General features: G+C 44.6%; 3 protein-coding genes across 12 annotated transcripts; 1 reads left to right on the top strand and 2 right to left on the bottom strand.

Annotated features, from left to right (window-relative positions):
- Positions 1-29067: 29067 nt before the first annotated feature.
- LOC122556366 (odorant receptor 131-2) lies at positions 29068-45200 on the bottom strand. Its single transcript, XM_043702999.2, has 2 exons — positions 45078-45200; positions 29068-30163 (listed from the first exon to the last, which is right to left on the bottom strand). The coding sequence occupies exon 2, from the start codon at positions 30027-30029 to the stop codon at positions 29070-29072; it is 960 nt and encodes a 319-aa protein (XP_043558934.2). The 5' UTR covers positions 30030-30163; positions 45078-45200; the 3' UTR covers positions 29068-29069.
- Positions 45201-104472: 59272 nt separating this feature from the next.
- LOC122556228 (F-box only protein 36-like) lies at positions 104473-191184 on the bottom strand. 2 transcript variants are annotated; one of them, XM_043702814.2, is made up of 4 exons: positions 190939-191183; positions 139467-139575; positions 129486-129658; positions 104473-106893 (listed from the first exon to the last, which is right to left on the bottom strand). In XM_043702814.2, the coding sequence occupies exons 1-4, from the start codon at positions 191032-191034 to the stop codon at positions 106696-106698; spliced, it is 576 nt and encodes a 191-aa protein (XP_043558749.2). In that variant the 5' UTR covers positions 191035-191183; the 3' UTR covers positions 104473-106695. The 2 variants fall into 2 exon arrangements, with proteins under 2 accessions (XP_043558749.2, XP_087849424.1); XM_087993298.1 differs by lacking the exon at positions 139467-139575 and having other exon boundaries at positions 190939-191184.
- Positions 191185-191705: 521 nt separating this feature from the next.
- Positions 191706-408050, top strand: trip12 (thyroid hormone receptor interactor 12). 9 transcript variants are annotated; one of them, XM_043702806.2, is made up of 44 exons: positions 192623-192801; positions 194803-194879; positions 242073-242150; positions 276929-277075; positions 277526-277639; positions 279425-280245; positions 281555-281660; positions 284787-284920; positions 290617-290700; positions 294508-294603; positions 295671-295822; positions 297738-297773; positions 297863-297958; positions 302443-302535; positions 304792-304953; positions 307182-307250; positions 312195-312360; positions 313317-313434; positions 319457-319613; positions 320516-320669; positions 323144-323372; positions 325062-325180; positions 325350-325548; positions 336992-337092; positions 338676-338850; positions 340809-340950; positions 349297-349488; positions 355089-355240; positions 355920-356107; positions 360027-360100; positions 366612-366811; positions 367803-367930; positions 370138-370289; positions 375094-375236; positions 376419-376575; positions 378985-379083; positions 379209-379323; positions 380778-380932; positions 384658-384822; positions 386001-386165; positions 398691-398804; positions 400708-400802; positions 403330-403433; positions 405496-408050. In XM_043702806.2, the coding sequence occupies exons 4-44, from the start codon at positions 276978-276980 to the stop codon at positions 405690-405692; spliced, it is 6216 nt and encodes a 2071-aa protein (XP_043558741.2). In that variant the 5' UTR covers positions 192623-192801; positions 194803-194879; positions 242073-242150; positions 276929-276977; the 3' UTR covers positions 405693-408050. The 9 variants fall into 9 exon arrangements, with proteins under 9 accessions (XP_043558738.2, XP_043558739.2, XP_043558741.2 ...); XM_043702803.2 differs by lacking the exons at positions 192623-192801; positions 242073-242150 and adding an exon at positions 191706-191760; XM_043702804.2 differs by lacking the exons at positions 192623-192801; positions 242073-242150 and adding an exon at positions 192268-192286.
- Positions 408051-510361: the final 102311 nt, after the last annotated feature.

The following is a 510361-nucleotide window of genomic DNA, read 5'->3' on the forward strand; positions in this document are numbered from 1 at the left end:
AAAACTCAATCAAGTTTGTGAGACATGATTTCCCATGCACAAAGCCATGTTGACTATCCCTAATCAGTCTCTGCCTTTCCAAATACATGTACATCCTGTCCCTCAGGATTCCCTCCACAACTTGCCCACCACCAAGGTCAGGCTCACCGGTCTATAGTTCCCTGGCTTGTCTTTACCGCCCTTCTTAAACAGTGGCACCACGTTTGCCAACCTCCAGTCTTCCGGCACCTCACCTGTGATTATCGATGATACAAATATCTCAGTAAAAGGCCCAGCAATCACTTCTCTAGCTTCCCACAGAGTTCTCGGGTGCACCTGGTCAGGTCCTGGGGATTTATCCACCTTTACCCCTTTCAAAACATCCAGCACTTCCGCCTCTGTAATCTGAACATTTTGCAAGATGTCACAATCTATTTCCCTACAGTCTATATCTTCCATATCCTTTTCCACAGTAAATACTGATGCAAAATATTCAATTAGTATCTCCCCCATCTCCTGCGGCTCCACACAAAGGCCGCCTTGCTGATCTTTGAGGGGCCCTATTCTCTCCCTAGTGACCCTTTTGTCCTTAATATATTTGTAAAATCCTGAGGAAGAAGAGGCATTATTGTGCCTTCTTGGCCATCGCATCCATGTGAGGTCCAGGACAGATTGATTATTGTCACTCCTAGGAACATGAGTCTTTTGACCCTCTCCACCTCCGCTCCATCTATGTTGATGGGGGGCGTGTCCCTTTCCTTTTTTCCTGAAGTCAATGATCAGATCTTTTGTTCTGCCGACATTGAGATGGAGAGTGTGTTGTCATTGCACCAGGTCACCAACCCCTCCATCTCCTTCCGGTATTCTGTCTCATCGTTGTTTGATATCTGGCCTATCGTCAGGGAATTTATAGATGGCTTTTGTTTGAGATTTGGCCACAAATCCTGAGTGTACAGGGAGGACAGTAGGCGGCTAGGGAAGCATCCTTGCAGGACGCTGATGTTAAGGATTATCGTGGAGGAGGTTCTGTTGTCTATTTCCACTGATTGCAGTCTGTGGGTCAGGAAGCTGCGGATCCAGCTGCAGTGGGTAGAGCCGAAACGTAGGTCTCAGAGTTTTGAGATTAGTTTGTTTGGGATTATAGTGTTGAAGGTGGAGTTGTATTCACTAAATAGGAGCCTGACAGTAGGTATCCTTTATTGTCCACATGTTCCACGGATGAGTGTAGTGCTAGGAAGATGATGTCTGCTGTGGACCTGTTCCTCCCGGCTTACAAGCAGAAGTTGAAAGAAGACCCATCACAGAGAGTAGTACAATGCTGGTCTGAGGCAGTGGAAGGGCTTCTCCAGAACTGCCTGAATTGGTGGCCTGGACCATATTCAAGAACTCAGCGGACAGCCTAGATGGGTCCACCACACCATCAGCGACTTCATTAGCTAGTGCATAAAAGGAAGAAGTCAGCACTGTGATCTGATTTTCCAAAGTGCAGACAGGGTATGGAGTGGCAGGCATCTTTGGTTGTGTAGCTATGGTCAAGGATGTTCAGTCCTCTGTTGGGGCAGAAAATGTGTTGTTAGTATTTTGGTCGCAATTTCTTGAGGTGATACACTACAAGTGTGAGGTGATATACTTTGGACGGAGTAATCGGAATGCAAAGTACTGGGCGAATGGTAAGATTCTTGGGAGTGCAGATGAGCAGAGAGATCTCGGTGCCCATGTACACAGATCCCTGAAAGTTGCCACCCAGGTTGACAGGGTTGTTAAGAAGGCATACAGTGTTTTGGCCTTTATTAATAGAGGGATTGAGTTCCGGAACCAGGAGGTTATGCTGCGGCTGTACAGGGCTCTGGTATGGCCACACTTGGAGTATTGTGTACAGTTCTGGTCACCACATTATAAGAAGGATGTGGAAGTTTTGGAAAGGGTGCAGAGGAGATTTACTAGGATGTTGCCTGGTATGGAAGGAATGTCTTATGAGGAAAGGCTGAGGGCCTCGATGCTGTTCTCATTAGAGAGAAGAAGGTTGAGAGATGACTTAATAGAGACATACAAGATAATCAGAGGGTTAGATAGGGTGGACAGGGAGAGTCTTTTTCCAAATAGGGGAACGGCAAACACGAGGGGACACAACTTTAAAGTGAGGGGAGATAGGTATAAGACAGATGTCAGAGGTAGTTTCTTTACTCAGCGAGTAGTAAGGGTATGGAATGCACTGCCTGCAACAGTAGTAGATTCGCCAAGTTTAAGTGCATTTCAGTCGTCATTGGACAGGCATATGGACGTACATGGAATAGTGTAGGTGGGATGGGCTTCAGATTAGTATCATAGGGCGGCACAACATCAAGGGCCGAAGGGCCTGTGCTGCGCTGTAATGTTCTATGTTCTATGTTCTATGTTGGCCTGATTGGAGTCACTGGCCACAATGAACAAAGCCTCAGGGAATTTCATCTCCAGAGCATTTCGTAAATTTCATCCAGTGTATTTTTCACCTCTGCCTGATGAGGACAGTGCAATGAATGTTATCAACATGGATTTTAGTAAGGCAGTTGACAAGGTCCCATCTGGCAATCTGTTCAAAAAAGGACTTAGTTACAGGAAACAAAGGATGCAGAGGAGATTTGCCATGACGCTGCTGGGACTGGAAGGCATGTCTTATGAAGAAAGCTTAAGGGAGCAAGGATTTTTCTCATTGGAGTAAAGAAGTTGAGAGATGACTTTATAGGGGTGTACATGATGTTGCGAGGCATGGATAGAGTGCATATCCAGAGACTTTTTCCCAGGGTGGAAATGGCTATCATGAGGGGGCATAATTTTAGGTAATTAGCGGAGTGTTTAGGGGAGATGTCAGAGGTAGGTTCTTTACACAGAGAATGGTGGGTGCGTGGAATGCACAGCCAGCAGTGGTAGTAGAGTCAGATACATTAGGGACATTAAGCAACTCTTGGATAGGCAGATGGATGATAGTAAAATGAAAGGTATGTAGGTTAGTCTGATCTTAGAGTAGGATAAAAGGCCAACATAACATTGAGGGCTGAAGGGCCTGTACTGTGCTGTACTGTTTTGTGTTCTATGTTCTATGTAAGTGGTGTTCCAGAGGCCTCAGTGTTGGGATCCTTGCTGTTTGCCTTACACACGAAAGATTGGACTTGAATGTGGGCGGCACAATTGAGAAATATGCGGATACACAAAAATTGGCCATTTTGTGGATAGTGTAGAGATAGCTGTGAGCTGCAAAATGACATAGATGAGTTGGTGGAATTGTCAGGAAAGTGGCAGATGGAGTTCAACTCTGTGAGGTAATGCATTCACGGAGGTCAAATAGTAAAAGGGAATACACAATAAATGGGAATATACTGAGAGGGGTAGGTAAAGTGCGAGATCTTGGTGTGCAAGTATACAGGTCCCTAAATGTAGCAGTACAGGTAGGTAAGGGTATAATTAAGGCATATGGAATGCTGTCTTTCATTATATAGAGTTATAGAATAGAAATGTAGGGATATAATAATGAAACTGTATTAGACACTGGTGAGATCACAACAGGAATATTGTGTGCAGATCTTTTTAGGTTATTTCTAAATTACAGGAAAGATGTAACTGCTCTGTTGAGAGTGCTTTGAATTACTAGAATGTTGTCAGGGCTGGAGAGTTGTAGCTACGAGGAGAGATTGGAGAGGGACAGAGGAGGCTAAGGGCTAACATGATTGAGGTATACAAAATTTTGAGGGGTAGAGATAGCGTAGACAGGAAGTACTTTTTTCCCTTGACAGAGAGTTCAAAAACCAGAAGTTTAGATCCAAGCAAAGTGGCAGAAGGATTAGTGGGGAGCGTAAGGAAAAGCGTTTTTTATGCGGAGGGAGGCGGATGTCTGGAATTCACTGCCTCAGCTGGGAATGGAGGCAGATAGCTGAAACTCTTTTAAAAGGTACCTGGGGGATGTGCACCTTAAATGCTGTAAGCTGTGAGGCTATAGGCCATCTGAGAGAATATGGAATGAGAAAAGTATTTGTGTGTTTTAGGGTCGGCTTGGACAATGTGGGCAGAATGGACCCCTCCTATGCTGTACTGTTTCTATTGGTCTATGATTACACATATAATACCAATACTCTGCATTTCACTGTCTCAGTTTGTGTCCTTAGCATCTCTTGGTAGGACAAGGCAACCAACTTGGGAATTTTAGAGCTTTCTAATTCCATCAGCAGACATCCATTGGATAGTATAGTGGCTCAGTGGTTAGCACTGCTGCCTCACCGCGCCAGGGACCCAGGTTTGATTCCAGCCTTGGGCGACTATGTGATGTTTGCACAATCTCCCTGTGTCTGTGTGGGTTTCCTCTGGGTGCTCTAGTTTCCTCCTGCAGTCCAAAGTTGTGCAGGTTAGGTGGATTGGTCGTGGTAAATGCAGGGTTACAGGGATAGGGTAGAGGGGTGGATTGCTCTTTGGGAGGTCAGTGTGACTCAATGGGCTGAATGGCCTGCTTCCATACTGTAGAGATTCTATGATCCTAAGTCTTTCTGAGCTTCCCAGTCCTTCAACACTACCTTTCCCTCCACTTTTCTTTGTGTCATCTGCAAACTTAGCAATAATACACTCAGTTCCTTTGTCCAGATTGTTAATGTATAACGTGAATATTGTGGTCACAACACTGACCCCTGCCAAATTCCACTACTTACCAGCAGTCATCCTGACGAAGAATCCTTATCCCCATTGATAGCCTTCTGTCAGTCAGCTGATCCTCTATCCATGCCAGCACCTTGCCCCAACACTCTTCCTGTGTTTAACAGCCTCCAATGGCATCTTGTCAAAGGTCTTTACAAATCCAAATAGATCATGTCCTCCTTTGTCGAACTTGCTCATTACCTCCTCAAAGAACTCTAATAGACTTGTCAAGCATGACCTTGCCTTGATGAATCTGTGCTAACTCATCCCTATTTTACCATGCATTTTCAAATGTGTCTAAAGACACTCTTGCAATCTTTTGTATTACTAGCTAGCTTACTCTTATATTTTATCTTCTTCTCCCTTATTGCTTGTTTTAGTTATCCTTCCCTGATTTGTAAAGGCTTTCCAATCCGTTGACTTCACACTAGTCTTTCACCACATTGTATGCCTTTTCTTTTCCTTTATCCTGTCCCTTAATTCCCGTGTCAGCCATAGTTGCCTCATCTTCCCTTTATTATGTTTCTTCTTCCGCGGGATGAACCTCTGCTGTGCGTCCCAAATTACTCCCAAAACCTCCTGCCATTGCTGCTTAACCATCTTCCCTGCTATGCTCCCCTTCTAATCAACTGCTTAATAAGTGACAGTAGATGCAAAGTTCATCAGGCTGTTGTTTATCTGCAATTTCAGTTATATTGCATTGCTATTGGTTTCAGACTACATAAAGAATACTTAATACCTGACTTAATACCTGACTTAATTAGATTGAGTTCCTCTGGCCCTATCTGGGATGATGGACAGTAAGATTACTTCTGAGGAAGGGTCACCTGACCTGAAATGTTAACTCTGATTTCTCTTCATGGGGGTGCTGTCAGACCTGCTGAGCTTTACCAGCAACTTCAGTTTTTGTTCAAGACTACTACTGGCTTGAGTCCATTACAATCACTTACCCCCTTGCCTGAGGTGATGTGCCACTCTTGAACATCATCCTTAAAACTTCTTCATTAGGACATGTTCAGCCAGCATTATCGTTTTCCCATTCAGTGTTGCTCATTCTACAGCCTCTCTGGCAGGCCTTAGGTCCAGGCAATGATATAAGTATCTTTCCTATCTTAATTGTCTCTCTGCCATATGTCCTGTAGCAAGAATTAATACCTGGGGTGGGATTGAACAGTCCTTCTTTGGTGGTTTTCCAATGTGGAGAAGGTCTGGGGCTTGTTAAGTGCAGTTTGTGGTCTACCCATTCCCCATCCCGCTGTCCCGAACCTGTCTTCAACGTTACAGTGAGCCACCCATCCTCAGACGTATTCAATCCGCTTCAGTCTATTATAAAGGATGAAATTATGACACATCTGGATAGCAGTAACAGGATAGGTCAGAGTCAGCATGGATTTATGACAGGGAAATCATGCTTGACTAATCTTCTGGAATTTTTTGAGGATGTAACTCTGAAGATGGACGAGGGAGATCCAGTAGATATAATGTACCTGGACTTTCAGAAAGCTTTTGATAAAGTCCCACATAGGAGGTTAGTCAGCAAAATTAGGGCGCATAGTATTGGGGGCAAAGTACTAACTTGGATTGAAAATTGGTTGGCTGATAGGAAACAAAGAGTAGTGATAAACGGCTCCATTTCAGAATGGCAGGTAGTGACCAGTGGGGTACCGCAGGGATCAGTACTGGGACTGCAGCTTTTTACAATATATGTTAATGATATAGAAGATGGTATTAGTAATAACATTAGCAAATTTGCTGATGATACTAAGCTGGGTGGCAGGGTGAAATGTGATGAGGATGTTAGGAGATTACAGGGTGACCTGGACAGGTTAGGTGAGTGGGCAGAGGCATGGCAGATGCAGTTTAATGTGGATAAATGTATGGTTATCCACTTTGGTGGCAAAAACAGGAAGGCAGATTGCTACCTAAATGGAATCAATTTATGTAAAGGGGCAGTACAGAGAGATCTGAGTGTTCTTGTACACCAGTCAATGAAGGTAAGCATGAGTACTCAGTGTTGGTCTTTAGTTTTCCTTTGTGTTTGATCTGACTCTATAAGCTTCTTCATACTCACAGGTCTTTGGTTTTGATCATCCTGTCATTTTTCTAAACATCTTTATTCTGAAGTCATCGAATCTCCATTTTCAATATCTCCCATTGCTTTGACACTGATTTAATTTCAAGTGTCTGTTCCTTGAAAACAGTGGCAGGATCAGACTCAGTCAGCATGGATATACAAAAGGGAAGTCATATTTGAAAAATCTACTGCAATTCTTTGAGGATATAACTAGTAGAGTTGATCAGGGAGAGCCAGTGGATGTAATTTACTTGGACTTTCAGAACGCTTTGGTCAAAGTCCCAACTAAGAGATTAACATGTAAAATTACTGCACATGGGATTAGGGGAAGTGTATTGAGATGAATAGAAAATTGGTTTATAGGTGGGGAACAAAACGTGGGAATAATAGTTTTCTTTCTGAATGGCAGGCAGTAAATAGTGAGGTACCACAGGGATCAGTATCAGGACCCCAGCTATTCACAATATGTGAGGAAACTAAATGCAATCTCTTCAAATTTGCAGGGAACACTAATCAACATGGGAGGGTGAGCTGTGAGGAGGATATGGTAATGGTACAATGTGATTTAGCCAAGGTGAGTGAGTGGACAAATGAATGGCAGATATGGTATAATGTGGATACATGTGGGTTTATCCAATTTGGTAGCAAAAATAGGAAGTCAGACTCTTAGCTGAATGGCTGCAAATTGAGAGAGGGGAATGTTCAATGAGATTGGGGAATCTCTTGCACCAGTCACTCAAACTGTTCAGGTGCAACAGGCAGAAAAGAAGACAAATGGGATGTTAGCCTTCAAAACGCGAGGATTCGAGTACAGGAGCAGCATGTCATGCTGCAATTACACAGGGCTTTGGGGAGACCACAGCTGAAATATTGTGTGCAGTTTTTTTGGTTTCCTTATTTGAGGAAGGATGTTTATGTTAAAGAGGGAGGACAGCGAAGGTTTACTAAATTCCTGTGATGGTAGGACTGATGTATGAGGAGAGATTGAGTCAGTTAGGTTTGTGTTCACATGGATTTCGAAGAATGAGATGGGATCTCAAAGAAACCTAACAAAATTTAGCAGGACTAGACACAGGAAGGATGTTCCTGATGGTGATGAGCTCCAGAACCAGGGGTCATAGTTTAAGGATAAGGGGCAACATTTTGGATTAAGATGAGGAGAAATGTCTTCACCCAGAGAGTGGGGGGGCCTGTGGAATTCACTACCACAGAGAGTGGCTGAGGCCAAAACATTGAATGTTTTCAAGAAGGAGGTAGATATAGTTCTTGTGGCTGAGGGGATCAGGGGATATGGGCCATTAGGATATTGAGCTTGCTGATCAGCCATGATCATATTGAATGGTGGAGCAGGTTCACAGGTGCTAAAGGAAGGATATTATTAAATTGCAGAGAGTTCAGAAAATATTTATCAGAATGTTGTCGGAAATGGATGGTTTGAGTTATAAGGAGAGGCTGGATAGGCTGGGACTTTTTTCACTGGAGCCTAGGAGCCTGAGGGATGACCTTTTAGAATCATGAGGGGCATGGATAGGGTGAATAGTAAAGGTCTTTTCCCTTAGGTGGGGGAGTTCAAATCAAAGGGGCATATTTTTAAGGTGGGAGGAGAAAGATTTAAAAAGGACCTGAGGGCTAACCTTTTCAAGCAGAGGGTGGTTTGTATGTGGAATGAAGTGCCAGAGGAATTTGATAGATGCAGGTACTGTTACAACATTTAAAAGACAGCTGGATAGGTGCATGGATGGGAAAAGTTTAGAGGGATATGGGCCAACGCAAGAAAATGGGAATTGTTTAGTTTGGGAGACCTGGTCGGCACAGAGGGGTTGGGCCGAAGGGTCTGTTTCAGTGCTGTGTGACTCTACAGCTCTATAATCAATTATAATCTAATCAGAGTTGACATGGGAAGACTGACCTGGCCCTCCTCCTTTCTCCTAGGTTTCTATGTTTCCAGTGAATTCTTGCTAAATCATTCCTCAGCTTAGTAAAATTGGCTTTGCCCCTATCTAAGAACTCTAACTCCTGTTCAATCTTCATTGTTTTCCATAATTATGTTAAAACTAACTGAATTACAATCATTGACACCAAAATGCTCTGCCACTGTTTCTTCCACCCACCCAGCTGAATTTCTTAAAGCTATAACCCATAAGATGTAGGATCAGCAGTTGGCCATTTAGTGATCAGGTCTGCTCTGCCATTCAATGAGATTACAGTTGATCATCCTCAACTCTGCAGTCTTGCTTTTTCCCAAAACCCTTAATCACTTATTGATTAAAAATCTATGCCAGCCTTGAATATACTCAACAGCCCAGGCTCCACAGCTGGTTAAGAACTTCACAGATTCACAATACTCTGAGAAGATATTCCTCCTCACTTTTGTCTTAAATGTGTGACATGATGCCCTCTCGTCGTAGACTCTCCCACAAGGGGCAACAACTTTTTCATACCTTCCCTGTCCATCACTAAGAATAAGGTCACCTCTTATGTTTCCATATTCCAAAGCGTACGGACCCAGCCCACTAAAGCTCTCCTCATAAAACAGTCCTTCCATACCTGGTATCAGCCGAATGAACCTTCTCTGGACTGCCTCCAATACCAGTATATCCTTCCTTCGATAAGGGGCCCAAAGCTGTTCAGAGTATTCCAGCTGTGGTCTAACTAGTGCCCTGTATAGTTTTAGGAAAACTTCCCTACCTATATATTCCATTCTCATTGAAATAAAGATCAATATTCCATTTGCCTTCCCTATTACCCACTGAACTTGGATGCGAGCTTTTTGTGATCCATTCATTTAAAACTAAGTCCTGCGCTATGCCATCTTGAGGAACATAGGAACAAGAGTAAGCCATTCAACCCTTTGACCCCTTATAGAATTATACAGTCATAAAGCACAGACACAGAGCCTTCGGCCCAACTTATCCATGGTGAACATGTTCCCAAACTAAACTAGTCCTAGCTGCCTGCCTCTGGCCCATCCATATCCCTCTAACCCTTTCCTATTCATATACTTATCTAAATGTCTTTTAAATGTTGTAACTGTGCCCACATCTACCACTTCCTCAGGAAGTTCATTCCACACACAAACTACCCACTCTGTATAGAATTTGCCCCTCGTGTCTTTTTCAAGTCTCTTTCATCTCACCTTAAAAATATGCCCCCGGTCTTGAAATCCCCCACCCTAGTGAAAAGACACCTCCCATTAACCCTATATGTACCCCTCATGATTTTATAATCCTCAATAAGGTCACTTCTCAATCTCCTACACTCCAGTGAAAAATGTCCCAACCTATCCAGCTATCAAGCCTCTCATTATAATTCAAACCATCCAGTGTCTGTAACATTCTTGTAAATCTTTTTTCTATCATTGCCTGTTCAATAACATGCTTCCTATAGCTAGATGACCAGAATTATGCACAGTACTCCAAATGCGGCCTTATCAATGTCGTGCACAGTCATAACATGCATCCCAACTCCTGGACTCAGTGCTGTGACCGATAAAGGCAAGCATGCCAAATGCCTTCTTCACCACCCTGTCTACCTGTGATGCCACTTTCAAGGAACTATGTACCTGCACCCCAAGGTCCTCTGTTCAACAACACTCCCCAGGACTCTATGAGTGACTGTGTAAGTCCTGCCCTGGTTTGTCTTACCAAAATGCAACATCTTGCATTTATCTGAATTAAACTCCCTCTACCATTCCTTGGTCCACTGACCCAATTGATCAAGATCCTGCTATATTCTTAAATAGCCCTCTTCATATTCCACTATACCATCAACTTTGGTGTAATCCACAAACTTACTAACCCTGCCTCCTGTATTCTCAACCAAATCGTTTATTTGGATGACAAACAACAGTGAACACAGCACTGATCCTTGCAGCACACGGCTGTGAACGATAGCGAGAGAGAGACTATTTCTCTGGTGTGGAATTGAGGAAAAGGGGGTTAACCTTAAATTTAGAGCTAAGCTCTTTGATGGTGATGTCAAGAAAGCTATCTCCAGTAATTAGTTTGGAGAATCCTAGAACTCATTCTCCATAGTGAGATTGAGGATGTATCAAATGAAAGTTAAAAAATTGAGGTTGATAGATCTTCATTGGGCAAGTTTGTGAATGGTCACAGAGTCAACACAGATTTATAGAGTCAAGATATAGATCAGCCATTATTTCACTGAAAGATGGAAGAGATCCAGGGAGCTAAGGGCTTGTTTTAGTTCTGATGTTTTATTGTTCCTTTCAGATGTGAATGGTTAAGTTGTCTGTCAGCATGCTCCACTAAATTGTTGCTGAGGCTTGTATTTGGAGTTCTGCTGAGTTGTGCTGAGGGAGGATATTTCCGGAAATACGTCCAGGAAAGTTATTTGGGTGGAACTGAGAAATAAAAAAGGGATGATCACCTGATTGGGATTGTATTATAGACCCCCCAATAGTCAGAGGGAAATTGAGAAACAAACTTGTAAGGAGATCTCAGCTATCTGTAAGAATAATAGGGTGGTTATGGTAGGGGATTTTAACTTTCCAAACATCGACTGGGACTGCCATAGTGTTAAAGGTTTAGATGGAGAGGAATTTATTAAGTGTGTACAAGACAATTTTCTGATTCAGTATGTGAATGTACCTACTAGAGAAGGTGCAAAACTTGACCGACTCTTGGGAAATAAGGCAGGGCAGGTGACTGAGGTGTCAGTGGGGGAGCACTTTGGGGCCAGTGACCATAATTCTATTAGATTTAAAAAACTGATGGAAAAGGATAGACCAGATCTAAAAGTTGAAGTTCTAAATTGGAGAAAGGCCAATTTTGACGGTATTAGGCAAGAACTTTCGTAAGCTGATTGGAGGCAGATGTTCGCAGGTAAAGGGACGGCTGGAAAATGGGAAGCCTTCAGAAATGAGATAACGAGAATCCAGAGAAAGTATATTCCTGTCAGGGTGAAAGGGGAGGCTGGTATGTATAGGGAATGCTGGATGACTAAAGAAATTGAGGGTTTGGTTAAGAAAACGAAGGAAGCATATGTCAGGTATAGACTGGATAGATCGAGTGAATCCTTAGAAGGGTATAAAGGAAGTAGGAGTATACTTAAGAGGGCAATCAGGAGGGCAAAACGGGGACATGAGATAGCTTTGACAAATAGAATTAAAGAGAATCCAAAGGGTTTTTACAAATATATTAAGGACAGAAGGGAGAGAATAGGGCCCCTCAAAGATCAGCAAGGCGGCCTTTGTGTGGAGCCACAAAAAATGAAGGAGATACTAAATGAATATTTTGCATCAGTATTTACTGTGGAAAAGAATATGAAAGATATAGACTGTAGGGAAATAGATGGCGACATCTTGCAAAATGTCCAGATTACAGAGGAGGAAGTGCTGGATGTATTGAAATGCATAAAAGGGGATAAATCCCCAGGACCTGATCAGGTGTACCCGAGAACTCTGTGGGAAGCCAGAGAAGTGATTGCTGGGCCTCTTGCTGAGATATTTGTACCATCGATAGTCACTGGTGAGGTGCTGGAAGACTGGAGGTTGGCAAACGTGGTACCACTGTTTAAGAAGGGCGGTAAAGACAAGCCAGGGAACTATAGACCGGTGAGCCTGACCTCGGTGATGGGCAAGGTGTTTGAGGGAATCCTGAGGGACATGATGTACATGTATTTGGAAAGGCAATGACTGATTAGGGATAGTCAACATGGCTTTGTGCGTGGGAAATCATGCCTCACAAATTTGATTGAGTTTTTTGAAGAAGTAACAAAGAAGATTAATGAGGGCAGAGCAGTAGATGTGATCTATATGGACTTCAGTAAGACGTTCGACATGGTTCCCCATGGGAGACTGATTAGCAAGGTTAGATCTCATGGAATACAGGGAGAATTAGCCATTTGGATACAGAACTGGCTCAAAGGTAGAAGACAGAGGGTGGTGTTGGAGGGATGTTTTTCAGACTGGAGGCCTGTGACCAGTGGAGTGCCACAAGGATCGGTGCTGGGCCCTCTACTTTTTGTCATTTACATAAATGATTTGGATTCAAGCATAAGAGGTACAGTTAGTAAGTTTGCAGATGACACCAAAATTGGAGGTGTAGTGGACAGCGAAGAGGGTTACCTCAGATTACAACAGGATCTTGACCAGATGGACCAATGGGCTGAGAAGTGGCAGATGGAGTTTAATTCAGATAAATGCGAGGTGCTGCATTTTGGGAAAGCAAATCTTAGCAGGACTTTTACACTTAATGGTAAGGTCCTAGGGAGCAAAGAGACTTTGGAGTGCAGGTTCATAGCTCTTTGAAAGTGAAGCCGCAAGTAGATAGGATAGTGAAGAAGGCGTTTGGTATGCTTTCCTTTATTGGTCAGAGTATTGAGTACAGGATTTGGGAGGTCATGTTGCGACTGTACAGGACATTGGTTAGGCCACTGTTGGAATATTGCATGCAATTCTGGTCTCCTTTCTATCGGAAATATGTTGTGAAACTTGAAAGGGTTCAGAAAAGATTTACAAGGATTCAAAGTTTGGGAGAAGATTTGTAGCTCGGGTGCTCGTTGTTGTGGTTCTGTTTGCCGAGCTGGGAATTTGTGTTGCAGACGTTTCGTCCCCTGTCTAGGTGACATCCTCAGTGCTTGGGAGCCTCCTGTGAAGCGCTTCTGTGATCTTTTCTCCGGCATTTGTAGTGGTTTGAATCTGCCGCTTCTGGTTGTCAGTTCCAGCTGTCCGCTGCAGTGGCCGGTATATTGGGTCCAGGTCGATGTGCTTATTGATTGAGTGGATGAGTGCCATGCCTCTAGGAATTCCCTGGCTGTTCTCTGTTTGGCTTGTCCTATAATAGTAGTGTTGTCCCAGTCGAACTCATGTTGCTTGTCATCTGAGTGTGTGGCTACTAAGGATAGCTAGTCATGTCATTTCGTGGCTAGTTGGTGTTCATGGATGCGGATCGTTAGCTGTCTTCCTGTTTGTCCTATGTAGTGTTTTGTGCAGTCCTTGCATGGGATTTTGTACACTACATTGGTCCTTCGTTCTGGTGAGTTGTTGTCTGAGTGTGGCTGTTGGTTTGTGTGCTGTTATGTGTTCTAGTGGTCGCAGTAGTCTGGCTGTCAGTTCAGAAATGTTTTTGATGTATGGTAGTGTGGCTAGTCCTTTGGGTTGCGGCATGTCCTCATTCCGTTGTCTTTCCCTTAGGCATCTGTTGATGAAATTGCGGGGGTATCCGCTTTTGGCGAATACATTGTATAGGTGTTCTTCTTCCTCTTTTTGCAGTTCTGGTGTACTGCAGTGTGTTGTGGCCCTTTTAAACAGTGTCTTGATGCAAATTCTCTTGTGTGTGTTGGGGTGGTTGCTTTCGTAGTTTAGGACTTGGTCTGTGTGTGTGGCTTTCCTGTAAACCTTTGTGGTGAATTCTCCGTTTGGTGTTCTCTGTACCATCACGTCTGGGAATGGGAGTTGGTTGTCCTTTTCTTCCTCTCTAGTGAATCGGATTCCTGTGAGTGTGGCGTTGATGATCTGGTGTGTGTTCTCTATTTCTGTGTTTTTAATGATTACAAAGGTGTCATCCACATATCTGACCCAGAGTTTGGGTTGAATTTGCGGTAAGATTGTTTGTTCTAACCTTTACATTACCGCTTCTGCTATGAGTCCCGAGATGGGTGAGCCCATGGGTATGCCGTTAATTTGTTCATATATTTGGTTGTTGAATGTGAAGTGTGTTGTGAGGCACAGGTCCAGTAGTTTGAGTATGCAGTCTTTGTTGATAGGTTCAACGTCCTGTTGTCTGTTCTGTATGTCCAGCAGGTTGGCTATTGTTTCTCTGGCTAGGGTTTTGTCAATAGAGGTGAACAGTGCCGTTACATAGTTTCTTCCTTGTCTATGTGTATATTTCTGATGATGTCCAAGAATTCCTGTGTTGATTGTATAGAGTGTCTGGATCCGCTGATCAGGTGTTTCAGTTTCTGCTGTAGCTCTTTAGCCAGTTTGTGTGATGGTGTCCCTGGGAGTGATACTATGGGTCTGAGTGGGATGTCTGGTTTGTGCACTTTAGGTAGTCCATAGAATCTGGGGGTGGTGTTGCATTCAGGTTTCATTCTCTGTAGGTCAAACCTGGTTATCTGTCCGTTTTTTGTAGGTTCCTCAGTGTGTTGTTTATCCTATTGGTGAGCTGTGGGGTGGGGTCAAACTCCCTCTTTTGGTAGGTGTTGGTATCTGCAAGTAATTGTTGCGCTTTTTGGATGTACTCTGCTTTGTCCAGGATGACCATCATTCTGCCTTTGTCTGCTGGTAGTATGATTGTGTTCTTATTATTTCTTAGTGCTTTTAGTGCTTCCCTCTCCTTGGGGTTGAGGTTATGTGTTTGTCTTTTCCTTGTTATCAGGAGTACGATACTTTGTCTCACTGTTTGGGTTGGGATATCTGGTCGGCATGGACGGGTTGGACCAAAGGGTCTGTTTCCATGCTGTACATCTCTATGACTCTTTGACACTCTAATTGAAGCTCCCATTTCAATTGGAAATTCCACCTTTATATAAAAAAAGGATTTGGAATTATTTTGTCTTATACCTAGTCAAATACAATATAGAATTTGAGGTCTTGCATTCATTTTGAACAAGAAAAATAAGCCACAAGGTAACTTTCTCCTTCAAAAATTCCTCACAGATAAAACAAAATTTTTTTTTATTTCAAAAATATACATTATTCATAAAATAATTTGATGGTCTGTACAGTTGGTCATGCCATACATATGTAAACATATACATACAGAGATCAGAATTTATCATTTTTATACAGGTCTGTACATTTTTCAATCATATGCACATATAATTAGCTGAGGCGTCAGCAGAGCCCAAATGACTGCATTGGCCCCCTGTTCTTCATTAGGCAGGCAGACTTTACACAGTGGTCTTTCCCCACCGCGCCTTGGCGGCAGCTGCCCCAAGCTTCAGCGTGTCCCTCAACACGTAGTCCTGGACCTTGGAATGTGCCAGTCTGCAGCACTCAGTCGGGGTCAACTCCTTCAGCTGGAAGATCAGCAGGTTTCGGACCACCCAGAGAGCGTCCTTCACCGAGTTGATGATCCTCCAGGCACAGTTGATGTTCGTCTCAGTGTGTGTCCCGGGGAACAGACCGTAGAGCACGGAGTCCCGCGTCACGGCACTGCTCGGGACGAACCTCGACAAACACCACTGCATTCCTCTCCAGACTTCCTCTGCGTAGGCACATTCCAGAAGGAGGTGTGTGACAGTCTCGTCCCCCCCGCAGCCGCTTCGAGGGCAGCGTGCGGTGCAGCTGAGAGTCCGGGCGTGCATAAAGGATCTCACAGGCAGAGCCCTTCTCACCACCAGCCAAGCCATGTCTTGGTGCTTGTTGGAAAGTTCTGGCAATGAGGCATTCTGCCAAATGGCTTTGACAGTCTGCTCAGGGAACCGCTCGATAGGATCCGCCCTCTCCTTTTCCCGAAGGGTCTCAAGGACACTACGTGCTGACCACTTCCTGATGGACTTGTGGTCAAAGGTGTTTTTCTTCATAAACTTCTCCACGGAGGACAGGTGATACGGAAGCTACTCGGAGCGTTCCACGGCAGCGAGGCCAGGCCCATCCTTCGCAACACAGGGGACAGGTAGAACCTCAGTACGTAGTGACACTTGGTGTTTGCGTACCGGGGATCCATGCACAGCTTGATGCAGCCACACACAAAGGTGGCCATCAGGGTGAGGGTGGCATTGGGTGTATTATTTCCCCCGTTGCCCAGATCTTTGTACGGCGAGTCCCTTCGGACCCGGTCCATCTTTGACCTCCATATAAACTGGAAGATGGCCCGGGTGACTGCAGCGGCACAGGTTCTGGGAATAGGCCAGACCTGTGCCACGTATAATAGCAATGACAGTGCCTCACACCTGATGACCAAGTTTTTTCCCGCGATGGAGAGCGACCGTAGCTTCCATCTGCCCAGTTTCTGCCTCACTTTGCTGCTACGCTCCTCCCAAGACTTGGTGCACGCCCCAGCCCCCCCCGAACCAAATACCCAGCACCTTCAGGTGGTCAGTCCTGACGGTGAAGGGGTTCGAGGATTGGTCGGCCCAGTTCCCGAAGAGCATGGCCTCGCTCTTGCCTCGGTTTACCTTGGCCCCTGAAGCCCGTTCGAACTGGTCACATATGCACATGAGTCTGTGCACGGACAGCGGATCCGAGCAGAAAATGGCGACGTCATCCATGTACAGAGAGGCCTTAACCTGCAGGCCCCCGCTGCCAGGAATAGTCACCCCTCTCAGGCTCGCATCCTTCCTGATGGACTCGGCAAATGGCTCTATGCAACACACAAACAAGGCAGGAGAGAGGGGGCAGCCCTGCCTGACTCCAGATCTGACTGGGAAGCTATCTGATTCCCACCCATTGATTGAGACTGCACTGACAATGTTGGTGTAGAGCAGTCTGATCCAATTGCAGATTCCCTCCCCAAAGCCCATTTTGGAGAGAACATCTCTCATATACCTGTGTGATATCCTGTCAAAGGCTTTCTCCTGGTCCAGGCTGATCAGGCAGGTGTCCAACCCTCTGTCCTGCACGTAGGCGATCGTATTCCTGAGGAGTGCGAGACTCTCAGCAATCTTCCTGCCCGGTACAGCACAGGTTTGGTCAGGGTGAATCACCGACCCCAGAGCAGACCTGACCCGGTCGGCGATTACCTTTGACAGAATTTTGTAATCTGCATTCAACAGTGAGATTGGTCTCCAATTTTTGAGTTCCTCCCTCTCCCCCTTCCGCTTGTAGATGAGGGTGATGATGCCTTTCCTCATGGATTCACTCATGGTACCTGCCCGAAGCATACTGACATACACCTCCAGCAGGTTCTGGCCAATCAAGTCCCACAGAGCGGAATAGAGCTCGACCAGTAAGCCGTCGCTTCCTGGAGTTTTATTCTTTTCGAAGGACTCGAGGGCCTTGGTCAGCTCGTCCAGAGATAGCGGCTGGTCCAGCCTCTCCCGTGTTCTGTCGTCTAAGACCTCCGTGATAGAGGATAGGAACGACTGGGAGGCCGTGCTGTCGGTCGGCTTCGCGTCATACGGACTGGCATAGAAGGATTTACTGATCCTCATGACGTCAGCCTGAGATGACGTTATCGAGCCATCTTCTTCCTTCAGGCTGCTGAGCACGGAGCTCTCTTTGTGCACCTTCTGGAAGAAGAAACGTGAGCACGTCCCGTCCTGCTCCACGGAGCAGACCCTGGACTGGAAGGTTATCTTGGAGACCTCCGAAGCAAAGAGCGAGGCTTGCTGGCCCTTCACCTCATTGAGGTCCTCCGTGACATCCACCCCCATCGTCTGCAGCAGGAGCAGGTTCTGCATACTTTCCTGGAGCTGGGACAGTTTTCCCCGCCTCTCTCTCGCCTCCTGAACACCTTTGAGGATGAAGAACCTCTTGATGTTCCCTTTTACTGTTTCCCACCAGTCCGCTGGGGACTCAAAGAGGGGCTTCACGGTTCTCCAACCTGCGTAGTCCCTCTTGAGCTCCTCAATGTTTCCCGGGGTCAACAGCTTTGTGTTCAGCTTCCATGTTCCCTTACCAGCCTGCTGCTCGTCCTGTAGGTGACAGTCGGCCAGCAGGAGGCAGTGGTCAGAGAAGAACACCGGCTTGACGTCGGTGGATCTGACCGAGAGCGTTCGGGACACAAACAGGTAATCTATCCTTGAGCGGATAGACCCGTCTGCCCGTGACCAGGTGTATCTACGCTGCGCTCCGTCTGCAGGGGCGCTGAAGACATCGTGCAGCTTGGCATCTTTTACCGTGTCCATCAGGGCTCTGGACGTGGCGTCCAGTTTACTGTCCCCCCCCGCCGGATCGTCCATCTGCATCAATGAATACAATTGAAGTCTCCGGCCAGAATGATAGGCCTGGACGTAGCCAGCAACAGTGGAAGCTGCTGCAGGACGGCCAACCGTCCACTCTTACCCACTGGGGCGTACACATTAATCAGTCTCAGGGGAGCATTCCTGTGCATGACGTCGGCGACGAGGAGGCGCCCGCCCACCACCTCCTTAACCTCGGAGATGGTGAAGTTGCCTCCTCGCAACAGGATACCCAGGCCGGAGGCGGGGCTATCGTTGCCCCCCGACTAAACTGATGGCCCATGGGCCCACAAGCTCGACCATCTCCTGTAGCTGCTGAGGTGCGGTATCCCACACTCCTGCAGAAACAGGACGTCGGCTTTAACATTGGCCAGGAAGGCCATCGTAGAAACACATAGCGTAGCCGATTTGATGCTACGCACATTGATGCTGGCAACTCTTATCCCCATTTTAACGGTTTACAAGGTTAACAGTGTCCATTTGCTGCTGGTCTTGCCCCTCTGGGGTAGCTGTGTGCATTCCCGTGGTGACGGCAAACTGCTGGACCCTCCCAGGGCTGAGGTAGCTGTCCGGCTCCACGCTGGTAAAACAAAATAATTGAATCAAATAAAGCTGTGTTGAGTGAAGTGACAGTACCTGATCGAAGAAACAAAAGCTGACCTGTGATGATCATTGAGGCTCTTTTCTGTCCAATCTACTGAATGGAGTTTATACAATTCACCTTCAATTTTCATCTTTGAAACTTTTAATTAAATTCTTAACTTATATACTTATTGACGGGTAATAATTGTATGCTTGATCCTTGGGAATTGCCAAACACTGAACTCTAACAATGCAGAAAAAAAAATTTTTTGGACAAATTGCAACTTAATAAGCACAACTATGCAGTAGAGTACTCTAAATCTTTTCAGCTGATGAGAATCAGAATAATAGATCCACTAACCTTTATTTCAGTTTCTTTAAGAAATCACTGACACGGTGGCACAGTGGTTAGCACTGCTGCCTCAAGGCGCCAGAGACCCGGGTTCAATTCCCGCCTCAGGCGACTGACTGTGTGGAGTTTGCACGTTCTCCCCGTGTCTGCGTGGGTTTCCTCCAGGTGCTCCGGTTTCCTCCCACAGTCCAAAGATGTGCAGGGCCAGGTAAATTGGCCATACTAAATTGCCTGTAGTGTTAGGTAAGGGGTAAATGTAGGGGTATGGGTGGGTTTCGCTTCGGCGGGTCGGTGTGGACTTGTTGGGCCGAAGGGCCTGTTTCCACGCTGTAATGTAATCTAATGTAATCTAATCAAATAAAAATTACACAGCAATTTATAAAGTGCCATGTATGATGCTAATTCTAAGGCGAAAGTGAGGACTGCAGATGCTGGAGATCAGAGTCAAGATTAGAGTGATGCTGGAAAAGCACAGCAGGTCAGGCAGCATCCGAGGAGCAGGAAAATCAACGTTTCGGGCAAAAGCCCTTCATCAGGAATGACCTGCTGTGCTTTTCCAGCACCACTCTAATCTTGATGTTAATTCTAACTCTAATGCTGTAAAGCAGCAGCAATGTGTGCTCCATAAACATTTTTGAAATATATCAATATTTTCTCCTGTTTGTTGCATGTGTCATATCCTACCTCTAAGGGCAGACAGCTGGTTTAATGTTCATCTGTAAAATCTGTTTGTGTACAAGAATATACCGAGTGATACCCCTTTATCCATTCACTCCTTCAGATAGTGCCTTCCTTACATTCAGCCGTAAGACCACAAAAAATAGGAATAGGAGTAGGCCATTCGGCCCCTTGAGCCTGCTCCGCCATTCAGTGGGATTATGGCTGATTATCCATCTCAATCTCTTGTTCCCACTTTCTCCCTTTCATCCCTGTAACCTAAAAACTACATCGAACTCCACCCCACCCATTGGAAACGTCTTTCCTACAATCACTCTGTCTGGTCTGTTAGACTTTTATCGGATTCTGTGAGATCCTCTTTTGTCTTCTAAACTCTCGTAAATACAATCCTGACCGACCCAATCTCTCTTCATATTCCAGTCCTGTCATCACAGATATCACTCTGCTATACCTTTGTTGAACTCCCTCCATTGCCAGCACATCCTTCCTCAGATGAAGAGACCAAAACTGCACACAATACTGCAGCTGTGGTCTCAGGGTGCTGTACAATTGCAGCATGAAATCCTTGCTCCTGTACTTGAACCCTTTCTCTATAAAGGCCAATGTACCATTTGCCCTCTTCATCATCAGCTGCACCTGTGTACAACTACATCTTATTCACACGTGTCCTTTCATCCTTAACTTATATTGACTGTCTTTGCAGTAATGTTACAAAGTTAAAATTCTCAATCTTATTTACAAAACCCTCATGGCCTCATTCGTCCCTATTTCTTCTACATCTTTCAACTCTACAAATCTCGAGAATCCACACGTTCCTCCAATTCTGGCCATTTTTGCATTACAAACCCAAAAATAAAAGCAAAATAGTGCAGATGCTGGAAACCTGAAGTAAAAACAAAATTGCTGGAGAAACTCAGCAGATAAGTCAGCATCGTGGGAGAGAGAAGTCCAATGTAACTCTTCTTCAGATATGAAAAGGGGTTGGAAACTGTTTACATTCCTGCATCTTCCCCTCCCCCTACCTACCTAGCCATGTCTTGTTGGCTTTGGTCTCAACAGAGTGGACCCATTTTCCTTTTTCATATGTTTATTTACACATATTTTACATCTCTATCTCTCCTTTACTACCGTTAACACTGCCTTTATCTCTTGCTCTGAAAACCCTCACCATCTGTTCCACTTGCTCCTCCTCTTCCTCTGTCAACAACAAAATAAACCATTTTCTACCATCTTACAGTTCTGAAGAGGAGTTATAGCAGATTTAAAACATTAATACCATTTCTCTCTCCTTGGACACTGTTAGGCCTGCAGAATTTCAGCAGCATTTCCTGTTTCTAATAACGTCAACCCATCATCTCAACTTTGGGTAAAAAGAAATTGCAGATGCTGGAGATCTGAAATAACAACAGAATTTGCTTGTGGAACTCAGCAGGTCTGGCAGCATTTGTGGAGAGAGAAACCAAGTTAATGTTTTGAGTCGAGTGAAGAATTGTCCCTGACCCTCATCCCTGTGACCTGTTTCTCACATCAAAGAAGGGCTTATGCCCGAAACGTCGATTCTCCTGTTCCCTGGATGCTGCCTGACCTGCTGCGCTGTTCCAGCAACACATTTTCAGCCCTGATCTCCAGCATCTGCAGACCTCACTTTCTCCTCTCACATCAAAGCCAGGCTGGAACCTTTGTTGTACATTGCTGTGGTTCTAGTTGGGAAGGTGCTCAAAGATTAGATGACAATAGGAAAAAAAATTACTAATATATATTTTCAACTTGCAGCACTTACCTAAAACTGCAAATTGACTGCCTATGATAGACACTTACATAGATGTAAAACTAGAGCTGTTTTTTTCTATAATGGGGATCAATCACAAGTTAGTTTTGTGAATGGATATATTCCAACCAGACACTGGGTGAGGTTCTCCAATGCATAAGTTTCTATACTGATTGGAACAGGGTCAGCCAGGTTGAATATGAGTTCCCTGATTGGGGCTCTTAACCTGCTCCAATCAGGGAACCCTGGCTGACAGGTATAAACAGGAGTGTCGGGGTTCTAAGAGCTGGCTCTGAGCTAGCTGGGTCAAATGAAGGGTGACTTGGTGATGCGATACCAGCCTTGGTGGAGTTATTGTGCGTTCCAGGTGGGATCCTGGGTGAGAAAGGATGAACTGACTCACCTTCCTCATTCACTCCTCACCAGGGCTGGTTGTGATGGGGGCAGTTTAAAAAGGATCCCTTGCCTTATAAAAACCTTCCGCCCAGACCCAAATTAAGTTATATTTTAACTTAACTAGACTTTCTTGAATTGGAAAGAGTGAGTTTATTCATTACTAAATGTAGAAGAATTAATAACTCAATGAAGATGTGAGCTCAAAAAGATTTTAAAGATCACATATATGGTCAATCTCTGAATTGTTCATGAAGAGAGAATGGCTGGCCATCAGTTGAGGTTACTGGTAGCATTGCTGTTCATTGCTGAGCAATCATTTTTGAGTTACTTGGTTTTGCAGGCTGATTGAATTTCCAAAACATTTCAATCACGATTGAATTCCAGCATTCAGGACGCAAGTAAGGGGTTCTCTTAACCTGCAATACAGGGGTAATGAGTGGATAGTTCTTTGACTGTGATTTTCACAACATGCCAATGCTCAAACCCAGAATGGTACACACAAAGGGTTCAGTTTGACTCCTCACCTTCCAATAGAGTAGAAACTGGCTTTTTATCCCCGGTGCTTGTGTATTTTTCAATGTATAAAAACACACAAATTGTGTTCGCAGTTCAGGGCATAATCCTCAGAGGGCGGCTTGCTGTTGAGCAAGGCTCTGTCAGCTGCTCAATATTCTTGTAGTCACAAGAGATCACAGTCCAGTCTGTTTGAAGTTTCTTTGATACTTTTAGGTGTTACATCCAATTGATCCTGCAGAGTTTGTTTTTAAACTAGCTGTTATGGCATCTGTAATACTCCTGTTTTTAAAAACACTTTTGGGAATGAAGAGCTAAAAACATGTCCACAGGGATTTGGGGTTCTGAGCCATCATTGTGACAGGTAGCAAGTTAAAGAATTTCTCCATTGAACCTGACAAAGTACATTTCAATACCTAATCTCTAACTGATGTGCTAATAAAATGCTGATATGGTCAGATGAACTGGAGGAAGTGCTTAGACATCAGCATAGATAATTGGCGGAGACTAATTAGAATAAATGGTTTGTTTCTGTGCTGTAAAATTTCTCTATTGAAGGCACTAGACTCAAGAAGTAATTCTAGCATCATTAATACTGACAATTTGATATATCATGATATCTGAATGTTGAACAGTTTATACGTGTTTGCGGTATTTTTCACATTGGTACAATTTTTGCCATTCCAGTATATCCCCACTGCCACCTGACACTGGCATGTCCTGTAATGCCCTGGGAGAAGGGTTGGTAATTGATACAGGTAGACAACCCTTTATCCAAAATCCTGAAATCCGAAATCCCGAAACCCGAAGGTTTTCTCGTGAAGTTTTATCACAGTAACCAGGTTGTTTGGCATGCAAACAGTTCACTCAACTCCACACCCACTCAGATACGATGTGTGGGGGCGTGGCCCAGCACTGGCAGGCCTCAATTCTGTTTCAGGGCCTGTTTTACTCACAGTGCCTCTGCTGTTTGGTAAGATTTTTAAAAATTTCACCATCAAACTGTCACTTATTCTGAAATTTGAAAAATTCTGAATTCTGAGCATTTCGGATAAAGGATTGTGCACCTGTACTTTGAAGAAAACAATATCTGATTTAACTTCACTGTTATATTAAAGTCTGTGCCATGCTGAAACTTGGGTATACTTTAACTTCTCCAAATTGTGTGACAACACTAATACTCAATTAGGGAAGATAAGAGTTACTTTTGTTGTATAAAATTTGCAGCATTATTTTGTCATTCCCTAATAACTGTGGGGAAATTAGCCACCTTGTTATCACATCCAGACTGCGGCTTGTACTAAGCAGTTTGCTTTGGTTGTTGTGATAGGACAGTGGCAACCACCTGAGAGGACTCAGTGCCCAAGAAAAATTATTTCCTTTCAGGTGAGAAGAGCATTAGTCGGAAGGGAATGTGTCTGGGTGGGTTACTCTTCGGAAGGTCGGTGTGGACTTGTTGGGCCAAAAGGCCTGTTTCCACATTGTAGGGAATCTAAAAACAAGTGAATGGGGAGAAAAAAAATTACATCCATAATGGATTTTACGAGATTGCAACCAAGTTATTTTGTGACCCAAGTAGAATCAAATTATGTGAGTGATTTTACACTGTGGGTCTTTATTCATTAGAATTGGATTCTGGGAGGTCCCAATTATTGTAGCTGTCAGAGATAAACTGAACTGGATTTAAATTCCATTAATTAGGGCTCTTGTGGCACAGTGGTAATGTCCTTACCTCTGAGTCAGGAGGTCTGTTTTCAAGTCCCATTTGCTCCAGATGTGTGAAACAGCAACTGTGCACAGGTTAGTTAGAAATATATCTTGAATCCCATTTGTACAGGTGAAATGAATTACATAACTCTGTAACTTTAATGTTACAATCCTCGGTAAATGGGCAGACTTTCTGATAGGGGAAAGTGAGGACTGCAGATGCTGGAGATCAGAGTCGACTATGTGGTGCTGAAAAAGCACAGCAGGTCAGGCAGCATCCAAGGAGCAGGAGAATTGACGTTTTTTGGCATAAGCCCTTCATCAGGAAGGGTTCCTGCTCCTTGGATGCTGCCTGGCCTGCTGTGCTTTTCCAGCACCACACTCTCGAGACTTTAGATGGTGTTAATAAATGTCTGGAATGATTCCTGTCAGATCTCATTCACCAATGGTTTTTATAACAAAGGTTTGGTGTCACCTTGTCACTACTTCAGGATTTGCTGTATCTTCCATCCTACTCTTTTCAGTTTGGAAATCTTACATTGGACACTTTAACTTTTCAGACAATTTCTTCAACTTTAAAAATATACTGAAATAATCAGTGTCCTGATGTAAACATATTCAAGATGCTTTTGTCAATCCTGGCTAGAGTATTCTTTTTAACTCAGTTTTTGAGTGAAATCCAATCTAAATTTGTCCAATTGAACTGCAAGTGGTGTGCAGTTTGTACAAGGGCAAAAGGCTCATTTGTTAACAGCTTTCTATTTTTCACATTTTTAACTGGTCAGAGAGCCAAGTTTTGGATTCCCATGAGCACAACTTTTGCTTTTCCAAACCAAATATGCTACAAAGCTTGTGATTCGTGAAACTCAGTTCTGTCAGTTCCCTTAAATAAAACAAACAACTACAGATGCTAAAAATCACACAACACCAGGTTATAGTCCAACAGGTTTATTTGGAAGCACTAGTTTTCGGAGCGACGCTCCTTCATCAGGTGGTTGTGGAGTATAAGACTGTAAGACACAGAATTTATAGCAAAAGTTTACAGTATGATGTAACTGAAATTGTATATTGAAAAAGACCTGGATTGTTTGTTAAGTCTCTCATCTTTTAGAATGACCAAGTTAGTTTCAATTCTTTCATATGTAAATCGCAGAACATTTAAAAGTTACATTCTCAACAATTTAACTTTAACAGTTTCTGTAATGTCAGCCCAGATAAGGTATTGAAGGTGTGAGCATCCCTGTGTGAGACTGTCTGCGCTACAATGGGCAGACTGATTCTAATCTAAAAAACAGACTTACAGAATCTTACATGGATTCATGTAGTTTTTGGGTAAAGTACAATGTAATTCTGCACGTACAGATGCAGGAGATCTGAAACAAACAAAATTCAAAAGTGCTGGAGAAACTCAGCATGTCTGGCAGCATCTGTGGAGACAGAAACAGAGTTAAGTAATGATTTGGCGATGCCGGTGTTGGACTGGGGTGTACAAAGTTAAAAATCACACAACACCAGGTTATAGTCCAACAGGTTTAATTGGAAGCACACTAGCTTTCGGAGTGACACTCCTTCATCAGGTGATAGTTAAGTAACCCTTCTTCAGAACAGAGCAGCTAGTATTCAGAAGAAGGGTCACTGTACCCGGAACATTAAATCTGCTTTCTCCTCCTCTACAGATGCTGCTAGACCTGCTGAATTTCTGTTAGCTCCTTGATGCTTAAAGCTGGTAATGGAATTGGTCTGATTATCTTTGTATAACAGCAGTTGAAATTTAACCAAGTATAGAATGATGACAGAGAATCTGATTGAAACTTACAGAATACTGTGAAGCCTGGAAGAGTGGATGTGGAGAAGATGTTTCCATTAGTAAGAGAGGCACAGCCTTAGTGAAGGGGTGACCCTTTAGAACTAAGATGAGGAGGAATTTCTTCAGTCAGAGGGGAGTGAATCTATGAAACTCATTGCCACAGGGAGCTGTGGAGACCAACTTATTTGAGTGTATTTAAGACAGAGATAGATAGGGTCTTGATTAGTAAAGAGGATCAAGGGTTACAGGGAGAAAGCAGGAGAATGGGCTTGAAAAAGATGTCAGCCAATGGGCTGAATGGCCTAATTCTGCTCCTATATGTTATGGTCTGAGTTAGGTTTAATTTTCAAATTACAAATAACAATAGCATATTTTTGGCAGTTTGGAACAGTTTTTATTTCTGAATAATATTTGATCAATACTGGGGAAATGTTGCAGTTCAATAGAGAAAGAACAGGGGTGTAAAGTCAGTAACAAAGAACAAAGAGAAGTCCAGCACAGGAACAGGCCCTCCGGCCCTCCAAGCCTGTGCCGATCATCTTGCCTTATCTAAATGATAAAACAAATCTTCTGCTCTTATTTCGTCCATGTCCATTTATTCCCTCCCTAATCATGTAACCATCCAGATGCCTCTTAAATGTCCCCACCGTGCCTGAGTCCACCACCTCTTCTGGCAGTGTGTTCCAGGCTCCTACCACTCTCTGTGTGAAAAAACATCCTTCGCACATCTCCCTTAAACTTCCCCCTCTCACCTTGAACCTGTGCCCCTTAAAATTGAAACTTTAACCCTGGGAAAAAGTCTCTGACTATCCACCCTATCTACGCCTCTCATAATTATGTTGACCTCTATCGGTCTCCTCTCAGTCGCTGTCTTTCCAGTGAAAACAATCCTATCTTTTTAACCTTTCCCCATAGGCCAATGCCCTTGAGACCAGGCAATATCCTGGTGAACCTTCTCTGTGCTCTCTCCTAAGCTTCCACGTCCTTCTGGCAGTGTGGTGACCAAAACTGCACACCGTACTCCAAATGCAGCCTAACAAGGTTTATTGTCGCTGCAACATGGTTTGCCAACTCTTGTACTCCATGCCCCGACAGATGAAGGCCAGCATGCCAGCTGCCTTGTTAATTGCCTTGGCCGCCTGTGCTGTCACATTTAGGGAACTGTGGACCTGCACTCCCAGATCCGCCTGTATGTTAATGTCCCGAAGGGTTCTGCCATTTACTGTATAATTTACGTCTAAATTTGATCCTCCAAAATGTATCACCTCACCTTGGTGTGGATTAAACTCCACCTACCATTTCTGTGCCCAACTTGCCAATCTATCTATATCCTGTTGTATCCTTTCACTATCATTGCCACTATCAGCAACTCCACCAATCTTCATGTCATCTGCAAACTTACTAATCAGACCATTCACATTTTCCTGCAAATCATTTATATGTACTACAACAACACAGGACCTAAGACTGATCCCTCTGGAACACCACTAGCTACCAGCCTCCGTTCAGAAAAGCACCCTTCCACCATTACCCTTTGTCTTCTATGACCAAGCCAGTTTTGTATCCATTTGCCAGTTCACTCTGAATCCCATGTGATTTTAGTTTAACACTTTGAGTCAGTTGGTATGTTCCTGAATTCACTCATTAGAAAGGATTGATAATAACCTCTAAGCAGGAAGTGGTCAAATAAACATCACATATAGATTTAGCACACTTGCCTTAATTGCTCAGGCCTTTGAATATAGGAATTGGGATGTAATGCTGAGGTTATACAGGACATTGGTGAGGCCTTTTGCTCGATTTTCCTGCTCCTTGGATGCTGCCTGACCTGCTGTGCTTTTCCAGCACCACTCTAATCTTGATTCTAATCTCCAACATCTGCAGTACCCACTTTCGCCTTCTGGAATACTGTGTCCAGTTCTGATTGCCCTGCAATGGGAAAGTTATTATTAAGCTGGAGAGGATTCAGAAGAGATTTACCACGATGTTGCCAGGAATGAAGGGTTTGAGTTATAAGGAGAGGCTGGATAGGCTGGGACTTTTTGATCGGAACATAGGAGATTGAGGGGTGACCTAATAGAGGCTGATAAAATCATGAGGGGCATGGATAATGTGAATGGCAAGTGGTTTTTCTAGGGCGCATATTTTTAAGGTGAGAGAAGAAAGATTTACAAAGGGCGTTACAGGCATTTTTTTTTAACACGAAGAGTGGCTCATGTGAGAAATGATCATCCAGAGGAAGTGGTGAGTGTGGCTACCAGTTACAATGTTAAAACACATTTAGATAAGTACATGAATAGAGAATGTTTGGAGGGATATGCACCCAGCGCAGGCAGGTGGGACTAGTTTAGCTTGGGAGCATGGTCGGCACGGAGTAGTTGGGCCGAAGGGTCTGTTTCCATGCTGTATGACCCTTTGACTCTATAACTAAAGAGAAAACTTTATAAAGATACTGAGTAAAAAAGCCTAGCAGTGGAACTAATCGAATAGCTTTTGGAAAGAGCCAACATCATCAGAAAATCTAAGTAATCTCTGTCCATGAGGTGATGTCTATGATTCTATCAGTTGCTATCATACAAGGCTTAAAAAAAAGTGAGGAGAAAGTGAGGTCTGCAGATGCTGGAGATCAAAGTCCTGAGGAAGGGCCTGTGCCCGAAACGTCGAATCTCCTGTTCCCTGGATGCTGCCTGACCTGCTGTGCTGTTCCAGCAATAAAGTTTCAACTTAAAAAAAAGTGATCCAATTGTCAGGGATTGCAAACCTGGCTACTGTAGGCATCAGTCACAGGAGCAGCAGCAAGGTTAACATCTTGCTGAAAAGCATGGTCATTTCTCCTCCCATGTTTAAAAGTGCAGCAGCAGAATTTGGTCTTTCTTAACCTATTTCGAAGCTCTTTACATCTGAGGCCATAGACCACAGGACTCAGACACTGAGCCACGGAGAAAATGACAGTATTGATGAGAGATAACGTTGTCAGTGTGTGCTTTTTACCAAGTCCTATTGTGATCAGAACAGGAATAATGAAAAAGCTTAATTGCACACCATGAATAAGAATTGTCTTCCTGGCTTGAACATTTGAGGTGACAAAATGTCCAGCCCTTTTTCCTTCTCTGTATATTAAACAGTAACACAACACAATCAAAATGAAACATAGGAGGACAAATGCAATTCCAATATACCTTGAAGCAACACCATTCATTGGACTGGGACAGCTGTTGTCCTTTTCAATTATATTTGCTAAAGAGACGTTAAGACTTTGATATATTATTGACCACAATGGATTCTGCACTGCTAAGATCCACATTATTGCAGTTATTTTGTTTTTAACTGAATCAACAAGTGGTTTATATCGCAAAGGCCAGCAGATAGCCAGACAAGCGTTCAAGGACATTAGTGTTAAAGTTAGCATGATGCACTGTGCGAACGTTACTTGCACTGTGAACAGGATCCAGCAGAGAATTTTCGGTGAGTTGATGCTGAAAAGTCGAAAACCATTTGTCAGAGTGCCCAAAGCAAAATATATAGATGCATAGATGAGATGCTGGCCCAGGAGGATGTATCTAGGCTCACGTTTTAATTCCAATTCTTGCTGCACCGTACTTACTATCGCATGACAGCATGCTGCAGTGACAGTAAAATCAGTCAGGTAAACTGAAGTCTTCACCATGTTAACAAAGGAATAAGAAGTCTCGTTGGAGCTGTTCATGACTCAATCTAATGTTCTTCTTTTGAAAGGCAGTGAACAAAATGTGCCAAGCTATTCCTCCATCATCTGTAAAGGGCATCTTGTCATTTTAGTTAATGCGCTTTCCTGTGCATTGATGTTATCTGTCTGCAACCCTATAAAGGTCAAAAAGATGTTTAAAAATCAACTCAACTCTAAAGAATAAAATTTATCAACACAAACAAGCAACTGGTGACAACCACATGAATGTGTCACGCAGAAACCAACAGGCCACACACAAAGAAATGTTTCCTTTAAGGTACATGTCTGCAGCTCTGAGTCAGTTTTAAAGACATTGTATAGTGTGAGAAATAGTTTACTCACAGCAAAGGCACTTAGATGGAAGATTAATAGCAACATGTTTTAAGGTCACTTAAAGATTTGAATTCATTATATTGAAGAGGCTACATGAATAAGTATCATATCATTACAAAGGAGGCTGCGACAGAATGCGTTTTTCTCATCACTACATTTAACTTGAGAAGTTCAGGAAGGCGTCACTGATATCTGGTCTGTCTTGAGTCAGTGTCCTTGCTACTGATTTTATTGAACAGAAGTGACATTCCATCACTCTTCGTTCCTTTATTTAAGAAGACGACAGGGATAATTCAGGAAATTGTAGGCTTTACATCAGAGGCAGGTAAATTAATTGGAGAAGATTCTTAGGTACAGGATTTGCTCACATTTGGAAAAATATGGAGTTACGAGGGACAGTCAGTGTGGACTTTACAGAAGCATTTGACAAAGTGCCTCCATAGTAGGCTGGTCCAGAAGATTTTGTCACATGGGATTCACAGGGTTTAGCAAATTGGATACAAAATTGACCAGGTCATAGAAGACAGAGGGTAGTGATAGTCAGAGTCAGAGAGTCATACAGCATGAGAACAGCCCCTTCACTCCAATCAGCCCATGCCATCTAATCCCAAACTAAACTGGTCCCACCTGCCTGCGCTCGGCCCATATCCCTCTAAACCTTTCCTTTTCATGTACTTACCAAAATATATTTTAAACATTGTAATTGTACCCATATTCACCACTTCCTCAGAAAGTTCATTCACACATGAACCACCCTCTGTGTCAAAAAAATTGCCTCTCATATCTTTTTTTAAATCATTCACCTCTCACCTTAAAAAAAATGCCTTCTAATCTTGAAATCCCTGCCCTGGGAAAAATACACCGACCATTCACCTTATTTATACCCCTCATGATTTTATAAACCTCTATAAGATCACTCTAATTCCTATGCTCCAGTGAAAAAAGTCCAAGCCTATCTTTATAACTCAAATCCTCCATTCTTGGCAACGTCCTGGTAAATCTCTTCTGAAGCTTCTCCAGCTTTCATAGAATCCCTACGGTGTGGAAACAGGCTATTCGGCCCATTGGATCCACACCAACCCTCCAAAAAGGGTTCCACCTGACCCGATCTCTGTATTTCCCATTGCTAATTCACCCAGCCTGCACACTATGAGCAATTTCCCATCGCCAATCCACCTAATCTGCACATCTTTGGACCGTTGGCAGAAACTGACGTAGACATGGGGAAAATGTGCAAACTCCACACAGACAGTCACCCAAGGCTGGTATTGAACTCAGATCCATGCTGTGAGGCAACAGTGCTAACCACTGAGCCACCATGCTGCCCTGGTATTTATTATTAGTAGCTTAATAATATCTTTCCTATAACAGGGCGACCAGAACTGGACACAATATTCCAGAAGAGGCCTCACCAATGTCCTTTACAATTGCAATGTAAGATCCCAATTCCCATACGCAAAGGTCTGAGCAATGAAGACAAGCATGCCAAACATCTTCCTAAGTGCGCGGCATGGTGGCTCAGTGGTTAACACTGCTGCCCCACAGCACCCGGGGCCCCAGTTCAATTCCTGCCTCGGGCAACTGTCTGTGTGGAGTTTGCACATTCTCCCCGTGTCTGCGTGGGTTTCCCCCAGGTGCTCCGGTTTCCTCCCACAGTCCAAAGATGTGCAGGGTCAGGTGAATTGGCCATGCTAAATTGCCTGTAGTGTTAGGTGCATTAGTCAGGGGTGAATGTAGTGGAATGGGTCTGGGTGGGTTGCTCTTCGGAGGGTCAGTGCGGACTTGTTGGGCCAAAGGGCCTGTTTCCACACTGTAGGCAATCTAATCTAACCACTCTATCTAGATGTGATGCAAACTTAGAAGAATTATAGACATGAACTCCTAGGTCTCTCTGTTCTACAACTTTACCCAATGTCCTATTTTGAATTGTATAAGTCCTGACCTCGTTTCTTTTACCAAAATGCAATCCATCACATTTATTCAAATTAAACTCCATCTGCCACTCTTCAGCTCATTGACCCAATTGATCAAAATCCTGTTGTAATCTGAGAAAACCTTCCTCACTGTCCACTATATGACTAATTTATTTCAATGCAAGAGGCCTAACAGGGAAGGCAGATGAACTCAGGGCATGGTTAGGAACATGGGACTGGGATATCAGCAATTACAGAAACATGGCTCAGGGATGGGCAGGACTGGCAGCTTAATGTTCCAGGATACAAATGCTACAGGAAGGATAGAAAGGGAGGCAAAAAGGAGGGGGAGTGGCATTTTTGATATGGGATAGCATTACAGCTGTGCTGAGGGAGGATATTCCCGGAAATACATCCAGGGAAGTTATTTGGGTTGAACTGTGAAATAAGAAAGGGATGATCACCTTATTGGGATTGTATTATATATCCCCTAATAGTCAGAGGGAAATTGAGAAACAAACTTGTAAGGAGATCTCAGCTATCTGTAAGGATAATAGGGTGGTTATGGTCGGGGATTTTAACTTTCCAGATATAGACTGTGACTGCCATAGTCTTAAAGGTTTAGATGGAGAGGAATTTCTTAAGTGCGTACAAGACAATTTTCTGATTCAGTATGTGGATGTACCTACTAGAGAAGGTGCTAAACTTGACCTACTCTTGGGAAATAAGGCAGGGCACCTGGCTGAGGTGTCAGTGGGGGAGCGCTTTGGGGCTAGCGACCATAATTCTATTAGTTTCAAAATAGTGATGGAAAAGGATAGACCAGATCTAAAAGTTGAAGTTCTAAATTGGAGAAAGGCCAATTTTGACGGTATTAGGCAAGAACCTTCGAAAGCTGATTGGAGGCAGATGTTCGCAGGTAAAGGGACGGCTGGAAAATGGGAAGCCTTCAGAAATGAGATAATAAGAATCCAGAGAAAGTATATTCCTGTTACAGTGAAAGGGAAGGCTGGTAGGTATAGGGAATGCTGGATGACTAAAGAAATTGAGGGTTTGATTAAGAACAAGAAGGAAGCATATGTCAGGTATAGACAGGAGAGATCGAGTGAATCCTCAGAAGAGTCTAAAGGAAGTAGGAGTATACTTAAGAGGGAAATCAGGAGGGCAAAACGGGGACATGAGATAGCTTTGGCAAATAGAATTAAGGAGAATCCAAAGGGTTTTTACGAATATATTAAGGACAAAAAGGTAACGAGGAAGAGAATAGGGCCCCTCAAAGATCAGCAAAGCGGCCTTAGTGTGGAGCCACAGAAAATGGGGGAGATACTAAATGAATATTTTGCATTAGTATTTACTGTGGAAAAGGATATGAAAGATATAGCCTTTAGGGAAATAGATGGTGACATCTTGCAAAATGTCCAGATTACGAGGAGGAAGTGCTGGATGTCTTGAAATGGTTAAAAGTGGATAAATCCCTAGGACCTGATCAGGTGTACCCGAGAACTCTGTGGGAAGCTAGAGAAGTGATTGCTGGGCCTCTTACTGAGATATTTGTTTCATCGATAGTCACAGGTGAGGTGCCGGAAGACTGGAAGTTGGCAAACATGGTGCCACTGTTTAAGAAGGGTGGTAAAGACAAGCGAGGGAACTATAGACTGGTGAGCCTGACCTCGGTGGTGGGCAAGTTGTTGGAGGGAATCCTGAGGGACACGATGTACATGTATTTGGAAAGGCAAGGACTGATTAGGGATAGTCAACATGGCTTTGTGCGTGGGAAATCATGTCTCACAAACTTGATTGAGTTTTTGAAGAAGTAACAAAGAAGATTGATGAGGGCAGAGCAGTAGATGTGATCTATATGGACTTCAGTAAGGCATTGAACAAGGTTCCCCTTGGGAGACTGATTAGCAAGGTTAGATGTCATGGAATAAAGGGAGAACTAGCCATTTGAATATAGCACTGGCTCAAAGGTAGAAGACAGAGGGTGGTGGTGGAGGGTTGTTTTTCAGACTGGAGGCCTGTGACCAGTGGAGTGCCACAAAGATTGGTGCTGGGCCCTCTATTTTTTGTCATTTACATAAATGATTTGGATGCGAGCATAAGAGGTACAGTTAGTAAGTTTGCAGATGACACCAAAATTGGAGGTGTAGTGGACAGCAAAGAGGGTTACCTCAGATTACAACAGGATCTTGACCAGGCTGAGAAGTGGCAGATGGAGTTTAATTCAGATAAATGCAAGGTGCTGCATTTTGGGAAAGCAAATCTTTGCAGGACTTATACACTTAATGGTAAGGTCCTAGGGAGTGTTGCTGAAGAAAGAGACCTTGGAGTGCAGGTTCATAGCTCCTTGAAAGTGGAGTCACAGGTTGATAGGATAGTGAAGAAGGCGTTTGGTATGCTTTCCTTTATTGGTCAGAGTATTGAGTACAGGAGTTGGAAGGTCATGTTACGGCTGTACAGGACATTGGTTCGGCCACTGTTGGAATATTGCATGCAATTCTGGTCTCCTTTCTATCGGAAAGATGTTGCGAAACTTGAAAGCGTCCAGAAAAGATTTACAAACGTGTTGCCAGGGTTGGAGGATCAAGCTACAGGGAGAGGCTGAACAGGCTGGGGCTGTTTTCCCTGGAGCGTCGGAGGCTGAGCGGTGACCTTATAGAGGTTTACAAAATTATGAGGGGCATGGATAAGATAAATAGACAAAGTCTTTTCCCTGGGGTTGGGGAGTCCAGAACTAGAGGGCATAAGTTTAGGGTGAGAGGGGAAAGACATAAAAGAGACCTAAGGGGCAACCTTTTCATGCAGAGGGTGGTACGTGTATGGAATGAGCTGCCAGAGGAAGTGGTGGAGGCTGGTACAATTACAACATTTAAGTGGCATTTGGATGGGTATATGAATAGGAAGGGTTTGGAGGGATATGGGCTGGGTGCTGGCAGGTAGGACTAGATTGGGTTGGGATATCTGGTCGGCATGGATGAGTTGGACCGAAGGGTCTGTTTCCACGCTGTACATCTCTATGACTCTATGACTCTATAATCTTGGTGTCATCCACAAACTTACTAACAATGCCATCCATATTCTCATCTAAATCATTTATATAAATGACAAACAAAATTGGAACCAGCTTTAACCTGTGGAACACCACTGGTCACAGGCCTCCAGTCTGAAAAACAACCCTCCACCACCCTCTGTCTCCTGCTGATAGGCCAATTTTATATCCAAATGACAAGCTCACCCTGAATCCCACGTGAGCTAACTTTGCTAATTTGTCCACTAGGTGGAACCTTGTCAAAGGCTTTACTAAAGTCCAAGTAAACTATGTCCACTTCTCTGCCCTCATCAGACTTCTTGTGGTTACTTCCTCAAAAAACTCAATCAAGTATGTGAGACAACAAACCCATGCTGACTCTCCCCCAGCATTCCTTGCCTCTCCAAATTCATACAAATCCTATCTTTCAGAATCACCTCCAACAACTTACCCACCATCAAAGTCAGACCCACAGGTCTACAGTTGTAGAGGAATGTTTTCTGACTGAAGGTCTACGACTCAAGTGGATAAGTTGGCTGGAAATGTAGGAGGTCTGATTAGTAAGATTGCAGACAGTGCAAAAATTGGGGGAGTTGTGGACTGCCTAAAAAATTGTCAAAGGATACGGAATAGTTGGGCACAGAAATGGCAGATTTGATTCCTTATTGTGTAGAAACAGGCCCTTCGGCTAAAACCAGTCAACACCGACTCTCCGAAGAGTAACCCACCAAGACCTCTATTTTCCCTATCACTAACACGCCTAACACTATGGGCAATTTAGCATGATCGATTTACATGGCCTGCAGGAGGAAACCCACACAGACATGAGGAGAATGTGCAAACTCCACACTGACAGTTGCACAAGGCTGGAATTGAACCTGGGACCCTGGTGCTATGAGACAGCAGTGCTAACCACTAAGCCACCTTGCCAACCCCTCAGCTGCCTGAGTTTAATCTGGACAAGTGTGAGGTGATGCATTTTCACAGGTCAAATATAAGAGGAAAGTATACAGTAAATGATAGGACACTGAGGAGCATTGAAATGCAGGGGGATCATGGGGACCAAGTCCATAGTTCCCTGAAAGTGGCAACACAAGAGGTTAAAGTGGTAAAGAAGGTGTACCGCATAGGGTTCATTGGGTCGGGACATTGAGTATAAAAGTAAAAAAGTCATGTTGTTGCTGCATAAAACTTTGGTTAGGCCATATTTGGGGCATTGTGTATAGTTCTGGTCGCTGCTGTGTAGGAAAGATGAGGAAGCTTTGGAGAGGGTGCAGAAAAGGTTTACCAGGATGCTGCCTGGATTGTGGAGTATTATCTATAAGGAGAAGTTGCACAAACCTGGATTGTTTTCACTAGTGGCTGAGGGGTGACCTGATAGAAGTATATAAAATTATGAGAGGGATGGTTATGGTGAATAGTCTTTTTATCAGGTTGGAAATGTCAAATACTAAAGGGCATAGGTGACTGGGGGAAAGTTTAACAGAGATGTGCAAGGCAAGAATTTTTATGCAGAGACGTGGTAGAAGTAGCAATATTTAAGAGGCATTTGGACAAACACATGAACAAGCAAGATATAGAATGGGATGGACCATGTGCAGGCAGGTTTATATAGTGTGGCTGTACAGGAAATTAGTTAGGCCACTTTTAGAATACTGCATGCAATTCTGGTCTCCCTGCTGCTGGAAGGATGTTGTGAAACTTAGAACATACATAGAACATAGAACAGTACAGGCTCTTCGGCCCTCAATGTTATGCTGGCCTTTTATCCAACTCTAAGATCAAACTAAGCTACATACCCTTCATTGTACTATCATCCATCTGCCTATCCCAGAGTTGCTTAAATGTCCCTAACGTATCTGAGTCTACTACCATTGCTGGCAATGCACTCCACACACACCCACCACTCTCTGTGTAAAGAACCTGCCTCTGACATCTCCCCGAAACCTTCTTCCAATCACCTTAAAATAATACCCCCTTGTCATAGACATTTCTGCCCTGGGAAAAAGTCTCTGGCTATCCATTCTATCTATGCCTCTCATCATCTTGTACACCTCAATCAAGTCACCTCTCATCCTCCTTTGCTCCAATGAGAAAAACCCTAGCTCGCTCAACCTTTCTTCATAAGACATGCCCTCCCGTCCAGTCAGAATCCTGGTAAATCTTCTCTGCACCCTCTCTAAAGCTTCCCATAATGAGGCGACCAGAACTGAACACAATATTCTAAGTGCAGTCTAACCAGGGCTTTATGGTGCTGCAGCATAACTTTGTGGCTCTTAAACTCAATCCCCTTGCTAATGAAAGCCCACACATGGACCCCAGGATCCCTCTATTCCTCCACACTGCTAAGAATCCTGCCTTTAACCCTGTATTCTGCATTCAAAATTGACTTTCCAAGTCCCATTGCAACCTACAACTGCCCTCCACACTATCCACAACTCCACCAACCATTGTGGCATCAGCAAACTTACTAACCCACCCTTCCACTTCCTCATTCAAGTCATTTATAAAAATCACAAAAAGCAGAGGACTCAGAACTGATCCCTGTGAAACACCACGGGTCACTGAGCTCCAGGCTGAATACTTTCCATCTACCACTACCCTCTGTCTTCTATGGGCCAGCCAATTCTTTATTCAGACAGCCAGGTTTCCCTGTATCCCATGTCGCCTTACTTTCTGAATGAGTCTACCATGGGGAACCTTATTAAATGCCTTGCTAAAATCCACATACACCACATCCACTGCTCTACCTTTACCAATGTATTTTATCACATCCTCAAAGAATTCAAGAAGGTTTGTGAGACATGACCTGCCCCTCACAAAGCCATGCTGATTATCTCTAGCTATGCTTTTCCAAATAATCATAAATCTTGTCTCTCAAATCCTCTCCAATAATTTCCTTACCATCGACATAAGACTAACTGGTCTGTAATTCCCAGGATTATCCCCATTCCCTTCCTTGAACAAGAGAATAATATTTGCCACCCTCCAATCATCTGGCACTACTCCAGTGGACAGTGATGATGCAAAGATCATCACCAAAGGTGCAGCAATCCCTTCCCTCGCTTCCTATAGTAACCTTGGGTATATCCCATCTGGCTCAGAGGATTTATCTATCCTTGCACTTTTCAAAATTTCCAGCACATCCTCCTTTTTAAATCAACTTGTTTGAGCATATCAGCCTGTGTCACGCTGTCTTCACAAATGATAAGGTCCGTCTCACTAGTGAATACTGAAGCAAAGTATTCATTAAGTACCTCCTCTACCCCATCCGACTCCAGGCACAAGTTCCCACCATTATACCTTCACTCTGGGCATCCTCTTGTTCCTCACATAAGTGTAGAACACCTTGGCGTTTTCCTTATTCCTTTCCACCAAAAACTTTATCATGCCCCCTTCAAGCACTGCTAAGTCCATTCTTCAGTTCATTCCTGACTACCTTGTAACCCTCTAGAGCCCTGTCTGATCCTTGCCGCTTCAACCTTAAGTAAGCTTCCTTCTTCTTCTTGACTCTTATCATCCAAGGTTCCTTCACCCTATCATCCCTTCCTTGCCTCAGTGGGACAAACCTGTCCAACACTCACAGCAAGTGCTCCCTAAACAACCTTCCCATTTCTGTTGTGCATTTCCCTGAGAATATCTGTTCCACTTTATGCTCCACAGTTCCTGCCTAATTGCATTGTAATTCCCCCACTCCCAATGAAATACTTGCCCATACCGTCTGCTCCTACTCCACTCCATGGTCATGGAGTTGTGATCACTATCACTGAAATGCTCTTCCACCGAGAGATCTGATACTTGTCCAGGTTTGTTGCCAAGCACCAAATCCAATATGGCTTCCCCTCTAGTCAGCCTATCTACATATTGCATCAGGAACCCTTCCTGGACAGATCTGACAAAATCTGCTCCATCTAAACTATTTGCACGAAGGAGGTTCCAGTCAATATTAGGGAAGTTGAAGTCACCCACGACAACAACCTTGTTACTTCTGCACCTTTCCAAAATCTGCCTCCCAATCTGCTCCTCTCTGTCTCTGTTGCTATTGGAGGGTCTATAGAAAACTCCCAATAAAGTGACTGCTCCTTTGCTGTTTTTGCCTTCTACCCCATACTGCACGAGTAGACAGTCCCTCCTCGATGCCCTCCCTTTCTGCAACTGTGATACTATCCCTGATTAGCAATGCCACTCCCCCCACCTCTTTTACCTCATCCCCCCATTCCTTTTGAAACATCAAAACCCCAGAACATCCAACAACCATTGTAGTGCCTGTGATATCCAAGTCTCCATAATAGCCACAGCATCATAGTTCCAATTACTGATCAATGCTCTAAGTTCATCACCCTTATTCCTGTCACTTCTTGCATTAAAATAGACACACTTCAACCCATCACACTGACTGCAACTTTGCCCTATCAGCTGTCTGTCCTTCCTCACAGACTCTCTGCATGCTGTATCTGCCTGTTCACCAGCTACCCCATCTTCAGATTTGTAGCTCCAGCTTCCATGCCCCTGCCAATCTAGTTTAAACCCTCCCAAAGAACTCCAGCAAACCTTCTACCCAGGATATTGGTACCCTTCCAGTCCAGGTACAACTCATCCTCCTTGTACCAGTCCCACCTTCCCCAGAAGGTCTCCCAAGGATCCACAAATCTGAAGCTCTCTCCTCCACCAGCCTTGCAACCACGTGTTCAGCTGCACTTGAAAGGGTTCAGAAAAGATTTACATGGATGTTGCCAGGGTTGGAGAGTTTGAGTTATAGGGAGAGTGCTGTTCTGGTTAGCAATCAGTAATTAATGGTGTGCCTCAGGGGTCAGTGCTGGGACCACAATTATTCACAATTTACATAGGTGATTTGGAGTTGGGGACCAGGTGTAGTATGTCAATGTTTGCAGATGACACTAAGACAGAGCAAAGTGTGCAGAGGACTTGAAACTTTGCAGAAGAACATAGATACATTGAGTGAGTGGGCAAATGGCAGATGGAATACAATCTAATAAATGTAAAGTCATTTTGGTCGGAGTAACAGTAAGAAAGACTATAACTTAAATGGTAAATAGTTGCAGCATGCTGCTATGCAGAGGGACCTGGGTATCCTTGTACACGAATCACAGAAGATCGGTCTGCAGGTACAACAGGTAATTAGGAAGGAAAATGCTTCATTGCTAAAGGGATTGAGTTTAAAAGCAGGGAGGTTATGTTGCAGCTGTACAGGGTCCCGGTGAGGATGCACCCGGAGTACTGCGTGCAATTTTGGTCTCCTTACTTGAGAAAGGATGTACTGGCACTAGATGGGGTGCAGAGGAGGTTCACTAGACTGATTCCGGAGTTGAGGGGGTTGTCTTATGAGGAGAGACTGAGTATACTGGGATTTTATTCATTGGAATTCAGAAGAATGAGGGAGGATCTTATAGAAACATAAAATTATGAAGGGTGCAGACAAGATAGATGTAGAGAGGATGTTTCCACTGGCAGGTGAAGCTAGGACATGAGGGCATAGCCTCAAAATTAAGGGGAGCAGATTTAGGACTGAATTGAAAAGGAACTTCTCCACCCAGAGGGTTGTGAATCTGTGGAATTCCTTGCCCAATGAAGCAGTTGATGCTACTTCAGTAAATGTTTTTCAAGCGAAGGTAGATTTTTTTTTGAACAGTAAAGGAATTACAGGTTATAGTGAGGGGGCGGGTAAGGGGAGGTGAGTCCACAAAAAGATCAGTGGAGTAGACTTGAAGGGCCAGATGGAGGAGCTCCTTATTCTTACGTTCTTATGTTCTGATGAGAGGCTGAATAGGCTGGGACTAATAGACTCGGGCTATATTCCCTGGGGTGTTGGAGGCTGAGAGGTGACATTCCAGAGGTTTGTAACATCATGAAGGACCTTGGAGTGCAGGTGCATAGTTCCTTGAATGTGGAGTCTCAGCTGGTTAGGATATTGAAGAAGGCATTTGGTATGCTTTCCTTTATTGGACAGAGCATTGAGTACAGGAGTTGGGAGGTCATGTTTACTCAGTATGTAGACAGACCGACGAGGGTTGAGGCCATTTTGGATTTGGTGCTCGGCAACGAGCCAGGACAGGTGTCGGATCTTGCGGTGGGAGAGCACTTTGTTGACAGTGATCACAACTGCCTCACATTTACCATAGCCTTGGAGAGGGAAAGGAGCAGTTACCGAGGGAAGATATTTAATTGGGGAAAAGGAAATTATGATGCTTTCAGACAGGAGTTGCAAAGTACAGACTGGGAGCAATTGTTCCACAGAAAGGGCACAGCAGACATGTGGAGACTGTGTAAGGGGCAGTTGTTGCGAGTGATGCACAAATTTGTTCCTCTGAGACAGGTAAGAAGGGGTAAGATTAAGAAACCTTGGATGATGAGAACTTCTCGTCAAAAGGAAGAAGGCAGCTTACGTAAGGTGGAGGAAGCAAGGATCTAGCACAGCTTTAGAGGATTACAGGCTTGCTAGAAAGGAGCTCAGAAATGGAATGAGGAAAGCCAGGAGAGGGCACGATAAAGGCTAGGCAAGAAGGATTAGGGAAAACCCAGAGGCATTTTACTCATACGTGAGGAATAAGAGAATGATCAGGGAGAAGGTAGGGCCGATCAGGGATAGCGGAGGGAACTTGTGCGTGGAGTCTGAGCAGATAGGGGAAGCCCTCAATGAGTTTTTTGCTTCAGTTTTCACCAAGGAAAGGGGACTTGTTGTGAATGAGAACTTCGAGAAGCTGGGATACAGTCTTGACCAGATCAAGATTGATGAAGTTGATGTGCTGGAAATTTTGGAAAATATTAAGATCGATAAGTCCCCAGGGCCAGACCAGATTTATCCCAGGCTGCTCCGGAAAGTGAGAAAGGAGGTTGCTAAGCTGCTGGCGAGGATATTTGTCTCCTCACTCTCCACGGGAGTCATACCGGAGGATTGGAAGGAGGCGAATGTTGTTCCTCTTTTCAAGAAGGGGAATGGGGAAATCCCTGGCAATTACAGACCAGTCAGTCTTACGTCTGTGGTCAGCAAAGCTTTGGAAAGAATTTTGAGGGATAGGATTCATGCCTATTTGGCAAAGCATAGTGTGATTAAAGGCAGTCAGCATGGCTGTGTGAGGGGCAGGTCATGCCTCAAAAATCTTATTGAGTTCTTTGTGGAGGTGACAAGACAGGTCGAAGACGGTCGAGCAGTGGATGTGGTGTATATGGACTTCAGCAAGGCATTTGATAAGGGGTTCCCCATGGTAGGCTCATTCATAAAGTCAGGAAGTATGGGATACAGGGAGATTTGGCTATCTGGATTCAGAATTGGCTGCCTGACAGAAGGCAGAGAGTGGTTGTAGATGGAAAGTATTCTGCCTGCAGGTCAGTGTTGAGTGGGGTCCCACAGGGCTCTGTTCTTGGGCCTCTGCTCTTTGTAGTTTTTATAAATGACTTGGATGAGGAGGTTGAGGGATGGGTTAGTAAATTTGCAGATGACACAAAGGTTGGAGGTGTCGTCGATAGTATAGAGGGCTACTGCAGGCTGCAGCGTGACATAGACAGGATGCAGAGCTGGGCTGAGAAATGGCAGATGGCGTTCAACCTGGATAAATGTAAAGTGATGCATTTTGTAAGGTCGAACTTGAATGCTGAATATAGGATTAAAGGCAGGATTCTTGGCAGTGTGGAGGAACAGAGGGATCTTGGTGTGCAAATGCATAGATCCCTCAAAGTTGCCACCCAAGTGTATAGGGTTGTTAAGAAAGCTTATGGTGTTTTGGCTTTCATTAACAGGGGGATCTAGTTTCAGAGCCGCGAGGTTTTGCTACAACTCTACAAGTCTCTGGTGAGACCACACTTGGAATATTGTGTCCAGTTCTGGTCGCCCTACTATAGGAAGGATACAGAGGCTTTGGAGAGGGTGCAAAGAAGGTTTACCAGGATGCTGCCTGGACTGGAGGGCTTGCCTTATGAAGAAAGGTTGAATAAGCTTGGACTTTTCTCTCTGGAGAGAAGGAGGAAGAGAGGAGACCTGATCAAGATATACAAGATAATGAGTGGAATAGATAGAGTTGCCTGGCCTGCTGATTATTTCAAGCATTTATTTTTATTTCAGTTTTCCAGCATCCACAGTAGCTTGCTTTTGAAATTAAATTACATCCCCATTTTTGATAAGTTTAGATACTTGGCTAATAAACAGTATTTCGGGATCACTGAAAGCATACCCTGTGACATCTAGAAACCCTCAGACTCCTGCTGTGTCCTACGCAGCCTCTTGTGCAGAACACAGATCCACCCCCCACAGCTGGACAAGCTGAAGCCTGGCACTTGTATCTGGAGCAGTAAGTGGCATCTCTGGTGCATCACAATGTGAAAGCTTCCTTGGGAGTATGCTGTAGGAGGTGATCACTGCACTGATTACAGTACGCTGGCAGAGAGGGAATGGGGAAACGAGGAGGATTAGAGAGCGAGTGTCGAATTCCCGGAGATATCTCGTTCTGTCACTGGAAAGTTGTTCTGAATGTAAGTGAGGTAATGGGTCTCTTGCAGAGTGCAACCAAAGCCAGGTTTATGGCACCATTTGTCCCTCAGCTGTGCAGGTTAGGGTCAGGAACAAGGTGTCAGAAACATAGTAATGGGGAATTCAATAGTTAAGGGAACACACAAATATTTCTGTGGATGCAGGATTGATTCCAGGATAAAATTTTGCCTCCCTTGTGCCAGGGTCAAGAAGGTCACTGAGTGTCAGACATCCATATCGATGTCCTTCGACAGACAAATTTTAGAGAGCTAGGAAATAAACTTTTAAAATGTTGTACTAGGTGAAATTTAATTCCTTGATCTAGCCCAAGTTATAGATGCCTAACATCATAATGGTGTAAAAATTAGATGCCAGGACAAAGTTAATGCAATAACAGAGACAGCTTAAGATTTATCTTTGTGACATGAGTCAGTATAAAGTTAAGACAATTAGGTATAACTTTAGGATGGTATTGGATGTAGTTCTAAACAATAGTAAGGACAAAGTTAGTTCTAATGTTAGAGGATGACAAAGGTCTAGGAGGGAAACAAGAACTGTGAATGCTCGAGATCTGGAACAAATAAAAACAGAAATTGTTAGCGGACCTGGGTCACTGGACTCAAAACATTAACACTCTTCTCTCTTCACAGAGCTGCCAGACCTGCTGAATGTTTCAAGCAATTTCTGTTGTTAAATCCAAACCTATTATCATTGTAACATGTAAAAAGAACTGATCAGACATACAGTGCAGAATGACTGCTGGTTGATGGCCTGAGAGTACCTTATCAATTTATTCAGAAACTTTCACTATACACCAAGTAATTACAACTTCCTGGTTGCTAGTCAGGTAAGATGTAGCGTAACACCTAACGTCTTACTGTTTGTAGCATCTGTAATTGATTCCCTGTAAACAATTGTTTCAATTCCTAATGATTAAAAGTTGCAGCTTTTATTGATTATTTATATAATATTCTCCCAGTTAGCCACAATAAATCACCACACTAACGAGAAGCACCATTGTTCATATTTGCAGTCATTGTTAAGACTCAAAAGTAATTGGGAAACAATAATAACTTTACAGGTTACTAATAATCTGGGTGAACAGGCCATTTAAAAGTAATGTTAGCATTTTTTTTCAGTGTCATTTCTGCACAAGCACTTTCCAAGCAATGAGTCAGATGTTTCCTGATCTTAGTTCCTATTATTAGCCGTTTTAATCATTGTAAATGAACACTCCTATTAATCATTTCACTAATTCAATTTACTCTTTTTAGTCTAAGGATATGATTTACCTGAGATTTCCTGTATCATCCGTGTGATTTTCGACAAGTATTGATTATTCTAATGTTCTTCCTTGAAGCATGCTTTTCTGACAATTATTTTTCTAAAAAAATTAATTCTCTGGACTGTAAAATGCCTGTAACCCAAAGACAGTGTGTGACTATTGAAGTACTAGAGGCTACTCCCTGGGATTTCAAGTTGATTTCACTGGTAAGTAACAAGGATCCAATCAGAAGGTCTTAGGGGTTGTACTGATTCTGAAAGTTATATCCGCCCACACCACTTCCCTATTAGATACTGACCTCAAAAGCAAGACATTTAAAGTCGTGTATACAATTGTAACTAAATGGTGAACATATTTTCTGAAAGATTTGGGGAACAAAGCATTTACAATGTCAATCTAAAAATATATCGCTGTCCAATGAATTTTTGGAAGTTTATATCACAAGTACCTTCCCAACTGCTCCAACAGATAGTTGCTGCTATCGCTTTTCTGCACACTCATTCCTCACACTGTGTGCTAGCACAACCTTCGGCTGCCTGAGGAAAAGGATCTGGATGTAGGTTTCAGACGTTTTGTCACCATACGAAAACGAACCTTCCAGCTCAGCGAGCAAACCTACATCCAGAACCTCAACCTGAGCTACAAATCTTCTCAAAACTCGCTGAGGAAAAGGATGTTTGAGAACAAAAACATCAGATCCAACACCAAGCACATGGTATATAGAGCTGTGTTGGCTCCCACCCTCCTGTATGGCTCTGAGACGTGGGCTGTCTACAGCAGGGACCTCAAGGTGCTGGAGCAGTCCCACCAACACTGCCTGTGCAAGATCCTGGGAATCCATTGGGAAGGCAGACACACCAACACCAGCGTCCTCGACCAGGACAACGTCCCCAGCATTGAGGCACTGACCATCCCCACTTCCCCCCCGCCCCTCCCCCCAACCTTGATTGGCTGCGATGGGCTGGGTACATCGTCCCCATGATTGACACGAGACTCCCCAAGCGAGTGTCTACTCCCAGCTCCGAAACAGCAGGTGAGCCCCAGGTGGACAGAGCAAGTGCTTCAAGGATACCCTCAAGGCCTCACTGGTGCAGCGCAGCATTCCCACCGACACCTGGGAATCACTGGCCCAAGACCATCCAAAGTGGAGGAGGGGCACCTGGGAAGGCACTGAGCGCCTCAAGACCTGCCATTGGAAAAAAGTAGAAGCCAGGAGAAAACAGTGAAAGGAGTGCACTGCCACAATAACACCCCACCCACCCTGTTCCCATGCCCACCCCCGACTCCAAGTGTAACAGAGTTGGCAGTAACTGCATCAGTCTGTACAGCCACCTGCGGATTCACCCTGAGAGTGGACGCGAGTCATTCTCATCTGCGGGGGATCACCAATGATGATAACACCTCATGGACAGAGAAAGGAAATTTCAGAGTCTTCTCCAATGCACTCACTTCCTTTGCAAACAAAGTTAAAAATCACACAACACCAGGTTATGGTCCAACAGCCTCCTGATGAAGGAGAAGCATTCTGAAAGCTAGTACTTCCAAATAAAGCTGTTGCACTATAAGCTGGCATTGTGTGATTTTTAACTTGTCCAACACCGGCACCTCCATCTCATTGCGAGTGTGGGATATAGGTAAAGTAGTGTTACTTCTGCAATTATAATTACTTATGCAAGGTAAATGCACTCACACCAGTGTATAGTTGTTTTAACCAAGAGCTGAGTCAACAAGAATGAAACTATGTGGAGGAAATATATAATTGTTTTTGTATTAGCTAAAATGTGAATGCAAGAGTGAGACATGGCTGCAAACAATGGTAGACAAATAGATAAGGTGCTGTGAGGATGTAGGTTAAGCCAGATATGCTTGTACAAGCAATAGTTATAAGCAACTGTTTCCCACTTTTGCAAAAACACAAAAACAAACCCCAATTAAAAGGTCATAAGGATCAATATGGTTGGGGAAAGGGAGGAAATGTCACATGTGGGGGAAATATATAGTAGTGAAGGAGGATATACCTAACAATGGGCCACAGCAGGATGTGGTGAAATGGCCGAGTAAAACTTGTACTTTGTTATGCACAAGGCCGGATAAGGCAGGAGATAAACAATAGTAGTGGGCACCGGGTTTGGAGGAGTGAATCTTATATAAGATATGTACTTGCTAAACTCTGGGTGCCCTATTCCAGGCACCACGCTTGCAAGCGTCTAATAAACAAACTGATTGCTTCAGATCTTGTCTCGGACTGAAATTATTGAAGTGAGTGAGCTTTGTTTCTCACAGTTGGGGGCCGAGCGGGATGTTCTTCCATCACCGGGGGGAGTGGCTGGCTCTGGACACTGGGAAGACGCGTCCCGTTCCCAATTGAGGAGCGGTCTCGTGTCCTGGTTTGGTCCGCTCCCTTGGGTGACTGGTACGAATCCCACAAGAGAGACATCTGAATCAGACAGTGAAAGGAGGTCGATAGAAAATACGGCAACAAGGGGCCAGGTAACTCTGTGCACAGACCAAGGTAAGAAAACTGACTTTTATGTATTGCCTTGGTGGCCGGGAAAAGGGGTATTTAATTGCTGAGGGACTGGCGAGGGCCCCGAGAAATTGGGAGTAGGCAGAGTAACTGTCAAGGAGTAAAGGAAGAAAAAGTCCCTGGTAACATTCCTCCTGAAAGTCCGTTGGGGAGGATGTTGCGGGAATGGACAAGTAACACTTGTACAAGGGCAAAAGATAAAAAGAAAATGATTAAATATTGTTGTTTAATATGGACCAAAGAACCAGTCCTTCGCCCGGCTGTCTTCTGGCCAAAGTATGGTTCGGACGAGGATTGGGTCTGTCAGTATTTAGATTTGTATGTGAATAAAAAACAACCTTTTAGTTAAGAAGAGGTGGACTATGCGTACTGTTGGAAGGGCAGTTTGGGAATGGTGGTAGTAAAGACAAAGGATTCCCCCTCTGCCCCACCCAGTCCCTGGGATCCTCTTGGCTGCTTGCCCCCCCTCTCCCCCCGTACCATAAAATCAGATTAGGTGAAAATGGGGGGGGAGGAGAGACAGACAGACAGGGACAGGGTACGGATGACCCACAAGAGGAGGACAAAGGGGCGGTGGACGGGGATGTTGTTGTTCCCGACCCTCAATCCTCAACAAAAGAAAGGGAAGATAAAGTAGATGTAGAGGAGGCCTCTGGAGTATCTAAACCAAAGCCTTAGGGGGAAAAACAAAAGCAAAAAAAGGGGAAGAACGTAAAGACTTATCCCCTTCAGGAGGTACCAATAGGGGACAAAGAGTTTGGGTTTGTAAGTGCCCCCCTCACCAGTGGGGAGGTCAGAACATTTAAAAAGGAGATGTAGGTCCTGGTTGAGGATCCGGTGGGGTTGTCTGAACAAATTGATCAATATTTGGGGCCTAGTCTGTATATATGGACTGAGTTAATGTCTATATTGAATATACTATTTACTGGGGAAGAAAGGGGTCTTATACCAGGAGCAGCCATTAAAATATGGGAGAGGGAACATCCCATTGGGGATGGGGATGCTGGACAGGGAGAGATGAAGTTTCCCCTCAAAGACCCCCAGTGGGAAAATCAAAACCCGGAGCATAGAAAAGAAATGAGGGAATTGAAAGACCTGATTCTAAAAGGAATAAGAGAGGCAGTTCCGAAATCACAGAATTTGCCTAGAGCCTTTGAAGTTAGACAGGAGAACGATGAGACTCCCTCAGCTTTCTTGCAAAGATTAAGAGACTCAATGCGGAAATATTCTGGAATGAACCCTGAGGACCCAGTGGCACAGGGTCTTTTGAAAGTACATTTTGTGACAAAGGCATGGCCAGACATACAGAGAAAGATACAGAAGATAGAAGGGTGGATCGAAAAACCATTAGATGAATTGTTAAGAGAGGCACAGAAAGTGTTTGTAAAGAGGGAGGATGAGAGACAAAAACAGAAGGTGAAAATGATGGTAGCTACGGTTGATGAAGTAGTTAAGAAAAGAATGGAACCAATAGTGAGCAACTGGAGTGGCGGGTGGCAGCGTGTAGGACAGAGAGGGAGAGGGAGAGGGAGAGGACAAGGGGGAGCATTTGATAGAGGTTTCGGGCGACAGGGGCAGAGATGGAGATCTCCACAGGCAGGATGCTATTATTGCGGAAAGATAGGGCATTTTAAGTAGGAGATCTACAAAGCAATTCCGCTTATGAATTTTGATGAAGAATAGGGGTGTCAGGGGTTCCTGCCCCCGGGGACCCACCAGGAACCCTTGATAAACCTGAAGGTGGGACCCTATAGGGAAGAGGTAGTCTTCCTCGTAGATACGGGGGCAGCACGGTCATCACTGAATTTTAAACCAAAGAAAGTAGGAATGTCAACACGGTCAATTACTGTTTCGGGGGTAAAAGGGGAAGGATTTACTGTTCCAGTATTTGAACCTATGATGATAGAAGGTCCTAAGGATACAGTCACAGGGGAACTGCTGTATATCCCTGACATAGGAAGTAACTTACTGGGGAGAGATTTAATTATCCTCTTAGGACTGGAGATTGGAATTCAGGAAAAATAATTAGTTGTACAAATGGCAATGTTGACAGAGGATGTGGAGAGAGAGATAGACCCTATTGTATGGGCTAGAGAAGGGAATCGTGGAAAAATACAGATCCCTCCACTAGAAATAAGTTTAAAAAGGAAAGGGGACGTTGTCTGTGAGCGACAATATCCCATTTCCATAGAAGGTAAACGAGGACTGCAGCCAGTAATTGAGGGACTGATTAGAGATGGACTGTTGGAGCCATGTATGTCTCCTTATAATACCCCAATTCTACCAGTGCGGAAATCCGATGGAACTTATCGATTGGTGCAGGATTTGAGAACATTGAATCAAATAGTACAGATCAGGCACCCAGTGGTGCCAAACCCCTATACGTTACTAAGTAAGATCCCTCATGACCACAAATGGTTTAGTGTGATAGATTTAAAAGATGCCCTTTGGGCTTCTCCCTTGGCAGAGGAAAGTAGGAATTTGTTTGCCTTTGAATGGGAAGATCTCAAGACAGGACGGAAACAGTAATACCGTGCTCCCCCAGGGGTTTACGGAATCCCCGAATTTATTTGGACAGATGCTAGAACAAATATTGGAGAAATTTAGCAGCCCCAAGGGGACTACCCTGTTGCAGTATGTAGACAATCTCTTAGTAACAGGAAAAAGAAGAGAAAGAGTAGTAGAAGCCACTAACAAATTATTGAATTTCCTGGGTCAGCAGGGACTGCGAGTATCTAAAAACAAACTACAATATGTGGAGCGAGAAGTGAAATACTTGGGACATTTAGTTAGTGAGGGAAAGCGAAAGATAAGCCTGGAATGGATAGAGGGAATAGGGGGGATGCCGCTGCCCAGGACTAAATGGGAGTTACATAAACTTTTGGGTCTAATGGGATATTGCAGATTGTGGATTGATTCTTATGCTCAAAAGACTAAGAAATTATATCTCAAACTATTAGAGGAGGAACCAAAGTGTCTAAGTTGGGATGATGAGGAAAAAAAACTAGTTGAGGAACTCAAAAGAGATCTGATCCGTGCCCCTGTGTTAGCCTTACCTTCTCTAGATAAACCTTTCCAGCTCTTTGCTACCGTAGATAAGGGAGCAGCTTTGGGAGTACTAACCCAGAGGTGGGGAGGAATGAAACAGTCAGTAGCATATCTTTCGAAGCTATTGGATCCAGTATCCCGGGGGTGGCCTGAGTGTGTGCAGGCCGTGGCTGCCACTGCACTGTTGGTGGAGGAAAGCAGAAAGCTTACATTTGGGGGAGCCCAAGTGAGAACGATCCTAAATCAAAAAGCTGGGCGATGGTTAATAGATGGTTAATGGGCGAATATTAATAGAAAAGGATGATCTGGTGTTGATCCCGGACAACTGTTTAAATCCAACTGCTTTTCTTTGGAAAGGGGAAGGAGAATCTCCTCAGAATCCAGGGCACGACTGCCTTGACATTATTGAATACCAAACTAAGGTCCGCATGGACCTGAGAGATGTTCCACCTCATGCAGGGGCTAGACTTTTTATAGATGGATCATCCTGGGTGACTGAAGGGAAAAGACATAATGGGTATGCAGTCGTAGATGGGACGAAAGGTAGTGTGGTGGAGGCAGGAAGGTTGCCAAATGGGTGGTCAGCTCAGGCCTGCGAACTCTATGCATTGGAAAGAGCCCTTAGGGCATTAGAAAATAAAGAGGGAACAGTATACACTGACTCTAAATATGTATTTGGTGTTGTGCACACTTTCGGAAAGATATGGCAGGAAAGAGGACTGATCAATAGCCAAGGGAAGGAATTAGTTCATGAAGAATTGATTAAACGGATCTTGGATCCCTATTACTCCCCCGAGAAATAGCAGTAGTGCACGTAAATGGTCATCAGAAAGGAAATGAACTAGAAGTTAGGGGAAATAGATTAGCCGATGAAGTGGCTAAGGAAGCCGCCCCGAAACCACAAGGAGTGATGATTCATTCCCTAATACCTACTGTCCCAGATCCCCGGGAAGCTCGGACATTTACTGAAAGAGAGGAAAAAGAATTGCAAGATTTAGGGGTTGCAAAAACAGCAGACGGGCATTGGATGTTACCTGATGGAAGGGAAATGTTAAACAAAATGATGATGCGAGAGATTATGGCTGTCTACACCAAGGCAGCCATTGGGGAGTACAAGCAATGTGTGATTTAGTTCTTAGGGAATATGGATGGAAAGGGATATATACAATTGCTAAACAAATATGTGAGGGATGTATAATATGCAGAAAGGTAAATAAGAAAGTCTTGAGAAAACAGACCCCGGGAGGAAGAGACCCGGGATTGAGACCCTTCCAGAGTATACAAGTAGATTATACTGAACTACCCAGAGGAGGAAGACTAAAATATATGCTGGTCATAGTAGATCATCTATCTGGTTGGGTTGAGGCATATCCCCTAGCTACTGCCACTGCCTAACTATAGGCCGGTGAGTCTCACTTCTGTTGTGGGCAAAGTCTTAGAGAGAATTGTAAGGGATAGGATTTATGCACATCTGATAGGAATAATGTGATCAAGGATAGTCAGCATGGTTTTGTGAAGGGCAAGTCGTGCCTCACAAACCTTATTGAATTCTTTGAAAAGGTGACGAAGGAGGTTGATGAGGGGAAAGCGGTAGATGTGGTATATATGGATTTTAGTAAGGCGTTTGATAAGGTTCCACATGGTAGGCTACTGCAGAAAATACGGAGATATGGCATTGAGGGTGAGTTGGAGGTTTGGATTAGGAATTGGCTGGATGGAAGAAGACAGAGGGTAGTAGTTGATGGCAAAGTTTCTTCATGGAGTGCCGTCACTAGCGGTGTTCCGCAAGGATCTGTTTTGGGACCATTGCTGTTTGTCATTTTTATAAATGACCTGGAAGAGGGGTTAGAAGGTTGGGTGAGCAAGTTTGCGGATGATACGAAAGTCGGAGGAGTTGTTGACAGTGAGGAAGCATGTGGCAGGTTACAGCAGGATATAGAGAAGCTGCAGAGCTGGGCAGAAAGGTGGCAGATGGAATTCAATGTAGCTAAGTGCGAGGTGATTCACTTTGGGAAGAATAACAAAAAGATGGGGTACTGGGCTAATGGTCGGATACTTGGTAGTGTGGATGAGCAGAGGGATCTTGGTGTCCATGTACACAGATCTCTGAAAGTTGCCACCCAGGTAAATAGTGCGGTGAGGAAGGCATATGGCGTACTGGCTTTTATTGGTAGAGGAATTGAGTTCCGGAGTCCTGAGGTCATGATGCAGTTGTATAAGACTCTGGTACGGCCGCATCTGGAATATTGTGTGCAGTTTTGGTCGCCATACTATAGGAAGGATGTGGAGGCATTGGAACGGGTGCAGAGGAGGTTTACCAGGATGTTGCCTGGTATGGAAGGAAAATCGTATGAGGAAAGACTGAGGCACTTGGGGCTGTTTTCACTAGAGAAAAGAAGGTTTAGGGGTGACTTGATTGAGGTGTACAAGATGATTAGGGGGTTAGATAGGGTCGACAGTATGAACCTTTTCCCGCGTATTGAGTCGGGTATTACAAGGGGGCATAGCTTTAAATTAAGGGGGGGTAGATATAGGACTGATGTTAGGGGTAGGTTCTTCACTCAGCGAGTCGTTAGTTCATGGAATGCCCTGCCAGTAACAGTGGTGGACTCTCCCTCTTTATGGGCATTTAAGAGGGCATTGGATAGGTATATGGAGGATAGTGGGTTAGTGTAGTTTAGGTGGGCTTGGATCGGCGCAACATCGAGGGCCCAAGGGCCTGTACTGCGCTGTATTCTTCTATGTTCTATGTTCTATGTTCTATGCAAGTGGGGTGTCTCAAACAATATTAGAGCACATAATTCCCCGATATGGGTTAGTGAACCGTATAGATTCCGACCAAGGAACTCATTTTACCTCTAAAGTGTTACAGGGGGTAATGAAAGGGTTGGGAATTTCCTGGGAGTTCCATACTCCATGGCACCCGCCATCATGAGGAAGGGTTGAGAGAATGAACCAAACACTCAAACGCCAGCTCTCTAAATTGATAATAGAAACCAGACTCCCTTGGATCAAATGTTTACCTACAGCTCTCTTGCGAGTACGAACAGCCCGAAGGAAAGATTTGGGACTATCCCCCATGAATTCCTATTTGGATTACCTTATCTGGGAACGAATGGAGAATTGCCAATTCCCGAAACTAAAGACTTGTTCTTAAAGAAGTATATACTGGGCTTGTCCTCCTCTTTGTGTTTCCTCAGGAAACAGGGTTTATTGGCACAGACTCCGCCCCTTGAATTTACCGTTCATCCCATCTGGCCGGGAGATTGGATCTTAGTAAAATGGATAGAGACTAAATTGCGGCCGGACTGGGAAGGGCCGTACCAGGCTCTTTTGACTACCGAAACGGCAATAAGGACGGCGGAGAAAGGCTGGACTCACTACACTTGGATCAAAGGGCCAGTGGACCCTCCAGTTGAGGAAGAAGTCTGGACAGCCGAATCAACTACAAGACCCGCTGAAACCCAGACTAAAGAGACTTTGAGTAACTGATTATACAGTGGCGGCGCGAGCGCGGGATTATTTCTGTAGGATTGTATATTAAGTCTTTTTGTGTTTCAGCACGTTTTTTTAGAATGCTGGGGATGTTTAGAGTTATGATGCTAGCCCTCTTAGTATCGGGATTTTGTCAAATATCATTTTCATATGTATTATTAACAGTTCCTGAGTCTGATAATCCACAAGTAATAGACGCTGATGCATGCAGCTTAGTAAATTGTGGGGATGTAGATAATCAGAGACAGTACCGCAGCTCTGAGCTACATCTTAAGTCCTATGGGATGGCCTTGGGGATTGTACTTGGTATAATGGTCTCGTCACAGTACACCGGGCCCCCTTCCGACCAGCTCGCGATTGTCCCGATAAAAAGTGTAACCCAATATACTTAACGATAAGGAAAACCACATGGCACGGAGCAATTCTGGGGGGGGGGGGGGGGGGGCACCTATAAGATACAATTAAATGAAACATTTGGAATAGAAATGAAAGCAAACGGGAACGATTTCTCAGGCTGTTGTTTTCGAATTAGTGTAGGACAAGGAAAACGGGTAGAACTACTGGATAATAAGGTACAACCTTTCACCCCTCCCGATGACCCTAAAGTAGTAAAAAATTATAGAGGTAAAGGACATGAAACAGACCATCGAGATAGAAACTGGGTACGGGGATGCAAATGCCTGGGTTGAATGGGTAAAGTATACTGTAAAAATTCTGAACAAAAGCAAATGCTATTCATGTGCCTCCGGTAGGCCAGGGGCCCAGGTGGTTCCCTTTCCGCTCGGGCATGAGATTTATGATAGCCCTGTATCAGGATGAGACTGCATGGAATGATAGGAACTGTACCTCCCTATCTCTGATGTTCCCTTCCTTGGAGAAGAAAGATCCAAAAGCCCCTCCTACGTTTTCAGCCGCAGTCGGAAATCACACACTGTGCGTGCGTAGACGAGGTACAAATCGGTCTAGAGATTTGGGGGAGCTGAAATTATGTACAGAGATTAAGAATGTCACCGAAACGGACAAGGGAGGGAACTATTCAGCACTAAAGGTTCCCCGAACGGATCTGTGGTGGTACTGTGGAGGCAAAATACTGAGACCCACTCTCCCTCCGGATTGGAGAGGGATATGTGCAATTGTACAATTGGCAATTCCATTCACCCTGGCTTTTGAGAAGGAAAAGATAGTAGGGAAAAAGGGAAGGGGTAAGAGATCACTGTTAGACACTTCTTTCGATGACAGGATTTATCTCAATTCGGTAGGAGTCCCTAGGGGAGTGCCTGATGAATTCAAGGCTCGTAACCAGATTGCAGCAGGCTTTGAGTCAGCTCTCTTTTCATGGGTAACAATTAATAAAAATGTAGATTGGATAAATTACATTTTCTATAATCAACAGCAATTTATAAATTATACAAGAGATGCAGTTAAAGGAATATCAGAACAGCTTGATGCGACAAGTAGGATGGCATGGGAAAACAGAATAGCCCTTGATATGATTTTAGCGGAAAAAGGGTGTGTGTGTGTGATGTTAGGAGAAAGCTGTTGTACCTTTATTCCTAATAACACTGCGCCTGATGGTTCAATTACTCGTGCCTTAGGGGGATTGACTACCTTAGCAGAGGAACTGGCTGAGAATTCAGGAGTAGACACATCTTTCACAGGATGGCTTGAATCCTGGTTTGGAAAATGGAAGGGGGTGGTGGTTTCCATCCTTACTTCCCTGATAGTAGTAGTTGGGGTATTGGTAGCCATTGGCTGTTGTATCATTCCCTGTATACGAAGGCTCACCCAAAGACTGATTGAGACAGCCTTAATGAAACAGATGCCCCTAAAAGGGAATCAGGCAGAGGAACTTTATCAATTAAATAATGAGGGGATGAGTGAGACCAAGATGGATGAAATCTCTGGAATGATGCTTGCGAATTTTGGGGGCGATGCTTAAAAGAAAAATGCAGAAGATAACAAATGGTAATTAAAGAAAAAGGGGGAAATTGTGGAATATAGGTAAAGTAGTGTTACTTCTGCAATTATAATTACTTATGCAAGGTAAATGCACTCACACCAGTGTATAGTTGTTTCAACCAAGAGCTGAGTCAACAAGAATGAAAACTATGTGGAGGAAATATACAATTGTTTTTGTATTAGCTAAAATGTGAATGCAAGAATGAGACATGGCTGCAAACAATTGTAGACAAATAGATAAGGTGCTGTGAGGATGTAGGTTAAGCCAGATATGCTTGTACAAGCAGTAGTTATAAGCAACTGTTTCCCCTTTTGCAAAAACACAAAAACAAACCCCAATTAAAAGGTCATAAGGATCAATATGGTTGGGGAAAGGGAGGAAATGTCACAGGTGGAGGAAGTAGATAATCATGAAGAAGGATATACCTAACAATGGGCCACAGCAGGATGTGGTGGAATGGTCAAGTAAAACTTGTACTTTGTTATGCACAAGGCCGGATAAGGCAGGAGATAAACCATAGTAATGGGCATCGGGTTGGGAGTAGTGAATCCTATATAAGATATGTACTTGCTAAACTCTGGGTGCCCTATTCCAGGCACCACGCTTGCAAGCGTATAATAAACATACTGATTGCTTCAGATCTTGTCTCGGTTTGAAATTATTGAAGTGAGTGAGCTTTGTTTCTCACATGAGTAAAGACAGTGCAGCCATCGAGGGTGGAACTCAGCATGATTTGAATTTTCTGGAGCAGTGTGTGTTCAGACAAAACTAGTTGGAGTGGGCGCCTTTAGAGTCTTCCTAAACTTACTCCTTGCCAAACATTATCTTATCTGAAGGTGCTGTGTTGTTTCGACCTCAGACTAAAATGTGAAACTGATCACTGTGCAGTCCTCATCCCAGTCTGACCTGACTATTGGGATAGTTGCAGCCTGTTGTTTAAAATTGTAGCAAAACACAGTGAGGCAGACACAGATTGGGTGAATCATCCCTGTTCCACTTTAATCTTGTTATTAACTGGTACACAGGGGGTTAAAATCAGGGCCACTGTTTTACAAAACGAGTTGATCAGTACCATGATACTACAAGCAAACTTGTTGAGCAAGATTAAAAATGTTGAGATTTGAATCATTGCTGCTGTATCTCAATCTAATTGCATCATTTTTGACGCTATCTTCATGACAGCTGTTGCTAAAACATTTCTTCATGTAGCACTAATCTAGAATAAGTAAATAAAAGATGAATGAAGAAATTTTGGATTTTCCACACATTGTTTCTATAAAAGGGGAAAGAATATGTTTCCAAAACGTTTTAACCACAAAACAAAATCAACATGAAATCATTATTCCTTTCTAAAGGGTAAAATGTGCTGACTCATTTGAGCAGAATCACATCTTCAGCCACTACTTCGATACCAGGCAGTGCAGCAAATTGGACAGAATATAAACCAAATGGTAAAAACATTGGACTGTGTAAATTGAACTGTCCAAAAATTGAACTGTGCATAAATCAGACTGCTGTAAATAAGACTGCAAAATCAGACAGTGTGCATAAAGCAGACAGTGTGCATAAAGCAGACAGTGTGCAAATAAGACTGCACAAATCATAAAACCATAAGGCCATAAGACATAGGAGCGGAAGTAAGGCCATTCGGCCCATCGAGTCCACTCCGCCATTCAATCATGGCTGATGGGCATTTCAACTCCACTTACCTGCATTCTCCCCATAGCCCTAAATTCCTTGTGACATCAAGAATTTATCAATTTCTGCCTTGAAGACATTTAGTGTCCCAGCCTCCACTGCACTCTGTGGCAATGAATTCCTCAGGCCCACCATTCTCTGGCTGAAGAAATGTCTCCACATTTCTGTTCTGAATTTACCCCCTCTAATTCTAAGGCTGTGTCCACGGGTCCTAGTCTCCTCGCCTAACGGAAACAATTTCCTAGTGTCTACCCTTTCCAAGCCATGTATTATCTTGTAAGTTTCTCTTAGATCTCCCCTTAATCTTCTAAACTCCAATGAATACAATCCCAGGATCCTCAGCCGTTCCTCATATGTTAGACCTACCATTCCAGGGATCATCCATGTGAATCTCTGCTGGACACGCTCCAGTGCCAGTATGTCCTTCCTGAGGTGTGGGGAACAAAACTGGATACAGTACTCCAAATGGGGCCTAACCAGAGCTTTATAAAGTCTCAGTAGCACAACGGTGCTTTTATATTCCAACCCTCTTGAGATAATTGACAACATTGCTTTCTTAATCACAGACTCAACCTGCATGTTTACCTTTAGAGAATCCTCAACTAGCACTCCCAGATCCCTCTGTACTTTGGCTTTACGAATTTTCTCACCGTTTAGAAAGTAGTCAATGCTTGTATTCTTTTTTCCAAAGTGCAAGACCTTGCATTTGCTCACATTGAATTCCATCAGCCATTTCCTGGACCACTCTTCCAAACTGACTAGATCCTTCTGCAGCCTCCCCACTTCCTCAGTACTACCTGCCTGTCCACCTAACTTCGTATCATCAGCGAACTTCGCTAGAATGTCCCCAGTCTCTTCATCCAGATCATTAGTATATAACGTGAACAGCTGCGGCCCCAACACTGAACCCTGCGGGACACCGCTTGTTACTGACTGCCATTCCGAAAAAGAACCTTTTATCCCAACTCTCTGCCTTCTGTCAGACAGCCAATCCTTGATCCATACCAATAGCTCACCTCGAACAGCATGGGCCCTCACCTTGCTCAGCAGCCTCCCGTGTGGCACCTTATCAAAGGCCTTTTGGAAGTCTAGGTAGACCACATCCACTGGGTTTCCCTGGTCTAACCTACTTGTCACTTCTTCAAAGAACTCCAACAGGTTTGTCAGGCACGACCTCCCCTTACTAAATCCATGTTGACTTGTTCTAATCCGACCCTTCTCTTCCAAGAATTTAGAAACCTCATCCTTAATGATGGATTCTAGAATTTTACCAACAACCGAGGTTAGGCTAATTGGCCTATAATTTTCCATCTTTTATCTTCATCCTTTCTTGAACAAGGGGGTTACAACAGCGATCTTCCAATCATCCGGGACTTTCCCTGACTCCAGTGACTTTTGAAAGATCTCAACCAACGCCTCGGCTATTTCCTCAGCCACCTCCCTCAGAACTCTAGGATGTAGCCCATCGGGGCCAGGAGATTTATCATTTTTCAGACCTTTTAGCTTTTCTAGCACTTTCTCTTTTGTAATGGCAACCATACTCAACTCAGCTTCCTGACTCTCTTTAATTGTTGGGATATTACTCATGTCTTCCACTGTGAAGACTGACGCAAAGTACTTATTAAGTTCTCCTGCTATTTCCTTATCTCCCATCACTCGGCTTCCAGCATCAGTTTGAAGTGGCCCAATGTCTACTTTTGCCTGTCGTTTGTTTCTTATGTATTGAAAGAAACTTTTACTATCATTTCTCATATTACTGGCTAGCCTACCTTCATATTTGATCCTCTCCTTCCTTATTTCTCTCTTTGTTATCCTCTGTTTGTTTTTGTAGCCTTCCCAATCTTCTGATTTCCCAGTGCTCTTGGCCACTTTATAGGCTCTCTCTTTATCTTTAGTACATTTCCTGACTTCCTTTGTCAGCCATGGCTGTCTAATCCCTCCCCAGATAATCTTTCTCTTCTTGGGGATGAACCTCTGTACAGTGTCCTCAATTATACCCACAAACTCCTGCCATTTTTGCTCTACTGTCTTCCCCGCTAGGCTCTGCTTCCAGTCTATTTTTGTCAGTTCCTCTCTCATGCCCTCATATTTACCTTTATTTAACTGCAACACCATTACATCCGATTTTGCCTTCTCTCTTTCAAACTGCAGACTGAACTCTACCATATTATGATCGCTGCTTCCTAAGTGTTCTCTTACTTTAAGATTTTTTATAAAGTCTGGTTCATTACATAGCACTAGGTCCAGAATAGCCTGCTCCCTTGTGGGCTCCATGAGAAGCTGTTCCAAAAAGCCATCCTGTAAGCATTCCATGAATTTCCTTTCTTTGGATCCACTGGCAACATTATTTACCCAGTCCACCTGCATATTGATGTCTCCCATGATCACCGTGACCTTGCCTTTCTGACACGCCTTCTCTATTTCCCGGTACATGTTGCGCCCCTGGTCCTGACCACTGTTAGGAGGTCTGTACATAACTCCCATTATGGTTTTTTTTCCTTTGTGGTTCCTCAATTCCACCCACACAGACTCCACATCATCCGACGCTATGTCATTCAGTGCCATAGATTTAATTTTGTTTTTAACTAACAAGGCAACCCCGCCCCCTCTGCCCACCTCCCTGTCTTTTCGATAAGTTGAAAACCCTTGTATGTTTAGCTGCCAGTCCTGACCCCCCTGTAACCACGTCTCTGTGATGCCTACCACATCATAGTCATTCACGATGATCTGTGCCATTAGTTCAGACAGTGTGCATAAAGCAGACTGGAATTCTTTATTCTTTCAGAGAATGTGGCCATTGCAGACATGATCAGATTTGTTGCTCATTACTAATTTCCCTTTCGAATGTGGTGGACCCTCTTGTGCAGGTCCACCCACAGTATCATTAGGAAGGGCGTTCCAGGAATTTGAACTAATGACAGTGAAGAAACAGTAATGTAACTTCAAGTCAGGATGGTTTGTGTCTTAGAGGGGGAACCTGCACATGGTGACGGATTGATGTCTCTGCTGTCTTTGTCATTCTGGATGCTAGAAGTCACAAGTTTGAAAAGTGCTTTCCATGGAGTCGAGGTGAATTGCTGCAGTGCTTCTATGTATGACTGTTGGATGATTTGAATGTTTAAACTGATGGATGGAGAACCAAATAATCAGGGTACTTTATGCAGAATCAGATTTCTTGAGAGTTCTTGGAGCTTCACTCACCCAGTTGAGTGGAGAGTATTCTGATACAATCCTGACTTGTGCCTTGTTCATGATGTGTAGACCTTGATGAGATGAGTTACTCGCTGTAGATTTCTCAGCCACTGAACAATGCTGATAGCCCCAGTAGTTACACGGCTGGTTTAGTTCAGTTTCTGCTCGATGGTAACCCTCATGATGTTGATAGTGGGGGATTGAGTGATGACAATCCTGTTGAATGTCAAAAGGGGTGATAATTTGGATCTCTTGTGGGAAATAGCCATTACCAGGTGTTTGTGAAGTGTGAATATTACTTGTCACTTGTTAGCCCAAGCCAGGATCATGAACATGGACTGCTTCAGTATTTGTGGGATCGCAAATGATGCTGAACGTTGTGCAATTATCATCGAATGTCCTGAGTTCTGACCTTATGATGGAGTGAAGCTCATTGATAAACTGAGTTATAGGAAGGATTTTATTAAGCTGGAGCTGGCTCAGAAAAGATTTACCAGGATGTTGCCATGAAGGGAGGGTTTGAGTTATAAGGAGAGGTTAGGTAGGCTGGGGCTTCTTTTCACTGGAGCATAGAAGGTTGAGGGTTGACCTTATCGAGGGTTATAAAATATGAGGCGGCATAGATGAGGTGAATGGCAGGTGTCTCTTTTCCATGGGAGGGGTGGGATTTCAAGCCTCGGGGGCACATTTGTAAGGTGAGAGGAGAAAGATTTAAAAAGGACCGGGGCAACATTTTTACACAGAGAGTGGTTCGTGTGTGGAATGAACTACCAGGACATGGAGGTCCTGGGCCTCCTTCACCGCCGCTCCCTCACCACCCGACGCCTGGAGGAAGAACGCCTCATCTTCCGCCTCGGAACACTTCAACCCCAGGGCATCAATGTGGATTTCAACAGTTTCCTCATTTCCCCTTCCCCCACCTCACCCCAGTTCCAAACTTCCAGCTCAGCACTGTCCCCATGACTTGTCCTACCTGCCTATCTTCTTTTCCACCTATCCACTCCACCCTCCCCCCTGACCTATCACCTTCATCCCCTCCCCCACTCACCTATTGTACTCTATGCTACTTTCTCCCCACCCCCACCCTCCTCTCATTTATCTCTCCACCCTTCAGGCTCTCTGCCTGTATTCCTGATGAAGGGCTTTTGCCCGAAACGTCGATTTTCCTGCTCCTCAGATGCTGCCTGAACTGCTGTGCTCTTCCAGCACCACTGATCCAGAATATGGTTTCCACATCTGCAGTCATTGTTTTTACCTTCTGGAAGTCTATGTATACCTCATCCATCGGATCCCCATTATCCATCTTGCTGGTTACATTCTCAAAGAGCTACAACAGTGTCCTTCTTGCTGACACTGGGGAATTGAGCTTTGTCTTTCGAAGGATTCAGTTATCTCATTCTTTATGATTGACTCCAGCAACCTTTCCACTACAGAGGTCAAACCAATTGGTCTGTAGTTTCTTGTTTAAGGTATATAATGTCCAGATTGTGCAAAGTGTAAATCCATGAACTTCTCAAAAATACTTGACTTGTTGTGTTCCTTATCAAGTTTAATATTCATGGACATCCTACTTTTCAGTAAGGTTATTTCGCTTGGCACGGTGCCCATGCTGGTAAATTGGATTTACCTCAGATATTTTGCAGGCAGGCAGATTGTTAATTGGTAAGGCCATCAAGGGTTTTTGTTTGAAGAGGTAACAGAAAGGCAAGATGATGCTGACAGTGTTGATATGGTGTACACAGACTTTCAGAATGTGTTTAATACAGTAGCACACAACAGACTTGTGAGGAAAGTTATAGGCCATGGAATAAGAGAGACAAAGCCACCTGGATACAAATTTGGCTGAGTGACAGGAAACAGAGAGGTATCGTTTGACCCGAAGGAAGGTTTGTCATGGAGATCTCCAGGGGTCAGTATTGGGACCCGTGCTTTTCCTGATAGATAGTAATGATCTTGATCTTGGTGAGCAGGGACCAATTTCAAAATTTGTAGATGACACAAAATCTGGAAGATATGCAAACTGAGGAGGTGTGTGTCAAAATCCAGAAGGACATTGGCTAGTTGGTGGAGTGGGTGGATGGCAAATGACGTTCAATGCTGGGAAACATGAGGTGATGCAGTCTGATTGGAAGAAGACAATATAAAATAGGGAGTACAGATCCAAAGGAGGTGTTGGGGCAGAAGTACCTGGGTGTTTATCATTGAAGGTCACTGGACAATTGAAAGAGCAGTTAATAAAGCACACAGGGTTGTCTGTTTTATTAACAGGGGCATAGAGTACAAGAGCAAGGAGGTGCTGTTGAACTTGTGTAAGGCACTTGTTATACCTTGGCTGAAGGATTGTGTAGAGTTATGGGTGCAACATTATAGGAACGATTATAGGAAGGATTGCTCCAAGGATGAGGGGTTATAGCTATGAGGAGAGATTGAAGAAACTGGACTGTTTTTCTTGAGGACATCTGATCAAGGTTTTCAAAATCATGGAGAGTGTGGATAGGCAGAATTTGTTTGTTCCCACTCATAAAAGGAACAAGAGGACATAGGTTTAAAATGATCTGCAAAAAAAAAATCAAGGGGGAAGTGAAAGAAACATTTTCATATGGTGAGTAGTTAGAGTCTGGAATTCACTGCCTGAAATATAGTGGAGGCAGTTTTAATGAGGCATTCAAGAGAACTTTGGAAATTATTTGGATAGAACTGGTCTGCAAGGGGAAGGGGTAAAAGCAGGAGATTGGCACTTGGTAATGATGCTTGTTTGAAGAGTCAGTATAGGCATGATGGGCTGAATTATCTACTTTTCCACCATAACAATCCTGTGATCCTGTGAATGTTTATGGGGAAAACTCTGGAAAGTAGATTTGAGGATTATCAGATTGACCATAATCTCATTGAATGGTGGAGCAGATATGATGGACTGGATGGCCTACTGCTGCTCTTATACGTTATGGTCTTACATAGGCATTGGTCCAAACATGGATTAAAAAAAACTGTTCGCCAGAGTTAGGTCCAGGTAACTGTCTCCACATCAACATGCCCGAGTGAAACGGGAGTAATTGTGAATTGGGGCAAACTCTCCAAACAACAATGGTTGGAGTCATACCAGGCACACAGGAAGATGGTTGTGGTTGTTGGAGGTCAGTCATCTCATCTTCAGGATATCTCTGTAGGAGTTCCTCAGGGTCGTATTTTAGGCCCAACCATCTTCAGCTGTTTCGCTCCATCATAAGGTCAGAAGTGGGGATGTTCACCTGTGAATGAACAATGTTCAGCACCATTCGCAACACCACAGAAACTGAACCAGTTCATGCCCAGATGCAACAAAATCTGGACAATATCCAGGTTTGGGCTGACTAGTGGCAAGTAGCATTCATACCACACAAATTAGCAAGTTTTGAGAAGATTTGTAGTTCAGGTTGAGGTTCTGGATGTAGGTTTGCTCACTGAGCTGGAAGGTTCATTTTCAGATGTTTTGTCACCATACTAGATAACATCTTCAGTGAGCCTCCGGGTGAAGCTCTGCTGTTATTTCCTGCTTTCTATTTATATGTTTAGGTGTTCTTGGTTTGGTGATGTCATTTCCTGTTGTGACATCATTTCCTATGGTGATGTCATTTCCTGTTCCTTTTCTCAGGGGGTGGTAGATGGGATCCAAGTCAATGTGTTTGTTGATAGAGTTCCAGTTGGAATGCCATGCTTTTGGGAATTCTCGTGATGAAACATTCCTCACTTACCTGGATGGGTGCAGCTCCAACAATGCTCATTTTTATTTTATCCTGTGAAGTGCCTTCAGAAATGTTACTGGTTTGAATGTGCTGCATAATTCTTTTATTGTTGCTGGGAACATTTTGCATTGACTTGCCATCTGTCACCTGATGAGTACAAAGTTAATTCTGACTAAATTTTAAAAAATCCTCTATTATTAAAGGCTCAATTGACAAGCTGCTGCCAGTATTTATTACACCTCATTTATTTTACATCATGAATGTTATTTCACCTGTTAATATTGGAGAAGTCCATTGTAGTGATGATGTGTTTGTTTGCTGTCAGCTAACCCTCAGTGACTGATGATATCCCCAAAAAGACATTTAAAGGTGACTAAACAAATGTTCATTGGTTTCTTTGAACTTGAATATTAAAGATTAAAATCCTTTATGTAGAAGCTGCTGTAACTCTGGGCTGAATCCAAGCTGGAACGTGAAGTTCCTGAACAGGATGTGGGTGACACTTCTGCTCTTTGGCCTTTTGTTGGTTTTCACATGATTATATTGAACACGTAAAGTGTTTGTGGTGTGTACATGAGCCACGTACAATGATACAGCAGGGGCAAGTGTTTCAGTGATGAAACCTGCCATCATCTGATAATACCAGCTGGTAATCAGAGGCAGCCCCATCAAACAGGGAAGCTCTTTAACACAGGGATGGTTCTCCTCACCAACTGCAGTGGTATTAAAAGAAGATTGTTGGGCACAGATGGGTTTTTCAACTTTAAATTGCCCTCGTAATTATTTCACATTATATTGGCATCTTTTTATATGCACATATTATTTATGTGCATATAAACATTACTTGTTGGAAAGAGCTTTATAAGAGAGCTCAGTGTGGCATGAGGGTATCGCTGTCAAAATGTGTGGTGCTGGAAAAGCAGGCAGCATCCGAGGAGCAGGAGAATTGACGTTTCAGGCATAAATCCATCATCAGGAATGTTGGGGGCTGGGGGGGTGGGATGGTGGCAGGGTGGAGGGTGCTGACAGATAAATGGAAAAGATTTACAAAATATTATCAGGGTTGGAGGCTTTGAGATATAGGGAGAGGCTTAATAAGCTAGGGCTATTTTCCCTGGAGCATGAAAGGCTGAGGGGTGACCATATAGATATTTATAAAATCATGAGGGACATAGAGAGGGTGAATAGCCAAAGATTTTATCCTAGGGTAAGGGAGTCCAAAACTAGAGGGAATAGCTTTAAGGTGTTTCAACACAGAGGCAGACTTTTACTGTTAATTAAACCAAAGCCCCAGAAAAGCTCACTTCACCTCGTAATCTGTTAAAATATAGAGATAGAGTTAAAGATAGAAATGTTCAGAGATCTCCCAAATTCCATTATGTAAAGAAAACAACATCAATTTATCTTATTACTCGAAAGTGAACATTAAACAAAAAAAGTATTCACAACTCTAAGCCCCCCCTTTCTCTTAACTGCTTACTCTCTGCCTCCAACTCTATAACAATATGCTGTTCCAATAAGACACTTATTAAAATTACAACTTAATTTCAAAACCACACAGTCACTGTTTTCCTCTGTGTCTTCCGTCTTAGAACATAGAACAGTATAGTGCAAAACAAGCCCTTCAGCCCTTGGTGTTGCACTGACCTGTGAACTAATTGAAGCCCATCCTCCTACACAATCCCATCATCATCCATATGCTAATCCAAGGACTGTTTAAATCTCCCTAATGTGGCTGAGTTAACTATATTGGCCGGCACGGGATTCCACGCCCTTACCACTCTCTGAGTAAAGAACCGGCCTCTGACATCTGTCTTAAATCTATCACCCCTCAATTTGCAGCTATGCCCTCTTGTACAAGCCGATGTCATCATCCGAGGAAAAAGACTGTCATTGTCCACCTTATCTAATCCTCTGATCATCTCATATATCTCTATTAAATCCCCTTTTAGCCTTCTTCTTTCCAATGAGAACAGACCCAAGTCTCTCAGCCTTTCCTCATAAGACCTTCCCTCCAGACCAGGCAACATCCTGGTAAATCTCCTCTGCACCTTTTCCACGCTTCCACATCCTTCCTGTAATGGGGTGACCAGAACTGTACACAATATTCCAAGTGCGGCCGCACCAGCGTTTTGTATAGTCGCAGCGTGACATTACAGCTCTGGAACTCAATCCCTCTATGAATTAAACCTAACACACCGTATACCTTGCTAACAGCACTATCAACCTGGGTGACAACTTTCAGGGATCTATGTACATGGACTCCAAGATCCCTCTGCACATCCACACTACCAAGAATCTTTCCATTGACCAAGTATTCTGCCTTCCCAAAGTGCATCACCTCACATTTAGCTGCACCGAACTCCATTTGCCACCTCTCAGCCCAATTCTGCAATTTATCCAAGTCCCCCTGCAACCTACAACATTGCTCCACACTGTACAGCACTCGACCGACTTTAGTGTCATCTGCAAACTTACTAAACCATCCATCTATGCCTGCATCCAAATCATTTATAAAACTAACAAACAGCAGTGGTCCTAAAACATGTCCTTGTGGCATACCACTAGTAACCGGACTCCAGGCTGAATATTTTCCATCAACCACCACTCACTGCCTTGTTACAGAATGCCAGTTTCTAATCCAAACTGCTGAATCACCCTCAATCCCATGCCTCTGCATTTTCTCCAACAGCCTACAATGTGGAACCTTATCAAAGGCTTTATTGAAGTCCATGTAGATCACATCAACCGCCCTATCTTCTTCCACATGCTTGGTCACCATCTCAAAAAACTCAATGAGGTTTGTGAGACACGACCTGCCCTTGACAAAACCATGTTGACTATCTGACTTCCTACAACAGATGTAAGGCTCACTGGTCCATAATTACCTGGGTCATCACTACTGCCTTTCTTGAACAAGGGCACAACATTTGCAATCCTCCAATTTTCTGGTACTAAACCTGTAGACAATGACAACTCGAAGATCAAGGCCAAAGGCTCCACCATCTCCTCCCTAGCTTCCCAGAGAATCCTCGGATAAATCCCATCCGGCCCAGGGGACTTATCTACTTTCACTTCTTCTAGAATTAATAACACCTCCTCTATACTAACCTCAATCTTTTCTAGTCTAATACCTCATATCTCAGTCATCTCCTCTACGATATTCTCCTTTTCCTGAATGAAAACAGATGAGAAATATTCATTTAGCACCTCTCTGACCTCCACAGAGACCACATTTTGACTGGCCCAATTCCTACCCTAGTTATCCTTTTATTCCTCACATACCTACAGAAAGCTTTAGGGTTCTCCTTTATTCTAACTGCTAAAGACTGCTCATATCCCCTCCTTAATCTTTTTAATTCTCTCTTTAAATCCCTCCTTGCTACTCTGAGGGAGCTGTGGTTTACTAAAGAAATTAAATCTCTTGGCATGAGGAAGAAGTAGACTTATGTTAGGATGAGACATGAAGGCTCAGTTAGGGAGCTTGAGAGTTACAAGTTCGCCAGGAAAGATCTAAAGAGAGAGCTAAGAAGAGCCAGGAGGGGTCATGAGAAGTCTTTGGCAGGGAGGATCAAGGAAAACCCTAAAACTTTCTATGGGTTTATCAGGAATAAAAGAATGACCAGAGTAAGATTAGGGATGGAAATGTGTTGCTGGAAAAGCGCAGCAGGTCAGGCAGCATCTAGGGAACAGGAGAATCGACGTTTCGGGCATTAGCCCTTCTTCAGGAATGACGTAAGATTAGGGCCTGTCAAGGAAAGTAGGAGGCAGTTGTGTTTGGAGTCCAAAGATATAGGAGAGGCACTAAATGGATATTTTTCATCAGTATTCACACTGGAAAAAGACAATGTTGTCGAGGAGAATACTGAGGTACAGGCTACTAGACTGGATGGGATTGTGGTTCACAAGGAGGAGGTGTTAACAATTCTGGAAAGTGTGAAAATAGATAAGTCCCTGGGCCAGATGGCTTTATCCTAGGATTTTCTGGGAAGCTAGTGAGGAGATTGCAGAGCCTTTGGTTTTGATCTTTATGTCGTCATTGTCTACAGGAGTAGTGCCAGAAGACTGGAGGATAGCAAGTGTTGTTTCCTTGTTCAAGAAGGGGAGTAGAGACAACCCTGGTAATTATAGACCAGTGAGCCTTACTTTAATTGTGGGTAAAATGTTGGAAAACGTTTTAAGAGATAGGATTTATAATCATCTAGGAATGAATTATTTGAATTGGGATAGTCAACACAGTTTTGTGAAGGGTAGTTTTTGAGAAGGTGACCAAATCAGGTGGATGAGGGTAAAGTGGTTGATGTGGTGTATATAGATTTCAGTAAGGGGTTTGATAAAATTCCCCATTGTAGGCTATTGCAGAAAATACAGAGGCACAGGATTGAGGGTGAGTTAGTAGTTTGGATCAGAAATTGACTTGATGTAAGTAGGCAGAGGGCAGGGGTTGATGGGAAATGTTCATCCTGGAATTCAGTTACTAGTGGTGTACTGCAAGGATCTGTTTTTGGACCACTGCTGTTTGTCATTTTTATAAATGATCTGGATGAGGGCGTAGAAGGATGGGTTAGTAAATTTGCAGATGACACGAAAGTTGGTGGAGTTGTGAACAGTGTGGAAGGATGTTGCAGGTTACAGAGGGACATAGATAAACTGCAGAGCTGGGCTGAGAGGTGACAAATAGAGTTTAATGCAGAAAAGTATGGGGTGATTCACTTTGGAAGGAGTAACAGTAAGGCAGATTCTTGGTAGTGTAGATGAGCAGAGATCTCGAAGTATATAGATCCCTGAAAGTTGCCACCCAGGTTGATAGGGTTGTTAAGAAGGCATACGGTGTGTTAGCTTTTATTGGTAGAGGGATTGAGTTTCGAAGACATGAGGTCATACTACAGCTGTACAAAACTCTGGTGCGGCCACACTTGGAGTATTGTGTGCTGTTCTGGTCACCATATTATATAGGAAGGATGTGGAAGCTTTGGAAAGGGTTCATGGGAGATTTATTAGGATGTTGCCTGGAATGGAGGGAAGGTCTTATGAGGCAAGGCTGAGAGATTTGAGGCTGTTTTCGTTAGAGAGAAGAAGGTTGAGAGGTGACTTAATAGAGACATATAAGATAATCAGAGGGTTCGATAGGGTGGACAGTGAGAGCCTTTTTCTTTGGATGGTGATGGCTAGCATGAAGGGACAAAGCTTTAAATTGAGGGGTGATAGATATAAGACAGATGTCAGAGGTAGTTTCTTTACTCAGAGAGTAATAAGGGCATAGAATACCCTACCTGCAACAGTAATGGACTTGCCAACTTTAAGGGTATTAAATGGTCATTGGATGGGTGTATGGATGATAATAGAATGGTGTAGGTTATATGGGGTTCAGATTGGTTTCACAGGTCAACGGAACATAGAGGGCTGAAGGGCCTCTACTACGCTGCAACGTTCTGTGTTCTATGTTCTATGTCATAGAGGCATAGTTGGTAAGTTTGGGGAGGACACCAAAATTGGTGGTATTGTGGACAGTGAAGAAGGATATCCAAAATTATAAAGGGATCTTGATCAAATGGGTCATTGGGCTGAAAAATGACAGATGGGGTTAAATCTGGATAAATGTTGGGTATTGCATTTTGGTACATTAAACAGGGGTCGGACCTTGGGTAGTGTTGTAGAACAGAGTGGCTAGGGTTTCAGGTATATAATTCTTTGATATTTGCATCACGTATAGACATGGTGTTTAAAAAAGCGTTTAGCAACCATGTTTTCATTGCTCAGACCTTTGAGTATAGGAGTTGGGAAATGTTATGGACCAAGCCAGACCCTCTCAAAACATTTCAAGAAGGAAGCGCAGACCCTAGCCTTGCTAGTTGTTTTAAGCAGGAGTGGAGTGGATATTCTGGGAGTGATGCGGCTGTCCCAACCGCTCAGTTTTAAACAAAACAGTATTTATTTATACATGGAGAAAAGAAAATCGAGTCTGGAATAACATGACTATTTGAAAACCCAATCGACTCTATTACACCTTATGTCGTTCCAAATACTTGCAACATCCCCATTAACACCCCCTTGGCATAAAAGGTAAAAACAGATACATGTTTTCACAGGAGAGAGGTGGCAGAGAGATTTAGCATGGAACCTCTTTCCACTGCAGCTGCTTCTTTGGATTCCCCAGCAGTTCTGAACAGCCAGACTGCTCAAACCAAACCAAACCAGAGAAAAGCTGAACTGGGAGAACTGGCCACTCCCTTTTCAACATACAAGTTTTTTTTAACCTAAATGCTTCTTCAAGTAGATAAACCCAGACATCTTGGAACCCATGACTTTATGGTCCCGTTGAAAAAAAAAAGCCAAGGACAACATAAAATTGGTAAAGGAGCAGCATCATCACAGAAATCATGTTGAGATTGTACAGGAGGATTCTGGGTAATCCAAGATGGAGGAGGGGAAACATTTCTGGCTGTAAGGGCTGCTCCTTTTTTTGAGGTATTTTAGGAGCTGGAGGTGATTTCCTCGAATTCTAAGAGCAGCAATTACTGTTTCATAAGCTGTTGCATTGTTTTGGAACTTTGGAAAAAAAAAGTCAAAACAACACCAGTTTTAAAAGGGAGAAGAACAGACAAAGGAAGCATATGGTGAGGTCAGTGCAGGAGAGAGAGAGAGAGAGAGAGAGAGAGAGAAAAAGAAAGAAAGAGAAAAAGAAAGAAAGAACACACCTGCACAGTTACAGCCTTTGCTGTCTGAATTTGTGTATCGCTGGACATCAGAGTGCATCTGGGAAAATTGACAAACAGTGAAATTCACAACTAATCTTGGAGGAACTGTTGGGTGAAGTTCACAGCACAGAATCAGATAAAAGTTAATGGTTGTTTTAAGTCTGTCCAAGAGAAAGGCTGCAGTAGTGAGTAGAGTGGGTTATTTCTTGATCATATTTTTTGGAGATAAGTCTCTTGATTAAACTTAAAATATAAGCCATAGCTATTAATTTAATCTGGGGCAGTGTTTGTAGAGGAATAAACAGTGTTATTTTCTGTAGATTGTGAAGGAGCAAAAATGGCCTTTGCAGTGATATGTACTTCTTGTCAGATGTGGGAGTTTAAAGAGAGTTAAAGGGTTACTACAGTTTATATCTGCCATAAATGCTGTTGGATGCGAATCTTATCAGATCGAGTGGATCAGTTGAAGAGACAGATATAAGCGATGAGGAATTTGCAACAGCAACAGTATGTGATGGATGGCAGTGATAGGAAGGGGGAAAAGTCTCAGATACAGTCACATAGATGGGTTAGCTCCAGGAAAGGTAAGACACGTAGGCAGCTAGTGGTTATACCCATTTCAAACAGGTATGTTGTTTTGGAAAATGTAGGGGGTGATGGATTCTCTGGGGAACGTAGCACGAACAGCCAAGTTTCTGGTATTGAGACTGGCTCTAATGCAACGAGGAGTACGTCGGCTTCCAACAGATCAATTGTGTTAGGGGATTCTGTAGTCAGAGGTACAGACAGACGTTTCTCTGGCCAGCAGAGAAAAATCAGAATGGTGTGTTGCTTCCCTAGTGCCAGGATCAAGGATGTCTCAGAGAGGGCGCAGAATGTTCTCACGGGGGAGAGGGGCCAGCAGGAGGTCATTGTTCACATTGAAACCAATGACATTGGAAGGGAAAAGGTTGAGACTCTGAAGGGAGATTACAGAGAGTTAGGCAGAAATTTAAAAAGGAGGTCCTCAAGGGTAGTAATATCTGGATTACTCCCAGTGCTACGAGTTAGTGAGGGCAGGAATAGGAGGATAGAGCAGATGAATGCATGGCTGAGGAGCTGGTGTATGGGAGAAGAATTCATATTTTTGGATCATTGGAATCTCTTTTGGGGTAGAAGTGACCTGTACAAGAAGGACAGATTGCACCTAAATTGGAAGGGGACTAATATACTGGCAGGGAGATTTGCTAGAACTGCTCGGGAGGATTTAAACTAGTAAGGTGGGGGCGTGGGACCCAGGGAGATAGTGAGGAAAGACATCGATCTGAGATGGGTACAGCTGAGAACAGACGTGAGTCAAACAGTCAGGACAGGCAGGGACAAGGTAGGACTAATAAATTAAACTGCATTTATTTCAATGCAAGAGGCTTAACAGGGAAGGCAGATGAACTCAGGGCATGGTTAGGAACATGGGACAGGGATATCGTAGCAATTACAGAAACATGGCTCAGGGATGGGCAGGACAGGCAGCTTAATGTTCCAGGATACAAATGCTACAGGAAAGATAGAAAGGGAGGCAAAAGAGGAGGGGGAGTGGCATTTTTGATCAGGGATAGCATTGCAGCCGTGCTGAGGGAGGATATTCCTGGAAATACATCCAGGGAAGTTATTTGGGTGGAACTGAGAAATAAGAAAGAGATGATCACCTTATTGGTGACCCCCCAATAGTCAGAGGGAAATTGAGAAACAAACTTGTAAGGAGATCTCAGCTATCTGTAAGAATAATAGGGTAGTTATGGTAGGGGATTTTAACTTTCCAAACATTGACTGGGACTGCCATAGTGTTAAAGGTTTAGATGGAGAGGAATTTCTTAAGTGTGTACAAGACAATTTTCTGATTCAGTATGTAGCTCTACCTACTAGAGAAGGTGCAAAACTTGACCTACTCTTGGGAAATAAGGCAGGGCAGGTGACTGAGGTGTCAGTGGGGGAGCACTTTGGGGCTAGTGACCATAATTTTATTAGATTTAAAATAGTGATGGAAAAGGATAGACCAGATCTAAAAGTTGAAGTTCTAAGTTGGAGAAAGGCCAATTTTGACGGTACTAGGCAAGAACTTTCGAAAGCTGATTGGAGGCAGGTGTTCGCAGGTAAAGGGACGGATGGAAAATGGGAAGCCTTCAGAAATGAGATAACAAGAATCCAGAGAAAATATATTCCTGTCAGGGTGAAAGGGAAGGCTAGTAGGTATAGGGAATGCTGGATGACTAAAGAAATTGAGGGTTTGGTTAAGAAAAAGAAGGAAGCATATGTCAGGTATAGACAAGATAGATCGAGTGAATCCTTAGAAGAGTCTAAAGGAAGTAGGAGTATACTTAAGAGGGAAATCAGGAGGGCATAACGGGGACATGAGACAGCTTTGACAAATAGAATTAAGGAGAATCCAAAGGGTTTTTACAAATATATTAAGGACAAAAGGGTATCTAGGGAGAGAATTGGGCCTAAAGGAGAAAGTGAGGACTGCAGATGCTGGAGATCAGAGCTGAAAATGTGTTGCTGGAAAAGCGCAGCAGGTCAGGCAGCATCCAAAGAGCAGGAGAATCGACGTTTCGGGCATGAGCCCTTCTTCAGGAATGAGGAAAGTGTGCCAAGCAGGCTAAGATAAAGGTAGGGAGGAGGGACTTGAGGGAGGGGCGTTGGAAATGTGATAGGTGGTAGGAGGTTAAGGTGAGGGTGATAGGCCGGAGTGGGGGTGGGGGCGGAGAGGTCAGGAAGAAGATTGCAGGTTAGGAAGGTGGTGCTGAGTTCAAGGGTTGGGATTGAGACAAGGTGGCGGGAGGGGAAATGAGGAAACCGGAGAAATCTGAGTTCATCCCTTGTGGTTGGAGGGTTCCTAGGCAGAAGATGAGGCGCTCTTCCTCCAACCGTCGTGTTGCTATGGTCTGGTGATGGAGGAGTCCAAGGACCTGCATGTCCTTGGTGGAGTGGGAGGGGGAGTTGAAGTGTTGAGCCATGGGGTTGTTGGGTTGGTTGGTGCGGGTGTCCCAGAGGTGTTCTCTGAAACGTTCCGCAGGTAGGCGGCCTGTCTCCCCAATATAGAGGAGGCCACATCGGGTGCAGCGGATGCATTAAATGATGTGTGTGGAGGTGCAGGTGAATTTGTGGCGGATATGGAAGGATCCCTTGGGGCCTTGGAGGGAAGTTAGGGGGGAGGTGTGGGCGCAAGTTTTGCATTTCTTGCGGTTGCAGGGGAAGGTGCCGGGATTGGATTTTGGGTTGGTGGGGGGTGTGGACCTGACAAGGGAGTCATGGAGGGAGTGGTCTTTTAGGACCACTGATAGGGGAGGGGAGGGAAATATATCCCTCCCCTCCCCTATTGGGAAATATATTCCCAATTCCTTCGTCTCCGCCGCATCTGCTCCCAGGAGGACCAGTTCCAAAACCGTACAACCCAGATGGCCTCCTTCTTCAAAGACCACAATTTCCCGCCAGACGTAGTCGACGATGCCCTCCACCGCATCTCTTCCACTTCCCGCTCCTCCGCCCTTGAGCCCCGCCCCTCCAACCGCCACCAGGACAGAACCCCATTGGTCCTCACCTACCACCCCACCAACCTCCATATACATCATATCATCCGTCGTCATTTCCGCCACCTCCAAACGGACCCCACCACCAGGGATATATTTCCCTCCCCTCCCCTATCAGCGTTCCAAAAAGACCACTCCCTCTGTGACTCCCTTGTCAGGTCCACACCCCCCACCAACCCAACCTCCACTCCTGGCACCTTCCCCTGCAACCACAAGAAATGCAAAACTTGCGCCCACAACTCCCCCTTACTTCCCTCCAAGGCCCCAAGGGATCCTTCCATATCCACCACAAATTCACCTGCACCTCCACACACACCATTTACTGCATCCACTGCACCCGATGTGGCCTCCTCTATATTGGGGAAACAGGCCGCCTACTTGTGGAAAGTTTCAGAGAACACCTCTGGGACACCCGGACCAATCAACCCAACCACCCCGTGGCTCAACACTTCAACTCCCCCTCCCACTCCACCAAGGACATGCAGGTCCTTGAACTCCTTCATCGCCAGACCATAGCAACACGACGGCTGGATGAAGGGCACCTCATCTTCCACCTAGGAGCCCTCCAACCACAAGGGATGAACTCAGATTTCTCCAGTTTCCTCATTTCCCCTCCCCCCACCTTGTCTCAGTCCCAACCCTCGAACTCAGCACCGCCTTCCTAACCTGCAATCTTCTTCCTCTCCGCCCCCACCCCAACCCCCACTCCGGCCTATCACCCTCACCTTAACCTCCTTCCACTTATCGCATTTCCAATGCCCCTCCCCCAAGTCCCTCCTCCCTACCTTTTATCTTAGCCTGCTTAGCCTGCCTCATTCCTGAAGAAGGGCTCATGCCCGAAACGTTGATTCTCTTCCTCCTTGGATGCTGCCTGACCTGCTGCGCTTTTTCAGAGAATATGACCTATCAGCAAGGCAGCCTTTGTGTGGAGCCACAGTAAGTGGGGGAGATACTAAATTAATATTTTGCATCAGTATTTACTGTGGAAAACGATATGGAAGATCTAGACTGTAGGAAAATAGATGGTGACATCTTGCAAAATGTCCAGATTACAGAGGAGGAAGTGCTGGATGCCTTGAAATGGGTAAAGGTTGATAAATCCCCAAGACCTGATCAGGTGTACCCGAGAACTCTGGGAAGCTAGAGAAGTGATTGCTGGGCCTCTTGCAGAGATATTTATATCATCGATAGTCACAAGTGAGGTGACAGAAGACTGGAGGTTGGCAAACGTGGTGCCACTGTTTAAGAAGGGCGGTAAAGACAAGCCAGGGATTTGGATGCGAGCATAAGAGGTACAGTTAGTAAGTTTGCAGATGACACCAAAATTGGAGGTGTAGTGGACAGCAAAGAGGGTTACCTCAGATTATGAGGAGAAAGTGAGGACTGCAGATGCTGGAGATCAGAGCTGAAAATGTGTTGCTGGAAAAGCGCAGCAGGTCAGGCAGCATCTAAGGAGCAGGAGAATCGACGTTTCGGGCATGAGCTGAAGAACAGCTCATGCCGGAAACGTCGATTCTCCTGCTCCTTGGTTGCTGCCTGACCTGCTGCGCTTTTCCAGCAACACATTTTCAGCGCTTACCTCAGATTACAACAGGATCTGGACCAGATGGGCCAATGGGCTGAGAAGTGGCAGATGGAGTTTAATTCAGATAAATGAGAGGTGCTGCATTTTGGGAAAACAAATCTTAGCAGGACTTATACGCTTAATGGTAAGCTCCTAGGGAGTGTTGCTGAACAAAGAGACTTTGGAGTGCAGGTTCATAGCTCCTTGAAAGTGGAGTCGCAGGTAAATAGGATAATGAAGAAGGCGTTTGGTATGCTTTCCCTTATTGGTCAGAGTATTGAGTACAGGAGTTGGGAGGTCATGTTTCAGCTGTACAGGGCATTGGATGGGCCACTGTTGGAATATTGCGTGCAATTCTGGTCTCCTTCCTATCGGAAAGATGTTGTGAAACTTGAAAAGGTTCAGAAAAGATTTACAACGTATGTTGCCAGGGTTGGAGAATTTGAGCTATCGAGAGAGGCTGAAGAGGCTGGGGCTGTTTTCCCTGGAGCCTCGGAGACTGAGGGGTGACCTTATAGAGGTTTACAAAATTATGAGGGGCATGGATAGGATAAATTGACAAAGTATTTTCCCTGGGATCGGGGAGTCCAAAACTGGAGGGCATAGGTTTAGGGTGAGAGGGGAAAGATATAAAAGAGACCTAAGGGGCAACTTTTTCACGCAGAGAGTGGTACGTATATGGAATGAACTGCCAGAGGATGTGGTGGAGGCTGGTACAATTGCAACATTTAAGAGGCATTTGGATGGGTATATGAATAGGAAGGGTTTGGAGGGATATGGGCCGGGTGCTGGCAGGTGGGACTAGATTGGGTTGGGATATCTGGTTGGCATGGATGGGTTGGACCGAAGGGTCTGTTTCCGTGCTGTACATCTCTATGACTCTATGACTGTAGGACATTGGTGAGGCTCCTTCTGGAGTCCTGTGCTCAGTTTTGGTCATCCAGTTACAGGGACAATATAGTCAAGTTGGAGAGGGTTCAGAAGAGATGTCGCCAGGTACGGAAGGCTTGAGTTATAAAGGAAGGCTGGATTGGCTGAAACATTTTTCACTGGGGCGTAGGAAGTCATGAGGTGACATTATAGAAATTTATAAAATCATGAGGGGTATAGATAGGGTTAATGGGAGGTGACGTTTCCTTAGGATGGGGGATTTCAAGATGAAGAGGCACATTTTTAATGTAAGAGTAGACAGAGTAAAAAAGACATGAGGACCAAATTTTTTGCACAAAAGGTGGTTTGGGTGTGGAATGAGCTTCCTGAGGAAGTGGTGGATGTGGGTACAATTACAACGTTTAAAAGACATTTAGATAAGTTCATGCACAGAAAAAGTTTGAAGGGATATGGGCCAAACGCAAGCAGGCGGGACTAGTTTAGTTTCAGATTATGTTTGGCATGAACTGGTTCTACTGAAGAGTCTGTTTCTGTGCTGTATGACTTTGAGACTCTATGATATTACAGACAAATAAGTAATCATCATTCATAGCATAGTTGTAGACAACCATTAGAATAAAATACTAAAATTATTGCACAGTCATGAAATGTTTTGAATATAAATAGCTCCAAGGTATTAGTTGATTGTTTCGGAGTAAATGTGGTACTCGCTGCAGTCATGTGACTGTTTCCAGCTTGTTCACATGTTCTTTGGTAAGTCAAAACAGGTGCTCCATCTTCAACAAGTATTTTGTGTAGTTGGGAAATGAATCATTTGAGAAAGTGCAGCATGTGAAATTTTCATTTGTTTGCTTAAGCATTTCATGCACATGGTATTTCCATCTGGAAATACTTTAAATATAGATTCCGTAATGCGAGAAGACACTCTTGATGAAGTAGATCATTCAGCCCATTGGGTTTGTTCTGCCATTCAATGAGATGGATAGTAATTCCTAATAGTTGAATCCAAGTTTGTTACACAATCTCAGCATTATCCAAGCTGATGAGAGGGGGATAAGGAGAGTTGTACCAGAAGTACAATTCCAATGCCTCACATCTTTGGGAGTGTACACTTATTTATTGAATAAATGTGTGTCCCTTGTTTGTGAGATCTGTTGCCTTGATTATAACACTTGAAGGGGGTAATGTCATTTTGAACTGGTTTAATGATAGCTATGCCGTTTTGTTGCTGTTGACACATAATATGGCCTCATTTTGCTATTCCTGGGACTCCAGGAGATAATGTGAAGCAAAAGTACTCAGTTTGTATCAAACACATGGTTGCCAATTGTTCAAACATTGTTGAGATCCAGTGTATGTTTGACAGACTCACTGCCATCTGCAGGTAGTCATTAATTGTGATATTATGATTGACACAACTAAATGCTTTGCTAAAGCAACTTCTCACTACTATTGATGTTTTCTGTTCGTCAACGTTAAAATACAGCTGATTAATACAACATTTTCTCCTTTGAAGTAATAGCCACTGTATTTCAAAATGACTTCTGGGTGTGAAACATTGCAATATTTTGATTTGTGGGTTGTCGTGGGTTATTCATTAATTTGCCCTTGAGAAGGTGGTGATGAGCTGCCTTGAATCGCTGCAGACCACTTGCTGTGGGTTGACCCACAATGCCGGTCGGGAGGGATTTCCAGGATTTTGACCCAGTGACAGTGAAGTAACAGTGATATATTTCCAAGCCAGGATGGTGAGTGGCTTGGAGGGGAACTTGCAGCGCTGGTGTTCCCAAGTACCTGCTGCCCTTGTCCTTCTAGATGGAAGTGGTTGTGGGTTTGGAAAGTGTGGTCGAAGATCTTTGGTGAATTTCTGCAGTGCATCTTGTTGATAGTACACACTGGTGCTACTAATTGCCAGAGGGATTGAATGTTTGTGGATGTGGTACCAATCAAGCGGGTTGCTTTGTCCTGGATGGTGTCAAGCTTCTTGAGTGATTTAGGAGCTGTGCCCATCCAGGCAAGTGGGGAGTATTCCATCACACTCCTGACTTGTGCCTTGTAGATGGTGGACAGACTTTGGAGAGTCAGGAAGTGAGTTACTTGCCGCAGTATCCCTAGTCTCTGACTTGCACTTGTAGCCACTGTGTTTATGTGGTGAGTCCAGTTGAGTTTCTGGTCAATGGTAACCCCAAGGATGTTGACAGTGTGGGATTCGGTGATGGTAATACCATTGAATGTCAAGGGGCAGTGGTTAGAGTGTTTCTTATTGGTGATGGTCATTGTCTGGCATTGTGTGGTGTGAATGTTACTTGTCAGCCCAAGCCTGGATATTGTCCAGATCATTGCATTTGAGCATGGACTGCTTTAGTATCTGAGGAGTTGCGAATGGTGCTGAACACTGTGCAATCATTGACGAACATCCCCCATCTGACCTTATAATGGAGGGAAGGTCATTGATGAAGCAGCTGAAGATTGTTGGGCCTAGGACACTACCCTGAGGGACTCTTGCAGAGATGTCCTGGAGCTGAGATGACTGACTCTCCACAACCGTAACCATCTTCCTTTGTTCCGGGTATGACTCTAACCAGCGGACTGTTTGCCCCTGATACCCATTGATTCCAATTTTGCCAGAGCTCCTTGATGTCACACTCAGTCAAATGCAGCCTTAATGTCAAGGAGAGCTGTCACTCTCATGTAAAGACACAGGGCAAACTCTCCTGCTTAATTTAAATCCAGCAACAGAGAAAAGATTTCTCCCGTGCAGTAATCTGTAAAAATTCAAGTGGCCAAGAGCTATTTAAAGGAAAAATTAACAACTTTATTTCTTAAAGTATAACAGAGAATAATTAACTAACAACTATTTACAACTCCTTCCTCTAACCTATCTGTTAGCTTCCCATCTCTTATACTAGTCCGATAAAACTCCCAATTAAGATTTATAAAACAATACTTCTTATCTCAAAACCAGACAGCTTTTGGTTCTTCTATTTGGAATTTCTGCATCACAGGTTGCTGATTGAAAAGGTACATTTTAGAGAGCTTTTTTCAGGCAGTCTGTTTACATGCTGGGGCTTGGCAGTTCTCCTTTCAACTGTTCAATTTTTCCCGCTCTTATACCCCAGAGCATCAGGTTGTGTCATTGGCTTTTCAGATTGCCAATATACTCAATTCAAACTTGATTGGAAATTGGTATAATTTAAACTGATTGGCTTAATTTGATTTTTTTTTGTCGTTTCCACATATTACATTGTGTCTTATTGAGAACACTTGGTGCTATCACTGCTAGCTTTTTAACTCTCTTAAAGGTACAGTACACCCACATCTTCATAACACTTCCCTTCCTCTGAAATTCAGCTCTTTTGTCCAAGTTTGAACCAACGCTGTAATGAGGTCAGGAGCTGAGTGACTCTGGCGAAACCCAAACTGGGCGTCACTGAGCGGGTTATTGCTGAGCAGGTGCTGCTTGATAGCACTGTTGACGACATCTTTCATCACTTTACTGATGATCGTAAGTAGACTGATTGGGCCGTAGTTGGCCGGCTTGGATTTGTCCTGCTTTTTGTGTACAGGACATAGCTGGGCAATTTTCCACATTGTCGGGTAGATGTCTGTATTGTAACTGTTCTGGAAGAGCTTGGCTGGGGGAGCGGCAAGTTCTGGAGCACAAGTCTTCAGTACTATTGCTGGAATGTTATCAGGGCCCATTGCCTTTTCAGTATCCAGTGTCTCTAGCCATTTCTTGATATCATGTGGAGTGAATGGAATTGGCTGGAGACTGGTATCTGTAATGCTGGGGAGCACTGGAGGAGTTGTTCACTCAAATAAACTTAATCCAGAAAGTGAAACCAGTGAGAGACATTTTTGATCAGAATGCAGACACTAAAGAGGGCAGTCTGGGTTTGGAAAAAATAAATCGGAGAAAGAGTATAGAACACTTTATCCTGGACTGAAGAACAAAATACTGAAATATTATTGTTTAGATTGATTATGATAGGCCATTGATTGGGCCATGTAACTTATTTTTCAGTTTTCATCATTATGCAAATCTAATTGAAGTAAGAGACATATTTTACTCAGTGTATCTATTTTTTTCTTGTAAGTATTAAATATATTTGCTTCCAATGACATTGAGCTTCACTTCGTTATCTATAGAAACATGCCCTGGCTTCGGAGACAGTTCAGAGAAAGTTGATGAGGCTGATTTTGAGTATCGAGGCTCTGCCTAATGAGGAAAGGTTGAGTAGATTGGGCCTGGTTTGTTGGAATGCAGAAAAAAAGGATGTGACTTTACTGAAATATACAAGATTCTTCAGCAGCTTGACATGGTAGATGCAGAAGGGTTGTTCCCTTTGTCAGAGAATCCAAGACCAGAGAGTATAATGTCCGAATGAAGGGGTACACATTTAAGACAGAGATGCAGAGGTACCACCTCTCTTAGAGGGTTGTGAGTCTATGGAATTCTTTTCTGTAGAGGGCTGTTGAGACTAGTCATTAAGAATATTCAAAACTGAAATAGATTATTTTAATCATTAAGGGAAACCGAGAGTTATAGGAAAAAAGCAGGAGAGTAGAATTGAGGATGATTTGGGGACCCAGGTTTAATTCCAGCCTCGGGCGACTGTGTGGAGTTTGCACATTCTCCCCGTGTGTGAATGGGTTTCCTCCCACAGCCGAAAGATGTGCAGGTTAGGGTGAATTGTCCATGCTAAATTGCCCATAGTGTTCAGGGATGTGTAGGTTAGGTGCATTAGTCAGGAGTAAATGTACTTATGGGGTAGGGGAATGGGTCTAGATGGGTTACTCTTTGGAGGGTCGATATGGACTTGTTGGGCTGAAGGGCCTGTTCCCACATTGCAGGGATTCTGTTCAATCAGCCATGATCTCTTTGAATAGTGGTATCGACTCGATGGGCTAATGGCCTACTTCTGTTCCTATGTCATATGGTCTTTATCTCATATTAGTCAGTCCTCCTTTAAAGATGTCAAAGAGATGTAAAAGCAACATTTATGTTGATCCAGTAGCTACTTAAGGCATTCTGTTTTACATTCCCAAGTAATGCAATTGAATAGATATAAGGAGATGGACATTTTCTTGGATAGTGATGGCTAGCACGAGGGGACATAGCTTTAAATTGACAGGCGAAGGATATAGGTCAGACGTCAGAGGGAGTTTCTTTACTCAGAGAGTGATAGGGATGTGGAATGTACTGCCTGCAACAGTCACTCTGAAAGCTAGTGTGCTTCCAACTAAACCTGTTGGACTATAATCTGGTGTTGTGTGATTTTTAACTTTGTACCACTTTTTAGGGCATTTAAATGGTTATTGGATAAACATATGGATGAAAATGGAATAGTGTGGGTTGGATAGGTTTCAGATTGGCAGTGCAACATCAAGGGCCGAAGGGCCTGTACTGCGCTGTAATGTTCTATGTCCTAACTTCCAATAAAGTCAGATATTCAAATACATGAGGGATTGATTCAAAAAGTGTGGTGCTGGAAAAGCTCAGCTGGTCAGACACCATCTGAGAAGCAGGAGAGTCGATGTTTCGAGCATAAGATCTTCATCAGGTTATGCCTGAAACGTCAATTCTCCTACTCCTCGGATGCTGCCTGATCTGCTGTGTTTTTCCAGCACCACACCCTCGAATCTGATCGCCAGCAACCGCAGTGCTCACTTTCTCCCTGTGAGGGGTTGATTGTCACTAATGACCCTGAAAGAAGGTGCTTGAGCTAAATTTGAATCCAAATAGCAGCTTATGAATCCTCTTTATTCTTCAGCTTTTCACTCTCTGCCCACACTCAGTCTTCATGAGCTGGATGACAATCCGAATTGGGTAATTGGAAATGCTATTCGTCTACAGTATGATGTCAAAAGAGACTGTCAGCATCTGAAGAAACAAAGAGAGGCTAATGTTTCTTACTGTATCACAATGCAAATTGTTGTATTTATTATTGTTCTGAAACCAGGGGCGAGATCAAAGCGACATTCGAGTGACCTTGTGCGATGCAAAGTCAACTTTATGAGTGTCATTAAAATGCTTCAACTTTAATATACGTCCTCAACCTGAACATTCTGTCTCCTCTAATTGATAGCAGTTAGTTTGAAAGCAAATATTGACCTTCCTGGCTCATTGTTTTCCCAATATTGTTTAGTCCATCATTTTAGAATTCAACTTGCAAACAGCAATTTCTCCATCTTCATTAAGGAGGAAATAGTGGTGTCTCAGTTTGGTGAAAAAGGCCAGAGAAGGTAAAAGTTCTTATGATCCCTTCTGTTACAAATGGCCTAAACTGGGATGTACATACAGTTAGTGGTCAGTATAACAGATGTCACTCTTTTGCAATGTCTTATGCCAGATTAGGCAATGAAATTCGAATTCCCAAAGTTGAATGTTTTGAACTGCAACTATTTAAGATTGAACCAAACTTAACCATAAACAGCTGGAAACTATTGAACAAAGCAACAAAGTCAGTGTAAAGGTTGAACTGGATTGGCAAAGTTTCATTTTCCCCTTCACTAAATCACCCAAATACTCACCCACTTGTAAAAGAAACAAGAATGAGAGGACATAGACTTAAAGAGATGGACAAATGAAGCAAGGGTGGAAAACATTTATTATAGTGAGTAGTCAGGGTATGGAATGGACTGCCTGGAAGTGTGCTGGAGGCTGTTTCAATTGAGACATTCAAGAGGGCACTGGATGATCATTCAGTGGCTTACAAGGATATGGGGAAAGAGCAGGAAATTGGCTCTGGGGAAGGTACAGCTGCAGGTACTGTGGGCCGAATGGCCTCCTTCCACACCAGCGCAAAGTCTGTGATTTAAAGAATATGGCTCTCAATGTGTTCAGAGACGTTCTGACATACTGCTGGAGCAGGTGGGACTTGACCCTGGGCCTCCTGGCACAGAAGTAAGGATACTACCGCCATGCCACAAGTGCCCCAACTAAACACAATGGTTTTGAAATGTTGAATTAATGTTGGCAGATGATTAGTGATCTGAATGCTTTACTGATGCTAGATCCTGGTATGTTGTCGACAGGTCCTAGGACGTGCCTCAGTACAGAGTGGTGATACCATCTTCAATAATGAGTTCTCAAACTCATGGTGCTGCCAGCTACCAGGTGATGGTCAGCAGAGAGAGAAAACACTTTCTCACCAGAAGGAAACTTCTGATGGGTCGTTGTCTAATTAATGAAGAAGCAGAAAGCTGGGATTTGATACTGTGCGACCAGTTTGCTGAGAAATGAAGTGAGTTCTCAGTAGAAAAGTAAACTGATATTGAAAAATACTTGGAGTGGGGAAAATAAGCTGGACAGAAATTATTTGAGTATTACATTTTTTTTAACAAAACTCAAGTTATTTACCACCAAAGTACCACAAAATAGCAAGCTAAATTCTATCCCTTGTGTAATAGGTTAAATGAAGCAATGGACTGCAGATGAAGAAACTCTGAACCTCAGCAGGTCTGACCGTATCTGTGAGAGAAAGCAGAGTTAACGTTTTGGATCCAGTGAAGAAAAGTCTCTGGATTTGAAACATTAACTCTGCTTTCTCTCTCCACAGATACTGCCAGACCTGCTGAATATTTCCAGAAATTTCTGTTTTGAATTAACAATAGTTTCCCAGTTACTGTTTAATTCAAGATGTATTCATTTAATTTGAATTTCACTATCTGCTGTTTTGCCCCTAGAGCATTAGGCCAGGCCTCTGGTCTTTTTCCCTGGAGAGTCAGAGGCTGAGGGGTGATCTTATAGAGGTTTAGAAAATCACGAGGGCCATGGATAGGATAAATAGACAAAGTCTTTTCCCTGGGGTGGGGGAGTCCAGAACTAGAGGGAGTAGGTTAAGGGTGAGAGGGGTAAGATCTAAAAAAGACCTAAAAAAAAATCTAAAAAAGAGGGGAAAAAAGACCTAAAGGGCAACATTTTCACACAGAGGGTGGTGCGTGTATGGAATGAGCTGCCAGAGGATGTGGTGGAGGCTGGTACAATTGCAAAATTTAAGAGGCATTTGGATGGTTATATGAATAGGAAGGGTTTGGAGGGATATGGGCCGGATGCTGGCAGGTGGGACTAGATTGTGTTGGGATATCTGGTCGGCATGGATGGGTTGGACCAAAGGGTCTGTTTCCATGCTGTACATCTCTATGACTCTATAATTACTGTTTGGTCCAGTAACATTACTACTATCCTACTGTTTATGCAAAGTGCTGATGGAGTTACCAGACTACATGCTAATCACAAGAGTCAACAAAAGACAGAAAAGCAAAATCAATGCCATTTTGTGAAGTAATTTGAAGTTGCGGTTGCATTCATTGTTAGTCACAAAGATTGCAGTAAAGTTCGCTTCTACCCTTCTCCCGTGTTGCCATTCTTTCTCCTGGTGAACCTCCCTACCATTACTCAAGAGACTGACAGCAACTTTTGCAGTATTTGGTTTGCTTCCATAAAGCGCCGTTTATACTCTGATCCTTTGCCCAGTTGATGATGAATCATGGGTGGGCCTTTTCAGTGAATATTAGTGTATGGCCGTGGGAGAGGCTGGCCGTGGGAGATTACAATTGAGCTCAACTTGTACCATGCCCAAAGTGAGCCATGATTTCTGAGTAACATTCAGGAGCAGAATCTCTGGCCAATTTCACTTCCATAATTTAAAGTAAATGACAGCAGCCTCATTTACTCAGTATGGGCACAATTGAGACCTGCACTTTCAGGTCTCTGACTCACTTTTGGCTCATCTTCATGTTTGACTCATCAAACCCATGGGATCACAAACTGACCATCTAGTCTTTACTTCAGTCCAGTTGATATTATTTAATAAGGTTTTTGTAGCCAGCATGGAGTGAAGAGTTGTGATTCCTTTGCTACTCTTGGTAAATTTTCTTAGCAATTTCAGCAGAGGTCCATTGGAAAATGGTTCCAAACTGCACTGGATGTCTGATATATGTAGTCTGAATCAGAAGTCTTTCAGGATCATCTTGTGGAGTACTAGCTCTCCAGTAATATCACATCCACATCATCCTTCAGTGAGTATACTTCCATCCTTCTGTACCATGTCTCAGTGACTTCCCCAATGTAAAATGGTGAACTGCAACACATTGTTGATGTTGATTGCACTTGCCTGGACTGGTTGTGAAGATCACTGCTACTGGGGGAGGGGGCCTCCTCATCCAGGCTCCAGATTATCATGAGGGAGGTAACACAACTCTATCATTATCTCCTGAATGAAGCAAGGCCTTTTGATGCATTACGCCATTGCAATGTTGGTGTGGTGTTCCCAGAAAACTCTTTCTGGTTGGGACCTTCCTGAAGACCTTCCCTTTGACTCCCTTCTTGCAGAGTTACACTCTCTGCCTCCTCTTCTCATCCTTCAGAATAAATGGTATTTCAGCTACTACACCAATGTCATTGTTCTCCACCTTTCTCTGGTATGCCTCCAATATGCTCTGGCAAGTCACCACCATCACTTCCAACAACTTTGGCCAAGCACAAGAAATTCAGAAGTGGTGAAGGGCCGAAGGGCCCTTTAAAAAAAACCCCATCACAGTCTATCACTTGTTTCAGGTGTGAATAAGGCAGCCTTTACCAAGAATCACTGGCTGACCAGTTTTAGCATCCTGGTGTTGCATCCACAAACTTAGCAACTTCAGGCAACGCTGTGCATGTTCCGGTTACAGTCTGTGGTCCCCGAGGAAGCAGAACTACATAGCTACATACATGTCTTTGACACACACTTCCTGTTCTAATCTGTTTATTCACATAGCCATGAATGCATCCTTTTCACTCAGAAATGGTACATCTTTACCTTCTTCTTTTCACTTCTATATCTCCCATTGCTGACCCATTGTTTCAGTTCTGTCTTTGTTTTTCAATGTGGGCTGGTTTTTATTTCATCTTAATGGGAATTGCTCATTTCTCGTTTAACATCTTTGATTTTTTCCCTTATTTATTTTCAACATAACCTGATTAATGGCCACTATATCCCTTAATTTGTCTGTCTTCAGATCACCATGATCTTATTGCTGTAGCAAGAACGGATCGATCCCAGTATTTTCCATTGTTGGGCATGTGCCCAATTGAAGGAAGTACCTGTGAATGTGACCTCAGAATAAATCCTCATTTGATGCAGATTTTTGTATCTGATTTGTCTTTGGAGTTTATTGCTTTATTATTGTTGAAAACCTCCCTACATTATGTCCAAATCTAATCTTTCATTTTTTCCCATGAATCAATGATCAAAATGTTTTCACAAGATTGTGAAGGTTTTACTTTAAGAAACAATTATGATAATGAGCCAAGGACTAGAATGTTGTCACACGATCAGTAACCCTGAAGTTTCCAAGTAGCTGCCTGTCAGACTGATGGTGAGTGTGTTTGGTGCTATGAAACTGTCAGTCATCAGTTTATCTGCAAATAAACCTGTTTCACATAGTCGAACCAATGATACTTTCCACATATTACAGTGTGAGAGTGGTAATGCTGTGTTAAAGAGAGCAACACAAAAATAAGATAGAGCTAACACACATTATTCCTTAACACAGCCCACGCAAACTATTGTCGAGTACCGGAATGAATAAACTTTCCTTTTTGTGAAGCAAGTACTTTTTAAATAATCTCATTTGTTTCCTTGTATCTTTTGTGAATTTATTTTGAAGGGAGTATTTCATTCTTGATATTTTAGCGTAGCTGAAACCAAACTTTTATCATGTCTCCAATTCTATTTAGTTTCACATGTTTGATGACTTCCTTTCTAATGAACCCAAATCAATTAAACTTTCTCCACCCCTCCACACCTTTTTCAATATCTCATTCCCTGTCCCTTTCATTAATTTCTCCTATTGAGATAACTCCACAGAGACCAGTATTCTGTTACCAAGTCTCCTTTTATTTATACATGACTAATCCTTGACTCTCGTACTGCCTGTTCAGAGTTAGCCCTCAGACTCTCTGACACCCCTGTTTATCTTTTTTCTTCGCTGCCCTGCTGGCTAACATTTCTGTTATTTTTCTTTTTGTGTTTTTTTTCTTTTTTTTTCTTTTTTTATTAACCCCCACACTACCACCTAAGTGCGGTAGTGCTTATTTTATCCCCAGCACCCATGGTGTGTGTGTGCAGGTGTGAGACACACACCCCTGTTTATTTATTTTTTCTCTTTTTTCTTTTTTTTTTAGGAAAACACCCGGGTGGCCAGTGACAAACACTGCCCTTCACATCAAAGGGCAGTGCTGTGTGATCAAAAACAGTGAAGGGGAGGGATCTCCTGTTTTTTTTTAAAATTTAACCCCCACACTACCACCTAAGTGCGGTAGTGCTTATTTTATCCCCAGCACCCATGGTGTGTGTGTGCAGGTGTGAGACACACACCCCTGTTTATATCTGTCAGCCAGGGGTCCCTGATTGGTCAGATTAACAGCCAATTTTAACAGCCAAATTTAAAGGCATTTAAATGGTCGTTGGAAAGGTATATGGACAAGAATGGAATAGTGTAAGTTAGATGGGGTTGAGACTGGTTTCACAGGTCCGTACAACATCAGAGGCCAAAGAACCTGTACTGCACTGTAATGTTCTATGTTCTAACAGCAGGATTTGCAGCAAGTAACATGGTCACTGGGGGCCTTGGAAATGACGTAATCAACTGCAGCTGGAGGGGCCACATGGTTAATGGTGTCCGGAAGATTCCGAGGGCAAACTCATGGAATGGTTCACGGAACACCTCTGGTCTGTACACACCAACCAACCCCATCTTCCTGTAGCCATCCACTTCAACTCCCCCTCCCACTCCCCTGATGACATGTCCATTCTGGACCTCCTCCACCACCTAAACAAGACCACCCCACGGTGGAGGAGGAACACCTCGTGCACATGGATAGCACTGAGTTGAGGGGTGCATAGGTTGTTACTATATTTTACATTAGGATTAAATCTTGGCACAGCATCGTAGGGCCTGTTCTGTGCTGTACTTTTCTATGTTCTCATCTTCCACCCTGGGAGTCTACAACCAAACGCCCTTAACACTGAATTCACCAGTTTCCAAATCTCCCCTCCCTCCACCCCATCCCAGATCCAAACCTCTGACCTGGCACTGCCCTCTTGAGCTGACCTACCTGTGCATCTTCCTTCCCATCTATCTGCTCCACACTTCCCACCATCATATCACAATCACCTCCTACCATCACCCACTTATCACTATCCCAGCTTCCTTACCTTCAGCCCTAAGCCCCTTCCACCATTTATTTTTCAGCCCCCTTCCCCCTCTCCAGTCCTGATGAAGGTTTATGCCCAATACATCGACCCTCTTGCTCCTCAGACGCTGCCTGACCTGCTGCTCCTTTTCCAGTGCCACACTTTATTGACCCAGATTAACAGCCCCAATCTTGGAACTCATATTCTATGATGTCTAGCTGGCTGACCTCATTACAATTACTACACTACCTGCTAGAAGTTTATTTCTTTATACAACCCAGTCTCCACCAAACTAACTGTGTTAAGTTTTAATTCATTCTTGGGATGTGGGCATCATTGGCTAGGCCACAGCTCAGGTAGGACTCTGTGGGGCTTTCTTTTATTCATTCACAGGATGAGGACATTGCTGGCCAGGTCAGCATTTATTGCCCATCCCTAATTGCCCAGAGGGCACTTCAGAGTCAACCACATTGCTGTGGGTATGGAGTCGCATATCCAGACCAGGTAAAGATGGCATTTCCTTCCCTGACGGACATTAGTGACCCAGATGGGTTTTTCCAACCATCGATAATGGATTTATGATCATCATTAGACTCTGAGTTCCAGAATTTTATTGAGTTCAAATTCCACCAGATGTCGTGGTGGGATTCGAACCCAGGTCCCCAGAACATTACCTGGCTTTCAGAATTAACAGTCTGGTGATAATAGCATGAGGCCATCGCTTCCCAACAGTGGTCTGGAATCACATGTTGGCCAGACCAGGTAAGGACAGTAACTTGGTACAATAACTAGAACCAGACAAGAATTGTAGAAAACATTGGCTAGAATATTGTGTGCAGTTCTGGAATCCACATTGTAGGAGGGATATGATTGCACTGGAGAGGGTGCAGAAGAGATTTCCCAGGATGTTGTCTGTGTTACAACACAGGTCAAACCCCTCTGCGAATTAAAACTAACACTCCAGAAAAGCTCACCTTGCCTTGTAATCTGTTAAAAGTTTGTGTGAATTCCCCTGATATCCACTCTTTAAAGAAAAACGAACAATTTATTTTCCTAACTCTAACGATGAACACTAAACAAAAACTATTAACAAATCCGAGTCCCCTTTCTCTTAACTAATTATTATCTGACCCCAATTCTATTAAAATGCTGCTCTAATGACACAATTATTAAACACTAAATCAACTTAATCTCTCAAAATCCATACAGTCTCTTATGCTGCTTCCTCTGTGTTTCTGATTCTGCTGCCATCTCCCTTGGTTTTCTTTGTTCTGCAAGTGAGTTTGTTAATAATTTCTTGGTACCTTGAATAGATGATGCCTTTTGAGGGATTTCTTTTGAGAGCAAGATGTTTATTTCTTCAGAGAGCAGTTGGCTCTGACTAATTTTCAAAATGCTCTTCCTTTTTAAACCCCCAACATCGTACCCAGTCATTGTTCCTATGTTGTCAATACAATAAAATTCAAATTCAATTGGTTTTTTGGTATCCTGGGAATAACTTAAATTAATTGGTCAAATTCATTTGCCAACCAATTCGGTTGCCTTAACATCAAAACACAACCCCAAGGTGATTGTTACATATTATCAGTTCTCAGCGCTCTCTGCATCTATCAGCTAGTGACAGACACATGCCCTGTCACAATCTCTTAGCTCCGAAAAGTCACCTCTCTCTTAAAGTGACCATACACTCTTTCCACTTTGTAACACCTGGGCTGGAGAGTTGCAGTGCTGAAGAGAGATTGGACAGGCTGAGAGCAGAGGAGGTTGACAGGGACATGAGTGAGAAGGATAAAATTGAGGGGCAGAGATAGGGAAGACAGAAAGAAACCTTTCCCCTTGATGGAGGAATCAATGACTTGGGGCCATAGCTTTTGAGGATTCTGGATTAGTGGTGCTGGAAAAGCACAGCAGTTCAGGTAAAAACAATGACTGCAGATGCTGGAAACCAAATTATGGATTAGCTTTTAAGGTCAAGACTAGGAGGTTTGGAGAGGATGTGAGGAGAAACCTTCTCACCCAGAGGGTGTTGGGAATCTGGAACTCACTGTCTTTTGGGGGTGGGAGAGACTGAACCCCTCAGAATGCTTAAGAAGTGTTTAGGGTGTACACTTGTGATTTCAAGGCATATATAGCTATGAATCAAGAGTTGGGAAATTGGCATAGAATAGTGTAAAAACAGAGGGCATTTCCATGTGCTGTAGTCTCTATGACAGCAGCTATCTGTCTGAAGAACGTATGGGAATTTAATGATGATCAACGGGTTGCTGTTTGTGCTGCGAGTTTTTTATTGGAGTCGAAATTCACCATCTGCCATGATGGATTTGAATCCATATCTCTAGTGGGAGTTCTGGTCCTGTGGCATTACCACTACACCACCATCGCAGTGTCTCTGTTAATGAGTGAGGCTGCTGACCCTGTTTCATATTTAGACCGATTCCCAGCCCCTCACTTTGAGTCAAGGTCCTTGGAGACACACACCTGCTGCAAACTGTGAATTGCCGCAAAGTCCAATTTTGCCTCCCCCGATCTCTCCCCTTTCCCCCAGTCAGGAACCAGAGGACAGTTTTGACCCTATGATGGAGCTGTTAGAGTTCCTGTGCTGAGATATCCTGTGCTGGGATTTCCTGTGTTGGGATATTCTGTGCTGGGATATTCTGTGCTGGGATTTCCTGTGCTGGGATTTCCTGTGCTGGGATTTCCTGTGGTGGGATTTTCTGTGGTGGGATTTTCTGTGGTGGGATTTCCTGTGGTGGGATATCCTGTGGTGGGATATCCTGTGGTGGGATTTCCTGTGGTGGGATTTCCTGTGGTGGGATTTCCTGTGGTGGGATATCCTGTGGTGGGATATCCTGGGGTGAGAGCTCGAATCTGCCTTCCCTGAAATGAGCCTGACTGAAGTATCAACATCCTGAACTATCTGATGGAGAATTTAAAACCCTTCTGACAGCGATCAGGCAGGTTCAGCTGTATCTTGCTGCATTGCTTTTTATTTTTATTCTTGGAGGAAAGTTATTGTTATCTAAGAGCATCTTATCTGGTGAGTCGTAACAGGTGCCATTCACATACATCTCACACAACAGGAAATGATGAAACGTTGTCTTGCCCACATACTGGGAAGTAATCTCATTCTGAGATGGGAATACTTCAGCTTTCCATCTGCCTACATTCCTTTACAAAGCTGAGAGAGTCGAGGAAACATCAACATTTATTAAAAGCCAGCAACAATGAACAAGTCTACAGCTTTGAATGGATGTCTGTTACACTGATTAATACTGAACCCTGTGGCAATCTTCTTTCATTCTTTAGTCTTTGTGAGAAATTGAGACCATTGCCTGTAGAGACCTTTCTTCATTCCTATGCTGATTTAGCTTGGAGCAGTAATCCTGCCACAATGATCAATATCCATGAGTGAGCTTCGCAGTGGGTATAGCAAGCTTTTCACCCAGAAAGGACATCAAAGTCAAACTCAGTCCTTTCGTTAAGGAGCAGACTAGACCAGACCCCCCCACCTCAAAATATATTCAGAAGGTAGCCTAGACTCTCATCTTTTCTTAATTTAAAGGTAACTGTGACGTACTGTGTTCCAGACGAAATTCAGTTGTAAAGCACAATTAATTCAGACACTATAATTAAACTGCGACATACGATAGAGGAAATTGGAATAACTTAGCTCGATTAGAAAACTTAACAGAATAATAGATTATTTTACTCCTAAACAGTAGTTGTTCTAATATAGTAACATCCTATAAACACCCCTTTGGCAAAAGGCAGATTCAGAAAACAGATTGTCTCACATGCAGTTCTCCAATCCAGGAGGAAGAAAACATCAAAAGATAATTCTGAGAGAGACAGAACTGCAGCTGTCTGCTGTAGCAAAGAGAGATGTGGCAGCTTTTCACAACTTTAGTAACCCCTGCTATTGAAAACCTTAAAGCTAAACATCCTGGTTCAGTGGGTGGGAGCTTAACAACATCCACTCAGGCTGCTTCTATTGTTCCAACTTTAAAAAAAAACCCAAGGGGAGACCTGATTGAGGTCTACAAAATCATGAGAGATATCGACAGGGTGGATAGCAAGAAAGTTTTTCCCAGATCGGGGGAACTCAATTACTAGGGGTCATGAGTTCAAGGTGAGAGGGGAAAGGTTTAGGGGAGATATGGGTGGAAAATTCTTTACGCAGAGGATGGGGGGTGCCTGGAAGGCATTGCCAGTGGAGAGGGTAGAGGCGAGAATGGTAGTGTCATTGAAGATGTATCTAGACAGACATGAATGGGCAGGGAGCAGAGGATACAGATCCTTAGAAAATAGGCAGCAGGTTTAGATAGCGGATCCGGACTGGCGCAGGCTTGGAGGGCCGAAGGGCCTGTTCCTGTGCTGTAAGGTTCTTTGTTCTTTGTTCCTTAACAGAGTCCTTTGTAGCAGAACCCACACATGAATTCTCCCTCTGGTAACTGTTTGATTTTATTCCGTCCGATAGTTAGCCGTCTCTCTGTGGATTACCACTGTGATACGATGGAGAGACTTGGCAGGCTCCAGTAATCCTTTCATCAATGTGTTGGAATCTCCTTTCCCTTGGCAGGTCAAGGTGGGAAGATTTAGCTGATCAAAGTATGGTGCAAAAACTCCTCAGTGGCAGAAGAAAGTCTGTGACTCTCACTGACTGCAAAGGTGAACGAAGTGGTCCTGGTCAACTGATACACTTAATGGTAAGGTCCTGGGGAGTGTTGTTGGACAAAGAGGCCTTGGAGTGCAGGTTCATTGCTCCTTGAAAGTAGAGTCGCAGGTCGATAGGATAGTGAAGAAGGCATTTGGTATGCTATCCTGTATTGGTCAGAGTATTGAGTACAGGAGTTGGGGGGTCATGGTACGGCTGTACAGGACATTGGTTAGGCCACTTTTGGAATATTGTGTGCAATTCTGGTCTCCTTCCCATAGGAAGGATGTTGTTAAACTTGAAAGGGATCAGTCAAGACTTATGAAAATCTTACCAGGGTTGGAGGGTTTGAGCTACAGGGAGAGGCTGAATAGGCCAAGGCTGTTTTCCCTGGAGCGCCAGAGGCTGAGGGGTGACCTTATAGAGGTTCATAAAATCATGAGGGGCATGGATAGGATAAATAGACAAAGTCTTTTCGCTGGCATGGGGGAGTCCAGAACTAGAGGGCATAGGTTTAGGGTGAGAGGGGAATGATTTAAAAGGGACCTAAGGGACAGCATTTTCACTCAGAGGGTGGTGTATGTGTGTGTGTGTGGAATGAGCTGCCAGAGGAAGTGGTGGAGGCTGGTACAATTACAGCATTTAAATGGCATTTGGATGGGTATATGAATAGGAAGGGTTTGGAGGGATATGGGCCGGGTGCTGGGAAAATGGGACGAGATTAATTCAGGATATTTAGTTGGCATGGAGGGGTTGGACCAAAGGGTCTGTTTCCATGCTATATATCACTATGACTCTATGACACAGTTTGATCCTTTGCTGAAATCTGAGTCGAGGGTCTGGTGCTAGAAAAGCACAGCAGGCCAGGCAGCATCCAAGGAGCAGGAGAATCAACGTTTTGGGCATAAGTCCTTTATCAGGAACCTGATTCCTGATGAAAAGCTTATACCCGAAACATCGATTTTCCTGCTCCGCGGATGCTGCCTGACCTGCTGTGTTTTTCTAGCACCAGACCCTCGACTCTGATCTCCAGCATCTGCAGTCCTCACTTTCTCCTTTGCTGAAATCTGATCACCGACATTGTCTGGGCAGTAATGACGCCCCAAGGTCCCACGTTAAACAAGGTCGCGTACTAGCTTCGAAATAGGGTCCTTGCTGTAAACCCAGTCGTGAATGAGATGTGGTGACGAGGTCACGGCTTTGAACCTGAATCCGTGATCAAGAACCTGAACACACAACAGCTGCATGGCGGTGGTTGTGAAGTTGTGTTGGGACAGAGGTGACTTCGAAGCATGGAAACATAGCAAATAGGAGGGGAATATGCGGTTTGGCCCCTCAAACCTGCTCCCCCATTCAATATGATCATGACTGATCATCCAACTCAGTCCCCTGTTCCCATTTTCTCCCCATTCCCTTTGATCCCTTTAATCCTAAGAACTATATCTAATTCTTTCTTGAAAACATTCAATATTTTGGCCACAGTCACTTTCTGTGACCGAGAATTCTACAGACTCCCCATTCTCTGGGTGAAGACATCTTGGTCCCACATGGCCCATATCCTCAAACTCAGAACTGGGGATGTTCACCGATGATTGCATAATGTTCAACACCACTCGCCGCTCCTCAGATTCTGAAGCAGTCCATGTTCAAATGCAACAAGATCTGGACAATATCCAGGCTTGGGGCTGACAAATGACAAGTAACATTCGCGCCACACAAATGCCAGGTTATTTCCAATAAGCAACAATCTAACCAGGGCCCCTTGACATTACCATTGACTGGAAACTCAATTGAACTCACCACATAAATGCAGTGGTTACAGAAGCAGATCAAAGGCTAGGAATACTGCAGCCACTAATTTACCTCATGACTCGCCAAAGTTGTCCGTTTTCCTGATGAAGGGCTTATGCCCGAAACGTTGATTCTTCTGCTCCTTGGATGCTGCCTGACCTGCTGTGCTTTTCCAGCAACACACTCTCTACTCTGATCTCCAGCATCTGCAGTCCTCACTTTCTCCCTGTCCATCATCGACAAAGAACAAGTCAGGAGTGTGATGGAATACTCCCCACTTCCCTGAATGGCGGCAGCCCCAACAACACTCAAGAAGCTTCCAGGACAAAGCAGCCGCTTGATTGGCACCACAGCCATAAGCATCCACTCCCTCCACCACCGATGTTCAGTAGCAGCAGTGTGTACCATCCACAAGATGCAGTGCAGAAATTCTCAAAAGATCATTAAACAGCACCTTCCAACCCTATGACCACTTCCATCTAGAAGGACAAGGGCAGTAGGTACATGGGATCACCACCCCCTGCAAGTTCCCCTCCAAGCCACTCACCACCCTGACTTGGAAATACATTGCCATTCCTTTCGTGTCACTGGGTCAATATCCTGGAATTCCCTCCCTGAGGGCATTGTGGGTTAACCCATGGCAGGTGGACTGCAGCGGTTAAGAAGGCAGCTCACCCCCACCTTCTCAAGGGGCAACTAGGGACGGGTAATAAATACCGGCCCAGGCAGTGTGTCATGAATGCATGATAAAAAGGCCAGTTAAAGGCCCATATGCCCCCAACACTGGACTCAGATGAAGATATTAAGTTAATGATCATCTATTCTCACTCTAATGAAATCCTCATTGCTACCTAAATGATCATCTGTCTTCCAGGGTTGGCCGTCGCTCTACCGTTTGAAGAGGGAAAAGCAAGTGCAGATGGTGACATGGTTTCTGCAGCACAGTCTCATTCTAACCAACACCATCTTCCACCAGAAAGAGTAATATAAACACACAAAGATATTGCAGGTGAAAGCATAACCCTAACACCTCCTGGATGCAGGTTAGAGGACCTCCTTGTGAGTCTGCTCCTGGGCCTGGCCAAACTGACCATAAACGAGTCCAGCACCGGGCAGTGGAGGGAGTCGTTAGGGCTGACTGTCTGCCCCTCTTCCGCAGTGGTGTCAGAGCAGGGGTGCCTCTGGAGAAGGAGCACGTGGTGTCCACTAACACTAAAATCCCCGAGATTTTCAGGGAAAGGTGGGCACAGCAGGGAGTAGAGTGTATTATTTCGCCCTCCAACTCTATTTTGATTTAATCCCTGCCCTCCCCTTCACTGCTTGTTCACACAGCATTGCCCTTTGAGAAGGACACTGCTTGTCACTGACCACTCGGGTGTTTCCTTTCTTCCTGGTGGTGGAATATCAATGAAGATTTACACACTTGTTGTTTTTCACTGTGTCCGACACCTGCACACATGTGACATGGGTGCTGGGGAGAAATAAGCACTACCACTTTCAGGCGGTAGTGTGAGAATAAAAGAAAGAAGAAAAAGAAAAAACAAAGATAAAAGTGTCAAAAAAGGATAAACAGGAGTGTTAGGTGTTCTGTTCACTCTGCGAGCTGGCTCTGAGCGATCTGGTCCAGTGTCATGTACTATGCCTGTGTATATAAAGGGGGACATGGTGACTTGTGGACTTATTTCACAATTGACTCGTTTATTTATTTGGTGAGCCAATTTATTTGCCGATTTTGGTGTCTCCCAAAAGCGATGAGCTCGGGTGGGGACAAGGGACCACAGGATGGTAATGGGCTAGCCATATTGGAAAAAAAAACACCTCCTGGATTTATGCCATTGTGTGACTCCAAGATTGAAGTGATATCTCCGACTGTAAATCTGCACGCACCGTTAGTGCCTGCTGGACAGAGTATTAACTTGTCCAATAGTGAATGAACATCCAGCCAGCAAATTCAAGATCCAAAAGGACAGGGTCAGTGCCTCAACCCGAAACCAACTTGGCCAAAAGGAGGAATTCTGAAAGCAGCTTATAACCAACCCTGAATATCCCCACACACCCAACTCCACTTTAGGACAGGGAGACCAAATTAAGTCAGTAATACTTGATACCCTGGCCCAGACCATTGGGTTCAAGTATCATCATCCTCAGGGCTAGTCGGATGAAAATGGGACATCCTGGAACAAAATCAAGTGGCCTTTTGGCAGCATTCCAACACCTCAAGGCCAAGACAAATCTGAAACATAAAATTTAAGAGGTGGGAAGAGAAAGCCCAAGAAATCCAACACCTTGATGACCCTGTCTTTTTTGAAGCCACTAGGGCCATGAACGGTACAAAACCGAAGGGGAAAAGGACCCTCCACTTTCAGGATGGGTTCCATCTTCCTAAGGATGACAGTGCCATCCATCAGTGCTGGGAAAAACATTAATCCACAGTAAGAACGGATCCTCTCCAGCTCCCTGTGGTAAAATCATTTATCAATGGGAACTCTGCAACAATCTAACAGATGATGAAGAACAAAGCCTTTAGCCCTGATGGCTTTTTGGCTGAGGTCTAAAGAGCTGGTGGACCTTTCCTCACACTGGGAGTACAGGCAGTCATCCTGTGTATTTGGAAGGATAAAGGCTCCCCCTTCACTTCAGAAATGCAGCAGTTGTAATTATCTTCAACATGGGAGATGAACCATGCTTTGGAAACAATTGCACCATTTCCCTGCCATACATGGAGACAGGATCCTGCCACCCGTCCTCCTGAATCACCCAGTTCCTGTGGCTGAGGGAGTCCTGCCAGAGAGAGAGTGTGGTTTGGAACTTTCCAGAAGAATGTCTGACTTGGTCTTTGTTACCAAAAAAAAAAGTCAAGCCACACCAGGAGCTTTCATTGCTTACCTGACCTAGGCAACTGGATCAGTAAATTATGAGACACTGTGGATTGTTGTCCAAAGATTAGGATGTCCATGAAATCTCATTACCATTCAGTAAATCTTCTGCGATATTATGATCATGACTGACTTGAGTAGGAGATCTGAAATGGATGCCTTCAGAATCCAAACTGGTTTCAAGCAAGGCTGTGTGATAGTCTCATATTGCTTCCAAACATCTTGACATTGACTAATCACCTCACCAACCTTTAGTGTGCATATTAGATAGGAAGCTAAACTGACGACCACCAACATTCATAGCCTACAGTATTTCATCGAATCCCTACAGTGTGGAAAGAGACCGTTTGGCCCATTGAGTCTACACTGACCCTCCAAAAAGCATTCCACCCTGAGGCATCCCTACACCCTATCCCCCGAATCACACATTTATCATGGCTAATCCACCTAACATGCACATATGTGGACTATGGGAGGAAACTGGAGGACCCGGAGGAAACCCACGCAGGCACAGGGAGAATGTGCAAACACCATCCAGTTCATAGCTCCTTGAAAGTGGAGTCGCAGGTAGATAGGATAGTGAAGAAGGCGATTGGAATGCTTTCCTTTATTGGTCAGAGTATTGAGTACAGGAGTTGGGAGGTCATGCTGCGATTGTACAGGACATTGGTTAGGCCACTGTTGGAATATTGCATGCAATTCTGGTCTTCTTCCTATTGGAAATATGTTGTGAAACTTGAAAGGGTTCAGAAAGATTTACAAGGATGTTGCCAGGGTTGGAGGATTTGAGCTATAGGAAGAGGCTGAATAGCTGTTTTCCCTGGAGCGTTGGAGGCTGAGGGGTGACCTAACAGAGGTTTACAAAATTATGAGGAGCATGGGTAGGATAGATAGACAAAGTCTTTTCCTTGGGGTCGAGGAGTCCAGAACTAGAGGACATAGGTTTAGGGTGAGAGGGGAAGTATATAAAAGAGACCTAAGGGGCAACTTTTTCACGCAGAGGGTGGTACGTGTATGGAATGAGCTGCCAGAGGAAGTGGTGGAGGCTGGTACAATTGCAACATTTAAAAGGCATTTGGATGGGTATATGAATAGGAAGGGTTTGGAGGGATATGGGCCGGGTGCTGAAAGGTGGGACTAGACTGGGTTCGGATATCTGGTCGGTATGGACGGGTTGGACTGAAGGATCTGTTTCTATGCTGTCTATCTCTATGACTGTATGACTCTATGACCTGGCTCCCTGGTGCTGTGAGGCAGCAGTGCTAACCACTGAGCCATCGTGGCACTCCTGCCATATTTGGATGAGTGCAGTGTCAGTGCCCACTCTACACCAAACATTTAAGCTATTCCTGATCTTCACCTGGTCAGTCAACTATCGAAAAGCATGGTGCTGGAAAAGCACAGCAGGTGAGGCAGCATCTGAGGAGCAGAAAAGTAGAGATTTTGGGCATAAGCCCTTCATCAGGAATGTGGGGGTGGGGGGAAGGGGGCTAAGAGATAAATAGGAGGGTGGGGCTGGAGGGAAGGTAGTTGAGAAGGCAATTGGCAGATGCAGGTGGGGGCTGATAGTGATAAGTCAGAGTGGAGGGATGTGAAAGAAGATCAAGAGGGTGGTGCCGAGTTGGAGGTTTGTATTTGAAACGAGATGGGGGGGGGAGCTGAGGAAACTGGTGAAATCAATGTTGATGTTGTGTGGTTGAAGGGTCCCAAGGCCGAAGATGAGGTGTTCTTCCTCCAGGCGTCAGGTGGTTAGGGAATGGCAATAGAGGAGGCCCAGGACTTGCATTTCCTTGGTGAAGTGGTGGTGGTGGTGGTGGTGGGAGGGGGGCAGGGATTTGAAGTGGTCAGCCACAGGGTGGTGGGGTTGGTTGCTGTGGGTGTCCCCAACATGTTCTGTGAAACATTTCACGAATTGGTGTTCTGTCTCCCCAATGTAGAGGAGACCACGTCGAGAGCAACAGCACAAGTAGATGACATTGGTGGAGGTGCAGGAAAATCTCTACCAGTTGCGGAAGGATCCACTGGGGCTTTGGATGGAGGTGAGTGGGGAGGTGTGGACACAGATTTTATGCCTCTTATGGTGGCAGGGAAGGTGCTGGGAATGGAGGGTGGGTTATCAACTCTCGACCTCTTTATCTCCAACTGTTGCCATGACATTGACAGCCTCAATCTGTTGCCATGCCTCTCACCCACTCCAACTTCCCACCCTTGCAACATGCAGTCCTCCCCTCCCTCCGCTCTAACCCCAACCTCACCATCAAACCTGCGGACAAGGGAGTGCAGTGGTAGTTTGCCGCACTGACTGTACACAGCTGAAGCGAGGCGCCAACTCACAGATACCTCCTCCTACTACCCCTCTGACAATGACCTCACCTCCCATCACCAAACCATCATATCCTAGACCATCCACAACCTCATCACCTCAGGGGATCTTCCACCCACAGCTTCCAACCTCATAGTTCGGGAACCCTGCACCGCCGAATTCTACCTCCTATCCAAAATTCACAACCTACCTGCTCCAGTTGACCCATCGTCTCTTCTTGCTCCTGCCCCACCGAACTTATCTCCTCATACCTTGACACTGTTCTGTCCCCCTTGGTCCAGGATCTCCCCATATACATTCGCGATACCATCCATGTCCTCCACCTTCTCCATGACTTTTGTTTGCCTGACCCCCAATGCCTCATGTACACCATGGACATCTGGACCCTGTACACATCCATCTGCCATGGCAAAGGCCTCCAAGCCCTCTGTTTCTTCCTCTTCTGCTGACCCAACCAATACTCTTCCACTGACATTCTCATTTTATTGACTGAACGGGTCCTCAACCTCAATAACTTCTTCAAATCCTCCCACATCCTTCAGACCAAAGGGGTAGCCATGGGTATCCACATGGGCCCCAGCTATGCCTGCCTATATGTCAGATCAGTCCATCTTCCGTAATTACACTGGCATCATTCCCCGCCTTTTCCTCCACTACATTGATGATTGTATCAGCACCACCTCATCCTCCCATGAGGTAGAATAGTTCATCAACTTCCTGACCTCAAGTTCTCCTGGACCATCTCAGATACCCCCCTCCCCTTCCTGGACCTTTCTGTCTCCATTTCCGGTGACTGACTCAGCACGACCATCTCCTTCAAACCCACCCACTCCCACAGCTACCTGGATTACACCTTCTCCCACACCCTCTCCTGTAAAAACATTATCCCTTACTCCCAATTCCTCCACCTCCACCGCATCTGCTCCCAGGAGGATCAATTCCACTCCAGAACATCCCAGATGGCCCCCTATTTCAAGGACTGCAATTTCCCCTCCCATGTGGTCAACAACGCCTTCTAGTGCATCTCCTCTACTACCTGCACCTCTCCAACCGCAACAAGGATAGAAATCCCCTGGTCCTCACGTTTCACCCCAACAATCTCCATGCACAGTGCTTCATCCTCTGCGATTTCCGCCACCTACAGTCAGACCCCACCACCACAGATATATTTCTTTCCCCATCCCTATCAGCAGTCCGAAGAGACTATTTCCTCTGTGACTCCCTTGTTAGGTCCATGACCCCCACCACTGAAAGAGGTGTAAAACATGCTCCCACACCTTCCCCCTCACCTCCATCCAAAGCCCCAAAGGATCTTTCCACATCTGGCAGAGACTTTGCTGCACAACCAAACACCTATGTCCATTGCTCTCAATGTGGTCTCCTCTACATTGGGGAGACAGGATGCCAACACATGGAGCGTTTCAGAGAACATCTCCGGCACACATGCATTAAACAACCCCACCGCCCTATGGCCAACCACTTTCAACTCCCCCTCCCATTCCACCAAGAACATGCAAGTCCTGGGCCTCCTTTAGCACCAAATCTTAGCCTGGAGGGAGAACGCTTCATCTTCCGCCTTGGGACCCTCCAAGTACACGGCATCAATGTCAAGTTCACTAGTTTCCTCATCTCTCCTCCCCTCCACCACATCCCAGATCCGACCCTCCAACTCGCCACTGCTCTCTTGAACTGCCCATCTTCCTTCCCACCTATCCACTCCACTCTCTGCTCCCATTTGTCACCATCACCACCCACTTGCATTTACCTATCGCCTTCACAGCTACCTTCCCTCAGCCCCACCCCTCCCTTCCTATGTATCTCTCAGCCTCCTGTTCCCCCCACCCCAACATTCGTGATGAAGAGTTTATGCCCGATACGTCAATTCTCCTACTCCTCGGATGCTGCCTGACTGGCTGTGCTTTTCCAGCGTCACATTTTTCGATTCCAAACTCCAGCCTCACTTTCTCCTCGTCAGTTACCCATCCCCAAAATGTTGATGGAGAGACACCTGGAATATGTTGCACGCTTCCGATATCTTCTTAGCCACCCTCTCAAAAAGCTCCCATTGACAGGGATATCCAACACTGGATCAAATGCACCTTTCTACAAACTACACCAGTCAGTATTAGACATCAGAATCGTACAATTCCCCACGATGTTCCTGTATAAAGCAGCTGTCATCAGGACCCTCCTGTGTTGAGGTGAGCCCTGGACTGTGTATCAGTGACATATCAGAACAGTAAAGAAATGCCACGAATTATGGCAGCACTGCATTTTCCAGACTCAATCACTGGGTGGTTGAACAAACGTTTGTATACTTTGGGAAGCAAGCTCTACACTCAGGTGAAACTCCCACAAAACCGGCAATGAAAGTTTGCACAGCTGAACAGAATCTCCTCCATCATGTCTATTTACCGATTTTTCAAATGACAAACATCAAGGAAATTCTGCTGCAAAGCTCTCCCTGAAATGTGGCAGAATTGAGGTGAATGATTGAAAGGAGCTTTCTCTAAATTGCACAAAATGGCAACTCTGATCCATCAAGCTGGATCACACTTTGTATCCTTAATGATGAGGCAGTGAGAAGGAAAGAAAAAGAAATGAATTTAACACTCTGGGCTCCACATCTCAAGGGATGACCCATCACACCTGCCCAAAGACTCAGAGAAGAAACTCGTACGCTGAATGGATCCTATCTACAAATCAGGGGACAGCCTATGATTAGTCATACCTGATAACTCAGTGTGTGTAGATCCCAATGTCATGCTGCCTTTTGAACGATTTTCAGTTTCAGTATTTAAGCTGGTGGCTGCAAGTGTCAGTTTTGAGCGTTGGTGCTTTTCCTTCATTGATCTTTTCCTTCTCCAGGACCTTAGCTTGTTCCCCATCACATTGCTGGTTTTGTTTTCTTCAGATATTTGTTCAGTTTAATTTCGAAAGGCACTGTTGTATTAACCTGTACCAGACCCTCAAATGTTACATTAAACATAGAATAGTGCAGCATAGGTACAGGCCCTTCGGCCCACCATGTCTGTGCTGACCGTGATACCATTCTAAAGTAATCCTATTTGTCTGCACATGGTCTGTATCCCTCTATTCCTTACAGAGCCTGTAAATAGTGCTATAATCTTGTTTGAAAATGTCTTTGCAAAACATTACAATGTTGAAACTTAGGAAAAATTGCTTCATTGACAAACACGAACCAGATGAAGATCTAAAGGTGGCTAAGAAATTTATTTTCAAAGCACAGCTTATGAGTTCTCAGCCTGGTTAATTGGAATTGATTGCTTTAGCGAGGCTAAATTATACATTTCTAAGTGACAGTTATAAAGAATACTAAGCAAGGATAAAATATTTCAGCTCAGATGGCTACAAACAATCTGAAAATGTGCAGCAGCTGTTGGTCTACAGTGCACCCACCTGAGAGGTATTTGTAGAAAAATCTTTTTTTGCATTTACAGAGAACAGTTTTACAATTTGTTACAAATGATGCATGATATTTTTACAGTTGCAATAAGCAGCAGTTTGGGAAGTGGGGAGGGGGAACTAAAGTGCAGAACATAGAGATACAGAATATGATTAAGTAAAAAGATGCTTAGCATTGAAGTCTCACAAAGTAATATTGTGCCAAAATATTTTGAATTGTTTATTGATTGAAGTAAGTACCTAAATAACCTCAAACATATAACACACGTGAGGTCATTTAATCACAAATCATTAGAGGGGTTTTGGGGTGTGCAATTAGGATTTCAAATCCCTAAGTTTCTAAGGCTCCACTGTGTATTGTAATAACATGATTGCCACTCTGAATGTGTGCACAATGGAAAGGAAACAGAATCTGTTTTGGAGTAAATTCCCCAAAATTCTTGCTAACCATACACATCAAAGGGATTTATAATTGTGGCATGTAATTCTGATGGCTCTTAAACCAACAGAAATAAATCTTGGTGGTGCACAGTCAAAATCAAAATTTGACTTTCTTACTTCAATTGCCAAACTATTTTGTGACATTAACAACAATTTATTGCCAGAAATTATTGCCAAAAGTAGATGCTTCTCCTGCACAAGGGCATGTTCTCTGTACCCCAATAGATTATGTCTCAGGAAGACAGCATTTTGAGTGACAGATTTGATTAGAATGAAGGTGGTATGACAGCAGATACCCAACAGAAGGGAGGAATGTGGACCAGCTGCTGATAATGTTGTAGATGGCCACAGGAGCATTGCAGGGGCAGGCCTCTGGGGGGAAACTGCAGATGGAATTTAATGGTTTGCCTTACAGCAATCTGGGAATACAAAATGAGGCAGGCAGGCTTGGCTTGAAGAGCCCAACACCTGCCTCACCCCTGCAATTCAGTACGACCACACAGAGGCCAATACAGGCTGTCAAACAGGCTAATTCTTGCAGTCTGGTGGGGGTGAGGCAAACTCCTTCTTTGACACGTTCTGTCCAGTGAAGGGATACATAACAGCAATGCAGAGACCGATGGGGAACACACATCACTAGCTGTTTGCATTCATCGACATTAGGGGCTTCCCTGATAGGCCATGGCAATCTCATCCCAGTGACTGGAGCTCTGGATCGATCCTCATCCATGGGCCCACTGTTGCACCACAGCATGCTAGTACTGGACAGCTGCTAGCCTCCGACTGGCAACGAGCTCTCAGAGCTGATAGAACCACTCTGCAGGAGAAATGCCGGTGATAGATTGAATCTGCAGGTGCTGGGAACCCTAACAACCAGTAGACTGCCTGAACAGGATTTAATACTGAAAGGGCTCTTAGAAATAGCTGTGTGTTTGCCAAGAGCTCTCCAGTAGTGGATGGGCCCATCACCTAGACGATTACATGTTACCCAGAGTTTTGGCAGCCTTGGGATGAGTAGGATAGGAGCAGCTGGCAGCAAACCATAGACTCAGCAGGGTGCATTCATGGGAGTTGCACATTGCATGGTGCAGGATTGGGTAGTGCAGAAAGAGATCAGGGACCCTGAACATTGCTTTCAGTGAGGGGGAAGTAGTGGTAATCAGTCATTTAATCTTGGATCTGCAGTTAAGTTACAGCAGTTTTATTGAGAGGGCTTCTTAGATCTTGTTTTGCTAGCTGCTGCGGAGCAGCACGATTGTCCAGCACGAATGAAGTCTCCTCTGTCTGTACATAAACCGCTCCACTTCCTTGACCAACATTGATTTGGGATTATTTAGTACCTGAAAAATGAGTTCTATGCTGCCCAATTTCTACATCAGCGATTCTGAACAAAAGAGCATCAGTATGTAATACATTTATAATCACTTAGTAAAAAAGTTGCATCTATCATGGATCGATGCATTTAACAACTAGGCACTGTTCAGGAAAGTTAAACAAAAATATAAATCACATTCCAGCAAACAACAACCTTGTGTAAACAAATTATTTGTTTGCAGCCTTAAGTCTATAACTCATGGTCTTAAAGTCAAATTCTCTTCAGTATCCCCAAACTTTTGGCGTCTTCGTCTGATCTTTTTCTGTAGCTGGAGTTTGTTGGTGAAGAAGATTTCTTTCCAACCAACCTCTAAAGCCAACGCTTGCATTTCTGGGGTTATGGTATCACAGTATCTCGAAACGAGATGCTCCCAGAGTTCATCAGAGTTACATACCTGCAGAGAAAGCAAAGCAAATGCAGCCCTCATTATGCACAACAGAATGTTTGACATGAAATACAAATGAACATTATAAATATTTAACCTGCGATGGAAAATTTAGTGAGGCACCTTATGTACAGTATAGAAAAAACTCATCAGTATTGCACTTCATGTAAAGACAAATTTGAACTGTAATTTAAGATGCATATACAAATTATGAATAAAGTATATTTGAGGAAGAAACATGGTTATCAATAATAGTCTGATTGTAAACATTTCATATAATATACTTAATCTAGATGCAAATTGTACTCTTTTTGTTTGCTAATAAAAGGCATGAAAGCAGTGATTTGTGAGGTATTTATGCAATTTGGCTGGATTCTAGAATCGGAATAATCTTTGTTTCAACATTTTGAGACATTACCACAGCACCCTCTAATGGTTACAACAAAACTACACAATTTTTTTAAAACCTGAATTGCACCCAATACAGGCTTAACATTTGAACTAAATCCAAACATATTTTTCACTCATTTCTTTGTACCCATGAAATGAAGATGTTCTTCTGGGGAAAGAAATCATATGTAGGCAGCTGAGACTGAAATTTCTCCCATGGTATGCCTGATTTTGTGGTTACAACTAATTGGGTTCCATTGTATCAAATTGATTCCACATGTATATTTGGAAAAATTTTAATGGTCATTTTGAGTGACTGGTTGAAGAGAACACCTTGATGTGTGCAAAGAAGTGATGCCACATGAGCCGCTGATGAACCCCGACAGAATTGTTTTGAAGAGGTGATTAAAACTGCGGCTAGGGGAATGTTTTTGAATGTTACTTGTATGAACATCCAGAAGGCATGTGATAATGTCTCTCATGAGAGACTGCTCATTCAAGTTGAAGTGCATGGAATTGAAGGCAAATTATTGACCTGCTTAGGAAATTCTCTCAGTCTGTCTAGCCCTAGTGTAGGATAATGGACAGGTACTCCAATTGACAGGATGTGACAGTGTTATCTCACAAAAACAGAACTTGGGGCCTCAAGCATTTACCATATTTATTAACTACTTAGATGTTGAGATAGGAAGCCACAAAACAAATTTGCTTATGTCAAAAAGATTGGTAGCCTTGTAAACAGTGTAAATAGAAGCATGTATTACTGTATACAGAAATAAAGCGATTAAATGAATGTGCAAAACTTTGGCAAATAGATTTCAATGTCGACAAATATGGGATCACCCACTCTAGATCTAAAAAGGACAACAGGATATTTTCTGACTGTTAAAAATCTAGAAACAGTGGAGAACCAAGTACAGAAATTAAAATGTAATGAACAGGTACAGAAAATAATTGCAAAGTTAATGTAATAATAACCTCTATATGTAGAGTACTAAAGTTAAAAGAAGAGATTACAAATGCAGAGAAGTTATAATTAACTATACAAAGCCTTGGTTACATTACACTTGGGGCACTATGTGTAGCTCTGGTCTGCACAACTGTGAGAAAGCTATCTGTTAGCTATATGCAAATTGGCCTTAAAACTCATCCAAGCTAGACCTCTCTGGCTTGGATGAAACCAGCATAGATTTACAAAACTAAAGGTCTAAGATATAAGGTGAGATTAATCAAACAAGGGTTATATTAGGGGGAATTCAGATGTTAAAGGAATGATTTGGTAAAAGTTTCCAAACCATTAAGGAAATAGATAGAGAAGACTGACAGCAACTATATCTGCTGATTTGGGAATCTAGGGCAAGTGGACAGAGTCTAAAAGTTAGACATTTCAGCATTGTAATTAGGAAACATTTTACATAGAAAGTCCGGAAATCTTTTTCATAGATAGCATTTCGTACAAGATCAATGGTAAATTTTAAACTTAAGACTGATAGACTTTTGTGATCCAAAAGGAATTATAGAGCAAAGGCAGAGATATAATCTGTATCACAGATCAGCCATGATCTCACTGAAATATGTGATGATGCTGCTCCTTTAACAAGGTTATGTTGTCCTTAGTTTTGTTTTCAGTGGGGTCATAAATGCAAAGCTGCCGAGAGGTCTGGCTTGGATGAGTTTTAGGGCCAATTTGCATATAGCTAACAGATACTGCCTCAGGTAAAGACTTTCAAGTTTAAAATAAAACACTTGTACAAAGAAAGGGGAGTGGCCAGTTCTCCCAGCTCAGTTTTTCTCTGATTTGGTTTAGTTAGTTGTGAAGCTGTTGGACCCAAAGAAGCAGATCCATGCTGATCCTCCCTTTCTCTGACATCTCTCATGTAAGAGCCTGTGTTGGATTTTTCCTTTTTTTACAAAGGGTGTTTATGGGGATTGTTGCAAGTATTTGGAACAGCATCATTATGTTGGGAAAATCTGTTGGGTTTTTGGATAGTTAAGTTATTCTATATTCGCTTCTCTTTTGTTTTTGTGTTTTGTTCAGTAATCTTGTAAATAAATTCTGTTTTGTTTAAAACCAAGTGGTTGAGCCAGCTGCATCGCTCTTGGAATATCCACTATACACCTGCTTAAAGCAACTAGCAAAGTTAGGGTCTGGGCTACTTTCTTGAAATGTTTTGAGGGTATCTGACCTGATCCATAACAGACTGGGGGCTCTTTGCAGAATTTGTTTTATAGTTCTGATTGGGATTAGGGTTGCAGGACTTGAAGGCAGCGAGTGTCTTTTGTTCTGGGTGTTGAGTTTGGTTGGTTTAAACAGTGCTTGGGATAGCAATGGTTCTTTCAGTCACCAAGGGTTTTCTGGGGGTGGAAAAGTGACTTTGAGGGTTCACAAGAGGTGAATAAGGCCAAGCTGCTGGAATTAGCAAGCGGTCTGGAGCTGGAGCTGCCCCCTTCCGTGAGAAAAGGAGAGATAATTATTGCAATAGCTCACCAGTTAAATTTGTTTGCAATGCCTTCAGAATCTTTAGAGATGGCTAAAATTCAATTGGAAATGAAGTTACAGGCAAAAGACAAGGAAAGGGCAACAGAAATGAAACGGCTTTTTTAAAGATTTCTTTCCCTACAGTGTGGAAACAGGCCAATTGGCCCAACAAGTCCACACCGACCTTCTGAAGAGTAACCCACCCAGACTCATTCCCCTACATTTACCCCTGACTAATGCACCTAACACAATGGGCAATTTAGCATGGCCAATTCACCTGATCTGCACATCTTTGGATTGTGGGAGGAAACTAGAACACCCAGGGGAAACCCACGCAGACATGGGGAGAATGTGCAAACTCTACACAGACAGTCACCTGAGGCTGGAATCAAACCCGGGTCCCTGGTGCTGTGAGGCAGCAGTGCTAACCACTGAGCTACTGTGCTGCCCATGAATTATAATTCGAATTACAATTAAAAGCAGAGGAAAGAGAAAAGGAATGAATCACTTTAGCAGAACAAAAAGAAAAAGAAGAGAGAAAGAGGTGGAGAGAAACAAGACAGAAAAAGGAGAGAGAGAAAAGGAAAGAGAGAGGAAATTTGAACTTCAGAAATTGGCACATAGACAGGAAAGAGCTGAAAATGTGTTGCTGGAAAAGCGCAGGTCAGGCAGCATCCAAGGAACAGGAGAATCAACGTTTCGGGCATAAGCCCTTCTTCAGGAATCTGAAGATGGGCTTATGCCCGAAACGTCAATTCTCCTGTTCCTTGGATGCTGCCTGACCTGCTGCGCTTTTCCAGCAACACATTTTCAGCTCTGATCTCCAGCATCTGCAGTCCTCACTTTCTCCACATAGACAGGAAAGTCAGCCTAAAACGATGGAGTTGAAGGCTGAAGGTAAGCTCAGGTGAGGAAGAGAGTGAGGATGAGCAAGCCCCTGGTAGCCAAAGGCCTGATCAGAAACTATTTCAATATATTCACACATTGACTATCTTTGATGAGAAGGATGTAGAAGCCATTTTCATCTCATTTGAAAAGGTGGCTAAGAAAATGCAGTGGCCAGTGACCCCGTGGGTTTTGTTGATCTAAACAAAACTTGTAGGTAGAGCTAGAAAGGTATTTGCATCACTGTCATCTCCAGACAGACCCCACCACCAGGGATATATTTCCCTCCCCACCCCTATCAGCGTTCTGGAGAGACCACTCCCTCCGCGACTCCCTCGTCAGGTCCACACCCCCCACCAACCCAATCTCCACTCCTGGCACCTTCCCCTGCAACCGCAAGAAGTGCAAAACTTGCACCCCCACGTCCCCCCAAGGCCCCAATGGATCCTTCCATATCCGTCGCAAATTCACCTGCACATCCACACACATCATTTACTGTATCCGCCGCACCTGATGTGGTCTCCTCTACATTGGGGAGACAGGCCGCCTACTTGCGGAACGTTTCAGGGAACACCTCTGGGACACCCGCACCAACCAACACAACTGCCCCGTGGCTGAAGGCTTTAACTCCCCCTCCCACTCTGCCAAGGACAATATCTGTTCCATTTACATGGACATTGCTGGGACTGGAGGGTTTGAACTATTGGGACAGGCTGACTAGACTGGGGCTATTTTCCCTGGAGCATCGGAGGCTAAGGGGTGACCATATAGAGGTCTATAAAATCATGAGGGGCATGGATAGGAGGAATAACCCTTGGGTGGGGGAGTTCAGAACTAGAGGGAATACGTTTAAGGTAAGATGGGAAAGATTTAAAAGGATCTGACGGGTAAAGTTTTCACACAGAGGGTGGTGTGTGTATGGAATGAGCTGCCAGAGGGAGTTCTTCTTAACAAGAGATGCAATTTCTGGAGTAAACCATGGTTCCCTTACCTTTTCACTTCCTCCCTTCCTGACAGAGACATATCTATCAAGGACATGCAATATCTGTTCCTTAAACCAGCTCCACATTTCCATTGTCTGCATCACCTGCATTTTGTTATCCCATTCCATGCATCCTAATTCTTGCCTAATCACATTATAATTGCCCTTGCCCCATCGATAACTCTTGACCTGTGGCATGTACCTATCCCTTTCCATCACTAAACTAAACGTAACTGAATTATGGTCACTCTCTCCAAAGTGCTCACCTACCACTAAATCAAACACCTGGCCTGGTTCATTACCAAGCACCAGATCCAGTGTGGCCTCCCCTCTTGTCGGCCCTTCGACATACTGTGTCAGGAAGCCCTCCTGTACACATTGGACAAAAACTGATCCATCCGACGTACTAGAGTTATAGCATTTCCAGTCAATGTTGGGGAAGTTAAAGTCCCCCATAATGACCACCCTGTTCCTTTCACTCCTACCCAGAATAATTTTGCTAATCTTCTCTTCCACCTCCCTGGAACTCTGCAGAGGCCTATAAAAAACTCTCAGCAGTGTGACCTCTCCTCTCCTGTTTCTAACCTCAGCCCACACTCCCTCAGTAGATGAGTCCTCATCAAAAGTCTCTCAGCCACCGTTATACTATCCTTGACTAACAAGGCCACGCCTCCCCCTCTTTTACCACCTTCCCTGTTCTTCATGAAAGACCTAAACCCTGGAACCTGCAACATCCATTCCTGACCCTGCTCTATCCATGTCTCCGAAATGGCCACAACATCGAAGTCCCAGGTACCTATCCATGCTGCAAGCTCACCTACCTTATTTCGGATACTTCTGGTATTGAAGTAAACACACTTCAAACCACTTCGCTGTCTGCCAGCACATTCCTGTGACCCTGAAATCCTGTCCCCGTCCTTCCTATTCTCATCTAACTATGCACTGCAACTACACCTCCGGTTCCAATCCCCCTGCTGAGCTAGTTGAAACCCAGCACCAGCAAATTTCCCAACCAGGATATTAGTACCCCTCTGGTTCAAGTGAAGACCGTCCTGTTTGTAGACGTCCCACCTTCCCCAGAATGAGCCCCAATTATTCAAGTACCTGAAACCCTCCCTCCTGTACCATCCTTGCAGCCACGTGTTCAGCTGATATTTCTCCCTGTTCCTCACCTCACTCATCATACCAGAGATAACAACTCTGTTTGTTCTAGCTCTCAGCTTCCACCCCAGCTCCCTGAAATCCTGCCTTACATCCCTATCCCTCTTTCTCCCTATGTCATTGGTACCTACATGGACAACGACTTGAGGCTGGTCACCCTCTCCCTTCAGGACCCCAAAGATACGATCAGAGACAGCATCTGGCACCCTGGAGGCAACACACCAACTGCGAGTCTCATTCACTCCCAACAAACCTATCTGGGCCTCGAACTATTCAGTCCCCAATGACTAACACTCTCCTCCCTTCCCTCCTTCCCTTCTGTGCAACAGGGACAGGCTCTGTGCCAGAGACCTGGGCCCCACTGCATACCCCTGGTAGGTCGTCCCCCTCAACAGTATCCAAAACGGTATACATATTTTTCAGGGGAACGGCCACAGGGGATCCCTCCACTGACTGTTCTTTCCCCCTTCAAACAGTCACCCAGCTTCCTTCGTGCCTAGGAGTAATCACTTCCCTGTAATTCTTATCTATCACAGCCTCTGTCTCCCGAATGATTCGAAGTTGATCCAGCTCCCGTCCAGTTCTCTAACACAGTCTTGGAGGAGCGAGAGTTGGGTGCACTAACATATCCTGGGATTTCTCCGGACTGTGAGATAATAAGGTCACAAAGTCACCAGTAGAAACAGGAGAGACCACAGAGTACAGATAAGAAAGGTGAAGTGGAATTAGCAGTGTCCCTGTTTGATCAGATGGTTGACACAAATCAGGAGCAGATAGACAACAATGCAGACATCTTTAGCTCAGATAAATTAAGCGAGTTACAGCAGAAAGGTGAAAATTTAAAGCGATTTTGTCAAAACACATAAATGGAAAAAAGAATCTGAATGTATCCCTGAAAACTACTATTTTAGAAATGATGTCTTAATGAGGAAGTGGAGATCATCACATATTCAGGCAGATGAGGAATGGGCAGAAGAACAAAGAAAATTTACAGCCCAGGAACAGGCCCTTCGGCCCTCCAAGCCTGAGCTGATCCAAATGTACTGTCTAAACATGTCGGTCAATTCCTAAGCATTTGTATCCCTCTGTTCCCCACCTACTCATGCATCTGTCCAGACGCATCTTAAATGAATCTACCACCGCTGCTAGCAATGCGTTCCAGATGCCACCACCCTCTGTGTGAAGTACTTGCCGTGTGTATCCCTCTTAAACTTTCCACCTCTCACCTTGAAAGCATAACCTCTTGTTATTGAATCCCTCACCCTGGGAAAAAGCTTGTCTCTAGCCACCCTGTCCATACCCTTCATGATTTTGTAAACCTCAATCAGGTCACCCCTCAATCTCCTTTTTTCTCGTGAAAATAAACCTAACCTACTCAACTTCTCTTCATAGCGAGCACTTTCCATACCAGGCAACATCCTTGTAAACCTTCTCTGCACCTTCTCCAAAGCGTCCACATCCTTTTGGTAATGTGGCAACCAGAACTGTACACAGTATTCTAAATGCGGCTGAACCAATGTCTTGTACAATTTTAACATGACTTGCCAGCTCTTATACTCAATACCCCGTCCAATGAAGTCAAGCATACTATATGCCTTTTTGACCACTCTATCCACGTGTGCAGCAACCTTCAGGGTAAATTGGACCTGCACTCCCAGAGCTCTCTGCTCATCAACTTTCCCCAAGGCTCTTCCATTCATTGTATAATTCGCTCTAGAATTAGTCTTGCCTAAATGCATCACCTCACATTTGTATGGATTGAAAGCCACCTGCCACTTTCCCCCCCTACTCTCCAGTCTATCTATATCCTCCTGTATTCTCTGACAACCCTTATGCTTTCTGCTACTCCACTAAACTTTGTGTCATCTGCAAACTTGCTGATCATACCAACAGTGCCCTCTTCCAGATCATTTATGTATATTACAAACAACAATGGCGCCAATACTGATCCCGTGGAACACCACTGGTCACCTTTGTCCATTTCGAGAAACTCCCTTCAACTACTACTCTCTGTCTCCTGTTGCTCAACCAGTTCTTTATCCACCTCGCTAGAACACCCTGCACACCATGTGACTTCACTTTCTCCATTAGTCTACCATGGGGAACCTTATCAAACACCTTACTAAAGTCATGTATATGACATCAACAGTCCTTCCTTCATCTAACAGCTTGGACATTTCCTCGAAGAACTCTATTAAGATCTCCCCTGCACAAAACCATGTTGCCTATCACTGATAGGATCTATTTATATTTAGAAAAGAATGAGCTTATCTCTCAGTACCATATCCAGCAACTTCCCCACCACTGACGCCAGGCTCACTGGTCTGTAGTTACCCGGAATATCCCTACTACCCTTCTTGTACAGTTGTATTGCCAGTGGGTTATAGAACAGAGGTGCTGCAGATAGTGCATGAACTACCACTAGACAACATGAGCAACCTTCCAGTCCTCTGGCACCTCACCTGCATTTAAGGATGCCACAAAGATACCTATTAGGGCCCTAGCTATTTCCTCTCTCGCCTCCCTCAGCAACCTGGGATAGATCCCATCCGGTTCTGGGGATTTGCCCACCTTAATAACCTCTAGCCTACCCAACACATCTTCCCTACTTATGCCAATGTGATCCAGACTTATCAAACTTCTGTCTCTAATCTCAACATTCATCATGTTCCTCTCCTCAGTGAACACTGATGCAAAGTGATCATTCAGAATCTCACCCATTCTCTCAGGTTCGATATACAGCCTTCCTTCGTCATCTTTTAGTGGACCAATCCTTTCTCTAGTTACCCGCTTGCTTCTTATATAAGAATAAAATACTTTGGGATACTCCTTAATTCTGCTCACTAAAGCTATTTCATGACTCCTTTTAGCCCGCTTGATTCCTTGTTTAAAACTTGTCCTACTCTTCCGATATTCCTCCAGGGCCCGTTCTGTTTTTAGCTGCCTAGACCTTATGTACACTTCCCTTTTCCTCTTGGCTAGTCGTACAATTTCTCCTGTCATCCACGGTTCACAAATCTTGCCCTTCCTATCCTTTGTCTTCAATGGGACATGCCTATCCTGCACTATCTTTGAAAGCCTCCAACATATCAAATGTGGACTTCCCTTCAAATAGCTGTTTCCAATCCACACTTCCCAGTTCCTGCCTAATTTTGATATAATTGGCCTTGGCCCAATTTAGTACTCATCTCTTAAGACTACTTTCTTCTTTATCTACGAGTATTCTAAAACTTACAGAATTGTGGTCGCTGTTCCCAAAGAAATCCCCCACCACAAGTTCTACCACTTGTCCTGGCTCATTTCCCAGTACCAGGTTCAATATGGTCCAACAAAAAGTTCATCAAGTTGTATTGCCAGTGGGTTATAGAACAGAGGTGCTGCAGATGGTGCATGAACTACCACTAGGGGATCATTTAGGAGTAAGAAAAACCCAAGCCAAAATACAAAAACATTTTTATGGCCTGTACAGCACAAGAATGTAATTGAATTTTGCCAGACATCGGAAAGATGTTGTGAAACTTGAAAGGGTTCAGAAAAGATTTACAAGGATGTTGCCAGGGTTGGAGGATTTGAGCTACAGGGAGAGGCTGAACAGGCTGGGGCTGTTTTCCCTGGAGCGTTGGAGGCTGAGGGGTGACCTTATAGAGGTTTACAAAATTATGAGGGGCATGGATAGGATAAATAGACAAAGTCTTTTCCCTGGGGTTGAGGAGTCCAGAACTAGAGGGCATAGGTTTAGGGTGAGAGGGGAAAGATATAAAAGAGACCTAAGGGGCAACTTTTTCATGCAGCGGGTGGTACGTGTATGGAATGAGCTGCCAGATGATGTGGTGGAGGCTGGTACAATTGCAACATTTAAAAGGCATTTGGATAGGTATATGAATAGAAAGGGTTTGGAGGGATATGGGCCAGGTGCTGGCAGGTGGGACTAGATTGGGTTGGGATATCTGGTCGGCATGGATGGGTTTGACCGAAGGGTCTGTTTCCGTGCTGTACATCTCTATGACTCTATGTCATACATGTCAGGTAATACCTATTCCTGTATTTGAGGAACATTTTACAAAAGTATTAATTGATTGCATAGGACCCGTACCGAAAGTAAAAAGTGGGAATCAGTATTAACAATAATGGATGCATCCACTAGATTTCCAGATGCCATTCCATTACACAATATCATTACTAAAAGGATTAGAACAAAGAACCGTACAGCATGGTATAGGCTCTTTGGCTCTCTATGTTGTGCCAATCTTTTATCCTACTCAAACTTTCACATATGCACCCCCTCACAAACTTAGACACTCTACACTCACATACACACACACATATACACTGTCTCTCACACTCACAACACCACCCCTCCCCAACTCCAGACAGGCAGAGACACACACAAAAATCCACATGCACACATATATACATATACATTTGTGGGGTGAATTTGTACTTGCAGAGTTACAGTGTACTTTGCTCAAAAGCTGCATGAATTCATGTAAGACTCTGTTAACTCACTTTTTAGATTAAAATCAGTCTAAACATTATGGCACAGACAGAGAACACAGGAGGCTAACACCTTCAACTTATTATCTGGCTGACACCAATTGTTACAGTTAACCTGAGAATGCAACTTTTTAAAAAAAGTTTTATGATTTACATATGAAAAAGAAGTGAAACTATCACAGTATTCGAACAGATGAAAGACTGAACTAACAATCAAGGTATTTTTCAATGTATAATTTCAGTTACATCACACTGCAAACGTTTGCTATAAATTCTGTCTTACAATTGTGTCCTCCACATCCACCTGGTGAAGGAGCGGCGCTCCGAAAGCTAGTGCACCTCCAATTAAACCTGTTGGACTATAACCTGATGTTGTGTGATTTTTAACTAAGATCAAACTAACCTACATATCCTTCATTTTACTATCATCCATGTGCCTATCCAAGAGTCATTTGAATGTCCTTAATGTATCTGACTCTACTACCACTGATGACAGTGTATTCCACACACCCACCACTCACTGTGTAGAGTAATGACAAATCTTTCACTAAACACTGACTACTCACAGAGATACAATCAGCTCAAGGATCAAACTTCACATCGAAATTATTCAAGGAAGTTATGCATAGCTTAGGAATAAAACAATTCAAATCTATCGCATACCATCCAGAGTCGCAGGGAGCACTAGAAAGGTGGCATCACACATTAAAGACCATGTCAACAACTTATAGTCAGAACTATCCAGATGATTGCGATAAGAGAATTGTACTTTATATGATCAGAGATGCACCAAATGAATTGATCAGTCGATTTGAATTAGTTTTTGGGCATGAAGTGAGAGGACCACTAAAATTGATTAAGGAGAAATTGGTAAGTCAGAATTCAGAGACCACATATTTGGACTGTGTGTCAAATTTTAGGGAACAATTAAATAGAGCGGGGAAGTTGCTTAGACAGCATTTAAAAATATCACAGTGAAACGGGAAGCAGACAAGAAATCAAAAACTCACAATTTTGCTATTGGAGATAAGATGTTAGTGTTACTGCCAGTGATAGGTGAACGTTTTAAAGCAAAGTTTAGTGGACCGTAGTTGACCTTATCAAGTTGAAAAGAAATTGAATGAGGTGAACTATTTGATGAGAACTCCAGACAGAAAGAAACCTCACAGAGTGTGTGTGTGTGTATTATGTGAATATGCTCAAAAGGTATTTTGACAGGGAGGGAAAGCCAAAGGAGGCTGTGTTATTGGTTACAACAGAGTGTAGGACAAAGTACAGAGAGGATTCTGAATTGGACATTACTCAAATTAAATTGGGTAATGAGGAAAATCGAAATGATTGGAAAGAGTTATTACTATCGCATGGGGAGATATGCGGAAATAAGATGGGATGTACTAACTTAATGATGCATGATGTTGATATAGGAGGTGCTATTCCAATTAATCAATATCCTTATAGGAGATTGAACGCATTCTCCAAAACGACATAATAAGAGTGAGTTACAGTGACCGGAGCTCACCCACAGTAACGGTGCCAAAACCTGATGGTACCCAACGGTGATGTGTGGACTATTGAAACATTAATGCAGTTACAAAGACTGCTGCATACCTGATTTCATGTTGGGAAGACTGTGTTGAAAAGTGAGACAAGCAACTAACATTTCTAAGATGGGCTTGGTCAGAGGATACTGGCAGGTACCTTTATCCAAGAGAGCGAAGACAATGTTGGCTTTCGTAATGCCGAATGGACGTTGATCAGTTTAAAGTCATGCCATTTGGTACGAAAAATGTGCAGGCCTCATTTCAGAGACTAACCAATGAAGTCATTTCTGGATTACCCAATTGTGTAGTTTGTATTATGACCTGGTAATTTCTAGTCACACATGGAAGGAACATTTGCAACATTTATCAGACGCGTTCAATCGTCTTGGGAAGGCAGGCTTGGTGATAAACCTGGTTAAGAGTAAATTTCCTAAAACCCAACTCATCTTCTTGGGCCATGAAATTGGATATGGACAAATGGCCCCATAGAATGCAAAAACAAAGATAATTGGAGAAGTTTCACATACCATCAACAAAAAGGGCAGTACTACGATTCCTGGGATGGAGTGAATTTTATTTAAAATTTTTACCAAATTATAGCAGTGTAGCTGCCTCACTCACTGAATTGCTAAAGAAAGTTAGAAGTTTCAGTGGACTGTGAGAAGACATTTTACAGTCTGAAAGCTGTGTTAACCACTGCCCCAGTGTTAGCCTCGCCTCATTGCGCAATGTCATTCAAAATGGCTATCGATGAGAGTGATGTGGGTGTCGGTGCTGTGGCTCTTACAAGAGCCAGAAAACTGAACATTCATTCGCAGAAATAGTCAACAGTTGAGAAAGAGAGTTTGAGCTTGGTGTTGGCATTACAACATTTCAATGTTTATGCTACCAGTAATGTATTTGAGACAATCATATATACTGATCATAACTCATTGAAGTGTGTGGAGAAATTTAAGGACAAAAATTCCAGACTGTTTATACTGAACTTGTTGTTACAGCTATTTAATTTGAGAATTGTGCATTTGGCAGGATGAGAAAACATGATTGCCGATGCATTGTCAAGACTTGAATGAGAAATGGAGATGTTCAGTGGCAGAGGTAGGACAGACTGGAATAAATGTAGTCGTGCTGAAAAATGTGTTGGTGGAAAAGCGCAGCAGGTCAGGCAGCATCTTCAGGAATGATTCTCCTGCTCCTTGAATGCTGCCTGACCTGCTGCGCTTTTCCAGCAACACATTTTTCAGCACTGATCTCCAGCATCTGCAGTCCTCACTTTCTCCTCATAAATGTAGTAGTGCATGCGTCCATGATTATTGTCAACGTAATGTGTATGGATGTTGTAGTAGACTAAGGGGTTTTAAAATGAAGTATCTTTGGGTATTGATGGGTTTTTTTTTAAGGGGTGGAGGTGTGATGCTGCTGCTCCTTTAACAAGGTTATTTAATGGGGGGGTGGGGGAGGGGGTCATAAACGCAGAGTTGCCGAGAGGTGTGGCTTGGATGAGCTTTAGGGTCAATTTGATTATAGCTAACAGATACTGCCTCAAGCAAAAGGCTTTCAAGTTTAAAAGAAAACACTTGTACAATGAACGGGGAGTGGCCAGTTCGCCCAGCTCAGTTTTTCTCTGGATTGGTTTGGTTTTAGCAAGCAATCAGTTGTGAAGCTGTTGGATCAAAAGAAGCAGATCCATGATGATCCTCCCTCTCTCTGCACTGACCAATAAAGGTAAGTGTACTAAATGCCTTCTTCACTATCCTATCTACAGTTCAAGTCTAGATGATTCTTTATCAGAGCCTGTCAGTTTGTTCTCTCTCCATGGATGTTGCCTGACTCACTGTGATTTCCAGCATTATATTCAGGACAATCAATGGTAACATGTCAGAATAAGCCAGTTAACTGATTGGCATAATTTCCCCAAACTCCAAAGACTCAGATTTCATCTACCCACCTATATATAGTTCATTTATCAATGTCATTATGTATATCTCAATATTCTACCTATGTGCAATCAGCCTTATTTCATAATAACATTAAATACTCATTGTCAGTAATGCCTGTACATGTAATGTTTTTACACGATGGTTAGGTTGTTGGGCAACCCCACATTATGGAAAAGTCATGCTTTAGAAACAACATTAGAAGCGTTGGTGCCGTAATTGTATTATAGCCAGCACATGTTTTAAAAGTCTGTGCTTTAGAAACAGTGCTCCCAGCAAATTTTGAGAAGGGTTGTAGCACCAAGCCAAGGAAACCCAAACAATCGAGTTTAATTCAGATAAATGCGAGGTGCTGCATTTTGGGAAAGCAAATCTTAGCAGGACTTATACACTTAATGGTAAGGTCCTAGGGAGTGTTGCTGACCAAAGAGACCTTGGAGTGCAGGTTCATAGCTCCTTGAAATTGGAGTCGCAGGTAGATAGGATAGTGAAGGAGGCATTTGGTATGCTTTCCTTTATTGGTCAGAGTATTGAGTACAGGAGTTGGGAGGTCATGTTGCGGCTGTACAGGCCATTGGTTAGGCCACTGTTGGAATATTGCGTGAAATTCTGGTCTCCTTCCTATCGGAAATATGTTGTGAAACTTGAAAAGGTTCAGAAAAGATTTACAAGCATGTTGCTAGGGTTGGAGGATTTGAGCTATAGGGAGAGGCTGAATAGGCTGGGGCATTTGGATGGGTATATGAATAGGAAGGGTTTGGAGGGATATGGACTGGGTGCTGGCAGGTGGGACTAGATTGGGTTGGGATATCTGGTCATCATGGATGGGTTGGACCGAAGGGTCTGTTTCCATGCTGTACATCTCTATGACTCTATATAAATAGAAAGCAGGAATCACCAGCACTGCTTCGTCCCGAGGCTCACTGAAGAGGTTACCTAGTATGGTGACAAAACATCTGAAAATGAACCTTCCAGCACAGCCAACAAACAGTGTCCCCAATTTGTCAATTGTGTTATAACGAATTTGCATTAACGAAACATGTTATAACAGAACGATCTGTATTTTAAGGATGATGTAGTGGTGCTGCTATGGACAAAGTCAGAAAGCACATGATACCAAGTTATAGTCCAACAGGTTTATTCAAAATCACAAGCTTTCATAGTGTAGCCTGACGAAGGGGCTCTGCTCCGAAAGCTTGTGATTTGAAATAAACCTGTTGGACTATAACCAGGTGTCATTGTGATTTCTGACTTTGTATTTTGAGGAATTCAAGAATATGAGAGGCTTTTACCAAATACAATGGCAGAATGCATCTCTAAGCAGTGTGCAGTAACAAGGTATGCTTTCCATCAAAGTTACCATCGAACATGGTCTATATTTCAGAAAGCCTTTGACAAGGTGCCTCACTGTGAGGCTGTTAAATAAGATAAGAGCCCATTGTGTTAAGGGCAAGGTACTGGCATGGCTGACTGGCAGGAGGCAGAGAGGAGATAAAGGGATCTTTTTTAGGATGGCAGCCAGTGGGTACTGGAATTTTGCAGGGGTCGGTGATGGGACCATACCTATTAATATTTCATTAAAGATCTGGATGGAGGAACAGTGGGCACTGTTGCTAAATTTGCAAATGACACAATGATAGGTGAGAGACAGTTAACGTGGAGGATGTGGAAGGCTGCAGAAGGAAAGGACAGGCTAGCAGAGCAGACAAAGAAGTGAGAAACTGTGCGATTTTGCACTTTGATTGGAAGAATAAAGGCATAGACTATTTTTTAAAGGGAAAAGTCTTCAGAAATTGAAACGCAAAAGGACTGGTGAGACCTACTTCAGGATTAACATGCAGGTTAAGATTAACATGCAGGTTCAGTTGGCAGTTAGAAAGGCAAAGCTGAAAAATGTGTTGCTGGAAAAGCTCAACAGGTCAGACAGCATTCAAGGAGCAGGAGAATCAACGTTTCGGGCATAAGCCCTTCTTCAGGCTGAAGGGCTTATGCCCGAAACGTCGATTCTCTTGCTCCTTGGATGCTGCCTGACCTGCTGCGCTTTTCCAGCAATACATTTTTCAGCTCTGATCTCCAGCATCTGCAGTCCTCACTTTCTCCTAGTTAGAAAGGCAAATGCAATGTTAGCATTCATTTCAAGAGGACTAGAATACAAGAGCAGAGATGTACTGCTGAGGCTGTATAAGGCTTTGGTCAGATCTCATTTGGAATATTGTGAACAGTTTTGGGCCCCATATCCAAGGTACGATGTGCTGGCAATGGAGGGGTTTCAGAGGAGGTTTACAAGAATGATTCTGGGATGAAGGACTTGTCATATGAGAAGGAGTTGAAGATCTGGGTCTGTACTCGATAGAGTTTAGAGCGATCTGATTGGATCTTACAGAATATTGTGAAGCTTGCAGTGAGTGGACTTGGAGAAGATGTTTCCACTAGCAGGAGAGACTACGGTACAGCTTCAGACTGAAGAGACAACCCTTTAGAATGGAGATGAGGAGGAATTCCTTCAGCCAGAGGGTGGTGAATCTATGAAACTTATTGCTGCAGAAGGGTAAGTCATTGAGTGTATTTAAGACAGAGATCAATAGGTTATTGATGAGCAAGATGATCAAGGGTTATGGGAGAAGGCAGGAGAATGAGGTTCAGAAACATATCAGCCATGATTGAATGGCAGAGCTGACCTAATGAGCAGTATGGCCTAATTCTGCTTCTATGTCTTATGGTCTTTAGGGGATACATTTCAAAAGTTTGCAAAAATCTGGTAGCATTCTGAAGCATCTCAGTAATTCGTGATGGCATGTTGCAGTTTGTCCCAAAGACCAACAAGGTCTCAGCATTAACAGCAGCATTTCTCTCTCTCTCTTTGTATAGTGTCCTTGTTGTCCAAAAGTTCCTAATCACATCTCTATACTATGACATCACAAAGTGCAATAAGAGGAGTCAGGCTCATGAACAGAACAAATTGGAGGTTGAGCCCATGTTGTTCCACATCATGCTTTACCCAGTAACTGAGCCAACATTTCATCTTTTGACAGCTTAAACAGTTGAAAACAAACAGTGATGTACAATTAGCTTCTGCTGCAAAGCATATACTGGTTATGGGAGCCCATCTCCTACATAGAATGAACTATACATATTTAAACTATACTACTGAACTAGACTGTGTGTATGCTCCTTAAAAGCCTTAACCTTTGTTATTCAATTTAAATCTGTAAACATATCTCTCAATTCCTTCCAAGAAGGTTATCTAAGATTACAAAAGATCTTGATCAATTGGGCCAATGGGCTGAGGAGTAGCAGATTGAGTTTAAATTTGGATAAATGTGAGGTACTGAAGTTAGTAAAGTGACCTAGGACATGACTTACACAGTTTATGGTAGGGCCCCTGGGTAGTGTTGTCGAACAGCGATCTAGGGGGTTCAGATTCAGAATTCTTTGAAATTTGTGTCACAGGCAAACATGAAAGTTAAGGCAGCATTTAACATGCTTGCCTTCATTGCTCAGACCACTGGGTGTAGGAGTTGGGACATCATGCTGAAGTTGGACAGGCGAATTTTGGAGTACTGTGTCCAGTTTTGGTCGCCTTGCTATAGGAAGGATATTATTAAATTGGAGAGGGTTCAGAAAAGATTTATCAGGACGTCACCGGGACTAAGGGAATTCAGTCAGAAGGAGAGGCTGGAAAGGTTGGGACCTTTTCTTTCACTGGATTGTAGGAAATTGAGGGGTAACCTTAGAGGTTTATAAAATCATGAGGGGATAGATAAGGTGATTGGCAAGGTTCTTTTCCCTAGGGTGGGGGAGCTCAAAATTAGAGGGCATATTTTTAAGGTGAGAGGAGAAAGATTTTAAAGGGACCAGAGGAACAATGTTTTCCACACAGAGGGTGATTTGTATGTGGAATGAACTGCCAGAGGAAGTGGTAGATGCAATTACAGTTACAACACTTAAAAGACATTTGGACAGGTACATGAATAGGAAGGGTTGAGAGGGTTATGGGCCAAATGCAGGCAAATGGGACTAGTTTAGTTTGGGAAATTTGGTTGGCACGGATGAGTTGGACTAAAGGGTCTGATCCTGTGTTGTATGACTATGTATTTCACTAGTTTCTCTTTATATGGACTTATGTTGTGTGCCGCAACCACTCCTCATTATAGAAAGGTCCACATTCTAACCAATCCCAGTAATGAATGCTCGCCTGCATTCCTTAATAAATGTAATGGTACCTATCTTTTATTTATTGCCCCTAATTTTGGGTTCAGTGCAAATGGAAAAATCCTTTCAACCTCTACCTTATGAAACCTCTTAATAAATTTTAAAAGACCTTTATTAGGTCACTATTCATTCTTCTCTATTCTGAAGAAAAGAGCTCTGTCCTAAGCAATCTTTGGAGATATGGATTACCTGTCAGCTCTGCTGTCATTCTAGCAAGTAATTTGCACCCTCTCCATTGACTCTTTTTCCTTTATGTGATTTGGAGACCAGAATGGATCACGGGACTCCAAGCATCTGTAAAAAAAGGGAAACATCTTGATGTTTCAGGCGCAAAAAAAAAATCAACATTTTCCCCTTCTTTACAGATGCTGTTTGACTTGCATCATCAGAAGCAAATCACTAAGTGATCAGTGTGATTCACCGTTTTCAACGGCATACTGAGTATCAGTGCTTATAACATGGGATTTTACCACTGAAGTTTACCACTGTGCCAGTTTTGGGGAGTTCCCTGGAGGTTTTCTTGCACAAGCTTCAGTGAATTTTCTCATGTTACTTTCCACAGCTCACCTCATTAGCTATGCATCATGCACCACAGTACTTAGTTTGTGCTACCATGCACTCAGTAACCACAATAATACTTACCACTGCTGAGATCTAGGATTCCTGGAGTTGGGGCTGGTTCTAAAGCCCAGCTTTGCAACAAATCAAACGGGCCAGCCAGGAACTGCCCTTTTACAGTGCACATAGTTGGAGGAGAATGAAAATGAAACACTTCTGAGGACAAATAGGTAGTATAATTGATACTATTGCTATTTATATATCACCTGTCTGATCAATAATCACTGTAATTGCAGCCATATGAACCAAGCTACACAGGTTACCCAATCTTAATGCCTAGCATCATAGATCTTCTCATTGTTCAATGTGTGAACACAGAACATAGAACATTACAGCGCAGTACAGGCTCTTCGGCCCTCGATGTTGTGCCGACCTGTCATACCAATCTGAAGCCCATCTACCCTACACAATTCCATGTACGTCCATATGCTTGTCCAATGACTATTTAAATGTACTTAAAGTTGGCAAATCTACTAACGTTGCAGGCAAAGCATTCCATACCCTTTCTACTCTCTGAGTAAAGAAACTACCTCTGACATCTGTCCTATACCTATCACCCCTCAATTTAAAGCTATGCCCCCTCGTGCTCGACATCACCATACTTGGAAAAAAGCTCTCCCTGTCCACCCTATCTAACCCTCTGATTATCTTAAATGTCTCTATTAAGTCATCTCTCAACCTTCTTCTCTCTAATGAAAACAGCCTCAAGTCCCTCAGCCTTTCCTCGTAAGACCTTCCCTCCATACCAGGCAACATCCTAGTAAATCTCCTCTGCACCCTTTACAAAGCTTCCACATCCTTCTTGTAATGTGGTGACCAGAACTGTACACAATACTCCAAGTGCGGCCGCACCAGAGTTTTGTACAGCTGTAGCATAATCTCATGGTTCCGGAATTCGATCCCTCTATTAATAAAAGCTAAAACACTGTATGCCTTCTTAACAACCCTGTCAATCTGTGTGGCAACTTTCAAGGATCTGTGTACCTGGATACCGAGATCTCTCTGCACATCTACACGACCAAGAATCTTACCATTAGCCCAGTACTTTGCATTCTGGTTACTCTGACCAAAGTGAATCACCTCACACTTGTCCGCATTAAACTCCATTTGCCACCTTTCAGCCCAGCTCTGCAGCTTATCTATGTCTCTCCGTAACCTACTACATCCTTCGTCACTATCCACAACTCCACCAAGCTTAGTGTCATCTGCAAATTTACTAACCCACCCTTCTACGCCCTCATCCAGGTCATTTATAAAAATGACAAACAGCAGTGGACCCAACACTGACCCTTGCGGTACGCCGCTAATAACTGGGAATGTCAGATTCTGGAAATCTTTCAAATGGTTGAGAACAGTCACTTTCATTCATCAACAAAAGCAAAGAAAACAAACAAACAAACAAACAAGAAAAACTGCATTTGCTTCTGGGAAAAAAAACAGAGACCACTTGACTTTGATGAACAGGAAATTTACAGCCACTATTCCGAGGTGAAGTCTATTGCGACTGTGAATCATTTAGATCCTGTCTGACTTGTTATGCCTGATGCTATTCTATCATGTAGTGGGTGATATTTCTCATACTCAATGCCATCACCTTACTCCTCAGAAGACTGAATAAAAGCAAATTACTGTGGATGCTGGAATCTGAAACCAAAAGAGAAAATGCTGGAAAATCTCAGCGGGTCTGGCAGTATCTGTAAGGAGAGAAAAGAGCTGATGTTTCGAGTCTAACTGACCCTTTGTCATAGCTTTGATAAAGGGTCAGTTAGACTCGAAACATCAGCCCTTTTCTCTCCTTACAGATGCTGTCAAACCTGCTGAGATTTTCCAGCATTTTCTCGTTTGGTCCTCAGAAGACTGTGCTACTTTCCCAGTTCCTCAGCATCCATCACGTCTGTGTTGGACAGAATTGAGGGAGGCAGTATTGGATGGGGTTGGGGGTGGGGGGGCTGGTGTTGGATGGGATTGGGGGCAGGGGGTGGGGTTGGGGGTGGTATTGGACGGGGTTGGGGCAGGGGGTGGCGTTAGACGGGGTTGGGGTGGTGTTGGACAGGGTTGGGGTACGATGTTGGATGGGGTTGGGGTGGCAGGGTTGGTGTTGGACAGGGTTGGGGTGGCGGGGTTGGTGATGGACGGGGTTGGGGCGAGGGCAGTGTTGGACGGGGTTGTGGGTGGGGGGTAGTGTTGGACTGGGTTGGGGGTGGCGGGGGTGGTGTTGGACGGGGTTGGGGGTGGTGTTGGACAGGACTCGCACTCTGTGCTACTGCTAGTCTCCTGAACAGGGAACAGACTTTACAGAAAATACCAAGCCCCAGAGGAAAGGCATTGAATCGATTAACTGAATAATCAATTACCCGAAAGAAATAGTGCCCGCTCATCTCGATCAGATAATTGTAGGGTCCCCTATATTGGAATGTTCAAAATTTGCCTTCATTGGTATGGACATTGAATATAAAAGTTGGCAAGTTACATTGCAAATGTATAAAACATAGTTAGGCCACATTTGGAGTATTGTGTGCAGTTCTGGTCATCCCATGGATGTGGAGGCTTTAGAGAAGATATAGAAGAGGTTTACTAGGATGTTGCCTGGACTGGAGTGTGATTCCTGAAGTAGGGCTTATGCCCGAAATGACGTTTCTCCTGCTCCTTGGATGCTGCCTGGCCTGCTGTGTTTTTCCAGCAACACATTTTTCAACTCTGGTCTCCAGCATCTGCAGTCCTCACTTTCTCCCTGGAGTGTATTAGCTATCAAAGAGAGATTGGATAAAATTGGGTTGTTTTCGCTAAACTGTTGGAAGTTGAGGGGCGCCTAATTGAAATATTTAAAATTATGAGAGGCCTGGAGAGGTTGGATGGTCTTTTTCCCAGGGTGGAAATGCCAAATAATATGGGTTTAGGTTTAAGATGAGAAGGGGAATATATTAAAGGAGACTGGCAGGGAAACTTTCATTTTTAAAGAGGTGGTAGGTGCCTGAAATGCGCTACCACGTGAGGTGGTAGAAGCAGAGACAAAAGCAATGTTTGAGAGGTATTTAGACAGACACAGGAACAGGCAGAGAATTGAGGGATACAGATCATGTGCAGGCAGATGGGATTTGTTTAGAATAGGATCCTGGTTGGCATAAATATGGGGCGGGGGAAGCGCTAAAAGGCCTATTCCTGTGTTGCACAGTTCTACATTGTTGCATCTGTCTGGAATTTCCTTGCAAACTGTTACTTCATATCTTTCCCTGAAAACTGATAGAATGAGGCCAGAAGTGTAATGGCACCTTAAATGTTTCTTAACTGTAACCAAACAAATTGTGTTCTGAAGAAGGGTCACTGGACCCAAAACGTTAACTTTACTTTCTCTCCACAGATGCTGCCAGACCTGAGTTTTTCCAACAATGTGTTTTTATTTCTGATTTCCAGCATCATTAGTTATTTAGAGTTATTTTTTGAGATTGTGACCTTAAGGCCCTTCAGAACATCCTCTCTTTCCAGCACATGGCATCATGTTCAGGTGTCGATATTTGCACCAATCTGCTTTGCTGAGCTTCATTATTTACATACCTGCATTGTAAACTTCATGTCAAGCTTCATACATTCCCTCTTAGTGCAAACCCATCTAACACCTATTTATACTCTTGTGCTATCTGTCTTTCTCAATCCTTCATGCATCTAGTCTTTGTCCTATCTAACGCTACACTTTGTTGTGAAGCACCCTCTTCCAAGCAAATCTCTGCTTTCAGAAAATAGTAATAATTATACTGAGGTCTGTGGTGAGAGACACAACCAAAACTGAATGAATATTTTCACTGGTCTCCATTCCATTGATTATTAGAAACAAAGAATAAAAATCAGTTTTTTTCAATGCTTTAAGTTTGTGAAATATTATTAAAATTAGTAATAAAACATGATACCTTTTCAAATTTTCTGGATGTTTGGGAAAGTCTGGCAATGTCCTCAAGATCCAAAAATAAAATTATGTACAAGAGCAGGCCATTAGGAATGCGATCGAGATAATCAAAGTGATGTTGACAAAGATTGCAAATATATTTGAGCACTTCATTGCCAAAAATTACACCAATATGAACTAAAAGAAAGAAAGAAACAGATGTTTAGAAAATGTCATTGCTAGAATTATCTTTAACTTTCATTCTCTTTAGAAAAATTATTTTGTTAAAGGTTTCAATATTCACAACCAGGATTGTCCTAAAGAGCACTCTGAGATAGATTTTCTTTGTTAAGCAAAGATATTATGGGATATGGGCCAAAGGCAGGTATATAGAATTAGGCCATAGAGCAGCCATGATCTCACTGAATGGTGGAACAAGGATTGAATGGTCTTTTTCTGTTCCTGTAGAATCAAAATCCCTACAGTGTGGAAGCAGGCCATTCAGCTCATCAAGTCCATACCCTCCAAAGAGCATCCCACCCGTATCTATCCCCTTGCCCTATCCCTGTAATGCTGCATTTCCCATGGCTAATCCACTTCGCATGCACATCTTTGCACTGTGGGAGGAAACTGGAGCACCCGGTGGAAACCCACACAGACACCAGAAGAATATGCAAACTCCAGACAGACAGACAGTAAATCAATGCTGGCATCGAACACAGGTCCCTGCTGCTATGAGGCAGCAGTGATAATCACTGAGCCACCATGCTGCCCACCTTTCCTATGTTTCAATGTAAGTAAAATCTATTAGGTCTTGGGAGGCTCTCTCTCTCAAAATGGTATTAAAATAAACCATGGCTACTGAAATACTCAAGTTTATCATTAAATCCTGGAGACAGGCAGAAAACCCCAAATACCAACTGATTCAAACTAAAAATCCAAACTCAAAAATAAAATGATGTAAACTTTATATAAATCACACACTTTACATCATAATAGAAGTAACTTTCCTTTATTTTCCACAGGGAATATTGTTCACAAAAATAGATTCATTTTCATTATGTCAATAACGTCCAATAGGGACTTTTTCCTATAGTAATTTTCTTGGTGCCATTTTGACCTCATTTTTGTACTATGAAGAAAGAACTTGATCTAAAGAGCAGATTTGACGTGCACACTTTTTTTGGAACTTTACAAACACAAATTTCAGCTGGCTCTACAGAAACTAAAACATACAGAATCTTGTGCCAGCTGGCTTTCACTTTCTCTGTTATCCATTTGCTATTACACAACCTCAGCATGCAAATCTGATCCAGATTCACAGAATGTAAGTGTGAATTCATGGCATTAGAGATGTCCAGCACAGAAACAGTCCCTTTGGTTCAAGTAATCTGTGCTGACTAGATATCCTAAATTAGTCTAGTCCCATTTGCCAGCACTTAGCCCATATCTCTGTCCAAACCCTTCCTATTCATTTACCAGTCCAGATGCTTTTTAAATGCTATCATTTTACCAAATTCCACTACTTCCTCCGGCAGCTCTTTCCATACACACACCACCCTCTGCGTGAAAAGGTTGCTCCTTGGGTGCCTTTTATATCTTTCCCAACTCACCCTAAACCTATGCCTCTAGTTCTGGATTCCCCCAACCCAGGGAAAAGACCTTGTCTATTTATCCTATCCATGCCCCTCATGATTTTATAAACCTCTATAAGATCACCCCTCAGCCTCTGAGACTCCAGGGAAATACCCCAGCCTAGTCAGCCTCCCCATTAGTGGATTGAAAAGATTAGATTAGATTAGATTAGATTACTTACAGTGTGGAAACAGACCCTTCAGCCCAACAAGTCCACACAGACCCGCCTAAGCGCAACCCATCCATACCCCTACATTTACCCCTTACCTAACACTACGGGCAATTTAGCATGGCCAATTCACCTGACTTGCACATCTTTGGACTGTGGGAGGAAACCAGAGCATCTGGAGGAAACCCACGCAGACACGGGGAGAACGTGCAAACTCCACACAATCAGTCGCCTGAGGCGGGAATTGAACCCGGGTCTCTGGCGCTGTGAGGCAGCAGTGCTAACCACTGTGCCACCGTGCCGCCCACTTTTTTTTTGAGAATGCATGCAAAATGACTATTAATAATAGTTAATGTTTAACTGCAATCTTTTCTAAGTTTGTAATATTGTTTGCTTTCATTCTGATGACTGCTTGCTAAATCCAAACTCTACTGAGCACAAGGTATTTGCTTCATAGTTGAATGAAACCACATTGCTTGAAAACTGAATTTGTATAAAAGTTTCATCAACGACCTTCACCATTTGCAGCTAATGACTAATTATAGACCAGAAAAATGATAGGGGTAAAAATCAATTTGACAGCAATTGTTTTTTCAGCAATGTTTTGAGACGGCCCAAGATGGCAGCAAATTGATGGTGCTGTATCCGAGCTTCTGGCCTGGGGCTCATCTGCTTCCAATCGCTTTCTTTGTTTCTTTTTCTTTTTACTTTTGCTCTTTGCTTTAGCTCTTTTCTTTCACACTTTTTTTCTTGGTTTTCCTCTTTGGAGGCCTCTTCGCTGTCTTTGACAGGGTGAGAGCAGACCCAGCCTCCCGAGCATTCGCAGCAGCGGGGGCAGGAGTTGGCTCCTCTGGGGCAGCAAGCCCAGTACAGAGGAAAGCGAGCCCTTGGAGATCTCGCAATGGCACCAGAGTGTGGTGACTCTGACACTGGGCCTAGTGCAGGACCCGAGGTGGTGGCAGCAGGAGTGGTTTTGAGGGCAGCCTCTGCAGTCAGTGGAAAAGGCAGCATCAATTGTGGGGAAGCAGAAGGCCAAATTTAGTATTCTCGCCTGATCAACTGGAATGGGCCGGTGTGATGCACCTGACAGTGGAGTAGTGGCAGCAGCAATGGCCCTGATGTGGGACTCCTGGAATGGACTGTGATGCAGGGGCATTGGGAGGGCATACAGCCTGTTGTGGAGGACCCATCCCATGTCAAGCAGAGCACAAGGAGGGAGGAACAACTCTGTTTTTAATTATATCTTAATATCTTCTGTAACTTAACACAGCACTGGAGCATGGTGACATATTACGCTTTTCACTGAATCATTTGTTAAATACAATTGACAATAAATGAATTATTCAATTCAGATCTTCAAATATTTCTAAAAGGCAGCATAGCAAGTTCTGATCCATAGCACTGTATCTACTGAGGTTGATTTGTTTGAGATTCAAAGAAAGTATGCAACCAGTCTTCTGTGAACGAGACAGGTCAATCACTGAATAACATGAGATCAATATTAATACATGTAAGCCAGATTGGGTAAGGATGGCAGATTTCCTTCCCTAATGGCCCAGATGGTTTTTTTTCTACAATCGACTATGGTTTCATGGTCATCGTTAGATTCTTAATCCTAGATTTTTTTTATATTGAATTCAAATTCCACTATTGGCCTTGGTGGGAATTGAACCAGGACATTAACTGGGTCACTGGATTCATAGTATGGTCTAGCACTTATCACTGTCACCTCCCGTTTTGACCTAATTTTTGTGTACAGCAGATAGCAGATATGTGGGCAATTTTCCACATTGCCAATTAGATGCCAGCGTTGTAGTTGCATTGGAACAGCTTCACTACAGGTGTGGCATGTTTTGAGCACAAGTCATAGAGTCATACAGCAAGGAAACAGACCCTTTGGTCCACCGAGTCCACACTGGCCATGTTCTCAAACTAAACTTGTCCCTCTTGCCTGTGTTTGGCCCATATCCCTCCAAATCCTTCCTATTTATATACTTATTCAAACGTCTTTTAAACATTGTAATTGTTTCCACATCCACTATTTCCCTTGGCAGTTCAGTCCACATATGAACCACTGGGTAAAACAAATTGCCCCTCATGTCCTTTTTATAACTTTCTCCTCACACCTTAAAAGTATGCCCTTATTTTTGAAATCTCCCACCCTAGGGAAAAGACCCTTGTTATATTCACCTTAGCTATGCCTCTCATGATTTATAAACCTCAAATAAGATCACCCCTCAACTTCCTATTCTCCAGTGGAAAAAGTCCCAGCCTATCTTTATAACTCAAACGTCCTATTCCTGGCAACATCCTGGTAAATCTTTTCTGAACTCTCTCCAATTTAATAATACTCTTCCTATAGCAGGACAACTAGAACTGTACACAACTAGAACTCCAGACAAGCCTCACCACTGTCCTGTACAACCTTAACGTGACATCTTAATTCCTAAATGTGAAAGCGAGGACTGCAGTCGCTTGAAATTAGAGTAGAGACGTTTTTGCCAGAAACGTTGATTTTCTTACTCCTCGGATGCTGCCTGACCTGCTGTGCTTTTCCAGCACCACACACTCTATTTTAACTCCTATATTCAAAGGTCTAAGCAATAAAGGCAAGTATGCTAAACACCTTTTTAATCATCCTATTATATATGATGCAAATTTCAAAGAAGCATATACCTAAAATCCCAGGTCTCTCTGTTTTACAACATTACCAGGGCCCTACCATTACTTAGTTTTTTTTTAACCAAAATGCAATACCACGTAATTATCCAAATTAAACTCCATCTGCCAATCCTCAGGCCATTGACCCAATTGGCCAGGACTTCTTTGTAATCTTAGATGATCTTCTTCCCCTGTCCACTACACCCCAATTTTGGTGTCATCAGCAACTTTACTAACCATGTCTCCTAAATTCTCATCTAAATCATTTGACAAACAGCTACGGACCCAGCACTGACCGCTGCTGAACACCACTGGTCACAGGCCTCCAGTCTGAAAAACAACCCTCGACCACCACCATCTGTCTCCTACCTTCAAGCCAATATTGTGTCCAATTGGCTAACTCGCCCTGAATCCCATGTGATCTAAATTTAATTATTAGTCAGCCATGCAGAACCTTATCAAAGACTTTATGAAAGTCCATGTTAACAACGTCTACCACTCTGTCTTCAATCTTTTTGGTTACTTCCTCAAAAAACTCATTGAGAGTCTTCAGTGCCAGTATATTATCAAGGCCCCAAAGACTTTGCTTTATCTGGCTCCTCCAAACGTTTCTTGATATCACATGGAGTGAACTAAATTGACTGAAGATTGGGACAGCAGTCTTTTGAGGGGGTCAAGATGGATCATCCACTTAGCACGTCTGGCTAAATATGTTTGCGAATTCTTCAGCCTTGTCTTTTGCACTCATGTTCTGGGGGCTCCCACATTATTGAGGATGGCATAGTTGTACAGGTTCTTCCTTATTTAATTGTTCACACTATTTACAACTGGATGTGACAGGGCTGCAGAGCTTAAATAGGATTCATTGGCTGTGGGAGCACTCAGCTCTGTCTATCACTTGCTGCTTCTGCGGTTTGGCACGCAAATAGTTATTTAAAAAATTTAGTCATTGGATAAGGGTGGACAGGCCAGCATTTATTACCCATCCTAACTGCCTAGAGGCAATGGCAGATATAGAACAAAGAACAAAGAAAATTACAGCACAGGAACAGGCCCTTCAGCCCTCCAAGCCTGTGCCGTTCCAGATCCTCGATCTAAACCTGCCTCCTGTTTTTTAAGGATCTGAATCCTTCTGCTTTCTACCCATTCATGTATCTATCATGTATCTTAAATGATGCTATCGTGCCCACGTCTATCACCTCTACTGGCAACACATTCCAGGCACCCACCATCCTTTGTGTAAAGAATTTTCCATGCATATTTCCCTTAAACCTCCCCCCTCTCACCTTGAACTCGTGACCCCTAGTAACTGAGTCTCCCACTCTGGAAAAAAGCTTCTTGCTATCCACTTTGTCTATACCACTCATGATTTTGTAGACCTCAATCTCCATCTTTCTAATGGAAATAATCCTAATCTACTCAATCTCTCTTCATAGGATGGTGGCTCAGTGGTTAGCACTGCTGCCTCACTGCACCAGGGTCCCAGGTTCAATTCCAGCCTCGGGCGACTGTCTGTGTGGAGTTTGCACATTCTACCAGTATCTGCGTGGGTTTCCTTCAGGTGCTCCGGTTTCCTCCCACAGTCCAAAGATGTGCAGGTCAGGTGAATTGGCCATGCTAAATTGCCCACAGGTTAGGTGCATTAGTCAGAGGGAAATGGGTCTGGGTGGGTTACTCTTCGGAGGGTCGGTGCGGACTCGTTGGGCCGAAGGGCCTGTTTCCACACTGCAGAGAATCTAATCCAATCATAGCTAGCGCCCTCCATACCAGGCAACATCCTGGTGTCTATACCCTCTCCAAAGCATCCACATCCTTCAGGTAATGTAGCGACCACAAACTGTACGTAGTATTCCAAATGCGGTTGAGCCAAAGTCCTATACAACTGTAAAGTGACCTGCCAACTCTTGTACTCAATACCCCGCCTGATGAAGGAAAGCATGCCGCATGCCTTCTTGACCACTCTATCGACCTATGGTGCCACCTTCAGGCAACAATGGACCTGAACACCCAAATCTCTCTGTACATCAATTTTCCTTTAGGGCTTTTCCATTTACCGTATAGTTCGCTCTAGAATTGGATCTTCCAAAATGCATCACCTCACATTTGCTCAGATTGAACACCGTCTGCCATTTCTCCACCCAACTCTCCAATCTATCTATCTATATTCTGCTGCATTTTCTGATAGTCCCTTTCACTATCTGCTACTCCACCAATCTTAGTGTCATCTGCAAACTTGTTAATCAGACCACCGATACCTTTTTCCAGATTATTTATGTATATCACAAACAACAGTGGTCCCAGCACGGATCCCTGTAAAACACCACTGGTGACAGTTCTCCATTTTAAGAAACTCCCTTCCACTATTACAGTTGCCCAGCCAGTTCTCTATCTATCTATCTAGAACACCCTGGACCCCATGCGACTTCACATCCTCCATCAGCCTACCATGGGGAACCTTATCAAACGCCTTACTGAAGTCCATGTACATGACATCCACAGCCCTTCCCTCATCAATCAGCTTTGTCACTTCCTCAAATAATTCTATTAAGTTGGTAAGACATGACCTTCCTTGAACAAAACCATGCTGCCTATTACTGATAAGCCCATTTTCTTCCAAATGTAAATAGATCCTATCTCTCAGTATCTTCTCCAGCAACCTTCCTACCACTGGTGTAAGGCTCACTGGTCAATAATTACCTGAATTATTCTTGCTACCCTTCTTAAACAAGGGAACAACAATAGCAATTTTCCAGTTCTCTGGGACCTCACCTGTGTTCAAGGATGCTGCAAAGATATCTGTTAAGGCCCCAACTATTTCCTCTCCTCTCTGGACCTGGGGACTTGTACACCTTAAAGCCTTTTAGAATACTCAACACTTCTTCCCTCCTTATGCCAACTTGAGTAATCAAACATCCATCCCTAACCTCAACATTCGCCATGTCCCTCTCTTCGGTGAAAACCGATGCTAAGTACTCATTAAGAATCTCAGCCATTTTGTCTGAATCCAAAGCACAACTTTCCTCCTTTGTCCTTGAGTGGGCCAACCCTTTGCAGAGTTACCCTCTTGCTCCTTATATACTAATAAATGGCTTTGGGACTTTCCTTAACCCTGCTTGTTAAAGATATTTTGTGACCCCTTTTAGCCCGCCTTATTCCTTTTTTTCAGATTGGTCCTACTTTTCAAATATTTTTCCAAAGTTTTGTCTGTTTTCAGTTGCTGAGACCTTACATATACTTATTTTTCCTCTTAACTGGTCTCACAATTTCGATATATGAAGGGATCTTAAGTGGATAAGGTAGAAAAGAAGGCGTATAGCATGCTTGCTTTCATCAGTCAGTTTACTGAGTTTAAAAAGTTGGCAAGTTGTGTTGCAGCTGTAGAAATAAAAAACTGCAGTTAGGTCACATTCGGACTATTTTGTGCAGTTCTGATTACCAAATGCTTTAAAGAGGGTATAAAAGAGATTTTGATTGGTTTGAAATGTATTAGCTATTAGCGGAGGTTGGACACACTTGGGTTCTTTTTGCTAAAGCGTTGGGGGCTGAGGAGCAAATTGACAGCAAGTATATAAAATTATGAGAGGCATGGCTAGGATGGATAGTCAGAGCCTCTTTCTCAGGGTGTAAATGTGAAATATTAAGGAGCAGAGTTGTAAGGGGAGAGGTGGAAAGTTTAAAGGAGATTTGCGAGGAAATTTTTAAAAAACTCATGGAGGGTCAGAGGTGCCTTGAACGCACTGTCAGAGGAGGTGGTAGAAGCAGATAGTGTAGTGATTGTAATGGAGGTCAGCCAGCTGGATGCTATAGAATGTGAGTTTCCTGATTGGATCAGATTAACAGCCCCAGTCAGGGAGTCCCTGCTGATAGTTTTTTAAAATATCTGACACTCTGATAACTGACTGTGAATGAGGCAGTACTAAAGTCAAAGACTGTTCATGTGTGAATAACAGGAGACTTGGTAATGGGATATCAGTCTCTGGAGTTTATTCCTGATAGGATAGCAACATTTAAGAGACATTTATATAGACACATAAACACTTAAGGCTACAGATTGTAGTATGATTCGATTGCTGTTGATGGCCCACAGTGCATCATGGATGCCCAATCTTGAATTGCTAGATCTACTCAAAGTCTGTCTCATTTAGCAGTGACAGAGTCGGATGACAGGATAGTGGGTAGGTTGACGTTTGTCTCCACAATAACAATTTAGTGGTCACTCTTACTGATACTGTCCTGTGCAGATGCATCTGCAGCTAGCAGATTGGTAAGGATGAGGTGAAGTTTGTTTTCCCTCTTGTTGATTTCCTCACCACTTGCCACAGACAGACAGTCTAGTATCTATGTCCTCTAGACCTAATCAGCTTGATCAGTAGTGCTGCTGCTGAGCAATTCTTAATGGTGGGCATGGAAATTCCCCACCCAGAGTACATTCTGTGCCCTTGCCATACTCAGTGTTTCCTGCAAGTATTGTTCAACATGGAGGGGTATTGATTCATCAGCTGAGGGAAGACAACCATGCTTGACATGGTGCCATGAAGCTTTATGGGGTCTGGAGTCAATGTTGATGACTCCCAGGGCAACTCCTTCCCAACTGTATACACCACCGTGCTGGCACCTTTGCTGGATCTGTCCTTAGGCTGGGATAGAACATATCCAGGGGTGTTGATGGTGGTGTCAAATTCCCTTGAACTGTCCTACCTATCCATCTTCCTTCCCACCTGTCTGTTCCACCCTCCCCTCCGGCCTATCACTATTACCACCCACCTACACCTACCTATCGCCTTCCCAGCTATCTTTTCCCCACCCCCACATTTATCTCTCAGCCCCCTTCCCCTCCCCACATTCCTGATGAAGAGCTTATACTCAAAAGGTCGACTATTCTGCTCCTCGGATGATGCCTGACCCGCTGTGCTTTTCCAGCGCCACACTTTTCAACTCTAATCTCCAGCATTTGCAGTTCTCACTTTCTCCTAGTCTGTGAGACAGCTCTCCCAATTTTAGCACAAGCCACAGTTTTAGTAAAGAGGACTTTGCAGGGATAACAGAGCTGTTGACAGTTGTCGTTTCCGATGCCAAGGCTGATGCCAAGGGTCAGTTTGCTTTCATTCCATTTTTCCTTTCTAGCAGTTGTTAAAACTTAATGGCTTGCTCAGCCATTTTAGAGGCCAGTTAAAGAGTCAATCATAATGCAGTCATATGTAGACTAGACCAAGTAAGGTCAACAGTTTCCATCTGTCAAGGATATTAGTGAACTAGATGGGTTTTCTTCTCAATCGACAATGGCTGCACAGTGACCATCTCTTAATTCCAGATTTTTATTGAATTTATATTCCACCATCTGCCACGGCAGGATTGGAACCTAGGTCCCCAGAACATTCTCTGGATTATCTAAGAACATTATTTTTGGATTTATAGTTTAGTGATAATACTCACTGGGCCAAAGCATTTCCTGCGTGTGCATACAAAGTAATTTTAAGCATATTCTCTCAATTTAATACATGCAACAAATGTAACTCAGCTGATACCATAAGCTCTCTTTACCTTGTAGAGTATAATTGTCCAAGAAATCCTGGTGAGAGCTTACTTGTTCACCAGGATGCACATTTCGAAATTCACTTCGAAAAGAAATTTTCCACCATCTCCAGATTACCTGTAGTTTGATGGAAATACAAATGGTCACAACATAGCCTCCATATGCAAGGATCATGTGATCTTTACATGTGACTTTTGATAGCAAATGTTTTTTACTTAGTCCTTCTATTCCCTTCCAAATTTATGCATAATTTTGATGAGGCTTCAATTTAAAATTCAATCAATACTAAATAGTAATACATTTATAATAAGTGTTACAACACTGAATTGAACTCCCCCCTTTGTTAATTAAATAAAACACCCAGAAAACATGACCTCGCCTCATAATGAGTGAGAGAGAACTCCCAGATTCTACTATTTAAAGTAAATAACATCAAGTTACTTTTTAACTCTAAAAGTGAACATTAAACAACTATTCACAAATCACATTCCTTTCTCTTAACTGTTTAACATCTGCCTTCAACTCTATAACAATATACTGCTCCAATAAGACACTCATTAACTTAATTACAAAACCACACAGTCACTGCGTTTTCCCTCTTCTGGCTGCTGATTTTCCTGGGTTGTCATCTTTCTTTTTACTGAAAATATGTTTCACATGAAAAGATATGTTTGATAGAGTGTTTTCTCATTTCTTGGAGAGCAAGATGTTAGATGGGCAATTAGCTCTCTCTCTCTCTCTATGGCAGTTGCACTCTGACCAATTTTCAAAATGTCTGCATTTTATACTCCCTCAACATCGGATCGTCTCATTGGTTTGATGTTGGCAAAACAATAAGTTCAAACTCGATTGGGTTTTAGTATCCTGGGGCATAATTAAAAAAGATTGGTTAAATTTGAATTATTGTCAAAACAGCAGCAAAAACTCAGGTATCCATTTCACAGCCAAAATGTTACATATTTTCTATTTTCCAGCGCACTCTGGGACTGCCATCCAGCCAGTTCAAAAGTCCTGGGGGGCCTTCAGCTGCCCAATTCACTAAAATATTCTTCCTTGCACAAAAGGAGAGAATGGAAAATAATCTCCTCTCGTGCACATCCAGGGAGGGAAAATCTGAAGAGCCCAAAAGTAGGGACACTGGATCCAATCTAATCTCCGTACCCAAGATCTCTGTCAGGGCATTCGCTACTCCATCCCAATACCTGCGGATCATATGGCATGTCCATAGACAATGCATGAGAGTGCCAACTTCTGTTTTACACTTAGGACACATTGGGGACGCTCCTGCCTTGAATTTTGAGAGTCGTTCAGGTACCACATGAGCCCTGTAGGGTATCTTTAATTGAATTGCCTGAGTTCTATTACAGATAGAGATCTTTTTGGCATTTTCCCAGATGCCCTCCTACATTTCTGAAGAGACTTCTAACCCTAATTTTTGATTCCAGGTTTTAAATAATTGTTTCCTGAAGAAGGGCTTATGCCCGAAACGTCGATTCTCCTGTTCCCTGGATGCTGCCTGACCTGCTGCGCTTTTCCAGCAACACATTTTCAGCTTTAAATAATTGTTCCATGTTCTTCGATACCTTATTATATAATGAGTGATAAAGAGTACTGACTGAGGGGGGCCCCCAATCAGCCACAGCACTCTCCTTTCTCTATCCGATTTGTAGGGATTAACTATCTGTGTGGTCTTCTTTAGTATATAGTCTCGTATTTGGCAATACCAAAAAAGGTCCCTGTTAGACAGTCCAAACTTCTGCAGCAACTGCTCAAAGGACATCATAACCTCCCCATCGAACAGGTCTCCTAAGCAGGAGATACCTCTGGACTTCCAAGTTTTAAATGTAGCATCTGTCAACGCTGGCTGAAATCCTGATGCTCCCACTATAGGAGTATAAGGGGAGGATTTTTGCAGGTTACCCTCATCTTGTTGCATTATCCTCCAGGCTTTAATTGCATTTAATGTAATAGGGTTTTTACAATAATCCACAATAGCTCTCATCTTGTCCATAAATAATTAAATAAATTAAAAGGGACATTTTGCTTGGGAAGTTCTCAATATCTAATCAGATTGATTGTGGGTCACAAGTGACCCAATCAGCTACATAGGATAATAAGGAGCTCAACTGATACCTCCTAAAGTCTGGAAAGTCCAGTCCTCCCCTTGCTTGTGGAAGCTGCAGCTTTTCTAATTTGATAAGGGGCCGTCTTTGATTCCAAATAAAGGAGCCGAGCCAGGCGTAGAGCTTACTCAACGTCTGTCTCAGCAGCATCAGGGGGAGCATTCACACAGGATAGAGAAGACTAGGTAGAATATTCATCTTAACTAGGGCTACTCTGCCTAACCAGGATATTGGGAGATCTCCTCAGTGTTGAAGGTCCTGCCTTATTTTCTCTCATCAGTGCACAAAATTGGCTTTATATAGCTGACCAAATACCGGGGCAATAAAAATACCTAAGTATAGAACACCTTCTCGTGACCACCGAAAGGGAAAGCAAGATCCGTCTGGTAAATTGGATACACTGGCAAGTCCTCCCAACGGCATGGCCTCCGATTTCATAAAATTGATTTTATAGCCTGAGAACATACCAAATAGACTGACCACTTGAATTAGACGGGACACGGATATCAAAGGGTCACTTAAGAAGAGGACATCATTCACATAGAGCGTGATTTTGTGTTTGCCCGATCCAACCCTCAGAGCTGTCATGTTAGAGTCAGTTTGTATAGCTTCCACTAGTAGTTCAATCATCAGCATGAATAATAATGGTGAGAGAGGACATCCCTGACAATATCCCCTGCCACACTGAAGCTAACCGAACCTAAACCATTGGTGATGACAGCTGCTTTGGGATCATTATATAATACTGAAACCCATTTAGTAAATACCTCTCCGACACCGAACCTTGCCAGCGAATAAAAAAGATATGGCCATTCTACCCGATCAAATGCCTTCTCTGCGTCCAAGGAGACAATTAAACCCGGTATTGTTCCCTGTTGACAAGCTTGTATCATATTTAAGACCCTCCTAATATTATTAGACCGCGGCCCTTTATTAACCCCATCTGGTCTTCTTTTATGATGTATGGTAAGACCCTCCCCAGCCTTAATGATAACATTTTAGAAAGAATTTTGAAATCCACATTTAGCAAGGATATGGGTCTATATGATGAGCAACTATCTGGGGCCTTTCTCTTTTTAAGAATGAGAGAGATGTATCAAACTTTAATCTTTGACTTGACTCTTCTGGATGCCAGATTCCAAATCCAAACTTGCACAATCCAGCCAAGTATTGACATTTCCTGTCAAGGACTGTTCCCAATGATCTCCAGTTTTGAGCATGTATCACTTTTTTTTCCTGAGTAGCAGACTAACTGCTCGGCAGTTCATGAGGTTTGACAGATTGTTAACTTTAGTTGGACCTTGATACTTGTGAGTTGAGGGTTTCTCCCCAGCAATTCTAAGTTCTCCCCACCTCACCATAAATATTGGAGCCAGCACATATGTTGGCTCTGCAATTGGAGTTCAATCTGGATAAATGCAGGGTATTGCATTTTGGTACAACAAACAAGGATAGGGCTTATACAATTAATGGTAGGGCCTTGCGTAGTGCTGTAGATCAGAGGGATGCAGGCACATAATTCTTTGAAGTTTGGATCACATATAAGACAGGTTGATTAAAAAGGCATTTGACATGCTTGCCTGCTTTTCTCAATCCTTTGGGTGTAGGATTAGGGAAGTGATGTTGTACAGGATATTGGTGAGGCATCTTCTGGTCACCCAGTTTTAGGAAGGATATTATTAAGCTGGAGAGGGTTCAGATGAAATTTACCAGGATGCTGCTGGGTTTGGAAGGCTTGAGTTATGAAGAAAGGCTGGATAGGCTGGGACTTCTTTCACTGGAGCATAGGAGGTTGAGAGGTGACCATATGGAAGTTTATAAAATAATGAGAGGTATAGATAGAGTTAATGGAGGCTGTCTTTTCCCTAGGGTGGGGGATTTCAAAACTAAGGGCACACTTTTAAGGTGAGAGGAGAAAGATTTTAAAAAGACATGAGGGGCAAGTTTGTTTACACGGAGGGTGGTTCGTGTGTGGAATGAAGTTCCTGAGGAAGTGGTGGATGTGGGTACAATTTAAAAGACATTTGGATAGGTATATGAATAGGAAAGGTTTGGAGGGATATGGACCAGGAGCAGCCAGGTGGGATTAGTTTAGTTTGGTAATATGTTCGGCATGGACTGGTTGGACACACAGTCTGTTTCTGTGCTGTATGACTCTGTTTCTTATTTGTACAGTTCAATATATTCTTTGGTCTTCTTGCATACAGAAATTCCTTCTTGAAGAAATTCATAAAAGTTCCTTAGACAGCATCTTTTAAATTCATGGACACTTTCAACTAGAAGATCAAGTTCACCCTGCACCAATCACCAGCCTGACTTGGAAATGCATTGTTATTCTTTCACTGTTGCTGGTCAAAATCATAGAATTCCTTCCCTAACAGCAATGTGTTCTACCTACAGCATAAGGCAGGCATTGTGGTAATGTCACTGGACTAGTAAACCAGAACTCCAAGCTAAACCAAAGCAGATCTGAATTATAAAATCACGAACCACTGCTGAACGTTCTAGAATCCCATCTAGTTCACTAACATCTTTCAGGTAAGGAAATCTGTCAACCTTAACTGGTCTGGCCTATACATGGTTCCATACCAACAGCAACAGAGTAGACTCTATGGGGAGTTGATGGTGAGTGGTATTATTGCTGGACTTTTAACCCAGAGACCCCAGTAATGTTCTGGAGGCCTGGATTTGAATCCTGCCATGGCAGATGGTGGAATTTTAATTGAATAAAAATCTGGAATTAAAGAGTCACAGGATGACCATGTCAATTGCCATTGTCAATTGCCAGAAAAACTCATCAGGTTCACTAATGTCCTTTAGGGAAGGAAATTGCCATCCTCACCTGGCCTGGTCGAAACGTGACTCCAGACCCTTTAGGATTGGCAATAACTGCTGGCCAAGGCAGTGATGCCAATGCCCCATGAGTGATTTTTAAAACCTATCCAAAACCTCGTGTGAACTGGCCACTGGGTCATGATCTTTTGGGTGTCCTTATTGCTGCTACAAGGACAGCTGCAGTTAAAATATGATGACCCATCAAACATCGATAATTACAACTGGGAGATTATCAATGTCAACTAAGACTTTTGGAAGAAGTCAGCATAAGCAAAACACCTCAGCTGGCTGTGCAGAGTAAACAGAGATCTGTGAATCATGAACTTTCACTTCAATCTGCAGCAAAAGTACAATGTTAAGAATAGAGCCCCTGACCCACATAAGGTAATGCTAAACACAGATTTGACCACAAAGACACAAACCAGAGATGGAAAGGCTCCATTTACCACTTCTTGATTCACTCAAAATAAAAAAAAAAGCTTGATTGCCTGAGTACCACTTTTTATTTGTATTTAAATGGTCTTCCAATGATATCATTAAAGGAATACTAAGTCTAAGTTTGTTCATATCACATGGGCACATTGAAATAACCCAAACAGGAATTGATAGACAAAGTCTTTTCCCTGGGATTGGGGAGTCCAGAATGAGAGTGCATTGGTTTAGGGTGAGAGGAGAAAGATATAAAAGAGACCTACGGGGCAACATTTTCACGCAGAGGGTGGTACATGTATGGAATGAGCTGCCAGAGGATGTTGTGGAGGCTGGTACAATTGCAACATTTAAGAGGCATTTGGATGGGTATATGAATAGGAAGGGTTTGGAGGGATATGGGCCGGGTGCTGGCAGGTGGGACTAGATTGGGTTGGGGTATCTGGTCGGCGTGGACAGGTTGGACCGAAGGGTCTGTTGTTTCCATGCTGTACATCTCTATGACTCTATAAACACTGAAGCAGGCACTTACTTTCAATGTACAGTGTCAGTCTGAAGACTGTATTCACTTCTACAAGATTTCAATTTAGAATGTTGGAGCTAGGAATTACAACAGGAGACCCAGTCAAGCTGCCAGATTCTTGGAAGACTTCCTGAAGGTCCTGTAGGAAATGATCAGAGTAGTAAGAGAAGTTTTCTTTGTAGTCAATGGATGGATGGTTCCTATAGATCAAGCCCACCAGCTCTGGAGACATTGAAAACACTAACTGCTCCAGGAGCATAGTCAGCAAGCGGATTCAGTGTAGGAAGCACTCCCATGGCTTCTATATGGTGGTAAGGATGAGTACAGCTCTTCATTCCTCTGTCTCATGGCAACAATTCTTCCCCCATTCCCTCCAATGCATAATTCAAAGCAACACTATTGCCATCCTTATCCCTTTACAGTTGCCAGTAAGCACCATTGTGTGCTGATTTATTAGCCTTTGCAAAATTATTAAATTTTCTAAAAACTTCTTCCTGGCTTCACAGTCTTGTTTTTCTAATCAACAGTTTCCATCCTAATTAACTTTCAATTCTTCTCTCTCTCAACTCTTGTTCAAGAATTGCATCACTGCATTCTGCTTTGCTCAAGACACTCACCAAATTTCACCGTCTTCCTGGTATGGCAAGAAGCAAGACCCAGGAAGGTCCACTGAACACCACAAAATCCTCCAAGCAAGTGCTCCATGTATGAGAAAACAGTGGCCCTCAGGATAAAGTAGAAGAGGAAATTTGGATGCTTGGCACTCATAATTGAATTCATTGACTATTCAATTAAAAGTAAAGGCTTGGGAAGGGTTTGCCAGTCAAAAATACCTAGGTGTGCAAATGCATTGTTCCTTGAACAATGGTCAGCATTCACTACACAAGTAGTATACTGGATGACTTAAGAAGCAGTTTACCAGTTACCTGTTACATGTACTGCAGAACGAGAGTTGAGGAACATGTCCCTCCTTGGCAGCCTGCAGCAAATAATTCCAAGGCTGATTTTGACAGCTGCTGGAAAATCATAACCCCCTGGTCTTCCTGAAACAGCTACCTGTACAGCTGTCTTGAATGGCTCCTTAGAAAAGATTTGTTTGCTTATAGATCCCATTGGTTGGATAAGACAACAGGTCAGGCAGCCTCCAAGGAGCAGAAGAATCAATGTTTCGGGCACAAGCCCTTCATCAGGAATGAGCCCTTCTGATCTCCAGTCCTCACTTTCTCCCATTGTTTGGATAAGGCTATCTACATGCAGAAACCCATCCTCTGCTGTCCTCTAACAGGGCTGCTCGCCGCTTGTTCAGGTTCGTTAGCCTGTTACTGTTGCTTCTCATCCTCCAACAATTTGTTCATCCAAAAGAATGAAAGAAAAAAGAACATTCAAGCTAATCAGTGCATTGATGATAAGGGTAGATGATGTGAGATTGAGAGAAATTCTGAAAGAAACAAAGTAGGACTTCAGAACTGCATTGGAAATGCACTACTCACCAAGAAAACAGATCTGAATGACCCATGCCTTGCAGATAATTGTCCCCTTTTTAAGCTTACAGTCAGCCCATTTGGTTTGGAAGTTAATATTATTGGCCTGCTAAAATCATATTTGGATGTAATGATTTGGATCATTAGACCCCAATTTGAATTTATGAATGAGGTATCTGCTTGTTTCTGGTGAGTATATTTCTGATTAAAGTAAATTCAACAGTGAAAGTGGTGCTTGGCAGGTTAGGCAGGGATGGGATCTCTCTGGCATTTCAATCAATCACTTCAACTGTTTCTTAGGCTTGGTGTGACTAAATGGAGAACCAAATCTGAATCCACTACTTTTTCTTTAATGAAAGACAGGATCATGTGCCATTTTCTGATTGCACATGACAGAAGTATGGAATTCTTTCTGTTTCTGAAGTTTCCAATCATCTCAATGTAGCAGCCCATTCCAACCAAGTGAAAAATCAGACATAAGTTCAATTTTTATTTCAGAAGATTATACCCACAAAATTCTTCTACCTGGTGACTAAGCTGCTCAAATCTGTCTGAAGTTCCTCTATTTCAATTGTCCATTTGATATTTTCCCTCAGTGTTATGGAGGATAGTTTTGGTTTCTAAGGAAAAATCATGATAAAAATTGCCTTTTCTTTCAAATGAATGAGGCCTAAAGGATCAAGTTCATTAATTTTCACCTATTTTAGGCATGTAGGAACAGGAGAAGGCCATTCTGTCTGTTGAGCATAGGACCATTCGATAAGATCATGGCTGATCTGTAGCCTAATTTCACAGCCCTTCTTTGGACCTATATCCCTTTAAAACCTCAAAAAATTGTCTATCTCAGATTTAAATTTAAGAATTGAATTGCTATTTCACAAGAGAGTTCCAAGCCTCCACGACTCTGTGTGGGGATGTGCATTCTAACATCTCTCCTGAATGATCAGGCCAAAATCTGAGACTATGCCCCCTGGTTCTAGAATTCTTAACCAATGGAAATATTGTACACGGTCTTTCCCTGTTAATACAGAATAGAAGCCCTACAGCTCAGAAAGAGGCTATTTGTCCCATTGAGTCTGCCATGACGCTCTGAAGAACATCCCACCCAAACTTTGTCAAGCTTCCTTTGTGATTTGAATGTCTGGCTGCACTTTAGGTGTCATCTTCAGAAACATAATGCTCCTGACAAACTGACAGTCTCACTAACATTCAGCCCTTCTAAGGCAGCATAAATTATGCCCTTGATTTCCTATCTATCACGTAATTAGTACAGGATTTCCTCGGAAAGGCCCGGGTTCAATTCCCGCCTCAGGCGACTGACTGTGTGGAGTTTGCACGTTCTCCCTGTGTCTGCGTGGGTTTCCTCCGGGTGCTCCGGTTTCCTCCCACAGTCCAAAGATATGCAGGTCAGGTGAATTGGCCATGCTAAATTGCCTGTAGGGGTAAATGTAGGGGTAATGGGTGGGTTGCGCTTCGGCGGGTCGGTATGGACTTGTTGGGCCGAAGGGCCTGTTTCCACGCTGTTATGTAATCTAATCTAATATCTGAGTGACAGTGTATTACACTAGCCTATCTGGAAACAGAGAGTATGTGGTGGATGCTAAAGTAGCCAGCAGAATTGGATGCTGGGGTGTCTGCACAACTAATATTTAACAAGCACCTAGATGGTGACACGAATGAGAAGGGTTTAAAAGGGAAATGGGCCAAATGCTGGCAAGTGTGACTAGATTAACTTCGGATCTGGTCAGCATGGACGAGTTGGACCGAAGGGTCTGTTTCCATGCTGTACAACTCTATGATCCTAAGCTGCCGCAACAGAAGCTTCTGGCCACCATCTGGTTATCCTGTTATTTGCTGACCACCTCACTCCCACCAACCCCTATGCTGCAGTTGGCTGCTATCTCCTCCTCTCACTACTGGCTGTAAGCCACTTCACTGTTAGCTGCGTCTCTCACTACATGGCTCTCTCTGAGCATAGTCACTGTGCCACCTAGTGGTGGTGTTGGCAACAAATGCAGACATTGGGAAGATTAAACAAATGGATTCAGATAATTCTGAGGGGGAGCAATCACAGTCAAGTTTCTATTCATCTTTATTAGTTTACTGTTAGAACTGAACATGTTACTTTTGGCCAATAACTTTGACCCTGTGCCCTTCAGACATGTGGAATGTACCTGAAATCCAACAGTTCCCTTGTACTGCACAATATTGGTGGAAGTCAAACTATCCTCCTGCCTTTTAACAGCAGTAATTGCTATACAGAGGAACCTCAATTATGTGGCATGTGATTATCCAAATTTCAGATTATCTGGCAAGATCGCAAGGTCCAGATGCTTAGCTAAACTATTATCTGGTATTCAATTATCCGAACATTTGATTATCCAACAGAATACTCCCTGCCAAGTCCCACAGCTACCTGGATTACACCTCTTCCCACCCTACTTCCTGCAAAAATGCCATCCCGTATTCCCAATTCCTCCGCCGTATCTGTTCCCAGGAGGACCAGTTCCACCACAAAACACACCAGATGGCCTCCTTCTTTAGAGACCGCAATTTCCCTTCCCACGTGGTTAAAGATGCCTTCCAACGCATCTCATCCACATCCTGCACCTCCACCCTCAAACCCCACCCCTCCAACCGTAACAAGGACAGAACTCCTCCCTCCCCACCACCCTGTGCTCACTTTCCACATCACCAACCTTTGCATTAACCACATTATCTGCCGACATTTCCGCCAACTCCAAACGGACTCCACCTCCCTCCCCACACCGTTCTGCTTTCCACAAAGACCATTCCCTCCATGACTACCTGGTCAGGTCCAAGCCCCCCGACAACTCACCCTCCCTTGCCACCGCAGGAATTGCAAAACCTGCACCCATAACTCCTTCCAAGGCCCCAAAGGAGCCTTCCACATCCATCAAAGTTTCACCAGCACATCCACCAATATCATTTATTGTACCTGTTGCTCCCGATGCAGTCTCCTCTACATTGGGGAGACTGGACGCCTCCTAGCAGAGTGCTTTAGGGAATATCTCCAGGACACGCACACCAATCAACCCCACCGCCCCATGGCCCAACATTTCAACTCCCCCTCCCACTCTGCCGAGGACATGCAGGTCCTCGGCCTCCTCCAATGCTCCTCCCTCACCACCCGACGCCTGGAGGAAGAACGCCTCATCTTCTGCCTCGAAACACTTCAACCCCATGGCATCAATGTGGACCTCACCTGTTTCCTCATTTCCCCTCCCCCCACCTTACCCCAGTTCCACCTTCCAGCTCAGCAACGTGCTCATGACTTGTCCTACCTGCCAAATCTCCCTTCACACCCTCCCCTCTGACGGTGGCTCAGTGGTTAGCACTGCTGCCTCACAGCACCAGGGTCCCAGGTCAGATTCTGGCCTCGGGTGACTGTCTGTGTGGAGTTTGCACATTCTCCCCATCTCTGCATGGGTTTCCTCCGGGTGCTCCGATTTCCTCCCACAGTCCAAAGATGTGCAGGTCAGGTGAATTGGCCATGCTAAATTGCCCATAGTGTTAGGTGCATTGGTTAGAGTTAAATGGGTGTGGGTGGGCTACTCTTCAGAGGGTCGGTGTGGACTGGTTGGGCCAAAGGCCTGTTTTCACACTGTAGGGAATCTAATCTAATCTAATCTATCACTTCCATCCCCACCCCCATTCACCTATGTACTCTTTGCTACCTTCCTCCACCCTCCTCTCTGACCTATCATCTCCATCCCCACCCCCATTTACCTAGTGTACTCTTTGCTACCTTGTCCCCAGCCCACCCCCCCCCGCCCACTTATATCTTCACCCTGGAGGCTCCCTGCCTCCATTCCTGATGAAGGGCTTTTGCCCGAAACGTCTATTTTCCTAGTTTGTGCGAAGATTTGTAGCTCGGGTGCTCGTTGTTGTGGTTCTGTTCGCCGAGCTGGAAGTTTTTGTTGCAAACGTTTCATCCCCTGGCTAGGCGACATCATCAGTGCTTGGGAGCCTTCAGCGAAGCGCTTCTTTGATGTTTCCTCCGGTGTTTATAGTGGTCTGTCCCTGCCGCTTCTGGTTGTCAGTTTCAGCTGTCCGCTGTAGTGGTTGGTATATTGGGTCTCTTAGGCATCTACCATAAATTCAACCCAAACTCTGGGTCAGATATGTCGATGACACGTTTGTAATCATTAAAAATACGGAAATAGAAAAAACACACCGGATCATCAACGCCATACTCACAGGAATCCGATTCACGAGAGAAGAAGAAAAGGATAGCCAACTCCCATTCCTAGACGTGATGGTACAGAGAACACCAGACGGAGAATTCACTACAAGAGTATACAGGAAAGCCACACACACAGTCCAAGTCCTAAACTATGAAAGTAACCACCCCAACACACACAAACGAAGCTGCATCAGGACACTATTCAAAAGGGCCACAACACACTGCAGTACACCAGAACTGCAAAAAGAAGAAGAGGAACACCTATACAAGGTATTCGCCAAAAACGAATACCCGCGCAAATTCATCAACAGATGCCTAAGAGAAAGACCACGGAACGAGGACATACCACAACCAAAAGGACTAGCCACACTACCATACATCAGGAGCATCTCAGAACTGACTGCCAGACTACTGCGATCCCTAGAACTCATAACGGCACACAAACCAACAGCCACGCTCACAATAACTCACCAGAACGAAGGACCCGATACCCAACATGAGCAAGACGAATGTAGTGTACAAAATACCATGCAAGGACTGCACTAAACACTATATAGGACAAACAGGAAGACAGCTAACAATCCGCATACATGAACATCAACTAGCCACGAAACGACACGACCAGCTATCCTTAGTAGCCACACACGCAGACAACAAGCAACATGAATTCGACTGGGACAACACTACTATCATAGGGCAAGCCAGACAGAGAACAGCCAGGGAATTCCTAGAGGCATGGCATTCATCCACAAACTCCATCAACAAACACATCGACCTGGACCCAATATACCAACCACTACAGCGGACAGCTGAAACTGACAACCGGAAGCGGCAGGGACAGACCACTAGAAACACCGGAGGAAACATCAAAGAAGCGCTTCGCTGAAGGCTCCCAAGCACTGATGATGTCGCCTAGCCAGGGGACGAAACGTTTGCAACAAAAACTTCCAGCTCGGCGAACAGTCTATTTTCCTGCTGCCTGACCTGCTGGGTTTTTCCAGCACCACTCTAATCTAAACTCTGGTTTCCAGCACCTGCAGTCCTCACTTTTGCCAAACAAAAGATAACAACCAGCCATGTTAATAAGGGAGATGACCAGTCAGATCCAAGTTGACCAGAAAATGTCACACCAAGATCAGATTCATCACATTCATACCAATCCAAGCTGATCAGCGAGATCAATAGGTTGTTTTAAAGAAATATCTTATTGGAATTCAATTTTGATTTTCCAATGTCACTGCTCCCATTGCTTCACTCTAAACGCCATTTGCACATTGATCTCCAGCCCCTCACCCATCCCAACTTAACCATTCCTGCTGGTTCTTGTTGCTCCTGCCCTACATTTTCAAACCTTCCTGTACTGTCTCAGTAGCATGCCTGGCCAATCCTGATCCCAGGCCATACCATGTCACAGCATAGCATACCAAGTATCCAGTGTTTCCTGAGCTGTTGATCCAACCTTGTTGGCCCAGCTCTCCACAACAAATACCTCTGTGCATTTTCTCACCATTAGCCCCAACACCCATGCTTGTCAATAAACTTATTTAATTACCTACCCATGCTCCTACAAGTGTCATTATACAATACCACCTGGCCCTTATGTTCCCACACCTTGGGATGAGTTTTCTCCTCCAATCAAACCCTGACTTTCAGGGCTCCTAATCGCCAAACCCCCAGTGCTCCTAAAGTTGCATATACAGTATTCTGTCTTACTTCTTACAGGTGCTGCAACAACCCTCACAATTTATACCACTTCTGCAAGACTCCAGATCCTCTTCCTTCAATATTACAATCCATATATACTACTATATGTGGTTCCTACAACCTGTGTCCTACCTACCTGCAACTTGGAACATCTCCCCCCCCCCATCTTCCTCTGTATCCTGTGCTTCATAGAAAGGTAAGAGATAACATTAACTATACTGTTAAACTGTCAAGAATACAGATTTACAGTTACAATGCAATCGCACACAAATTGAATTATATTACCAGCCCGTTGATTAAATGTGTTAAATAACATGAGCTGACATATTTTCTTGACTCTCAGGTGAGCAAAATTACAAATAACATATATTCGTAAGTTTTATACATGTTGTCAGTTGGATTTCATTGTCGGAAGTCATGAACAAGGGATTGCAACTGTAGTAGTATGGGGATGAAAAATTCAAAACTAACACCAATGGCTAAAAAGCCCAAACAAAATGTGTGGCAGCATTCATTCACAGACAGGATTGTGTAACAGAGCCTGAGCTACACTGAAATTTACATATTGAGCAGAATTGACTTATCACCAACACATTTGACATAAAGGAATGGGATAATAAACTTTGAACTCTCATTAGCAAGCCCCAAAGATTATAACAAGATATCATGATTTATGGACAATACAAATGGAACAAGCAGCAGAGTCAAGTAAGAACAACTAAATTGCCCTGAATTTCTTTTGAAAATCTTTCAGTCACCTTTCGGTGTTCATTATATAAAAGGACTTACTAATGAAAATCTGATTTGTAACATAGTGAAAGCATATCTGGATTAAACAGCATAAGCCCCAAAAGCAGGCATGGACTTTCACTCATTTATTGTGCTGCAGACAGGATGTTAAATTCATGTTGTTTGCTGATTTTGTGCACCTATATGTAGTCAGTGCTACCTATACTGTCGATACACTTTACATATTAGCAAGAGACCAAAATATTGCGAATGGCAATAATTGTAGCCTGTATCTCTTAAAAGGTGAGGTATGCCAAGTCTATTGGAAATGGCGTGGGGAAATTCATTGGGTTGAACTGGTGGTAATTGTTTCTGGGTCCTCCTCTCTCCTGTTCTTTCAGCTGATGGTGACCGTCTCTGGGTCTTCTCTCACTCGTAAACTTGGCTGCCTGCAGAAATTCATCTCCATTCACCATGTACTTCATGGTGACATGCAAGCTATGATCCTCACCACAGACCCAATACAAGTGCAAAGTGGGGTCAAGCAGGAATGCGTCATAGCACCAGGAATGTGTCACCATACTGGCACTACTCGCCATATTCCTCGTTGCAACACTCCACCCCACTGCCAAGAACCTCCCTGGAATTAACCTACAGGACAGGCAGGAAACTGTTCCACCTTTGATGTCTTAGGCCAGAACTAAGGTTACCCTGTCTCCTGTCAGTAAGGTCCAGTACATGGACAATACCTGTGTGATTGCATACTCAGAGGCTGAGCTACAAACCATCATTGACACATTCACTAAGATATAGAAGAGAAGGGACCTCAGACTAAACATCTGGAAAATAAAAAGGTTCTCTACCAGGCCTCTCCTGCCATACAACACTGCACCCCAATCATCAAAATCCATGGTGAGCCCCTGGACAACGTGGATCATTTTCCATACCTCAGCAACATCCTTTTAAGTGCAAACAAAAACTGATGAAGAAATCCAACAATCGACTCCAATGCATCAATGCAGCTCATAACTACCCGAGGAACAGAGTGTTCAAAGACAGAGACCTCGAACTCAACACCAACAGATCAACCATGGTGCCACCCTCCATGGATCAGAAACATGGATCATGTACAACAGATACTTCAAATCCATGGAGAGTTATCATCAATGCTGCCATCGTAAAAACCTGCAAATCCATTGGTAGGCTAGATGTTCAATGTAAGCGTCTTCCCGCAGGCTAATATCCCTGGTATTGAGGCACTGGTCATGCATGAGTAGCTCCAATTGGTGGGTCACATTGTTCATGTACCAATATAAGATTCCCTAAACAAATGCTATACCCTGAGCACTGGAGTGATCCCTAGAATCATATAACTCCTACAGTGTGGAAGCAGGCTATTCTGCTCATCAAGTCCACTCTGCCTTTCCGAAGAGCATCCTACCCAGACCCATCCCCCAACCCTGCATTTTCCACGGCTAACCTACCTAACCTGCACATCTTTGGACTGTGGGAAGAAACCACAGCACCTGAGCAAACCCACACAGACACAGGGAGAATGAGCAAACTCCACACAGACAGTTGTCTGAGGCTGGAATTGAATCAGGTCCCTGGCGCCGTGAGGCAGCAGTGCTAACTACTGAGCCACCGTGGTGCACTTGGCAGAAGAAACACCACAAGGATACCTTGGAAGTCTCTCTAAACAAATGCACCATCCCTAATGATATGTGGAAATTGCTTGCCCTTGAACATACAAACTTAAAAGCATTGTCTAGATACCAACCACTTCAAGCATCACTGAGTGGAGCACATCAAGGCCAGGCACAAGCAGCTGAAAGAACTTGCAAAGTCGAGAGCATCCCACCCAACCGTGTCACCAAATACCACCTACCTCAACTGTGGAAAGTTTGTGGCTCTAGGAAACTGAGCTACAAGTGCAGGACAGGGGCTAGGCAAGTAAATAGCCTCCCATCTTCCAATTGTCAGCCAACCATCTATAAAGCATAAGTCAGGAGCGTGATGGAAGAATTGTTTGGAAGAGTGCAGCCCCAACAACACTCAAGTAGTTTAATGGAATCCTGAATAAAGCAGCCTGCTTGTTAGCAACCCATCTAACCACCTTAACAAACATTCCTTCATTACTGATACATTGGCAGCAGTGTGTACCATTTGCAAAATGCACTCCCGTGTCTCACCAAGTCTTGCTTTGCATACCGACAATCTAAACCATCTCAAAGTAGATGCAAAGGAACATCACTTCATGTAAATACTATTCAAAGCCAGTCTATTCTCACTTGGAATTAGATCGCCATCCATTTATGGATCAAAATCTTAAAACTCCCTTTCAGACAGCAGTATAAATGTCCCCACATCCCGAGGATTGCAGCAGCTAAAGAAGGTAGCTCACCATTACCTCTTCCAGGGCAACTAGGACAAATAACGTCACCTACTACTCTCATCCAACATACCACTCCGTCATCACCTCCCCTGTGGACTTTTGTTGTTGTTTTTCACAAATAAGTGGCTTTCCTCCAATCATCAAATCACCATAACTTTTTTTTGTTTTTAAGTATTAACCATCATCCAGGGCTGCTTTTTTAAAAAAATACCAGGCCTGCTTTATTTTTTTTTAATAACCAGATGTGTTATTGGCCACAACTGAACAGCTTTCACACTACCAAATGACAGTGACTTTGTTTTTTAAACCACTAACAGTCACCAGTAAATTACCCGTGTAGCCAATTAGAAATTTACAAGCAAAGCCCATTTCAGGCAATGCGAACCATCAAACTGAGGGAGGAGTCAGGGGAGCGGGATGATCTGGCTGAGCTGGCAGTCTAGGTGTTCAAACGTAGCATGAGAAAGCGGTCGTTAAAACAAAGCTTGCATGTTCCTCTTCACATATAGGATAATGCTGGATATGACAACATGAGTAGACAACTTGACAACAGTGGAACTACTGATGGGCTGACACCTTTCGACTAGGCTTAGCCTGACATTCCCAAAAATTTCTGAATAGATTAATTGTAATGTAAAGCAGAACTGGGGGCTGGGAGACCCTGTGAATGTATATAGGGTATAAGCAGGTTGGTAAAGAGTTAGGTTCTGAGTTTTGTGAAACAAGAGGTTCAGTTGAGCATGACTCAGATCAGATAAGACCTTGTAGTTAACAATGGGGTACTGGAGGTAAGGGTAATGGGTAACAAGGTGGAAAAGCATTCATTATGTAGAGCCATTTAACAAGATGAGGTAGCATTCAGTATGAGGTCAGTGTAACAAGGTGAAAAGTATTCATTATGTGAAGCTAGTTCTTCATCATGTAGCAGCAGATGGCTTAATCTTTACTATTGACACTTGCTGATCGTAACGGTCACCCAATTAATATGTATGTTGCCATATCTGGATGCTCCTCCCTGTAAAATGACTATATACTGTAGTTCATTGAGAAACTGCTGTTCCAGAGAAGATCTTGAACTCATGTCTCTTGTGCACATGGGCGATCATTCTCTCTCCCTCTGAGGCCTGGAATAAAGATGATGGAGGTAAAACTACACCGTCTCTGGTAAAACTACACTATGTCTGAGCGTCTTGCTTCAACTGAGGGGGCAATGGGACAACAACCCGGGTTCAAGTCCCACCTGCTCCAGAGGAGTTTATTGAGATTTCTGAACAGGTTGATTAGAAAATAATAAAGCTCAGGAGGGTTCTTTTGGTGCATCGGTAATGTCTCTATCTCTGGGCTAGGAGGACTGGGTCCAAGTCCAACCGGTTCCAGAGGTGTGTCATTATACCTCTGTACAGGATAATTAAAGAACAAAATAAAATGAAATAGACCTGGGGTGGGAGGAAGACCATTCGGTTGTGTGCGATAACACTTCTGGATGTAAAACAAAAGTAGACCAAGTGGTTAATAGTTAAAAACAAAAACAAAAGTCATGATGATTTGGTGTGGGAAAGCTGTTTAAGTTGTGTGGAACAGCACTTCTGGCTATGAAAAAAAACAGCAGATCCCATTCCCCCTCCAACTCCTTTTTGACTTTGTCCCTTCCCATTCCCGTGACTCTTCCCGGAGTTTGATGGTTTGCATTGCCTGTAACAGGCTTTGCTTTTAAATTTCTAACTGGTTACACGGGTGATACGACCCTTCGAAGAATAACCCACCAAGACCCATTTCCCTCTGACTAATGTCCCTAACATGATGGGCAATTTAGAATGGCCAATTCACCTGGCCTGCATATCTTTGGACTGTGGGAGGAAACCGGAGCACCCGGAGGAAACCTATGCAGACACGGGGAGAATGTGTAAACTCCACACAGACAGTTGCCAGAGGCTGGAATCGAACCTGGGACCCTGGTGCGTGAGGCAGCAGTGCTAACCACTGAGCCACCATGCTGCCCCACCAGATGAGCTTTTCCAACAACTGACAATAGATTCCAGGTTATTATAGACTGTTGACGAGGAGGACGAGGACGAGGACGAGGACGAGGAGGAGGACGAGGAGGAGGAGGAGGACGAGGAGGAGGACGAGGAGGACGACGAGGAGGACGACGAGGAGGACGACGAGGAGGACGACGAGGAGGACGACGAGGAGGACGACGAGGAGGAGGACGAGGAGGAGGACGAGAGGAGGATCGACATTTCGGGCATAAGCCTGCTCCTCAGATGCTGCCTGACCTGCTGTGCTTTTCCACAGTGTCCACTCTGGGGTGTAGTCTATCTGGTCCAGGTGATTTATCCACCTTCAGGCCATTCAGTTTTTCTAGCAACTTCTCCTTGGTGATCATTACCATATTCAGCTCTGCCCCCTCACTCTCTTAAATGTTTGGAATACTACACATATCATCCACCATGAGGACTGATTCAAAGTACTTATTTCACTTCCTCAGTCATTTCCTTGTTCCTCACTATTATCTTTCCTAGGTCATTTTCCAGCAGTCCAATTCCCACTTTTGCCTCTCTTTTGTCTGTTATTTATCTAAAGAAATTCTTACAGTCTTCCTTTATATTGTTGCTACCTCACGCTCATGTTTAATCTTCACACTCCTTATTTCTTTTTACTTGCCCTGTAACTTTCTATTCCTCCCGTTTCCCACTGCCCTTCACCACATTATACACTTTCTCTTTTATGCTATCCCTGATTTCCATCATCAGCCTGCTATCTCCTTCTGAACCTGCACCAATTTTAGAGGGTATGCCGAAAAGGATGTTGCTTAATTGGAACAGCATCTCCTATTTCTACATCATGCACTTCCCAGTTTATTTCCACATATCTCCTCATGTGATGGTAATAACTCTTTCAGGTCATTTCGATTTTCTTATGGAAATTAACTCAATAATTTATCCCAATTTTTGATAATTTCCTCATTGTCCAATTTGATTTGAGGAGTGTATAATTCAAAATCCTTTGAACTTGGTTCTTTCTTCTGTGCTGTAATCATTAACACCTTCTAATCTTGCTTTCCTTCCCTATCAAAATACCTTTTGAGCATAATCACATGCCACACAGAGATTTCTTCCTGTCTGGAGTCCTTATCAAGTAGTTCGCCTCACTCAATTTGATAAGGTCCCCTAAACCTTGCATTTCTAGGCTCACCTGTTACTGGAAGTAACACCAATACCTTATCCCCAATTGCAAAATTACGAATTTGAGATTTCTTATCCACTTCCTGTTTAATTGTATGCAGTGATACTTTTAAATGCTGTCTAGCAAACTCTCCAGCTCTATTTAATCGTTCTCTAAGATTTGACCCATAGTCCAAATGAGTGGCCTCTGAATACGGACTTGTTCCTTTTGCTTAATCAATTTTTGTAGTCCTCTTACTTCATGTCCAAAAATTAATTCACATGGACTGAATTTGGTTAATTCATTTGGTGCATTTCTGATTGCAAAACGTACAAATGGAACTTCCTTATCCCAATCATCTGGAAATCCTGACCATAGCCCTCAACATGGTCTTCAGTGTTTAATACTATTTCTCTAGTGCTCCCTGCGATTCCGGATGGTACACAGTAGATTTGAATTAAGTTATCCCCAAATTATCCATAACCTCCTTGAATAGTTGGGATTGCCTCTAGAAATCTAATCGACACATCCATTACTGTTAATAGATACTTATTCCCACTTATTGTTTGAGGTGGGGACCTCCGCAGTGAATCAAGACTCTTGTGAAAGGTTCCTCAAATGCTGGAATAGGTATTAAAGGTGCAGGTTTTATTACTGCCTGTGGTATGTATATTATATGACACATCTGGCAAAATTCAACTTCATCTTTGTGATTGTGGATGAAGGGCTTCAGCCCGAAACATCGATTTTCCTGCTCCTCGGATGTTGCCTGTCCTGCTGTGCTTTTCCAGCAATGCACTCTCAACACTACATCTTTGAGCAGTCCAGGCCAGTAAAAATATCTTTGTATTTGGCCTGAGTTTTCCTCACCGCCAAATGACCTCCAAGTGGTAGCTTATGCACCACCTCCATTCTATACTCTACTGGCAAAACAATTTGATGAATCTCTGCCCATTTCTCATCTGCTTGACTGTATCATGGTCTCAATTTCCTCATTAAGATATCATTTGTGAAGTAATAACACATAGGAAAGCATTCTCTGAAAATGCCTTTTGATATAACGGTTTAAACTCCTCATCTTTCTCCTGTAATTCAATCAGCTTAGCAAAGCTAAAGATACTGGCACGTTTACCTATTTGCTCCTTCTCTGTTCCACTTATCTGATCAAAATAAGTTTCGGATAACACTATGTCAGTTTCCTTATCTGTGTCTTTTGATCTTTCCTGCTTCAGCTTGTGCCTGTGATCTTGTGATACATAATCACAGAAAATTCCTGGATAAACCTTCTCCATGTCTTCAGTGCCTATGTCACCACTGGTGTTTCAACTAGAGTAGGCAGCACGCCTACTGGTGAATCAGCTATATCGTTAGCAAGGACAAACTGTATTCCTGGAGCTGACAGTTTGTTCAGTACTCCTACCACAAATTCTCCACTCTTCTCTGGACTCTCTAGCCTCACCTTACATAATTGAGCACTTTTTGTCTCACCATGAATTCCTGTTAAAAGTTCCTTTTCTGGCAACAGTCCTTCGGGAGAGCATATCTCCTCATCCTTCAGCATTATAGACTGAAAGGATCCTGGACTATGTGAATAAACTTTACCCTTGCATGTATATTTTAAAGCAGATCTGGCACTTCCTTCTTAACCAACTTCTGATCATCTTGTAACACTCTCAGGCAGTTGTCTAGCTTCCCTTGTGCTTTTTGTTACTAGTCCAACAAAACTTCCAGGTTTGTCTGGATTTTCTAAATCTGGCTTTCTCCTAGCCTACCAAAACTTATTTCGTGTGGCCCACTTTATTACAATGAAAACACTGGAGGTTTTTAACTTCTTTGTACCCCTTAAGGGTTTCTGTTTTACCCTGTGGTAAATTATCATTATGGTCTTCACTGAGATCCACCTTTCCACGTGAGGATTTATCTTTGCCCCAATTTCTATCCCTCATGGACTAAAATTGATTCTGGAAGCCAAACCATGTTTTATGGACCAGCTCATAATCATCAGCCACTTCAGCTGCCAACCTTGCTATTTTAACTCTCTGCTCTTCCACAGGAGTTTGCACTACTTCCTCACTAAGCCTACCTTCAGTCTTTATCTCCAGCCTTTTAAGCTGACTTTCCTTTTTAAGTATCAGTTTTTAAAGTTTCTTTCTCTGCTCTCTCTTTTTCCCTCTCTTCTGCTTTTAATCATAACTCAAACTGTTTCATTTCTGCTGCCCATTCCTTATCTCTCGCCTCTAACCCAGGCTGCTTCATTTGCAACTGAAGTCTTGCCATCTTTATAGATTCTGATGGTATCTCCAACAAGTTTAAATGCTGTGCTACTGCTGTAATTATCTCTCCTTTCCTCACAGAAGCAGACAGTCCCAATTCCTCCAGCTTTTCTACTCACTCTTATAACTTGGTCTTATTCACTTGTTGAAAAACTTCCAAAGTCATCACATCCACATCCAGAAAACTCTTGGTGACTGAAAGGGCCATTACTATCCCAATCTTTGTCTATCCAACCAAACCAACACCTGAAATAAAGACACTAGCACCAACCACTCACTGTTTAAAATCCCACAAAGAGCCCTGAATCTGTTATGGACTAGGCTAGACCACTCAAAACATTCTTAAGCAGGCATCCCCAGACCATAACTTTACAATTTGTTTTGGTACGTGTACAGTGAAAATTACCCAGAGTTAGATAGCTAGGTTGACTACTTGATTTTAAAACAGACAAAAATTTATTCACAAAATTATGCAATGAAATACAAAAAACAGAATACAGAACCCCTACAGAACTCAGCCTATCAAACTAGGCTTAATTATGCTGTTCCAAATATACACAAACTGTCCCAATAAGCAAACTCCCTTTAAAAGCCAGTATAAATGGAACACATGCTTACACGTTGAAGTTGAGAGGCAGAAAGTGAGAGAGAGTTTCCACACAGCTCCCTGTTGAACTTCCCAGTTGAAGACTGAACTAAAACTGCTCAGCTTGAGAGCTGACTGCTCCCCTTTCTTTATACAGGTCACTTCTAAAACATGACCACTTTGGTCTGAAATCTCATCTATTTACATATAAACAAAGGGCCTATCAAAATCCTTCTCAACTCCATACCAAACCAGACTGATCAGAGCCCGGCCCGGTTTATTGTCCCTTTGAAAAAAATCAAGGACAGAGTCTCTTTGAACCAAGCAACAGCTTTGTGACACTCCTGAATTACTCAGAGTCAGAGAGGGACAGCACAGAAACAGACCCTTCGGTCCAACCCGAGCATGCCAACCAGATATCCCAACCCAATCTAGTCCCACCTGCCAGCACCCGGCCCATACCCTGCCATTGCTGTTCTACTGTCTTTCCTGTGAGGCTCCTCTCTGCCCAGCTCTTCCTTCGTGCCTCTGTAGTTGCCTTTTCTCAGCTGTAATACTGTTACCTCTGATTCTATCTTCTCCCCCTCAAATTTCAGAATAAATTCCCCATTGCTCAGAAGGGAAGGGTGGAGAAGAGCAGAGCAATAGTTATTGGGGACTCGATAGTTCAGTGTTTATCGAGTTCAGTGTTTAATATTATTTCTCTAGTGCTCCCTGCGATTCCGGATTTTAGTAAGGCGTTTGATAAGGTTCTCCATGGTAGGCGACTGCAAAAAATACGGAGGTATGGCATTGAGAGTGAGTTGGAGGTTTGGATTAGGAATTGGATGGCTGGAAGAAGACAGAGGGTAGTAGTTGATGGTAAAGGTTCATCTTGGAGTGCAGTTACTAGCGGTGTTCCACAAGGATCTGTTTTGGGACCATTGCTGTTTGTCATTTTTATCAATGACCTGGAGGAGGGGCTAGAAGGTTGGGTGAGCAAGTTTGCGGATGATACGAAAGTCGGTGGAGTTGTTGACAGTGAGGAAGGATGTGTCAGGTTACAGCGGGATATAGATTAGTTGCTGTGGTTCTGTTCGCCGAGCTGGAAGTTTTTGTTGCAAACGTTTCGACCCCTGTCTAGGTGACATCCTCAGTGCTTGGGAGCCTCCTGTGAAGCGCTTCTGTGGTGTTTCCTCCGGCATTTATAGTGGCCTGTCCCTGCCGCTTCCGGTTGTCAGTTTCAGCTATCCGCTGTAGTGGCCTGGTATATTGGGTCCAGGTCGATGTGTTTGTTGATGGAGTTTGTGGATGAGTGCCAAGCTTCTAGGAATTCCCTGGCTGTTCTTTGTTTGGCTTGCCCTATAATGGTAGTGTTGTCCCAGTCGAATTCATGTTGCTTGTCGTCTGCGTGTGTGGCGTGTGGGATAGCTGGTTGTGTCGTTTCGTTGATGCGGATCGTTAGCTGTCTTCCTGTTTGTCCCATATAGTGTTTTGTGCAGTCCTTGCATGGGATTCTGTACACTACATTAGTTTTGCTCATGCTGGGTATCGGGTCCTTCGTTCTGGTGAGTTGTTGTCCGAGTGTGGCTGTTGGTTTGTGTGCTGTTATAAGTCCTAGTGGTCGCAGTAGTCTGGCTGTCAGTTCAGAGATGTTCTTGATGTATGATAGTGTGGCTAGTCCTTTGGGTTGCGGCATGTCCTCGTTCCGTTGTCTTTCCCTTAGGCATCTGTTGATGAAATTGCGAGGATATCAGTTTTTGGCGAATACCTTGTATAGGTGTTCCTCTTCCTCTTTTTGCAGTTCTGGTGTGCTGCAGTGTGTTGTGGCCCTTTTGAATAATGTCTTGATGCAACTTCGTTTGTGTGTATTGGGGTGGTTGCTTTCATAGTTTAGGACTTGGTCTGTGTGTGTGGCTTTCCTGTGTACCTTTGTGGTGAATTCTCCGTTCGATGTTCTCTGTACCATCACGTCTAGGAACGGGAGTTGGTTGCCGCAACCCAAAGGACTAGCCACACTACCATACATCAAGAACATCTCTGAACTGACAGCCAGACTACTGCGACCACTAGGACTTATAACAGCACACAAACCAACAGCCACACTCAGACAACAACTCACCAGAACGAAGGACCCGATACCCAGCATGAGCAAAACTAATGTAGTGTACAGAATCCCATGCAAGGACTGCACAAAACACTATATGGGACAAACAGGAAGACAGCTAACGATCCGCATCCACGAACATCAACTAGCCACGAAACGACACGACCAGCTATCCCTAGTAGCCACACACCCAGACGACAAGCAACATGAATTCGACTGGGACAACACTACAATTATAGGGCAAGCCAAACAAAGAACAGCCAGGGAATTCCTAAAAGCATGGCACTCATCCACAAACTCCATCAACAAACACATCGACCTGGACCCAATATACCGGCCACTACAGCGGACAGCTGAAACTGACAACCAGAAGCGGCAGGGACAGGCCACTATAAATGCCGGAGGAAACACCACAGAAGCGTTTCACAGGAGGCTCCTAAGCACTGAGGATGTCACCTAGACAGGGGACGAAACGTTTGCAACAAAAACTTCCAGCTCGGCGAACAGAACCACAGCAACGAGCACCCGAGCTACAAATCTTTTCACAAACTTTGAATATAGAGAAGTTGCAGAGCTGGGCAGAAATGTGGCAAATGGAGTTCAATGTAGGTAAGTGTGAGGTGATTCACTTTGGTAACAATAACAAGAAGATGGGGTACTGGGCTAATGGTCGGATACTTGGTAGTGTGGATGAGCAGAGGGACCTTGGTGTCCATGTACACAGATCTCTGAAAGTTGCCACCCAGGTAAATAGTGCGGTGAAGAGGCATATGGCGTACTGGCTTTTATTGGTAGAGGAATTGGGTTCCAGAGTCCTGAGGTCATGTTGCAGTTGTATAAGACTCTGGTGCGGCCGCATCTGGAATATTGTGTGCAGTTTTGGTCGCCATACTATAGGAAGGATGTGGAGGCACTGGAACGGGTGCAGAGGAGATTTACCAGGATGTTGACTGGTATGGTAGGAAGATCGCATGAGGAAAGGCTGAGGCACTTGGGGCTGTTTTCATTGGAGAAAAGAAGGTTTAGGGGTGACTTGATAGAGGTGTACAAGATAATTAGGGATTTAGATAGGGTTGACCATAAGAACCTTTTTCCACGTATGGAGTCAGCTAGTACGAGGGGGCATAGTTTAAATTAAGGGGTGGTAGGTATAGGACAGATGTTAGGAGTAGATTCTTTACTCAGCGAGTCGTGAGTTCATGGAATGCCCTGCCAGTAGCAGTGGTGGACTCTCCCTCTTTATGGGCATTTAAACGGCCATTGGATAGGCATATGGAGGATAGTGGGCTAGTGTAGGTTAGGATCGGTGCAACATCGAGGGCCAAAGGGCCTGTACTGCGCTATACTTTTCTATGTTCTATGTTCATACTATGATCACTGTCTCCTAAGGGTTCCTTCACCTTAAGCTCCCTTATCAAGTCTGCCCTATTGAACGACACTAAATCCAGTATTGCCTGTTCCCTCATGGGCCCCACCACAAGCTATCCCAAAACACCATCTCATTGACATTCCACAAATTCCTTTTCTTGCAATCCACTGATTTTCCCAGTCCACCTGCATATTGCAATGCCCATGATCACTGTAACTTTGCCTTTCTTACACACCTTTTCTAACTCATGCTGTATCTTGCGCTCCAACTCCTAACTACTATTTGGAGGCCTGTACATAACTCCAACTATGACTTAACCATCGTAGTTCCTCAATTCTACTCACACAGCTTCTACACCATCTGGCCCGACTTCATTTCTTACTATTGATCTAATTCCAATTCTTACTAATAAGGCAATCGCACCCCCTGCACTCATCTGCCTGTCTTTTTGATAGGATGTACATCCTTGGATATTCAGCTCCTAATCCTGATCCCCTTACAGCCAGGTCTCCGTGATGCCCACCACATCAATCTTGCCAATTTCGATCTGCGCCACAAGCTCATTTGCCTTATTCCTTATTCTGCGTGCATTCAGATATATTCTAAGTTAAGGTGTGCGATTTGGCAAGTGAAGTATAATGTATGAAAATATGAAAATGACTATTTTGGCAGGAACAAATGTCAAAAAAAACATATTACCTAAATCAAAATTGAGAAATAACCAGAGAAACTCAGCAGGTCTGGCAGCATTATTTGGAGAAAAAGCATGAGGGGGAAGAGAGAGAGAGAGAGAGAGAGCGCGAGAGAGAGAGAGAGCGCGAGAGAGAGAGAGAGAGCGCAGAGAGAGAGAGAGAGAGCGCGAGAGCGCGAGAGAGAGAGAGAGAGCGCGCGAGAGAGAGCGCGCGAGGGAGAGAGAGCGCGAGGGAGAGAGAGCGCGAGGGAGAGAGAGCGCGAGAGAGAGAGAGAGAGCGCGAGAGCGCGAGAGAGAGAGAGAGAGAGCGCGCGCGAGAGAGAGCGCGCGAGGGAGAGAGAGCGCGCGAGGGAGAGAGAGCGCGCGAGGGAGAGAGAGCGCGCGAGGGAGAGAGAGCGCGCGAGGGAGAGAGCGCGCGAGGGAGAGAGAGCGCGAGGGAGAGAGAGCGCGAGGGAGAGAGAGCGCGAGGGAGAGAGAGCGCGAGGGAGAGAGAGCGCGAGGGAGAGAGAGCGCGAGGGAGAGAGAGCGCGAGGGAGAGAGAGCGCGAGGGAGAGAGAGCGCGAGGGAGAGAGAGCGCGAGAGAGAGCGAGAGCGCGAGAGAGAGCGAGAGCGCGAGAGAGCGCGAGAGAGCGCGAGAGCGCGCGAGAGCGCGAGAGCGCGAGAGCGCGAGAGCGCGAGAGCGCGAGAGCGCGAGAGAGAGAGAGCGCGAGAGAGAGAGAGCGCGAGAGAGAGAGAGCGCGAGAGAGAGAGAGCGCGAGAGAGAGAGAGCGCGAGAGAGAGAGAGCGCGAGAGAGAGAGAGCGCGAGAGAGAGAGAGCGCGAGAGAGAGAGAGCGCGAGAGAGAGAGAGAGAGAGCGCGAGAGAGAGAGCGCGCGAGAGAGAGAGCGCGCGAGAGAGAGAGCGCGAGAGAGAGAGAGCGCGAGAGAGAGAGCGCGAGAGAGAGAGCGCGAGAGAGAGCGTGAGAGAGAGAGCGCGAGAGAGAGAGAGAGCGCGAGAGAGAGAGAGAGCGCGAGAGAGAGAGCGCGAGAGAGCGCGAGAGAGAGAGAGAGAGAGAGAGAGAGAGAGAGAGCGCGAGAGCGCGAGAGAGAGAGAGAGAGAGAGCGCGAGAGAGAGAGAGAGAGAGAGAGAGCGCGAGAGAGAGAGAGAGAGAGAGAGCGCGAGAGAGAGAGAGAGCGCGAGAGAGAGAGAGAGAGAGAGCGCGCGAGAGAGAGAGAGAGAGAGAGCGCGAGAGAGAGAGAGAGAGGCGCGAGAGAGAGTGAGAGAGAGAGAGAGCGCGAGAGACAGTGAGAGAGAGAGAGAGAGAGAGCGCGAGAGAGAGAGAGAGAGAGAGAGAGAGAGAGAGCGCGAGAGAGTGCGAGAGAGAGAGAGAGAGCGCGAGAGAGAGAGAGAGCGCGAGAGAGAGAGAGAGCGAGAGCGCGAGAGAGAGAGAGAGAGAGCGCGAGAGAGAGTGAGAGAGAGAGAGAGCGCGAGAGAGAGTGAGAGAGAGAGAGAGCGCGAGAGAGAGAGAGAGAGCGCGAGAGAGAGAGAGAGAGAGAGAGAGAGAGAGAGAGAGAGAGAGCGCGAGAGAGACCTTAAATGGATGACTCCCTTTATTTTAAACACCTAGTTCTAGAGTCTTCCAAAACAGGAAGCTTCTTTTTCATAAAGGGAGTCATCCATTTAAGACAGAGATGAGAAGATTTTTTTCTCACCTAGGTTTGAGAGTTTATGGAACTCTCTTCCTTAAAATGTGATGAAAGCAGAATCTTGGAATTTTTTTAAGGCAAAAGTAGATAGATTTTTAAGAAGCAAGGAGGTAGAAGGCAAGTATGTGAAGTAAGCATTCACACTCTTACTGAATGGTGGATTAGGCTCAAGGGGCAGAGTGGCCTACTCATGCTCGTAATTTGTCTACTCAGCAGATCAGGCAGCATCTGTGGCCGGAAGCTGAGTTAAAGGTTCAGGTTGATAATCTGTCAAATACTGTTTCTCTCCACATTACTATCTGATCTGATGAGGTTTTTCAGCATTTTTTTTGTTCTTATTTCAGGTTTAGTCATCTGCAGAACTGTTCTTTTGTTTGCATGTATCTGCTTTTGCCACAGGAGTAGTTTCAATGAAAGAGACCACAACCAGTTGCTGACTCATGTTGCAAAGAGAGCTGCTGACCTACACCATCAATTTTGCTTTAAGGTCACAATGCACTTACCTTTTGTACGACAGGATTATTTCAAGGCTACCACTGGGAACATCAGTGGAACTCAACTGTTTAAATTACAAAACGTTGAAGCTGTTCTGATTGACATAGGTTGCATGCTATGTAAAACTGTATAAATACAAAATATGACTGACTGGGCTTTTAACAATCCCGCCATTTTATAAATTAATGTGATTGAGATAAATCTAATCTGTCTATCACCCTCAAATGTTTCTTCCATCTCATCTTCCAAAATAAAAGATTAAGGTAGATTAAAATAGAAAAGCCATTGCACTAGGTTTTGGAATTGGGGACCACGTGTAGTGTGTCAAAGTTTGCAGATGACACTAAGTGTGCAGAGGACTCTGAAACTTTGTGGAGGAACATAGATACTTTAAGTGAGTGGGCAAAGATCTGCCAGATGGAGTATAATGTTACCAAACATGAAGTCATCCATTTTGGTCGGAGTAACAGTAAAAAAGGACTATAACTTAAATGGTAAAAAGTTGCAGCATGCTGCTATGCAGAGGGACCTGGGGTGTCTTTGTACACGAATCACAGAAGGTTAGTCTGCAGGTACAACAGGTAATAAGGAAGACAAATGGCACTTTGTCCTTCATTGCTAAAGGGATTGAGTTTAAAAGCAGGGAGGTTATGTTGCAGCTGTATAGGGTGCTGGTGAGGCCACACCTGGAGTACTGTGTGCAGTTTTGGTCTCCTTACTTGAGAAAGGACGTACTGGCACTCGGCGGGGCGAAGAGGAGGTTCGCTAGGTTGATTCTGGAGTTAAGGGGGTTGGCTTATGAGGAGAGACTAAGTTAACTGGGATTATATTCATTGGAATTCAGAAGAATGAGGGGAAAGATCTTATAGAAACATAAGATTATGAAGGGAATAGATAAGAAATAAGCTCAAAAGGCCAGATGGCCTTCCCCTGCTCCTATTTCTTATGTTCTTATGTTTTAAGTGATGGTGGTGGAAGTGGTGAGAAATTGCAACATAGCAAATACAACAAAAGCTGGTGCTCAAACTAATCTGTAACAGCAAGAACACAGTCCCAAAAAGTGGGATCTGAACATTGGTGGCAAGGTCACGGTTCGCTTTCTCAAGGGCAGTTAGAGATGGCCAACAATGTTGCACTGCCTACTTAAAACACAGCTGTCCATCTAGTTCATGTACAGCTATAGTTCTATTAAAGAAATTCTGGGATTTTTACATAGTTACAGTGAAGTTATGTGATATAGTTCCAAGGAGAAAGTGAGGACTGCAGAAGTGAGGACTTCAGGAAGGGCTTATGCCCGAAACGTCGATTCTCCTGTTCCTTGGATGCTGCCTGACCTGCTGCGCTTCTCCAGCAACACATTTTCAGCTCTGATATAGTTCCAAGTCAGGGCGGCATGCCACTTGAAAGGAAAATGGCAAACGGTAGTTATTCCATGCAGCTTCTTCCCTCGTCTTTCAAGTTTGCACAGATTGTGAAGCTGGAAGGTGGTGAAGAAGATTTGGTGAGTTTCTGCACTGCATTTTGTAGGTAGTGCACACTACCACCACTGCACATCAGTGATGAAGGAAATAAAACTTTGTTACTTGACCATCACCTTTCAATGAAACTGAAAGGTTTGCTCTGATTAGTATCGAACTTAAGGTATAAGAGCAGGATTACACCATTCGGCCAATTGAATCTGCTCTGATTTGATCGCAGTTGATATTTTTCTTAACCTCATTCTCTTCCTTCTCCCTGTAACATTTGATCCCCTAACTAATCAAGAATCTTTCTCTCTTAGTCTTAAAAACTCAACGATTAGCTTCTTCAGCCTCTGTGACAATGAGTCCCATAGCTTCACCACCCTCTGACTGAAAATATTCCTCCTCATCTCATTACTGAAGCATCAGTCCTTCACTTGGAGCAAGTGGCATCAGGTTCTAGTCTCTCCTACGACTGGAAACATCTTCACCACGTTCTCTATTCGAGCCTCTCAGTATTCTGTAAATTTGAATCAGATCTCCAATCATCCTTATAAACTTCATCAAGTATTGACTCAAAGTCCTGGACGATTCCTCAAATGACAAGCCTTTCATCCCAGGATAATTCTGATAAACATCCTCTGGATGCTTTCAAAGGCCAACACATCCTTCTTTAGATACAGGGCCCAAAATTGCTCACAAATATTCCAAATGAATTCTGAACAGAGCCTTATCCAGCCTTAAGCAGTACATCCCTGCTCTTGTATTCAAGCCCTCTTGAAATGAATGCAGACACTGCATTTGCCTTCCTAACTGCCAAGTGAACCTGTATGTTAACCTGAAGAGAATCCTGAACTAGTACTCCTAAGCCCTTTTGTGTTTCAGATTTCTAAAGCCATTCCTAAACAAATCTGCCCTACTGTCAACTTCCAACTAATTACTTTAAAAAAAATGGGCGGCACGGTGGTTAGCACTGCTGCCTCACAGCGCCAGAGACCTGGGTTCAATTCTCGCCTCAGGGTGACTGTGTGGAGTTTGCACATTCTCCCCGTGTCTGTGTGGGTTTCCTCTGGGTGCTCCGGTTTCCTCCCACAGTCCAAAAACATGCAGGTTAGGTGAATTGGCCATGCTAAATTGCCCGTAGTGTTAGGTGAAGGGGTCAACCAATCCTCTATCCATGCCAGTACCTTGTCCCTAACACCTTGTGCTCTTATCCTATTTAGCAGCCTCCTGACTAGCACCTTGTCAAAGGCCTTCTGGAAATCCAAATTGGTCACATCCACTGACTTTCCTCTGCCTAACTTGCCCGTTTCCTCTTCAAAAGATTCTAAACAGATTTGTCAAGCACGACCTCCCCTTGAAGAAGTTGTGCTATCTCAGCCCTATTTTACCACGCACTTCCAAATACTCTGCAGTCTCTTCCTTAATGACTCTAAAATCTTACCAATGACCAAGGTCCAGCTAACCTGCCTATAACGTTCCATTTTCTGTCTTCCTCTCTCGTTATACAAGGGTGTTTCATTAGCTATTTTCCAGTCCTCCGAGATCCTTGGTGACTCGTCATTCCTGAAAGACCATCCACGATCTCCTCTGTAGCAGTCCATCTAGTTAGCTAATTTATTCAACTTCAGACCTTTCAGCTTTCCCAGCACCTTATTTGTATGATGGCCACTACAACTACAACTGAAGCTTGATTGTTGTTGCAGCCACATTCATCCAGGCAAGTAGAAAGAATTTTTTGTCGTTGGTGAATGTGCTTTGGGAGTCAGGGGGTAAGTCAGGGGGTTAGATTCCCAGCCTCAAAGTTGTTCTCCCAGAAGGTAATGAATACCTGGAGTTCTCTACTTCTGGACGGCACGGACAGGTTGGACCGAAGGGTCTGTTTCCATTCTGTACATCTCTATGACTCTACTCCAGAGTGGAGGCTAGATCACTGAAAATATTTAAAAAGAGGAGGCAAATAGAATCTTGAAATATCAGGGAGTTGACAGACAGGCTTAGCAGGCACAAAACAAGAGTTGAGGCCTGAAACAAAATCAGTCATGATCTTGTTGAATTGTGGGGCAGGATTATGTTATAGGAGAAAGTGAGGTCCGCAGATGCTGGAGATCAGAGCTGAAAATGTGTTGCTGGAAAAGCGCAGCAGGTCAGGCAGCATCCAGGGAACAGGAGAATCGACGTTTCGGGCATAGGCCCTTCTTCAGGAAACCCTTCCTGAAGAAGGGCTTATGCCTGAAACGTCGATTCTCCTGTTCCCTGGATGCTGCCTGACCTGCTGCGCTTTTCCAGCAACACATTTTCAACCCAGGATTATGTTATACTCTTCTTATGTTCTTACCTAGACATAGGGCCCTGGTATACAGATGCCCAGAAAATGAAAAAAAAAAATTCAAAGGCTAATCATATATACTGGCCTTAATGCCTAAAGGATGAGAATATATGGGAGTGGAAGCCATGCTCTCGCTGTACAAAGCTCTGGTCAAAATGCAGATTTATCAGAATGACACCCCAATATAATTTTAAAATTGTGAATAAATGAAGATAGTGGTGAGAATTTAGAAGGTTAAGGGTGGATTTGATCAAAGCTTTCAAGATATTAAAAAGAGAATAGATATGAAAAATGAGAAGAAACTGCAGGTGTGAAGTTTAAGACATGGCAAATGAGTGAAATTAGAAAACACTCCCACACACAGAGTGTAAGGAATTTGAAACAAACATTCTTCCACCAACCACAGAAATTGACCTTCAACAATTGTTAATATTAAAACTGAAATTGATACAATTTTATTAGCCAAAGGTATTAAGGTCTATGTGAAAAAGGCAGGCACATGAAATTAGGCCACATATCAGCCATGATTATACTGAGTGCAGGAACAGATTTGACAAGCTAAAGTTTTGTCATATGCTGTGACATATCACTGCACAATAGACAAGAATTTGCAAAAAGGAAAATTTTGAAAGACAATCAACATTTGTAGAGAAAATATCCATAGCAGTAACACAGAAAGATTCAAGATACAGAAGAAGTCTCTTATGCCCATCAATATCTGTGTCAGCCAAAAAGAAACTGCCTGGTTTAAATCCACATTCCAGCTTAGCCTGTAGTATGGCATTATAGTAAATTCAATCAGATTGTAGTGGTTCAAGATGACCCTTCACCACCACTACCTTCTCAGGGGCAAATAGGGACTGGCAATAAAATGCTGGCCAGCTAGTGATGTCCACATCCCACAAGTGAGAAAACAAAAAGTATTTGGCCCTGATACCCACGCAGTGAGGTACATACTTGAGTGATGAATGAATGATTTTATTGTCACATGTACATTACAGTGAGAAATCAGTAAAATACAGTGAAAAATGTTTCCACTGTCACCATAATCTGGCACTATCTTGAATAGTTTTAAGAATAAGAAAAAAATAGAAAGATATAGCCTAAAGAGAGTCCGTCAATCCTGAGCCAGTTCAATGACACCTTCGTTGCCATCCCTACTCCATTGCCTCGTCGCAGTCTACACCAGACCCAACCAACAGTCAAACTGCCACTCTTCAGCTGCCACCTTTTGCCACTGGACAGAGTCTCCTTTCCACCATGTGGTCCATACAGGACTTACTCGAGTCTGCCATTGTTGAAACAGTCGGAGCTCAGGACAAGAGATAATTGAAAGTAAAATAAAAGGATGGAAAGGAAAAAGATAACAAAATCTGTCGGAGCAGATGAGCCCCAGTTCAGGTGCTCTATTTTGCTACCATTTTTGATACTTCCACCAACCTTGGGGTGCAAAAGTTTCTTCTCAGCTCCAATTCTTTCACCAATTACTTTAATGATAGGAAAATAGGAAGGAAAGGAAGTAGTGATGAGGGCACAAGGAGACTACAGAGTATTATGAATAGGTTAAGTGGAAAATTTGGGGAGATGGTATGTTTGGTGGTAAACCTAGTGGTACTATTGCTAGATTATAAATCCACAGACCTTTATGTTTTGGGTATATAAAGCAAATGGTGTTATTTGAATTCAATGTTTTTAAAAAATGTCAAATTAAGAGTTTAATGATGACCACTGCTGATTATCTGGAAAAACCCATTTGGTCCACGAATGCCCTTTTGGGGACGTAACTGCAGTCCGTACCTCATTCCGTCTACATGTGACTCCAGACCCAAAGAAATGCAGTTGGAATTAGAGGTAGCCAATAAACGCTGGCCTAGTCAGTGATGCCAACTTCTCATGCACAACCATATTAAAAATTCTCTTAAGTGGGTAAATGCGAAATTGTCTGTTTTGGTAGGAAGAATACAAAAGCATTTATTACTAAATGGAGAGAGTCATAGAGCTCTGCAGTATGCAGACCCTTTGGTCCAACTCGTCTATGCTGACCAGATATTCAAAATAAATCTAGTCGCATTTGCCACTGTTTGACCCAAATTCCTCTACACCCTTCCTATTCATATACCTATCCAGATGCCTTTTAAAATGTTGGAATTGCACCAACCTCCGCCACTTCCTTTGGCAGCTCATTCCATACACGCACCACCCTCTGCGTAAAACGGTTGACCCTTAGGTCCCTTTTAAATCATTTCCTCTCAACTTAAACTTTTGCCTCTAATTTTGGACTCCCCTATCCTGGGGAAAATACATTGGCTATTTATCCTACCCAAGCCCTCATGATTTTATAAACCTCTATAAGTTCACCCCTCAGCCTCTAAAACTCCAGGGAAAACAGCCCCAGCCTATTCAGTCTCTCTTGATAGCTCAAACCCTGAGAGATCGCAAAGTTCTGAATAGAAGAGGAATCTGTGTCCCAGTGCATGAATTGCAAAAGCTTAGTATGCAGATACAGGAAGTAATTAGGAAAGCAAATAGGATATAAATCATTCATTGCAAGGAAAATTGAAGACAAAAAAATAGGGAGGTCATTCTCTGGTGTATTGTGTGCAGTATAGTAGTCTCGATACGGCACGGTGGCACAGTGGTTAGCACTGCTGCCTCACAGCGCCGCAGACCAGGGTTCAATTCCCGCCTCAGGCGACTGACTGTGTGGAGTTTGCACATTCTCCCTGTGTCTGTGTGGGTTTCCTCTGGGTGCTCCGGTTTCCTCCCACAGTCCAAAGATGTACAGGTCAGGTGAATTGGCCATGCTAAATTGCCCGCAGTGTTAGGTAAGGGGTAAATGTAGGGGTATGGGTGGGTTGCGCTTCGGCGGGTCGGTGTGGACTTGTTGGGCCGAAGGACCTGTTTACACACTGCAATGTAATCTAATCTAAAAGGATACAAATGTATTGGAGGCAGTTCAGAGGTTTACTAGAATCACAACAGGAATGTGTAGGTTGTCATATGAAGAAATGTTAGACAGGCTAGGTTTATATCTGCTAGAGCTGGAAGAGTAAAAAGGCAGCTTGATTGAAACAAGTAAAATTCTTGACAGGGTAGATGTGGAGAAAGTGTTTCCTATTGTCAGACAATTTAGAACCAGAAGTCACCATTAAAAAATAAGGTGCTGCCATTTAATCGAGCTGAGAAATATTTTCTCATAGACAGCCAAGGGTCTTTAGAACTCTGCCTCAAAAGACAGTAGATATAGAGACATAGAATCTCTGTCACGAAAATATTCATTCAGGGGTGAAAGGTTATCTGGGACTGTTAGGAATGTGAAGTCATCAGACTGGCCATAATTATTTGAATGGTGGAGCAGATTCAAAGGGCCAAACGGCCTACTGTTCCTCCCAAATCTTTCAGTTATTGACCTCTCTACTGATAGAACTAGATCCTTTCCCTGCACTCTATGCTCCCCTATTATTTTATGCACATCAGTTAAAACTTCCCCTCAGCCTCATCTGTTCCAAAGAAAACATTAGCAGCCTATCCAGTCTTCCATCATCGTTAAATTTCTCCTTTGATAGGAACATCCTTGAGAATCTCTTTTGTATCCTCCACTGAGATCATATCCTTCCTTCAATGTCATGACCACAACAATATGTATTATAATACATTTAAACTAACAAGTGTTTTATGCAGTCCCAGATATCCTGACCAGCTTTCCTTCTAATTTTCTTTCCAACTGTATGGGCCTTCAAGGCCAACATGCGGCAGTGACTTCCTGTACTGTAAGTCAATGCAGCAACTTGGAGTGTGCAGACTCCAAGTGGCATGCACGAATCTTGGAGTGGACCCATGCAGCTTAGAGGGAATGTTGGCCTCCTGCCATCTCCAGAATTCTGTAGATATACATTTCAAGGTTCATTCAGCTCTACAACAACTTTTTGAATCCTTCCATTAACATTGTATTCACTTGCCTGTTTGTCCTCCCGAAAGATAAAGGAGTAGTCATTGGTTAAGTGAAAGTCAGCAGCAATTTTTTTTTTGTTTTGGCTGGTGAGATGCACAAAATGAAATTAGATTAGATTAGATTCCCTACAAGTCCACACTGAACCTTCAAAGTGCAACCCACCCAGATCCATTCCCCTACATTCACCCCTGACTAATGCACCTAACACTATGGGAAATTTAGAATGGCCAATTCACCTAATCTGCACATCTTTGGACTGTGGGAGGAAACCCACACAGACACCGGGGGAAAGTGCAAACTCCAAACAGACAGTTGCCCAAGGCTGGAATTGAACCTGGGTCCCTGGCGCAGTGAGGCAGCAGTGCTAACCACTAAGCCACCGTGCTGATGGAGGCCTTTTGTGTTGGACTTTTCATTTTTCACTGTGCATTTTTCACTGCAACAACCTGGTTATAGGATGAGCTATTTGACCAAATGATTTTACAAAGCCTCACATTGATTGGCCTTTAATCTTCTGGTTTGAGGACCATTTGCCACCATTCTGCGAACTTAACCAGTCCATTCATGTCTTACCGCAGTTCACACCTTAATCAGACATTATATTTCCCGAACAAATCCTTGTTTGCTATCCTCAATTAATTTGTGTTCCTCTGAACGATGAATTAAACTGTCTGTCAGAACGCTTTTCCAACATGTCCACCACAAAGGTTGGACATTTTAAAAAGATTTTCATGGGATCATCACTGACTCGGTAGTATTTATTGCCTATTCGTAATTGTGTTGGAGAAGATGATGGTGAGCTGCTTTCTTGACTTGAAACAATCCTTGAAGTGTAGGGACGCGTGAAGGGCATTCCAGGATTTTGACCCAGCGGCAATGAAGTATCAGAGATTCAGATTCCAGTCAGAATGACATTTGGCTTGGAGAAGAATTTGCAGATGAAGTTGTTACTCAAATCGCTGTCATTGTCCTTTCGATGATAGAGATTCAGGTTTAGAAGATACTGGGGAAAGAGCCTTGGTAATTTCCGGCAGTGCATCTTATAAATAATATACACTGCTGCCATTGTGGTGACTCTTGATTCAGGCCTTGAAGCCGCTGGACAGCATCTATGGAGGAAGGAAACTAACTAGCTTGTAATTACATGAGCTCTCTCTTCCCCCTATTTCAATGCGACAATTTTAAGAATCCTTCTGACACCTTGGGGTGACTTCCTCAAATTCCAGGAGCAGCAATTACGGTTTCATAAGCTGTTGCATTGTTTTGGAACTTTGGAAAAAAAAAGTCAAAACAACAGCAGTTTTAAAAAGGGAGAAGAACAGACAAAGGAAGCACATGGTGAGGTCATTGCAGGAAAGAGAGAGAGAGAGAGAGAGTCACTGACTCGGTAGTATTTATTGCCTATTCGTAATTGTGTTGGAGAAGATGATGGTGAGCTGCTTTCTTGACTTGATACAATCCTTGAAGTGATCCCATGAAAATCCCTGAGCCATGTTTCTGTAATTGCTACGATATCCCAGTCCCATGTTCCTAACCATGCCCTGAGTTCATCTGCCGTCTTTGTTAGGCTCCTTACATTGAAATAAATGTAGTTTAATTTATTAGTCCTAACTTGTCCCTGCCTGTTTGACTTGCTTCTGTTCTCAACTGTACCAGTCTCAGATTGATCTCTTTCCTCATTATCTCACTGGGTTTTCCGCGCCCCCCCCCCACCGCCCCCCGCCACCTTACTTGTTTAAATCCTCCCGAGCAGCTCCAGCAAAGCTCCCTGCCAGTATATTAGTCCCATTCCAATTCAGGTGCAACCCATCCTTCTTGTAAAGGTCACTTCTACCCATAAGACCATAAGACATAGGAGTGGAAGTAAGGCCATTCGGCCCATCGAGTCCACTCCGCCATTCAATCAAGGCTGATGCGCATTTCAGCTCCACTTACCAGCGTTCTCCCCGTAGCCCTTAATTCCTCTAGACAACAAGAATCTATCAATCTCGGCCTTGAAGACATTTAGCGTCCCGGCTTCCACTGCACTCCGTGGCAATGAATTCCACAGGCCCACCACTCTCTGGCTGAAGAAATGTCTCCGCATTTCTGTTCTGAAATGACCCCCTCTAATTCTAAGGCTGTGTCCACGGGTCCTAGTCTCCTCGTTTAACTGAAACAATTTCCTAGCATCCACCTTTTCCAAGCCATGTATTATTTTGTACGTCTCTATTAAGTCTCCCCTTAATCTTCTAAACTCCAATGAATACAATCCCAGTATCCTCAGCCGTTCCTCATATGTTAGACCTGTCATTCCAGGGATCATCCGTGTGAATCTCCGCTGGACACGTTCCAGTGCCAGTATGTCCTTCCTGAGGTGTGGGGACCAAAACTGGACACAGTACTCCAAATGGGGCCTAACCAGAGCTTTATAAAGTCTTAGTAGTACATCTCTGCTTTTATATTCCAACCCTCTTGAGATAAGAGACAACATTGCATTCGATTTCTTAATCACGGACTCAACCTGCATGTTTACCTTCAGAGAATCCTCAACTAGCACTCCCAGATCCCTTTGTGCTTTGGCTTTATTAATTTTCTCACCATTTAGAAAGTAGTCTATGCTTTTATTCTTTTTGCCAAAGTGCAAGACCTCGCACTTGCTCACGTTAAATTCCATCAGCCATTTCCTGGACCACTCTCCCAACCTGTCTAGATCCTTCTGTATCCTCCCCACTTCCTCAGTACTACCTGCCTGTCCACCTAACTTCGTATCATCGGCAAACTTCGCTAGAATGCCCCCGGTTCCCTCATCCAAATCATTAATATATAATGCGAACAGCTGTGGCCCCAGCACCGAACCCTGCGGGACACCGCTCGTCACCGGCTGCCATTCTGAAAAAGAACCTTTGATCCCAACTCTCTGCCTTCTGTGAGAAGGCAGCCAATCCTCAATCCATCCCAGCAGCTCACCTCGAACACCATGGGCCCTCACCTTGCTCAGCAGCCTCCCGTGTGGCACCTTATCAAAGGCCTTTTGAAAGTCTAGATAGACCACATCCACTGGGTTTCCCTGGTCTAACCTACTTGTTACCTCTTCAAAAAATTCCAACAGGTTTGTCAGGCATGACCTCCCTTTACTAAATCCATGTTGACTTGTTCTAATCAGACTCTGCTCTTCCAAGAATTTAGAAACCTCATCCTTAATGATGGATTCGAGAATTTTACCAACAACCGAGGTTAAGCTGATTGGCCTATAATTTTCCATCTTTTGCCTTGATCCTTTCTTGAACAAGGGGGTTACAACAGCCATCTTCCAATCATCCGGGACCTTTCCTGACTCCAGTGACTCTTGAAAGATCTCAACCAATGCCTCTGCTATTTCCTCAGCCACCTCTCTCAGAACTCTAGGGTGTATCCCATCGGGGCCAGGAGATTTATCAATTTTAAGACTTTTTAACTTTTCTAGCACTATCTCTTTCGTAATGGCAACCATACTCAACTCAGCCCCGTGACACCTTTTAATTTTTGGGATATTACTCATGTCTTCCACTGTGAAGACTGACGCAAAGTACTTGTTAAGTTCTCCTGCTATTTCCTTATCTCCCATCATTAGGCTTCCTGCATCAGTTTGAAGTGGCCCAATGTCTACTTTTGCCTGTTGTTTGTTTCTTATGTACTGAAAGAAACTTTTACTATTATTTCTAATATTACTGGCTAGCCTACCTTCATATTTGATCCTCTCCTTTCGTATTACACTCTTTGTTATCCTCTGTTTGCTTTTGTATCCTTCCCAATCTTCTGATTTCCCACTGTTCTTAGCCACTTTATAGTCTCTCTCTTTTTCTTTAATACATTTCCTGACTTCCTTTGTCAGCCAAGGTTGTCTAATCCCTCCCCGGTTAATCTTTCTTTTCTTGGGAATGAACCTCTGTACAGTGTCCTCAATTATACCTACAAATTCCTGCCATTTTTGCTCTACTGTCTTCCCGGTTAGCCTCTGCTTCCAGTCTATTTTAGTCAGTTCCTCTCTCATGCCCTCATAATTACCTTTATTCAACTGTAACACCATTACATCCGATTTTGCCTTCTCCCTTTCAAACTCCAGACTGAACTCTATCATATTATGGTCGCTACTTCCTAAGGGTTCCCTTACTTTAAGATCTTTTAAAGAGTCTGGTTCATTGCAAAGCACTAGGTCCAGAATAGCCTGCTCTCTTGTGGGCTCCATGACAAGCTGTTCCAAAAAGCCATCCTGTAAGCATTCCATGAATTCCCTTTCTTTAGATCCACTAACAACATTATTTACCCAGTCCACCTGCATATTGAAGTCTCCCATGATCAATGTAACCTTGCCTTTCTGACATGCCTTCTCTATTTCCCGGTACATGTTGCGTCCCTGGTCCTGACCACTGTTAGGAGGTCTATACACAACTCCAATTATGTTTTTTTTGCCTTTGTGGTTCCTCAATTCCACCCACACAGACTCCACATCATCCGATGCTATGTCATTAAATACCATAGATTTAATTTTGTTCTTAACTAACAAGGCAACCCCACCCCCTCTGCCCACCTCTCTGTCTTTTCGATAAGTTGAAAAACCATGGAGGTTTAACTGCCAGTCCTGACCCCCCTGTAACCAAGTCTCTGTGATGCCTACTACATCATAATCATTCACTATTATCTGTGCCATTAGTTCATCGGCTTTGTTATGTATGCTACGAGCATTCAGGTAAAGTGCCTTAATGCTAACTTCCTTATCATTAGAGATGTTGGAAGTCATATGTCCTAAGTTATCCTTGCTTTTTACTGCATTCTCAGTCTGCCTCAATTTTAAATCCGCCTGGAAACATGCTATCCTGCTGCTTATCTTGCCATTTACCTCCATACTCCCTGTCGCTTTCACTTTCCCTTCCCCCCAACTCAGAAGTTTAAAGTCCTACTGACCACCCTATTTATCCTCTTCGCTAGAACATTGGTACCTGATCGGTTCAGGTGGAGACCGTCCCAACGGTACAGATCCCCCCTGTTCCAAAACTGATGCCAATGCCCCATGAAGTGGAATCCCTCTTTCCCACACCAATCCCTTAGCCACGTGTTTACTTGCCTAATTTTCTTGTCCCTATGCCAATTGGCACGTGGCTCGGGCAGTAATCCGGAGATTATGACCCTTGAGGACCTGTGCTTCAATTTCCTGCCTAGTGCTTCGTAATGCCCAAACAGGTCCTCCACCCTAGTCTTGCCTATGTTGTTGGTACCAACGTGGACCACAACAACTGGATCTTCCCCCTCCCGCTCCAATATCCTTTCAAGACGGTCGGAGATGTCTCGCACCCTGGCACCGGGCAGGCAACACACCATGCGAGACTCCCGATCCGGCTTGCAAAGGATACTATCTGTCCCCCTAATTATAGAATCCCCTATAACCACTACTTGTCTATTAGCTCCCCCCTCTTGAATGGCCTTCTGGACCATGGTGCCGTGGTCAGCTGGCTCATCCTGTCCAGAGCCCTTTTCCTCATCCGAACAGGGAGCAAGAATCTCGTACCTGTTGGACAAGGTCAAGGGCTGAGGCTCCTCCACTCCTGAACTCCGGTTCCCCCTACCTGCCTCACTTACAGTCACACTCTTTTGTGCCTGATCACTAGCTGAATGTGAATTACTTAACCTCCCAGGTGTGACTGCCTCCTGAAACAGAGCATCCAGGTAACTCTCCCCCTCCCGGATGTGCCGCAGTGTTTGAAGCTCAGATTCCAGATCATCAACTCTGATCCGGAGTTCTTCCAGCAACCAACACTTGCTGCAGATGTGGTCACTGCCGTTCACAATGGGATCAGCCAGCTCCCACATCATACAGCAACAACACATCACCTGCCCAGCCATCTCTGCTTAGTTAGTTAATAGTCTAAATTGGAGAAAGGCCAATTTTGACAGTATTAGGCAAGAACTTTCCAAATCTGATTGGGGGCAGATGTTTGCAGGTAAAGTTTCGCTGGAAAATGGGAAGCCTTCAGAAATGAGACAACGAGAATCCAGAGAAAGTATATTCCTATTACAGTGAAAGGGAAGGCTGGATGACTAAAGAAATTGAGGGTTTGATTAAGAAAAAGAAGGAAGCATACGTCAGGTACAGACAGGATTGATTGAGTGAATCTTTAGAAGAGTATAAAGAAAGTAGAAGTATACTTAAGAGGGAAATCAGGAGGGCATGAGATAGCTTTGGCAAATAGAATTAAGGAGAATCTAAAGAGTTTTTAAAAATATATAAAGGACAAAAGGGTAAATAGGGAGAGAATAGGGCCCCTCGAAGATCAGCAAGGCGGCCTTTGTGTGGAGCCACAGAAAATGGGAGAGATACTAAATGAGTATTTTGAATCAGTATTTACTGAAGGACATGGAAGATATAGACTGTAGGGAAGTGGATGGTGACATCTTGCAAAAAGTCCATATTACAGAGGAGGAAGTGCTGGATGTCTTGAAACGCATAAAAGTGGATAAATCCCCCAGACCTGATTAGGTGTCCCTGAGAACTCTGTGGGAAGCCAGAGAAGTGATTGCTGGGCCTCTTGCTGAGATATTTGTATCATCGATAGTCACAGGTGAGGTGCTGGAAGACTGGAGGTTGGCTAACGTGGTGCCACTGTTTAAGAAGGATGGTAAAGACAAGCCAGGGAACTATAGACCGGTGAGCCTGACCTCGGTGGTGGGCAAGTTGTTGGAGGAAATCCTGAGGGACAGGATGTACATGTATTTGGAAAGGCAAGGACAGATTAGGGATAGTCAACATGGTTTTATGCATGGGAAATCATGTCTCACAAACTTGATTGAGTTTTTTGAGGAAGTAACAAAGAGGATTGATGAGGGCTGAGTGGTAGATGTGATCTATATGGACTTCATTAAGGCGTTCGTCAAGGTTCCCCATGGGAGACTGATTAGCAAAGTTAGATCACACGGAATACAGGGAGAACTAGCCACTTGGATACAGAACTGGCTCAAAGGTAGAAGACAGAGGGTGGTGGTGGAGGGTTGTTTTACAGACTGGAGGCCTGTGACCAGTGGAGTCCAACAAGGATCGGTGCTGGGTCCTCTACTTTTTGTCATTTACATAAATGATTTGGATGCGAGCATAAGAGGTACAGTTAGTAAGTTTGCAGATGAGACTAAAATTGGAGGTGTAGTGGACAGTGAGGAGGGTTATCTCAGATTACAACAGGATCTTGACCAGATGGGCCAATGGGCTGAGAAGTGGCAGATGGAGTTTAATTCAGATAAATGCGAGGTGCTGCATTTTGGGAAAGCAAATCTCAGCAGGACTTATACACTTAATGGTAAGGTCCTAGGGAGTGTTGCTGAACAAAGAGACCTTAGAGTGCAGATTCATAGCTCCTTGAAAGTGGAGTTGCAGGTAGATAGGATAGTGATGAAGGCATTTGGTATGCTTTCCTTTATTGGTCAGAGTGTTGAGGACAGGAGTTGGGACTGTACAGGACATTGGTTAGGCCACTGTTGGAATATTGCGTGCAATTCTGGTCTCTTTCCTATTGGAAAGATGTTGTGAAAGGGTTCAGAAAGGATTTACAAGGATGTTGCCAGGATTGGAGGATTTGAGCTATAGGGAGAGAGTGAGCAAGCTGGGGCTGTTTTCCCTGGAGCGTTGGAGGCTGAGGGGTGACCTTATAGAGGTTTACAAAATTATGAGGGGCGTGGATAAGGTAAATAGATAATATTTCTTCCCTGGGGTCAGGGAGTCCAGAACTAGAGGGCATAGGTTTAGGGTGAGAGGGGAAAGTTATCAAAGAGACCTACGCGGCAACTTTTCCACACAGAGGGTGGTACGTGTATGGAATGAGCTGCCAGAAGTGGTGGAGGCTGATACAATTGCAACATTTAAGAGGCATTTGGATGGGTGTATGAATAGGAAGGGTTTGCAGGGATATGGGCCGGGTGCTGGCACATGGGACTAGATTGGGTTGGGATATCTGGTCGGCATGGACAGGTTGGACCGAAGGGTCTGTTTCCATGCTGTACATCTCTATGACTATTATTCTATGACCTTGCCTATAGCGAGAGAAGGTTGGAAAATAATGGTTAGAGATTTTGCTGTCTCTTCCCTTGCTTGCATTAACAGCATGGGATACATTACATCTAGGTTTGGTGATTGATCCACTTTCATGGATGCTAATATTTCCTCCCACACAAAATTTAGACTGTGATTCCTGCTTTGATCCTCTGTTTGTGAAAACAGATGCAAAATACTCATTAAGAACTGTGCCATGTGCTGTATTGCCACACAGGATACTTTTCTAGTGTTTAACTGGTTGTAAACTTGCCTTAGCTATCCTCTTACTCTTTATCTATTTATAAAACACATTTATGTCAATTGCATTCTGAAATATTAGCTTGTTTTCTCTCCAGAAGTGTTTATCACCGAGTCTTTACGTTACATTTCAAGTTAAGCAGAGGTTTCTTTCTATTGGGCGGGGAGCTGGTCAGCTCAGTTGTATAGACGGTTAAAGTGCAATCCAGAATACAAAAACAGTAAAGGTTTGAATCCCATATTGGCTCTGGTAGTTCATCCTTAGCTTGTCCTGTGTTTAACGTGGAGTGGAGCCTCTCTGTCTATAAAACAAATTTTCTCTCCCAAAAGGATCTGCACGCACAATGGCCAATTACCAAGTTACCTTCCTATTGTAAAAGATGTAACATTTGTGTCTCACTGATGACGATCCAAGCTGTGACCCACCGTGTGGGCACCATGGTGGCTCAGTGGTTAGCACTGTTGCCTCACAGCACCAGGGATCCAGGCTTGATTTCAGCCTTAGGCGACTGTCTGTGTGGAGTTTGCACATTCTCCCAGTGTCTGCGTGGGTTTCCTCTGGGTGCTCCGGTTTCCTTCCACAGTCCAAAGATGTGCAGGTCAGGTGAATTGGCCATTCTAATCTGCCCATAGTGTTAGGTGCATTAGTCAGAGGGAAGTGTGTCTGGGTGAGTTACTCTTCAGAGGGTCGGTGTGGACTTGTTGGGCCAAAGGGCCTGTTTCCACACTGTAGGGAATCTCATCTAAGCTAAGCTGATCAGGTCAGATCAGAGAGTGAAATCCAGCTTGATAGGGCACAAGTTTTACTTGAAATTTATTTACTTTGGTGGTCAGTCAGTGGACACATTCACAAGAAGCTGCCCATGTATTTTTACCAACATAACATTGAAGTTTATTACACAAAAGAAATGAAAAAAAAAACAAAGCCACATGCGACATTCTGAAAATATCCAAACATAAACCAGCAAATTGAAAGAGTCAACCATTTTTCACTCAACAGTTTCCTTTGCAGACACTCAACCTGAGTGAAGTATTAATTCTATCATCTCTTTATTTCTTTAAGTTAATTTACAAGAATTTCTCTACATTCAGATCTGATTCTCTCCATCTATCACCAAGACTTAAAGACATAGACTGACTTTTCTCACTGAATAACCTGGGGCTTTTTCCAGTTGCTTAGACTGCTTTCAGGCTGTCAAACAGCACATCTGTCTGAACAAATCTTTCCGTTTAAAATGAAACTGTTTCTGGCCTTTAGCAAGCACTTCAACAATTTGCTGACTGGGTAGTTTGTTTCGTCATTTAGCTTAAGTCACACAATTTCTAGGAAATGCTATTTTGATCCAGTGCTTTAAAGAGAAATCCTAACAGTATTAAAAAAAGGTCACTTTTACTAAACTAAAAATCAAAAACCTATTTCAGTCTATTCTAGAACCAAAGCTCTCAAGTCAGATTATAAACTTACATCAAGTCAGGAGTATCAGAGTTAAACTTTACTGAAAATTGCACCTTACTAGAATCATAGGGTCATAGAGATTAGCGACTTTTGAGAAGACGTTTAGCTCAGGTTGAGGTTCTGGATATAAGTTTGCTTGCTGAGCTGGAAGATTCGTTTTCAGACATTTTGTCACCATACGAGATAACATTGTCAGTGAACCTCCGGTGAAGCATTGGTGATATGGCCCGCTTTTTATTTATGTGTTTAGGTTTCCTTGGGTTGGTGATGTCATTTTCTGTGATGATGTCATTTTCTGTTCTTTTTCTCAGGGGCTGGTAAATGAGAAAGGACACCACTTCAGCTGGGACAACACATCCATCCTGGGACAAGCCAGAGACACACATGAGAATTCCGAGAAGCATGGCATTTCAACCGGAACTCTATCAACAAACACATTGACTTGGATCCCATTTACCAATCCCTGAGAAAAAGAACAGGAAAGGATATCACCACAGGAAATTCCATCACCAACCTAAGGAAACCTAAACACATAAATAAAAAAGTGGGCCATACCAGCAGTGCTTCACCGGAGACTCACTGATGATGTTACCTAGTATGGTGACGAAACGTCGGAAAACAAACCTTCCAGCTCAGCGAGCAAACTTATATCGAGCCATAGAAACGTACAGGATGGAAACAGACCCTTTGGTCCAACTTGTCCATGTCGATCAGATATCCTAACCTAATCTAGTCCCATTTGCCAGCATTTGGCCCATATCCCTCTAAACCTTTCTATTCACATGCTCACCCCATACCATTTAAAATGTTGTAATTGTACCAGCCTCCACCACTTCCTCTGGCATCTCATTCCATACATGCACCACCCTCTGTGTGAGAAGGTTGCCTCTTAGGTTCCTTTTAAATCTTTCCCCTCTCACCCTAACCATATGCCCTCTACTTCTGGACTAACCAACCCCAGGGAAAATACCTTTTCTATTTATCCTATCCACGTCTCATGATTTTATAGACCTCTGTAAGGTCACCCCCCCAGCCTCTGACGCTCTCGGGAAAACAGCCCCAGCCTATTTAGCCTCTCGCCATAGCTCAAATCCTCCAACCCTGGCAACGTCCTTGTAAATCTTTTTTGAACCGTTTCAAGTTTCACAACATCCTTCCAATAGGTGGGAGACCAGAATTGTATACAATATTCCAAAAGTGGCCTAACCAATGTCCTGTACAGCCGCAACATGACCGCTCAACCCCTATACTCAATGCTCTGACCAGAAAAAGAAAGCATACCAAATGTCTTCTTCACTATCCTGTCTACCTGTGTCTCCACTTTCAAAAAATATTGTTTGGAATTTTTTTTTTAAATATAGGGTTATCTGAAATTAATTAATTACATTTTTGGACTATTTGTCCATTCCTGGATTAAGAGAGTTTTTAAACCATGTGATTGCATTATTGTTTTAATTTTCAGGCAAAGTTGTAAGCAACTGTTTTTTTTAAATTGGAAATCAAAAGGTTTTGAGTAAGCAGCTGATCAAAACTTTCAAGATGAGAGAGGTGTAAATTCCCTTAAATAATGAGGAAGACCTAGCTTTGAGATAGCTAGGTAACCTCTAGCAATTCCTAGAAACTCTCTCTGGACTTGATTAGACATAAGAGTCAGAGTAAAGACAACATTCCAGAAGTTGCAAGCCTTTCCCTAAAATCCTGTTCTCAGGAGAAGGTTCTGGAAATCTGATAGAGTTTTCAAATGCCAGTGTTTTGGTCTACCTGATGACATTTTATTTTGATCAAAAAGTACACAATCTGCAGGCTGTCAGTCCATGTGACATTTTATAAATTCCTACTTTGGAAATAGGACCAGTCTGATTCAAGTTGGAATACAAACAGTTGCTAACCTCACACCTTCAGTGCATTATCTTATCTGAGATATCACTTTTTAAAAAAAACCTTAAGTTATCTTGGGACTGTGACTTGAAAGAAGTTCTGTGATTTACATATCAATCAAAACCTGCAACCCCATTCCAAGTGATTAAAAACTGAACAGCGACTTAAGTTTGTTCAATACATCACATCAGTTGTACGGTACTTTGATCTTGCCCCACTAGCTGTTAAATTATTTTTTTCTGGAGATTCTTACACACTTGATGCAAACTGCAACATGCCAACTTCTGTGAACAACCAAAATTTTATTAAGCACAGTACAGTACAAGATTTCTGGAGGAACTTTTAACACACCTCGTAGGGCTTGTGGAGTTGTGTCAAAGTTCTCCCCGAACAAAGAAACAGTCCTTCCTTTATACAAAATATTTATATCACAGTTAGCAATGCCCACAAGACAAACCTCAGCCATCCTCTCACAGTCACATGCTACTCAAGACACAATGAAGTGACCTGACCATCTCCAGAAACAATATAATTTAAATCATCCCTTAGTGGTCAAATCTGTTGCAAATAGGTTTTTTTTGTAACTATAGGGGAGTAGTCAAATTCCAACTGTAATGTTCTTATTGATTTGTGAACAGAGGACGAAAATGTAAATAATAGGATATGACAATGTAAACCGCTCTGAATGGCAAGTAAATGGCCACGTAAATGGCTCTGAATAATAGGAGATGATAATATAATTCTTACAATCTGTCAGTCAGAGGCATCCCACCCTATCCTTAGGACATCCAATTTCCTGCAGGTCAGCAGAGCAAGTTAACTCTTTAATGTCACACTAGCTATCTGACTAAGGAACAACACTCTGAAAGGTTACACTTCCAAATAAACCTGTTGGACTATAACCTGGTGTTACGTGATTTTTAACATTGTCCACCCCAGTTCAACACTTGCATCATGATAAAACCTCAACATATTTGGCAAGTCCATAAGGACCCTCACCAACCTTTACAGATGCACCATGGAAAGCATACTGTTCAGGTGCATAATGACAAAGTATGGCAACTGCTCTGCCCAGGACCGTAAAAAAACTACAGAAAATTGCGTGCACAGCCCAGACCATCACAGGAGCCAACCATCCATCCACAGATTCCATTTACCTGGTTAGTTGCTGCGGAAGGGCTGCCAACACCAAAGATGCATTGCACCCCGGTAATGACCTCCGACAAACTCTTGCATTAGGCAGAAGATAGAAGCTTGAACCCACACACCAATAGGTTCAGAAACAGCTTTTTCTCAGGTGTTATTAGACTGATGAATGGACTGTCTAATCTCAAATAATGCTGATCTCGCTAATGCTGATCTCACCTACACAATGTAATCTAAGTTTTTATTTTACAACCTTTGATCTGTACATCCCTGCTTATTGTGATCTGCCTGTTCTGCAGACTGTACTTCAGTACATGTGACATAAAAAAAACTGGATTATGACAATGTTCCAAAAATTCAAATCCAAGTTAATTGGAGTCAGACTTTATCTACCATCAATGGTGTTGCTGTTATTCAACAGGAAAAGCAGAGCTGAAGAGTTATTACATTCAATCTTTTGATGTTAGATGTTTAGTCCACGGGGTTTCTTTTCCCCCTTTGCCTTGAAACAAAACCTTTCTCAAAGTCTCATCTTTTTGTGTACTGTGAGACAAATTAAAGGAGATGTTGTTTTAATTCTGATCACAGTTTAGATGTTAAAGCAATTGGCAACTCTTGATAAAGATTAAGTATTGTTGACAGTAAACTGATGATTTTTGAGTTCAATAAACTGGTCTGGGGGTTTCTTTTGTTCTGACTAATCACAGAAAAGACTGGAGTTGGCAATTTTGATGATTGAATCAAGAAATTTAATGGTGAAGAGCGACTGGTTGAACAGTGGGTTCTCCAGCACACTCCTCCCCTCAGTGTTGGAGAGGGCGCATCTGAAATGGTTTCATAGAAAAGTAAAAGGACATTTCCTAATCTCTATTGATGTCAATGGAAGAAAACACAAACCAGCTGGCTGAAATTACCACACAAATTACTGGCATTGCCAAAAGCAGACTGACAAAGCCTATAATAGTAGCAGAAATTGCTGAAGAAACTCAGCAGGGCTGACAACATCTGTGGAGAGAGAAACTGAGATAACGTTTCTGGTCCAATGAGCGTTCTGATGAAGGGTCTGTTAACTCTGTTCCATTGCCAGTCCTGCTGAGTTTCTTCAGCAATTTCTCTTTTGGCTTCAGATGTCCAGCATCCTCAGTTCCAGATTTGATTTTTGCAAAAGGTGAAATCACCAAACAATAGCAACGGGAGAAGAGAGAGAGAGAGAGAGAGAGAGAGAGAGAGAAATCCCACTTGTTTATTTTTGATCTTTTAAAACAAATGAATAAGTCAAGCATTTTCTCTTGGAGGCATTCTGGCACTAAGAACGAATCCCTTAGCCTTGGGAGACGCTGCTTGCAAAGTGTGTTACTCTCCCAACCTCCTCCAGCTTTTTTTTTAAAAAAGCTTTTATTTAAAGTAAATTGGTAGAACCAATCTGACGCACAGTTGGGGTACAGATAGACTCTGACCTCAGACCTTTAATGCATCGTCTGAACTGAGATGTCACCCTTACTTTTATAAAACCTTAAGTTATCTCAGGAATGTGACTTGAAAGAAGCTTTTTGATTTGCATATTAATGAATCAAAATCTACAACCCCATTCTAAGTGATCAATGATGTAACAGCAATTTAGGTTTGTTCAAGACATCGCATCAGTTGTATGACACTTCAATCGTTTACTATAAACTCGGTGTCCTATGATCCTGCCCGACTGGCTACCTGACGAAGGAGCAGCGCTCTGATAGCTTGTACTTCCAAATAAATCTGTTGGACTATAACCTGGTATTGTGTGTTTTTAACTTAAAATAAATTGGAAAGGAGGAGGTGTCTTATCAGACGGTAGGGTTCTCATTAGAGAGAGAGATGATTTAACCTGAAGGTGCCCCACCTCAGAGTCGAAAACGCTTTTCGAAAATAGCATGTACAGTCCTCACTTTCGCCTATTCGTTGCCCACTCCTCAGGCCAGGGGAGTGAGTGAGACGGAGAGTCTCTCATGATCAACAAGAGAGAAAAAAAACACAGAAATTGCTCGGAAGTCTCGGGGTGTGGGGACAGGAGTGAGAGTTAACTACGAGAGTGACCCTTCCTGGTGCTGACGGGTGAGGCTGGGTGCAGGGGGGGCTCTGTACCTGCTGCTTTATTTTCTCCTGAAAATCGCGCCGGCTCAACGCCCCGAGCACCTCCCCGCCGTTCAGTACTGACCTCGGAGTCTGTCACCAGTAGCTGATGGTAGTCCTTGCTCGGTGCTGGAGCCTGAGCACGGATTTCGAAGAGCGTGCCTTTTAACAGGGACGCCATTTTGGACGCTTCTCATTACCAGAGCAACGGCGTCGAATGTAAACAACAGCAGCCGCGACTAGTTTTACTTTACACCGTGTCTGCACAGCACCAATTCGACACCCACACCACTTTAATTATTTTGGCGGGGGGGAGGGAAACAAGAAATTTTTTTTAAAAATCACCGCTGCCCGGCGAGGCCAATTAAAAAAAATTATTGTCAAGGGCTCCGGGCCTGACTGACGGCGCCCGGGACTCGAGAGGTTGTGACCCCGCGGAGTGATCCCCTGACGGTGAAGAGGAGGAGGAGGAAGGAGAGAGAGAGAGAGTTGATTAATTGTAAATACAGCTGATTATCTGTGTCTTTTTCTTCTTTTTTAAAAAAAGAAAAGGGGAAGAATTGCACGTCGGTAGATTTGAAAGGATGTAGAGGGAAGAGAGAGAGAGAGAGAAAAGGCTGAGGTATGGATGATAGGAAATGAGTAAGGGGTGAAAGAAAGCCATCTTCATTTAATTTTTAATCTCTCTGTCTCTCTCTCTCTCTCTGTGGAAGGCCAGGAAGGGAGTGAGAGGGTTTTACCCTCCCCCCATCCCCAAACCCTCCCCCATTGACAGTGAATGGATGGAGCTGAGAAATAGTGCAGTGGAAGGATACACGGGCAGAGGGAGAAGCTGTGGAGGCTGAGAGTTAGAGAGGGCAGAGGGAGAGCTGGTGGCAGGACAGGCAGTAGAATTGGAACAAACTAGGTAATAACATTTACTTCCAACAACAGCAACAGAGATATATAAAAGAGTGGTGGAAGCCACTTGTTTATTCTTGATCTTTTTGTTAAACAAAACAAGGATTTTCTTCTTGGGAGACATTAATTCCTGGCACCAGAATGAATTCCTTAGCCTTGTAAGAAGCAGGGTGTGTTGGATTAACTCTTCCCTTTTTTTTCTGTTTGTGTGCTTAAAAAGAGCTACTCTTGTATCTGAAAGAATTGGAAAGGAGTGTGTGTGTTTATCTTATTTGAGTCAGTTTGTGGTTATTTCCTCTCGTTTCGCCCTTTTTTTATTTGCTCTGCTAACATCTGAGTGATCAGCTGAAGCTTTTTGGCATTCTTTTCTCCCCCCCCCCCATTCCCTCAATCCCCGAGTGCTTTTCCTGTTTGTGATGTGAGGGGAAGAGAAGAGAGTGAGAAAGAAAGAGGGAGGCCCTTTCAACCCGAACACTGGGCTCAGCCTGGCATTCGCCTTGCTAAGTAAGGGGCCAGGGGGCAAAAACAAAATGGTTTGGATCTACAATATATTTTACTCCAGTTGTTTTGTCTGTGTGTTTGTGTTGGGGGGGGGTGCTTTCTCTGGTGTGTAAACGAGATTAGTTTCTTTTTCCTTTGTTTTTGAGGAGGGGAGGGCTATGATAGAGGGAGGTTTTTTTTAATATTTCCCCTCCTCCCTCCCCCATCCCCACTCTCTTATTCCCCCCCCCCCTCCCTTTCTTTCCCAGCAGCACTTGGTGTTTGACGTTTCCACATCCGGCGACAGCTGTAACTCCGACAGCGGGGATTGACGCTGGACACACAGGCCTGGACGCTCATTTCCACCACCACCACCACCCCCCCTCCCCAGACCTCCCCCTCCCCTCCCCAGACACCACCTCCCCTAGCTTTAAAGAGAGACTGCTGGCTTGATGTGATCAAGGAAAGAGACAGCTAAGCTCGAACCGTTTTTGTTGTTGTCCCTGTAAATGTAGTTGCTTACACCCTCTTCCTTTGGTGGCTGTTTGGGTTTTAAACCCACTACGAGGTAGGCCGCTTATAGCCATAATGAAAGCTCTAAAATAAAGACCTGTTGTCTGGGCCTGATCAGTAATATTTTCCATGATCCAGACGGATGTACAATATTACCCCATTTTTTTTGTGTGTTGTTGCGAGTATTAATTTGTGTGTGTTTAGTTCGAGAAGCAACCATACTTCAATTTGAAAAGCAAACTGTGCACTTTTACCGCAAGGGTTGGACCGGGAGTGTTGCTTTGGGATAGATTTATTTCTTTCGTTCAAAAATAACCAGCTGATTCTGTAGCACCGACACCGACCATGGCGGTGCAGTCCTGCCGCAGCACGGTTGTGTAGGCCGCAAAAGTAAACAGGACTAGCCAACGCACCACGTATCTCCGTAAACCCATTGTCTCTCTTAATTTCGACAAAGGGACACCGTCTATTAAGCTGATGCATCTAAACTTTTCTGTATGCACACACAACCGAAAGTTCGGTACCATTTTTAGGCTTCCTAGGAAGTCTGAAACTCCCCAATCTCCCTCAGTTTGTGTAAAGCAAGTTTGAGTTTAATTTGGCTTCATGAGGAATCTTAATCTGCGTGTTCTGCCAAGAATAATCGTCACCAAACAACTATTGGTTATGGCTGCTCTCTCAATCTGATGTGCATAAAGTGCAAAATGCAACTACTTTCGCATAATTTCTGAATTTATTAAGAGGAAGGGGACAGTTTTATGGGCATGGGTATATTCATTTTCTCCGTGGACCTTTTTTAAAAGAAAAAAAGTGGGCAAGAACCATTTTGGGGTTGACAGCATCAAAATTGAGTGTAAAGGCTATGTTTTTTTCAGTGGGTAACAATATTGCAGATGGTAAGGCTAATTCACCCCCACTTTGCTGAAAGGCGGTATTTGTATTTTTAGCACTTCTCAGGTGCCTTAATTTGTCTTAAAATTTAAATGAGTGTTAGAGTATTTCCATCAAATGTATGATGGCCAAGTTCAATTTGGTTTTGCTTGCAGTTCTCATGAGTGTTCTTGTCAGGGAAGAGAATGGGGGTGATGAGGGCTGCTGTTGGTTTCAACAAAACTAAAGGAAAGCAAATCAAGGGTCCATTTTGGAAACGTTTCTACTTGATTATAACAGCACCATGAATTGATTGTTGTTCCTTGTTGAAAGTTGCTAAGCTTTTGAAGGAGTGAGGCAAAATAGTGTTTTATTGAACTTTTTTCATCTGAAATTGCGCAATTTGCTTGTGAAATGCATTGAATTTGGTCCCATGTTAAAAGATCCTAGAATAGTCTCTTGGACATATGTGAGCAAGAATCCCACAAGTTTCAAGGCTTGGTTTCTGTTTAAAAACAAAAAAAATTGCAGATGCTGTAAATCAGAAACAATACCAGAAATTGCTGGAAAAGCTCAGCAGATTTGGCAGTATCTGGAGAGAAATCACAGTTAACATTGTGGGTTGAGTGAATCTTAGAATGTTCCAGTTGTTTTTGTTTGTTTGCTTTAGCATCATTGCAAATTATGCATCAAACCTGTAGATGGGTTTCGCAACCTCTGGGATCAGTGATAGATCATTATTCAGATTGGACCACTGAGCTTTAGGGGTGCAAAAGAAATTTTGCATGAAGTTGAAATAAAATTTCATTATTCATTAAGCCCAAGTTAGAGTATTACCTCAAGTGAACTCCAAATCCTTTCCTTGTTCATGGTGATATAAAATCAAACTGAGAGACTTAATTTTGTTTTAACCTGGAATAAAGTTGTCAAAAAATACTTTTTCTTAGATCTAGCAATTGTTTGGTAATACTTCAAACACACGCTGTGTGCGTCTATGACTCTGACATTTTGGCTCTGCTACTGGTAGAGAAGGATGTTGTCCGTTGTTATGAATGTCATTGTCAATGTTTTCAGAAATGTTGGAGTATGTATATTATTTAATGTTTAATTCTGAATTTTTGATATCATCTGTTTATCTCTGAAACTAGCTAGTTCAACTCCAGCATTTTTTTTCCTCTGCTTACAGGTCAGTTTTCACGTGATGTTCCTGCTTGGGGTGCAATGAGGGTTATATAAGCTGGCACTGATGTCCTTGCTGGATTTGTAAGTAAAGAGATTGAAGAATTGTATTGACAGCTTTGGAGCAGATATACTAAAATCAGCAAAATTGTTGGAGAAACTTAATAAATTTGTATTTTAAGAATGAATCTGTGGAGTGACCTCCCCAGTATGAGTTGCCAATAGGTCCAATGTTTGCTTAATGGGTGAAACTGGGAGAGAACTATTTTGGTAGAACATCAATCCAAAATTAATTACTTTAATTTTGACTCTGTTCTGCTACTCTAATATCTGGCTTTGGTTGAACTGCAAAATTCACCTCCTTTCCCATTCGTATTGAACTGGTAGTGTGATGTATTTAGGAATGTTGTATTGGAGAAAACCATGTGGATTCTGGTTTTAGAAACACTTATCTAGTTTTGACCAAAATCAGTAATGGCTTTCATTAAAGCAAACAATAATCAAGAGAAAAACCTACAGCCACCAGAAGGGTTAAGCAGCTCTAAATGGTTCATTGAAGGCAGTTTTAGGTTCCTTTGGTCCATAGTTTAAGAAATATGCGCAGTCCTAAATAATGTTTACTGCAAACAGCATGGTGGCTCAGTGGTTAGCACTGCTGCCTCACAGCCCCAGGGACCTGGGTTTGATTCCAGCCTCGGGCGACTGTTTGTGTGGAGTTTGCATATTCTCCCCGTGTCTGCATGGGTTTCCCCTGTGTGCTCCAGTTCCTCCCATGATCCAAAGATGTGCAGGTTAGGTGAATTGGCCATGCTAAATTGCCCATAGTGTTCAAGGATGTGTAGGATAGGTGCATCGGTCAGGAGTAAATGTAAAGTAATAGGGTAGGGGAATGGGTCTGGGTTACTGTTTGGAGGGTTTGTGTGGACTTGTTGGGCCAAATGATCTGTTTCCAAATTGTAGGGATTCTCTGATTCAAACTTCAAGTCTAAACATCTGCTTTTGCTCTTGTGTAAAAATAATAATAAACTTCTCTCTCTACTTTGGGGTGTTTGTCACCGTCAAGTGTTTTCAGTGGAGATCGAATTGGAGGGCTGTATTCATAGTTGAGAAACTGGATTTTTGACTAAAGGACTGATAAGGCAATAGACCAGAGTAGAGATTGATGTCATTCAATATGTTCCTTTTATTTGGAATCTATTCTGAAGTGCAAATTGTTTTATGAAAATTCAGATGCATACAATCCAGATAATAACTGAGTACCTTCTCAATTGACCCATCTTTAGTTCTCTTTTCTGTAGATGTGACAAAATGCATCATTGTCAATTATCACTGTTTTGAAAAAGTCATACTTGTTCAATATGAAATGTAGTTCATGTACAACAAGATCCACATAGTATGGGATAGCGTTTGTTGTTTTGATCTGTGGGTTTTGTGCAATGCTCAAGAAAGTGTCTTTAGGTTTTATATCCGTTTGAAGGTGCTGAGGGGATCTGTGTTGAACATCAAAAGATGATGTGGCATTGCATTAGTACAATGTAGCATATAAATATCGACCTAAATATACCTGCTTAATTTTTGAAGTGTGACTTGATCTCAACTTAGTCTCCCTCCTGCCTTTGATCATGTGAGGTGTAATTGTGACTGAATAAGAAAGCAAATAAATCCTGGACCAATAAGTTGCAACTGTGTGAAGCTAGAGTTCAGAAATAAAGTAATTAGCTTATTGCTGAAACATCTTTCCAAGTTCATTAAAAGTTTGTCTAATGGCAAGCCTTTTAATGAGTTTTGCTCCTGTCCACTTTTTTTTGATCATTTGGGGATAGATAGTGAATACATATTGGGCAAAAGGAACATTTAGGTTTAATTGATTTTTAACATTTCTTCTAAGATTCCATTCATCCATAGTTTTCAGAAGTACATATCTGGCAAGCATGAGGAATAGGGTGTGTCAGTTACCTGATTCTATGGTTACATGAGAAGTACTAATCATGGCTGGGAGAATTTGATTCATTGGTGCCACAAGATGGATGTGCAGTTTTAATATGAGCATAACAAACCAATGGTTCCCATTTGAATCTGGGCATTCTCACTGAGAGCACATAGCAGCTTCAAGGTCAGTTTTTAACTAATTTTAATGCATCTGATCCATCATTCTGATTGCTAATACAGTCCCTTTTATCCCAAGCAGTTGACTGAGTATTCCAGATACTTGGGATCCAGGCAACTGGGACTATACTTGTGCTGTGGGAGACGGGGTGCACAGTGTTCAGTATAATTGATATTATAGAACATAGAACATTACAGCGCAGTACAGGCCCTTTGGCCCTCGATGTTGCACCGCCCTGTCATACTAATCTGAAGCCCATCCCACCTACACTACTCCATGTACGTCCATATGCCTGTCCAATGACGACTGAAATGCACTTAAACTTGGCGAATCTACTACCGTTGCAGGCAAGCATTCCATACCCTTATTACTCTGAGTAAAGAAACTACCTCTGACATCTGTCTTATACCTATCTCCCCTCACTTTAAAGTTGTGTCCCTTCGTGTTTGCCGTTCCCCTATTTGGAAAAAAGCTCTCCCTGTCCACCCTATCTAACCCTCTGATTATCTTGTGTGTCTCTATTAAGTCACCTCTCAACCTTCTTCTCTCTAATGAGAACAGCCTCGAGGCCCTCAGCCTTTTCTCGTAAGACTTTCCTTCCATACCAGGCAACATCCTAGTAAATCTCCCCTGCACCCTTTCCAAAGCTTCCACATTCTCCTTATAATGCGGTGACCAGAACTGTGCACAATACTCCAAGTGTGGCTGTACCAGAGCTTTGTACAGCTGCAGCATAACCTCCTGGTTCCTGAACTCAATGCCTCTATTAATAAAGGCCAAAACACTCTATGCTGCCTTAACAACCCTGTCAATGATTTTTGAATTTTGATGCCTTAGGTGGAAAACCGTTAAATGGTTACTCTTTAATAACAATTGATCCAATCTAGAACATGACCATTCAGCCCATTGTATGTGCATTGGCTGTCTCAGCAATTTACTTAGTACTGACCTCCTGTCTTTTCCCTGTAACCTACTGCATTGTTCTTTTTCAAATAACAATGTAATTTTTTTTCTTGCATACTGTGATTGAGCCTGTTTCCATCACACTCTTTCAGAATGATTTCTGGACCTTCATCTCTGACTGCATGAGATTTGCTTTTGCCAGTTACTTTAAATCTGTGCTCCCTCATTCTTGATCCTGTCCAAAATGGGCAGTTTCTCCCTGTCCACTCTGGTCTCTCAAGGTTCTGAATATTGCTATCCAATCTACTCTAGGTTGTCTCTGTTCTCAGGTAAATAGTTTTAATGTACCAATCTGTCTTCAAAACTGAAGTTTTTCATTCCTAGAATCATTCTTTTGAGTCTTTTTTTATTTTGAATTATTTTCAATTTCTTTGCGTCTCTTGCCAAATTAGTCCTATAGAAGCTCAACATAATCTCTTAACCCTTGTGGTCTATGCCTCTGTTAATTAAAGCCAAGGATACCGAATGCTTTACTAGCTATTCTCTCAAACTCTCATGCCCCTTCCAATGAGTTCTGTGTTTTTACACTCAAGTCTTTCTATTTCTCCACGCCCTTTACAGTTGTAACCCTCAATTTATATTATCCTGATGTTTCTCCTTACCAAAATTAATTACATCAGTTGCCCTGCATTGAATTTCAACTGGTACCTGGTTTGACTGGTCATATCCTTTTGAAGTTCAACACTACACTCTTCATAGTTCACAATATGCCCAAATTTTGTACTTTGGGTCATTTCTTTTTTCTCAGGAAAATAGTCCTAACAGCTGCTTTGTGCCAGCTCAGCATTACCATTAAATATGAGATTTCAAATATTTATCGACCTCCTCTTTTTAATACTTTATCTAATTGCCACTCTCTAGAGAAAAAGAATTAACTACCTTTTGCAGAAATAAATTCCTTTGCATCTCCATTAAATGAATGTCCCCATCATTCTGTATCTGTCCCCTCGTCTGAGATTTTCCCCACTCGTGGAAACATCATTTCCGCCCAGCATGTCCTCTTGGAATCTTCTGTTTCAATATGATCACCCTTCATTCTTCTAAACTATAATAAAGTCCTTCTGTATAGCTGATCTAGATACATCAGCCCCTTCATCTCAGGAATCAGGCCGGTGAATCTGTTTCAAACAGCCTCCAGGGGCAGTATGTCAGTTTTTTTTAAGTACAGGGACAAAAATTGAACGTGGTAATTCAGTTGTGAGCTCACAAACGTGCTAACAGTTTTAATAAGGTGGCCATGTTTGTAAACACCCACCCACTCAGCAATAAAAGCCAAAATTCAATTTGCCACCTTAATTAGTTGCTGCACCTGGAAGCTGACATTTTTGCTTGTGGACAAGAATACACTGATATCTCTGTGCTACACGTTTTTGCAGAGTCTCTGTCCATAATAGTCTATCTTTTGATTCTTCCTACCAAAGTGCATGACCTCTCAGTTTTCTACATTAAACTCCATATGCCAAGTTATTGCCCACTCACTCGGCCTAGCTGTAACCCCTTTGTAGATTCCTTATAGCCTCATTACAAGACATCCTCCCATCTATTGTATCAACAGCAATTTTGAATATATTACACTGTGATTTCCCTCCAAGTTGTTATTAATGAATAATTGAGGACCGAGAACTGATCCTTGCATCATGCCAACCTGAAGAAGACCCATTAATCTTGATTCTGTTATCCAGTCCTCAATCTGTGCTAACATAATCTCCTCTCCACAATATATTGCTAATATATAACCCTGTGAACATATGCAAATTGAAGTGTAGCTACTTGTACCATTTGTGTGTTGGTTTTTGTTGGCTTGAGTTCCATTGCATCATGCACCTTCTTTCTGAGAAATCTTGAAATTTAAAGTATCTACTTTGTCATTAGCCAATATTGAACGTTTATCGCCAATTTGAAGTTCCACACCCTTTTAGTTATGCAATACATAAGGCTGTTTTGCAACCTCAAAAAATGACTAGATGGGAATAATTGAAAGTTTCATGAATTTTGTGGTTGATACTGCCTCTGAAGTAGCAGGTTAGGATTTCAAGTTTCGAATAATCAAGGTAAATGAGAGTCAATAGTATGTGTGTGAGGAGGAAAAAAATCACTTACATTTCTACTGTTCACCTTATGTCAAGGAAGTAGGTTACTTATTCCTGGAAGCAAACACTGATCACTGAAGTAGATTCAGACGTACTTGACCACTTCATTTATATTGAACAGTGGTTGGTGAACTTGCTGTTTGAAATTTCATCTGTGTAGCTCCTTATTTAAAGACCATACCATGCTTCCTAATTTTTCATTATTCCTACATTTTAAAAAGTTGCTGTCTTTAAAATAAAGTGTTCAGAATTTCAAATTTTGACTCAACAAATAAGAACTTTATTTTAGAAACTAGCCTGTTGCCCAGTGTCGGTATTTATAGTGGCAGAATCTATCATTCGTATTTGTGATTAGTTATTTTTTAACTAAAAAGTGTTCAAGTAATTTGCAGTATATATTAATCTAATTAAATCACTAATTGTATTCGAAGATAGTATTCTGCCATATACATATACAAGAAGAAAAGTTGCATGTTAGTGATAAAGGAGAGGCAAGAATGAGTGATTTTAATATAAAGTGGATGAGCTATTCATCATGCTTTCAAGTGAGTTTCTAAGGACAGCATGTTGTGGACCCAGTTAGCGCAGGTTATGCTAGACTTGGTAGATACTAGTCAGATTGATAGTTGCCCGTCAGATAGCTGAATTGATGAAATAGTGGAACATTAAACAATAGAAGAAAAATTGAATTCGAAGCAGAAACTAGCTCGGAAAGTAAAACGGTAAGAGATTTTACAGGCTGTTAGAGAGGAAAAAGGAAAGTAAAGGAAATGTTGGTCCTCAAGTGAGAATGTGGAGTTAAGGAAATGGCAGATGAAATGAACAATATTTTCTTCTTTTGTGAAGACAGAAGCATACAAATAATTTCAAGAGGGAGCAAGGGTTTACTGGGATGGAGGAATTGAAGCATAGAAAACAGCAGGAGTAGGTCATTTCAAATCTGTTCTATCTTTCACTGTGATTTTGGCCCACTTGCTTAATCTGTCTATATCTCTGCACCCTCACTACTTGTCTTCCCATTTATTTTTGTCAACTGCGAACTTGACTATAGTACATTCACTTTCTCCATCCAAGTCCTTTATAATATATTAATGATTGCAGAACCAGCACTGATTTCTATGGCACAGCACTAGTTAGAGATTTCAGGAAGGCAATCTCTTTTATATATCTTTTAGATTAGATTAGATTACTTACAGTGCGAAAACAGGCCCTTCGGCCCAACAAGTCCACACCGACCCGCCGAAGCACAATCCAAAACCATTCCCCTATATTTACCCCTTCACCTAACACTATGGACAATTTAGCATGGCCAATTCACCTAACCTGCTCATTTTTGGATTGTGGGAGGAAACCAGAGCATCTGGAGGAAACCCACGCAGACACGGTGAGAATGTGCAAACTCCACAGAGTCGCCTGAGGCGGGAATTGAACCCGGGTCTCTCGTGCTGTGAGGTAGCAGTGCTAACCACTGTGCCACCGTGCTGCCCACTACCACCATGCTGTCCAATTCTTCATCTTTGCCATTACCTCTAGCATTAAGTATTCAGTCACCTAATGCGTGGTACCTTCTGAATATTCCACATACATTTTATCCACTGCTTCCCCATATCAATTCTGTTCACCCCCCTTTAAGAATTCTAGTAAATTTTGACAGGCATGATTTCCCTTTCATCTGTTCCGATGTGGGTAGAGGATTAGTTGACAGGTAGAGAATGGGGATAAAGGGGACTTTTGAGGATGGCAGCTGGTGACTATTAGAGTTCTATAGGTATCAGTCTTGGGACCACAACTATTCATGTTATACATTAATAATCCAGGCGAAAGAACTGAAGACACTGTTGCTAGGTTTTAAGGTGCCTTAAGGATTGACGGAGGGACAGGTAGTATTGATGAAGCGTGGAGACTGCCAGAGGACCTGGACAAGCTAGGAAAGTGCGCAAAGTGGCAAATGGAATACAGTGTGGGCAAAGTGACATCATGCTTTTTGATTGGAAGAATAGAGGTTTGGTCTATTTTGAGTGGGGAAACGCTTTAAAAATCTGAAGCACAAAGACTTCTCCTTCAGGATTCTGTTAAGGCTAACTTGCAGGTTCAGTTGGAAGTCGGAAGGCAAATGCAAAGCTAGCATTAATTTTGAGGGCTAGAATACAAGAGTGGAATATACTGCTGAGGCTGTATAAGGCTGTGGTCAGATCACATTTGAAACAGTGGTTTGGGCCCTGTATCTGCTCAACTTGGAGGGGGTCTAGAAGATGTTTACAAAGGAGGGATGATGGGCCTTTCTTGAGAAACTGAGGACTCTTGGTCTCTACTTGAAGCTTAGAAGGATGAGAGGGCGATCTCATTGAAACTTACAGAATACTGAGAGGCCTGGTTAGAGTGGTCATGGAGAAGAAATCTCCTACTAGGAGAGACAAGCATGACAGAGCATCAGTGTGCAAGGATGACCTTTTTTCGAACTGAGGTTAGGAATTTCTTCAGCCAGACGGTGGTTAATCTGTGGGATTTATTGCTGCAGAAGGCTGTGGAAGCCAAGTCAATGAGGTATATTTAAGACAGACAGGTTATTGATTGGAAAAGTGGTCACTAGTTATGGGGAGAAGGCAGGAGAATGAAGTTGAGAAACATGAGCCATGATCGAATGGCTAGAAGATGATGCCCATTAACCTGTATTTGTGCAAATAATTTATCTATTTTGTCACAAATACTACAGGCATTCACGTAAACCCATTAATTTTCTTTAATTACTATTTCAGTTCCCCTTTTTGACCCTAATTATTGCTATCTTTCTGTGGTCATGTATACTGTCCTTTCCTGTCTCATTCTGGGCATTGTTATCCAAATAGCTGTCCTGTAGTGCTGCCATACCCTTTTTGCTTTGTAAACGTACTATGCCCCACTCCCAAATCCATCTCTACACCCTTATAAATTAGCCTCTGCAATCCTATTTATTAGACTTGTCAGGACACTTGTCCCAGCTTGAAATCTGGTCTGTTCCCATGCTGTACATGTCAATGACGCTATGAGCTGCCTTCTACCCCAGTATTGGTGCCAGTGCCCCATGAACTGAAACTATTCCTTCTGCCCAAGCTTTCAAGTCAAACATTTGATTCCCTGACTTATTTTCCATTTGCCTGTGGCTTAGGTAGTCACTCTGAGATGATTACCTTGGAAGTTCTGCATTTTAACTCATTCCTAATTGCCCAGTCTTAGCCTTTTCTAGTCGTCAATGTTGCTTGTACTAGTGTGGTCAATGTTTGCTTGATACCTCCATTCATCCATGTTCACTAGGGAATGTACTTAATCCTGGCACTGGGCAGGCAACACAGCCTTTACAGCTCCTCCTCACGTTGAGAATACTATCTGTTTCCTTTATTACACTGTCCCTACCACAAATGCTTCCTTATTTCTTTCCTACCACTTCAATGGCTCTCTATATCAAAGTGCCAGGATCAGTTTGTGTATCATTTAGTACATTTGGTGTCCAACAGCTCCTACATGTTGCAGCATCAAATGACCTGTCCTCACTATTGTACTTGATTTAATTTGTAACTTAATTACTTGAGATTCCCTGCTTTTTACACTTCACTATAATGAAGTGTAGCAGTTTAGCAGTTTCTTTTGAGAAGAGAGCAGCAAAGCATTGGGGGCAAACTCAAATTAGCTGTTTCTTTAAAGACTGGGAATATTCACCAATCCCATTCTCCAATTAGCTGCTTTCCCTGCACTTGTGTGTCATGCAATGGTCTGTGATGCCATTGTGCCAGGCAGAGAATAGAGGGATACAGATCATGTGCAGGCAGATAAGATTTGTTTAGAACAGCATCATGGTTGGCACAGTTGCGATGGGCCGAAGGTCCTGTTCCTGTGCTATACTGTTCTATGTTCCACTAAGCTTATTGTCCAGACAGTGAGTGACTTTTTTGAAAGCCTGTTCAGCTGGAGTCTGTCATAAAGGATGTGATTACAGGATACTTGGGTACCAGTGGGATTCTGTAAAGTCAGCATGGATTTATGCAAGTGCAGTGATGTTTGAAAACCTGCTGGAGTTTATTTAAAGGAGTAACTTGCAGATAAGATCTGGGAATTCCTGTGCGTGGTGGATTTGGATTTTCAAAAAGTCTTTGATAAAGTCCCACATAAAAGGTTATTGTGCAAATTCAAAGCACATAGAATGCTTAAAAACAAAATTAAGGTGTCAATAAAGTAAAGTTACCCAACAGGTCTACTGCATGCCAAGCAACATAAGCAGCAAGCGAGAGCTAAGCGATTCCATAACCAACAGTTCAGATCCAAACTCTGAAGTTGTGTGATATCCAATTGTGAATGGTGGTGGACAACTCATTGGAGGAGGCAGCTCCACAAATATCCCCATCCTCAGTGATGGAAGAACCTAACCTATCAGTGCAGGGAGAATGCTAAAGCATTCGCAGCAATCTTGAGCTAGGTGTATTGAGTGGACGATCCATCTCAGCCCCCTCCAGTGATCTCCAGCATCACAGTTACTGGTCCTGAGCCTATTTGATTCACTCCTTGTGAATCAAGAAAAGGTTGGTGGCACTGGACACTGGACAACATTCCAACGCCCTGACAACATTCCAACAATAGTACTGAAGGCTTGTGCTTCAGAACTTTCTGATCCCTGAGCCAAGCTGTTACAGCATGGACATTTACCTGGCAATGTACAAAATTGCCTAGGTATGTCCTGTACATATACACACTCCGGGAGAAGTACAACCCAGCCAATTACTACCTCATCAGTCAACTTTAGGTAATCAGTAAAGTGATGGAAGGTGTCATCAACAGTGCCATCAATCATCATCGGCTCAGCAATAATATGGTCAGTGATGCCCAGTTTGGATTCTGCCAGGTCCACTCAGCTCCTGACCTTGTTACAACCTTGTTTTAAACACTGACAAAAGAGCTGAATTCCAGAAGTCAGGTGAGAATGACAGCCCTGGACATCAAGGCCACTTTTAGCCGTAGTCCAAAGATGTGCAGGTTAGGTGGATTGGCCATGGGAAATGTAAGGTTAGGGGTGTGGATGGGGATGCTTTTCAGAGGATCAGTGTGGACTCATAGAACATAGAACAATACAGCACAGAACAGGCCCTTCGGCCCACGATGTTGTGTCGAACATTTGTCCTAGCTTAAGCACCCATCCATGTACCTATCCAATTGCCACTTAAAGTTCGCCAATGATTCTGACTCTGCCACTCTCACAGGCAGTGCATTCCATGCCCCCACCACTCTCTGGGTAAAGAACCTACCCCTGACATCTCCCCTATACCTTCCACCCTTCACCTTAAATTTATGTCCCCTTGTAACACTCTGTTGTACCCGGGGAAAAAGGTGTCTACTCTATCTATTCCCCTGATTATCTTATACACCTCTATCAAGTCACCCCTCCTCCTTCTCCGTTCCAATAAGAAAAGGCCTAGCATGCTCAACCTATCCTCGTACGACCTATTCTCCATTCCAGGCAACATCCTGGTAAATCTTCTCTGCACCCTCTCCAAAGCATCCACATCTTTCCTAAAGTGAGGCGACCAGAACTGCACACAGTACTCCAAATGTGGCCTAACCAAAGTCCTGTACAGCTGTAACATCACTTCACGACTCTTGAATTCAATCCCTCTGCTAATGAACGCTAATACACCATAGGCCTTCTTACAAGCTCTATCCACCTGAGTGGCAACTTTCAAAGATCTATGAACATAGACCCCAAGATCCCTCTGCTCCTCCACCTTACTAAGAACCCTACCGTTAACCCTGTATTCCGCATTCTTATTTGTCCTTCCAAAATGGACAACCTCACACTTGACAGGGTTGAACTCCATCTGCCACTCCTCAGCCCAGCTCTGCATCATATCTAAGTCCCTTTGCAGCCGACAACAGCCCTCCTCACTATCCACAACTCCACCAATCTTCGTATCGTCTGCAAATTTACTGACCCATCCTTCGACTCCCTCTTCCAAGTCATTAATAAAAATTACAAACAGCAGAGGACCCAGAACTGATCCCTGTGGAACTCCACTTGTAACTGGGCTCCAGGCTGAATATTTACTATCTACCACCACTCTGACTTCGACCGGTTAGCCAGTTTTCTATCCAACTGGCCAAATTTCCCTCTATCCCATGCCTCCTGACTTTCCGCATAAGCCTACCATGGGGAACCTTATCAAATGCCTTACTAAAACCCATGTATACTACATCCATTGCTCTACCCTCTTCCACATGCTTGGTCACCTCCTCAAAGAGGAGTGACTCGATGGGCAGAATGGCTGGCTTCCCCACTGTAGGGATTCTATGATTTGACTGAATGTGGCATCATGGACCCCTAACAAAACTTGAGTCAATAGATATCAGGGGCAAACTTTGCTGGTTGGAGTCATACCTGGCACAAAGGGAATTGGTTGAGGGTCAGTCATCTTTGCTCGAGAACACTTCTGCAAAAGTTCCTCTGGATCGTGTCCTTGGCCCAACCATCTTCAATTGCTTCATCAATGACCTTCCCTCCAACAGACGGTCAGAGGTAGGATTGTTTGTTGATGATTGCACACTATTCAGCACCATTCACAACTCCTTTAATACAGTTCAAATAAAACAAAACCTGGACAATATCCATTCTTGGGTGGCAAGTGGCATTCACATCAGACAAATGACAGGTATGGCTGTCTCCAATAAGAAACAATCTGACGACTGCCCCATGACATTCAATGGCGTTACCATCACTGAATCCTCACATCTGTGAGCATCCACACCCTGCAATACTGACGCTCAGCAGGTTTTGTACTACCTATGAGATGCACTTCAGAAAATCAAAGATTCCCGTACAGCATCTTTCAGTCCCACTATCACTTCCACCTAGTAGCAAATACATGGAAACATCATCATCTACAAATTCACTTCCAAGCCACATTCCATTCTGATTTGGGAACATATCACCTTCCCTTCACTGTCACTTGGTCAAAATCCTGACATTCCCTAATAACTTTGTGTTCACCTATAGCATGTGGACTGCAGTGGTTCAAGAAGGCAGCTCACTGCCATCTTCTCAAGGGCAAGTGGAGATGAGCAATAAAAGTGCTGGCCAGCCACTGATCCTCATGTGCCACGAATGAGTTTTTTAAAAAAAAAAGTTGAGATTGTAGGAATAAATGGATTGTTATCAAACTGGAAAGCAGTATCCATAAGACATAGGAGTGGAAGCAAGGCTATTCGGCCCATCGAGTCCACTTCACCATTTAATCATGGCTGTTCGGCATTTCAACTCCACTAACCCATACTCTCCCCGTAGCTCTTAAGTCCTTGCGAGAGTGTCTGCGTGGGTTTCCTCCGGGTGCTCCGGTTTCCTCCCACAATCCAAAAATGTGCAGGGGTTAGGTGAATTGGCCATGCTAAATTGCCCGTAGTGCTAGGTGAAGGGGTAAATGTAGGAGAATGGGTCTGAATGGGTTACGCTTCGGCGGGTCGGTGTGGACTTGTTGGGCCGAAGGGCCTGTTTCCACACTGTAAGTAATCTAATCTAATCTAATCAAGAATTTATCAATCTCTGCCTTGAAGACACTCAACGTCTCAGCCTGTACTGGGCTCTGTGGCAATGAATTCCACAGGCCCACTACTCTCTGGCGGTAGAAATGTCTCCTAATTTCCATTCTAAATTGACCCCCTCTAATTTTAAGGCTGTGCCCACAGGTCCTAATCTCCCTGCCTAACGGAAATAGCTTCTCAGTGCCCACCCTTTCTCAGCCATGCATTATCTTGTAAGTTTCTATTAGATCTCCCCTCAACTTTCTAAATTCTAACGAATGCACTCCTAGGATCCTCAGTCGTTCATTCTTTGTTAGGCCGACCATTCCAGGGATCAACCATGTGAATTTCTGCTGGTCATGCTCCATTGCCAGTTTGTCCAGTATGAGGTATGGATCCCAAAATTGGACGCAGTGTTCTAAATGGGGCCTAACTAGAGCTTTATAAAGTCTCAGAAGCACATCACTGCTTTTATGTTTCAATCCTGTTGAGATAAATGACAATATTACGTTTGCTTTCTTAATCCCACACTCGACCTGCAAGTCTTTAGAGGTTCCTGGACTAGCACTCCCAGATCCCTTTGTACTTTGGCTTTGATTTTTCTCACCATTTAGAAAATAGTCCCTGCCTGTTTTCTTTTTTCCAAAGTGCAAGACCTCGCATTTGCTCACGTTGAATTTCGTCAGTCATTTCCTGGACCACACTCCTGAACTGTCTAAATCTTTCTGCAGCCTCCCCACCTCCTCAGAAACATCTACCTGTCCACCTAACTTCGAATCGTCAGACTGCCCCCAGGCCCCTCATCCAGATCATTAATATATAAAGTGAATAGCATCAGCCCCAACACTGAACCCTGCAGGACACCACTTGTCACTAGCTGCCATACCGAAAAAGAACCTTTTTATCCCAACTCTGCCTTCTGTCATACAGCCAATCCTCAATCCATGCCAGTTGCTCACCTCAAACACCATGGGCCCTCACCTGACTTAGCAGCATCCCGTGAGGCACCTTACCAAAGGCCTTTTGGAAGTCTAGATAGATAACATTCACTGGGTTTCCTTGGTCTAATCTACCTGTCACCTCTTCAAAGAATTCTAACAGGTTTGTCAGGCGTGACCTCCCCTTAATAAATCCACGCTAACTTGTTCGAATCCGACCCTGCACTTCCAAGTATTTAGAAATCTCATTCTTAATGATGGATTCTAGAATTTTACCAACAACTGAGGTTAGGCTAATCTACCTATAATTTTCCATCTTGAACAAGGGGGTTTACAAAAATTTTCCAATCATCTGGGACTTTCCGTGACTCCAGTGACTTTTGAAAGATCACAAGCAACGCCTCCACTACTTGCTCAGCCACCTCCCTCAGAACTCTAGGATATAGCCCATTGGGGCCAGAAGATTTATCAATTTTTAGACCTTGTAGCTTTTCTAGCAGAGTGTCAAGTTGGGGTATCACAGAATAGTGTTTGGGACCCAATATCTGCAATATTTTTAATTGTGTATTGCATTTCCAAGTTTGCTGACAACCCCAGACTTAATAGGACCAAGAGCAGCAGGAAGATGATGAGCTTCAGAGCAACTCGGACAAGTTGAGTGAATGGGCAAAAGCATGGCAGATGATGAGGCAAAGCGGGAAATTATCCACTTTGCCAGGGAAAACAGAATTCTAGAGTATCGTTTAAATAAGAACAAAGAACATTTGCAGCCCAGGAACAGGCCCTTCGGCCCTTCAAACCTGAGCCGATCCAAATCCACTTCTAAACCTGTAGCCCATTTCCTAAGCATCTGTATCTCTCTGCTCCCCACCTACTCGTGCATCTGTCCAGATGCATCTTAAATGAATCGACTGTGCCTGCCTCTACCACCTCTGCTTGCAATGCGTTCCAGGCACCTACCACCCTCTGTAAAGTACTTGCCGCTTGTATCCCCCTTAAACTTTCCACCTCTCACCTTGAACCCGTGACTTCTCATTATTGAATCCTTCACCCTGGGAAAAAGCTTGTCTCTAGCCACTCTGTCTATACCCTTCATGATTTTGTAAACCTCAATCAGGTCCCCCCTCAATCTCCTTTTTTCTAATGAAAACAAACGTAACCTACTCAACCTCTCTTCATAGCTAGCACCTTCCATACCAGGCAACATCCTCGTAAACCTTTTCTGTGCACCCTCCCATTTGGTAATGTGGCGACCAGAACTGTACACCGTATTCTAAATGCACCCGAACCAATGTCTTGTACAATTTTAACATGACCTGCCAGCTCTTATACTCCAATACCCCGTCCGATGAAGGCAAGCATACCATATGCCTTCTTGGCCACTCTATCCACCTGTGCAACCACCTCAGGGTATAATGGACCTGATCTCCCAGATCTCTTTGCTCATCAGCTTTTTCCAAGGTTCTTCCATTTACTGTATAATTCCACTCTAGAATTAGACTTCCCAAAATGCATCACCTCACATTTGGTGTTACTTGAGGAAATATTGATTTTAAAATTGGGAACTTTGTGTTTGTGTGTAGGTGCAGCAAGCATGTTGGTCTTTATTACAGAGATTTATAAAACGGGAATAAGTTAATCCTATTGGAGCTGTACGAGATCTTGGTGAGATCACACGTGGTGCAGTGTCTTTCTTTTGTCCTCGTATAAAAAAATATGCTTCTCATAAAGGGAAAGCAGTGAAAGTTCACTAGGTGGATCCTGAGCTGGCAATTTTCTATGAGGAAAGATTACAGCTGGGCACTTATTTACTGGAAGTTTGAATAATAAAAGGGGATTTCATTGAAATGTGGAAACCTCCAACAGGCCTGGACAGACTGAATGCAGGGATAATGTTTCTCCTGGCTCGGGGTTCCAGAATAAGGGGTCACTCTCAGGACGTGCAGTAGTGTATTTTGGACTGGGATAAGAATTGTATTCATAGGGTGGAGAGTCTGTAAAATTCTCTACCACAGATTATTGTGGAGGCCAATTCACTGAATATGTTTAAAGAAATAGACATCTCGAGGCGAAGGATCTTAAGTGGTGTGGGGAGAGAGCAGAAGTTAAGTCAGAACATTACCTCTGATCGTTGTGAACGGCAGTGACATTGAATGGTTGTATGGTCTTTTCATGCTCCTGTTTTCTGTGTATCACATTGAAGATTATTGTGCCATGTAGGAGATAACCTCAACATGGACAAGGATCAACTCACTGACAGAAAACAGTATGTAGAAATGGGTATTTGTCTGGTTGGTAGGATGTGACCAGTGAAGGAGTCTGGCTGGGGTCTGCACTTGGACCTCAACCTTTTTATATTTTATGTTAATAACTTGAATGAGGGTTGCTAAATTTGCAGATGACATAATTTGGAAAGTATGTTGTGAAAAGGATGTAAGGCGGTTGCAGACAAATAAGTTGAGTGGGCAAAAAGCTTTCAAATGGGGTATGATGCGGCATGAAGTTCACTTTGGTAGGAAGAATAAAAAATGCAGTTATTACATAAACCGAAATCGACTGACTGTGGAGTTTTGAGGTATAGAAAGATCTAGGAATTCTAGTATAGGGCTCACACAAATTATATATGCAAGTACAGCAAATTGTTAAGGTTAATAGGTTATAGAGTCATAGAGATGTACAGTACAGAAATAGACCCTTCGGTCCAACTTGTCTATGCCGATCAGATATCCCAATCCGATCTAGCCCCATCTGCCATCACAGGGGCCCATATCCCTCCAAACCCTTCCTATTCCTATATCCATCCAGATCCCTTTTAAATGTTGCAATTGTATTAGCCTCCACCACTTCCTCTAACAGCTCATTCCATACACTCACCATCCTCTACATGAAAAGGTTGCCCCTTGGGTCTCTTTTATATCTTTCCCCTCTCCCTCTAAACCTATGCCCTCTAGTTCTGGACTCCCCCACCCCAGGGAAGAGACTGTCAATTTATCCTATCCATGCCCCTCATGATTTTATAGACCGCAATAGGTCATCCCTCAGTCTCCGATGCTCCAGGGAAAACAGTCCCAGCCGATCCAGCCTCTCCCTATGGCTCAAATCCTCCAACCTTGTAAATATTTTCTGAACCTTTTCAAGTTTCACATTTTTCCGATAGGAAGGAGACCAGAATTGCATGCAGTATTCCAAAAGTGGCCTAACCAATGTCCTGTACAGCCATAACATGACCACCCAACTCCTGTACTCTATACTCTGACCAATAAAGGAAAGCATACAAAACGTCTTCACTATCGTATCAACTGCAACTCTACTTTCAAGGAGCTATGAACCTGCACTCCAAGGCCTGTCTGTTCAGCAACACTCCCTAGGACCTTGCCATTAAGTGTACAAGTCCTGCTAACATTTGCTTTCCCAAAATGCAGCACCTCACATTTATCTAAATTAAACTCCATCTGCCACTTCTCAGCCCATTGGCCCATCTGATCAAGATCCCGTTGTAATCTGAGGTAACCACCTTCGCTGTCCGTTACACCACCAATTTTGGTGTCATCTGCAAACTTACTAACTATACCTCTTTATGTTCACATCCAAATCATTCATATAAATGAAGAAACGTAGTGGACCCAGCACCGATCCTTGTGGCACTCCACTGGTCACGGGCCTCCAGTCTGAAAAGCAACCCTCCACTACCACCCTCTGACTTCTACCTTTGAGCCAGTTCTATATCCAAATGGCTAATTCTCCCTGTATTCCATGATATCTAACCTTGCTAATCAGTCTCCCGTGGGGAACCTTGTCGAAAGCCTGAATGAAGTCCATATAGATCACGTCCACCGTTCTGCCCTCATCAATCTTCTTTGTTACTTCTTCAAAAAACTCAATTCAAGCTTGAGACATGATTTCCCACGCACAAAGCCATGTTGATTATCCCTAATCAGTCTTTGCCTTTCCAAATAAGTGTATATCCTGTCCCTCAGGATTCCCTCCAACAACTTGTCCACCACCGACGTCAGGCTCACCGATCTATAGTTCTCTGGCTTGTTCTGACCACTTTCTGAAACAGCGGCACAACATTAGCCAACCTCCAGCCTTCCGGCACCTCACCTGTGACTATCGACAATACAAATATCTCAGCAAGAGGCCCAACAATCACTTCTCTAGCTTCACACACAGTTCTAGGGTACTCCTGATCAGTTTTGGGGATTTATCCTCTTTTATGTTTCAAGACATCCAGAACTTCATCCTCTGTAATATGGACATTTTTCTAAGATGTCACCATCTATTTCCCTACATTCTGTGTCTTCCCTGTTCTATTCCACAGTAAAAACTGGTGCAAAATACTCAATTAGTATCTTTCCCCCATCTCCTGTGGTTCCACACAAAGGCCACTTTGCTGATCTTTGAGGGGCCCTATTCTCTCCCTAGTTACCCTTTTGCCTTTTAGGTATTTGTAAAAACCCTTTTGGATTCTCCTTAATTCTATTTGCCAAAGCTATCTCATGTCCCCTTTTTGCCCTCCTGATTTTCCTCTTCAGTATACTCCTACCACCTTTATACTCTTCTGAGGATTCACTCGATCTCTCTTGTCTATACCTGACATATGCTTCCTCCTTTTTCTTAACCAAAGCCGCAATTTCTTTAGTCATCCAGCATTCCCTACACCTGCCACCTTTCCCTTTCACCATAACAGGAATATACTTTCTCTGGACTCTTGTTATCTCATTTCTGAAGCTTCCCGTTTGTAAGCCATCACTTTACCTGCGAACATCTGCCCCCAGTCAGCTTTTGAAAGTTCTTGCCTCATACTGTCAAAATTGGCCTTTCTCCAACTTGGAACTTAAACTTTTAGATCTCGTCTATCTTTTTCCATCACTATTTTAAAACAAATGGAATTATGATTGCTGGCCCCAAAGTGCTGACACCTCAGTCACCTATCCTGCCTTATTTCCCAAGAGTAGGTCAAATTTGCACCTTTTCTTGTAGGTGCATCCACATACTGAATCAGACAATTTTCTTGTACACACTTAACTAATTCCTCTCCATCTAAACCCTTAACACTGTGGCAGTCCATGTTCGGAAAGTTAAACTCCCCATCCAGAACCACCCTACTTTTCTTACAGATAGATGAGATCTCCTTACAAATTTGTTTCCCAATTTCCCTCTGACTATTAGGGGGTCTGTAATACAATCCCAATAAGCTGATCATCCCTTTCTTATTTTTCAGTTCCACCCAGATAACTTCCCTGGATGTATTTACAGGAATATCCTCCCTCAGCACAGCTGTCATGCTATCCCTTATCAAAAATGCCACTCCTCCTCCTCGCTTGCCTCCCTTTCGGTCCTCCTTGGAGCATTTGTATTCTGGCACATTAAACTGCCAGTTCTGTCCATCCCTGAACCATGTTTTTGTAATTACTATGATATCCCAGTCCCATGTTCCTAACCATGCCCTGAATTCATCTGCCTTCCCCATTAGGCCCTTTGCATTGAAATAAATGCAGTTTAATTTATTAGTCCTACCTTGTCCCTGCCTGCCCTGAATGTTTGACTCTCTTCTGTTCTCAACTGTACCAGTCTCAGATCGATTTCTTTCCTCACTATCTCCCTGGGTCCCCCGCCCCCACCATACTAGTTTAAATCCTCCGAGCAGCTCTGGCAAATCTCCCTGCCAGTATATTAGTCCCCTTCCAATTTGGATGCAATCTGTCCTCCTTGTATAGGTCACTTCTACCCCAGAAAAGATTCTAATGATCCAAAAATGTGAATCCTTCTCCCATACACCAGCTCCTTAGCCATACATTCATCTGCTCTGTCCTCCTATTCCTATCCTCGCTAGCTCGTAGCACTGGGAGTAATTCAGATGTTACTACCTCCTTTTTAACTTCCTGCCGAACTCTCTGTAATCGCCCTTCAGAATCTCCACCTTTTCCCTTCCTATGTCGTTGTGTACAATGACCTCCTGCTGGCCCCTCTCCCCCTTGAGAACATTCTGTAGCCTCTCAGAGACTTCTTGATCCTGGCACCAGAGAACCAACACACCATTCTGAATTTTTTGCTGCTAGCCACAGAAACGTCTGTCTGTACCTTCGACGAGAGAATCCTGTAACACAATCGATCTCTTGGAACTCTGCATACTCCTCATTGCATTAGAGCTAGTCTCAATACTAGAAACATGGCTGTTGTGCTACGTTCCCCTGAGAATCCATCACCCCTTACATTTTCCAAAGCAGCATACGTGTTTGAAATGGGGATAGCCACAGAAGACTCCTGGACTACCTGCCTATCTCTCTTACCTTTCCTAGAGTCAACCTGTCTGTGACTGCATTTGTGACTTTTCTCCCTTCCTGTTCATGCCATCCATCACATTCCCTTGCTCTTGTAAATTCCTCGTTGCCTCTAATTGTCTCTCTTACCAATCCATTCGATCCGTTAAGATTCGCAACCAAAGGCATTTATTGCAGATATGAGCCTCAGTGACACAAACTCTCCCACATCAGCATTATCCTGTTCACCTTTCAAATATACAGCAATCCTTTTAAAATGCTGGTTTTAAAACAATTATTTCTGATTTCCTGCAATTTCAAAAGAACAAAAACAAGGAGGCCATCTTTAGAGGGACCATTGAATATTTATAAGACATAGGGAGGTAGACCCATGTTCAGTGAGGCAGTAAAAGGCTTATGAGGGTCGTTGAATGTTAAATTCAACACTGGTAGATCAACCATGATGTTGAATAGGGGTGTGGCAGAGTTGGGCTGAATGGCCTAGCTCTCTCTCAAATGTCCATATAATTTGAATTTCTCACTAAAGTTTTGATGCATGCCAAAGGAAGTAATTAAAAGTACATTTATCCATTGACTTTTCTTTAGACTATTTTGGAAACCTTACTGAAAATATTACTCAAGCCATGGCTGCTTCCATTTAAGCATGGATATTTTTGCACAGAATTGATTTGAGTTTATTTTGAGTATGTCAGTGTATCAGTTTTCCGAGAATCCAAGTAACATTTAAGTCAGTCAAGTGGTGTAACAGGTCCAAGCATGTTGGATTGTTTTCTATGCCCAGTCAGCTTCAGCTGCATCAGTGAACTTCCTTCTGAAATAAGGTCAGAAGTGGCGATGTTGGTTCATTACTGCACAATGTTCAACACCATTTGCAACTTCTCAGACACTGGAACAGTCTGCCAAATATAGGAAGACCTGGGCAAATTTCAGTTGTGGGCTGTCACGCGCTGCCAGTGTTACTTCCCATATGTATGCCAGGTGATGACAATTGCCAGCAAGAGAGTAAGAATTGACCCATGACACTCAGTGGCATTTTCATTGCTGAATCCCCCAATATAAACATCCTGGGTGTCACCATAACCAGAAACTGATCTCGTGACTATTAACAGTTGGTCAAAGGCTAGGAATTGTACAATGAGTGACTTCTCTCCCATCTTCCCTATGCTTGTCATCTACAAGGCCCTTGTCTGGATGGTACAGCTCCAACAGTACTGAAAAGGCTTGATACCATCCAGGACAGCACAACCCTCATAATGGCATCCCATCCACTTCCTTCAATGTTAACTTTGTTGCCAATGCACAATACCATGTAAAAGGTCCACTCCTGTAACATGCTGAGGCTCTTTTGACAGCACCTTCCAAACCTGTGACAACTATGCATCAAAGAACAAGGGCGACAGATGGATGGTAATACTTAGTCCTGCAAGTTCCCCTCCATTGTGCGCCATCATATTTTGAAGTTTATTGCTGTTCCTTTGCTGTGGCTGGTTAAAAATCTTGCACTCCATTTCTAGCAGTACTATGTGTTTTCCTCACTGCCAACTCAGAGGACAGTTTCGATGGGCAATAAATTCTGGCCTTGGTAGTGCTAGCCACATCCCTTGAATGAGTATTTAAAAAAGCTTTGAGCAATTTCCAAGAACTATTGGCCATCTTCTCTCAATATCACTTTGCTGCACAAAGCAACAAGATTTTTTTTTCTTTAAAAGAAAGCACTTTTTAATCATGGTGCCAGATTTTATGGCACTTCACCTACTTCCATCTGCCTGAAAAACAAACCTATATTGTGAAATTTTCTTTTCTTTGTGTATGATTTCCATGATGAGCAATTTGCCAGTAGATTGGGGGTACAAAAGATGTTCAGTTTGACTGCAGTGTACTGGCCTATCTCGTATGATCAGTCACAAATCATCTGACCACGCAACACTTGCCATTGCTTGAATTTAGTATTTTATACAATATAACAATTGTGTAGCAATTATGATATAGTAATCCAAAATCATGAACCAATAATTCGGAATACATCTTCGGTTCAAGTTAAAATTCCACCTTTGTGGAAATATAAAGCAGATGTCATTTAGTGATCATGATGCAGTTGAACTGTCTTTAATAACATTCAGATGTCCTTGAGAGGAAACCTGCCATCCTCCTGTAATTTGCTTAGAGACAAAAAAACCTGCCGATACTGGAATCCAAGGTAGAGAAGCAGGAGGCTGGAAGAACACAGCAAGCTATGCAGCATCAGGAGGTGGAGAAGTCAACGTTTATCCTCCTGTAATTTGGCTGATATGTGACACTGACCTCAGACCAATGTTTGTATGAACTATAAATGCCATTACTGAAACTGTGGGTCTGAAGGCTTTCTATGGTTATGCACTAGATCCTTTCTTTAGTAATTCTGATGAAAGGCAGGCCCTTTGTTTGTTGTCTGTGATGCTTCACCTTGAGTTATTTCCTTGGTAGTTTTCTTAGTTTGCTTTCCACACTCGGGCAGTGTGAGGAGACTGGTATCCTCCAAGATGCAGCAGTCCACTGATTGGCATCCCGTTTAAGACCTTTGATTCTTTCACTCTCCATCACTAGTACATAGTGGCAGCAATGTGAACTGTGTAATAAGATGTATTGCTGCAACTCCCAAAGGCTCCTTTTTTACAATACCTTCCAAATCTGCAGCCTAGATGGCCAAAGACAGCAGATACATGGGAACACCATCACCTACAAGTTACTTTACATGCCACACAGCATCCCTGACTGAGATCTATAATACTGTTCCTTCACTGTCTCTGGGTCAAAATGCTGGAACTCCCTTCCAGGCAGCACTGTACGGACTTGTAGTTGACTGCAGTGGTTCAAGGATGCAACTGTCCACCAGGGTACTTAGACATGAGCAAAGTAAAAAACAAAAGAACTGTTAATGGTGTACATCAGAAACAAAAGCAGAAATTGTTGCAGAGAAATCAAAATTAGTGACAATGGGCAATAAGTGCTGGGCCAGTCAACAACTCCAGTACCTGTGAATGAATGAATGAAAAGCACTTGTCTCGGCCAGAATGGAAATCAAACTGTTTGTGTTACCATGAACCATACTTCAGCAACTGAGCTGCTCCATCCGCTTTTCACTTGACACTAAGGGCTCTTGTGGAACAGTGCTAATACCTCTACTTCCTGAGGCAGGAGGCCTGGTTTTCGGTTCCAGCTGCTCCTGGGGTATATAATAGCAACTCTTTGAACAGGTTGATTTAAAAATTTCTGGATTTGGATGAGGCTTGCAATGATCTTGCGAGCCACTATGTTGGTGGATCAAGCTGTTGCCAGCATTTTGGTTGCCTTGGGACAATTAGTTGTGCAGATTGCACATCTTCCTGTGTGCCTTTGATGGTAGGGCAGGGGTGAGACAGAGAATTGGAGCTCTGACTTGCCAAAGAACCTAGGTGTACTGATACATGAATCACTTAAGGGTTAATATGTAGGTAATTAGGAAAGTCAACAGGATATTATTTCTTGTGAGAATGGAGTACAAAATTAGAAGTTGTGCTTTTATTATACAAGGCACTGGTGAGACCGCATTTGTGCACAGTATTGGCCTCATTTACTAGACTATACTTAGAATGTATTTGTGGGGGGTGCGGCCAAGATGGGGTTGCATTACAATGAAAGATTTGACGGTTGAACGTTCCATCTGCTGAAGATTTGCAGACTAAGATGATTTGATTGAAGCACACAAGTTCCTGAATGGCATTGGTAGGATCGTTGTAGATTTTAGAACCATGAGTAAAGTGTTTAAAAATACAAGGTTACCCATTTAAAACTGACAGACTATGATTTGTGTATATTTTTAATATAATTTATTTTAAAATTTGAATGTTTAAATTTTGAATTAGTGAAATATGGCTTGTTCAGTGCTTTGAAGGGTTTAGTGCTCAATTTATCCTGTACTTCTGTAACCATGGTCACTGAAAACAGCTTTCAGCTAATGCATTTGTGTACACATTAGGAAGGTTAACAGTCAAACAAGTGTGCGCAGGTTACTTATACCTGTTAGTGAGCCAATTTTATATCCTTGGCAATATAGTTTCCCCAAAACTGAGCTCTTATTTTCCACAGTAACCTTTTTAATGTGGCACCTTATCAAATGCCTTCCAAAATTCTAAGTGTCGTATATCCACCACTTTCCCTTTCTGCACTGCATAAAGAAGAACTCCAATAGATTGATCACATGATTTCTCTCTCAAAATCATATTGCTTTTGCCTGATTACTCTGAACTTTCCAAGTGCTCTGCTATGACTTTAGTTGCTTCTAATTTTTTTTCCTTCTGATTGTCAACCTAACTGGTTTGTTGGTTTTTACCTTCTGTTTCCCTTTCTTTGAATTAGAATTGTTATCTTCCAATCTAATGAGACTATCTCTGATTCAAGGGAGTTTTTGAAAATTAAAGCTAATGCATCAACTATCTTATATGCAACTCTTTTCAAGACCTTGGGATGCGATCCATCAGGACATAAGGACATGTCAGCCAGCAATTCCAACAATTTACTCAGGTCACTTTGAATTTCCTGAATTAGAGATAGAGTCATACAGAATTACGCACACTATTCCAAAAGTGGCCTAACCATTGTTCTGTAAAGCTGCGAAATGATCTCCCAACTCCTATACTCAATCCACTTACCAATAAAGAAAGGCATACCAAATGCCGCCGTCATTATCCTATCTACCTGAGACTCCACTTTCAAAGAAGTATGAGCCTGCACTCCAAGGTCAGTAACCCTCCTGAGGACCTGACCATTAAGGGTATCAGTCCTGCCCTGATTTGCCTTTGCAAAATGCAGCACCTCTCATTTATCTAAATTCAACTCCATTGGCCCATCTGATCAAGATCCTGTTGTCCTGAGGTAACTTTTTTCACTGTCCACGACACCTCCAATTTTGGTGTAATCTGCAAACTTACTAACTATACCTCTTATGTTCACATCCAAATAATTTAAATAAATGATGTAAAGCAGTGGACCCAGCACCAATCCTTGTGGCACACTGCTGGTCACAGGCCTCCAGTCTGAAAAGCAACCCTCCACTACCACCCTTTGTGTTCTATGTTCAAGCTAGTTCTGTATCCAAATAGCTAGTTCTCCCTCTACTGCTCCCTCACTGCCATTTCCTGACTTATCTTTGCTTCTTAGATGTTACCTCTATACTGTGTAGTGAAAACTATTGGGAAAATATTTGTTTAATTTGTCTGCATATTAATTTTCTACTGTCACTTTGTATAGGACTAACACGCGTACTCTTTTTCTTTTAAGTATTCGTAGAAACTCTTTTTTTTGCATTTATGGCTAGCTGTCTCTCTATCGGTCTTCCCCATTTAGGTTTTTGGTTATTCTTTGTTTTATTTTATCTAGTCTTGTCTGCCACCTGTTTTGGCACAATTATATGCTTTTCTCTCTCTTTCATACTCTTTAATGTATCTAGTTAGTTATAGATGGTGGGTCCGTTTCTTGGAATTTTTCTTCCTTGTTGGAATGTATCTATTCTGTATTCAGAAATAACTCTTAAATGTCTGCCACTGCTTCTTTATTGACCTGTCCTTCAACTTAGTTAATGTTTCAAGACTGGTGTGACTCCTCTTCAGAACTTGAAACATTAACTCTGTGTTCCTCACTCCTGAGGTGCTGTCAGACCTGTTGAGTTTCTCCAGCGTTCTGTTTATTTCAGATTTCTAACATTTTCATTCTTTTTCTTTCATCCTTTCATTTCATTTTGTTTTCATGACCTTAATTCCTCTTTCTTAGAGTCAAAAATATACAGCACCGAAACAGACCCTTCAGTCCAACTCGTCCATGCCAACCAGATATCCTAAATTAATTTAATCCCATTTACCAGCATTTGGCCCCTATCCCTCTAAACCCTTCCTATTCATATACCTAACTATATGCCTCTTAAATGTTGTAATTGCACCAGCCTCCTCCACTTCTTGTGGCAGTTCATTCCATACACCCAACACCCTCTGCGTGAAAAAGTGGTCAGCCACCTTTTTGGGAGGTCTGGGGGGGGGAGGGGGGGAAGATCTTGCTTATTTAATCTATCCAAGCCCCTCATGATTTAATAAATCTCTAAATAAGGTCACTACTCAGCCTCTGATATTCCATGGAAAATAACCCCAGCCTATTCAGCCTCACCTATAGCTCAAACCCTCCAACCCTGGTAACATCTTTGTAAATCTTTTCTGAACCGTTTCAAGTTTCACAACATCTTTCCAAATGATGGAGACCAGAATTGCAGTTTCCAAAAGTGGCTGAACCAATGTTGAGGGCCTTCTCACACGCTTGGGCCCCTTGACAGAGACGCACAAAAATTGAATACCCTATATACTGTCAGTGTGACCCAGGGCACCGTCACAAATTCATTGTTCATTAACTCTGTCTTACTGGACAATACCAGGTCTAGTATAACCTACTGCCTGGATAACTGCGGAACATGCTGTTCTAAGAAACTGTTCTGCAAACATCCTGTGAACTCAGCTAGGTTGCCTTTGCCCATCTGACATTTCCAGTCCATGTTTCTGACTTTCCTGTTATTCCTAAACACCCTGAACCCTCAAATTCAGGTGCAAATCTGTCATCCGGTAGCCATCTCTCTGACCAGATTGTACTAATCAATTTCTCTTGCAGTCTTTGTGTTTGTTTAAGGTACTACACTTGCTCCGATTTGTTTTACGCTTTGTTTTTGAAACTTGGGGAGGTAAATAGATTATATGGAGATGGATCCCAGAGAGAGAATAAAGGAGCAGGCAAAGAGAAAAGAAATTTTACATCCCAGGAACAGGCCCTTCGTCCCTCCAAGCCTGAGCCGATCCAAATCCACTATCTAAACCTGTCGGTTAATTCCTAAGGATCTGTATCCCTCTGCTCCCCACCTACTCATGCAGCTGTACAGACGCATCTTAAGTGAATCTACCGTGCCTGCCTCTACCATCTCTGCTGGCAACGTGTTCCCGGCACCTACCGCCCTCTGTGTAAAATACTTGCCTTGTGTATCCCCCTTAAATTTTTCACCTCTCACCTTGAAGGCAAACGAAGAGAGCTGTTGGAGAACCAGGAGAGCAGTAAATGATAGTTGGGTGCTAACTAGAAGTGTGAATAGTTGAAAGTGGGTTGGCTTTGGGAGCAATCAACGCCAGAGGCTTGCTCCATAAAAATGACAGAGCTTCCAGTGGTTTGCCATTTCAGTACACCACTGTTTTCATATCAACACTGCTGTCTCAAGTCTTTTGAGCTCTAGTGAGGCTCAATGCATCTCATTTTCGTCTAAGGTACTTCATAGCTTTCAGGTCTCAGTATTGAGTATAACCATGTCAGAAAGTGATCGCTCTCTTCTGTGTCAGTTTGTGCATGCGCACACCCCACACCAATAGATCGGTTATGAGTTGCACCTCGCACAGCCAACATTTTTTGATCTAGCCACAGTTCTTGCTAACTGGCACAGATAAAATCACTGTGGTCCTACTGGACCATTGGGCTATTGTCTCATTAGAAAGAGAAGACTGGTGGTGTTTTAAGGCCCCCTCTCCAGTCATTTCCTTTTCTCTCCCCAGGTTCTAAGAACTACATAATTTATACAATGCCACCTATTACTATGCTAAATTAAGGGGAAGCAATGGCCCAGTGGTATAATCGCTGGACTGTTAATCCATATACCCTAACAATATTCTGGAGCCCTAGGTTTGATTCCTGCCACAAATGGTGGAATTTGAATTCAATAAAATCTGGAATTAAGAATCTATTGTTAGGAAAAATCCATCTGGTTCACTAATGTCCTTTAGGGAAGGAAACTGCTATCCTTACCTGGTTTGGCCTACATGTGATTCCAGACCCACTGCAATGTAGTTGACTCTTGACTGCCTTCTGGGCAATGAGGAATGGGCAGTAAATGCTGTACTAGCTAGCAATGCCCTCATGCTGTGAATCAATGGGGAAAAAGATATATCGAACCATACAAATACAATATCTGGTCAGTAACATTAGTCACTGCAAGTAAATGTACATACATACACAGTGATGGCATCCATATTTCTGGGCCAGAAAGTTCAGGTTTCACCAGCCCAATGTAACAGCATGTCTGAACAGGGTTGATTTAAATTGATTAAAATAAATATATGCTTTTTAACGCTTTGTTTGACAACATTTGTCAACAAAATGTTACAAGCTATAATTTAAGATTTCATTGTTGAAGTGGTGATTTCAATTTTGCAGCATCCTGAATTTGCTCAGTGAAATTTGACTGTAGATTCATTAAATCTTAAATATGTTTAGGTATCCCCTTGATGTTGCATTTGAGGTAATTGCACAAGATTAAGACTCCTTGTATGTACTAAGGATTGGTTAACTGGCAGAAAACAGGAATAAACATCATTTTTGGTTGGCGAGTGCCATAGAACATAAGAACTCTGAGCAGGAGTAGGCCATCTGGCATTTCAAGCCTGTTCCACCCTTCAATAAGATGACGGATGATCTTTCATGGCCTCAGCTCACTTATTTGCCCCCTCACTGTACCCCTTAATTCCTTCATTGTTTAAAAAAAAATCTCTCCGCTTTAAAAACATTTACTGAAATTAGATTACTTAGTGTGGAAACAGGCCCTTCGGCCCAACAAATCCACACCGACCCGCCGAAGCGCAACCCACCCATGCCCTGACATTTACCCCTTACCTAACACTACGGGCAATTTAGCATGGCCAATTCACCTGACCTGCACATCTTTGGACTGTGGGAGGAAACCGGAGCACCCGGAGGAAACCCACGCAGACACGGGGAGAACGTACAAACTCCACACAGTCAGTCGCCTAGAGGCGGGAATTGAACCCGGGTCTCTGGCGCTGTGAGGCAGCAGTGCTAGCCACCGTGCCGCCCACAAATAGCATCGACTACTTTACTGAGCAGGGAATTCCACAGATTCACAACCCTCTGGGTGAAGACGTTCCTTCTCAATTCAGTCCTAAATCTGCTCCCCTTAATTTTGAGGCTATGCCCTCATGTCCTAGCTTCACCTGCCAGTGGAAACATCCTCTCTACATCTATCTTGTCTGCTCCCTTCATAATTTTATGTTTCTATAAGATCCCCCCTCATTCTTCTGAATTCCAATGAATATAATCCCAGTATACTCAGTCTCTCTTCATAAGCCAACCCCCTCAACTCCGGAATCAACCTAGTGAACCTCCTCTGCACCCCATCTGGTGCCAGTACGTCCTTTCTCAAGTAAGGAGACCAAAACTGCACACACTACTCCAGGTGTGGCCTCACCACTCTATGCAGCTGCAACATAACCTCCCTGCTTTTAAACTCAATCCCTTTAGCAATGAAAGACAAAATTCCATTTGCCTTCCAAATTAACTGTTGTACCTGCAGTCTAGCCTTCTGTGATTCATGGACAAGGACATCCAGGTCCCTCTGCATAGCAGCATGCTGCAACTTTTTACCATTTAAGTAAAATCCTTTTTAACTGTTACTCCGACCAAAATGGATGACTTCACATTTATTAACATTGTATTTCATCTGGCAGATCTTTGCCCACTCACTTAAGTATCTATTTCCTCTGCACACGTGGTTCTGCTACTCATCTTAGTGTCATTTGCAAATGTTGACACACTGCATGTAGTCCCAAACTCCAAATCATCTATGTAAATTGTGAATAATTGTGCTCCCAACACTGAGCCCTGAGGCATACCACTAGTCACTGCCAATCAGGATAGCACTCCTTTATCCCCACTCTTTGCTTCCTGTTAGTCAACCAATCCACTGTCCATGCTAATACCTCACCCATAATGCCATGCATCTTTTGTCTTATGTCGCAGCTTCTTGTGTGGCACCTTGTCAAAGGACTTTTGGAAATCTAGGTACACCACATCTACTGGGTCCCTGTTGTCCACCTTGCTCATAATATCTTCATAGAATTCCAAAAGATTGATTAAGCATGACCTATCCCTCATGAACCCATGCTGTGCCTGCCCATTGGGTTAATTTCTGTCTAAATGCCTTGCTCTCTAATAGATTCATAGCGATATACAGCACAGAAACGTACCCTTTGGTCCAACCTGTCCATGCTGACCAGATATCCTAACCCAATTTAGTCTCACCTGCTAGCACTTGGCCCATATCCCTTCAAACCCTTCCTAATCATATTCTTCCTTGATAGTAAACTCGAGCATCTTCCCCACTACAGAAGTTAAGCTAACCAATCTATAATTCCCCAATTTTTGCCTACCTCCCTTTTTTAAACAGTGGTGTCACATTTGCTGTTTTCCAATCTGCTGGAACTGGCCAGAGTCCAGCGAATTTGGAAAATTACCACAAGTGGACTTGCTATTTGTCCTGCCATCTTTTAGTATCCTGGGATACATTCCATCAGGGTCAGGAGACTTGTCTATCCTTAGCTTCATTAGCTTGTCCAACACCACCTATTCAATGGTAATAATTGTTTCCAGGTCCTCACCTGTCTTTGTCAATTACTGGCATGTTATTTGTGTCCTCCACTGTGAAGACTGTCAGAAAATACCTATTCAGGCCTTGACCATTTCATCATATCCCATAACTAAATGCCCCCTTCAAATTCTCTGAAGGACCAATATTTACTTTAGCCACTCTTTTTCTTTTTCATATATTTATAGAAGCTTTTGCTATCTGCCTCTATATTCTGCGCTAGTTTTTTCTCATGTTCTATCTTACTTTTCTTTATAGATCTTTTTGTGACTTTCTGTTGACTGTGTTTTTCCAATCTTCTGGTTTCCTGCTGATCTTGGCCATTTTGTATGCCGCCGCCTTTCAATTGGATAGCCTCCTTTATTTTCTGAGACACCCATGGCAGATTACCTGATTTCCTTATGGTCCTTCCTTTTCACTGGAATATACTTTTGCTGAGCATTTTGAAAAATTGCTTTGAAAGTCATCCACTGTCCATCAGCTGTTCCAGCATATAAAGTATTTGGTGCTTGATCTCAGCTATTTCAAGTTTATAACTTGAAAGAGGGGAACAAGTATTAAGTACCAAATTTTCTTGTGATGCAAAGTTAGCTGGAAAGTAAGTTATGAATAAAAGCAAAGAATATAAAAAGTAATTTAGACAATTAACTGGATAAGAATCTGGTTGGAATTGTATTGTGAAGAAATGCAAAGTCATTCAATTGCTTGTAAAAATTAAATGCCGAACATGGTTTTGTTTCCCCCAAATTGATTCAAACCAACCCTGCATTTATAGTCCATGCCCTGACCAAAATGGCAAGTGTCCCATGTGACCCTAAAACGAAGGTATAGGATCAGAATTAGGCCATTTGACCTATCACGCCTGCTCTGCCATTTGATCATGACTGATATATATCTTATCCCCATTCTTCTGCCTTTTCCTTGTAACCCTTGATCCCCTTAGTAATCAAGAATCTATCTTTATCTTAAATGCACTTAATGATGACCTCCATGGCCCCTGTGGCAGTGAGTTCCACAGATTAACCATCCTGTGACTGAACAAATTCTTCCTTATCTCCATTCTAAAGGATCATCCCTTCACTCTTCGGCTGTGCTATCGGGTCCAAGTCTCTCTCCTACTCGTGGAAACATCTCCCTATCAACTATATGCAGGCCTCTCAGTATTCTGTAAATGTCAATCAGATCCCCTCCTCATCCTTCTAAACACCAAGTATAGACTCAGTCCTCAACTGCTCCTCATGACAAGCCGTTCATCCCAGGGATCATTCTTGTGAATCTCATCTGGGCTTCTTCCAACTGCAGCACATCCTTCCCCAGATATGGGCCCAGAACTACACGCAGTATTCTAAATGTGGCCTGACCACAGTCAACTACCAACTGAACGTGAATCTTAACCTGAAGACAGCCTGTTCCCTGATGGGCTGTACCACAAGCTGCTCCAAAAACCATCTCATAGACATTCCACAAATTCCTTTCATCAGGATTGGCTACCAACTGACTTTCCCAGAGAACTTCCACATTGAAGTCCTCCATGATTTATTTTCTTTCCCAATTCCTGGTTACCTCTCGGAGGCCTGTATGTAACCCCCATCAGGGTGACTTTTCCTTTGCAGTTCCTCAACTCTACCCACAGATTCTACACCTCCTGACTCTTCTTGCTAACACTTCACTTCTTGCTATTGATTTAATTTCATTTCTTGCTATCAAGACAACCCTGGCTCCACTGCGTATCTGCCTATCCTTAACACTCTTGCTTACCTGTTCTACCACCTTCAGGGATCTGTGGGTAAACATCCCAAGTTCCCTCTTCATCTGAGCTTCCTAGTATCTTGCCATTCATTGAGTACTGCCTTTTATTCCTTCCAAAGTGTATTATTTCACAATTATCAAGGTTAATTTCCATCTGACTGATCTATTTACATCCTCCTGTAACCTAACACCACCATTCTCAAAGAGGCTGTAAGAAACGGGAGCTGGAGGCTGGAGTGTCTGACATCAGTGTTGGGTAATTTGTTGGTGATTCCAGGAGAAAATGAGCACTGCAGATGCTGGAAATCAGAGTTGGAGTGTGGTGCTGGAAAAGCACAGGATGGCAGGCAGCATCTGAGGAGCAGGAGAATCGACCTTTTGGGCATAAACCCTTCATCAGGAATGAGACTTGTGCCAAGGGACTGAGAGATAAATAGGTGGGGGGTGGGGCTGAGGGTAAGGTGACTGGGAATGTGATAGGTAGGTGAAGTTGGGGGTGAAGGCAATAGGTCTGAGAGGAGGGTGGAGCAGGGAGGTGGGAGGGAGGATGGACAGGTAGGACAGTTCAAGACGGTGGTACCAAGTTGGAAGGTTGGAACTGGGGTCAGGTGGGGGAGGGGAAATTGGTTCGAATTGGTGGAATGCACATTGATCCCGTGTGGTTGGATTGAAAAGTGATTCTTGAAAGATAGGATTTTCCATGTGTTCGGAGAGGCAAGGAATGATTAGGATTAGTCAGCAGTTTTGCGAGAGGGGAAATCATGTCACAAACTTGAGTTTTTTTGAAGAAGTAACTGAAAACATTTTAGGCAGGGCAATTGATGTTGACATGGGCTTTAGTAAAGCCTTTGATATGGTTCCGCATGGCTGACTAATTACCGTATATACTTGAATGTTAGTCTATCTTGTGTAAAAGGTGACTCCCTAGTTTTTGGCCAAATAACCTGGAGTTTTCCATATATCTCTTGTAAAAGTCAACCCTAGTTCTTCACAGATAACAGATCAACGTTTTTGAGTAAATGTACCGGTGCGTCATGTCTCGTTCCAGCTTTCCAGTTTTTGTGTTCCACTCCGGGTTTTAAGAATTACCACAATTCGTTGTTTGTTTCTCTTTATTTGTTTGGAGATCAGTTGGGCTTCTGCTAACTATGTAGTATGTGTTTTGATGGGCGTGCATTTCAGCCCTTCAAAAGTAGTATCCATGTGATAGTCGACCCCATAAATGAACTTTAAAAGGTAGTCAAAAAAATTTGACTATTACTTGATTTATATACTATAGTAAAGTTAGATCACATAGAATGCAGGGCGAGCTCGCTAATTGGGTACAAAACTAGCTTGAAGGTAGTAGACAGGGTGGTGGTAGAGAGTTGTTTTTTGGCCTGTGATCAGCGGTGTTCCACAGAGATTGGTGCTTAGTCCACTTGTCACATATAAAAATGATTAGGATGAACATATCAGAGATGGAAATGTGTTGCTGGAAAAGCGCAGCAGGTCAGGCAGCATCTAGGGAACAGGAGAATCGACGTTTCGGGCATTAGCCCTTCTTCAGGAATGAGGAAAGTTGGTCCAGCAAGCTAAGATAAAAGATAGGGAGGAGGGACTTGGGGGAGGGGCGTCGGAAATGTGATAGGTGGAAAGAGGTCAAGGTGAGGGTGATAGGTCAGCCTGGGGTGGGGGCGGAGAGGTCGGGAAGAAGATTGCAGGTTAGGAAGGCGGTGCTGAATTTGACTGAGACAGGCTGGGGGGAGGGGAAATGAGGAAACTGGTGAAATCCGAGTTCATCCCTTGTGGTTGGAAGGTTCCTAGCCGGAAGATGAGGCGTTCTTCCTCCAACCGTCGTTTCGCTGTGGTCTGACGATGGAGGAGTCCAAAGACCTGCATATCCTTGGTGGAGTGGGAGGGGGAATTGAAATGTTGAGCTACAGGGTGGTTGGGTTGGTTGGTCCGGGTGTCCCAGAGGTGTTCCCTGAAACGCTCCGCAAGTAGGCGGCCCGTCTCCGGTTAAGTTTGCAGAAGGCACCAATATTGGTGGTATAGTAGACAGTGATGAAAATTATCTAAGTTCGCAAAGAGATCTTTATCAATTGGGCTAGTGGACTGTGAAGTGGCAGACAGTTTAATTTGGATAAATGCAAAGTCTTGCATTTTTGTAAACAAACACATGAAGCAGTGGATTTGATCTTCAATGTTATTGTTCCTGGTCTTTACCACCCTTCTTAAACAGTGGCACCACGTTTGCCAACCTCCAGTCTTCCGGCACCACACCTGTGATTATCGATGATACAAGTATCTCAGCAAGAGGCCCAGCAATCACTTCTCTAGCTTCCCACAGAGTTCTTGGGTACACCTGATCAGGTTCTGGGGATTTATCCACCTTTAACTGTTTCAAGACATCCAGCACTTCCTCCTCTGTAATCTGGGCATTTTGCAAGATGTCACCATCTATCTCCCTACAATCTATATCTCCCATATCCTTTTCCACAGTAAATACTGATGCAAGATGTTCATTTAGTATCTCCCCCATTTTCTGTGGCTCCGCACAAAGGCAACCGTGCTGATCTTTGAGGGGCCCTGTTCTCTCCCTAGTTACTCTTTTTGTCCTTAATATATTTGTAAAGATCCTTTGGATTCTCCTTTAATTCTATTTGCCAAAGCTATCTCATGTCCCTGTTTTGCCCTCCTGATTTCCCTCTTAAGTATACTCCTACTTCCTTTATACTCTAAGGATTCACTCGATCTATCCTGTCTGTACCTGACATATGCTTCCTCCTTTTTCTTAAACAAACCCTCAATTTCTTTCATCATCCAGCATTCCCTCGACCTACCAGCCTTCCCTTTCACCCTGACAGGAATATACTTTCTCTGGATTCTTGTTATCTCATTTCTGAAGGCTTCCCATTTTCTAGCCGTCCCTTTACCTGCGAACATCTGCCTCCAATCAGCTTTCGAAGGTTCTTGCCTAATACCGTCAAAATTGGCCTTTCTCCAACTTAGAACTTCAACTTTTAGATCTGGTCTATCCTTTTCCATCATTATTTTAAAACGAATAGAATTATGGTCGCTGGCCCCAAAGTGCTCCCCCACCAACACCTCAGTCACCTGCCCTGCCTTATTTTCCAAGAGTCGGTCAAGTATAGCACCTTCTCTAGTAGGTACATTCACATACTGAATCAGAAAATTGTCTTGTACACACTTAATAAATTCCTCTCCATCTAAACCTTTAACACTATGGCAGTCCCAGTCGATGTTTGGAAAGTTAAAATCCCCTACCATAACTACCCTATTATTCTTACAGATAGCTGAGATCTCCTTACAAGTTTTTCTCAATTTCCCTCTGACTATTGGGGGGTTTATAATACAATCCCAATAAGGTGATCATCCCTTTCTTATTTCTCAGTTCCGCCCAAATAACTTCCCTAGATGTTTTTCCGGGAATATCCTCCCTCAGCACAGCTGTAATGCTATCCCTGATCAAAAGTACCACTCCCCCTCCTCCCTTGCCTCCCTTTCTATCCTTCCTGTAGCATTTGTATCCTCGAATATTCAGCTACCAGTCCAGCCTATCCCTGAGCCATGTTTCCGTAATTGCTATGATATCCCAGTCCCATGTTCCTAACCATGCACTGAGTTCATCTGCCTTCCCTGTTAGGCCCCTTGCATTGAAATAAATGCAGTTTAATTTATTAGTCCTACCTTGTCCCTGACTGTTTTGACTCGCTTCTGTTTTCAGCTGTACCCGTCTCAGATCGATCTCTTTCCTCACTATCTCTCTGGGTCCCACCCCTACCCCCACCTTTCTAGTTTAAATCCTCCCAAGCAGTTCTAGCAAATTTCCCTGCCAGTATATTAGTCCCCTTCCAATTTATGTGCAATCCGTCCTTGTTGTACAGGTCAATTCTACCCCAAAAGAGATTCCAATGATCCAAACATGTGAATCCTTCTCCCATACACCAGCTTCTCAGCCGTGCATTCATCTGCTCTTTCCTCCTATTCCTGCACTCACTAGCTCGTAGCACTGCACTTGAGATATTACTACCCTTGAGGACCTTTTTAAATTTCTGCCTAACTCTCTCTGTAATCTCCCTTCAGAGTCTCAACCATTTCCCTTCCAATGTCGTTGGTTCCAATGTGGACAATGACCTCCTGCTGGCCCCTCTCCACTGTGGGAACATTCTGCACCCTCTCTGAGACATCCTTGATCTTGGCACCAGGGAAACAACACCATTCTGCTTTTTCTCTGCTGGCCGCAGAAACGTCTGTCTGTACCTCTGACTGCAGAATCCCCTAACACAATTAATCTCTTGGAAGCCAACGTGCCCCTTGTTGCTTTCGAGCCAGTCTCAATACCAAAAACTTGGCTGTTCGTGCTACGTTCCCCTGAGAATCCATTGCCCCCTACATTTTCCAAGACAGCATACCTGTTTGAAATGGGTATATCCACAAAAGATGCTCACCGTGCTGGGAATTTGTATTGCAAAAGGTTTCGTCCCCTGTCTAGGTGACATCCTCAGTGCTTGGGAGCCTCCTGTGAAGCGCTTCTGTGATCTTTCCTCCGGCATTTGTAGTGGTTTGAATCTGCCGCTTCCGGTTGTCAGTTCCAGCTGTCCGCTGCAGTGGCCGGTATATTGGGTCCAGGTCGATGTGCTTATTGATTAAATCCGTGGATGAGTGCCATGCCTCTAGGAATTCCCTGGCTGTTCTCTGTTTGGCTTGTCCTATAATAGTAGTCCTATAATAGTATATAATAGTACAAGCCAAACAGAGAACAGCCAGGGAATTCCTAGAGGCATGGCACTCATCCACAGATTTAATCAATCAGCACATTGACCTGGACCCAATATACCGACCACTGCAGCGGACAGCTGGAACTGACAATGGGAAGTGGCAGATTCAAACCACTACAAATGCCGGAGGAAAGATCACGGGAGCCTCCTGTGAAGCGCTTCTAAGCACTGAGGATGTCACCCATTCAGGGGACGAAACGTCTGCAACACAAATTCCCAGCTCGGCGAACAGAACCACAGCAACGAGCACCCGAGCTACAAATCTTCTCACAAACTTTGATCCACAAAAGGCTCCTGCATTAGCTGCCTACCTCTCTTACTCTTCCTGGAGTTAACCTGTCTCTGTGACTGTATCTGAGACTTTTCCCCCTTTCCTATAACTGTCATCCATCACATACTGTTGCTGTTGCAAATTCCTCATCGCTTCTCTCTGTCTCTCCAACCGATCCACTCGATCTGATAAGATTCGCATCCAACAGCATTTATGGCAGATATAATCAGTAGTAACCCTTAAACTCTCTTTAAACTCCCACATCTGACAAGAAGTACATTTCACTACAAAGGCCATTTTTGTTCCTTCACAATCTACAGACCCAGAAAATAACACTCCTTATTCTTCTACAAACACTGCCCCAGGTTAAATTAATAGCTACGGCTTACATTTTAAGTTTAATCAAGAGACTTCTCTCCAAAAACATATAATCAAGAAAGAATCCACTATACTCACTACTGCAGCCTTTCTCTTGGACAGACTTAAAACAACATGTTCTAATTAATTAAAATTCAAAACCCTTTAATGGCAAACTGTGGGGGAGTTTAGATATCTTTAAATTCATATCTTTAGAGATATTATTATACATCCATGAAGCAGCTGAAATTTGAACTCTGGTAGGGACACTATCATTGTTCCACAAGAACTGAATCAATTAAACAAATTACGAGAGGTGTCACACACCATTTCTTCTTCTTTTCTAACCAACCTGTTCAGAGATGCTAGTACACACCTCTGGAGTGTGAGGGACTGGAAAATTGTACCTCCCAAACCAAGCTCTTACTCCTTTGTCTATCAAGTGCTAAGACAAGCTCATTCCAAATCATGAGATTCATGGAAGTCAGATGGGACAAATTAGGCAGAGAAAAGTCCTCTGGCTTAGTAAGTAAATGCACTGTGAGTGAGATATGTGTTGCATGCAGCAGGACAGTCATTCCATTTGGCTTTAATCTTCCTTACTTTTACAGGGGGTGTGGTTTGAGGGATGGGAATAAATGAGCAAGGGCTCCCATTTGCAACACTGTCAAACAATCCAGTTGGTTATGTAGGTTGAGGGCAAGATCGGGCTTGACTGTAACTGTCTATACCCATCAATCCTTGCTGTCCCATATTCTCTCAGATTGATATTTGTAAGACGTAGTGTGTTGTTGATGCTCAGGAAATTATCCCCAACAAGCAAAGGGATGAGGGGGAGAAGAATTAGCAAAATTAATAACGTACAGGTAGTGGTAATTAATGCAGTTTAGACTTCAATGCTGTGGTTACCTGCAATTGTAATTCTGAAGCTTTACTCACACAGAGGGTGCTGTGTGTATGGGATGAACTGCCAGAGGAAGTGGAGGAGGCTGGTACAATTGCAGCGTTTAAAAGGCATCTGAATGGGTATATGAATAGGAAGGGTTTAGAGGCATATGGGCCAAATGCTGACAAATGGGATGAGATTAGGTTAGGATATCTGCTCAGCATGGACAAGTTGGACGGAAGGGTCTGTTTCATGCTGTACATCTCTGACTATGACTATAAATTGGGGCAAGACTTAGACAATTAATAAGGCTCTGGGTAGTGTTGGAGAATAGGGTTCAGGTACATAATTCTTTGAAATTTGCATCACGTTGACAGGATGGGTAAAGCATTTAGCATACTTGCCTTCATTGTGCAGACCTTTTGAGTATAGGAATTAGGATGTCATGTGGAGGTTGTACAGGACAATGATGAGGCCTCTTCTGGAGTACTTTCTCGTTCTGGTTGCCCTGTTATGGGAAGGATATTATTAAACTGGAGAGGGTTCAGAAAAGATTACCAGGATGTTGCCAGGAATGAAGGGTTTAAGTTGTAAGAAGAGGTTGGATAGGCTCGGCCTATTTTTCATTGGCTCATAGGTTGAAGGGTGACCTTCTAGACGTTTATAAAGTTGAGGGGCATAGATAAACTGAATAGCAAAGGCCTTTTCTCAAAGCTGGTGGAGTTCAGAACTAGGAGTTATAGGTAAGTGAGAGATTTAGAAGGCACCCAAGGGGCAACATTATCACGCACTGGTTCTGTCTGGAATGAACTGCCAGAGGTGCTGGTGATGAATGCAGGTACAGTTAGAACATTTAAAAGACATTTGAGTACGTGCATGAACAGGAAAGATTTGGAGGGATATGGGCTTAATGCAGGCAGGTGGGACTAGTTTAGTTTGAGAACATGGTCAGCATGGACTAGTTGGACTGAAGGATCTGTTTCCATGCTGTATGACTTTATAACATCCAGTCAATCTTAATGTAATCTTCAAATTTGTTTCTCATCTCCTTCCTACCCCCACACTCTTACCTAGGTCATTTCAGGAGCATTTATGAAGATCACAAAAGGGACCCAGCACTGGTTCTGATATGTCACTTGCATCAGGCTCCAGTCACGCAAACTATCTCCTACCATCAACATCTGTCACCTTCCACTAAGCTAAGTTTGGATCCAACTTGCCAAATTACCCTACATCCTATGATCTTTTATCTTCTTTCTCTATCTTCATGTCGGACCTTGCTGATATCCATATAAACTATATCAACTGCTTACCCTCATCCAAATACAGAGGAACCTCGATTATCTGGCAGTTGATTAACCAAATTTTGAATTATCCAAACAAGATTGTAAGGTCCCAATGACATCCCTTTGACAAAGCCATTTTGACTATCCCTGATCAAAACTTGCCTCTTTGAATGTAGATTAATTTTCTCCTTCAGTATTTTCTCTAATTGCTTCCTTCCCACTAGTGTTACACTCACTGGTCTATACAGTCATTCTGCTATAATGCAAATTTGCTGTAACATGATTGAAGAATTGGGGATGCTTTTCTTACAACATGAACTTTTAAAACATGTTGACTGTAATGCAATTTCAATGCCAACATTTCAAGTGCTGTTTCTAAAGCGTAATTTTTCTGTAATGCACGATTGCACAAGAACACAAACATTGCATTATTGAAGAATACTGTCATTCCCTGCACTCTCTTTATCACCCTTGTAATGTGGAACTGCAACCCAAGTTTGAAAAGTAACATCCTATGTGACTGTGACAGAAGTGAACTTTACCACCACCTCCAGGTATAGTTGATGAATCCATCCTCCTCCACATGTCTTTTCACTACTCTTGTTCAGTTAGGTGGACTGCTATCACCTGGATCCTTCCTTTATCTGTCTACTCATACCATAACTAGAGAATCACGTACGGATGATTTCTTTTCTCATGCACCTATTGTATCTGGTGGCTGTAGGGATCTATCCTTGGTTATATCTATCTTCTCAAATATGTGCGGTCTCTTGGTGACCGCATCCAAAGGAGCAGCATTAATTTTCAAACTTACTGATTTACACTCAGTTTTGCCTCCTTTTTTAATAATTCTGTCATTAGCATGCTTATTTGACTCCAGGGTGAGGAGAAATGTCCTCCAGTTAAATATTGGGAAGCCCCTTTTTTTTTGGATCCCTGTACTATATGCTGTTTCCAAGCTATTAACTCCTTCCCTCTCCCTGTCAACAGTTTAAGATTAAACTGGTTTATTCAGTGTCAGTCACATTTTATCTCAAGCTCATTTCTCACTCACGGTGTCACTGACTATCTTTGCATTCCCTGCCTCTGTTCATCTGCTGTAACCCTCATTGTGTCCTTGTTAACTCGAGATTCAATTATTTGAACACGTTCCTGTACTCCCATATTCTTCCCTTTGTAAATTACTGGTCAGTGAAAACTCTGCCAGTGTTTATTTCCTTTCCCCTGTCGCTTCTCTGCCTGTTGACCTATATTGGTTCCTGATCAAGCAGCAGCATGGTTTTAAAATTCACATTTTAAAATAACTCTAGACATTCTCACCTGTCTGTGTTCACCTGATCCATAACCCATGGAGATACCTGTGCTAATTCTGAATTCTTGATCATCCCCCGTTTTAATTGCTGCACTTTTAGTTGTGTGCTTTCACTTGCCTTGGTCCCCAAACTATTGGTTATCTGACATCCTTATTTCCTTATGTAATTCAATGACGTGGTTTGTTTTACTATGCTCCTAAAAAGCGGTTTCCTCTTGGCCTGTTGCCAGGGAGGAGGGTGGAATTAGGAGATAATCTTGGAGCGTTTGATTGTATTAAAGATGCTATGTAAACATAAACTGTTGATAAGATGATGGAAATAATGGAGAAGGATGTTGCTGAAGTAGACCCAACGATCGTTCAAACTTTCTGAGCAGGCTGAAGTGCTTGAATGGCTTGCTTTGGTTTCTTGTGTCCTCCACAATTTTAATATGTAGTGGTGAAACCTTGCTTCAAATCATCTTTATAAAGTGATAAATTCAAAGGAAAATAGATGCCACGTTATATCACCTGTGATAAGGCTATAAATAGTACAGTTGTGTAGAAGTGTCTTTCTCCAGCAGACATATATCAATGTTAGTATTGTAGATGATGCAAATTGGAACAGGTGATCTGCTGTGACTAGCCTGTCCACTCTGCAGGCTGTTTCTTTTCACATTCATCACTTGAATGAAATTTTTCATGAATTTCAGAGGTAATCGAGCAAACTTCAGAATATCGTGCCTTTACTGTTTACCCCTGGCTAGCTGCACCCCACAGCTGACTTACATTTCTCGTCCAGCATCACATTTCATGTTTCTTGTTCTTAGTCGAAGTAACTTTTATTCTTGTATGGAGGAAGTTTTAACTTCAGATGGATTTCGTTGCTGGGAGTCTGCTGTAAAGTTGTGTAAAGGCATGAAGTGGAAATTATACTTCTATAGTATGATGCCACAATAATGAAATGACATCATAAAGCATCTTCAATGTTTCTTTCCTGGGTTGCAAAAGCTAGACTAATGGATGATGGGGCTGTGGTAGGTTTGCCTATGGCAAATAGAGTATTGTCCTTATGGCTAATTAGAGGTCACGGAGCAGTAATGGTGAACGGAATTCCATACTTCACTCTGGTAATTGGGCAAAAATAGAAAAAATGTGCGCTTTAAAAGACTGCACCAGGTTTGTATTAAAAGAAAACTCTAGTTAGTAAGAATTTTTGTAGATATTGTAATATCACTACTTCTCTTGTGTACTATGGGTTTGGAAAAACCATTGATTCTGTGCTTGTTTGCATAATCCAATTGCATGCTCCTTTTGTTGTCTTAAAACTGGTGAGAGCTGTGTTCTTTATTCTATTTCTTGTGTGCTTTCTTTGTCACATGATTTCCTTTCGTGGCTGAATCCGAACAAAATGAAACCCATCTTAAGTAGGGAGAAGTGCAACAAACGGGGACTAGTTAGAGTATATTTAACCAAGTTTCTAACCCATTGATACTTCATTCTATTTGCTGCCAAGTGTACCATTGTGAATATTTAACTGTGAACTCGACTATACAATGACCAAACCATTATGATTTGTACTAAAGCTGCTTATTGGTCAGACTCATTTGAGGAGACAATTGATCTGAAAGAGAAAATAATGAATAGTGAAGCTATAACACGGTAAAAACAATGACTGCAGACGCTGGAAACCAGATTCTGGATTAGTGGTGCTGGAAGAGCACAGCAGTTCAGGCAGCATCCAAGGAGCTTCGAAATCGACGTTTCGGGCAAAAGCCCTTCATCAGGAATAAAGGCAGAGAGCCTGAAGCGCGGAGAGATAAGCGAGAGGAGGGTGGGGGTGGGGAGAAAGTAGCATAGAGTACAATAGGTGAGTAGGGGAGGGGATGAAGATGATAGGTCAGGGAGGAGGGTGGAGTGGATAGGTGGAAAAGAAGATAGGCAGGTAGGACAAGTCATGGTGACAGTGCTGAGCTGAAAGTTTGGAACTAGGGTGAAGTGGGGGAAGGGGAAATGAGGAAACTGTCGAAGTCCACATTGATGCCCTGGGGTTGAAGTGTTCCGAGGCGGAAGATGAGGCGTTCTTCCTCCAGGCGTCTGCTGGTGAGGGAGCGGCGGTGAAGGAGGTCCAGGACCTCCATGTCCTTGGCAGAGTGGGAGGGGGAGTTGAAATATTGGGTCACAGGGTGGTGTAGTTGATGTTCCCTAAAGCGCTCTGCTAGGAGGGGTCCAGTCTCCCCAGTGCAGAGGAGACCACATCGGGAACAACGGATACAATAAATGATATTAGTGGATGTGCAGGTAAAACCTTGGATGTGGAAGGCTCCTTCAAGGGCCTTGGATGGAGGTGTGGGAGGTGGTGTGGGTGCAGGTTTTGCAATTCCTGCGATGGCAGTGGAAGGTGCCAGGATGGGAGGGTGGGTTGTAGGGGTGCGTGGACCTGACCAGGTAGTCACGGAGGGAACGGTCTTTGCGGAAGGCGGAAAGGGGTGGGGAGGGAAATATATCCCTGGTGGTGGGGTATTTTTGGAGGTGGCGGAAATGTCGGCGGATGATTTGGTTTATGTGAAGGTTGGTAGAGTGGAAGGTGAGCACCATGCGCGTTCTGTCCTTGTTATGGTTGGTGGGGTGGGGTCTGAGGGCGGAGGTGTAGGATGTAGACGAGATGCGTTGGAGGGCATCTTTAACTACGTGGGAAGGGAAATTGCGGTCTCTAAAGAAGGAGGCCATCTGGTGTGTTCTGTGGTGGAACTGGTCCTCCTGGGAGCAGATACGGCGGAGGCGGCGGAATTGGGAATACGTGATGGCAATTTTGCAAGATATAGGGTGGGAAGAGGTGTAATCCAGGTCGCTGTGGGAGTCGGTGGGTTTGTAAAAAAAAAAAAATGTCGGTGTCAAGTCGGTCGTCATTAATGGAGATGTCGAGGTCCAGGAAGGGGAGGGAGGTGTCAGAGATGGTCCAGGTAAATTTAAGGTCCGGGTGAAATGTGTTGGTGAAGTTGATGAATTGCTCAATCTTCTTGCGTGAGCACGAGGTGGCACCAATGCAGTCATCAATGTAGTGGAGGGAGAGGTGGGGAGTGGTGTCGGTGTAATTACGGAAGATCAACTGTTCTACGTAGCCAACAAAGAGACAGGCATAGCTGGGACCCATACATGTGCCCATGGCTACCCCTTTGGTCTGGAGGAAGTGGGAGGATTCGAAGGAGAAATTGTTAAGGGTGAGGACCAGTTCGGCCAAACGAATGTGTGTGTCGGTGGAAGGGTACTGTTGAGGACATCGGGAGAGGAAAAAACGGAGGGCTTAGAGGCCCTGGTCATGGCGGATGGAGGTGTAGAGGGATTGGATATCCATGGTGAAGATGAGGCTTTGGGGGCCAGGGAAACGGAAGTCTTGGAGGAGGTGGAGGGCATGGGTGGTGTCTCGAACATATGTGGGGAGTTCCTGGACTAGGGGAGATGAGTTCAGTGGGGCAGGAGCATGCTGAGACAATGGGTCGGCCAGGGTGGTCAGGCTTGTGGATTTTGGGAAGGAGGTAGAACCGGACAGTGCGGGGTTCCCAGACTGAGGTTGGAAGCCATGCGTGGGAGATCTCCTGAGGTGATGAGGTTCTGTATGGTCTGGGAGATGATGGTTTGGTGATGGGGGTGGGTGGTGGGGTCATGGTCAAGGGGGCAGTAGGAAGAGGTGTCCTCGAGTTGGCATTTGGCTTCAGCGGTGTAGAGGTCAGGTGCGCCAGACTACCACTGCGCCCCCTTTGTCTGCTGGTTTGATGGTGAGGTTGGGAACACAGGACTACTTGTATGCCAAAGATCACCAGTAGAATGCAATGTACAGAGCAAAGTGATCTCCCCATCAGTGGGTCACTTCTAAGCTCTGTATTCCTGTCACATTCCTTTTTGTCTTCCCTCAAGATCTGGGCATTGCTGTCTGTCATCTTATTGTCCATCCTTAATTGCCCAGAGGGCAGTTAAGAGTCAACCACATTGCTGTGGGCCTGGAATTGCATGTAAGCCAGACCAGGTAAGGACAGCAATTTCCTTCCCTAAAGAAAATTAGTGAATCAGATGGGTGTGTTCAGAATTGTATTGTAGTCATTATTAGATGCTTCATTCCAGTTTTCTTTAAATTCAAATTCCACCATATGCTGTAGCAGGCTTTGAACCTGGATCCCAGACTGTTAGAGTCTCTGGATTAATTGTCTAGCAGCGCAGAGATCAAGAATTTTGCAGCCAATAATGGTCTTATCTCTCTCGTACCCATCCACCATCTACGTGACAAGTCAGGAATTTTCCAGTGGAGATTCACTGATGATCCCTGGAATGGTAGGCCTAACATATTATGATTGACTGAGGATCCTGGGATTGTATTCAGTGGAGTTTAGAAGGTTGAGGGGAGATCTATGGAAACTTACAAGATAATGCATGGCTTAGAAAGGGTGGACGCTGGGAATTGTTTCTGTTAGGTGGGGAGCCTATGACCCATGGGCACAGCCTTAGAATTAGAGGGGGTCAATTGAGAACGGAAATGAGAAGACATTTCTTCAGCCAGAGAGTGGTGGGCCTGTGGAATTAATTCCCATAGAGCACAGTGGAGGCCGGGACGTTGGGGGCCATCAAGGCGGAGATTGATAAATTCTTGATCTCACAAAGAATTAAGGGCTACAGGGAGAGTGCGGGAAGGAGAGTTGAATTGTCCATCAGCCATGATTAAATGGTGGAGAGGACTCAATGGGCTGAATGGCCTTGCTTCCACTCCGATGTCTTATGGTCTTATGGTCTAATATGATGGAATACTTTGCACTGGCCTTGATGAATGTTGCTGCTTAAGCAAATCAAAAGCATGATGCCTTCAAAAACTAAGCAGTCCACTTGTTTAGCACCCAATTTATCACATTCACTATTTGCTGCCTTCGCCAATGGCACCCCATTTATAACTGTCACCATAACAGCAGTGTGTGTCATCTACAAAATGCAATGTAGTTACTTACCAAGGTTCCACGACAGCACCTTTTGAAACCAGCAATCTCTACTGCTGTGAAAGACTAGGGCAATAAGATGTGTTGTGTGACTACCTGCAGGTTCCTCTCCAAGTTACATCACATTCTGGCTTAAAACTGTATTGTCATTTATTCACTGTCACTGGATGGAATCATGGAATTCCCTTCTCAACAGCAATATGGGGGTGTCTAAACCTCCCATATTGCAGCAGTTCAAAAAGGCAACTCGCCAATTAAGGTTGGGTAACTATTGCTCGCTTGGCCAGCAATGCCCACATCCCATTAACAAATTGAGTTTCATTTAGTACTGGTTGAGGAATTTCAGTCATTAATCACATGACAGGTTATAGTCCGACAGGTTTATTTGAAGCTGAAAGCTTTGAGTGCTGCTCCTCTTTCAAGTGACTTATGACATCATCCATCCCAGTCCAACACTGGCACCTCCACATCATAATCTGTTCTATTTGCACAGAACTAGTTTAATGAACGCATATTTGGTACCACTAACTCTGTTTTTTTTTTGGTAAGAACGTGTGGGAAAAGTTTCTTCTCAACGTTAACATAATCTAGAAAGAAAAATGATATTTGGAAAAAAATACATTTTTTTGAATATCATACTTATTTAAAAAGTACTCCTTTTAACAGCTCCTATACCCTTTATCCATTACAAAGGACCACTCATCTTTTAGTTGAGCTTTATTCAACTATTGAACTAAACAAAGCACAAAACAAGAGATCAACAACAAATCACGTACATAAACAAAATGTTGTATTGTGGCCAAAGATGTGTTTTATTTAAATCTATCCGTTCACATTTGAATGTTCATATTAGAGTTAGTGGATTCATCTCTTGTCCAGCCTAAAGTTCAGTTGTATCTATTTTGGTACAAAGGGAATATAGTTTTTTTTTGGTCCACCTGCATGTGTAATAATGCTGGTGATTCTCAAAGGGAGAATTTATTATTGCCATGTGAACAATAAGACTTTGCAGTTATTAAATTGACTATTCTGCTGACAAATTAACTAAGTATTGGAGATGGAGAAGTAAATTGAGAGATTTTCCATCCTTTTGAAGCAGGGCAGTTGTACTTTCTAGCTATGCTCTAAATCTTAATTTACCAACAAAGCTGGTCTTTCTACCAAACTGCTTTTGATATACAAATTTGATTCCGAAGCTATCATTCGCAATACAATTGCATGTTCCGTACTTAAATCTCAACTGCAGTCGTTCACAATATGTTACTAATTTAAAAAAAAAATTTCTTTGCAGAAGATCTGAGTTTGCTGCAAAATCTAAAATTCAAGTTGTGTCTAAGAGGGCTAGTTTTCTGCAATCAACCTTCAAACGGTAGGAACTTTCAAATGTGAATTGAGACTTGGGGAACTTGCAGCGATTACTAACATCATTTGCATCATTATGTTAGTGATTAAATCACCTGCCACAACAAATTCATTAGTGTATGAAATACTGATCTCCAGTTCCAGTGAGGCCTGTCAGCAATTCAATTTTGTTTTTCTCTTTTTGTCTGTCATTCTTTGCCACAAACAAGGTCATTGTCCAACGAAGACAACCTGGCAAATAGTATGACTAAAAGAATTCTTACACTCCTATTGCTTACCCTGGAAACTTTTGCAACAATAATAGAGTTGTTTTTTTCAGGTTAGATTCCCTACAGTGTGGAAACGGGCCCTTCGGCCCAAAAAGTTCACACCAACCCTCCAAAGAATAACCCACCCAGATCCATTCCCCTACCCTATATTTACTCTTGACTAATGTACCTAACACGATGAGCAATTTAGCATGGCCAATTCACCTGACCTCTTTGGATTGTGGGAGGAAACCAGAGCACCCGGAAGAAACCCACACAGACACAGGGAGAATGTGCAAGCTCCACACAGACACTGGACTGAGATGTGAATCGAACCCAGGTCCCTGGCGCTGTGAGGCAGCAGTGCTAACCACTGAGCCACTGTACTGTTGTGTAATATCTTTCCTAAGTTTTGTCCTTGCTAATAACGTGAAATAGCTGAAAGCACATGAGCAGGTTTTTCTGCACCATACTTTTTTCTCCACCTCCAGGTGAAGTGAGTGAGTTGGGCACAGTGTAAAGTACTCTCATCTGTGTCCTGTTCAACTCCAGGATGATCTTCTATTTTCATACTCAGTTTCCCATTGCATTTTATTAGCTTTCCTAATTACTTGTCACTCCATACTTAAAACGAGCTCAAATAGAGCAAATCCTCTTCTAACTTGATTCGACAATTACTTTTTCTACCAAGTATTCTATCTACAGATTTCAAACACTGAAATCTAAAATTCATTTATTACTTTGGAGAAATGTTGAAATTCACACTAAATTGAGAAAACTCCAAATTTATATTTGATTTGAGACTAATCTTTAACATTTCATAATTACAAACAATGCCAAGAATCAACAATTGCATTGTTTTGCAGCACATCACCTCTAATCAGTAGTGCAGAACATTGTCCTATTTGTATAACAAATGTTACGTTTTAACTTGAAAGAAAACTTTATTTGAGCCTATCATGCCAGTCAAAAATCTAATAAAACCCGGAGAGCATTTGGTGAAGAAATTATGTTAAAATGGTCATTGAATTGGTCAAAAACATTTGACACTTCTCTTTGTAAATTGATTCTTGCTGAATTGATATCACACAACAGCCATCTAACTTCGGTTGTTCTTTTGTGCATTCACTTGAAACCGCTTGTGTTTGGGTGAAAGATTTTGTTGTCTGTCTTTGAGGACAAGATAGTTTCCAAATGGCATTTTAGTTTGCAGAAAACACATTGTATTCAATGATTTTCAATAAACCTATTTATTGTGAATCCTGAATCCAAGCAGATCAGATAATGCTACCTATGCTTGGCATGCTGTGCTCAACTTTTATTATTTTACGGGTTCAACATCCTCACTTTTGTCTCAACAAATTGCTCGTATCCTTCTATCAGGAACATCTTACGGTTGTGTGTATAAAAAGCATGCACAGTCGACAGTGTGCTAGTGTGCATGAAATATACTTTTTACCATTTTGAAATGACAAGTCGAAACGTCGATTCTCCTGTTCCCTGGATGCTGTCTGACCTGCTGCGCTTTTCCAGCAACACATTTCCAAGTCAATGATGTATCCTTGTCTGCAGCCACCTAGTTGAAATCTCTGATCAGCTGAGGTTATTTGGAAGGAAAATTCAATGGAACAAAAATTTTGTTTTACTAGAATCCAGTTGTAAAGGTTACATCAACCCAGGTAAAATGATCTTAACTGGTTGCAAAGTGTAATGTGCAAGGGTGTTTACCTGAGGGACATCTACAGATGCATTAATGCACTGAAGTAGAATGACAATAATCGGTCTAAATTTCGTGAACAAAAATTGACTCCGTTTCTTTAAAGTTAATTTCAGAAAAGGTGTGCACTGCTGCAGCCTTGTACAGCAAGACTGGAGTTTTGGGTTTTAATTGGATGGAACTTGAACTGATCGGTTTCTCATGCATAGTAATGATGTATTGTTCAACAGAAGCCATTCTGTTGACCTAGCTTCTACTTCGTAAATTAAGAATTCAAATATCTTGTGGTGATAGCATCCCGTGCAAGACTGTAAGGACTTGAACTTCAAATTCATTTCCAAATGTCAAAATGCCTTTTAAAATTTTTAAGTTTTGTACTGTGAGTGAATGTTTTGGCTGTATTGATCATTTCAGCTAGCCTGTCCTCACTGGGAGTTACTGCTACTCTTGTCAGCACCATCTGGTTGAAAGCTGCTCAAGGTAAGGTTATAATTTGGAAGAAACATCGGAACAGAAATTTTGTTCCAATAGTTTGTTTGTTAGGTGACATTAATGAGTAACCATGTTATATTAATCTATCGCAAGTAAGTATGGCTAATATGGTCATGCTGACACAGAATTAATAATGACAGATGCAAAATTGCTGTCTGCAAAAGTTTCATTCTCTGTTTGTCACATGAAGGTTTTTGAGTGCATACAAACCTTGGTTATTAAACAATTAATCAACACACCATATTACCTGTCTTTCTCTGCTCCCATGTTGAAGTTTGTAATTGTTCAAATGTCACTATCATTTTGGTGCACTTATTGCAGAAATTGGGTCAGTTTTCATTAGTTTTCAGACAGAGCAAGCAAAACTTGGACATTGTCAAATGACCTGTGTAACACACGTTGCTACTTCATTGGCTGCTTTTATGTACCAACCTGATGTTTATGCCACTTAACTAGTACCCTGTTCTTAGCTCTACCTGTTCTGTTGTTTTTAAGAATATGTGTAAGTGTCTTTGCTGTCGTGCAGTGAATAATTGGGTTAAAAATGTTTAGATTAAATTAGCAGTTTTAGTACACAAGTTGACCACATCTACTCAGTTGTCTTAATTGTGCCGAGATTTGAAGGTCTCCTAACCATGCAACTTAACATGAATTAGAGTCTGTAATGTACTACATGGAAACACCCTTTGGTTTAACTCCATCAATGCTGACCAGATATCTTAAATTAATATGGTCCCACTTGCCAGCATTTGGCCAATGTCTTCAACCCTTCCCACTCATACCCATCCAGATGCCTTTTGAATATTGTAATTGTACCCGCCTCCACCACTTCCTCTGGTAGTTTCTTTCGTATATGCATCATCCTCTGCGTGAAAAAGTTGCCCCTTAGCTCCCTTTTGTGTCTTTCCCTTGTCAACTTAAACCTATGCCCTCTAGGAAAAAGACCATTAGTTTTCACCCTATTCATGCCCTTCATGTTTTCAAGGTTATAATTTCCTTGTTTCATGTGAATGTTTGTTTGTCTCATTAGAAAATAGAACATAGAACAGTACAGCAAGGGAATGGGTCCTTCAGCCCATAATCTTGTGCTGAACGTGATGCCAAATTAAGCTAATCCCTTTTGATTGCACTTGGTCCATATCACTCCATTCCTTGCAAAGTCATGTGCTTATGTAAAAGTCCCTTAAATACCCCTATCGTATTCCAGATTCCTACCACTCTGGTTTTTAAAAAAAATCTTGCACCTCCCATTCAGAGAGGGCCTTTGAACCCCCCCCCCCCCCCCCCCACCACCACCACCTCACCTTGAATGCACGTCTCTAATATTAATATTTCAACTCTGGGGAAAAGATTCTGACCATCAACCCTGTCTATGCATTTCCTAATTTTACAGACTTCTATCAAGTTTCCCGTCAGCCTCCACTGCTCAAAAGAAAGCAACACTATCTTTTCTAGCCTCCTTATAACTCATACACTCTAATCCAGGCAGCATCCTAGTAAACATCTACTGAACCCTCTGCAAAGCCTCCATATCTTTTCTGGAATGAGGCGACCAGAATTGAACGCAATAGTATGTGGCATAACCAAAATCTTATACAGCTGCAGCATGTCATTCCTGGCCTGTTGTTTTAAAACTAAATTCTAAGTTATTTGGATAACCTGAAATTTGAGTTTTTTGAGTTGATGTGAAAAGCCATATATTAGAAGGCGCTTTTCTCCAGCAGATACATTTGTCGTGCTGGGTTTGTATGAAATCAGTAACGTTTGATACGATAACCAATTTTTGCTTAAAGTCGGATTCTTCTAAGTTCTTGCTCTATTTGCAGGCAGTTGGACAAGTGTATTTGTGACTGAAATGGTCTTCTGACTTGATTATGCTAAAAGTATTGGATATGTGATAGCAATAGTAAATTTTTTACTTAATGTCATTAAGTTGGAAGTATTTATGTAATGAGATGTGAAGGTCTCCACCTCCTCTATTTGGCCCCGTGCCATCCATTTTACAAATTGCATTATGATTTTTTTCTCAGACTATCCTTAGCTACTGTTTCATTCAACTCTGTTGTGTGCAGCTTTGTTTTCAATTTAATTCCTATCCTCTGGTCATCTCGCTCAACAGTTTGTGGCTAAATACTGAAATGAGACATTATGTAAGTTAGTTCTGCAAGAGCAACTGGGATACTGAAATCAAATCTTCAAGTTACCTTTCAAGACGACTGATAAAACTTCACTAATACATTGTTTTCCTTAATGTGATATTTTTTTAAAAATGGTTGAGACATTTAATCAGCTCAAAGTACTTTCTCCTGAGCCTTTTTGTCTGGTGTTAAAACACGCTCACTTATTCAAAGTGAAGGAGCCTGTTTTGAATTTCAACACAATGATATAAGTTTTTAGTTTTACCATGGGCAACTGGTGTTGCCAGCAATGTCCATGTCCCATGCTTTTAAGAAAAGGTAAAAAGCATTCTACATATGTTGCCAAAATAGGTGTGTGCAGAGGCAATGCTCACATGAATAATACAGTAAGGTATTTGACTATATTTCCCCAGTTAGAGATATGAAAGCATACCAGGATGATAAATGTTTTGGGGAAGTATTTCAGATGCACCTTTTTAAGTGGTCATTCTTCTTGGTCTCCAGAAGTGTGTGGTGTGCTATTTGACGACAAAGGCGATCACCCCTAAACTTCTATCCCTTTCTGTATCCCATATACGTGCACTTCAGTCACTTTGATTGTAGACATGAGCAGGAACTAAAGATTTTGCTATTTCCAAATGTGATCAATTTGTTTAGCTGTAACCTTGTTTGCTAGTGAGTGCTATGGTGATGCAGTGGGAGTGTCCCTACTTCTGAGCTAGGAGGCACAGGTCAAGCTGCACCAAAATGTTTCCTAACTAGTTTTTTTAAAAAAATGTTTTTCTGGTTTATGTAGCATGAACTGAATTGAAAGTTGGCACCTCCTGTTTTGTGCTTTGGTGCTGGATTTTTCTGTTAATCGTTATGAATCATCAGTGTTTACAGGGTGGTGCTTTCTATGATACAGTTACATCATTATTAGAATAGCAAGCTGATTTAAAACTACTAGAAACTTTCATTTGCAAAACTTTTATTTGTGCCATTCAATTCAACAATGTTGAAACTTTTTTTATAACTGCCAGTGACCATACGTCCAAATCCAGTAAATTTTTCAACTAAATTCAATTCCATGTGAGATATTTTGGGTGTGAGATTATTCATTTCATCCAAGTTGATTTGCTTGCTGCTGAATTTATTTTGGGAATATTGGAGATGAAAGACATTGCAAAGCAAGAATTGATTTGTGATTTTATAGTTGTGTGAATACAGGAAATTAGTGGATTAGTTGAGGTAAACATTCAGTTTAATTAAATCTGAACTGAAGAATGCTTCAAATGAAGCAGTCTTTTTTGTATTAAACATGGACTTTGCTTATTCCTGCCCTGATTTACATTATGTACAATTTGTAAAGTTGAAAATTGGCATTGAAATGAGTTAGGGCTTTAGAGGGGTGAGGACACATTTGGGATAATTAGCATGGTTTTGTGTGTGGGAAAGTGTGTCTTTGGACAAGGACTTTGTAACAAGGCCTTTGACAAGGTGCTGCATGGTGTGTTGTTGAGGCGGGTTAAATCTCTCTATCTCGGGAGATGGCCAATAGGATACAAAATTGTCTTGACAGTAGAAGATAGAGGTATTGGCAGAGGGTGGTTTTTCGAACTGGAGGCCTGTGACCAGTGGTATATTACACAGGGATCGGTACTGGGTCCACTCTTTGTCATTTATATAAACTATTTGTATGAAAATTTAGGTTCATTTAATAAGTTTGCGAATGATACCAAGATTAGTGATACAGTGGATGGTGAAGACTAATCTGGGAATGCCACAAGGTCTTGACCAACTGGGCCAATGGGTTGAGGAATGGCAGATGGAGTTTAATTTACTCCAATGCAAGGTTTTGCATTTTGGTAGGTCAAACCAGGGTAGGATTTACACAGTCAATGATAAGGTCCTGGGGAATATTAAAGAATTAAACATCCCTAGTTCTAGGGATACTGATTCATAGCTCCTTGTGAAGGCAACCTTCAGCATGCTTGCTTTCATTGGTCAGTGCATTGAGTATAGAAATTGGGAAGTCTTGTTGCAGCTGTGCATGACATTGTGTAAGGCCACATTTGGAGTACTGCAAGCAGTTCTGGTCGCCCTAGTGTAGAAAGGATATTATTAAAGTAGAAATAGTACAGAAAAGAATTACTAGGATGCTACCTGGACAAGAAGGTTTGTGTTATAAAGAGAGGCTTGACTGACTGACAGACTTTTTCCCCTGGAGCATAGGGGACTGAGGTGACCTTTTATAGAGGTCTCTAAAATCATGAGAGGCACAGATAAGGTATATAGCCAGCAGCTTTTGCCCATGCATGGTCGGGGAGTCTAAAACTAGAGGGCATAGATTTAAGGTGAAAGGGGTGAGGTACAGAAGGATCCAAAGGGGCAGTTCTTTCCACACAATGTGGTGAGTGTCTGGAACTGACTGGTGGAGGCAAGTACAGTTTTGTCAGCGAGTTCTGAGAAGATTTGTAGCTCAGGTTGAGGTTCTGGATGTAAATTTGCTCACTGAGCTGGAAGGTTTGTCTTTGTTACCTAGTATCGAGAAACATCTAGTGAGCTCAAGTGAAGTACTTATATTATGGCCTGCTCTGTGTATTTGTTTAGATTAGATTAGATTAGATTACATTACAGTGTGGAAACAGGCCCTTCGGCCCAACAAGTCCACACTGACCCGCCGAAGTGCAACCCACCCATACCCCTACATTTACCCCTTACCTAACACTACGGGCAATTTAGTATGGCCAATTCACCTGACCCTGCACATCTTTGGACTGTGGGAGGAAACCGGAGCACCCGGAGGAAACCCACGCAGACACTGGGAGAACGTGCAAACTCCACACAGTCAGTCGCCTGAGGCGGGAATTGAACCCGGGTCTCTGGCGCTGTGAGGCAGCAGTGCTAACCACTGTGCCACCGTGCAACCCACTGTTTAGGTTTCCTTGGGTTGGTGATGTCGTTTCAACAAACACATTGACTTGGATCACATTTATCACCCCCTGAGCAAAAGAACATGAAATGATATCACCACAGGAGATGATGTCACCAACCCAAGGAAACCTAAACCGATAAAAAGTGGGCCATACCACTAATGCTTCACCAAAAGCTCACTGATGATGATACTTTGTTTTCAGACATTTTGTCGTATACTAACTTTCCAGCTCAGCGAGCAAACTTACATCCACAGTTTTGTCATTTAAGTAAGTAGTATTTGAACGGGTACATGGATGAAGAAAGTATGGAAGGATATGGACCATGCACATGGGACTTAGTTCAATTTTGAAAACTGGGTGGCATGGGCATGTTGAGCTGAAGAGCCTGTTTCCATGCTGTAAACCTCCATGATTCTATGTCCCTTTTGGAGCATGCACCTAATCACTCAGTTCACTTGTAGGAAGGTTTGAAAATTGTTTTGAGAAGTTTAAGAAAAGGAACTCTGGTAATTCAGACCATTTCAGTTGTTAGGTTTCTTGCTGTCTTGGAATAAGAGCATTGCTTCTCGACACAGCTGAAACTTACCAAGACATAACCACTAGAACTAGTCTAGAAAAATTACAGGTGATAGTGTTAGGTCTAATCCTGTATCAGTTTTTTTTCATGACAGTCAGAATGGGCTAAAAGTGAAGAAGATTTTATCCCACCTCTAAAACTGGTAATTAGTTTAATTTGGTGGAAAAGGATAACATAAAAGGAAGAATCAGCTGAAAACCCACTTGAATCATAAAGGTGTAATCTTCAGCTTTTCAGTGAGAAATCTTGCCGAAAGCACCTTTTCTTCAAGTTAATTTCTGGCATCAAGGATCACTGTTTGATGTTTCTATGCTCTCCAGTTTCCATCAAGAGTTGCTTTGTTGATAGTCTGAGAGATGAGGCTTGGACATCTCTAAATATTTCTGTGAAGAATATGTCTGAAATGGTGCAAAGAGAATGTTGAAAGATCCTTCATGAAGACTTGTCTTCATCTTATTTTATGAAGACCTTTCAAAGCAAATGGGTAGATTTTCCAGGTAGATGCCTAGATTAGGAACTTCAATAAAGAAACTTCAGATGATGGAACTTTTACTGGAGGCAGAGAGGCTTCACTGTAGAGACCATTGCATACTTGGATAAATACTTGAAGCAGGGTTAAAAATCACACAACACCAGGTTATAGTCCAGCAGGCTTAATTGGAAGCTCTAGCTTTCAGAGCGGCGTTCCTTCATCAGTTGATAGTGGAGGACACAATTGTAAGACACAGAATTTATAGCAAAAGTTTACAGTGTGATGTAACTGAAATTATACATTGAAAAATACCTTGATTGTCTGTTGCACCTTTTGATGAAAGGTGCTATGGGACAGGGCAGTGGCATTAGTCTTTGCTTGCTCAGATAAAGATCTGACAAAGTCCTGATGGACTGAATGGATGATTATGCTTAGAAATGTCTGTGTACTCTTGGCTCATGAGGATCTGGCCTAATTAAGAGAGCATTTACATCATTGTAGAACATAGAAAAACACAGCACAGAACAGGCCTTTCAGGCCACGTTGTGCCAAGGATTATTCCTAATCTAAAATAACCTACACGCCCCTCAATGCACTGCTGTCCATGTACCTGTCCAGCAATGTCTTAAATATCCCTAATGACTCTGCTTCCACCACCACCACTGGCAATGCATTCCATACATTCACAACTCTCTGCATAAAGAACATACCTCTGATGTCTCTTCTGTACCTTCCTCCTCATATCTTAAAACTATGAGCCCCTCGTGCTAGTCAATCCTGCCCTGGGGCAAAGTCTCAAACTATTGATTTCTATCCAAGCCCCTCATTACCTTGTATACCTTGATCAGGTCACCTCTTCCGACTCCTCTCCAAAGAGAAAAATCTTAGCTTAGTCAACCTCTCTTCATAAGTCCTCCAGTCCAGGCAGCATCCTGGTAAACCTTCGCGCCCTTTCCAAAGCATCCATCTTTACTATAATAGGGCGACCAGAACTGGACACAATTATTCCAAGTGTGGACTCGGTCTTACAGAGCTACAGCAAAACCTCGTGGCTCTTAACTTCGATCCCCCTGTTAATGAAGGCCAAAACACCATATGCTTTAACAGCCCTATCCACTTGGGTGACAACTTTTGAGGGATCTATGCATTTGCACACCAAGATCCCTCTGTTCCTCCACACTGCCAAGAATCCTGCCTTTAATCCTATATAATCCTATATTCAAGTTCAACCTTCCAAAATGCATCACTTCGCATTTATCGAGGTTGAACCCCATCTGCCATTTCTCAACCCAGCTTTGCATCCTGTCTATGGCAGGCTGCAGCCTGCAATTACCCTTGATACTATCGACGACACCTTTGTCATGGCAAATTTACTAACCCATCCCTCAAACTCCTTATCCAAGTCATTTATAAAAACTACGAGGAGCAGAGGCCCAAGATCAGAGCCCTGTGGGACCCCAAACAATACTGACCTCCAGGCAGAATACTTTCCATCCACAGCCACACTCTGCCTTCTGTCAGCCAACCAATTCTGAATCCAGATAGCCAAATCTCCCTGTACCCCATACTTCCTGACTTTATGAATGAGCCTACCATGGGGAACCTTTTATCAAATGCCTTGCTGAAGTCCATATACACCACATCCACTGCTCGACCTTATCGACCTGTCATGTCACCACATCAAAGAACTCAATAAGATTTGTGAGGCATGACCTGCCCTGCACAAAGCCATGCTGACTGCTTTTAATCACTCTGCTTTTTCAATTAGTCATAAATCCTATCCCTCAAAATTCTTTCGAAAACCTTGCTGACCACAGATGTAAGACTGACTGGTCTGTAATTGCCAGGGATTTCCATACTACCCTTGTTGAAAAGAGGAATAACATTCGCCTCCCTCCAATCCTCCAGTACGGCCCCCGTGGGGAGTGAGGAGGTAAATATCCTCGCCAGTGGCTTAGCAACCTCCTTTTTCCCATCCTGGAGCAACCTAGGATAAATGTGGTCTGGCCCTGGGGACTTACCAATCTTAATGTTTGCCACAATTTCCAGCACATCAACTTTTGGTTCTGCTTCAATCTCATAGTATATGACGTTCCAAATTAACTTATCTGTTCTTTATCTTTTCTGATGATTGATCATTGGTCTGAAACTTAATACATTTTCCTTATCTTTCTCCATAGCTGCAGCTTGTCTTGTTTTTTTTTCGGCCTTTTTTCAGATCTCCAATATATAGTTTTCTTCTTTTTCTATTTTCACTGCGATCTGAGGATTGTTACCTACTAGACTAAATTACTATTATCGGAAACTGAATTTATCCAGGCTCACTAACAGAGATCTTTGTGTCAAAATGATGTGTACACTTTTTAATGCGTCTTGTACACTAAAACTCAGTTTAATTACATCGTAGTTTTCTATTTAGAATGGGTTTATTGATCTACAGCAGGCCATTTGGCAGTTACTGTAGTGTACAGTGGTGAAATTAACATAAACTGCAGAAGGACAGCAACAATCTCCCACAAGTGCACAATTCATCTTTAAGTAGTTTGTCTGCTTGAACCAGAGATTTTGTGAATCCAGTGGTGGAATTCTGCTGCAGTTAGAATACCTTCACTTGAGTCCAGGATGTTCACAACGGAATAAAGTTTGAAGGATTGATTCTGAATTAGAGGGGAAAGTGCAGACTGCAGATGCTGGAGATCAGAGTTGAGAGTTGGGTGCTGGAAAAGCACAGCAGGTCAGGTAGTATCGGGGGAGCAGGAGAATCGAGAAGCACAGCATGATGAAGGGCTCTCTTCCGAAATGTCAATTCTCCTGTTCCTGTGATCTTGTCTGACTTGCTGTGCTTTTCCAGCACCACGCTCTTGACTTTTAATTACAGAACCAGTTATGTCTTCAGCTTCACCAACGCTAAGTAAGGGTTTGATCCTAAAATGATGTTATGCATTAACTTGACATTAATCTGGCAAGGATCCAGGTGGAAATGGAGAAAACCCCTCCTTTTAGTACGACTTTTCAGGTTAGAGCATTTTAATGTTGTGTTTCTTTTGAAATCTTTTGATATCTGATCAGAATTTGATTTCAGTCCAGAAGTTCGACAGGACCTTTGACATTTTGTATGCAATCAGTGGTGCAGTTTTGCACTGAAGATATCAGTTTTTGCAGATTTATGTTGAACTTGACATTTCATTTCCAAATATATCAAAACGATTTGGAACCTGTTCCTTGAAAGTGGAGTGGCAGGTAGATAGGATAGTGATGGTGGCGTTTGGTCTGCTTTCCTTTATTGGTCAGAGCATTGAGTATATGAGTTGGGAGGTCACGTTGCGGCTTTATAGGATGCTGGTTACACTGCATTTGGAATATTGTGTGCGGTTCTGGTCTCCCTGCATTAGGCAGGATGTTGTGAAACTTGAAAGGGTTCAGAAAAAATTTACAAGGATGTTGCCAGGGTTGGAAAATTTGAGGTATAGGGAGAGGCTGAATAGGCTTGGGCTGTTTTCCCCGGAGCATCGGAGGCTGAGGGGTGACCATAGAGGTTTATAACATTACGAAGGGCATGGATAAGATAAATAGACAAGGTCTTTTCCCAGCGGTGGGAGGACTCCAGAACTAGAGGGCATTGGTTAAAGGTAAGAGGGGAAAAATTTAAAAGGGATTGAAGGGGCAACTACTTTTACGCAGAGAATGGTGTGTGTATGAAATGAACTGCCAGAGGAAGTGGTGGAGGCTGGTACAATTACAATATTTAAAATTCATCTGGAAGAGTTGAGAGGGATATGTGCAAAGTGCTGGCAAGTGGGACTAGATTAGTAGGTTTTGAGCAGATTTGTAGCTCAGGTTGAGGTTCTGGATGTAGGTTAGCTCCCTGAGCTGGAAGGTTTATTTTCAGAGGTTTCGTCACCATATTGGGTATCATCATCAGAGAAGCACTGGTGTTATGATCTGCTTTCTTTGTGTGTTTAGGTTTCCTTTGGTTGGTGGTGTCATTTCCAGTTATGTAATTTCTTGTTCTTTTTCAGAGGGTGGTAAAATGGGGTCCAAATTGATGTGTGTGTTGATAGCGTTCCAGTTGGAATGCCATGCTTCTAGGAATTCTTGTGCAAACACTGTTACAGAACTGCAAAAAACACTACATTGGACAAACGGGCAGAAAAACAACCACCAGAATACATGAACATCAAGAACAGTGTCTTGTGGAACACCACTCACCACTGTCCTCCAGGCAAAATACTTTCCATCTACAACCACACTCTGCCTTCTGTCAGCCAACCAATTCTGAATCCAGAGAGCCAAATCTCCCTATATTCCATACCTCCGGACTTTGAATGAGCTTACCATGGGGAACCTTATCAAATGCCTCACTGAAGTCCATATACACCACATTCATTGTTCGACCTTCATCGACCTGTCTTGTCACCTCCTCAAAGAACTCAATAAGATTTGTGAGGCATGACCTGCCCCGCACAAAGCCATGCTGACTGCTTTTAATCACTCTATGCTTTTTCAATTAGTCATAAATCCTCTCCCTCCGAATTCTTTCCAAAACCTTGCTGACCACAGACATAAGACTGTGACTGGTCTATAGTTGCCAGGGATTTCCCTATTACCCTTCCTGAAAAGAGGAGCAGCATTCGCCTCCCTCCAAGCTCCGGTACAACTCTCGTGGAGAGTGAGGAAGCGAAGATCTTCGCCTTATGGGCTCAAACTTCTGTCTTCAGCCCTGTACGATGTCTTCCTTTCTGAAGACCCTATAAGCCACCTGCCACTCCCCAACATCAACTCTTGGACACAGTTAACAGCATCTCTGCTGATATGGGCCATTTACCGGAATACAATCTTGCTTCTGACACCTCTTTACTGTTTATAAAACAGGTGTCAGCAAGCACCTGAGCAATTACCTTCCCAAGTGATTTCCTGATCATGGAGATGAAATCACCTGATTCTTTGTAAAAGTTTTTTTCAACTGTTTAGAATAGCATTTTGACCTTTTTTTTTGAAGTCAGATCTTCACAAACTTGAAGATCAAATCTATTTTCCCTCACTTTAAGACCCAAATTCTCAAATAATACATTACAAGCCTTGAGAGCAAAAATAGATTCCAGTAGTTTCCGGATGGATTGTCAGGCTAACTCTAGTCTGATGTTTCCTGTTTTCCTTCCTCCTTTCTTGAATGACATTGGTTCAAGTTGCTAACTTTCTACTTGATATTTTTGTCCATGGGTTATTTGATGTTGCTGGCCGTATCTAATTGCCTGTGAGAAGGTGGTAGGAAGTTGCTGCCTTGAACTGTTGCAGTCCAAATAGCACAGTTATACCCACAGCATGGTTAAGAAGGCTGTTCGGGGGATCCAAGATGGCGGCGACCCAGTAAGACTGAGTCTATAGTGCTCCTCCCAAGACTTGGGCACAGTGGGTCACCTACCCCCTACCAAGTTCACCAAATCATTTATAAATCATTTATAATAGTTTAGTAACTCAATTAGTTGTGTAATATTATATTTAAACAACTTAATCCTAAGTTAAAATGACTAAATGGAAGGGAGCCCGCAGCTCTCAGCAAGTAGGAACCCCTCCCCCACACTCTCCAGCTGCAGCAGAGGCGTCCACAGCCGCCCCGGGGGACTTACCTACAGTAGCAAGTTTTGCAGAAATGCTTTCCAAGCTTGACTCGAAGATCGATGCTTTTATTGTCGAATCCAGAAACCGTTGGGAGTCGCTCTCGGCCGCGCTGCAGAAGCACGACCGTGAGATTGAAGAAATTCAACGCCGAGTCGGAGGGGCGGAGCTAAAGGCCCTCGATAATCGAGGTCGCCGAAAAAATATTCGTTTGCTGGGCCTTCCCGAACGGGAAGAGGAAGGCCAGCTTACAGCATTCCTGGAGCAGTGGCTGCCACAACTTTTAAATCTGCAAGCTGGATCAGGCCAGGTAAGGGTGGAATGGGCCTACCGGGTAGCAATACGCGGGCCCGGCTCGAACCAGCGCCCACGCCCGGTCCTGTTCCGGCTGCAGAGCTACAGGGAGAGGCAGATACTCCTAGAAGCCTCTAGAAATCTCGGAAAAGACCCCCAAGCTATGGTCTACAAAGGATCCAAGATCATGCTATTTCAGGACTTTTCCCCGGCTCTGGATCGAAAGAGGAAGGCATTCGACGAGGCGAAGAAGCGTTTAAGGGACTTAAATGTTCAGTATTCCTTACGCTACCCAGCGATGTTACGCTTTAACCATGAAGGATCCGTATATAACTTTGGATCACCAGAAAAGGCTAAGGAATTCTTGGACTCTCTTAGATAAACTGTAGGACATAATGGATGTTGGTCTGCCTCCCCCCCCCCCCCTGCTTTGGTTTATATCCCCTCCCTTTTTTTTTCTTACCTTACTGCTTAATATTATCATGGGGGGTGGGGAGAGGGATTTGATTTTCTTCCCCCCCCCCCCCCCCCCCCCCCCCTTGGAGTTGTGTTCTGTTATTATTGTATGTGTGTGTGTGTATACTGGGGGATTTGGTTAATGTTGGTGGGGGGAGGTGGTTACTTTATTCGATATTACCTCTGTCTTTAGGAGCGGGGTTGTTTTTCCCTTCGTTATTTTGTATTATCATATTTAATTATTATTTGTTGAAGTGGTAATTTTATAGTTATGTTTATATATGGTATTAACATTACCAAATATACCCAGGTGTTGGTATGGGTGGGGGTGGGGTGCTCACTGTTAACTCTAGCTTTGTATTATATTTGAATTCTCCTCATTTTATTGAGGAGTGCCTGGGTCAAGGGTGGGGCATTGGTTGGGAGAGGATATGAGGGACTTTTGGAGAGGAAGTGACGCCCCCTGGGAACAAGGGGGAAAGTCTCCACTTAGATACGTTTTATATTTTTTTTATTTAGAAATAGTTTTTTACTGTATTGTTGTGGGTGTATTAAAGAGGCTTTATTTTTGTAAATTTTACATGTTCCACACTCGGGATGTTCTGGATAGGGTTCCCCCTCCTGAGGGGTCTCGGATTGGCCCAGAGGATTATGGTTGATCAGTCGGTTAAGTGGTGCACCTGGAATGTCAAGGGGAGTAATTCGCCACTTAAAAGGAAGAAAATATTATCAAATCTTAAGAAGGAAAGAGTTGATATAGCTCTCCTACAGGAGACACACCTGTCAGATAAAGAACACTTGAAATTACGACAGGGCAGATTTGATCAGGCCTTTTTTTCTTCTTTTAACTCAAAAAGCAGGGGAGTTGTTATTCTTGTTCGGAAGAATTTCCCTTTCAAAATCCTAAAGCAGATAAAAGACGAATCTGGACGATATATCTTGATTAAAGCCCTCATAAATGGAGAGGAATATGGGATTTTAAATTTGTACTGCCCCCCGGCACACCCCTTTAAATTTATAACGGAAGTCTTTTCAAAATTGATGGCTTTTGATGCCCGTCATATAATTATAGGGGGAGACTTTAATTGTATTATGGATCCGGAAATAGACAGGATTCCCAAGAGTACTGCAGGAGTATCTCCCAGATCTAGACAATTGATGGATCTGAACAAAGAATTAGGATTAGTAGATGTATGGAGATGTCTTCATCCACAGGGTAGAGATTTTTCTTTCTACTCTAATCCACATAAATGTCATACCAGAATTGATATGTTTTTTGCCCCCTCGATTTTTTTAAATTCCATATCATCCTGTAAAATAGGTAATATGGCAATTTCTGACCACGCTGCTGTATATATGGAAACTAAGGCGAGGAACAGTGGGACATCCCCTCGGCATTGGCGTATGGACCCCTTCCTAATGAAAGATAGTAAATTTGTAAAGTACTTCTCTCAAGAATTTAAAACTTTTTTAGAAATTAATTCAGGTACAGCTAGCAACCCGTCAATGATGTGGGAGACCATCAAAACATACACGCGAGGCTTGATCATCTCCTACTCAGCGACCCAGAAGAAATTAAAGGGAGAACAACAGCGTCTGCTTGAAGCCCGCTTAAAAGCGGCTGAAACAGCATACACTGATAGACCTTCTATTATTAAACTGCAAAGGATTACAGCTCTTAGGACAGCTCTAAACACTACACTTACTCAAACGGCTAAGAGGGAAATATTATTTGCAAAGCAAAGGTTATATGAATATGGTGACAAACCGGGTAGATACTTAGCATTTCTTGCAAAGAAAAAAAAGGCCCCTCAGACGATTATGTCTATTAAGGAAAGTACGGGTATTTTGACTCACGATCATAAAAAGATTAATGCGACCTTTAGAGAATTCTATTCTGAGTTATATAAATCACAGGATTGTGAAGATAGGACGAAGAGGATGCAGTCATTTTTTAAAAATTTGACTTTTCCAGACCTAACTCCGGAACAAGTATCGGTCCTAAATGCTCCTCTTACACCCCAAGAAATAGTTGATGCAATTAGGCACCTTCAAAATAGTAAGGCGCCGGGCCCAGATGGCTTTCAAGCTGAATTCTATAAAGAATTTACAGAAATACTGGTTGGTCCACTTATGGACATGTATAACTATGTATATAGTCAGGGCTGTCTCCCGCCTTCGCTGAAAGAGGCAAATATCTCTCTTATCCTTAAAAAAGGAAAGGACCCAGAAGATTGTACATCATACAGACCAATATCCTTGCTAAATGTAGATTTTAAAATCCTCTCTAAAACGTTAGCACTGAGACTAGAAAGGATACTGCCACATATTATAAAGGAGGATCAGACGGGGTTTATTAAGGGCCGTAGATCATCCAATAATGTTAGAAGGGCTCTGAATATGATTCAAGCTTGTCATCAGGGAAAGATACCATGGGTAGTGGTTTCATTAGACGCGGAAAAGGCATTTGATAGGGTCGAATGGTCATATTTGTTTTACACATTGGAGAGGTTTGGTGTTGGACAGGTGTTTACCAAATGGATCTCAACATTGTATAGTGATCCCAAAGCAGTTGTGGTTACCAATGGATTAGGCTCTGATAGCTTCAGTGTGGGTAGGGGCTGCCGTCAGGGATGTCCCCTCTCACCATTGTTATTCACGTTAATAATTGAACCACTAGCAGAAGCTATACGAGCTGATCCTAATATAGTGGCCCCAAGGATTGGTACAGGTAAACATAAAATTACCCTTTATGCAGATGATCTTCTATTCCTCAGTAACCCTTTGATGTCCATACCTTGCTTAATCCAAGTTATTAATACATTTAGTGCATTCTCAGGCTATAAAATTAATTTTTCAAAATCGGAGGCTATGCCAATGGGTGGCCTTGCTGTGATACCCCGCTTAGCGGACGGTTCCCTTTTTCCCTTTCGCTGGTCCCTGGAGGGTTTCTTATATTTAGGCATTTTTATTACTCCAGTATTTGGTCAGTTGTATAAGGCTAATTTTGTGTATTTATTGGAAAGGATAAGGCAGGACCTCCAGCCATGGGGAGACCTGCCAATTTCCTGGTTGGGTAGAATAGCATTAATTAAAATGAATATCCTCCCCGGCTCCTATATCCTATGAGAATGCTTCCGGTGATGCTGCCGAGGACGGCTTTATGTAAATTATACGGCTGGCTGAGTTCCTTTATCTGGAATCATAGGCGGCCCCTCATTAAGCTGAAGAAGCTACAGCTTCCACAGGCAAGGGGTGGATTGGACTTCCCAGATTTTAGGAAATATCAATTAAGTTCCCTATTAAGTTACATAGCTGATTGGGTCTTGTCTGATCCACAATCAATCTGGTTGGACATCGAGGCTTCTCAAGTAAAATACCCACTTATTAACCTTTTATTCTCAGACAAGAGGAAAATCATTACAGATCACTGTAAAAACCCTATAATACTGAATACAATCAAGGCTTGGAATATAATGCGGCAAAATGAGGGTAATTCACATAAAACATCCCCCTATGCACCGATAGTGGGAGCATGGGGATTCCAACCGGGGTTAACAGATGCCACTTTTAAACTCTGGAGATCCAGGGGTATCTCATGTCTCTGGGATTTATTTAAAGATGGGGTCCTGATGTCTTTCGGACAGCTGCGTCAGAAATTCGGATTACCCAATGGAGACCTCTTTCGATACTTCCAAATTCGAGATTATATACAGAAGAAGACTACGTTATTAGATAGTCTTTATAAATCCGATAGAGAATGTAGTGTCCTACGACCAGTGGGGGTATCTTCCGTCAGTAATATTTATCATTTACTACATGATGAAGTATCGGGAGATATGGATAATCTGCTTAAAACATGGGATCAGGATCTGGGACTAGAAATCTCCACAGAAACGTGGAATGATATCTGGGAAAATGCTAGAAGAATTACTATTTGTAACAGAACCCAGGCTATCCAGCTGAAGATACTTCATAGGGCCCATATAGCACCGGTTCGATTGGCAAAATTTAAGGCAGGAGCATCTCCAATGTGTCCTAAATGCAAAATAGAGGTGGGCACTCTTGTACATTGCTTATGGACCTGTCATAAGATCCGTAGATATTGGACTAAAGTAGCAAGTACCCTGACAGAAATTTTAGGAACGGAAATAAAAGTGGACCCCGTATCTCTCCTCTTGGGCTTTTCGAACTTTCCCTCCCTGGACACGTACGGGAAGAGACTATTTTCTATTCTTTCTTTCTGTGCAAGGAAAAATATTTTGATGAACTGGGTGGCGGAGGGCCCCCCTGGACTTTCAAATTTGCACAGACTAATTATGGAATGTATTCCCCTTGACCTCCTTACAAATATGGTGCACCGAAAGACCGAATTATTTTATAAAATATGGCAGCCCTTTTTGAATTACATAAATATAGATATTTCGGCTAGCCTAACAAGGGCTTTTATTTAATTTAATTGAGATTACAAACCTGGCTGGTCCGCGGCCCCTCGGGGGAGGAATCCCGCACGAATACGGGTTTTATTATATCTGATGCTAACACATCCCGAGCATGTAAGAGACTTAAATATACACCCTGGTTAGTTGTAGGTTAGATTAGTAGATAGTTGAGTTTTGTTTGTTTGTTTTTTTTTCTTTTCGGTTTTTTTTTTGTTGTTTTGTTTTTTTTTGTCAAATTTTGGCTATTGTATATTTGAGCTAATTGTATATCAATGTTTATATCTGAGAGTTTTGTTTATTTTTGTAAACTTGTAAAAATGTTAAATTTCTAATAAAAATATCTATTAAAAAAAAAAGAAGGCTGTTCAACAATTTCCACCCGGTATTAGGAATGGCGAAGTCGTTCCAAATATGGATGATGTGTGGCATGGGACAATCTTGGAAGTGATGTCCTGTACATTTGTTGCTTGTCCTCCTAGGTGCGAGAGGTCTCAAGTGCTTGCGTGTTGCTGTTGAAGGAGCTTGTGGGTGATGCACACTGTTGTCACTCTGCATTGGTAGTCTAGAGACGTTATGTTGATAGTGGTGCGCTCAATCAAACAGGCCACTTTGTCCTAGATGGTGTTGAGCTCCTCTAGTATTGGACTTGTATTGATGCAGGCAAAAGAGGAATGCATAAAGCAGAGCAAATCCAAACCAGGCTATTACCACCCTATCAGTCTATTCTTGATTAAAGCAATGGGAAGGTATTGTCAACAGTTTTTTTATTAAAAGACAATCATCCAGTGAACTCCCATAGTGACTCAGGTGGTCTGTCAGGGTCACCCCACTCCAGATTTCATTAGAGCCTTGGCTCAAATGAAATAACTCCACTTGAGAGGCAAGCTGGGTGGTTCTTGGAGATAGTGGACATACTTTGGGGAGTTGGAAGGTGAGTTACCCTTTAGAATATCTGGCTTCTGACCTGCTGTTGACTCTGAACAAATTTAGTTTGTAGTCAATGGTAACTCCCAAGGTAGTTAGTGGGGAGCTTGTGGATGGTAATGCAATTGAATGTCATGGAGAGACTGTTAGATTCTCTCTTATTGGAGATGGTCATTGCTTGGCACTTGTCTAATGTAAATTACTTGCCACTTGTAAACCCAAGTCTGGATGTTGTTCAGGTTTTGCTGTTTGTAGACATGGATCACTTCACTATCTGACAAGGTGCAAGTGGTGTTGAACATTGTGCAATTGTCACAGAATATCCCCACCTCTGATAGAATGATGGTGAGAAGGTAGTGTTGAAGTAGCTGAGATGGTTGGGCCTGGAACGCTACCTTGATGAATTCTTGCAGCCATGTGCTGTGACTGAGATAATTAACTTCCGACAACCTCTAACATCTTTTAGCTTGGGTAAGGCTCCAATCGGTTGATAGTTTCCTTCAAATCCAATTTAGTTTAACTTTTAAGGATTTGATGCCATATTCTGGCAAATGCTGCCTGATATCAAGGGCAACCACCCGGCTTGCCTCTAGAGTTGAATTGTTTCGTTTGGGCCAAGGCTCTAGTCAAAGCTGGACTGGTGTTACCCTGACAGACCACCTGAGCCACTATGGGAGTTCATTGAATGATTCTTTTGATAAAACTGTTGATAATACCTTCCATTGCTTTAATCAAGAATAAACTGATAGGATGGTAATACCGTGGTTTGGAATCTGCCCTGCTTTATGCTGACCAGACAAAGATGGGAATTTTTTTTGGTACCAAGTAAATGCTGCTGCTGTTGCTAAAGTGCGCGTTTTGCTCAGAATTGGGCTAGTTCTGGAGACCATCTTCAGTACTACGGGAATGTTGCCAAGGCCCATAAACTGCAGTATCTAGTGTCTTCACCTGTTTCTTGACATATGAAGTTTATTGAAGTAGCTGAAGGCTGGCATCAGTGACTGGGGATCTTGGGCAGAGGCTGAGCTAACCATCCACTTGGCATTTTTGGCTGAAAATGTTTGTAAATGCTTCAGCCTTAACTTTTTCCACTGGCTCCCCTATCATTTGAGGAAGGCAAAAACTTGAGGCCCCGTCCTCCAGTTAATTTAGTTACCTAACTGAATTTGTGGTTGGATTTGGCAGAACTGCTGAGCTTAGGATTGATGTTTTTAGTTATGCCATTGCTTAGTTGTGTCCAGCGTGTACCCTCTGGACTGTTTGGTATGCAGCTAGTCCCTTGTAGCTTCACTAGGTCACTTTTAGGTATACCTGGTGCTGTTCCTGGTAGCATGCCCTCTGTATTTGACATGATCTTATGTGGTTATTGATAGAGTATGGTAAATGCTGGCATCTATTTACAAATCAGCAAAATTAGACATGTATAATATTGACCAGGAGTTTACCATTCAGCTGCTCTACCTTGCTGTTACATTTTAAGGACAAGGCTAATTTGACTGATTCCCATTTTCCCCAATTTACTTGACCCGTGTTCCCTCCCGAGTGCTTGGCTTTGAGTTCTGCAATCATTTTGAAATATGTCCCATTTAGAGTAATGGTGCCACACCCCACAAAGGAGCAATATTCTAATGCTGCATTGGAGAGTATCTTCAATGTGAAGATGGGAATTTATCTCTACAAGGACTGTGCAGTGGCCACTCCTAATACTGCTGGTGCCTGATGCATCTATGATCAGTAGATTGCTGAAGATTGGTCAACTATATTTTCCCTCTTGGTTTCCCAGATATGCAGAACTGTCCTTTTTTAGGGTATACCAGCTTGAAGAGTGGCGGTGTTACTGAGCTACTGTTAGTGATGGACATTTGAGGTCCTCTACCCACAGGGCATATCTTGACACCCCCCCCCCTTCCCGCCAATGCTGCTTCCATTTGGTATTCAACATGCAGGAGCATGGATTCATCCATAGAGCATGCAGTGGTAGGTGCTAATTCGTAGCCTATGTTTTACTTAGTATTGTGATGTTCTGTTGGTTTTCAGCATTGATATTGAAGTCCCTCGGCAGTTCTCTCTCTACTATATCCATTGTGCCCCTGCCTCCAGGTGAGTCTGTCCTGCCATTTGGACCAGACATACTCTGGCTGGTATGTTTTCTGTAAGGTATGATTGCATGAGTTTGACTTTAGGGCTATTGTTTGACTTAGAGTCATAGAGATGTACAGCACGGAAACAGACCCTTCGGTCCAACTCGTCCATGCCAACCAGATATCCTAGCCCATCTACTCCCACCTGCCAGTACCTGGCCTATATCCCTCCAAACCCTTCCTATTAATGTACCCATCCAAATGCCTTTTAAATGTTGCAATCGTACCAGCCTCCAATAGTTCCCCTGGCAGCTCACTCCATGCACATACCGCCTTCTGTGTGAAAATGTTGCCCCTTGGGTCTCTTTTATATCTTTTTCCCTCTCGCCCTAAACCTATGCCCTCTAGTTCTGGACCCCCCCCACCCCCATCCCAGGGAAAAGCCTTTGTCTATTTATCTTATCCATGCCCCTCGTGATTTTGTAAACCTATATAAGATCACCCCTCAGCCTCCAATGCTCCAGGGAAAACAACCCCAGCCTGTTCAGCCTCTCCCTGTAGCTCAGATCCTCCAACCCTGGCAACATCCTTGTAAATCTTTTCTGAACCCTTTCAAGTTTCACAACATCTTTCCGATAGGACTTGTTTGTAGAATAATGGATCCTGTATCTAAGGAAGGGTAGTTCCCTCCAAGGAAGTCCAGAGGTGGTCCACAAGAATGATCCCAGTGATGAAGGGCTCGGCTTACGAAGAGCACTTGAGAACTATGGGTCTGTACTGTGTTTAGAAGGATGTGGGAGGAATCTGACTAAAACTTAAAGAACTTTTTGAGAGGCCTGGGTAAACTAGACATGAGGATGTTTTCAATAGCAGGAGAGAGAGCCTAGGTGAAGGGACGACCATTTCAGAACTGAGGAGTTTCTTCAGCTAGAGGGTGATGAATCTGTGGAACACATGACAATGAGAGTTTATTTAAGACAGAAGTTATTTACTCAGGGAACCAAGGATTAAGGAAAGAAGCCAACATGAATGGGGTCAAGAAGCGAATCAGCCATGATCTAATGGTGAAACAGACTGGGCCAAATGGCCTAATTCTGCTCTTCTATCTTATGGCCCAATGGTTGACACTCTTTAAGATCTAATCTGAATCAGTTTTATTTATTTATACTAATGACTAACTGAACAAAATTGCTTTTCAGGTTTTGAAGTTGCATCTGCCAAAGTCAGAAGTCACATGGCACCAGATTATAGACCAACAAGTTCATTTGAAATTGCAAGCTTTCAGAGCATAGTCTTCATCAGGTGAAGTGAGGGGGAAGGAAACAAATACAATTTATAGGCAGTGAGATCAAATGATCATGCAAATAATGTGAGTAGCATGTCGAGTAATAAATTTCTGCTCGTGATCAAAAGTGTCAGATAGTGTGAGTGAAGTGTCAACAGTTATAGCAACTGAAGGGATGATCTATAATCTGATTAAATGAGGCAGAGAGATAATTACAAAAAATTAAAAATAAGTAGGTACTAAAGACAAACCAAATGGCTGGAATAGCATGATTGATTAAGAGTTGCATGCCAAGGGTTGAACCAAAGTAATAAATAATCCAAAACTGTATATAAGGTAGAGAGATTATCATTTATCAAGGTGATGGTGTCAAAACAGGGTAGTAAGGAAGACTTTACAAATGGCTAAAATTGTAGCATGATTACATGTAACATGGCATGAACCCAAGATCAAGGAACATGGCTATTGGTTTCTGCTCTGTGATCTTGCATTGTTGTGTAACTCTGCCACCTTGGAGGACGCTTACCTCAAGATCAGAGGTTCAATATCCTTGACCGCTGAAGTGTTCCCCAACTGAGAAGGAACATTCCTGTTTGGTGATTGTTGCATGGTGTCCATTCATATGTTCTCATAGCATCTGCACGGTCCCGCCAACATTCCATGCCTTGGGGCTTCCTCACTTGCGGCGGATGAAATAAACAACATTGGTCTCAAGATGCTCCATGTCTCAAGCTTACTCTGTGGGCAAGCCTTGCGTTCACACCAAATCTGCTCAGGTGAGGAGGAACATGATGGACGCCACAAGATTTTAGAGATCACGCTACCATTTGAGATACGAAGCTCAATTCATTGATTGCCAGCTCCAGCGTGCCACAGTGAAAACCGCAACAACCTCCTCAGAAGACAGTCACGGGATATGATCGGTAAAGTACCCTTCGTCGTCCAGTACTTCCCCAGAGTTGAGACTATGCCATCCATCATCATCGCAGCCTTCGATATGTGATCAACGATAATGAACATCTTGCAAGATCATACCTTCACCCCCACTACTTGCCTTCAAACAACCACCAAATCTTAAAACAGGCCAACGCTCCTAACAACAAGCTACCCAGCCTTCAGCACACCACACAACCCTGCCGTGGCAACCTCTGCAAGACATGGCAGATAATCAACATGGTTACCATGGGAAACCATCACACATGGGAAAGCCATCCACCACGTACATGGTATATACTCCTGTGACCTGGCCAATGTTGTCTATTGCATATGCTGCAGGCAAGGATGCCCTGAGGCATGGTATATTGATGTGGCCATGCCAATGCTGCGACACTGCACAGCAATCACAAGAGGAATGTTCCCTTGTAGTTGGGGAACACTTTTTTGCAGTTGAGGGCATTCAGCCTCAGGTCTTTGGGTCAGCATCCTCCAAAATGGTCTCTGAAATATAGGACAATACAGAATCACCAAGCAGAAACTGATAGCCAAGTTCTGTACTTAAGAACTCAACTGTTCCTTGAATTCATGTCATGCTACATGTGACCACACTACACTTCTGTATCTGCATAATCTTCCTTATTATCCTGTTTTGACATCACCTTAAATTATGATGTTTCCCCCTTTAATTAGTTTGTACAGTTTTGGATTAACTATTATTTTGGTTAGACCCTCAGCATGTGACTCTTATACCTATCATGTCATTCCAGCTGTTTGGTTTGTCTCCAGCACCACCTTTCTTTTTGTAATTATTTCTGTGCCTCATTTAATCAGATTATAGGCCATCCCTTCACTTGCTAGTCAGCCTGTTGACATTCCACACCATTTGGTATGATCTTTTTGATTTCTCTGCCCGTAAATTTTGTCTGTGTGTTTCTCTCTTACTTCACCTGATAAAGGGGCTATACTTTGAAAGCTTGTGATTTCAAATAAACCTGGTGTCACGTGACACCGGCACCTCCATATCAGTCATTTATAAAGTCGTATAGTCATACAGCACAAAACAGATCCTTCGGTTCAGCTCGTCCACGTTGACAGCGTTCCTAAATCAAACTAGGCCCTCCTGTCTGCATTTGCCCCATATCCCTCCAAACCTTTCCTAGTCATGTACTTATCCAGAGGTCTTCTAACAGTTGTAATTATACCCACATCCTCTAGCAGTTCATTCTACACACATCACTGTTTTTTAAAAAAAAAGTTGCTCCTCATGTCCTTTTAAAACTTTCTCCTGTCACCTTAAAAATATGTCCCTTAGTTTTGAACTCTCCCAACCTAGGGAAAAGACCCTTCCTTTCTTCCAATTAATATCCATGATAAATGTTTTTATTTTGTGACAATAAAGATGGTCTTTGGCTGACTCCCAAAGATTGAAGGAAACATGCAGTAGTCACTTTTTATGGATAAAAGCTCTGTTGGATCTATGTGATTAGTTAAATCATTGGATTTCAAAACATTTTTGCTTGGCAGCATTCTGTTAATAGAAATGTAATGTAGGAAGTATGCACTGTTATACTTTTACAGCATAAATGCTTGGATATTGTAGTAGATCATGGTATTTGAGGTATGTAATTTTTGCCCGTTAAATTATTTGGCTGTTGAATATAGATTAGAGTGGTGCTGGAAAAGTCCTTCCTGATGAAGGGCTTTTGCCCAGAACGTCGATTTTCCTGCTCCTCGGATGCTGCCTGACCTGTGCTTTTCCAGCACCACACTAATTTGACTCTGGTTTCCAGCATCTGCAGTCCTCACACTTGCCTGGCTGTTGAGTATCCCTATTCTTGAAACAGCTCTTGTCATGTAAAATGTGAATCAGAACTGCAACACTATGCAAGGTTCAATTAAAGACTCCAGAAAAGGTTATGAATATCAATACCTGCCAGTTAAGAAATTTGTTTTGAAATGTCCAAAATGTCAATCTATTTTCTGCTGTACACTTGTAATTTTTTAGCTATTAGCTTGAGCAATATAGTTGGACTTTTCTTCTAGCTATTAAAATGTGTGTACTGTACAATAAGCAATGCAGTACTTGATATGGACTAGGAAAATGGATAATTGTTAAGCCTACGAGAGAGACGGCACTTTTTTAAACTTTCAATTCGTGACAATTGTCTTGATTCTGAGAGTTGGAATTGTATTTGCAAAAGCCCCAATCATCACAAACATGTTTTAAACACTGGAACATCAGCCAAGTAGACACTTTCATTCCACTCCACTGTCTTTTAGGGCTCTAAATCTAACTTGCATTCTAAACAGGTTCAGTAATCTGTTTCTGGCTGGTCTTTTTGCTTATTGCCAAAATTGACTTTGAGTATGTTAGATTCTTTATCTTTAATGTATGGAGAAATGTTTGACTTTTACAACCATTTTCAGTTTTATTAAATAATGTGCAGCATGGATAGGGTCAATGGACAAGGTCTTTTCCCTGGATGGGGTGAGTCCAGAACTATAGGCTATAGATTTAGGATAAGATATAAAAGGGACCTACAAGGTAACTATTTCACATAAAGGGTGGTGCGTTTATGGAATGAGCTGCCAGAGTAACTGGTGGAGGCTTGTACAACTACAACATTTAAAAGACATCTGGTTAGGTATATGAATGGGAAGTGTTTAGGGGGATATGGGCAAAGTGCTGGTAAATGGGGCTAGATTAATTTAGGATATCTGGTCAGCATGGATGAGTTGGACTGAAGGGTCTGTTTCTGTGCTGTACATCTCTGACTCTGACTCTGTTAGAAATTGTTTATATGTTCCGTATTGAATCAACCACCAATTCTGCATGAGTGATATAATCTTGCCCTTTTTGAAGGCCTCTGTGATAATCTTGACTTTTTACTATTTTATCTGTTGTTTTTACATAGGTCCTTCTATTTGTAAACCCGTTTCAGTTTGAAAGTGATCATAAAGCCCGATTAGCAACCAAGGTCGTTTTCTGTAGGCTGTGGTTTACTTGGCCTGTTTCTCTCCTGTCATCCTGTCCTACTGTATTCAAAATTTTCTTTTTGCAGGGAGCCTTGGAATTAGTTTTCCTTGAACTTGGCACTTTGTCCTAGATTTTGGCTTTGGTTTGACTATATTTTGCAATATTACCATGATGGCATTTAAATTTTCTCAATTTTCCTGCATCTTGTTAGATGTACTGGTTTCCCTAGTGATTACAATATTTATTGGAATCTTCTCAACATACAGGAAGATGACTAGGGATAATAATGGAAGGTTGCTCCAGTACAGTTACAACACTGGCATCCACCTGACATTGCACACACTGTCTTCAGTTGCTTCATCAATGACATTCCCTCCATCATGTCTGAAATGGGGATGTGCAATTGTTAGTGAATAAGGTTCAGCACCATTTATGGCTCTCTGAAGCAACCTATATGCAGCAAGACCTGGACGACATCTAGTAATTAACAAAAGTAGAAATTGCTGGAAAAGCTCAGAAGATATGGCAGCATCTGTGAAGAGAAATCAGTTAATGTTTTGGGTCGAGTGACCCTTTCTCAGAACTATTCTGAGGAAGGGTCACTCAACCTGAAAAGTTAACTGGCTTGTCTCCTCAGATCCAGCAATTGGTTTTTGTTCCTGATTTTCAGCATCTGCAGTTATTTTTGATTTTTTTTTTTTAAAACATCTGGTAAGTCACAATTAGCATTTGTGCCACACAAATGCCAAGCAATGATCGTCGCCACCAAAAGAACCTAATATTCTCCCTTGACATTTCAGGGTTACCATCGACTAGAAACTGAATTGGACAAGGCATTCATAAAAAGCCTCTGATCTGTTCTTGCAGCTGTATTCTGTGGCAAGTAAACCACTCCTGTCTCCCCAGTGCCTGTCTCACATCCATAAGGCTAAATTGAAGTGTTGCCATCACTTAATATCCCAGTGTTAAGATCGGGTGGGGGGGGTGCCATTGAGCAGAAAGTGATCTGGACCAGCCATACAAATACAGTGGCTACAAGAACAGGTCAGAGGCTAGGAATACTGCAGCAAGTAATTCAACACTTGACTCCCCCAAAACTTGTCCAATATCTTCCAGTGCTGCAGTCAGGACTGTGATGGTATACTCCTCACTTGCCTGGATGAGTGCAGCTCCAACAACACTTGAAGCTTGACACAATCCAGGACAAAGTAGCCCTCTTCATTGGCACCACATTTACATGCCTCCACTGCTTCCATCACTAATGCTAAGTAGCAGCAGTGTGTAATATCTCCAAGATGTACTGCAGAAATTCACCAAAGACTCGCCAGTTGCACCTTCCATACCCACATCCACTACCATGTAGAAGGATAAGGACAGCAGGTACGTAGGATCAACACTTGCAACTTGGAAAAATATCACCATTCCTTCAGTGTCCATGGATCAGAGTCCTGGAATTCCTTCCCTGGTGGCATTTTGGCTCTATCTACAACAGCATGGATTGCAGCAATTCAAGAAGGCAGCTCACAATCATTTCCCCTAAAGCAACTAGGAATGGGAAATAAATGCTGGCCCAGCCAGTAATGCCCATGCCCTGTGAATGAATAAAATTGTTGGAGTGTAATGGATTGCAATCCCTTTGTCTGGCTGAATGCAGCGCTGGCAATATTTGAGAAGCACAACACCACAGGACAACATGATGTGCAGTAGATGCTGGCCTCTTCATTGTTCATTTCCCTAAACATTTGGGGGAAAGAAAGGAGAAAAGACAGGTCTCTGGTACATGAAACCCCTGTTGGTTGATTGAATTTATTCAAAGGAGCATGGTTTGGAGCAGTGCTATGGAATTGTTGAGCAAGAAACTCCAAAACACTTTGAGAAGCAGACTGAGATCGTTTGGTTGTGTTGAACATTTAATGTAATGGGGCGTAGTGACTGGGAATTCTGATCAAATGTATTGTTTGCTATGATGACCAAGAAAAGGACACCGTTTAACAAATGGGGGCATAATCCTGGAATTGGAGAAAGAAGTCAAATATTGATCTGTGTTGGAGGCAACAAATTCAGCAACCTTTGTTTAACTGACGCCTTATAAACCTGTGTTCTTGATAAACTAGCTTAAACCAAATATTTCAAATACTGCCAAGTTTATGATATTCTGTCCAGTTATTATGCCTTTTAGTTTATTTACCTCAGTGTAAATATACTTGTTCAATTGAATGGCAACAAATATCAGCAGTTGATTCAATTTTGAGTCAATTTCTCCTCCAATAGAGTGATCTACCACGTCCGAATAATCAGTGACTCTGAAAGAGAATACTCTTTGGCACGTTTTAATCCAAAGTTGCGTTGTGAAAGTGAGGTATGCTGTAAATAAAGTATAACAGTGATGTGTATACCCTCCTGTATTACGTTTGTGTTATTGTGTGTTTATATTGATTATGTGGACCTCTTGACTATCCGGAATATTTGACAACCGGCACACTCCTTGTCCCGTCAGTGCCAGTTAATAAAACGTTTGCTGGGAATTCAAGTACTGTAGATGGAATTGAAATTATACATTAGATTGAAAGCAAGACTGAAGGGTGGTAATTTTTAAGTTGCTTTTTATATCTTATGCTTGGCCCATGATAGAATTAGTGCAAGAGGAATGAAATTAATGATGTGATGTTTAAAATACTTATTGCAGAGAAAAATTAGTCAATTCTGAAAGTATTATTTTAAAAACTGAATTCGGAAAAAGGGATATATTAAAACGTTCAAAAATTTTGAAGCTTTAGCATTATATGAATGAACAGTACACAACTTTGGGGAGCACCAAGTTTACATGGTTAGAAGTCAAACCAAATTGTATGACATAGGTGGCTTAATATTGACAGAACTGGGAACATTTATTGCAGAGAAGGAGATTTGTTATGTGTTAAGATAGCATTGTTAATGAAAATATTCGACTTGTGCATAGGAATACATGTAGGTCATTCAGTCCTTGAAGTTTGTTCTGCTGTATTTCTGCTGTTTCCATATTATTCCTATATTCTGATATATTTAGAGTTATATTGACAACTTCTCTCAACTTGCCAAACGGCCAGGCTACCTCTGCCTTCTGGAGCAGAGAATTCCAAAGATTTGCCAGCCTGAGTGAAGAGGTTTCTTCTACCCATGAGGGTATTCTGGTGGTTCAGTGGCGAATAGGAAGTGAAGAAAATGGCAGTGCAGTCACTGTCTAAAATTACATATACAATGATGTAATGCTTAACACAAGTAAAACGAAGAACTGTCGACTGAAGATAGGAAGCGAAAACAGAAATTGCTGATGAAAGTCAGCAGGTCTGGCAGCATCTCTGGGGAGAAAGCAGAGTTAATGTTTCAAGTCTGGTGACTTCTTCAGCATCCCTGAATGTTTAACGAGCCTTGTTAGAAATATCCAAGTGTATGCCTACAGGGCATGAGACAAATGAGTTGTAACTACTCTTGTCCTCCCACCATTGGGAGCAGCCTTTCCCCATTGACTCTCTCCAAGCCCTTTTTTTTTTAAATATAATTTTGAATATCACTATAAAACATCCCTTCAGACTTCTCTTCAATCAAGCGATAAAACTTTTCCAATCCTTATGTATTTGAAGTAACTGATCACTTCACTTCACTGGAGTTAATCTTGTGAACTTTCTTTTCCGTACTTTCTTCAATGTCTTTGCAGCCTTGCTAAAGTGTAGTGCGCATAACTGAACACAGTACTCAGTTGACACCAAATGAATATTCTACCAAGTTTTGGGTCCTCCTTGCAGTTGACTCTGTCCCAGTTAATAATGATCTGAAGGTGTAGCACTCTGAAAGCGTGTGCTTCCAAATAGACCTGTAGGACTATAATCTGTTATTGTGTGATTTTTAACTTAATAAAGCCCAGGATACTGTTTATTACTTCTTCACTGCGTGCTTAAACTGTCCTGCGAATTTCAATCACCTGTGCAAACGCTCCAAGGCCATCTGCTTCTGCAATCCCTTTTTCAAAGCTGTACCCTTGTATTTTTGTTATCTATCCATGTTCCTTTAACCAACATGAAGAATTTTGCATTTCACTGGCTCACTGTTCATCCACTCTTCCAACTTGTCTATGTTTTTTAGAACTGCTAAGGTATCCTCCTTGGTTCAGTGTTTCCAAAATTTGTATTGTAGACATATTTTGAAATTGTGCCCTGTATATTGATATCTCACAATTTATAGGACATTAGCAACTTTGCGTTTGGTGTGGTATACAATTTTGGTCTCTTGATTTTAAGGAAGGACACGAATGCATTGAAGGCCATTTAGAGAAGTTTTACTAGACTAAAACCCGAAAGAGCCAGGTTGTCTTGGGAAGATTAAACTGCCAAGGCTTGTGTCCACTGGAATTTAGAAGGAAGAAGCAATTTGATTAAAATATAAAATCCTGAGGAGTCTTAACAGGGTGCGCATGGAAAGATGCTTTCTCTGGGAGGATGTAGAACTGGGAGTCAATAATTAATGGGTTGTCTATTTAAGACAGATGAGGTTAATTTCTTTGGATCCCTTCAAACAGCAATGGTTGTGGAATTAAATATTTTTAAGGCAAAGGTCAAACGATATCTGTGGTAGGCAACAATGAGGAGTTGAGATTTAAAATTCTGAGCCACCCTGTTGAACGCTGGAATGAGCTCAAAGGGCTGAGTGGCCAGTTTCTCATTCTTACATTTATGTATATCAGGGAAAGCAAGGTTCCCAAAACCAATCCCAGGGAGCTCAGCTACAAACCTCATTTCATAAAGGCATCCCAAGACCACTGCAGTTTTCTTTCATATAAAATCTCTAAAGCAGTAAACCGTCCAAAACCTTTACAAGTATATTCCAATTACTTTGGCCACTTCAGAATTTTGGCCAGATGTAGACATACCAATTCTCTAATTTGTTGAGACATTTTTTAAATAAAACTAAGCATAGCTCACGATCTTGGTACTTTTCATAGGCATTCTTATACATTCTTCGGTGCATCCTGATACTTCCCTACAAGAATTATATTGGTGATTTATAGACACAAACCATTAGTGACTGCAGCAAGAGAACCTGAAAGTTTTGGCTCTGTCGAACTGTCCGTTTCAGAAGCGAGCATCCTTACCCTGGACAAATATTGGCATTCTGTATTTGCAAAAATATATTCACTGGGATGAGGGTGTTGCTGGCTGGGCTGTATTTATTGCTTATCCCTAATTGCCCAGAGGACATTTGAATCAACCACATTGCTATGGGCCCAGAGTCATGTGTAGGCTAAAATGACAGACAGAGGTTAGTGAACCAAATGGGTTTTTATGACAATCAACAATGGTTGCATGGTTGTCATTCGCCTGGCTTTTTACATCAGGTTTTTATTCAGTTTAAGTTTCACCGTCTGCCATATTAGAATTTCAAACTACATCCATAGAATGTTAACTGGGGATTTGATCACTAGTCTAGTGGCATTATCACTACATCCCACTTGTATATTGTACTGAGACACGTGGTCACCTATGCAGCATGCCAAGCAACTCCTTGCAGTGATTGTATTTGTTCCTTCTGTTTCCCATCTGTAATTTTTCTGGACTAAAGTTGTTATTCTTCTACTGTGGCTGAACACTGAATTGTCAATTTGCTGTGTTTCTTATATTCCTGTTCTCTTATTGCAGGCAGAGGTGCTTATGTGATATTTAAGCAGTTTTTGCATGATAACAGTGTCTGCCAAATAAGCAAAGATGCATTTGCTCTTTAATTGGAGAATGCTAAGGATAAATTTTATTTCTTTACTACATTTTCTGCGGAAGAGATACCATGTGACATTTAACAACCGCTTACTTAGGATGAAGTTGTAGCTTGTGATTGTCTCTTATGGTAATTTCCTCACATTACGGATGTTCAACAGTTAAAAACTGACCAGATCCAAGAACTGCTAACTGAGGTCAAATACATTTAAACATGTGACCAAAATGCTTTTTGTTTTTTTTTTCTGCTTGCATAGCAAGCAATTTTCATGATGCATGGTCAACCATGATGGCTTAGATTTGGCATTTAGATGTAGTTCTTGTGTAAAAATTATCATATTTATAACTCTGCCTGAGTAGGAAATATATATTTGCCCATGCATAACATTTTTCAACTTTTGCTACTTGATTATCTTAGTGTGAAGTTGACTGGTCTTTCATTAGATGTATCCAAGATGACCAGTGCTTATGTGCACAAAATTGAATGCAAACTTGGAAGTCTCAAAGCTGTGTTGATGTTGGATTCAATAATAAATATTGAACAGGTCATCAATGGTGGTATATACCCCATAATGGTATATACTATATCTTGAGCAGCTGAATTGGGTTTCAGCGAAGGTTTATTCGAGGACTGTGCCCCTGACAGATTGTGCTCGTGTGTTGGAAATGGGGCTTAAATTCTCAACTGATGAGAGTTGCCAGTTGCACCTAAGAAACCAAAAACCAAAATTGCTGGTGAAACTCGGGTCTGGCAGCATCTGTGAAGGGAAAGCAAAGTTTTAGTGTCCAGGGACCTGAGAAAGTGACATGAGAAACAGCCAAGTTATAGCTTTTGCTTGTTGAATTCAGAAGCATGTTATACGATGTATCTTTTAACTTTTGATCACAACTACTTTTAAAGCTGCAAAGTTCTATCTTTCAACTGTGAACTGGAGCAGCTGAAGCTGCTTTGTAAATGTATAGTTCTGGTTTACTTAGTAATTTGATTCTTTGAAAAGCTGAAGTGCATGACCAGATGCTTGATAAAGTGTGAAAACCAATTGTGTTGGAGATTGTTAGACCTGATGCTGCTCTTCTGGATGTTTAATTACAGTCCATTGGTATTAATCATATCAATGGAAAAATGTGTCATTCTGTTAACTTTCTGTAGCTATTGAGAGAGAGGATGTTTTATTATTGACCTTTTTATTATTTTCTAATCAACCTGTTCCGCGATGTTATTGCACATCTCTGAAATAGATGGGACTTGAGCCTCAGCCCAGGGGTAGGGACACTACCACTGCAGTACAAGAGGACCATGGGAGGATGGTTCAAAACAGCTGAAAATCCAGCAGAATGTCAAACTATAAACTCTTACTCCAATTCATTATTGTTCATAAACAACTCCCATTAAATGACCACATCACATGTATAATTTCTCTAGTTATTGTATACCTACTTTAAATCTATTTTTTTCTTGATTTTGTTTCAGTGAATGATAGTGTCTAGAAAGGGTATGTCCCTTAAGGAGAGAGGTGCCAATGTCCAACCGGCCTAATTACAATACAGGGGGGTCGCTGCGACGTTCACAGAGGAACACTGCCGGGGCCCAGCCACAAGACGAAGCAACAGGAGGAAGGTAAGTAAAATCATTCTTGAAACTTGTCTTTGTGTGCTGTTCTGTTCTGGCTAACAGTGGGATGGAGGTTTCTATTAGTATGGCATAATAGAGTTCCTGGTGGCCAAGAACTGCCCTAATGTAGCATTCAATGTGAATCTTCTGAGTCCAGTAGAAGAAAGTTGGCTGACAAATCGGGGAAATATGTGGTGGCTCTTGAGGCTAAGAAAGAATGGCGTTAGCTGTAACCTGTATTCAATCTGTGTATTTAGTGGGCTATTCATAAACATCTTCTTAAAGAACATTTACTGAGCAAAGGTTTAAATTTGACTTGGACTGTAGTTAAAATAAGCAAAAATACATTATTGTGGAAATTTTTCCCGTTTAGTATATTGCAGATGTTATTGTTCCATGTTCTCAATGACCTGTGTATGTTTGAGTAATAGAAATGCTTTGTTTTTTTTGTAATAGGTCACAGCAAGAAGAGACGAAACAGAAACCAATTCAGAGTAGGCCAACTTCTAAAGCACCAAAATTGCAGTCAGACACTACCTCTGGACAGTCCAGAGGGTGTGTGTCAAGAAGGTATTTGATATTTTGTAAACAGAATTTTAGCAAATTAATGAGCATCAGTATTTCTGAAGCAAACTTTTGAGCAAGTGGCTTTTGATGCTGTAAAATAAAAATGATGTTTCCATAATGTGCTACTAATTAGAATCTCTATAGGATAATCTGCTGCATTCCTTGATTTGTTTGCTATTCACCTGGAGAACATGAGTACTTATAAACACATTGGCAATTCCAAGCTTCCCAAGTTATTTTGTCATTGTTTTCTATTCTCCTATTTTACTTAGAAATCGATTCCTTTCAGTGTTTTAGTTTTGAGAAAATACTGTTTCCTGTCCCATTGTGTAGCAGATCCAGGAATACTGAAACAGTAGAAAAAAGTTGTCAGTGGTGATGAAAGGTAAATTGAGAACTTAGGCTAAAGGGCCTATCTACGTGCTGTAGACTTCTATGACTGAATGACTCTTGTGCCCCTTGTAAAAGTGCTTCATCAGAACCAGCAAACACTGAAATATGAAAATCTTTGATGCATTTGAAAAATTAGATTTAGCAACAAAATATGATTGCATTATATTATGTCCTGCAGTTTCTTGGCACAAGTGAGGGGCAGTCTCATCAACTGCTGTTGGAAATTTTCAGCCTCTTATCTTACTAGGAATGATTTTCATTAGGAAATTGCTTTGTTTTGATTTTGGTTGATTCCAATTTGTGACTTGCTCTTCAATGTGAAAAGTTATACTTTTAGCAAAGTTTTCCACGACCTAGGAATTAAAACGCAATCCTTTTAAAGGTAATCTGCAGTAAATGTAAAACTTCAATATCTGTATCCTTAAATCTGCCACTTGCAAACAAAACCTGGATAATTTTGATTTGCAACATTAGAGCAGGATTGGACTTAGCATTTCCTGTTGGGGAAGTTTCCAGCATTAAACCCTTGGCTTTAAGTTTGGGTTTCTCCAATTGTCTGCTGGTCTCTCTGATTATATGCTAAGTATTCCAAAGAAAACATGAACGTCTCCACCCATAGGGACAGGAAGTTCCAGTAGGCCATTCCATTTTTACAGGCTGGTAGGTCTTTCAGTGGTATTCCATTTTAGCTTAACTCCATTAAGGAGGAAAACTTAACAACTTACTTACTTTGCGGCGGCACGGTGGCACAGTGGTTACGCCAGAGACCCGGGTTCAATTCCCGCCTCAGGCGACTGACTGTGTGGAGTTTGCACATTCTCCCCGTGTCTGCGTGGGTTTCCTCCGGGTGCTCCGGTTTCCTCCAAAGATGTGCCGGTCAGGTGAATTGGCCATGCTAAATTATCCGTAGTATTAGGTGAAGGGGTAAAATGTAGGGGCATGGGTGGGTTGCACTTCAGCGGGTCGGTGTGGACTTGTTGGGCCAAAGGGCTGTTTCCACACTAAATAATCTAATCTTAAAATAAAGAAGGCATCTAAGAAATTAGATGCTTGGAACATTACTTCATACTTTCCACCGTATGTGATTTTAGGATGACTGTATATTGCATGCAGTTTTGAAATGTTTGCAGCAGAAATGTTTTAACTATAGTCTTTTGCAGAAAGTTTAAAGTATGCATATGTGTTTGATACTGGTATGGAAGGAAGAAATTTGCAAATTTGGCAGCACCATGCTTGTGAAGATCTTGGAACTTGGGAATTAAAAGTAGCTGTTACAAAAATGCACTGTTTAAATTCTGCAGCCTTATTAAGGTTCTGCTTGCTTACTGTATTCGTAGTTAAATATGTAACCTTTGTCATAAACATGCATTGTAATCTTTAATGTTTCCTTCTCAGGAACTCTAGGAGTTGTAGCTCTTCGTCTGTTGCTTCTGTGACACAGCAAGACGATAGCATTAGGCCAGAACGACCCAAAACTGGGCAAACTAAAAGGGACAGCTCCAGAAGCAGTTTGAGAGGTGTGAAACGTGGTCCGAGCCCTGATTACAGCAGTTCAAACTCCACCTGCTCTGCAAAAAGGCCCAAAGCACTTCAACCCTCAGAAAATCCTACTGAAACACAAAAACACAAGTTGCAAACAAAGTCCCCAAAGAAAAGGAAGTCTGTGCAAGATCAGATAAGAACTGCCCCGGCAGCCTCCACAAGCAAGGCCCAGAGTAGAAAACAGACTGGGCCGATCAGTGCCTCCCCCTTTCAAAAAAGGAAAAAGGTTGAAAGTACAACTTCTGTAAACAGTGATTCTGTGGCTGACTCGATCAGTGCTGAAGAGAGGTCTGCAAAACCAACCAAGCTGGCTTCAAAATCGGCGACCTCAGCCAAAGCTGGGTGTAGCACTGTCACTGATTCTTCTTCTTCTTCTGCATCAACATCATCCTCCTCTTCTGCTACTGTTTCTGGTGCTGTGCCTCAGGGAGCCAGGCTAAAACAAGGAAAAGATCAGAATAAGGCTCGTCGCTCCCGCTCGGCCTCGAGTCCCAGCCCTCGCAGAAGCAGCCGAGAAAAGGAGCAGAATAAAACTGGTGGTTCCTCTAAATTTGAGTGGGCTGCTCGTTTTAGCCCTAAAGTTAGTCTGCCAAAAGCAAAACTGTCACTTCCAGGGTCTTCCAAATCGGAGACTTCAAAGCCAGGGCCTTCAGGCCTACAAGCCAAGTTAGCTAGTGAGTTAATGAAATTAATTGATTTGTGTCTGGGATTTGGCAGTGTCAAAAATGTTTTTAAAAACCTTTTTTGTATTAAAGTCTAGTTTTGGAATTATTGTTCCAGTTTATGAACCAATCAGTAATGCTGAACTAACCAAAATTTGAAGTGGTGCAAGTCAGCTAAACTTAGCTGTTGTATAAGCTGTGATCCAGACTTGTTAGAAGCACAAAATATAATCCTTGCTGATATGTGCTGCTCTGTTTAAAGCAGTGTGCCATGCCTCAGGTAACTTCCTGTAGCAAACATGGCAAAAATTTTACAACTGTATGATTTAATAGTTGAAACTCAAGTGCCTTAAGATATTTGACCTTTTTTGAAATAAACACCTGGCCTTGTGCTGACAATTATTGCTGACCCTACAGCTTCCCCAAGCAAGAAAAGGATTTGAAGTCTGTCCCTTGTTGAGCACCTAATTTTACTGTATATTCAACTAGTGTCAAGTTTATGACCTTTGGTCTATGTTCTTGCACGTCCTTAGCATAGGTAATTAATCTGGATTTTATCCTCGTGTGTCTTTATTAAAATGAAATGCTGCATCAATAACTGAGTTCAATTTTTGTTTGTTTAAATGAACTTAATTTCAAAATAGTTTAAAGAAGCTTGCATGTTTTAACTCCCTGAAATGCTGAACTATACCCTGGTATGAGCAGTATTATGATAAATACAACATTCTTCAAAGAATAATTTTGGCAAGTAAAGGTAATATGACCCTTGGAGTCTACTGGAAGGAAAGCTGCTTTAAAAGGATAATTTTAGTTATGATGACCTTATTAATAAAGTTAATTTTTTAAACTGAAAAGAGATGGTTCATTTCTGAAGAAGCAACAATGACTGACTAATTATAGGGACTTCACAAGGAGGATTTTCTTATCCCTGTATGATAAGAAATGAAGCATTATTTTGGTGTTAAGACTTGGAGGTGGGGGATGGCGGGGTGAACAATGAATATTCTAAACTTGGTGTTTTGGATATTATGCAACCATACCAATTCATAAACACTCACACATCCTTTTGTTCATTTTAACTGTCCAATGGCCATTTTATTGAACCTTGCTGTAAAATTAAGCTAATTAGTTTGAACTTTAAGGGCAGCACAGGATAAATTGCAATGCAAGTTGATAGAAATTTTACTTTGAAAGTCTTTAGTGTATATTAGCAAACTCTCTGCCAACATGCCATTGTAAAAGCTTTTATGTTATTAGAACGGCACAGGTATTTCTCCCTGATGTACATTTTCACTGATTTCTACTGTTGAACTTTTTAAAGGCTTAAGAAGGTCCACTAAGAAGCGCAGTGAATCCCCACCAGCAGAGCTCCCCAGTTTGAGGCGGAGCACACGGCAAAAGACCACGGGCTCGTGTGCTAGTACCAGGTAATCCTTCTAGAATTCAACATGTGTATGGAACTGTAGTGCAAGCACATGGCAGCTTGCATGACCTTAAATGGTCTTTTATGTTTATGCCTTAGGTATGCAGAAAGTTGCAAATTTCAGAAAGGCAGCTGAAACTTTAGTTTTAACAAGTCTGATTCACTCAGTCTTTAACCAATGTAAAAACTGTAGCTCGATTCTGAAGGACCTTCCTCTTCACACACAAACCCTTATGAATTGTCCTGATGAGCACAAGACTGAAAGCTTTGACAAAATGTCTTTTTCAGCACTAGTTATGTTCTCTGCTGTCAAATAGTTGTATCCTTAAGTTGGAAAGTTGTTTTATTTTGGCACATTAAATTCCCATATTATCAAATTAAAACCAATCGATCTTAAAACCTAACAAATATAAACTGGTTTTATTGTTTGCAGTCCATTTTACTCACCACTCACTGATTAACCCTCTTGATTGCTGTAGAGCCTCTCGCCACCCCTTTTGGCTTAAAACTCTTGTCACTTTCTGATTAATCCTCTTGCTGATCCTTGGACTTGTGACCTCCCTTGTTTCTTAACCCATCCTTTTGCTGCCAGTGTTCTCTCCCACCTCCCCCTCTTGTATCCTCACTGTGACTTGTACAGATGAGTGACAAGTGGCAGGAAGAGCAACTTCAACTTGCAAGAGGTAAGTTCTCTTCAAGTGAATTCATGATCAACTCCATTTTTTTGGATCAGAAATTTCTTCATCCACACCCTGCCAGGGTTTTAAAGCCCATTGGGTGAAACTTCCAGATGCAGCGTGTAAACAGGCTGAATAGTACAGGTTGATGCTTCCCTGGTTTTACCGCAGTGAGTCCTTTCCCAGCCTAGTGTCTCAATATACTCCATGTATGAGTGATAGCATTGTCTCCTTGTCAGGATCTGTTACCAGGAGATGACTTCCCCTTTGAAACGTTGATCCAGAATCCGCTAGGAGAACTTACCTCTTGCAAGTTGAACTGACCTCTACCTGTGCATATCTCAGTCTGCAATTGCCGTGAAGGCTCAGGAGAGGCGAGTGGGGATGCTGATGAAACAAGAATTAGCAAGAAAGCTGGGTTAGGGTGGGCAGAGGCTATAAGCTAGAAGGTCATCCGTGAGGGTTGATCAGGCAATAGCTATGGAAACTGCTCCAAAATGATGATACAGCAGATTAGCAGGAGCTAAGACTAAAACAAATCTTTCTGTATACTACATGAAAATACAGGGCCACTAACTGACCATTGTTTTGTATTAATGTTAAAGGAGAATGCTAGAACTGATTTAGAATGACTTGTTGCAAAGTATCATTGAATTATTTTTGTAAATAACTAGCAGAGGCCCAAACAACATTGGCAATCACTTAGCATCTTCTGTTGCCATGGTAGTTATTTAAATTCAGGATTTCTAGTCATTCTTCCAAAAAAAATGTTTGGAGTAAATAAGCTGTTCAAAGAATGAATCTAGAAATATAAATGCTAATTTTTTTTGAAAAAGTGGTCATGCAGCTTGTAGAATATAAAAATTTAAGTGGGAACTTAACTTGAGTGGAAAAGAAGTGTATTTGTGTTCAACGTTATTTGAGTTAAATGCTATTTTTCTTGAAGTCTGAGAGTTATAGCTTCAGTTGTGAAGGAAAACATTTTCCTAACTATTTGCCAATTACTGGTATTTTTCTCGATAGATGCTGCTGAGTTTCTCTAACACTTTGCTTTTATGTTTGGTTTCCATCATCCACAGTTTTTTGTTTTTACTTCCTAACAACCATTCGTCCCTGATTAAGTGCTTTGATAAGATTCGGGTTTTGTAGCAACATTATAATTACGCCTTGCTTTAGTCTTAGGTTTCAGTTGGTATATCTGTTGGTGTTGAACTGTGTAGGATCTCTGGAGGGTCTAAACTGTTAACACCTGTATGCAGGTATAGCATTTTTGACTTGAAATGTAGACTAAAATGATGCAATTGGATACAGGGCTAATCAAACTGTTGCAAAAGCAAGATAAATTTGGTGATATTTAGCAATGGTGTTACTTCAGGAGGAGTAGAAATTCCAATTGAAGTTGCCAAGCCCCCTCTCAACTTTGCATGTTTGCATGTGATCACCCTGAATTCCACCAAAGTCCTAAGGAGCAAAGGTCCAAGTTACTGAACTGCTCATTCATAATTTAAGGGGAGGAAATGGCCTTATGGTATTATCACTGTGCTGGTAATCCTAGGGTAACGTTCTGGGCTCACATTGCACAATGGCAGATGGTAGAATTTGAATTGAACAAAAATCTGGAATTAAAATCCAATGATGACCATAAAGCTTTGTTGATTTGTCAGAAAAATCCGATTATGGTTCACTAATGTTTCTTCAGAGGAGGAACTGTTGTCCTTAGCTGGTCTGGCCTACAAATGGCTGGGCCCAAAAAAATGTGATTGACTCATAACTGCCCTGTGAAAAGACCGGTAAAGCATTCTGTTGTGTTCAAGAGCAACTGGGGATGGGCAATGAATGCTGTGCCATCTACCAGTGCCCACAGTGCATTCGTGAATTTAAAAAAAGTGGGAGGATTACCCTCTGCAGGAATAAATCTAATGAAGTTTCATGTAACACTTCCAATGAATATGGAGACAAAAATTGTGTACAATGCATCGGGTGTCTCATCAAAGGTTGTATAACTGCAGCAAGACTTGTTATTCTCGTCCAACCCCTTTGAAATAAATGTCAACATGCCATTGCCTTGTCCTTGCTTACTGTTCTTGCATGTCAGTGTTCTTTGTACATTAACATTTAGAACGCTCAAACTACTTTAACAAAAAAAAAGTTGTTCTATTCTGAAAGCAGAAAGAATAACTTTGCACTTCACAACATATTCCCACCTCCACCTTGTTTCCTACTTAGTTAACTCACCTATATCTCTTTGCAGCCTCTTTGTGTTCTTACAGCTTGATTCCCACCTTGCATTGTACTATCACTAAACTTAGATATGTAAATCCAGCTGTTTATCACCCTTCCTGGAAAATAGGTGAATGTGTAGCATTGTTAAATATTTCGAATTGCAATTGCTTTATATCACATAGATCGTGGAAATAATTGTTTTTTTTTCATATAACCACTCCCGGAAATAGTCGGCGAGGCTCTGGCCTGGGCAAAAGAGGAGCATCTGAGGCTCGCCGACAGGAGAAGATGGCAGATCCTGACAACAACCAGGATGGAGCAAATTCGTCTTCACGCACAGAAGATGTACCTCAAGGAGCATCAGGTAGAAAAACAATCCACTATATCCAGGTCTGGTGACTTGAAAGTGAAGTGATATATAACATTTCTCAGAATACAATGTGGCAAAAATGGTTAGTGTAAGATTACGAAATAGAGTCTAAAACCAATGGAGTTTGGCCATAGATCAGCCATCATTTTATTGAAAGGTGGAACAAGCTGGAGAGACTGAATGGCCTACTCCTATTCTTGTGTTGCAATGCTTCAGTAATATCTAAAACATAGGACATAAAACGTAGTACAGCGCAGTACAGGTCCTTCAGCCCTCCATGCTGCGCCGACCTATGAAATTAATCTGATGCCCATGTAACCTACACCATTCCATTATTGTCCATGTGTATGACCAATACACTTAACATCAGCAAGTCTACTACTGTTGCAGGCAGGCTGTTCCGCGCCCCTACTCTGAGTAAAGAAACTAGCTCTGATATCGTCCTAAACCCTTCACCCCTCAATATAAAGCTATGTCCCCTCGTGTTACCCTTCACTATCCGAGGAAAAAGACTCTCACTGTCCACCCTATCTAAAACTGATTATCTTATACATCTTGATTAAGTCACCTCTTAATCTTCTCTCCAACAAAAACAACCTCGGTTCTCTCAGCTTTTCCTTGTAAGACCTTCCCTCCATACCAGGCAACATCCTAGTAAATCTCCTCTGAACCGTTTCCAAAGCTTCCACATCCTTCCTATAATGTGATGACCAGAACTGTACACAATACTCCAGGTGCAGCCTTATCAGTGTCTTGTGCAGCTGAAGCATGACCTCGTGGCTCTGAAACTCAATCCCCTACCAATAAAAGCCAACTGACCATATGCTGCCTTAACAACCATATCAACCTGGGTGCCAACTTTCAGGGATTTATGCACCTGGACACAGATCTCTGTTCACCTACACTGCCAAGAATTTTACCATTAGCCCAGTACTCTACATTCCTATTACTTCTTCCGAAGTGAACTACTTCACACTTTTCCGCATTAAACTCCATTTGCCACTTCTCAGCCCAGCTCTCCATCTTTTCTCTGCTCTGCTGCAGAGAAGGGGAGGAAATGAGTGTCAGGGCTACAGTGACAGTCAATAGTAAGGGGCACAGACTCTACTTCTGTGGTTACAGATGAGGGGCCAGGATAACATGTTGCCTGCCTGGTGCCAGGGTCAGAGAGGTCACTTTAAGTGGGAGAGCAAACAGCCAAATGATCATGGTACAAATGGATGTAGATTTGAAAGTAGTATATAGGAATTTAGGAGATACATTAAGCACCTCAAATGTAGTAATGTCAAGATTACTCCCAATGCCATGTGCTAGTGAGAGCAGGAATAAGCAGATAGCTCAGATTAATGCATGGCAATCGAAATGGTTTATTCGAGAGGGGTTTAGATTCTTGGGGCATTGGGAGTGTTTCTGGGGAAGGTGGGACCTGTACAGGCTAATGGGTTGCATCTGGGCAGAGCTGGGACAAAACAGCCTCATGGGGGTTTTGTGAGTTCAGCCTATCCAGCCTTTCTTTATAACTCAAACGTTCTATCCCCACCAACATCGTGGTAAATCTCTTCTAAATCCTTTCCAGCTTGATAATATCCTTCAATAACTGGGCAACTGGAACTGGACAGTGTTCCAGAAGAGGCCTCACCAATGTCCTGTACAGCCTCAACATGACTTCCCAGCACAAAGGACTGAGCAATGAAGGCTAGCATGTGACGCAAACTTTGAAGAAATACGTACGCACACCCCGATATCGTTCTTCTACAAAATTACCCAAGGCCCTACCATTAATTGTATGAGCCCTATCCTTGTTGTACCAAAATGCAATGCCTCTTATATATCCAGATTGAACTCCATCTGCCATTTTTCAGCCCATTGACTTATTTGATCAAAATTCTTTTGTAATCTTGGGAAAACCTCCTTCACTGTCTCTACTATGCCACTAATTTTGGTGTCGTCCATAACTGGAAACATCCCTAATAAGACCATTATACACAGGAGGAGGAATTAGGCCATTCAGGTGCCATCAAGTCTGCTCTACCATTCAATCATGGCTGATAGGTTTCTCAACTCCATTCTCCCACTTTCTCCCTATAGCCCTTGATTATTACCTTGATACTCAAGAACCTATCTATCTCGGTCTTAAATATACTCAATGACCTGGCCCCCACAACCTTCTGTGGCAATGAATTCCATAGATTCATCAGACTCTGGCTGAAGAAGTTTCACCTTATCTCCATTCTAAAGGGTCTTTCCCTTTACTGTAAGGCTGTGCCTTTGGGTACTAGTTGCTCCTTCCAATGGAAGTAACTTCCCAACATCCACTCTGTCCAGGCCATTCAGTATTCTGTATGTTTCAATTAGATCCCCCCTCATCCTTCTAAACTCCATTGAGTATCAACCCAGAGTCCTCAAACGTTCATCGTGCTAAGCTTTTCATTCCTGGGGCCATTTTCGTGTACCTCCTCTGAACACACTCAAAGGCCAGTGCATCCATCCTGAGATACAGGGCCCAAAACTGTGCACAATACTCCATTTTCCCACATTGCACAACAAGAGTACGTTATGGGTCTGAGGTCTTCTGTCATGACTTATCTTTAGATTAAGCTAGTTACTCTTTCTTAGACAATTAAGATAGGGACCTTCCCTCGTTTGAATCACTACTTTTATAATCAAAGGTCCCTGCCTTTATTTAAACCACTGTACTTTTAAAAACTGTACAAACGTACTCTCCAAGTATACCTTAGCAATTTACTTTCTGTTGGGACTATGTCACTTCCTGAACTGTCTGAACTGAGATGGACATTACACTTGGTGTTTTAGGTTCACGTAACTCCCTGTTTTCGTCCAAAACACTAAAGTGTCCTTAGAGTCATAGAGATGTATAGCATGGAAACAGGCCCCTCGATCCAACCTGTCCATGCCGACCAGCTATCCCAACCCAATCTAATCCCACCTGCCAGCACCCGGGCTATACCCATCCAAATGCCTTTTAAATATTGCAGTTGTACCAACCTCCTCCACCACCTCTGGCAGCTCATTCCATACACGTACCACCCTCTGCATGAAAACGTTGCCCCTTAGGTCTCTTTTATATCTTTCCCCTCTCACCCTAAATCTATGCCCTCTAGTTCTGGACTCCACCACTCCAGGGCAAAGATCATGTCTATTTATCCTATCCATGCCCCTCATAATTTTGTAAACCTCTATAAGGTCACCCTTCAGCCTCCAATGCTCCAGGGAAAACAGCCCCAACCTATCCAATCTCTCCTTCTAGCAATAATCCAACATCCTTGTAAATCTTTTCTGAGCCCTTTCAAGTTTCACAACATCTTTCCGATAGGAAGGAGACCAGAATTGCATGCAATATTCCAACCTGCTCTCTAAAGTCTCTCCGTTTAGCAACGTTCCCTAGGACCTTACCATTAAGTGTCCTGCTAAGATTTGTTTTCCCAAAATGCAGCACCTCGCATTTATCTAAATTAAACTCCGTCTGCCACTTCTCAAGCCACTGGCCCGTCTGAGGTAATCTTTGCTGTCCACTACATCTACAACTTTGGTGTCATCTGCAAACTTACTAACTGTATCCCTTATGCTTGCATCCAAATCATTATATAAATGACAAAGTAGAGGACCCAGCACTGATCTTTGTGGCACTCCACTGGTCACAGGCCTCCAATCTGAAAAGCAACCCTCCACCACCACCCTCTGTCTTCCACCTTTTCCAGCCAGTTCTGTATCCAAATGGCTAGTTCTCCCTATATTCCATGAGATCTAACCTTGCTAATCAGTCTCCCATGGGCAACCTTGTCGAATGCCTTACTGAAGTCCATATAGATCATATCTACCACTTGCCCTCATCAATCCTCTTTGTTACTTCGCAAAGCAGCATCCAAGGCATTCATGAGTGGGGAACTATAATGCTGCCCTGCTTGATGTTTTATCTGGCTTCATTATTGAAAAATGGGATGTTTTTAGTGCATCAAGTGTCATCAGCTCATCTCAAATGTGGGATGAATTTGATAACTCTTTTTTGGGAAAATTCAACAGTTCTGAAATGCTTTGGAAAAACTCGGCAGGTCTGGCAGTATCTGTAGAGAGAGAAGCAGAATGCATGTTTCGAGTCCAGTGATGCTTCAAAGCTGTTCAGATGCTGCCAAACCTGTTGAGTTTCTCCAATTTCAGTTTGTTTTTGCCAGAATTCCAGCCTCTGCACTTTTATTTTTATGTTAAAATGCTTTGGTGTTGCCTAAAGGTCGCCTGAGAAAATTACATTTATTCAATAGATCATTTAATTGAACTGTTGTTAGTATGCTGCTTTCATTTCAAAACAGCAACCACCCAACATTAGCCATTCACATTTGATTCTCTGCATATCAGTTGATCCCTGAGGATTCTTGCACTGTGGTAGTGCCCCTGTCTCTGGGCCACGAGGCTTGGGTTCAAGTCCTACCTGCTCCAAAGGTGTGTGATAACATTTCAGGACACGTTGATTTAAAGCAGAATAGAATCCCCATACGCCATTTTGTCCATCGGGGCTACACTGACCCTTAAAAGACCACTAGTTAGATCTGCCCCACCCTGTGTTAACCTGTTTTTCCAAGGTTTCACACAATAGATGCAATTCCCACACACCGACTTCTGCAAACAGTTAAAGTTTATTAAAGCCTGTACAAGCTCGGTGACCCCCTTTGACCCGCTTTGCAGGTGTGTGAAGTAGAGTCAAAGTGAGGCCCTGAGCAAAGAAAACGCATCCCCTTTGTACAGGTCTGTTGGTCATGCTCCCAGATACTCTGGCTACTCTCCCACTGTCACATGCCACTCAAGACAACCCTGGTCCCCCTCAGTCACATGTTACCCCAGCGACAATGGTATGATGCGATCATCCTCTGAAATAATGTTAATGCCCTGATCCTGGGGAATTGTTATGCAGATGATTTCATGACTCCATGATTCTCCAAGACAACGAAGGTGTGCCATACCTAGTTTTAGGGGATGGCCAGAAAGTATTTCTGAATGGAAGAGATTTAAATTGACAATGGTAGGGGGAGTAGCAGCAAATGACTATAATTCACACTTCATTTAGACACAATGGATAGTCATCCACATTCCTGTGTGCTACCTGTGAGACAATGTCGCCCCCATCCACTTCCAGAATGTTCAGCTTTGCAGTCTAACTCTACTATTATGTTAATGCCCAGAGAGTCCCATTTAATCTTTGAACATTACACCTGTCCCCATAACCCTACATGTCCTATGAGGTAAAAACAATGACTGCAGGTGCTGGAAACCAGATTCTGGATTAGTGGTGCTGGAAGAGCACAGCAGTTCAGGCAGCTGCTCCTTAGATGCTGCCTACATGTCCTATGGCTAATCCACCTAACCTGCATATCCCTGGACATTTTGGGGCAATTTAGCATGGTCTATCCACTTATATCCCATATCTTTGGACTGTGGGAGGAAATCCATACAGGCTTGGGAAGAATGTGTAAACTTCTTGCAGACAGTCAGCCAAGGCTGGAATTGAACCTGGGTCCCTTGCACTGAGAGGGGCCAGTGCTAATCACTATCTACATCTGTAAGTTGATCCTTTTGAAAGGGTTTTTGGAGGCTTTAAAGATTACTTCTGTAGTCTACAGTAACTTAATTTTGTTACACTGAATGCATTTTAATGCAATTTATTGCTTTGTTTACCTCAGCTTCTAGTTCTGTTGCTGGAGCTGTTGGAATGCCAACTTCTGGAGAGAGCGAGTCAGATGATTCTGAAATGGGCCGCCTACAAGGTAAGAAAATACTAAATCAAATTTGTGAAGTGGCCCTCTCCCCATAATCTAAGATCCCTGAAAGTCAGCTGTGTGTTATCTCGCACAGAAAGTTAACTCCATTCCTCTTTGATTGTTGTAAAGAATTTGACAATTTGGTGAGTTGGTTTTGAGGTGCAGATACTGTTATGATGCTGTTTTACAGTTGGTGGGTATTAAGTATGGAAGGAAAGTAAAATTACATAATATGAACCAGCTCATTTGGATTCTAATATTTTATAAATGTCCACTGATTCAGTAAGTTCCTGAATTTTAACAGAATAGTTGCAAAATCTCAACAATTTGGTTTTAAAGTCGCCACTTGCAGTGCCACCTGGACATTAAACTGACATTGCAGGTTAAGTTTTTAATGATCCCTAATTTTTTTTTGTCAGTCGCACAACACTAGGTTATAGACAAACGTGTTTGTTTGAAGCTTTCGGCGCGCTGCTCCTTGTCAGATGACTCAAGGTTGGGATACAGACAGAGTCTAACCCCACACCTTTTTAATGCATTGTCTGAGCTGAGATGTTAGCTGTTTGTTTATGATACCTTCGGTTATCCTGGGAATGTGACTTGAAAGAAGTTCTGGGGTTTACATATTAATGAATGGAAACCTGCAACCCATTCTAAGTGAATAAAGACTTAAAAGCAATTTAGTTTGTTCAATACATCGCATCAGTTGTATGACACTTTTATCTTTTTACATTAAATTATTGTCGTATGGTCCTGCAGTGCTCTGAAAGCTTGTACTTCCAAATGAACCTGTTGGACTATAACCTGGTGTTGTAATCTTTAGCCATACTACTTCACATTTATAGCAGTAGCTGCACTTCAAAACCACTTAATTTGTACCTCTGTGTTGTGGATAACTGGCGAGAGTGAAAGGTGCTACATAATGGTTTTGGTTTCTTGCTGTAATCAATTTGGAAAATGCATAGGGTGCTTTAAATTTGATCTTGAACCTAAAGCTTTCATTGGCAACAAGTTGTATTACATGATAGAACTTCTGAAATCATTGTGATAAGGTTACTATTATTTGCTTGCAATAAGCCTGTATTGTGCATGTTTGATGTTGTGTTATTCATAGGTAATGTACTCTGTTTTTTCTTGCTGTATCTGCATGTTTCATTCTTTCTTGTGCTCTTGTCTGATTCTCCCTCCATCCCAATTTGAAACATTTAAATTAATGTCAATAACATTGCCTTTGTAGGATGTTGTTGCCATGTCTGTGGTATTGGTTTCTCAGGGTGAAAGTTATTTTTGCTCACTTGATAAAAAAAAGTATGTTTATTGCTGGATTACTGCAAAAACACAATTGTACTGGTACCTTTTTGAATGCATTAAGTCATCCCAAGATGTTTCATGGAAAAAAAAATTAACATCAAGCTGCAGCAAAACAGAATGAGATACTTTCATATTGCACTTTGTTAAAACACTGGAAATTGCAATGCTTTACAGCCAGTAATGAACTCTTGTAGTGTCATCACCTATAACATAGAAAATGTGGCATCCAGTTTCTGCACAACAAGCTGTTTAAAGAGTAAGCCTATTCTTGGAGGACAGTGTGCTGATAAAGACAACGCATCAGATGACAACAGATTTAATTTGAACAGTTATTTTTATAGATGAAGACTAAACAGTGTCGGTGAGTTTTGAGAAGATTTGAAGCTCAGGTTGAGGTTCTCCAGAGGCTCACTGATGTTACCCCAGTATGGTGACAAAACATGTGAAAATGAACCTTCCAGCCCAGTGAGCAAACCTACATCCAGCTGAACAGTGTCTTCAGAAGTTGAGAGTTCCAGAGCTTTGCAGCTGAGAGCATGGCTAGATTGGGAGAGTGATCTAAAATCTGGGTTGTTTGAGGCCTGCATTGGAGATGTGAATATCTTGGAGCTTAGAGGGAAGGTTGAGCGCATTGAAGAATTTGGAAGCAAGTGTGAGAATTGATGATAGTGTATGCTTACTTAGGAGCCACTGTAGATGAATAAGAAGAGGGGGGAAGGTTTGTGAAAGTTAGGACAGAGGCAGCTGAGGTTTGGATATCCTCTGTTCTTCCTGTATTAGTTCATGGGATGACGGTGTTGTAGCTCAACCAGCATTTAGTGCTCATCCCTCGTTGCCCAGTGATGTGAATAAATATGAACTCCATCACTGTGGGTCTAGAATCACATTTAGGCCAGACTAGGTAAGGATGGTAGGTATCTTTTCCCTAAAGGGCACCAGTGAATCAGGTGAGTTGTTAGACAATCCACTGTGGTTTCATGGTCTCCATTAGATGTAGTTTTTAATTTCGGATTAATTTATTGAATTCAAATTTCATTTGCCATGGTGGGATCTGGATAATATCACTTAAGTTACTTGGTTGACAAGTGACAAGTAATATCTGCGCCACACGTGCCAGACAATTACCATCACCAATAAAAGACAATCTAACTACTGCCACTTGACATTCAATCGTCTTACTGCGGCACAGTGGCTCAGTGGTTAGCACTGCTGCCTCATGGCGCCAGGGACCCGGGTTCAATTCCCACCTCTGGCAACTGTCTGTGTGGAGTTTGCACATTCTCCCCGTGTCTGCATGAGTTTCCTCAGGGTGCTCCGATTTCCTCCCACAGTCCAAAGATGTGCAGGTTAGGTGAATTGACCATGTTAAATTGCCCATATTGTTAGGTGCATTAGTTAGGGGATTGGGTCTGGGTGGGTTACTCTTCGGAGGGTAGGTGTGCACTTGTTGGGCCAAAGGGCCTGTTTCCACACTGTAGGGAATCTAATCTGCCAACATCCTTTGGGTTACCATTGACCAGAAACTCAATTGGACTCGCCACATAAGCAGTGGCTATAAGAGCAGGTCAGAGACGAGGGATACTGCGGTGAGTAACTCACCACCTGGCACCCCAAAGTCAATCCACCATCTACGAGGCACAAATCAGGAGTGTGATGGAATGCTCCCTGCTTGTTTGGATGGGTGCAGCTCCAACAACGCTCGAAGCTTGATGCCATCCAGGACAAAGCAACCTACAAGATGCGCTGTAAAAATTCACCAAAGATCCTCATACTGCACCTTCCAAACCCACAACCACTTCCATCTGGAAGGACAAGGGCAGCAGGGACTTGGGAACACCACCCCCTGCAAGTTCCCCTCTAAGCCACTCACCACTCTGACTTGGAAATATAGTGCCATGGCCTCAAACTTGTTGGGTCAAAATCCTGGAATTCCCTCCCTACTGGCATTTTGGGTTCACCCACAGCAAGTGGACTGCAGCGATTCAAGAAGACAGCTCACCACCACCTTCTCAAGGACACGTAGGGATGGGCTATCAATGCTGGCCAGCAACGCCCAAGTCCCACAAATGAATAAAACAAAATTTAGCCCTAATCCCCAGGACATCAGACTCCGATTATGGAGTACTAGCCCAATGACATTAGCTCTACGTTACCACCTCTGCAGTGGGCCAGCTAGTACTGCTTTGGCATAGCCAAGTCTACAGGTAACAAAGGAAAGAATGAGGATTTCATCAATAGATGAGCAACAATACATCAGATGCAGGTGTTTTGAAGGACGCCGCAGCCAGTCTTAGTGTTAGTCCAGCAATGTGGTTGGAAACTCCTCGGGAGCATGTATGACCAAGGTTTAGCCTCTGATATATCCTTGTTTGATTGAAATATGAATTGAACTGTGCACAACAGAGATCAAAATCGCTCAAATTGCAGAAAAGTGTTTAATTCCAATTGCTAATATTCGCTCATGCTTTATCAGTACTTAATCACGTGTTTATCTTATTTCAGCTCTACTAGAGGCACGTGGCCTTCCACCCCATCTTTTTGGCCCCCTTGGACCACGAATGTCCCAGCTATTTCATCGAACAATTGGAAGTGGAGCGAGTGAGTAATGCTGGAAATGAACTATTAGGAACAACTCTGCTAGTTCCTCTCCATGTCCTTGGTTGGCTGCCCTGCAACTTTGATAAAATGTCTGAAAACTATAATTGTATAAAACATGGAAGACAGGAGCCAGAGTAGGCCATTCAACCCCTTGAGCCTGTTCTGCCACTCAATATGATCATGGTTAATCATCGAGCTTGGTGTCATCGTGCTCTCTTTTGCCCAGATTGTCCTGATGTTTTGGTTGACTTGATTTTCCCCCTCTTGTTGCAATATATTGTGGTAGTGCTGGAACAACTTCCTTTGTAAAGGAAGCCCATAGTTCATTTGGTTTGCTTGTTTATACCTGGATCAGTTTGGTTCTTTTCCCCCTGAAATTAACTTTCTTCCAGTTAAATGTTTTGCTTCATTTTGTTCATGTCACTTTCGATAGCAAACTAAACTTTGATTGAGCAACCATGTTCCCAAGTTGACTCTGAATTCACTTGAGCCATCTTGTTCCCAGTTCCATGTTAGCCAGGTGGAAATTCTCCAGAATGCATTTCATAAACTTGTTCGCCTCTCTTTGTTGCACTATTATGTTGGAATAATTAAAGCTTCCCATTCACTCCACCTCATTATTCTATAGTTTCTACATGTAATAACTTGCTTGCACATTTGCCCTGTCTCTTTCCCACTAGTTACTGAATGATAGAATGTGCTACCATGTAATAGTCCCGTTATTGTTTCTTAGATCTAATAGATTCTGTTTATGACCTTCAGAGAATCCTTGCTCCCTTCAGTAGTGCAATATTCTCTTTAACTAACATTGCCTCTCCTTTCTTTTCATTCCTATCTTTCCTGAGCCATATTTAGTAATCATTATTGCACTTTTCTCCAAAGTTATTGCAACAAGCATTCAGTTTAATATAGGATTTTAATTGTTTGTCAGCATGCTCAAGTCTTCACTAGTCTGCATAATGACGTAGTTGTCAGACTGAAAGTGTTCCTTTGAGACAAAGTAGAGTTAAAAGTAATATTTGAAACTAGAAAAGAGAATTTCTAATTCCACCATACAATTTTCTCAGGTTCAAAGGCACAACAGCTCCTACAAGGTCTACAAGCTACTGGAGATGAAAGTCAACAACTACAAGCAGTTATCGAGATGTGCCAGTTGTTGGTGATGGGGAATGAAGAAACCCTGGGAGGATTTCCAGTGAAGAGTGTTGTTCCAGCTTTGGTAGGAGTTACAAAATACTCAATCATTTTTGTATATGGAAGCTGATGTCAATGACCCAGTGTAGAAGTACAATTCTAATCAAAAGTTCAAAGATGGTAGCTTGTTATGGTATTTTGAATTCAGTATATTGAAGCATAAACTTTGCTTTCAGAATGTAAAGCATCTGTTTCAGTGGACATGGTTAAACCCTAGGATAGTACTGACCACTTAAGAATAGCTAGAAAAGCTAAAATTGTATGCTGAACGTACTGAAAGAAGTTACAGCCTGATTTACTTTTCTGTACAGAGCAAGTACACAATTGGTATTATGTGTGTCATGAAAGCATTGAGTGTAAGGTGTGAATTACTCTTGTTCCTAAATCTTAACCCTTGAATGAATACGTAGTGAATAAAATTGACATTCTTGCTGTTTTAAGTCTGGTACATTAATGCTAATTTCAGCAACTTAGCCTCATAACGAAATACATTTTGGTAAGTTGCTGGAAAAATAAGGATAGTCTTTGCAACAAATATGGGTAGCCTCACAATGTGGAAAAAGAATAATATTGTAAAGAAGAGTCAACATGAAAAGACAGAATCTGCAATGAAAAGTTTGGGTGGATTAACTTTAGTTTCAAACCAAAGCATTATGCGTACAAAATTGTCTATTAGTTTATAACTGATAATGAAATTCATATTCATACTCTGACCAAGCTTCTTTATTAACTGAAATTTTTTGAAGTTACTTGAAAGTTTGCATAGATACAAGTTATAGTTCTATCATAAAGTGGCAAATGAAATTATACTTTTCAAAAATACAAAACTGGAATTTCAGTTCCATCTGTGACCGAAGGGTTTAGTCCACATGTACAACAGTATAAATGGTGTCCCCGTTAATAGATTGGAACGAGTTTGGTTAAACAGAAAGTAATACACAAACACTATGCACAGAGTCCATTAACTGGGGGTGGCATGGTGGCTCAGTGGTTAGCACTGCTGCCTCACAACACCAGGATCCCAGGTTCGCTTCTAGCCTCGGGGGACTGTCTGTGTGGAGTTTTGCACATTCTCCCCGTGTCTTTGTGGGTTTCCTCTGGGTGCTCCGGTTTTCTCCCACAGTCCAAAGATGTGCAGGTCAGGTGAATTGGCTGTGCTAAATTGTCCACAGTGTTAGGTACAGAGGGAAATAGGATTGGGTGGGTTCTCTTTGGAGGGTCGGTGTGGACTTATTGGGACGAATGGCCTGTTTCCACACTGTAGGCAATCTAATCTAAAACTTTGGCTGCCCCCATATTTTATCATCAATCTGTTCATGTACTGTAATGCACCTCTGGAGCAGGAGGGACTTGAACTGGGGCCTCTTGGCTCAGAGGTAGCGACACTACCGCTGTGTCTCGAGAGCACAACAGAAATTTTATGTATCCAGACATCAAATAACTGCTATCACCTGAATCTTCCAACCTAAATTGTTTGTTATATTAACAAACCCAGTTGAAACTTCATAAGGATTTTTTTAGTTAAATTCACATTTTGATGTTAGATATGTTTTGAAGACTAAATAATTGTAACCATTCCAAAGTAATTTCCTAACCAGCCACCATGTTGATTTCATATTCGTGTTTAAGAATAGAAAGGACTGGCTTCACAATTCTCGGTGAAATCATCCAATAGAATTATGCTTTGTGTCAAACATGATTAAGATGTAGAATGTAAAGGTAGAGGTTATGTTGTATTATGCAACTGACAATGATTTGCTTGATTTTTTCTGATTTTAATTATTACATTTGGACAGAAATGTGACTGTTAACCTTGTTTGACAACTAATTGCCTTGACCTGTTTCAAAATATGTACAATAGAATTTCTAATCTCTGTTCTTGACTATTGCAATATGCACATCAACTGTTTTCATTAATGAGTTTCCTTATTACTTTATAGATAACTTTGTTACAGATGGAGCACAACTTTGACATTGTAAGTATTTCCTACTGAAGTACTCTTTAAAATGTATCTTGAGGAGGTTGTAATTTACTGAATTGTTCTGTTTATTTCTAATATGACAGATGAACCATGCTTGCAGAGCTTTGACTTACATGATGGAAGCTCTACCTAGGTCGTCGGCTGTGGTGGTTGATGCCATTCCAGTCTTCCTGGAAAAGGTGAGAATACTTTGAACGTGGCAAACTTTGAATTCACTGACAGTCACTTACCTGGACCTCACTGTAAAAATGCATTCAAATTCCGAATGTACATTGTTAACACTCAGCTCTATCTCTGCACCGTCTTCCCCCTCAACATTTCCACAACCTCCAAGTTGCAGACTGCTTGTCCACCCATGTAGTACTGGATGACCCTAATCTGAACTTGCCTCCAATTGGCTGTTGCTTTCAGTCCTTGCAGCTGCCACCTTTGAGACTACATCAGTTTCTTTGCAAACCTGATGTCACAGCTACTATAAGATGAATTTTCAAGTACATTTCAGCTGTCAATGAGACCTTGTTATCATTCCATTACTTTGCTGTACTGGCATTGTCTTAACTTGTCTATTGTTAACAACTTCACCTATATATTTTGTTGTCCCTAATCTTTGTAATGCTAATGTTTTTCCAGATAGTCTCCTGCTCCTCTGCATAAATCTGAGGCCAGCAAAACTGTTAAATTGATCCATTGTGTTTGCGGATCTATATCTGCTCTTCATTGAACAATGCTTAGATTTTCAGATCCCTCCAAGGCCTTTCCCCTCCTTAACTCTAATCTGCACGACCACAGCCTTCAGATATCCATGCTCTAATTCTAAACTCTTGATGACTTTAATCATTTTGCTTTTAGATACAAGGGCCCAAACTATGAAGCCCCTGAAAGCGTGCTTTCTCTCCCACCTCTAAATGAACTTTTGATCATCTGCCCAAGTTTCACATTTTGTGGCTTGGTGTGAAATCTTTATTTGAAAGTGCTTCTGTGAGATGTCACTGGGGACTTTTGTGATGTTAAAAGCATAATATGGATACATGCTGGTTTTATTTATGTTTGTAGTTCATACTAAAAGTGAATATCTGATTCTCAACAGGAAGCATAAGTTGTGAAAATGTGTTTAAACAGCACTTATTTAAACAAAATTATGTAGTTCTTTATTCCCTTCACAGTGCTGAGCATAGTTATTAAGACAGCTGTGGCATCTGTATTGAAATACTTGCTCTTTCTCTTCGACTCTGCGAAAACTGATTGCATGGATTCTGTTTCTGCTCAGGCAGAGTGTTGGACATTTAAGCTACTCTGTCCTCCCCACTTCCAAAAAGGTAGAGCTCTGAAGTAACCTTCAGCTGACATTTGTTTCCACTCAACATTTCGGATCTCCAGAAATGTTTCAACCTTGCCAAAGGAAATCCTTCGGCTCGGTGGTTAGCACTGCTACCTCACAGTACCAGAGACCCAGGTTCAATTCCATCTTCTGGCAACTGTGTGGAGTTGGCACATTCTCCCCATGTCTGTCTGGGTTTCCTCTGGGTGTTCCGGTTTCCTCCCACAGACAAAGATGTGCAGGTTAGGGTGGATTGGCCATGCTAAATTGCCCATAGTGTTCAGGGATGTGTAGCTAGTCAGGGGGAAATGTAGAGTGTTAGCGGAGTGGGTCTGGGTGCGTTGCTTTTTGGAGGGTTGGTGTGGATTCACTGGCCTGAAGGGCCTGTTTCCACACTGTAGGAATTCCACTTCCCAACAGGTTTAGACAAGAGCAAGAATCAGAAATGAGAGTCTAACACTCAATTTCTGAACTATCTGGCTGGTTTCTGGCAATAATATGAACTAAAACGATTTCACAGTAGTATTGCTGGATATTGAAGTCCCCCACCCAAAGTACATTCTGTGCTGTTGCCATACTTTCTCCATATTATTTTAACATTGATTCAATTACCTGAGGGCGATTGATACATGGGAATTAGCAGGAGGTTTTGTTGCCCATATTTGACCCCATATTTGACCTGATGCAGTAAGATATTGTGGTGTCCGGGGTCAATGTTGAGAATTCCTTGGACAGTTCGGTCTTCACTATGTACATAACTAAGACACCACCTCTGGGTCTGTTCTGTCCTAGAGATGATGGTGTCTGGATATTGTGTGCAAGGTATAATTCAGTGTATGACTATCAGGCTGTTGCTTGATTAACTTGACACCTAATATGATCCACGTTTTGAAGAAGGGTGGCAGAGATAAGTCTGCAAATTACAGACTGCTGAGTCTCACATCAGTGGTAGGAAAACTATTAGAGCAAACTCTGAAGAAGACCATTAATTGCCACTCAAAATTTGATCAGGAATAGTTGTCATGGCTTTGTCAGAGGGAGGTTAGTCATAACAAATTTGATTGAAATTTTCCGGGTGGTGTTGATAAGGGTAGTGCAGTTGATGTAGTTTATATGGATTTCAGCAAAATCATTGTCAAGATCAAATAGGGGGAATAATCTAGAAGTTCAAACACATGGGGTCCAGTATAAATTGGCATGTGGTAGGAGACCGGGTGATAGGCTTTGTGTTACGTGTGTGTGTGTGTACACAGCTGAGAATGTGGGAATGTGAGGATGATCAAGTTTGAGGTTAACATGAGGATTAGCTGGGTTATTTGTCAGTGAGAAGGAAGGTTGCAGGAGGATATAGATGGATTATTTGGTTGGGTGCATCATGGCAGATAGAATTTAACCCTGATGAGTATGCATTGGTGCACTTCAGAAGAAGGAACAAGGGAGCACTCACTGAATGGCAGGACATTAGGAAGCTCAGAGGAACACCGCAATCTTGGTGTGCTTGTTCAGGGGTTGCTGGAGGCAGCAGGACAGAGTGGAGGAGGAACAGGAGCTGTCATATGAGGAGTAGATTGGGCTTGTACTTGTTGGAATACAGAACATTGAGAGATGACCTTCTTGAAACATTCAAGATTCTTAGGAGACTTTACAGGGTAGATGTGGAAATGTTGTTTCCCTTGCGAGGGCCCAATAGAACCCAAGGGCATAAACTCTGAATAAGGGGTTGTATATTTAAGACAGATGAGGAATGCCTTCCCTCAATATAGTAAATCTGTGGAGTACAGATTTTTTAATCAGTATGGGAATGAAGGGTTATGGGCAAAACTCAGAAAAAAGCAGAGTTAAAGATTATCAGATCAGCCAGGATTTCATTTTGGAGCAGATGTTGGGCTGAGTGGCCTACTTCTCCTATCTTATGGTCTAACATTTGAGCCCTCATCACTGTAATAGTTTTCCCATGTGAGGTTAGACATTGTCATACCTAATAATGATTATTAATTACCTGACCTTTCTCTTAACGAAAACCAAGGTTATTGTCGTCTTCACTTCTAAAATAGTACTGTCTATGAGCAAGCTTCTACCACCTATACTGGGTGACTTTGACTTTGTTCAGCTGCCCATTGGCTACTGTGTCTCCTCACAGATTGCTCTGCTTTGTAAACTTTCATTACCGTCTTCCCCCACACCCCCCAAAAAAAATTGTCTTCTCGGTGACTTAATCGCCTGTCTTAAAATCTCCCTTAATGCTCAGCGTGGAATACTCAACATTCCATTGAAGTCGGGGAGAAAGTGAGGTCTGCTGGAACAGCACAGCAGGTCAGGCAGCATCCAGGGAACAGGAGATTCGACGTTTCGGGCACAGGCCCTTCTTCAGGAATCAATTCCATTGAAGTCCCCTAGGATGCTATAAATATGCAGCATAAATGCCTGTTGTGTTTAGTTATTAACATTTGAGGAAGTTTTGAAAATTTAGCACATCAGCGTATGGTATAATTGCTTTATTTAACTTTCGATTGACTGCTTTTAGTTCCCAGCTGTCTAATATATTTCAGAATTATCCACTGTGTTAGTGGAAAGATCCAGTTTTTTTTATAGATGTGGTTATATATGTTATTTGAAAACTTGAAGTTTTATCTTTGACTGAACTAACTGGTTTTTAAAGATGAAGCCCTGATGTCAAATCTCCATTGGTTACCCAACCATCACCTTCAATTTTTCCCCATTATTGACCTTAATCGCTGATATAGACGGTGTCTCCTTCCATAATTGCAGTCGAAGTCCTATTTTATTCGAGTACAATTTTCTGAAACTCTGGATGGGTGTCTAATATTTTAAGCGAAGAGGAATGTACTTATACTACAGTAAAGTCCTCATTTAAGTTTGCAGCTTGCAATAAAAAAAATTGAAGAACATGTGCTGGGATCAGTGTATAAATATTTGACTAATGTTCTTGGTCGTATGATTTACAAGAGACCCAACTTGAGTGTCTGATTTATAAGCGTTCATGTTCACAAATGAGATCCCATATTACTGTCAATTTTAAGAATCCAACATGTGAATGTTAACTTGTACTTAGCTTTGGGTATTTTATGCAGTACAGTGTTGTATTCTAACTTGTGTACAAATGGACTTGCAAACATACTCTGGTGTGGAAAACATTTTTAACTCTGGGAACCTCCTGTGTTTGGTTTGTATGTTTGTAGTGGTTGTGGGGAGTGATTTTTTTTTTTTAAAAGACACATACAAATGTGGTTGTATCCCTTACCCTAATTTTGTACTTTGGGTTTAGAACTAATGTCTACGGTATTGACCTTTTTGTATACATGTTAATTCCACTTTTGTTTCTAGCTACAAGTCATTCAGTGCATCGACGTGGCTGAGCAAGCTTTGACTGCTCTGGAAATGTTATCACGGAGGCATAGCAAAGCCATTTTACAAGCTGTAAGTATGACCTTAGATTTCTATCAGTTTGGGGATGAAGAATAATGTTTCCAGTCCTTGAAAATTCAAATGTTAGCCATCTCCTTTATCCTATGATTGTTGTAGTGCAGCTCAGGATACAAATGTAAGCGACCAGCTTCACCTGTCCAACTGGTTACAATGATTCTAGCACAGGAGGCGGCCAGCCAGTCTGTTTTTTTTAGGCAGGGTCTCTGAAGGAACAATTCACTTAGTTCCATCTAATTTACTCCACCTGTACGTTCTTTCCTTTTCAGATAATCCAGCTCTCATGAATGCCATGATGTAGTCTTCCTCTGTTATGTTTTGGCAGTGCATTCCAGATGCTAAATACTTGCTCTTTTTACAAAGAGCTTTCCTCATTTCACATTGCTGTTGTCCATAACTTAAATTTAATCCATTGGATTTTGATTCTTCAGTGAGTTGTAACAGGTTCTTCTATCTCTTCTGTGCCAACCCCTTTGTTTTTGAATCTCTCAAATTTCTCCTCAACCTTCTTGCTCCAGTATGAGAGTCCAAATTATTTTCCTCAATCTCTTGACAAAACTGAAGCCCCCCTTGGATCTTGTGGTTTTTCTTTCGATACCCTCTCTAAAGCCTTTGCATCTTTGCTAACTTGCATGAAATCCTCCACTTGTGCCCCTCAGAAAGAAAACTCTTCTGAAAATCTAATTTGACAGTATCCTTTGCACATCCAAAACTTCAAGTCCTATGTATGTGTGTGTTAATGTCACACCTATGAGCAGGGCACACCAAGCCACATAGGATTTGTACCAAATAGTTAGTATGCCTGCAAGTCTCGCTGACTCATTCCAGGTTTGAAAATCTTCAGCTATGATGATAAATTGAAGAAGTTCCTTAAGGTAGCAGTACAGGTAGATCAGACTGTAAAGACGACAAGCAAGAGGCTGGAACAATGCAGCGAGCCAGGCAGCATCAGCAGGTGGAGAAGTCAACATGTCGGGTGTAACCGTTCTTCAGGACTGGCTTGCTGTGTTCTTCCAGCCTCCTGCCTGTCTACCTTGGATTCCAGCATCTGCAGTTTTTTGTCTCTAAGGTTCTAAAGTAGGAATATGGAATCCTCTGCTGGAAATGTGTTGCTGGAAAAGCGCAGCAGGTCAGGCAGCATCCAGGGAACAGGAGAATCGACGTTTCGGGCATAAGCCCTTCTTCAGGAATCCCATATGGAATCCTCTCCTTCATTGACAGAAGTATTCTCCTACTTAATGGCTATCTGAGTTATGAATCATAGCCAGGACTTTCTTTTATCTTCTCTCCTTATATATACTTTTGGGTTTTTTTAGTTGCAGTGCCTTATAAAGTATACTGAGTAGTTAAAGGAAACTTCAAATGAAGAGAGCAAAAATGCTGAGCCTTTTCTGGATCTCTTTGCAGTGCCACAGGGCTAGAAGATAGCACAGGTGAATGTGTGCCTGGAGAGCTCGTGTAGGAGGGAAGGCTTCAGTATTCTGGGAAATCTGGATCAATTCTTTTGAAGCTTGGACCCAACCCAAGCTTGATCAGGTTACATTTCAACAAGACTGAAACCAATATTGTGGTGTAGGCATTTTCTGGTGTTGTGGAAATTTTAGCAATGTTTGGCAGGGAAATGCGATCATGAGCATGGATTCAAAAGGGCAAGAAGCAAAGTTAGAAATGGAAGGTAGGGAAAACCAAGGTTGGAAAATAAACGGCAAAGGAATTTTGCATTGATTAGATTGCACTGAACAGTGCAATGAGGCAGATAATAGAGGGTGGGAGAAAGTGAGGACTGCTGGAGATCAGTTGAAAAATGTGATGCTGGGAAAGCACAGGTCAGGCAGCATCAGAGAAACAGGATAATCAACATTTCGGGCATAAGTCCTTAGGGCTAAAGGACTTGCGCCCAAAACGTCTCTTCCCTGGATGTTGCCTGATTTGCTATGCTTTTCCAGTGCCACACTTTTTGACACAGATAATCTGAGGGTGTAGATTTTGAAATAACACATGTGGCTGTGCTGAATCTAGTGTTATCTACTGCTTTCTTTACTTCAAAAGGTTCAATCTTATACTTTGCAAAGTTGTTGCTTTTAACCTTTTAAACGTTATTCAAGAAACAAAGGTTTGAATTTTATTTTGGATATTTGTATAGAAAATTATCTTGATAAAAATGATTGCATGTATTTATAGGCCTTGCTTATAATCTTCCCTTTTCTCCTCCAATGTGATGCTAATAATTTCTTTCCTTAACTTTTTAAGGGAGGATTGGCTGACTGCTTGCTCTACCTGGAGTTCTTCAGCATCAATGCCCAGCGAAATGCCCTGGCAATAGCAGCAAATTGCTGCCAAAGTATTACTCCTGATGAATTTCACTTTGTTGCTGATTCTTTGCCCTTGTTAACTCAGAGGCTGACCCATCAGGTACTGAAGGCAAATTTTGCATTGATGTCTGGTCATATCTGTTAGTTCTGAATATTTTTCACAATTTATATTGAAGTGTGAAAATGTGAATGTCTAGAACATGGGTTATGGTAGAGTTCAAATAGCTGTATTTATTGTTTGGCTTTGACTTTGTTGCTTCTGTAGTGAACCTGCCGCAACTAGTACCACATCAGCCTAACCCTTCCGGTGTACTTTAGATTAAGGACCTTTATTGACTATTTTAACTTCTGCAGCCAGAAAACTAGAGCCACACTCTGCAATGATATAATGTTGTCTTCAGGAAGACTAGCTGAATGTGACAAGTTTATAATGGGAAGGCAGCTCAATTAACCCTCTACCCCAAAATTTACGTTACAATGGATTTATGTTTTGTTTAAAACAGCATGAGTTAGAGAATTCTGATCACCATATCAAAAATTTCATTTGCTCTTTGCTGCACATTCCTGATTGGTCAACTTGGTTTGAGTCTGCAAAATTACTGTTATTGTTTGTTTAATTTTCCTAAATGTCAGTTAAAACAAGATCAAGTATTTAGGTATTTTCCTGTACCTTTTTTAAAAATTGAATGAATGGGTACTTTGGTTCCCAGAATTTCTGATCTGCTGTTCATTTTCTAAAATATCAGGCAAGGCCAGTATCTTCATTGTGGCCAGCCTTGACAAATCTGGCAATTGTGGATTCTGGTTGCTGCCAAGTATGTAACCCATGTCAAGAACCTTAGAGCCAGTGAAACCATTTTTTTGATACCTATCCTTGAGATTTGTGAATGCTGTTTATATTTGATTTTATTAGGATAGCTTCTGAGTCTGGAAGGTCAATTTATTTTTTTTTGATAATTATTCAACTTGGGCGTTTGGAACACATTGCCAGCAGAGGTGGTAGAGGCAGGCACGGTAGGTTCATTTAAGATGCATCTGGACAGATGCATGAGTAGTTGGGGAGCAGAGGAATACAGATGCTTAGGAATTGACCGACAAATTTAGACAGTACATTTGGATCGGCTCAGGCTTGGAGGGCCGAAGGGCCTGTTCCTGGGCTGTAAATTTCCTTTGTTCCTTTAAGTGGCAAAACAAACTGGATTTGGAAGAGTAATCTTTAGAGTTTGAATAAATTTTAGGCGCAATGTATGTTCTGACCTTTTCAAAATTATTGGACTCTGGTTGACCTGTACTGTCTAAATTCTAAAAACAAATGTTGGAAAATCTCACCAGATCAGGTGGCATCTGTAGAGAGAAACAAACTTAATACTTAAGGTCAAGTGCAGTCATACTCTAACAAATATCCCAAAATCCTAAGATAGCTGTGGGATATATGTCCTTGACTAGAGACCCCTTCCCTTCCAGTTCTAATTGTAGCAACTCTTGAAGCCAGAATTCTTCTGTACTGACCACATGACAAACTACTGTCTCTTTCATACAAATTTATTTTTAGGCAAACCTGTAAATGGCTACCTGTCTGAGTAGCATGAAACACATGAGCCATATAAATTCTGACTAGTGCTTTTTGAGAGTCCAACTCCTTCACCTTGACATTAAATGGACAGTTTGAAGCAGAGCTCTTTACAACCTGGTTAACAATCGAGAGTTTCCAAAGTCAGTTTTAGCATACAAGCCGCTACTATCGCTTTCAAGTGTGAGTACTTTGCTCATTCGTTCCAGTAAAACTCATCTGGTGGTCCTCTTGATTTTTAGAAATTAAATCATCCAAGGTTTCTGTTGGGCAAACTTCAGAATAAGTCATGTCACCCCTCTCTGACAGTGCCAGAACAGAATAGTCACAGACTTCATTGGCTGTCATATTTCATTCATTGGATTGCGATCTACTGCATAACTGAAATAGTTTTGTGTTCAACCTAAGTGACTGTTATATTAATATATTTGAGTAGAAAGTAATTGTAATAAATGTTGGCAAAGTCGTGACTTTTCTTTGCGAGGAATCCTAGAATGGTAACAATGCAGGTGCAAGTCATCAGGAAGGAGAACAGGCAGAAGAGCAAGGAATGTTTTCTCTGATTTTCATTGAACTGAATTGGCTATTTCTCCAAGTCTGATTCTCTCTCATCCCTAAAATGATATGCATGAAGAAAGAATCTTTTAATGTATTAATGATGCTGAATCCTGTCCAATAATTGTAGGATTGTAGCTGAAAATGATTAACTTGTGGCTTGGTATCATGAAATTAAAAGCTAACTTTTTGTTTCTGGTTAGGACAAGAAATCTGTCGAAAGTACTTGTCTGTGTTTTGCTCGGCTGGTGGATAACTTCCAACATGAAGAAGTAAGACATTTATGAGACATTTTACTGAGGGCATTCCTAGCTTATTGGGCTCGAAAGCAGTATTGCGAAATTGACAAGTCAAACTTTCTTCCGCTTTAGTTGGGAAAAATTGTATTGAATTGTAGCATGTGCTTGATTTGCAAAGCAATTTCATGTTCACTTCTAACTTAGTTTTAGCACCTGTATTACATATTGTGTTATTAAATGGAATCGTGAAACCAGCATCATTGAATAACCTAATCTTTCATTGTTTGAAAGAGCTGGATTGGATCACCAAGAGCACCTTAATGAGCCACAATCTGTTCATGTTTATCTAAAAGTCAGTTGAATTTTATTTTTAAAACAATTGTGTAATTTTTCTTTCGTCAATTAAGTGATCTTGACAACAATTCTGTCCACTCTGGAGATGTAGGTGCTTCAGTTTTAGTCAAAGTACTTAAATGACAAGAAACAATTCATTCAGATTTGTGGGAATTTGAATATACAACTTTCTGCCAATCTCTGGTAATGCAGAGTTGACTCTGCTCTAGATTTAATATTTGGGGAAACTGGCATATAATTTGAATGTATTTTATGAGGACTTCAGTGCATAGTTTTAAATATCTTACAGCCCTGCCATTTGGAATGCATTTTTGTCCAGCCATCAGTTGGGTTTCGTGATAATAATGATCCATATGATGGGAATTGAAGGAAAATTGTGGTTTTTTTACGATATTTTAATGCTATAATGTCTTAAGAATTTTGGCTGTGCAACTGTAGGAGTTTTGTTGAAAATCAGTATTCTTCTTTATTCCATTTTGCAATGGCATCTCTTATTTAAAAGCAACGACCATTGATTGCCCTCATCCCACACTCTGACATTCCTGCTCATTTTTGTCTTCTGGAGACAAGACTTACCAACTGTTCCTTCCAGCTATTCATTGCTATTGTTGACCCTGTGGATCCAGTGTCTCCCCCTTTTAGAATATCTGCTCAGATATGAATGAGATCCTTGACATTTATGTTTTCTGTGGATTGTGGTGTCAATATTATGTTGTTCACAGAAATATGGCTGATGTTGATCACACCTTTTCTTTGAGCCCTCCCTGCCTGGCTTCATCTTTCAGCACATGCAGAATCAGGGCCAGCCCACTTTGTGTGCACTTATCCCAGGATTGTACTTTGTGCTGATTCCCACTCTTGCATTTTCTATTCCTCTGAGCAACTCACCACGTTTTACCCCTTTCACCTTTCAAAACTATCATTCTTTACCACCCTCACGTGCAGTAAAATAAATGGTACCTTTACTGTGTTCCTCCCTCACCCTCCATTCCAAGATTATAGTGAAATGCAAGGATTAGCCTTCGGCTTGTTTTTTTATTGTGACACCCCCACCCATTCTTACCTCCAGCATTGAGTGGGTTAAGGGTTTTTTCTTTGAGAGGGGGTGCTGACAGCAGACTTTAATGAGACTTATGAAAGATACAAGTTCAGTGCTACTGTGAGGAGGTCATCATTTTTAATCTTTAAGATTGAGATGATGTGATAAACTGTCTCTGCTGCTGCTTTCCTTTCCACAATCTCACTTCTCTGATTTTGAGCACTGGATGAGCAGAAATTTTCTCCAGTAAAAGGAAGACCAAAGTTGCAGATTTGATCCCTTGTCCACACTTTGTTTGCCAGTTATAATCTCCATTCCTCTCCCTGGCAGTGGTCTAAATTTAGGCCACTCTGTTCTCATCTTTGGTCACATCCTCCCTCAAGCTGAGCTTCTGATCTCTTCGTTTGTACCATTAATGAGACCCCTTAATTCCACTTCTAGTATTGTCCAGTTTTGACCCTGTCTCAGCCCAGCTGCTGAAATCCCCTTCATGGCTATGTTATCTGTGGACTTGACTATACCTCGCATTCCTAGTTAGTTTCCTACATTCTACTCTTGATAAACTCAGTGCTCTAAAGCTGTGCCTGTGTTCTAACTTGTAGGCAATCTTGTTACTGTATCATCCCTGTCATAGAGGTGCATGATCTAAATTACTGGTGTGGCAGTTGGGGAAATTGCAAATAAATGTCAAACTGAACTGGTTTCCTCTAAATTAGAACATGTTTTTATTCATTCACAGGATATTGGTGTCATTGGCAAGGCCAGCATTTCATATCCATTCTTATTTGCCTTTGAGAAGGTGGTGATGAGCCACCTTCAGTACAACTGAGTGACTTTCTAGGCCATTTCAGAGAGTAGTTAAGAGTCAGTCACATAGCTGTGGGTCTGGAGTTACATACAGACCAGATCCGGTAAGGATGGCTGATTTCCTTCCCTAAGAGACATTAGCGATCTTTGGGTTTTCATAACAGCTTTTATTTCATTATCTGTGTTTAAACTCCCCAAATACTGTAATGGATTTTGAACTCATGTCTCCAAATCATTAATTTGGTCCTCTTATCCAACAGCAGACATTATTTTTTACTGTGAAGTCTGAAGACTTGGCATATTATTGTCTGTTTTTTGTATTCTGTACCACTTAATTAAATTTTAAGTTTTATAGTTTGTTCCACAGCCTTATCACTTTGCGTTATATGAACCTACAAATTTTCCGTTTTGTCACAGCCTGTTTCTGGTCAAAGAAAAATTACTGCCTGACAATTTGATCAAAAGTTATTAATTTAGATTTATTGAAATTGAATTTCATCTCTTGCATTTAACCTGTTTTCTAATCTTCTCAAATGCCCTTTTTAACTTTGTTTTGATTTCAATTCTATTTTGATTTTGTCATGAAATTTTGATACCACTCCCTTTTGGTCCATGTTGAACTCAGCATGCAGTGAACTGTAGTTGATCCAGAAATGAGCTCTGGCCCATCATGATCTGCCTTGCAACCATCGCAAAAAATTGCCCTCAACGCCTCTCTTTTCCGGTGTTCCTAAATTAGTCATATGACCATAGTTAATCAGATACATTGAACTGTCTTATTTTGAGCCATATATTTTTGGATCTTTTGCTTAAGGCATAAGAATGTTCAGTTTTATTATGCATATTTGACCATGCATCATGGGCAAGTGATTAATTATAGCAAAGTTCATCAGTGGTTCACTTCAATCCAATTGATCATTAAACAAGATTTAAAGTGACAAACTAGCATTTCGGAAACAAACAGAAATTGCTTGTGAAACACAGCAGGTCTGGCAGAATCGGCGTGAACAAAACAGAGTTATCATTGAGTCCAGTGACTCCTCTTCAGAGCTGTTCTAATGAAGAGTCACTGGACCTAAAACATAACTCTGCTTTCACCCCCACAGATACTGCCACACCTGAGTTTTGCCAGCAATTTCTGTTTTTGGTTTAGATTTCCAGAATCTGCACTTTTTTTTTTTACTTTTTGTTTTTGTACCAGGTTGTTTTTCAGTAATTTCATAGTAGATGAATTTTCTTTTGGACTGAGTGGTTACTATACAATTGCAACCATGAATTATTGAAGAACTGAGCCAAATAGACATAAAACAATCATGGTCAGAAGTCACAAGACCCCAGTTATAATCCAACAGCTTTATTTGAAATCACAGGTTTTTGAAGTGTTGCCCCTTGATCAGGTCAAGGGGCAGTGCTGCGAGAGCTTGTGATTTCACATAAACCTGTTGAACTGTAACCTGGTGTCGTGCGACTTCTGACCTTGTGCACCCCAGCCCAGCACTGGCAACTCCACATAATGTAGTCATATCACAGATTGCTTAGGAAATGTTACTCATTGCTGCTGTCCTTCCAAGTTGCTGCTTGTTCTCTTTTTAGATTGTAACTTAATCTAACTTGTATGTTTATTCATGGATCATAACGTCTCTGGTAAGGTCAGCATGTATTGTGCTTTAGGACGGTGAACCACCTTATTTGAACACCACTGAATGACTTGTTTGGGCATGCCAGAGAACTTTTGAGACTTTGTTTATTCATTCATGGGATGAGGGTATCATTGACTGGGCTAGCATTTTTTTCCCAGAGGACTGTTAAGAGCCAACCATACGGCTGTGGGTCTGGAGTCACAGCCAGGTAAGGATGACAGTTTCCTTGCCAAAGAGACATAAATGAACCATTTGGGTTTTTCTGACAATTGGCAATGGTTTCAATATTGGCTCATCATTTGACTCTTAATTCCAGATTTTTTTTTTAATATGTTGAATTCAAATTCCGCCATCTGCCTTGGCGAGATTCAAACCTGCCTTCCCAGAATGTTACCTGAGTCTCTGGATTAGCAGTCTTGTGATAACACCACCAGGCTGTCGCCTCATTGCTGTAGATTGTTGTGTGTAGGCCAGGCTGGGTATCAATGTCTTGATTTCCTTCCCATAGGGCATTAGTGAACCAGATGAGCTGTAATGGCAGCTGTGTAGTTTGGTTATCATTATTGATTTTACTTGTTTAGTTTATTGTTAAATTAGTTGAATTTAATCTCTTCAGCTGTTGTTTTGGATATGAATTCCTGTCTCATATCATTAGTCCAGGCCTCTGTTACCTGTTTGGTAAATACTACCAGAACCCTAATTATTCTGATCTTTCATCAGAACATGATTCTTGAAAATATGTGAAGAACAGCTGGAGCTTGAATCCAACGTTTGGATATTTCCAGATTTAAGTTTATTTACAGATTTTCATGATTTCATAGGTAGACAAATAAATTGGAAACTCCAGAGACTTGAAAATAGGGAAAGCATGTTCATATATTGATTTATAAAGTTTACTTGAGCTGCATTTTGTAGAAAGTTTATTTCCATTTATTATGATCATTGAAAGATGACTGTATGGAAAATATAAATTGCTAACAGCTGAGGTGCTTTCACTTGCACATAAGATTATACAAGTAGACATTCTACCATGGCAAGGAATGCTATGGCATTAGGCAGTAAAAGTGTTTGATCTTCATATTTTTGTGTGCTCCAGATCAGGTTTGTGAGAAACTTAATCTTTATTTTTATTAATAGAACTTGTTGCAGCAGGTGGCATCACGTGATTTGTTGACTAACATACAGCAACTTCTGGTGGTGACTCCCCCAATTCTCAGCTCGGGTATGTTTATCATGGTGGTCCGGATGTTCTCGTTGATGTGTTCGAACTGTCCCACTCTGGCTGTGCAGCTTATGAAGCAAAGTGAGTATTTAGCAGGATCAAGCTGCAATCAATGATCATTTAATTTGTCTGTTTGCACATACAACAGATTGTGGTTAATGTCTTGATTTTAGCTGAGTTAAGAGCAATTTGCTGTATTACTTTCAATCAGTTGGCAACGTTGGTGAAGCTTCCTTTGTTGTACAGTTTAATTTCTGAACATTTTGCTCAATGTCATTATCTTAAGCTGGTGAAGGTAATTCTTGAAATGTTTACTAAATCATTCGGGCACTTTCATTTTATAAACAATTGCTTGTAACATAGAACTTAAACATTGATAAGATTAGACAAATTGAAACTTTTCATCTTGCGTTCCTCAAGAAGCCCAGCTTAGCAAGGGAATAACAATTTGTATAATCTGATAAAAGGGTGCCGATTGGGTCATGGTTGGCATGAAGGTATTTGACTATCACTCTGCTGAAAAAACTCCAAACAGGCAGCTTGACTCTGTCCAGAGCATTGCCATAGAGGAAACAACAAAAATTGACAGTCTTCATGACCCTTTCCTCAATTTAAAATAAAATTGTCAGGTATAGGCAAATTATTTGGAAGGAACAGGGTCCTGTGAATTAATATTTGCAGTTTCTCGCTTGGGCAAATAAATCACACGGAGTTTAACTGGTAATCTTAGATTAGCTTTCAGTGCAATTCTTGGCAATCAGGATGAGTAGATAAATTTTGCCTGGAATCAAAATGTCTTCGGATGTTGGACGTGGGTGTTTTTGGATGTGCAAACACAGACTTTTATTAGGTAATAGTTTCCTTAATGAAGTTCAATGTGAAAAGCCCTGATCTGGTTTGTTGATTCAACCCAAAGCAAAACCTAATGGGTTTACCACAGGAATATGGAGGTTATGGAGTTCCAAAAGGTAGAGATCCAGGTCACATTTTTCTGAGAAAGGTAATATATAGTTGTAATTTTTTTACTACTTTTGTAGACATTGCAGAAACTCTTCGGTTTTTACTTTGCGGAGCTTCAAGTGGGGGCTGCCAAGAACAAATCGATCTTGTACCAAGAAGTCCACAAGAACTTTATGAGCTTACTTCCCTGATTTGGTGAGATATTTTGCATAATGTGTTGAAATTTTTGATTTTGATCTGTGCACCTGTCGCCCTCATTACACTCCTTATTTGTTAAAAATTGGTTGAAGAATTTGCTGCAGCTCAACTCTCATTCCATTCGATAGCATTAACTTAAAATTCCAGGAAAAGGTGGGCTAAATGCAATCTCTGCCAAACAACCTGCACAGGCACAATGGGTAAATAATCTTCTGTGCTGTAATTCTAACAATAGAATTATCTGCGCTTTCGACTCATGTTTGAGGTGCAGAAGAAGGCAATTTGCACCATTATGTCTGCACTGATGAACAAAGCTCAGACTACACTCATCCATTTCCCAGCTCTTCGCCCTTATCCCTGGAGGTTCTGACAATTGTTGATGGTACTGTGCCTTTAAGAGATGTAGTCTGTGCTGCCTCTCTTACAGAGGCGTGTTAGAACATAGAACAATACAGCACAGAACAGGCCCTTCGGCCCACGATGTTGTGCCGAACTTCTAACCTAGATTAAGTACCCATCCATGTACCTATCCAAATGCCGCTTAAAGGTCGCCAATGATTCCGACTCCACCACTCCCACGGGCAGCGCATTCCATGCCCCCACCACTCTCTGGGTAAAGAACCCACCCCTGACATCTCCCCTATACCTTCCACCCTTCACCTTAAATTTATGTCCCCTTGTAACACTCTGTTGTACCTGGGGAAAAAGTTTCTGACTGTCTACTCTATCTATTCCTCTGATCATCTTATAAACCTCTATCAAGTCACCCCTCATCCTTCGCCGTTCCAACGAGAAAAGGCCGAGAACTCTCAACCTATCCTCGTACGACTTCCTCTCCATTCCAGGCAACATCCTGGTAAATCTTCTCTGCACCCTCTCCAAAGCTTCCACATCTTTCCTAAAGTGAGGCGACCAGAACTGCACACAGTACTCCAACTGTGGCCTAACCAAAGTCCTGTACAGCTGCAACATCACTTCACGACTCTTGAATTCAATCCCTCTGCTAATGAACGATAATACTCCATAGGCCTTCTTACAAACTCTATCCACCTGAGTGGCAACCTTCAAAGATCTATGTACATAGACCCCAAGATCCCTCTGTTCCTCCACCTGACTAAGAACCCTACCATTAACCCTGTATTCCGCATTCTTATTTGTTCTTCCAAAATGGACAACCTCACACTTGGCAGGGTTGAACTCCATCTGCCACTCCTCAGCCCAGCTCTGCATCATATCTAAGTCCCTCTGCAGCCGACAACAGCCCTCCTCACTGTCCACAACTCCACCTATCTTCGTATCATCTGCAAATTTACTGACCCACCCTTCGACTCCCTCATCTAAGTCATTAATAAAAATTACAAACAGCAGAGGACCCAGAACTGATCCCTGCGGAACTCCACTTGTAACTGGGCTCCAGGCTGAGTATTTACCATCTACCACCACTCTCTGCCTTCGACCGGTTAGCCAGTTTTCTATCCAATTGGCCAAATTCCCCTCTATCCCATGCCTCCTGACTTTCCGCATAAGCCTACCATGGGGAACCTTATCAAATGCCTTACTGAAATCCATGTACACTACATCCACTGCTCTTCCCTCATCCACATGCTTGGTCACCTCCTCGAAGAATTCAATAAGACTTGTAAGGCAAGACCTACCCTTCACAAATCCGTGCTGGCTGTCCCTAATCAAGCAGTGTCTTTCCAGATACTCATAAATCCTATCCCTCAGTACCCTTTCCATTACTTTGCCTACCACAGAAGTAAGACTAACAGGCCTGTAATTCCCGGGGTTATCCCTATTCCCTTTTTTGAACAGGGGCACAACATTCGCTACTCTCCAGTCCCCTGGTACCACCCCCTTTGCCAGTGAAGACGAGAAGATCATTGCCAACGGTACTGCAATTTCCTCTCTTGCTTCCCACATAATCCTAGGATATATCCCGTCAGGCCCGGGGGACTTGTCTATCCTCAAGTTGTTCAAAATGTCCAACACATCTTCCTTTCTAACAGGTATCTCTTCTAGCTTACCAGTCCATTTCACACTCTCCTCTTCTACAATACGGTCCCTCTTCTTCGTAAATACTGAAGAGAAGTACTTGTTCAAGACCTCTCCTATCTCTTCCGACTCAATACACAGTCTCCCACTACTGTCCTTGATCGGACCTACCCTCGTTCTCGTCATTCTCTGGTTTCTCACATACGCATAAAATGCCTTGGGGTTATCCTTGATCCTATCCGCCAACGATTTTTCATGCCCTCTCTTAGCTCTCCTAATCCCTTTCTTCAGGTCCCTTCTGGCTATCCTGTATCCCTCCACTGCTCTGTCTGAATCCTGTTTCCTCAACCTTATGTAAGCCTCCTTCTTCCTCTTTACCAGACATTCAACCTCTCTCGTCAACCAAGGCTCCCTCACACGACCATTTCTTTCCTGCCTGATAGGTACATACATATCATGGACACGTCGTATCTGCTCTTTGAAAAAGTTCCACATTTCCACCACATCCTTCCCTGACAGCCTATGCTCCCAACGTATGCTCCTCAAATCCTGCCTTACAGCATCGTAATTTCCCTTCCCCCAATTATAAAATCTACCTTGTTGTGCGCACCTATCTCTCTCCATAACCAAGGTGAAAGTCACAGAATTGTGGTCACCATCACCAAAATGTTCACCCACTAACAAGCCCACCACTTGTCCCGGTTCATTACCGAGTACCAAATCCAATATGGCCTCCCCTCTGGTTGGACAATCTACATACTGCGTTAGAAAAGCTTCCTGGACACACTGCACAAACACCGCCCCATCCAATCTACTTGATCTAAAGAGCTTCCAATCAATATTTGGGAAGTTGAAGTCGCCCATGACTACGACCCTGTGGCTTCTGCACCTTTCCAAAATCTGTTTCCCAATCTGTTTCTCCACATCTCTGCTGCTATTGGGGGGCCTATAGTAAACACCCAACAAGGTGACTGCACCTTTCCTATTTCTGACTTCAGCCCATATTACCTCCAGAGGCAGATCCCCCTCAAATTTCCTTTCTGCAGCCGTTATACCATTTCTAATTAGCAATGCCACCCCCACTCCTTTTTTCCCACCCTCCCTAATCTTACTGAAACACCTGTAACCAGGAACCTCCAACAACCATTCCTGTCCCTCTTCTATCCACGTTTCCGTGATGGCCACAACATCGTAGTCCCAGGTACCGATCCACGCCTTAAGTTCACCCACCTTATTTCTGATACTCCTTGCGTTGATGTATACGCACTTGAGCCCATCTCTGTGTCCGCTAGTAGTCCCTGTCAGTGCTACCTTCTCCACAGCCCCCCTACAGTCTTGGGCATCCTGACAAACAGCTAACCTACTTGCTGGACTACAAGTCCGGATCCCATCCCCCTGCCAAATTAGTTTAAACCCCCCCGAAGAGTGCTAGCAAACCTACCCCCCAGGATATTGGTGCCCTTCTGGTTCAGGTGCAACCCGTCCTGTTTGTACAGGTCCCACCTTCCCCAGAATGCAGTCCAATTGTCCAAATATCTGAAGCCCTCCCTCCTACACCAGCCTTGCAGCCACGTGTTCAACTGCACTCTCTCCCTATTCTTTGCCTCACTGTCACGTGGCACCGGCAACAACCCAGAGATGACGACTCTGTCTGTCCTAGCTTTTAGCTTCCAGCCTAACTCCTTGAGCTCTTGAATGACCTCCCTACCCCTCTTCCTACCTATGTCGTTGGTGCCAATGTGCACCACGACTTCTGGCTGCACACCCTCCCCCTTAAGGATTCTGAAGACACGGTCTGAGACGTCTCGGACCCTAGCACCCGGGAGGCAACAAACCATCCGTGAGTCTCGCCCATGTCCACAGAACCGCCTGTCCGTCCCTCTAACTAGAGAGTCCCCTATAACTAGCGCTCTCCTCCTCTCCCCCTTTCCCTTCTGAGTCTCAGAGCCACAGACCCCTTCACTGCAGCTTACACCTGCAACGCTGCCCCCCCCAACAGTTTCCAAAGCTGTATATTTATTTTTTAGGGGAACGACCACAGGGGAATCCTGCACTGCCTGCTTCTTCCCCTTCCCACCTCTAACTGTTACCCAGCTACCTCTGTTCTCCGGCGTAACTATGTCCCTGTAGCTTCTATCAATCACCCTCTCAGCCTCTCGAATAATCCTCAGTTCATCCAACTCCAGTTCCAGTTCCCTAACTCGTTCGGTGAGGATCAGGATCTGACTGCATTTCCTGCAGACGAAGTCGGCAGGAGTATCGGTGGTCACCCCTACCTCAAACATCCTGCAGGAGGAACATTTCACCGCCTGCGCTGCCATGACTGCACACTTTCTCCAAAAACAAGAACACTGAGTCAATAACACTGAGTCACTTACCTGTGGACTTTAAAGTTAGGTTAGAGGAGGAGGGTGGGAGGGAGGCCCTACGGAAGTAGGACCTGGGGTCTAGAACACCCCTGTGTTGTCACAGGGGTGCCGACATGTCTGTTTCAGAAACAATTGGTAAGTCGCTTTGATCTGAGTGCTTAAGACAAAGGAAGCATGAGAGGGTGGAGTTGGGCTCCCTCACACCCAGGGTTTTAGTTTTGTTTTCAGTTGGGGTTTGGAGTTGCCTGTTGAAGCTGATAGATATAGCTCTTTCTCTGTTACAGCAGTTTTCTCTCTGCTGCTAGATTGCACTTAGTTCTTTCTTTCTTTTCTTCTCTTTCTTTCCTTCTTTTTCCTTTTTCCTTCTTTTTCCTTCCTTCCTTTTTTTCCTTTTTTTTCCTTCTTTTTTTTCCTTCCTTTTTTTTCCTTCCTTTTTTTCCTTCCTTTTTTTCCTTCCTTTTTTTCCTTCCTTTTTTTCCTTCCTTTTTTTCCTTCCTTCCTTCTTTCATTCAATAACACACAGGAAATCTGTTTCACTGAATTTGCCTTTTCCCAGAGTGTTTGTGATGCCGCCTTACTAGAACAATTGGTGATTCGTAGTAACATTTTACTATTTTAAGTATTTCAAAGAGTTGCAGTTATGCCAATTTTTTTTTTGTATTTGAACTGTTATAAGAATGAAGTGCATTTTGCTTAAAAATATCTTCAACTATGAAAGATCTATGCAGAGGCAAGAATGTAGAATCCTATCTGGGACACGGTGTCTTACACCTGTCTTTAGGATAAAAGTGATGGTCAAGACTATCTCCTTGTCTATATTTTGAGAGGTTTTGATCTGGTCCAATATGCAGTGCTCAAATGTTACAAAAGTTTGACTTGACCATTCTTCCAGGTAATGGTTTCCGGACTGCCAGCATCCTCTGGGTGAGAGAATTCCTCTTTTACTTCCCTCTTACTCTTCTGCTAACCCCAAACCTCTGACCCCGAGTTATTGACTCTAATGGACAAAATACCTTTTGTATTCACCCTTTCTCTGCCCCTCATAACCTTGTAAACCTCTCAGTCTCTTACTGCTACCAGGAAAACAGTCTATCTATCTAATATTTCCTTGTAGCTCAGGCCCTCAAGCAGGAGTAGCATCCTGGTAAATTTCCTTTGCACACCCTCGCGCAGTGACTTCCTTCTGACAATGTGGTCACCAGAACTGCACAGTGTTCCAGCATAAACTCTGTTCGTGCTGCCTTTCTTAAAGGCAAATATCTCCTTAACCACATTATCTACCAGTCCTGCATCACAAAGTCCTTATGATCTTCAATACTTTCCAAAATCCTACCATTCATTGTTTAATCTCTCGTCTTGTTAACCCGTAAGTACATTACCTCACTTTATTTTTCCAGGTTGAATTCGATTTGCCACTGCTGTGCCCACCTGACCAGTCTAGATTCTTGCCCAATTATTCATTTGGCAGCAAAATTCAATTTGCAATTGGCTGCCTTTTTAGTCTGATTAATCAGGTTTTATCTGTTGCTGTGGTCAGTTGAATGAGTTTGTGATTCTTCTGTCTTGAGCTGACTGTAGAATGAAACTATTCTAGTACTTTATGATTTTAATTATTAACACCATGGTAAAATATGCTTCATATTTTGCTTTTGCAGTGAATTAATGCCATGTCTACCCAAAGAAGGAATTTTTGCTGTTGATACCATGTTAAAGAAGGGAAGTGCTCAAAATACAGATGGTGCAATATGGCAGTGGCGTGATGATCGAGGTCTCTGGCATCCATACAACCGAATCGATAGTCGCATAATTGAGGTATAATATCTTTATAATTGAGGTATAATTGAGGTATAATATCCAAAGATGTGCAGGGTCAGGTGAATTGGCCATACAAAATTGCCCGTAGTGTTAGGTAAGGGGTAAATGTAGGGGTATGGGTGGGTTTCGCTTCGGCGGGTCAGTGTGGACTTGTTGGGCCGAAGGGCCTGTTTCCACACTGAGATCTTTCTTTTTTTAAGATTAGATTAGATTAATGTGGAAAATGAGCTTCATCTTTGTCTAAATTTTATAACAAGTGAGATTGGTTATTCTTGGACTAGCCTAATAAATCCAAGATAGTCCTTCAGATATTGCCTCACTTTTTTTTGTGCAATCAGCTTTCACCAAAATTTAATTGTAACTTGAGCAACTGCAACAATTCCCACCTGAAAATTAACTTGAGTCCCATTCCTTCACACTTTTTTTTTCACAAATCTCTAATAAATATTAAGGAATATTCATTAGTCTATCCCAATCCCTTATCTCAATAACAAGAACTTTTTATATGAATTTGTGCTGACACTTTATAAGCTAACAGTCACTGAATTGTAATGACTTTTGTGATCTGCAGTAGTGCTGTGTTCTGCCATATAGCACTTAGATATGTTACAGTTTAATAATTTTAGTTTATCATGGTGCACATCCACTCTTGCTGCCTGTTACTATGTACAATCAAATCAGACTTGAAAAGCTCAGCATATCTTTATATGTGCAGACATGTATTTGATATGTGGTGAGTAGTGTGCTTACAAGCCAGTGTTCCAAGCTTGGAACTGAAGTGTCCTGCATATACTGGTAAATGTTAACCAAAGTGCCTTGGACACACTGGCAAGCAGTCTAATCTTAGGTCTGCAGTAATCTTTTTGTATGCTTTGACGGTCTGTTCACATTGTTCACAGGCAGCCCATCAAGTGGGTGAGGATGAAATAAGCTTGTCAACATTGGGTCGAGTTTATACTATTGACTTTAACTCTATGCAGCAGATCAATGAGGACACTGGAACAGCCCGTGCTATTCAGAGAAAACCCAATCCGTTGGCCAACACGAACACTGGTGAGTACTATCTTCTGGATTAATCCTAAATTTTAAACTTTAAGAGGTGAGATCAGAAAACCTTGTGTATTCTAGAAGACCATAAGACATAGGAGTGGAATCAAGGCCATTTGGCCCATCGAGTCCACTCTGCCATTTAATCATTACTGATGGGTGTTTCAATTCCACTTGCCCGCACTCTCACCGTAGCCCTTAATTCTTTGTGAGATCAAGAATTTGTCAATCTTGGCCTTGAAGACACCCAACATCCCGGCTTCCATTGTGCTCTGTGGCAATGAATTCCACAGGCCCACCACACTCTGGCTGAAGAAATATCTCCTCATTTCTGTTCTAAATTGACCCCCTCTAATTTTAAGGCTATGCCCACGGGAACAGAAACAACTTCCCAGCGTCCACCGTTTCTAAGCCAAGCATTATCTTGTAAGTTTCTGAATGTAGGTTTGCTCGCTAAGCTGGAAGGTTCACTTCCAGATGTTTCATCACCATACTAGGTAACATTTTCAGTGGGCCTCCAGGCAAAGCACTGCTGCTGATTCCTGCTTTCTATTTATATGTTTGGGTTTCTTTGTAAGTTTCTTTTAGATCTCCTCTCAACCTTCTCAACTCCAATGAATACAATCCCAGGATCCTCAGCCGATCATCATATGTTAGGCCTACCATTCCAGGGATCATCTGTGTGAATCTCTGCTGGACACGCTCCAGTACCAGTATGTCCTTCTTGAGGTGTGGGGCCCAAAACTGGACACAATATTCTAAATGGGGCCTAACTAGATCTTTATAAAGTATCAGAAGCACATCACTGCTTTTATATTCCAACCCTCTTTAGATTAATGCCATCATTCTTATTAAGTTTTTTTTTGTAAGCCTGAAACCTGGAGAGTATCAAATTTGCTTTTGTAGTCTAAGATTTTTATTCTTGAAGAAAGAAAATTGGATCTCTGTAGTGCCATTATGGAATCAACATTACAAAACGCCAAAATTGTTCAATTGGATGTTTTGTAGTTACTGCCGTAATTTAGAAAAAACTGTACAGCCAATTTTGTGCACAGCACCGTCCCCTGAATAATGGTTACAGATAATCTGGTTATCAGTTTAAATGAGGCATATATGTTGGCTTAAATTATACTGCTGTTCAAGAGTGCTGAGAGATTTTTTTGTTCACTCGTGAGCAGATTGTTTTCATCTTTTGTCTAAAAGAAGCAGAGTGTTCTGCATTGGAATGCTGGCCGAGATATTGTTCAAATCTGTACAGGGAAATTTGAATTGATAACCACTGGTGCTGAATGAGACTGCCCTCATTGAGTCATAGTGGATAGCTATAATTGGCATATTTTTGTTCACTTAATTTATTTCTGTAACTTTTTTTTTATGAGCTTGTCACAGGCTTATAGGCTCAGGGTTATAATTTACAGGCTAATTGAGAAAAACACATCACTACAATCCAAGGTTTTCAGAAAAGAGTGGTTATATGAACACTGTATTAAAGGCTTGTCAATTCCATGTAGCAATGTGCCATTAAAAAATTCATTACGTTGTAAGGTGATTGCACTCTTGTGTTCTATATATTTTGTAAGTGATGTCCCTGTGTAGCCATTTTTAGTAACTTCAATTTTTTGTAAAAAAATTACAGCATCATTGTCAAAGATTCAACTGTTTTTAACCAAACGTAATTAACTGAGAATGTCAGGTCTGTTGGTATCCATCTGTGTTATGATCTAGGGTTTATTTTAGTACAAAGCCTGGATGTAAACTGTATTTTATATATTTGCCTTAAAGTAGAGAGATTTAAGTGGGACTTGCAAGTAACTGTCAGTATTCATACTCTCTGATCTCCATAATCTATTTAAATAAACCGCTAGATAGAATTTGTGACAAAAGCTGCAGTTTCCTGATCAAATAAGATTTGCTCAGGAAAATGCAACAATAATATTGGTGGATAATGATAACACAAATTGCACTTGTAGAATCCATCCATCCATTTACAGCATCCCTCAGGACATGATTGAGGAATACCTCCATCTCCATTGTGTTTGGGAGTTGTGCTGTCTTGCGCAGCAAAAGAACTCTATTGTTTGGTTAATGGTTAGTTTACAGATAGTTGATTTTTGGTAACATAGTTCTTGAATATTTTCTAGGCACAGTATGTAATATCAACCAGTGTCTTTTATAATGAATTCATTCCTTATGAAGGTAAATACCTAGAATAAAGACTGACTAACTGCTGTTGAGAGCCCTTTACAAAGCTTGATTGTAAAATTTATGTCTGGTTGTTTTGATCAGTTTTTAAACAGCTAAAAGTGGTATTAGGAAGGAAGCGGCTAATGTAACATCTATCTATCGCACTTATGACAGAACTTGTCCAATCAAACAGAACAGTAACAATTTAATTCTGATTCAGATAAATGCATTTTGTTGTTTGAAAGTCTTGGGAATTTTGGAAAAATGCATTCTGAAGTCTATGCTTTCTTGTTCAGGTGGTCACTCTGAAATGAGGAAGGATGATGCACGTGCTCAACTCATGAGGGAGGACCCAGACCTGGCTAAATGCTTTATAAAGACATTGTTTGGTGTGTTATATGAAGTGTATAGTTCATCAGCTGGACCTGCTGTCAGACACAAGTGCCTTAGAGCAATTCTTAGAATAATTTATTTTGCTGATGCTGAACTTCTGAAGGATGTTCTTAAAAATCATGCTGTTTCCAGGTTTGTGTTTATTGTAACATGCTTAGTTTCATGAAACAAAACTTTGCTGAAAATTTAAAGCTGAACTTTTGAATGTTGTGTAAGTTGAATTCCACTTTGAATAAGCAATTCTTCCAGTGTTGAGCTGTTTAAAAACAGGAGTATCAGTAATCAGACATATTCCAAGATAATTAGTAAATGAGGTGACAAATCAAAAAATATGCAGCAAATTGTGTTTTGAATTCTGTTGTGTGAACAGATGGGGAGAAGAGCTGCAATAACTTTTAAAAGGAAATTGGAAAAGTACTTGAAGGGAATAAATTCAGAGCAATGGGTAAAATTGACAGCTATCAAATGGCCAAACAGCTGTCTAAAATGCTTTCCCACTGGCACCACATCCAGTTAAATAATCTGAATTTTTTATGGAGTTGTATCTTTCTGATCAAAGGCAGAAGATGATGCCTTTTCATGAAGTTGTGGTAATGATCTGTACTACATACAGGAAGTCCCTGATCTACAAAGTCAAACCCATACATGGTTGTAATTTTAAAGACATGATGTGAACATTTCCAGTACTTATGAACAGTAGCTTGCGTACAAATTGGCTTGTGGATGGACTCCATATCAGAACCCATTCACGATCCAGGGATGCCTGTACACTTCTATAACATTTTCTAATCGTTCATTATCACTAATGTCCTTCCCTGGTCTGGCCTACATGCAATATGGTTGACTGTTAACTGCCCTCTGGGCATTTAGGGATAGGCAGTAAATGCTGGCCTAGTCGGTATTCCGTTCAGCTGATTCAGCAATGTTGCAGCTGTTGTGACTAGATAATTTTGTCTGTGCCTGAAAAACAGAACTTTGTGGTTGTGTCATAAGCTGTAATTTTCCATCAACATCAGAGCCAAATTTGATTTGAATTTGGCATTAAGGAACACCAGCAGGATTAGAACCTTTGGGAAATGGGGATAATTCCACTGGTTGAGTCAACAAATCTGAACACTAAATGCAAATTAGTGACTCGTAGATACTGATTCTGGTGTTATCCAAAACACACTTCATTCATAAAATATGTGTACACATGAGCTCAAATTTGCTGAAGTGCTGTGCAGGCTTATTCCTTTCAGTCCAAACATGACACCCTTAAGTTGTCCAACTAATTTTAAGTTAATAGGTCATGTCTACAATATACACTCATGTCAAGCATTCTCTGCTATACACAGCCTGGTGGGTTTTATAAGGTATTCAACTCCTTTGTAGGCAATAAGTGAAGGCCTTTAGACCTTCTGTTTCTATTGTCCCTAAGCTTCACTGTTTCAGCAAATCTATTTTTTTTCCCCCAAGGAGTATACTTTCATAAATATTTTTGAAAGAGCTTTTACATGACGAGGCAGCATCAGTTTCTTCAAATACAGTACATGAGTTACTTGATCATGCTTAGGTCTTATCTGCAGTATACACTTACACTTAATGTAAATGTAGCAGTCTTTGATCAATCTTAATTTGAAGTGATGTCTACACCAATTCTACTTTTTTGATTTAGTAATTCTGGTGTGATTGTAGTTTTTGGTTCTTTTATAGGTTACATAAAAATGCATTTAAAACAATTCCACTACTGCGTACCAGCAGGTTTAAAATTTTTTTTGTATGTAATTTAAATCCGTCTGCTTTTAGTATATGTAACCTGATTTTCTTGCTCCCTTTCAGCCACATTGCTTCCATGTTATCAAGTCAAGATTTCAAGATCGTTGTCGGAGCACTACAGATGGCAGAAATTTTAATGCAAAAGTTACCAGATATATTTAGTGTTTACTTTCGAAGAGAAGGCAAGGAACCTAAATACATAAATTTCCAGAATTTTAATATTTTTGAGTTTTGTGATTTCCCTCATTTAGAATTAAAGTTAATTCAGATAACTTTCTGGCAGTACAAATAGTCAGATTGTTGGGCAATTGCGGTGCAAATTGTTACTAACTTTATTATTTTTTTTGAAAGGTGTGATGCATCAGGTGAAAAATTTAGCGGAGTCTGAGACTCTACTTACCAGCCCTCCGAAGGCATGTAGTAGTGGGATAGGAACGCTGGGCACTGCTGCCACAATTAGCACAACCAACGTTGCAAGCAATACAGTTGCAGATCTCGGATCCTCCAGTTTCCCAAGTATGGATGATTCTCTGGACCTAAGTCCACAAGGGTAAGTTATTTTAAGTATTCAAATTCAGACAAGAAAGCCTCCTTACTCTGCAGTCAAGCTCAGATTGTCATAATTTATTTATGATGTTCTGACCTCTGCTATTAATCAACTTATTAGTAGAGGCCTGTTATGACGTCTCTTTAAATGAGTAGCAGTTTGGCCTAATCTGTTGATCAGTGCATTTTAGTCATTGTCATGCAGCATGCGAACAGACCCTACAGACCAGATAGTCTATGCCGACCAGATAGTCTATGCCAACCAGAATCGTGAACTAAACTGGTCCCACCTGCCTGTGCTTGGCCCAAATCCTTCCAAACATTTCTTATCTAAATGTCTTGTAAACATTGTAGCTGTACACACTTACTCTGGAAGTTCATTCCACACAAATCACTCTGTAAAATACAGCACAGAATTTGACCGTTCAGTCTAACTCATCCATCCTGATCTGACCACCTCGTTCCATTTGCCAGCATTTGTTGTAATTGTACCCACTTAGCCCACTTCCTCTGGCACCTTGATCCATACATGCACCACCCTTTGTGTGAAAAGGTTGTCCCTCAGGTCCCTATTAAATATTTTCTCCTTATCTTAAATCTAATCTAATCTTAAATCTTCTGGCTTTGGACTCCCCTACCCTGTGGAAAAAAAAATCCTTGGCTATTCACTCTATCCATGTCCCTTGTGATTCTATAGACCTCTAATAAGGTCACTCTTCAGCCTTCTATGCTTCAAGGGAAAGTTGCCCCAGTCTATTCACCCTCTCCCTGTAGCCCCCTATTCCAATTCCAGCAATATCCTTGAAATCTTTTCTTAACCTCTTCAAGTTTAACAACACCTGCTCCCTGATAGTTGAAAGAATTTAACACACTTCAAAAAGTGTCCTCACCAATGTACTGCACAGGCACAACATGATATCCCAACTCCTATACTCAGTGCACTGATTAGTGAAGGCAAGCGTACCAAAAGTACCTTCACTACTCTGTCTACCTGCAACTCCACTTTCAAGGAACTCTGAACTGTATTCCAAGGTCTGTTTGTTCAGCAACACTCCCCAGGACCTGACCATTAAGTGTATAAGGTAAAAACAATGACTGCAGATTTTGGAAACCAGATTTTGGATTAGTGGTGCTGGAAGAGCACAGAGTTCAGGCAGCATCGGAGGAAGTCCTGCTCTGATTTACTTTTCCAAGACGCAGCACCTCACATTTATCTAGATTAAACTCCATCTGCCACTCCTCAGCCCATTGGCTCATCTGATCAAGATCCTATCATACTCTGAGCTAACAATCTTCACTGTCTATTACACCTCCAATTTTGATGTCCTATACAAACTTACTAACCGTAGCTCCTATATTCGCATTCACGTTATTTATATAAATGACAAATAGCAATGGACCCAGCAGCAATCCTTGCAGCACACAGGCTCCAGTCTGAAAAGCAACCCTCCATCAACATTGCCACAAGTGAACGTTTGGTTGTTTAAAATGTCATTTTTAACTCAGCTGTATTAAACATGTATACTGTGCCAATATCATGAGTAGATTCAGCAAATGGTTTGTGCAGGCACTACACTTGTGTGCATTGAATGGAAATGAGGCCCAACCTGGGTGCAGAACGAAAATAATTTTTGGTACACCTGGAATTTGCTCCATTGAGTACTACAACTGTCTCACCTTAGTTATTTCAATGAATGCCAATTAAGTAAATGATAGCAAATTACAAGTACCTAACCATGAAACAAAATCAAAACATTCACCAGCTATTGAACGCAAAACAAAAAAGTAATATCTCCTTCCTCTCTTCACCAGATTCCTGAATTTAGCACTTTATTAATCGTTGTACTTCTGGTCACTATTTGCTGCAACAGGCTTTTCCAGATTACAGAACTGAGTTGTAGAACATAGAACAGAACAGTAGTCTCTCTCTCTCTCTCTCTCTCTCTCTCTCTCTCTCTCTCTCTCTCTCTCTCTCTCTCTCTCTCTCTCTCTCTCTCTCTCTCTCTCTCTAATCTGAGCGAGATCCTGGTAAACCTCTCTTGCACCTTCTCCAAGGCCTCCGCATCCTTCCTGAAGTGTGGCAATTAGAACTGCATATAATACTCCAAATGTGGCCTAACTAAAGTTTTATGGAGCTACAACATGACCTGCTAGTTTACATACTCAGTGCCTTGACCAATGAAGGCAAGTTTGTCACTTGCTTTCATTGCCACCTTATGTGCTTGTGTTGCCACTTGAGGGAGCTATGGACTGCTAAGGGTTCTGCCACTTGCTGTATATTTTTCTTTTGCATTTTATCTCCTAAATTGGATCATCTCACACTCAGAGCTGAAAATGTGTTGCTGGAAAAGCGCAGTAGGTCAGGGAACAGGAGAATCGACGTTTCGGGCATAAGCCCTTCTTCCTGAAGAAGGGCTTATGCCCGAAACGTCGATTCTCCTGTTCCCTGGATGCTGCCTGACCTGCGCTTTTCCAGCAACACATTTTCAGCTCTGATCTCCAGCATCTGCAGACCTAATTTTCTCCTCATCTCACACTCATTCAAATTAAACCGTTTCCCTGCCCAGCATATATAACTGATTTATGTCCTGCTTATCTGTTGACAGTCTTCCTCACTATCCATAACTCTTCCAATTTTCGTGTTAGAGCAGCACGGTGGCACAGTGGTTAGCACTGCTGCCTCACAGCGCCAGAGACCTGGGTTCAATTCCTGCCTCAGGCGACTGACTGTGTGGAGTTTGCACATTCTGCCCGTGTCTGCGTGGGTTTCCTCCGGGTGCTCCGGTTTCCTCCCACAATCCAAAAATGTGCAGGTTAGGTGAATTGGCCATGCTAAATTGCCTGTAGTGTTAGATGAAGGGGTAAATGTAGGGGAATGGGTCTGGGTGGGTTACGCTTCAGCGGGTCGGTGTGGACTTGTTGGGCAGAAGGGCCTGTTTCCACACTGTAAGTAATCTAATCTGGTTTCCTCCCACAGCCCAGAGATGTGCAGATTAGGTGAATTGGTCATGCTAAATTGCCCATAGTGTTCAGGGGGGTGTAGGTTAGGCGCATTAGTCAGCAGTAAATGTAGGGGAATGGGTCTGGGTGGGTTACTCTTCGGGGGATTGGTGTGGACGTATTGGGCTGAAGGGCCTGTTTCCACACTATATAGGGATTCTAATTTGCAAATTTACTAATCAGATCATCTCCATTTTTCATTCAAATCACATATATCTTTAAATACCTTACAAACAACAGAAGTCCTAGCACTGATCATTCTGGAGCACCACAGGCTTCCAGTCAGAAAAACACCCCTCAGCAATTACCTTCTGTTTCTTATGACCAAGCCAATTTTGTATCCAACTTAGCAACTCTCTGTGGATCCCATGTGGCATAATCTTCTGGACCAGTCCAAATGAGGAACCTTGTCAAATGCTTTAAAGTCCATGAAGACAGCATCCCCTTCCCTACTCTCATTGATCACTCAAAAAGCTCAGATTTACCAGACAAAACTTCTCTGCGCAAAGCCATGGTGACTACCCCTAATAAGTCCACTCTGAGTAAACCTTTCCTAAACAATCTTCTACAGTGATTTCCCAACCACTGATGTAGGCTTGCTGGCCTATAATTTTCTCGATTTATCCCTGTTGTCCTCTTCAAACAAAGGAAGAACATTAGCTGTTCTCCAATCTTCTGGGATCTCACCCATGGCTAAAGAAGATTAAAAAGATCTTTTCCTTGGCCTCCCTCAGTAACCGTGACTTCCTTACCTTAATGCTTTTAAGGCACCCAACATGACTAACTCCTTAATATTGACATGCCCTAGAATATCAACATACTCCTCTCTAATCTTACCACGATGCATGTCCTTCTCAGTGATGCAAAGTACCCATTTAAGGAACATGCCCACTTCCTATGGCTCCACACACACATACTTCCCTTTGTCCTTTTAAATGGATTTACTCTTTCCCTAGCTACCCTCTTGCTTTTAAAAATGCCTTGGGGTTTTCTTTAATTCTACATGCCAGGGATGTTTCATGGCCCCTGTTAGCCCTCCTAATTCCTTACTTAAGTTCATTCCTGCTTCCTTCATATTCCTCAAGGAACTTGTCTGATTTCAGTTCCTTGTCTAATTTTAGTTTCATAAACTTTACATATGCTTCTCTTTTTCTTTGAGATTAAATTTTTGATAAATTGTCATCCAGGGTCCTCAAATCTTGCTGTCCTTATTTTTCATCTTGACCGGAATGTGCTGATCAACTGGCCTTTTAAAAGACTCCCACATATCAAACAGCCACTACCAATTTAATTTTTCCAGTTTCTTCCTATTGCTGTTGTCATTAGCTTTCCCCCCCCAGTTTAGCACTTTCACTAAAGACTAGTCTTATCCATAACAATTTTAATATTTAGTCATAGTCATATAGCTGTACAGCATGGAACAGACCTTTGGTCCAACTCATCTATGCTGACCAGATATCCTAAATTCATCTAGTCCCATTTGCCAGCACTTGGCCCATATCCCCCAAACCCTTCCTATTCATATATCCATCTAGATGCCTTTTAAATGTTGCAATTGTACCAGCCTCCACCACTTGCTCTGGCAGTTCATTCCATACATGCACCACCCTCTGCATGAAAATGTTGCTCCTTAGGATCCCTTTTAAATCTTGCCCCTCTCACCTTAAACCTATGCCCTCTGGTTTTGGACACTCCCTCCCTGGGGAAAAAGATCTTGTCTATTTACCCTATCCATGCCCCTTGATTTTATAAACCTCTATAAGGTCGCCCCTTAACCTCTGTTCCAGGGAAAACTGCTTACTGATCACTGTTCCCAAAATGCTGCCCTGCTGAAACTTCAGTCACCTGGCCAGGTTCATTCACTGATGTAAGGCCTAGTATGGCCACCTTCCCTTGCTGGGGTCTACTTAGATATTGTTTCAAGAAGTCCTGTAAATCATTTAAACCTGTTGCACTAAGGGAGTCCCAGTCAATATTGAGGAAGTTGAAGCCACCCACTACTGCAATAGGGTTGTTATCTCGAGGTTTGAAAAGATTTGTAGCTCAGGTTGAGGTTTTGGATGTAGGTTTGAACCTTCAAGCTCAGCGAGCAAACCTACATCCAGGATTGTTATATGGAGCATTTTTTTGCACTGAAGTATTGTTAATTGTATTCATTTAAGTTTCAGATTTCAATTTTCTCTAAATACCCTGCACAGGGAAGCAGATTGATCAGATGCTGAAATGTTATTTTCAGGACCGCTTCCTTAAACTACCCTCCCTCTCCCCCCAAAAAAATTCTTGTTACTTCATTTAAATGTAAATGCTAGTCCTCCACATTTTAAATGCACAAAACAGCCCATGTGCCAGAAATCTGAAATAAAAACAGAAAATTCTCAGCAAGTCTCACAGCAACTTTGGGGAGAGACTGATTTTGTTACAGATGGGTATCAATTGATGAGAAATTTATATTTCTTTTTGTCTTTGTATCTTCCCTTAAAGTAAGGGAAGAACTTGTTTTCAGTGTAATGGTTTATACACCCTCAAAGTCCCCTGAAATGCTTCAGAGCCAGTGCACTAGTTTTGAAGTAAAACATTGGAAAATGTACCAGTCATTTTGCAAAAGCAAGTTACCCTCAAAAGAGGACTCTGATAACTGATCAGGTAATTTAACTGATGGTAAAGTATGTGTCACCAGACTTTAAATTTGAAATGAGTTCTGGAACTCATACAGAATGGGTAATTGATATAGTCTTGGTATACCAGTATTGGAAGCTGAGCCTATCTTGTTCACTAACTGGTTTTCTGTTCTGCATACTATGGGAGCAATTGTGCCTCAATTGTGGCAAGATTGAAGTGTTGAGCCATCTCAAATGTCCGAGTCGCACAGATGGGGAAGAAGAGTGGAAAGGCAGTTGTGATTTAAAAATAAAACAAGGGGAACAAATGAATATTTCTGCAATTCTAAATGTGAATCTCAGATGGAATGCTGCCTCCCTACTGCCTGATCAAGGATGTCACTGGCTGTAGGGCCTCTAAAGCGGCTATCCCAGACTTTCCCTCAGTGCAAAATGCCAGTTAATGTAGAAGTAAAATTATTGAGTGAATGAACATGTGGCTGGAGAAATCGGATAAGGGGGAAAGCTTTTAGATTTCGGTGGCATTAATACTAGTTCTGAGCCAGGTAGGACCTATACAAGAAGGGTGGGTTACACCTCAACGTACTGTTATGGGGAGATTCGCTCATTGTGTTGGGTAAGACTTAAACCCAAGCTTGTTGGGGGATGGGAATTGGGGAATTCAAATGGAAGGAAAATAAAAATGGTTGAGATGTAGAGCTGTCATGAATATTAGAGTGCAAGGCTGATCGGAGAAACAGATATAGCATCAAACAGTGTCAAAATAGGTAATTTTGGAAAATATGAGGCAGCAATAAAGTTACTCTGTCTGAATACATGCAACATTCACAGCAAGATAGATGGGTTGAAAAATATATAATTTGTCATTGTGGAGATATGGCTGTAAGTTGACAAAAGCTGGGAAATGAATGTTCAAAGACAATCACTGTGTAGGAAGGGTGGGCATAAAGGATCAAGAGAGAGAATGGTGCTGCGAGTTCTTGGATTGACAGGAAAAAAACTGCAGAACCTACCCGGGTGAGTTGGGAAGGTGCAGTAAATAAATAGAAGTTAATCAGTCATTGTAATTGAGGGCACAGTATAAATCAAAATTAGAGTTAATGTACCAAGGTTAGATGAAAGGCTGACCTTTCATCTATATATCATTTGGGTAAATCTAATGACCCCCAATACTGGAGGACAATTTCGTGAAATGTGTATAAGAGTTTTCTTGTGCAGTGTGTTGAAAAACCAGTTTGGCTTAGCCTATTCTACATCATGTACTACTGGATGAGAAAGGAGTAATTAATAATTTTGGAGAACTATGAAGGAAGAAGGGCAAGTTGATTATGGTGGACTGGAAAAATACATTAGAAGTTATGACTGTAAGTGAGCAATTCATAGTAGTTAACAAATTAATACTTGGTTCATACAGCATACATTTACTTTGAGGCATCCAAACCTAATGGGAAAAGTGAGTCAACTATGGGTAGCAAAAGAAACTGTAGATCTTATTTGGTCAAAGGAGAAGCTTAAAGTAGCTGAAAAGTGGTAAGCCTCAAGTTTGGGAGCATTTTAGAATTCAACAATGGAAGAAAGAAACATATCCGACAGAATGTGGATGCACACTATCAAGAAACAAATGATCTGTAACCCTTTCTGTAGGTATATTAAAAGGAAAAGGTCAGTAAAGACAAATGTAGTTCCATTACAGACAGAGACTGAATTTATAAAGAGACATGGCAGAGAAACTAAATAATTACTTTGTCTTCAGAGGATGATACAAGATATTTCCCAGAACTAGAGGTCATGACAATGAGGTATTGAAAGAAGCTAGTATTAGCAAAACAAAGGGGACTAAAAATAGGTATATCCCCAAGACTTGATGCTTGACTCCTCATAGCATTGGCACAGATGACTTTAGAGATAATGGATGCCTCGTTGATCATCCAAAATTCTATAGTTTCTACAACAATGTGATGAGATTGGAAGGTTGTAAATGTAACCTTGCTATTAAGAAAGCAGAGAGGAAAGGGAGAACCTGTTACACTGGCCCGAGCCGAGAAAATGTTAAAATCTGTTAGGATTTGGTCATTGGACTTTTAGCAAATAATGTTCTGATTGGGCAGAGTCATTGTGGATTTATGGAAGGGAAATCATGTCAGACAAATATGTTAGCATTATTTTTGAAGCTTCCTGTGGGAACCAGGGATAGGACGCAACTTGCGATATGGACCCATATATTAGATTAGTAAAGAAAATTAGTACATAGGATAGAGAGAAAAATGGGTCAAGAATTAACAGGCAGAAAGCCGTTTAAAAAAAAATCATTCTCTGGTTGGTAGGGTAGCGCAAGAATTACTGCTAGAGTTCCAGCTATTTGCAAGCTGCATCGATAATATAGATGTGACAAAAAAATGCACAATTTCCAAATTTGATGGCATAGAATGAGATGGGAATGAGTTAGTGTATGATGCAAAGAGGTTTCAAGGTGATTAATACAGGAAGATGGCAGATGAAATATAATGTGGATAAGTGTGAGGTTCTCCACTTGGAAGAGGAACAGGGGTTTTGCATTCATAAGTCACTGCATGTGCAGCAAGCAATTAGGAAGGCAAATGGAATGTTAGCTTTCTTCAGAAGAAGATTTAGAGTACAGGAGTGAAAGGTTTATGCTTCATTTTTACAGAAGTTTGAGACCACAGCTAGATGTTGTAAAGAAATAAAAACAACTTTCTGGAAAAGCTCAGCAGGTCTGGCATAATCGGTGCAGAGAAATCAGTTAACATTGCGGGTCCAGTGATCCTTCCTTCCTCGGAGTCCTCAGGAAGGATCATCAGACCTGAAGCGTTAACTCTGATTTCTCTTCACTGACACTTCCAGACCTGCTGAGCTTTTGCAGCAACTTCTGCTTTTGCTTCTGGTTTATAACATCTGCAGTTCTCTTGAGTTTTTAATTGGGTGTTGTGAAGCTTTGGTCCCCTTGGCGAAAGAAGGTTTATACTTGCCAGCGAAGGGAGTGCAGCGATAGTGAATGCAGACAAGATAGTTCCCTCGGCTGTGAATTGAAAACCAGGGGGAGGTAATCTCAGTAAGGAAAAACTATTTTGGATTGTGATGTGGAATTTCTTCAGGACTGGCTGGTGAATATTCTATACCCTAAAAGCTTAATCATTGAATATGTTCAGTGCATTGATTTATGGACTTATTGACACTAATGATATGAATGTCTGGATTGTGTAGGAAAATGATATTGAGGATGGCTAATCCATCACGATCTACAATGTCAGAACAAGCTTGAGGGGCTAAATGGCTGATGCATACGGTTCTAAATTATTTCATTCTGGGTATTTCAAGACTTGCACATTTTGTGTCTCATAAATTTTGAGGAAATCCTATGTTAACAGTTGGACTTTGATCATAAGATCTAGGAGTAAGCCATCTGGCCCTTTTGAGTTTGCTCTGCCATTCAATAAGGTCATGGCTAATGTTCTTATGGCCTCACTCCACTTACACTCAACCTCTCACTGTACCCCTTAATTCCTTCATTGTTCAAAATAAATCTCACTTCGCTTTAAAAACGTTTACTGAAATAGAGTCAACTACTTCACTGGGCAGGGAATTCCATAAACACTCAACCCTCTGGGTGAAGAAGTTCCTTCCCAATTCAATCCTTCGTCTGTTCCCCTTAATTTTGAGGCTATGCCCTCTTGATCTACTTTCACCTGCCATGGAAACATCCTGTCTACATCTATCTCATCTATTCCCTTCATATTTTTGTTTGTATAAACATTCATTCTTCTAAATTTTAATGAATATAATCCTAGCCTACTCGGTCTCTCATAAACCAACCCCCACAACTCCAGAATGTACCTAGTGAACCTCCCCTGCACCCCCCTCGTGCCAGTACATCCTTTCTCAAGTAAGGAGACTAAAATTGCACGCACTACTCCAGGTGTGGCCTCACCAGCACCCTATACAGCTGCAACATAACCCCCTGCTTTTAAACTCAAACCCTTTAGCAATGAAGGACAAAATTCCATTTGCCTTCTGAATTAACTGTTGTACCTGCAGAACAACCCTCTGTGATTCATGGACAAGGGCACCCAGGTCCCTCTGCAGAACAGCATGCTGCAACCTTTTACCATTCGAGTAATTGTCCTTTTTACTGTTACTCCTACCAAAATGGCTGACTTCACATTTATTAACATTGCATTTCATCAGCCAGACCTTTGCCCACCCACTTAAAGTATCTATGGTCTTCTGCAAAGTTTCACAGTCCTCTGCACACTTTGTTCTGCTACTCATCTTCGTGTCATCTGTAAACTTTGACACACTACACGTGGTCCCCAATCCCAAATCATCTATAAATTGTGACTAGTTGTAGTCCCAACGTTGGTATGCCTCAAGGATCACTAGTTACTGACAGCCAACCAGAATAGCACTCATTCACCTACACTCTTTCTCTTTTTACTTTCTGTTGGTCAACCAATCCTGTCTTCATGCTAATACTTTACTCATCACGCCATGCATCTTTTATCTTGAGCAGCAGCCTTTTGTGAGGCACCTTGTCAAAGGCCATTTGGAAATCTAGGTACACCACATCTAGTGGGTCTCTGTTGTCCACCTTGCTCATAGCGTCATCTTAGAATTCCGAAAGATTAGTTGAGCATGACCTGCTCTTCATGAACCCATGTTGCATCTGCCAAACGGGGCAGTGATGTGCAAAGTCTCATGTCTAAGCTGCCTTACTTTATTTTTAACTTATTGACTGGCAATAAACCAAAACAGCAAATGGAGTTGTATACAAACCAAAAATGTAAATGGTGTCAAGTGAAGCTTTCTAAAAACTTGCATGTCTGGCATACCAGAATATTGAGTGGAAAATCTCTTTCCAAAGTGCTAGTCGTTTGGTGCCAATGCTGGATGTAAAAATTGATCTGGATGTGTAAGTGACACTTTTATCTGTGAAACATTTTGTTTCTTGTTTAGGTTAGTCTACACAATAAATTTGTTTCAGGAAGTCTTTATAAATTCAATATGTCAAACAATTGGGTGTAAAGCTTGGTAATAAAAGGTTGGCTCTATATGAAGTTCTGCTGTGGGCTTTCCTCACAGGCCACATGGTTCATTTCAGTTTGCTTGAACTACTCCCAAGAATAGAACATTGACACAAAATGTCACTAAGTTTAAAAGTGAGCTTCTGTGTTGGCTGCAGTGTTGCTGTGTAAAATTGATCCTTCAAAACCTCTTGGAAGTAGTCCAGCTTACATCAACGCATTCATTTGGACTGACGAGGATGTTGCTGTCAAAAGCATGACATGTAAAATCACTGATAAGATATTGGTACTTTTGAATTGTTTCTTTTTCCACATCTTCGTGAATTTTAACACAAAAACAACATTAACTGGTAATTTGTCGTATTACAGTTTCTAGAACAGTGTATAAAATAGGTGTCCTTTTTTTAAAAAAACAGAAGTTGCAGGAAAAGTTCAGCAGGTCTGGCAGCATCTGTGAAGAGAAATTAGAGCTAATGATTTGGGTCTGGTGTCCCTCCCTCAGAACTGATGGTAGCTGGGAAAATATTGGTTTATATGCAGAAGATAAAAGGATAAACAATGGATGGGGAAAGAGCCCAAAGAGAGAAGAACAGTTGGACAGACAAAGGAGTAGATAACGATCTGGCCAAGAGGATGAAGAGATGTCAGTGGAGTCCGTTTGTGGCTAATAGGTGGTGTGTAATGATTGAGTCCACTTTACCTAGCTAATTGTAATAGCCCAGGACCTTTTGTGTTGTGACAAGGAAATACTACCATTCTTAACAATGATGAAACTCATCTACTTTTTCAGACGATTGAGTGATGTCTTAAAAAGGAAAAGATTGCCAAAACGTGTAACCAGGAGGACGAAGTATTCACCTCCAAGAGATGATGAAAAAGTAGACAATCAAGGTAGGACTTGTAAATTATCATGATACATTACAGGTAGTGAAAATAAAATTGTCACTTTGAATTTGCCTATAATCTTGCTGTTGTATCGCTGAGAGAAAACATGGTGTTGAGACATTGTTATCCTTGTGGAGACCGATAAATTGAACTTTTGAATTTTCACCAACCGACTGGGAGGATCACATGACAAGCTAGGAGAAAGTGAGGACTGCAGATGCTGGAGATCAGAGCTGAAAAATGTGTTGCTGGAAAAGCGCAGCAGGTCAGGCAGCATCCAAGGAGCAGGAGAATCGACGTTTCGGGCATAAGCCGTTCTGCGCTTTTCCAGCAACACACTTTTTCAGCTCACATGACAAGCTATCAAGTTCTAACATACTGTAACAAACTAGAAGCAGTGTTGACTAAGTATTTAATTCAGCTATTGATGGTGTAAATTACAGCCATGTTCCCCTGCTTAACTTATTAAAAAAAACAAGCATTCCCTTCTGCCATTGTACTTTATTCTGTTCTTCAAATGAATGTTTCATTTTCCAGGAACAGCTATTCTCAGCTCCCAATGACCTGCTTGCTTTTTTCCCTTTCTTTGGCCAGGTAACTTGTAATACCCAAACTGACTTCCATAGCCACAGTAACCCTGGAGATTTCTCCAGCTAGTCAAAGCTAGTTAATGTTAAAGCCTCCTTTAAATTTCACAAGCTTAGTCTGCTTAATCTGAATACAAACTCCCATGTGCTTTCAGCACAGCAAAGGATAAAGATCGCATTTGAATAAAGGGGCATTTTGCAAGAGACCCCTTTCTCACTGTTTTCGCTCTGATCCTCTCAGGTTGTCTTCTGAGAAGTTCAAATCAATATTAAAAATGCCTGTTAGCTGATGCATCAATGACTTGCTATGAACATCCCACCTCCCCGCCCTCAATTCACAAGGCAGTGTGAATACGTGAGCCTTGTATCTGGGTGAGATGGTAATTAGCTATCCTCTAGATCTGCAGAGACAGACTGCTGTGATTAGTATGGTAGCTGAAGCTGTAAATCTGTAACTCCTGTTTGCTTTTCAAACATTCAAGAAGTATGCAATAAATGGGTCTGTTAAGTACAACTTGCTTGCCTGAAAGTTCAAATCCACCATCCCCTTGTTTTTAATGTGTGTGATGCACTCTGAGGTTCTATCATGTGGTCATTGGCCCAGATTCTCAGTGGTTTAGGCATGAACAAAGTAGATAAAATTGGGGTTGTGTTTGAGAACTCATCTGGATACATCAGGGCTCACTTTCCACTTGGTTGCATTTTTACTTTAGTTTGCTTAATGATGTGTACCATTTTACACTGAATTTTTAAACAAGTTGCATTGAATTTCAGCTTGTCACAATTGACTGATGTTCGGTGAGTGTTGAAGCAGGTTTGATTGCGCTACAAGTGACCAATATAAGATTGTGCTTCATGACATATTGACTGTTTTGTTTCAGGCACCTATCCGGCATTTTTCTTTTTTTTTGAGAAGACAATTAAATTTGACAAAAATATCCTTTTGGAAAATTGTTAGCAAAGCATTGTCTCATTGCTAACATTTATTTTTATTTTATATAGCAAAGAGTCCAACAGCCACCCAGTCTCCTAAATCTTCCTTTCTTGCAAGCTTAAATCCTAAAACATGGGGAAGGCTAAGCACACAGACCAATAGCAACAACGCAGAACCAGCACGCACCGCTGGTGTTAGTGGCATTGCACGGGTCACCCCAAAAGACACCATGGCCAACAACAGGTATTTGATTATTCATTTCTAATTCCCCTGTGGGGAATTGTGTAAGAGACATAAAGTTGAATTGCTTTTTCTGAATAAATTATGTAAGTTCAATATGATGTTTGGTCTCTCTTGCTTAGAGTAACTTGAGAACCAATGTTGCATTCATTTCAGTACTGTATACACTATGCACAAATTAGTTTATCACTGACATGGTTTAATTTTGTAGATAATAGCATGAAGTAATCTAAATGCTCCTAATAACTGTTCAGTTTCTTCGATCTGTTCAAAGTCCATGAATTGTTTTTGTACAAGGTTGGCATATGATGTGTTAAGACATAACCCAGTTCACTAAGAGGGTGAGGGCCAACATCAATAGCATAATAATTTATTGTCACTACTACTTTTACAAAAAAAAAATCAAAAGTGTTTAAGTTGCCATACCACAGCAGTTATATGGATGAAAATAAACTTGGTCAAGCAAATTGGAATTAGTGTGGCAGAGAGAACTGGAATTAGTCATTGGATTGTCTTTAGAGTGTGTACTGTTATTCTTTGCCTGAGGCAGACTAGGTAGGCAAATAAATCTTCGGCTTGCTGGATTGCTGCGAACATTTAAGTGCAAGGTGAAACAGGAAAACAAGGATGCCTATGACAGATGTTAGCTTAATATGTGAGAATTGAGTTGAAATTGAACATTCAGAAGATGTGTGGTGAAAAAAGAAGCAAAAACAAAGGAAACTGGCAGCTACATAAAAGGGAATTCTGAAGTCTTTGAGAAGTGTGTAAGTAATTTTCTAAGCTTGTGGTGGTAGTATCCCAACCTGTGATCCAGGAGGTCCAGATTCAAGTCCCACCTGCTCCAGATGTGTGTAATTACATCTCTGAACAGATTGAGACAATATCAATAGGTATCTTCAGAAAATCCCAAACTAACTTCACAGTAACAACTCAGGAAGTCTTCTGCTGGCTATGTGAACATAAGTCTTTCAGTGTTCTGAAATTTCGACAGGTCCTGCCTCTTCAAATGGAGAATGAGCTTCCACATGCGTGATGTTTGGTCTTTCATCGAACATAGGCTTTTTCCTTTGCTGTTCAGGCAGAGCTGCTGTTTTCTCTGTCTGTGTTATTAAGATTCTCCTTCCTGTCCAGGATCTCTGTCTGATTTGAATCTGATTTCCACAGCAATGTGTTTAACATTAACCCCTCTGGCCAGGTGTGAAGGCTGACTTTTGAGTTTGAGTCAGGCTTGCTCAAAGCCCCCCTGTGCTGAAGCCAACCAAATCTCTCTGGGTTACCATGAAGCAGACATCAGCAGGCCATCACATGACAACTTCTACTGCACCATTTCACTTAGATTTAAGAGACTCTTAAACATAACTGTCTTTAAAACTATCATACTCAAAACTACCATACTGAAACAAGCTAGTTAGCATTGCCCAATTTTCATAATCATATCATTTAATCTGACACCCACAAGCCCCTGTCCACAGTTTTTCATTTCCTTTTGTGACTTAAGGAGATGTTCCTTTGCTGTTGACAATAGTTTCCCCCTCTTCTGGGAATTAAAAAGAAAAGGTGCTGATCAAAATGCAATAAATGTGTACATGTATTTTTAGCAGTGTAAAACGTCTATTCTAGTTTTTTCCTCATTGAAGTAAGCAGGATTTATACATGAAGGAGGAGAAAGTGAGGTCTGCAGATGCTGGAGATCAGAGCTGAAAATGTGTTGCTGGAAAAGCGCAGCAGGTCAGGCAGCATCCCTGGATGTTCCCTGGATGCTGCCTGACCTGCTGCTCTTTTCCAGCAACACATTTTCAGCTTTATACATGAAGGAAAAACCCTTTGGAAAGAATGCTGAAAAATGTCCTTTATTTAGACTAATGTCAAGCATTGCTGCGACACTGGAGGGGGAAGAACATTTTGCTATGTTTTAGTGCTGGCTTTGGATTGTGAAATAACTTTTTTTTCGCCCCCAGAGAGAAGATAAAAGTCTGGATAAAGGAGCAAGCCCATAAGTTTGTTGATCGTTACTTCACCTCAGAAAATGTAGATGCAAGCAATCCAGCACTGAATGTACTTCAGAGACTATGCTGTGCCACTGAACAACTCAGTTTGCAGGTCTGTATCAATCATTTTTGAAATGCTTTGACTGCTTAGTTTGAATAATTGGCTGCAACTTGAAATGGGTTCATGTCACTCACCTAACGTTGTCATTATTAAATACATTTGAATACTACCAGTTACAATCTTTGCACACAGATACAGTTGACCGTCAACTGCATCTATGCATCTCAATTTTATAGATTTCTATCAAGAATCCCCTCAGCCTCTGCCAGTCTAGAGAAGAAAATCCACATTTTTCTAGCCTCTCCTTATAGCTGGTACCCTTTAATCCAGGCAGCACCATAGTAAACTATTTCAATCCCCTTTCCCAAGCCCTCCACACCCTTCCTGTAATGTGACAACTAGAATTGAACGCAATGCTCTGTGGAGCTTAACCAAACCCTTATAAAGCCACAACATGATACTGTGGCTCTTGTACTCACTTGCTTTTATTGGTCAGAGAAGTATGTCATATGCTGACTTTACTACCCTATCTACTTGTGTAGCCACTTTCAGGGAGCTATGGACTTGAACCCCAAGATCCCTCTGTACATTAAGGCTGTTCATGGTCCTGGTCCTGCCATTTACTGTATACATTTCCTTAACATTTGATCTCCAAAGTGCAGCACCTCACACTTACCCAGATTAAACTCCATCTGCCATTTCTCCACCTCTATCTGCAACTGACCTTTATCCCACTATCCTATGAATTGCTGGAGAAAATCACATTTTTGCCTCAGGATATCCCAAGCACTTTAGGCAGCCATGGTTTTTAATCACTCTTGTAATATGGGGCCTTCAACCAATTTAAGTGCAGCTCAGTGGGAAACATCACCAGATAATCCATTTTACTGATTTTGGTTGAGGTTTGTAAAATGAGTCTGATGTTGTGGTAATATCACTAGACTAGTAATCCCGAACACAAGACAATTTGTTCTGAGGGCATGGATTTGAATTCCATCACAATGACGACATTTGAATTAAATAAAAGTAATCTGGAATACAAGCAAATCTAATTGTGATCATGTAACTGCTGTATATTAATGCACTCATGTGCTTTGGGAAGGAAATTTGCCATCCTTACCCAACCCATCCTTTTTATGACTCCAGATTCTTAACTACCTGATGGGCAATAAATGCTAGACTAACCAGTGGTACCCACATCCCATGAACAGATACCAGTGCCATGGTATCTTCTGCATTGTTTGAGAAAACCAATGGGGTTTCAATTTGATGTCTGCAACAGTAGTTTAGTTCTAGATTAGATTAGATTACTTAGTGTGGAAACAGGCCTTCTTGCCCAACAAGTCCACACCGACCCGCCGAAGCGCAACCCACCCATTCCCCTACATTTACCCCTTTACCTAACACTATGGGCAATTTAGCATGGCCAATTCACCGGACCTGCCCATCTTTGGACTGTGGGAGGAAACCGGAGCACCCGGAGGAAACCCACGCAGACACAGGGAGAACGTGCAAACTCCACACAGTCAGTCGCCTGAGTCGGGAATTGAACCCAGGTCTCTGGTGCTGTGAGGCAGCAGTGCTAGCCACTGTGCCACCATGCCGCCCACAAACTTTCACAACCAGTAAGTATTAGCACAAGTGGTTAGAGTTGGCTTGCATAAATTTAACCTAGAATTAGCTTTGAAAGTATACAAGAACCTAAGACACATTGAGCTCATTTTGCTTTAGTCTTACAAGTGAGCCATGATCTTGATTGCATGTATTCTCTCCATTTTATACCTTTTGATTTGACCTTTCCTCTTCAAATGTAGCATCACCACTGATTCAGTCATGAATGTTCATGTTTTGTTGTCTTGGTCAGGTAGATTTTTAAGTCTTTCCTGCTTGAATGCCAACTTCAGATCATTTCCAAAGAAATTGGAATTTGCATCTTTCCAAACTGGGGCCTGTTATTTGTGTGGGAAAGCAAGTTCATAAGGTCCAAGTGTGTGCTGCCATCAAAACTATTAGTCACATGGAGACAAAACCAACTTAAGCTGTTTGGTCTCAGATGCCTGCTTCTTGAGTAATTTCAAGGCTAGTTCTAGGCTAATTCTCTGCGTGTAAACTCCACTTGTTTTTGTTTACTAAAGTAGTTCTCAACTACTGCTGCAGTGTCAGAACAACTTTCTTTTGTGCGAATGTTGCTTCTGAGTTGGATGCTACAAATTTGAGTCCCTTCTCTGGGTTTGGCTACAGAAAGATGCGTTCAAAAGACAGCCAAACAGATTTAGTATCACGTAAATCCCTCCAACATACATACCAGAGGCAGGTGGTAAGAGATTGAGTCAGTCACATGATTGAAAAGTAGTCTGACTCTCTACAACCAATATCCATAGCTCCAGACCAGAACGTGCTTGTATAAGTACATATTATGCAGCAACTCCTACTGAATGCTACATAACCAGAATTTTAACAGCTGAAGATAGAAAAATGTAAAGAAATCAAGGAAATTGGACTACTTGCTGAGATGTTTCAGTACCTGATGCTGGCACAAGGTTTCAATGGTTCCAAGATATCCTACTAGGAAGGATTTTAAAAGTGAGCGGTGACGCATTTTACAAGAGGTCACAAGTCAAGGGAGCACTTGGTGAATGGCAGGACAAAGGGATCTTAAGGTGCGTGTCCACAGATTCCTGAAGACAGAAGGGTGGGCTAATAGAGTGGATAAGAAAGCACCCAGGATACTTGCCTTTTATCAGTTGTGGCAAAGATTATATGGGTATGGGTGTTATGCTGGAATTGTACAAAACTTTGGTTAGGCCACAGCTGGTGTGGTGGTCACGGCACTTATAGGAAGGAGTGCAGAGGAGATTCACCAAGATGTTGCCTGAGGTAAAGCAGTTTAACCTGAAAGAGAAGCTGGATAAGTTCAGATTGTTGTTCCTTGGAGCAGAGAAGGTTGAGGTGAGACCTGAGGTGTATAGAGTCGTAGAGTCCTACAGCATGGAGACAGGCCCTTTGATCCAAACTGGTCCATGCTAACCCCATTTCCCTGCACTTGGCCCATATCCTTCTAATCTTTTCCTAGCCACTTATTTGTCCAAATGGCTTTTAAATGTTGATAATATGCTTGCCTCAACCACATCTGCTGGCAGCTCATTCTATATGCGTACCACCCTCTGCTTAAGAAGAAAAGTTGCCCCTCAGATTCCATCTTATTCTTTTCCCTCTAACCTTAAACTGATGCCCTCCAATCCTTGATTCCCCAACCCTGGGAAAAAGACTGAGTGTATTCACCCTATACATGCCTCTCATAATCTTATACATCTTTATAAGGTCCCCCCCTTAGTCTCCTATGCTCTCAAGATAGAAGTCCTAGCTTGTCCAATCTCTCCCTATAACTCAGGCAATTGAGTCTAGGCAACATCCTTGTAAATTTCTTCTGCACTCTTTCCAAAACTGAACACAATACTCCAAGTGACAGCCTCACCAATATCCTGTACAACTGCAACATATCTTCTGTACACAGCACCTTGACTGATGAAGGCCAGTGTACCGAAAGCCCCTTCATTGTCCTGTCTACCTGTGACTCCACTTTTGGAGGAATGCAAACCTGAACTCCAAGATCTCTGTTCCACTGCAAGGCCCTACCATTCAACATGAAACTCCTATCTTGATTTGACTTTGAAAAATGCAAGTCTTTCCCCTAAATCTTTGCCCTCAAGTTCTGGACTCCCCAACCCAGGGAAAAGACCTTGTCTATTTACCCTATCCATGCCTCTCCTATTGTTATAAACTTCTATACGGTCACCCATCAGCCTCTGAAGCTTCAGAGAAAACAGCCCCAGCCTATTCAGCCTCTCCATATAGCTCAAACCCTCTAACCCTGTAACGTCCTTGTAAATCTTTTCTGAGCCCTTTCAAGTTTCATAGCATCCTCCCGATACAAGGGAGACCAGAGTTGCGCACAGTCTTCCAAAAGTGGCCTAACCAATGTCCTGTACAGCTGCAACATGAGCTCCCAATTCCTATACTCCATGCTCTGTCCAGTAAAGGAAAGCATACCAAATGCCATTTTCACTGCCCTATCTACCTGAGACTCCACTATCAAGGAGCTATGAACCTGCACTCTAAGGTCTGTTTGTTCAGCAACACTCCTCAGAACTTTACCATTAAGTGTATAAGACCTGCTTTGATTTGTCTTTCTAAATGCAGCACTTCACATTTATCTAAATTAATCTCCGTCTGCCACTCCTTGGCCCATTGGCCATCTGATCAAGGTCCTGTTGTTCTCTGAGGTAACCTTCTTTGCTGTCCAGGACATCTACAATTTTGGTGTCATCTGCTAACTTCGTAACCGCACCTATATTCCCATCTAAATCATTTCTATAAATGATGAAAAGCAATGGACCCAGCACCGATCCTTGTGGCACACCACTGGTCGCAGTCTGAAAAGCAATCCTCCATCACCACCCTCAGTTTTCTAACTTTGAGCCAGTTCCATATCCAAATGGCTAGTTCTCCCTGTCTTCCATGTGATCTAACCTTGCTAACCAGTCTGTAATGAACCTTGTCGAATGCCTTACTGAATGAAGTCCACTGATCCCTTGGAGCACTCGACAAATCACAGATCTCCAATCCAACAAGCATCCTTCCACTATAGATCACGTCCACTGATCTGCCCTCATCAATCCTCTTTATTACTTCAAAAAACCCAATCAAATTAGTGAGACACTATTTCCCACGCACAAAGCCATGTTGACTATCCCATATCAGTCCTTGCCCTTCCAAATACGTGTGCATCCTGTCCCTCAGGATTCCCTCCAACAACTTGCTTATCATCGATGTCAGGCTCACCAGTCTATAGTTCCATGACTATTCCTTACCATCTTCCTTAAATAGTGGCACCATGTTGGCCAACCTCCAGTCCTCCTGCACCTCACCTGTGACTATCGATGATCCAAATCTCTTAGCAAGGGGCCCACCTTACCCAGCTTCCCTCCGGTGTTGGTGCTGGGCCTATTACTTTGTTATTGATACCAATGATTAGGATGAGAATGTACAAGGCGTTACTAGTAAATTAGTTGATGGCAGTAAAATAGGCAGTATCGTGGACAGTGAGGAAGGTTCTCAGAAATTGCAGCAGGACCTGATAGCTTTCCTCACTGTCCATGATGCCACCTATTTTAATCTCATCAGCAGTCACAGGCCTCCAGTCTGATGAGCATCCAGGTGGAACCTTATCAAAGGCATATAGACTACGTCTACCACCCTGCTGTCGTCAACCTTCCTGTTCACTTCTTTAAAGAGCTCTTCACAAATTTGTGAGGCATGATCTCCATTCACAAAGCCATGCTGACTATTCCTAATCAAACCCCGTCTTTCCAAATGCATATAAGTTTTATCTCTGAATCTTCTCAAGTAACTTACCCACCACAGATGTTAGGCTTACTGGTCTATAGTTCCCAGGATTTTCTTTGCAGCCATTCTTGAATAATAGCGCAACATTCGCTACCCTCCAGTCTTGGGACCTCACCCATGGCAAATGATGATGCAAAAATATCAACCAGGGCCCCCGCAATTTCTTCTCTAGCCTCTTGCAGTGTTCTTGGATATATCTAGCCAGGGCCAGGAGATTTATCCACCTTCATACATTCTAATATATCCAATAAAACCTCTGATATGGACTGTCCCCAAGTTCCGAAGTTGTCTTGTCTTTTTTCCACAGTTAACACAGGAGAAATATTCATTTGAGAACCTTGCCCATCTGCAGCGGTTCTACACAAAGGGTCCTATTCTCCAATTAGTGTTTTCCTTTTATTATACTGAAAGAACCACTTTGGATTCACCCTAATTTTCTCAGCCAAGGCTGGGTTCTGCACCCTTTTTTGCCCCCCTCATTTCTTTCTTCAGTAAACTATGTATCTCCAGGCATTCCCTTCATCCCAGCTGCCTGTACCTGAGCCACGTCCACCTGCTTTTTTCAGGTCAAAGCCTCAATATCTCTTGTCATGCAGGGTTCCCTATTCCTGCCACCTTCACAGGAGGGCATAGACCTTGAACTCTAGCTGTTTCTCTTTTAAAGGCCTCCCACTTGCAAGAGACCCCTTTGGAATAGTTTGTTTGCAGACAATCAACCCCTGCAAGCTCCTGTCTAATTCGGTCAAAATTTGCCATGCCTCCGTTTCGAACTTGAACCTGTGGACCAGTTTGTTCCCCTCCATAACTGTTTTAAAATTAATAGAATTATGGTCACTGGTCCCAAAGTGCTCTCTCACTATGCATCTCTATTACCTGTCCTGCCCTATTTCCCAAGAGTAGGTATAGTTTTGCCTCTTCCTGAATAGGATCCTCTATATCTGCTTGAGGAAACTCTCCTGAATGCACTTAACAAATTCCACCCCATCTAAGCCCTTAACACTATGGATGTCCCAGTCTGTTAGGAAAGTTAATATCTCCTACTGTCAACACTATTGCTCCTGCAAGTCCCCCCAGTCTCCCTGCATATTTGTTCCTTTAATTCCCATTGACCATTTGGGGGCCTATAATACAGCCCCAATAATGTCACCATGATCTCCTTATTTCTTAGCTCCACCCACAAAGTCTCACTGGATGATTCTTCAGTTATTGCATCTCTGGTTCCTGCTGTGATAGTTGATTTAATCAAAAAATACAACCCTCCCCCCACTTCCAACACCCCCCCCTCTAGCCTAAAGCACCGTACCCTGGTACATTAAGCTGCCAGTCCTATCCCTCAGCCATGTTTCTGCAATGGCGTAATTTCCCAGTCCCACATACCTATCCACGCCCTGAGTTCAGCCTTACCTGTCAGCCTTCTTACACTGAAATAAATGCAATATAATCCAACAGGCATTCCTTGCTCCCTAATGTGTTCTAGCCTGACCTGTTTCTTCAACTTACTATTTCTGGTTACAGTATCTCCTTTGAGCCTCATACTTACCTCCCTGCTGTTGAAGATCCCACTCCCCTACGAATCTCATTTAGAAGGTGGAATTTTGAGGTAGGAGGTTTAGAGAGGAATTGAGGAAAGGTCACTTCACCCAGAGTGTGGTGAATACCTGGCATGTACTGCCTGTAAGGTAGTTGAGATGGGAAATTGCACAGCTTTTAAAACGAACTTGGGTGAGCACTTGAAATACCATAATATTCAAGGCTAAGGGCCAAGTAGGACAAGTGTAGATTTAGAGAAACTTCTCATGTCGGTACAGGCTCAAGGGCCTCTTCTGTACTGTATGATCCTATGATTTCACCATTTTAATTCAGAGTCAAAAATCACAACATCAAGTTGTAGTCCGACAGTTTATTTAAAATCACAAGCTTTCAGAGTGACGCTCCTTTGTCAGGTGCAGTGAGAGAGCACACCGACAGAGTTTGGGCAGAGAGATCAAAGGATCATACAATTGGTGCACGTGGTGTATAATTTTGTTCACTCCACTTACACCAATTGTATGATCCTATGACCTCTCCGCCGATAAACTCTCTCTCTCTGCACCTGATGAAGGAGCATTACTCCGAAAGCTTGTGATTTCAAATAAATCTGTTGGACTGTGTAGCCTGCTGTTTGACTTCTGATCTTGTCCGCCTCAGTCCAACACCGGCATCTCCACACCTTGGCTGCCATTTTAGTTCAAGTGCAGATGTTTTCTGTCTATTTTGTCTTATGTTTACTTATCTTTATTACAATCCTACTTTCTAAAATTTTGCACGTCATCTTCCTGTCAAGCTGTGCACTTATTTGAAGAGGGGAGGTTTGAAGACATTATAGCATTGTAGTTATTTTAATCAACCTGTAATGTCACACTTCAGGAGCATGTGGGAAACTTAAGCCTAGGCTTCTGGCGCTGAGGCAGGGGAACTCGTACTGCACCACAAGACCCTCCTGAAAACAACATTATACTCTGGGAATAATCCTGACATTACTGCTGATTAGTATCTTGTTCTTTAGCTGCAGAGTGACCTACTCCATGACCTGCCTTCCTTTAACCTGACTACCCCCATTGATTTATTGTGATGCGCTGATGCCTGGTACATATTCCACAGTTAGTATCTTTATTCTGCTTTCAGGCCATACTGAAGCATAATTGAGTTGGAAGTACAAAGGTTGCACCAGGGTTAACTCTGTTTGTTTCACATATCACGTGAAGATGCCTGCTTACAAGCAGAACCCCAAAATGGATTTCTGATGATAAAAAATGGAAATTATAACGTACATATTTTTATGTTGTAACGTTATTTACTTCCTCTAAACATTTTAAGCTGCATACCAATTATATGTAAGATGTTCTCTTGAAAATGTGTAATAATGTCTGTTTTGTTTGCATACCATGATTCCGCTGTATTATTATAATTATTACAACTCTACATGTAAACTCATAGTATTTCTTTCCAAAGGTGGATGGTGGGATTGAGTGCCTTTTGGATATCCGCTCAATAGTCTCTGAGTCTGATGTGTCCTCCTTCGAAATCCAGCACAGTGGTTTTGTCAAACAGTTGCTATTGTATTTGACTTCAAAAAGTGATAAAGATCTTGTGAATCGACATGTTAGGTTGAGAAGATTTCTTCACGTTTTCTATGGTTGTCCAGTGAGTAGCTACTGATTTCAAATTTAATGTCTTTGATAGTCTACAATTAGTTTGTTATCTAGTAGCATCAAATTTGGTCTGGCTACTCCCATCTTAAGCTGATGTTTCAGGCAACATTGTTCCCTATTTGTTAATTTGCATTCGTGTGCTCATTTTGTAAATTGAGGGGTGAATTTAAGCAGTCAGTTGTTACAAATAAATGACACATTTGTGTGGAAATATTGAGTCAACGTTGATAATTACAAACATTTTATCATATGTTAAATTGTGTCACCTTTTTGAAATCTTAGGGGGCACGTTACGATAGTGATTGCAACTCTTTAAGGTGCTCCAAAACCACCTCTAGGTAACTAATGATGAACAGTGAAAATGACCTGAGCAATATCACTCACTGGATTAGTGGAGGGACTTATCAACAGAATCTAGCTGATCCATACAATGAATTGAGTTTGAAATCAGTTTGTTGCATTTTGTACGTTTATAACATTTGTCAACTATTTTATGGATGAACAAAATAATCTTGAGCATCTCTTACTGACCCTTGATTTCTAAATAGCTGTAGAATGCAATTCTGAGTGCTTCATTGATCAAGCTTATGCCTGTGCTTGTATATTGAAGGAGCTGCAGGCTTGGAATAATCAAATTTGAATATTTTTACTCCGTGTTATTTCACTTTTAATGATCAAATGCATTTCTTGCCATTTGATCAGATGGAGACTGTTCCCATTTGGGTGGCTTGATGGCTAAGTGGTTAGCACAGCACCAAGGAGCTGGGTTCAATTCCAGTCTTGGGTGATTCTCTGTCTACGTGGGACTTGTACATTCTCTGTGTATCTGCATGGGTTTCCTCCAGGTGCTTTCGTTTCCTTCCACAGTCCAAACATGTGCTGGTTGGGTGGATTGGCCACATTAGATTTTCCTGTAGTGTCCAGGGATATGCAGGTTGGGTGGATTAGCTAGGGTAAATATGGGGTTACTGGGTCTGGGAGGGATGCCTTTCAGAGTGTCGGCGTGGATGGGCCAAATGGTCTCTTTCCACACTGATTCTAATGATTTCCTCAGTGCCGTTCAGTATTTATTCCAAGCAGCCCCTCATGACTCTCCTTGTGCTTAAAGAGCAAAAAGATCCTCTGTACTTACTATGTATGTTATGCTGTCCCCATCATTATCCTTATAGTTGCTACTCAACAGTTGCTTAATTAGATCAGACAAATCAAAACCTTCAGCTGTTGGACGAGATTAGATTGAAGATTTAGACATTGTGGCTGAAATTCTGTTAGTCTGCAATGTGATGTAATGTTAACCATTTGCTTGAATGGATGGATCAAACTATAATGACAACGCAAAATTAACTTCTAGTTCAGTAATGTTGGATATTGTTGGGGATGTGGCGGGGGAAGAGGAGGAGTGGCCTTTTGGAGAAAGTAGCAACACCTAAGTTTGTGGCACAGTGGTTGGATCTGCGACACAGCAGGAGAGATTGTAGACTTGGGAGAGCTTTAGTGAGGGGGACTTGTAAGGGGAACTGGTTCTGTAGCAGCAAATGAGACTCTCGAACGGTACATTACCTCCTGGTGCCAGAGTCAGCAATGTCTTGGAGCAGCTGCAGAGCATTCAGAGTAGGAGGGCAGTGGAGGTGAGCAGTCAGCAGTTGTGCTATGTCGGGTCAAAATGAAATGAGGTCCTGCAGCTGGAATTGAGGTAGTAGATTAGAGGAAAACTACTATGATTGTAATCTCCAGATTGTTTTGAGTGCCATATGCTACTGAGCATAGGACTAGGCATGATCAGTGGCTAAAGGTATGGGGTGGGGGGTTAGATTTTTAAATCATAAGGGCAGTTTATGGGATCGGTTGAACCTATACAAACTGGATGTGTTGTGCCTGAAGAGGAATGGATCCAAAATCCATCCTGGGAGGTTTGCTCATCTGTTGGGGAGGTTTTAAACTAATTTGGCAGAGAGATGTAAAGTCAGGATCAAGTCCAATTAGATCTAGAAGGAATGCTAAGATAGGTCGGTCGGTGGAGAAGACATTTTTTCTGCTTTAGTGAAAGGAGCCTGACTGGTAAGGTGGATGGATTTTAGAGGAATGATCAACACATGGAGTTGGATGATGCAATCACAGATTATAGCTGAGGAAGGACCGGACTGGCAGCTCAACATTCTGGGGAACAGGTTTCTGGCATGATGGGGGGATGGAAGAGACATCGGGAGAATTGCAATATTGATAAAGGGAACCATTGCTTAGTAATAAGAAAGGACATCCTGGAAGGGTCTTTGAATGAGGTCATCTGGGTAGAGATTTGAAACTTTTTTTAAAAAAAAAAGCAATTGGTTTGCTGAGATTGTAGTACAGACCTCCCACATTCACTAACAAATATGGAGACAAATCACAGGAAGGTGAGAGAAGCAGGGTTATAGTTGTAGGGGACTTCAACTTTGCTAGCATCAACTGGATCTCCTTATTGTGCAAGGGTTAGATGGTGGAATTTTAAAATCTCCCCCCTTCCTCCCCAACTTTTGTCTCCCACTGCAACCTGAGATATTCACATTAGGCCCTGGTGATTTATGCACCTGTACGTCAGCTAAAACATCTAATACATCCTCCTAATTAATCTAAAAAGGTGTTTGAGAACTCTACTATCCCAACTGAAATCCACAGCCTACAGTATTTTTGACCCCAGTGAATACACAAGTATTCATCCACACCATTTGGCTCCACCTACACGTTGCCTCTTTGGTCCTCTAAAAGCTCTCATCATTTCCCTGGTGATCCTCTTAATATGTAAGGATACTAGTGAGAGTGGGTCATGTCTTATTGTGGCTAATTGATGTTTATGTATCCTGATGGCTAGTTTTCTGCCTGTTTGTCCAATGTAGTGTGATATAAATACAAAATACTTTGCAAGGACTGTAACAAGCACTACATTGGACAAACAGGCAGAAAACTAGCTACCGGAATACATGAACATCAATTAGCCACAAAAAGACGTGTCCGTGTCTCACTAGTATACTTACATACAGATGAGGAAGGACACCACTTTGACTGGGACAATACACCCATCCGAGGACAAGCCAAACAGAAACATGCATGAGAATTCGGAGAAGCACGGCATTCCAACCAGAACTCTATCAACAAACACATTGACTTGGATCCCATTTACCACCCCCAGTGAAAAAGAATAGGAAATGATGTCACCACAGGAAATGACATCACCAACCAAAGGAAACCTAAACATAAATAGAAATGGGGCCAAGTCACCAGCGCTTCATCCGGAGGGTCACTGATGTTACCTAGTATGGTGACAAAACATGTAAAAACAAACCTTCCAGCTCAGCAAATGAATCTACATCCATTAGTTATTCTCACTGAACGCAATCCTGGTGAAAAACAATAAGTGACATCACCTGACTTAAACACAAGTGTGTCTTTTTTTAGTTGCTGGATCAAAGCCCTAGATTTTCCATTTGGCATTGTCATAGAGATGTACAGCATGGAAACAGCCCCTTTGGTCGAACCCGTCCATGCCAACCAGATATCCCAACCCAGTCTAGTCCCACCTGCCAGCACCTGGCCCATATCCTTCCAAACCCTTCCTATTCATATACCCATCCAGGTGCCTTTTAAATGTTGCAATTGTACCAGCCTCCACCACATTCTCCAGCAGCTCATTCCATACACGTACCACCCTCCGCGTGAAAATGTTGCCCCATAGGTTTCCCTTCTATCTTTCCCCACTCACCCTTAACCTAGTTCTGGACTCCTCACCGCCCCCCCCCCCCCCCCCCCCAAAGGGAGAAGACTTTGTCTATTTATCCTATCCGTGCCCCTCATGACTTTATAAACCTCTGTAAAGTTACCCCTGAGCCTCCGACGCTCCAGGGAAAACAGCCCCAGTCTGTTCAACATCTCCCTATAGCTCAAATCCAAAGGAGTGCTCTGAGAACGGCGATTGACGCAGCGCAAGTAAATGACCCATCGTCACCCTTGGAGGAGAGATGGGTAATGCTGCTTTATTGGCAGAAGACAGGCGTTACGGCAAAACAGACTTCATTGCTGAGTAGCAGCATTTGGTTGGAATTTGATTTGCAACAGCAATGGTATTTTGGTTTGTCTTTTTGCTGTTTAATATTCCTGTTGCAAATTCGGGTAATTTGCTAATGTGTTGATACCATTGGGGAGCTTTTGTTTTTAAAGAGGAGCAAGGAATTGGGGGCATTGAATAGAATGTCCTAGTTAAGTCTTTGTTTCTCAGTTAAACTGAACATATGAACTCACTGGTAAAGTTCTGTCTTCCTAGTTCAGTATTGAGAAGGTATTAGAATTTGAGAAAGCAATCACATAATCACAAATGGTGGAGGTCAGATGATTTGTCAGCATTGGTTTGAAAGATACTTGCATGTATGCCTGTAAACTCTCCTTCCATAGAAACTAAACCATCGCTTGTTTCTTTATTTGTCTTTACAATCCCCTCCCTCCAAAAAAAAAAGCCAGTGGTGCGGTTTAGAAACATTTGAAAGTTATGATTGATACTGTTGAGGAAATTCTGGTAAGTGTCAGTTTTCCAAACCTTTGCGTCCTTTCTACTGGGGGATGCATGTAACTTGTGTACAACCAGAAGTGAAGGAGATAAGGAATCACAAACCAATCCCAGCTCAAGCAGCAAATCATAGGGCAAGTAAATTTCTTATTTATGTCTAAACTTGGTAAAGCCTTGTTGTACTGATTTAACTGTATGCATTTTTAAAAAACTATACATTTCGGTTTCTTGGTACAATCAAAATCACTATTTAAGGTAGGTTTTTTGGGTAAGCTTTGGATGCTGATGGTTTTTCTTACTCGGCCTGTGTATTTTAATTGCTTCAGTTGATCACTTTGTGTTGGCCATGGGTGAAATTCTTGGGCTAACAAATATTGCATAGAAATATCACACCAAGGGAAGGTCTTTCATGCCTTCACACCTGTGCCACTATTCAGTATGATCACAGCTGATCTTGCAACTCTATCCTGTTCCCACTTTCTCCCCATATCCTTTGATTCCTTTAGTCCTAAGAATGAGCCTGACTCCTCCTTGAAAGATTTAACATTGAAAAGGTTTAATGTTTTGGCTTGCACAGTATCCTGTGGCAGAGAATTCCACACACTCATCGCTCTGTGGGTGAAGAAATTCCTCCTCCTCTGTATCCTGTCACTTTTGCAGTTGTGTATTCCACTCTCTTTAGTAATGTAGGTGCACTGCCATTGTATTGTAAGCTTTATTTTCTCTGTGAATAAATAATGGGCTAAGACAGAAACAACTGTTCCTGTATTCCTTCTGTCACAAGCCTGTGTATAATTTAGCACACTTATTGAATGTGAGATAAATACACTGTTTTTACTTGTTTCAGTCAAATTATTTATCCCAAATTTTGTTTGTTGGTCATGTCATTGTCCCATATCCTTATTTTAGTTCTATGTAACTGGTCTTTTTAAACATCTGATCAAATGAGAAAGAAATTAGCTAACAAGGAGGGATGTTAGCCAGACCAATAATTATGAAGGTTAGAAAGAAATATAAAGTTTTGAGAATTGTTATGGATTTAAAATCTACCCTTTCAGCCTCCAGGAGAGGAACCTCTTGGTCGACTAGAGCCTCTGGGCAATGGGCCTTTGCTGGCACTTGTGCACAAAATGAATAACTGTCTGAGCCAGATGGAGCAATTTCCAGTGAAGGTGCACGATTTTCCAAGTGGGAATGGGACAGGAAGCAGGTAACAATTGTTTGGTAATTGATTTAACTAAATGGACATGTTGCAATTTAAGTTGTGTGGGGTAGTTGACCAGCATGATATAGCATATAGTTTTTATGCAAGCCCTTTATTTCCCTTGGAGTTAGGGGAACTTAATAATCTTAGGTCAGAATCTCTTTTTTTAAATTTCCTTGTGAACAATCCATTTTGTGCCAGAGTAGCCTAATGAGGAAACTATGCTGTCTATATTCCAGCGTTGGCTTGAAATTGTAGTCCGTCTCTGATCAGTGGTGACTGTCCCTTTCTGTCATCTCGGATGAGTGAAATAAAACTGCAATCTGTAGGAAGGCGCTCATATTGCCATGGGCATTTTAATGCACTGCCTAGCTGATGTCCATGTTAAAACTACCTTCTAATCTTGAAGGTCCAGCTGGAATCTAGAACTTCTAATATCATTCTATAGGATAATCTAATGGGTTGTAGTTACTGACATGGTCTGACTTCGAAATTATTGCTTTCAGAAAGCATCCTTTTCCCTTGTTAGCTTAATGGACAGAGGCCAACTGTGCTTCGTGATGGGTAAAAGTTATTTGCCTTTGCATTGTTCATGCAATGTTGACTTTTAACAGTTCTGCCTAATTAATGCATACAGAGAAGCATTTTTCATTGTCATTCTAAAAAATGTTTTCTTTGTTAACAGGGGCTCACAGGCCTTGAAATTCTTCAATACACACCAGTTAAAATGCCAGCTGCAGAGACACCCAGACAGCACCAATGTCAAGCAATGGAAGGGTGGTCCTGTGAAGATTGATCCATTGGCTTTAGTACAGGCTATTGAGCGCTATCTTGTCGTCAGAGGTGGTGGCTGCTTTATTTCTGTGTTAAGCAGTAAAACTTTATTTTCTTACCCTTTTGTCTTGTGCTGCAGACTTTACTGTTCAAGATTGATGATTAATGTGGTTGGGTAAAGATCGATTTGAGGGTGGGCAAGTTTTGGGCGGAAAAAAACCCATCATTGTCTGCATTTCATCACATTTCACTAATTTTAGGAACAGAATTATATTAACATTATTGACAATACAACCTGGCTTAAACATTAAGACATTAAAAATTAATGAATATACCAGAATTAAGAGGAGTTCATGAATCCACAACATATAAGTATTTATATTCGCAGTTTCTTTGGTTGACTCTTTTGGCTTACTACAAGTTGGACTGCAAATCCTTCATGGACGTAGGCTGACAGGCAAACCAAGACATACTCTTGGGTTGCTATCAATTCAGTTGTGGGACGTGGGAGTTATTGGCTCAGAGTTGCCCTTGAGAAGGCAGTAGTGAGCTCCAGTCAGTGTCCTGTAGTTTGACCCACAATGTTGTGAGGGGGGAGTTCCAGGATAAGGCTTTGTGCTTAGGAAATCATGTCTTACGAACTTGAAGAAGTTTTTTGAAGAAGTATCAAAGAGAATTAATGAGGGCAGAGCAGTAGATGTGATCTATACAGACTACAGTAAGGTGTTGGACAAGGTTCCCTAATGGAGATTGGTTAGCAAGGTTCAGACTCATGGAATACAGGGAGAACTAGCCATTTGGATACAGAACTGGCTCAAAGGTAGAAGACCGTAGTGGAGGGTTGCTTTTCAGACTGGAGGCCTATGACCAGTGGTGTACCACAAGGATCGGTGCTGGGTCCACTGCTTCTTGATGTTTATGTAAATGATTTGGATATGAGTATAGGAGGTGCAATTAGTAAGTTTGCACATGACACCAAAATTGGAGGTGTAGTGAAGAAGGTTACCTCTGAGTACGACAGGATCTTGATCAGCTGGGCCAATGGGCTGAGTGGCAGATGGAGCTTAATTTAGATAAATATGAGGTGCTGCATTTGGAAAACCAAATCAGAGCAGGACTTATACACCTTAATAAGGTCCTAGGGAGTGTTGCTGAACAAAGAGACCTTGGAGTGCAGGTGCATAGTTTCATGAAAGTGGAGTTGCAGGTAGATAGGATAGTGAAGAAGGTGTTTGATATGCTTTCCTTTATAGGTCAGAGTATTGAGTATAGCAGTTGTGAGGTTATGTTGCGGCTGTGCAGGACGTTGGTTAGGCCACTTTTGGAATATTGCATGCAGTTCTGGTCTCCTATCTATCGGAAGGATGTTGTGAAACTTGTCAATCTTTTCTGGATCATTTCAAGAATGTTGCCAGGGTTGGAGGATTTGAGCTATAGGGAGAGGCTGAACAGGCTGGGGCTGTTTTCCCTGGAGGTTGAGGGGTGGCCTTATGGAGGTTTATAAAATCATGAGGGGCATGGATAGGGTAAATAGGCAAAGTCTTTTCCCTGGGGTCAGGGAGTCCAGAGGGCATAGGTTTAGGGTGAGAGGGGAAAGATATGAAAGAGACCTGAGGGGCAACTTTTTCACGCAGAGAGTGGTACATGTATGGAATGAGCTGCCAGAGGATGTGGTGGAGACTGGTACAGCATTTAAATGACATCTGAATGGGTATATGAATAGGAAGGGCTGAGAAGGATATGGGCCGAGTGCTGGCAGGTGGGCCTAGATTAGCTTGGGATATCAAGTGACCACGGATGGTTTGGACTGAAGGGTCTGTTTCTGGGCTGTACATCTGACTCTGACAGTGAAGGAACAGAGGTGTTTCCAAGTTAGGAAGGTGAGTGGCTTGGAGGGGAACTTTTAAGGTGGTTGTTCCTATGTATCTGCTGCCTCGTCTTTCTAAATGGAAACGGTCCTGGGTTTGGAAGGTGCTATCTAAGGAGCTGTGAAGTTCTGCAGTGCAGTTTGTAAGTAATGCACGCTGCTGCTACTGAACATCTGTGATAGGGGGAGGAGATGCTTGTGGATGAAGTGCCAATCAAGAAGGCTGCTTTGTTCTGGATGGTGTCGAGTTTTGTGTGATGTTGGCGTTGTACCCATCCAGTCAAGTGGGGAGTATTCCATCACACTGTCTTGACTTGTACCTCGATGATGGACAGGTTTTGGGGAGTCAGGAGGTGAGTTCCTGGCTGCAGTATTCCTAGCCTCTGACCTGCTGTTGTAGCCACTCTTTATGTGGTGAGTCCAGTTGAGTTTCTACTCAGTGGTAATCCCCAGGATGTTGACACTGGGGGTTATGATGGTAATGTCTTTGAATAACAAGGGGCAGTGGTTAGATTGTTCCTCATTGCCTGACATTTGTGTGACATGAATGTTACTTGTCAGCCCAAGCCTGGATATTGTCCAGATCTTATTGAACATGGACTGCTTCTTTGTAATTAGAAGGAGCAAATTGTGTTGGTTTGTCCTCCTCGCAAATATTTTAGCTAGGTTATTCCTTGAGAATCCCACTAACTGCGATTGAGATCTTTGTATGGAACTTTAAATATACTGCAACCAAAATGTACACCAGGGCTTTGGTGGAATAACGTTATTTGGTTGCATTCCAAATTTGGGTTTTAGTTATCGCAAGTATAATCCTGAAGTGTTTGCTTAAAAGATGAGAAATTGTATAATGGATGCTGTATAAGAAAAAAACTGGGATTCATCAGTTTTTCTAATTGAGAGCAAAGCCTGACAAGAGAGATCCTTGATTTTGTGGGAGATGACAGAGGAAATGTCCTGTCTTAAAAATAATATGTAGAAAAATATGAGCACCGTTGGGTTTGTGTGTGCTTGGCTGCTTGGAGACCAAAACACATTTTTTTTCAAGAGAAATAAATATGTGGTGAACTGCAAAACAACTTTTGTAGCTACTCTCAGGATGGTTATTATGTCTCCAAAACCGAAGTTGTTGTCTAGCAAGGACTTCAAATGGGACAAAGCTCCTGGTCAAACCTTAATTATTTCATTAGATAGCTGACATCCAAATTTGGAACCTGAGTAAACTATTCCGTTCATCAAGCTCTCTCCTCCAGTTGTTAAAATGGCTGATCTAATAATAGCTTCATTTTCCTGCTTAGCCCCCATGCCCTTTGACTCCCTTAGTTAAGAGTCTGACTACCTGTTCCTTTTAAAAATATTTCATAATGTTCCTTCCACTTCTCTCTGGGGAGATTTCCACAGACCCCCAGAGAAAGAAATCCTCTTCTCTGCCCTAAATTGGAAACCCCCTCTGTCCCATAGTTAAGCAGTCTCCCAGAAAGGGAAGTATCTAGTCGTCTTGTGTCATTGTTTCAAAAAGATCAGCTCTCACTTTCTGATGGACGCAACCCAAACTTTCCACCTAAGATAACCCTGCATCTCTGAGATCCATTTCTAAGCTGTTTCTAATGTAGCATATATCAAGTTTCATCAGGATGATGTCAAATATTTAATGTGGGAATAAAATCTCTAAACCTTTTAGAAGGAGACAAAGCTATAAAAGAATATTGAATAGATGAGAAAGTTAGCTAAAATGTGCTAACGTGTCATTATATGTAACGCTTTTGGACTGAGTTACTCTTTTGGTTTTGAAATAGTTTTCAGTTAGATGTTTGTGTCTATGCATCATCCATGTTCAAAAGGCTCATGGACAGCTATATGGGGGGTGGTGGTGGATGAGCAGTGTTGCTTTAGTTTCCCTGTTTGTGTGTTATGTTTAACTCTTGGACACTAGTTCACAATTGGATGGCCAAAATTACCTCTAAATTGGGAACACCTAGACATAAGCTGTATCCAACAAGTATACATTTGGACATAGGCACCTCAATTCATGGTCAAATTTCAAGTTTATTGCTTTGATGTTTACATTTATTCTTGACCTCCAGTAATCTGTGGTTGCCTAAGATCTGATAATTTGGAGCTCATCTTGATGTAATATTTCTGTAATTCAAGGGTATGGAAGAATACGTGAGGAAGATGAGGACAGTGATGATGATGGCTCAGATGATGAAATTGATGAGTCATTGGTAAGTTTGTCACTTATGTTAACAATCTGAAAGTAACAAAGTTTCAGTAAACAGGCTTGATTATTAGAACAAAGAACCTGACAGCACAAGAACATGCCCTTCGGCCCCCTAAGCCTGCGCCGATCCAGATCCTTGATCTAAACCTGCTGTCTGTTTTCTAAGGATCTGTATCCCTTTGTTCCCCGCCCATTCATGTATCTGTCTAGATACATCTTAAATGATGCTATCATTCCTGTCCCTACCACCTCCGCTGGCAAAGTGTTCCAGGCACCCACCCACCCACATGCACGTGTAGAACTTTCCACGCGTATCTCCCCTAAACTTTTCATGTCTCACTTCAAACTTGTGGCCCCAAGTAATTGAGTCTCCCATTCTGGGGAAACAATTTCTTGCTATCCACCCTGTCTGTATCTGTCATGATTATTGTAGGCCTCAATCAGGTCTTCCCTTAACCTCCTCCATTCTAATGAAAACAATCCTAACCTACTCATATGTCTCTTCATTGCTATCACTCTTCATACCAGGCAACATCCTGGTGAACCTCCTCTGCACCCTCTCCAAAGCATCCACAACCTTTTGGTAATGTGGCGACCAGAACTGTACGCAGTAGAGTATGGTAGTGTTTGTGAGAGCCATATAAGATGCAAATGAAGGATAATTCTCCTGTTCACTCCTGTCTTAAACAAATCTTAATATGTTTGTAAACAAGAGGATTGGTGCTTGAAAATGTTGAATTGAATTAAGAAAAGATTTACAAGGATGTTGCCAGGGTTGGAGGGTTTGAACCATAGGGAGAGACTGAAAAGGCTGGGGCTGTTTTCCCTGGAACTTCAGAGGCTGAACGGTGACCTTTATCATAGAATTAATACCGTGTGGAAACAGGCCCTTTGGCCCAATGAGTCCACACCGACCTTCAGAAGAATATCCCATCCAAACCCATTCCCCATTACTCTATGTACCCCTGACTAATGCACCTAACCTACACATCCCTGAACACTATGGGCAATTCAGCATGGCCAATTCACCTAACCTGCGCATCTTTGGACTGTAGGAGGAAACCAGAGCACATGGAGGAAACCCACGCAGATGTGGGGAGAATGTGCAAACTCAACACAGTCGCCAGAGGCTGGAATCGAACCTAGGTCCTGGCGCTGTAAGGCAGCAGTGCTAACCACTGAGCCCCCAAGGGGCATGGTTAGGATGAATAGCCAAGGTCTTTTCCCAGGGTAGGAGAGTCTACAACTAGACTGCATAGGCTTAAAGTGAGAGGGGAAAGCTTTAAAAGGGACCTGAGGTGCAACTTTTTCACACAGAGGGTGATGTGTGTATGGAACAAGCTGCCAGAAGAAGTGGTGGAGGTGGGTTACAGCATCTAAAAGGCATCTAGATGGGTACATGAATAAGAAGGGTTTAGAGGGAAATGGGCCAAATGCTGGCAAATGGGACTAGATCAGATTGGGATGTCTGGTCAGCCTGGACGAATTGTTTCCATGCTGTATAACTCAATGACTGTGTAAAGTTGTTAATGATGCAGTATGATGTATATATTCCTGATCACAATTTAAAATAACAGTTTAACACTGAGGGTTCCTTTTTGATGTGGAAGAAAGAAGATTGATAAAGTAACGGAAAATAAGCTAAAGTAGATGCAACCTCTATTCACTTGTACCCATTGTCTTAGTTCTGAATTTGTTGCATTGATGTTTAGTTTGTGAAATCTCCAGCAAGTCCTCACTTCATGTTACACTTGCATTCCTGAGAAGTGTGACTTTGCTCTTAATCAGAAAATCGGATTCACTTAATGTAAATACTGTAGTTGCTTACTCAACAGAAAGCATTCAAACAATGTGTCCTTTAAGTTAAAATGCTTCAAATTAATGAATTCTTGTTTTGTTCAATAAATGAACTTCTGAAAATTATTTTGAGACTTGAAGTTATCTCCTGCTCATTGCCTCCTCTTGCCACCAAATGTGCTCCTGACATCCCTTCCCCCAAACCTGTGTTCACTTTGTATTTCATGGCCACAGCTGACCGTCTGACACACCACCTCTCCCACTCCTTCACCCTCCTTGCTACAAATCTTTACTCTTTTTAACCTCCCAGTCTGTCTGTCTCACTTGCAACTTTCCTTGTCTGCACCCTGGCTGTGATTGAGGGCTCAGGGGATGTCAATCAGGCAAGACAACTCCAACTTGCAGGAGGCAAATGATGAACTAAAGGGTTGGTAATGAGAGGATGGGTCAGGGAGCTACGAAGATGAATGAACTGGTAGACTGGGAGCAGAAGAGGCTATAAACTGGAGGTCAAAGGTGAGAGGAAGTATCAATGATCAGCAGAGAGAGCTCCCCAGTGTGCTAATTAGGTCACTGAACTTCACATCAAACAAGAAATGACTTCAAAATGGGATGCTTGATGATAAGCATACTGGTCCTTGAACTTTTTTTTTTACTTGTTTGTGGAATGTGGGTTTAGCTGTCTGGGCCAATACTTGTTTCCCATCTCATGTGGCTTTAGCAGAGCATGGTGATGGAGGGCGTTCCAGAATTTTACAGCAGCAACAATGAAGGAATGATATAATTCCAGGTCCAGGCTTTAAGGGGAACTTGATGTTTGGTGGCATGGCCCTTCAAGGTGGGAGGGATCATGGATTTTTGAAGGTGCTGTTGAAGGAGCCATGGTGAGTTGTGCAGTTAAGTTCAGAGATAGTACTCTCTGCTGCCACTGTTGTGGTGCAGTGAGTGACTTTTGAAAATGTTAAATGTGGTATCAATTGAGCAAATTGCTTTGTCCTGAATGATGTGTCTTGCATGTTGGATTCTGAAGGCAAATGAAGAGTATTCACTCAAACCCCTGATTTGTCTTGTAAATGGTGGAAAGGCTTTGAGCCAGATGTGAGTTTGCCGCAAAATCACCAGCTTCTGACCTGTTGTATATGGCAGGTTCAGTTTCTAGTCAGTAGTAACTCCCAAGATAATGTGTTTCAGTGCCACTGAATGTCAAGAGGCAGTGGTTACATTGCCTCTTGGAGGTGACCATTGCCCCGGCACTTTTGTAGCTCCTTGTTAGTCTAAGAGTGATGTCTTCGAGGCCTTGTTATGCATGGATGCTTACTGCTTCCGTATCTGAGGCATCACGGATGGTATCGACCATTGTGCAATCATCATCAAACAGCCTCACCCCAACCTTATGATGGAGGGATGGTCATTTGTGAAACTGCTCAAGATGATTGAGCCTAGGATTCCAACCTGAGGAATTAATCAGCATTGAAGCTAACAACTTAATAGGGACTTGCCGTATTTGGTACATGTTTTGGAGAATTTATCATAATCTTATTACTGGGTTCATGTCTATTTCCCCAGAATTAAATAGTCTTGGAAGTATTTAGTCCCTGGTTATTTTATTTGGTAAAATCTAGCTATTACCAATCCAGATTACCATTATTCAGGGTTGGAGCATCAAAAGCAGAAGTTCTCTTCCCATTGTGTTTCTTGTAGCTGGTTTGCCTAATGCCAGAGTATGGCACAGGCTTTTATAAACAAATGTTGAAATATATCTGCAGTATGATGCTTCATCACAAGGTGGTGCAATTTTGATAGGGCAGGTTCAATGTTATGAGACCATGAAGGAGGGAATAGTATATGATATGCTTCAGTGTGCTTACAGTTTTATGCAATATCCAAGCGAAGTTGCCTGTATTTTCTTAAATTGTTTACCTTCTTCACTTTTCATCTGTCCTGCAAATTGGCCTTTTCAAATTGTTCCTTGTGTCCTTGCTCCTGTTGTTTTTATTAAAATGTCAGTTGCTTTATATTTTGGCATGACCAAAATAAGAACAAGAGTCATTTAGTCCCTTAAACTTGGTCTGCCTTTCAGATGATGGCTGATCTCAGCTGTAATGGTATTCATCTGCCTTGACCTCTTACCTCTGGCTAGCAAAACCCTTTAGATCTCAAGTTTGAGCTAGTGTCTGCTTTTTAAGGGAGAGAGTTTCACACTTCATAAATGTGCACAAAATGTTGTACCTTTCGATTTGCATCGCAAAATTCAAGCAGGTGGATGTAGGTCAACTTTTTTTAAAATGTCAGTAAATTTAAAACTATGACTGACATACCATGAGTTGCAAGGAAGCATGTGAATGCAGTGGTATGTCTGGGAGACCACCTGTACTGTTAATGAATAAAATGCTCATACAATTGAATTTATCATGGGGAGAGTTAACAGCAAAGGTAATTAAATAAGTATTGGCTTCAGAAAACATGGTTCAAAGTCTCCAGTTTAGGACAGAGTTCCATTAGAAGAGAACATTTTTTCCCAACAGAGGAACAAATGTTTTACAGTTACATTTCGGGCAATTGCTGAGCTTAGACAGAAGTTGTTAGACCTGAGAATTGAGAGGTTTAATATCAGATAGGCTCTGAAAGGAATCCTTTTTTAAAGAAGAAAATCTCTCAACATTCCAAGGGGAGGCAAGTGTAAAGCTTTCGTTAACTAACAATTTTAAAAAGCTGAGGCAAGTGAATTTCCTTTAAGACGACAGCTTGCAAACTCTGTTTTCTTCCCTGACCCCGACCCACCACCATGCACGCGCGTGCTCTCTCTGGTTTTCGTCCTGTTCCCCTTCTTAACCATCACATTAACAAACTGCAAAGTTCAGCTCAAGATCTATCAAGTTAGGTTTAATTCTGGGATCTGGCTCCTTCTGTATTACCATCAGCTGAGATAATAACACAGCCCCCTTCCATCCTGTGTGTGAAATGTCTCCTCCTTGCTCTCCTGAATAGCTTGGCCAGTTTTGATTCTGCTCCTTTGACTGTCCTACCAAAGTTCTAAATTTCAATCAACTCACTGCTTAACTTTCTGTCTCAGGGACCATAAGCCTCCTTTATGTTCTTATAATATAAGCTTTGGTGACCCATCTATGAATTTGCACATCACGAAGATTCTTGGATGTCTTTCCATGCTCATGCTGCCCAGAGCTCTGCACAGTATTCAAATGACCCGGGCTTTATATAGTTGTTCTAAACCTGCTAATTTTTTGCTAGCTATTTGAGAATAAAGGTTAATGTTCCATTAACCTTTTTGATTAGACATAGACATAGACATAGAACAATACAGCACAGAACAGGCCCTTCGGCCCACGATGTTGTGCCGAACATTTGTCCGAGCTTAAGCACCCATCCATGTACCTATCCAATTGCCGCTTAAAGGTCACCAATGATTCTGACTCTACCGCTCCCACAGGCAGTGCATTCCATGCCCCCACCACACTCTGGGTAAAGAACCTACCCCTGACATCTCCCCTATACCTTCCACCCTTCACCTTAAATTTATGTCCCCTTGTAACATTCTGTTGTACCTGGGGAAAAAGTTTCTGATTGTCGACTCTATCTATTCCCCTGATCATCATGTACACCTCTATCAAGTCACCCCTCATCCTTCGCCGTTCCAATGAGAAAAGGCCGAGCACTCTCAACCTATCCTCGTACGACCTATTCTCCATTCCAGGCAACATCCTGGTAAATCTTCTCTGCACCCTCTCCAAAGCTTTCACATCTTTCCTAAAGTGAGGCGACCAGAGCTGCACACAGTACTCCAAATGTGGACTAACCAAAGTCCTGTACAGCTGTAACATCACTTCACGACTCTTGAATTCAACCCCAGATACGAATTATTTCGTATCTGAATAATATTTTGGTGATCTGCATACATGGACCTCCAAATTAATTTAGATCTCTGCTGCTCCCAAATTTTCACCATTCAAAAGAATATTTTGATCTGAATTGAAATCAACGTGCAATTGTTTTACTCAAACTTTGTGTCAGCGTCTCTAATTTTGTGTCCCTGCTTATTCATAGGATGCCACTACCTTTTTGTCGCAAATTTAATGTAGTTGTAAGAATAGGCTGATCAGAAATGCACTTTTTTAAAAAAAAAGTGTGTCTGATTCAACTTTGAGAACTTCTATTTATATGTTTGGGTTTCCTTGGATTGGTGATGTAATTTCCTGTGGTAATGACATCACAGGAAATGACATAAATAGACAGCAGGAATCGTCAACAGTGCTTCGTCTGGAGGCCTACTGAAGATCTTGCCCAGCAGGGTGACGAAATGTCTGGAAATGAACCTTCCAGCTCAGCGAACAAACTGGTTTCATTTTTATCAAATGTTAAACAGAAGATGTTGGGGTGAACCTCAACTTGAGCTACAAATCTTCTCAAAACTTGCTAGGTAGCACTCTACCCAGATAGACTACTTAATGTTTACTTCATTGTTGTAAATCCTACTTGAGGGCCTGAGTCCAACTACAGACTGAACGATAAATTCACCCCAACATCATCTGTTTAACATTTGATAAAAATGAAACCAGTTTCTGAGCTGTATATTTTTACTGATTTAATTCATGACAACTCATTTTGGCAATTGAGTATTGATACAGATCTTTTTTCTTTAATATTCTGGAATACTTGCTCATAGGAGTTGATTTGACTGCTCTGTTTTGTATTCTCTTTAGGCTGCCCAGTTCTTGAATTCAGGAAGTGTAAGGCATAGACTACAGTTTTACATAGGAGATCACTTGCTGCCTTACAACATGACTGTTTACCAAGCTGTCAGGCAGTTCAGTGTGCAAGCTGATGATGAAAGGGAGTCCACGGATGATGAAAGTAACCCATTAGGGAGAGCAGGAATATGGACTAAGACGCATACAATATGGTATGTATTCAACATTTCCAACAGAGCTTCACTGAAAACTTGTTTTTAAAAATTTGCCTGCTGATTCCTATTGCTCTGCAGTATTTAAGAAAACTGAAGAGATAAGCATTGGCCCATAGCTTTCTGTAGTTTTTGTTGCTGTTCTCGCAAAAAGCATGCAATAAATGTTTTGTAACCAACATTAGACAGACAACCTTCTGAAGAAGGGTCACTGGACTTTAAACATTAAGTCTGACTTCTCCATAGATCCTGCCAGACTGTAGAGTTTTTCCGGCAACGTTGTTTTTGCTTTAGACAACCAGTAATTTTAAAGCATTAAATGCTTCATAAACTCAGTCAAAACTTTCAATAATCTAAAAATAGTTGCAATAATTTCTAGCTCTTAAATGACATCTTTGAGTGATTTGTACTGGTTTATGTATACCTTCTAGTGTGTGGCTTATGGCTGTAACTCCTCCAATCCAAGTGGAAAATATTGCAGATACTGGAAATATTCAGGAAGTCTAGCAGCATCAATAGGGAGAGAAGTGGTGAACATTTTGATTTAATGAATTTTTTTCCGAAATGTTGAAAGGACACCAGGTTGAATGGTCATTGTCACTCTCTGCTTGAAAGATATTACCAAACTTGCTGGGTTTGGGGCAGCTGTATTTGTGAGAAAGTGAGGGCTGCAGATGCTGGAGATCAGAGCTGAAAATGTGTTGCTGGAAAAGCGCAGCAGGTCAGGCAGCATTCAAGGAACAGGAGAATCGACGTTACGGGCATTCCTGAAGAAGGGCTTATGCCCGAAAAGTCGATTCTCCTGTTCCTTGGATGCTGCCTGACTTGCTGCGCTTTTCCAGCAACACATTTTCAGCAGCTGTATTTGCAGCATTTTCTTAGCAAATGAAACTTTAATTCTTGCCATTGCTGCTTTTGACTTCTACAAATCTAGATCACAAATCATAATATGAAGAGTAACTGAGAGCATTATTGAATTTGTATGCAACAGGTATAAGCCTGTTCGAGAAGAGGAGGAAGGAACTAAAGATACAGTTGGTGGAAAGCGAGGACGAGCTCAGACTGCACCCACAAAAACCTCCCCGAGAAACGCAAGGAAACATGATGAGCTGTGGCATGGTGAGTGCTTTGGGTGCAAGATCATAGTGGGGACTGAAGTTAGCCCTTTGAATGTGTTCCACCATCCAGGCAATAATGCCAGATCTCTGACCTCCATTCCACTGTTATTCCTGCATTATTATCTCATTCTATAATGTGATTTTTTTTTTTGTTTGAATGTGTTCAGAGTCTGAACATCCCCAGCCCTCAGAAGAATTCCAAAAATCTAGCGTAGTGATGTTCTACTCTACTCAGTGCTAAATGGCTCACCTCTTATTCTGAAGTAGTGACTCTGGTTCTAGTCAGAAGCACCTGTTCTTTTTTACAAAAAAAATCTTGGTGAAATCACTCCTCACTTGTGGATTTCAGAGAATACTTCAGTCTGTTGATCTTCATTTAAGTCAGTTATTTTATCCAAGGAAGCTCCTGAGTAAACTTTTGTTGCAGTCTCTACAAGGCTATGTTTTTCCTGTTAATATGGATAACTTCACAGTTGTCCATATTGCATTCAGCTGTTGTATTCTTGTCCACTGAACCTGTTTATATTCATTTGCAGATTGTCTCTGTCTCTTTCTCTGTCCTCACTTTTGCACCTGACTTGTCCAGATTGTTGTTGATATATTAGTCCCCTTGTTTAAATCATTGATATAGATTGCAAATTAAGACCCAATAACAGAGGAACCTTGATTATCCGAACGACATTGGGGGGCGGGGGGGGGGATTTTTTCGGATATTGGAATGTCATATAACACTGGAGAAAGTGAGTCTGCAGATGCTGGAGATCAAAGCTGAAAATGTGTTGCTGGAGAAGCGCAGCAGGTCAGGCAGCATCCAGGGAACAGGAGAATCGACGTTTCGGGCATAAGCCCTTCTTGATATATAACACAGTTTAGCCAAAGCATCAGGGCCTTGCGATTTTGTCGTGAAGTAAAATTTGGATAGTCGAATGCTGGATAATAAAGGTTCCACTGTACTAATCGTTGCGGTGTCACACTAGTCATCACTCGGCAACCGAAAAAATGATCCACATGTTTTCTAATCCGTTTGTGTTGATACATTACCCCGAATTCCATGAGCTCTATTTCAAGTCATTTTTGTTTGGCGCCTGATTAATTTTTTTTCGATAATCCAAATACACTGGATTTATTGGTTCTCTACCATTGTTGCTATTTGTTTCTTAAAATGTCAAAACAGCTCATAGGTCTGTCAAACATGATCTCCCGTTCATGAATCCATGCTAACACTGTATAATTGCAGATTTCTCAGTGTTCTATTAATCAAATGCCTAATAATAGATGCTAGCATATTGCTGACTATCTGTGTGCAGTTGACTGGCATTTTAGTTCCCTCCTTCAGGCCTCTTCCCTCCTTTTAAATAGTTGAATCTATGTTCACATCTTTCAATGCATGAAGTCCAGCCAGAGTTATTGGCTGTATTCATACTGTGACAATGTTGCTTTGAAAACTTCCACAGGGCTATATAAGGTACAGTTATTGTGAAGTTGCAGATAGAGAGGAAGATTACAAAAGTGAGGTAAATCTGAAGCAACTAAACAGAACTAAGCCTGTTATTCTGTTTTGGTGAACAATTCATTTGTGCTGTTTTGTAAGTTAAATAGCCATATCCTGACAATATTATAAGGTTTTGGTGCAATTTTAGGAAGTGCTTTCTATGTGGATTTCTGGTTGCCAACCATTTTGGAAGTGATAGGGCAGTGAGCATGCGAACGTTTCTTCGACTTTTGGTTGAAGATCTGATCCCTTGTTATCTCCTTTAACTTTCCGTGATAGTTTAGTCATGCCCCAGCAATTTTGAGTTCTGATCCTTTCAAAGACTAAACACTTTCCAATTGTTACCCAACAATATTCCGCATCCTGTTCTACCTTGTGCATGTCAATTATCACTTCCACTTTGTTCTCTCAAATTAGATTCGCCTGTCATCCCAGTGATTTTGCCCACAGTAATTGTTTCTTTCGTTTGATTGGAAGTGTTCCATTCAGTTTGTTTTTTGCTAGCCTTTTAATACTTGATCTCTCCTCTTACCTCCAATGCTAAAGGATTAAAACTTAATAAGCATTTTTCATTCTCACTTTGCTCAACCTATTGTGTATAATTTTATTATATGTAATGTTATTACATAAGCAAGGCAGCAGATTCTGTGTAAAGTTCTGTGAAACTTGAATGATCCAGGAAGGCATTTAACTATAAATCTTTTCTTAAATCCTAGATGGTGTGTGCCCTCCAGTTGGAAATCCTTTGGAGGCATACCTTCTTTCAGGTCCTCCAGATGGTATCACATTTGAGGACCCATCTCTTGATGTGATTCTGCTTCTGAGAGTGCTTCATGCTATCAGTAGATACTGGTATTACCTATATAATGTGAGTACTGCGAGATGACATCTAGAAAATGAATACCTGCAAATATTTGTAACAGAAATCTAATTACCTTTGAAAACTTGGTCAATAATTCTGACATTGGCTCATAATCTTGAGTTGGCTTTTGTATGTCAACTTTCCTTTAAAATGTAGGAGTTGGAATGTTCTAAATCTATTTATGATTAGATTCCCCACAGTGTGGAAGCAGGCCCTTCGGCCCAACAAGTCCACACCGACCCTCCGAAGAGTAAACCACCAAGACCCGTTTCCCCCAGACTCTTGCACCTAACACTGTGGGCAATTTAGCATGGCCAATTCACCTGACCTGCCCATCTTTGGACTGTGGGGGGGAAACCAGTGGAAACCCACACAGACATTGGGAGAACATGTAAACTCCACACAGTTGCCCAAGGCTGGAATTGAGCCAAGGTCCCTGGCGCTGAGAGGCAGCAGTGCCAACCACTGAGCCACCCCATTTATATGATGCTTTGTTTTACTGCTTCCTCCCCATTCCACTTTTGTACACTGGAGTCAGTGAGCGTCATTAATTTAAATTAGTTGAAGACAGCAGAAAGATATTTTGTTAACAGCTGCTGAATGAGTGTGTTTTTGAAGCAGAACAATTTTGTATTGTTCATTTCAATATTTAATCATTAAGCCAATAGAGTTCTGAGTTGAGAGTGTGAGAAAAAGTTTTTATTTTTGGGTTAGTGAAGAACCAGGCATGCCAATCCTAATGGAAGTTACCTGTGCTTAATGTTTCAATTCTTTCTTTGATTCACTATTTCCTGCCTTGTTGATTGTTGTACTTAATGTCCAGACTTACATTTATATAGTGCCTTTCACTGTATTGGGTGTCTGAAGGACTTAAATGACAAAAGAATTTGATATTTCAAATTTTGCCCCTCACATCTCGTGAGATGTTGTATAGCCAAAACAATTATTTTGTTTAAGCTGCATTTTATTTGGTACTGCATAAAGGTCTTGAATGTGCAATGCTCAGGATTTGCTGCTTTTTTGTTTTTAAAAGGAGATTTATTTTGAGTGTTATTTGAGAAAGGGTATTTTGTCAAAACTTTTGTTATAGTATATTTTTATTAAGAAAAAATAGTTTTTTAAATATTACAACAAATACAAAACAATGCAATTCAAAACAGTACAAAACTAAATCCCAAATAAATTCCCCAACCCACCCTCCTATATGAATGTATAAACATATATAGAGAAGTATAAAATTAAAAAAAACCTAAACTAGCGACTTAACTAACTAAATAAATCCCTAACAACAAACCAATAAATAGTAATAACTCAGCCCAGCCAAACAAGACACTCATACATTCACAGTTCCTCCTCCCTGGATATTGGACTCATGAAACACAATCATTACGGCTATATAAAAGCCCTTGTTAGTGTGGCAGATAAATCTGTGTCCAGGTATTTCAAAAAGGGTTGCCATGCCTTGTAAAAATTCTCAGTTTTGTGGTGTACCATATTTGTGAGAAAATAGAGGGGAACATAACAATCTTCCGCCAAGCCGACAGGCCTGGGGGGGTTTTCGGATATCCAACCTAGCAAGATATTCTTCCTTGCACAGAATGTAAGAATATTGAAAAGCTTTTCCTTATGCGAGTCTGCAGGAAATACAATGGGTAGGCCCAAAAGGAGCGAAATAGGGTCCTTCTCCACCCCTACACCTAAAATCCTCTCCATTGCACCCACCACAGCACTCTAATATGTTTGAAGCCTGTCATAAGACGCTGAAAATGTGTTGCTGGACCAGCGCAGCAGGTCAGGCAGCATCCAGGGAACAGGAGAATCGATGTTTCGGGCATAAGCCCTTCTTCAGGAAATGTCGATTCTCCTGTTCCCTGGATGCTGCCAGACCTGCGCTGTTCCAGCAACACATTTTCAGCTCTGATCTCCAGCATCTGCAGACCTCACTTTCGCCTGTCACAAGACCAAAGACAATGGGTAAGAGTACCCGTACAGACCTTGCACTTGGGACATGCTGAAGATACCCCTGGTTTAAATTTTGACAAATGGTCTGGGGCTAAGTGGACCCTGTGGAGAATCTTCAACTGTAAAGCATGGATCCTATTGCAAGTTGATATCTTCCTTGCATTCTCCCAAAGATCCTCCCATGCCTCTGAAGAAACTTCAACACCCAGCTCTCTTTCCCACATCTTGCAGAGTCGATCAGACTCATCTGAGGTGGCACCCCCCAATTGGTGATATAGAGTACTGACAGAGTAGTACCCCTCTTTCTATGTCAGATTTGTAGGGATCAGTCAAAAGTGTGGTCTTTTTTTGAATAAAATCCCTAACTTGAAAAAAACGAAAGAGGTCTCTCTATTAGGTAACTTGGACTTCCGTACTAACTGATCGAAGGACATCATTACATCTCCCTCAAATAAATCACCTATGCAAGATATACCCCTAGCTGCCCAACGTTTAAATCCTGAATCTATCATACCTAGTTGAAAACTCAGCATACCCACTAAAGGTGTAAACAAAGATGTTTTGCCAATATTGCCTTCCCTCTGCCGAATTGCCCTCCATGCTTTAACAGTATTGATGACTATTGGGTTATGGCAATATTCCCTAACTGTCCTCACTTTGTCCAAAAACAGCAAACTGGTAAGTCAAAACTTTAATTTTGCACCACTCAGAACATTTGCAAATACATTAGCGAAAAGGGGATTTTTTTTTTTACTGGATCAGAAGACTGCTGGTTAGATAGCATGTGGATTCTGGGAGCAGTGTTACCATTTTGAATGCACCTGCTAGATGATGACTGGCAGTTAACTGCTGTGCTTTGTTTAAATCAAATGGGTTGACTCTGGTTGACGTACTGCCAATGAACCAGAGAATAGGCACCTGTTCAGTTGTGAAAAGATACATTGTATGCACGTGTTCTATCTGCAAAAAAAAAAAGGCCCTGTATATTAATACACACAGTTTCTAGTATGTGCATGTGCTTACTTATTTATGGCTTTTTGGTAAGCACTTTTGGGCTTTTTGGCTTGTTGGCAACATACTGTTAGTAAAAACACTATGTTGCTATGTATGGGATGTGATGTATGAATTTGTGTGATGCTACAAGTTTGAGCCATATGTCCCAAAGACTGCTGGATCTAAACCGTTTCCAACTTTAGATGTTCCTCCATGATTGGACAACATTAGCTACATAAAATCACGTTATTCTGCCCATTGAGTCCACACTGATCCTCTGGAGACCATCCCACCCAGACCAAACTCCTTTACCCTATCCCTGTAACCCTGCATTTCCCATGGGTAATCCACCTAGCCTGCACGTCCCTGAATACTGCAGACGCTGAAAATCTGAAACAAAAACAGAAACTCAGCAGCACCTGTAGAGATAAAGCAGAGTCAGTGTTAGATAATGTGGCCTTTTATCAGAATGAATGCATGAATTGCTAAGGGAAAGATGGTCAATCCAGTTCTGATGAAGGGTCAGACCTGAAATGTTAAGTCTGCTTTCACTCCTCAGATACTGCCAGGCCTGTTGAATTTCTCTAGCAATTTCTGTTTTCATTTGAGGTTAGTTCAGTTAATTAGATAACACTTACATTCTCCTAATTTCAAAGGGCAGTTGAGGACTGCAGATGCTGGAAATCAATCAAAGTGTGGTGTTGGAAAAGCACAGCAGGTCAGGCAACATCAGAGGAGCAGGAGAGTCGATATTTTGAGCATAAGCCCTCCTGATCCTGGGATGCTGCCTGACCGGCTGTGCTTTTCCAGCACCACACGTTTTGCCCTTTGAAACTACTTGGCAAACCAGTGTGCTCCAGGCCAGTGATGAGCCTGGTCAGTGATGCCTACATCCCCAAAAAGAATCAACATTACGTAAGGTCCTTTCGTCTCAATCATGAGCAGTTTCATTTGTGATTCCTTGCACTTTGATTTTTATTGTGCAAGACACAATGACCTGAGATGTTCAGGGTTTCCAACTGGTTAATAGTGAATGTTTGGGGAGTACAGTTAACTGAGTTTTCCACATTACATTACATTAGATTACATTACATTACAGTGTGGAAACAGGCCCTTCGGCCCAACAAGTCCACACCGACCCGCCGAAGCGCAACCCACCCATACCCCTACATTTACCCCTTACCTAACACTACGGGCAATTTAGCATGGCCAATTCACCTCACCTGCACATCTTTGGACGGTGGGAGGAAACCGGAGCACCCAGAGGAAACCCACGCAGACACTGGGAGAACGTGCAAACTCCACACAGTCAGTCGCCTGAGTCGGGAATTGAACCCGGGTCTCTGGCACTGTGAGGCAGCAGTGCTAACCACTGTGCCACCGTGCCACATGCTCGTGGATTTCTTTTTGCCCTTACATATTGAAAAACTGAAGGTCGCTGTTTCTTATCTTGATTAGACTTGCCCCTAAGTCATCCTGCTTAAAGTATGATGGGATAGTTCTGCAATGCTACTTGTGTCATAGTGATGTTAAATGTTGGTATGTTTCAAACTTGGCATGCTAAGTTTCTGTAAGTGTACACTGTAACTAATTTCCATACAAACCATTAGTCCATCTTCTCACTTCAAACTTTATAATTATTGAGTCAACATTTTATTTAAGTTGTGAAAGTTTTAAGGGTCTGTTTGAGAAATGGATGAACAGATACTATATCCACCATTTCCTCAGCATCTCATACATTACCAGCTTGCACATCATGTATTAAAAACATTTTTGGGAGCATGTAGTTTTGTTTAGTTGTACATCTATATGCAATATGTACACATACTTTTAAAAATTTGATTTCTTGTTACAGAATGCAGTGTGTAAAGAGATTATCCCAACAAATGAATTGATCAACAGCAAACTAACTGCAAAGGCTAACCGTCAACTTCAGGATCCCCTGGTTATTATGACAGGAAATATACCAATTTGGTTGACTGAATTGGGAAGGACCTGGTACGAAACAAACCTCATTACTTTTATTTTCCTTTGCCACTAGATTAATAGTTTAATGAATTGATATCTACATTTTATACAAAGATTTTCAAATTCTGGTTTTTGTTTGATGCTTGTGTAGTAGCCTTTGTCCATGAATTTGTTAGTATATGTGGAACGCACAGTTCATTTAAACAAAAAAATAATGCTTGTGCAGGAAGAAAGCACTGCAAAAAGGAGAAAGTCATAATACAGTTCGTTTAGGTGGAAAGATGCCTTTGTGTAGTGATAGGTGGGTTGGGGGATGTGTAATCTGGATGATCACATTGCTCCAGCCATGGCATTTGACTTTTCCAGACTTTGACTTTCTTAAAATTCGTTCACGAGATGAATGAACTTAAGGCTGAGAAGTTGAGTTGATGGTTTTTAAAATCATGTTGATGGAGTCAAATTCTCTAATTTCCCTTGCAGCATATATACTTGGACAAAATGATATAGTCTAGTTTAAGTATAGATTTTACTGTTCAGTACTGCAATAAAAAGAATTGATCTGCAGGCTATTGGCTGTAAAACAATGAGTAAGGTAATGCAAAAAAAAGTCTGCCGTACCTAACCATACTTAGACTTTGCTGTCTTCAGAAAAATGAAATTCAACATTATGCATTGGGTTTTTTTCCCCATTTACTTAGCTTTTTCGAAGTAACTCCAGTTTAGATAGTCTTGTTGACCGAACAGTTGAAATCGCAGGAATTCCCCAAGAACTAGGAAGCTTGGAGAACCCTAAAAGGTTGATCCAATATTTTTTGCTGAGTTTAAGGGGAATTGCCAAGTTACTTTCCTGAAGGTTGTGCAAGAAAGCAGACAGTATATTCGGGTGGGTCGTAGAATATCCAAGACTTCACTTCATACCAGGCATTTTAGGGAACTATACCGTCCAGAATAATTGCAGCTCATGTGATGTGTTAACGCTAGCAGCATTTGTTTTTCAACTGCATGGTCAGAGTACATCTTAACATGAAATCGGTTTTCAGTGCAATGGCATCTCCTATTTCTGGTAAAAAGGTAGCTAAAAGTAGTAAATGATCTTCCAGATGAAGATAACCTGTCTTGAGTTTGGCTTAACAAGAGCAGTAAAGAATTAATGACTTGTAATTTTTCTCTGAATTTAAAAGCAGGTCACCAATGATCTTGTTTGTTTTTAAGCCCGTTTTTTTTCCCGTTCGACACACGGCAAATGTTGTTCTATGTGACTGCGTTTGATCGAGATCGAGCCATGCAGAGATTACTAGATACTAACCCAGAAATCAATCAGTCTGATTCGCAAGATAGTAGAGTTGCTCCCCGCTTGGATCGGAAAAAGGTAAGCTGCCTGTATTGTAGCTTAACATGGCAGTTTTTCACTATTACTTGAGCTATGTGCTATTTGCTGTTTTAGAAATACATAAGTAATTCTAAAAATATTGCGTTGGTTTTCAAATCAATGTGGAAAAAAAACTAAAGGACTAATTCTGCTATTTCAATCCCGTATTAGTTTCTGGACTGGCATGCTAGACTGAAAGACCTTCACTATAATATTTTACTAATGTTGAAAAGCTATCAGAAGCAAATGTTTGGGAGAAAAGTACTTTCAAAAATGCGAGTTTCTGGTTTTCTGGGGTGATTCTGCTCAGGAAGGGAGAAGAGCTAACATCAGTCAGCTTTCTAAATCGTGACAAGATATTAAAGGATGACCCACCTGTTAATACATACCTGGGTGCTGATGAGGCAATGTATATGCTACAGAACGTATTAAAACAAATTTTGACAGTTTTAATGGATATTTTTCAGCATGACATTCAACAAAATTTACGGAAACTTTTACTATTGCAGTTGCTACATTCTGCAAGTATAATATAATCCTTATCGGTGACTGCAGGGATTTGTCTGTTAGAATTTTGTTGTTTCAATGAGCCTTGAATGCAGGTCTCTTCACACATTAGGGAAAACCTTCTTGTGATTTTATTTTGTAGACCCTTTATTGGATTTTCCCTAGTACTTCGGTTACCTTCTTCAAATTGTTTTGTCACCCCATAATCCCCTCCCTCCACAGATTAGTAATCCTTTTCCAAATTATTGGAGAAACTCTGGTCTGGCAACAACCGTGGAGAGAAAGCAGAATTAACATTTCACATCCAGTGATCCTTCAGAACTGATAATAGCTAGGAGATGGTGGTAACAGGTATGGGTGGAGGAGAGGAGTGATTAGATTGTATCTCTCTCTCTGGCTCCAGCTTTGCCAATAACAGGGAGACAAAAGATGGATGATAGTATGCTCAGGGGAAAGACAAGCTGATAATGCAGACTGTAAGTAAGGGAAAATCTGTTGACTGTGCTGAATGCGGCCTGTCATGACATGTATGGGGTGAGTGAAGGAGCTAGAAGGCAGTGTTCAGACTTAAAAATTAATGAACTCTATATTGAGTCCTGAAGGCTACAGAGTCCCCAAGCAGAATCTGAGGTGCTGTTTTTCCAGCTTGTGCTGATCTCCACATGAACACTGCAGCAGGCCCAAGACACACGTTGGCTGGGGAAGAGGGATTTGTTGAAATGGCAGGTAGCTGATGGTAATTTTTGAGGACATAACATGGGTGTTCTGCAAAGTGGTCATCCAGTCTGTTTCAGCTCCCCAGTATAGCAGAGACCGCGTTGTGAGCAGCGAATGCAGTTGACTAGATTGAGTAAAGTGTAGGTAAATTGCTGTGTGTGTGGAGCCTTTGATAGTGAAGGGGTAGATGTTTTCTATCATTGTGAGAGTAGAAATATGCATGACATTTCAGAAGAAATTTAACAAGCGCTTTACCTCGTGCCAATTTGGAGATAATTCTCAGAGCAATGCTCACCTGGTGGTTGTGCGAGAATGAATTATTGCATACAGTCTGGTCACTATTATAGGAAGGATGTGGAAGCGTTGGAAAGAGTTCAGAGGAAATTTACTAGGATGTTGCCTGATATGAAGGGAAGGTCTTACAAGCAAAGGCTGAGCGAACTGAGGCTGTTTTCATTTGAGAGAAGAAAGTTGAGAGGTGACTCAGTTGAGACATACAAGATAATCAGAGGGTTAGATAGGGTTGAATTGAATTTGAATTGAATGGAGCTTTTTTACTTGTATGGTGATGGCTTGCACGAGAGGATGTGGCTTTAAATTGAGGAGTGATAGATATAGGACAGATGTCCGAGGTAGTTTCTTGAATCGGAGTAGTAGTCGGGGGGGTGAAACTCATTGCCTGCAAAAGTGGTGGATTTGCCAACTTGAAGGTATTTAAATGGTCATTGGATAGACGTGTGGATGAAAATGGAATAGTGTAGGTTAGATGAGCTTCAGACATGGTCAGTGCAACGTAGAGGGCAGAAGAACATAACAGCGCAGTACAGGTTCTATGAATTGGTTATCTGTGAAATTCAAATAATCTCATAATCTGTGGGCTAATACAAATTACAGTGAAATTGCCTGGATTCCCCTTGATGTATGCAAGGGAATTGTTGGGGATTCTGCTGTTTTGGACATTGCAGCCAAAGTCAAACCTATTCTAAGCCAATGTGCACTAATGTCAAATGGTCTCCCAAAATATTCAGCTGCTTCCTTGAAAAAGATCCTTGTAAAAATGTACCCCAGTGTTCAATCCATCTCTTTCGAAAATTGACAAAGGAGCTTTAAACAACCATCATTCTTTCAGGTCTTAGAGAATTCTATTCAAGGTGTTAATTCTTTTTATTTCCCCTTCCCCCACAGCGTACTGTAAACAGGGAAGAGTTGTTGAAACAAGCAGAATCAGTAATGCAGGATTTAGGAAGTTCAAGGGCAATGTTGGAGATTCAGTATGAAAATGAAGTAAGCCTAATCTTCACATTTTGTTGGAATTTATAATTGTTGTGCCCAATTATTTTAATCCTGTTAACAATAACTTAACCTTCACTTCAACCTTTCTAAAACTAAACAGCTAACATCTTCCTTAGGTTGGGACTGGCCTAGGTCCAACATTGGAATTCTATGCACTTGTATCTCAGGAACTGCAGAGAGCTGATCTGGGTCTGTGGCGGGGAGATGAAGTCACACTGTCCCATCCTAAAGGTAGGATTTGCCAAATAAAATTATGAAAATAATAAACTCAAATCCTTTAAACCTGCTGCCAGGTAATTAATTCAACTTTAAACAAAAGTAGTTGTGATTATATTGTGAAGCTTGAAATTACAGATCGTTCTGCTATAAAGCACATTTTCTGGATCAGTGGTGTTGGAAGAGCACTGCAATTCAGGCAGCATCCGACACTGACCTTTTACTCAACAATGCTTCGTGTTACCATAACCATTTTCAGATTCTCATTCCTTCCTTTTGAACGACATAATTTTCATGAAGTAAGTGCAGCTTGCATTAGCCAAGCTGAAATGAATAACTTCACACAAGTAGAAGGTGATGAGGACTGCAGATGCTGGAGAGTTGGAATTGATAAAGTGTAACGCTGGAAAAGGCACAGCAGGTCAGGCAACATCCAAGGAGCAGGCAAGTTGACATTTTGAGTAGGACCCTTCAACGTCGACTCTCCTCCTTGAATGCTGCCTGACCTGCTTTGCTATTTCCAGCGTCGCACTTTATACAACTTTTGCAAGGTTTGTGAAGGTTTGTAGCTCAGGTTGAGGTTTATGGTGTAGGTTTGCTCGCTGAACTGTAGGTTTGATATCCAGACGTTTCATTGCCTGGCTAGGTAACATCATCAGTGGCGACCTCCAAGTGAAGCGAAGCTGTTGTCTCCTGCTTTCTATTTATATCTTTCTCCTGGATGGGGTTCCTGGGGTTTGTGGTGATGTCATTTCCTTTTTGTTTTCTGAGGGGTTGATAGGTGGCATCTAGATCTGTGTTTGTTTATGGCGTTGTGGTTGGAGTGCCAGAGAATTCCTCGAGGCCTGGCACTCCAACCACAACGCCATAAACAAACGCATAGATCTCGATGCCATCTATCAACCCCACAGAAAATGAACAGGAAATGACATCTCCACAAACCCCAGGAACCCCATCCAGGAGAAAGATATAAATAGAAAGCAGGAGACAACAGCTTCGCTTCACTTGGAGGTTGCCACTGAGAATGTTACCTAGCCAGGTAATGAAACGTCTGGATATCAAAACCTACAACTCATCGAGCAAACCTACACCGTAAACTTTATACAACTATCAAGGTATAACTCAAACCTACATTTGGCAGCTAGCTAATATAAAATTAGTGTTAATGATAACTTGTAACATTGTAGTCAGATTAACTTGAGGTTTTGAACTGAAAGCTGATGATCGTTTCGACAAAAGCTGAAATTCTGGTGAGGTGCAATACTGGCTGTATGCAGAGCCTGCCCGATTCTGACTGTAATCCTTATGTCTTTTCACTTTTACTGAATTCTTTTGGTTCAACTTTTTATTTTTTAAAACCTGTTTCTTGGCCAATACCAGTTGTATTATAAAGTCGAAGCAATTATTCAGAACTGCTTGGAACAAGGATAAAACTGCTCATCAGCTAACTACCTTAATTGTGCTGTCAGGTAGCCAAGAAGGGACCAGATACATCCATAATCCCCGGGGCCTTTTCCCTGTCCCTTTCGGAAGGAATACAAAGCCGGCACATGTGGCTAAAGTGAAAATGAAATTGCGATTTTTGGGCAAGTTTTTGGCCAAAGCGATCATGGACTTTCGATTGGTATGTTTTACTGGTAACTATGACTGTATGAATCTGCAAGCAATTGAGAATGCTTATTACAAATTGTGTGCAAGTTTATAAGTTGGTAATAGTACTTTACTGTAAGCAACAGTAAATTGATGTAGGAATTGAGGCTGGAGACTGTTTTACAAAGCTATTTCTGGTTTTCTGTAACTGTCAAGTGTAATTGTTATAGCCAGATAAGATTACCTTACACAATTCACTTTGGCTTTAATATAGAATTGGAATTATGACATTTGATTTAGTCCCATATCAAAGAAAATTGCAGAAAATAATTGCTTAAGGTGTAGTGATGATATATTAACATCAATAGAAGATTGACGAGCTATCAGCATGTAGCTTGCATAATTAATCTTTGTCGGATGTGATGAGTGAAGTCCAGGGATTTGTGCTTGGGGCCCCAACAGCTAACCGTTTAGATCAGTGACTCTGAGACTGGTGAAAGCATAGTAGCTAAACCAGCATATGACACAAAAGTTAGGAAGGAAAGTTGTTTTGAAAGAGACAGGAGTTTGCATGAAGTAATCAAAAATAGGGATAAACTTAAAACAACCAACTGCAGATACTGGAAATCTGAAAACAGAAATTCTTGGTGAACTTTAACTTTGGCAGCATCAAAGTAGGGATTTTCAGTCACCCACAATTTGGAGACCACATCTCAAACACTGTGCAGTTTTAGTCTCCTTATTTACTGAAGAATGTAAATGCATTGGAGATAGTTCAGAGGAGATTTACAAGGTAAGTATCTAGAAAGAGTGGGTTGTCTTATGAGGATTCGTTGGATAAGCTAATCTTTATTCTCATTGGAGTTCAGATGAGTGAGGAGTGAATTGATTGAAGTCTATAAAATCCTGAATTGCCTGAGGTTGGACCTGGAAAGGGTATTTCTTTTTCTAAGTCCAGAACTAGGGAGCACTCATTCAAAATGAGGGATTACACTTCAATGACAGAATTTTTTGATAGTTGTGGAACTTTGCCCCTCCAGGTAGTGAAAGCAGGATTGTAGAATTTTTTTTAAGGTCGAGTAGATTCTAATAATCAAGGGGATTGATGTTTATTGGGAAAGATGGGGAAAACAATTTGGCGATGATCGTATTGAATTGATAGCAAAGCAGGCTTAAGTTGCCAAATGGCTGTCTCCTGTTTTATTTAAAATGCTTGTGTACGCAGTGGTATTACCATTGACGAATCCAGAACATCCTTGGCGTCAGCATTGAACAGAAACGGAACTGGACCTGCCAAAACAATGCTGGGGGAGAATTTGGGGAGGCAGTGTTATTGTGGAAATGTCAGTGGGCATCTTAAATAAAAATTGGCTGTTAATTGTTCAAATTTTAAAAAAGTCATCTAGTTCACCAGTGTCCCTTTTTTAGTGAAGGAAATGTGCTATCCCTACCTTTTCTGGTCTACAAAGGACTTCAAACTCATCACAATGTACTTAACTCTTAACTGCCTTTGAGACAATTAGATATGGGCATTTCATAATGCCCTATCCAGTGGCACCCACATCCCATGAACAAATATTTTTTAAAAAGTGATTGCAAGAGCAGAGTCTGAGGCAGTTCCCCCACCTGACTCCTCCATGTGTCTGCAATGTGTCTCTTAGGGCTGTGATGGCACACACACTCTACTTGTCTGGTTGGCACTTCATTCATTTATACTCAAAACCTTTATTAACACCTCAATTGGCACCTTAAGTATTCATTCCACCCAACACAGTGGCAGTAATGTGTGTCATCTACAAGTCATGGTCCAACCACTCACTATTGTATAAGGAACCTTACCTTCCAAAGCTGAAAAATCTACAACTTGGAAAGACAAGGGCAGTATGAATCTGGGAGCATCTGCAATTTCCCCTCCAGTTCCATCCTGACTTAAGGTTGTTCCTTCAGTGCCACTGGGTCAAAATCCTCAAACTCACTTGCTAACAGTAATGTGGGTATAGCTCCATCTTATGAATTGAGCAGTTCAACAAGGAAGGTCACCACCATCAAGTTAAGTAGTAGACCAGAAAGATGGAATTATTGAACTTGCTTGAATGTTGACAATCACTTTACCATAATTGAGGTAAAGCATGAGACAAAGGGCACTAATTCATCACCTATTTCTAGATCCAGATTGTTTTCTTTATATTCACTTGTGGGGCGTGGGCTTCCTGAGTGGACTAACATTTTTACCTGTTTCTAATTGCCCATAAGGTAGTGGTGAGCTTGTGGCCGTAGTTACAACTCAATGACTTGCAAAACCATTTCAGAGGACTTTACAGCAGACCCACAGTACTTTTCCCAATACCAACTAGCTTTGTACTGATCTTAAGAGCAATATTACAGGAGTTGGTCTGTGAAAAGCATTCGGAGGTGGGGGGGCGGGGGGAAGCTTTACTATTGTCAGGAAATACAAGTTCCCTCACTGGTTATGCACCAGGCAGTTGGGCAACATCTGAAAGGTTTCTTCAACCGTTTTCAAAGCACCTGTTTTGTAAATTGTGCAAGTAAGTTGAACTTGCCTCTCCGTAGTTAACAGAACATTTCTGTATCACTTGAGAGCAGATATTGAGGAAGGACCTCCATTTTTATCTGTAAAGTGTTAAAGTAAATTAGAAAAATTTTTGATGAGAGCCATGCATAGACTTTTATTTAGGCAGCAATCTAGTGGCAGCTGTTAGTTGAACAGATTCCACTGCTAATTCACTTGTGGGATAGTTAGCTGCCAAGAGGATTTTTCTAATAATTGATCAGGTAAAGTTCTGTTCAGTAAAAATAAAATCTCTTCCAACAGATCAGTAACTGGAAAGTGACTTAGAGCTACTGCAGAAAGGTTTCCAAATTGAAACTTCTAAATTAGCTTGTCATATACTTCAGTCCGTTGTTTTGCCATGTTCCAGTGATTGATTGATTGTCCAAATGAGGTTTAAAAAAAGAACGAAGGGGTCAAATTAACTATAATTATAATTAGATGATGGACTACTTGCCCTCAGCTGAATTTCAATTGTGTAAAAGCTCAAAGTCTGTATAAGGACACATCTGTTAGCAAGTTATAATAATTGTATATTTTCCTAAAAATCTTAAATTCTTAACGATCAATAGTCACAGAAGTGGGGTTCTGCATGGAGCATTGAATTTTTTCGTATGCATAGATATTCAGAGATGACGTTGCAATCACTATCTTTTCGTATAAAAATCATCTCATCATTGAACTGCAAGTTTACATTACTGTGCTTTTATTCTGTTCAAAATCAATTCTGTTTATTGCAAAGTAGCCAATTAAGGTGTATATAATGGAACTACAAATAGATTTTAAACTAGACATTCATAAGACTTCTGCATTCAACTTTGAGATTTGGAATCTGTATCTTATTCTGTGGTGCATCTCACTGCATTATGCATCGCAGACTTGCAGTGACTTATTTTAGTGAAATGTATAATTCGGATCCAGAATTGGGAAGTATGTTGACATTGAGTTTGTAAATGCCTATTCATTGTGTAACTTCACTTTTTTTATTACCCCTTCCTCCTGCCCTGGCTTGCTTTCTGTATCACTATGGCTCTGCCTCTGTGTGTGTGCCCCCCGCACCCCCCCACCTTTGTGTGTGTCTGCGCATGCCCCCCCCCCCCCCCCCCCGATGTGTGTCTGCGCACGCCCCCGTGTGTGTGTATGCGCCTCTCTCACTCACCACCCCCACCACCACCATTTGTTTTGAACAGTTGGATTTGCCTCTTAGTCTATCATTTTACAAATGGATGCTGCGGCAAGAAATTTCCCTCTGCTCCCATGACCTCTTCAACATTGATCCAGTTGTAGCAAAATCAATTTGTCATCTTGAGGATATCATAAAACAAAAGAAGAAATTAGAGCAGGACAGATCACAGGTAAGAATGAACAATGTCAGCAAGTTTTGAGAAGATGTGTAGCTTGGACTGAGGTTCTGGATGTAGGTTTGCTCGCTGAACTGGAAGGTTCATTTTCAGACGTTTTGTCACCATACTAGTAACGTAGTGAACCTCCAGATGAAGCTTCATCCAGAGGGTCACTGACGATACCTAGTATCGTGACAAAACGTCTGAAAATGAACCTTCCAGCTCAGTGAGAAACCTACATCCATCAGCAATGTCAATTTGACCATTGCTTCCTGGCGTTCTTTATCCTTGCACCTGAAACAAGTGCATTTCTGGCATTCTGCACAAAAGAATATGTGACTTAAAGGGCAGTTTTGTTTGACTACCTTTGCAAAAAATGTAGACAGCTTAATTAAATATTATGGGTTAGCGCAATTCCCTTTTTAATAAAGTATCTCTTTTGCTTTCCCCAAAAACATTATGCTATTCTGTTTGTTCAAACCAAGAAGTGGGCACTTTCGGGTTTGAGAAATTCAGAGGAAATAGAACAACAGTTTTCCCACATGTTGTATGACTCTTACTGGACTAATTTTCCCTGTACTTTGAGTTCTCCAAAATGTTGGATATTGCTGTTTGTAAATAGAAAAACGTGTATGTTTAGGGCTCCTGATAAGGAATGTTCATTTATCAAGTTTTCTCATTCATTTATGGTTTATCTGCCAGGTTTTGCAATGGCATTTTGAGAATTAACCTGTTACTTGGCATGTCCAATGAGACAAACTTCAATCAACACTCATCTTAGAGATGAGGCAGTCCAGTTTTCATTTTCCAAATTTGTTTTGCAACAAATTTCCCTCAACTGAATTGCACTTGTTGACTGAAGGGAATATCAGGTTGCTGAGCATGTTCTCATTTTCCAAATGCTGCCAAGTGCACACTTGCTAAGTTCCCTAATGAGCTTGTTGTTTAGTTCGTGACTTGAAATGCGACAGTGACCTTACCTTGAAGAGTTGGCTGAGTCTTAGAGTTTGGCAGATGGCCATCTGATCTTCTGTGATCAATTTCTAAGGGCAATTTGACCCAGTTCTTTTCTCTTTGAACATCCCGTGCACATTTTGTGGAAAACTAAAACATTGACATTACCCAAGGGCAGGTATTTAGAGCATATAACTAGATTAGATTTAATGTTGTCAATGTGGATCTCTTGATAGAGCAAAGAATGTCTTCAACAGGCTCTGGAAAGCCTCAATATGAATGGCTGCTCTGTAGAAGATCTTGGACTGGACTTCACATTACCTGGATATGCCAGTGTTGAACTGAAAAAAGGAGGCAAGGATACAGTTGTCACCATACATAATTTGGAAGAGTATCTCAGGGTATGTATATAATTTTCATCTGCATAAAGTCAACAGCGAATAAACTTGGACCATACAAGACCTGTGACCATTAGTGTTCCACAGGGGTCGGTGCTCAGTCCACTTTTGTCATTGATATAAATTATTTGGATGATGATATAGAAGGCATGATTAGTATGTTTGCAGATGACACAGATTGGTGGTGTAGTGGACAGTGGAGAAGGTTATCTAAGATTATAAAAAAATCTTGATCAGTTGGGTCAAAGGGCTGAAGTGGTAGATGGAGTTCAATTTGGATAAATAAAAGATATTGCATTTTGGTAAAACAAGCAAAGGTAGGACTTGTACAATGAATGTTAGGGCCTTGGGTAGTGTTGTACAACAGAAAGACCTGTGGTTCAGGTACAGAATTCTTTTGAAGTTTGCATCACAACTAGATAGGGTGGGTAAGGCATTCAGCACACTTGGCTTCATTGCTTATTCCTCACAGTATAGGAATTGGGATGTTATGTTGCAGTTGTATAAGAGGTTAGTGAGGCCTGTTCTGGAATACAGTGTCCAGTTCTGGCTACCCTGTTATCAGAAGGATATTATTAAGCCGCACAGGGTTGAGAAGAGATTGTCAGGTTTGGAGGGTTTGAGTTATAAAGAGAGGCTGGATAGAACATTACAGCGCAATACAGGCCCTTCGGCCCTCGATGTTGCACCGCCCTGTCATACTAATCTGAAGCCCATCCCACCTACACTATTCCATGTACGTCCATATGCCTGTCCAATGACGACTGAAATGCACTTAAACTTGGCGAATCTACTACCGTTGCAGGCAAGCATTCCATACCCTTACTACTCTCTGAGTAAAGAAACTACCTCTGACATCTGTCTTATACCTATCTCCCCTCACTTTAAAGTTGTGTCCCCTCGTGTTTGCCGTTCCCCTATTTGGAAAAAGGCTCTCCCTGTCCAACCTATCTAACCCTCTGATTATCTTGTATGTCTCTATTAAGTCACTTCCCCACCTTCTTCTCTCTAACGAGAACAGCCTCAAGGCCCTCAGCCTTTTCTCGTAAGACATTCCTTCCATACCAGGCAACATCCTAGTAAATCTCCTCAGCATACATACATACCCTGCGATACTCTTCCAAATAGAGTCATAGAGTTTTACAGCACAGAAACAGACCCTTCAATCCAACTTGTCCATGTCGACCAGATATCTTAACCTAGTCTAGTTCCACGCCAGCACCCAGCCCATATTCCTCCAAACCCTTCCTATTATACCCATTCAGATGCTTTTTTAAATGTTGCAATTGTACCAGCCTCCGCCACTTCCTCTGGCAGCTCATTCCATACATGCACCACTCTCTGCGTGAAAAAGTTGCCCATTAGGTATCTTTTATATCTTTCCCATCTCCCTAAACCTATGTCTTCTAGTTATGGACTCCCCCACCCCAGGTAAAAGACTTGTCTATTTATCCTATCCATGCCCCTCATGATTTTGTAAACCTCTATAAGGTTCAACCTTCAATGCTTCAGGGAAAACAGCCTCAGCCTGTTCAGCGTCTCCCTATAGCTCAAATCCTCCAACCCTGGCAACATTCTTGTAAATCTTTTCTGAACCGTTTCAAGTTGCACAACATCCTTCTGATAGGAAGGAGACCAGAATTGCGGGCAATATTCCAACAGTGGCCTAACCAATGTCCTGTACAGCTGCAACATGACCTCACAACTGCTATACTCAATACTCTGACCAATAAAGGAAAGCATACTAAACGCCGCCTTCACTCTCCTATCTACCTGCGACTCTACTTTCATGGAACTATGAACTTGCACTTCAATATCTCTTTTTTTTTCCCAGCAACGCTCCCTAGGAGTGTATAAGTCCTGCTAAGATTTGCTTTCCCAAAATGCAGCACCTCACATTTATTTAAATCAAACTCCATCTGCCACTCTTCAGCCCATTGGCCCATCTGATCAAGATCCTGTTGTAATCTGGGGTAGCCTTCTTCGCTGTCCATTGCATCTCCAATTTGGTGTCATCTGCAAACTTAACTAACTACACCTCTAACTCACATCCAAATCATTTATATAAATTACGAAAAGTAGTAGATCCAGCACTGATCCTTGTGGCACTTCACTGGTCACAGGCCTCCAGTCTGAAAAACAGCCCTCCACCACCACCCTCTGTCTTCAACCTTTGAGCCAGTTGTGTATCGAAATTACTAGTTCCCCCTGTATTCCATGAGATCTAACCTTGCTAACCAGTCTCCCCGGGGAACCTTGTCGAACGCCTTACTGAAGTCCATATAGATCACGTCTACTGCTCTGCCCTCATCAATCCTTTTTGTTCATTTTATCAAAATCTCAAGTTAGTGAGACGTAATTTCCCATGCATAAAGCCATGTTGACTATTCCTAATCAGTCCTGGCCTTTCTAAATACATGTACATCCTGTCCCTCGGGATTCCCTCCAGCAACTTGTCCACCAGTGACGTCAGGCTCACTGGTCTATAGTTCCCTGGCTTGTCCTTACTACCTTTCTTAAGTAGTGGTACCACATTAGCCAACTCCAGTTTTCCGGCACCTCACCTGTGACTATTGATAAAAATATCTCAGCAAGGGGCCCAGCAATCGCGTAGCTTCCAGCAGAGTTCTAAGGTATACCTGATCAGGTCCTGGAGGTTTATCCACTTTTATGCATTTCAAGATATCCAGGACTTCCTCTGTAATATAGGCATTTTTCAAGTTGTCACCGTCTGTTTCCTGACATTCTGTACCTTCCATGTTCTCCTCCACAGTAGATACTGATGCAAAATACTTGTTTAGTATCTCCCCCATTTTCTGTGGCTCCACACAAAGGTCGCCTTGCTGCTCTTTGAGGGGCCCTATTCTCTCCCTAGTTACCCTTTTATCCTTAATATATTTGTTAAAAACCCTTTGTATTCTCCTGAATTCTATTTGCCAAAGCTATCTCATGTTCCATTTTTGCCCTCCTGATTTCCCTCTTCAGTATACTCCTCCTGCCTTTATACTCTTCTAAGGATCTACTTGATCTATCTTGTCTATACCTCTCATATGCTTGCTTCCTTTTTCTTGACCAGCCCTCAATTTCTTTCGTCATCCAACATTCCTTCCACCTACCAGCCTTTCCCTTTCACGCTAACAGGAATATACAGTCTCTGAACTCTTGTTATCTCATTTCTGAAGCCTTCCCATTTTCCATCCATCCCTTGACCTGCAAGCATCTGCCCCCAATCAGCTTTTTCACATTCTTTTCTAATACAATCTAAATTAGCCTTCCTCCAATTTAGAATTTCAACTTTTAGATCTGGTCTATCCTTTTCCATCACTATTTTAAAACTAATTGAATTATGGTCGCTGGCCCCAAAGTGCTTCCCCCAGTGACACCTCAGTCACCTGCCCTGCCCTATTTCCCCAAGAGTAGGTCAAGTTTTGCGTCTTCTCTAGCAGGTACATTCATATACTGGATCAGAAAATTTTCTTTTACGCACTTAACAAATTCCTCTCCATCTAAACCCTTAACACTATGGCCGTCCCAGTCGATGTTTGGAAAGTTAAAATCCCCTACCATAACTACCCTATTATTCTTACAGATAACTGAAATCTCCTTACAAATTTGTTTCTCAATTTCCTGCTGACTCTTTGGGGTCTATAATGCAATCCTAATAAGGTGATCATCCCTTTCTTCTTACTGATTCCACTCCAATAACTTCCCTGGATGTATTTCCGGGAATATCCTCCCTCAGCACAGCTGTAATGCTATCCCTTATCAAAAATGCCACTCCCCCTCCTCTCTTGCCTCCCTTTCTATCCTTCCTGTAGCATTTGTATCCTGGAACATTAAGCTGCCAGTCCTGCCCATCCCTGAGCCATGTTTCTGTAATTGCTATAATATCGTAGTCCCATGTTCCTAACCCTGTCTTGAGTTCATATGCCATCCCTGTTAGGCCTCTTACATTGAAATAAATGCAGTTTAATTTCAGTCCTATCTTTGTTCTCTGCTTTGTCCCTGCCTATCCTGACTGACTCGCTTCTTCTCTCAATTTTTAAAATCACTAGCTTTCGGAGCGCTGCTGCTTCAGGTGGTTGTGGATGAAATAGCAACAGTCTGAAAGCTAATGCTTCCAAATAAACTTGTTGGACTATAACCTGGTGTTGTGATTTTTAACTTTATACACCCCAGTCCAAATCTTTCTCAGCTGTACCAGTCTCTGGTTGATCTTGAACCCCATGGGTCCAACGCCCCTCACCTTATTAGTTTAAATCCTCCTGAGCAGTTCTAGCAAATTTCCCTGCCAGTATATTAGTAGTCTCCTCCTAATTCAGGTGCAATCCATCCATCTTGTACAGGTACTTCTATCCCAGAAGAGATTCCAATGATCCAAAAATGTGAATCCTCCTGCCATACACCAGCTGCTCAGCCATGTATTCATCTGCTCTATCCTTCTATTCCTATCCTCACTAGCTCATAGCACCGGAAGTAATCCAGATATTACTACCCTCGAAGACCTCCTTTTCAAATTCCTGCCTAACTCTCTCTATATTCTCCCTTTAGAATCTCATCCTTTTCCCTTCTTATGTCGTTGGTTCCAATGTGTACAGTGACCTCCTGCTGGTCCCCTCTCCCCTTTTGAGAACATTCTGCACCCTCTCTGAGACATCCTCGATCCTGGCACCAAGGAGGCAACACCATTCTGATTTTTTTTTTGCTGCTGGCCACAGAAACGTCTATCTATGCCTCCGACTCGAGGGTCCCCTAACATAATCGATCACTTGGAACCCAAAATAACCTTCATTACATTGGAGCCTGTCTTGATACCAGAAACTTGGCTGTTTGTGCTACCTTCCCCCGAGAATCTGTCACCCCTACATTTTCTAAAACAGCATACTTTTTTGAAATGAAGATAGTGACAGAAGACTCCTGCAACACCTGCCTACCTCTTACCCTTCCTGGAAATAACCCATCCATGTGACTCTCTGGGTTTTCTCCCTTCCTATAACTGCCATCCATCACACCCCCTTGGTCTTGTAAATTCCTCATTGGATCTGTTGGAGTTAGAGGCATTCAGTTTGATAGGATTCGCAACCAGCGACATTTATTGCAGATATAATCCTCAGTAACATGTAAACTCTCCCTAAATTCCCACATCAGACAAGAAGAGCATATCACTCTACTAAGGGCCATTTTTGCTTCTTCCAATCTACAGACCCAGAAAATAGCACTGTCTTATTCCGATACAAAACACTGCTCCAGGCTAACTTAACACTTATGACTTCAGGACATATCTCAATAAAACATATAATCAATAAAGAACCCACTCTATTGTAGATTTACAGCAAGGCTATGCTTAAAACTATTCACTTACCTGTTTGTGTTGTGGGGCTCTTCCACTGGCACATAGGGCATCGAGGTATGGCCTTATATAAGGGTATAGATAAGGTGAATGGCTGGTGTCTTTTCCTGAAGGGATTTCAAGACGAGGGGGCACATTTTTAAGGTGAGTGGAGAGATTTTTAAAAAAGACGAGGCATATTTTTTTACAGAGAGGGTGGTTCTCATGTGGAATGAACTTCCTGAGGAAATGGATGTGATGCAATTGCAATGTTTAAAAGGCATTTGGATGAATACAGGAATAGGAAAGCTTTGAAGGGATATGGACAAGGAGCAAGCAGGTGGGTCTAGTTCAGTTTGGGATTATTTTCTGATGGCTCTGTTTCCATGCTGTATGACTCTGACTAAGGAGAATATTTTTAAGGTGAGAGGAGAAAAGATTTTTAAAAAGAAGTGTGGGGCAATTTTTCATAGTGGTTAGTATATGGAATGAACTTCAAGAGGCAGTGGTGGATGCGGGTACAGTTGCAACATTTGAAAGACATTTAGGTAAGTGCATGAAAAAAAAGTATGTGGAGTGATGTGGGACTAGATTAGTTTGGGATTATGCTTGGCGTGGAGTTGTTGAACTGGAAGATTGTTTTCCTTGCTGTATGACACTGGAGAGGCAAAAGGGGGCCATTTGACCCGTCAAGTCTGCTCTGCCTTTCAGTTCATCAGTGATTTGATATTCTTGTATGCCACTTTTGTGCTGGTTACCCCTTCTCATCGATTCGCTTGCTGATTTGAAAGCCTGTATACTGAAGGATTGAGCCCTCTGCAGGAAAGAATGCCACAAATTGGCTGCCAGTTGGGAGAAGAAATGCTCATCTCTGTCCTAACTGGGCAAGCCCTGACTCTGTGAGATGATGCCCTCTGGTCCCAGACTGTCCCACAAGACAAAATAACCTCTTCACAACTATCATGTCAAGCCTCCTACAAATCTCATGTTTCAATAAGGTCTCTCTCCCAAATTCCAATGACTACAGACCCAACCTACTCAATCTCTTATCACAAAATCTCTCCAGACTCAGGATCAACCTGATGAGCCTTGTCTGAACTGCCAAGGGGACCATAGCTGTTTGCAATATTATAGGTTGGGTCTAACCAGTGCCTCTTTTGTCGATAGTTTAGCAAGAATTCTCTAATTTTTATATACTTCTGAAATAATAGCCTTGACTGAAGTCAGTTTGCTGAACATGGGATGCTAGCTTTTTGTGATTTCTTTTTTCTGGCATGGAGGAACTCCCCAAACTCTCTGCTGCAGATTTCATTTTCAATAATATCATGCTGCTCTGTTCTTCCTTCTAAGCTGTATCTTCACATTTTGCATCTGTCAAATTTTTGCCCACCACCTCAGCCTGACTATATTCCTTTTGTAGCACCCACCTGTTTTTGTCATCCACAGACTTGACAGTAGTACATTTACTTTCCTCACTTACATCATTAAATAATTCTGGCCCCCGCACTGATCACTGTCATATTCCAGGTTGTTAACCTACAAATGTCCCCCTTATCCCAACTCTGTCTTCTATTAGTCAGACAAACGTTTAATCATGTTTTAAAAATTACCCCCCCCCCCCCCCCCAACACCACCAAATATTGTGGACCCTTATTCCGGAACCTAATGTGTTGTACCTTATTGAATGTCTTTTGGAAATACAACTGTATTAAATATCTTGATTCCCCTCTCTTTATTCTGCTTGCTATTTTCACTAAGAATTCTCGTCAATTTGTCCAGCATGATTTCCCCTTTATGAAGCCATGCTGAACTCTGCTTGAGGATAACATATATTTCTAATTTCTGGATTAGTAGTGCTGGAAGAGCACAGCAGTTCAGGCAGCATCCGACTGCTCCTCGGATGCTGCCTGAACTGCTGTGCTCTTCCAGCACCACTAATCCAGAATCTGGTTTCCAGCATCTGCAATCATTGTTTTTACCTGTATATTTCTAAATGCTGTGCTCATACATATTTTATAACGTTTTCCCAGTGACAGACATCTATAAGCCTATATTTACATATATTTTTATCTCTTTTTCCTTTTTTTGAAGGAGAGTGTAACATGGCAGTTTTCAAATCCTCAAACTTTTCCTAATCGTTCTTAATGGTAATCTTCTACCTCTGCAGCTATTTCCTTCAATATCCAAGAATGTACTCATCAGGTTGTTGGCACTTAAGCCCTATTAGTTCTCCTATACTGTTTCTCTTGTGATAGTTATTGGATTTAATTCCTCCCCATCCTTGATTATTTCATCATCTTCAAATATTACTATCTTCGACCGTGAAGACTGCAAAGTATTCACTCAGCTCCTAAGCCCCCTCCTAGTTCTTCAATATTATTTCCTCGGCTTATTTTCTAAGAGTCCTGTGTTCACTTTGACCCCTCACTTCATTTTGAATATATTTAACGACTGTCAGATTTTATATGACTTGCTATTTTATCCATAAAGTTTCCTGTCTTCCTCCTGACTTTTTGGTATCTTTTGCTGGTTTCCCATTCCTGTGCCTTAGGCCTATTTTTTTGCCCCATTGTATGTTTATTTTCTGTTTAATTTGGTACTGTCCTGAACTTGGTTAACCATGGTTGCTTTAGCCCCTCCCTTGAATTCTTCCTTACTGGGATATGTCATTTTATTAAATGACTGCTTTTGTTCCTGGCCTGTTTTCTGCTAAAACTCCCAGTCTACTGCAGTCAAATCTGCCCTCATTCCTTTGTAATTAGCTTTATTTAAATTTTGCAGAGCTGTTTCTGATCCAAGTGCTAAGGTTTATCATCTTATGGTCCATAAGACTGTAAGGTATAGGAGCTGACTTAGACTATTTGGTCCTTTGAGTTTGCTCCACCATTCGATCAGGCTGATCATCCTGCCTTTAACCCTTTAATCCTTGATCCCTTTATCAATCAAGAAGCTATCTGTGTCTTAAATGCATTCAATGACTTGGCTTCCACAACGGGTTCCACAGATTAACTGCCCTCTGACTAACGAAATTCCTCCTCCTGTCATACTAAACAGTCATTTCTTCACTTTAAGAATGTCCCCTCAGGTTCTAGTCTCTTCTACAAGTTAAAATACCTTCTCCACATCCAGTCTATCTCGGCCTCTCAGTATTCTGTAAGTTTCAATTAGAACCCCCTCATCCTTCAAAACCCCATCATTCTTGTAAACAAAAACAGAAGTTGCTAGACAAATCAGAGTTAATATTTCAGGTCCTCCAAAACTGTGTTGTAAAGCTCCTCTGGACCCACCCTCCAGCACCAGCGCATTCATCCTTAGATATGGGGGTCAAAACCATGCTCAGTATTCTAAATGCAGTCTGATCAGTGCCTTATGCAGCCTCAGCAATACATCTCTACTCTTGTATCCTCTTAAAATGAATGCTGTCATTGCATAAGCCTGCAAACTGAACCTGCATGTTAACTTTAGGACTCCCAAGTCCCTTTGTGCTTCAGATCTCTGACACCTTTCCCCATTTAGAAAATAGTCTACACCTCCTCTTCCTACCAAAATGCATAACATCACACTTTCCCACATTGTATTCCATCTGCTACTACTTTGCTCACTCTCCAAGCCTGTCTCAATCATTCTGCAACCTCCGTGCTTTCTCAACGCCACCTTTCCCTCCACATATCTTTGCGGCATCTGCAGACTTAGTAATAATAATCTCAGTTCCTTCAACCAGGTCAATAATATGTAACATGAAGTATTGTGGTTCCAACACTAAACCCCTCGTGACCATCTTATCACAGGCTGCCATCCTGAAAAAGGCTCTTATTTCTACTCTCTGCCTTCTGCCAGTCTGTCAATCCTCTATCCATGAGGAGAAAGTGAGGTCTGCAGATGCTGGAGATCAGAGCTGGAAATGTGTTGCTGGAAAAGCGCAGCAGGTCAGGCAGCATCCAGGGAACAGGAGAATCGACGTTTCGGCCATTCCTGAAGAAGGGCTTATGCCCGAAACGTCGATTCTCCTGTTCCCTGGATGCTGCCTGACCTGCGCTTTTCCAGCAACACATTTCCAGTCCTCTATCCATGTCAGTGCCTTGCCCTAACATCATGGGCATTATTTAGCAGCCTCCTGTGTAGCACCTTGTCAAAGACCTTCCAGAAATCCAAATAGATTATGTCCACTGGCTCTCCTTTGTCTATTGTGCTGATTTCCTCCTCAAAGAATTGTAAGAGATTTGTCAGGCATGACCTCCCCTTGCCCTGTTTTACTATGCACTCCCAAATAGTCTGCAATCTCATCGTTAATGATGGACTCTAAAACATTGACCAACAACCAAGGTCAGGCTAACCAGCCTATAGTTTCTGGTATTCTGCCTCCCTTTTAAATAGGAATGGCCACTGTTTCCTAGGGTGTCTTTTACTCTGAGATTAATTAAACCTGTCTCTTCACATATCACCAGATCCAAAATAGTCTGATCTCTGGCTGGATCCACAATATATCATCCTAAGCTACCCCACATCCCTTTTCTTTCTGCCTATCCTTTCAAAAAGTCACATACTTTGGAATATTTAGTTTCCAGCTTTGATTTCCTTGCAATCATGTCTCCATAATGGCTATAAGCTCATGCAAATTAACTTCTAATTTTGCTGTTAATTCATGTAATCTTTGAAACAAAGTATGAGCATTTAAGAGCCACTGATTTATTGTGTAATCATGTATTTTCAACCCCTTGTCCCTGTTTGTAGTTTTCAATGCTTGTACTTGCTGAGCCTTCATGTGTGTCTCTCTCTCTCTTTCTCTTCGTGTGACCATGCCATATTCTTTGCCTTTTAAGTCTGAGGTTTCCCTTTAATGAAACCTCCGCCCCCTTGCAATTAGTTTAAAGCTTCTGCTACTCAGTGATTTTTGTCTTAGCGTGGTACAGGCGAAGCCTGTCCCATGGGGGCAGCTCCCTTCCACTTCAGTCCTAATGCCAATGTCCCGTAAGTTGAAACTCATTCTTATGCCAATTTTGTGCCATATCAAATTCGCATTTACCTCCTTGACTTTATTTACGTGTGGCTTGGTTAATAATCCCACGATTATAACCTTATAAGGTCTGCTTTTTAATTAAGTTTCAAATTGTTCAAAATCTGTTAGAATCTCCTTTTCTAGTACTTTCAATGTCATTGGTAACTTTGCTTCTATGCCTCCAAATATAAAAATCCAGTGGATTCTCTCATTTTCTGTTTCCCAAATCTTTGCAACAGTTTCTAATTAGGAACTATGTGAAATATAAAGCACCTAAAATTATTCAGCTATTATTCAGATCATTATATAACTGATGTTTCATGTTGTATCCTATTCAGGAAATCTTGTGCATTGTATTTTAATAACTGTTATTCATTTGGAATAGCTACAATTCTGCGATCAAACAAAGTTGATTGCAGTTGTACCAAGCAAATGTTTTCAGTTTGCCCAGCAGTTTCCCCAGAATGAGTTACACGAATTACATCGGTTGATTTTAAAAGGAAATCCTTATAGGTTTGCATGAGACAGCAATGGTGAAAGATCAGTTTGTCTGCAGTATTGCTGATGACCCTACCTAAGTCTCCTAAATAGGACCTGCTTAGATTGACAACCAGTGAGACAATTTTACGTTTGTGAGACTATCTACCTGTTTACCATTCGCTATCAGTATGCAGCAAACTAGATTAGATTAGATTAGATTAGATTAGATTACTTACAGTGTGGAAACAGGCCCTTCGGCCCAACAAGTCCACACCGCCCCGCCGAAGCGCAACCCACCCATACCCCTACATTTATCTCTTACCTAACACTACGGACAATTTAGCATGGCCAATTCACCTGACCGCAACATCTTTGGACTGTGGGAGGAAACCGGAGCACCCGTAGGAAAACCACGCAGACATGGGGAGAACATGCAAACTCCACACAGTCGCCTGAGGTGGGAATTGAACCCGGGTCTCTGGCGCTGTGAGGCAGCAGTGCTAGCCACCGTGCCGCCCAATGTGCCGCCCAAACTAGACATGTACTTAGCTAGTCCAAGGCCATCTCACCAATTTTAAAAATGGGTGCAATTTTGTAAATACTCATTCCCATTGAAGTTGGTTTCCTCAAATGCTAAATGTTGTTTTGATGTATTGACATCCTGAAGTATTAATTATTTCAAAGACTTGTGTCATTGGTAATTTAGTCTCTAGTGTTCAAATTCAGCACGTGCGCCATCTTTTGTTTTGAAGAAAAAATGAATTGTTTTCTAATCCTTAGGGGTCACTTCTGATTAAAATTAACTTTTAACACGGGTTGCTCCCTTTTTGAATATAATTTTAATTCATTTTTATCATCTGTTACTTTAAGAATGGAAGAATTATGTTCTCTAACTTGCTGCTCTCTTCAAGATGAAAAGTATTTTGAATGCTTTCATTACTACTAAAGTGCCAGTTTCAGTTCCTTTTCTTAAATGGCCAGTACTTTATTTCCAGTTGTCAAAGTTCCAACATCAATGATGTCTCTCTTCATCTCTGCTACTCCACAGCAGACGTGGATTAGGTCTCTACATGCATTCTGAACATTCCCAGCTCGATTTTAGCTCTGTTGTTTCTCACCCCTCCATTGGCAGTATGTTGGACTATTTGCTTCATGTCCAGTCGTGGATTTGTTGCACTTTCTTCCAGTTAAATGTTATGAATAATGAGGCAGTCCTCTTCAGATCTTCACCGCTGAAGCATGGAACCCTCAGGTGGATTTCATCCATTTCTCTTCCCATTGTCACATGCTAAAACATGGGTTCACTCACTTTGCATTCTGTTGGACTTAACATTGTAAGAATTGTGTACTTCTAACTCACCATCTCTGACACTAGTCCATTTGTTGTTGAAACTTTAGACTTTGCCTTTGCAACCTGCATACTCATCACTGCATGACTGAATAGCCCCTCATCCTCTAACCTCAGTAAACTTCAACTTAACCAAACTTCTTTTTCCCCCGTATCTTGTACCACCACAAACTTTGTGCCCTTCACCCTGTCCTTTGTGACTTAGGATGACTCCTAGCAATTAAGTTTCTCCAATTCTATTGGCCCATCCCACTCAATACTCTACTTCCGTATTGGTGTCAACTTTTTTCCAATTATATTATCGCTGAAACATTTGACGTGTTCATTATTGCAAGTGCTTATTCAGTGTAATTGGAGATATGTTTCCTTCTGCAGCTGGTAGTATACTGGACCTTGAATGAAGGAGTTTCGAAACAGTTTGAATCTTTTCGAGATGGCTTCGAGTCAGTTTTTCCACTCCATCACTTGCAGTATTTTTACCCTGAGGAGGTTAGTTTCTCGTGGCAATATACTTTCCTAGTCAAAGGCCACCTCACTGGGAACAACTCTAAAAATTGATGCAATTTGCTGTCATACATACATAGCCGTTCCCATTGAAGTTGGTTTCCACTTAAATAATAATGTTATTTTGATGCAGTGACATTCTGAAGTATCAGCAGTGATTATTGGTTGTACTTAAGATTGCATAAAGCAAACTTTATTGTTCTTCAATAATATTTCTGTCTTGATTACTCAAAATTAAGTCGACTTCGTTGGTCTTCAAATATAAAGTATTCCAGTTGGTGTTTATAACTTTGTACAGCAAATCCATTTTTCAAGATTGATTTTCTTACATGGCACCTCTGCTCTTATTTTAGAAAATGGAGATTAGTACTATTTAAGGTACCATGACGTTGTCTCCTGATGCAATTAAGTATGGAAGTCAGATGTTTGTTCCTCAGTCCCTGTACCCTATTACATATAAAAGAACACCAATAATGCAAGACTTTTGTTTGCTGCACTTCAAATTACATGTTGCAAAACTTTCTCCTTTAAGGTGGTGAGCCTGCCTGAAAAGTGCTGGTTCAGAAATGCTGCAGTTTTATACTGTGCATCAGTTGATCAATATTGAAGTATGAGAAAAAAGTCATGGTTTCTGTGTTTGAGTCAAATGTTTCTAAATAAAATTTAGATTGGAAATCCAGCACTACTTGGCTGGCCTTTTGTTGGCACTGTTGAGCCAACTTGCAGAAACCTAGCTGCATCTTCTCATCCAAATTTTAGGCCCTAACCTTAATTATTCAGTAATAATATGCTACTTCTTTCCTTTGTAAATTCTGACTGAGGGAAACAAAAGAACGATGTCCATGTAAATAAGTTAGTTCCTGCCATAATTAAGTACGTCGTCCTGCCATAACACGTTTTGTTAACACAATTCACTATAAGGCAATTGACTAATTGGGGGCACTGCTTCTAAAGTGCAAACTTTTAAAGTGTGTGTTTGTTATAATGTGATTCTGGCCCCTTTAGTTTAAACGGTGCTGCCATTACTCAGTTTTCTTAATAACATGGGATTGCATGAGAATGGAACTACTGCATTCTAGCAGAACTGTTGGTACTGAGATTTACACTCTGGTTCATATCTGGATCATTCTATGAATGGATTTTTGGATGAAATAATAGACCCTTATTGAAAAAACTTGAAATTAATGGACTTATAAGCCATAAGTCAAATTTATAGGAATTTACCTATGAGAATAAATGTAATTGCAAAATAATGTGGTAGAAAATCTCAAGTATAACACTGAAATATAACACTTGCTGACAAATAAACCAAGGTAACCATGAGTAATTAAGACAGTAGTATGTATTGAGTAAAGTTTGCTTTTACTGCTGTAACACCATTATGACTTAGACAATTAGAACCGGCTTTGCATGAGTTAACTAACTTGAAATCTTAAAAACTTGTTTGATTCAATGCCACAAAATGATGGAGGTTTACAGCACAGCAGTCTATTGAATTCCTGTTGGTTTAATGTTAAAGTAACCCAAAACTAATACATCATTCTGCTTACATTTCCTAAGTACCTCTGACTATCTGTTTCAGATATTTATATAATTTTCCATTTAAAAACCTTGTCTTGTGCCTCTCCCCTCTCTGTAACAAAACATTCCTTGTCAAACCCCATATATAAGAAATTTGAGAGAACCTTTTCACTGTTGTAACAGCAGTAGTGCTGTTACTGATAAGAAATGGTATTTCCACATACTTTTACTAAGAATGCATAATTTTGACCACTTGTAGTAAATCTTTTAGTCTGCAGTGATATCCTAAGCAGAAATCATTGATTTAGTAACACACCTCCCTCTAAATTTATTTATTTGCTCTGTAATATTTTTATCTAACATACAGTTGGATCAGCTACTCTGCGGCTCCAAGTCAGAGGCATGGGACGTGAAAACATTAATGGAATGTTGCAGGCCAGATCACGGATATAATCATGACAGGTATGAATGTTTCATCTGAAATTGCCTATCTCAATGTATCTTACTGCATTCAAACTGCTACCCAAATATAACTTAATTTCTGAAGAACCTGCCTCCAGTATCTGCCATACATTTAGAAGATCAAAACCCAGAGAAACAACAGCATCCATTTCAGGGAATTTTTTTTTTTTTAAACAAAGGTTTGGTAGATGATGTGGGATCACCACCCAAACCTAAGTCTCTAGGCTTAATGGAAAATATTACACATGAAGCAGTTTTATTTGGACTGAGATTGTCTGAAGTGAGCAAGTGTTTTACAGCCAAAGAGCAAACTGTTCAGGCCAACTGGTTTGCATCGCTGTTTTATGTTCCCCCATGAGCCTGATCTCTTGCTTCTTTATGTAACCCCAATAACATTCGATTTATTATCGTCACATACATACCGAGCTTCAGATAAATCATACCTTGCATAACTACATCTGACTAATTGAATAAAATGCGGACAGTAATGTTATAGCTACAGAAACGATGCAGAGAAATATCAACTCTAATATGAGGTCCATTTGGGAAGAAGCTGGTATTGAATATGGTGGTAATGCTTTCAAACTTTTTGTATTGTCTGCCCGATGGAAAAGGGTGAGAGAGAGTATATGTCTTCTCCTTTCTCATTTTCTTTCGCCCAAAGTAAAATTAAATGAAAGAACTGCGGATGCTGGAAGTCAAACAAAATCAGAAATTGCTAGAAAATCAGGGCAGGTCTACAACATCTGCGGAGAGAAATCAGCTTTCGTTTTGGGTCCAGTAACCCAAAGAAGAAGGGTCACTCAACCCAAAATGTTAATTGTGATTTCTCTCCACAAGTGCTGCCACACCTGCTGAGCTTTTCCAGCAACTACTTCTGTTTTTTGTTTTAGCTTTGCTTTGAATTTGTCAATGCTGTTAGTTTCAACTACTCCCCTTCATAGTGAATTCCACTCTCTGGGTAAGGAGTTTCTCAGGAATCCTTACTGGATTTATTTGTACCTAATTTTTATTGGTACCTGCAAGTGCAAATGCTTACTGAGAAACCCCTTCGTATTCTCCCAAGTTCTGTCAGATCTTCTGTCTTTGAGAAAGCAAACTATGATATTTCCTGACAGGGTATAAGCTTTCCAATCTTGTACATTCTAACATTTTTTTGCTGCTTACAGTGCACTTCTATTCTTACAGTATCGCAATTAAAATTGTACTTCTAAATGTTCCCTAATTAAAGTTCTTTTACAAACTGATCATTCCTTTTCTATTACATTAGAAATGAACCCAATACGTTTTTGTGACAACACATTAAACCACATCACAGCTTTTAGTGAGTTATATTTTGTAATCACCAAATCTCTCAGATTCACACAGCTATTTTCCAATGCACATGGAACTGCTTATTGCTCCTGCCCAAAATAGATTGTATCTGTCAATATATGTTGAAGTTCATCTATCATCGCCTGGCAACCATACAGTTTTATTGATGTTGTCTTGCCTATGTTGCAGCCTGTTTTTATTAACCATGTGCACTGTAGGAACCAAGAGTTTGCCATTTAGCCCCTCAAGTCTGTTGCACCATTCAATTAAATCATGTCTGATCTCTGCCCTAATTCCATACGTTTGCTTTGGCCCATATTAGTTAATACCTTTTCCTGAACAAAAATTGATTTGTCTCCAATTTAAAATGAATAACTAATCCAGTGTCAAAACAAAAGTTTGAAATTGGACTTTTAAAATCTGAATTTTAATCATTTATGTAAATAATGAATAACTGTGGGCTCAGCACCAATCCTTGTAGAATACCATTTTGCCAAATTTTGTTTGAGTTTTGTCAACACCTTGATACATATTCGACTCCATGTTGCCTGTTTTTGGTTCAGTTTCTGATCTACTACACAGTTTATTTAGAATTGAAAATCCAAATATCTAATGTCCACTGTATTATCCTTTTACAACACTTTCTGACATTACTTCAAAACACTTGTCATTTCTGCTGACTTATATTTTCCATTTCTGTTTCTTTTACCGCTTTAAGTAAGGATTCCATTAACTCTCCTATCCAATATTAAGCTAGTTGACCTTTAGTATCCATTTTTGTATGCTACTTAAGGTATAATTGTATAAAGCAGTCACAAAACTTTATGCCATCACAGGCAACAAACTGCGTAAAAACCAGGATAAAACCTCTACAATAAACAGGGTACATTGATTGTTTTCCAAATCTTTTATGGTCTTGCAGTATAACAGTTGATTTCTCCCCAAGATAGACAGAATAATCAAATTGGTGTAACTCTTCTGGTATGTGGATTGTGAAATGTGGTATATCCTGTACAGCAGTCACAACACAAGTAAATCTCTAAGCTTCACCTTCCCTAGAATTGATGCGTTTGACACTGGAACAGTATAAATGAATTGCACTGAAAGTTACATTCTGATTTGTAGAAACTGTTGTCTCTGGAGGTGCAGACACGACAGAAGGCATCAATTAATTCAAAGTTTGGTGTCTTTTTTTTTTGCTTTTATCTCACAGTCGTGCAGTGAAATTTCTGTTTGAAATACTCAGTAGTTTTGATGGTGAGCAACAAAGACTATTTCTTCAGTTTGTTACCGGAAGTCCACGACTACCTGTCGGAGGTAAGCCTGATCTCGCCACTTCTGTCACATTGATGTTTTTGTGATGGAGAAACATTGAGCTATAAAGTGACATGCTGATGGATGTAAACTATGAAATTGGAATCTTTACACGTTTCTGTGTGCTGGATTCTTCCACGTTAAATGAATAAAGCCTTGTAACCACAGTCATAGCCTTTCTCTTGAAGTAGTTTTGGCAGTTGTTCAATACGCCTTCATTTAATATTTACTGCTGTTTTCCAAATTTTGTGTGTGCATGTTATTGGCTAGGCCAGCATTTATTGCCTATCCCTAATTGCCCAGAGGACAATTAAAAGTCAGCCACATTGCTGTGGGTCTGGAGTTGCATATAGACCAGACCAGGAAAGCTCTGATTTCTTTCCCTGAAGGACTTCAGTGAACCAGATCAGATTTTAGAACCATCAACAATGGTTCAGTTTTATTTACAAGTTCAGATCTGCCACAGTGTGATTTAAACGCATGTCCCCTGAACATTAACATGGAGCCCTGGTTTACTAGGCCATTGATATTACACAATGCCATCTCCTGTCCTTTCTAGTACAGTGACTACATTCAAAGGTATTCATTAGCTGTAATATGTTTTGAAACATGCGGTAGTCATGGAAATGCTGAATAAATGGAAGTCTATCTTTCTCTCGATGGTTCTTACACAGTTCTGACTTTCAATTCTATTATGACTTTTAGTTTGAAACAAGCATTGAGATTGGGAGCCCATTTGACCGAGGCTGTGGCTATCTTGGGTCAATGAGGTGAAGTGTTGCTCCCAAAACTGCAAAGCAGCTCCGTGGATTAAATGTACTACTTAAACACTGACTTGATGTTGCATTTGATGAAAAAGTTCGGATGTCTTTCAGGTTTTTATCTAATCTAATATGTGGATTATTTGCAGATATGGGACAAAAGGAAATAAAAGCATTTTGTTTATAACATGGCTTTCAAGGTTTGCGTAAAGATTTGTAGCACAGGTGCAGGTTTTGTGATAGTTGTGGGTATGTGGGCGCTGAAGATGTCACCTAGATGGGGTGAAACGTCTGCAAATCAACTTCCTAAGCTCAGCGAATGTACCTACAACTATGACAGCGTGGCTTTCACAAACTCCAGGCATCCAAAACCATCTGGTCGATAATGAAGTACGTTTGAAGTTTAGCTAAGGAAGAGCAAAGCAGTGTTCACTTTGTCACAGCTAGCCCTACTAAGAATGACATAAATTTGTCAACTACATTATTTGAATGATAGCTATTGGCCAAGGCATTGAGAGAACTCCCCTGCTCTCCAAATATAATAGTGAAGGCATAGTCAAAGCCTCTTCGGAAAAATGGCAAGGCCCAGCAGTGCAGCACTGCCTCCATACTACGCTGCAATATAGCCTAGATTATGTTCAGATTTCTGCAGTTGGGTTTAAACCCTCAGTCTCTGCACTGAGCCAAGGCTGTTGCCTCCATCAACAGTTTCTCCCAGTGTAGAAGGTCTTGTATTCTTTATTGTCTCCATGTTTATCCCTACCACAGCACTGTCTGTCCTTGTGTATCTTGAAGCTTTTCAAATCTCCATTGTCTTTATCTATTTTCTGATATTAGCTCCCGTGCCAGGAGATGGGAATGAGAACCTGACCAAGACATAGTAATAAACATTATGGGAAAGAATCAGTCAGCCCATACCAACATTATAATTTTCAAACACAGCTTAAATATTATGGCTTAAGTATCTTCTTGTACTGACCTAATCTTATAGTAAGGGTTGCCCATTTAAGACAGGTGAGTTAGGGATTTTATCAGAGGATAGTGAATCTGTGGAATGTCTATCATAGGGTTGTTGATACTGGGTCATTAAGTAATTGAAGACTGAGACAAATTTTAAGGCTACGGGGAAACAACAGGAATGTGGAGGTGAGGGTAATCCGATCAGTTATGATCTCATTGCAGAACAGACTCACTGGTTGAATGGTCTGCTTTCGCTCCTACATCTTAATGCCTTGTAAAAGATTGGCAAATTTGGATTTATTTGTATACTGTGACGAAACTTATGCAAGTTTTTCTTTTTACAGGGTTTCGGAGTTTAAACCCCCCACTCACCATTGTGCGCAAGACATTTGAGTCCACAGAAAACCCTGATGATTTCTTACCTTCTGTAATGACCTGTGTTAATTATCTCAAGTTGCCAGATTACTCCAGTATCGACATAATGCGTGAAAAACTTTTAATAGCTGCTAGAGAAGGGCAGCAGTCATTCCATCTCTCCTGATCACAGCATCTGAATCTTCAAGCTGCCTGTTACAACAAATGACAAAATCATGATTTATTTTCTAAGTGTATCACTGCATCAAGGCAATGTGTACAGCGTACTTGTTGTAGAAATGGCTTGGGTATGCTGCAAATTTTCAACAAAAAGACTTGGATGGTATATTTATTAAAATAGCCCTTATGGACTGAAAAAAAAGACCCCAAAGTTAATGCAAGATTTAAACAAAAATAAATTCTTAAAGAAGTTCTTGTTAATTTAACAATTATTTGGGTGCAGTTTTTAAATTGCTTTTTTTTCTGTGTGGTATTCAAAATCAAAAGAAAGGGATGTTTTTCTTCCAGGATGACGGATCAATAAAATGTCACTGTGCAGTTTGGTATTGGTGTGTATATCCATCTGGAGCCTACATTTCTGGTGGTTTTTTTTTGTTTCCAAAGATTAATATGTACAAACATGCAGAAGATGACAGACTTATACCTTGCATAAAATAATTTAAGCTCTGGTTAGTGTCATTTGCATTTTTCTCTTGTCTATATTCACCCTCTCTTCCATTTAGTTTGTCCATTTATGTTTAACTCATCTGCACTTGTGTGATGTAACATAGGGTTCTGCATTTTGTGATGTTTCTTAATCCCATGATTCAGCGAATGGTTAAGCCAAGGGCTTGAAGATTTTAAGCATTTCTTAACCTCCATTGCCCAACAATTGTATCATAGTCTAAAATTTATTTGTTTCCAATATACAAATTCTAGTATTTGCCAGTAGTTTTATTGCAAAATAATAGGACTGTTGGCAGAAGCCTTTAATCTCTCTTTAGATTTGTTTACAGAATGACTTCAGGCAACAATTAACAATACTCAGAAATCCCTTTTTTCCTTTTTTTAAGAATCTGTAGTTTAAACCAGTATCAGGCTGGTTAGTCTGTTATTCAAGGGACAGGTAGCATTTCCAGTTGGTGTAAAACTTTGAGGAAAGTTCCACTTGCTGTTATAGTGGGACAGTTGCTTTATCTTGTTTAATTTACCTTGTTGTAGTTCACCTGTTTTTTGCACTGCTAGCTTTGAACAAAAGTAATAGTTGAGCTCTCTTGGTTTGATAAGGATAGTGCACCTGTAAACACTGCTCTGTCCAACTGTTCATGTGCTGATTTCTGAAATCTGCAATAACTACTTCATCAGGTTAATGTTTTTACCTGAACATAAATAAATAAAATGTTTGACTCACTTTTTGTATAATTATTTTGTATTCAGCAACCAAACTTTTCTGATTCAGGGATAGTGCCAAAGTGTCTTTTTAACTAAACTTGTGTTGGAGTTTGAGCAAATAAAGGTGGAAAAATTCAATGTGGTTGTAATGTTTGGAGCACTGTTGCATTCAGTGGCCCTCTTGATATTGAAACAAATCAAATGTTTTTTAAATTATATCCTTCAATGGTATGATTAATCAATCTGTCCAGCTGTGAGGACTTTATCAAATTTAACTCCTTTACCAGGTTAGATTAATAACCAAATATTAAACTGCTATAGTTTAATAACTGCTTACTGGCCTTCAGAGCTCTTATCCCTCATGCCTAGCCAGTTTACCTTGATTCTAACAAATTATGGGTTAAATAGTTTAAAAGTCTATGGATTTTTTTAAGGGAATCTTACATGGATTGGGAGGATAAAGCTATAGCAACTTTAGGTATTCTACTCCCATGTCAGACAAGAAATGAAAGACTACTTTAAGTAAACCTGTTCTCTGAGCAAATATTTAACTTCTGCAGGTACATTTATAAGCTCAGGTGAGACCTACTACACCTGGTTTCCCCTACAGGAAGTCCTTGATCAAACAATTGTCAGTCTGCAGCCAGTTCTTTAAATAATAGTGGAATTAAAAACTCAGGATTTAACAGTTCCTGATCTCCATACAGTCTACTGGGTCTTATGTGTATACCTAAGGAGATGGATGTCCTGGATGCTACTTGTTGGTTTGCACATTTTGCTCTTTGTGGGAAGGGGATAATAGTGATAAATTTGTTTTTTTTTTAAGCAACATTTGAGTATATTGAGCAATGAAATGATATCATACTTTCTCTTTTAATCTCCAGCATTTAGATTGCATTATTGTTACATTGAATTCTAAATTCAAATGAGCTTAAACTTGTACTATATAACCAAGCAACCCTTTTAGTATACTTGTTGCAGTTTTCATCCATTTTGTAAAAGTCACTGTTCTGTGCTTGAAAGAATATTGAACCATGCAGTTAATGCTAGCCATTTACATAATTTGTTGCTTCATCCCTATAATTTGCCTGTTTTACTGCCTATTTGGTTCATTGCCTGTTACTTTATGAAACATTAAAAAAAATTGAACTAGTATGTTGTAAATCTGAGCAGATTATTGATTCATATATGAAAAGGAGAGAGATTTTTATGGTTGAAAGCAAGCCTGTGTGCTAGTTCCACCATGTGGCCTTTGAAAACACACACTCCATTCTTTTAGCATGTCAAGTGCATTAAATGGCTTGCCAAATGTCAGTTGAAAGTTGGCCTTCCTAGTCGTCCATTTACTGTGTAAAAATGTTTGCACTCATTCTTAAATGCACTAGTGGGAAATGTGAGTTACTTATCAGCTAGCTTCCACCTGTTCTTTAAGACGCTGGTCTGAATATAATATCAGTTCCAAATTAATTAAAATTGAAGTCTTTCAGATTTTGGATGTGCCCAAGGTGAGAATATAGGAATGGAGAAAGGCCATTTAGCCTCTGGAGTACTCTCATCCTAGTTCTTTCCACACCACCATTTACCCAATTCTTTCTTTACCTCGTTTGTTTCAGTTTTTCATAAATTAGGAATTAATACAACTTTGTAACATTTTGCAAGATTAATGGAAAGTAAGGGGTGAATCTTAAATAGTTCTCTTCATCTGACAAAGTAGACAAGTAGAGGGGACTCAAGTATTTCCTTAACAGATTCATAGCCGTGAATAAAAACAAGGAAGAGTGTGTCATTGTAATGTATGAAATCTTTGTATGTACATAGGGTTAAGATTTTATTTAATTTCAAGATTAAAGTTTTCTAATTTAAAACAGTTACAAGTTTATTCCTGGGATGTTCCTGGGCTGACTATTATTCAGGGTGTGTTAAGTCCCATTTTTCTTGAACTGTGTTTATGGCCACGTTATGAAATGAGCTAGCCAATTTGAGAATGGAATAAGGATAATGAAGCCAGGATGAACTCTTAAAATAATGTGCTGGTAATCTGAAACATGCAAAAACAGGAATTGTTGGAGAAATGCAGTAGGTCTGGCAGCATCTGTGGAGAGGGATAGAGTTAATATTTCAAGTCCACTGATCTTTCTTCAGAACTCTGGACTCCAAACACTAACTCTGTTCCTCTGTCCACAGATACTGCTCGACCCTGCTGAGTTTCTCTGGCAATCTCTTTTATTGTTTGTTCCAGGATGTTGATTTGAAGGAAGAATTCTGTTCTAGAGGTCTTGTTCGCTGTAATACATTGGTTGTGACAGTTTGTAACAGAAACTGATTTACAATTATCCCAAGCTTTTCTTCAACTCCTTTATTTGTTAGACTTTTAAAGAAGCAATGAATGTTAAGTTTCTACTTGGGGAAAGTGAACAGGTTTATTTGTGTCTATTACTCAAAGATATTGTGTATTTGGAATTAGTTGAATACAATAAACTGACGACATTGCAAACCTGTATTTAGATGTCTGAAATCAAACTGCGTTCAGTAATCAATGAACGGGTAAACTGGATAGGTGTTTGGGTTGGTTTTCTGTTGCTTTTTTAAAAAGATAACCTACCTCTGAATTGAATTGGATTTGCTGTCTGGTAAAAACAGTGTTGGCTATGCCAATGCATCCCACAAAAAAAACAATTTTAAGTGAATTTACAGTTCGTTTTAATCAAACAATACCTTCTAGAAATAAGCAACCTTTTAAATTTTAGGAAAGTTGTTGGGAATTGGCTTAGACCATATGACGACATTCACTGTTTCCTTGTAACTTCTGCCTGTTGTAATGTTGTGACCCATCACAACTCCCCTGCCTCCTGACCAATTAAGTTTGGTTGTATGCACCAATTGGAAGTTCCAACTTTCCTTATGAGAAACTTCTGTTAATGTGGACGCAGCAGCCAGAATCTGTTGCTGCTATCAGTGCTGAACTAAAATCAAAACTGACTCTGTTTATGTCAAACGCAAAAACAACATCATCTCTAAGATAGGGTCTTTGGGGTCAACTGGTCTTCGATGTGAAGTGATGCCAACAGGATGGGTTCAGTTCCTGCACCAGCAGAGGTTACCATGAAGGACTGTCCTTCTCAATCCCACTCCTCACCTGAGGCCTGGTGGTCATTAGGTTAAACCAGCACACACTCTTTGCGTTCTCTCTCTTCTGTCCCCTCTGCTTGACTGTCTGTGTCTCTGTCTAATGATAGAGCTGGTAGAACTATGGTAATTTTGCTAATGTAACATGGACTGTAACTAATCAGACTAACATTAAATGAAGACATCAATAAGAGAACGACAATCTGCTGTCCCTTTTACTGTCAAAACTTTAAAATATTCCCAGTATTGTCTTAACAAAAACCATGTGGCCAAAGATATTGTCCTGCAATAGCAATACTGCACTGAAACCTCCAGGAAAGGGAATTAGTCGGAGTTAGGACGAGATGAGAATACCAATAATTAATTTGTTTAAATAAAGTTTTAGGAAGAAGCATTGATTTATAATTGCTAGCTGCAGATTTCAGAGCCAAATGTAACCATTATCCATTTAAGTAGTCACTGGTACAGATGTTGCAATCATCATTCATTGAGTGTGAAAGATTATTCACTTATGATTACCTCTGAGATAGTGAGGACTGCAGATGCTGGAGGTCAGAGTTTGTGTGTTTGTGTTGCTGGAAAAGCATAGCAGGAAAATCAACTGTTTCGGGCCGGATGTTTCCTGATTAAGGACACTGTCCCAAAACGTCAATTTTCCTGCTCCTCGGATGCTGCCTGACCTGCTGTGTTTTTCCAGCAACACACTCTCAACTTATGGTTACTGTGTGACTTATACTCTGTTTAATATCTTAACTCAGTTGCCTGAGTTGATTTGAACTAGAGAGAAGTACAAATTTATTCCTTGAGTTCAAGAATGAAGTCTGTAATTAAAGTGAATTATTTTTAAACAGGTGCTTGATTTAAACTTTTTACTATCCATTAATACTTGTGAATGAATTCATCTGTCATTTATGAAATATCAGTTGATATGTATTTTGCAAAAGAATATTCCTGTAACTTAATGGTCCTTTTTAAAATACTTATGCATTTCCCCCTTTGTAACTGATTTATCTCCACTGTCTAGATCTTCCTCAGCCGCCTCTGTCTTGTTTGTCATTGACTCTTATGTTCATTTCTTCTGATTGTGGTTGGTATCAGGTGAGAAACAGGATGGTAACTCATTGTGCTTTGGTGAATAGGCTGGCACTGAAAGTCTTAACACTTTAGTACTGATCATCATTGATGATGCAGCCAATTAAAGTCAGTGGAAAGCCCAATCAGAGGACCAGCCTCTGCAGAGGATACTTGAAAGTTAACTGTGATTATGGCTGAAAGTTTTATTTCTTTCCCAGAGTCTAATTCAATTTGTGTAGTTTACCTGGATGGTTTGTCTTAAAGTATTTGACAATTTTCTTGTGAAGATTTCATTAGTTTTGTGATGGTTGTTGACTGTTAATAACTTAAGTGATTTTTTTTCTGGAAGCTTCATAGAAGTTTAAAGCAAGAAAAAGGTTGGATCCAAAACAAAAACAATCAATGGCCAAAAACACCTGTCAGTCTGAGGACAATACCCATTGCCTGAATAACTTTAAAAGTTTATGCCGTGTGAATTTCTTTCCTCAGTCTCCAGACTTCTCCTGTAGACACGTGGAGGATTTGTTATAGACACTGTTTACATGTGATGGAAGGAGACTGGAAAAACGTTTTCTCTCCCTAAGTGGTGAACAACTTGAATGTTTGTAACGTTGGCAGACCTTAGACATGGCAAAGTGTTATGTAATACTCACCACTTGAAATTCAACAGTATCAAGTTGAGTAGTTTGCTTAATGTTGACAACAGGCTTGAATCCTTTCACCTCTACCATTTGCACACAGTTTTCACAAATTGTGCTCTGTGAGCATGGCAATTGTTCATCAAGCTTACTTGGGCAGCCCTTCTCCCATGTCATAAGAGACTAGGAGTAACAAGATAATCACCACATCCAGTACTGAAACAGACCCTTCGGTCCAATTTGTCTATGCTGATCTGATATCCTCAACTAACGTAGTCCCATTTGGCAGCACTTGGCACATATCCCCCTCAGGGGAAAGTGAAGGAAACACTTGTAAATAAATAACTTTCCATGAACAATCATGGTTTTTATGGATTTAATGATCTCTCTCTCTGTCTCTTCATTGCTATGAATCTGGGATTGTAATGCTTATTTTGAAAGAAGCAAAAATGAAATGTTTGTTTAGTTGAACAGGTTATGCCAAAAAATGTACGGGATTCTCTAATGTAATAATGGAATTTGTTGATAATAGAAATTCTTAAATTTGGATTTAGCAAGGCTTTTTAATTCGTCCACAAAGTAAGGCATAGAATAACCACTATACCTCTAAATCCAGTTGCACGTTGGTGATCAGGAAAAGCAAAAGGTGATTATGAATGAAGCTTGGTCAAGAATTGCAGGCCAAATGCAAGTGTTGGGTCACACCATTACATATAGGAGATTGAGATGAAACTGAAAACAGATACAAAGTTGTTTGAAGATATCCCAAGTCTTTGCTCCAGGTATGTGTTTTCGTGAATTATAATTATTTTGGCCAGTTCTTGAACACAAGCTGAAATTTTGTTTCAGGCATAATAAAGTAATCTTATTTATGCACCAGTTAAATGTCATCTCAGCCACCGCTACTCCAGAGAAAAATTTCTAATCCTATCCAATTTTTTCACAATGGCTCGAATTCTCCAGTCCTGGCAACATTCCCATAAATGTCCGCTGTACCCCTCCTCATGTGATCACAATCTTTCTGCAATGAGGCAAGCAGTGTACACAATGGTAACCCACAAACACAGGAAGGATAAATAACCAATCCTGTGTCAGCTAAAGCAAACTGAATGCAGAAGAAACTCAGCAAGTCTGACCACATCTCCGGAGAGAAAAACCAAGTTAACATTTTCATATCCAGTATGACTCTTCAGAGTTTGTTTCAAATTTCCAGTGTCCGCGGTATTTTGTCTTTATTCATGAGTTAGCTACAGGCTTGAGTGATCAGTTAGCTTCATCTCTTCCAGGTTACAGAATGAGCTAATGAACTTGTATCCTCAGTGTTCTAGAAAACATGAAAATGCATGATTTGCCTAATAGGAAATAATGAACACCAGGTTCTCCAACTATACGGGAAATTATGCAGAATTTTATTCAAACTAGCTTTAAGTTCTAAGAACATTCAGGTAAAATGTGCAATCAAATGTCAGTGAGGACATGGAATACGTAGTGTCAGATGCCTGTAGGTGCCGAATCTTTGTTTAAGGGAGATAAATGTGATGTGAAAAGAAAAGGCAGGAAATTTCAATTAAAGGTAAAGTAGCTAAGGCAACAAAACAGTGAAGCAGTTTTTTTAGAATAGATTGGTTTCCTCTAGGTGTACCATTTTAGAACTGAAATTTCTATAGATCCAACCTTGCTGTGCATTTTTTCCCTCCCACTAATAAAAAGAGAGAGAACAAAGAAAATTTACAGCCCTTTGGCCCTCCAAGCCTGAGCCAATTCAAATGTACTGTCTAAATCTGTTGGCCAATTCCTAAGCATCTGTATCCCTCTGCTCCCCACCTACTCATGCATCTGTCCAGACGCATCTTAAATGAATCTACTGTGGCTGCCTCTACCACCTCTGCTGGCAACGTGTTCCAAACACCCACCACCCTGTGTGAAGTTCTTACTGCGTGTATCCCCCTTAAACTTTCCACCTCTCTCCTTTGAAAGTGTGATCTCTTGTTATTAAATCCTTCACCCTGGGAAAAAGCTTGTCTCTATCCACCCTGTCTATACCCTTCATGATTTTGTAAACCTCAATCAGGTCCCCCCTCAATCTCCTTTTTTCTAGTGAAAATAAACCTAACCTACTCAACTTCTCTTCATAGCGAGCACCTTCCATACCAGGCAACATCCTCATAAACCTTTTCTGCACCCTCTCCAAAGCGTCCACATCCTTTTGGTAAAGTGGCGACCAGAACTGTACACAGTATTCTAATGTGGCCAAACCAGTATCTTGTAGAATTGCTCCAACTTATTGATGTTTGTTCATGAAATGAGCCTTCCTTCCCAGAAGCAGAGTATTTGATTAATTTGCTCTGCAGAGAGGTGATGCTAAGCATGCTTTGCTCTCTGCTAGTCCAGGGTTTTGCTGTAACACTGAATGCCATTGTGTGTACAATGGGTCTGTTCACTTCTGGTAGAAATTTGCTGGAAAACGTAAAAGGGTGAGGAAAGAAAATCAATGTAAGTATTAATTTTGATGTGAAGTACGTTTTGTCCTCTTTCACTCTGAGGGAGTTGGGTGAGTAAGGCTGGAGATATGAGAATTGCTTGAACTTTGGGAGAGCAAATATCTCTGCTATCAGTCATAGAGATGTACAGCACAGAAACAGACCATTCGGTCCAACCTGTCCATGCCGACCAGACATGATTAACTAATCTAGTTCCATTTGCCAGCACTTAGCCTATATCCCTCCAAACTGTCCTATTCATGTACCCATCCAGATGTCTTTTTAAATGTTATAATTGTACCAGCCTCCTCCACTTCCTCTGGCAGTTCATTCCATACACGTACCACCCTCTGTGTGAAAACGTTGCTCCCTTTTAAATTTTTCCCTTCTCGCCCTAAACCTATGCCCTCTGCTTCCAGACTCCCATCAACCCAGGGTAAAGCCTTTGCCTATTTACCCTATCCATGCCCCTCATAATTTTATAAACCTCTAAAAGGTCACCCCTTAGCCTCGAATGCTCCAGGGAAAACAGCTTCAGCCTCTCCCTACAGCTCAAATCCTCCAACCCTGGCAACGTCCTTTTCTGAAACCTTTCAACTTATATTGGAGCCTCTATTCCTGATGAAGGACTTTTGCCCAAAACGTCAATTTTCCTGCTCCTTGGATGCTGCCTGACCTGCTGTGCTTTTCCAGCACCACTCTAATCTAGACTCTGGTTTCCAGCATCTGCAGTCCTCGTTTTTACATATATTGGAGCCAGACTTCCTGTAAATTGCTTGTGAAACTTGTACCTGGATGACCTGACCAGTTTGTGTGTGTTAAATAATAACATCTTGACACCACTTAATATCACTAGGAAAAGCACATTTATCTCTGTGCAGGTGATAACATTTCTGACTGCAGCCACTTGTGCAAAGTATACTACTGTCAGAAAAGGCAACTTTTAAAGTTATATATTTTAAGAAAATAATGTGGCACACCAGCTACACAAAAAGCCATTCTTTCTTGAGTCAGTAAGTGGAATCCAATGTCGCAGTAGCTGAAAATCTCCAGGGGGCTCCAGAGTAAAGGATCAGAGAAATTTAGATGAGCTGCCCTTTTTTGTTTTCTGTACAAAGTTAAAAATCTCACAACACCAGGTTATAGCCCAACAGGTTTAATTGGAAGCACACTAGCTTTCGGAGCGACGCTCCTTCATCAGGTGATAGTGGAGGGCTCGATTGTAACACAGAATTTATAGCAAAAATTTACTGTATGATGTAACTGAAATTATACATTGAAAAATTGATTGTATTCTAACAGATGAAAGGCTTAACAGTGATAGTTTCACTTCTTTCATGTGTAAATCACACAACCTTTTTTTTTAATTTGCATTCTCGGGTTAGCTGTAACAATGGGTGTTAGCTAGACAATATGTTGAAGGTGCTGGCCCCCTGTGTTCTCTGTCTATGCTATGATGTTTAGATTGATTCTAATCTAAAAAGTGAGATAAGAGTTTTACATGAATGCATGCAGTTTTTGAGCAAAGTACAATGTGAATCTGCAAGTACAAATTCACCCCACAAAATATATGTGCATGTGGGTCTTTGTCTGTCTGTGTGTGTGTGTCTGTCTATCTGGGGTGGGGGTTGAGTGTGAGAAAGTGTGTGTAGTGAGTGCAGAGTGTCTTCAGTCTGTGAGGGGGTGCATGTGGGAGTGTGTCTCTATAAGGGTGTGTGTGGGTGTCTGTGTGCATCTGTGTACCTGTGTCCGTGTGCATGTGAGTGTGTGTGTGTGTGTGTGTGTAGAAATATCTGTGTGTGTGTGTAGTGCAATGGTGATCACCTGTAATGTGACATGAACCCAAGGTCCCGGTTGAGGCCCTCCCTATGGGTACCGAACTTAGCTATCAGCCTCTGCTCGGCCACTTTCCTCTGCTGCCTGTCCCGAAGTCCGCCTTGGAGGATGGCCACCCGAAGGTCGGAGGCTGAATGTCCTGGACCATTGAAGTGTTCCCCAACTGGGAGGGAACCCTCCTGTCTGTTGATTGTAACATACACACGGACACAGGTACACGCAGAGATGCGCGCACACACTCTTATAGACACACACACTCCCACACTCTCACATGCACCCCCTCACACACTTAAGACACTCTGCACTCACTACACACACACACACACACACATACACTTTCTCACACTCACAACCCCCACCCCAGACAGACACACACAAAGACCCACAAGCGCACATATATTTTGTGGGGTGAATTTGTACTTGCAGGGTTACATTGTACTTTGCTCAAAAACTACATGCATTCATGTCGAACTCTGAGCTCAAAAACTGCATGAATTAATGTAATCTCACTTTTTAGATTAGAATCAATCTAAACATCATGGCATAGACAGAGAACAGGGGACTAACACCTTCAACATATTGTCTAGCTATCACCATTGTTAACAGCTAACCCGAGAATGCAACTTTTAAAAAAAGGGTTTTGTGATTTACACATGAAAGAAGTGAAACTATCACTGTATTCTAACAGATGAAAGGCTTAACAATCAATTTTTCAATGTATAATTTCAGTTACATCACACTGTAAATTTTTGCTATAAATTCTGTTACAATCGAGCTCTCTACTATCGCCTGATGAAGGAGCGTCGCCCCGAAAGCTGGTGTGCTTCCAATTAAACCTGTTGGACTATAACCTGGTGTTGTGAATTTTAACTTTGTACACTCCAGTCCAACACTGGCGTCTCCAAATCTTGTTTTCTGTAGACTGCCTTCAATTCTCCACCTCACCACCAGAGGTCACTGGTCTCTTACTATCAGAAACAATGTTGGCCCATTACTATCTGTTCCAGCAACACATTTTCAGCTCTGATCTCCAGCATCTGCAGACCTCACTTTCTCCTCCCATTACTATCTATACAAGGAAGAGGGTGATTAAGCCAAGTGCTTTTGGCATTTTGTAAACTAAAGGTAGTTCTGAGTTGAGCTGATTGTGTATTTCTACAGCATGTTGCATTCACTGATCCACATGGATGTGACTACAAGTTGTAGTTTGTCATGATTGTCCTATTATTTTTAGGTATACATTAAGTTTGCTGTCCCATGTTCTTCCCATTTAGAGTCATAGAGATGTACAGCATGGAAATGGACCCTTCGGTCCAACCCGTCCATGCCGATCAGATATTCCAACCCAATCTAGTCCCACCTGCCAGCGCCCGGCCCATATCCCTCCAAACCCTTCCTATTCATATACCCATCCAAATGCCTTTTAAATGTTGTAATTGTACCAGCCTCCACCACATCATCTGGCAGCTCATTCCATACACGTACCACCCTCTGCATGAAAAAGTTGCCCCTTAGGTCTCTTTTACATCTTTCCTCTCTTACCCTAAACCTATGCCCTCTAGTCCTGGACTCCCCAACGCCAAGGAAAAGACTTTGTCTATTTATCCTATCCATGACCCTCATAATTTTGTAAACCTCTATAACGTCACCCCTCAGCCTCCAACGCTCCAGGGAAAACAACCCCAGCCTGTTCAGCCTCTCCCTGTAGCTCAGATCCTCCAACCCTGGCAACATCCTTTTAAATCTTTTCTGAACCCTTTCAAGTTTCACAACACCTTTCTGATAGGAAGGAGACCAGAATTGCATGCAATATTCCAACAGTGGCCTAACCAATGTCCTGTACAGCTGCAACTCCTGTACTCAATACTCTGACCAATAAAGGAAAGCATACCAAATGCCGCCTTCACTATCCTATCTATCTGCGACTCCACTTTCAAGGAGCTATGAACCTGCACTCCAAGGTCTCTTTGTTCAGCAACACTCCCTGGGACCTTACCATTAAGTATATAAGTCCTGCTAAGATTTGGTTTCCCAAAATGCAGCACCTCGCATTTATCTGAATTAAACTCCAACTGCCACTTCTCAGCCCATTGGCCCATCTGGTCCAGACCCTGTTGTAATCTGAGGTAACCCTCCTCGCTGTCCACTACACCTCCAATTTTGGTGTCATCTGCAAACTTACTAACTGTACCTCTTATGCTCATTGATCACTTGCCTTGTCCTGGGAGCAGTGTCCTGGAGAATTAATTAAGTAGGACTGCAGTTGAGGGCCTTAAACTAATTTGAGGAGGTTCCAGAGCAAAGGACATGGCTGTTATTTGAATAACGGTATATAGTGTAGAAATGTAGAAAAATAAGAGTTAAAGCAAGAAAGCATAGAAAGACAGAAGATTTAAGGGCTCTTTCCATTTTATTCCCAACACTAACCTCTACTTGTACCGTTTAAATATGTAATGAGTATGATCATACAACTTTTGTGATGACGTAGTTACAAGAATATCAACGCTGGGAGCTAAGTATGTGACTATTTGAAAGGACAGACAGGAATGAAGAATGGTGGGGTTGCATTGTTAATTCAAAATGGAATAAGTACAATAACAACAAATGATCTTGATCAGAAGATGTAGAGCCGATATAAGTAAGAAATCACATGGGTGGGAGTAGTCGATATGCCCCCTAAAGGGGGTGGGGTGAGTATAAATCAGGAAATAGAGGGTATGCTTTTATTTTTTAAAAAAAGTTCATTATTAATGGCAACTTTAATTTTCATGTAGATTTGGTTGGTGGGGGGGGACTTAGTGAAGGTGGATGTGGACAAGAATTCATCGTCTGGGACAGTTTCCTAGAAAAAGGTTTTTTAAATTCCCTTGTGGGATGTGGGTGTCACTGGCTGGGTGAACATTCATCACCTGTCCCCAGTTGCCCCTTGAGAAGGTGGGGGTGAGCTGCTGCCTTGAACCACTGCAGTCCATCTGCTGTTGGTTAACCAACAATGCCATTAGGGAGGGAATTCAAGGATTTTGACCCAGTAACAGTGAAGGAACAGCAATGTGTTTCCAAGACAGGATGGTGAGTGGCTCTGAGGGGAACTTGCAGGGGCTGGTGTTTCCATGTAACTGCTGTCCTTACCCTAGATGGAAATGGTTATGGGTTTGTCTAAGGATCTGTGATAAATTCCTGCAGTGTATCTTGTAGCTAGTACACATATGCTGCTACTGAGCATTGGTGGTAGAGGGAGTGGACGTGGTGCCAATCAAGTGGGCTGCTTTGGCCTGGATGGTGTTGAGCTTTTTAAATGCTATTAGAGCTGTGCCCATCCAGGTACGTGAGGAGTATTCCCTCACACTCCTGATATGCACCTTGAAGATGGTGGACAGGCAGAGTACTGGGTCAATGGTAGTGTGGATGTACAGAGGGATCTTGGAATCCATGTGCATAGATCCCTGAAAGTTGCCACCCGGGTGGATAGTGCTGTTAAGAAGGCATACGGTGTGTTAGGTGTTATTGGTAGAGGGATTGAGTTCCGGAGCCATGATGTCACGTTGCAGCTGCAACTGTTAGTGTGGCCACACTTGGAATATTGTGTACAGTTCTGATTGCCCCATTACAGGAAGGATGTGGAAGTGTGGAAAAGGTGCAGAGGAGATTTACCAGGATGTTGCCTGGTCTGGAGAGAAGGGCTTATGAGGAAAGGCTGAGAGACTTGGGTCTGTTCTCATTGGAGAGAAGGTGGCCAAGAGGGGATTTGATAGAGACATACAAGATTATCAGAGGATTAGATAGGGTAGTGAAAGTCTTTTTCCCAGGATGATGACGTCAGTTTGTACGAGGGGGCATAACTACAAATTGAGGGGTGATAGATTTAAGACAGATGTCGGAGGCAGGTTCTTTGCGCAGAGAGTGGTAAGGGTGTGGAAGGCCCTACCTACTTTTTCACGCAGAGGGTGGTACGTGTATGGAATGAGCTGCCAGAGGAAGTGGTGGAGGCTGGTACAATTACAACATTTAAAAGGCATCTGGATGGGTGTATGATGAAAGGTTTAATGTGGAAACAGGCCCTCTGGCCCAACAAGTCCACACTGACCCTCCGAAGAGTAACCCACCCAGATACATTCTCCTACCCTATATTTACCCCTGACTAATGCACCTAACCTACACATCCCTGAACGCTATAGGCAATTTAGTATGGCCAATTCATCTAACCTGCACATCGTTGGATTATGGGAGGAAACCCACACACACAGGGGGAATATGCAAACTCCACACAGACAGTCACCCAAGGTTGGAATCTAACCCGGGTCCCTGGCGCTGTGAGGCAGCAGTGCTAACCACTGAGCCACCATCTGAGGGATTTAGGCAAAGTGGTGGCAAGTGGGACTAGATGCATTTCGGATATCTGGTCGGCGTGAGTGAGTTAAACCGAAGGGTCTGAATCCAGTCCGTACAGCTCTATGACTCTCTGTCCTGGGGCTGATGCTGAGAGATTTGATGGGACCTGGAATCAATGCTGAGGACTCCCAGGGCAACTCCCAACTCCCCCCTCTTCCACCCCCCCCCCCCCCCCCCCAACAGTATACTACTGTGCTGCCACCTCTGCTGGTAGGACAGGACGTATCCATGGGTGGTAATGGTGGAGCCTGTGACATAATCATGCTCTACAGACAATGACAGGCTGTTGTGGACTAGTTGGTGAGTCAGCTCTCTGTACTTTAGCATTACCCCCCACCCCCAAAAAAGACATTAGTCAGGAGGGTCGACAGGGCTGTTTCTGTCGTCTTTTCTGGTGCCCTGGCCAATGCCAGGTGATCCTTCTGGTTTCATTTCTTTGTTGAGATGTTGTGGTGGTTGATACAACTGTCTGGCTCACTCAGCCACTTTAGAAAGCAGTTGAGAGTAAGCAGGTGGTTGTGGGTCTGGTGTCACATGTAGGCCAGGCTGGGTAAGGACAATAATGAACCTCACAAATGCTGTGGGCTGGTTCTACTCTCATTGGAGTTTCAAAGAATAAGGGGTGACTTTGTTGAATCAGAAGATACTTAGGGGTTAATGTGAAGAGGATTGATTTTTAAATAGGTGACCCCTTATTTTTAAACAAGTGAAATTTTTTTCTGAGCGTTGAAACACTTTGACGTGGTTACTGAATTTTAAATATTTTTAAGGCAGTAGTAGATAACTTTTTTATTATTAAGAGAATGAACGATTGTCAGGGCTATCAGTTGAGGTTAAAATCAGATCAGTCATGGTCTTATTGAATGGTGGAACAGGCTCAAAGAGCTGAAAGGCCTCCTCCTGTTCCTTTATTTATAAATTGTTTCCCTTTTGTAGAGGGTGTATTCTCCAAGTCAGGAGTCACCCATTTAAAAAGAGAAGGAAATTTTCAGGATAGTTAATTGTGAAATTTTTCACTCCTGAGGGCCGTTGTGACTGAGATGTTAAATTGTACTCAAGGTTGAGAGATTTTTAAAGGAATCAAAGTTTAGGGGGAAAAGTCAGGGAAGTGGAGTTGAGGATTATCAAATCACCTGTGATCTCATTGAATGGTGGAGCAGACACAATGGGCTGAATGGCCTATTTATGCTGCTATCCCTTATGGTCTTATAAATCAGACTCCTTCAATGTACCTTTTCAAACCCATTACCTCAACCCAAGAAGAACAAAGATGGTAAGCACTTGGGCACACCTGCCCAGTCCTGGATGCTTTGAAGTAATTTCCCATGGTCAATCCACACAACCTGCACATCTTTGGAAGGAAACAAGAGCATCTGCTGGAAACCTACACAGACACGGGGAGAATGTGCAAACTCCACGCAGACAGTCGCCTGAGGCTGGAATCAAACCTGGCGCTGTGAGGTAGCAGTGCCAGCCACTGTGCTGCCTGCTGTCAGGTTTTGAACTGTATTGGTGTCCTTTGCTGGGGATGGGTCAAACAGTGCCTGAAACCCTCTTTCTTAAAGCATTGTGGGTGTACCTACACCAGACAGACCACAACAGTTCAAAAGATTGTGTCCTTCAATCTCCACCCCAGTTTCCATGCACAGACTCCTAAGACCTAGAGTAACTTCAAACAATTAAAAACTTCCCAAACTATCAAAATAAACAAACTGTTGTGATAAAAGAATACTCATTCAAAAGCCACTTCAAAGGTAATTATTCTATGTCATTGTCATAAAACTTTCAAGGGGCCAAAGGGTGTGTTTTTATGCAATATGACTCTTTGTTCATTTAAAAACCACTTTTAAAACAATTGATTAAGCAGTCATAAAACTGAGCTAAATGCATTCGCAATTCCCTTCACGGATATCTCAACAATCCTGATGTACTCAGTGGGTTGGGGCTCAGTCAAGAATTCACAATTGAAGACTCATGCACAGCTGTACAAACAAAACTTCCTGAGCTGAATACAATAAAACCTTTGACATTGGTAAACTACCTCCGCCAATACAAAAGCAAAATACTACCCCTACTGAAAATCTAAAATTAAGACAAAATGAATGTGTAAATACATGTGAGATAAAGCAAATTGGTTTAAAATATTAATGTATTTTCATAAAGGTCTGCAATGTTTGTATTTTAAACCAGCTGGACAGATTACTGAGTTATCTATCAAAGAGCACAGCTGTCTGTCTGAGTTTGAAATGCAGAGAGACAGATGTCTGAGCTGTCATTTAATTTTTGAAAATAAACCAAAGGTGTGGCCTGGTACAGATGAATCTGAATATCTATTTAATCCTGAACAGCATGATATCTAACACAGAAAGTATTTGAATGCATCTGAGTATTTTTCTTTTTTTTTTGTAATACTGATCAACTTGATGTTTACTTACCATTTATGAACAAAATTCTATCATCCCTTATTCTATTGAAATGTCTTTAACTTATCGTACAGCAATACTTTCTGACATAAAGTCATCACCACCTTTGGAACTTGTATTGTTTGGATTATTAATCTTCATAAAAATCCAAGAGTTGCATCCTGTGCTGTCTCATTAAGTTAAGCTAAAATATTTACAAGTTTATCTCCTGGATCTCATTGACTGACAGAAGCAGCCCCACAGGGCTGTTCTATGTCCCATAAGCTGCTCTTATTTTCCTCCCGACAAATGTGATAGTGAGGTAAAAACAATGACTACAGATGCTGGAAACCAGATTCTGGATCAGTGGTGCTGGAAGAGCACAGCAGTTCAGGCAGCATCCAAGGAGCAGTGAAATCGACGTTTCAGGCAAAAGCCCTTCAAGTCTGACACATTTGGTACTTTATTACAGTCGACCTGAGGTCAGGGTGAAAGATGTGTGTGAACGTACAGCCATAACCTCAACAGTCCACAATTCACTGGGCCAGGTCACTAGGAATACAGTCTCCCTGCACAATTGAAATGGAATAATAGCGACAGAGGCTGCCAAAGTATTCAACCAGTTGATAGGGTTGGATGGTATTTATTGAGGGATAATTTTATCCACCAGCACAAAGCATGGGGCTTGTAGAGTGCAGATCGGAAAAGCAAGGCACAGCATTGTGTTGTCTTCCCCCTCCTCTCGTGAGGAAGCTCAGTGCTTGGGCAGAGTATCACCAAATTACTTTGAGAAAATAATAATTAGCGAGTAGGCAAGCTGCGTTTAATTGGAAGGTTCTGATGACTCTCACCACGCACAACAGATAACAGGATATTTATAACATTGTAATTTAATTAAGAAATTCAGATTAAAATTAGGGAGAATAATGAGTACCTGAGTGTGATTGGAACATTGTGCAGTAATTTTGATTGCGTGTGCGGTGTAATACTGGTTTTTCAGTCTAGTGATTATAAAACTTGGACAGAAAAAAGCCCAAGTTCATGATTTCAAAATCTACTTTAAGTCATGAAAGATGTATTTAAAAATATCTGATACTTTGTGGGCCATGCGTTTACTGGATTATTGTAAAAGCCAGCTGTATCATTATTGACCTTTTTGACCTTTGCAAAAGGAGCTGAAACATTTGTTGCTGGAAAAGCGCAGTAGGTCAGGCAGCATCCAGGGAACAGGAGAATCGACGTTTCGGGCATAAGCCCTTCTTGAGGAATGAAACCTGAAACGTCAATTCTCCTGCTCCTTGGATGCTGGCTGACCTGCTGCGCTTTTCCAGCAACACCTTTTTCAGCTCTGATCTCCAGCATCTGCAGTCCTCACTTTCCCCTTTGTAAAAGGAGTACTGGCCATTTCTCTCTGGTCTACCTGACTAGCGAACTCCAGCCTCTCTGTAGTACCCAGAGGACAACAGGAACTGAGCTTTTCCAACAGCATCTCTCAAACCCGAGCAGCAATGCCACCACCAAAAGTTCCAATCCAAGTCACAATGTCTCAACTGCAAATTATACAGTTCCCTCACTGCAGCTGAAAAATCTCTAACAAGATGGATCACAAGGCAACAGTTCACCATTACATTCTGAGCAACAATGTAAAATGCAGGCAGTGGCAGAAACACAAACCCAAACAAAATGAATGCTGACTTGTCAACTTTACCCACATCTGAAAGCGTAAACAAAAATGACTGAGATAAGACTCTCTCCTCACCACCTAAATTTTCCCATCAATAAGACTAGCTGTCGACCTGCTGGGGAAGGTACAGGAGTTGTTTTTACCCTCACGTGGATAGTTCCTGGGTTCTGCAGGATGTCCTAGATGCTGGGTGCTTCATGAAGTTGATTTGCAAAGAATTGCACTCTGAGGATTGTGGAATCTGTCACTCAGCAGCAGGTAGATCAGAGTCAGACAGCACAGAAAAGGCCCTTCGATCCAACTCCTCCATGCTCAGGGCCTTACTATTTGAGGTATAAGTCCTGCCCTGGTCTGTTTTACTGAAATGCAACACCTCATTTATCTAAACTTAACTCTCTCTGCCACTCCTCAGCCCACTGCCCAGTTGATCAAGGACCTGTTGTACTGAGAGATAATCTTGTTCACTGTCCACTAGGTCACCAATTTTGATGTCTTCTGCAAAGTTACTTATCATGCCTCCTATATTTTCATCCGTATCATTTATCTAAAATGATGAACAACAGTGGACCCAGCACTGATCCTTGCAGTGCACCACTGGTCACAGGCTTCTACCCTGAACAACAACCCACTTCTCAGCAACAAACCCAAACACGCAGACAAAACACGTCCAGAAACCCTAGCCACTGTCCCCCTACGTCAAAGACATCTCAGAAATGACTGCCAGACTGCTCAGACCTCTGGGCATCGTGGTAGCCCACAAACCCACCAACATACTAAATCAACAGCTAAAACAGCCAGACAAACTCTGGTGTGGCCACATTTGGAGTATTATGGTCACCACATTCTAGGAAGGATGTGAAAGCTTTGAAAAGGAATCAGGGGAGATTTACGAGGATGTTGCCTGGTATGGAGGGAAGGTCTTATGAGGCTGTTTTTGTTGGAGTGAAGAAGGCTGAGAAGTGTCTTAATTGAGACATATAAGATAATCTGCGGGTTAGATAGGGTGGACAGGGAGAGACTTTTTCCTCTGTTAGCGATGGCTGGCACAAGGGGACATAGCTTTAAATTGAGGGGTGATAGATAGAGGACAGATGTCAGAGGTAGTTTATTTACTCAGAGAGTAGTAGGGGTGTGGAACATACTGCCTGCAGCAGTAGTAGACTCGCCAACTTTAAGGGCATTAAATGGTCATTGGATAGACATATGGACGAGAATGGAATAGCGTAGAATAGATAGGCTTCAGATTGGTTCTGCAAGTCAGTAGACAATAGGTGCAGGAGTAGGCCATTCTGCCCTTCGAACCTGCACCACCACTCATCATGATCATTGCTGATCATTCTCAATCAGTATCCTGTTCCTGCCTTATCCCCATAACCCTTGATTCCACTATCCTTGAGAGCTCTATCCAACTCTTTCTTGAAAGTATCCAGAGACTTGGCCTCCACAGCCTTCTGGGGCAGAGCATTCCACACAGCCACCACTCTCTGGGTGAAGAGGTTTCTCCTCATCTCTGTTCTAAATGGCCTACCCCTTATTTTTAAGCTGTGTCCTCCGGTTCTGCACTCACCCATCAGCGGAAACATGTTTCCTGCCTCCAAAGTGTCCAATCCTTTAATAATCTTATATGTTTCAATCAGCTCTCCTCTCAGTCTTCTAAACTCAGGGGTATACAAGCCCAGTCGCTCCAATCTTTCAACATATGATAGTCCCCCCCCATTCCAGGAATTGACCTCGTGAACCTACGCTGCACTCCCTCATTAGCCAGAATGTCCTTCCTCAAATTTGGAGACGAAAACAGCACACAATACTCCAGGTGTGGTCTCACCAGGGCCCTGTACAGCTGCAGAAGAACCTCTTTGCTTCTATACTCGGTCCCTCTTGTTATGAAGGCCAGCATGCTATTAGCCTTCTTCACTACCTGCTGTACCTGCATGCTAACCTTCATTGACTGGTGTACAAGAACACCCAGATCTCTTTGTACTGCCCCTTTACCTAACTTTACTCCATTTAGGTAGTAATCTGCCTTCCTGTTCTTGCCACCAAAGTGGATAACTACCCATGTTTATCCACATTAAACTGGTCAGCACAACATTGAGGGCCGAAGGGCCTGTACTGCCCTGTAAAGACATGACCCTCTGTCACTAATATCCTTGCATACGGATGAGGAAGGACACCTCTTTGACTGGGACAATGCATCCATCCTAGGACAAGCCAACAGAGACACTCACAAGAATTCCAGGAAGAATGGCATTCCAACCAGAACTCTATCAACAAACACATTTACCCACCCCCTGAGAAAAGGAACGGGAAATGGTGTCACAGGAAATGACATCACTAACCCAAGGAGACCTAAACGCAAATAAAAAGCAGGCCATACCACCAGTGCTTCACCAGAGGCTCACTGATGATATCTATTATGGTGACAAAAAGTCTGAAAACAAACCTTCCAGCTCAGCGAGCAAACTTACATCCTGAACAACAACCCTCCACCACCCTCTGTCTCCTACCTTCAAGCCAATTTTATATCCAATTGGCTAGCTCCCCCTGGATCCCATGTGATCTCACCTTACTAACCAGCCTACCATGCGGAACCTTGGTCACCTCTTCAAAAAACGGAATTAAGTTAATGAAACACGATTATGTGTGGAGAAAATGAGGACTGCAAATGCTGGAGAGCCAGAGTGGCAAAGTGTGGCGCTGGAAAAGCACAGCAGGTTAGACAGCGTCCAAGCAGTAGGAGACATTTTGGGCACAAGCTCTTGATCAGGGATGTGGAGGGGGAAGGGGTCTGAGAGATTTCCCACACGCAAACACAAGCTGACTAACCCTAACCTTGCCTTTTACAAATGCGCGTACCTCAGAATCACCTCCAACAACTTACCCAACATTGATGTCAGACTCACCGGTCTAAAGTTCCCCGGCTCTTTCTGAGATAACAGCACCACATTAGCCAGCCTCCAGAATTCCAGCACCCAGAGTCCTTTATAAGCAGCTTTTCCACCAACAACATCTATTTCAAATCTCACAACTCGCTTTACAAATAGACTTTCACAACCTCAGGGAATCTCAAAGTATTTTAGTTCTTTGAGAAGGTGACCAAACAGGTAGATGAGAGTAAACCGGTTGATGTGGTGTATATGGATTTCAGCAAGGCGTTCAATAAGGTTCCCCACAGTAGGCTATTGTACAAAATGTGGAGGAATGGGATTGTGGGAGACATAGCAGTTTAGATCAGTAATTGGTTTGCTGAAAGAAAACAGAGGGTGGTGGTTGATGGGAAATGTTCATCCTGGAATCCAGTTACTAGTGGTGTACCGCAAGGGTCGGTGTTGGGTCCACTGCTGTTCGTCATTTTTATAAATGACCTGGATGAGGGCGTAGAAGGGTGGGTTAGTAAATTTGCAGACGACACTAAGGTCGGTGGAGTTGTGGATAGTGACGAAGGATGTAGTAGGTTGCAGAGAGACATAGATAAGCTGCAGAGCTGGGCTGAGAGGTGGCAAATGGAGTTTAATGTGGACAAGTGTGAGGTGATTCACTTTGGTCGGAGTAACCGGAATGCAAAGTACTGGGTTAATGGTAAGATTCTTGGTAGTGTAGATGAGCAGAGAGATCTCGGTATCCAGGTACACAGATCCTTGAAAGTTGCCACCCAGGTTGACAGCTTTGTTAAAAAGGCTTACAGTGTTTTGGCTTTTATTAATAGAGGGCTTGAGTTATGACAGCGACTTGTGGGGGAGGTAACCAAAACTGAAAAACACAAGACGACAGACAGGGGCTCACATAAAGGACCAACAAATAGCAACATGACACATGACAAACTAAAGAATTCAGATAAATGCGAGGTGCTGCAATTTGGGAAAGCAAATCTTAGCAGGACTTATACACTTAATGGCAAGGTCCTAGGGAGTGTTGCTGAACAAAAAGAGCTTCGAATGCAGGTGCATAGTTCCCTTGAAAGTGGAGTTGCAGGTAGATAGGATAGTGAAGAAGGTGTTTGGTATGCTTTCCTTTATTGGTCAGAGTATTGAGTACAGGAATTGGGAGGTCATGTCGCAGCTGTACAGGACATTGGTTAGGCCACTGTTGGAATATTGTGTGCAATTCTGGTCACCTTCCTATCGGAAAGATGTTGTGAAATGTGAAAGGGTTCAGAAAAGATTTACAAGGATGTTGCCAGGATTGGAGGATTTGAGCTACAAGGAGAGGCTGAACAGACTGGGGCTGTTTTCCCTGGAGTGTTGGAGGCTGAGGGGTGACCTTATAGAGATTTATAAAATCATGAGGAACATGGATAGGATAAAACAGAGTCTTTTCCCTGAGGTCAGGGAGTCCAGAACTAGAGAGCATAGGTTTAGGGTGAGAGGGAAAAGATATAAAAGAGACCTGAGGGACAACTTTTTCACAGAGGGTGGTACGTGTATGGAATAAGCTGCCAGAGGATGTGGTGAAGGCTGGTACAATTGCAACATTTAAGAGGCATTTGGCTGGGTATATGAATAGGAAGGGTTTGGAGGGATATGGGCTGGGTGCTGGCAGGTGGGACTAGATTGGGTTGGGATATCTGGTCGGTATGGACCGAAGGGTCTGTTTCCATGCTGTAAATCTCTATGACTCCCTGACTATATAGGAACACTGTCAGGGGGATAATGGCCACAATGATATAGCCAGGTAAGGGATTGAGGATCTGAAAAGTGACTACAGAGAGTTAGGTTGGAAGCTGAAGAGCAGGACGAGTAGAATAGTGATCTCGGGTTTGCTACGGGTGCCATGAGATAGTGAGATGAGGAACAGTTAGTGAATGCAGCTTAACACGTGGCTGCGAGGCTGGTGCAGGAGGGAGGGCTTCAGATACCTAGACCATTGGGATACCTTCTGGGGAAGGTGGGACCTGTACATGAAGGATGGGTTGTACCTGAACTGGAGGGGCACAAATGTCCTGGGTGGGAGATTTGCCCGTGTGGTTCGGGAGGGTTTAAACTGGTTTAGCAGGGGGTGGGAATCAGAGCCACATGTCTGAGAGGGGGGCAGTTGCAGACGGGGCAGTGACAGGATGTACTGAATCTATCGAGAAGGTTTTTCACGTTGATGAAACAAAGGGATTGGTTAAAGTGTGTCTGTTTTAATGCAAGGAGTGTCTGAAATAAGAGTGACGAACTTAGAGCATGGATCAGTACTTGGGGCTATGATGTTGTGGCCATAACAGAGACGTGGGTTTCAATGGGGCAGGAATGGTTGCTAGATATTCCAGGGTTTAGAATGTTTAAAAAGAACAGGGAAGGTGGAAAAAGAGGAGGGGGTGTAGCATTGCTAATCAGAGAGTGCATCACAGCTACAGAAACGAAGGTTATTGAGGAAGGTTTGTCTACTGAGTCAGTATGGGTGGGAGTTAGGAACAGCAAGGGAGCAGTCACCATATTGGGGGTTTTCTACAGACCCCCCAATAGCAGGAGGGAGATTGAAGATCTCATAGGGGGGCAAATTCTGGAAAAATACAGATGTAGCAGGGTTGTTGTTATGGGTGGTTTCAACTTTCCCAATATCGACTGGAACCTCCTCAGTGCAGATGGTTTGGATGGAGCCGTTTTTGTCAGGTGTGTTCAGGAGGGTTTCCTTACTCATTATGCAGACAGACCGATGAGGGGAGAGGCCATTTTGGATTTGGTGCTCGGCAACGAGCTAGGACAGGGGTCAGACCTCGCGGTGGGAGAGCACTTTGGTGAAAGTGATCACAACTGCCTCACATTTATCATAGCCTTGGAGAGGGAAAGGAGCAGTTAGCGAGGGAAGATATTTAATTGGGGAAAAGGTAATTATGACGCTATCAGACAGGAGTTGGGAAGTACAGACTTGGAGCAATTGTTCCACAGAAAGGGCACAGCAGACATGTGGAGACTGTGTAAGGGGCAGTTGTTGCGAGTGATGCACAAATTTGTTCCTCTGAGACGGGTAAGAAGGGATAAGATTAAGGAACCTTGGATGATGAGAACTTCTCGTCAAAAGGAAGAAGGCAGCTTACGTAAGGTGGAGGAAGCAAGGATCTAGCACAGCTTTAGAGGATTACAGGCTTGCTAGAAAGGAGCTCAGACATGGACTGAGGAGAGCCAGGAGGGGGCACGAGAAAGGCTTGGCAGGAAGGATTAGGGAGAACCCAAAGGCATTTTACTCATACTTGAGGAATAAGAGAATGATCAGGGAGAAGGTAGGGCCGATCAGGGATAGCGGAGGGAACTTGTGCGTGGAGTCTGAGCAGATAGGGGAAGCCCTAAATGAGTTTTTTTTTAAGACCATAAGACATAGGAGTGGAAGTAAGGCCATTCGGCCCATCGAGTCCACTCCACCATTCAATCAGGGCTGATGGGCATTTCAACTCCACTTACCCGCATTCTCCCCGTAGCCCTTAATTCCTTGTGACATCAAGAATTTATCAATCTCCGCCTTGAAGACATTTAGCGTCCCAGCCTCCACTGCACTCTGCGGCAATGAATTCCATGGGCTCACCACTCTCTGGCTGAAGAAATGTCTCCGCATTTCTGTTCTGAATTTACCCCCTCTAATTCGCAGGCTGTGTCCACGGGTCCTAGTCTCCTCGCCTAACGGAAACAATTTCCTAGCGTCCACTCTCTCCAAGCCATGTATTATCTTGTAAGTTTCTATTAGATCTCCCCTTAATCTTCTAAACTCCAATGAATACAATCCCAGGATCCTCAGCCGTTCCTCGGATGTTAGACCTACCATTCCAGGGATCATCCATGTGAATCTCTGCTGGACACGCTCCAGTGCCAGTATGTCCTTCCTGAGGTGTGGGGCCCAAAATTGGACACAGTACTCCAAATGGGGCCTAACCAGAGCTTTATAAAGTCTCAGTAGCACATCGCTGCTTTTATATTCCAACCCTCTTGAGATAAATGACAACATTGCATTCGCTTTCTTAATCACGGACTCAACCTGCATGTTTACCTTTAGAGAATCCTCGACTAGCACTCCCAGATCCCTTTGTACTTTGCTTTACGAATTTTCTCACCATTTAGAAAGTAGTCCATGCTTGTATTCTTTTTTCCAAAGTGCAAGACCTCGCATTTGCTCACATTGAATTCCATCAGCCATTTCCTGGACCACTCTCCCAAACTATCTAGATCCTTCTGCAGCCTCCCCACTTCCTCAGTACTACCTGCCTGTCCACCTAACTTCGTATTATCGGCAAACTTCGCTAGAATGTCCCCAGTCCCTTCATCCAGATCATTCATATATATAATGTGAACAGCTGCGGCCCCAACACTGAACCCTGCGGGACACCGCTCGTCACCGGCTGCCATTCCGAAAAAGAACCTTTTATCCCAACTCTCTGCTTTCTGTCAGACAGCCAATCCTCAATCCATACCAGTAGCTCACCTCGAACACCATGGGCCCTCACCTTGCTCAGCAGCCTCCCGTGTGGCACCTTATCAAAGGCCTTTTGGAAGTCTAGATAGACCACATCCACTGGGTTTCCCTGGTCTACCCTACTTGTCACCTCTTCAAAGAATTCCAACAGGTTCGTCAGGCACAACCTCCCTTACTAAATCCATGTTGACTTGTTCTAATCCGACCCTGCTCTTCCAAGAATTTAGAAACCTCATCCTTAACGATGGATTCTAGAATTTTACCAACAACTGAGTTTAGGCTAATTGACCTATAATTTTCCATCTTTTGTCTTGATCCTTTCTTGAACAAGGGGGTTACAACAGCGATCTGCCAATCATCCGGGAAGTTCCTTGACTCGTGACTTTTGAAAGATCTCAACCAACGCCTCCGCTATTTCCTCAGCCACCTCCCTCAGAACTCTAGAATGTAGCCCATCAGGGTCAGGAGATTTATCAATTTTAAGACCTTTTAGCTTTTCTAGCACTTTCTCTTTTGTAATGGCAACCATACTCAACTCAGCCCCCTGACTCCCTTTAATTGTTGGGATATTACTCCTGTCTTCCACTGTGAAGACTGACGCAAAGTACTTATTAAGTTCTCCTGCTATTTCCTTATCTCCCATCACTAGGCTTCCAGCATCAGTTTGAAGTGGCCCAATGTCTACTTTTGCCTGTCGTTTGTTTCTTATGTATTGAAAGAAACTTTTACCATCATTTCTAATATTACTGGCTAGCCTACCTTCATATTTGATCCTCTCCTTCCTTATTTCTCTCTTTGTTATCCTCTGTTTGTTTTTGTAGCCTTCCCAATCTTCTGATTTCCCAGTGCTCTTGGCCACTTTATAGGCTCTCTCTTTATCTTTAGTACATTTCCTGACTTCCTTTGTCAGCCATGGCTGTCTAATCCCTCCCCGGATAATCTTTCTTTTCTTGGGGATGAACCTCTGTACAGTGTCCTCAATTTTACCCACAAACTCCTGCCATTTTTGCTCTACTGTCTTCCCCGCTAGGCTCTGCTTCCAGTCTATTTTCGTCAGTTCCTCTCTCATGCCCTCATAATTACCTTTATTTAACTGTAACACCATTACATCCAATTTTGCCTTCTCTCTTTCAAACTGCAGATTGAACTCTACCATATTATGATCGCTGCTTCCTAAGTGTTCCCTTACTTTAAGATCTTTTATAAAGTCTGGTTCATTACATAGCACTAGGTCCAGAATAGCCTGCTCCCTTGTGGGCTCCATGACAAACTGTTCCAAAAAGCCATCCTGTAAGCATTCCATGAATTCCCTTTCTTTGGATCCACTGGCAACATTATTTACCCAGTCCACCTGCATATTGAAGTCTCCCATGATCACCGTGACCTTGCCTTTCTGACATGCCTTCTCTATTTCCCGGTACATGTTGCGCCCCTGGTCCTGACCACTGTTAGGAGGTCTGTACATAACTCCCATTATGGTTTTTTTGCCTTTGTGGTTCCTCAATTCCACCCACACAGACTCCACATCATCCGACCCTATGTCATTCAGTGCCATAGATTTAATTTTGTTCTTAACTAACAAGGCAACCCCGCCCCCTCTGCCCACCTCCCTGTCTTTTCGATAAGTTGAAAACCCTTGGATGTTTAACTGCCAGTCCTGACCCCCCTGTAACCACGTCACTGTGATGCCTACCACATCATAATCATTCACGATGATCTGTGCCATTAGTTCATCTATTTTGTTACAAATGCTACGAGCATTCAGGTAAAGTGCCTTAATGCTAACTTTCTTATCATTAGAGGTATTGGAAGTCATAAGATGTCCTAAGTTATCCTTCCTTTTTGCTGCATTCCCAGTCTGTCTCAAGTTTAAATGCGCCTGCACACATGCTATCCTGCTGCTTAACTTTCCATTTAACTCCATACTCCCTGTCGCTTTCACTTTCCCTTCCCCCCAACTCAGAAGTTTAAAGTCCTACTGACCACCCTATTTATCCTCTTCGCTAGAACATTGGTACCTGATCGGTTCAGGTGGAGACCGTCCCAACGGTACAGATCCCCCCGGTTCCAAAACTGATGCCAATGCCCCATGAAGTGGAATCCCTCTTTCCCACACCAATCCCTTAGCCACGTGTTTACTTGCCTAATTTTCTTGTCCCTATGCCAATTGGCACGTGGCTCGGGCAGTAATCCGGAGATTATGACCCTTGAGGACCTGTGCTTCAATTTCCTGCCTAGTGCTTCGTAATGCCCAAACAGGTCCTCCACCCTAGCCTTGCCTATGTTGTTGGTACCAACGTGGACCACAACAACTGGATCTTCCCCCTCCCGCTCCAATATCCTTTCAAGACGGTCGGAGATGTCTCGCACCCTGGCACCGGGCAGGCAACACACCATGCGAGACTCCCGATCCGGCTTGCAAAGGATACTATCTGTCCCCCTAATTATAGAATCCCCTATAACCACTACTTGTCTATTAGCTCCCCCCTCTTGAATGGCCTTCTGGACCATGGTGCCGTGGTCAGCTGGCTCATCCTGTCCAGAGCCCTTTTCCTCATCCGTACAGGGAGCAAGAATCTCGTACCTGTTGGACAAGGTCAAGGGCTGAGGCTCCTGCTCTCCTGAACTCCGGTTCCCCCTACCTGCCTCACTTACAGTCACACTCTGGTGTCCCTGATCACTAACTGAATGTGAATTACTTAATCTCCCTTCCTGATTTATATACTCACTGCTTTCCTTCCCGGCTGCCGCTCTGGTCGTCGTCACTTGCCCCTGCTGCTCCTGCTCTTTCTGTGAAGGAAAAAAAGACACCGCTGTCCGCTACCGGTAAGTAATTTGAAAACAAACTGTCTTACCTTAGCTGCAGTCTTCCGGGTTCGTTTAACCTCAGCTGCTGCTCGCACCCAGATCAAGGTTGATGAAGTTGATGTACTTGAAATTTTGGAAAATATTAAGATCGATAAGTCCCCAGGGCCAGGCCAGATTTATCCCAGGCTGCTCTGGGAAGTGAGAAAGGAGGTTGCTAAGCTGCTGTCGAGGATATTTGCCTCCTCACTCTCCACGGGAGTCATACCGGAGGATTGGAAGGAGGCAAATGTTGTTCCTCTTTTCAAGAATGGGAATAGGGAATTCCCTGGCAATTACAGACCAGTCAGTCTTACGTCTGTGGTCAGCAAAGCTTTGGAAAGAATTTTGAGGGATAGGATTCATGCCTATTTGGCAAAGCATAGTGTGATTAAAGGCAGTCAGCATGGCTGTGTGAGGGGCAGGTCATGCCTCACAAATCTTATTGAGTTCTTTGAGGAGGTGTCAAGGCAGGTCGATGACGGTCGAGCAGTGGATGTGGTGTATATGGACTTCTGCAAGGCATTTGATAGGGTTCCCCATTGTAGGCTCATTCATAAAGTCAGGAGGTATGGGATACAGGGAGATTTGACTATCTGGATTCAGAATTGGCTGGCTGACAGAAGGCAGAGAGTGGTTGTGGATGGAAAGTATTCTGCCTGGAGGTCAGTGTTGAGTGGGGTCCCACAGGGCTCTGTTCTTGGGCCTCTGCTCTTTGTAGTTTTTATAAATGACTTGGATGAGAAGGTTATGGGGTGAGTTAGTAAATTTGCAGATGACACAAAGGTTGGAGGTGTCGTTGATAGTATAGAGGATTACTGCAGGCTGCAGCGCGACATAGACAGGATGCAGAGCTGGGCTGAGAAATGGCAGATGGAGTTCAACCTGGATAAATGTGAAGTGATGCATTTTGGAAGGTCAAATCAAATGCTGAATTGGGATTAAAGACAGGATTCTTGGCAGTGTGGAGGAACAGAGGGATCTGGGTGCGCAAGTACATAGATCCCTCAAAGTTGCCACCCAAATGGATAGGGTTGTTAAGAAAGCATATGGTGTTTTGGCTTTCATTAACAGGGGGATCGAGTTTAAGAGCCGCGAGGTTTTGCTGTAGCTCTGCAAGACCCTGGTGAGACCACACTTGGAATATTGTGTCCAGTTCTGGTCGCCCTACTATAGGAAAGCTACAGAGGCTTTGGAGAGGGTGCAAAGAAGGTTTACCTGGATGCTGCCTGGACTGGAGGGCTTGTCTTATGAAGAAAGGTTGAATAAGCTCGGACTTTTCTCTCTGGAGAGAAGGAGGAAGAGAGGCGACCTGATCAAGGTATACAAGATAATGAGTGGAATAGATAGAGTCAACGGCCAGAGACTTTTCCCCAGGGCAGGATTGACTGGTACGAGGAGTCATAGTTTGAAGATATTAGGAGGAAGGTATAAAGGAGATGTCAGAGGTAGGTTATTTACACAGAGAGTTGTGAATGCATGGTATGCGTTGCCAGCGATGCTGCTGGAAGCAGAGTCATTGGGGACATTTAAGTGACTGCTGGACATGCACATGGATAGCAGTGAGTTGAGGGGTGTGTAGGTTAAGTTACTATATTTTACATTAGGATTAAACCTCGGCACATTATCGTGGGCCAAAGGGCCTGTTCTGTGCTGTACTTTTCTATGTTCTATGTTCTATGTTTAAATATTAACCAAAACACTTCCCCTGCTCATCTCTAAACAGTAACATGAGCTATTTTTAGATTAGATTAGATTCCCTATAGGGTGGAAACAGGCCCTTCGACCCAACAAGTCCACACCGATCCTCTGAAGAGTAACCCACCCAGACCCATTTCCCTCTGACTAATGTCCCTAACACTACGGGCAGTTTAGCATGGCCAATTCACCTGACCCGCACATCTCTGGACTGGGGGAGGAAACCGGAGCACCCAGAGGAAACCCACGCAGACACGGGGAGAATGTGCAAACTCCACACAGACAGTCTTCCATTTTTGTAAATATAGAAATAAAAAAAAGGAGCAGGAGTAGGCCATTCGGCCCTCTCACCAGCTCCCTCATTCAACAGGATCATGGGTGAACATTGAATTCAATAACCTAATCCTGTCCTCCCCCCATATCCCTTGATCCCTTTGGCCACAGGAGCTATCCTTAACTTTTTCTTGAAAGCATTCTGTAGTGGTGAATCCCAAGGCTCCCCATTCTCTGGGAGAAGACATTTCTCCTCAGCTGTGTATCCTCACACAGCGACCCTCTGGTTCTGCACTACCCGGTCATCAGGAACAACTGCAAAGGTCAGTAACCTTTGGTGCTGACAATAACCTGACTACCATCACCACTTGTATCCTGGTTACTCACTGACCTAATCTGACATCACCCTTCCCGCTGCCTAATCCTTTTCAATGTTCGATTTCACGTGTCACATTCCTGTCTGTGACATATTGGAACAACTGCTTTTTGGCCTTTATAATAATGTAGGTTTTTTTGAAAAAATGATCCAAACAATCTTTCCAACATAATCCAGCAACAAATGAAAATCTGTGTTGACAGGATGATGCCATGCGATTGTGGAAGTACAGGATTATTTCATCAGAAAACATTTAGTAAGTTATTTCTGCTCGACATCTACCTGGCATGGCCTGAGTGTCTTATCTCTGAATAAGGCGATGATTTTTGTGATCATTCATAATAAGAAAACAACAAATGTTGAGGTTTATGTCAGTAATATTGCACTGCACCAGCTACGACCCCAAATCCTGGATGAAACCTGAAACGTCAATTTTCCTCGGATGCTGTGCTTTCCCAGCAACACACTCTCACCCCAACTACAATGTGTCCGTAATTTCTAGAATGTTCACCCATTTCTCTAAGGAATCCTTGCAGCATAAAATTGACAGGTCTCCAATTCTACTTTATGCGGTTTTGTTTTATTTATTTGTGGAATGTGGGTGTCACTGGCTGGGCCCAGTATTTATCGGCCGTCCCTAGTTGCCCCTTGACCAGGTGGGGGTGAGCTGCCTTCTTGACCTGCTGCAGCCCCTGTGCTGTAGGTTGACCCACAATGCTGGGACTTTGACCCAGTGTCCACAAACAGCATCTAAGATGTGAAAAGAAATTTCGTTCTAAAGATCCCTAAGGCAATAAAAAATGTAATACATGAGGAAACTTGAATGATGGTTAAATCACATTAAAATGCAAGCTGAGAAACAGGAACATGAAAGAGCATTGACTGACATTCCTCTGCCAGAGAGAGAGAGAGGCAGTCAGTATCCAAGGGCATAACTTATGTTGCTATGGGATCAGCAGCATGTGGTGACACTGGCTCAGGATAAGAAACAACTGAACAGCAATAAGGAGCATGGATTTTCAGACAACATCACATAATTTTTTTAACCAACACAGAACAACAAGCAGTACAGGCATAACTCAAGAAACCAACCGTTGAGATGTGAATGGAAGGATGGCGTGTAAGAATAAAAACAAAATCAGATATTTTCACTGCCCTTCTTTCAGAGAGGTGACCTGGTTTAGCAAAGAAGATGTTAAATATTCAATAAACTTTATGTGCTCCTCAGGAACATAAACGTTCCAGGAAAACCTGGATGTTTCTTCATTAATTGGTATGTTGGTTGTTTAAAAAGAAATCTCTGGGAGAGATTGAATATGTTTCTGTTAAGAAAAATCTCACTAAGCAAAATGTGGGAAGTGTGTTCATCATAACCTTGCAAATGTGAGCCAGACCAGAGAAAAGTCTTTACTTTATAAAATTGCTGATACTTTTAAAGTTCAGTAATTTCAAGGTTATCACTTCATTTTAGTATTCAGATATCTTGTGCTGTCTTGTTTGGGGCATTTGAATTAATTTTACCTTGAATTAACCATTCAATACATATTCCACATTCCACCAAATAGTCAATGGATTCAGTTACATTCCTAATTGAATTGATTTCTCTATCTTTAAAAATACAAGCAGCCTAACCTCAGCATCATATTTGTCAAAAGCAGATGGTGAGCAGTCTTTGAAAGTCTGTTTGATAAACCCTACAATCCATTTCTTCCACCTGTAGCCAAGTCAGGCCATAAACCTTGTTTTTCTCAGTTGCTTTTTAGACCTTTTTGGATTCTTTAGGCTGGGTGATTTGGAACAAATAATTCTTCCTTCATAGGAACATAGAAACTCCGAGCAGGAGTGGGTCACCCAGTCCTTTGAACCCTTTATTTTTGGTCATGGTTCATCATCCAACTTAGTCCCTGTTCTCACTTTCTCCCCCATATCCTTTGATCCCTTTTGCTCGAAGAATTATATCTAACTCCTTCCCGAAAACATTCCATGTTTTGACCTCAACTGCTCTCTGTGGCAGAGAATCCCACAGACTCCCCACTCTCTGGGTGAAGACATTTCTTCTCATCTCAGACTGAAATGGCCGACCCCATATCCTTACACTGTGACCCTGATTCTTGACTCACCTGGTCATCGGGAACATCCTTCCTGTGTTTACTCTCTCTAGTCCTGTCATAATTTTATAGGTATCTATGAGATTCCCTCTCATTCTAAACCATAGTGAATATCTAGTTGGTTCTGCTATAGCATGTATTTCTTCAAGCAAAATGGGCTAGAAAGTGATTGAAGAATTTAGTCTGTTACTTGAAGAACTCGAACTTACCTTACCTGTATTTGCTATAAAGTGATCCTGGCCCCATCAGTTTAAATGGTGCCGGTATTTCACAATTTTCTTATAAGGTGGGATCGCACGGGAATGGAGTTGTGGCGATATCTCAGAACAGACTGTAATCCTAACTGATACGGTCTCTCTACAAACATCAGTCTTGCCATCCCAGGAATTAGTTTGGAAAACCTTCTATGTACTCTCTCCATCGCCAGAACATCCTTCCTCCGGTAAGGAGACCAATAGGAATCTTCCTTTGTTATATTAAGATAGAACAAAGAACAGCAGATGCTGGAGATCTGAAACAAACACAAACAGAAGTTGCTGGAAAAGCTCTGCAGGTCTGGCAGCTTCTGTGGGAGAAAGCAGAGTTAACATTTCGAGTCTGGTGACCCTTGTTTAGAATTTCCTTTTTTTTTTAATTTACTTTTCAGTGCACCTTTGTCTAACTCAGGAGTTCCGAAGTTTTGATGCATACCCTGCATTTACCCTGAACGCTTCCTCTGAACCCTTCATTGTCACACAGAGCTCTCAGGCAACATAGATTACTGATTGGTCAGTTGGTTGATCAAGTGCATTCATTTGACAGATGATGCTGAGTCAGTGCTGAGTGTGACCATCCTTGTTCATTATGCTGAGGACATTCTGAGAAATTACTCATCTGTGAAAACACAAATGAATCCAAACTCTCCCATTCTGCATGTTTGACGGTTCCCCTTCCTTGATTGAGTGGATTTGAAAACCAGCCGGAGAAAGTGGATCATCTCTTGACATGATCCTGGTCTTATCCAGCTCTAAACCTTTTGCGACATCAATGTTCAGATACACATCTCATTCCGTCAAACCCTCAATTCGGATCAGAGAAGGGAAAGATTTAAAAGAGACCTGAGGGGCAACTTTTTCACGCAGAGGGTGGCGCGTGTATGGAATGAGCTGCCAGAGGAAGTGGTGGAGGCTGGTACAATTGCAACATTTAAAAGGATGGATATAGGAATAGGAAAGGGTTTAGAGGGATAGGGGCCAAACACGGGCAAGCAGGGCGAGTTCAGTTTAAGGATCTAAGTCGGCATGGATGAATTGGCCCATAGGGTCTGTTTCCATACTGTGTGACTCCATGACTCTATGTCAATTCCATGAACTGAGAGAAGTTGAGTGAGGGAAGACTAGGAAGGAAGGCAGTGGTGACTCATCGGTAATCTTACTGTGTTATGGACCAGACCAAACCCCCTCAAAACGGGTCAAGGGAATAACCGAAACCCTGACTTATTTTAAAGGCAAGTGCCAGGTGTTGTGTTCCAGATGCAATTCAATTGGTCACATTACCAGTCTCGCAGCAAAACATACTTTATCCATACATTACAGTTAAAATACAACAACATATAACTTAATAATAATGGGAATAATTTAACTCTGTTGGAAAACTTAACAGAAGAAAAGATTATTTAACTACTAAATGGTAACTGTTCCAATATAATAACATCCTATAAACACACCCTAGGAAATAGGCAAATTCAGTAAAACGGATTATCTCACATAAATCTAGCAGCAGGAAGAGAGCCCCAGTTTTTAGCTGGAACAGAGAGAGGAATAAGAGCTTCCACATCCAGCATCAAGAGCCCAGCAACTGCAGAAAGCTCAAACTAAAGATCCCAATTCTGTGGGAACCCATTCAGGCTCCTTCTATTGTTCCAACTTTATATAAAATCGCAAGGGCCACATAAGCTGTTTCCTTTATTAGCTTTGAGCAGACTGTTCCGCATCTCGGTCTCAACTTCTCTTCATTAAAAAAAGGACAGTATACCCCTCTTAAAGCTTTAGTATTGTCACACCTTTCCCAGGGGAAAAAAAACCCATTAATATACAAAGATGGCTTCATTTTTAAAAAACTTTTAGTCTTAAACTATAAGTACACTACAATCCGATGTTACATTGACTCTAACCATGCAAAAGTTCATTACTACACTCTGTTTCAGTCTGGTTTGAACTTCAGTTCCAATCTCTGAAAGTCAAAAACTTCTACTCCCTTCCTCTGCTTGGGATTAGCTTTTCTTTGCTTTTCCCTCTGCTCTTAAATCGTAATTCAAACTGTTTCGTTTCCCTTTCTCTTTCGATTTGTGCTGCCAGAGTTGTTCTTACTGTTTCGTTTTTCCCCTGCTATTGCCTCTATTCCGAGTTGCTTCATTTGCAGCTGAGGTTTAGCAATCTGCAGTGACTCTGATGGCATTCCTGGCAATTGGAAATGTCCAGCTATTGCTACAACCATTTGCCCTTTCCTCACGGACACAGGCAGATCCAACCCCAGCTTGTTTGCCAGTTCTGAAAGCTCTGTCTTGCTCACTATTTGTAAAACTCCAATAGTGACTTCTTCCAGCCCCAGAAAACTCTTAATGACTGAAAGAGCCATTGTACACATTACACCAATTGAATGCAACACCCGAAATAAAAGTAAAACACTAACACTCGCCACTCACTGCCTTTGTCCATAAGACATAGGAGCAGACATTAGGCCATTCAGCCCATTGAGTCTGCTCTGCCATTCAATCACGGCTGATAAGTTTCTCAATCCCATTCTCCTGCTTTCTTCCTGTAACCCTTGATCCCCTTGATACCCAGGAACCTATTTGTCTCCGTCTTAAATACACTCAATGACCTGACTTCCGCAGCCTTCTGTGGCAATGAATTGAGTCCAATCATCCTAAATCCAACCTGGAATTAAAGATTTTGATCTTGGACAGAGCCTCCAGTTGGTTATGGATGAAACCAAAGTCCCTCAAAACGGGTCAAGGAGATAACCCAGACCCTGGCTCCTCTTATTTTAAAGACAAGTGCCAGGTGTTGTGTTCCAGATGCAATTCAATTTGTAAGACTTCCAGGTTTGAGGCAAAACACGCTTTACTCTTCCACTATAGTTAAAATACAAACAAAAGAAGGAATTGGAATAACTCTAACTCTCGTGGAACAGAAGCATAGATTATGTAACTACTAAACAGTAACTGTTCCGATATAGTAACATCCCATAAACACACCCTTAGATAAAGGCAAATTCAGTAAAACAGCTTGTCTCACATGCGGTTCTGGCAGTAGGAAGAGGGCCCCAGCTTTTAGCTGGAACAGAGAGAGGAATGAGAGCTTCCACATCCAGCTTCAAGATCTCAGCAACTGCTGAAAGCTAGAACTAAAAATCATGGTTCAGTGGGAGCTTGATGCCACCCATTCAGGCTGCTTCTATTGTTCCAACTTTGAACAAAGACCCAAAGGCCGCACAAGCTGTTTATTCAATTGGATTTGAGCAGGTTGCTCTGCACCTCTGTCTCAAATTCTTCATAAAACAAAGGACAAAGTACACCTCTTAAAGCTACAGTATTGTTACACTGGATTGGTAATCCATTTATTGTTCTGTGGCTGTCGGTTCAAGTCCCACACATGCCAGTTACCGGGATATGCAATTAATTATTTCTGGTTGTTGTAAACACCATTGGAATTCAGGGAAGGGAGGTGGCTGGACTCTGAAGCATATGGCTATACAGAATTATAATGGTGCAGAAGGTGGTCGTTTGGCCCATCGATCCAGCACTAGACCTATTCTTTCCTGCCAATCTCCTGCCTCGTCCCCAAAACCCTGCAGATCAAAACTGCTCAAATAACCATCCGATACCCTCACCTGAACCAGCCTCTCTCCAGGCAGTGTATTCCACACCCTAACTACTCGCCGTGTGAAGAAGATGTGTTTTCTCACAACATCCCAGTCGACTCTTCAATGGCCTCAGTTCATGGGCAATGAGGGATGGACAACGAAGGCTGAGTTTGCGAATGATGCCCACAGCCCACAGAGGAATTGAAGAAGGTTGAGTGAGTAGGGTGATCAGGTGAAGGGTTTCACCTTGACATGTGAGACCCAAAGTTTCAGCATGAACCTGCAACTGGTGTAATGAAAGGTCAAGCAGAGCCATTGCTGCCAAGTAGATCAATGAGACACAATTCTCTGTACCGCCTCCCACTGGGGAGAGGTGTTTCCAGAGGAACTACATGGTGGGGAGGGGATAGGGAGGAAATGAGGGGTGGGGGAGAGAGCTGTACGGTCCTCAATGTCACCGGAAACCACACCAAAATAGGAATCCTCATGAAGTGGACATTTAATGACAGCAACATGTCAGGAAAAGAGTTTTCTGGTGTAGGACTATGCCCCAGTCCCCTTGAGGGGCAAGGGGAGAGGGTGGGTATGGGGATGAGGGCTGAGCAGGGCAAGCAATAGCCTGGCTCCAAATTGAAATTACCCGCTGTCTGAAGGATCATAAACTGGGACATGGAGAGGGGGGGGGGTGGACGGAGAGGGATGGAATTGAAAGCCCAGAGTCTCCCAGGCGAAGATGTGAGGTCAGGGTGGGTTGGGGAAGGGTTACAGGAACACACTGGCCTCCTGCAGCCAGTTCAGTGATCAGAGTCTTCCCGAAACCCTCCCACCAGAGCCGGTTTTAAGAGGATCCTGGGGTCGTGTGAGGAAACTGCTCTGAAAAGCCACCAAATCACACTGACAAAGCATCGACTGACAGATACCTGTCTCTCACAGTCACCTATCTCAGACAGCCCCCTGTCTCACACAACCCCCTGTCACTCACAGCCCCATGTCTCACACAGTCCCCTGTCTCACACAGCCCCCTGTCTCACACAGCCCCCTGTCTCACACAGCCCCCTGTCTCACACAGCCCCCTGTCTCACACAGTCCCCTGTCTCACACAGCCCCCTGTCTCACACAGCCCCCTGTCTCACACAGCCCCCTACTAACGGCACAGATCATCGTGAATGACTATGATGTGGTAGGCATCACAGAGACGAGGTTACAGGGGGGTCAGGACTGGCAGTTAAACATCCAAGCGTTTTCAACTTATTGAAAAGACAGGGAGGTGGGCAGAGGGGGCGGGGTTTCCTTGTTAGTTAAGAACAAAATTAAATCTATGGCACTGAATGACATAGCGTCGGATGATGTGGAGTCTGTGTGGGTGGAATTGAAGAACCACAAAGGCAAAAAAACCATAATGGGAGTTATGTACAGACCTCCTAACAGTGGTCAGGACCAGGGGCGCAACATGTACCGGGAAATAGAGAAGGCATGTCAGAAAGGCAAGGTCACGGTGATCATGGGAGACATCAATATGCAGGTGGACTGGGTAAATAATGTTGCCAGTGGATCCAAAGAAAGGGAATTCATGGAATGCTTACAGGATGGCTTTTTGGACCAGCTTGTCATGGAGCCCACAAGGGAGCAGGCTATTCTGGACCTAGTGCTATGTAATGAACCAGACTTTATAAAAGATCTTAAAGTAAGAGAACACTTAGGAAGCAGCGATCATAATATGGTAGAGTTCAGTCTGCAGTTTGAAAGAGAGAAGGCAAAATTGGATGTAATGGTGTTACAGTTAAATAAAGGTAATTATGAGGGCATGAGAGAGGAACTGACGAAAATAGACTGGAAGCAGAGCCTAGCAGGGAAGATAGTAGAGCAAAAATGGCGGGAGTTTGTGGGTATAATTGAGGACACTGTACAGAGGTTCATCCCCAAGAAAAGAAAGATTATCCGGGGAGGGATTACACAGCCATGGCTGACAAAGGAAGTCAGGAAATCTATCAAAGAAAAAGAGAGAGCCTATAAAGTGGCCAAGAGCACTGGGAAATCAGAAGATTGGGAAGGCTACAAAAACAAACAGAGGATAACAAAGAGAGAAATAAGGAAGGAGAGGATCAAATATGAAGGTAGGCTAGCCAGTAATATTAGAAATGATGGTAAAAGTTTCTTTCAATACATAAGAAACAAACGACAGGCAAAAGTAGACATTGGGCCACTTCAAACTGATGCTGGAAGCCTAGTGATGGGAGATAAGGAAATAGCAGGAGAACTTAATAAGTACTTTGCGTCAGTCTTCACAGTGGAAGACAGGAGTAATATCCCAACAATTAAAGGGAGTCAGGGGGCTGAGTTGAGTATGGTTGCCATTACAAAAGAGAAAGTGCTAGAAAAGCTAAAAGGTCTTAAAATTGATAAATCTCCTGGCCCCGATGGGCTACATTCTAGAGTTCTGAGGGAGGTGGCTGAGGAAATAGCGGAGGCGTTGGTTGAGATCTTTCAAAAGTCACGAGTCAAGGAACTTCCCGGATGATTGGCAGATCGCTGTTGTAACCCCCTTGTTCAAGAAAGGATCAAGACAAAAGATGGAAAATTATAGGCCAATTAGCCTAAACTCAGTTGTTGGTAAAATTCTAGAATCCATCATTAAGGATGAGGTTTCTAAATTCTTGGAAGAGCAGGGTCGGATTAGAACAAGTCAACATGGATTTAGTAAGGGGAGGTCGTGCCTGACGAACCTGTTGGAATTCTCTGAAGAGGTGACAAGTAGGTTAGACCGGGGAAACCCAGTGGATGTGGTTTACCTAGACTTCCAAAAGGCCTTTGATAAGGTGCCACACGGGAGGCTGCTGAGCAAGGTGAGGGCCGATGGTGTTCGAGGTGATCTACTGGTATGGATTGAGGATTGGTTGTCTGAACAAAGGCAGAGAGTTGGGATAAAAGGTTCTTTTTCGGAATGGCAGCCAGTGACAAGCGGTGTCTTGCAGGGTTCAGTGTTGGGGCTGCAGCTGTTCACATTATATATTAATGATCTGGATGAAGGGACTGGGGACATTCTAGCGAAGTTAGCCGATGATACAAAGTTAGGTGGACAGGCAGGTAGTACTGAGGAAGTGGGGAGGCTGCAGAAGGATTTAGATAGTTTGGGAGAGTGGTCCAGGAAATGGCTGATGGAATTAAATGTGAGCAAATGTGAGGTCTTGCATTTTGGAAAAAAGAATACAAGCATGGACTACTTTCTAAATGGTGAGAAAATTCATAAAGCCAAAGTACAGAGGGATCTGGGAGTGCTAGTTGAGGATTCTCTAAAGGTAAACATGCAGGTTGAGTCCGTGATTAAGAAAGCGAATGCAATGTTGTCATTTATCTCAAGAGAGTTGGAATATAAAAGCACTGTTGTGCTACTGAGACTTTATAAAGCTCTGGTTAGGCCCCATTTGGAGTACTGTGTCCAGTTTTGGGCCCCACACCTCAGGAAGGACATACTGGCACTGGAGCGTGTCCAGCAGAGATTCACACGGATGATCCCTGGAATGGTAGGTCTAACATACGAGGAACGGCTGAGGATCCTGGGATTGTATTCATTGGAGTTTAGAAGGTTAAGGCGAGATCTAAGAGAAACTTACAAGATAATACATGGCTTGGAAAGGGTGGACGCTAGGAAATTGTTTCCGTTAGGCGAGGAGACTAGGACCTGTGGACACAGCCTTAGAATTAGAGGGGGTAAATTCAGAACAGAAATGCAGAGACATTTCTTCAGCCAGAGAGTGGTGGCCAGAAACAAGGAGATAATGGACTTGAACGTGTGGTTGGGGAACTGGTGCAGCAAGCAAGGATTTAAGTTCTTGGATCACTGAGGTATATTTTGTGGTAAGCATAAATTCTACAAGAGAGACGGTTTGCACCTTAATAGGTTAGGGACCAGCATTCTGGCAGGCAGGTTTTCTACTGCAACACAGCTACGTTTAAACTAAGTAGCGGGGGGGAGGGAACAAACTGGATGTTTAAAAAGGAAATTGAAGGGAAAGTTAGAACAAGTCAAGAAAGACAACTGTATCAATGAGGCAGAAAACTCGGAAAGGGATCATGCTGTAAAGTTGAGTGAAATAGGGGTTGATGGGAAGGGTGAGAGCAGTAACAAATTAAAAATACTATACATGAATGCACGAAGCATTAGGCATAAGATGGATGAGCTTGAGGCTCGTTTGGAAATTGGCAGATACGATGTTGTGGGGATAACTGAGATGTGGCTTCAAGTGGACAGGGCCTGGGAAATGAATATTCAAGGCTACACGTGGTATCATAAGGACAGACTGACGGGCAGAGGGGGTGGGGTGGCCATGTTGGTAAGGGACGATATTCAGTCCCTTGCGCGGGGGGACCTAGAGTCAGGGGACGTAGAGTCAGTGTGGATAGAGCTGAGAAATTCTAAGGGTAAAAAGACCCTCTTGGGAGTTATCTACAGGCCCACAAACAGTAGTCTGGATGTCGGATGTAAGTTGAATCAGGAGCTGAAATTGGCCTGTCGCAAAGATGTTACTACAGTTGTTATGGGGAATTTTAACATGCAGGTAGACTGGGAGAATCAGGATGGTATTGGACCTCAAGAAAGAGACTTTGTGGAGTGTCTCAGAGATGGATTCTTAGAGCAGCTGGTGCTGGAGCCGACCAGGGAGAAGGCAATTCTGGATCTGGTATTGTGTAACAAACCAGAATTGGTCAGAGACCTCGAAGTGAAGGAGCCATTGGGAAGTAGTGACCATAATACAATAAGCTTCAATCTGCAATTTGAGAGGGAGAGGGTACAATCGGCAGTGACGATATTTCTGTTGAATAAAGGGAACTATGGAGCTATGATGGAGGAGCTGGCCAAAGTTCAATGGTGCAATACCTTAGCAGGGATGACCGTGGAGGAACAATGGCAGATATTTCTGGGTATAATGCAGAAGATACAGGATCAGTTCATTCCTAAAAGGAAGAAAGATCCCAGGAGGAGGCATGGGCGGCCGTGGCTGACGAGGGAAGTTAAGAAACATATAAAGTTAAAAGAGATAAAGTATAACATAGCAAAGATAAGTGGGAAAACGGAGGACTGGGAAGCTTTTAAAGAGCAACAGAGGATTACTAAGAACAAAATATGCAGAGGAAAAATGAGGTACGAAGGTAAACTGGCCAATAATATAAAGGAGGATAGTAAAAGCTTTTTTAAGTATGTGCAAGGCAAAAAAATGGTTAGGACTAAAATTGGGCCCTTGAAGACAGAAACAGGGGAATATATTACAGGGAATAAAGAAATGGCAGAGGAATTAAATGGGGACTTCAGATCTGTGTTCACTGGGGAAGACACAAGCAATCTCCCAGAGGTAACAGTGGCTGAAGGACCTGAACTTAAGGGAATTTATATTTGCCAGGATTTGGTGTTGGAGAAGCTGTTAGGTCTGAAGGTTGATAAGTCTCCGGGGCCTGATGGTCTACATCCCAGGGTACTGAAGGAGGTGGCTCGGGAAATCGTGGATGCGTTGGTGATTATTTTCCAGAGTTCGATAGATTCGGGGTCGGTTCCTGAGGATTGGAGGGTGGCTAATGTTATACCACTTTTTAAGAAAGGTGGGAGAGAGAAAGCAGGAAATTATAGACCAGTTAGTCTGACCTCAGTGGTGGGAAAGATGCAGGAGTCTATTATAAAGGATGAAATTACGGCACATCTGGATAGAAGTAACAGGATAGGACAGAGTCAGCATGGATTTATGAAGGGGAAATCATGCTTGACTAATCTTCTTGAATTTTTTGAGGATGTAACTCTGAAGCTGGACGAGGGAGATCCAGTAGATGTAGTGTACCTGGACTTTCAGAAAGCTTTTGATAAAGTCCCACACAGGAGGTTAATGAGTAAAATTAGGGCGCATGGTATTGGGGGCAAAGTACTAGATTAGATTGAAAATTGGTTGGCTGATAGGAAACAAAGGATAGTGATAAACGGCTCTATTTCGGAATGGCAGGCAGTGACCAGTGGGGTACCGCAGGGATCCGTGCTGGGAACGCAGCTTTTTACAATATATGTTAATGATATAGAAGATGGTATCAGCAATAACATTAGCAAATTTGCTGATGATACAAAGCTGGGTGGCAGGGTGAAATGTGATGAGGATGTTAGGAGATTACAGGGTGACCTGGAGAAGTTAGGTGAGTGGTCAGATGCATGGCAGATGCAGTTTAATGTGGATAAATGTATGGTTATCCACTTTGATGGCAAGAACAGGAAGGCAGATTACTTTCTAAATGGAATCAATTTAGGTAAAGGGGCAGTACAGAGAGATCTGGGTGTTCTTGTACACCAGTCAATGAAGGCAAGCATGCAGGTACAGCAGGTAGTGAAGAAGGCTAATAGCATGCTGGCCTTCATAACAAGAGGGATTGAGTATAGAAGCAAAGAGGTTCTTCTGCAGCTGTACAGGGCCCTGGTGAGACCACACCTGGAGTACTGTGTGCAGTTCTGGTCTCCAAATTTGAGGAAAGACATTCTGGCTATTGAGGGAGTGCAGCGTAGGTTCACGAGGTCAATTCCTGGAATGTCAGGATTACCTTACACTGAAAGACTGAAGCGACTGGGCTTGTATACCCTTGAGTTTAGAAGACTGAGAGGGGATCTGATTGAGACGTATAAGATTATTAAAGGATTCGACACTCTGGCAGCAGGAAACATGTTTTCGCTGATGGGTGAGTGCCGAACCAGAGGACACAGCTTAAAAATACGGGGAAGACCGTTTAGGACAGAGATGAGGAGAAACTTTTTCACCCAGAGAGTGGTGGCTGTGTGGAATGCTCTGCCCCAGAGGGCAGTGGAGGCCCAGTCTCTGGATTCATTTAAGAAGGAGTTGGATAGAGCTCTCAAGGATAGTGGAATCAAGGGTTATGGAGATAAGGCAGGGACAGGATACTGATTAGGAATGATCAGCCATGATCATATTGAATGGTGGTGCAGGCACGAAGGGCAGAATGGCCTACTCCTGCACCTATTGTCTATTGGTGGGCCTGTGGAATTCATTGCCGCAGAGCGCAGTGGAGGCTGGGACGCTAAATGTCTTCAAGGCAGAGATTGATAAATTTTTGATGTCACAAGGAATTAAGGGCTACGGGGAGAATGCGGGTAAGTGGAGTTGAAATGCCCATCAGCCATGATTGAATGGCGGAGTGGACTCGATTGACCAAATGGCCTTATTTCCACTCCTATGTCTTATGGTCTTATGGTCTCACTCAGCGCCCTGTCTCACACACCTCCCTGTCTCGCACAGCCCCCTGTCTCACACAGCCCCCTGTCTCACACAACCCCCTGTTAGACATAGCATCCTGTCTCACACAACCCCCTGTTCACACAGCCTCCTGTCTCACACAGCCCCCTGTCTCACACAACCCCCTGTTAGACATAGCATCCTGTCTCACACAACCCCCTGTCTCACACAGACGCCTGTCTCACAGAGCCTCCAGTCACACACAGCTCCCTGTCACACGCAGCCCCCGTCACACACAGCTCCCAGTCACACACAGCTCCCTGTTACACACAGCTCCCTGTTACACACAGCCCCCTGTTACACACAGCCCCCTGTCTCACACAACCCCCTGTCACACACAACCCCCTGTCACACACAACCCCCTGTCACACACAACCCCCTGTCACACACAACCCCCTGTCTCACACAACCCCCTGTCTCACACAACCCCCTGTCCCACACAGCCCCCTGTCTCAAACAGCCCCCTGTCTCATACAGATCCCTGTCTCACAGCCCCCTGTCTCACAGAGCCCCCAGTCACACACAGCTCCCTGTCACACGCAGCCCCCATCACACACAGCTCCCTGTTACACACAGCACCCTGTCTCACACAACCCCCTGTCTCACACAACCCTCTGTCTCACACAACCACCTGTCTCACACAACCCCCTGTCCCACACAGCTCCCTGTCTCAAACAGACCCCTGTCCCACAGCCTCCTGTCTCACAGAGCCCCCAGACTCACAAAGCTCCCTGTCTCACTCTGACTCCTGTTTTAAACAGCCACCTGTCTCACACAGCCCCCTGACTCACAAAGCTCCCTGTCTCACACAGCCCCCTGTCTCTCACAGCCCCTTGTCTCACACAGCCCCCTGTCTCACACAGCCCCCTGTCTCACACAGCCCCCTGTCTCTCACAGCTCCCTATCTCACACAGCCCCCTGTCTCACACAGCCCCCTGTCTCTCACAGCCCCCTGTCTCTCACAGCCCCCTGTCTCTCACAGCCCCCTGTCTCACAGAGCCCCCAGTCACACACAGCTCCCTGTCACACACAGCCCCCGTCACACACAGCTCCCTGTTACACACAGCCCCCTATCTCACACAACCCCCTGTCTCACACAACCCCCTGTCCCACACAGCCCCCTGTCTCACACAGCCCCCTGTCTCACACAGCCCCCTGTCTCACACAGCCCCCTGTCTCTCACAGCCCCCTGTCTCACACAGCCCCCTGTCTCACACAGCTCCCTGTCTCACACACCCCCGTCTCACACAGCCCCCTGTCTCACACAGCTCCCTGTCTCACACAGCCCCCTGTCTCTCACAGCCCACTGTCTCTCACAGCCCACTGTCTCTCACAGCCCCCTGTCTCTCACAGCTCCCTGTCTCTCACAGCCCCCTGTCTCACACAGCCCCCTGTCTCACACAGCCCCCTGTCTCTCACAGGCCCCTGTCTCACACAGCCCCCTATCTCACACAGCCCCCTGTCTCACACAGCCCCCTGTCTCACACACCCCCTGTCTCACACAGCCCCCTGTCTCACACAGCCCCCTGTCTCACACAGCTCCCTGTCTCACACAGCCCCTGTCTCTCACAGCCCCCTGTCTCACACAGCTCCCTGTCTCACACAGCCCCTGTCTCAAACAGCCCCCTGTCTCACACAGCCCCCTGTCTCTAACAGCCCCGTCTCACACAGCCCCCTGTCTCACACAGCCCCCTGTCTCTCACACCTCCCTGTCTCACACAGCTCCCTGTCTCACACAGCTCCCTGTCTCACTCACCCCCTATCTCACACAGCACACTGTCTCACACACACTCCCTGTCTCACACAGCTCCCTGTCTCACACAGCCCCCTGTCTCACACAGCCCCCTGTCTCACACAGCCCCCTGTCTCACACAGCCCACTGCCTCTCGCAGCTCCCTGTCTCACACAGCCCCCTGTCTCAAACAGCCACCTGACTCTCCCAGCCCCCTGTCTCACACAGCCCCCTGTCTCTCACAGCTCCCTGTCTCACACAGCCCCTTGTCTCACACACCCTCTGTCTCACACAGCCCCCTGACCGACACACCCCCTGTCTCACACACCCCCCCGTCTCACACAGCCCCCTGTCTCACACACACCCTTGTCTCACACAGCCCCCTGTCTCACACAGCTCCCTGTCTCACACAGCTCCCTGTCTCACACAGCTCCCTGTCTCACACAGCCCCCTGTCTCTCACAGCCCCCTGTCTCTCACAGCCCCCTGTCTCTCACAGCCCCCTGTCTCTCACAGCCCCCTGTCTCTCACAGCCCCCTGTCTCTCACAGCTCCCTGTCTCTCACAGTCCCCTGTCTCACACAGCCCCCTGTCTCACACAGCCCCCTGTCTCTCACAGCCCCCTGTCTCTCACAGCCCCCTGTCTCTCACAGCTCCCTGTCTCTCACAGCCCCCTGTCTCTCACAGCCCCCTGTCTCTCACAGCCCCCTGTCTCTCACAGCCCCCTGTCTCACACAGCCACCTGTCTCACACAGCCACCTGTCTCACACAGCCCCCTGTCTCACACAGCCCCCTGTCCCACACACCCCCTGTCTCACATACTCCCTGTCTCACACAGCCCCCTGTCCCACACACCCACTGTCCCACACACCCCCTGTCTCACACAGCCCCCTGTCCCACACACCCCCTGTCTCACACAGCCCCCTGTCTCACACACCCCCTGTCCCACGCACCCCCTGTCTCACACAGCCCCCTGTCCCACACACCCCCCGTCTCACACAGCCCCCTGTCTCACACAGCCACCTGTCCCACACACCCCTCGTCTCACACAGCCCCCTGTCTCACACAGCCCCCTGTCTCACACAGCCCCCTGTCTCACACAGCTCCCTCTCTCACACAGCTCCCTCCCTCACACAGCTCCCTCTCTCATACAGCCCCCTGTCTGTCACAGCCTCCTGTCTCACACACCCCCCCTGTCTCACACAACCCCATGTCTCACACAGCCCCCTGTCTCTCACAGACCCCTGTCTCTCACACTTCCCTGTCTCTCACAGCCCCCAGTCTCTCACAGCCACCTGTCTCTCACAGCCACCTGTCTCACACAGCCCCCTGTCTGACACAGCTCCCTGTCTCACACACCCCCTGTCTCACACAGCCCCCTGTCTCACACAGCTCCCTGTCTCACACAGCCACTTGTCACAAACACCCCCGTCTCACACAGCCCCCTGTCCCACACACCCCCTGTCTCACACACCCCCTGTCTCACACAGACCCCTGTCTCACGCACCACCTGTTTCACACAGTCCCCAGTCTCACACAGCCCCCTGTCTCTCACAGCCCCCTGTCTCTCACAGCCCCCTGTCTCTCTCAGCCCCCTGTCTCTCTCAGCCCCCTGTCTCACACAGCCCCCTGTCTCACACAGCCCCCTGTCTCACATAGCTCCCTGTCTCACACACCCCCGTCTCACACAGCCCCCTGTCTCACACAGCTCCCTGTCTCACACAGCCCCCTGTCTCTCACAGCCCCCTGTCTCTCACAGCCCCCTGTCTCTCACAGCCCACTGTCTCTCACAGCCCCCTGTCTCTCACAGCTCCCTGTCTCTCACAGCCCCCTGTCTCACACAGCCCCCTGTCTCTCACAGCTCCCTATCTCACACAGCTCCCTGTCTCACACAGCTCCCTGTCTCACACAGCCCCCTATCTCTCACAGCCCACTGTCTCTCACAGCCCCCTGTCTCTCACAGCTCCCTGTCTCTCACAGCCCCCTGTCTCACACAGCCCCCTGTCTCTCACAGCTCCCTATCTCACACAGCTCCCTGTCTCACACAGCCCCCTGTCTCACACACCCCCTGTCTCACGCACCATCCATCTCACACAGTCCCCAGTCTCACACAGCCCCCTGTCTCACACAGCCCCCTGTCTCTCACAGGCCCCTGTCTCACACAGGCCCCTGTCTCACACAGCCCCCTGTCTCACACAGCCCCCTATCTCACACAGCTCCCTATCTCACACAGCCCCGTCTCACACAGCCCCCTGTCTCACACAGCCCCCTGTCTCACACAGCCCCCTGTCTCACACAGCTCCCTGTCTCTCACAGCCCCCTGTCTCAAACAGCCCCCTGTCTCAAACAGCCCCCTGTCTCACACAGCCCCCTGTCTCTAACAGCCCCGTCTCACACAGCCCCCTGTCTCACACAGCCCCCTGTCTCTCACAGCTCCCTGTCTCACACAGCTCCCTGTCTCACACAGCTCCCTGTCTCACTCACCCCCTATCTCACACAGCACACTGTCTCACACACACTCCCTGTCTCACACAGCTCCCTGTCTCACACAGCCCCCTGTCTCACACAGCCCCCTGTCTCACACAGCCCCCTGTCTCACACAGCCCCCTGTCTCACACAGCCCACTGCCTCTCGCAGCTCCCTGTCTCACACAGCCCCCTGTCTCAAACAGCCACCTGACTCTCCCAGCCCCCTGTCTCACACAGCCCCCTGTCTCTCACAGCTCCCTATCACACACAGCCCCCTGTCTCACACAGCTCCCTGTCTCACACAGCCCCTGTCTCTCACAGCCCCGTCTCAAACAGCCCCCTGTCTCACAGCCCCCTGTCTCTCACAGCCCCCTGTCTCTCACAGCCCCCTGTCTCACACAGCTCCCTGTCTCACAAAGCCCCCTGTCTCACACAGCCCCTTGTCTCACACAGCCCCCTGTCTCACACAGCCCCCTGTCTCTCACAGCTCCCTATCTCACACAGCCCCCTGTCTCACACAGCCCCGTCTCTCACAGCCCCCTGTCTCTCACAGCCCCCTGTCACACACAGCTCCCTGTCACACACAGCTCCCTGTCACACACAGCCCCCTGTCACACACAGCCCCCGTCACACACAGCTCCCTGTTACACACAGCCCCCTATCTCACACAACCCACTGTCTCACACAACCCCCTGTCTCACACAACCCCCTGTCCCACACAGCCCCCTGTCTCTCACAGCCCCCTGTCTCTCACAGCCCCCTGTCTCTCACAGCCCCCTGTCTCTCACAGCCCCCTGTCTCACAGAGCCCCCAGTCACACACAGCTCCCTGTCACACGCAGCCCCCATCACACACAGCTCCCTGTTACACACAGCACCCTGTCTCACACAACCCCCTGTCTCACACAACCCTCTGTCTCACACAACCACCTGTCTCACACAACCCCCTGTCCCACACAGCTCCCTGTCTCAAACAGACCCCTGTCCCACAGCCTCCTGTCTCACAGAGCCCCCAGACTCACAAAGCTCCCTGTCTCACTCTGACCCCTGTTTTAAACAGCCCCCTGACTCACAAAGCTCCCTGTCTCACACAGCCCCCTGTCTCACACAGCCCCCTGTCTCACACAGCCCCCTGTCTCTCACAGCTCCCTATCTCACACAGCCCCCTGTCTCACACAGCCCCCTGTCTCTCACAGCCCCCTGTCTCTCACAGCCCCCTGTCTCTCACAGCCCCCTGTCTCACAGAGCCCCCAGTCACACACAGCTCCCTGTCACACACAGCTCCCTGTCACACACAGCTCCCTGTTACACACAGCCCCCTATCTCACACAACCCACTGTCTCACACAACCCCCTGTCTCACACAACCCCCTGTCCCACACAGCCCCCTGTCACACACAGCCCCCTGTCTCACACAGCCCCCTGTCTCTCACAGCCCCCTGTCTCACACAGCCCCCTGTCTCACACAGCTCCCTGTCTCACACACCCCCGTCTCACACAGCCCCCTGTCTCACACAGCTCCCTGTCTCACACAGCCCCCTGTCTCTCACAGCCCCCTGTCTCTCACAGCCCCCTGTCTCTCACAGCCCACTGTCTCTCACAGCCCACTGTCTCTCACAGCCCCCTGTCTCTCACAGCTCCCTGTCTCTCACAGCCCCCTGTCTCTCACAGCCCCCTGTCTCACACAGCCCCCTGTCTCACACAGCCCCCTGTCTCTCACAGGCCCCTGTCTCACACAGCCCCCTATCTCACACAGCCCCCTGTCTCTCACAGCTCCCTATCTCACACAGCCCCCTGTCTCACACACCCCCTGTCTCACACAGCCCCCTGTCTCACACAGCCCCCTGTCTCACACAGCCCCCTGTCTCACACAGCTCCCTGTCTCACACAGCCCCTGTCTCTCACAGCCCCCTGTCTCACACAGCTCCCTGTCTCACACAGCCCCTGTCTCAAACAGCCCCCTGTCTCACACAGCCCCCTGTCTCTAACAGCCCCGTCTCACACAGCCCCCTGTCTCACACAGCCCCCTGTCTCTCACACCTCCCTGTCTCACACAGCTCCCTGTCTCACACAGCTCCCTGTCTCACTCACCCCCTATCTCACACAGCACACTGTCTCACACAGCTCCCTGTCTCACACAGCCCCCTGTCTCACACAGCCCCCTGTCTCACACAGCCCCCTGTCTCACACAGCCCACTGCCTCTCGCAGCTCCCTGTCTCACACAGCCCCCTGTCTCAAACAGCCACCTGACTCTCCCAGCCCCCTGTCTCACACAGCCCCCTGTCTCTCACAGCTCCCTGTCTCACACAGCCCCTGTCTCTCACAGCCCCGTCTCAAACAGCCCCCTGTCTCACAGCCCCCTGTCTCTCACAGCCCCCTGTCTCTCACAGCCCCCTGTCACACACAGCCCCCTGTCTCACACAGCCCCCTGTCTCACACAACCCACTGTCTCACACAACCCCCTGTCTCACACAACCCCCTGTCCCACACAGCCCCCTGTCTCTCACAGCCCCCTGTCTCTCACAGCCCCCTGTCTCTCACAGCCCCCTGTCTCTCACAGCCCCCTGTCTCACAGAGCCCCCAGTCACACACAGCTCCCTGTCACACGCAGCCCCCATCACACACAGCTTCCTGTTACACACAGCACCCTGTCTCACACAACCCCCTGTCTCACACAACCCTCTGTCTCACACAACCACCTGTCTCACACAACCCCCTGTCCCACACAGCTCCCTGTCTCAAACAGACCCCTGTCCCACAGCCTCCTGTCTCACAGAGCCCCCAGACTCACAAAGCTCCCTGTCTCACTCTGACCCCTGTTTTAAACAGCCACCTGTCTCACACAGCCCCCTGACTCACAAAGCTCCCTGTCTCACACAGCCCTCTGTCTCTCACAGCCCCTTGTCTCACACAGCCCCCTGTCTCACACAGCCCCCTGTCTCTCACAGCTCCCTATCTCACACAGCCCCCTGTCTCACACAGCCCCCTGTCTCTCACAGCCCCCTGTCTCTCACAGCCCCCTGTCTCACAGAGCCCCCAGTCACACAGAGCCCCCAGTCACACACAGCTCCCTGTCACACACAGCCCCCGTCACACACAGCTCCCTGTTACACACAACCCACTGTCTCACACAACCCCCTGTCTCACACAACCCCCTGTCCCACACAGCCCCCTGTCTCACACAGCCCCCTGTCTCACACAGCCCCCTGTCTCTCACAGCCCCCTGTCTCACACAGCCCCCTGTCTCACACAGCTCCCTGTCTCACACAGCCCCTGTCTCTCACAGCCCCCTGTCTCACAAAGCTCCCTGTCTCACACAGCCCCTGTCTCAAACAGCCCCCTGTCTCACACAGCCCCCTGTCTCTAACAGCCCCGTCTCACACAGCCCCCTGTCTCACACAGCCCCCTGTCTCTCACACCTCCCTGTCTCACACAGCTCCCTGTCTCACACAGCTCCCTGTCTCACTCACCCCCTATCTCACACAGCACACTGTCTCACACACACTCCCTGTCTCACACAGCTCCCTGTCTCACACAGACCCCTGTCTCTCACAGCCCCCTGTCTCACACAGCTCCCTGTCTCACACAGCCCCTGTCTCAAACAGCCCCCTGTCTCACACAGCCCCCTGTCTCTAACAGCCCCGTCTCACACAGCCCCCTGTCTCACACAGCCCCCTGTCTCTCACACCTCCCTGTCTCACACAGCTCCCTGTCTCACACAGCTCCCTGTCTCACTCACCCCCTATCTCACACAGCACACTGTCTCACACACACTCCCTGTCTCACACAGCTCCCTGTCTCACACAGCCCCCTGTCTCACACAGCCCCCTGTCTCACACAGCCCCCTGTCTCACACAGCCCACTGCCTCTCGCAGCTCCCTGTCTCACACAGCCCCCTGTCTCAAACAGCCACCTGACTCTCCCAGCCCTCTGTCTCACACAGCCCCCTGTCTCTCACAGCTCCCTGTCTCACACAGCCCCTGTCTCTCACAGCCCCGTCTCAAACAGCCCCCTGTCTCACAGCCCCCTGTCTCTCACAGCCCCCTGTCTCTCACAGCCCCCTGTCTCACACAGCCCCCTGTCTCTCACAGCCCCCTGTCACACACAGCCCCCTGTCTCACACAGCCCCCTGTCTCACACAGCCCCCTGTCTCACACAGCCCCCTGTCTCACACAGCCCCCTGTCTCACACACCCCTTTCCTGAAGAAGGGCCTGTGCCCGAAACGTCGGGCACGTTTATCCAGCAATAAAGTTTCAACTTTGATCTCCAGCATCTGCAGCCCCCATCACACACAGCTCCCTGTTACACACAGCCCCCTGTCTCACACAACCCCCTGTCTCACACAACCCCCTGTCTCACACAACCCCCTGTCCCACACAGCTCCCTGTCTCAAACAGACCCCTGTCCCACAGCCTCCTGTCTCACAAAGCTCCCTGTCTCACACAGCCCCCTGTCTCACACAGCCCCCTGTCTCACACAGCCCCCTGTCTCACACAGCCCCCTGTCTCACACAGCCCCCTGTCTCTCACAGCCCCCTGTCTCTCACAGCCCCCTGTCTCTCACAGCCCCCTGTCTCTCACAGCCCCCTGTCTCACACAGCCCTCTGTCTCATACAGCCCCCTGTCTCACACCCCCCTGTCTCACACCGACCCCTGTCTCACTCACCCCCTATCTCACACAGCTCCCTGTCTCACACAGCCCCCTGTCTCACACCGACCCCTGTCTCACACAGCCCCCTGTCTCACACAGCCCCCTGTCTCACACCGACCCCTGTCTCACACAGCCCCCTGTCTCACACAGCCCCCTGTCTCTCACACCCCCCTGTCTCACACCGACCCCTGTCTCACACCGCCCCCTGTCTCACACAGTCCCCTGACTCACAAAACCCCCTGTCTCACTCAACTCCCTATCTCACTCAGCCCCCAGACTCACAGTTCCCGATCTCACAGAGCCCCCTGTCTCTCACAGCTCCCTGTCTCACACAGCCCCCTGTCTCACACAGCCCCCTGTCTCACACAGCCCCCTGTCTCACACAGCCCCGTCTCACACAGCCCCCTGTCTCACACAGCTCCCTGTCTCACACAGCCCCCTGTCTCTCACAGCCCCCTGTCTCTCACAGCCCCCTGTCTCTCACAGCCCCCTGTCTCACACAGCCCCCTGTCTCTCACAGCCCCCTGTCTCTCACAGCCCCCTGTCTCACACAGCCCCCTGTCTCACACAGCCCCCTATCTCTCACAGGCCCCTGTCTCACACAGCCCTCTATCTCACACAGCCCCCTGTCTCTCACAGCTCCCTATCTCACACAGCCCCCTGTCTCACACACCCCCTGTCTCACACAGCCCCCTGTCTCACACAGCCCCCTGTCTCACACAGCTCCCTGTCTCACACAGCCCCTGTCTCTCACAGCCCCCTGTCTCACACAGCTCCCTGTCTCACACAGCCCCTGTCTCAAACAGCCCCCTGTCTCACACAGCCCCCTGTCTCACACAGCCCCCTGTCTCTCACACCTCCCTGTCTCACACAGCTCCCTGTCTCACACAGCTCCCTGTCTCACTCACCCCCTATCTCACACAGCACATTGTCTCACACACACTCCCTGTCTCACACAGCTCCCTGTCTCACACAGCCCCCTGTCTCACACAGCCCCCTGTCTCACACAGCCCCCTGTCTCACACAGCCCACTGCCTCTCGCAGCTCCCTGTCTCACACAGCCCCCTGTCTCAAACAGCCACCTGACTCTCCCAGCCCTCTGTCTCACACAGCCCACTGTCTCTCACAGCCCCGTCTCAAACAGCCCCCTGTCTCACAGCCCCCTGTCTCTCACAGCCCCCTGTCTCTCACAGCCCCCTGTCACACACAGCCCCCTGTCTCTCACAGCCCCCTGTCACACACAGCCCCCTGTCTCTCACAGCCCCCTGTCACACACAGCCCCCTGTCTCACACAGCCCCCTGTCTCACACAGCCCCCTGTCTCACACAGCCCCCTGTCTCACACAGCCCCCTGTCTCACACAGCCCCCTGTCTCACACACCCCTTTCCTGAAGAAGGGCCTGTGCCCGAAACGTCGGGCACGTTTATCCAGCAATAAAGTTTCAACTTTGATCTCCAGCATCTGCAGCCCCCATCACACACAGCTCCCTGTTACACACAGCCCCCTGTCTCACACAACCCCCTGTCTCACACAACCCCCTGTCTCACACAACCACCTGTCTCACACAACCCCCTGTCCCACACAGCTCCCTGTCTCAAACAGACCCCTGTCCCACAGCCTCCTGTCTCACAGAGCCCCCAGACTCACAAAGCTCCCTGTCTCACACAGCCCCCTGTCTCACACAGCCCCGTCTCACACAGCCCCCTGTCTCACACAGCCCCCTGTCTCACACAGCCCCCTGTCTCACACAGCCCCCTGTCTCACACAGCCCCCTGTCTCTCACAGCCCCCTGTCTCTCACAGCCCCCTGTCTCTCACAGCCCCCTGTCACACACAGCCCCCTGTCTCTCACAGCCCCCTGTCTCTCACAGCCCCCTGTCTCACACAGCCCCCTGTCTCACACAGCCCCCTGTCTCTCACAGCCCCCTGTCTCTCACAGCCCCCTGTCTCTCACAGCCCCCTGTCTCACACAGCCCCCTGTCTCTCACAGCCCCCTGTCTCTCACAGCCCCCTGTCTCACACCGACCCCTGTCTCACACCGCCCCCTGTCTCACACAGCCACCTGACTCACAAAACCCCCTGTCTCACTCAGCTCCCTATCTCTCACAGCCCCCTGTCTCACACAGCCCCCTGTCTCACACACCGCACCCTGTCACACACAGCCCCCTGTCTCTCACAGCCCCCTGTCTCACACAGCCCCCTGTCTCACACAGCCACCTGACTCACAAAACCCCCTGTCTCACTCAGCTCCCTATCTCTCACAGCCCCCTGTCTCACACAGCCCCCTGTCTCACACACCGCACCCTGTCACACACAGCCCCCTGTCTCTCACAGCCCCCTGTCTCTCACAGCCCCCTGTCTCTCACAGCCCCCTGTCTCACACAGCCCCCTGTCTCTCACAGCCCCCTGTCTCTCACAGCCCCCTGTCTCACACCGACCCCTGTCTCACACCGCCCCCTGTCTCACACAGCCACCTGACTCACAAAACCCCCTGTCTCACTCAGCTCCCTATCTCTCACAGCCCCCTGTCACACACAGCCCCCTGTCTCACACAGCCCCATGTCTCACACCCCCCTGTCTCACACCGACCCCTATCTCACACAGCCCCCTGTCTCACACACAGCCCCCTGTCTCACACAACCCCCGATCTCACACCGCCCCCCGTTTCCCACAGCCCCATGTCTCACACCCCCCTGTCTCACACCGACCCCTGTCTCACAGAGCCCCCTGACTTACACAGTCCCCTGTCTCACACAGCCCCCTGTCTCACACAGCCCCCTGTCTCACACAGCCCCCTGTCTCACACCGCCCCCTGTCTCACACCGCCCCCTGTCTCACACCGCCCCCTGTCTCACACCGCCCCCTGTCTCACACACACCCCTATCTCACACAGCTCCCTGTCTCACACAGCCCCCTGTCTCACACAGCTCCCTGTCTCACACCGCACCCTGTCTCACACAGCTCCCTGTCTCACACCCCCCTGTCTCACACAGCTCCCTGTCTCACACCCCCGTATCACACAGCCCCCTGACACACAGTCCCCTGTCTCACACAGCTCCATCTCACACAGCTCCCTTTCTCACACAGCTCCCTTTCTCACACAGCTCCGTCACACACAGCTCCCGTCTCTCACAGCCCCCTGTCTCTCACAGCCCCGTCTCTCATAGAACCTGTCTCACACAGCTCCCGTCTCTCACTGACCCCTGTCTCTCACAGTCCTCTGTCTCCCACAGCTCCCTGTCTCAAACACCTCCATCTCACACAGCTCACTGTCTCAATCAGCCCCCTGTCTCTCACAGCTTCCTGTCTCACACATCCACTGTCTCTCACAGCTCCCTGTCTCACACAGCCCCCTGTCTCACACAGAGCCCCCTGTCTCACACAGAGCCCCCTGTCTCACTCAGCCCCCTGTCTCACACACCCCCCATCTCACTCAGCCCCCTGTCTCACACCCTCCCCGTCTCACACAGCCCCCATGTCTCACACAGCCCCCTGTCAACAACACCCCCTCTCACACAGCCCCCTGTCTCACACAGCCCCCTGTTTCACACAGCCCCCATCTCACACAGCCCCCATCTCACACAGCCCCCATCTCACACAGCCCCCTGTCTCACACAGACCCCGTCTCACACAGCCCCCTGTCTCACACAGCCCCCTGTCTCACACAGCCCCCTGTCTCACACAGACCCCTGTCTCACACACCCCTTTCCTGAAGAAGGGCCTGTGCCCGAAACGTCAAATCTCCTGTTCCCTGGATGCTGCCTGACCTGCTGTGCTGTTCCAGCAATAAAGTTTCAACTTTGATCTCCAGCATCTGCAGACCTCACTTTCTCCCCACACACCCTCTGTCTCACACAAACCCCTGTCTCACACAGACCCCTGTCCCACAACCTCCTGTCTCACACAACCCCCGATCTCACACCGCCCCCCGTTTCCCACAGCCCCATGTCTCACACCCCCCTGTCTCACACCGACCCCTGTCTCACACAGCCACCTGACTCACAAAACCCCCTGTCTCACTCAGCTCCCTATCTCACTCAGCCCCCAGACTCACAGAGTTCCCTATCTCACAGAGCCCCCTGACTTACACAGTCCCCTGTCTCACACAGCTCCCTGTCTCACACAGCTCCCTGTCTCACACAGCCCCCTGTCTCACACAGCTCCCCGTCTCACACAGCCCCCTGTCTCACACAGCCCCCTGTCTCACAGCCCCCTGTCTCACACAGCCCCCTGTCTCACACAGCTCCCCGTCTCACACCGCCCCCTGTCTCACACAGCCCCCTGTCTCACACAGCTCCCTGTCTCACACAGCTCCCTGTCTCACACAGCTCCCTGTCTCACAGCCCCCTGTCTCACACAGCCCCCTGTCTCACACAGCTCCCCGTCTCACACCGCCCCCTGTCTCACACAGCCCCCTGTCTCACACAGCCCCCTGTCTCACACAGCCCCCTGTCTCACACAGCTCCCCGTCTCACACAGCTCCCTGTCTCACACCGCACCCTGTCTCACACAGCTCCCTGTCTCACACCCCCCTGTCTCACACAGCTCCCTGTCTCACACCCCCGTATCACACAGCCACCTGACTCACACAGCCCCCTGACACACAGTCCCCTGTCTCACACAGCTCCATCTCACACAGCTCCCTTTCTCACACAGCTCCCTTTCTCACACAGCTCCGTCACACACAGCTCCCGTCTCTCACAGCCTCCTGTCTCTCACAGAACCTGTCTCACACAGCCCCCCGTCTCTCACAGCCCCCTGTCTCTCACAGCCCCGTCTCTCATAGAACCTGTCTCACACAGCTCCCGTCTCTCACTGACCCCTGTCTCTCACAGTCCTCTGTCTCGCACAGCTCCCTGTCTTAAACACCTCCATCTCACACAGCTCACTGTCTCAATCAGCCCCCTGTCTCTCACAGCTTCCTGTCTCACACATCCACTGTCTCTCACAGCTCCCTGTCTCACACAGCCCCCTGTCTCACACAGAGCCCCCTGTCTCACTCAGCCCCCTGTCTCACACACCCCCCATCTCACTCAGCCCCCTGTCTCACACCCTCCCCGTCTCACACAGCCCCCATGTCTCACACAGCCCCCTGTCAACAACACCCCCTCTCACACAGCCCCCTGTCTCACACAGCCCCCTGTTTCACACAGCCCCCATCTCACACAGCCACCATCTCACACAGCCCCCTGTCTCACACAGACCCCGTCTCACACAGCCACCTGACTCACAAAACCCCCTGTCTCACTCAACTCCCTATCTCACTCAGCCCCCAGACTCACAGTTCCCTATCTCACAGAGCCCCCTGACTCACACAGTCCCCTGTCTCACACAGCTCCATCTCACACAGCTCCCTGTCTCACACAGCTCCCTTTCTCACACAGCTCCGTCTCACACAGCTCCCGTCTCTCACTGACCCCTGTCTCTCACAGCCCCCCATCTCTCACAGCCCCCTGTCTCTCACAGCCCCGTGTCTCTCATAGAACCTGTCTCACACAGCTCCCGTCTCTCACTGACCCCTGTCTCTCACAGTCCTCTGTCTCCCACAGCTCCCTGTCTCAAACACCTCCATCTCACACAGCTCACTGTCTCAATCAGCCCCCTGTCTTTCACAGCTCCCTGTCTCACACAGCCCCCTGTCTCACACAGCCCCCTTTCTCACACAGCCCCCTGTCTCACACAGCCCACTGTCTCACACAGCCCACTGTCTCACACAGCCCCCGTCTCACTCAGACCCCTGTCTCACGCAGCCCCCTGTCAACAACACCCCCTCTCACACAGCCCCCTGTCTCACACAGCCCCCTGTCTCACACACCCCCCATCGCACACAGCCCCCGTCTCACACAGCCCACTGTCTCACACACCCCCTGTCTCACACAGCCCCCTGTCCCACACACCCCCTGTCTTACACAGCCCCCTGTCTCACACACCCCCATCTCACACACCCCCTGTCTCACACAGCCCCCTGTCTCACACAGCCCCCTGTCTTACAGAGCCCCCAGTCACACACAGCTCCCTGTCACACGCAGCCCCCGTCACACACAGCTCCCTGTTACACACAGCCCCCGATCTCACACAACCCCCTGTCTCACACAACCCCCTGTCTCACACAACCCCCTGTCCCACAGCCTCCTGTCTCACAGAGCCCCCAGACTCACAAAGCTCCCTGTCTCACTCTGACCCCTGTTTCAAACAGCCTCCTGTCACACACAGCCCCCTGTCTCACACAGCCCCCTGTCTCACACAGCCCCCTATCTCACACAGCCCCCTGTCTCACACAGCCCCCTGTCTCACACCAACCCCTGTCTCACACCAACCCCTGTCTCACACCGCCCCCTGTCTCACACCGCCCCCTGTCTCACACCGCCCCCTGTCTCACACCGCCCCCTGTCTCACACAGCCCTCTGACTCACACAGTCCCCTGTCTCACACAGCTCCCTGTCTCACACAGCTCCCTGTCTCACACAGCTCCCCGTCTCACACAGCTCCCCGTCTCACACAGCTCCCCGTCTCACACAGCTCCCCGTCTCACACAGCTCCCCGTCTCACAAAGCTCCCCGTCTCACACAGCTCCCTGTCTCACACTGCCCCCTGTCTCACACAGCTCCCTGTCTCACACAGCTCCCTGACTCACAAAACCCCCTGTCTCACTCAGCTCCCTATCTCACTCAGCCCCCTGACTCACACAGTCCCCTGACTCACAAAACCCCCTGTCTCACTCAACTCCCTATCTCACTCAGCCCCCAGACTCACAGTTCCCTATCTCACAGAGCCCCCTGACTCACACAGTCACCTGTCTCACACAGCTCCATCTCACACAGCTCCCTGTCTCACACAGCTCCCTTTCTCACACAGCTCCGTCTCACACAGCTCCCGTCTCACACAGCTCCCGTCTCACACAGCTCCCGTCTCTCACTGACCCCCGTCTCTCAATGCAACCGTCTCTCACAGCCCCCTTTCTCTCACAGCCCCCTGTCTCTCATAGAACCTGTCTCACACAGCTCCCGTCTCTCACTGACCCCTGTCTCTCACAGTCCTCTGTCTCCCACAGCTCCCTGTCTTAAACACCTCCATCTCACACAGCTCACTGTCTCAATCAGCCCCCTGTCTCTCACAGCCCCCTGTCTCACACATCCACTGTCTCTCACAGCTCCCTGTCTCACACAGCCCCCTGTCTCACACACCCCCCATCTCACTCAGCCCCCTGTCTCACACAGACGCCTGTTTCACACTCCCCCATCTCACAAAACCCACTGTCTCACACAGCTCCCTGTCTCTCACAGCTCCCTCTCTCACAGCCCCCTGTCTCTCACAGCCCCCTGTTTCACACAGCCCCTGTATCACACAGCTTCCCGTCTCCCACACGACCCTGTCTCACACTGCTCCCTGTCTCACACAGACCCCTGACTCACAAAACCCCCTGTCTCACTCAGCCCCCTGACTCACTCAGCCCCCTGACTCACACAGTCCCCTGTCTCACACAGCCCCCTGTCTCACACAGTTCCCTGTCTCTCACAGTCCCGTCTCACATAGCTCCCCGTCTCTCACAGCCCCCTGTCTCACACAGCACGGTCTCACACACCCCCTGTCTCACAGCCCCCTGTCTCACACAGCCCCCTGTTTCACACAGCCCCCTGTTTCACACAGCCCCGTCTCACAAAACCCCCTGTCTCACATAGCTCCCTGTCTCACACAGCCCCCTGTCTCACACACCCCCCTGTCTCACTCAGCCCCGTGTCTCACACAGCCCCCGTCCCACACAGCCCCCTGTCCCACACACCCCCCGTCTCACACAGCCCCCGTCTCACACAGCCCCCTGTCTCACACAGCCCCCTGTCTCACACAGCCCCCTGTCTCACACACCCCCCGTCTCACACAGCTCCCTGTCTCACACAGCCCTCTGTTTCACACAGCCCCGTCTCACACAGCCCCCTATCTCACACAGCCCCCGTCTCACACAGTCCGCTGTCTCACGCAGCCCACTGTCTCACACACCCCCTGTGTCACACAGCCCCCTGTCCCACACACCCCCCTGTCTCTCACAGCCCCCTGTCTCTCACAGCCCCCTGTCTCACACAGCCCCATGTCTCACACAAACCGCGTCTCACACAGCCCACTGTCTCACACAGCCCACTGTCTCACACAGCCCCTGTCTCACACAGCCCCCTGTCCCACACAGCCCCCTGTCCCACACAGCCCCCTGTCTCACACAGCCCCCTGTCTCACACAGCCCCCGTCTCACACAGCCCCCTGACTCACACAGCTCCCTGTCTCTCACAGCTCCCTGTCTCTCACAGCTCCCTCTCTCACACAGCTCCCTGTCTCTCACAGCCCCCTGTCTCACACAGCCCCCTGTCTCACACAGCCCCCTGTCTCACACAGCCCCCTGTCTCTCACAGCCCCCTGTCTCTCACAGCCCCCTGTTTCACACAGCCCCCTGTCTCTCACAGCCCCCTGTTTCACACAGCCCCCTGTCTCACACAGCCCCCTGTCTCTCACAGCCTCCTGTTTCACACAGCCCCCTGTCTCACACAGCCCCCTGTCTCTCACAGCCCCCTGTCTTACACATACCCCTGTCTCACACACCCCCCTGTCTCACACACCCCCCTGTCTCACACAGCCCCCTGTCTAACACATACCCCTGTCTCACACACCCCCCTGTCTCACACACCCCCCTGTCTCACACAACCCCGTCTCACACAGCCCCCCGTCTCACACAGCCCCCTGTCTCACACAGCCCCGTCGCACACAGCCCCCTGTCTCACACAGCCCCGTCTCACACACCCCCCGTCTCACAAAGCCCCCTGTCTCACACACCCCCGTCTCACACAGCCCCCTGTCTCACATGCCCCGTCTCACACAGCCCCATTGTCTCATACAGCTCCCTGTCTCTCACAGCTCTCTCACTCACACAGCTCCCTGTCTCTCACAGCTCTCTCACTCACACAGCCCCCTGTCTCACACAGCTCCCTGTCTCTCACAGCCCCCTGTCTCTCACAGCCCCCTGTCTCTCACAGCCCCCTGTCTCTCACAGCCCCCTGTCTCTCACAGCTCCCTCTCTCACACAGCCCCCTGTCTCTCACAGCCCCGTTTCACACAGCCCCCTGTCTCTTACAGCTCCCTGTCTCACACAGCCCCCTGTCTCACACAGCCCCCTGTCTCTCACAGCCCCTGTTTCACACAGACCCCTGTCTCACACAGCTCCCTGTCTCTCACAGCCCCCTGTCTCTCACAGCCCCCTGTCTCTCACAGCCCCCTGTCTCTCACAGCCCCCTGTCTCTCACAGCTCCCTCTCTCACACAGCCCCCTGTCTCTCACAGCCCCGTTTCACACAGCCCCCTGTCTCTCACAGCTCCCTGTCTCACACAGCCCCCTGTCTCACACAGCCCCCTGTCTCTCACAGCCCCTGTTTCACACAGACCCCTGTCTCACACAGCTCCCTGTCTCACACAGCTCCCTGTCTCACACAGCTCCCTGTCTCACACAGCCCCCGTCTCACAAAACCCCCTGTCTCACATAGCTCCCTGTCTCACACAGCCCCCTGTCTCTCAATGCTCCCTGTCTCACACAGCCCCCTGTCTCACGCAGCCCCCTGTCTCACGCAGCCCCCTGTCTCACGCAGCCCCCTGTCTCACACAGCCCCCTGTCTCACACAGCCCCCTGTCTCACTCAGCCCCCTGTCTCACTCAGCCCCCTGTCTCACTCAGCCCCCTGTCTCACACACCCCCCTATCTCACACACCCCCCTATCTCACACAGCCTCATGTCTCACACAGCCTCATGTCTCACACAGCCCCCTGTCTCACACACGCCCCTGTCTCACACACCCCCTGTCTCACACAGCTCCCCGTGTCACACACCACTGTCTCACACAGCTCCCCATCTCATACAGCCCCCTGTCTCTCACAGCCCCCTGTCTCTCACAGCACCGTCTCACACACCCCCTGTCTCACAGCCCCCTGTCTCACAAAGCCCCGTCTCACACACCCCCTGTCTCACACAGCTCCCTGTCTCACACAGCCCCCTGTTTCACACAGCCCCGTCTCACAAAACCCCCTGTCTCACATAGCTCCCTGTCTCACACAGCCCCCTATCTCACACACCCGCCATCTCACACACCCGCCATCTCACTCAGCCCCCTGTCTCACACAGCCCCCTGTCCCACACACCCCCCGTCTCACACAGCCCCCTGTCTCACACAGCCCCCTGTCTCACACAGCCCCCTGTCTCTCACACCCCCCGTCTCACACAGCCCCCTGTCTGACACAGCCCCCTGTCTCACACAACCGCCTGTCTCACACACCTCCTGTGTCACACAGCCCCCTGTCACACACACCCCCCGTCTCTCACAGCCCCGTCTCTCACAGCCCCCTGTATCTCACAGCCCACTGTCTCACACAGACCCCTGTCTCACACACCCCCCGTCTCACACAGCCCCCTGTCTCACACACCCCACTGTCTCACACACCCCCTGTCTCACACAGACCCCTGTCTCACACACCCGCGTCTCACACAGCCCCCTGTCTCACACAGCCCACTGTCTCACACAGCCCCCTGTCTCACACAGCCCCCTGTCTCACACAGCCCCCTGTCTCACACAGCCCCCTGTCTCTCACAGCTCCCTGTCTCTCACAGCCCCCTGTCTCTCACAGCCCCCTGTTTCACACACCCCCCGTCTCACACAGCCCCCTGACTCACACAGCCCCCTGTCTCACACAACCCACTGTCTCACACAGCCCCGTCTCTCACAGCCCCCTGTATCTCACAGCCCACTGTCTCACACAGACCCCTGTCTCACACACCCCCCGTCTCACACAGCCCCCTGTCTCACACAGCCCACTGTCTCACACACCCCCTGTCTCACACAGACCCCTGTCTCACACACCCCGCGTCTCACACAGCCCCCTGTCTCACACACCCCCCGTCTCACACAGCCCCCTGTCTCACACAGCCCACTGTCTCACACACCCCCTGTCTCACACAGACCCCTGTCTCACACACCCGCGTCTCACACAGCCCCCTGTCTCACACAGCCCACTGTCTCACACAGCCCCCTGTCTCACACAGCCCCCTGTCTCACACAGCCCCCTGTCTCTCACAGCTCCCTGTCTCTCACAGCCCCCTGTCTCTCACAGCCCCCTGTTTCACACACCCCCCGTCTCACACAGCCCCCTGTCTCACACAGCCCCCTGTCTCACACAACCCACTGTCTCACACACCTCCTGTGTCACACAGCCCCCTGTCACACACACCCCCCGTCTCTCACAGCCCCGTCTCTCACAGCCCCCTGTATCTCACAGCCCACTGTCTCACACAGACCCCTGTCTCACACACCCCCCGTCTCACACAGCCCCCTGTCTCACACAGCCCACTGTCTCACACACCCCCTGTCTCACACAGACCCCTGTCTCACACACCCCGCGTCTCACACAGCCCCCTGTCTCACACAGCCCACTGTCTCACACAGCCCCCTGTCTCACACAGCCCCCTGTCTCTCACAGCTCCCTGTCTCTCACAGCCCCCTGTCTCTCACAGCCCCCTGTTTCACACAGCCCCCTGTCTCACACAGCTCCCTGTCTCACACACCCCCCGTCTCACACAGCCCCCTGTCTCACACACCCCCTGTCTCACACAGCCCCCTGTCTCACACAACCCCCGTCTCACAAAGCCCCCTGTCTCACACAGCCCCCTGTCTCACACACCCCCCATCTCACACAGCCCCCTGTCTCACACACCCCCTGTCTCTCACAGCTCCCTGTCTCTCACAGCCCCCTGTCTCACACACACCCCTGTCTCACACACCCCCCATCTCACACAGCCCCCTGTCTCACACACCCCCTGTCTCTCACAGCCCCCTGTCTCACACACACCCCTGTCTCACACACCCCCCATCTCACACAGCCCCCTGTCTCACACACCCCCCGTCTCACAAAGCCCCCTGTCTCACAGAGCCCCCTGTCTCACACACCCCCGTCTCACACACCCCCGTCTCACACAGCCCCCTGTCTCATACAGCTCCCTGTCTCTCACAGCTCTCTCACTCACACAGTCCCCTGTCTCACACAGCTCCCTGTCTCTCACAGCTCCCTCTATCACACAGACTCCTGTCTCTCACAGACCCCTGTCTCACACAGCCCCCAGTCTCTCACAGCCCACTGTTTCACACAGCCGCCTGTCTCTCACAGCTCCCTGTTTCACACAACCCACTGTTTCACACAGCCCCCTGTCTCTCACAGCCCCCTGTCTCTCACAGCCCCCTGTCTCTCACAGCCCCCTGTCTCTCACAGCCCCCTGTCTCTCACAGCCCCCTGTCTCTCACAGTCCCCTGTCTCTCACGGCCCCCTGTCTCTCACAGCCCCCTGTCTCTCACAGCCCACTGTCTCTCACAGCCCCCTGTCTCTCACAGCCCCCTGTCTCTCACAGCCCCCTGTTTCACACAGCCCCCTGTTTCACACAGCCCCCTGTCTCACACACAGCCCCCTGTCTCACACAGCCCCCTGTCTCACACAGCCCCCTGTCTCACACAGCCCCCTGTCTCTCACAGCTCCCTGTCTCACACATCCCCTGTCTCACACACACCCCGTCTCACACAGCTCGCTGTCTCTCACAGCTCCCTCTCTCACACAGCCCCCTGTCTCTCACAGCCCCGTCTCACACAGCCCCCTGTCTCACACAGCTCCCTGTCTCACACAGCCCCCTGTCTCACACAGCCCCCTGTCTCACACAGCCCCGTCTCACACAGCTCCCTGTCTCTCACAGCTCCCTCTCTCACACAGCCCCCTGTCTCACACACCCCCGTCTCACAAAGCCCCCTGTCTCACGGAGCCCCCTGTCTCACAGAGCCCCCTGTCTCACACACCCCCGTCTCACACAGCCCCCTGCCTCACATGCCCCGTCTCACACAGCCCCCTGTCTCATACAGCTCCCTGTCTCTCACAGCTCTCTCACTCACACAGCCCCCTGTCTCACACAGCTCCCTGTCTCTCACAGCTCCCACTCTCACACAGCCTCCTGGCTCTCACAGACCCCTGTCTCACACAGCTCCCTGTCTCTCACAGCCCCCTGTCTCTCACAGCCCCCTGTCTCTCACAGCCCCCTGTCTCTCACAGCCCACTGTTTCACACAGCCGCCTGTCTCTCACAGCTCCCTGTTTCACACAGCCCACTGTTTCACACAGCCCCCTGTCTCTCACAGCCCCCTGGCTCTCACAGCCCCCTGGCTCTCACAGCCCCCTGGCTCTCACAGCCCCCTGTCTCTCACAGCCCCCTGTTTCACACAGCCCCCTGTTTCACACAGCCCCCTGTTTCACACAGCCCACTGTTTCACACAGCCCCCTGTCTCTCACAGCTCCCTGTCTCACACAGCCCCCTGTCTCACACAGCCCCCTGTCTCACACAGCCCCCTGTCTCTCACAGCCCCCAGTCTCACACATCCCCTGTCTCACACACACCCCGTCTCACACAGCACCCTATCTCACACACCCCCCGTCTCACACAGCCCCCTGTCTCACACAGCCCCCGTCTCACACAGCCCCCTGTCTCACACAGCCCCCTGTCTCTCATAGCCCCCTGTCTCACACAGCCCCGTCTCACACAGCTCCCTGTCTCACACAGCCCCCTGTCTCACACAGCCCCCTGTCTCACACAGCCCCCTGTCTCACACAGCCCCCTGTCTCTCACAGCCCCTGTTTCACACAGACCCCTGTCTCACACAGCCCCCGTCTCACAAAACCCCCTGTCTCACATAGCTCCCTGTCTCACACAGCCCCCTGTCTCTCACAGCCCCCTGTCTCACAAAGCTCCCTGTCTCACACAGCCCCCTGTCTCACGCAGCCCCCTGTCTCACACAGCCCCCTGTCTCACACAGCCCCCTGTCTCACTCAGCCCCCTGTCTCACACACCCCCCTATCTCACACAGCCTCATGTCTCACACAGCCCCCTGTCTCTCACAGCCCCCTGTCTCTCACAGCCCCCTGTCTCTCACAGCCCCCTGTCTCTCACAGCTCCCTCTCTCACACAGCCCCCTGTCTCTCACAGCCCCGTTTCACACAGCCCCCTGTCTCTCACAGCTCCCTGTCTCACACAGCCCCCTGTCTCACACAGCCCCCTGTCTCTCACAGCCCCTGTTTCACACAGACCCCTGTCTCACACAGCTCCCTGTCTCACACAGCTCCCTGTCTCACACAGCCCCCTGTCTCACACAGCCCCCGTCTCACAAAACCCCCTGTCTCACATAGCTCCCTGTCTCACACAGCCCCCTGTCTCTCAATGCTCCCTGTCTCACACAGCCCCCTGTCTCACGCAGCCCCCTGTCTCACGCAGCCCCCTGTCTCACGCAGCCCCCTGTCTCACACAGCCCCCTGTCTCACACAGCCCCCTGTCTCACACAGCCCCCTGTCTCACTCAGCCCCCTGTCTCACTCAGCCCCCTGTCTCACACAGCCCCCTGTCTCTCATAGCCCCCTGTCTCACACAGCCCCGTCTCACACAGCTCCCTGTCTCACACAGCCCCCTGTCTCACACAGCCCCCTGTCTCACACAGCCCCCTGTCTCACACAGCCCCCTGTCTCTCACAGCCCCTGTTTCACACAGACCCCTGTCTCACACAGCCCCCGTCTCACAAAACCCCCTGTCTCACATAGCTCCCTGTCTCACACAGCCCCCTGTCTCTCACAGCCCCCTGTCTCACAAAGCTCCCTGTCTCACACAGCCCCCTGTCTCACGCAGCCCCCTGTCTCACACAGCCCCCTGTCTCACACAGCCCCCTGTCTCACTCAGCCCCCTGTCTCACTCAGCCCCCTGTCTCACACACCCCCCTATCTCACACAGCCTCATGTCTCACACAGCCCCCTGTCTCTCACAGCCCCCTGTCTCTCACAGCCCCCTGTCTCTCACAGCCCCCTGTCTCTCACAGCCCCCTGTCTCTCACAGCCCCGTTTCACACAGCCCCCTGTCTCTCACAGCTCCCTGTCTCACACAGCCCCCTGTCTCACACAGCCCCCTGTCTCTCACAGCCCCTGTTTCACACAGACCCCTGTCTCACACAGCTCCCTGTCTCACACAGCTCCCTGTCTCACACAGCCCCCTGTCTCACACAGCCCCCGTCTCACAAAACCCCCTGTCTCACATAGCTCCCTGTCTCACACAGCCCCCTGTCTCTCAATGCTCCCGGTCTCACACAGCCCCCTGTCTCACGCAGCCCCCTGTCTCACGCAGCCCCCTGTCTCACGCAGCCCCCTGTCTCACACAGCCCCCTGTCTCACACAGCCCCCTGTCTCACACAGCCCCCTGTCTCACTCAGCCCCCTGTCTCACTCAGCCCCCTGTCTCACACACCCCCCTATCTCACACACCCCCCTATCTCACACACCCCCCTATCTCACACAGCCTCATGTCTCACACAGCCTCATGTCTCACACAGCCCCCTGTCTCACACACGCCCCTGTCTCACACACCCCGTCTCACACAGCTCCCCGTGTCACACACCACTGTCTCACACAGCTCCCCATCTCATACAGCCCCCTGTCTCTCACAGCCCCCTGTCTCTCACAGCACCGTCTCACACACCCCCTGTCTCACAGCCCCCTGTCTCACACAGCTCCCTGTCTCACACAGCCCCCTGTTTCACACAGCCCCGTCTCACAAAACCCCCTGTCTCACATAGCTCCCTGTCTCACACAGCCCCCTATCTCACACACCCGCCATCTCACACACCCGCCATCTCACTCAGCCCCCTGTCTCACACAGCCCCCTGTCCCACACACCCCCCGTCTCACACAGCCCCCTGTCTCACACAGCCCCCTGTCTCACACAGCCCCCTGTCTCTCACACCCCCCGTCTCACACAGCCCCCTGTCTCACACAGCCCCCTGTCTCACACAACCGCCTGTCTCACACACCTCCTGTGTCACACAGCCCCCTGTCACACACACCCCCCGTCTCTCACAGCCCCGTCTCTCACAGCCCCCTGTATCTCACAGCCCACTGTCTCACACAGACCCCTGTCTCACACACCCCCCGTCTCACACAGCCCCCTGTCTCACACAGCCCACTGTCTCACACACCCCCTGTCTCACACAGACCCCTGTCTCACACACCCCGCGTCTCACACAGCCCCCTGTCTCACACAGCCCACTGTCTCACACAGCCCCCTGTCTCACACAGCCCCCTGTCTCACACAGCCCCCTGTCTCTCACAGCTCCCTGTCTCTCACAGCCCCCTGTCTCTCACAGCCCCCTGTTTCACACACCCCCCGTCTCACACAGCCCCCTGTCTCACACAGCCCCCTGTCTCACACAACCCACTGTCTCACACACCTCCTGTGTCACACAGCCCCCTGTCACACACCCCCCCCGTCTCTCACAGCCCCGTCTCTCACAGCCCCCTGTATCTCACAGCCCACTGTCTCACACAGACCCCTGTCTCACACACCCCCCGTCTCACACAGCCCCCTGTCTCACACAGCCCACTGTCTCACACACCCCCTGTCTCACACAGACCCCTGTCTCACACACCCCGCGTCTCACACAGCCCCCTGTCTCACACAGCCCACTGTCTCACACAGCCCCCTGTCTCACACAGCCCCCTGTCTCTCACAGCTCCCTGTCTCTCACAGCCCCCTGTCTCTCACAGCCCCCTGTTTCACACAGCCCCCTGTCTCACACAGCTCCCTGTCTCACACACCCCCCGTCTCACACAGCCCCCTGTCTCACACACCCCCTGTCTCACACAGCCCCCTGTCTCACACAACCCCCGTCTCACAAAGCGCCCTGTCTCACACAGCCCCCTGTCTCACACACCCCCCATCTCACACAGCCCCCTGTCTCACACACCCCCTGTCTCTCACAGCTCCCTGTCTCTCACAGCCCCCTGTCTCACACACACCCCTGTCTCACACACCCCCCATCTCACACAGCCCCCTGTCTCACACACCCCCTGTCTCTCACAGCCCCCTGTCTCACACACCCCCCGTCTCACAAAGCCCCCTGTCTCACAGAGCCCCCTGTCTCACACACCCCCGTCTCACACACCCCCGTCTCACACAGCCCCCTGTCTCATACAGCTCCCTGTCTCTCACAGCTCTCTCACTCACACAGTCCCCTGTCTCACACAGCTCCCTGTCTCTCACAGCTCCCTCTGTCACACAGACTCCTGTCTCTCACAGACCCCTGTCTCACACAGCCCCCAGTCTCTCACAGCCCCCAGTCTCTCACAGCCGCCTGTCTCTCACAGCTCCCTGTTTCACACAACCCACTGTTTCACACAGCCCCCTGTCTCTCACAGCCCCCTGTCTCTCACAGCCCCCTGTCTCTCACAGCCCCCTGTCTCTCACAGCCCCCTGTCTCTCACAGCCCCCTGTCTCTCACAGTCCCCTGTCTCTCACGGCCCCCTGTCTCTCACAGCCCCCTGTCTCTCACAGCCCCCTGTCTCTCACAGCCCCCTGTCTCTCACAGCCCCCTGTTTCACACAGCCCCCTGTTTCACACAGCCCCCTGTCTCACACACAGCCCCCTGTCTCACACAGCCCCCTGTCTCACACAGCCCCCTGTCTCACACAGCCCCCTGTCTCTCACAGCTCCCTGTCTCACACATCCCCTGTCTCACACACACCCCGTCTCACACAGCACCCTATCTCACACACCCCCCGTCTCACACAGCCCCCTGTCTCACACAGCCCCCGTCTCACACAGCCCCCTGTCTCACACAGCTTCCTGTCTCACACAGCTCCCTGTCTCACACAGCCCCGTCTCACACAGCTCGCTGTCTCTCACAGCTCCCTCTCTCACACAGCCCCCTGTCTCTCACAGCCCCGTCTCACACAGCCCCCTGTCTCACACAGCTCCCTGTCTCACACAGCCCCCTGTCTCACACAGCCCCGTCTCACACAGCTCCCTGTCTCTCACAGCTCCCTCTCTCACACAGCCCCCTGTCTCACACACCCCCGTCTCACAAAGCCCCCTGTCTCACAGAGCCCCCTGTCTCACAGAGCCCCCTGTCTCACACACCCCCGTCTCACACAGCCCCCTGCCTCACATGCCCCGTCTCACACAGCCCCCTGTCTCATACAGCTCCCTGTCTCTCACAGCTCTCTCACTCACACAGCCCCCTGTCTCACACAGCTCCCTGTCTCTCACAGCTGCCACTCTCACACAGCCTCCTGGCTCTCACAGACCCCTGTCTCACACAGCTCCCTGTCTCTCACAGCCCCCTGTCTCTCACAGCCCCCTGTCTCTCACAGCCCCCTGTCTCTCACAGCCCCCTGTCTCTCACAGCCCACTGTTTCACACAGCCGCCTGTCTCTCACAGCTCCCTGTTTCACACAGCCCACTGTTTCACACAGCCCCCTGTCTCTCACAGCCCCCTGGCTCTCACAGCCCCCTGGCTCTCACAGCCCCCTGGCTCTCACAGCCCCCTGGCTCTCACAGCCCCCTGTCTCTCACAGCCCCCTGTTTCACACAGCCCCCTGTTTCACACAGCCCCCTGTTTCACACAGCCCACTGTTTCACACAGCCCACTGTTTCACACAGCCCCCTGTCTCTCACAGCTCCCTGTCTCACACAGCCCCCTGTCTCACACAGCCCCCTGTCTCACACAGCCCCCTGTCTCTCACAGCCCCCAGTCTCACACATCCCCTGTCTCACACACACCCCGTCTCACACAGCACCCTATCTCACACACCCCCCGTCTCACACAGCCCCCTGTCTCACACAGCCCCCGTCTCACACAGCCCCCTGTCTCACACAGCCCCCTGTCTCACACAGCCCCCTGTCTCTCATAGCCCCCTGTCTCACACAGCCCCGTCTCACACAGCTCCCTGTCTCACACAGCCCCCTGTCTCACACAGCCCCCTGTCTCACACAGCCCCCTGTCTCACACAGCCCCCTGTCTCTCACAGCCCCTGTTTCACACAGACCCCTGTCTCACACAGCCCCCGTCTCACAAAACCCCCTGTCTCACATAGCTCCCTGTCTCACACAGCCCCCTGTCTCTCACAGCCCCTGTTTCACACAGACCCCTGTCTCACACAGCCCCCGTCTCACAAAACCCCCTGTCTCACAAAGCTCCCTGTCTCACACAGCCCCCTGTCTCACGCAGCCCCCTGTCTCACACAGCCCCCTGTCTCACACAGCCCCCTGTCTCACTCAGCCCCCTGTCTCACTCAGCCCCCTGTCTCACACACCCCCCTATCTCACACAGCCTCATGTCTCACACAGCCCCCTGTCTCACACACCCCCCTGTCTCACACACCCCCCTGTCTCACACACACCCCTGTCTCACACACCCCCCTGTCTCACACACCCCCCTGTCTCACACACGCCCTGTCTCACACAGCTCCCCGTGTCACACACCACTGTCTCACACAGCTCCCCATCTCATACAGCCCCATGTCTCACACAGACCCCTGTCTCACACAGCTCTGTGTCTCACACAATCCCCTGTCTCACACAGCTCCCTGTCTCACACAGCCCCCTCTCTCTCAAAGCCCCCTGTCTCACACAGCCCCCTGTCTCACCGAGCTCCCTATCTCACACAGCTCCCTGTCTTACACACACCCCTGTCTCTCACAGCCCCCTGTCTCACACAGCTCCCTGTCTTACACAGCCCCCTGTCTCACACACAGCACTGTCTCACAAAACCCCCTGACAGACACAGCCGCCTGTCTCACATAGCCCCCTGTCTCACACAGCCCCCTGTCTCATAGAGCTCCCTAACTCACACAGCTCCAGGCCTCAGACAGCCCCCTATCCCTCGCAGCTCCCTCTCTCACACTGCTCCCTGTCTCGGACAGCTCCCTGTCTCAGACAGCTCCCTGTCTCAGACAGCTCCCTGTCTCAGACAGCCCCCTGTCTCACACAGCCCCCTGTCTCACACAGCCCCCTGTCTCACACAGCCCCCTGTCTCACACAGCCCCCTGTCTCACACAGCTCCCTGTCTCACACAGCTCCCTGTCTCACACACACCCCTGTCTCTCACAGCCCCCTGTCTCACACAGCTCACTGTCTTACACAGCCCCCTGTCTCACACACACCACTGTCTCACAAAACCCCCTGACTCACACAGCCCCCTGTCTCACACAGCCCCCTGTCTCACACACCCCCTGTCTCACACACCCCCCCGTCTCACACAGCCCCCTGTCTCACACAGTCTCTTGTCTCACACAGCCCCCTGTCTCACACAGCCCCCTGTCTCACACAGCCCCCTGTCTCACACAGCCCCCTGTTTCACACAGCCACCGTCACAAAAAAACCCCTGTCTCACACAGCCCCCTGTCTCACACAGCCCCCTGTCTCACACAGCCCCCTGTCTCACACAGCCGCCTGTCTCACATAGCTCCCTGTCTCACACAGCCCCCTGTCTCACACAGCCCCCTGTCTCACACAGCCCGCTGTCTCACACAGCCCCCTGTCTCACACACCCCCCGTCTCACACAGCCTCCTGTCTCACACAGCCCCCTGTCTCACTCACCCCTCGTCTCACACAGCCCCCTGTCTCACACAGCCACCTGTCTCACACAGCCCCGTCTCACACAGCCCCCTGTTTCACACAGCCCCCTGTCTCACACAGCCCCCTGTCTCACACAGCCCACTGTCTCACACACCCCCTGTCTCACACAGCCCCCTGTCTCACACACCCCCTGTCTCACACAGCCCCCTTTCTCCCATAGCCCCTGTCTCACACAGCCCCCTGTCTCACACACCCCCTGTCTCACACAGCTCCCTGTCTCTCACAGCTCCCTCTCTCACACAGCCCCCTGTCTCTCACAGCCCCGTTTCACACAGCCCCCTGTCTCTCACAGCTCCCTGTCTCACACAGCCCCCTGTCTCACACAGCTCCCTGTCTCACACAGCCCCCTGTTTCACACAGCTCCCTGTCTCACACAGCTCCCTGTCTCACACAGCTCCGTCTCACACGCCCACCGTCTCACACAGCCCCCTATCTCACACAGCCCCCTCTCTCACACAGCCCCCTCTCTCACACAGCCCCTGTCTCACACACCCCCTGTCTCACACACCCCCTGTCTCACACAGCCCCTGTCTCACACACCCCCCGTCTCACACAGCCCCCTGTCTCACACAGCTCCCTGTCTCTCACAGCTCCCTCTCTCACACATCCCCCTGTCTCTCACAGCCCCATTTCACACAGCCCCTGTCTCTCACAGCTCCCTGTCTCACACAGCCCCCTGTCTCACACAGCCCCCGTCTCACACAGACCCTGTCTCACACAGTCCCCTGTCGCACACAGCCCCATGTCTCACTCACCCCCAGTCTCACACAGCACCCTGTCTCACACAGCCCCCGTCTCACAAAACCCCCTGTCTCACATAGCTCCCTGCCTCACACAGCCCCCTGTCTCACGCAGCCCCCTGTCACAAACAGCCCCCTGTCTCACACACCCCCCTGTCTCACACACCCCCCCGTCTCACACACCCCCCCGTCTCACACCCCCCCCCCGTCTCACACACCCCCCCGTCTCACACACCCCCCCGTCTCACACACCCCCCCCGTCTCACACACCCCCCCGTCTCACACACCCCCCCGTCTCACACACCTCCCCGTCTCACTCACCCCCCCGTCTCACTCACCCCCTGTCTCACACAGCCCCCTGTCTCACACAGCCCCCTGTCTCTCACAGCTCCCTGTCTCTCACAGCTCCCTCTCTCACACAGCCCCCTTTCTCACACAGCCCCCTATCTCACACAGCCCCCTGTCTCACGCACCCCCCGTCTCACACAGCTCCCTGTCTCACACAGCTCCCTGTCTCTCACAGCTCCCTCTCTCACACAGCCCCCTGTCTCACAGCCCCCTGTCTCACACAGCCCACTATCTAACACAGCCCCCTGTCTCACGCACCCCCCGTCTCACACAGCTCCCTGTCTCTCACAGCTCCCTCTCTCACACAGCCCCCTGTCTCTCACAGCCACCTGTCTCACACAGCCCCCTGTCTCTCACAGCCACCTGTCTCACACAGCCCCCTGTCTCACACAGCCTCCTATCTCACACAGCCCCCTGTCTCACACACCCCCCGTCTCACACAGCCCCCTATCTCATGCAGCCTCCTGTCTCACACAGCCCCCTGTCTCACACAGCCCCCTGTCTCTCACAGCCCCCTGTCTCACGCAGCCCCCTGTCTCACGCAGCCCCCTGTCTCACGCAGCCCCCTGTTTCACGCAGCCCACTGTCTCATGCAGCCCACTGTCTCACACACACCCCTATCTCACGCAGCCTCCTGTCTCACACAGCCTCCTGTCTCACACAGCCCCCTGTCTCACACAGCCCCCTGTCTCACACAGCCCCCTGTCTCACACAGCCCCCTGTCTCACACAGCCCCCTGTCACACACAGCCCCCTGTCACACACAGCCCCCTGTCTCACACAGCCCCCTGTCTCTCACAGCTCCCTGTCTCACACAGCTCCCTGTCTCTCACAGCTCCCTGTCTCTCACAGCCCCCTGTCTCTCACAGCCCCCTGTCTCACACAGCCCCCTGTCTCTCACAGCCCCCTGTTTCACACAGTCCCCTGTCTCACACAGCCCCGTCTCACACAGCTCCCTGTCTCACACAGCACCCTGTCTCACACACCCCCTGTCTCACACACCCCCTGTCTCACAAACCCCCCACTCACACAGCTCCCTGTCTCACACACCCCCCGTCTCACACAGCCCCCTGTCTCACACAGCACCCTGTCTCACACACCCCCTGTCTCACACACCCCCTGTCTCACAAACCCCCCTCTCACACAGCCCCCTGTCTCTCACAGCTCCGTCTCTCACACAGCCCCCTGTCTCTCACAGCCCCGTTTCACATAGCCCCCTGTCTCTCACAGCCCCGTTTCACATAGCCCCCTGTCTCTCACAGCTCCCTGTCTCACACAGCCCCCTGTCTCACACACCCCCTGTCTCTCACAGCCCCCTGTTTCATACTGCCCCCTGTCTCACACAGCTCCCTGTCTCACACAGCTCCCTGTCTCACACAGCCCCCGTCTCACAAAACCCCCTGTCTCACATAGCCCCCTGTCTCTCACAGCCCCCGTCTCTCACAGCCCCCTGTCTCTCACAGAGCCCCGTGTCTCTCACAGCCCCCTGTCTCTCACAGCCCCCTGTCTCTCACAGCCCCCTGTCTCTCACAGCCCCCTGTCTCTCACAGCCCCCTGTTTCTCACAGCCCCCTGTCTCTCACAGCTCCCTATCTCTCACAGCTCCCTGTTTCACACAGCCCCCTGTCTCAGACCCCCCCCATCTCACGCAGCTTCCTGTCTCTCACAGCTCCCTCTCTCACACAGCCCCCTGTCTCACACAGCCCCCTGTCTCACACAGCCCCCTGTCTCTCACAGCCCCCTGTCTCTCACAGCCCCGTCTCTCACAGCCCCCTGTCTCTCACAGCTCCCTCTCTCACACAGCCCCCTGTCTCACACAGCCCCCTGTCTCACACAGACCCCTGTCTCACACAGCCCACTGTCTCACACAGCACCCTGTCTCACACACCCCCTGTCTCACACACCCCCTGTCTCACAAACCCCCCTCTCACACAGCCCCCTGTCTCTCACAGCTCCGTCTCTCACACAGCCCCCTATCTCACACAGCCCCCGTCTCACAAAACCCCCTGTCTCACATAGCCCCCTGTCTCTCACAGCCCCCTGTCTCTCACAGCCCCCTGCCTCTCACAGCCCCCTGTCTCTCACAGCCCCCTGTCTCTCACAGCCCCCTGTCTCTCACAGCCCCCTGTCTCTCACAGCCCCCTGTCTCTCACAGCTCCCTGTTTCACACAGCCCCCTGTCTCACACCCCCCCCATCTCACGCAGCTCCCTGTTTCACACAGCCCCCTGTCTCACACCCCCCCATCTCACGCAGCTTCCTCTCTCTCACAGCCCCCTGTCTCTCACAGCTCCCTCTCTCACACAGCCCCCTGTCTCACACAGACCCCTGTCTCACACAGCCTCCTGTCTCTCACAGCCCCCTGTCTCTCACAGCTCCCTGTCCCACACATCCCCCTATCTCTCACAGCCCCCTGTCTCACACAGCCCCCTGTCTCACACAGCCCCCTGTCTCACACAGCTCCCTGTCTGTCACAGCCCCCTGTCTCACACTGCCTCCTGTCTCACACAGCTCCCTGTCTCTCACAGCCCCCTGTCTCTCACAGCCCCCTGTCTCTCACAGCTCCCTGTCCCACACATCCCCCTATCTCTCACAGCCCCCTGTCTCACACAGCCCCCTGTCTCACACAGCCCCTTATCTCACAGAGCCCCGTGTCTCTCACAGCCCCCTGTCTCTCACAGCCCCCTGTCTCTCACAGCCCCCTGTCTCTCACAGCCCCCTGTCTCTCACAGCTCCCTGTCTCACACAGCTCCCTGTCTCTCAGAGCCCCCTGTCTCACGCAGCCCCCTGTCTCAAACAGCCCACTGTCTCACACACACCCCTATCTCACGCAGCCTCCTGTCTCACACAGCCCCCTATCTCACGCAGCCCCCTGTCTCACACAGCCCCCTGTCTCACACAGCCCCCTGTCTCACGCAGCCCCCTGTCTCAAACAGCCCACTGTCTCACACACACCCCTATCTCACGCAGCCTCCTGTCTCACACAGCTCCCTGTCTCACACAGCACCCTGTCTCACACACCCCCTGTCTCACACACCCCCTGTCTCACAAACCCCCCACTCACACAGCTCCCTGTCTCACACAACCCCCGTCTCACACAGCCCCCTGTCTCACACAGCACCCTGTCTCACACACCCCCTTTCTCACACACCCCCTGTCTCACAAACCCCCCTCTCACACAGCCCCCTGTCTCTCACAGCTCCGTCTCTCACACAGCCCCCTGTCTCTCACAGCCCCGTTTCACATAGCCCCCTGTCTCTCACAGCCCCGTTTCACATAGCCCCCTGTCTCTCACAGCTCCCTGTCTCACACAGCCCCCTGTCTCACACACCCCCTGTCTCTCACAGCCCCCTGTTTCATACTGCCCCCTGTCTCACACAGCTCCCTGTCTCACACAGCTCCCTGTCTCACACAGCCCCCGTCTCACAAAACCCCCTGTCTCACATAGCCCCCTGTCTCTCACAGCCCCCTGTCTCTCACAGCCCCCTGTCTCTCACAGAGCCCCGTGTCTCTCACAGCCCCCTGTCTCTCACAGCCCCCTGTCTCTCACAGCCCCCTGTCTCTCACAGCCCCCTGTCTCTCACAGCCCCCTGTCTCTCACAGCTCTCTATCTCTCACAGCTCCCTGTTTCACACAGCCCCCTGTCTCACACCCCCCCCATCTCACGCAGCTTCCTGTCTCTCACAGCTCCCTCTCTCACACAGCCCCCTGTCTCACACAGCCCCCTGTCTCACGCAGCCCCCTGTCTCTCACAGCCCCGTCTCTCACAGCCCCCTGTCTCTCACAGCTCCCTCTCTCACACAGCCCCCTGTCTCACACAGCCCCCTGTCTCACACAGCCCCCTGTCTCACACAGCCCCCTGTCTCACACAGCCCCCTGTCTCACACAGCACCCTGTCTCACACACCCCCTGTCTCACACACCCCCTGTCTCACAAACCCCCCTCTCACACAGCCCCCTGTCTCTCACAGCTCCGTCTCTCACACAGCCCCCTGTCTCACACAGCCCCCGTCTCACAAAACCCCCTGTCTCACATAGCCCCCTGTCTCTCACAGCCCCCTGTCTCTCACAGCCCCCTGTCTCTCACAGCCCCCTGTCTCTCACAGCCCCCTGTCTCTCACAGCCCCCTGTCTCTCACAGCTCCCTGTCTCTCACAGCTCCCTATCTCTCACAGCTCCCTGTTTCACACAGCCCCCTGTCTCACACCCCCCCCATCTCACGCAGCTCCCTGTTTCACACAGCCCCCTGTCTCACACCCCCCCCCATCTCACGCAGCTTCCTCTCTCTCACAGCCCCCTGTCTCTCACAGCTCCCTCTCTCACACAGCCCCCTGTCTCACACAGCCCCCTGTCTCACACAGCCTCCTGTCTCTCACAGCCCCCTGTCTCTCACAGCTCCCTGTCCCACACATCCCCCTATCTCTCACAGCCCCCTGTCTCACACAGCCCCCTGTCTCACACAGCCCCCTGTCTCACACAGCTCCCTGTCTGTCACAGCCCCCTGTCTCACACTGCCTCCTGTCTCACACAGCTCCCTGTCTCTCACAGCCCCCTGTCTCTCACAGCCCCCTGTCTCTCACAGCCCCCTGTCTCTCACAGCTCCCTGTCCCACACATCCCCCTATCTCTCACAGCCCCCTGTCTCACACAGCCCCCTGTCTCACACAGCCCCTTATCTCACAGAGCCCCGTGTCTCTCACAGCCCCCTGTCTCTCACAGCCCCCTGTCTCTCACAGCCCCCTGTCTCTCACAGCCCCCTGTCTCTCACAGCCCCCTGTCTCTCACAGCTCCCTGTCTCACACAGCTCCCTGTCTCTCAGAGCCCCCTGTCTCACGCAGCCCCCTGTCTCAAACAGCCCACTGTCTCACACACACCCCTATCTCACGCAGCCTCCTGTCTCACGCAGCCCCCTATCTCACGCAGCCCCCTGTCTCACACAGCCCCCTGTCTCACACAGCCCCCTGTCTCACACAGCCCCCTGTCTCACACAGCCCCCTGTCTCACACAGCTCCCTGTCTCACACAGCTCCCTGTCTCACACAGTCCCCTGTCTCACACAGCCCCCTGTCTCACACAGCCCCCTGTCTCACACAGCCCCCTGTCTCACACAGCTCCCTGTCTCACACAGCCCCCTGTCTCACACACAGCCCCCTGTCTCTCACAGCCCCCTGTCACACACACCACCCTACCTCACACTGCCCCCTGTCTCTCACAGTCCCCTGTCTCACACAGCCCCCTGTCTCACACAGCCCCCTGTCTCACACACAGCCCCCTGTCTCTCACAGCCCCCTGTCTCTCACAGCCCCCTGTCACACACACCACCCTACCTCACACTGCCCCCTGTCTCTCACAGTCCCCTGTCTCACACAGCCCCCTGTCTCACACACCCCCCTATGTCACACAGCACCCTGTCTCACACACCCCCCCTATCTCACACAGCCCCCTGTCTCACACAGCCCCCTGTCTCACACAGCCCCATGTCTCACACACACCCCTATCTCACACAGCCCGCTTGTCTCTCACAACGCCCTGTCTCACACAGCCCCCTGTCTCACACAGCCCCCTATCTCACATAGCCCCCTGTCTCACACAGCCCCCTATCTCACACAGCCCCCTGTCTCACTCACCCCACTATCTCACACAGCTGCCTGTCTCACACAGCTCCCTATCACTCACACAGCCCCCTGTCTCACACAGCCCCCTGTCTCACACACACCCCTATCTCACACACACCCCTATCTCACACACACCCCTATCTCACACAGCCCCCTGTCTCACACAGCCCCCTGTCTCACACAGCTCCCTGTCTCACACAGCTCCCTGTCTCACACACAGCCCCCTGTCTCACACACAGCCCCCTGTCTCTCACACCCACCTGTCTCACACACCCACCTGTCTCACACACAGCCCCCTATCTCACACAGCCCCATTTCTCAGACACCGCCCTATCTCACACAGCCCCCTTGTCTCTCACAGCCCCGTCTCACACAGCCCCCTGTCTCACACAGCCCCCTGTCTCACACAGCCCCCTGTCTCACACAGCTCCCTATCTCTCACAGCTCCCTGTCTCACACAGCCCCCTGTCTCACACAGCCCCCTGTCTCACACAGCCCCCTGTCTCACACACTCCCTATCTCACACAGCCCCCTGTCTCACACACTCCCTATCTCACACAGCCCCTTGTCTCACAGAGACCCCTATCTCACACAGCCCCCTGTCTCTCACAGCCCCCTGTCTCTCACAGCCCCCTGTCTCACACAGCCCCCCGTCTCACACACCCCCCTATCTCACACAGCACCCTGTCTCACACCCCCCCCATCTCACACAGCCCCCCTGTCTCACACAGCACCCTGTCTCACACACCCCCTGTCTCACACACCCCCTGTCTCACAAACCCCCCACTCACACAGCTCCCTGTCTCACACACCCCCCGTCTCACACAGCCCCCTGTCTCACACAGCACCCTGTCTCACACACCCCCTTTCTCACACACCCCCTGTCTCACAAACCCCCCTCTCACACAGCCCCCTGTCTCTCACAGCTCCGTCTCTCACACAGCCCCCTGTCTCTCACAGCCCCGTTTCACATAGCCCCCTGTCTCTCACAGCCCCGTTTCACATAGCCCCCTGTCTCTCACAGCTCCCTGTCTCACACAGCCCCCTGTCTCACACACCCCCTGTCTCACACAGCCCCCTGTTTCATACTGCCCCCTGTCTCACACAGCTCCCTGTCTCACACAGCTCCCTGTCTCACACAGCCCCCGTCTCACAAAACCCCCTGTCTCACATAGCCCCCTGTCTCTCACAGCCCCCTGTCTCTCACAGCCCCCTGTCTCTCACAGAGCCCCGTGTCTCTCACAGCCCCCTGTCTCTCACAGCCCCCTGTCTCTCACAGCCCCCTGTCTCTCACAGCCCCCTGTCTCTCACAGCCCCCTGTCTCTCACAGCTCTCTATCTCTCACAGCTCCCTGTTTCACACAGCCCCCTGTCTCACACCCCCCCCATCTCACGCAGCTTCCTGTCTCTCACAGCTCCCTCTCTCACACAGCCCCCTGTCTCACACAGCCCCCTGTCTCACGCAGCCCCCTGTCTCTCACAGCCCCGTCTCTCACAGCCCCCTGTCTCTCACAGCTCCCTCTCTCACACAGCCCCCTGTCTCACACAGCCCCCTGTCTCACACAGCCCCCTGTCTCACACAGCCCACTGTCTCACACAGCACCCTGTCTCACACACCCCCTGTCTCACACACCCCCTGTCTCACAAACCCCCCTCTCACACAGCCCCCTGTCTCTCACAGCTCCGTCTCTCACACAGCCCCCTGTCTCACACAGCCCCCGTCTCACAAAACCCCCTGTCTCACATAGCCCCCTGTCTCTCACAGCCCCCTGTCTCTCACAGCCCCCTGTCTCTCACAGCCCCCTGTCTCTCACAGCCCCCTGTCTCTCACAGCCCCCTGTCTCTCACAGCCCCCTGTCTCTCACAGCTCCCTGTCTCTCACAGCTCCCTATCTCTCACAGCTCCCTGTTTCACACAGCCCCCTGTCTCACACCCCCCCCATCTCACGCAGCTCCCTGTTTCACACAGCCCCCTGTCTCACACCCCCCCCATCTCACGCAGCTTCCTCTCTCTCACAGCCCCCTGTCTCTCACAGCTCCCTCTCTCACACAGCCCCCTGTCTCACACAGCCCCCTGTCTCACACAGCCTCCTGTCTCTCACAGCCCCCTGTCTCTCACAGCTCCCTGTCCCACACATCCCCCTATCTCTCACAGCCCCCTGTCTCACACAGCCCCCTGTCTCACACAGCCCCCTGTCTCACACAGCTCCCTGTCTGTCACAGCCCCCTGTCTCACACTGCCTCCTGTCTCACACAGCTCCCTGTCTCTCACAGCCCCCTGTCTCTCACAGCCCCCTGTCTCTCACAGCCCCCTGTCTCTCACAGCCCCCTGTCTCTCACAGCTCCCTGTCCCACACATCCCCCTATCTCTCACAGCCCCCTGTCTCACACAGCCCCCTGTCTCACACAGCCCCTTATCTCACAGAGCCCCGTGTCTCTCACAGCCCCCTGTCTCTCACAGCCCCCTGTCTCTCACAGCCCCCTGTCTCTCACAGCCCCCTGTCTCTCACAGCCCCCTGTCTCTCACAGCTCCCTGTCTCACACAGCTCCCTGTCTCTCAGAGCCCCCTGTCTCACGCAGCCCCCTGTCTCAAACAGCCCACTGTCTCACACACACCCCTATCTCACGCAGCCTCCTGTCTCACGCAGCCCCCTATCTCACGCAGCCCCCTGTCTCACACAGCCCCCTGTCTCACACAGCCCCCTGTCTCACACAGCCCCCTGTCTCACACAGCTCCCTGTCTCACACAGCTCCCTGTCTCACACAGCTCCCTGTCTCACACAGTCCCCTGTCTCACACAGCCCCCTGTCTCACACAGCCCCCTGTCTCACACAGCCCCCTGTCTCACACAGCTCCCTGTCTCACACAGCCCCCTGTCTCACACACAGCCCCCTGTCTCTCACAGCCCCCTGTCACACACACCACCCTACCTCACACTGCCCCCTGTCTCTCACAGTCCCCTGTCTCACACAGCCCCCTGTCTCACACAGCCACCTGTCTCACACACAGCCCCCTGTCTCTCACAGCCCCCTGTCTCTCACAGCCCCCTGTCACACACACCACCCTACCTCACACTGCCCCCTGTCTCTCACAGTCCCCTGTCTCACACAGCCCCCTGTCTCACACACCCCCCTATGTCACACAGCACCCTGTCTCACACACCCCCCCTATCTCACACAGCCCCCTGTCTCACACAGCTCCCTGTCTCACACAGCCCCATGTCTCACACACACCCCTATCTCACACAGCCCGCTTGTCTCTCACAACGCCCTGTCTCACACAGCCCCCTGTCTCACACAGCCCCCTATCTCACATAGCCCCCTGTCTCACACAGCCCCCTATCTCACACAGCCCCCTGTCTCACTCACCCCACTATCTCACACAGCTGCCTGTCTCACACAGCTCCCTATCACTCACACAGCCCCCTGTCTCACACAGCCCCCTGTCTCACACACACCCCTATCTCACACACACCCCTATCTCACACACACCCCTATCTCACACAGCCCCCTGTCTCACACAGCCCCCTGTCTCACACAGCTCCCTGTCTCACACAGCTCCCTGTCTCACACACAGCCCCCTGTCTCACACACAGCCCCCTGTCTCTCACACCCACCTGTCTCACACACCCACCTGTCTCACACACAGCCCCCTATCTCACACAGCCCCATTTCTCAGACACCGCCCTATCTCACACAGCCCCCTTGTCTCTCACAGCCCCGTCTCACACAGCCCCCTGTCTCACACAGCCCCCTGTCTCACACAGCCCCCTGTCTCACACAGCTCCCTATCTCTCACAGCTCCCTGTCTCACACAGCCCCCTGTCTCACACAGCCCCCTGTCTCACACAGCCCCCTGTCTCACACACTCCCTATCTCACACAGCCCCCTGTCTCACACACTCCCTATCTCACACAGCCCCTTGTCTCACAGAGACCCCTATCTCACACAGCCCCCTGTCTCTCACAGCCCCCTGTCTCTCACAGCCCCCTGTCTCACACAGCCCCCCGTCTCACACACCCCCCTATCTCACACAGCACCCTGTCTCACACCCCCCCCATCTCACACAGCCCCCCTGTCTCACACAGCTCCCTGTCTCACACAGCCCCCTGTCTCACACACACCCCTATCTCACACAGCCCCATGTTTCACACAACCCCCTATCTCACACAGCCCCCTGTCTCACACAGCTCCCTATCTCACACACCCCCCTATCTCACACACCCCCCTATCTCACACACCCCCCTGTCTCTACACAGCCCCCTGTCTCTCAACGCCCCTTGTCTCACACAGCCCCCTGTCTCACTAACCCCCCTATCTCACACAGCTGCCTGCCTCACACAGCTCCCTGTCACTCACATAGCCCCCTGTCTCTCACAGCCCCCGGTCTCACACAGCCCCCTGTCTCACTCACCCCCCTATCTCACACAGCTGCCTGTCTCACACAGCCCCCTGTCTCACACAGCCCCCTGTCTCACACAGCTGCCTGTCTCTCACAGCCCCCTGTCTCACACACAGCCCCCTGTCTCACACACAGCCCCCTGTCTCTCACAGTCCCCTCTCTCAAACAGCCCCCTCTCTCACAGCACCCTGTCTCACACAGCCCCCTGTCTCACACAGCTCCCTGTCTCAAACAGCTCCCTATCTCACACATCCCCCTGTCCCTCACAGCTCCGTCTCACACATCCCCGTCTCACACCGCATCCTGTCTCACACACACCCCTATCTCACACAGCCCCCTGTCTCACACAGCTCCCTGTCTCACACAGCCCCCTGTCTCACACAGCCCCCTGTCTCACACAGCCCCCTGTCTCACACAGCTCCCTGTCTCACACAGCTCCCTGAATCACACAGCCCCCTGAATCACACAGCCCCCTGTCTCACACAGCCCCCTGAATCACACAGCCCCCTGTCTCACACATCCCTCTGAATCACACAGCCCCCTGTCTCACACAGCCCCGTGTCTCACACAGCCCCCTGTCTCACACAGCCCCCTGTCTCACACAGCCCCCTGTCTCACACAGCCCCCTGTCTCACACAGCTCCCGATCTCACACAGCCCCCTGTCTCACACAGCCCCCTGTCTCATGCACCCCCCTATCTCACACAGGCCCTGTCTCACACAGCCCCCTGTCTCACACAGCCCCATGTCTCACACAGTCCCCTGTCTCTCACAGCTCCCTGTCTCTCACAGCTCCCTGTCTCTCACAGCCCCCTGTCTCACACACCACCCGATCTCACACTGCCCCCTGTCTCACACAGCCCCCTGGCTCACACAGCCCCCTGTCTCACACATCCCCCTGTCTCACACAGCTCCCTATCTCACACAGCCCCCTGTCTCACACAGCCCCCTGTCTCATGCACCCCCCTATCTCACACAGGCCCTGTCTCACACAGCCCCCTGTCTCACACAGTTCCCTATCTCACACAGCCCCCTGTCTCACACAGCCCCCTGTCTCACACACAGCCCCCTGTCTCACACACAGCCCCCTGTCTCTCACAGCCCCCTGTCTCACACACAGCCCCCTGTCTCACACACAGCCCCCTGTCTCTCGCAGCCCCCTGTCTCACACAGCCCCGTCTCACACACCCCCCTGTCTCACACAGCCCCCTGTCTCACACAGCCCCCTGTCTCACACAGCTTCCTATCGCACACAGCCCCCTGTCTCACAACCCCCCCTATCTCACACAGCCCCCTGTCTCACACACCCCCCCTATCTCACACAGCCCCCAAACTCTCACACAGCCCACTGTCTCACACAACCCCTATGTCACACAGCACCTTGTCTCACACATCCCCCTATCTCACACAGCCCCCTGTCTCACACAGCTCCCTTTCTCACACAGCCCCCTGTCTCACACACACCCCTATCTCACACAGCCCCATGTCTCAGACACCCCCCTATCTCTCACAGCCCCCTTGTCTCTCACAGCCCCCTGTCTCACACAGCCCCCTGTCTCACACAGCCCCCTGTCTCACACAGCCCCCTGTCTCTCACAGCCCCCTGTCTCACACACAGCCCCCTGTCTCACACACAGCCCTCTGTCTCACAGACAGCCCCCTGTCTCTCACAGCCCCCTGTCTCACACAGCTCCCTGTCTCACACAGCTCCCTGTCTCTCACAGCCCCCTGTATCTCACAGCCCCCTGTCTCACACACAGCCCCCTGTCTCACACACAGCCCCCTGTCTCACACACAGCCCCCTGTCTCACACACAGCCCCCTGTCTCTCACAACCCCCTGTCTCACACAGCCCCCTGTCTCACACAGCTCCCTGTCTCAAACAGCTCCCTATCTCACACATCCCCCTGTCTCTCACAGCCCCGTCTCACACATCCCCCTGTCTCAGATACCCCCCTATCTCACACCGCACCCTGTCTCACACACACCCCTATCTCACACAGCCCCCTGTCTCACACAGCTCCCTGTCTCACACAGCCCCCTGTCTCACACAGCTCCCTGAATCACACAGCCCGCTGTCACACACAGCCCCCTGTCTCACACAGCCCCCTGTCTCACACAGCTCCCTATCTCACACAGCCCCCTGTCTCTCATAGCCCCCTGTCTCACACAGCCCCCTGTCTCACACAGGTTCCTGTCTCACATACACCGCTATCTCTCACAGCCCCTTGTATCACACAGCTCCCTGAATCACATAGCCCCCTGTCTCACACAGCTCCCTGTGTCTCACAGCCCCCTGTCTCACACTGCCCCCTGTCTCACACAGCCCCCTGTCTAACACAGCCCCCTGTCTCACACAGCCCCCTGTCTCATGCACCCCACTATCTCACACAGGCCCTGTCTCACACACCCCCCTATGTCACACAGCACCATGTCTCACACACCCCCCCTATCTCACACAGCCCCCTGTCTCACACAGGTTCCTGTCTCACATACACCGCTATCTCTCACAGCCCCTTGTATCACACAGCTCCCTGAATCACACAGCCCCCTGTCTCACACAGACCCCTGTCTCATGCACCCCACTATCTCACACAGGCCCTGTCTCACACAGCCCCCTGTCTCTCACAGCCCCCTGTCTCTCACAGCCCCCTGTCTCTCACAGCCCCCTGTCTCACACAGCGCCCCCTGTCTCTCACAGCCCCCTCTCTCACCCAGCCCCCTCTCTCACACAGCCCCCTGTCTCACACAGCCCCCTGTCTCACACAGCCCCCTGTCTCACACACAGCCCCCTGTCTCACACACAGCCCCCTGTCTCACACACAGCCCCCTGTCTCTCACAGCCCCCTCTCTCACCCAGCCCCCTCTCTCACACAGCCCCCTGTCTCACACACCCCCCTGTCTCACACAGCCCCCTGTCTCACACAGCCCCCTGTCTCACACAGCCCCCTGTCTCACACAGCTGCCTGTCTCACACAGCTCCCTGTCACTCACACAGCCCCCTGTCTCACACACAGCCCCCTGTCTCACACACAGCCCCCTGTCTCTCACAGCCCCCTGTCTCACACCCCCCCGTCTCACACAGCCCCCTGTCTCACACAGCCCCCTGTCTCACACAGCCCCCTGTCTCACACAGCCCCCTGTCTCACACAGCCCCCTGTCTCACACAGCCCCCTGTCTCACACACAGCCCCCTGTCTCACACACCACCCTATCTCACACTGCCCCCTGTCTCACACTGCCCCCCGTCTCACACAGCCCCCTGTCTCACCCAGCTCCATATCTCACACAGCCCCCTGTCTCACACAGCCCCCTGTCTCATGCACCCCCCTATCTCACACAGGCCCTGTCTCACACAGCCCCCTGTCTCACACAGCCCCCTGTCTCACACAGCCCCCTGTCTCACACAGCCCCCTGTCTCACACACAGCCCCCTGTCTCTCACAGCCCCCTGTCTCTCACAGCCCCCTGTCTCTCACAGCCCCCTGTCTCTCACAGCCCCCTGTCTCACTCACCCCCCTATCTCACACAGCTGCCTGTCTCTCACAGCCCCCTGTCTCACACAGCCCCCTGTCTCACACACAGCCCCCTGTCTCACACACAGCCCCCTCTCTCTCACAGCCCCCTGTCTCACACAGCCCCCTGTCTCACACAGCCCCCTGTCTCACACAGCTCCCTATCGCACACAGCCCCCTGTCTCACACAGCCCCCTGTCTCACACAGCTCCCTATCTCACACAGCCCCCTGTCTCACACAGCCCCCTGTCTCACACACAGCCCCCTGTCTCACACACCACCCTATCTCACACTGCCCCCCGTCTCACACAGCCCCCTGTCTCACACAGCCCCCTGTCTCACACAGCTCCATATCTCACACAGCCCCCTGTCTCACACAGCCCCCTGTCTCATGCACCCCCCTATCTCACACAGGCCCTGTCTCACACAGCCCCCTGTCTCACACAGCCCCCTGTCTCACACAGCCCCCTGTCTCACACAGCCCCCTGTCTCACACACAGCCCCCTGTCTCTCACAGCCCCCTGTCTCTCACAGCCCCCTGTCTCACTCACCCCCCTATCTCACACAGCTGCCTGTCTCTCACAGCCCCCTGTCTCACACAGCCCCCTGTCTCACACACAGCCCCCTGTCTCTCACTCACCCCCCTCTCTCACACAGCCCCCTGTCTCACACAGCCCCCTGTCTCACACAGCCCCCTGTCTCACACAGCTCCCTATCGCACACAGCCCCCTGTCTCACAACCCCCCCTATCTCACACAGCCCCCTGTCTCACACACCCCCCCTATCTCACACAGCCCCCAAACTCTCACACAGCCCACTGTCTCACACAACACCTATGTCACACAGCACCTTGTCTCACACATCCCCCTATCTCACACAGCCCCCTGTCTCACACAGCTCCCTTTCTCACACAGCCCCCTGTCTCACACACACCCCTATCTCACACAGCCCCATGTCTCAGACACCCCCCTATCTCTCACAGCCCCCTTGTCTCTCACAGCCCCCTGTCTCACACAGCCCCCTGTCTCACACAGCCCCCTGTCTCACACAGCCCCCTGTCTCACACAGCCCCCTGTCTCTCACAGCCCCCTGTCTCACACACAGCCCCCTGTCTCACACACAGCCCCCTGTCTCACACACAGCCCCCTGTCTCTCACAGCCCCCTGTCTCACAGACAGCCCCCTGTCTCTCACAGCCCCCTGTCTCACACAGCTCCCTGTCTCACACAGCTCCCTGTCTCTCACAGCCCCCTGTCTCACACACAGCCCCCTGTCTCACACACAGCCCCCTGTCTCACACACAGCCCCCTGTCTCTCACAACCCCCTGTCTCACACAGCCCCCTGTCTCACACAGCTCCCTGTCTCAAACAGCTCCCTATCTCACACATCCCCCTGTCTCTCACAGCCCCGTCTCACACATCCCCCTGTCTCATATACCCCCCTATCGCACACCGCACCCTGTCTCACACACACCCCTATCTCACACAGCCCCCTGTCTCACACAGCTCCCTGAATCACACAGCCCCCTGTCTCACACAGCCCCCTGTCTCACACAGCCCCCTGTCTCACACAGCTCCCTGTCTCACACAGCTCCCTATCTCACACAGCCCCCTGTCTCACACAGCCCCCTGTCTCACACAGGTTCCTGTCACACATACACTGCTATCTCTCACAGCCCCTTGTATCACACAGCTCCCTGAATCACATAGCCCCCTGTCTCACACAGCCCCCTGTCTAACACAGCCCCCTGTCTCACACAGCCCCCTGTCTCATGCACCCCACTATCTCACACAGACCCTGTCTCACACAGCCCCCTGTCTCATACAGCTCCCTGTCTCACACAGCCCCCTGTCTCACACACAGCCCCCTGTCTCTCACAGCCCCCTGTCACACACACCACCCTACTTCACACTGCCCCCTGTCTCTCACAGACCCCTGTCTCACACAGCACCCTGTCTCACACACCCCCCTGTCTCACACAGCCCCCTATCTCACACAGCTCCCTGTCTCACACAGCCCCCTGTCTCACACCGCCCCCTGTCTCACACAGCCCCATGTCTCACACACACCCCTATCTCACACAGCCCCCTATCTCACATAGCCCCCTGTCTCACACAGCCCCCTATCTCACATAGCCCCCTGTCTCACACACCCCCTGTCTCACACAGCTGCCTGTCTCACACAGCTCCCTGTCACTCACACAGCCCCCTGTCTCACACAGCCCCCTGTCTCACACACACCCCTATCTCACACACACCCCTATGTCACACACACCCCTATCTCACACAGCCCCCTGTCTCACACAGCCCTCTGTCTCACACAGCTCCCTGTCTCACACAGCTCCCTGTCTCACACAGCCCCCTGTCTCTCACAGCCCCCTGTCTCACACACAGCCCCATGTCTCTCACACCCACCTGTCTCACACACAGCCCCCTATCTCACACAGCCCCATTTCTCAGACACCGCCCTATATCACACAGCCCCCTTGTCTCTCACAGCCCCGTCTCACACAGCCCCCTGTCTCACACAGCCCACTGTCTCACACAGCCCCCTGTCTCACACAGCTCCCTGTCTCTCACAGCTCCCTGTCTCACACAGCCCCCTGTCTCACACAGCCCCCTGTCTCACACAGCCCCCTGTCTCATGCACCCCACTATCTCACACAGGCCCTGTCTCACACAGCCCACTGTCTCACACAGCTCCCTGTCTCACACAGCCCCCTGTCTCACACACAGCCCCCTGTCTCTCACAGCCCTCTGTCACACACAGCCCCCTGTCTCACACACCCCCCTATGTCACACAGCACCCTGTCTCACACACCCCCCCTATCTCACACAGCCCCCTGTCTCACACAGCTCCCTGTCTCACACAGCCCCCTGTCTCACACCACCCCCTGTCTCACACAGCCCCATGTCTCACACACACCCCTATCTCACACAGCCCGCTTGTCTCTCACAACGCCCTGTCTCACACAGCCCCCTATCTCACATAGCCCCCTGTCTCACACACCCCCCTATCTCACACAGCCCCCTGTCTCACACAGCTCCATATCTCACACAGCCCCCTGTCTCACACAGCCCCCTGTCTCATGCACCCCCCTATCTCACACAGGCCCTGTCTCACACAGCCCCCTGTCTCACACAGCTCCCTATCTCACACATCCCCCTGTCTCACACAGCCCCCTGTCTCACACAGCCCCCTGTCTCACACACAGGCCCCTGTCTCTCACAGCCCCCTGTCTCACTCACCCCCCTATCTCACACAGCTGCCTGTCTCTCACAGCCCCCTGTCTCACACAGCCCCCTGTCTCACACACAGCCCCCTGTCTCACACACAGCCCCCTCTCTCTCACAGCCCCGTCTCTCTCACAGCCCCCTCTCTCACACAGCCCCCTGTCTCACACAGCCCCCTGTCTCACACAGCCCCCTGTCTCACACAGCCCCCTGTCTCACACAGCTCCCTATCGCACACAGCCCCCTGTCTCTCACAGCCCCCTGTCTCACACACAGCCCCCTGTCTCACACACAGCCCCCTGTCTCACACACAGCCCCCTGTCTCTCACAGCCCCCTGTCTCACAGACAGCCCCCTGTCTCTCACAGCCCCCTGTCTCACACAGCCCCCTGTCTCACACAGCTCCCTGTCTCACACAGCTCCCTGTCTCTCACAGCCCCCTGTCTCTCACAGCCCCCTGTCTCACACACAGCCCCCTGTCTCACACACAGCCCCCTGTCTCACACACAGCCCCCTGTCTCTCACAACCCCCTGCCTCACACAGCCCCCTGTCTCACACAGCTCCCTGTCTCAAACAGCTCCCTATCTCACACATCCCCCTGTCTCTGACAGCCCCGTCTCACACATCCCCCTGTCTCATATACCCCCCTATCTCACACCGCACCCTGTCTCACACACACCCCTATCTCACACAGCCCCCTGTCTCACACAGCTCCCTGAATCACACAGCCCCCTGTCTCACACAGCCCCCTGTCTCACACAGCTCCCTATCTCACACAGCCCCCTGTCTCTCATAGCCCCCTGTCTCACACAGCCCCCTGTCTCACACAGGTTCCTGTCACACATACACCGCTATCTCTCACAGCCCCTTGTATCACACACCCCAGAATCTCACACAGCCCCCTTGTCTCTCACAGCCCCCTGTCTCACAAACCCCCCTGCCTCTCACAGCCCCCTGTCTCACAAACCCCCCTGCCTCTCACAGCCCCCTGTCTCTCACAGCCCCCTGTCTCACACAGCCCCCTGTCTCACACAGCCCCCTGTCTCACACAGCCCCCTGTCTCACACAGCCCCCTGTCTCACACAGCCCCCTGTCTCACACACACCCCCTGTCTCACACACACCCCTATCTCACACAGCTCCCTGTCTCTCACACAGCCCCCTGTCTCTCAGAGCCCCATGTCTCACACAGCCCCCTGTCTCACTCACCCCCCTATCTCACACAGCCGCCTGTCTCACACAGCTCCCTGTCACTCACACAGATCCCTGTCTCACATAGCCCCCTGTCTCACACATCCCCCTGTCTCACACAGCCCCCTGTCTCACACAGCCCCCTGTCTCACACCCCCCCATCTCACACCCCCCCATCTCACACAGCCGCCTGTCTCACACACACCCCCTATCTCACACATCCCCCTGTCTCACACAGCCCCCTGTCTCACACAGCCCCCTGTCTCACACCCCCCCATCTCACACCCCCCCATCTCACACAGCCGCCTGTCTCACACACCCCCCCTATCTCACACAGCCCCCTGTCTCTCACAGCCCCCTGTCTCACACAGCTCCCTGTCTCACTCACCCCCATGTCACACAGCACCCTGTCTCACACACCCCCCCTATCTCACACAGCCCCCTTTCTCACACAGCACCCTGTCTCACACAGCCCCCTGACTCACACACACCCCTATCTCACACAGCCCCATGTCTCACAAACCCCCCTATCTCACACAGCCCCCTTGTCTCTCACAGCCCCCTGTCTCACACAGCCCCCAGTTTCACAAACCCCCCTGCCTCACACAGCCCCCTGTCTCTCACAGCACCCTGTCTCACACAGCCCCCTGTCTCACACAGCCCCCTGTCTCACACAGCCCCCTGTCTCACACAGCCCCCTATCTCACACAGCCCCCTGTCTCTCTCACAGCCCCCTGTATCTCACAGCCCCCTGTCACACACAGCCCCCTGTCTCACACAGCCCCCTGTCTCACACAGCCCCCTGTCTCACACAGCCCCCTGTCTCACACAGCCCCCTGTCTCACAAACCCCCCTGCCTCACACAGCCCCCTGTCTCTCACAGCCCCCTGTCTCACACAGCCTCCTGTCTCACACAGCCTCCTGTCTCACACAGCCTCCTGTCTCACACACACCCCGATCTCACACAGCTCCCTGTCTCACACAGCCCCCTGTCTCTCACAGCCCCGTCTCACACAGCCCCCTGTCTCAGACACCCCCCCTATCTCACACAGCACCCTGTCTCACACACACCCCTATCTCACACAGCCCCCTGTCTCACACAGCCCCCTGTCTCACACAGCCCCCTGTCTCACACAGCCCCTTGTCTCACACAGGTCCCTGTCTCACACACACCCCTATCTCACACAGCCCCATGTTTCACACATCTCCCTGAATCACACAGCCCCCTGTCTCTCACACCCCCCGATCTCACACAGCCCCCTGTCTCACACACACCGCTATCTCACACAGCCCCCTGTCTCACACACACCCCTATCTCACACAGCTGCCTGTCTCACACAGCCCCCTGTCACTCACACAGCCCCCTGTCTCACACACACCCCTATCTCACACAGCACCCAGTCTCACACATCCCCCCTATCTCACACAGCCCCTTGTTTCACACAGCCCCCTGTCTCACACACACCCCTATCTCACACACCCCCTATCTCACACACACCCCTATCTCACACAGCACCCTGTCTCACACATCCCCCCATCTCACACAGCCCCTTGTTTCACACAGCCCCCTGTCTCACACACACCCCTATCTCACACAGCCCCATGTCTCACACACCCCACTATCTCACACAGACCCCTTGTCTCTCACAGCCCCCTGTCTCACAAACCCCCCTGCCTCTCACAGCCCCCTGTCTCTCACAGCCCCCTGTCTCACACAGCCCCCTGTCTCACACAGCCCCCTGTCTCACACAGCCCCCTGTCTCACACAGCCCCCTATCTCACACAGCCCCTGTCTCACACACACCCCTATCTCACACAGCTCCCTGTCTCTCACACAGCCCCCTGTCTCTCAGAGCCCCATGTCTCAAAGAGCCCCCTGTCTCACTCACACCCCTATCTCACACAGCTGCCTGTCTCACACAGCTCCCTGTCACTCACACAGATCCCTGTCTCACATAGCCCACTGTCTCACACAGCCCGCTGTCTCACACACCCCACTATCTCACACAGCTCCCTGTCTCACACAGCTCCCTGTCTCACACAGCCCCCTGTCTCACACAGCCCCCTGTCGCACACAGCCCCCTGTCGCACACAGCCCCCTGTCGCACACAGCTCCCTGAATCACACAGCCCCCTGTCTCACACAGCCCCCTGTCTCACACAGCCCCCTGTCTCTCACAGGTCCCTGTCTCACACAGGTCCCTGTCTCACACAGGTCCCTGTCTCACACACACCCCAACCTCACACAGCCCCTTGTATCACACAGCTCCCTGAATCACACAGCCCCCTGTCTCACACAGCACCCTGTCTCACACAGCACCCTGTCTCACACAGCATCCCGTCTCGCACAGTCCCCTCTCTCACACAACACCTCTCTCACACAGCCTCCTGTCTCACATAGCCCCCTGTCTCACACAGCCCCCTGTCTCACACACACCCCTATCACACAGAGCCCCTGTCTCTTACAGCCCCCTGTCTCACACACAGCCCCCTGTCTCTCACAGCCCCCTGTCTCACACACAGCCCCCTGTCTCTCACAGCCCCCTGTCTCACACACAGCCCCCTGTCTCTCACAGCCCCCTGTATCACACAGCTCCCTGAATCACACAGTCCCCTGTCTCTCACAGCCCGCTGTCTCTCACAGCCCCCTGTCTCTCACAGCCCCCTGTCTCTCACAGCCCCCTGTCTCACACACAGCACCCTGTCTCTCACAGCCCCGTCTCACACAGCCCCCTGTCTCTCACAGCCCCCTGTCTCTCACAGCCCCCTGTCTCTCACAGCACCCTGTCTCACACAGCCCCCTGTCTCACACAGCCCCTTGTCTCACACACAGCTCCCTGTCTCGCACAGCCCCCTGTCTCTCACAGCCCCCTATCTCTCACAGCCCCCTATCTCACACACAGCCCCCTGTCTCTCACAGCCCCCTGTCTGTCACAGCCCCCTGTCTCACACACAGCCCCCTGTCTCTCACAGCCCCCTGTCTCACACAGCCCCCTGTCTCACACAGCCCCCTGTCTCACACAGCCCCTTGTCTCACACAGCCCCCTGTCTCACACAGCTCCCTGCCTCACACAGCCCCCTGTCTCACACAGCTCCCTGTCTCACACAGCTCCCTATCTCACACAGCCCCCTGTCTCTCACAGCCCCGTCTCACACAGCCCCCTGTCTCAGACACCCGCCTATCTCACACAGCCCCCTGTCTCACACACACCCCTATCTCACAAAGCCCCCTGTCTCACACAGCCCCCTGTCTCACACAGGTCCCTGTCTCACACAGGTCCCTGTCTCACACAGGTCCCTGTCTCACACAGGTCCCTGTCTCACACACACCCCTATCTCACACAGCCCCTTGTTTCACACAGCTCCCTGAATCACACAGCCCCCTGTCTCTCACACCCCCCGGTCTCACACAGCCCCCTGTCTCACACACACCCCTGTCTCTCACAGCCCCCTGTCTCACACAGCCCCCTGTCTCACACAGCGCCCTGTCTCACACAGCCCCCTATCTCACACAGCCCCCTGTCTCTCTCACAGCCCCCTGTATCTCACAGCCCCCTGTCACACACAGCCCCCTGTCTCACACAGCCCCCTGTCTCACACAGCCCCCAGTTTCACAAACCCCCCTGCCTCACACAGCCCCCTGTCTCTCACAGCCCCCTGTCTCACACAGCCTCCTGTCTCACACAGCCTCCTGTCTCACACACACCCCGATCTCACACAGCTCCCTGTCTCACACAGCCCCCTGTCTCTCACAGCCCCGTCTCACACAGCCCCCTGTCTCAGACACCCCCCCTATCTCACACAGCACCCTGTCTCACACACACCCCTATCTCACACAGCCCCCTGTCTCACACAGCCCCCTGTCTCACACAGCCCCCTGTCTCACACAGCCCCTTGTCTCACACAGGTCCCTGTCTCACACACACCCCTATCTCACACAGCCCCATGTTTCACACATCTCCCTGAATCACACAGCCCCCTGTCTCTCACACCGCCCGATCTCACACAGCCCCCTGTCTCACACACACCGCTATCTCACACAGCCCCCTGTCTCACACACACCCCTATCTCACACAGCTGCCTGTCTCACACAGCTCCCTGTCACTCACACAGCCCCCTGTCTCACACACACCCCTATCTCACACAGCACCCAGTCTCACACATCCCCCCTATCTCACACAGCCCCTTGTTTCACACAGCCCCCTGTCTCACACACACCCCTATCTCACACAGCCCCCTATCTCACACACACCCCTATCTCACACAGCACCCTGTCTCACACATCCCCCCATCTCACACAGCCCCTTGTTTCACACAGCCCCCTGTCTCACACACACCCCTATCTCACACAGCCCCATGTCTCACACACCCCACTATCTCACACAGACCCCTTGTCTCTCACAGCCCCCTGTCTCACAAACCCCCCTGCCTCTCACAGCCCCCTGTCTCTCACAGCCCCCTGTCTCACACAGCCCCCTGTCTCACACAGCCCCCTGTCTCACACAGCCCCCTGTCTCACACAGCCCCCTGTCTCACACACACCCCTATCTCACACAGCTCCCTGTCTCTCACACAGCCCCCTGTTTCTCAGAGCCCCATGTCTCACAGAGCCCCCTGTCTCACTCACACCCCTATCTCACACAGCTGCCTGTCTCACACAGCTCCCTGTCACTCACACAGATCCCTGTCTCACATAGCCCACTGTCTCACACAGCCCGCTGTCTCACACACCCCCCCTATCTCACACAGCTCCCTGTCTCACACAGCTCCCTGTCTCACACAGCCCCCTGTCTCACACAGCCCCCTGTCGCACACAGCCCCCTGTCGCACACAGCTCCCTGAATCACACAGCCCCCTGTCTCACACAGCCCCCTGTCTCACACAGCCCCCTGTCTCTCACAGGTCCCTGTCTCACACAGGTCCCTGTCTCACACAGGTCCCTGTCTCACACACACCCCAACCTCACACAGCCCCTTGTATCATACAGCTCCCTGAATCACACAGCCCCCTGTCTCACACAGCACCCTGTCTCACACAGCACCCCGTCTCTCACAGTCCCCTCTCTCACACAACACCTCTCTCACACAGCCTCCTGTCTCACATAGCCCCCTGTCTCACACAGCCCCCTGTCTCACACACACCCCTATCTCACAGAGCCCCTGTCTCTTACAGCCCCCTGTCTCACACACAGCCCCCTGTCTCTCACAGCCCCCTGTCTCTCACAGCCCCCTGTCTCACACACAGCCCCCTGTCTCTCACAGCCCCCTGTATCACACAGCTCCCTGAATCACACAGTCCCCTGTCTCTCACAGCCCGCTGTCTCTCACAGCCCCCTGACTCTCACAGCCCCCTGACTCTCACAGCCCCCTGTCTCACACACAGCACCCTGTCTCTCACAGCCCCCTGTCTCTCACAGCCCCCTGTCTCTCACAGCCCCCTGTCTCACACAGCCCCCTGTCTCACACAGCCCCCTGTCTCACACAGCCCCTTGTCTCACACACAGCTCCCTGTCTCACACAGCCCCCTGTCTCTCACAGCCCCCTGTCTCACACACAGCCCCCCAATCTCACACAGCCCCCTGTCTGTCACAGCCCCCTGTCTCACACACAGCCCCCTGTCTCTCACAGCCCCCTGTCTCACACAGCCCCCTGTCTCACACAGCCCCCTGTCTCACACAGCCCCTTGTCTCACACAGCCCCCTGTCTCACACAGCTCCCTGCCTCACACAGCCCACTGTCTCACACAGCTCCCTGTCTCACACAGCTCCCTATCTCACACAGCCCCCTGTCTCTCACAGCCCCGTCTCACACAGCCCCCTGTCTCAGACACCCGCCTATCTCACACAGCCCCCTGTCTCACACACACCCCTATCTCACACAGCCCCCTGTCTCACACAGCCCCCTGTCTCACACAGGTCCCTGTCTCACACAGGTCCCTGTCTCACACAGGTCCCTGTCTCACACAGGTCCCTGTCTCACACACACCCCTATCTCACACAGCCCCTTGTTTCACACAGCTCCCTGAATCACACAGCCCCCTGTCTCACACAGCTCCCTGTCTCTCACACCCCCCGATCTCACACAGCCCCCTGTCTCACACACACCCCTATCTCACACAGCCCCCTGTCTCTCACAGCCCCCTGTCTCTCACAGCCCCCTGTCTCACACAGCCCCCTGTCTCACACAGCCCCCTGTCTCACACACACCCCTATCTCACACAGCACCCTGTCTCACACATCCCCCCTATCTCACACAGCCCCTTGTTTCACACAGCCCCCTGTCTCACACACACCCCTATCTCACACAGCCCCCTGTCTCACACACCCCACTATCTCACACAGCCCCCTTGTCTCTCACAGCCCCCTGTCTCACAAACCCCCCTGCCTCTCACAGCCCCCTGTCTCTCACAGCCCCCTGTCTCACACAGCCCCCTGACTCACACACACCCCTATCTCACACAGCCCCATGTCTCACACACCCCCCTATCTCACACAGCCCCCTTGTCTCACACAGCCCCCTGTTTCACAAACCCCCCTGCCTCACACAGCCCCCTGTCTCTCACAGCCCCCTGTCTCACTCAGCCCCCAGTCTCACACAGCCCCCTATCTCACACAGCCCCCTGTCTCACACAGCCCCCTGTCTCACACACACCCCTATGTCACACAACTCCCTGTCTCTCTCACAGCCCCCTGTCTCTCACAGCCCCCTGTCTCACACAGCCCTCTGTCTCACAAGCCCCCTGTCTCACACAGCCACCTGTCTCACACAGCCCCCTGTCTCACACAGGTCCCTGTCTCACATACACCCCTATCTCTCACAGCCCCTTGTATCACACAGCTCCCTGAATCACACAGCCCCCTGTCGCACACAGCCCCCTGTCGCACACAGCTCCCTGAATCACACAGCCCCCTGTCTCACACAGCCCCCTGTCTCACACAGCCCCCTGTCTCTCACAGGTCCCTGTCTCACACAGGTCCCTGTCTCACACAGGTCCCTGTCTCACACACACCCCAACCTCACACAGCCCCTTGTATCACACAGCTCCCTGAATCACACAGCCCCCTGTCTCACACAGCACCCTGTCTCACACAGCACCCCGTCTCTCACAGTCCCCTCTCTCACACAGCCCCCTATCTCACACAGCCCCCTGTCTCTCTCACAGCCCCCTGTATCTCACAGCCCCCTGTCACACACAGCCCCCTGCCTCACACAGCCCCCTGTCTCACACAGCCCCCAGTTTCACAAACCCCCCTGCCTCACACAGCCCCCTGTCTCTCACAGCCCCCTGTCTCACACAGCCTCCTGTCTCACACACACCCCGATCTCACACAGCTCCCTGTCTCACACAGCCCCCTGTCTCTCACAGCCCCGTCGCACACAGCCCCCTGTCTCAGACACCCCCCCATCTCACACAGCACCCTGTCTCACACACACCCCTATCTCACACAGCCCCCTGTCTCACACAGCCCCCTGTCTCACACAGCCCCCTGTCTCACACAGCCCCTTGTCTCACACAGGTCCCTGTCTCACACACACCCCTATCTCACACAGCCCCATGTTTCACACATCTCCCTGAATCACACAGCCCCCTGTCTCTCACACCCCCCGATCTCACACAGCCCCCTGTCTCACACACACCGCTATCTCACACAGCCCCCTGTCTCACACACACCCCTATCTCACACAGCTGCCTGTCTCACACAGCTCCCTGTCACTCACACAGCCCCCTGTCTCACACACACCCCTATCTCACACAGCACCCAGTCTCACACATCCCCCCTATCTCACACAGCCCCTTGTTTCACACAGCCCCCTGTCTCACACACACCCCTATCTCACACAGCCCCCTATCTCACACACACCCCTATCTCACACAGCACCTTGTCTCACACATCCCCCCATCTCACACAGCCCCTTGTTTCACACAGCCCCCTGTCTCACACACACCCCTATCTCACACAGCCCCATGTCTCACACACCCCACTATCTCACACAGACCCCTTGTCTCTCACAGCCCCCTGTCTCACAAACCCCCCTGCCTCTCACAGCCCCCTGTCTCACACAGCCCCCTGTCTCACACAGCCCCCTGTCTCACACACACCCCTATCTCACACAGCCCCTTGTTTCACACAGCTCCCTGAATCACACAGCCCCCTGTCTCACACAGCTCCCTGTCTCTCACAGCCCCCTGTCTCACACACACCCCTATCTCACACAGCCCCCTGTCTCTCACAGCCCCCTGTCTCACACAGCCACCTGTCTCACACAGCTCCCTGTCACTCACACAGCCCCCTGTCTCACACACACCCCTATCTCACACAGCACCCTGTCTCACACATCCCCCCTATCTCACACAGCCCCTTGTTTCACACAGCCCCCGGTCTCACACACACCCCTATCTCACACAGCCCCATGTCTCACACACTCCAGAATCTCACACAGCCCCCTTGTCTCTCACAGCCCCCTGTCTCACAAACCCCCCTGCCTCTCACAGCCCCCTGTCTCACAAACCCCCCTGCCTCTCACAGCCCCCTGTCTCTCACAGCCCCCTGTCTCACACAGCCCCCTGTCTCACACAGCCCCCTGTCTCACACAGCCCCCTGTCTCACACACACCCCCTGTCTCACACACACCCCTATCTCACACAGCTCCCTGTCTCTCACACAGCCCCCTGTCTCTCAGAGCCCCATGTCTCACACAGCCCCCTGTCTCACTCACCCCCCTATCTCACACAGCCGCCTGTCTCACACAGCTCCCTGTCACTCACACAGATCCCTGTCTCACATAGCCCCCTGTCTCACACATCCCCCTGTCTCACACAGCCCCCTGTCTCACACAGCCCCCTGTCTCACACCCCCCCATCTCACACCCCCCCATCTCACACCCCCCCATCTCACACAGCCGCCTGTCTCACACACCCCCCCTATCTCACACAGCCCCCTGTCTCTCACAGCCCCCTGTCTCACACAGCTCCCTGTCTCACTCACCCCCCATGTCACACAGCACCCTGTCTCACACCCCCCCCCTATCTCACACAGCCCCCTTTCTCACACAGCTCCCTGTCTCACACAGCCCCCTGTCTCTCACAGCCCCCTGTCTCACACAGCTCCCTGTCTCACTCACCCCCCATGTCACACAGCACCCTGTCTCACACCCCCCCCCTATCTCACACAGCCCCCTGTCTCACACAGCCCCCTGTCTCACACAGCCCCCTGTCTCACACAGCCCCCTATCTCACACAGCCCCTGTCTCACACACACCCCTGTCTCACACAGCCCCCTGTCTCACACAGCTCCCTATCGCACACAGCCCCCTGTCTCACACACCCCCCTATCTCACACAGCTCCCTGTCTCACACAGCTCCCTGTCTCACACAGCCCCCTGTCTCACACAGCCCCCTGTCGCACACAGCCCCCTGTCGCACACAGCTCCCTGAATCACACAGCCCCCTGTCTCACACAGCCCCCTGTCTCACACAGCCCCCTGTCTCACACAGCCCCCTGTGTCTCACAGGTCCCTGTCTCACACAGGTCCCTGTCTCACACAGGTCCCTGTCTCACACACACCCCAACCTCACACAGCCCCTTGTATCACACAGCTCCCTGAATCACACAGCCCCCTGTCTCACACAGCACCCTGTCTCACACAGCACCCCGTCTCTCACAGTCCCCTCTCTCACACAACACCTCTCTCACACAGCCTCCTGTCTCACATAGCCCCCTGTCTCACACAGCCCCCTGTCTCACACACACCCCTATCTCACAGAGCCCCTGTCTCTTACAGCCCCCTGTCTCACACACAGCCCCCTGTCTCTCACAGCCCCCTGTCTCACACACAGCCCCCTGTCTCTCACAGCCCCCTGTCTCACACACAGCCCCCTGTCTCTCACAGCCCCCTGTATCACACAGCTCCCTGAATCACACAGTCCCCTGTCTCTCACAGCCCCCTGTCTCTCACAGCCCCCTGTCTCTCACAGCCCCCTGTCTCACACACAGCACCCTGTCTTTCACAGCCCCCTGTCTCACACAGCCCCCTGTCTCACACAGCCCCCTGTCTCTCACAGCCCCCTGTCTCTCACAGCCCCGTCTCACACAGCCCCCTGTCTCAGACACTCCCCCTATCTCACACAGCACCCTGTCTCACACACACCCCTATCTCACACAGCCCCCTGTCTCACACAGCCCCCTGTCTCACACAGCCCCCTGTCTCACACAGCCCCTTGTCTCACACAGGTCCCTGTCTCACACACACCCCTATCTCACACAGCCCCATGTTTCACACATCTCCCTGAATCACACAGCCCCCTGTCTCTCACACCCCCCGATCTCACACAGCCCCCTGTCTCACACACACCGCTATCTCACACAGCCCCCTGTCTCACACACACCCCTATCTCACACAGCTGCCTGTCTCACACAGCTCCCTGTCACTCACACAGCCCCCTGTCTCACACACACCCCTATCTCACACAGCACCCAGTCTCACACATCCCCCCTATCTCACACAGCCCCTTGTTTCACACAGCCCCCTGTCTCACACACACCCCTATCTCACACAGCCCCCTATCTCACACACACCCCTATCTCACACACACCCCTATCTCACACAGCACCCTGTCTCACACATCCCCCCATCTCACACAGCCCCTTGTTTCACACAGCCCCCTGTCTCACACACACCCCTATCTCACACAGCCCCATGTCTCACACACCCCACTATCTCACACAGACCCCTTGTCTCTCACAGCCCCCTGTCTCACAAACCCCCCTGCCTCTCACAGCCCCCTGTCTCTCACAGCCCCCTGTCTCACACAGCCCCCTGTCTCACACAGCCCCCTGTCTCACACAGCCCCCTGTCTCACACAGCCCCCTATCTCACACAGCCCCTGTCTCACACACACCCCTATCTCACACAGCTCCCTGTCTCTCACACACCGCTATCTCACACAGCCCCCTGTCTCACACACACCCCTATCTCACACAGCTGCCTGTCTCACACAGCTCCCTGTCACTCACACAGCCCCCTGTCTCACACACACCCCTATCTCACACAGCACCCAGTCTCACACATCCCCCCTATCTCACACAGCCCCTTGTTTCACACAGCCCCCTGTCTCACACACACCCCTATCTCACACAGCCCCCTATCTCACACACACCCCTATCTCACACACACCCCTATCTCACACACACCCCTATCTCACACAGCTCCCTGTCTCACACATCCCCCCATCTCACACAGCCCCTTGTTTCACACAGCCCCCTGTCTCACACACACCCCTATCTCACACAGCCCCATGTCTCACACACCCCACTATCTCACACAGACCCCTTGTCTCTCACAGCCCCCTGTCTCACAAACCCCCCTGCCTCTCACAGCCCCCTGTCTCTCACAGCCCCCTGTCTCACACAGCCCCCTGTCTCACACAGCCCCCTGTCTCACACAGCCCCCTGTCTCACACAGCCCCCTATCTCACACAGCCCCTGTCTCACACACACCCCTATCTCACACAGCTCCCTGTCTCTCACACAGCCCCCTGTCTCTCAGAGCCCCATGTCTCACAGAGCCCCCTGTCTCACTCACACCCCTATCTCACACAGCTGCCTGTCTCACACAGCTCTCTGTCACTCACACAGATCCCTGTCTCACATAGCCCACTGT

This window comes from Chiloscyllium plagiosum, unplaced genomic scaffold (assembly GCF_037043375.1).
Source record: "Chiloscyllium plagiosum isolate Xiang-an unplaced genomic scaffold, Cpla_swu_hap1 HiC_scaffold_13, whole genome shotgun sequence".
NCBI lineage: Eukaryota > Metazoa > Chordata > Chondrichthyes > Orectolobiformes > Hemiscylliidae > Chiloscyllium > Chiloscyllium plagiosum.

Excerpts from the sequence above, each read along its gene's own strand:
- trip12 (XM_043702803.2), top strand. The coding sequence starts at position 276,978 with ATGTCCAACCGGCCTAATTACAATACAGGGGGGTCGCTGCGACGTTCA. Across the intron at positions 280,246-281,554 it reads CCTACAAGCCAAGTTAGCTA|GCTTAAGAAGGTCCACTAAG; the intron begins GTGAGTTAATGA and ends AACTTTTTAAAG. Across the intron at positions 290,701-294,507 it reads TGAAATGGGCCGCCTACAAG|CTCTACTAGAGGCACGTGGC; the intron begins GTAAGAAAATAC and ends ATCTTATTTCAG.
- LOC122556228 (XM_043702814.2), bottom strand. The coding sequence starts at position 191,034 with ATGGCGTCCCTGTTAAAAGGCACGCTCTTCGAAATCCGTGCTCAGGCT. Across the intron at positions 139,576-190,938 it reads TACTGGTGACAGACTCCGAG|GTAATCTGGAGATGGTGGAA; the intron begins GTCAGTACTGAA and ends ATCAAACTACAG. Across the intron at positions 129,659-139,466 it reads GGACAATTATACTCTACAAG|TTCATATTGGTGTAATTTTT; the intron begins GTAAAGAGAGCT and ends TCTTTCTTTTAG.
- LOC122556366 (XM_043702999.2), bottom strand. The coding sequence starts at position 30,029 with ATGAACAGCTCCAACGAGACTTCTTATTCCTTTGTTAACATGGTGAAG.